General features: G+C 36.3%; 4 protein-coding genes across 7 annotated transcripts in view; 3 read left to right on the forward strand and 1 right to left on the reverse strand.

Moving 5' to 3' along the window:
* The window catches only part of CACNB2 (calcium voltage-gated channel auxiliary subunit beta 2), a 247,000-nt gene extending 202,090 nt beyond the window's left edge, over positions 1 to 44,910 (forward strand). The window contains exons 5-14 of one of the 2 annotated variants that reach the window (XM_041408467.1): positions 2,433 to 2,569; positions 4,386 to 4,462; positions 8,289 to 8,422; positions 11,873 to 11,953; positions 12,236 to 12,294; positions 15,301 to 15,410; positions 30,124 to 30,275; positions 31,132 to 31,227; positions 32,507 to 32,692; positions 37,241 to 44,910. In XM_041408467.1, coding sequence (XP_041264401.1) covers positions 2,433 to 2,569; positions 4,386 to 4,462; positions 8,289 to 8,422; positions 11,873 to 11,953; positions 12,236 to 12,294; positions 15,301 to 15,410; positions 30,124 to 30,275; positions 31,132 to 31,227; positions 32,507 to 32,692; positions 37,241 to 37,732 — 1,524 coding nt within the window. In that variant the 3' untranslated portion in view covers positions 37,733 to 44,910. The remainder of the gene's footprint in view (positions 1 to 2,432; positions 2,570 to 4,385; positions 4,463 to 8,288; positions 8,423 to 11,872; positions 11,954 to 12,235; positions 12,295 to 15,300; positions 15,411 to 30,123; positions 30,276 to 31,131; positions 31,228 to 32,506; positions 32,693 to 37,240) is intronic. The other variant, XM_041408468.1, reaches the window with a different exon arrangement.
* A 139-nt stretch (positions 44,911 to 45,049) lies between these two features.
* Positions 45,050 to 65,736, reverse strand: NSUN6 (NOP2/Sun RNA methyltransferase 6). 3 transcript variants are annotated; one of them, XM_041408470.1, is made up of 13 exons: positions 65,717 to 65,726; positions 64,431 to 64,499; positions 63,598 to 63,705; positions 62,724 to 62,879; positions 60,988 to 61,067; positions 60,151 to 60,260; positions 57,343 to 57,496; positions 55,775 to 55,856; positions 54,669 to 54,788; positions 51,512 to 51,656; positions 49,673 to 49,821; positions 48,748 to 48,873; positions 45,050 to 45,602 (listed from the first exon to the last, which is right to left on the reverse strand). In XM_041408470.1, exons 3-13 carry the CDS (start codon positions 63,670 to 63,672, stop codon positions 45,390 to 45,392), a joined length of 1,410 nt encoding a protein of 469 aa, XP_041264404.1. In that variant the 5' UTR covers positions 63,673 to 63,705; positions 64,431 to 64,499; positions 65,717 to 65,726; the 3' UTR covers positions 45,050 to 45,389. The 3 variants fall into 3 exon arrangements, with proteins under 3 accessions (XP_041264404.1, XP_041264406.1, XP_041264403.1); XM_041408472.1 differs by lacking the exon at positions 64,431 to 64,499 and having other exon boundaries at positions 65,717 to 65,736; XM_041408469.1 differs by lacking the exon at positions 65,717 to 65,726 and having other exon boundaries at positions 64,431 to 64,606.
* Positions 65,737 to 66,504: 768 nt separating this feature from the next.
* ARL5B (ADP ribosylation factor like GTPase 5B) lies at positions 66,505 to 83,777 on the forward strand. The gene is made up of 7 exons (XM_041408869.1): positions 66,505 to 66,592; positions 74,007 to 74,067; positions 75,206 to 75,353; positions 77,017 to 77,100; positions 78,787 to 78,938; positions 80,832 to 80,871; positions 83,639 to 83,777. Exons 1-7 carry the CDS (start codon positions 66,547 to 66,549, stop codon positions 83,711 to 83,713), a joined length of 606 nt encoding a protein of 201 aa, XP_041264803.1. The 5' UTR covers positions 66,505 to 66,546; the 3' UTR covers positions 83,714 to 83,777.
* An 84,604-nt stretch (positions 83,778 to 168,381) lies between these two features.
* Positions 168,382 to 404,577, forward strand: MALRD1 (MAM and LDL receptor class A domain containing 1). Its single transcript, XM_041408374.1, has 40 exons — positions 168,382 to 168,541; positions 172,991 to 173,131; positions 177,060 to 177,154; positions 177,235 to 177,396; positions 181,335 to 181,428; positions 185,079 to 185,222; positions 188,734 to 188,891; positions 195,512 to 195,604; positions 197,818 to 198,025; positions 205,553 to 205,699; positions 208,980 to 209,089; positions 212,733 to 212,900; positions 214,931 to 215,051; positions 226,724 to 226,876; positions 227,026 to 227,131; positions 228,403 to 228,770; positions 230,207 to 230,619; positions 244,412 to 244,499; positions 247,192 to 247,368; positions 250,094 to 250,271; positions 260,642 to 260,798; positions 264,157 to 264,267; positions 265,140 to 265,353; positions 268,916 to 269,163; positions 271,649 to 271,946; positions 287,414 to 287,659; positions 289,288 to 289,445; positions 310,941 to 311,121; positions 325,822 to 325,950; positions 330,150 to 330,311; positions 332,684 to 332,841; positions 339,666 to 339,867; positions 354,397 to 354,672; positions 357,918 to 358,043; positions 360,097 to 360,163; positions 393,235 to 393,317; positions 393,410 to 393,500; positions 401,968 to 402,043; positions 403,694 to 403,750; positions 404,476 to 404,577. The coding sequence occupies exons 1-40, from the start codon at positions 168,382 to 168,384 to the stop codon at positions 404,575 to 404,577; spliced, it is 6,426 nt and encodes a 2,141-aa protein (XP_041264308.1).
* Positions 404,578 to 434,101: the final 29,524 nt, after the last annotated feature.

Consider the following 434,101-nt stretch of genomic DNA (forward strand, 5'->3'; position numbering starts at 1 on the left):
CCTTCAGAGCGTGCTCCGGGCCCAGCCCTTCCCTGCACAGCATGTCCTCCCCCTCCATCTTCTGTGCCAGGCCCTGCCCATCCTCCAGGGCTCTGTATCCCACCAGGCATTGCTCCTTCAGTACGTTTGGTGTTCCCTACAGTTAATGCTGGGGGAACTGAATTGTCCAAACTTTAATTATTTATGCACATTAAAGAAAGAAACATATCAGACTATAAAATGCAGTGTTGCTTACAGATTTTATACCTAACCTATTGCTAGAAATAAAGAGAGCTGAGTTAATCTCCAGTAGCTTCTGCCTGCATGAGGATGCCACTCTGGACCAGTGCTGTCCTCTTTTTGTCTGAAGGGGCTGTTCACCAATTTGTGCAGCTGAGAGGGCTCAAACAAGAAAAACCTCAGTTCAAAATGTACATGGACAGTGATGGAAAGCACTGCAGTGATTGAGTGTGAGGGAAATTTATCTTCATTATTAGGTTACATTCATTAAAACCCAGTACACATAAGGATGATGGATTCCTTCCTGCATGAAGAAACTGCTGCATCATAGTACCTTATGAATCTTTTGAGGCTTTAAATCATGGTCATCATTTTGCTCTGTGTTTAATTAATTTTTGCATTTCCTTTGGCACTCCAAACATAGGTGAAATACAGAGAATCACTCACCTGAGCCAGCAACTTGAGAGCTTGACACCTCTCTACCAAAATTTTAAAACAAAATTTAAAATTAGAAGGTATTATTTGTGTTATTATAAACTTTAAAAAGTATCTTATACTGTTCGTATACTGACACAGCATTTATCTTTGAGACCTTGCAGAAGTATGCTTTTATTTCTACAGAAGAAATTCTTATGGATTTAGGATTTCTGTTGCTTCTAATAAAATTAATATTGTTGCATGGTAATCTGTTGTACTGTGGGACAAAAATAGTGACTGTTCAAATTTTAATTCAATGGTGTTTTTAAATTATCTATCTCTTCCTTTTACCAAGTTAATGATTTAGTTAGCCTTTTGTAATGATAGGGTATAATTTTAATAATACATTTCAGTCTAATACAGCTTTGAGAAAATGCTATTCCAGAGTAGCTTCCTGTGAAATGCTGGTATTCTTACTCATAGAGGTATCCCATTGGATGAATATTATAGATATCCTTATGTTTTATAAGCTTAAAAGTGCTTTTGTTTTAATATACATTATTTGTTAGCTGGAATATCTTACAGCTGGTCTCAAGCACCACAAGATTTCTATAGCTGCCAAAGTGAAAGATAATACTGCAATGTAGGTTGTGTATCAGTGATCCACCAATGATGGTAAAATTAATTTCTTTTTAGGGGAGCCCACACATTTTACATGTTTTATTCCTAACTGTACACTTGTTAAAGTTACTTGTTATATAATTAAATATGCACTATAATATCTACATTAATAGCTTCAGATTCAAGAGAGCTACTTTCTTCACATTCAGGTGTTCTCTTACAGTTTCATAAATATTCCAAATTACCCAAAATTCCTTCTTGATGATAGTTATTCCCATGGAACACCAGAAGTATTGTGTGTGGGGCCCCTACATGAATGATCTATTTTCCTTCAAAAATGGTGAATAAATAAGAATGGAAAAAGCAAATAGTTCTGCTGCATAGACCTCTGCAAATCAACCAACCTCTCCCACACATGGTGGGTGGGGGGGTGGTGTATGAATAAAGGTGTTGAGTTAAAGTAGTCAGTATCTCATATTTAACAGAGCTGAAATTCGGTTAACTGGGCTATCTGGTGGACTTGTAATTGTTAGGGTTTTTTAGTTATCCAGAGATATCCATTCCTTGAGGATGTGTCATGGTAAGTTTAAGATGCAGATCACATGAGCTATCTGAAGCAGGGTATATATAAGCAGCCAAATTCAGTCATATTTCAGAAGATTTTAGTGAGAAGTGGGGGGATTTGTTAAGCAGTATTTTTTAATTTAAATAGAGAACAGAATAAAATGGAATAAGTAAAATAGATTATTACAGAGCTCTAGAAATTCTTAGCAGTAGGTGAGAGAGGATACTAAGTTTCTGGTGTCCACCAAGGAGAACCGTGAAGGGAGAGCAAAAGCTGCTCTCATATATGAGAGGAGACTGTGAAGCAAGAAAAAATAAAGATGGTGAAATGGGTGGAAATAAAAACCAGGGAGAAACATGAAGTTTTTGCAGGAAGGTTTCCACTTAAGAACTGTGGATTTTAATGATTTGAAAGGAATAATTATTTTAATGTATTTCTGAATATTACCACAATTCTTCATTGCCATAATAACATAGCACAGTGATTAAATACAGGGAAAAATTACAAAAAAAAAGAGGCATAGCTGCAAATTAAAACTAATAACAAAGTTATCCCAGAGACAATAATTTCTTAGTATGCTACTTTTTTTCTTTTTTTTTTTAATCTGTAGAAATTTAATAATGACTGGTGGATAGGACGATTGGTAAAAGAAGGCTGTGAAATCGGATTCATACCAAGCCCAGTCAAACTAGAAAACATGAGGCTGCAGCATGAACAAAAGGCAAAACAAGGAAAATTCTACTCCAGGTAATAACAAGAGATCATTAATAATAGCAACATTGTCTGTGACACAACTTGGAATTTGATGCTGTGTGTCAGTCATATATATGCTTAATTATTGTTAGTGGCAGCTACAAACATTTTTGATCAATGAAGAAATTAATCTATAATGACTTATATTATTTATTATATAATATATAACATTTTAAATATATTGCTAATTAATAAGCTTATTTGTATCATTGCTATTTGGGAGAAAAGTAGATATTTAGATTGGCAATCTGTGGTGGTCTACCACTGAAATGGTTTCCTTCCTTTTTTTGTAAAATAATTGCTAACATACATTATAGTAAGTACATTTACTATGCGCTAGTAAATTTTTTTACTTAAAATTGACTTATCTAAATTCTGTGACATTTTTTAATTGTTTTGATGGTCTTCCTATTTCTAAACACATCTAAAGCTCATTTTAGAAATTACAGAATGTTAAGATGAGTTTACTTGTAAGCCAAAGCCAGTGCCTGTTAGTTAGCTCATAGGGAAAAAATAGTCGTGTCAAATTCATTGCCTACAATCACAGCTTTTAAGAGCACTGCATTTTATGATGGAAGTTTCATGTCAAGTCATTTGTTATCTCTGACTGCAGACATCATTGCATAAGAAAAAGGACTGTTTCTAGATATTCTGAACAATACTCAAGATAGAATAATGTCACCTTTACTCTCAAATTCTTAATAAAGTCGTTTTCTAGTAACACCTGTGGAAGCAAATGCCACTTGTTTCCCTTTAAGTACAAAGGAAACAAATATTCCCAGTGTATTTGAGTGGGACAGACCTGTAATTGAGCTAGGAACCATTCAGGAAGACAGAAATACTTTGCTATCTCCATAGGAAGGGCAGCAGTGTTTGTAGAGCACGTCTAGAGTAGGACACCATGACTGGGCGGTGCTCAGCTGCATGCACCAGCTGTGAAATGCCTTTCCCATGATCATGCTGTCCTCAGCAGAAGGATGCTGGATTCCTTATTTCCTCTAGTGACACTTCTGGCACAGCCAGATGTGTCCCACTGATTCACAGAGAGTCACAGAGGCTTCCATTCTCCAGAAATTTTCACTGAAGTTAACCTTGTCCTACACCACAAATGCATTAACTTAGTGCTTGTTAATATTTCAATATAGAGAAAGTGGAAACTAGTACTATTACATGAATTATTTGAAGAGTGAAATAACCTTTCTTACATTTTTTTCAGAGCTTTTCTCATTATGGTAACTGAAATAAAAAAACTAGAACTGTTGTTTCATTTTCACAACTTGGCTAGGTTTTTACTAAGCAGAACTCGACAAAAACCTCAGACTGCTTTGTTTGAGAGACTTTTTTTCTTAAGTGCTATATTGTATTGAGAAAGCAAAATAATTTGTATGTTAATTAAATTAAAAAGATGATAGACACAGTCTCATCTTCATTAGCAATTCGTCAATAATTCCTCAACTAAAGGAAACAGATATGCTCACTGGCTTAAGAATTACTCTTATTAATGAGTAGTAATATTAATCAATATGTACCAGTAGTATATCAGTACTATTTACTGAATTGTATTAAGATCCTGAGGAAGTCAGAGCAGCAGAATGAATTGCACAGCAGCACAGGAAATATGATTGATGATTGCAGTTCCTCAGATCTCAAAATGTACACACATTTGGTGTGAGATGTATATTTTATACCGCTGCCAGAAGTAATGTTTGTCTCACAGCTAGCAGCTCATTTAGAAGGCAGATAATAAATAAACTAGATTAAATATTGAGAAAGCTACAGAACTTCAAACTAATGTATTACTTTACTCCAGTAAATCAGGAGGAAACTCTTCATCCAGTTTGGGTGACATCGTTCCTAGTTCCAGAAAATCGACGCCTCCATCATCTGGTGAGTAGGTTGTGAACCCTTTGTAAAGAGACTCATGAACCTCATCTGTTAAAATCCATGTACCTCTTCTTCTTATTCCCCATTCTTCTTAGGTAAAACCCAAGTGATGTGTTACCAGATAAGGCTGGTTTGGGGTGGTTTGAAGTAATGGAGTCAATGCCAGCAAGTCCAGACAATTATAGAGCTGTTAATGCACAAAATTCCCGCTTTGCTTTTACCACAGAGTTTTGTAGCAAAGATATAATAGATCTGTGAGACTACATTACAGTAGGATAGTGGAAGGTTTGGTCTGGTCTGAGCACTCCTACTGAACAATAAATACTTCCTAGTACAGGAGAAAAATCAGCAATAAAAATAGAATTTCCTGAGAGGTTTCTACAGTAGCATCAATAAAGACATTATTTTAAAACATCAGGAACATTTAGTTTCACAATTCTGATCATGAGGATGTGCTTCACATAATTCTAGGATGCTGGATATTTTTTGCCTTTGACAAATTTTTCAAAAATACTGTTTTGTACTTAGAACATCAACATACAGATTTAACTGTTGTTAGGTTGGATTCAAGTTATATGAAGCAAATACATGGCAAGTTTGGGGAGGATGCTGGCATTAGCTCCATTAAGAAAGCACAGCAGAAGGTAACAAAAACAATTTCTATTGAATTCAGCTGCTGTGTTGCTGGATGTTTTATTTTCTCATATGCATTGTAAATACTGAAAACAGAAAATATTAATGAGTGTTGCTAGTGCCTTTTTACTAGGGCGAAGACATGGATCTTCGAATCATATTCATTTATATGGAGTCTGGTCTACAGACCAAAATGCGCCTGAATATTTTAAAGTATTTACTTGGTCATTTAAAAGGGAGACAGAGAAATTAAATCCTGTTTTGGTAGTGTCTTCATTTGGTTCAATCAATTTAAAAACGTATCTGTCTTGTGAAACCATGGATTTGTTAGTAACAACCAACTTTATTGCAATTGCAGTTTGTTTATAAAAATTCCACCTCAGTTTAACTTCTCTTTTATTTTGAAAATATTGTGTTAGTTTACTAATGTGCGTCCATAGCAAGTGTGTAGAACACACCTTAATCTCTTATTTTCGGATGGCTTTAAACTGATGTGTTTACTGTTAAGGCCAACTTTTTCAACAACTGCATTTTTGTAGTAAAATTGTCCATCAACTCGACCTATGTTGTAATTTTATAGTTAAAGCACCTGAAATGCTGTGATATTATTTGCTATCAAAAAAACACTTGAAGATCAGTACATGTATTTCCAGAATGTTGCCCAGAATTTAGAGTTAGGAGCACAGATATCACCTGGATTACCAGCTGACTGATGCTACCCATCCTCTAATTTTCATTGCACTGAGTCATTTCTTCAGATGCTGTCTTTCAAGAAACATGTTTTTTCTAGAGAAAGAAAGAAATCTGTTAAAAGTTTATTCAGTTACAGTAAAGATTTGGAAAATATGTATGGATAGTGTACATTAACTTATTCTGTGATAGCAAGATTTTGAATTGACAATAACCTTTGCTAATGATGTGTTAAGAAAGGTGAAAGAGGCATAGTTTGTGTCTAAAACAAGAACTCAAGTGACTTTGAAATACAATTAAATTATTATTCCCACACTTCCTCTCTTTGAAAGTATAATCAATTACAAATACATCAATTATTTAATAAGTTGAAGAATACTAACTGAATAAGTTAATTTCATTTTTTACTTTGAGTCGGAGATGGGTTTTTTCAATATAAAATAGTGCCACCAAAAAACAAAACCAAAACAAACTCACAAACAAGATGAAGAACCAGTGAAAAACAAATGAAAGAGAGGCTAATATGCATTTAAATAATCAATATTGATATAGTAAACAATCCATACAGTCCTGTTAGGCCACCAAACTGGGTAAGAAAAATGCTGAAAATTACTGAAAATATCCCCATGAACTAAAGATATTTAACAGTAAAAGAACTGTCACAGGAGATGTGCCATAGTGTGAAGACTGAGAATGAAAAAAGGAGATACTGGTAACTAGCTGATCAAATTCTGCATTTCTTTCCTTCGGGAAAACTTAAGGTAACTAATTTTCTTTGCTGACAATTTTGGTTGAACATAGTAACAAAGAGTTTTAATATGCCTTATTGTGAGTGATTTACAGCATCTGTGCTGGCCTGTATTCAAGAAAAGATAATGTGCTCTTTTTATACTTATGAAGAGGATGAAGGAACAGTGTTGCTAGAAGAAAATGTTACATGATTTCTGTGGCTGTTTTTAGGAGTAGATTGTAGAAACAGGATGCAGATCTACTCACTGGGTTTTTCCTGGGAAGGACAGACTCAAAGGCACAGTAACTCAGGGAATGTCAGGCATCAAGCATTAGATCTGTGGCTAATTCAAATGGGAAAATGTACTTTATGCAAACAAAAGAGATCGCTGCCCCAAGTATCTGTTCCTTCAGTAGCTACACACAGGCTTGACAGAAATATTTATTTGTTACATAATTTAGTAGCACATGCCACTGTATTAGTTGATGTCCCACTCATGAATCAGATGAAATCAGGTCACTAAGATGGTTTCATAATAGTTTGCAATGATTAATTAAGGGTTTGGATAAAGTCAATACAAACGATTCTGCTTACACGTCTATTTAGGGTTAGGCTCAGTTCGACATCATGGCATGGCAAGATAAGTGTGTGTTACCAGAGGGAGTGGAGAGGTGGGTAACACCTTCACACATGAGGGTGGTGATGTATGACTGATTATGGTTCACTTTTGTGCATCTACTTGCTTTCTGAAGACAAGTTTAAACCACTACTTAAGATCAGGATTGATTGCTGTAAATGAGAAAGGTTTTGTTTGGTTTTGTTTCATTTTACCTCTGTTTGGCATGTATCTGCTCTACTCAGCATTCAGGATAATACAGCTTTGTGTTTTGAAAGTGTATTTATTACTGAGTCTGTGAGGATTCCTTTTGAAACTGTTATTACTTACTTGCTAAAAACCACATAATTTGTGGTTATGGTATAAGCATTTTTTGTTACATATTCTTTTGGGGTAGAGATTGAACAGCAACGGTTTATTGTATTCACTTCCATTTTACCCTGCCTACGTCCTGACTCTTTACATAGGATCCACGTCTCTGAGCTAAGTTGGGATAAATTTCCTTTCTTCTGCTATCCATTCTTTCCAGTTTTCACTATTAGTAGATCTATGTTTACTTATTCATAATAAATGTACCTTATGAGTACAATGCATTTTTATTTAAAAGATTAAAAATGCCAATTGTAGTCCATCCTGAGATAAATGTAGATAACATTGTACCAATGTCTGGCTGATTTTGTCATCAAAAGTGATTTTTCTTCTAATTCTTAATTTCCCATAGACACAGTAGTGACATTTCAAATTTCAATTGATAATACCCATTTTCAGTTAGTGTTCATTGCTATAAAATAATCCAAATGTTGTTGACCAAGTTATGTTGTTACATTGGTGGAAGTCTTATCTATTCAAGTGAATATCTTGGATTTACACTGGTGTAACAAGAACAAACTTAGCCATTGGTCTATTTTGTAAATGTTACAGTAGCTGTTACAGATCGCCTTCTGTCTTCCAATCCTAAAGTACTGCACCTTTAAATTTCCCCATTGGTTTTATTGTGTTTTTTTTTCTCATGGTCAACATTTATTTATTTATTTATTTGTTTCTTTATTTATTTATTATTTCTCTAGACAGTTTTATTTCTCTTTACCTGTTATTTCCTTTTTAACCTATCTTTACTTTCCCTGTCATCTGATAATTCTGAATTGTTTGTCTGTATATAGCTGTAGACATAGATGCCACTGGCTTAGATGCAGAAGAAAATGATATTCCAGCAAACCATCGCTCCCCCAAACCCAGTGCAAACAGTGTAACATCACCCCACTCCAAAGAGAAAAGAATGCCCTTCTTTAAGAAGGTAACACCAACTTCCAAGCTCCCATCTGTCCACCTGCTCACCTGCACTGCGTCGCATTTCTAGTCCTGTTAACTGTCTGCGTCCTTTGACAAGCCAATAACATGCATGCTTTGTTGTTCTTTGTTTCTCTTCCATGCTGCTGTAGCTAAGCAGAAGCAGAAATCGGTAAGTTTATATCGACATCGCCTGTGTTTATCCTGCCACTGGCATCATTAGCATTATAACTCCAGATTAACAATGCAGCTATTCTAGAGTTAAGGATGAAGAGATGTGTTGAGCTGATAGTGGATTCATTACAGGAAAACAGGCAAAAGTTCTGTGTGTCTGTGAAACTCTGCTACATACTTATCCTTTTTGATGGAATAAAAGGACACACTTAGCAGGCCTTCTAAAGTCTTTGAGAAAATTGTTTCTAGTATTGTAACGCACCTCTCTAGTGCATGTTTATTCTTTCTATATCTTACTAAATTTTTTTTCTTTATTATTCAGTCTGTTGAAGTCATTATTGGAATCTGTCAGATACTCGGTTTGGACTTTGGAAACAAATTGTTCTATTTTTAATTTAGTCTATACTTAAGCTTCTAATTCACTAGGTGCAAAGTCTGCAAGTGCACAAGACCAATGGAAAACCTCAGACTTGTTTTGACAGTTTACTTCAGGTTGTTCCTATTGTCATGTATAAATTATCAGCCAAATGTTCTTGCCATCCATCAGCGAGACTTTTTTAGTATCTCAGCTATTGGAAGTGGTACTGGTGGTTCCCAGGAGAGCTAATGTCTCTCCACAGATAACCTAGATAACTACAGAATTATGCAATTGGCATCCTGTTGCAAAAAGCTGCAGTAGGTTTCTAGGGCCTTTGCTGGAAGAAGTTAGCAAGACATTAGGTAGCAGCTAAACTATGAAGTGAAATACCACATTTTGACTTTTTTGTTTTAAAATCTGTAGTCTTCATAGCTCTCATTCATTTGGTTTTAACTACTCACTTAAATCTACAGGTAATAACCGACTGTTATAGTGCTTAAGCAGTGCCAAGTGACATTGTTGTCCCTGCTGTGGGTGCTCTTGTGTTTAATAAGTAGATCTTTGCTTCTGTCTCTCTTTTCTTGAACTCTTTTACATAGTATTGAATCCTTCTCATTTCCAAAGTCACTGCTATTGGCTTCAGTTTGGTCTGTTAAGCCTGGTGTAGAAATCAAGAGCGGGTTCTTACTTCTGAGTAATTTCTTACTTAATCATATTTTTAATTGGATAACACATGCTGACATGTATTGGATGCTGTCTGCATAAGCATCTTTCAAAGCTGCAGCTTCCAGATGAACCACCTTAGATCTGAATGAGGGTTAGTCCCACATCTTTCTTTGACTCTGTGGTGCTTCTTCCATATCAGAGTCATTACTAGTTTTAGTGGGGTTTGTAATACTAACATTTACATTATGTACTGGATGGCCATCCCAAAGTAATCTACATAATAAAATCACTGAGTAAAAGCCCTATGTTCAAACCTGCCAGTTTTTATTCTGAGTTCATATTTGAACTTGAATCTGCAGTGAAAGCTGTATAGTTCAGTGCCAGTCTCTTAGAATATATTAGATTCTATACTGCTGAATTAATGAACTTTAATGCTTCCATTAGATAACTTCTACTCAATTTCCTGCTGACAGCTTCATTATTTAAATCTGTAAAAATTAGAGGAAAAAAAATGCCCATTGCAACAGAACAGAATTTAAAAATACCCCATATTCCATCAAATAAGGTAATTTCTATGCTTGCCCTGATTGTCAAATAGCTAGTTAACTTCTAGCATGAATGCCTTTGGTTAAGTCAGCCACATTAAGACAAAGATCTGTTGCATCAGGGCACTCATGCTAAAAGCACTTGCACAACTGTAATGAATTTTTCTTCGAATCTGTCTCAAATACGCTTATCAGATTATTAAAAATGTTAGCAAGAACAGTGGAGGACTGCTTTTGGATACAGGCCCAGCCTAGTTGCAGGGGTTTGCTTTGAAACATGTTGAGTCAGATTCTGTACTGTGAAAAATAAATTAATTTCACATGCTTTTGATGCCTTGGGCACTGGTCTTCATTCTCATGTTATTAATTACCTTGTGAAACTACAGGATGATGCGGGCACTGGTCTTCATTCTCATGTTATTAATTACCTTGTGAAACTACAGGTAACAAAAAATAAATTACATTGAGGGACATTCACAAAAATATTTTCTGTGTTTTAGACTGCTTTAGACTGCTGCTTGTGTAGCATTGTGTGCTGTCACTGTATAAATGTCTGTCTTTGTGGGTTTGTGTTTTGGAATGTATATACTTATTTTAATGTTATTGCGAAACACCTTGGGATACATTGAGTTCTGGAACAATGAACAATGTCTGTATTCTGTGATCTTGACTGATGTATTTGTACTATGTAAGCATTTGAAAAATAGATCTGGCATTTCTTTTTCTGTAACACCCACACATTTCTGGGTTTGGATTTCAATCTTCTATTCCCAAGACAATGATAAAGCAAAACTTCCCTTATGAACAAGAAGCTCTTTCTGATTAGACCTCATTCATATAGGTGATATATATTGAACAGCCACTTACTGAAAAAGAAAAAATACCAAACTTAACATTTTGTTTCTTTTTATATTGTGTTATGATAACAATATAAAATTTTTGCAACCCTTAAAAGGAGGCAATCTATTTTATCTCTGTATGCTAGAATACTTTTTTAGAAATTTTGCATGATACATCAGTTAATATTTTGGTAAATATGGCGCTACCAGAATCCATTCTTGGGTGGTGACAAGAACTTCCCAAAGTGGAAGAAATGCTATCCCAAGCTCTGCTTATGATAATTTTCTATAAATACTAACTTGATCAGTCATTATTTTTATTTAATTTGTAATTGAATTGTGGGTGCAAATGTGGATGTCAGACTGAGTGGTGCCATCGGAATTTGCAGTGATGTCACAGTGTTTTTTCAAGCAGTGGGCAGATCTGAACATTTAAAAAAAAGATGCATTATGCTTTTCTAATTCCCTTTTGTTTTATTTTTCTCTTTTATAATTTCCTATATAAAATTCCTGTTGAAAACAGATGTCACAGCTGTAGAATTAACGATTTCAATTCATTCCAGTTGTTGGAAATAACCTTTTCAATTTAGCAGTTAGGAACTATGCGCTGGGAAATGTGCATGACCCAGAATAAGAGTTTTTAACTATCCAAAGTATATATAAAAACAGTAGGAAACCTTAAAGTCAAAGAAAAGTTTTTTCAAAAGAAATCCCTGGACCTCTTATGTCCTTATCTTGTGCTACCATTTCCTGGGAAAAGTTAATGAATTTGAGATTCCTGTGACATTACTGGAAATTCAGAGTTCCTAATGCTTAAAGAGTGTATAACACTTTCTCTAGGTGTTGTGATGCTGAAAACTTTTTCTGTTTTGCAGACAGAGCACATCCCTCCCTATGATGTAGTGCCTTCTATGCGACCAGTAGTTTTAGTGGGGCCTTCTCTGAAGGGATATGAGGTAAATGATTGTTGTAAATAGTTTCATTTTTTACAAAATACTGTGCTTCATTTGTGTTTGATAATTTATAACATAGGCAAACATCAGACAGTTTTTACTCCTACTGAATAGCTGCTTATTTTTATTTTACTTCATCTCAGAATTGAGATTAAGAACAAATTGCATTCCAGCCCCATTGTTTGGATACAAGATTTATTGTCAGCTTTTTTTCTATAATATTCTTAGCATTCAGAATTATGAATTTTCTATGCAATTATTAATTTGTTGGTTTTTTCCTTCTAGGTAACAGATATGATGCAAAAAGCATTATTTGATTTTTTAAAACATAGATTCGAAGGGCGGTAAGTACTTTGCAATGCAAATATACTTCAGGTTCCATGTGTGTATTACCAGGTTTTTCAGAAATAATAACATTGGACAAAATTAGGAATCACAGTTAATTCCTTGGTCAGTGGATTGGAAGTTTCCTTGACCAAGCATGCAGAGGCTGTGTTGCAGTGGGAAGTATTCTGGGGCATATATTTACTGAGAGTGGAAAAAAAGATCTTCTTCTTGAGGACTGTGACATTCACACTCCAAATTGCTAGATATTTATCTACAGATTAAAAAGTGATTTTAAATATTTTTCAAGTGATATCTCATCAATGCTTCTGAGGTTTTGAGCAAACGGAAAGAGCCACGGTTCCTCCTCAGCTCTACTTCCTCACTTGGCATCCAACTCAGAAAGAGTGATATGGGATTCAAACTATCTGGTGTATGGGATTGTCAAACTGTTGATCACTCAAGATAGGAGCTTGGTTTGACCGTAATTCTGGGCTCTGTAGTGGGAAGGTTCAAAAAGAGTGGGATGAGGGGGTGGGGCAGTGCCCTATCTTGCTGAAATACAGTCACTCTTGGCAGCACTCGGGCTGCACTTGCTGGGTTCTGACCCGAGTGGTTGCAGCACACTCGGCTGTAACACATGGGATTTGTATTTGAGCCTTCAGGCATTACTGAGGCACAGATGTCAAATGATAGTCTGACTCTAAAAGCAGTGCCCTGGTCTATAACTCCAACATCACAGACCCATGGAGCAGAGACATGAGATGCATTCTCCAGACATGATTATATTGGTATTGGATCAAGCTCCAGATTAATATGTTCTAATGGGTTGACATTGGGAGGAAAAATTGTGAAAACAGGAAGATCTCATAATAAAATCTGTAACTTTAAGGAATGTTCTATTTAGCTTGGAAGTAGTCAGATCTGTAACACTATTCTGTGTGTTCTGCTGCTGTCAAAACTTTGAAGAGGGAGCATGAGGTTTCTTGTCAATAGCTTCAATTCTTTAAAATACCACGCATAGTGGTTTAAGCTGGTGGATTTTCTCAGTCAGAATAATGATGTCAATACCTAACCACTTTAGTAATCCCTCTTTATATTAGTCAGGATTGTCAAGCCCTAGATAACACACCTTCAGAATTGGAAGTTAACAAAACATCTGTAGCAAACAGAAGAAAATTATTGCATCTTTATGTCTTTAAAAATTTTAGAGCATGTCAGATTTTCAGTTGTAGATCCAACTGTGGCAGGGTGAATCCACAAATACTCCAAAAAAAATCTGTGTCTATAGTAGCAGATTTGAAGCATCCCAAACTTCAGTAGCTATTGGAATCATTACTTAAGGCCCTGAACAAATTTGCACCAGAGATTCTCAGGTTCGTGCTACTGCTTTGAGCTGCCACACTGTTGTCTACTCTCGTTGCAATTATTTTGCAATATGAACATACACACCCTTTGTTTTGATACCAGACTTGGCCTTCCTGATGTGACATTTCTCAAAGACATGAAAATGTCCTCAGAAAGATAGTAAAAAGTCTTGAAATTAAGAATAGTATTTTTCATAGACAAACAAACTGATAAATCTGGTGTTGCTCAGGATACCATAATTTGATTTGAAATGGCAAAAATTTACTATTGCCTGTAGGAAAAAAGATCAGCAGAAAAGAATCCAAATCAACTCAAAAAACCAAAAAGTTGTAAAAGTTTGTACTGTCCTTCCATTAGCAAATAAAGAAAACTATTAAGTATCCCAATATACATGTTTGATTTAACTTTAAGAAAAATGGCATTATCTGTGAGGAGCTGTGCCACAAATCACAACCTTTGGTTATGCTTTTAGCTGAAGTTCAATCACCCCTATATTTCCAAAATTATAATACTAATCAGTATTGCACACATAATTCTGTTTTTCATATTAACTTCTGGTGCTGTGACATTTTTTAGATAAGTGCATACACATTGAGTTCATTGGGAAATGGCCTATTGGATTACTTTTCAGATGAACAAACAGCATCTGACTGTGCTTGCTAGAGAGGAGCCCTCCCACTTCTCAGCAAATCCATTTCCTCTTTTAAATTGCAAGTAAAATCATACAAGGAAGAAGAAGGGAATATCTTCAGTCAGATTTAACTCTTAGCACTGAAAAACATGACCTCTAAACCTCATTAGACCAGAGAGTTTGAAAAGGATCTTAAGGGTGCATTTTGACCCTGTAAAACAAAATAAACCGAGGTAACTGTTTTCCTAGGAAGAAGAATATGCAGAAAGTTATGTAGCAGGTCAGTGCAAACAACTGAAAGTAACCACTTCTTTCTTGGCTCTTCTTTTCGCATAAACACAAAACTGAGCCTGCCAGATAGTCAACCTAGGCTTTTCAAGTATGTGCTTCTCCAAGTTACAGTTCCTATTTTTAGGTCCTAGCATTTCACTGCTAGCTTGAATCTTTCTGGAAAATTATAGGTAGCTCTTGCACTCTGTTAGAAAAACACATGCTAGTAAGCTGAACAATAAAAAAGCCAAAAAACCCCAAACCAAAACAAACAAAAAAACCCTCAGTTATATTGCTGGACTCATTTCCCTAATAAGCCTTACCTTTACCATTTAATTCTGCATGTCCCTACGTGTCTTACACCCATGGCTAAAGTAAGCCAGGTAGTTGCTCAGTACCGTTCAAGAAGTCAGGGAAAGGAGAAACCAGCCTGTTCATACTGGGGATACTGGTGAAATGTCAGACCCTCACCAGACCTGGAGTCCCCAGGGAAGTCCCATCTTCTGCAGCAATCCCTGACAACCTCCTGCTTCCCTTCTCCCCAGGCACATGTAGGAGGATGACTTATCAGTAGTTATTGTAGCCGTATTAATTTAGATAAAGTTTTTTCTCTGTTCACATTGGGTGAAGCATACTGTGCTGCTGAAAACTTATTTTCCTATAGTCTCAGCCATCTTCTAGTGTTAAACGAGACTTCTTCCCACATCCCTGAAAGATAAATAACGTTCAGTGCTATTTTGCTGTATTTATTTTGCAGTATATCAATTACACGAGTCACAGCAGACATCTCGCTTGCCAAACGCTCAGTGTTAAACAATCCCAGTAAGCACGCGATCATAGAACGGTCTAACACGAGGTCAAGCCTAGGTGAGTACCTGTAATGATGCTATTTACAAATTGCCTGTGAAGTATGCTACTCTCATTTCATATGTATAAGCTCAAAATAGCCTTCTCTCTGCTGTGGGAAAATCACAGTTAACATAATTTAGAAATCATTTTAAAAATCACTCTCAGGTAAACTTCCTATAGTACTGATTTTGGTTGATTCTGCTTGTGCTCTGTTTTTATGTTTTGCTGTTGGCCTCAGTGGGGAGAGGCAGCCATCCATATAAAATCTGAAAATATGTTATTCTGGTTAAATATTTGGAATTATATGAATATTATTGATATTATGCATTATTTTTAAAAAGATTACTAGTAGTGATAGCTACTGACATAGAGCCTGAGAAAAATTATTGAAGTACACGTTATGAAATTTGTATCAGTTTTAAGTAATCGTAAGGTTGGTACAAACAAAGGAAGGATGCAAAAAGGGAAATGTTTTTTAAAAACTGTATAGCTACCTTCATAGCCTAAATATCTCTCATCTTACATGAGTCTTTTTATATGGAAGCTTGTCCAGTTGTATCAATAACTAAACATTTATTACTCAGAAAAAAAAATAAGCTTAGCTTAGTTTAATTACAACATCTTAGAAGTTGTAATTAAATATAACCATTTACAGTACAGGTGGCTGCACTGGAGCTTCCCATTGCAAGGTGGCCTTAGAGTTAGGAGGAAAAGGTGATTATTTTGGAGTCTTAATTCCTGACTTCCTTTGCCTTTCCTCTAGAGTGAGATGTATCCAGGACTCTGCTGCTGTCACTGGTGCATTCCCTGTGTAGAGACACCTGGAAATAGCCAAGAGGTCTAGGGGAAAGTTCCCTGTCCATGGCAGGGGGCTGGAGCTAGATGACCTTTAAAGTCCCTTCCAATACAAGCCATTCTATGATTCTAAGATGAATCCTGCCAGGAGTCTATATCTACATACTTGTGTAAGGCTTGACTGAGATACGGGACAAAATCCCATAAATCCTGCACAAGTCCCCAATCAAGTACCAAAAAAAGGGGAACTTGCTACATCCCAGGTGAATACTCAGTCATGTTTCTGCCTTATACAGAGCTCCAGGTCCCTCTTTGTAGCCTTTGACAGAGATTGGTTTCCCCTGAGCAGCATTACATCTTGAAAAACTGTAAATTTTATGAAACAAGAAAGTAGTTTCATTTATCCTATTAAATAAGTTCTTATCAGTTATACACCAAAATTTTTCCAACAACACCTGAACTGTGATTGAATATTTAACATTTGCCTAATATAGCAGTACTTTTTAGAATAAGCTTCTCCACCTTAAAAATGTTTACTTCCCTTTCTTGAAAAATTGTTTCCTAAAACCTTTGCTTCCAGCTATATGGAGACTGTGAATTTTTGCTTGAAAGTGGTCTGTAGCTTCCAAATATGTCTTATTTTAGGTGTTTTCAAATATCAAAATGCAGTGTACTGTAACAACATAATTAATATCTTTATACACAGAATATTCTTCTGCGTGAATTTCAGTCTTGTCACCAAAGACTGTTTAATAATCTAACGAAAAGATAAAGTATCACTTATTTTGACCAGGAATGAAAACTGGTAATAAGTATGAAGGTCAACTAGTCATGGAACAGAATCATGATGATTAAGTTTCCAACCTCAGCAAAGTGTGTGCAATTTTGCAATACTGTACAAATATATGCAGCAAACATATGCAGCAGTGAAAGCATATCATTAGTTTCTCATATATGTGAAACACCTATCACAAAATTCTATACAGGAAAAAAAAAATCAATAAAAATTAAATGCTGCTCAATCTTGTACACATTTACCATCTTTACAGTAGAACTGTACTCTTGAGAGCATCAGCATTTTTTCTTTGTATCAAGGTACTTTTTTAGATGGAGGTATTTAAAATGGGAGTTCTGACAGAACCTCAGTTTGGGACACCCAAAAGATGACAGTGTTTATATATATATGCAAATATGTGGATAGATAGGTAGATGTGTCTCTCTAGTTTTTGTAACAGGCCTGTTATTAACTAAGATTTCCTGCTACATATCAGATTTGCAGTTGAGTATAATTGGTCTGAAAATTACCTGATTTATAAAATAACTTTGAAGACCTTTGACCAGAGCAACTGGGTCATTCTAGCATAAATTTAGGGAAAAAATTAATTTTACATATGCTAAAATATTCTCAAACCTTTTTCTTTCAGAAGCTGTAATACTTCCATTGATCTAGTAATCTAGCATGGTTTTGAAATTTGGTAGGGAACTGAACAAAATTTCAGTTACATTTTTCTGGGAAATTTTATGAAACTTATGAGAAAACTTGATCAAATTATTAGAAGCTGCTATTAACACATAGCAAGTTTTGCATCTGAATTGCTTGAAGACTCAGCTTTCCTTGGCAAGATCCAGCAATGATGCTGAGCAGAACTTGCTCCCAGCAGACTGAGTCAGGGCAGCCAAGCAGCACTGAGGTGAAAAGATGCTCATCTTTCAATTTACAGTCCCTCCTTTGCTATGCAGCATGGAGAATGGAATAAAAAGTCATTTGCCTAAAAGATGTTCACCTGGAGGAATAGATGGCTGGCCAGGCTAAGGCAGGAAGGCAGGTAGTGAGAATCCATTATGGGAAAGGTTGGGCTTATGGAGTAGGAGATGGGATAGTCAAACCCACTGATAAAGCACCTCCAGGCCAGTGCTCTAGGCATGGGATAAACCATGGGAGGACAGAAATCAGGCAGAATTCAGGGAGGGAAGTGATGTGGCAGCAGTGTTGGGAGGAAAACTAAAATAAAATAAACTGGAGTCAGAAAAGGTAACTGCTTTTGTAATACAGTGGAAAACCCTTGCAGAAGGCAAAAGAATTAAGTACAAGTCATGTTACAGCCTGTTCCCTTGCCTATCTGCAATGTACCTCAAGGCAGAAATAAGAGTCAGAATCAGAAAACATCATTGTAGTCTTCTGGTAGGTGACAACACACCAGTGCTGTGAGTATTTAGTTGGCTGAAGTAGAATAAGTGAGTGGTAATATCACACTATATAGTGGATTTTTTTTTTCAGTTTGTGTGATGAATTTTCCATAAGTCAAAAAAATATCCTATTAAAAGAAGATTTTTAGTTTTACAAATTCAAGCAGTGCAAAATAAAGGTTAGGAAGTGATAATAAGAAGGTGAACTGTGCAGCATTTTAGTATTTTTAGGTTATGTATGCTGTGATCCAGCCTTTGATCAAATATTTACAGACTACTTTTCCACTAGTCCTCTGCCTCAATATTCTTGAAAAATGTATAAAACAGTGTGGGGAATTGGAAGCAATGCAATTTCCCCAATGCAATAGTGGCTTTTGCTGCTTCTGATACAGAACTGCTGCATAATACTGGATTAGTTTTTCTCAGACTTTATGAAGATGTCTATGTTTTCACAGTGTTCTTTGTATCCTTTAAGCATCTTCTGTAGAAAGACTGAGTGTTGCAGCTGAAACAGAAGTTCAAGCTTTGGACCTGTCAAATAATAGTATATACCATCAAAATCAGCATGTTGCATGGCAATGCACTGACATGGAGAAGGGGGATGGAAAGCAGGCAGTCCTTTACGTAGTACTGGAGCTCCTGTTGGGAGCTTGTAAAATATCAGCCTTGTGGATCCTCATTCCCCAGAAGTTCTTATTTTAGGCTCTACTCTTTGCAGACATTTAACTGGGGAGGTATTCTTTTTATTCCCAGCCTAACGCAAAGAATTTTATCCTTCTCTCAGATTAGTACTGGTACTCTGTACTGACAGTACAGAGCAGCATCAGGAATGTCCTGAGTTTTAGTACTGACTTCTAAAAGAAGCTTCAAGGTTATGTTCCATTTTGGAAGAAAGAATCCCCAGGAATCAGGATTTCCTGCATTTCTATTCTGAATATAATTTTTACTGGTAATTACTCTGAAGAATCAGACACTACATTTCTGAATATTAATCCCCCTGAATTATTCATAACTTGTGATTATTCTTTCTAATTCAATTTTCTCTTTGGAGTATACATTCGTATATTCCAGTTTCTCACCTAACTGGGATGTTTCAAAGGGAAAAATCATTTTTTTGCATACACTACCAAAGTAAGCTCCACAAAATAGCCATAAATATTTTATGCATTCTGTTTTCAGAGAAAGATTACAGCCATGTGTTCTAAATGAGATGTGAAACACGTATTTGACAATGAAGAGAAAGTAAATTATTCAATGGCTTCTTATCAGTTGACAGTGTATAGAGCTGCATACTGAATGAGACAGCAGCCCTAAAGGAACAGCTATATTGTATGTTCCTGAATGTGCTCTCTTGAAATACAGATCACAAAAGATTTGATTAAGGAGAGCTATTTTGGCATTTCATATTTTATCAGCATTAGCTTTGCAGCCAATAGTATTCTGTACTACTGCAAGTCTTATAGATACATCATTAAATCAGGACTCACATCACATTAGTTCTTTTCTAGTATCTGCTGCAGGTCTGCTTATAGTCCTGGAAAATAATTTATTTTTCTACCTACATTTTCCCTTCTATAAGATGAAAATAATAGGGTCTTTTCCCCAAATCACTGATGGGGGGAGGAAAAAAATCATAGAATTTCAGCAAATACTAAATTCTAAATTTGTGCTGGGTGGGTTTTTTTCTGTTTTTGTTTGGTTTTTTTGTTTGTTTTTGTCCAGACTATCTACAATGACTTACTTCTGGCCTAGGTATTTAAAACTGCTATTTATCACAAAAAAATTTTGTTCTTGGTAAGGAAAAACAGTATTTGTTTTGGTTTGTTTTGGTTTCCTCTGAAAGGGCTTCCAGGCTGCACAACTATGAGATGTGGGGAGATGAGTTGCTCTCTTTTCTCTCCTCCTTGAACAGTCATTGGCACGTAGACAGAGATCTGTGTGGTTTATTCCCACACCTGGTACAACTTAAAAATGCCTTTATGCAAATATATATATACACATATTTGCTGTATATATATAATATGTATATATATAGCAAATACAGCTCCCCAGAACTGCTTTTTGTTAATGCAAATCCTGCCTTCCTTCCAGATTCAATGGAAAGCTATTTTTTTACTCAACAAGCTTTTTGTAGTGGTACCTCATACAGCCAGGCCACTGATTTACCCCTCACTTATGATCACATTTGTGAGCAGCAGTTGTAACTGCAGCAGAGAAGGCTATTTCTTAGACTTCTGAAAATATTTTGTTGGTTTTTCATTATTTTAATAAGTGTTCCATCAATTACTTAAGGTAGTAAAAAGGTTCTCTGCTTGATATATTAATATCAAATACTTTTCTCTGGGAAATAAATGTACCTTATTTTGAGAACTCTTCCTTATCACCCAATACAGGTCTGCAATGTTGTACATAGCACAGAAAACAGTGAAGTGGACACCATTCTTTGGAATGATTTAATAGACAAACCAGAATTAATTTCAAAGAGACATATACCAACAATGTGATAATCAGAAATAGGAATAGCCACAAAGAACTGGATTTACAGGATTATGAGGGAGTCTCAGTCAGCTTATAATGCTACACACACCTATCGACTGACAGTTTGCTTTTGTAATGGAATCAGTTAAAAATAGGCTTGGGATTTGACTTATTGGAAACCAATGCTGCCACTGAATATTTAGTATAAAAATTAATGTTCTCAAGAACTTTTTAAAAATAGTGTCTGGCTCATAAAGATTTAGATGGATAGTGTGGTCTTATTCCTCTCTGTCCCAGTTTGAAACTGGACACTCTCTAATTAAGCCTGTTTTGATGTAAAGGGAAATGTTTGCTTGTCAATATTGTTACATGTTTTAACATGTGAGATGTTAGAACTAAATTGAAGGAAAGGGCAAATTTCTTTAAAAGCCTAGAAGAAATCTGTCATTTTGAACAGATTTTTTCTCCAAGAATGTACAGTACGTGGTTAATTCTTATTCATCTGAAAATCATCCCTAATTGGTTTAGTTAATTCTTTATATGGACACATGCCATTTGCAGAAACTGAACCAGCTTTGTGCTTCTGCTGCATTTCTTTGTCAAAAGAACCCAAACCTTTTTCTGTGTATGTTACACTTGTTATAACCTTACCTCATGCTGTATGCTTTGTACAAAACCTGATTGTGTTGGCTTTTTCCATTCTTTGCTTCATTAATGCTCTCCCTTTCCAGATGTTTTAGGTATGTATACAAGCTTGCAAATTACTTTTCCTGCTGTTTTGTGTTCAGTGCTTTATTGTACCTGACAGAACCACCGTGTGTTTCTCGCATCTGGCTCACTGACAGACAAAAGCCGATCCTGTGCTGTGTTGCTAAGTCTTTCCTTTAGAAAATCTTGCTGGTTTTCCTTATTTAATTTCAAGTAATTCTAAAAATAAAGTTGCCATTGATAAGTAAACACTACAGATTAGGTATCCCATTGTGTATTTCTGAGATGTGTGCACCTAATCTGCGTGTTCTAACACAGACGTGTGACTGGATGTAAAATGTGTCATTGTCCTTATGGTAAATTGATTGCCATCACGTGCCTGGGAGTGTTTATTTGCTTTCCATGTGCATATGCCTGTCAGGCATTACATGCACCCAATTTGCATGTGCAATTGAGCACCTACCTTTGGAAGGCTGTCTCTAAAAAGTGTATAGAGCTTCCATTCACATCATTAGGTTGATACCGTAAAGTTTTGTCTTCTGAAAATGAAATATAAATGCTCAAAGAGATAGTTGTGGATTAGCTGTGTGAATTTCAGCCTTGTCGGTTTTTTTCCTTGATATTTGTGTGAGAAGGCAATTAAATGCTTGAAACTATGGTAGCAATTTATTTGTAAATTATATACATATGTATGTATATACATACATACTGTATATTTTATACATATATGATATTACTATGTAATTTTCGTGTCTGGTAATTTAATGACAGTTGTGCTATAGGATAAGTTTCAAGTAAAGGCCTCCTCAACTATAAAGAGTTGTTTAAGTTGTTTAAGAGAGTGCTAGCAAGGCCTCATAAAAAACCTTCATTACTTACAGAGGCCAAGGAAAAGGAATGCAAAATTTGGACTGAACCAAGAGTGCATTTCCTTCCCAAAGTCTCAAAAATCTAATATAGCTCAAAGAAAATAAAGGAGATGTTCAATCTGTTGTGGAAAATCCTGATTGTCCCTTTATAATTTTATGTTCAAGATAGTTGTGACAAATGTCCATAACTCTCACTCTCAAGTGTTAAATATGTTAACCTGGTAAACCTGAACCTTCCTTGAACCAGAATGCAGTAAAATAACAGCTAAGAGCTTTTGAGTTTTCATGAGGATGTAGCTATACTTCTTTTTGCGCACAAATGGAGAAAAAGTAGCATGAATTTAGTGAACCCATTGTAATTTATGAGTCTCATATGTCCCAAAATACTGTTTTATCCTGCTAGAACAGCCTTGTTTTCCTCAACATCAGTGTTCCACCAAACGTCAGAGTTTCCCTAATGAATTCTCTAGGTAGTTCTGTATTAGAAGTTTGTTACTAACTTTCCAATATTCCAGCTTTCAAATAAGGTTTTCATACAGTATAGGCAAAGGATTTGAATGAAATTTCCTGAGTGTTTTCAAAGGGTATATCGGGGGAAAAAAATTCTTCATTTCTGTAAATTAGAAATAACTCTTAGCGACCACTTCCTATATTTTCTTATGATACTATGCAGAAATATGTGTGATTGATAATTACGTTGAAGTAAAACATGTGCTCGAAGAAAAGTAGTGTAGCAATGTGTTAGAATAATTTCTAAGGTTATGGATATCTTTGTAATAGACAGGATACTTGGATAGGTGAATAAAATATTTTTAGCTAGTTAGCTGTTTGTTCAAGAGTACAGTTTGCTTCCCTTAAAGCTATTCACACTGTAGGTTGAATTGATCAAGGTTTTTTCTTTGTCCTGGGCTGGTGAAACTGATTAAAGTTCAGCAGTCTGTGTCCCCATTTTATTCAATACTAAAAGTATGCATTGTTCAACCAGAGTGCAAAGAAGTCTGAGTTCAGTTCTGTTCTCTGCTAAGAGAGGCATGGACTCATCATTCCCATCACCATGATAGGGCTATGATCACCTTTAGGGTGGCTGTTGGTTGGTCCTGCTGAGTCTTACGCACTTTGCATAGTAATTAAACTAAACTTTCCCTGGAGAAGGAACTGGAATCCATGTGTTTTGCCTCCCACTCTGAGCATCAGGCTGCAGAGTCAGAATCTCTCCCACTCAGTGAATACGCAAATGTTTTGTGAGTGGCACACCATCAGCAGGAGGGGTTGAATAGCCAGGGATGGAGTAGTTCCATGTCCTGTCTGTGAGAAAGGCTGAACATTTTTATTTATGTTTGTTCTGAAAAAACAACAAACCATGAAAACGCTTACTTGGTGCCTACGAATGGACTAGATCTGTAAAAGCCTATAGCACTGCTCGGGGTAGTGAGGCATGGTGCACAAATACCCAAGTTATTGCCAGCCTGACATGATGATATCCATTCTGAACAATGCAGAGACACTTGCTTTATCCCCTGGATAAAATAAATGTTAGACTGCTTCTTTGCTCAGTTTTCTTATTACAATTACTCCTTAACAGAGTGTAAGGGAGCCTGATGATAGGAGCAGTGCTGTGCTGCTGCATGGCACCTTCTGAAGCTCCTGTAGTTCTTCCTGGCACAGTCATTTCAGTGCACCCTTGTACAGTGCTCAGCCACTTGTGTTACTGCTGCAGTCTGCTGCTTTCAATCTTTTCCATTCATAGGCCATTAAAATTTACTTCCAGTTTAAACTTGGCAGAGGAAGCATCATTCCATGAATGCTATTGTTTTGCTAGCCCAGAGAAATGAGGCAGGAAGCAGACATTTTTATGTGCCATTTAGTATTTTTAAATGACACTATCTGTTTTATATTTTCACATAATTACAGTGCTACATTTCAGGAGATGTTAGTCCACTATAAATAGATCTTGGTTTTGTTCAGGTTTCCAAACATGACATCGTTTCTGTCAATACCATTTGGACGTGTGTGTACATTAAAAGCCATCTGAATTCTGCCTAAACTGAGCCTCAGCAGGCAGGAGGAGGAAAACCCTGTGTTCCTGCAGCACCTCACCCCACAGCTCCCGTTCAGCAGAGCCCAGACAGGAGCTCCAGGCAGAGCAGCAGACTTGCTTCTCTCCTTTCTGCCTTATCCCTTGCAGGAGCCCCATCTGTTAGGCATGAGTAACACATGCAGCCACTTTTCCTGGAAAATATTGTCATCCTCCCACTCCCACCCTCCTCTTTTTACGTAACAAGCTAGTGGCTAAGGTATTTGGTGGAGACCAGGGAAATCTATGTATATTCACGAAATTACATTTAGGTTAGACATTTTGATTAAAACACCTGTAATCCAGTCATCTTTTGACCAGTTGCCTGAGGACTACGCTAAAGCATTTCTTCCCTCTTGCTTATGTTTTTCAAGATCTTTTCCTTCTTAGCTGGATATGCAGGAGCAGAGGCACACAGCATTCTGCCCCCCAGCGCTGGGACACCCCATGGTGTGGGGCGGATCATGCAATCCTGCCTGGAGACTGTGAACTGAGGCTCCCTGCCTGGGAAGAATGGAGACTGCCCAGCCCAAGCCCCCATTCACTCCCTGCCTGCCCAGAGCAGCATTGCTGCTTTGGGGTGGAAAAGGAAGATGAAAAGAAAGAGAGCAAACACTTAAACACTTGTGGGGTTTCTTCTTAGCTGGCTCTGCTGTGCTCAAACCCCTTGTAGCTTATGGGGTCACCCTGGTAGTGTCTCGGCCTCGTTGCATTGTTTGCAGTGTGCAGCCAGGGCAGCCTGCTCTGGCCTGCATTCTGCTTACAGCAGAACCCCATGGAGACACTGCTGATTTTTCACTCAATGTGAAGCATGTGTGTACACACACATGCTCACAAATTGAAATTTAAAATTTTAATTCTGTCAGTCAAGCTCATGATTTTGTTTTCCTTAGAGACTTGTGCGAGCACAGCTCAATAATTATCACTTCCTATTTTTTTTTATTTTCTTGGATTTCAGATATTACCTTTAGCATGTTGTTTTTTTTTTTTTTTTGTTTTTTTTTTGTGCAAGCCCTTCTAGGTGGTTTTAAGGCACTGGGATAAAAACTACATTTTTTTCTTTCACCTTTGTTATGGGAATCCTGAGGCCTACCTTAAACTTCTCATTACTTTAGTTATAGTCATGGAGTTTGGTGGTTAATTGTTTTTAAGTAACTTGTAAGTTATTTATTTTTAAATAAAAGTATTAGCATAAAAAATCATGGCTACTGATAGCTATTCTCCTTAATTTATAAAATTATTTCAAAGCCAGTTGTGTAAGGTGTTGCTAATCATTTTGTATTGCATACATTGACAGAGTTGTGTTCTTTTCATTCCATATGTCTGTAATATCAGCAGCCCTGTTTAAAAAAACTAGAATGCTTTGTCTCTGTGCCTGTTGCAGTTGAAATCATAATTTACCTATCAGTTTCAATGAACAAAACAGAGCCACCGATACCACAGACAGGAGATAAGGTGAAATTTAATTGGCTATAAAAGTCGTACTGTGCTCAGCTGAGAGTATGTGAATTTCACTGCTCCTTGTGAATATCAAAATTTCTTTGCTGCCTCTAAGCAGTATTTTGTGCTTTGTTGATGATTCCTCTCCGTGTGTGGAGACACGAAGCTTGACTCTATTTCAGAAGGTTGATTTATTATGTTAGATATTATATTAAAATGAGACATTAAGACTATACTAAAAGAACAGAGAAATCAGAAGGCTACAACAAGAACAGAACAAAACAGAATAACAAAAATCCTGTGACTGCTCACAGCTTTGGCACAGGTGGCTGTGATTGGTCATCAATGGAAAAAATCCACATGGACCAATCACAGATGCACCTGTTGCATTCCACAACAGTAGATAGTAATTGTTTACATTTCTCTCCTGAGGCTCCTCAGCTTCTCAGGAGAGGAAAAATCCCAGCAAAGGATTTTCCATAATATCATGGTTACAGTGCTTCACTTGGGCCTTTGCAGGCCAAATGTGTGTCCATTTTGCATCGTGTCCCTCTCATGGAACTGCTATTTCATCATGGTCTTGATGACACAAATTGCTGGCAAAGGCACTGCTCTGTCACGCTGGGTCCCAGTGACTCGTGGCTGCTGTGGATGAGCCCAGGTTTGCAGGAGGGTTGTGCTTCTCCACCTGTGTACCATAGAGAAGCTTCCTGTCCCATGGCATTACATAAGTGACCCTAAGCTCCACCACAGTTCATCATGTTTAGTAGTGAATTGACAGAGATAAAGTGTTGTTGTGTCGTTGCCTGTATTTTAGGGGAGGTTATTGTAGTGAACTGGGAAAGATTTTTTTCTTGGAATTCACTTGTGAGGTCCAACAGGTATAAAGAATATTTCTCTGTGCCCATAATGGCATAAGTGATTTACTTGTCCTTTCATTGCACTGAATTTCTGTTCAAGGTGCAGTAGTGATATTGGTAATTTATATTTGGAAGTAAGTTTAAATGTGCTGTATTTAAAGTTCTCTGGGAGATGTGTACTTATTGTTTCTTAGAGCTGACTTGTTATCGTACGGAATAAATAGTTGAATGCTCCTGTCATTTGAAATATGTTCACTTTCTGGTTACCAAGGAGACCATATGAAATAGATTGTAAGGGTCACTTTAGAATTTGGTAGCTGATTTCTGGGTTTGAGTGTTGTAGCTGGGGTGTCAGCATTTCATGATGATTGTCACAGTAATTCTAATTATTTTTATGCCTTTCATTACGATTGGCAAATACAATTTATTGGAGTTTAGTGTTATAACTTCACTCTTATGCCTTTCCAGTACATAAGAAGGGACATTATTATAAATAGATTGTATTCATGGAGGTGGAAAAATTGCAAAGCTATTACTGTGCTGCTTTGAAGATACCCTACTGTCACTGTTCTCAGCTCCCTATTTTAACTACCAGCGACATTTATGTTACTATCCCCACATGACTTTTTGAGTTATTTGCTTACTTTGGGCAAAAGTCTGAGATAATTCATGTTGAATGTCTTGTTGAGAAGAAGTTTTTACAGGTAGAGAATTTGGTTTGTGAGATTATTGCTAAAAAAGAATGAAAACCAAAGCAGTAGCAGTGGTTAAAGCCTTTGTCATCTAAAAGGAGGAGCTACTATTATGTAAGTAATTGCAACAATCTTGTAAAGTTGGAATTCAAAGAAGATTTCAAGCAAAGTGAAAGTTTTTCCAGGAGCTAAAGAAGTACTCTAAGGAACAGGAGATCAGGACCTCTTCAGCTATCCCTGTGGCATTTTTCCCATCCATTCCTGACTGGAGAGGCAGAGGCACATGTATTAGTTCACCAGTCATGCAGTGGAGTTCCTTGAACTTTTGTCCTCTACTCAATTTAAGAAAACTAGGTACTGAAATACATTTTAATTGGCAAAAAAAGATCTCTCTCCATCTGCAGACTTAAGTGGAAACAATTGGTTCACAGGACCATAGTTACCTGCAGCTATTGCCCTGGGTGTGTTTCACAATAGAACATACCCTGAGGTAAACTCTGCCCTGGCAGAGGGTGTTTCAAAAAGTATAGCAGAAAATCTAGTCCACAGAGATGTGTTCTGTACTGGCAGAAAAGTGCTGCGAGCAATGTAGAAAATACTGCTTCCCCAGACAAAATTATGATACAATGGCATAGAGACAGATTTTGCTGGTTATAAATTGTCTTGAACAAGAGTTTTTTAGCAGTCTGGAGTGGTCTTGAAATGATACATTAACTAATATTGTTACACTGACCGAAGCGTTTAGCCTGGTTTGAAATTGCAGGAAAGCAAACCAAACTCACCATCAGAACAGCGTGACAAATTATCTCTGATATGTTTATTCTAGTTGTCATTTGTACTTAAATTAGGGATAGATTATTGACTGTCTTCTACTAAAACTCTGAGACAGTGTTATTCAGTGATTTCAGCAGTATTTCTGTGCAACAAAGTTGTAGAAAATGCAATTGTGAATGTGGCAAGAGCCATCAGAAGTTCTGTCTTAAAAAATGTGGTCCTAATTCAGGACTGCAGTGGGACCACAGTGCTTTTATTGACCAGCAGCAAAGCATGCATCGATGTTTTCCATGCCACACCGTGCACATCTCACAATGTTCGCTGCTGTAAAAGACTGATTGTATGTGCTCACCCAAATCTGCAGATAATCACAAACAGCTGGAAGTGATCTCTAATTAATCCAAACCAATGTCTACCTCATCCAATAAAGGATATCATATATAGATTTTCTGATGACCATTTAGATGTTACTTTGTTTATAAAATGACCACAGCAATCACCTATTGATTTGGAACCAAAATACTAGCTGGGATGCCTTGATCTCTCTTGGAAATTTTACAACCTTTTTATAGTACCTGATTTATGCTGTTGCTATTCTAAGATAGAAAAAATCAATCTCATCATGTCTCTTGAAAGAGACCTGTGATGTAGAAAACTCCCTCTCTAGCCAGATCAGGTAGGTTGTGTTTTCAAGCAAAAGTTAAGCTTTTGCCAGCATAATAGCTAAAAGACTGATAATGTAATTTCGAGAAACTCTCTGTTAAATTTTTGGTACCTCTTCTTTGACCTTTAAGTCTCTGTTTGTTATCTTCTAATATTTTCTTTGAATGGGCTGGATATCTAATCTGGTTTTGGTTCATGAAGCATGCACAACCTTTAAAGGGAAACCTATATGAATGAAGCTTCTCTGGCCCAATGACTTTCTTTATAGACTTGCATAAATCACCCAACTTCTCTAATTCCTCTGTGAAATCAGCCAATAGCAAGATCTGAGCAGGAAAATGTGATTTCATTTTAAAGATTATTTTGGTATTATAAGATGTAGTTTTGTTTCACTGGGGAATGAAGACAGTTTCTACACCACTTGTGAAAGCGGATGCAGCCCATCTGTCTTGGAGAGGTTTGCCCTGGAAAGTACTGCCAGTCAGACAGGGTGCTGAGGAGCTGGGAGCATGACTACCAGATGAAAAGATTATTTTCCTGTGGGAAAATCAGGTTTCCACAGCTCCTGAGATTGTCAGGAGGATATGATAGCATTATTTGGATTATTCAGTTATTTTTTCTTATAAAAGTGTTTTACACATGATAGCCAAATTTTTAACATGGTACCATACTGAGGCCAGTAGAACAAAACCTGTTTTCCTGAGCTTTGATAAGTTGAAGTAAATAGGAAAACAGTAGTTCCTATAGTGTAACAACCAGTACTTCCTAAAGCCTATCTCAGGCACTCCAGCTTGAGCAAACTGGTTACTGGGTAAGAATGAAGTCTGAGCTGCCATTATTTACATGTAGCAGATTTGTGCCATATTGAGGTTGCCGTTTGATGAAGCAAGAATTTGTACCCCTTTTTCTTATATACATGGTCTGGGGTCAGAAGGTGTTATCAGTATCTGCAGCCTGGAATAGCAGGAATTGGTGAGGCAGGGAGGCAGGCAATGCCTCAAGGGCAGCAAAGCGGGGGTGAAACGCCCTCATTAACGCTGTATTCATTACCCTGCTGCGCCTGGGATGTGCAGGGTAACAGCAATTTCTGCAACCAGAGAAGGAGCAACACACCACTCTGCTATACTGCCACATTTGTTAAAGCTAATCACCTCTTAGTATTTTCTCTAACTCTAATTTTCTACTTTGCAGCTGAAGTTCAAAGTGAAATTGAACGGATTTTTGAATTGGCCAGGACACTGCAGTTGGTAGTGCTTGATGCTGATACCATTAATCACCCAGCTCAACTGAGCAAAACCTCTCTGGCTCCCATTATAGTATACGTAAAGATTTCTTCTCCTAAGGTAAATATTTTAGATACCTTCATGTTCTTTCTGTTTTTTTGGGTTAGTTATTTTTTTGGGGGTTTTTTTTGATTTTTTTTTTTTTTTTGTGGTGTTTTTTGGGTTAGTTATTTTTGTTGGGGGTTTTTTTGATTTTTTTTTTTTTGTTTTGTTTTGTTTTTTTTTTTTTGGGGGGGGGGGGGGGGGCCCTAAAAGCAGACCATCACATGCCCTCATTTAGGTTTAGAGCTATATATTGTTACTGCTTCCCTTTGGATAGTGAACCATTAATGATCAAAAAAGTATCTGAGCTCTAGTGTTAACCAAAACCTGTTTTGGAAAAGATTATGTGCGTCCAATGAGTTTTTAAATTGGAATTGCATTTTCAGTATCAATTACATAAGCAGTGCTCATGGTTTGTTAAATCAAAATAATATGGAAATGAAAGAATGATTTTCACTGAATGAGTATCAGACTGATTGCTAAACTTTAACATCTGATAATATACACTTTCACTGTGTGTAAAAAAATGCACAGACCTTGTGAAGAGGCATTTGAAAGAGAAAAATGAATTTATGGGAAGAGCACTCAGGAAATCAACTTTAAAAATTCAACTTAGAAAAAAACAAAACCAGAAGCAACAGAAAAAAGGCAGGAGTGCAACTTTTTAGTGCTTGTAAAAAGGAAAGGAGATATTTGGGTGTAAATGAAAATTAGTACATCCTGGAAGAGGGAACACAGGAAATGTTCTTGAAGCCAGCAAATTAAGAATTTGCTCTGCTCATGTGAGCTGTTTCAAATGAAAACATTTTAAGTGGTTATATATGTATATTAAGTCTGAGTCTGCTCACTTTTTTTAATGTCTTATTTTTCACAGGTTTTACAGAGGTTGATAAAATCTCGAGGGAAATCTCAGGCCAAACACCTTAATGTTCAGATGGTAGCAGCTGATAAACTGGCACAGTGTCCTCCTGTGAGTTACTGTTAATTTATGTCTTCTCTCAGAAAGGTGCCTTTCTTTCAAGCACGATGTTAATTACATAATTTTCGGGAATGTTTGCCCTCTTCTGGCCATATTTAACTATGGCTTTTTGCAGAACACCTCCTGAGGTCCCAGGGCTCCGCTTTAGGGTGCAGGGGAGAAAGAATCCTAGTCAGAATCAGTTATTAGGATGTGTGCTGGTACAGTCAGTGCTTCAGTAAACTGAACATTTGCTTTGCTTGCTAAGTTTTAGGGAGTTACTGATTGATAAATGAACCCTCTCAGTGACTGTCCTTTATCTCTGGTAGTTTAGAGCTCCTCTGGGGCATCTGTCAGCATGGCCCACCACTGCTAATCTTCTTGGTCAGGGTTTTGCCAAAGAGCTGAATGGTACTGCATAGCTGACAGCTCTGCAGCTCTTCTTCAGATGTGCACTGAAGCAATTCTCTCAATTTCCACCTATAAAGTGGAGGTGATGACACCCCAAGTGTGTTTTAAACCTGGCATGCATTGCTGCCTGCATACTCAGCTGCCAAGAGTATGGGTAAGGAACCAGAAGATGGGAGTACAGTTCGGTTGCAAATATAATTTGCCATAGTTACAGAGCTGAGTGAAGGGAATGTCTTCATCTTTTAAGTTCAAGCATCTCAGTTAAGCAATGCTTAGGTCTCCAGGAAGTCAGTGAAGAATGCTGGAGTCCTGCATAGGCCCTCAAAGCTGCCTTCTGCTCCCTGACCAGGGTGGAAATAGATAAAAATCACCTCCTCACTTTAGGAGACTAAAATTAGACTGTGTGACTAATCTCTTACCTAATATTTGTATGACACTTGGAAACTGAATGATCTGTATTCTTATCGTTGTTAGTTATTGGTCTTAGTTTACCTTAGTTTCCTCTTAGTTATTCTACAAGGGGACCGAATCCCTTTCTTGCCATCCCATTTTTTCCATAGTTAATTGTTCAATATTTATCCCTTCTTTCTGTGTATTTAAGATTTGTTCAAGCTGCTTCTTCCTGTCTTCTTTGACTGTTTGTGCATTACTATGTGGAAGTCTCAAGGCCTTGCTTTAGCAAATGTAATATTAGTGCTAGTTATGATTACCATCTTTTGTATCAACTGCATTCAGAAAAAACAAACAAACAAACAAACCCTAAAATATCTTAAGTACTAAAAATGTAGTTAATTTTTGATTCATGGAAAGCATGATCAATGTCTCTAGCTGATCTCCCTTTACCTGGTGATTATTGTCACTAAAACCTTTTCTTTATCAGGAAATGTTTGATGTAATTCTTGATGAGAACCAGCTTGAAGATGCTTGTGAGCACCTTGCTGACTATCTGGAAGCCTACTGGAAGGCCACACATCCACCTAGCAGCAATCCTCCTAACCAGCTTCTCACTCGCACACTTGCAACAGCCACTCTTCCTATTAGCCCGGGTCCAAATATTAATTTACAGGTACAGTTTTTATGCCATCTCTTCTTTTTCTTCTGTCAACTTCTTCTCCTTCCAAAGCACAGAGTTAGGATGATACTAGAATATGCTGAATATGTTTTCCTGTTTTTTATAGATTGAAAGCTTTTTCAGCAGACATTCACCTATTTTCAGTATAAAATGCAAGCCTGTTACTTTTATTGCTGTTGTATTCATAATAGCATGTGTTTGTGTATTGGCTAGGGGGCTGGTTTTGATTCCAAGGACTGAGCTGGCCTGACTGAAAACATATGATGTGGAATGGAATACTTCAGGTTTTATTGTGCCCAGGACACCGCTGTGCCAGTAATATCTGTACCAGCCACAAGCATTTTTATAGCTGGCCATGTGTAATCCAATCAGAGAAATAAAGCTGGACTAAGACTGGGCACATTCCAGCCTCTGGTAACTCCCTGACTGATGGGCACACTATGGCTAACAGGCAAATCCCGGCCCCAGAGGCCCTGCATGACAAACTGGGTTATGTACAGGGCAGATCCACAAATGTTTGAGGGAAATCTGTTCCAGTCTTCCCACAGCCTGTAGAGTTGTAGAGGTTGAGGATGACTGACTGTATTAGTAAAGACTCAAGGTCAAAGTGGCCCTTCCAGTGTTTCCTTTGTTCTTTTATTTATTGGCCATTGCTGTGAAAAGTACAGACTTCCTTGAAGCCAAACTCTTATGTCAAATCCAAGTCCCACTGCACCACACATTGTGCAGAAAGACCTTGAGAGCGGCTCTATGTTCTGAACGGCAAGGACACTCTCCAGTGAGTTGGCAAAAGGAGGCTTTATTCCTCCCTCTGCATTGATGTGCCTGTTGATATGGGCATATTATGTCCCCTCTCTTCTCCTTTGACTTTTGGTTTGTGTCATTTTATTGAGGTGTTCAGCATAAGGAGATGGTTTCCTGTGGATATGTGTTGCATGATAGGAAATGAAGTGTTTGAACTGCTTCACTACTTTATTATAAGTAGTGAGTGACTCCTTGAGGCTGAGAAGTACACAGAAGGGGATAAAATAGATCTGTCCCAGATCAAATAAAGGCTACATCTAAATTTCTACCTCAGTTCAATATGTGCCCATAAATTACATACATATGCAATTACAATTCATAACTTTGGCTAAGAAAAACACTTCCTTTTAGAAAATCAAAGGAAAAAAAATGTATCTTCACCCAAGTTAAAATGCAAATAGTTGTGCTCTTTTTTCATGGTTTTGCAAAACAAGATTTTGTGTCTAATAATTTATTTCTCATTAGAAAACCACAGACTTGACAGGTTTGTTCTTTAACAAGAAACATTTCTTTAGCCATTTTGAAGGGTATCTCCTTCTCTTGCTTTCAGATACGGTTGCAGGAAAAGAGACTGTAAGCTATAGCTCATTTCTGCCTTTTTTTCTGTCCTCAGAGCTGAAACACCTTGAAAAAATTGTGAGCTGGAAGAATTTCTGAGTATGAAATTCAGTATTGTTGTGTGCAGCCTTGCTAGATAAACTTTCTTTGCTTTGTAAACTTCTAAATCATTTTGCTCAAGTTTTTTTTATGCTTTTTGAGTGTGGATTTATAGCTCACATACTCATTGTATTAACCACATTCTCTGGAGGAACTATGCAGAGTTTTAATAACACTTTTCTGAATGCTGTGCTGTCTCCTTACAAACTAACAGATTTTTATTTTAAGGACTAAAAATGATGGTGTATTTCCAGTTTCAAAGTTTGTTTGTAGGTCTACTAATACAGAAGTGTGAGTCAACAGGGGTCCCTTATGGAACATAAAACCTATCTATCTTCCTTTGGTTTCATTTTCCTATGATACATCTTCAGCTGACATCTCAAACCTGAGCTTGTCATTGCCTCGGCACAGAATGGGTCTGTTTTTTAATGATGGTGGCTGAACCCATTCTTTCAATAGTGTTAAGACCCTCTATTTAGAGAATTTAAAGTCTATGCCTGTGCTGTATTTCTGGACTGCTCTATAGGGAAAAGCCACCAGTTGTTTGGTCTGGGGGAGCCACGTCTGCACTGTAGAGCATTGGAGTCATCCTCCCCTGGGGCCAATGCAGTGCTCCCTTGCCATGAAACATATTTTGGGTTTGTGGTTTTTAAGTCCCCAGTGTACATTGTAAGGAGGGATTTGTGTTGCCAGCTGCCCAAGTGGCATTTTTACAGCATGAAGCTGCCTGTGTGCATTGCATGAGGTGCTTGAAGGCGTGAGGCGTCCTGGGACAGTTTGAGATTAATTAGGCAAAGACCTACGCAAAGACATTTGTGTCTGTTTTGAGGGAGAGCTTCGGAACAAACTTGTATGGAAATTGTTGGCTAACTCCAAAAGGACTGGAGCAACCTCACACACATATGGTGCAGGTGATCAGGGACCACTGGAAATAAGGAGCGAGGCAAATTCACTCAGTGGACAAAGGCTTCTCTGTCCTCTTTCAACACTGTATAAACTTCTTTCCAAGAACCCCTACTTCTCTGAAAGTACAAACTGAGTACTGAAAAAGGATTATCTCAAGCTTTTTCTATTGTAGACAAAAAAAACTTAAGAAATTGGGTTATAAAATTCCTGCACTGAAGAATCTATTCCAAATCAGAGCCAGAATTTGGTTATGAACCAAAAAGCCGAACTCTAATCCAGAACCAGATATTACCTGTTCAGTGTCGCTGTAATATTTAATAAAACTTGCTGTCAATGAATTTGCCCATAAATCCCAACAGCCCTAACACTATTCTGAAATTGCAAGTATTGGTTCTAAATTTATTCATTGTTTCTTCACATGTGCTCATCACAGCACAGAAGATGCATCTGAGCTTGTAAAAGCAGCAGTGTTTCCAATGCAGGTTCAAATTTTACATTTGTTCTCAAACCACAGCAGTGACAGATTTTATTTGTTGTGATTATATACAGGTACTTGCATTTCACCACATGAGAACTGTAGGGTTTCACATATATACTATGTTTATGTGCCTTAAAACCAGTCATGGTGGTGAGCTAATGAAAATTATGTTTCCACATGCAAAGCAGGCATGTTTCTGCTTTGGACTCTTTTGCTTTTCTCTTCATTTCATTTACAATTCCCCTCTGTTGAGTCACTTCATTTCACCTTGAACAGATCTATTCATGTTTACAATTATTATATTCCTTTGTGGCAAATCGGAATCATCTTGAGAATCACAAAAGCAAGAACAAATAAGAAATTCGACTGCTATCCTGTTACTTTGTTCTCATCTATACCGTTTGTTTCAAATTAGAAACACAGCTCATCTCTCAGATGTTTACATAATAAAATGTAGTCTTAGAAAATTAAGATTTGTCAAATTTACCAAATTGCTGATTTGAAATATGCTGCTTTTTATAAGTTTCTGATTAAATACAGATTATTTTCCTTTCCAGTTTCCTGTAATTTTACTTTTTGGGTTGCTAGGAAACCCACCTGCCAGGATCTGTGGCTGAAGGACAACATTTCCTCCTTCCCCTAGCTGTTTTCCACAAAACAGAAATCAGAAAGAAGATATGTCCATGAACTGCCCTGGGGGCAATCCGTATTTTTATACAACTCTGAACATAGAAGGGCAAACTTAAGACTAACTTTGGTATTCAGAACAGTCTCACAAACAAATGCCTGTATAACTCTGGTTAAATGTACATTAATTTTGTGGCAGCAGAGCAATAAAAGCAGGTTAATGTAATGAAACCCCCAAATGAGGTAAATAATGCCACTTGTTCATTTTGCAGTGATTTCAAAGCATTTATGCGGGTGAAGAGTAGGTTTATTGCCTGGTAATTTTTATTTCGGTCTTTTAATAGCAGTGGTGTGTTAGGAAATTTTGTATGTGATAATATCACTCTCCTCCTGCTTTTCTTGGCAATGGGCTGTATTCTTGAGCTCTTAAAATTATGAGGTCAATGTTTAATTTTTTATTAAGAAATTAAATGATTGCTGAGAAAACAGAATGTCAGTGATACTATTAGTATCATAATACAAACTTTATTCATACCAGATTCAATTGCATTTTTTTTCCTTAAAAAAAAAGTTCCTCTGTAAGAGCCAAGGTTTTGTACTTTGGTTCTTTGCTGGAATCCACCTCCTCAGCCCTCTAAAATCACTTTCCCATAGCAGCTGTTGCCAGACACGCATCTGTAAACTCTCAGCTGATATATGCCCTCTCCTGGCTGGTATCTCCTCGCAGTTTTTCTGCAGTTTGTCCTGTTTCTGCATGCTCTCTTTTTCTTTGGAGGGTGGTGAAAATTATTGCTAACTGGAGTAGTCAGAAACATCACAAGAAATGAGAAAGTGCCACAGAATAACCCAAGTGCCACCTTAAATTCTGATGAGAGTAAAAAGAATTGTTTGTATTATAATACTGAATTTTCAGAAAAAATGGAATACTAATGGTTTCTTTCCTAGTTTAGATTCAAAGTGGATTGTTTTGTACTTGAAATTTTATTGGTTTCATAGTACTTTCTAGTTGAATTTGATATTGGGGGAAGTTTTCAATGTGTACCTCATGACCTTACTGCTGGTTCTGGTAGCAGGGATCTCAAGGAGACCAGAGGAATGACCATTCGGTCCCTGAGCGCAGCGGTTCCCACACTGAAGAGGAAGCAAGGGTCGAACCCACCAAGAAATCCCAGCACCGCTCTTCCTCCAGCCAGCACCACAACCATCGCAGTGGTGGCAGAGGCCTTCACAGGCAAGAAACTTTTGACTCAGAAACACAAGACAGCAGAGATTCAGCTTACGTAGAGCCAAAGGAGGACTACTCACATGAGCATGGTGACCACTATGATTCTCACAGGGATCATAATCACAGAGACGAGTCCCATGGGATCAGTGAACACAGACACAGAGAGTCCCGGCATCGCTCAAAGGAGAGGGACCGCGAGCAGGACCACAATGAATGCAACAAGCAGCGCAGTCGTCATAAATCAAGGGACCAATATTGTGACAAGGATGGGGAAGTGATATCCAAAAAACGTAACGATGCAGGAGAGTGGAACAGGGATGTTTACATCCGTCAGTAACTTTTGCCTCTGGCAGTCTTGTGTTTCTTTGAAGTCTTGTAACAATGCCCCTTGAAAATATCTTGGGTTCTTCTTTGCAGAACATATGGTATCCTTCTGTATGCTGATTTGTATTGCTGTTGCTTGCATAGCAATAGCATGAAATAGAATATTCATATACTTATTTTTTTTTTGGTTAGTGCTATATGAATTAGTGTAGTACAACTGAAGAGTTCCTGATGTTGTACTATGACATTTTTCAAGCTGTTTTTGGTAGCTGCCACTTGAACAATATCTGTTGCCATCAAGGTGTTGTTAGTGTTTTTTTAAAAAAAAGGTACATTTGATGTTTAATAACTTCCCATGTATTCAGCAAGCCAGGATCAGCACATAAAAAAATCTAAAACTTTTTGTCTGCTCTGATTTTTAATTTGTATGCACTTGATTTGCGTATTGATTTAAGCACCACTCTGTTGCTTGTACCTCTGGTGGTCTCCGTATGAAGACAGAATTCAGTCTTGCCTTACACACAGGGGATCATGGAGTCAAAATCTATTTTCTATGTACTGGTACTGTGTACTGTATATACAGTTTATAAATGTTATTTCTGCAGACACCTTCTTACTATATAAGTTTGATCACACTGTTTTAGAGTCCTAATGCCAAGTCAGCAGATTTGCTTTTGAATTACTGGCAACTGGAACTAGCCTCACTTAGGAAATCTGTAACAGTGTTCAATCTAAATACTTTTTCTTCTGTAGCAGAAAGCTTATACTTATTGTAAATATGGATGAGTGCTTGAGATAAAGGGTGTAACTCTTATAACTTACGCTGTCCTTGCAAACCAAATTTTACATTTTAAAGTTACGGTAAAGATAATGAACTTACCATGATAAATTATTTTTCTCTGTTCAGGTCACAATATTGCAATGGGCACAGCTTAATTTTTGTTCTACTGTCAGTAAACAGAGCACACATGTTGGAGGTGTGTATGTGAGTGGGTGGGTGGTGGATTGATGTTCGTGTGCGTGTGCACGTTAGGCAGCAAACTGTGAGAATCTACTGAAGAAAACAAAGGTTACTCAAAAGCCCAAAAAGTCTATTTCTACATTCTGTCTCTTAATTTAAAAATCCAAATTGCATTCAGGGAATATGAGGGAATTTACTGACCCAGGTAATTGGGAAAGCATAAATCTGCTGGCTCTTTGTTGAGACTTCAGGAGAGTAAAAACAGGCAAATATTACTGTGAGTTTCACTGGAAATGTAAAATCTTTGTGTTTTAGAGTATTTGTTTTAGTAAGAAAAGTTTACACAGCTTGTGGAGAGTTATTTTGTTGGAAAATAAATTTTTGTAGCTTCTCCACTTTTTCTACACTTGCCAATTCTCTGCATTCCCACTCTGAAGCCAGCTCATTGCTTTTCCTTCACCAAAGCTGTTGTGCTGCTGATGAGAGCATAGAAAAATTACTGTGACTCTGTTAGGAGCTTTCTAGAGAAAATGCATTGAAATCGAAGGGAGTGAACACAGTTTGTTTTGCACTGAACACCTGTTGCACTGGTAAGTGGGGGGAAATTCTCTATTATTTTTGACTCCAGGTTCCATACCCTTGCCTAGTGTAAAAGCTGTTCTGCATCACATGTAGTCTTTGTAGTACTTATATTAATGAAATACTTTTTGTATTTCGCTGTAAATAGCACATTATATAAAGACTGTAGTGTGATAATAATTAGTTTAGCTGGAAGTTCTTTTTATTTATTACTTCAATTCTGGGAATATCAGCATTGCCTGATTTTGAATATCATTTTAGTGAAATGGATAAGATATATGGCAGGTGCATGCTTTCTCCAGTCTCCTAGCCCAGCATCCAAGAAGTTTGCTTAAACATTCTCTACCCTTCCTCTCCTACCCCTCGCCCTGATGCTTTATAAGCATTTTTACAACAAACTAAGAGTGGGAAATTCTGCTGTCAGTTATCTGGCCATTCCTCCCAGTGCTGCTGACTGTGGTGGTAATTCAAGGGTAGGTTTTGGCTCAAAGCATGAACTGTGGGGAACACAAGAAAAAAGGTTATTTTTCTAGAAATTAAATTCTCATCATTTTCTAAACATCACTAAATGGCTTTGTAGAGAAAGGAAGAATTGGTAAGTAGATCTGTTGTATTGCTAAATGGATATAGAAGAGTACATAAACTGGTTTTTGATACAAGAGAATTTTCAGGGTATCTGTAAAAAATGGCATTAAAAGACTGTTGTTTGAATCATATCAGATCACATGTAAGTGAGAAGAAAATTATTGTCTTGCTCTGTATAGCCTGGCTTTAGCTAATTTACCAGCTGCATTAAATGGTGTTGCTCCCTGCAACTCATGACAACTATGTCATCTAAGAAGTGATTTCACTTCAATACCTTGAATATTTTGTTCTTTTTTTGGGGGGGGTTTATGGTTGGGTGTGCGGTTTTTTGCTTTGTTTGTTTTTTTACTTTTGCTCCAGAGAGTGTTTATTTTTCAGCTTTCTTAAAGTATTTTTTAAGGAATGTTTGGCAGAATTTCAAAGCACTGAGTAGTAGTATATGAAAACTATGGCATAGGCAGTTGTGTATAGACAAATAAATGAGAAAATAAAGAGCATAGTCCAAGCCCTAGTATTTAAGTATTGATTAATGGAGTATAAACATAAAAAAAAAAAAAAAAAACAAATCCAAATCCAACTGGTCATAGAATTGTGTTTTATATAGTGCTGCTATTTATGTATATACAACATACTAACAAACACGTATATTTCTTAGGCAGACTCACTGAATAGGTTTTATTAGCTGAGATACTTTTTTTCAGTTTCTGTTTTAAGAGTGACAAATCATTTGTAATGTGAGCTTGTACTACATATGTTGCACAATACCACCTGCCTGCTGAGCACTACTTTGAAAAGCACTTTAACAGAGTTATGTCATAAGAAGCTTTAAAAATACACCAAATGGAGGACATATCAAAGATTATTGTGATGAAATGTCTTTGCAAAGTTTTGCCATTAGAAGGTTTAATACTGGTTGCATGAGGATACTAATGAGTTCATACTTCTCTATCTGGTTTCAGGGGTTTTGAATCTGAGAAATAGTAGGGGTCCCAGTGAGCTCCAGAGTCTTATGGATTTGTGGTAAAAAACAACCTGTAAAATTTTCATTCAAATGAACTAAAAAGATCATAAAACCAGTGAAACAGAAGGAAAGGGAGGAAGATAAAATAGTTAAGTGACATGTAATCTGGGCAGCTCAACTCTGTATTTTTCTAAAGAATTTCAGTATATGGAAGGAATGGGATGCATTTCAAAATCTGCATGTATATGTTAGATGTTAACCTTATTTTTATGTGTTTTTTCAAATGACTATACATCAGTGCTGAGTAGCCTTAGTCTATTCTTTACCAGTTGTCTAGTGTCACACAGATGTCATGGAAGAAAGAATTCTCTTCCAGAGGGACTGGAAGGAGGTGACAGTAAAAGTCGCCAGACCTGCTAAGGGACAGGACAGTGGGGAGGAATAAGCAAACAGGTTTGTGCACAAAGGCAGCATCAGTACCAGTTATATGCTGAAAATACTGGTTTTTGCTAAACTGATCTATAAATTACTGCCTAGAATTTAAAGAATTATTCTAGAATGGTCATGAATTCATATTCTGTGTCTGGCATCAAGAGGTCAGGATTTTAAGAGTTCCATAGTTTTTGCTTCTCAAGGAATTCTCATAAGGCTCTGGACTTATTTAATGAAGATCAGTTCTAAAGCCACAAAGAGTTTCAGTGAGTACCTCTTTTCACAGAAATCTGTATACTCTTAGCCTATAGCCCTTATTATGAATGGAGGATAAGGAAATGAAATTCCACTCACTGAACCCTGAATAAAGGGAAAAGCCCATTTTTACTTCTCCCTGCATAGCTGGTTACTCGCAGTTCCTGCCCAGATCTAATACACTGCCCCTTAATACTTTGTCTTTTATGAATCTGTTAGCAATTACCATTTTTAATCTCTGTTGGTTTGTAAAGTCATTCTCATGTTCTGGGACACCTGCAAAGGTTTTAATGGGGTCCATTATCATTCCCTCAGCTGGAATGAAGTGAGTGCTCCGACTGCTTTTAATCAATGGATGTTCAAAGGAAAAGAGCTGGTGTAAACCACCCCCTGTGTTTGTTAGTTACTAAAGCCTCTTCAAAAGATATTTTGATTTGTGGTTACATTTGACCTCTGATTGCTTTAAAACATCAGGCTGAAAGATGTTTTCCAAATGTTTTTGACTTTAATGCTATTCCATCCATAAAAATTGAGCACATTGCAAAAAACTTTATTAAAAAGTCTAAAGAGAGAAATTATTTTTCAGAGTGTAATATAACATTTCTAGTGTACATTTACTTATATTTATTATTTTATTGCAGATCTTTCACCAAAATCTTCATTCTTCTATCATCTGTAAAGAATGTGGATGCCATTTTTACTGTGAATGTTTTTAATCAAATGTTATTCAGTCAATTTCATTGCTTGGCAATTTGTCTGTAATTTATTTCCCCACTTTTATATAACAAACTATTACATATGAGCTTACAGTAGTTTTATAGACAGTTTCTTTTTATAACTTGCCACCCTAGAAATGTATTCCTACGCAGCCCCAGAAAAGGTTTATATCAGATATAATAGAGATTAAGCAGGTTCTTTTAACTCATCCATATTCTCATTTCTTCCTTTATTCTTGCTACTTTTATCTATCATGCATACCTACTCTGCAATGAATTCTAGCAGTAGAAAATTGGATTTTCTCATAAACTTTTTATTCATGAACAATCAAACATAAAACTAGGGTTCTTAATATTTTAAACTACCCACTCTAAAGTAATTTCTTGATTGATCACCTTCACCAGCCCATTCCTTAAGAAGCATATGAAATGCTGTGATCCAAAAAATTGGTGCATTCCATGACACTGAAACAAGAAAAAGCTGTATTATAATTTCATAATATATGAGGCTGCCTATTTTAGTATCTTTCTACTGACCAAGACAGATATTTAGATTTGGCACTATTACTTACCATTATTTCTGCAAATAGAGAAGACTACTTTTCAGACTTTCTTAACTACAGGATCTGATTGCATGCCTAATCTATCTATTTTGTAGGTTTAATCTTTCATTATAATGACAATAACTTTTTAAATTTAATATATAATATCTCATATATATATATAAATGCATAAATATATTCCATTGTGCTTCAGCATCAACTGGTGAAGCACAATGATTCAGTGTGTAAAGATTATCAGGAAAGTAATCATATGTTTAAAACATATATACACTATTCATCAGAACTGTGTCAATGAGAAAGTATTCCTGCCACTTCTAAAGTCACAGTAAGATTGGAAAAGAAAAAGGGCATCCATCCAACTTTAGTCATCTAACTTAGCCACACCTGTAGTAAGAAAAAGGATGCTGGCTCCTTCAAGGGCTGCAGCATCTTAACGGAGTTTCTGTTCTGACCTGCCTGATGAAGTCACTCCCCCTTCCCAGCAGAGACAGGGCCCTCGGGAAACAGCTGAGGCCAATCCCTTCCGTACGCTGAGTGCTCTTCCAAGGCTAGCAGTTGACTTTTGCAGAAACAACCCTAATAGCTAAAGTTCATATATCAGTAGTTTTTTCAGGTGAAGTCTGCTCTGCAATTACACTGGAATTACCTAAAAGTTAGTTACATTTTCTTCTCCCCCCCAAGAAACTTCTCCTGTAATATCAAATGAGGTCACCTCCTTAAAATGCCTGTCATCCAAAACTAAAGGAAATGGGAGATGTCTCGACAAATATTCCACTAAAATTCAGCAATCTTAATTCCTTCAAATTCAGCATTGCACAAATCCTGCTACTGAAACTGGAGGTAAAGTTCCTTACTTTATATGAATACACAGACTTCAGTATATAGTTTATGTGTGCTGATTAATGTTTACAAAATTTCTATAATCTACAAGAAAGAAAATGCTTTTTTACTAGCACTGAGTTAAAGATTTCAACACGTTCCTACAATAAAAGATTCATCCCTTTTGTTCCCAGGTAATTATTTTCACCATATTTAGACTAGAAAGATTATAGTATGAACTTACAAGACTCTAAACAGGATATCTCACCTACTACTGATGAAAGAAAATTACTTTAAAATTTCTTTAGACATGGTGTGTTTAATGGCAAGGAATGACCAACAGAAGTAGAGAAGTAGTAGACAAGAATTCCATTTTCCTATCCTGCTAGGATAGGCCTTACAGAGGATGTATTTGTCAACCTTGGCAGGACAGAAAAAACATTTTGTTTTTATTCAAGAGCAGGAGGAAACATAAAGTATCAAAAAATTATGGAAAACATAAGTAAACAACCAAACTACCAAAAAAGAGAATTGTATAGATTGTTTTGATTGCAAGGAAATACAAAATGCACTACTTATAGTAGAAAGACAAATGATAAAAGAACTATTGCTCTTTTTAATCCAGCCAAATAGTTATGTGTGAAAAGACAGACTTTTTCAGATAATGCTTTTTAAAACTGGAAATTGATGAGTGAGAGGAAAACACCAAACACAGATGTCAGTTTCTGTTTTTCCTTGTCCTTAGCTTTCCTTCTTTAGTGCTATTGTCAGTTCCAGCAGGACTGAGAATACTGTTCAAACTGGAACTGAAGCAGAATTTTCAAATACATCTAACATCTTTTAAGAAATTTAGATTATTTACTTTGAGCAATGTACTAAGGCAGTTTTCATTAGCATGCTTCCCCAGTTTCAATTTTCATGATTTTAGCTGGTGATGCTTTCTAACCAATAAAGAGTTAATGTCCTTAGTTGTTTGAAAGGTGATTTGCAACATTTCAGATGGTATTATGCATTGTTTTCTGTCTTTTGATATTAATCATAATTGTAGCCCCTTCTGTTACAAATGTTTGACTTTAAAACTGTCACTTGTCAGCCAGTCCAATAGGCTATTTCAGAACCAATACAGTTTATGCATGGGAAGTTTGATGTTGAAACAATATTTATTTACATTCCCAGAGTGAGATGGTTTAATATATTCATGCTGCTATAAAAGACATGCTACAAAGCCTAATCGTATTTTGTGTATATACTATGTGTACAGAGAATCTTGCTTGTATTAAAATAAAAGAGAAATGAGGTTCTAAGTATCAATTTATAAAACAGTTTTTTGTAAAATGTTGCAGTGTTTTGAGAAGCACTATTTAAGGAAACTAACTATTGGTAAACCTCCATAGAAACCACCCTTTCCAAAATTCATTGTAATAGCTCCCATCTATTTTTTTATGTTTGCATTTTGTAAAGTAGCTTACATCCCCTTCCTACGCTTGCCGCACCAGTTAAGGGGAAACCAGAGCAGACAGCAGTCTGAGTGAACGCAGTTGTCATTCAGGCACTGACCTGCTGTAAATACAAAAGCAGAGGGAGACTTACAAATGATACTACCCTTCCCCCAGCCATGACTTTTCTGCTGCAACCTGTGGCTCTTTCCCATCAGAACAGCTGGCAGATTTTAGTGCTGCCATAGCAACCCTGCCGTCAGCCCGTTGGCTTGGTAACATTGCAGCAGGAAGAAAGGCACTTCACGTCTGAGCTGTTCTTAGACTCACTGAGGTATTTTTTCAGGTTGCATTCCCAAATCCTTATTTACTGTTCGATTTAATAAATTTAGCAATGAAAAATCCTATACAGTCTTTATTTGCCAAAGAAATCAGGTCATCTTCTGTGAAATCTTGCAAAGAATTAATATCCATTCCTTGCAATGTCACAGCAGATGGATCAAATCTCTGCAGCAGCTTCAACTGATCAAGTGATAGTCCAGCTCCCTTCATGCCTTCTCCTCCAATGTGGGGTTCCTGTTCAAGTAACAAAGAAAAGCAAATTATTGCATCTTTAAAATTCTTAAATGCCCTAAATGTATTCTGCTGAGGATATGCAGAGATACCGAAGAATTCACATGGACAAGCTATGCTTGTATCATTCACACCAGAAGATCCAGAAGTAATGTGGTTCTTCTTGCCTTCATCTGGACAATATTATTCAAACATATATAGAAGATTTAGACAAGATATATACAAGTATTTTGAGGAGGTGATGATGCCCCTCATCCACTTTATCTCTGTAGTTTAGAGTACTTTTTAAGGATAGGTGCACAACTATCCTAAAACAACTCAGCACTCCAAGGGCTGAAACATCCGAAGAAAGCTGTTACCAGCAGACAGCCAGTCTAAAGGGCTGCCACTTCTAAATGATTCAGCACTTCTGTGTACTGACTTAACAGCTATGAGTTAAGTCAAAAATAGGGAGTCCTTAGCCCATTACCAGTATCATCAGTAACAGCAGTAGAATTCCAGAGACAGCTAGGTTGGAAAAGACCTCGGAAATCATCAAGTTCAACCTATGACCTAATACCACCTTGTCAACTGTACCATGGCACCAACTGCAGTCAAATCTTCCCTTAAATACCCACAGGGACTGTGACTCTACCACCTCCCTGGGCAGCCCATTCCAACACTCAGTCACCCTTCCTGTAAAGAACTTCTTCCTGATGTCCAACCTAAAATACTGGGATTCTTCACAGTAAAAGAAGAGACTTAAAGCCCGAGTCCAGAACATTTTACTGCCTGAAGAGGCATAATTCTGGCAGATGATGCAGCAGAAAAACATAACCTTTGAGTTTTCTAGTAATTTAATAAGACTAAAAGGTAAATAGGGCTACTGTTACATGTGCCTGTCTATGATGCAGACAAGAAGAGGAAGAATCAATTTCAAGAGATGACATCAGGCTTCAAAATCCTGGAGAGGAGAACTTAAAATCCCAGCCCTCTTCTCAATATTTCTTGTGAATAGCCTTGACCGCTTCTTATTTAATACCCTAATTCCTGGAAAAAAAAATAATTCTTAGCTGGATTGTTCTTTCAATGCATTCAGTAAGGAGATGGAACAAAGTGTGCAAAAGCTGGCACTGCAATATCAAAAATAGATCTCCTTTGTCAATCTAGTCTAATGTAGTCCATAATGCAGCCTACAGCAGAGTGTTTTTTCAGCCATCACACTTTGCTAACACATGAGCTCACGCAGTCAGCACATGATGCGAGTTAGCTGCTTAACCACGTACTGCATGCTGGAGAGCTGGGCAGCCAAGGGGCTGCAGACTGATTCTTCCTTTCCCTCAGCAGGATTTCAATGCTTTCCAGGTAAAAGACAAACACAGGTGTCTATTGTAAATTGAGAGAAAAGTAACATACAAAGGGAGACAAGGGGAGCAACTTGATGTAATAGAAAGAAGGTAAAAGTCTAGGGAAAACAGTATTCCACAGGTTCAAGTAACTTGCTTCAAGGCAGACCAGTGTCCTCCTCTACCTTTTCATTTTTCCTTCCAGTTAAGTTACTGCATTTAAGCTAATCTACAGTGTCTCCTTTGTAAACTCCTAAGAGGAAGTCTGCACAAAGGAGCAGCTGCCATGTGGTAACCTCCACCTACAAGAGCAATGCTTATGGCTCCATCTCCTGTTTTTTCCTTGCCCACATTACCCAATATATGTGCTTCCAAGATCTGTTGCCAAACTGAGGAAGTGAGAAACAGTGGACTGGATAAAAAAGGAGGCGTCCACTGAGACTAAAGAATATGGGAAATAAATACATAAAAGAACATGAGGTAAGTAGACTGTAGACTCCTGTTTCATGTTCATTAAAAAATATCACCTTACTTTACACTGGTAGGGACCTGGTAATAAGGTATTATAAATTATATGTGGATAAACAATTCAATGTCATCTCATTTAAAATATACTATACGTAAAAGATTAATTTTTACAGATATGGCATGTGTGTGTGAAAAACAGTGCTTTATTCAAGACTGATATTATTGGTGAGAGAAAGTTTATATAGCAAGAATTAATCTTGCATTTGACTTAATAAGGCTTATATTTCACTCTGTCATTCTATTCAGGAGGATTTTTTTGTGCTGTTATGCTGAATGTATAATCTCAGTTGAAATGTCTGGAACTGAAAAATTCTTGGTGAATAGATGGTGAGAATACAGACATAAGAACACACCATAAAAAGCTTTGATGAAGAGCTTCAGTTCTGTTAAATCTTTATCAGCTATCATATTAATTTCTCATTGTACAGCTATTGTATATTTTTTTTTTAATTTCAGTTGAAGATTCATCTAAGCTTCTTAAGACAGGTACAAGTAATCACAGAATGTGTAAGCCAAACAGGTATCAGAGTTAGACTTTTCCTCAAAGCCATGATGATAAACAACTACCACACCCAACTCCTCATCAAAGAGGGAGTGGGACACACGTGGTCTGATGATAAACCCCCTTGAAGTACTATAAAAGTAACAGATATTTCTGAATTGTATGAACTGTAGCCAGTATAGATATATTACCTCCTCCCAGACATCTTAATGGCAGACGCTGACTCTAAAAAAGACAAGGTACCTTCTTGGGACATTGAACCTGAAAAAATTTCTTTCCCTCATTCCTTTTAAATAAATGAAAAATAGGTCCCATATATATAACATCCTCCTTCTTTGAAACAAAAATTTATTTTCATTTATGTCCCATACTTTATATGCAAGTCTTCATGACTTCAGTGGCATTAACAAAAAAACCCCAAAATTTCACCTCTCCTTTGAATGTGCAAAAGAAGAGAATAAAATATATGTGCTTTAAAGAACTTGCAAGAGAAATTTTAACCTGTACAACCTATCTTTTGTCCCTGTTGTGTTTTAAAAGACTGTTGTACAAATCAAAAAAACCTCACAATATAGAGTGGGAAAATACGTAATGATGCCTCAATAAAGCTCAATTAAGGCACAAAAACCTACTTTAAAAAAAAGCCTCAGAAATCCTTCTGTTATTTCTATCCACAGCAGTTAAAATTTTCCATGGTGATAAAAAGATTTACTGATAGTAAATATAGCATGTAACTTTATACTTCCAAAATAAGACCACTAGATTGTGTGAAGTGCCCTGAAAATAGCATTACCTGTGGATGAAGCTGGAGGCATGGGAAAGTTTTCAGGGCCCAAGCAACTTGCTCCTCATTTTCAGAAAGTGTAATTGTACATGTACTATATACTAAAACACCTCCTGGCTTCAGCAACTTCACTGCCTGCAGGGAGAAATAAACAATATTTCAGCTTATTTTTAAATTTCAAACTTTCATATTAAGCAACATTAACTAATAACCCATGTACCTAGAATATTAAAACTGAACACTTAATTAAACTCAAACTGTTAAGATACAAATTCCTCTCAGGGTATACAGCAAAGGATAACATGGATTATAAAGATTCTTCTTTCAAAAGAGGCATTGTAGCTCATGCAGTTTATTAATGTCATTGAGATGACTCACCTTGTAAGATTTGTTATTTGTACAGCTCTGCATACCCCAGACAGATTAGATCTGTTTTCACCACCTGCTGCCAACCATGGATACACAATACTTATATCAGTTATATTAGGTGTCAAGTGTTTCCATGTATTTGGCATGGAAGCTATATATATGCTGCTTTTCAAGCTGTCATTAACTTTGACTATGTATCATTCAGATTTTGACAAGTTTCACCTTATCCTTCAGCATCAGCCCAAGCACACTCCTTAGCATGTTCCTAAGTCACCTGCTCCGTGACTTAGACCTTTGTAATTATTATCATGTAAAATAGTGATGAAACTGAGGGAATTAAAAAAACACAAAGCTTTTTATTTATTATGGATTACACAGACCTCTACCATGCTCCAATGAATTGGCTTCACCTGGCAAAAGATCTGGTGGAGCTGAGAGGTTAACAAGACCCTAATACTTCCTGGGTGCAAAGTTGGGAAAATGAGGCACCATTTTTTGGGTACATTTTATGCTGCAAAAGCATTTGTGTTCAACTTAGCTTATCTGCTCAGTGTTTAACACATACCACAGTGAAAAGCTTGCGCTGTAGTGGCTGATATGAGGTCACTTCCTTTAAAGTTGAGGAATAAGCCATGTTTGGTCTCTGTCCCATTCCACTACATGGAGCATCGAGAAGAATTCGATCAAATGACTCTGGTAAGAATGGAGGTCCTTCTGTAAAAAGGAGTCAGTAATGTAAAATGTGGCTGCTTCCTTCCTTGAGATTTCACTGTAGGTAAGGAGAAGCTGTTACTGCTTCCTTGACATAAAACATTTATGTGCTATAGACAGTGTCTGCAAAAGTAGTTTTAGCTAGAGGCAAGCCTCAGCACTGCTGGTGGTAGTTTTCATCTCCCAGAAAACTGAACAGTTTAAGTTCTATGAGCTCAAAAACTATTCCACTAGGCAATTTGCTTAAACTTAATTTAGTAACTTTAAAGTAAAATGTAAAAGTAATCAAACTAGTTGAAATATGATTGGTCAGAGGTGCTGGGTACAGAGTTGCACATATAGGCTGTAAAGAACCACAGTCAGCTCAAAAGTGTGCAAACCTTCACTGAGACAAACCCGTAGTTAATCACTGAGAGTGCCTTATAACAATTGGACTGTCTATATTAATGTCTATAATAACTATTTCTTGTGATGTATGCATAGCAATATAAAATAAAGCACCTCATAATCACATGAACTACTGCAACTTCTCACGGACAAACAATTCATTACAAAAAGGATTTTGAAGAGAACAATTTCTGACTGTTACCTAGATGACAATATATATCTTCCATATGCAGAGCCTATCCTTTAATCTGTACCCCAATGGCTCAACAGCCCAGAAGTTTCTATCTCCTCAGTGCTAGAGAGAATGGCTCAGCATCACTGCTGCCAAACTTGTATTATCACACTACTGCTATCTAGCTTTTTCCTGACTACAAAATGAGTCTATCTGGTTTATCTACCTCTGATCCATTACCAAAATGTTCAAAATATGTAATGTGTTACTTTCAGGAATGTACAGAAAAGCCTTCATTATCTCTCAGTATTACAGCTTGCTCTTGCTAATCTCTGTAATTGCTACTTGCCACCTACAATATTTGATGTTCATAAAAAGACTCCTAAGAAAGTACCTTTGTTCCTCCAAAGCAGGAATAACTGCAATGCATAGGGACAAAGAAGGTGAATTATGTAATCTGATTCCTACTTAGCCTAACCAGTGACTTGAGATAAAATAGACTGAGAAAGAACAGCATACTTTGCACAACAAACTAAAAATAATCAAGGCAGCAGATACCATTTAAATCATTCCATCATGGGAACAGAACCAATATTGTAACTGCATCGCTTCAAAAAGCAAATGAAATTACTTAAAATAATACACTGTGCTTGTATATAACTTTCCCTTGAACAGCTGAACAAACATCGATGAAACAAACCTTGCAGCACTCCTGGGAGTTAGGTATTAATAACCCCATTTTACTGATGAGGATTATGAGGCAGAAAAGTGAAGCAAGTCTGCAAAAATAATTTTTTTCTCAGACTAGCCCATAAACTTCCCAGTATGGGGTTAAATGTGATCATGAAAGAAACTTTAAGGCTTCTTCAGTCTTCAATATTATCTGGGAAAGGAATGCATTTTCTTTGAGAATATTACGTTGTGACAAGGACAGGTAATTTGACTTTCTATTTGCTTCATACAGAAGCTCATAATCACAAAAGAGTAGAAAATAGAAGTGCATTCACAGTGCTGAAGCAACTTAGGTATCTGCCAAGATTTCAAGAACTTGTAAACCTGTGACAGGTTTAATACTGTTTTTGCAAAACATTACTATTTTCTTCTAAAAGCTACTACCCAAATTGTTTATTTTACCTTGTTTATCCTCTCTCTTCTCTACTGAAAGGGCCTTTGTTCCATCATAGCAAAAGGCCTTAATGCAATTCAACTGTAGCAATTCAGCATTCTGCTTGATTTTCTTGACCTTGTTAGCTATCTTGTCCATGGCTATAACTTCACCCTGAAAAAAATCCCAAAGTTTTCATCAAAAGCATAGGGATTAAATGGATGTTTCCGATTTCCTTTCCTCAACCCCGGCAGTGTAATAGATAAAGCACACTCTTCCCTACAGAACTATTTTATTCTTAAATCCACACTCCTGCACTCCTTGTTCCCACGTTTTACACAATAGCCACATTAGTCTGAAGCTGTGCACATTCTGACTGCTTGGCACTGGCACTCTAAGGGATGCTGTAATATCTGACTTCTGGCAAGTGGTTTTGTTGTTTGTTTCTTTTTGTTTGCTTTGAACTGCAGAACTGGGCACTAAAATAAAAATTTAATCATTTGAATGAGGGTAGAAGCCTCAAATACATAGTAAAATAGGTCAACAGGTTTTAAATTTGTATGGAGAGGGTAGGAAATATGATCACACTACAGCTCAGTGCTGAGGAAATGAGGCCCACAGCAACGTCTCAGACTTGCTCAGACTCATAACATATTGGAATATTTGCAGTAATTGTCACTCAAGTAACTTCAGGAAATAGTGCAAATACTAGAATAAGTTTAGAGGTGAGGGGAGGGAAATCACAATTACACAATTCCTGTTATGTAAAAATAAGATTTTTTTTTCCTCCCCCAAAATAAATCAAAAAAGACACACACCACTACCTGCTACATGAAATCTGTGAACACAAAGGAAAGGAAAAAGTAGCATAAGTAAAATCCAGAACAGAACTTGCAGTAGACTTGATACAGCAAACACAGTATGCTGAGAAAACAACAACTTTTTCTATTTGGTGATGGCTCCCCTAAAGGCTTCTAGAACAACCCGACCAAAAACTTGTAGTAGACTTGATACAGCAAACACAGTATGCTGAGAAAACAACAACTTTTTCTATTTGGTGATGGCTCTCCTAAAGGCTTCTAGAATGGTAAAATGACTAAGATAGTTTAAAAAGTAAAAAAAAATCAGTAAAGATAAGCTGCTATCTGTATGTCATGTTAGGCAATATGCAGATCAAAGACTGAGAGGTAAGAATGGATTTAGGTTGTGTCTGGTGTCCAGTCTTCAGCTGCCGTGAGCCAAATCACCTCCTGCTTGTCCCCAAGCACCATTCAACCTATTGCACATGCTCTAGGACCTGACTGGCCTTCAAAGGTTTGTCTGTTGCAATAACAGTGGATTTGCTGGACATCTCTGCATACTGTAGAGACAAAGAGATGATAGAATCATAGAATGGTTTGGGTTGGAAGGGATCTTCAAGATTATCTAGTTCAACCAACCTGCCATGAGCAGGGACACCTTCTGCTAGAGCAGGTTGCTCAGAGCCCCATCCAAGCTGGCCTTGAACCCTTTGAGGGATGGACTATTCACAGCTTCTCTGTTCTTTTCTCCAGAGAAAAGAACAAGCTGCAAGACAACTCTTCTCCATTTGGCCCATGCCAGCCACTGCCAGAACAACTACTTAGGAGTCATCTGGAATAAACAGTGGTCTAAACTGGGATGCAGTTAGTAATAAATTCTCAAGCTTTAAGTATTCCCTAATCTTATTTTAGAGTTCTTAACATTACAGAGTAATCTTACATCTTGGTTATATAATTTAAAAACAATATAGAAATGTTTACAATTATATCACAAAAAAGTAAGAGTGATTTAAATCTTCTGAAATGTTAATGGTTTAATATGCTGTGAAGCATCAGTATGGAAAATCTGTGAATGGAATTTAAAATCCACATTCTTAAAAAATAAGTGGTTTTTTTCCATACCTTTATCCTCCATATCTTAAATTAAATTATATACTCAGAAAATGAAAATCAAGTGAGATAAATATTTACCATCTGTATTCTTAATCTTTACCACATTAGCTGCAGGCAAGCACAATCAAAATATGTGAAGTGAATAAGGAAAAAGCAGTTTTGCAATATACAAAGTGTAGATACACAGATGGAAAAAAATACAGATGTAAATGAAACCATGACATAAATATATGATTTGCAGACTTCCTTTATTTATCACACTGAAATTCTTTACTGGAAGCTTTATATATGTATAATGTCTAATGACTGTCTAATGCATTTTTAATGCCTTCCCATTGTTCCACACTGATGGAAAAAAACCACTTCTACAGACAAACCATCACAGAACTGAATACATGCCTTTTCTCAATACATTCATACCATTACATGCTGTGCCTTCACATTTATGCACAGGCACCTGTCAAAGTACTGCATAATCTAACTGCAAGACTTCTAAACAATCTGATATATTCTAATAACCCTATTTCAATAAAAATAATAAAGCCTTACAAAAATTTAGAGGAAATATTACATGCTTTTCTCCTCTGCTAGAGAAGAGTAACCTGCATTTCTGTATTTCACTGTGCACATAACACTTCAACATACGCAAAGCTGTAATCCTATATTTACACTCTTATTACATTCTCCTTTCCTTTGTCTTTCTCTACATACTTTTCGTTTCTTCTAATTTTTATTGCTTTCTCATTAGATAGTTTTGGATTTTGTGACATTCTATCACAGAATGACAGAAATTCAGCCTACTCTCAGCAGAATTGATAATTCTCACTGAGAACAATCCTAATTGGATTAGAAATATTTTAGTAAGTTTTTGTAGAGAGTTGTGTTTCTCTGGCACACAGTAGTAACCCCTGATTTTTATGCATCTCAGTTTCATGAATCCAGCATATTCTTGCATAACTATCCCTTGCATGTAAAAAATTATATTATTCAAAATAATTCAATAACATTTTAAAAAGTGAAATTAGATAAATTTCAACTATCAATCTGTAGCAAATAAGATTTGATAGCTGATGGTGAATACTTAATAAAGATTGTCTGTTTCCCATTTCAGTAACTGATGTGTAGCAAAATACATTGGTAAGTAAAATGTCAAAATATTAATTTTTTGCTGCTGTAAATTATCTGTGCATTCTAATAGTTAAGTGAAGAGAGCTATACAAATGAACAGCGATCAGACTTTCTTCCTTAGAAAATGCCAAATTACTTCTCCTACCTGATCATGCATCAGTGTTGCAAGATGGGTTGTTTTTCCTCCAGGTGCAGCACACATATCCAAAATTTTCTCTCCTGGTTGAGGGTTTAAAATATGACTCACAACCACAGAAGGTAAATTCTGTAATAAAAACAAATATGGGAGAATTCAAACTTTAAACTCTGCACCAACTCCTTTATTAAGGAATGGCAAACACATTTAAAAATACAATTCATCCAGCAGGGAAGACACCTATGATAATGCTCTCAGTTCTTTGACAGAAAATGAACTATTTGTATTATATATAACGGACAGTGTACGTAAGTAGTCTCCAGTGGTTCATTTTTTATTTAAAGCTATGTCTGAGTATTTATGACTGAAGTTTAAGAGCTTATGACTGAGGAGACTACAGTGCTAAAAGTCCAACTAAAATAAGCTGATACTGGCACAGAGCACAGCAGCTCTGTTTATTAAAAACACTTTATATTAACTTGTTTATTGGAATATTTACTGTATTAACATATTGGTGCAGATCAAACTGCAGAAGTCTAAGCCTGCTGAATTAAAGTAGCAAGAAGCTGAATTGTGCTATTAATTGTATAAACAGAACGGCTGCACTGAAGAGAAATCATGTGCAATAATTGTGCATAGTACTGCACTTCAGACAATATGGAAATACTTTCTTCTCAGGTTCAACACAAAGGCATAAAAACCTTTTAAAGTTGTCTTTAATACTTAAATAACAGCTTCAAATCAACCTAATATTTTGAGATTTTCCTGAGTATCTACAGAATTATGTACCTTGAAAGGGGCTCATATTGCAGGGTTCATAGGCAAATTCCAAAAACTAATAGTTCTATGCAGAGTATCTGTGCAAAAGGAATTTCTACATTTTTAAGTGATTATCTCTTATGTTGCTTTGAAATCCCTTATCAACTCTCAGACACAGTATGATTAAACCACCTACATGTAGATACTGACTTAATTTTAAATTCTTTGTGTTCCTCACATCCAAAGACTGAATTAGGTGCTACAAAGCACAAGAAATGTAGAAACTATGAATATGTGCTAGAGAATATTCATTATTCTGTAAATAGTACAGACTTTTGGTGTTGGAACAAACATACCTGTAAAAACAAATGACTAGGGAGCACATTGTCAAATGAAGGACTAAGGTAGACTGGCTCTATCATTCTTATGCCCAGCCCCCTGAAAAACATGAAAAAAAAACATTCTATTACTCAGTTTTATGCATCTTAACAGTAGTCAATTATAATCATCATGCTTACAAATAGCAACCTGAGACAACAATCTTACAAGAATGAAAGAACAACCAAGAAAAATACTTCTATTATTTTGTAATATGATATTCTCTAAAATGACATCATTAAGTTGAGTAAATCATGGCAAAAAATAATTACACAATAAATTGGAACTATCTGTAAAATTACATAAAGCAAATTTCTGGTTCTGTACACAGGATAAACCAAGATGTAATTCAAGCCTTGATACTGTAAAGAAATGCATAAAACCAGACCTAAATATCTTAACTTCAATCCATAACTGCTTTTGGTGAGCCATGTGTATGCACTAGAGCACTGGCATGTGATTTCCTACTTAGATTTTACTCCATTTCCTAAATTCCTGAGATTTCAGTCAAATTACTACAGAAATCCTATATGAAAAGCCTTGCAAGAACATTGATTTGCCTGCAAAGCTATGGTTTGAAATTAGAAGTCACCTAAAAGTTTTAAATATGGATGAAATTGTGACGCAGATATAATTGTTAAACCAATGTACTAGGAAATGGATAACAATAAAGAGAAAACTATGCAAAAGCAACTCTGAGTCTACAAACAAAGATTACTAAAGAGAAAGAGTATTATTTTGCCTCTGTACTGGACAGTCCAATGGGAAGAAAGGATATGAGAAAGCAAACTTGCAGACACCAGATTTAGTGTTACATACTGCTGTTCCATGTCAGCAACTCAACAGCTACATCCTACCACTACTCCTACTATATTTAAGCTCTCATAAATCAGAAATTCTCTGGAAATGTACTTTTTTTTCAAAAGAACTTTTGTAGCTTGTTCTCAGGAAGTAAAGTCTTGGTCATTAATTTGACATCCACAGTCTTTTACATTACTTTTTCTATGTGTTTTAGGTGACACAAGAGGAAAAACCATATGCTTCACCAACAAAATAGAAAAGCAAGTAATCTTGAAATAGGTAACTACTTTGGCAAATGTTAGTAATTTTTTTATGATACCCGACCTTATGTTCTGTCCTTTGTCGCGCCAAAAAAAAAAAAAAAAGAACCTCTACAGATATTTTTAAAAGATGGAGAAATTGACAAGGCTGCACTTCTGTTCCATCCAAAGAGGGAAGTAGTACAATACAATTCACCAAAATGCAATTTTGCCAGAGTGAGAACATTTGTCAGTTCTGTTTGATATTATTGAACTGAATAAACATAAATTATTAAAAGACTCCCACTTATTTCCTCCCACCTCTCAAGTAAATTGGTATCTGAATCCCACTATGAAACTAACAGCTTACCAAAACATATTGGAAATCCCAATGTGTAATGCCATCTTCTGACTTCACATAGGCTACAAAATAATTCAAAGTGTTTTCCCCTTCTTCCTTCCCTTTGCAAATTTTTACACGTAGATTGCAATTACAATGGACTTACTTCAATGGGCCACTTGAACTGAAGATTTCACTGCGGCTGAGTTCTGAAATCCCATTTCCAAGGAAAACTTTGACTCCATCGAATTCTTTGGCTCCTCTTTTGCATTTCCCTTCAATATCTGAGTACACTGAAACCAGATCTCCAGCTTTCACAACTGCACAAAGGAAAATGGAAAGCTCGAAATCATTAAGACATTTAACAAAACAGTAGTGACCAAGTAACTTAGGGTTTTCAGTAGACTACTTATTTCAACTCTTCTATCATACCAAACTTCACACTTTCTAAATGTAATCAAAGAAGATCAACTGATATAAAGCTTTAAAGTTTTACACAGTGAATGACAGCTAACAAACCACTGGAGGTACTGAGAGACACCAAGGTGCAAGTCAGGCACTGTGTCTTGTTTTCCAAGAGGCTACACAAACCTGCATTTTATTTTATCAAGTCAAGGTCACCCAAAAGTTTTAGGCACACCTTTCAGGATCCAGTCCCCCACATGTGCTCCAAGCACACAAGTACGTGAAATCACACTCCTCACCCTTACTGAAGAAAGGCAGGAATACTAAATTTATCTAATGACCTCTCAAATAGCCACCTAGAACATGGCTATAGCTGCTTTTTCTCTAACTACTTATTGCTTTGACACAAGTGATTATATATTCTTGTTCTGGTGTGGCTCTCTTCCCTTTAAGAGAATTGCTGTTCTCAATAATCTTAGAGTGTTTTATATCTCCAATTAAAATCCACCAGATCAGTAAAATATGTAAATATACACCAAACTCTAAGTGTATTCCTACAGACTTAACAAACTTTCTGAGTTCGGAAAAAAAATACAAAAGGGATGGTTTAGGTGATTTTACATAACAGTGAACAAGTGCTATGTGTTGACTGGCTGAAAAATATGCTTAAAAATAAAGGCCTCTTCTGACAGCAATAAAAAAAAATTCCAAAATTGCACTTCTGAGGTGCTGACAGGCTAGAGGAACAAGAAGATATAACAAGATAATGGCAGTTCAGCTTCCCAAGAGTTCTCGGAACTGCACCAGAGAATACTTTTCCCCATTTTCAGGTGACCTTCTGATTATGCCCAAATGTCCTGAAATTCTTAAATTGTAGTGTTTGTTGGGTAGCCATTGAAAATATATTTTTTACACTATTTATTTTTACACAATGCGACACAAACCATTATGTGATTGCTCAGTATTAATGTCTGCTTAAACTTCACTGAACAAAAACCTGCAGCAATTTAACTCTTCCATATCTGTCAAAGTTTTTTGCAGTATTCAAACATAAATTATTTTATTTCACTCTCTGCTGACAATCATCCTTTCAAAATGCACTAGTCCTGCATAGGATTTTTAAGTTTTCTGTAGATTATAGCAGCATTCCACAAACATAAAGGTTAGAGTTTGATTAGTTAAATTAAGCTCAAAGCCCCCTGATCATTAGTTTACACTCATTTGGATTGCAAGTTCAGTGATTAAATATGTGTTCTTGATGGACTATTTTTTTTCCTAGTTAGACCATCTGTGCTTAATACAGCTTTATTATATTTGGCATCAAGTGGGTAGTGTGCCCTTTTATTTTATTTTCTTATCTGCAATTCCCCTGAAGTGTTCCATAAGTTTTATAGTATCTTTATTTTCTTTGAATTGATATTACATGCATAATTACATGTGGCAATTATGATAAATCACTAGCTGACTCAAAGAAGAATTTGAATATTTATGGGGTTCTCTAAATAAGCAGTTCTAACAACTGCTATGCCAATGTACTTATTTCATTATCAAGCCCTAGATTGAAAAACATTCCTGTTCAGTGAATTGGACTTAAGCACATGCTTAAAACTTCTTGAAGGTTTTTTCCTGAAAGGAAATGAAGTGACTTGACAAATGCTTTTCTGACTCATTTTGTTTAATAATAAGAATCAAGATGATCACTAGATCTCATCACAATAGACTAATAAGGTGAATCATCCAAAATTATACTGGTTTTACATAAAGTTAATTTGACATTTAAAGAACAAAAATAGGTTGCTGAACAAAAAGCATGCATATGTAGATTTTTTTAATCTTGTCTCACAGGCATTGATGCATAATTTCCATTTCTTAAGAATTTGACATGAAAACTGGCATAAATTTCTTCTCATCAATGAAAAAAATATTTTTACTACATCTCTCTTAGATAAACAAATGATTCCCCAATGGATTAGAAAAAAAAATCTGTGGTTTTTTTGATTTGTAACTTAAATCAGGGTAAGTGGCTCTAGGACTGAGTGAAGAAATAAAAAATCTGTATCTATTAAATAATCAAGACACACCTAGTCACCATGCAGATGTGGTATCCCTTTTTTTTTTAAGCAACCAATTTTGTAACTTTATTCAACTTAATATCCTTATTAAAAGTTACAGTATTTAGTAGTAAAAAACACTCATTAAAAAACACTCATTAAAACTGGTTTTATTTTGAAAATTCTCTTTAAAAATATTTTGAAATGAAATTGAAATTCTTGAGAACTAATACTTCAGCCACGAATTGTATGGAAAAAGGAACTTAAAACAGGCCAGGCCAGTGAGAAATAATTACATATAACTTACTATAAGTAAATTGAAAAATAGTGAAAATATAAAAGAAAAAAAAGCCAGAAAAACTTTTAAAAGTCTCATCGCCATAAACCACAACTGTAAAATTAACTTCAGCTGAGAATAGAAAACAATTTTGTGTCACTATTCATTTATCTATTATTCAAGGGTGCCACTTTTTCTGCCATCTTTACAACATAATTGGGTGTATTTAGAGAACTCTTACATCTTGAGGTAGATACAATTCCAGGGACATAAACGTGTGCTCCTCGAAGTACTGCATATCCACACTGGGCTCCAACTATGACTTCAGATGCATGTTTTTTTAAATCTCGCCTAGAAATACAAAATGCAGTTGAGTAAAAAAGAAAAGTATACTGAAAAAAAAAAAGCCAAACACTCCCCAAGTAAACTCTAGTTCACAAATATGGTTTTTATCAGATATAATAGAGAAAAGGTAGTTAACTATCATGTATTGCATTTAAAATATTTATTTTAGTTCTAGAGAAATCACAGGAAAGAGTCAAGAAGAAAACCAATCTCAAAATAATGCAGATTCTGGCACATTCTGCCACTACTATGAACCTGATACAGGAATACAAATAAATTATACTGGGATGGAGAAATAGTCCTCTATCCCTTCCTATGCCAGATGATTGTGAAGTGACTTTGTGTTTAACAGCTGCTGAGGAACTCTTGATTTCACTTGATTTCTTCCAGTGGAAGAAAACGCTGCCTGTACTTATACATAGTTTTTGTATTCCACCACAGAAGTTTGGCTCTTCTATCTGACACCTACCTGGCTTTCCAGGGAGGATGCATACATGTCACTTTTCCCCCCTAAAATATTAGTCTTATAAATAAGGAGAGAACTCTATGTTTTCTTTCATGTTTTAGGACTAAAACTCTGACCTGGTTAGTGTATGGACTGTCCACCAGGTCATAATAAAAATGAAGTTGTGCCTCAGTTATAGAGAGTTAGTTATTATAACTGTTTAACAAGAAATATGTAAGAAAACTGTGTTACACAACATTTTAAGGCTAAAAACTGAAAATTTCAAACCTGGGTCCAATGACAGGAATTAGTAAAATGTCTTGAAGTTTTGGGTGCTCGAGAACTGGAACACATAGTCCTTTAAATTGCTGTTTCATTAAAAAAATATAATTAGTAAGCACTAGTAATAAACTTAATATTTACACACTTAATGAAATTGAAACCCATTTTTCCATTCATAATTTCTAGGTGTAGAGCACAAACCACAAAAGTAGTGACAACAGTTAAAAGCAGCTGGGAAATAGTGTGCAAGGGGGCATTATATATTAAAAGTTCTGGTGCAAAAGACTAAACATTCAACAAATTCAGAAATAACAAGACCACTAAGAGATTGACTGAGAAATCACTTCAGGGAGTGGGAGAGTGTTGACACTCATAACCTAATCACTGGTTTTTGCTTCCTTCTGGAAGAAGATCGAGTTGTTGTCAGAACACACAGTGACACCACCTTAGAAGCTTGGGTGTATTCTGTGTTAACTCTCAAACGTTATTAGTACAAGCCACTGTTTAACTCCACTCATTAATTGTTTGTCTTACATAATAGGCCATGCTGGCAATACTTTTCATTTTTCTTGTCAGGCCAAGTTTGGGCACCGTTAGGTGAGTTAAGTATTTAGCTGAATAAAAAATTGCCGTTTTATAAAGATTCCAGGATTTAAACAAAATTATGTCTTCTCATCTGAGCCTTCTAAAATACAACCTTAAAGTATGTAAAACCATAAATCAGCTTGCATCAAATAAATATTTTCTCTTAGCAAAGGAAACAATCTATGATGATACTTCTGTTCAAAAACGTTATGTGATTTCCTTTTCTATCATGTAATCACATTTAAAAATACAATAAGTTATTGAAAAGCTGGTCTGAAGTCAGTTTTCAGCAAAGCCTTTTCCCTTGAAAGAAAATATAACCCTGCAATATCCATTTCCAGACTTCTACAATCAAAATAAAATTAGCAGAACACATTACCATCCCAGCCAGCAGAACACTGTCAACTCCCTCTGCATCACAGAAATGTCTTGGCTCCTGTCATGCAAAAGCTCCCTGTACACCCACTAGCATTAATGATTTACTTAAAGAACCAGATCTTTTTTAGACAGAGTGAAGATCTAGAACACAATTTCAAAATAATACATTTCTTAAACATAATTGTTTACGTATTACCAGATAAATAAATGTTTAATTAAGATAAGTGAAAATCCAGAAAATTATATAAGGATTAAAAACAGGTTTAAATAAAGAAAATACAGTGGCTCCAAAGCATCACCATGGCTCCAATTTCCAAAACATACCAATTTTCCCACTTTCCTGAACAGTTTCTCCAATGATATCTAGATATACAGGCATTCTCCTTCAGTCTTAAACAAAACTTCTACGCATGCTGAAGACAGCACACTGAGGTACACTTTTTATCTGTCATCTTCTCTTACCATTATTTATTTATTATCATTTACATTATTTACCACAGCAAATCCTATCAATCCTATCAAGGGTTTAGATCTGCCATACAAAAAGAGTTGGATGCCTTTTCCCTCTGTTGTTGCCTTTCTTGGAGGGATGACATGCGGGATACTGGTACACAATAAATTTTCATTTAATGCTTAATGCTGGCAGGAAATCAGTGTGATTGAATGATGTTAATACCACTGGATGCATTGAGGTAAGGTACAGTTTTCAGTAATGAAAAGGTCTCATGTTAAGATGAAATACCCTGCTGGTTTTGCTGTAACAAAGAAATTGCACAAACCTTCTGGATCTCTTCAAACAGCAATTTTTTCACATGTTTCACTGAGGCCAAGTGGGTATTTACTCTTACAGTTGTAAAAGCTGGTGGATGAGATAGATGACTTAACAGAGACTGGTATTTTTTCTCTGCCTCCTGTGCACCTAAAGCAGTGATAAGCTGAAAGTTAAAGAAGAGATTTTATATCAGGAGATTCACTCAGAAGCCTCTTGCTCAATGCAAAAGAACCCCACTGAATAAACATTCCATAGCAATTGAGGGATATGGCCATGTGGTGTGAAATAATGACAAATGTCTATGTCTGGAAGCCTAATTCCACTGGAAGCCTCATACATTTCCTGAAAAAATACTTATTGGAAAAACAGCTGTATCAGCAAAATCACTGCAAACAGTTTGCAGCAAGTACCAAAGCAACTGCTAGAGAGCTCTCTGCTATTGTGCATAGACCAGCCCTAAGGAAATGGAAAACTAAATTCCAATCTATGAATCAGTAACTTTCATACTGATAAACCTGTACATTAAAAAGCCATTTTTTTCTCCTTGGCATTAGGAATTAATGAGATTGTCTGTAGTATTCTACACTGGGTAAGGGAGTATTTCTTGTCAATATTATGTGGTGTATATGTGCTTAATTATCTATGATCCAATCCTCAGTGGGATCCAAAACTGACTTCTCTGATTTATAATCAATTTAATTTAAATATTTGTATGCTACTTTGAGTCAACGGGCATAAATAATAATTTTGTATTTTAAATATAGAAATATTTTATATTAAAAAGTCTGTGTTTAATGTCAAGATAATATTTTATTGTAAGGTATTAAAGTTACACAAAAATTTATTATTTTGTGATGGTTAGGGGTAACTATGTAACATACCTCATTATTTCTGAACACTTTGGCGAGATACTCTTGAACTTCATACTGGAAAACGATTTTAGGGAAAAAGGACATCTTCTTTTAGTTTTTAAATCTGCTGGCAAGGAACTGAAACAAGCAAAGTATTTTCTTTGTGATTATCATATTATCTAAGTTTATAAATTTAACACAAGATGTACCCACAAACTAAGCTGTTGGTTCTGATTCTTCCTATTTTAATACTGCAATTTTATTGCACTCAAATTTCCAAATATTGGTCAGGATAAGACTCTTAACATCTCAATTACAAAAATTCTACTGATCCTTAAAATAAATCTTCAAGCTATCTCGTGAAAAAAATACATGGATAAAAGGTACAGGAAATTTCAAGATGTAGCTTTAATTCCTCATGAAAAGCCCAGATATAAAGTCTATTGTAGCTCAGTCCTGACAGAGATTTCACACTTCACCATTTTTCTCTGTAGGTAATAAAATACAGTTATCTTCCCAAATGGTATCTGCCCACCCATCAAAAATTTTGACAAATTATATACATTTCAGTCTGAAATGAGAGTACCTGAAAATTTAAATTTGCTTACAACAACTTAAATGGAAGAGAGAACAACACTCTAGGTTTATTCCATTCATAATAAGGAATTTTGACTACTGAAATATATTTTCATTGCACTAAATATACTAAGAGAGATCAGAATGTTTGGTATTCATTTTATTTGAATAAGTGATTATTAGTCACTTCTATCATACAAAACCCCTCAAGAATATTTTTTTATTTTTAATATTTCCAATTCAATTCAAATCTTAAGTCTAAAAAATGTCACCTTATGTAGACCTACTTTTGAGACTAGACAAAGGTCAAGTTTCATGAGTAGGAATTTCAAAGCCTTATTCGGCAACATTAGCAGCTATTGAAAGAAAGAAACTGTAATTGAATTAACTTCTTTTTACAGGCTAACAAAATGCCAAGAATTTCCCCTGCTATTGCCAGGAAAACTAATAGTAGCACAATAGTACTACAATCTAACAGCAGATACAACTGAAATCACCAAAGCTCAGATTTAACATTTCAGAAAATGTGACATACCATGTGCCTGTTGTCCTAGAATGCCTACATTACAAAAACAAACAAACTCACAAAAAGACCCCCATATGGCCCCATTTCAAAAGGCTTTTCTTCAGAGGCATAATAAAGTAGCCCTTAAAAAAATCCCACCCATTCTAAATTTTTTAAAAGAATTGGAATCCTGAAAATAAGCAGACATTTGAAAACTCGTAGAAATGTGGTGTTTATAAGCCCTGTGAGTGACTTCAATATTTACATTATGAAGGCAATGTTGAGGCTCTGGAACATAGCTGAGAAGGGACAGGACAGCTGCTTTTAAGTTCAGAGAGAGCAGGAAGCCCGGCTGATGAGGGACACTGCCTAGTGCCCCTACTGCCAAGTACAAGAATCAGACTTCAAAGGCTCAGCAGGAGGCAGGCTCCCAGTACCTGAGTATTCTTTGGGGTTTTTTTTTTCTCCAGACCTGCTGTGCCGTACACCTTGCCCCAGAAAAGTTATGACGGATTTTAGAAGAAAAGATTTTTTTTTTCACTGATTTTCATGTGCCTCTGTGGGGAACTGCAGCGGGGAACGCGATCGAAGCCCTGCCGGACCAGGGCTTCGATCCAGCTACGCACATGAACGCTACCAGCAGTCACACGCAGCCAGCATCAGAGATATCGAGCTAGATTTTCAAACCTCCCTGCCCAACCTTTGCCACACGAGGAAAACCACAGTGCGGTCACTGTCGCAGGGAGCGGAATACGGGGCTCCCTCCTTTATTCCCTCGCCCGCCCGTTATTTAAAAATCAGGGAGCGGGGAGGAAGGGGAAGCGCAGCTCTTCCCAGTCCCCCGAGACCCTGCGCCTCAGCCCAGAGGTACCCGGGAGGCGGCCGCACCCCAGCGGGACGCGCCACCGCCACCGCCGCCTCATCCTCGACGGTGGCCTCATCCGGACACACGGGCGCGGGTCCGGCCCGGGCCTCCACGAGAAGGGCGGAACACGCAGGGACCGGACCGGAGGGCGCTCAGCCCGCCCGCAGCGGCGCGCAGACCCGGACCCACCGCCCGACACACACCTACCGCCAGGGCCCGCCGGGCCCGCCTCCTCCGGGCGGCAGCAGGAAGTGCCGCCCGCCGGTGTCGCCATGGAGCCGGGCACGCCGCGGCGCAGCCCCCGTGCTCCCACCGCAGCAGAGCCCGCGGGGCTCCCGAGCTTATCGGACATAGACGTTGCTGACATCCCTTAATTTTTTAATTATTATCCTTTGTTTTTGTTTTTGTTTTTTGTTTTCTGAAATTCTGCCGAGTGGATTAAAGTAACAGGTTTTGTACTTCCACCGCTTCTGCACCTCAGTGCTTGCGGGCTCGCTCGCTGGGGCGGAGCGGGTTCGTGCTCACTGACCCTCCCCAAGGTGCTGCTTGGGAGGAAGCCCGGGTGGGCACACCCGCAAGAGCTCAGTACAGGAACCTGCAGCACAGCCCTGAGCGCGAATCCGCTGCTTTCGAAAGTTTTACTGTACACGGGAGCACTGCTTGCCCTAAAACCCTCCACCCTTCCCAACGGCACGGGCCTTGGACCGGCCACAGCACCGCAAGGCTGGAGGACACGGGGCTGGCCAAAGCGCGCTGCCACAGCCTCCCACTCCGGCACCGACCACCGCGGCGGGGGCCTAGCGCTCCTCGCAGCATTCGTCCCTTGCGGGGCGGCTCCGTCCTCCCGAGCGTGCCGACCGCAGACCCTTCCAGCCCCGGTGGAAAGCTCGCAACTATCCCCTCAGACACCCTGCCGCCGCCATGACGCCGCAGTGACGCGCGCGGGCCGCGCCGGCGGGGGCGGGGCCGTGCGGCCGTTGGCGGGGCGGGGCTCGGGGTACCCCGGGCGCTCGGCGAAAAGCCGAGGCCAGGCATGGGCCTAATCTTCGCCAAGCTGTGGAGTCTCTTCGGTAGCCAAGGTGGGCGCGCGGGCCCGAACCGGCGGGGCGGGCGGCGAGCGGAGCCCGCGGGGCTGCGGGGGCCGCGGGCAGCCGTGGGGGCTCGGGGCCGGCTCCGCTCGCCGGGCTTCCCCTGAAGGCCCGCCCAGCCAAAAGTTGGGCTTTGCTTTGTGCAGCGCCGCGAGCGCAGGTCCCGCGGCGCCTCATGCTCGGGGTCGCTTTGTTTGAGTTGCCGAGGTGGTCCCTCCTCTCCCCCTCCTCCCTGGCCGCGTTGAGCGCGGCGTCTGCCCCAGGAGCCTTCGGGCGGTGCGCGCCCGGCATCCGCGGCGGCCGGGACCGCTGAGGCTGCGGCGGACGATGACGGTCCCTCTTGGCTTCGCCGATCCTTCTTTTTAAGTCGGAATCTGTTATTAAAATCGTGTCGTTTTAGTCTTTAATTAAAAGGAAAGGAAGGACGCCAAACATATAAGGGCCTTCGAGGTAAAGATCTGTTTGTGTTTTGGCAAAGATGTTAGTTAAATACAGTTAGTGACCCAAGAAAATCAGTTCTCCAGCCAAAAATAAAAAGGTCGTAAGGGGATAGTATCGATTTCCATGCTCCTGCCCAGTTCATCCAGCCCTGCAATCATAGCTCATGTTATAATCCAGAGTTCAGAATTTGGATCTGCCACCACCTTTACCTCAGATGGTTATCATAAAAGTAGAAAGTTATGGTTTTTCTGTTAATTTATTTGTTTGAATGATTTTGGTTTACTTAGCCAGCTTTGATTAGAAATTTAAATAGTTAACAGTAACATCATTTTACCTGCTCCAAGCTCAGGGCCTCAAGGAAAAACAATATAAACAATAAATTCATTAATTGTTCTCTCATCAGGTTTCCAAATGTGTACCTCATTTCCACTTTAAAGTTATTGAAAATGCAGATAAGCCTTTTTTGTGCAATGCTGTGTTGCAGGTTTTTGGAGGCAGATACACCTGGTACGTTTTCTACCTGTGATTGCACATAACTCAGTCTAATTCTGTACATACCAAAGCCTCAGTTGTGTGCACATTGACATCTGTGTATCAAACTGTCTTTCATGGGATGGGATCGGGATCCAGTCCCAGATCATTTATTTTTCTCATGCATACACCATCCTACCACATCATTCCTGAAGTCTAAGAGTCTTCTGAATTTGTTGCTAATTTCTTGTTCTTTCCCGTATCCTTCAGAAAAATAATAAGTACCTTTTTTTTTGTTTTCATCAAGTATCAATCTGCAACTCCTTTTCTTCCATGAAGTATTCCAAAGACTCCAAAGAGATCTATAAGCAGGGAACTGATCAGCAGATAAGTGGTGGTATTTAGTATTTGCCTCTATGGTAGATTATTATGTCAGTATTTATCTTCAGGAAAACACATTGTCCTGGTTATTGTATATTATTTCCTGGAAGAAAAGTTATTCTTCATTGTGAGTGACCCTGGCTGGATGCCAGATGCCCACCAAAGCAGCTCTGTGACTCCCCTCCTCAGCTGGACATGGGGAGAGAAAACACAGCAAAAAGGCTTCTGGTCTGAGATAGGAGAGATCACCCACCAGTTCCCATCATGGGCAAAACAGACCCAGTTTGTGAAATTAATATAATTCATTACCAATCAAACCAGAGCAGGTTAATGAAAAATAAAACCAGATCTTCTGAACATCTGCTCCCTACTCCTCCCTCTTTTTTTTCCCAGGATTAGCTTTATTTTTTGGTTCTCTGCCACCTCCCTGCAGGGGGGAATAGGGAATGGGGGCTATGGTCAGTTCATCACATATTGTTTCTGTCAGTTTCTTCCTTATGGAGGAGACTGCATCCCCTGTTCCAGTGTGGGATCTCTCCCATGGGAGAGAGTCCTCCATGGGCTTCTCCAATGTGTGTTCTTCCCAAGGTCTGCAATTCTTCACTCATGTTCCAACACAAATCCATTTCATGAGGCGCAGTCCTCAGGGACGGGCCATTCCAGCGTGGATCCCCCACAAGGTCACAAACCTGTTGGCAAACCTGGTTCAGAGTGAACTTCTCTTCACAGGTTGTTGCCAGGAGCCTGCTCCAACATGAATGTCCAGTGGGGTCAGAGCTCCCTTTGGGATCTACCTGCTCTAGCATGGGGTCCTGCGTGGGCTGCAGGGGGATCTCTGCTCCCCCATGGACCCCTGGCTGCCGGGCACAGCTGCCTCACCGTGGGCTGCGGGTGCATCCCAGACGCCTGCAGCACCTCCTCCGCCTCCTTCTGCACCGACCTTGCTGTCAGCAGAGTTGTTTCTCTCACATATTCTCACTACTCTTTTCTCTGTCCGTAATTTCACCTGTGCAATAACTTTTTCTCATCTTAAATATGTTATCCCAGAGTACACCTCTTACTGATGGCCTTGGCTGGCATTGGCTGCGTACACATAGGAGAAGTTTCTAGGAGTTTCTCAGAAAACACTGTGTAGCCCTCTCCACTATCAAAAAAAATCTCACATTGCAAACCTAATGCATTCATGTATTTAAATGGTTAATGAAATATTAGTCTCACAGTTAAATAGATGAGGTAATACCATGAAATATTTACTCTTTGGCATTTATCCCAATAAGAGACTTAGGGTGTGTCCTGATCCTGGTTTAGTGCTGGATGTGTCTTTTGTTTCGTTTTTGCTTTGTTTTGGGTTTTTTTTTTTTTTTTTTTTTTTTTTTTACCTCCTTTTCTTGTGTAACCACAGAAGCGAAAGTGAGTTTCTTTTCATGGCCAAAACTGAAATTTCATTCTAGAAAATTTGCTTCAAACATAAATTTTTGATCTAATGGGAAATTATACACAACTGTTCTCTTAAATAGTATCATTATTAATAATAAAGCATAGTAATTTCTGAGCTCATTTTGGTTGCTCTTCTGGTTTCATCAAATCTTGATAGTTCCTTGGAGAATTCACGGGCTGTCCTGTGGAGTTGCTTTGTTGAGCAGACTAGCACAGTAACTTACACACTAATTTTGGCTGTATAGAGGGAATATTCCAAAGATGCAAAGAGGGTCTGCTGTGTGAGGATCATGGTGTCAGTTCTCATGGCTGGTGCGAGTCGTGTGATAACCTGCAGCACTTGGCAAAAGGAAAGGTGAAACTAAGCAAAGACCACCTGTGTTCTGTCAAGTAGAGCATGGGGAATGAGGTGTGTCTTTCAGCTCTCAATGTATATTGTCTCATAATCAAGTAGTAATTGAATGATGTGAACTGAAATGGAGATACTTTTACTCATAAAAGAAACAGTTGGCTTTAAAATAGACTTTTGTCTTTTCTCTAGGTGACTTTTTGATTGCTTCATGATAATTTTTCCTTTGAAATTGACAAACATTACTCAAGTATTGTTTTATTTAAAATATTCTCTGCAGCCATTTAAAGTCTAGTTGCTAAATTACATAAGTTCAGTTGAATTTACTTTTATTAGTAACTTGCTTCAGAAGTTTTAAAAAATCAGACTCCAGAAATGACCTGCTGAAGCTATGATTCAGTAGTCAAGTGGCACGTTCTTCTAAGCAACATGTAGTAGTGTGGATAGATGGTGGAGCCATGAAATTAGTGCCTGTGTTAATGCATGTCTGGGTAAAACTTGCTTGACTTATCATTCCATCAATATTACCAAGATAGATCTTAATTAAACTGTGGGTTAAAAATAGAAGTGAATGTCAGCAACTCTGATAAAGATAAATGACTGTTATCAATACCTTATTTTTTTTAATTTATTTATACACCTTATTTTTGTGGTGTATAGAGTTCTTTGAGAAGCTCACAAATCTGGGGTTTACTTATTTTTTGAATGGTAATTATTCAGCGTCTTACAGGTTGCTCTGAATAATTGCTACAGTTATTAAAAAGTTGCTTTAAGAAAAGTAATTGTAAACTCTAATTCAAGATGATTGAACTTCTGTAACTCCACAGTTTATTTCACTTGGCCTTACTGGCAGTTCCCAGTCAGGTTAGGGCAGACCATTATCTAAAAAACCAAATTGTTTTTAGCTCCTCTGACTGCTAACAGTTATTGACAGCTTCTCTACTTCCTTGTAATCAAATCTGGGGATACAAAATGTATTTTAGCAGTTCTTTTGTGCTTAAGAGAAGATTCTAAGTTAGCTGTTAGTGTGCAGAATGAGTCTTTGTATGGAGACCTCTTTGACCTCCAGAATTATGCTTTTCCTCCTGCCTTCTTTCTAGCAAACTGCATTCTGTCTTCAACTCTGAGGCCTCCATGGTTGTTGCTCTTTGGAACCAGATGAGCATTTTGTTTCACAGCTTGAAGGCTGTCAGTACTCATTCAGATATGTTAGAAGTCTCGTCATTGAAGTATTTAGAATTTTTTTTATTTTTATCTTTTGCAAAGTAGAGAAAAAGCCTTGTTGGGAGAATTGAATCTTCAGTTTTGGGCCCTTTTATCATGGAGAAATATAGATGAGTAAGGAAGAAAAGAGTGTATTATGTCTTTCTTCTAACATCTGGCAGAAGATAATCTTCACTGTCCTGTGGTTTTGTAGTACTAAACTGCCACAGATTTTTTTGTTAACAGTATTATAAATCAATTTTTTTAAACAGTATGCTAGAAAGGGTTGATGAAACCAAGAAGTCCTTGTATTCTTTAAGGAGTAGTCTAATCCTGTCTTTTCTTTTTTTCCCCTGCATATGCCTACTTCTTCTACTTTCCCCATCTTCCCTCCCTCTTCCTACATGATTTATAAAGACTCTTCTGCTCTCTCAACTTTGTTATGGATTTTCTTCTTCTTTTGCCAAGAACATGGTGGACTGGGAAGATACTAATGAATACAACCTAAACTGAGTTTGAATACCAGCCAGTGAAAGGGAAAAACTTGGTTTAGTCTGTAAGTACAGAACACAAATCACTACCTATGATTTACCCAGTAACTGTCCTTCCTCCTAAATGTGGCACCTGTCTTCTCCTAGTTACTCTTGTAAACAAGTAGCTGTCATGCTAAAATTCTGTTCTGTCTTAGTTTGGTAGTTTTTAACCTCACATGTTTTTCCTTTAATGCACATCTATGTGTGAATTTTTTGTTTTCATCGAACTAGACAGAAATTCAACTTTTGAATGTGTTTGTAAGTGAAGGGTTTCCATTACTATAGTTCTGGAATCTGCTACTTGTATGAAATACCCATGATTTCACCTTACTATTTTCATGCCAAGATCACTATTAATTAACACTTGGGTGACTGTTTATTGTTTGTGCTTATTCAGTCACTGTATGAAACACCATTTGACTATGAAGCAACACAGATAAGCTGTGCCTTTTTTTCCCAGTTAGTGTTGGACCATTCACACTTCAGTGGCTTTCAAAAGCAGCCATCTCAGTGGAGGTTTTTTCTTCATCACTTGGTGTGATGTTGCATCATCCAACACTCCAACCATTCATGCCTAAGATGATGTGTTCTGATAAGAATATGAGAGAGCAGTGTAATGCCTGACAGGAATTTCTTTTCTTTCTTGAAAATAACTTAAACAGAATGCTGCAAAAGTAGAATCATCTTCCTGGCAATAGTTGACAACATGTTTGGTTTGAAAGAAGTGGGAGGGTATTTCTGTGTTTGGACCTTTGAAAGCTCTTTAAATTTAACTATATTTGAAGAAGAGATGGACAGTCAAGCTACTAGGCATGATAGAGAGGATTTCATACTATTTATGTATTGGGAAAGGTTATTAATTACTGATGCTGCTGTTAGTGTGACTAAAAGTACTGCATTTACAGTCATGAAATGTTCTTTTCTTAGGATGTGTTGACAGGATGCAGTGGTAGGGGAACTGGCAGAGGGAAATACATTTTATCATCTGTTATGACCCTATTGCATAGCAAAACTTAAAAGTTCCAAACAAGAAAATATTTTATTACAGTAATAGTCAATATAAAAATATCTAGGTTACTATATATAAATAGATTTTTAACCAAAATGCTTCAATTTTTTCCTTAAACCACCCACTTTTGGGGTAAAAAACATCAATTTGATATTTGTGATAGATCTTCTGATCTAGTAACTTGTTTGATCCTGTAGATCAAGTGTGGTATTTTGTAGGAAAACTTTAAACTCTGAGCCATGTTTTGCTTTGAAATAAGTGCCCTAGAATAGTAAATATTATCTCTTTAAAAGTGAGCTTGTTCACAGAGTTTTTATATATCCATTTGCAAATTTTTCACTCTCAAGTGGTTTGCTTATTTTTGTCAGTAATTGGATCAGTGTGCTGTAGCTGCACACATGTAGCAAAAGAGCCACCATTCTAAGTGGTTGTGATACTGGATTTGAAATTCTGAGGGATTATTTACAGAGAAACATATAAATTCTGGAGGACTTTTTTACTGATTTTGTTTGTTTGGTTGATTTCTGTTTTGTCTCCCCTGTGCCTGGATACAGACGGTATTGCAGCATTGTTAGATCACTATTTTGTATGCTGGACTTTACAGCAGGTTGGGGCAGCAGGTTCTTTCCTTTCTGCTCAGCACTGATGAGGCTCACCTGGAGTACCATGTCCAGTTCTGGGCTCCTCAGTGCAAGAGTCATGGACATACTGGGGAGAGACCAGTGATGGGCTGCAAGGGTGATGAGGGACTGGGGCATCTCACAAGGAGGTGCAAAGAGGGAGAGCCAGACTTGTCTTAGTGGTGCCCAGTGGCAAGACTGGGCAGCGGGCACAAACTTAAACACAGAAGTTCCCTCTGAACATCAGGAAACACTTCTTCACTGTGAGGGTGACTGAGCAATGACCCAGGCTGTCCAAGGAAGCTGTGGAGTTTCCATCTTGGATATATTAAAAACCCATCTGGACATGGTCCTAGGCCACTGGCTCCGTGGGCCTGGTTCAGCAAAGAAGTTCAACCAGTTGACCTCCAGAGGTGTCTTCCAGCCTTGACCATTCTGTCATTCTTTTCAGTTCAGAAGCTGCAAAATCAGAATCTGTGGCCTATTCAAAATACAGTTTCCTCTTAGATTCTACTGTGTGAATAATGGTTGTACCTTAACAAATGGTTGTTATTGATCCTTGAATGTTAGGGTAATATCTTTTGCAGTCTTTGGATATTTTTAGTGTTCTTAGCATGATACACTGCTATGGATTATATTTTTTCATTGTACTTTTCTTTCTAAATCTAGACGTTGTAGATGAAGTAATCATTAGTACCATACCTTTATTAGGTTTCCAATGCTGACTTTTCCTGAGACTGGAGTCTCAAGAGAAGATGAGGCTTTGTTTGGATTTTTTTCTGTCCCGAAATCACCACTAATCTGTATAAGGTATTGATATAAAAGAAACAAGTGGTTGCTTTCTTCAGTAAGGGAGAGTGATTAACCAGAATTATAATTATTGCTGTTTCCATGAATTTATTTTTGTTTTCTTTTTTTTTTTTCTTTTCTTTTTTTTTTTTTTTTTTTTTTGTATTTGCAGAGCACAAAGTAATCATAGTGGGACTTGATAATGCTGGAAAGACTACTATTCTTTACCAGTTGTAAGTATATTAACTAATTGTTTTTCTGTTTGCATTTTATTATTTGTCACTGTTTAATTTTTGAAAATTCAGCTTTGTAACCTGGTGTAATCTCTAGGGTTACGCAACAGTTCTAGACCACACTTTGTACATTAATGATATTAGTTGTTTTAAACAGAATAAATGTGTAAAGGATAAGTGAAGGAACTGCTGTGCTTTAAAACTGAACTGTAAATTGAATAACAAATTTGTACATCCAAGCACAAAGTGAACTGCAATTTTTTTTCCCGTGAAAGCCTGTCTGAATTTGTATGCATAGAAATAATCCTGTTTCCAGTAAGTGCAGAAAAGAACATGATTTTTAAATTAATGGAAATTCTAGCCACCCTACAAAAGTCTAAAAATGTTTCCAAATGTTTCTCAATTCCAGTGTCTAACATTTGTGGTAGAGAATTCCTAAAAATATTTCAGCTTTCCCAGGTCCTACCTTACTCATTTTCAATAGCATCATTGCACCCAAATCTTGGCAGCATTACAAGAATATCCATAATAAATTCAAGAGTGTTGTCAGGACCATAATTACTATTGTAATTGTGGAAAAGGAAGAGAGTATAGATAAATTAATATCCTTATATTTGGATATCAAAGCAGCATAGTATGCTTTCCAAAAAGACTTTCTATTCCTGAACATTTTGAGTAAGCTTAAAGGTGGAACTGGGAAATTTTCAGCTGTGTAACCAAACAGTCCTTTAGGATTTAATATCTCGTTACTAAGTAGAGTGCTTAGGTAAAGTTATATTATGATTTATATTTTGCACAGTTTAGTGGTTTTTGTATTTGGGATCTTTAGAATGGCAGCTTCTAGTTTAAAACAAGTGCCTGTTAATGTCCTTTAGAAAGACAGTCCTCTTATAACACTTAACCATTTGTTATGCCTTTTATGTGCTTTTTTATCTTGCTGATTTCTTTAAGCATGAATACAGTCACTGCTTTCTAAAGTTCAAATGTATAGCTTTCTTAAAATATGCCTGATTTTTTAAAACATTTTTTGTCAGTTACGCATGTTTATTTTTCTACAAAAAAATTGTTATAACTGAACTCTAACAAGCCTTGTGGATTTTGCTGACTGGTCTTTTTGGTGTGATATTGTTTCCTTTAGCTTAATGAATGAAGTGGTTCATACTTCTCCAACCATAGGAAGCAATGTAGAAGAAATAGTGGTGAAGAACACTCATTTCTTAATGTGGGATATTGGAGGACAAGAATCATTACGGTCATCGTGGAATACCTATTATTCAAACACAGAGGTATGAGAAGATGCTTTGAAATCTGCAAATTAAATAAGCTGGTTTGAAATTATATTTATTTATTAGGAATTTTTGTAGAGATTGTAGCTGTATTGTTTTTACATTCTAATGAGGGAGAATAAATTCAAAAAGTGTGAGGTATCTCTGGTATGCAGCTGTTTTTCTGGTAATATTTGAAGCATTTTTTCTGTATACTTTAGTGTTATTTGATCTGTGCTATAAACTGTGAAGTTAGACTTTTCCTAGGCAATCAAATGATAATGAAATGCATTTTATTTCGGATTTTTTGCTTGGTTTTTTTAAGCAGATTTAAAAGAAAATTTTGAAATGTAACTTGCAAATTTTGTGATGATTTGCAGTGGTCAACTGGACTTCTGTACATGCAGTCTGAAATGGTTTTGAAATAATGATAATTAGGGGGAAATGAGGAATGAAGGAATAAAGGAATGAAACTTTCTCTAAGCCTAGGCAGCAGTATTTAAACAGCTCATCAGCTCATAGCTTTTATCCAGAGGAGGAAGGAAAGTCTTGCTGTGCACTACTCGTGAGGTACTGGCAGAGCTGCTGTTGCTGGAAAGGTTGGAGAAGAATTCAGCAACAGCTGACTTGTGGGGTTTGGTTTTTATGACATTCTTTTTGAGGCAAAGAGGTTATCAATACAAAATGCACATATAATCACTGAGTGCTCTTTTTGAGACATCTCCACTGATATAAAATATTCTAGACTCCATTTCTTACCATTTCTACTAAAAGAAGAGACCTCTTGTAGATATTACTCCTTATGTAAAGTATTCCATCCTCTTGTAAAATTAGGTTTTTTATCTCTTCCTCTTTCTGTATCTTTTCCTATGCTGTTGAAGAGAGGTGAGATCAGTGATCTGCCCTAGATCTACTGTAAGCCTGATAATGACATCTCAACCTTCATCTCTAGTATTTTAGACTAATTTTTTATTTTATCTGGAAAGGTGCAGCTACATCTAAGAAACACAGGTAGAAGATACCTTGCTCTATACCAGATAACACTGGTAGAAGTTAAAGAAACTTCTACCAGTGTTATCTGGTATAGAGCAAGAAGTTCTTGGCATTTATCCCTTGAGTATCTTTGATTTTGGAATTTGGAGAGATGCATATATTATTTTTCTGATACTTTTGGGATGTTCTTTGTATTCTGTCTAGCAAGTGCTTGAAATCCAGTGCCTTGTAGTACTTGGAAAGAAGAACTTTCCCTTTACTTAGAAGCTTTGTCTGCTGGGAGCAGTTGAGGAAGAAAAGAGATCTCTTTACTATGCTAATCCTAGCCTCCCTCATATGAATAATTCTATTACTGTTCCACCTCATCTGCTAGGCATCTCAAAGTCACAGCAGCATTAAATTGACTCAGGTTCTCATACTTTGTGGTCATTTTCAATGGCTTAATGAATGCCTTTAATTTTATAAGGCCAAGTGATTTGGAGAATATGTTGGAGAATTACAACAGTAATTACAACAGATTCTCCTCTTTTGCTACTCTCTTTTCTCTCTTTTGTCACTTTCTCTTTTCTAGTGTTCTCTAAAAGCGTCTGTCTCTTCTGTAGATAGACTTGTGGTAGTGGTCTCTTGAAATTTTGCTTTCTGTAATTTGTAGGTTTTGTTTACATATTACACTATTGGTGTTTTTCCCTAGTTCATCATTCTGGTTGTTGACAGCATTGACAGAGAGCGACTTTCTATTACAAAAGAAGAACTTTATAGAATGCTGGCTCATGAGGTATGGTGGGGAGTTGGGATAATAGTTTTGTTAAGAACAGTTAAATAACATTTCATGTTTCCTATGTTAACAAAAATAATACAATCAGGAAAAAAATTTGAGAATACGTGTGCATTCATGTTGATCACATTTTAAAACCATGTAAGTTATAAATAAGGAGAAAAATTATTATGAAGCACCCTTCAAATAGGACTTGCTTGATGGTAATCAAATCAGTCTTTACTTTGCAAATGTTGGACTCGTAAAATATGTTATGCTTCATATTAATGTAACTGTGTATTGTTGTCCTTTACCACTGACTAGTTAAATGTTAATGGCTAAAATTTCAAGAAACATTTTTTTTTCAGGTTTAATTTTAGAGAAATGGAATTGCCTACTTTTTTGGTTTGTTCTAATCCTGTTCCCTAAAATTAAGGAGTATATATTATACTATGGGAAAGTCAATTTCAGTTCATTTTCCTTCAGAATTATTTGTTTGTATTTTTATTATATGTTGTCCTGGGGACTGTTCAGCATTAGGTCAACTCACTCAAGCATCCTAAATTAACTTGTATATTTGCTTAGGTAAAATATGCTAAAACCTTTTGTGATCACTCTGAAGCTGAATTGAGGTTGTTTGAAATCTAAATATTCTCCTTCATTTTTGAAAGAAAAGGATTTAGTGCAGTAAAAGTAATCCTGTTGGGTTAATTTCGCTGACAGATTTGTTGTCACATAAGGTTTTGATTTGCATTTTAATATTAGTTGTAGTTTGGGTCTAACATTAAGGAGTAAATTCACTACCAAAAAAGGTGGGAAGAATTACTTCTTGTGCTGAAGTTTTCCCATGTAGTTTTTTGGTTTCCAGTCTCAAACTCTTAAGAAATTGTGATCTACTGTATCTTGAAATCAGTTGGTAGGCCTAGACTAGGCTACTTGTAGGCTTGAATTTTCAGCTGTAGATCATAAAGCTTTGTTGTTTTCAGGTTTTTTTTTCTCTTGGTGGAAAAATACTCTCAAAATTAAACATGCATTGGAATGCATTGAACACTTTTAGTTGCAACTGTCAGCTTCCTAAGTATTAGATTATTTACCCTTCTGCTCTTTTAAAGCCATACATTCTTGTCTGTTTGGAATGCTAAATTCCACACTGAAACAAAACTATTTTACTTAGTTATTAAAGTTGATGCAGCAGTAAAACTCCCTTTTTTGAGCACTAGGGTTAAACTTCTAGTAATTCAGAAAGCTTTCTTAAATTATTACTGCTTTAATCAATACAGAACTTCTTTACTAAAGTTGAAGGAATTTCAAGGGACTGATATCTAGCAGGCTTTTCCATTTGAATAATATTTATTTGTAGCACTAGCAATGTTTAACAAGACATAATTCTGCTGGCTGGGTGGTTTGGAGCATTATAAAGTGTATTTTGACACGGCTTTCATTAGTTATGTATGAACATGTGGTCAACACCAAGAGGATCCTCATGTAATACTTTACAATTTGATTCTCTGTGATGGTGAGCACTTCTGAATAAATTATTTTTTCAGTCTTACTGTAACAAATACTTAGTGTAGTAAGACGGTTAAAACTCCATGCTCCAGTATAATTGTTGATTAGCTTGGATACAGTTCTTTTAACAAATGAAGTTACCACAGTGGGCTTTTAGTTGTGTATAATAACTGCAGGAGTACTCTGAATTGTTTCTAGGATTTACGCAAGGCTGCGGTTCTGATCTTTGCGAACAAACAGGACATGAAAGGCTGCATGACAGCTGCTGAGATATCTGCCTACCTCACCCTCAGCTCCATAAAGGATCACCCGTGGCACATTCAGTCCTGCTGTGCTTTGACAGGAGAGGGGTAAGTGTTTACTGCTTACTGTGGCAATTCCTGGTAAATGAGAATACTGATTTAGAAGCCTGCTGACACCAAAGTGGATTTTCTGAAAGTTCATATTTTCTGAACTTTGCTGCCAAAGAGACATTTTGAATTTTTCTTCTTTGTGATTGAACCTTGTGTGTTTTTTCATAAGCTCAAACTCCAGATTCATATGAAAGTCTTCCACTTGTTGAAAACCTCAAACCAAAACCAAACACCACCCCTCCACCTAAGTATGTTGCTGTTGACATAGCTGTCTACTCTCTGCTACTTTCTTGCTCTGGTGTGTCTTTCTATATTTAAAGAAATAAGCTACTTATTTTCTGTTCTAAACCTACAGGAAGCTTCTGTGCTGGGAGAGTGAGGTGTTTCGGGTTTTTTTGGTTGGTTGGCTTTTTTGATTAGCATTGAAACCTAGTTTTTGATGAAAAGTTACATAGATCTGTCATAAAACAAATTTCTTACTAATATTAAACTTTGTTTATATCTGACTAATGTAGCTAATTTCGAAATTTGCATACCTTAAGCTAACAATTACTAAAATAGAATGCTGGGCTAGCCTTAGATCCTTAGTCTGTAAATATAAAAAAAAATTGGATACCTTTTAACAAGATGGGTAATGTCTTGCTTGTATGGTGTGAAGTGTACTGATTTTTCATCTTGATTTTTAAAGCAGTCTTGTAATGTGTGATATTGAGGGGTTTTTTTAACAGTGTTGTACAACCTTTACAATGCTGTGGTCTTGTGACAGCAAAAATAGTGAATCCAGCTGAATATTTGGGAAGGGAGAGCATCTACCTCACTTTCTAGCATGAAGTATTGTCTAATGTCATGGAGTTGTCTGTAGAGTGAATGGTGGCATTAACTTAGGGTGGAATGTGTTAGTGAGAACAAAGTGGGGGGTTTTTTATGGGGTGGATGTATTATTTCGTTCTAAGAGTTAACTCTACTTTCCTTCTACCAGTTTTGCTAAAGTCACTTTTGAGTACTCAAAAGTGACTTAGGAACTAAGATCTTTAACCAAGTTGACATTTGAAGGAAAATAATAATTAATAAATATGAGGTTTACTTTAGAAACATTGGTCATCCTAGACTGCTTCTTTCGTATTGTAAAACAAAAAGCGATGAATATTTAGAATATTTTAAACTATGACAGCAGTGAGATGAACTTAGAAAAAACATTCCCAGAGTTAGCTGAGCTGAGTCTTCTTTGGGAAGATCTGACAAGAATCTTGGGGGATCAACCTGATGTGAGTGAAGCTGGAATTCTTGGATAGCTAAACACTGATTTACTGTAAAAAGGAAAAGCTCAAAGGGGTATAAATTAGGTAACTAGGTCCCTAGAAAATCAAAGGAAAGTCTATCTTCTGAAATTGAAGACTTTTAAATGGAGATGCAAACTAAGTTAGGAAGCAGATTAGATCCCATGCAGTCTTCGTATTGAGTATAAACACACTTTTAATTTTGTGATGTAATTTTGATATACTGTCTTTTCATGAAACAATTCAGTTTGAATAATCTGCCCTTTATCTTTTAATATTAGTATGTAAAGGTCTAGCTTTCTGTAGCGCAAGAAAAAACTTTTTTCTTTGCATGTACTTGTGAGTAAGCATTTAAGGATAGGATCTTTTAGGTTTACAAGGAAAAAAAAATTAAGTACTGCCAAGATTCAGTAAAATAGAATGCTTGACCATTTTCATGAGGCTAAAGTCTAAGTAGACTTAATACACTGGTTAGTCTCTTCGGCTTTCCATCCCATTTCCAGTTGATTTAATTTATTTTAAGTAGCTGTTTTTACACATAAAACCAAGTAGAAAATACCTTTAAGATTCTGGAATAGAACTCATGCCAAGTATAACATCTCTTATCTTTCAGATTATGCCAAGGCTTGGAGTGGATGACCTCTCGTATTGGAGTGAGATAGCTTTTTTTTTTTTGCCTTTTTTTTTCTTTTTTTTTTTTTTGTTATTCCTCCAAAAGAAGAGACTTCTATTTATCCTGTGAACATGTACATTTTTCTGTACTTTTGGCTGCTGAGGCAGTGATCAGTGTTTAATTTATATCAGCCAACCTCCAAGCTGTGCTTGAATCAAGCGCAGTTGAACTGAAACACAAAAGTATTTTCTTAACTTTTTTTAATACACTAATCTTCAACTGGATGAACATATGTGAATCTGTTTTTAAACATTGAAATTCCTCTGAATATGAATTCTAACTTTTCCAATGATAGCTTTTTAAAATCTGTTTTGTCATTGTCAATATTTCATATTTCCTCTTTCTAAATAGTTGTATAACTTACTAACATAAATGAGCACATTTTATTTAATAATTAAAAGTAGCATTTAGGTTAACTTTACTCTGCCATAGCTTTAACCTCAAAGGATAACCATATCTCCAGCTGGACTTCCTGGAATATTAGTAGAGTTCTAGTCAGCACGAGAATGAATAGTTATGAATGCAAATTTTTAAGTGCTTAATGAACTAGTTATAGTTAATATTGTGGTGGCTTTTAATCTCATATACAATGGAACTTCTGCCTTAAAAGAAATCTGTTTCAGTCTCAGTTTCTCTGGTATGTAGTTCTAGGACATTGTTCTATTCTTCTACTTGAAGGTACATCTCTGTACAGTGCATAAAAATATTATTACTAAGTGCTGGTGTAGTCATTTAGAACTTGAATACCTTTTCAAAGATAAATGGGTAATTAAATCTGGAATCACAGCAGCCAGTGTTATGTTTAGACTTGGTGTATTTTGTTAAAATTTTAAATTCTGTATAGATGAGCCTTTCTCACCTTTTAGTGAGAGTGCTGTTTTCTAAATGAATACAAAATCAAAAGGGAAGCCAGATCTATAAACAAAACAAAACCATGGTGCTGTATCTGTAGACTTCAGAGTGAAGCTAATCTTGACATTTATTTATCTACTATCATATATGTTTTCAGATCTGTTACAGAGAAATTATTTTGCCTTCATTTTTGGTTTTGGTCTTATTTGCACAAGCAGAGAACTTTTGACAGTGTTTGAGTTAGGTTCCTTCACCTGAAATTTGAAAAACAGATGGTGAAAGAGTGGACCCAGTAACTGTTAATTCAACTGGAATGGAATTAAGTTAAATCTAAAGATAATCTAAAGATACGGAGTTAGTTGAGGACATTAAGCATCAAATAAACCTAACCACCACCCCAAAAAGCCCCACATGAGGATTGAAAAAAACCAACAAATGAAAATTGATAGTGGATGCCCAATTCCTAGCAAAGTGCCAGCAGCAGTCAGGTACCCAGCCTATCTAAACGCTTGGCAGGTTTTTCAGAAGCACTGTTCTGCACTTCTGCATGCCTAAAAGCCACACGGAGTTTGGTTACCTGAACTGTTTTGCAAACTGACTGTAGGCCTTTGATGACAAAATGTTTTTGTTTAATCTTGTTTTGAAAATTTAAGCACACTGAGTTTTCTTTAATAAAATTTTAAGCTTTGTAAATTTCAATTTGCTTCCATTTTATTTAAATAAAATTTAATGGAATTTTAAAAGCAAACATGTGGTTGTAAGTGTTGGAAAGACTTTGAATACATGTGGAAACAGTGATTAGTTGTGAATGAAGTTGTCTATTGCCAGTTAGAAAAAGTCACATTTAGGACTACATTGAGTGTCAAGTCAAAATGTTCAGAAAATAATTAAAGTCAGCAAAAAATAGTGTATAGAGAAAAAAGATGAATGCAAGGTAAAGTTAAAATCTGATATTAAAGCTGCTTGCTGTGATGTTCAGCTGTTTTAATGTGTGAAAATAAGATTTGTTTTGCTCTTAGGGAAGCAAATTATGAAGGAGAAAAATAAAATGACAATATGAATGATGTTTCTTGTTTGATGACTTAAAAATAAACCTAAAAATAAATCTAAATTGCAAACTGAAATTATATCATTCAGAAGGTAGTCCTGAATACTTACAAAGAGCACTAGCTGGATGTATTGCCCTTTGGTTGGTTGTTTTTTTTAAAGATGTGATTTTGTATTTAATGCTTTCTAGCTAAAACCATTTGTAAATCTATAGTTTGATTTCAAAATCCAGTCTTATCTGAGGTAATACATAAAGCTATGATTAGGAGGAAATGGTCTGGTTGTAGACAATAGAAAGCAGAATAATGGATATTTTCTTTTAATTTCTTAACACTCAAGACGTTTGAGTATCTTTACAGAATAAAGCATTCCTAACAAATGCTATGATTTTTATCACCTAACAGCTTTATTTTCTGCAACAGTTTTCCATTGATAATACTGGTTTGTTCACAGCACTATTGCTGTGATTGTTTTTTACTATTATTATTTTTTGGGGGAAAATGCCTTGGTATGGAATTTTGGTGGGCCTATTTTTAATAACTTTGGAGCCTGTTAAACTAAAAGTGATTTGATCATAATATTTTTAAGTGTTACCTTAGAATAAATACTCTGTGTGTCTTTGCATTGCCAAATACTGCATTATGTTTGCTAATTTGAATGTAGTAAATATCTTGCAGTACTTTTGCACTTTAAAAGTATTCTGTGTTTAATATGCTGTTCACAAAGAACAATGCTAATCACCTTAAGTTCAAGAAATTATGGAGTCCTATGCACATTTATGTTCTACTGCTCTAAATTGGTTGGCACATGGCTTTTTATTTGTTTATGTTGTTTTACTTTTTGTCTAGGTGGCAAAGAGATTCAGTATACCCAAAGCAGGGATTCTTTCCAGCTCTTTAAAGATACTGCAGTCAGTAAGGTGAAGAGGACTTGGGCACAGCTGCTCAAAATATTTGTCATCAAAATAAAATTGAGTTGTTCTGTGAAGTTGGATGGGGTTTTTGTTTGTGAGTACTCTGTGGTGAAGAGGTATTGCAGCAGTGTAGCCTTGTCACCTTCATTTCATCTCCAGTCTGTTCACTGGGGCACAATGGGTGCCTACATCATGTGCAGCTGTAGCCAGTTCACAGAACATCTTGGCTGGACACCTGCTTCCTTTCATCTCAGACAAGCTCCAGCTTTGATCCTAAAGATCACATCATTTCAGCCATGGGAAGTGTGGGTCTTTGTTTGTTTTATTGAAGGGTGTTTGTTTTAGTGGACTGTTCCCTTTCTCAGCAAGAACAAAACAAATCCAAACAAAAGACTGGGAAAAAAACTTGTATGGATCTTTTTGTGTGCATTTGACTATGCTTAGTATTTAGCTGAGTTTGCTCTTTCCTTTGGTAGTGTCTGCCTTGTGAAAGGGCCTAGAAGGCAACAGTGAGGAGAGCAGGATGAGAAAAACCTGGCCACAATACCAGTGCTAGCAGTAGAAATTGGCATCGTGGAACAACCTTCAGCTTCTAAAATGACCTTGATGATCTTTCAACATTGAGTGATTCTGTATTTTGCTTCCTAGGGAATAGTGCTCTAGAAAAGCTGCATGCTGTCCACACTGTGTGTGCCTGCCCTGCAGGCAGGAGAGGCAGCTTTACGCTAGGTTTGTTTCTTGCTAGGTGTGCTACTCTTCAGTTCAGTAGATTTCTCTTTTGCTGGGTAGAGATATGCATTTCATACAGAAAGTTTTCCTGGATGTAACTGAAGACATTGTTCCAGTTGCACACCAGTTTGTGTCCCCTAGATGGCAGGAAAGGATCAGTTTAACAGTTTAACCTGCTTTAGCTGGTGTCCTTCGGCATCTATCTGAAAGACTTCTAAAATGCCTCAGTAAATGAAGAGGCTGTGTAGCACTGCCTGAACCGTGGGGAACACACCTAGATGAAATGGAGACAGCATAAGGGAGAGGAAGCTTGAATCACATCTTTGGTGGAAAAAAAGCTTACAGTGAGGTTTTAAAAAATTTGAAGCTGTTCTATAGCTTGAAGGCATTTTGTCTTAATTCTTTATGGTTAGAATTACATTCCAAACCTTCTATTGTTGCTGCAACTGAGAATGTAGACAACAAAAAGAATTAATACAATTCCTGGCATATTTAATTGTAATAATAAGTTCTGTCTGTTGCCCGTGACATACTTGATTTTTTTTGAATTTTGGTGACAGTTGCTCCTGTAATGCTCTGTTGCACTGCTGCTCCTCAGAAATTGCAAGGATCTGGAACATTTGAACTGTCACCTTACAGTGTGTTTAGCTATGATGATGATTTGTAGTCTTTACTATATTCTACTGCATATGAAGGCTAAATTCAAATAAAATAGTAGTTCTGTTGATAGATTCAGCTTATTTTTAGTGTAAGTAGTGCTCAAAATAGCAACCGTTGCCGTGGGCAGTACCACCAGCAGGCTTTCATTGCCCATGTTGTTTCTTGTGCAGTGATAAAATGTATCACATTTCTCATATCTGTGTATTTCTCTTTATGCAGGGTTTTAAAAAGTTATTATAACTACAACTATTCACAAGAGTAGTGAATAATAGTTAGCACTTCATTTTTATTGTCCACATTGAAAGTTACTGCTGGCCAATCTTCATTACAGGTGGAAATTACTTGTTTGGTCTCAAAGGGGTCATTCTCCATACTGAACAAGAAAAGAAGTGGTGAAAAGTGTTGGGATGTCTCAGGAGGGACTGAAGTATATAAGACCATAATTTCATGCATATTCTGTATTGAAGCGATGAACAAGAGCTTCTTGAAACTCACTATCTGTTTTGGCAGCTCAACTTTTACAACTAGAAGCAAAAGTTAACCTGTATGTACAAGTTGTACCTGAGTTTAGTTGAAAAACCTTTGGACATCTGGTGGGCCAGGTGAGAGCAGTCATGACCTAGCTTAGCTGTGCTCCGAGTCTGTAGGCTGAGATCCCATTCTGCCTCCAAAGCCACTCTGATAGATGTATTGGCACAGCATTCAGGATTTCAGCATGTTTTCCAAGAAAGCTGACCTGGAGATGCCCACACCCTGAGTGTGTGGGTACACCTTGTGTGTGGTTGTTCAGCGCACAGATGCCATCTCCAAAGCCAAAGCCCTACGCAGAGGCTTCTGCACTCTGCAGTGCGTACGGTGCATTTGCTGCGTCCACAAAGAATAAAGTGGATCTGCCTCTTCAAGAGATAAATTTAATCTCACTGCACTCCTCTCCTGAAGTGACCATGAAGTCACTAGAAGCTGAAGTGTAGTGTACCAAGATAAACTCAGTGAAAGTATTAATTGAAATTTTCAGATGTAAATTTCAGATTCACTGACATTTTAGAATTAGGTTTATTAAAAAGTACTGTTGGTTGGGAAAATACCTACTGAGTTCTTTTAAAACATTTCAGAAAACCTTGTTTCAAAAATAGGGCTGCTAAGACTGATAGTGACTTAAAACTTTGGTAACTGGCTAAAACTGGTCATAATTTTTTACAGTTTTAAGAAAAATATAACTCTCTTATCAACAAAACTGGGGTTTGGCCCCTCATTTTTCAAGACTCCACTTCCAAAGCAGTCTTTTCACTGAATCATTTGAGTGCTTTGCATTTTTCCATCAGCTTCTCCCATATTCCTGTGAAGGTTTTATTCCATTCTGTAGACTAGTTCACCAGTTTAGGCTTGGATCTTTGAAATTCTAATCTCATGTTGAAAAAAGGACTTTTTGGTCAGCCTTGAAAGTTTGACAAGACATCTTCAACCACCACCAATACTCCACTGTCAGGAAAAACTTTAAATGCATTTTTTAAAAATAGTGTTGCTAGATGTTGCTTGGTGTTGATTTCAGTTGAGTACACTACTTAGAATCTGAAAAAGCCAATTGAAACATGAATGTTCAAACCTGTGGGAAAATATGAATGACTTGATTTGTTTTGAAAGATACAAATATATATATATGTATATATAAATTTCTCATATATAATGGAAATAGATGCACATACATACTGTTTGTCCAGTGAGTCTTGAACAAGATCCCCATTGATCCTAAAAATGCCTAAGCTCTCAGTTCTTAGCCTTTCCCATCCAACAGTTGCTTTGGATTCAGCGCCTTTCAAAGATAAATACAACCTCTTAAAATATTTTTCATTCACTTTTTTATCAGTAAGTTGCAAGGTAGCAGCTACTTGATAGATTCCATTTTCAATTTAGTAGGAAATGTAATGTACTTCTGTTCTGGAGGAAAATTGGTAAGTAATTACTGTAGAATTAAATCCTATTGCTTCTGTGAAAATAAACAATACAGGAGGTGTCTAGGGACCTGCAGTAGGATGCATAATCCAACAGTACTCATTCTTCTTTATAGAACTATCTAATTAGGAGTTAATGAAAAAATATTGGACTGCTTGCAATTCCGTACACTGATTCTCTGCAAGTGTAGAAAGTTTCTTTTGCTTCTTTTGAATCTCTATACTTTGGCTTCTGTTTTTTAGCTGCAGTGAAAATGGGATCTTGCATTGACACAAATTGTTTATATCTTGGTAATAAGCAATTAAGTTCAGTACCTTTGTAATTCAGTTGCTGGTTTGATTGTGTCTTCTGTGCAGTCAAGACTTTCTTCCAGACTAAGTATGGATTTACAATTTTTTGCCAAATTAAAAAAGGGAAAAAGAAAATGAAAAAAAATGTTAAGGAAAGAGAAAGTAAAGCAGGTTAACTACATATGAGTTGAAATAAAGATGGCAAAAAAGTAATTTTTTCTGAAGTCAAACCATGTGAATCTGTTTGCCTTCTTCTGTTTCTTTTGTAGAAAAAAGAGTTTTGAGGTTTTTAATTGTGCCAAACAAGTACTAAACAGAGGCACCATGTGTGAGCCATGGGCTTTATATTCCAAATATTCTCTTCTAGTTCTATTGATGAAGTGTCATCTGGGACTTCTGTGCACTGAATGCAAACTTTCTGAGATTCCTGGGCAGGGACCATATTGGTGACAGTGTTATAAACCACAGCACATTTCTGTGCCCTGTTTTTACTCTGCCAGGAATTCAGATTTAAACCAAAGACTCTCCCCACCAATTATGAGGTATAAAGACAATGTCCAATACTCTTACGGCGTAGGAAGTGAAAATTAGTTATTGGTGTTATAATATACATAGCAATGCATTCAGGGTTATGGACAAAAATAGTTTCAAGATTAATAAATATTTGATTGCTCTGAAACACAGGTGTCAGTGGCTTTGTTTTCAAAGCCTAGTACTAGAGTTGTATAGAATTTTAATATTGCTGAAATTATGCTAAATGCTTTTGGAACTTCAGGCAAAATAGATCTAACTCGGGTAGTAAATCTGATTCATTTCAAAGGGACAGAGCAATAAAACCCCTGAAGCTGGCATTACCTGAAGGTAATTGACTGCATCTATGAGTTAAATGTTCCAAGGAAGACTGCTTTTAGCTGACAAGGTCAATTATCCCCTCACTGTGTCCTCTTTTGGTGGTACTGGCATTCCAAACACATCCAAAATTTTTAAATAAAAATTTTGAGAGCAAAATAAGGTGTCTTCAAATAAAAATCTTACTAACTATTTTTAAAAACTTACATATTAAAGGAATCAATGCACTGAAATAGTACTTACCCCGTGGATATATGTACTTTCAAGTGTTAGTTATTTATCCATTGTCACTTCTGGTTGGGTGAAATCTGATAATGGAATTTTTGTGGTTTGTTTAAAAAACATAGACTGTAAAATGGCGTTGTATGATAAACGGAGTAGGTAAAATCTTGTACCATCTTTGTATTTGAGCATCCCTGCAAGCCCTGTTTTATGGTGGATGGAATCCTGATGAAGTAGAGGCAAGTTGTGTGGCCCAAAACAGGCAGAGCTGAACCACATCGGGAGTTGGTAAAAGGTCAATGCAGTGGTTCAGATGCCAGTAGCAATAGTTCTTCCTTGGCTTTGTTTCAGATGTCCCAAGTTCAGCTGGCACATCCCACACAATAAAACCTCACCTGCTCTCTGTGCCTGAGGAACATGAAGTAGATGCTCTCTTGGCATGTTCCCTGAGGAACAACCTCAAACTCTTCACATAGCTGTTTTGGGCTCCCCGGTGAAGAAACACAGATCATGACAAACCTTTTACTCTGTATGAGATATTTGTCCTCCCCTTTGGTAACTCTGTATATAAATTGTATCTTTTCCTTTGTTTTAGTTTCCTACTCATTTATTTCATTTTGTTTCCAGCCAACGTTCTTGCTATAATAAAGCATATGAATTTCATCTGTTTTCCTGCAGTTTTTCTTCAAAAGTAACGATTACCGTGTCCTGGTAACACCAGATTATTCATCTGTGTCCAATTTGAAGTTAACGTTCTGCCTTCTTTAAAATTGATAGCCCATTCACTTTGTGGTGCTGTTTTGTTCATTCTTTCCAGTATGGTAATAATGCTGTTTCCAGTCCTGTTCATGCTCTTTATATTCTGCTAATGTTTGCATTTGCTTGGGAAATCGCATAGCCTCTTTATTATTTTATCTTTTAGTTATGTGCTTATTCATTTTGTGAATCTGCCATGTAATTTAATGTTCTGTGCAGCTTTTTGTCTTGTTTTAATTCCAGTGCTAACCTCTGCAAGTCCTGCTTCTCTTTCTTGCTCTGGAATTTTGTCATGTTTGCCATAGTATAGGTTGCTCTATATGTTATAAACTTCATCTCTAGTGATACTTGAGTGGGAAATGTATTATTTCCATAAAGATTAATTTTTTCCCATATACCTTTTTTTTTTCTATCAGATTCCTTTTAGATTAAGTTTAAACCCTGTGTTTATCTTTTCAGTCTTTAGTTGGAGGTTCCTTCTACCTTCACTTACTCTTCCTAGTGTCTATTTAAAAGTGTGCTAAAGCTGTTTCAGAAGTAGTTGATTGCAGCAGCAATGTCCTGTGCCTGTCTTCCTTCCTCTCTTGAACCTACTTCTAGTGGCCAGAAATGGAAGTGATGCTTTAAATCTTCTTTATTGTCTTTCACATTTTTGGAACATTTCAGCTGTTAACAGATACTCAGAGTAGTTTTTTAGCTTCATGTGCCCTGATACTTTATCCAGAGATTGTTCAAAAGGAGATGCTGGCTGTCTTACAGTGTGCCTGAGTAGGAAGGTAGAACAATGCTCCATGTGTGGTGAAATGAGTAAAGGAAAAACGATAAATGAGGGCTGAAAGGAGAAGGGAAAAGGCATCAGAGGTGGAAATGCCTTGATTCTGCCCAGGAGAGCAAACATCAAAGTCTGCATGAGTCAGAGCACACTGCCCTGTGGCAACTGGGAGCTGGAAGATGTATTTGGAGCTCACTAACGTCACTGCTTGACTGGAAGCAGGGTCAACTTCAAATTTAGGCTTTGAGCCTTTTCCCATTGTCTTGGCCTGCACTTACTGGGACACTGAGCTTTCTCACGTTGTCCTCTTCAGCTGCAATCCCATCTCTGTGCCCAGGGCATTGGTTTGAGCATTCATGAGACCACACTGAGCGTCAGGAACTTTATTTGACTAAGAATCAACCACTGAGTGGCTTCACAAGAAAATAACGTTGGTGTTAGCAGCATCCTCTCCTGGCTTTTCCTGAAGGAAGCAAGGCAATGAGATGTAGGAAAGAAGCAACCCCTTTGCAAACCAAAAATTGTCCCTTCTTCCTTCCCCCCACAATACACACACGTGGGAAACCTCTTGCACAAGTGAGAAGCTTCATCAATGTAAATTGTGCTTTGGATGAATGGGCAACATAATCACAAGCTACTGAATACTTTTTACTTCCCAAAACAACCCCCAAAATAAGATTCAAAAATGCTTAAGTACCTTTCTTGACAATGTCTTAAATTTAGGCTTCAACCAAAAATGTGATAGGAAAACAAGTATCTGCTGTAATTTCTGAAAGCTCACTGAAAGCTACAGTTCAATTCAAATTCTGGATTTAAAGTGAAAAATATAAGTAAAATATAAACCTTGGTGTTTAGTAACAAACAAAAGCCTCACAAAACCTTTATGTCAGAGATCTTGCTCGCTTTTCCATAGCCTAATATTAAGCTCAGTGACAGCTAAAGTATTTTCTGAGGTTTATTCTTTGGTATAGAAAACCTTTAATTTACCCTCTGGGATATCTGAACTTGCGATGGAGAGCTGTCACATTCACTCTGAATCTGTGTGTCAATCTGCTAACTCTCGTGCTGTTCAGTGCTTTATACTGGGTATAAATAAAGTGATTTCTGCTGCTCTGCATCAGGGTTCTGAAGCACATGCCATGATAATGGACAATCAAATGTCATTGGGATGAAATTTTACCTATACTACTTTGACTACAACAACCAGTTGACAGATCCTATGTTTCTGTTATTTAAATCCTTGGGTCTTTTATCTCAACAAGAACACTGTAATCAAATGAAATCAGGGTGGGATTGGAGCTGGGCAAGTGTGTGGCGAAAGGGGAAGGTTCAAGTGCAGTCTAGCTGTACAAGATGGTGTTTTATAGATAATATGCAGAAATAGAACTGTTCACAGCTCTAATTTTTGTTCTGTTCTTTGCTGCTCTGAATATTAGGCTTTTTTTTCCTGTGGTTTCTTTGTTTCTTTCCTTCCCTTCCCAAGCTTCTAAGTGAAGCTTCAGTTAGGAAGACTTTTAGTTTCTTTTTCAAGATTTACATATTTCAGTGGTGCAACAGATAAGCTTAATAAATTGGGCTATCTCAATAGCATCAAATGTTATAGCTATAAATGGCATTATGAAGTAACAAGTATTGTCTTTGTATTCCATGCATTTTTCATGTGAATAGTTTCCTCAATATAAAATAGTGTTTAGTATCTTGACATCTGTGCAAATACAGAAAATATGTCTTAAAGTCTTCCCACCTGCACCAGTCCTAACTTCTGTTCTTCCCCCACCATATACTGGATGAAGCCTAAAGGAGATGGACTTGTGATGAAAAATGTATTTTTCTGAAGATTTAAACTGATTTTTTCTCTAGTATTATTAATAATTTTATTTGATTTTGGCTTTTTCCTCTAGAGAGTTCATTTTTAGCAATTTATTTTATCCAGTATTCCATACTATGTAATGACACCCAGCTTCATTGGGGTTTTAAAATTTAAAGTGTTAAAGGTGTTTGGTAAATTTAACTATATTTTAGTTCAGTTTAGCTTATTTTTTCAACTCAACTTTCCTATCAAAACTATCAAAATATAGTGTCAACATCAATTATAAACTGCTTCCCTGAAAGAGGCCTCTGTACTGTCATATAACAATTGGCCTCTTAGGTTGATTCGTTCAAACCACATTCTGCACGTAAATGTCTGGTATCAAATTACTGCAGTACATAGATATTTTCATTTCTGATTTGTGAACTGTTATATTGATGCAAATAATAATATGATAAAAAAACCCTCAAGTTTCTATTCTCATTCATTGCTTCAAGATAAAAAAATATCAATGCCTTTGAAGATAACATTAGTTGCATGTACCTATGACAGCAAACTGTGCTCTAAAATCAAGACACAACTTCGGTTTTATGAAAATGTTAAAGAAAGACACTTCTAATGGAGAGAGAGATGTAGATGCAATATGTGACTTCAGCTGCAAATTGGAAGCTTGCAGAGTTTGGGATTGTGTATCTTGGAAGCAGTAAAAGTTAAAAGCTAGAAGGATAACAACATATTAACTGCTACAAACCACAAGAATTACAGGTGTCGAGCATAACAAGTGTGAAACACTTCTGAAACATTCACACCATTGTAGAGCAAGGATTGCAGGAGAGGTTGGCATGCTGAGTCAGGTGCTCCTTCAGTTGTGAATAAATTCATCATTCAGCAGATACCCTGACAGATCTGCACTCGTGTAATGAGATTTCTGACAGAGTTTGCAGTTTATTCTGTGTGCATGTAATGTTTCAAATTGTAATGTAATATTCTTCAGTTCTGACAACCCTTCCACTGAAGTTGTGGATTCTTACCTGTCTTACTGATCAGTGATCTTCCATGATAATTCGTGAATTACTTTGGCAGCTGATAATTTTCTGTACTCTATACTGGATTATTCAAACTGCAGAAGTCTCAATATAAGATGATCTGCTTATCACCATCAATTTAAAGCAATGAGAATGAACAGGAAACAATAAAATGCAATCAAATTCATTAAGGAAATGCAGTGTAGTTTTCTATGACTTGTTGAAAAACTTAGATAATGGTGGTGATATAAATAGCTTGTGAGAATTTAATTGCAGCTTGTGCTGCAATACTTCCAGTATTTTAAGTATTCTTTGCTGTGCTAGAGATTAAGTTTATCAGCAGCTATCCACCCTATTAAAGCTCTCGAGGTTCTGCTAAACACAAACAATTGCTAAACAACATTTCTTCTGTTTTGATATTGAGAGTCACCAAAAAGTACTGCATGTGACTTAGTGCATGGAGGCTGAGTGCCATTTAAACTGTCCAAACATGAAGCATGCATTTTTAAACACTAAGTAGATGTTAAATAATAAAACCTGTTTTATTTTCCTTGTATACACCACCTAATGTATAATGAATACTTTGAAGGGCTGTTCTCCAGTGAGTTTGCTTAATGAGGCTGCATTCTGTATAGAGAGCTTCATCTGAAATGTGTGCTGGCTTGAGCTATGTGCAGCTGTGCTGAGCTTCTTGGGATTGCAGTATTTCCTATCTGTAGGGAAAATATCTTCTTAAAAATATATAATGCATGCTATTTAAATTGTGTTTAAATATGAACAAAATTATGAACAGACTCATCTATGTTTGAATATGCATTCTTTGTCACTATCTCACCCTGTAGGTTTATGTCTGTCTTGACTCCCATAAGAAAAGAGGAGTAGGATACATTTGCAAAGATATAATTTTGGTTGCTTATTTAAAACACATTAGCAGTTCTGCTGTTTTCTGTGAGCAAATTAAGACTTTCTGTCTTTGTCAAACCCCAGTGAAAAAACTTGTGACCTAGCCCAAAAAATTTAAAATAAGCAAAAGGAAGCTACTAAGTCTAATGATGATGAAAGTATTGCACTGAAATGTGCTGCTTGGATAGTTCCTATATGTTTACATTGGAGCCAGCATATGAGGACAGTTATTTCTAATTATACTTTGAGTCTGCACAGGGATGTTTGAGGTGTATTTCATTAAGACATTAACAGATAATCGCTACTCCAAGGAGAGAACCACCTTAATGTCATGATACCTGCCAAGTTACAGCTAACACAGGAGTAGTAGACTAGGCTAGTAATATTGTAATTCTCCCTAAGTTATGTGTGACTTGATGGCTCCATTCATTTTTCATTTCCCCCTTTGGCTGCTTACTCTCCCACTCATTTCACAGTGAAATGTTTATTCAATCATTTCCTTATACTGGGGAATCTTACATGAAAGGATGTGAAGAAAATGTCATGTGAAAGGTCTGGAGATATCTTATGCAGCAGAAAGCTTTAGAGCAGTTAGGAGTTATTGCAGGCACAGCTGAGGCTTAAAAGATGAGACCTCACTGATATGGCTGAAATTATCTGCTCTGAGGAGAGTGGGGCAGAATCGCACATGAGGAGCTCTACCAGCTCAACTCAGGTACCGGCTTGAATTCAAATCTGGTGTGGGTCACAAGTTAAAATGAGTTTGCACACTTGTCCCCAGGGGACATTTATCTATACACTGATGCCATCATGCAGTTTGGCACATTAGTGCTGTTAAAAAGCTTTCTTAGGGACTGCCTGCCCTGTGTGTCCTCCTCCTGTTATGGAATCAGTACTGAGTAAATCAGTCTCATTCAGCAGGATGAAAAATTATAAACAAACAAAAAACCCAGCTAAAATCAAGCAGCCAAACAAAGAAAACTAACAAACAAAGAAGGAAATAAATAAAAGATAAGTGTTGCTAAACAAGAACTGTAGTTTTTTTTGTACACAGTGATTCAGTGATTTCAATACATAACTAATGTTATTTGTTTCTTCTTGTCTTTATTAAGCACGTCAGTCAAGAAGGAACATTTAAATAAGAATTTTTTATCTATTCATTGTATCTTATTTTTGTACTTTAAATCTCCCTTAAAATGTCCTGCAAGCTTGGGAAGTAACAATCAAATTCCTCCCAAGAGTAGACTTTTATTTCAGATATAATCCAAAGACAACTGGTTCATAGATTTCTTTCCATACCTACTACAGGTATAATTTAAAATGTCCCTTTAACTATCTATACAGTTTGTAGATTCTTCAAATATGATTTAGATTGTTATCTTTGCCAAATAGATGATTTCAGGAGCAAAATAACATGACAGAAAATAGCAGCAGCTGGTGCTGTATTACATAGAAGGTGCTGCTGTGGCTGGGTGTGTCCCATGTCCAATGCTCAGGTGAGGGACAGATCCTTACGTTTCCTCGGAGTGAAGTACCTGCATCCTGTCACAATGCAGTTCTTCCCTTCACTGAACCAAGTGGGGTTAGAGATCAGGGATATCTATCCCTGAGAGATTCAGGCGTGCTGGCATGTCCGCAACACGCTCATAAAAACTGCATAATTCAGCACCTCACTCCCAGTCTTTCGTCATCACTCTGCTACTGGCTCCAGACTCCCTCTCCAAGGTGCCTGGGTCTCCCTTGCTCATGGAGCAGCCACCACTTCTCTGCTTAGGAGGGCCAGAAAGCAGCAAATGCAGCCAGGAGTGAAGTTGGGGTGCCAAGGTCATCACCTGAGCATTGGTCAGCCAGGGGAGAGATGAGGCAATTCCAAGTGCACTTGAGCAGAACACTTGTAGTGAAGTTTCAGCAAAACAAATTTTGATTATCCTCAGTCCTCCCACAGCTGAAACATGCACATTTGTCTCCTAGACTGCAAGTGTAGCAGACTTTTTTCCCAGATTATCCAGTTTTTCTTGATTCACTACAACTTCAAACTGTTTTTCTTCAGTGTTCCCACTCTGTCTCATTCCAAAAATTGTAACAACACCTAGCCCAGAGTCCAGCTGTTTCAGTGTTAACGAGAGTTGTGTGATTTGGGGATGTATATAAGTTTTTTTTAAAAAAAATTAAATAGAAGAATGGAGGCCAGGGATGTGGGACATGCCAAACTCCAAAAGATGGATTTCACCAAGACTTTTTAATTTGCCTTTATTACTACTCCAGATTCTTTGCCTGAGAACATTTTCTTACTCTGCTTTACTTTCTTTCCTAAATGTTACTTGCTATACAGCTAATCTTTATGTGTCAGAGGATATCCCGCTATTTTTTTAACTATTACTTGGCTTAGGGTACAGAGTTGCCACAAAAAAAAAATGTATGTAACTAAGAGCTGACTAAGTTACTTCTCACAAGCAGGTGACTGAAGTTTCTGAAAATAAGGCATTGAGATTGGTAAAAGGAAATATAACTATATGGAGAACTGAGAGTGGAAAAAAAATTTAATTATTTAAGTCTTTTTAAAAGGAAAAGAAGCAGCAAAGTACAATAGTTCAAAGGGAAAAAAGACCAGATAATTGGATTTGACAAAATTTAAAATGGAATCATTTAATGATATGGCCTTGCTGATACTTATGTTTCCCTGAAACATTGTGATGAAAATATTTTGGAAAAAAAAAAGAAATACTGCATTCATAGATCCTGTCTTTCCCAAGCTATAATTTCTTGTCTTCTCAGAATCAATTGCTGAAACCCCTATACCACTGCTGTTAACACAATTAGTCATCATTTAAGTGGGCAGTGAAGAGGCTTTTGATTTCCATTCTGTTCATTTATAGATAAATAAATTCTCAGTTCTGCTCTTTGCAGTTAAAGATGCAATACTGGCCAAATCTCAAATAGTTTACATATGTACTTGCCTCCGCAGAGGAGTTCCCCAAAGTTTAGTGTGGGAGCTTCAACAGTCTTAAGGGAAAGTTTGTCCCAAGGCTTCCCTGGACATTGCAGAGGAGAAAGGAAAAATCCTTGGAAGCACTTTATTTCTTTCCCCATCTGCCTTGATATGAAGAGTACAGGTTTGTTTTGTTGCAGAGTGAGCCTCTTGATCAGAAATAAAATTATGAACCCCATTCTCTGCCCTCCCTCTCATGCCAGCTGTCATGCCAGCTTAGCCCTCCACCTTCCTACTTGAACCTGCCTGGGAAGCAGTGAGAGTCTGACCTGCTCCCTTCAGCATCCAAATCCTGCCCATGGTTAGGCAGCAGCAACCCAAAAGAGCCAGACAAAAGCACTGAGTGTGCATCCTTCTCCCCGCAGAGCCAGAAGTGACACAACAGGAACATCCTACATCTTTGCAGGTCAGATGCTATCGTGGTCCTCGGGTGTTCAGAGCAAAGAGGAAGATAATTCAGTAGCACAACATTTCTCTCTCTTCAATCTTCAGATCATGACACAAAGTCAATGTGTGGATTGATCACAAGGCAGCTGCTGTTAAAAGTTCCTTTTGTTTATTTATTTTCCTCATGCAGAGAGGTGCCCGTGGGTGTTCTTACTGGCTCAATCAACTGCAGAAAAGTTTAAAGCATCATGGCATGAAAACTACTTTTTCTTTGCTGTAGGAATTAAGAATTCTTAATACCATGCCTTGTTATAATTGCTTGTATCTTGAGCTTACACTGTCTGGACTTTTTCAAAAATAGTATCAGCCATGTAGGAGTACAAGAGAAACCCAAGGTGTCTTAAAGAAACAATTTTCCTGTATTTATCAAGTTTCAGCTTTCTTGTCTATTTTTAATAATCACTATTGCATGAGATTAGTCACAGGTATCACAGGAAGGCATGAAGAACTGTAACATTTCACCATCTAAGGAAGATGTTTGTAGTAGCTGAACTTTCATGTATTGATATTAGATTATGATACAGGTTTTATACCCCCTTTTCTGTAACAAGCAAATAGAAAGATCAAAGTTTTATACCCTTCTGAAAACAGAGGAGAAAGAAAGAGGTAAAGGCTATTTTTTGAATATATTAACAGCACATATTTATGTATGTTGTCTAAATGACAAGAAATGTCAACAAAAATTAATTAGAGTGGATATTTCCTTCCATTATATGAATCCAATTGAATTGATATTTTTGTTTCTTCAGTTAGTAAAACAGTTACTGTGAACAAAACAATAATATTACTCAGGAAATGCAGGTCAGCCACTGCTCTTTGACTAAGATCTATTGTGTTGTTTCTTAAAGTAATAAATTGCAGAAAAAGAAATATGTGCTTCATATGTTACAGACTGACTCACCTTTCCTATTTGAATCAAAATGTCTCATTCAGAAACAATGAAATTGGAACATGCACTATGTAAAGAAATACAATTTTATGTATTTCTCCTGAGGTCTGTTTCGATCATACGTGCCTTTAGCTTGAGAGATTTAGCCTTACCTATTTGTATCACACAGTAGGGAGTGTCAGGCAATTTTTTTATGCTGTGAGAACCAATGTGTAGATCTTATCTTGATGAACCTTAATCTATCAGAGCCTTCTGAAAAGTTATTTTTTACCTGTTCAAATATAAAGTATTTTAACTTAGAATGAACACATTTCTTCTGCATGTGACTGCACTTGCCTCAATGGGCTGGAGCAATCCTTTGAGTGGGTGCAGCTCTGTTTGGAGGAGGATGTTGGAGTGGGTTTAGAGGGGTTCAATCTCCTTTCTGAGTAAACAACTTTAGTTTTAGTAGTCATGAACTGCATTTATAAATTTAAACTTTTTTTTTTTTTCTCAGAGAACTACCCCAATCCACTTCCACAGTGCCAGTAGTGGCAGCACTGTCTGCAGCACGCTGCTGAGCAACCACTGGAAGATTGGTGCTCACACAATGTCTGGGTGTTAGTTGTCCATGAGAGTGTTTAAAAACTGAAAACCCACACAATTAAATTTGTTACTTCGCCCAGAAGCTTGAAAAATGAGAAAGAATAGAATACAGTGTTTTGCAGAAGTTTTTGCTATTGCTTGTTTCAGCCTGGTTTTAGTAGGTTTAGGAAGATGGTTAAGACAACTGTTTCATCAGACTAACAATTACCTCACTCATCATTACTGAAAATTTGACAGCTAAAAAAACAATTGAGCAATTTCAGCTGATACAACTTTGTCCCTTCTAGTAACTGATTTTTTTCCTCAGTATTTTTCCCATTTGAAGGTTTTCCTTATTTGGTAATGGTAATATAAACTGAAGTTTCATTGGAAGCAATTAAACTGATCTCATAGAAAGGACTATTACTTATGGAAATACCTAAGATTATTTTTGTTGTTTTATGGTTTTGTTCACTGGTGTTTAATAGATATAACTTGAAGCAAATCCCAGTTTTAAAAATATCTCCAGGGTGCCATGATTCAAAAAATAGTTTAAACATATATTTCAGCAAAACACAGAGTTCTTGCTGCAGGTAATACTTATGTGCTCTCTGAAATCCAGAGAGCAATATCTCTGTAGTTTTATCTGTCTTTCAGCCCACATTTTTAACTTACAGACCTAGGCATGAAGGGGTAGCAAACTTCCACAGAAATGGGAACTGTCAAGAACTGATGATTTATGGCCAGCACAAGGTTTAGAACAACTGGAATTTTTACATTCATGCCATCAGTCTTACAGCCATACTCTTTGGGCATTAGCAACTCTGCAACAAAAAGTGATAAAATTAATCCAAACAAACATAAAATTACCCGGTAGACACTGTGGATGAGAGACATCAATCCTTAAATTTAGACACTTAAATGTTTTTGTTGTAAATGGTTAAGATATTTACACTGTGCTCCTTCTGCACTGAAAGCACGTGGTTCCCTTGTTCTGTGTTAGATGTCAGCATCAGGATGACACAACTCTTGCCCTGCCATCCTCTGACTACATCCATGAGCTTTCGCTTGAAGGCAATTGTGTGTGATTAGCTCAAGTGTAGATTTGATAATAAATCAGATTAATCCCATACTATGCCATCATTTTCTTTAAAAATCAATAGCCCATTGAAAGGAGTGCATTTTTCATTCTGTTGTTTTAGTTTATCAGTAAGTATGCTTAAAAAACACTGAGCATTTGTGTACAATTCGTAAGTATTTGGAAAATAAAAAAAAAAAGAAGGCTAAAATAATGGGGTTTTTTGTATGGAATAATACTTCCTTAAAGTAGGTGAGGGTTTCTTGGGTATTTTGAAGTGCTTGTACCACACTAATATGTGCTACAGAATATTGGAGAAAGTAAACAGTTATACTAAAAGTTCAAGTAAACAATTATACTAAAAGTTCATTATTTGAAATGGAAAGCATACAGTCTGATGGCTTGCTTGAATATTACACCAAAAGGATTGTAAATCCAGTCTAGAAAATCTTCAATGAAAAGTATAAAAAGAGAAGAGTAAAAGGTTTGAACCTGGGGTGGTGTAAATCATCAGTATGGTGTAAGTATCATGCTGCTTGATGCACTGTGCCAACTTTGTCTTCAGTGTGTGAATGGGAATGAAGTTATAAACATTTATGGATGCCTGTCTAAAGCTGAATTAAGCCCTTGATATTGCCTCCACCTACCAGGTGTGGCTCACTAGCTATCTCAAAAACCACAGTGCTGTGGAAATCTGTTGGTGCAGAGTGTCAGTGCAGAAGGGACTGTGCCTTTTATCCTCTGAGAACTGATGTGATGCTCTGAAGAGAGACAACTTGCTGCTCTCTACATCATCCAACATAAAGGCAAATGAAAGGCCCATGCAGACACTACAATAAAATAATACCTGTTGCAGCTTCTGATAAGATGATCAGCAGTAAATGACCAACTCCTGAAAATAATATCCAAAAAATTAGTATCTGGTATATTTTTGGCTAAAAGACTCTTCCCCAAGTTCTAGATTGTTAATTGGAAATTATGAGGTTTGTATTTGCCTGGTATAATTATCTTTTAGTTTTGTCATTTTCTTCTGCAGCAATTTGTAGCTGGCTATTCTTTTTCACTCTTACTTTCACGCTTTCTTACTTATAAGTAATTTCTCTTCATTTTGCTATAGATGAGAAAAGTTAGTAGTTTTTATCTTACATTAAGTAATAGCATAATATCTCTGATTCTTTTTACTCATGGAGGCTTCTTTTGCAGAAAATTTTAATAATCCTTTTGAAGCCTCTGAACTTCCATGTTTTATAAAGTCTAGTCAATTTTTTATTTCACACCATCATGCTTAATCTTTTTACTGCTAAAAATTGTTCCACTTTGGTAATGGGCATGTCAGTCTTCATCACACCAATACATATTAGCTCTTCATCTCACCAATACATATTAGCTCATGATTGACCTATCGTAGTTCCTTCTTTTTATCTTATAAGCAGTCTGCCTTTTCCACTTTTTATTATATCTAAAGCCATTTGGCTGCTTTTATGTTGAAGTACATCAGTGGATAGGAAAGTTGGCAGATAATGATAGCTCAGTTTTTAATTTGATAATGTTGCATTTTAGAGCACAGAAGAATGAAAAACAATGTTTGCTGTCCTCCATAGAAATGCACCCATCCAAAAAAGAGCAAGTGAGCTGAAATCTAGATACAGAAGCATTTGGTACCTAGAAATACATCCAGAAATGTAAAATGATTCTGTAATAAGATAAATTATAGATTGTCCTGTTATTTTTCCAATATCACCCCAAAAATTTAAAAAAATTAAAATTTGATGGACCATAGAAGAAAAAAGCCACCATTTTCAATACCTAAAGTATTGAAAATTCCCATTTGGCTTCGAGCTGCAACTGCAGCAGGCAATAGTCCAGTAGGTTCTGGGTCATGTTTGGGTCACCTGGTGTGGGTATTGTGGGTGCTCAAGGGGTAACTATGGCACCCAGTGTTCAAGCAGGTGAATCCCCTACCTTTTCTTGTGTCATTCTTGCCTGACAACTTCAGAGTCTATTTTTTCTCCCCACAATTTGGCAGAGTGATGAAAGTCCAACGGGTACCATCTTTTGTACAACTTCAGTGAAAATTGTCGTCCCCATAGAGGAGAGACCCCTTGGCAAAGGAAAAGCAAACCTTGAGGGGCATCCTTGGTCAGCAGGGAGGCAAGGCATGGCCTGACAGCACCCAGGTGCTCATTGGCTCGAGTCCATGGATGTGGGGACATGGGCAGGACTGGAGGGCACTTGCAAGGTTTCACATCAAATCCTTCTGCTGAAGTCAGTGTGAGATCAGCACAGCTCAGGAAATCCTGCTGAATTCAAGGACTTTGTCTGAAGATTAATAAGGTTGCTCTTAAAGAACGCTTCCCTGAGCTACATGGTTAGAATTGGTTTACCACATTTAAATTTCTTTCTTTCACTTCAAAAATTGTATGAAAGGGTAACTGCAGCAGACAAAACATGTCCAGCTATCAACTTAAATTGCAGTCTGATCACAACATGTGCATCCACGTTTTGGTTTTCATCAATTTTCTTTGTAGATATGTACTTCTTCGCTTTTATTGGAATTTCTTTTAATGATTTTTCTCTAGTACATTTTCTCTAGTATGAGCTTCAGCTTTCTATTTCTCTTTCTAAATGGAATGCCTAAATCTGCTTGCTGTAATTTACACAATACTCCAAGGCACCAATGCATTATTTGGTCAACTTTGCTTTGTGTTTTTCCTGCACTCTCTTCTGGGACTGGTATCAGTTGCTATTAACAGTCTCATTGTGAAATACTCTACCACCTAGGGCTCCTAAGTTTCAGGTAGCACACAAGAATACTTTTTTCCCCCTTGTTGACAGTTTCAGTGTTTTCAGACTTACACTTAATGTCATACTGATGATATGGAAAACTTGCTATTACTCTCTATATGACAAATATTTCTTGTGCGACCATCTGTGACCATTTCTGGTTATTGTGCCTTTATTATGTATTCCACAGCTTGAGGTTTTGAAGGATTTTAACATTTATTCTGAAAAAAAAATTCAACAGATAAATTTGCATCATTGATGCCATTGGTCAATATGCTGTAAATATTTATCTGAACAGCTTGTTTTTTTATAGAACACTGGAAAATTAAACAGTGAGACTACCTGTTTTGTCTTCCACTTCAACTTGTCCATGTATTGTGTTTCACTGGCTGCTAACAAACCAGAAGCTTGGTTTTGGCATTTGGAAGATTTCATAGATTAAAAATTTAGGAATATAGGCTTTTTAAATTCTGTAACAGAATCTAGAAATATTTTAATTGAATTTAAAGGTAATTGGGCAATATTTCAATTGCACCCATTTAGTAATGTCTTAAGTAGTTTCACTCTAACAATAAATATACATTATGTCTAAGAAAATATGGGAATTAATGCACAAACAAAACACCTTTCTGTGTGATAATTTTTCTACTGATACTGAAAATGTACAAGGGCAATATAGAGGGACGAGTCTGATCAACCAGCTAAGATTTCTTACATTCTTTCCTAGAAAGCAAAGTGTTATGGGACAATGACTGGGTGGATTGATTTGGCCTGCGCTTCTTGGATTATTTGTAAATTTACTGCAGACTTTTGTCCTTTACAAAAAATGAAGTACTGGTAGATATTTGGGTTATAAGAAAAATTCTTATACAGAAGGATGCAGCAAAAAGACTCACAGATTTATATTTTTACCTTTCAGCAGTTTTTTATGTTTCAGTTCTGAAGTTATTGGATGGAAAGCTTTTCCCTAACTAGATAATGAGGTAATAAATTATTTGTTTGTCCTTTTTTTTGGAGAATAATGTTAGCATTCTGCCACTAATCCTGTTTGCATATTGCTCTGTCTGTCTGCATTTGGAGCAAGGTCTTTGCACAGTCTCAGGATACTGTCTTCAGCAGAAGAGAGAAAGTTCAAAGGGGCCTAAAGGTTTTTTATGGGTTTGTATGCCACAGTTTATACTTTGCAAGAAAAACAGGGTTTTGTTATAATAAAAATCCTTGTTTTCTTGCTAAAACAATTTTTTTTTTTTGCTTAAAAGAAAGTTTATCATACAGAGAAAATTAATAAATGTCTGTTGTCTGGCAGCTGGCTTGTAGCCAGTGAGGCCTTAGGGAAATATTTGGGTGCAGAATGACAATTAGGTGGCTTTATTCCTGTAATTAAAAAAAATTTACAAAAATAAAATATTTCCTACCAGTTTTTATGCCTCTATTATCTTCATTTATTGTGATCTGGACTATCACAGTACTCCAGGGTTTTGCCTGTAACTGCTTACGCAAATCTTTGCACAGCCCTCACATATGCTTTGTCTCTGTATTTGGTGCCAAAAATACACCTTGCTTTTAAAGAAAGAAAAGGAGAGTAACCTGCAAGTGCTTTAGCTAAAGAAGATGTTTCTTTTGCTGTGCAGCTGTATCTCCTGATGTGCTGGATGGAGTTTCTGATAATAATTTATACCGATGCTTTTGATTTAAAACATCCTATCCATATGAAAAGCAGGTTGGAATGCAGTGTCTGACTTTGAAGCCACTTATTGCAGCAAGGTCTGAATTCAGTGTTGACACTGCTCAGAAGAGTAGGCTGCATTAGATGAGAAGCCTATTGTCTCACCCTGTAAGAGGATCTACTGCTCATTTATGCTCTCCTTTTCCTCAGATTTTGGTATTGATGGGGTAATTTTCTTGTATGAAGCTGTCAGCCCTGCTATCTTCACTTAGCATTTTATAAGTCAATTTTAGCATATTATTTCTTTGTCTTCATTCAATGTACTTTAATAGAAACATTTTTTTTTCACCTTCTATTATTATAGGAGAGCTTTCTTGCTTTAGAAATGAAGAGGTAGAGTGAGGACTTTCCTTCTAGCACTGATGTACTGAAGTAGGCATGATGTGCCTACTTTGCAAATCGTTAAATTCCTCCCATGGGCTTTACATCAAATTAGTGAGAACATTTTTTGGTACATCCTTGCTAGAATACTGTCGGTCATAGCATTGTCCACCTACTAATTAAAAGGGTGTGTGATAATGACAAGACAAATCTCAAAAGTAATTCTTAATCTAGGATAGGTCAAGACTCCAAAATGTGTTCTTTTTAATTAAAGCCAAAATCTTTATGAATATTTAATAAGATGTTTCATGGAGACCTTGTTGGGACTCTATCTTTTCTTAAAGGGAGGAGAGGAGCAGTCTGCCTCGAAAGACTAGAATAGAGGCTGCTCTTGAAGTTTCTCGAATTCTTCTAGGACATTTTAAAAATACTATCTACAACACAGAAGTGGTAAAGGTCAGTAAAGTGAAAAATGAAGGTGGAAATGGAACAAACACATCCTGGCCTTGTGATCAACAATTTAGTTTAAGTTCATTAGTGCAAGCATTCAAAGAGTCCTTTTTTTAAAATATATTTTTCCCAAAAAAAAAATTTGGGAAATGGTATGGATTTTATTTTCCTCACTCTTGCTTAGTGTGTATTCCATTTATGCCTTTAACCTATGCCCTGATTTTTAAATTGTATTGCCAACCTGAGCATGAGCACCTACAAATCAGCATGAGGGGCTTGAGGTTTAAAAGAAAAAGATGCACTTAATAAAGGGATATAATTATGTTTACCAACAAAATTTTGGATCCTTTTCAACTGATTCAATTTTGTCACCTTTAATATAGGAACAAAAGTTTATTTTTTTAAAATTAAATTCAGTGTAATTCATGCTTGATTCCCTAACTCTTTAAGTGTTGCCTGAGTTATGACAAAATTTGGAAGTTGATGGTGTAAAAATTTTTTTGTCTGTTTTTTATTTTGTTTGGATTTTTTGTTTGTTTGTTTGCTTTTCATTCCAAGAAGCCATAAGGCAAAAAAATCTTTAAAGAGTCAGTTCCTGGGCCATTGATATCCTCTTAAGTTTGACAAGGCTATGGGATAATTGTTTCTGAAACCACTGTGCTTTTGAAAATAGGTTTTAGAAAATAAATTATGAAAACCTCTTTAAGGACAGAACTCTTTCTATAAGAAGGTATAAGCTTGTGGTTTTTTTCATTGCATATATGCAAAATTATCTTTATGAAATAGCATTATAGCATCAAATTAATTCTAAAAGTTGAGTCAGGAAGTGTCTTGAGAAAGAAGAATTTTGTATAGTATTGAGCACAGCACCAGCTAGGATGTTACTTCTGAGAACCAGCTTTTCTACTATGGCTTTTACATATTCCACTCATTGAAGTATGAAGTTTGGGAGTGCATAAAGTCATGCTTTTCTAATTGGGAGTGGATGAGGAACTGATTAGAAGCAACTAGTTTTTTCTCCTTGCTATAGCTCCTTTGCCTCATGACAAACAGCGCTGCTGATTCTCAACTGTGTGCTGTCATTTTGCATGGACTTGTCTTGATCATTAATGAGAACCAAACAGGGAAAAGAATGAATCCAGCAGAAAGAAAATATGGCAAATCAGTGGAGTGCAGGCACTGAACCTCTGTTTCCTTTCTTTCCAAGTGAAAATAATGGACGTGGCAGAGTGCAGGCCCGGCACGGCTGCTGTAGCTTGGCCTACATCGGTTCCATCTGAAGATGGCAATAGCTGCTTCACTCCTGCTATTCAGGGCTGCACAGTTCTCTGAAGTGAGTGCTCATGAAAGCATTCAGAAATCAAAAAGCAAAGAGATTATCTGGTATGGGACTCATTTAGCATCAAGGATGCAAGAGAAAAAATAGCCAAAGAAACTGATAAGAAACACATCAGTCAGGCTGTTGCAGAAGTATCTGTGCATTTCATTTTAATCTCTCTCCCTTTCTTTATTTTGTATTTTCCTTGGTCCTACCTAAATTTGGCTGAATGGAATTTGACCAGAAATTGCTTCCAAACATCCTCTTTATCATTAAGAAATGTAGCAGATACCAGGCAAGGAGACAGAGACCCGAACAAATGTTAAGTGGCTTTTCCTTCCTATGCTCCTCCAGTTTCCACAACCTTCAGGTTCTATAAAGTTATCCTGCTTTCCAGTGTTTCCACCAAGTTTATTAAAGTGTCCATGAAACAACATATGAAAAGCAGATGATGACCAGCAGTGTTTGACTCTCTGGATTTCACTCTTAAGACTCTTGATGACAGTGCCTACTCCCCTCCTTTTCTACAGCCCTGAGTGTCTTCGATGCTCCTCAGTTACAGCTCTCCCCAGCAGCAGAATAGGAATTTGACTAGCACAGAGAGTTTTCTGTCAAATATCACATTAGATAGCTTAGTCTTGATTTTAAACTTCTTTAAAGCACATTAAACTGACTTTTTAGAAAGCTCTCAATCTAAAATTGTTTTCTCAAATATAGACTCGTTTTCTGATTGTTCTCTCATTTGTCAAACTCTGTGTTAAATCATTAGCAGAAACAGATGGAATCACCAGGGAAAATTCATTAATGCTTCAGATAATAAGCTAAACTTCCTCCTCCTTCTCTTGTTTCAATAATAAATACTCTATAAAATCAGAAATTCAATATTTTTAATTGAAATGGTTTGTACAACTAGACGGCAAAATATATGTAATGAATTAGTATACTAGAATTAATTTTTTGGGTAATGGACTGCTGTCAGTGAAGCAGTACCTTGGAACCCCTTTTCCTTCTGGATTTCTGAGAAATCCCCGAATATTTTAAAGAGGAATATCCAGTAGAAATGTAGCTTATATTGCCTCTACAAAGGTGATGCAACACTTATGTGGTCAGATTAGCATTTTTCATTAATACATCCACCAGCCAGCTCTCCTGAGCACCACATTTTCATATCTGGAGTAGCTGATCCTTCAAATGGAAGGATGAAGAAAACAATTTGGTTTTTTTATTTCCTTTTAGAAGTTACTTTATTTCACGTTGTAAAAGAAAATTAGTTCCCTCTGACTCCTCTTGTATTCCTATTTCGTGCTATTTTTCATTGTTCTCTGCTGTATGAATGGTTACATGTATTGTCTCCAGTGGGAAGTCTCCAGATAACGCCGCAGAGGGTGATGTGTCTGGTCACACTTTGAGCAGAGGGATATCTTTGGGCTGTGTGTGTTGGTGGGGAGCTTTCAGCATACGTAGAGAAGAACTTTGTGAAGTCCAGAGACACTAACTTATCCAAATTAAAAATATACAGAGTAATTTGATGTCTATGCCACCTTTTTCACCCTGATGACATTGCAGATTATGAATAGAGAATAAATTACTGCACCTACACTGACACATGATGTGCTTCAGGGCTGTAAACATCAGCTGTTGAGTAAGGGAGCATGAAGTGAATAACACCATATCTAATTAACACAGGAAGGGGCATTCAGTTAGTCAGAATGCAATTTGAAGCTGTTTTAATTTTGTTTCAGTTAAGTTAAAAAATGTGCTGTCTGTAGAAGCAAGATCATAGCAGATAAAATAGTGATGATGGATTGCTTACATTACTGAAAATATTTCCATGGTTATCTTTAAACAGATTTTATCAGAAAGAGTCATATTTAATTTTCTGTTTAATAATATTTTCCTGTATGGTCTGATCCTGATGATTTTAAAACCTAATAAGGTAAACATTCTTCCTTGAGGTCTAGAAATGTTCTTTTTTTTCTAACTACAAATTAGTTTCTCCCACCCTACTCCATCTCAGGAATCTTTTACATAAGCAGAACCCTGATTTTCTTGGAGACCACTGATTTTAAGGCTCTTTCAGTTACTTGTCTTGGTTTTTGTTTTCTTCATAGGCTTTTGTAGGTCTGTCAGCTGAGGCTAAGGCATTTACTAATGGCTTTGAGATAAATGATTGGTTATTAACCATTTGATTCTTTTTTTTTTACTCATCTCCTAGAATAGCATTAAATGGCAAAAATATATTTTTTATTAAAATTCACTAATATTGCTTACCACAAGGGCAATAATGTGTTAAGCTGATCATACTGGCTGCAATGTCTTGACTAAATAGTGATTTGTATGTTACTTTATAGTTTTATCCAAGTATTTGATGACTGAGAGGCTTTAATCACAAACAGGTCATACAGCATTCTCTTTGTCTCTGTTATAAACGTCTTTGTCAAACTTTTCATAAGAGTTTCCTGGCATAAATATAATGTTAAAAATAAAATTGGCTCTTGGTGGGCATTCTAACAATTTTTAATCAATGTTTCAGTGCCCATTCTGGCGACCAAGCAAGTTCTAATACCACAGAAGGCTGTGCATATCAGAAAACAGCTCTTGAATCTCACTGTTTTTCTGAGACTCAGAGTACACAGAGTGGTGCAAATCTGGAGTATTCATGGTGACCTCTGACACTTAGTAAACACCTACAGCATTTAGGACTGGCTGCTATTTTTGGACTTTCTTAGCTATAATGATTGCAGCTGAAGAACATGAGTGTCTGAAAGAAAACTCTATGTCCTTAAAAAAACCAGCTTTCTACCCAGAGGCAGATGACCATAGCTGTAGTGGGAATGCAAGGCAGTAAGGACTTACAAGGAGTCCTAAATTTGAAGTTGCCCCTTGAGTGATATTGGAGAAAAAAAAAAGAAAAACCACCAAGTTTTTCTTTCTACCTGTTGGTTTTGATCCTTCTTCTGCTATCAAAGGTTAAGCAGCAATACTTGGGGTGGGGATGGTCTGGGATATGCTGTCCCTCAAATTTAGAGCAGCAAGAGGTTTGGATGACTTCCATGTGTGTTTCTGTTGACTTAGTACTTTCCTTAAGGAAGATCTTGAAAATGAAAGTCGAAATAGTGAAGCTTTTGAAATGAAAATTGCACTTTTCATTTGCAGTTTGAAATGCAAACTGCATTTCAGTTTGCAATGATTATTCACCAATTCTTTTTACCTCTAAAACATTTAACCAATTGTCTGCTACAAGCAGTAGTGGTGAATTCTGGCTGTGTGTCCCACCACGGATAAGGGAGAAGTGATGTGTGAGTGCAGTCCCTGTGCCTCTCATGTGATCTGAGTCTGACAGCATTGTTCAGGAAATTGGGTGTCCAGATAATGTAGCAGACTTTCCAAAAATTCCTCAGCTAGGTATTATTCTGAAAATAAATCTATGTTGTGAGAAGTCAGCTAGTGGCATCAACAGTGTGATGGCTTCTTTAGCATTGTTTGCCAGTGCATGGGTATTTAATAATAGATTTCTCCCTTTGAAACATGGATGTTTTCTCTGATAAAGCTCCTAGCAGTGCTCAGGAGCAGAGGCAGAAGGCTTGCAAGCATTCAGGCTGCCTATAAGCTCACTTTTTCCACTTTGCTCAAGACTGAGCAGGGATGTTGGACCAGATAACCCACTGTGGTCCCTTCCAACCTGATCAATTCTGTGATTCCATCTAATCTGCAAAATTATAGTTCCATTCCATCGAAAGAGGTATTTGGAGGAGGGGCCAGTGTTTGCTAATTTTACCCTGATATGGAGTCAGTATGTGACTGGAGCACTCTGCAGAGAACATAAAATATGCTCCAGTCTGATGAAGGAGAGGAGGCTCCAGTAACATAGAAGTGTTCTAATGTGTTCCCACAATGAATATTGTGGACATAAGATAAATTATTTTTTGTTGTTTACTACCTGTGATATCTCCTAAAGCTCTTTGTGGAGATGCAGCAAAAGTTTTTGAAGGAAATTTATGATTTCTTAGAGAACTAAGAGATTATAGAAACCTGGACTTACAAAGAACATTATCTTTTTGAGCCTTTAAGAGCATAACCTCCATATATGAAATAGTTTCAGGATAGTATTTTTCTATTGCTGATTTTTTCCAGGATTTTTCAGAACTGTCACTTTCTGCTCACAAGATTGTCAGGAAAAAAATAATCTGGTGCCATGTTTCCAATATTCAACTAAACTGCTGTTAGGGTTTTTGGGTTTTTTGACTTTCTGTTTATTTGAGTTGATTCAGTATCATAATTTGATATTGATATGATCCAATTAATTTCAAGGGCTTCTAGCTGCTTGCCAGTGCTGTTTTTGCAAATGAACCAGAGAATGGTTTGGTGATTGATTTTATTTATGTGTGGATCAGAGGTTAGATAAATAAGTGCATCTCTGGAGAACTAAGGTAGCAGCACATGTTCTTTTCTTGGAACATAGATTTTATTTTGGAAGGCTACAATATTTTGTGTATGTATTAGAATATTCAATCAATGCTTACAGATCCATAACAAACAAGAATTCAGATTAATTCATCCTGTTATTCTATTTTGCTGTATTTTCTATGCAATCTGTGAAGAATATATATCAGAACACAATGTGCTGAGTTTTTATATTCCATGAATTTTATTTTATTGTTAATTTTATTATTATGGTTTTTGTTTGTTATGTGATTTGGGGTTTTTTTATTCTTATTTTTTGATGGTGGTTGTGGTTTGGGGATTGGGTTTTTTCAGTAGGGAGAAGTTTTACCGCAAATTGGAGGTTTCAAACTGAAATTGCTTTCTACCACCACACATATATGTGCAGATATTTCTACTCTAATTCTGGGGGAAAGTGTCTATTTTTATAATTTTAATCTTAACAAAATTATACAACAGTCTTAATGAAATGATACAGTCATGATTTTCTGTATATTTTCGTCTGCAGGGAACACAATGATCTGCCACAAGATGGAGTATTAACTCTGGCTTTTTCATATTCTTATATAGCCTTCAGCAACTGGAGACACAGCTCATGTATCTGAAATGTGAAAGTGACAAGGCACAATCTAAACTATTTACTTCTATGCTTAACTAGTTAGTGCTTAACTAGTGCTTAACTAGTTAGGCAACATGGGAGACTAGGGAGTGAAGTTAACCAGAGGTGATATTGTTTTATATGGGAATCATTTATTTATTTATTCTATTCATTTTATGGTTAGTTTTAAGCAAAAATGGGTAGCTGAAAATGTCTTTATTCATTCCTTATGGACTCCAATGCAGAGCAGAACACTTAGGAACAACAATTACAGAGCTGAGGCTCTAGCATGGTTCGTGTTTTCAGCTGTGTTGACTTCACAAGCTCCATAGGAGTCAGCAGGAAGGGTGGCTTCTCAAACTGCTTGTTCTTAGCAAAAGCCTGCTGAACTCCTCAGTCTCCTAGATCTGCATGTTGTACCATTGCTGCAGAGGATTCCATGGCTTTTGGTCTGCTTCTCCTCTGCAAAGTGAATGTGTTGGCTTTGCAAAGCATCTTCTTAGAGTCTGACACCTCCCGGCTCCCTCACTGGGGCTCACACTGAGCTGCATTCCAGTGCTGCTCTGGCTGCCCACCTCTGCCAGCAGCAAAGAAGAACTGTAATGTCCAGGGTGCACTAAGGCAGGCTTCAGCTGTCACAAGATCTGTTTCAACTAGGAATGGAAACAGATGTGGAGAAGCGACCATGGGAACATACAGAGCTCTCTGGGGCTCCGCATGCAGCAGCTGAAGCTCCCTACATCTGTAGATCTTTGGCTCTTTGAAGCTTTCTCTTTGCTGCTCCCAGCCTCTGATGTTGAAAGAGTAGATCAGAAGCCACACAAGAGAAACTAACACAAATTTACAATTTTCTCTTCTGATGGAAGAGAAAGAAAGAAGAAAGGGCACAGGCCACAAACTGTGCATGGTGTGATTGACATTCAATGACTAACCTAGTCTTTATAAATGGACTGTAAGGTCTATAATGCCAAATATTCATCACTTCCCTTTCTCACCATCTCACCAGCAGTGATGTGCTAGAGTTTTGAGAGCAATGGTTGCTTTTTACTCTGCATTGGCCTTGAAAAGGGCTCTTACACAGACCTGCTGCTTGTCCCCATGGCCCTTCACCACCACTGACTGAGTGCTAGGAGTCACTGATGTTCACAAGGCTTCTTCTGCCAAAAATAGTAGTAACTCCTCCTGGGTGAAGTCCAGCCCTGTAGGAGGGATCTGGTGAGATTTGTATAATCCTTTTCTAAGGGCAAATGCTTAAGCTACATTTTAAAAGTCTAATTTTCTAAGTGTTATTGACTGAAGTGGAGATAAAGGGAATAACAGAGAAAAAAAATCCCTAGTATGGTCTTCTAGTAGCCCCATTTGATCAGCTTCAGTATGCAAATAGAGTTTTCATTCACTCTGTTATTTTATATCAACTTAACACTTTTTTTCCGTAACATGTACAGGGGTTTTTCTGCTTGGTTTTTTTAGTGCATGTTTACCTTGCTGCCACTGTTTTTCTATCTTGCTAGCAAACAACTGTATTCAAGACTGCAGTAGTTTGGTCTCTTTGATGATTAATATATTACAGATTCTTTTATGACTTTTGATATGGAAAACATAGAAATTCCTTACATTTTTCATCCAGCTTTGTTTGAGGTGTTAACCTTAGTAGATCATCAACAAACCTGAGATGTCTCACAGGTATGTGAGGTATACCTGCCATTTCATAAAACTCAGGTGATTTCTATGTAGCTCATCCATTAAACATAAACAGTTCAACATTATAATGTAAAGATGGAAGCAGCTGATGTTTATTTTGTTTTCTTGTTTAGTCTAGTAGCACAGATGCAAATCTTGTAAAGTGTCAGAAGAGTTGTTAGATGAACACTATATTACTCAGAGCTTTCCACTCCATGTAATTTCAATTTTAAAAGTGCTGAGTGAGATGTAGTACAATAATTAAAAACACATAATTTGTAATTATGGAGAAGCTGATAAATCTAGCACAATAGCATTAGCATCATAAAACTTGTCTGTTCTTGTCATACTTTTCTTCCTGTGACATCATGTCTTCATGTTTTCCGAGTTCCAGCGTTTTCTGGAATCTAAAAAGGAACAAATCAGATAATTTCACCTCTGAAGCATAGGCATAATTGTTTTTTCCAATTTGGATAAAAGCTTGTTGCAGAAGTTAGAAGTTTCCTTTGGCTGGGGTTGTGCTCCACATAATATTTATGTCTATTTTTCATCTCAGAAGTCACAGCTTGTGACCTGAGTCTCTTTTTTAACTATTGTATGGAAAAAAAATCATGGAAGATGATAGAAAATGGTTTCAACTTTGTGCTACAGTATAAAGTGGTCTTAGGATTTGATGCCTTAAATTACACAACTTTTCCAAGGAACAGAACAAAATTTGGATGGCTTTCAAAGATTTAGAGCACCCCGGATGCACATTAGTTTCAGTTAAAACTCTAGGTACTCATCACTTTGTTTGATGATTGTGCTTTTCAAAGCTGTATTCAGGCTTTCATAAATCTCACACTCTAGTTTTGACTTCTTTTGTTGTCTGAGGGGAAAGGTTTCCTACAAATGGCCTGTGGAACTTACAATGCAGGAGGGAGCAAAGTTCCACTTCTGTTTTCTTGTTTTTTTTTTTTTTTCCTTTTTTTCTTTTTTTCCTGCAAATTGCTAATTTAATTTGAGGTATAGCACCAGTAGGAAAAATGAAAATACAATAGAACAATCCACTGGTGCAAAAGAACATCTGCATCTTTTAGTTCCATAAGTGGCATACATGATTTCTTTCTGCTGTGCATGTGATTGGTTCTGATACCATGATGAATAATAGCATTGACAAAAAATACATAAGAGCATTTATTTTTATTTTTTTGTTTATAATATATAAGCTGTTTATATAGAATAGTCCCAAACTATAAATGAGACACTGTATTATTATGCTTTGTGATTAGACTGAGATAAGTGAGGAATGTATTCTCTTCCTTCATAAAACTTGCGTGTCAGCTAGTAGGACTTAAAGGTCTAGTTTTAGGTGAGAGCTGAACGCAGAATTTTTGTTTCCCTCTAAGATACTGAAGGGTACTGTATAAGTCTTGAGAACTGGAAACTCTAATTGCATTCAGTGTATTTTATAAAAACAAAATTAATATCAGTGAATACAGTAATAATGTGTAAAAACTAGAAACTGCCCCCCACTTTGTTTTTAAAGATCCAATATTAAGCCACAATGATAATATGATATTTTAATTAGCATATTATTTTTATTATCTATTTAGTGGGCTTCCTTTAAAGTTGTAAATGAACACTTGCTAATGTGCAGTACAGATTGGTGAACTCCAAAACCTTTAAGCTTTTGATGAAGAGCCACAGAGTTTGATTCTGTTCTGAAGCTTCTGCAGCATCCCTGCCTGTGTCACCTAACAAAAGCAAATTTAATGAAGAGAAGCTTGATGTATGACTTGGAAGAGGAACAAAAGTGTCCCCATCTAGAACTAATTAGAGTTGTGGCTCCTGCAATTCCTGCTCTGCCCACAGTCCTCAGGGGAAAGAAAACACACATATAGAGTGGTAGTGTGCATGTGCACATGATGTGCCAGCAATCTTCTATAGCTTCTGTTGAAAAATCCATATATTATAAAAATCCATATATTAACTGCCAGGCTATAAAACAAAGCAATCAATGATCAAAAGGAGCGTGTTGTAGCAATATGCACAGTTGCTCCTGTCTGTAAATACAGCTCAGAATCAGAAAATTGGGCAAAAGATTCAGCTATAGTAGAGTTGTTTGTTGAAATTTCTGGAACACCATTTAGCAGCAAATATAGTTTGAACCCAACAAATCAAGACACTATCACGATTTCTGCAGTTAAAGGAATTTTCAGCAAAGAATTAGAAACAATGTGCTAAATCAAGTGGAAATTTTGTATTATAACTCTCTCATGCTTCCAAATGCTGCTATCTCCTTATTCAAAGGATTACTATTCCCAAATCTTTTTTGTGTCAGAGTAACAGAGGATTATTTGATTGATTGCTTACAGGCTAATCTTGGGAACTGTAAATAGCAGCTTTTTAAAAACAGAACATATCTATCTTAGAGCTTATGAAAAGCAGTTCATGAAAATGCTCATTCTCATGTCAGTATCTCTTTCAGTTTTATACATTGAATTTTTTTCTTCATTTACATGTCTCCAACAAAGTTTTTGTTTAGATAAGCAATATATACCTGTCCAAAATAGATCAAGAGTATTTTCCTTTTTATCCAGGCTGTTCTTCTATGCATATGGAACAAAAATCTATACTCCACTATCTATGTTGTTCTGCTGAGAAATTTGCTGGAAGTTCAGTAGCTTAGATTGTTTTTCTGCCTGTAGAGCCAATCTCTCTTTCATGCACTCTGTCTCTGACAGTCCTGACAGTTGTTGTAAACTTCAGAATTCTGCAGCTTTGACAGACACGTACCATGCTTTGGTGAAAAACCTTGGTTTCCAGTGTCTGTGTGGGTTTTACTCTGGTATGCTGACGAGTACTTAGTGCTATTTATTATAAACACTTTTAAAACATTGCTGGTAAAAAAAAAAAAAAATCAGTTGCCATACAAAATAAAAATTCAGACAAGAGTTTCTTCAAACAAACATCCTGAAAACAAATTGCTAATTTGTATGCTGTAAAGAAGATGGTTGGTCTGTTCATGGAGCTGGAAGTCCTGCTGGAAGTGATGTTCTGGAGAAACACCAGCCTGAAGGTAAACAGACTTCCATGCCCATTTAACTTAGTGTGGCTGCATGCTGTGAGAAGTGGAAGTGTCATCATTCTCCTAAAACTGCTTTACTTTAATTTTTTGTTCACTTTTCATGCAAAGAGAAAGCTGTTCATAGAAGTGCTGCTGTGAGTAAAGGTGAGCAGATGTAGTGTGCAGCCTTTACTAGTGGGGCTGATGAGGAGAAACCAGCACAGAATATTTAAATTTCTGGAAAAAATCCTCAAACACAAAAGACTGAGCAAATAAGTAAATTAGTGAAAGGAGAATGAATAGGTTAAATTTGTCTGAATTCTGCCTTCCTGTCTCCTCTTTCCCTCCCCGCTCCTTTTATTAGCCAGATACAAAGTGCACCAATGGTTTTTACATGGCAATTTTAAATGACACAGCTTATTTTGCTATGTCGGAGAGACCCACACTAAGGAAGTTTTGTAGTAGAAGTGCACTCAGTTTGAACATTTTAGCTTTCAAAAGACATTTGATGATCCTTTTATTCTAGTATCAGCATAAGTGAGCTTGGACTTCTATTACTCCAAGAGAAATTAATTAAAAATTTCAGACTTTTTCTGCTTCTTGGTATGAAGACATAAACCACTGAAGGTTTGCTCTAAGATAAGCTCAGCATAATTTACTGGGAATTAATTAAGTTATATCTGCAAGAAATATCCACCTGACAGCTTCAGAGTAGAAAATCAGTACACTATCTACAAAGAGCTATTAAGATTTTTCTAAAACTGGATATTCAGGTCATTGTTGCCAAATGAATGTTGCATTGAATAATAAGATAATTTGACAAAGGACATCAAACTTGTCTAGGTGTGCAGCTTGATTTGATAGAAGGATAATTGGACTCACCGGTACTTGAATAAAGAAATTAATAAATCTAATTCAGGAAGATCTTAATTAATACTATAGAAATCTCAGTGTATTCATTAGTTGTTATGATAGACTGATCAAAGTACAGGCACTTACTGCTGAAATCACCTCCATGAACCTCATAGAACTGGAAAACTTTCAAAGAATAAATGTAGAAAGATTTCACGCAATTTTAACCTCTTATGACAATTATGCACAGAGCAAAACCACTCCTGTCTGAGCTCTTTCTGTGGAAGAAACCTTAATTTGTGTTTTCTGCAGTATTAACATAAGATGTTCTGAGACCTTCACCACAAACTATGTAGAGAAGGTGTCAAAGGTAATCTGAGCAGCTTCTTTGAATTTTCCTTGTTTTGTTCTCAGTCTGTTTGGCTTTCAGTTTGAGAAATTTTGGCTGCCATACTCCTGAAGAAAATGGGAATTAATGCCCTAATTATTTCTGCCAAATGCTTTTGGGGAAAATCATACCCTTAGCAATATGACACTTCAAAAATCTGCTATGTGACCTAATATTCCAACCTTCCCTGACCCTTCATCAGCCATTTTTTGCCTTGTTCTGCTTTTCTATCTTTCATGGACTCTCCTAGATTCACTGACTTTTTGCTTATATGGCTCCAGACTCACAGCTGAGGTTGAGTTTTGTCATCTATCTGAAACTATCAATTCAAAATGCTCCATCCTTCAACCGAGGACAATAATTCTCATCATTAATTGTGTGGTTCAATCAATTATGTTTAAAAGATGTGCAGATTTCTCTTCTAGACTCTTAAGTCATATTACTGAGCTTGTAGTTTCAATTTTGCTGTATAATTTTGTTCAGCATTTCTTGTTTATTCTCCCACTTTTAGCAGATAGTTTCCTGTGTTCAAAATTGAACACTTTTTTTTGATGTGGAAAGTGGAATCATTAAAGTGCAGGTATCTGCATTCAGTGGCTCTTTGGCAGCTCTGTTCCTTGTCATGTGTATAAGATTAGTGCTAATGAAGAAAAAAATCCCAAAAACCTTCCTGATGCACCTGCTGCCTCTAAAATAGGATTTGGTCTCAGCTAACTTCTATGTTAGCATTGTTAGATGTCATCCAAAGAAAGAAATCCACTGGGACTGCAAAAATTACTATTGAGATGAGTCCAAGAACTGAAAGCAAACTAGGAAACTGTAAGGTTCATTTTGTACAGGTTGCTAGAGATCACACAGATCATATAGCCCTACACTGAAGGAGGATGAAAGAATGCTGAGTGATTACATTTTACAAGGAAAAATAATCTGGTATTTCTCATTAACAAGACACTCCTTAAAACTGCATCATAAAGTCTGACTGCACTTGTTAGCATTCCTGTGTGTGCAATTGTGTGTATGCAAATAAAATCAGTGTGAATGTACATTTTATGTCTCTGAGGTTCTAAATCAATTTGCATGAGATTCTACTATTTTAGTCACATCCTCATGGATGAGTGACCTCACTAAAAGCAGGTGACTCAATTTCTGACTTGTTTGGCATATCCTTTCTGATCAGCTTTCCCATCTGTACAAAAAGCATTATTTCCATGGTTAAAAAACAGAGTAGAGTACTACAGTAACATGTAGTACTCTGTAAATATAATTCTGCATTTGCCAGTAGCCTTTCTTATATGGTTTTTTGTTGTTTTGTTTTGTTTGTTTGTTTTTGTGGTTTTTTGTTTTGTTTTTTTGTTTTTTTGTTTTTTTGTTTGTTTTTTTGGTTTTTTTTTTTAGCATATTGTAACTGATTGTAACATACACTCTATTACACAGCCCTGGCCTTTTTCCCATTCAAGTCATGTTTTCCTTAACTGCATTTTCTCTCATTAATAGTCCAGACTTTTAAGACCTGTAGCAGCAGGAATAAGTCACTCCACTAATTCCAGTATGTCAGAATTTATAAGAGCTTTGCTCAAACTATTCATAAATTACATAAAGCCTCCTTGAATGTAGAAGTGCTTAGATGTAGCTAATGTCTTTTCTGAAACCCCCCATTCGCTTGTGAAACCTCCTTTGCAATCATATTTAATCTTTTGTTAAACAAAGAAGCATATGATGTCCTCACCATCCCAATTCCCTCAAAAAAGCCAAAGTCACATTGGCACACATGCATGAAACACCAGATTACCTGAAACTCATTAAAGTCAACAGCTCAAACTCAATGTGAACCTCCCACCACCCACTTGTTCCACCAGCTGGCACTTTTAGTAAATGTACTTTAAAGTTTTCAGTTTCCTTTTATTTTCTTTCCTTTTAATCAATGTATAAATTTCATTGGATAAAAATACACATACACATGCAGATAAGCTACTTCCATTACTTACCCAATGACATAGACCAAAAATGAGGTTTTACTATATCAGAATCTTTCTAACCTAATCAAGGGGAATCCATTCAAATGTGTCTTTGATGCTAATTTAGCAACAGAAATCTTTGTTAATAGTTTGGCAATTTTATGTGTTCCAGTATAATTTATTAATCTCTAATAATCATTATAATTTAGATACAAATATTTAACCCCAAAGCTCCCCTACTTATGTTATAAAACCACATATAGGAAAGGGCTCTTTCATGCATGCATTGGAAGAGCAGTGAAATCACCTTATGAATATGATTGATCTGAAGATGTATTTTGGTTCAGTCATTCTTTCAAGTTACTAAGAAGCCCTGACTCCTTCAGAAACAGGCCTGAAGGCTGCTACAAACTGCTGACCTGGAGACAAGTCACTTGGCACAGGATGTTCTGGCTTTCATAGTTTCTGATGTTATAATTTCACAACAGTGGCTTGAAGTCTTTCTAATAACCCCACTGCATATATAATTTTTAATGGGCTGCAGTGGTACAAACTACTTTGCTTCCTGGATTACCATAGAAACTCTAGACTTGTTTAAGACAGAATTTGAGAATAGCTGCTGAGATGCTAAGAAAATTGTTTGTGAGAAATCAAGTTAATGCAATTAAAGATCTTAATTCACTTAGAATTTTTTTTTTTTTTTGCTTTTTTAAAGATTTACATGGGTCTTCACTGGTATATTGACTTCTTTGTGTGTGTGTGTAGGACTGGTTCCATTTTCAGTGTTACCCTGTTTGTTATTAATTACATGTTTCACATGTAATTAAAATCTTTTATCTCTGGAAGGAATTATTTTTTCAATTAGAAAAATAATTATTTCTGAGAACTAGGAAGAAAAAAGGAAATTGGCTGATAGGAAGTGGCAAGAATCTAAAAATCTCTATAAAAGTGATAAAATTTCTTAGCTCTTTATCAGTCGTAAGTAGTACTTTTCTCAAAGTCCACAGTGCCATGCCAAATATGCAACCACAAATTCACCAGATCTGAAGGCCAAAATTAAATAGCTATTTAATGAAAACATAAATTATTTGGTAGCATCTTGTTCCAAAGACAGATTTTATTGCTGAATGAAGAGCAGCTTGTTTATTTGAAACCGTTACATTGCAAAGAAAAGCAATATTTTTCTCTGTGTAATATCCACACTCTCTTATCTTAATTCAACATTTTTTCCCTCCCTGATAAAACACCAGTTAGCACATTGCTATGGAAACACAAAGGATGTAATTTTTTAAACAGAGTAATTTCAAAATCAATTTAATTAAAGCAATCCAAAAAGATGATTGTGTATTAATTTGAGGAATAGGCATACAAGTTAGCCCAACATGCATCTATTCGACCATGATAATTACTCATTCATGCAGTCTACAGACATGACAAGTCACAAGTTAAGTCTGCTTAAGTCTCAGCTAATCAGAATTAAGGAGAGTGGCATTGCTTCATTTTGCTACAGGTTTGGGTGCACAGTCTGCCACATCCTAGTTTTCAATTAAAGACATCTTAAACAATGTCAGTTTGACCAGGTGTCTGAGTCATATTTTAAAACTAAACTTAAATGCCCTTTGTATACACTTGTAGCTAAAATAGATTCCTTAATGGTATTTGTACTGCTTTAAGCTAATGGGGGCTTAACCAAATTAAAATGAAAGCTTTATAAGAAGACCCAGATAAGCCATGTAGAACAAGGGTAAGCTCAGTCCTCTGGAGTGTGCAATGTTTCCAGTTCTAGTGATGCACAGTTTCAAGGGGAAACACTGCACTTCAGGTTTCAGAAGAGTGGAGTAGACCTCCATGAACTTAATGGAGCCTAAAATTGACTTAGTGAGACAGTTCTTTAACTTGAGACTTGATGGCTCCGTTGAAGAACACAATTTGGTTATAAAAGCAGGATTTACAGACACCAGGTCTTACAGTAACAATTATTTTATTTATTAACATGCAAATGTATTCCAAGTGTTTGAGTGTCCCTGCAATGACATTTCTTTAATATATATTTTTAATACCTTTTTGTATAGTTATATATTAGGAAAAAATACTTGTATCTTTTACTTTTTTAGCAGCTACATATTAGTGTTGTAGGAAATAAGCATCCTGATTCTATGAAATGAAGAGGAAGTTTTCTTTCAAAAGACCCAGAGTGATAAATACTTTTTGCTAATTAACATCAAACTTTGAGTTATGAAATTGGGGAAGTTAACTAAATATAATAATAACTAAAATTAGAAGTTAACCATCATCAATTTAATCAGAGGCAGGCATTTAATGAATGAGCAGCCAACACTGATCATAGCTTGAAATTTTTGCTCTGGGTTTATGTGGCAAGATTTTGGTATCAGCAGGGCTGCAGAGGCAGCTTCTGTGACAAGACACCAGGAGCTTCCCCCGTGTCAGACAGAGCCAATGCCAGCTGTCTGCAAGAGGGATCTAGAGCTGGCCAAAGCAGAGCCCACTGGTGTGACAGCAGAGCACACTTTGGTGTGACTGCATCTTTAAGGAGGGGTTTAGAAGAGCTGCACAAGAGCACTTGAGGAAGAGGAGTGAAAAATGAGAACAAGAACTGTGCAGACACCAAGCTCAGTGATGTAGGAGGGGCTGGAGGTGCTCCAGGTGTCAGAGCAGAGATTCCCCTGCAATCTGTGGCTAAGACATGGTAAGAGAGGCTGTTCCCCTGCAGTCCATGGAAGGCCATTTTGGAGCAGAGATCCAACTGCAGCCCATGGAGGATCCCACACTGGATAAGCTGGATGCCTGAAGGGGGCTGTTCCTCCATGGAGAGCTCATGCCAGGGCAGGCTCCTGGCAGGACCTGTGCCCTTGTGGAGAGAGGAGTCCATTCTGGAGAAGGTTTTCTGGTAGGACTTGTGACCCTGAGGGCAATTCATGGTGGAGCAGCCTGGTTCTAAGGGACTGGACCTTGTGAAGGGGCCCCCACTGGATCAGTTTGTGAAGAACTGCAGCCTGTGGGAATGACCCATGTTGGGGAAGTTCATGAAGCACCGTATTCAATGGGAGGGACCCCATTCTGGAGGAGGATGAAGTGCAGAGACCACAGTATACCCAACCATGAGACTTTTGTCATATTTTCCTCCTCCTGGCCTGCTGAGAAGCAGGAGTGATCAAGCAGATTGGTGTGCACCTGGCACCCAGGCAACATCAACCCATTACAAAAGTAATTGTCAATTTGCTATCCACAAAGGACTTAGAATATAATTGTAATAGGATAAGTGTTCACACCAACCTTTATTAAAAAGGGTCTCCAATAGTCTTTAAGTAGTTAAAGAGAATTTGTTGTGCAGGCTCAGAATTTACTAAGGTCAATTAATTCTCAGTTGCAAAGACTAACTAGAAAGTGTTTGCAGAGGCAGTAAGAGAGGTATTCAGAAGGGCCATGCCCAGGGGTGATGGGTCAGATGTGCCTTTTTGCCTCACTGAACACTCTAAAGACAGAGACATGCTTAAGAAGATTTGTCTGAAACTAGTTAATTTACCTAATTCTCATTTTCTCATTGACCAAGTCCATTTTTCATTATGTTTAATCAAATCAACAAGAACCTGGTAATTTATTTCTTAATTAATATAACCTTATTTTTAATATTGATGAACATTCTATTTAGGAAATTCAATCATTGATGCCTAAAAGAATCCTGCAATGCCTGCAGAAAATAACATTTTTTTCCCCACCCAGAAAATGTAATGTTTATAACTTCTGTTATGCAATATTTTATACTAAATAATCCTCACTTTGTACATAAAACCTATGGAATAATAAATATTCTTGTCTGAACCTGGCAAATAAACTTTTAATATAACCTCATACATTCTTTTCAGCAATCTTAACAGTATTTTTATCTTTTAAAATATGTTCTTGTGTGTGTCATCCAACTATTGCTTTGTGCACAGTCACTACAATCTTTATTTATGTTCCTGCACACCTGTAGGGGGGGTTGTGTGTGTGTTTATTGGTTAGAAAGGTAATATATTAAAAAAATGAGAAGTGGAAAAGGAAATACCTGAACACAAAGAAAACTCCCTTGTGAACCAAAACCAGCAGCCGAGCAGAGGGCTGGGTTGAATGGGCTCCTTGTAAATGGCTCCAGGTGCCATTTCACAGTCCCTCTGCTCCACGTCCCTCTTCCACTCCTCAGAGGTTTTCTCTAAGCAGTAAACTCTGAGTCCTGGCCTCAAGCATTGGTGGACTTTCAGCATCCAGCTCCAGTCACATGGAAACAGGGAAATGTCTGTGCTTGGCCCTGCAGCTCCAGACTTGGCAATATCACTTAAATTTCAGGGGGTAGTATCTTGGAGAAAAGCAAGAAAATTTACTTCCAACAGGTTTAGAAATGTACCAGCAATATTACTGTAGTTTAATAGATATTAATAATGAGTCATTTCCAGATTTTTCTTCAAAAAGAGAAATTTACATTTGCAGTGATTCATTCTGAATTCACCCTTGTGCTTACAGTTGAAAACAATAACATCCTCCCTTTCCTGTGCTGTGTTCCTCCTGCTGTCATCTCCAGCTTTTGAATGAAACTGATGTCCCTACATGGTTGTGCAAACTAGTGTAAGAAATTCCTTAAGCTAAAACTTTCTTGTGGATGTGGCTGCATTTTCACTGCCTGGGGTCCCCAGACATGAAGATCGGTATCAGCTACTGCCTCCAGGGCAACCACTGCCTCATGCATCTCCTTTTCTTTTCCATGGCATTATAACAGCCATTAATAATTTATCACAAAGGAAATACCTCAGAAAAGTACTTCCCGGTGGTAAGAGACAAATCCCTCAACTACTAATTCAGTGCTGTATTTATTATTCCGTACTCAAAATTTCTGAGTATATAACAGCTTGGTGTATTACCATCATGACAGAGGATGGAGGAGCTCCCATTCTGACTTAGCCTGCAGGTCTCTAACAGGTCTCATTTGCGCCTTTAGCAACTTCAAACCTCCAGTTTCTTCCAGTCACAGCTCATTATTGTCCACTGTGCTGATGCAGTTACTGAGTACCAACTATATTTAGTTTTCTAACCTTCAAACAAAATGGGGCAGAAACATTAATCAAAGCTCCAGAGTAATCAGCAGGTAAGTTTCCAGCCAAAGAAAAAAAATCTATCCTTTTACATCATTGTAAGTGGCTCATAATTTATGTCAAGGGAGAAGTAATAGGAGCACCAGGCAGCAATTTCCTTCTAGTGGCCCATGCAAAGGGAAGACACATTATTTGTTTAGTGGTCTAGTGACAGGTGCTGGTGCCTCACTTCCCATCCCTACAAAAAGCAACAAACCAAAAAGGGATTGTGGAGAGCTAAAAAACATAAAACAGTGCTTTTAGGTCTTCAGTATTATTTTATGCTTTGTAATTTCTGGAATCAACTCTATTAGATTATTAATTTATATTCTGGTTTACTATGCAAAGAAAACATTTTCAATCCTTTTTTTTGTTTTGTTTTCTTTTTCCTTCACTTTTTAGCTTTACTGCTGAAGCAGTCTGCCAAGACAACTTTTAACATTTTTTAATTTACCTCTAGAGGCCAGGTTTGCAAGCACAAAGGTAGAATATTTTTTCCACATCAGCTCTCCTCTGCATCATTCATACAGATGCATGTATTGTTTTAGACTGTTCTTTCAAATGAGATTCTCTAGACATTTAAATTTAATTCTATAGATCTACAACTTGTTGGTAATTTTCAGTAGTACTATTTTCTTTTCAGCATCACTGTTACTTAAAGAAGGAATCCAGGAGGGGCTTTACAAACTATTGCTTTCTTGTAAGCTCTTGGTTGTCAAAGAAATGGAACTAAAGAAACAAAATGCATGTTTAAATGGATGGAGATCTGTGTTAGTTAAACAAAGCAGGTTATTTTAAAACAGCATTAATTTTGCTTCCAGCATCCAGAACTGACTTGTTAAAATATTTGTGGAAGTTAAAAATTTGCATTTTTCTGAAGCAAATCAGTTCCCCAGGTATTTTGAGTATTGAATCTGAACAAGTCCTTTCTCCTCTTGAAAAAAAAAAAAAATAGCATCTTTAAATGCCTGCTCAGACAGACAGTGATGTGAAGGAATACATGTTTTTTTCCTTGCTCATTGTGATCAGACATTTCTTCCTATTGACTGAAGTGCCATTTCCAGTGAAAAGTTGGGTCCCTGACCAATCAAATTTTTACAAAGGAAAGATGTTCTCATAGTAAACTGTTCCTAAGTCATTATTCTTGCTTGTCATGTGGATTGAGGGACAGATTCTCTGCTGTTTTCTACTTTCAGCCTTGGTGACAGGAAGACAATAGTCTTCAGCTGTAATACACTTGCTTGTACGACCTCTGAGCAGCAGAATTTCTGTGACAACTGCACTTAGCCTTGGTGAAAGACGTAAGCCTGGAGAAGTGACACATCTAGCAGGAGGCAGACCTCAGTCCTCTCACATGTGTACCTGCTCCAGTGAATGCACAATTAGAGAGGTAATTTTCCTGACTTCTTCCCCGGTTCCTTCTTTGTTCTTCTTCATGCCAGAGTTGTGCTGAAATAGGAACTTTAGCCCTTGGGGTGTAATAGCATTGATTTATCTTTTTGAACTTGAGAGAGAGGGTCACTTCACTACCTCATGCACAGCAAAATTTTCTGAAGGAGATGTCTGTCCCTGTTTGTTTTAGCATGGTATCAGCAATGCTGGAATGACGGTGTTGGAGCTCTGCATTACTTTTGCATTCTGTAGCCTTTGTCAATAGATCAGCATTTCATAGCCTGACCTTTTTGTTTGTCTCTTGTTTAGCCTCATTAACCTTTGAGGAATGAAGTGCATTGGACAGTAGGCAATCAAAACACAGAACACCTGAGAAGGTCAGTGTGATATGGAGTGCAGCAGGACTTCACACAACAAAAAAGGTACATATTTCCTTTTCCTGCTGTCGCACTGGAATATTTCTTAAGGGAAGTATCACAACACATGAGTTAAGTCTGTGCTGGTCCCCCAGAAGCACTGCTCGTCTCCTGAGTACGTGGAGGTCTTCCCTGTGATATTTATCACACCATGTCTGCTTCTCTAGAATGATTTTTAAATTGTAGCATTTGTGAAAAACATCAGTTTTGTACTAAGAAAAGGAGCTTCTCCAAAGCAAGGCTGTACCACTTTAAATAAGTTAAACTGGAGCATTCAGTTCTGTCTCATGGGAACTTGGTTTTAAAAGCAAAAAACCCCCATGTTGACAGAAATTTATGTGCCAATTTAACTGTTTTATTATAAGATCCTTAAATATATTGGCACAAGTTTCTTACTAGGGTAGGGAGAGAATGTTGCAATCATCTTTGCTGGTAGAAGACAGGTACCCTCTATAATGTAGACGTTTGTAACTTCTTGGACTAATGGATAGTCTACAAGTGATCACGTTTAATTGGCAGTATTGAACCATCTAACATTGTCCCTTTCAACTTATTCCTGGGCATGACTTGTGAGTATCTACACAATATCTGATTTTAATGATATGTAGGGCAGATGTAGTTCAGTGTTATTTAAGAAGTCTAGAAGCTAATTCATCATACTCTAAAGACAAGGAGCTACTAGAATCAACCAAAGGTCTCCAAAATGATGAAGGGACTGGAGTATCTCTCTTATGATGGAAAGCTGAGGAACCTGGGCCTGTTTAGCCCAGAAAAAAAAGACTGAGAGAGAACCTTATCAATGCATACAAATATCTGAAGGTCAGGTGTCAAGGGGATGGGAACAGGCTCTTCTCAGTGGGGCCCAGCAGTGGGATAATAAGGGTCAATGGGCACGGAATGACACACACAGAGTTCTGCTGAATTTGTAGAAAAACTTCTTCACTTTGAGGATATTGGAACAGACTGCCCAGAGATGTTTGGGGATCTCTTTCTCTGGAGCTATTCAAAACCTTCCTGGATGTAAACCCGTGAAAACTTCTCTAGGTGATCCTGTTTTAGCAAGGTGGCTGGATTAGATGATCTCCAGAGGTTCCCTCCAACCCCAGCCATTCTGGGACTCTGTAACAATGTGAGTAATGAAGTAGAAAGTGATTAGGACTGCATTTTGCAGAACTGCTTTACTAACAAAAGGCAGGAAAATTCTACTTCATTACTGATAAATGCTTTTTTTTTTTTTTTTTTTTTTCAGAAATAAAAAGGAAAAAAAGAAGTTGTGCTAATTTTAAAATAGACATCTAGAAATAGTAAGGTCTTTTTATTGATGTTTGTGTCCATACCTCTGACAGAGTAGTCACAATCTTGGGTGAGAGGAGCATCTTTCTGGAAAAGATAAAGGAAGCATGCAGGGAATAATGATTTTTTAGATGCCTTTTTATTTTTTTTATAATGAAGATCAAAAAAGTCTCAGCAAAAACAAGGGTTGATTTTTCATTGTGATGTCTATATCATGTAAAGAGGAAACAGATTGATATTAATGGTACACTTACACAGTGTTTGTATATAGCTTGCAGTTTTAAAAACATAACTGTGTGGATGCATAAAGCTGTACTATTTATACAGCAAATGTGTATATGGCAGTTTGGAAAGATAATCTATGATAGGGCTGCTCAGCTCTCTCAGTTGAACATTTTCACTGACATTGGTGACATTGCTTCCAAGCACAGCATTAGCAGGACTTGGTTCTCTGAAGCTGTGCTCTGACTATTATACTGTAGATTGCAACACCTGATGTTTGCTGCTGTATGAAGTGTATAGCAGGGTAAAATGTACTATGGTGATGTCAGTCAGAGCCTGACAACTAACGGGCATTACCCCTGTGCTTTGAGTTAAGCAAATGCTTTATGAGATCCCGAGTGGAAATTGTGAGTCTCAGGGTGAGACAAAATCATTCTAACTGAAAGTCCTCTGTTCTTTCTTTCTTAAAAAAAAAATCAAACCAAACCAAAAAAACTCTCTACACCTTTAATCAAGAAATGAAAAAAAAACCCAAAAAAAAACCCCTGAGAAACACCAAGAGCAAAGCCAAGCATGGCTGAGCTTTATAGACCCAGAATTTGTATTTTTATGAAGTATGTGATTTAGTATCACTGAGACTGAAACAGGCAAAAGATGAAGCAAGCATGAGCTTCTGAGTCCTGTTCCTGCAGCAGCTCAGTCATAACTGATGGCAGCATCTGTTCTGTCAGTACTAAAATAAGTATGTAAATAGGAAGTGATATAACTTTCTGGTAACAGAGCAAAGATATTGCTTCATTTTCTAGTTTCCTTTTTTTAAAAAATATATATAGAGAGAGCATGTCTAAGAGAGCTCCAAACCCTAGGGAGGATCGAGACAGGTACCTCCAAACTAGGAAGGACAAGAAGTGAGAGAGGAACCAGAAAAGACTGCTCTAAGACTTTAATGAATGGATAAGATTAGAGTAGCAAAGAGAGGACTTTTATCTCACTTTACAGTTCCTCTCTTCCAACTGTAGTTTTCATCCAGTGATGGTATCCTGTGACTTCATTTGAAAGACAGTTTTGCTCCCTGTGTGACCATCCTGGAGTTGAATAATTTGCCAGTTTGAATGTCTCACAATCTAAATCATGTCTGATCATGAGCTGCTGTGCCTGTGGCAGCCCCCCCAGAAGTGGCAGGACGGTGACCATGTCTGTGACTGGCCCATGCTGCTCAGAAGATGGGGTCCAGTCCCCTTTGCTCTCCTAGTAAGGTTGTGCCTTATGAACATTGAATGACGCTCTGGTTTTCACACTTGCACAGAGACCACTCTATCCTGAAATATCAGCATTCCTGCAAGCATTACAGTGATGGCACTTGAAGAGTTGAAAGCTAACACTGGGGGAAGGAGATAGTCAGTGGCCAGCTCTTTCAGCCTCAGACAGGAAGACAAATTCTTAGTTTTCTCAGTAAAAAAGGCAGCAGTAATAAAATCATCCTATTGAGCAGCTGATTTCCTTTCTAGCAGCTCAGAGCAAGATGGAAATTCAACCAGCTGAACCGATACCTTTCATTGCAAAGGTCTGTTCATTTCATCTGGCTTGAGGCTTCTAATTAAAGAAGGAAAATTTTCTTCGACTCCTAAAAATCACTGGGTATAATACAAGGGGGTAGAAAGCTCCCTTGGAAGGAGTGTATCTCTACTGTAACTCCCTGTTAGGTAAAGGGAATGTCCCTGATGTGGATTAAATCAGATTTGGTGTAAATAAGGTAGTAACCGATGCAAAATGACATGACACCAGGATGCTGTATTGTGAATATGGAGGTATTTAAAGTTACAAAATATCGTGTATTTTTCTAGGCTAGTCTAAAGAAAAAAAAAATATTGCAACTGGCTTATTTTGTCCTATTTTCTACAAAATATAAACTCTTTACCTTAAAAATTTACAGAAATGTTTTTCAGATCTACTGATAGTCTATGACTCAGTGAGGAACATTATTCAAATGCATGGAGCATTTATGTACTGTTCTCTGCTTCCTGAGGGCACTATAACTTCAGAGCAATGGCTGATTACAGTGCTTCCCGAACAGACAGGGCAAACAGCATTTTGTACAGCTTTCTGAAAGTTTAGGATATGGGGGAGGAGGGCGGGGGGGGCGAGGAAAGTCGGTCTAAAAATTCTTTTTGTTTTCATCTTTAGATATTGTTAATGCATATTTAATTCCCTTTAACTACCAGGTCAAATGAATTTGAGATTTTCTTTCATTTATAACCACAATTTCCCATTCCATGCTTTTCAGGTGTGATCTCTTTCAACACAGGAAGTTTTTAACTGAAGCCCAATGGCTTGTAGCACACTGCAAAGAGGAAATATAAGAACAAGCTTAGGAGCAAGGCAAGGTTGAGGAAGTAGCTCCCAAATGTAATGTCCCAGCTTCCAGCAACCTACAGCTCAGAGATTAATTTTGATCTCATTACTTTGTGTTTAGTAGTCCTTGATGTACTTCAGCTCAATTAAGGTGTCTGGTTACTTCTGAAACCAAGTAAACTTTCAGCATTCTCAGCATCTTGGGACAACGAATTGCACAGTTTTCCTCTAATTTCTGTGGAAAAAGCATTCAATTTTTTTTAATTTGCCACTTGCATTTGATAACTTTTGATTTTTGTATCATAGGAAATTATTAATTGCTGTTCCTTATTTCCCTTTACTTGTGCTCTTGCAAAGTTTTATTATATGTCCTTGCAGGCAATTATTTTCCAGGCTTCAGGGTCTAAATCTATTGAGTTACATTTTCACTGTGCACTATTTTATACTTGTCTTTCTTTGCAGCTATTCCAGTTCTACTTAGGTGTTTTACTGACAGAAGTGGAACACCCATTTAAAATGTCTTGTGGATTTATTCCATAGTATAGGGATAATCTTTTGCTGTAGTCAATGTTCCTTTCCTAAAAAATATTAATATCATAGTTGATTTTCTGAAATTATCTTATTTAACATATTATAAGGAATATTAGCTAGCTAAGAATGCACCAGTGGGTATACATCTAGTCAGTGTTAGTTTCCCTAGGTGCATTACATTATCAGTAATTTACTTCCCAGTGCATTGTTCAATGACTTACCTCCAGCACATCCTTAGCCATTTTCTTCAGGCTGTTGTACTTACTAGCCTAAATTTATAATCATGATAAGATATTGCTATCTTCCTTTTTTTTACCTTCTCCAAATTTGTGTACACTTGCCATGGCTAACCATTTATACATATTTTGAAAAGTACCAGATTTAACTATGCTTTCTCTGGCATGCAAATGAGTATCACCTTTTGAGCTTATTCTGCCTCCTATTTTGCAGCTAAGAATCCACAAGACAACTTTCTTTCTTATCTTATGACACCAATATTCTATACTCTTTTATTGACAGGGATTTATTTCATTTAAAAACAACAACAGCAACAAAAACAACGAAGAAAACCAGAAAAACCCACAGAAACCCACAAGTAAATGTTGTATTAACTGAATAACTCTGGTCTATAAACTTATTTCAGTTAATTCAGAGAGCTCTACTGATATGCGGTCATGACCCCCATCTACAGAACTACGTTGATTGCTCCTCAAAATTCCCATTTTCTTAAGGTACCTGCTGATCCATTTTCTTCTTTGGTCACAATCATCAGGCAGACCAATATAGGATACTGTGGTGGACATCAGGCACACTGCCTGAGCAAAAAGAAGAAAGATGTGGCCTTTCCAGAGAGCCAAAGATACCTTGTATTTGCAGCATTTGATCCTCATGAGAGGCTTTAAAATCTGCCTTTTAGGATCACTACAGATGTGAAGGTCAGGGACAGCTTTGGCTGTAGTGTTGGTGGAGTTCAGGGTCCTGAGAGCAGAGTACAAGGGAAAAAGTAGGATCACCTTAACCTCTGGAGAGCTGCGTTTTGCCTGTGCAGGGATTTTCTTGGAAGTATGCTTAGGATATGGCCCTGGAGAGAAGTGCAGGGGAGCTGCCTGATTTTCCAGAATCACCTCTTCCAGGCTGAATACTGACCCATAGCAATGTGCAGGAAGCCAGAGAAAGGCAGCAGAATGTCTATAAGGATGAACAAAGACCTAAATTCTGCCTAAAATTAGAGGGGAGAAGGAAGCATACAAGACATAGAAGCAGGCACAGGTGTGCTGGGAAGAGTATAGAGATGCAGTCTGAGCAGGCAGGAATCCGGTTGGGGAGGGTATGAAGGACAACAGGAAAAGCTTCTGCAGCTATTTTATCTGCAAGAGGAAGACCAGGGAAAATGTTGGCTTGCTGTTGTATGGTTCAGGGGATCTGATGACAAAGGACACAAAGAAGGCTCACCTCCTTCACCTCTGTCTTTAATAATAAGGCTTTCAGGCATTCCAGGCCCCTGCAATTATTGTGAAAGTTCAGAGAAAGAAAGTTTTATCCTTGCTAGACTATGATCAGGTTAGAAACTTTTTCAACCAACTGGACTTGCTACAGCCCATGGGAACCTGTTAGGATGCACCACCAGGTTCTGAGGGAGTTGGTTGATGGCATTTTGAAGCTACAAACTGAAAATTTTGAAAGGTCAGAGTGACGGGGGAAGTTTTCTGAGAACTGGAATAAAGCACTCTCAGAAAGTTTGTTGATGACTGAAAATTGGAAGGGGTGGTTGATACACCAGAATGTTGCAGCACTATTTAAAGGGACCTTTAGAGGGTGGAGAAACAGGAAAAACAAACAGGAAAAAAGAAACTTGTGAAGCTCATCAAATGGAAATGCCTCTTCCTTGCACCTGGAGAGGAATAACCCCATGTATGAGTACAGGCCGGGGCCAACCATTTGGAAAACAACTCTGCAGGGAAGTCTCTAGGAATGCTAGGGTGGACAAGGAGTAAAGCATGAGTCAACAAGGAGCCCTTACGGCAAAGAAGGCCCCCAGTTTACTGGGCTGTGCTAGGCTGTGTTGTAGCATTGCTAATAGCTCAAAGGAGGTGATCCTTCTCCTCTCCTCAGCCCTGGTGTCACGTCTGGAGTGCTCTGTCCACTGCTGGGCTCTCCAAGGCAAGCAAGACTTGGGACACATTGGAATTCACATATAAAATGTAAAACTGTTTTACTGTGAGGGTGTTTGAACAAGAACAGGTTGCCCAGAGGGGTGGGGATCTCATCCTTGGAGACATTCAAAGTTTGGCTGGGTATGTCTGTAAGCAGCTGACTTCTCTTTTCTAGCTTTGAGCAGGGGTTCGATTACCTCAGACAATCTCCAGAGATTCTCCCCTACCTCACTGCATTGCCATGTTTTTGTGATTGTTACAGCTTCTACCAGTTTTCCCAGTGCAGATGTCAGAAACAGTTGTCAATATTTTACATTCAGAGCTTTCAAAGATTTTTTGTGCTAGGTTCTATTCCCCAGGTATTAGTAAAACTTTAAGAAATTTAGTTTAGCAGCACAGTTTATAATCCTGAGATTTTATTTTCCTTTTCTTCCAGAATTTTTCTGATATTAACATCTATCATTTCATTTTATATATTTTCCTAAAGCCTCTTCTTCTAGCACTTTTATCAGAGTCAGATTCTTCAGTCTATTTCAAGTAAAGAAATTTCAGTCATCACAACTTTTCTAATATCTCTACAGTGATTACAGCTATAAAGGATTTGGAAACTTCTCTTCTTTAAGAACTTTTTTTACACTTTCATTTTATGGCCCCACAATCTATTCATCTCTGACCCTGGTATGCTTACTAAACAGTTTCTATTATCCCTTACATCATCAGGTGTTAAGTGTTCAGTTAAGAACTACATTGCATGGACTCCCTGGTGTTTCAAAGGATACACCAGCTGAACATCATATTTATTGGTACCTGGGACAAAATACTCTTTATCCAAAACTGTGGTTTAGATATATCAAAAAAGTTGTACTATTTTTTTCCTTCCCTCTGGTGTTCAGAATTTACAGATAATGACTTTGACCCCATCAGGACTTTTTCAGGTAATAGATAACCAGAAGGATGTGTATGACTGGAGATGACTGTGTAGGGTCAAGAAGTTCAATTTCCAAAAGATCTTTAGGGGATAAAGCTAAAGATTTTAAAGGACGTTGCTAGACATGAGTGCAGTGATATTGAATTTGAATGAATACAGCTGCAGCTGTAGTATAGTCCCTGTCCTAGCTTATAGCTATGAATTATGGTCTAAATAATATTTGCTTTGTCTTCTTTAGATCATTACAACTTCTTTGTGCAAATTATTATTTTTTGTAGCTGCTTAATGTCACGTTTTCAGATTCTCATTCTCTAAAAAATACTCTTTCATTTTATATTCATATGTATGTGTTTCTGGATATATTTGTTTGCATTGTTGGATGCATTTATATTTCTATATTAATAGACATTATTTATTATAACCATTATGATATGCATACATCAAAATTGAGAACCCTTATTCAATATTTCATCAAATATGAAATTATTTTTAATTGAATATTGAGATTTTAAGAAATGCATTTTCCTTCCAATATAGTGACCAATAAAGGAATAGAAAAACATGAGGTACTAAAAAAAGAGTGCATTTTTAGTCAGTGTTGAATCAAATTATAAAAGCAACTGTGTCTAAAATGTCCTGAAACATTTTTAGCATTTGACATCAATTTCTGTGAGACCAAAATGAAGAAACATTCCATTAAGGTCTATAAGAAGCATAGTTGCAGATGACACATACTAACAACATCAGTATTTCTTTGGATACAGTTTGCCAGAAATTCACCTGTTCATTAAGACTGGTGTATGTTTTTGCCATAATTTCAAAGATGGGGTGTTTATTTCAGTTAGATATTATCTGATTTAAATGACCACACTTTAACTTGCCTAGTTTTGTGTGGAACATAGATAATGCACTATGTGCATTCAGACTGATTGCTTGTATTAATGTCCATAAGATAAATCTGCCACGGTGGAAGTGTTTTTTATCTCCAAGACACAGAAAATTTTTTCTCCACACTGCTGCCAGTTTTGCCACAGAAGAGTTTATGGATCAATACCCAGTTGTAGCTCCACCTTTTCATCAGACAGCACAAAATTTGTAGTTGGGTAAAGCAGTGTATTTTCTGAGGGAAATAGGCCAATTTCACATTATGATACATTGCTGATAGGGCATTTTGACCAAAATAATGTTTTATGTTAAAATCTCAAATCCCAATATTTTATTCCCAGGAAAGAATATGAGCCTTTAAATAAGAAACTGTTCAGAGGATGGCTAATTTTACCCCCAACTTTAATATATGGGAAAGTGCTTCCATGAAACATGGCTCTTAAATGGACAGATCTTTACAGGCTACAATCACTACACTGAACCCTAAAGGAAAGAGACCAGAAGTAACTGCAGTGGTGAAGAACAACTGAAATATATTCACAGCAATGTGTCACACTGTGAAGTGTGTATTATCAAGGTTTTCTTTCTCATTACTTTGGGACTATGGACCCCTGCATAAAACAGGCTCGAGATCACCACTACTCTCACTCACACACTGCAACTCAAATCTGGGTTAATTTGTATAGGTATATGGACAGCAGTCTTGTCTATAAACCAGTAAAAGGAGTTAAATAATCCAATAGAAAGAGAAGTGCTCCAACTGAGCAGAAGTGAAAAAGGATATCCAAGTTTTCTGATATACCTGAAATTCTGGGATTATAGAAAACAGAACAAAAAAAAAAAATAGCAGAGATAATTTGTCACTTTACCTTTGACTGGAAATGACTGATAGTTGCATATTTTTTGAGGATGCAGAGAGTGTATTTTCTGCTTGTCAAGCAGGCTGTTCTCAGAACAGAATTTAATCTGTTATAAACCAGCTTTTTATTTCCCCCACTTCAATCAAATTGGTGTTTGTCTTTACACAGAAACTGCTGTTTAAATTAATTATGAATGCTTTTAAAAATCCAGACTGAATTTCACCAATGCTTAGTTAGTTCTTTGTATAAAAAATTAGCCTTTTTAATGAGGTCAGCTTTGGTCACAATGATTTCTTAGAAGAAACAGACCATATTCCAGTTTGTCAAAACTTCATTACATTCCAGTTCCTAAAAGTGCCAAGAAAAAATAATATTGTAATCTAAGATGTCAAGGAAATAATGTATCCAAACAGTTTATGTGCTTAAAGCCTCAGCGAGGTGGTGTTGTGCTGTGCTGTGTCTTCTTTTTTATTACATCTGGCAATACATTAGATCAAAGTTCTGCAGCAGGAATAATCCACAGGTAGGAACAGTCATATTAGCTTTATCAGAGGTACTGAAAGTTGTAATTGAGACCTTCTGTAGGTTCTTGGGGCTGTATGGCATCTGCCTCCTTCGTGGCAGATGCTGAGGAAGGATGAAGAGGCCTTGGCAAGAGTTTGCAGTGTCACCTGTGCGAGGTCTGTCCTGTACAAGAGGACGATGTGCACAGCACAGCCCCTGCCCCTGAGTGTGCTCAGCGCCCTGCAGGGTTTTGGCTCTCTGCTGAGATCAGCCATGAGGATTTCGGTCTTGCAGTCTCTGCTTTGTTTCATGTCTAAACTCTGCTTGTGCTCCCTTGGCACGTCAGTGCTCTTTTAGGTCTGCTGCTCAGGTATTGTAAGGATGATCACTGGGAAAGTGGAAGTGCCTCCAAAGGGTCACGCTGGGTTTCCATGTGCAAACCAGGAGAGGCAGGAGAATTGAAATCTCTCTGTGCCCTATGCCCTGAATTCTTTGAGTTCATTATTACACCCGAGTCCTGCTTTTCTACTTCAAAGGAGGCTCTAAAGTGATCATTAATGTTCCCTTGGTATAACCTTATCATTCTGATGAAATTCCATCTCAGATAATTCCGTTCTGCCTCCCCAAATTCCCTGTGCCATTTCAGCTGGATATGAGATTCTTTTCTCACTATCTGCTCCTAGCTGTTGTGAGCAATTGCTGTCTAGAGGCAATGCTGCAGTGGGTGAGCATTCTGCTTACATTGTCTCTCCTTTATTTATTTCCTGAGGGAATGCTGATTCTTAATTTAATATTTTTAAAATACTTCAGGAAAAATTGAAGTAAGTATTGGCAAAACACTGCTTTCTTTGCTGTTCTAATGGGTCTGATACTTTGATAAAAGGTGTATAAAATAGCATAACATTTTAAATAATATGTCTACTATGTATGGTAATTTTATGAGGCTTGTAACTCAGATGTAAATCAGTCCTATTTCTTCTGTTTCCTGGTGGTAGAAGACTTGCCATGCTCCATGAGGCAGAAACAGGGGATGATGAAGTGAATGTACATGATAGCAGGAAGGAAGAGGGAAATGAGGGTTGTACATAAAGCAAGAAAATGAAACTAAATACTGTGTCCTTTCCCTTTCTGAGATGTGCTGTGAAACATATAGCTACAAGACAGAATGACAACTTTGCTGCTATTATGCCCTCATGACTGTATTGATTAACTTGTTCAATCAAAATAAAGATGTTTTCTTTGGATTCAATACAGAATTTGCTTTAGTGGAATGCTAATCAAATAGAACATCAAGGGACAATTTATTTCTGGCTGAGTTATGAACTACCCTGGGGTTTGACAAAGGACAGTAAAAAATCTTTGGACATGTCCCTCATAATAGCATAACTTCTTTATTGAGAGCAACTTCATTGACAATATCATTAAATATAAGAAGGGGAATTTGGCTCTGTGTGTTGAACTAGTATACATAATTCTGTGCTACAGTTCTGTGGAGAATGACCTTTGCTATAATTATCCTCACTGAGGGTAAAGGGAGAAATCTGTTGAATTCAAATCTTAACATATAATGCTGTCTATTAATAGTGCTTGTTTCTGCAGCTATTGAAATAACCTTGGCAGTTACAGGGCAATGGGAAGCTTAATTAATGCCCTGTGTATGTCACCTACAACTGGGAAGCACTGTCAGTGGCAGGAAGGGCAACCCCTGTCACACCCCCTGAAAATTTATGCCTAAAATGGATTACTAGACCATAGTGGACCATCCAGTCAGACCTCCTGTATATTACATATGGTATTGCATTTTATTCAGAAATGACATCAGAAGGAATCAAAAACTGACCTACAGTCTGTTACTGTCTTGGAGAAATCCCATCCAGTGGTTAATCAGCCTAAATATTAAATAAAATCCTTATTCTTTGTTTTGCTTGTTTTAGCTGCAGTTGTCAGCTTCTTTCTGCAATCTAAGTGGCCCCTTAATATATTCCTTTCGACTTAGGTGCTATGCACTTGAATAATTTCATAGAGCTTTATTTGTATTATTTGAAAAATTTTGTATTTAAAAAGAATTATTCTAAACACCAGATATGGTTGAAACTTTTTAATGGGAAAGTATTATTTTTTTGTAAAACTAAAACTTTCTAAAAAAACCATTCCTGAATCTAATATACTAAATCTTACAAAAAATCAATATGATAGCTGATAGACTTCTGACTTGAGCTTCAGATACTGTCTGTTGTGTGCATACCAGCTGAGAAGTTGTTTTGCCATGGTTTTATTTTGTTTTCTCTTTTTGTGATATTTGTGCTGAAATGTCTTTTATGAAGTTGTTTGCCATTTTTTATTTTCATCTAATTCAGTTTTTAAAATACTGATATTTTAGCTGAGAATGATTTTTTTTCTGCTCGGATAGGTTATTTTCAGAATATTCCAGTCTTGATCTTATTAAACAGAAGTAAAATCATCTTAGTTCCCTTTTTCCTAGCCTCTGTTTTTGCAACAATTGTATTAATGTGTTATTTTTGCCTCATGGTGGCTCCCTGGGACCTGACTGTTTATAGCTCCCACAAATTTTCTGTAGGTGTTTTTCCCAAGTAAGGCTTGCATCCCTTGTTTCTTCCTGTAAATGTTTACATTGAGCTGTATTGAATCAAGATTTTGAAAACTAATCTTTAACGAAGAAATCTATTTTATTTTGTATGTCATTTTATGAGCAAGACCTTTGTATTCTGATCTGAGCACTGAACATTGAATACTATTAAATCTAGATGCTTTTAGAAAAAATTATGAGTCTCAAAGACATTTCTTTCAAGCTTGATAATAAGCCAAATTGCAATCTTCTCATTATGCGCTAGAAGAGCTAATTCAAATGCCTTTATTAGTCCTTTAGTCTTATACTTCTACAGTAAGAACACTGAAATAAATTTACCATTTCATCCAATGATTAAGTCACTTTTGCTTGACAAGATCAATTTCCTGTAAGACAATTACAAATTAAATTGTTTGATTCCTATAACAGGTTTTCCAAGAGTTTTTCTTCCTTGATATAAATGGTTATAATTCCTGTCATCCTTTTTGCCTTTCTGACTTTGGCAGAACACTCTAGCAATATTTTAGCATTTCTTTGGAGTTCCAGATTTATTTGAAGGAATATGGAAACTACAGAGACTGTCCACTAGTTTTAAAATTTGACCATCACTACTAAGCGATGATTAATAGCTAATTTAGCTATTATTGTGAAGTATTCCATATTTGTCAACTTGTGCATTATCCTGCATCTTCTCAAAATTAAAATAGACATATTTTTTGAACACTTCACTTTGCCTGTTACTTTTGCTGTTATTATTATCATTAGCATTTCCATCTGATAGTAATAACAGATTAATGTTTTCAACGTGCTTAAAACACTTGGGGTTTTGTTATTTTCTGTGAACAACTGTTTTTCCTAATTGTACTTATTATCCTTTCCCACTTCTTTATACCTCATAACTTCTAATTTACTTTGATTTCCATTATCTCTTTTCCTCACTATTTTATTATTGACATGTCATGTTACCTGAAGAAGACATCTAGGATAAATTTCAGAGACTTTCACTATTTCCTGAAGAAATGGCAACAGAAATGGCTGTAAAGAGTTACAGGGAAGCATTTGGGAAGCATTGCTATTAGCACTTTATTTTATTGCAAAAATTATGGACACATTTCTGTCTTGATCTCAGTTTATGAAGATTTTTTCAAATTTGTCCTGTGATGGAAGTGTTTCATTTCTGCACAGAGCTGGGAGAGAGACAGTCAGATTCATCTCATGCCAGACTCCCAGGGGAGTGGTCTGTAATCCCTGTCTTTCCTTCATCAAAAAATAGTCTGTGCCCTTGAAAGGAAGGAGGAAGAACTGGTGAAAATGGCCAGCACAGCTGACAGTTTCTGTAGCCAGTGATGCAAAATGCCTCATGTGATTAATTTTGTTTCAGCCACCTTTACCTGCTCAGGTCCTCTATTTGCAGTGAGATACAGATAAAGTTTAATTCCTAAAGCTGTAGTGAAGTGCTTTTTCATCACTGTGTCCTGCCTGATAAAGAAGACAGCATGTGAATATGCAAGGGAATGACTTTAAAGTTGATTTCCATAATAAGGTATTTAAATAAAATTTTGCTTGGAGAATATCTGCACCAATCTAATCAAAACTGTTGAAAGGAGTTTATTCTCTAATGTGACTGCTGTGATTATTATTTTCCCTAACCTACCAGTTTCAATTAGTTAGTTTGTTCCATTTGGTGTAAGACAAATAACAGAAGCAAGTTATTCCTATGTAATACTTATGTTCCACAGATTAAAACAATTAAATTTAGTAATGTTGCTGCCATCTACATTACTGAGCTAGTTCCCACCAGACCTGTTCAAACCCTGCTGAGCATTTGAAGCTCACAGCAGTGGGAGGCAGAAATGCCTATCATTCCATTGCTTGGGCATCCTCCCTCAGTGAACCATCACTACTAAAGTTACACCTCTGTCTCCAGCATGGGACAACAGCCAAACTTCATACAGACATAAAGACAGAAGACTTTTCCTTCACTGGTATTTTTTTTTCTATGGTTTGAATAAGAATGTGTTTTTCGCCAGAAATATGATGCATTTTAACAAGTTGCAAACACTTTTTGGTTTAGTCTATAGACTTTGATAAAGACTTCCATAACCTCTTTTGATATTACTTTTTAAAAGCTAAACCACCCAAGCATTTGTTAAATATTTTACATCAAATCCTGCCAGTGTAATATATAGCTCAGGATTTTTTTTTTTTCTATTCTTTGCATCTGCAATGTTTTGTAACATCTTGGATTGATTTCTGGTTCCAGAGTGCAGCATATTTCAAATAAGACCTTTCCTGAATTGTTTTGAAAAATATTATTTGCTAATCACGATAACATAAATAATGCCACCTAATAGTGCACTTCAGTACTAAAAACTGAAGACAAGAAATGTCAGTTCAAAGGGCATGTGTATTATTTCTCTCATGTCATGTAATTTGATCTGCTGAAAACAATGATATGCTGCTCTAAAGTGGAATCCAGAATGGTGCGATTCAGTCAGGCAACTCTCTCCTCAGGCTGATTCCATCCATAATATCTTACCACTTATTAAAAAAAAAATCTTTCCAAAGTGGTACTAATTGCTGTGCACTTTGAGCTCTTTTGGAAGCTATATAAGAGAGTGTCAGGCTAAAATTACTTAGTCTTCATTTGTCATGAAAATTAAGTCATAGAACATTACTTTAAATTTGCCTCATCTTAGGTGCACATTGCATAATGATAATACATCCTTATAGCATTATTCTTCATGCAATCAAGTTGCTATTTCAATGATTATTTGATTGAAAAATATGAAGATATATCTTCATAATGATATTATGGGATGAAATCTAATGGCTTTAGTTTTAGGTGAAGCAGGTGAAGGAATGAAAATCAAGTAGTAATTTGTTTTTGTAAAAACAAACTGAATGGGTTTAGTTCATGAGAAATATTTTACAGAAAATGTCTGTGTCTTGATGAACATGGGCTTGCAAGTGATCTGAGGATATTTAAGTTTTAGAATTATTCCATGTGATGAAAATAAATATGCACCTTTGCATGAGTATTTCATTGTGGGTAGTGAGGGTAAAAATATTTTGATTCAACGCTGCAAATAATTGTGGAAGAAACTCTTGCTGGGAAAAAATTTATTATTCTTAGTCTACTATTTTTACAGAGACAAGTCTTTTTACTGTTGTCTCATCATCACTTATGTTAACTAGTATTTGGATTTGTTTTAATGTTGTCTAAAACTTGAATTTTTCATAGAAACCACGTCAATGAATTCATTAACAAGCTTTTAAAAAAACTCCAAACCCCTCTACCTTCTACCTACTCAAATGCACCTGTGTCTTATGCCAGGAAACTCTCTGATGTTAGTATTTTTCTGATTTACATGGACTAAGAAAGTGAAAGAAAACAAAAAGAGGTATGGATCTCAGCTTCTTTATTTCCCAGTCATCATACCGTTTTATTTTTAATATCTAAAAATTTCAAAGTTGAGGTTATGACTGGACAGTCATTTTTTGCATGTTCCTGCATGTGCTGGTTACATGTACTGCATACAAAGCATGCAAAGATATGATTATATTCTCAGTAGTCACCAAGAATAGAACAGATGCAGGTGCATATGTGGGAAAAGCCAAGTGCAGACACATACACAAATACATAAATATGTACATAGGCACAGACACTCATGCCTTTGCTTTGTAGGTCATGACTGATCACTTTGACTTTCGTTAGGAGGTCAGGCAAACATCTTGGCATTTCACAATGTAGGACACAACAAGTGCTAGCAAATGAAAACCAGGCAATTCAAAACCAATTCATGCTTTAACCCCACATTCAATTATGCTATTTCATTCAATCTGCTCTAGTGAAGCTATCATCCCTATAAAAATATGTCTTTATACCATGGAATATGTTAGGATACTATGTATAAGGACATGTACTGTCCTGAATAGTACCAAGATGATACCACCACCAGCCTAAAGGAAGCAATTATTTCTGAATAAAAAGCTGTTCTGTCATTCCTTGGCTGGCCATACACAATTTGAAACACATGTTGGAAAGAATATATTGCTGGAGGGAAGGAGAACCATTAAATAATTAAAATATGTATTAGCAAAGCATCTCTGTGTTTTATGTTCATATTAAGTGCCAGGGTCAGACTGAAGAGTGTTTAGATTTTGAAAATGTGACAGCACTGCTGACACTTGGACACTCCTGGTTTTTCACTTATACTGTAATAAATCACCTTCCCCATTAAAAAGACATCTTTAGAACTGCCACACCTGTAAATTCACTGTAGGCAGTAAAATCTAATAATTTATCTTCCCACATAGATAAAAAAATCCAATTAGGACCAATCAGACTGTGTGCCACATTAAAAATGCTGCAATTTTACCCTGGATCATCACAAATGTGTATATATTTAAGATGCCAGGAAGCAACAGGGGGATATTAAATGACAACCATTGGAAGGAAGTACACCACCTACTGAAATTACAAAGTATATTTTGACTTTATGTTTATTTCATCTTCTCATTAACACTGTGCTTTGCCCATATTTAATATGATTTTTTTCCTGTTTCTCTTTTCTTGGGAGGATAAATAAGTCTATTATAAGGCATGCACAGAGGATTCTAAAGGTGGTCTGTGCTTGTCCTCTGAGGTACCATTTGTCTTCCACCTAGGAAAGAAATATCTCTGAAAGAATTATGAAATGGCTTTTATCTAGCTCTTTTGCCTTTTCCACATACATAACTGGATTAATTTCCGACCTCAGATCTTTGAAAATTAACCATAAAATACACAATTTTTTTTAAACTAGAAATACGTTATGAAATAAAAGCATGAAAGTATCAATAGTGGAAAATCATTATCTAGTTACCAGTTTTCATATATTTATAGACTTTAGGAAAGTTAGACTGATTTTTTGGACTGATTTTTTTTTCTGTATACTCATTATTTGGATAGGTACTACATATGTAAGCATAGCAATACGCAATATTGTATTTTTCACTTTTATCTTTCACTAATGTGATTTTTAACCAAGTAGCTTTCCCTTACCATGCGCCTAAAAATCTTGGAAATTCTTCATTTCAGTTTCAAATTCTCCACTTGAACCCTGGAAATGGAGTGAAAAGTGACCCTTTGGCCTGCTGACATCCAGTCCCCTGTGATTTCAGACAAGCATGCACCACAGCACCTTTCTTTTAAAAGTGGACTAAAAGTGAAATTTTGGCCCCAGTTTGTTTTCCAAAACTACACTCTTCTGTAGGTTGGAGACTTAGGTTAGGCATGGGTACTTTCTGTCTAATTATTTTTCTCCTAACACCATTTTATTTCAAGTGAGTCCTTTTGATGTGTTTACCCTCCTGTCTGCTTGCCTTGGTTTGCTTCTTAAGATTATTTTACCCTCTTTTTGTATGGTGATCTCTTAAGAGTCTTCTCTGAGTCTAGGAAGCTTATATTTATTGCTGTAATTAAACTTTTCTTGTAAATGAAGGACTAATGCTCTCAGAATATTTGTTGTGCATTGTCACTACAGCTTTGGATAATGGGGTTACTGTTCCTTTGCTCTGTTCATTACATAGCTTCTTGTGTGGCTACATGACACTGGCAGCTCTAATCTGATGAGACTATCTCCTCTCCTGTCAGCTCCACTAAACTTGGATTTTAGACATCAGTGAGACTCCTATGACCCTGTGCTTTGCACAGTCATTTTGCCATATCCTAATACACCTTTTTCAGGGTCTCTTTTGCTTGTTATTTTCTGGAATGAGAAGTTAAAAATGCATTTTGCTAGGACATTAGCCGAGGTGTTAACACAGGTCAGTCCTTCTGGCAGAGTGTTTATTTATTTTCGCTGTATCTTCCACTGTCCTTTTGAAGCATGTGGTATCTGTTGCTAAATTCTGCAGAGAGCCATATGAGACAACATTCCCATTGCATTTCCAGTAGATAAGATGTGTCAGAGACCCTGACTGGGGTTATGGACTATAATCAACTAATCAGATTGTTTCACACTGCCAGCTCTAGAGTACTTCTGAGGGAGTACTGTATCTTTGGAACAGGAAACATTAATATTGGTGAATAAAGCACACAGTGCTTTCAGGGGTCTCCAGAAACAGGCAGTGAATGACCTCTGTCTAAAGGGTTTCAGATTTTGAACTATGTGCCTCTATTCTGCTCAATTTTCACTGTAGATATTTTGATATAGTCTGTTTTGGATTTCTGCCTTACAATTCTGTGTCTCAGTTCTTGATTCTTAAGAGACTTAAAACAGTTCTGTACATAAAAAAGTGGTTGTGGAGATAAATTCATTCCTGGCTATGCAATACTTAAAAATTTTAACTTATGTAGAAGCCCCTTCATAGCCAAAAGAAAAGAGGAAGCATTTAATTGTTCTTCTCCCTGTTGTTTCTGAACTTTAAGTCTGTCAGGCATTTTCCCGGCAGTGTGTTTGGATCTCCATTTCCCATCTACTTCAGGCAAAGTCAGGATAATTCTGATTTATGTTTAATGGCACATTGGTTAGTAATCTAAATTCTTATCTGACATTTTATTTTTTATGATAACTTGACACAGCTACAAAGAAGTTAGGGAAGAGAAAAGAGTCTATTCGGGCCCCACTCCTAGTACAAGTAGGAGGTAAATGCCTCACATGCTTTTCATTATGCCTGAAAACACACCACAAGGTTTATTCTCAACAACTGGTGAGATTCTTTTCTCATGACAAGTTAAGAAATTGCCTTGTAACGCAGTAAGAATATTGCTTCTTGGTACTCAATCTGAAATATCAGCACAGACCCCTCTTCAATGAAAATTATGTAAGCATGAAATAAAGTCAGCATTTTAATGCTGTGCTGATACACAGCATGCCACAGATTCTGCACCATACTGAGACCTGTTGCTATATGTAGTGCTTTACAAACTTCAAATTCAAGCCAGTCACAGCCATGTTAGTGTTGTTTAGTAAATCTCTAAGCATATAATTTAGCTACCATTTAGCATGTGATATTAATATTATTAAATATGCAGGTATATTAATATTTCACTGCATCATTTAGTTGGATATTTAAAAAAAGATTTTATGAATCTATTATTTAAATGAGATAAAGGATTATGTGGTTCTTTATGCAGAAAATATATCTCATCTCTCTTACTTTATTATCTCATTTGGTTTTAGATGAAGGATGTCAGATTGCATAATGCGGGAATGAGATCTCATTTTCACCAAGGCTGCTCAAACTTAATGCAAGAGTTTCAAGCTCCACTGTTCTTCTAAGTAATAAGACTCTCTATATGTCATACTTTTTTGCTTGTGAAATGTGGACTAGCACATTGTAAAGCTTCTATTTCCAAGGTGCTCAACTGTCTGTGACATTATTAATTGAAAAGACTACAGTAAATAATGGCTTCCTGGGTTATAGTTTCTTCTTCTTTTTAATATGTATGGGATTGTTTCTTCAGGGCTTTTGGAAGAGAGAAAACTGTGGTCCAATATCTAGCAATGGTGCATCAGTGGTATTGTCCTACACACAAGGTGTACTATTCTATTGTTTTCTAAAAACCTAACTTCAAATTAGGATGGATTCCAGAGGTAAAACAGAGTCCAAACAATTTTTTAACATATTATTTGATTTAAATCTTCTGCATACCACCTGTCTCTGGCGATCATCTTCCATTAGAATTGTCATCCTTGGGTTTTTCGGGAATTTTCTTGGATTTTTTTTTCAGGATTTTCCTATTTTTGTTGGCAAGCATGCGCGGCTTGCTTTGAAATGACTGTGTCTGATGATTCATAAACTAATGGTGGCTGGGTTCATTTGAGTGTCTAAGTCTAATGAAATTATATGAAATTATTTAAGCCTAATGAAGCATAAACCATCAGCTCAAATCTGGAATAGTGCCAAGACAGAGGTTCTGATTTTCTTGCTTTACTTGCTGGGTTAGGGCTGACAAGGTCAAACCTCACATGCACAGCTAAGTGAAAATTAAAATAGTGCTGTTTACAATAATTTCTGGTGACATTTTTGAAAATTTTAAATTGCCCTAGGAACATGAAGCCAGATATTTAAAGACTATTCAGCCACAATTCATGCTCATGGAATTTTAATTGGTATAATAGTGGGTCATAGACATAGAAAAATAATTTCTGAAATGTAAGATCAGTTGAACAGCACATATTTAATACTTGTAAGAAAGTCAGTCTTTCATATTTAATCCTCCCCCCAACCTGAAGGTGAAGAAAAGCCAGTTAGGGTTTCCACAGGCATTACGGAATATTTGGGACCCTCAGGAAGCAGATAATATGCAGAACTCTGGTGCTATTCAGGACTAATGTGAGAGCAGAAATGCTGGGAGGTTGAACTCACAGGATAAACAGAGATATATCGAGAAATTATAATTTGTTGCTTAACAGAGAAATTGGCTGTGTTTGGTACAAGAAATCAGCAGAAATTATGGTTTGATTTTTCACTGTGAGGTAAAGTGTACTGAATATTCAGGTGACTGACCATTCACAATAAAGCATGAAATTTCTGAGTTAATTTATTTTGCTGATTGCAGAGAACACTTCATTTCTTATCTTTTAGAAGGTTTGAGAGTTCTTCACACTTATTCTCTCAATTTATCATTTTGACTATTGCACTGCCATTTTTACATGTTTTAATGTGAAGATACCAAGAAACAACAACTTGTCCTGACTAGGGCACTGTTGACTTTGTAAACAAACTTGAGTCACTGACCTCCTATTCAGGAAAGTGAGTTCAGGATCTAGAGTCAGATCTCCTGCAAAAATTGTAATAAAATAAAATTATATGTAAAAATTAGTAGTAGACTTTAAATCTGAATTTTCTAAAATTAGGAAAGAAATTATTAGTTCTGATGGCAATCAAACAGAAGAGATAAATAATCTAAAGGCATATCACCATTGCACATGACATTTATTGGACTATTCTGCCTACAGAACCTCCAGATGGTTCCCATACTTATATTTAAGAGCTAACTTAAATGTCTGATAGAAACTTCAAAATAACCTGGTGAAATCACTCAAGGCAAAATCTGGCTAGTTGATGCATACAATATTTGTCATTCCAATATGGACCTTTATTGCTACTGATCTAGTACTTTCAAATATTGGATTTTTAATGGCATGTAAAAAAAAAAAACTTCAGTAAACATTACTCAATGATTATAGACTAATTATTTTATGAGTTGTTTCTGTGAAGGGGGGATTATTTTCTTAGTGAGTCTGGGACTGAAATATGAGTGATTTTACTCTCATGAAAGTAATGTGATGCATATTCCAGAATTATTTGATCCAAGCTTTCTGCAGGTGTCTGTTCAATGCCTTTGTGCACATTCCTGAGATAGAACAAAACTAAGTCTGAAGATATTAGCTCAACATTTTGGTATACATACATAAATAAAACGATCCTTGTGAAACAGAAATAACAAAATGAATAACTGGAGAATAGGATTTTGATTTACTACTCATAGTTTTATTGTCATTAATGCTGCTAATGAAATTCCAGAATTTCTTATTGAATCTTTAACTAAGAGCTATATCTTTGAAGCCACAGATCTGTAAAGTTCCATATGGTCTATTATTTCATTAGCAAAGGATGACTCTGGGTACCCTTTGTGTTCCTGGCCACAAGGAACAGCTCATGGACAGCTTATTTTCTACCAGAATCCCCAAGTCCTTCTCCTCAGGGCTGTTTTTCAGCAGGTCAGCCCCCAGCCTGTGCTGGTGCCTGGGGTTATTCTGCCTTTGCTGGATTTCAGACAGTTCCTCTCTGCCCACCCCTCCAGGGACTCAAGGTCCCTCTGAAGGGCTGCACAGCACTCCAGGGCGTGGGCCACCCTCCCAGCTTTGCTTACTCGGGGAGCTTGCTGAGGAGGCATCTGCCCCTTCATCCAAGCAACTGATGAACAAATCAAACAATACTGAGCCCACTGTGGGGCCTTGGGGGCACCTCCAGCGAGAGGCCTCCAACTGTGTCTTCACATAAAAGACCCTGAGGCCGATTTTTTATTATTCTTAATTTTAGACTCTGGTTATCTCTATAAAAATCATATAAACAGGATTCATACAGAGGGTTGAGTTAAAACTTGATTAGTATAAGGTGAATGTTTTATTTCTGCTGTTGATCTAAACAAGTCTACTCTTTATGTAAGCAGCATATGCACAAGACAAGATTCCAACAGTGTTTAGATTTCCAGGATGAAAAACTATGCACCTGCAGCAAGATAACATCCAGAATTTTCTCCTTAAGCTTGCATAAAATATACTTGTGCATTCACTGAAAGAGGACATAGGGGATACAAGGCAGCTGTGAACATGACTGAACTGAACTGGCTTTGACCATTACCAAAATCTAAGAAAATAAAAAGCTGGAATAGAACACATGCAGTGTAGACAATCATAAGTCTGTAGTAAGTGTCTACTGAAGTAATATGGTGCAAGAATCTTTTTAAGACCCTCTTCATTCCCTTACAACTGTCTGTTTATATTTAATTTTCTTAATTCTTTTTCCAATTGGTCACCATTCCAAGCATTATCAACAGTGCTCAGAATTTCACGCCATTTACTTAAGTAGGAATTTGACATCTATTTTCATAGGCTAAAGGTAGGCATTCAAATGTCTTTTAAAATTCAAGTTGGTCAGCTGGGCTGGATAAAATTAAATCCAGATAGGTTTGGATTTCCTGCTGTCATTTCTAGAGAAGATTTGACCAGAACACATGAAAACATCTGTCACAGAAGAGAATAAAACCATCTTTTGAGTGCTTAGATATAAGCTTTGTGTTCAAATTTCAGCCATAAAGCAAAACTATATTTTGTATAAATAGTATTATTTCTTCTTTGTTTCAAGCTTTTATGTCTACATAATTTTAAAATTTTCTCTATGAACTTCCAACTTTTCCATCATCAAATTGACCAGGCTGTTTCTCTATCTACTAAACCCCTCATCAAATAGAAAAGTTCTTTCAACAAATTTAAGGAAATTTACTTTCTCCAACTCTCTCTCTTTCTTGCTCTGTCTTTTCTACCTTTCTTTAGTAAATGAATAATGTAATACCACCATATCAGTATTCATGCACATCCTCATCATTTAGTGATGACAGTAAATGAAAAGTGAAAACACATCTGTTTACAGAGAAATTTCCATATTTCATATACTGTATGCAAATTCTATGCAACTTTTGTTATTTCCTTGAAGGCAAAATGTTCATTCTTCTGACACAGCTAATTACTTCTGTGTCCAAGTTTGACTTGCTGATGAGATATATTTATGGTTTTCAATACTGCATTTGGAGCCTTCTCCAAACCATGCAGTTCATGAACTTAACATACTGAATTCAAGCTACTGTTGATGACCTTATCTTTAAGGACCCCAGCACTTTAAGTGTAGAAAGTTAACAGAAAAGAAAACGAGCACTACTGTACACAGAATGACAATAGTAAAAAGTTAAACAAAAATATTCACCTATATCTCATTGTAACTTAGTTAAATTATTTCAAGTGCTTTGGTTTGTGCTTTTAAATTAATTATTTTTGCATGCATGCAAGAAGAAAATGTTCTTTCATCACACATTTAAATGCAAACCTACTTTCTAGGGTTGAACAATAAAATGTAATGCCAGTAGTATTTTCTTTGCTAATTAAAGGAATTTTCATTTCTTCACAGTTTAATTGAATAGACTTCCACTGAATTAAAAAAAAAATTGTATATATGTAACATGTGATGACTATTTGAAATTTGCTCTGTGCCTTATAGCTTATGTAGCTTTGAAGACTGTCTGCTTACACCAACCTACAACCTAAGAAACACGCTGTTTTATCTGGGCATTTCTGTGGTAAGAAGTTTTCTCTTTCACAGATTTTACTGACATTCTGATATCACATAAAGAAATCAAAATTGAGAACCCAGCAAAGATACATTGACTAAAAGATATGCATTTCCAACAACATTGGCTATCTACCGAAGTACAGCAATAAAAGCAGCAATAAGCTCCCCAGAAGAACTTTAATGGTTTTAATGTCATATAATATTTGCATGCTGTGGACTATTGGGAAATGTTTCCATAATTGACTGGTTTAGAGACCAAGGCAGCAAACACAGGTTTAATTAGAAAAGTGCGTCAGTTCAAAAAAGAGTTCCAACAAACCTCCTAATAATTTCTGGCTGCTTCTTGAGTTGAACAATGCTATCGAGGCCATCTGCAGTGTTGCTCTGATGATTATAATAATGTTAATAGTTTAGCGAGTGCATGACTTGACATTAGTGGCTCCTTCCTTCGGAGCTGCAAACTCTGCAGATCTATTTACTTAGTGGGGTGGAAGTAGAACAGAATTTTTGCTCCCTAGAAAGAAGCAGAAAAATGCATTCTTCTCCACTATATTTCCTAAATAAAGATCCACGTTTTTTTTTTTTAAGGTCAGTGCCAAGTTTGTCACATTGTGTAACAAATCAGTAAATCTAATTTACTAATTAATGAATTTTCAAGAAAGCGATGAGCAGCAGAAGAATGATTGCCATTCCTTCAAAATTGTGATGGCATCAGATTTGTCTTGCTATGCTGTCTGCCTTTCTTTAGCTTCACTGTAAATCAGGCTATTTGATCTCCTCCCTTTTAAACATATTGGAATTCCTGGAGGAAAATTCATAGCTGGAGTATGTACATCTATTAGAGAAGCTTCTCTTTAGAAGCTGATGTTTTTGAGGACATGGTATTGTTTTGACTGTAGGTTTAATGCTTATTCTTTAACATTTATGGTCTAATGTTTATGATTATGGAAGGTCTAAATTATGATTTGTCAGCATAATTATATATCCATCCTTTAAAAGAATTACCTCATTCAATTGCCATTTTTCTTTTTTTAAACCAGCTTCCTTGCCCATAATTTTCTCATTGCTCTTATGAAGCATAAGGCTGCAACCGTACGTCAGAGGAAAATTCCCTTTGGGCACATGCGCTCCTGCACGTCTGACAATGAAGGCATCAAGTGAATGTGAGCAGACTTGATATACCCTTGATAGCAGTAAAATCACTAACAAAAAGTATCAACATTTTGAATTGCTAGGTGAATTATTCCTCTTCGTGTCTTTCAGAAAATTTAAGCATTTTCAGAAACAAAATCCAGATCCATTCCTGTATCTTGGCTTTCCTCAGTAATCTTCTTGCATGGGACAAAGTCATTCATTGAAACAAAGTACCAAGAAGGTAACAGCCACTGTTTTTGCTGTGTTCATCCTAAATAAAGAATGTGTTGATTCTTGGTGAAAAAATAATTTGCCAATGCTATAAAAATATCCATACAACTGGCAGTCTGTCTCATCTCATATCCCCGTCCCACAACTGTCTCCATCATTGTTATGGTTCATTAAAGAAAACAATATATGAAGTAAAAAGCCCTTGAAAAAATTAAGAAAATAATATCATACATACAAAATATTTGACAAAAGGAAATTATAAAAATTAAGATATAATAAAGGATTTTTTTTTTGACAGAAGCAGATATCTAGGGAAAATGTCAGTTTGAAGAACTAAAAGAGACAATAATTTCTGCAATTCAAAGTATAGCACTATGTTAGTAAAAGTTTAAGGAGATGAATTAAGTCTTCATTGTATTTTAAAAACAATTATATATGTGCCAAAATCAGAATAATAGTACGTGTATTCAGGAAACCCTTAAAAATCCAAAATCACCTGCATTATATCTACAATCACCTAGTTATGTATATCATGCCTGAAATGGAGACAATTACATAAGCCATACTTTAGGCAATTAAGCTCTATCACCACCACTGCTAGTCAAAGCAGGTGGGCAGAGCCATTTGAAGCCAGTTGGCCCTTCTACTTGGGTGAATATTATGAGTTTTAAGTGTTGAGTTAAAACTTGTTCACACTGTGAATGAAACAGCTCTTCATTACAGTAAATTAAACATTAGTTATTTCATGTTACCAGCTAAATCAAAAAACATCATCTGAAGTGCTGGTACTTGGCAATCACTACCCAAAGTTCAGACAAAATAAATTACACATACGCCAACAAGGCAGCTGGCTGGCCCTTGATGGATGACTCCATTTGGAGGACTGCATCCTGGGGTCCCCAGGACAGGAAGGGGGTGGATATGTTACAGGGGCTCCAGAGGAGCAGCACAGAGATAACCAGATGTGGAACACCTCTCCTGTGGAGTGAGGCTGGGAGAGCTCGGGTTCAGCTGGAGGGGAGACCCTAGAGCAGGCTTACTGTGCCTAAAGGGCACCTGGAAAAAAGCTGGAGAGGGGGTTTATATGAAAGCCTGTAGTGATAGGACAAAAGGGAATATCTTAATGGAAGAAAGCAGGTTTAGATTAGGTATTATGAAGAAATATTCGGTGTCAGGGGTGTCCCATTTCTCCAAGAGCAGGATGAGCTTTGAGCAATCTCGTCCAATGGAATGTTTCCCTCCCCAAGGAAGGGAGATTGGAATTCCACGATCTTTAAGGCCCTTTCCAAACCAAACCATTCTATAATTCTATGAATGTTTTTATGTCAGAGTGAAGAACTGGAGATATGACAGCAAAAATCAAAACCACAGGAACAAATACATTGGCAATAAACTGGAATATAGACCTGAGAGAAACTGGTAGAAAGGTTTTAAATGATATCCTGGATGAAGAAGTATTACATGGGGTGATAACAAACCTTTCTTGCTGTATGTGACTTGTGGTGTACCCAGAGAATAAAGGTTTTTTGGTTTTTTTAGAAATATTAAGGAATGGATCAAAAATTATTGTTATCAATACAATCTTAGTGGCATTATTTGGGCCCCATAAAGCAACTCACCAGACTTTATTCTTTATTTGACTTACTGTATAAATTTTATTTGAAACGTCTTGTATTATGAAGCAAAACCAAGATAAATTAAAAAATAAAAAAAACCAAAACCCCAAAACAAACAAGCCCCCCAAACAAACAAACAAAAAACCCCAAAAACCCCAAAACAGTCCCAAAAACCCCTAGATGCATGAAGTTGGGCTACCCAATCCATAATGATTTCATAATATTTCAGAAAACACAGTTTTCTGACATAATTTTTTTTTTTGCCTTTGAATCCATATCTGTGTTCTAGGTACCTCTGATATTTTCTTGAGTAGAAAATCTGAGGATGGTGGTAATGGAATAATAATTATTAGTATGATAAAAGCGAGTTTTGCACAAACTTAAGGACTTTTAACTATCATCACTGATCTAATACAAATCTCATGTATCTTAAGCACATCAATCTGAAAACATTATCTGTTGTTGTAGCAAAAATTTGTGTAGACTGGTGGGAGAAATTTCAGACTCATGTTCCTGCCATAGTTACACATTTATATTTACATATAAGAAGAAAACAATTGTGAAAGGTACTCAAAGAAAAATGAATGGTTTAATTTATATAAACTTAGATTAAAATATTGGCATTGCATGCCTGAAAGAAAAAGATGAACAAAGGTAGAAAAATTGGAAAAATAAAATGTTTGTTATCCCAGTTAAATCTTGTACTAAGGAAGTATGGGCTGATGCTCCCTATGGCAAAAGCAGGTTTCAGCTTTGCAACTAGGGGCAGAATTATACTCTAACTTAATAAGACAGTCAAGCATTGGAATACACTGTAATATTATACTTGTGAATAGTCCTGGTGGCTTCTGAAGGTCTCAATTCAAAGTTTTTTGAACTAGTTGATAAAATTTCCTTTGGCTCCATGGGTTTTAAATCTTAAGTATTGACTGAGGAGATAGAGGATGCTACCTGCATTCTGCCACGAGTATTTACTCTGCTGCCTTTACTGTTCCTCTTAAAAAAACATTAAATTTTATAGAAAGATAATATTGAATATGTTCTTATTGTCAGATAAACCAGGGTTTAATTTCTTTTTTCTTGTTTATACTTTCACTTCATTTCTGAGTAAAATACAGCAAGTTATTTGATACTTAAATCTTCTGTATCTGGAGATTAATGATCCTGGGAGAAATTGTTATTATAATTTTGGATAGATGATTTTGACAATTAAATATGTAATTTTTTAGCACTTCTGGCAAGGAAATGGATTTCATATTTTTAAGTGCTTAGAAAGTTTAAGAAATTAAATGTGAATTTGTTTCTCTATGAAGCCAGTACATTTCCATCTAAACTGAAGTAAAAAAATCCCAGTATAGTGGGGTCTCTTCAGATTCCCACAAGACAACATATGAAAAACAGCATTCCCAGCACATTTGTTCTTTCTTTTCCAGCTCATTTACTTTTCATCTATAAGCCTATTTGGAGCTTCTATTACACAGTGAATGATTTTCCAATTTATGCTACATTCGCTCATATTATATTTACTGTCAGTAATTAAAAGAACACTTCTTTTGTCTTTAAAGTTAATTTTTATTGTCATAATTAATGTTATGTCTTAATCCTGCTTAATTTTATAGGAATTTTAGTTCTGTGAATCGGATAGGAGTTCATCCTTCTTGGCGTTACACTGGGACAGAAATGGAAGACCTTCATTTATTAAAAGATTGATAGAAAGATTCTTTAACTGTGTGCACACCATCCACATATTCTGTTTTGGTCTGAAAGCCTGTCCATATGGTAGAACTCGTTCCACTAACTGCCTTAACTTTGAATAAAATTTGCATTCAGGAGCAAATCTGGGAATCCAAGAGATGCCAGTGTTACTCTGTGTGAGTGTGCATGGACACAATTGCTGGTAAGCACCTGCTCCATCCTCCATGAGCCTCATGTTGGCCAAATCTTGTATCTTGAGCATAACTTTTATGTACTTACATATATATGGTATTCCTGTTGATAGTCCTGTTTGTATTTAAAGTAGCATAAGAGCTGTTGCTATGGTGTTATGTAGTTCTTTTTTAGTGTTTTCCATTACATGCTCTGTCTTTTTGGTGTTCTGGTATCAGACCTGGACAAAAAATGAAGTATAGGCTTTAAGGTGGATGCTTGCCTGTGTGAAACTGAAAATCCTGGAGGTTCCCTTCATTTCCAATGTAGTAAAAAGGAATATTGCACATCCCCTGTGACTGTTTTTCATACAAATTTAAGGAAACAACAATAAAGGATTAGTTGTTTTCTACAAGAGGCAGCTGTGCCGCACTCCACTGGCCCTGTTTTTCTACCTCTCATCCCCAGTGGGATTTAAGTTTAGAATAGTCCAGCTCAAGAAAAATCCCGATTATAAAAGTGAGCTAAATCAAAGATCAACTGGTGTTGTGATGCTAGCAAACTCTTTGGATAAAGGTCAATTTCATTTTGGAGATGTGTATACTTTTGTGGGGGTGACAGATTTGTTTTCATTTAGTTGCACAGTGCTTTATTTTGAAAACAATTTTAGCTGTGAGTGACTGTGGGTGGCATGTAACAGTAGTATTTAAAATTTCAGAAAGCAATTCTGCTAACAAATTAAATTAACTGCAAATTGTTGAACAGAGAATTCTGACATTGTGCCCTTTAGTGGTGGAACTGCTAGCAGGGATGTGCTGCCTAAGTAACCAGTTTTAATTTTCTTGTTTGGACACTTGTATGGAACTTAGATGTAGAAGTCCTGACACAATTCATCTCAATTCATCTTGTACATTCTGGCACATTTCTGATCTGGTTTTTGTTGGGTTTTTTTTGTGTTTTTTTTTTTTGTTTGTTTGTTTTGTTTTTGTTTTGTTTTTGTTTTTTTTGTTTGTTTTGTTTTTGTTTTTGTTTTTGTTTTTGTTTTTGTTTTGTTTAATGAGATCTTTTTGTTCTAAGGCTGACGTTCCAGTCTTAGCATTATTTTTCTGTGACTTTTCAGTTTCAGCTTTATTTTCTGTTGCACTTTGATTTTTAAAATTCCTTCTCCCTTTATTTTTTTAAGTCTTGTCTACTCTTTTATCATTGAGTCTCCTCCAGAAATATGGCTACTTGTCATGAGAAATACACTGTCATTTGTTCTTAATTAAATAAAAAAGTCATTACTCAAATGGGCATTAATAATGTCTTTCTTTAAAATGCATCTAAACTTTAATAAATCTCATCTTCATGATAGCATTAGGAGGACAGAGTTTAAGAGAAAAGCAAATTGTTCTGGTCATCTCGTCTGACTGTCCACAACAATTTAAACTGGCAGTTGTCCATCCTTTTGCATATAGGAGTATTAAAGTTTGCAGTTTCTTAAAAGTCACAAGTTAGAAAGTTTCCCGACTCCTTATCCTACCCAACAGAGTGTATTTGCTCTCAAAAATCTCTGTGTCTATTAAACCCTAGGAAACCAGTTCAATCAAACAAAACTAAATAAAAAATTGAACTCTAAACCGAGGCCTGGTTGATGTTACCAGCAGGTTTTGACATTGTTTTATTCTCAAGAATTCCAGAGAAAATTTATTTCTGCTGCTGTTGATTACACTGTCAGAAGGTAATTTATTACCAGTAAGAAAGAGGAAAATTTTCGCTTAAATTCCCATTATCAAAATCTCCTAAGAGTTCATGTGTTGGAATGGAAGATATAATACTGCATTTTATGCAAACCACCACAGATTTTACTTTCCTTCAAGATGAATAGTTTTTTTGCTAATTGTTTTCTATTGTGCTAGAAGTTATAATTTCAAAATAAAGTTTGAGCTGTTAACTGAACACCTAATGTCTTTCTCACCTAGGCTTTTGCTCCATGCTCCTGTCACTTCATGAGCATACACCAACCATTATCATGATGTCTCTGAGCTTTTTTTAGAAAAAACTTTGCAACCATAATGTCATGGGCAAAAAGACAATGAGAAAAAAAAAATTACTGTTTGTCATAACTTCTCTTTTCCAGTCCAATGATGTTTAGAGCACACATTTCTCACACTATGTTGGATGGAAGGAGATGTCAGAGCACAGGACCTGTGAATACCGTGTTGTAGGCAGAAGGTGGCTTCTTTGTCTGCCTCCAAACTATCTTTCTTGGCTTTGGTAGGTATTATTCCCACTGCATGGCCTGGTTTTCCTCTGGGGGAGGGCAGTGTAGTTGCCTTGTCAGTAATCCATTTGCTAGAAGGTTTGAGTGCAAGGCAACAAATCTCTGTCAATATTTCCTGCACCTGCATCCAGCCAGCTGCAGGACCTGCCTGTAGTCAGACTTCATTCTCTTTTCCTGCTCATCATTCTGCATTAGGTTTTGAGTTGACCTCTGATTTGGAGCTATTTATTCAAAATTTTTTGGTGTTTCAATTAGAAAGAAAGTAGCTAATTTTTCATAAGTAGTTGGTTGATATAATTGCATATTTTCTATCCAGACATGCTGCAGGTATGCACTGGTAGATTTGTACCACAAGCTTGTATTCTTCCTGCTCTCTTGGTACACATCTTCAGCCATTGCTGTGAACACTTCTTTTGTGCCACCAGGGCTGAAATTCATTGGTTTTTGTCAGGTGCTGTTTGCTTGTCTGCCATGGAAAGAGTCAGCTCTGTGAAAGCTGTCCATGGTTTATGTCACAGAAATTACTATAGTGAGGACTGGCACCTTGCTGGCAGCAGCCTCAGCAAAAGAACAAAGGGGCAGGGCAGAGATAGTCTGAAGTGCATTGACAAAAATCTAAAGGAGCTCTGACACATTAAATCTCTTGAGAATCTGTTTCAGGGACATTGCTAACTTCTGGTTCACAGGTGTAAAATGGCAATAGGTAAGGTGAACGCTCATCATCATACTTGGTATATTCCATTTAATTGGACAGGTGATGATACTTTTTCTAACTTTGTTAGCAGAAAACTTCCACTATTACAACTTAATTTTAAGGTAAGCTTTTCTAGGTACATATGTACAGAGCAATCTGAATTTTTTAGTAATTTCATCTTAAATTTTGGGTTTCTCTTTCTATGATCTAGTCAGAATATTTTTTTAAAATTAATTGCCATCAATAATTGTTTCTCCTCATATTACTAGAAAATTGAAGATGGACTCTGGTGTATGGTCTATATTTACCAGATATCCAAAAAATAATTAACTGCTTCTTATAAAGTAATTTCTATCTGCTGGTGAAACATTACACTGGCCTTCTACCTCTTCCACAACTGTAAATTTACCTGATATTAAGTTACACAATTATTCTTTGAAAAGTTACTTCATTTCTACATAATGCATGCTAAAAATGTAATTTTATTGCAGTGATGGATGTCCAGCCATTTTTTGTTGTCTTGAGAATTTTCTTTCCAAAATAGAACAGTAATAGGCAGTAAATCAATTAATAGTCATTTACCAGTCTTTGAAGATTAACTGTTTGGGGTAGAGCTCTGGATACCTGTGATTACTATTAGATTTCTAGGGTTTTTTTCCTATGAAGGTTATGCTCAAATTGCTTCAATATGATCTGAAATCTTCAGATATCCTTGGCTGCAGTCAGTGAGGTTTTTTACCTTATAAAGACAAGCAGAAGGATCATTAATCAGTAGGTCTTTATTGGGAATAGGAACCTGCTGAGTCTCAGTGAAAGGTACTGCACCTTGAAGGTTTTGGAACTGCAGATTTGAAATTATGCGCCACTGGTGGAAAGCACTACCCACTTTTTACTGAAAAAAGAGCTTAGATGACATATATGGAAGTGGTCAAGGTAAAAAAGTAAAAATATTAAATTGTTTTCCATCCTTTTTCATATCCCACTATATAAGATATTTGATATATAGTAACAGACTGTAGGCTTCATGTGAGTTTGAAAGCTTACATCTCAGGGCTATCAGGGCTTGTCTTGCCCTGTTTGTTAAACAATTTTATACTGGCCAATTCATTGTAGCTCCATTCAGCATAAGTAGTGTGATAATTGCTCTGCAGCAAATGTCTGAAAAATGTATGCATTCCCTGAACAAACAACAGCCATTTATTTCAACTGAGGATGAAGGAGGCATTGGATAACTCTCACACTTCACTTGGGAACCAAGGACAAGGAAGAAAGTGCTAAATTGGACCCAAATGAATCCTAAACCAAAGATGAAGACTTTCTGAATTATGCCCCTAAAAGAGCATATTTGCCCTTCTGGTGAAGACTTCAGGTTGTTGATGCCTTGATTCAATAATCCCCCATTCTTCTTCAGGGAGATTGAAATTGCTGATGTTAGACCCAGAGGACCATTGTAGAGATGAAGACAGCGGGAAGAAAAGAGTTAGACACCTGGAATGTCATGTTCATCAACTGGATTAACAAGGATTTTCTTAGATAATTTGGACTATTAAAAGAGAAATTATGCTATTTAAAATTCCTAGGTCTATATTTATATGTTACCCTATTATTCATAGAAAATTTTGAGTGTACGAGTTTTATATATTTCAGATTTAACTTATACTGGAGTTGTATGGCCACTGGATATGGTGAAGTATGGCCACTGGAGCTGGTGAAACAATTCTGCTGCTTTTTAGTGGGGTGAACATCTAAGCATTTGTCCTTTGAGGCAATCTTTTGGCCTAACTTAGAAATTCTCAAGACTCAAATTCTTCTTGAATGTTTTGATAACTTTTAGTTAAAATCTTCATTAGAAATGTTTATTTGAACTGCTGCTTATATATTTGAAAAAAATGCAGATAGTAATTTGTTCACTCAGATGAGTTGTCTTTTTGATGTGGTAAATACCTAACTTACAGCAGCTGTCTAGAATTTTAAATTGGTAAGGAAAAGCAATAAAAGTTTATTGCCATACTTGAAATAACCTGTCATTATCTATAAAAACCACATTCATTTTAGACTTTGTAATTCAACAAAAACATTCAATAAGTCTGATAAGGACTGAAAACTATTGCTGCTGATGTTAAGTGATACCTAGCTGCGAAAAAAAGCAACCATGTAAACTTTGAAAATAAACACTGGGTATTTGAAAATAAACACTGGAGATTTTGAAAAGAAAATCTCAATAACAACTTTGCCAGCTAAAAATGTGTGGTGCATCTCATTGAGCAGGGGATGAGATGAGAAAATATGTCTCTTTATCTCAAACTTTAATACACTCTACTTCATTCAAAGCAACTCTGGAAGCAGTTTTGCCTGCTGCAGGACATGCCCTGGGGTGGTAGACCCATGGCATGGCAGCTTCTCTGGCATTGGTACTCCAAGACTACAAACATTTTCAAGAAAAAAATCTATAAAGTTTCTAGGAAATTTATAGATAAAACCATACTGGTTTTTTTTTGTTGTTTTTTTTTTTTTTTTTTTTTTTTTCCCCAAGAGAGCAGCTGAAAGCTTGTCACTTTACTGCAGGTGTAGAGGATCATTACCTGATGAATCATGTAGGGATAAGCAGCAGTCTAGGTGGAACTGTAGAGAAAGAATAGGAAACTGGGAAGATTTAGAGTCTGCATGGTAGACTAAGGTATTTAGGAGTTTGGGGCTGTGAAACCTGTTTTATTTGTTTCTTGATTTGTTTTTTTGGTTTTTTTTTTCCTGTGACTGGGGAGAATAATGTGTTTACTGCAATCATCTGGGACTTGGCTAGCCTGCCAGCTACAACTCCTTTCCCAGATGAGTCTGGGAGGTCTAGGGTTATTTTGTGTGATTGGGAGGTGGAAACAATGGTATGGGGTGTTTCTGACTCACTTCCTATCTGTGGTGGTTCTAGAAATATCACTTGGAGCAGCTTCAGTGTCCCTCTGAGCTATATTTACAGGTGCTGCTTTATGAGAGTTTTTACAGTACTGAAAAATGTCCATGTCTTAGAGGCAGCCAGTTTAGGAAGGTCATAAGAATGTTTGTTTGTATGTTCTATTTGTTTATTTCTTTGCTTATCCCATTGATCTCTCACTGTAAACAAAGTCACTCAAAGTACAAAGGGACATTAACAAGTTGTTAGAAGTTGCAAGGAAAGTTCTAACATTCTGGAGATCTATGAGAATGTACTACATTTCACATTAACATGACAATGCATGTAGACTGAGTTTCATATTCATTTATCTTAGATGCAATGATTAAATTAATCTCTAGATCTAAACAATTTTTTGGTAATGATAGAATGAAAAATAGTCAAGAAATTAATAAGTGATAGAATATTTCCTACAGTTCCTTGAACTGTGAAACTGTTCTAAGTAACATATAGCTCCAGTTGAAAAGTAATTACTCTAACTAAAATTTTTGAATGTCTGAGTTAATTTAAGAAGTATTACTAGGCATTTTAAACTTAGGATAGAGCTGTTTTATTGAGGCACCACACAGTTATCCTGTGTTTTTTTTTTTTTTCCAAGCAAAGCATGTACTCTGAAGTTTTACACAATTTCATTATAAGTGCTAAGCTTCTACCATTAAGCTCCTGAGTGCTGTAGTTCTAAGGACTTTTCCCAAATCTGGTGCCTTCATTGCATAAAGTTTAATTGCGTAATAATTGCACATAAAGTATGTTTCAAAGGAGCTATTCTCTGTGCAGAACATCATCCTTTCACCTAAAATCTCTGAAAATCAGAGCTGCAAAGTATCCCTCTCTAATCTTAGTGGAATATTCTTTCTTTGTATATCAAGATATTGCCCTTATAGTGAAGGCTGACTTAAAATTGGTGGAGAAAGGTTACTCAGCATTATTAGTTCCTACTTAGTCTTATGGTCTAGGGGTATCAGGGGGTATCAGAGAAAGTCAGAAATTTTCAGACCACTTATTTGTTTTTGGATGAGGAAATTAAGATAAAGGGGAGTTTTGACCAAGAAAGATTTTCAATACATACCTCCTGTCTCTTTTTCAAGCATAATTTCTAAAAAATGTTGAGTGAGCATGACTGCTTGCAAATCCTGAGGAGCAGTATTATTGCAGAGATGTCCTAAGGATAAAATCAATAATATGGGAAAACTCGATGGATAAGTTTTTTTTATTTTTAGCCTGGTTACTAAGGTATATATTTTGTTGAGACTCCCTCTAGATCTTAGCAGCCTAATTTTCAGCTCTTGGGCATGCGGACGTGCTTCAGGACTAAAGATTAATATTGCTGGAGACACAAACCTGGGCTGTGCTGATTTAGCTGCAGCTGTGGGACTGGAGCCCAGGGATATTGCTTTCTTCCAGATTTGTCCCTTATCTTGCTGGTTTTTTCTAGCTAATGTTATGTATGACAGAAGCAGACAGACCATTGGAAGGATTTATTTGCCCTCATGTGCATACTTAGAAGCTATACCAAAGGGTATCACTTGTTTTTATGTTAAAAAACACCTCTAAAGGACTTGTTTCACTCAGAGATAGACCTCTTTGAGACGTTTGCCCTGAGAGGGTGTTTGTCTGCCTCTGCTACCTGTAATGCCTTTGGTTGTCCAGTCTATGGCAACTGAGGTTAGGCTAGATGAGTTGAGATGGATAGAAGAAACGTTTCCTTTGGTTCAGGTTTAATTTTTATAATACACTTTTTTTTTTTTTTTTTCTCTCCAAACTTTGAATGAAAGCTAGAGCTATTTATATAGTAGTCCTCCCTGGCCACAGAGAGCGATAGGTACAACTTTCCCAGGCACCGTCCTGGGGAAAGGCTGTTAGAAAATCAGAGAAAAGAATGATAAACAATTTTATCTTCACTTACTGTACTTGATGTTGTGAAGATGTAGAATGTGTTATAGAGATTTGTTTACTAAAGGGTGATTTCTTAATGAATGGTGATAGTGTTTTAATTAATTGAATAATCTGGTCTGACTATATCAGACTGTCTGTAAGGGTGATGAGTTTCTTAATAAGTGTAGTTTAATGAAGTGATTGGTCAGCCTTCTAGAATCATAGAGCCAATGCTAATTATTACCTGGTGGGGATGCATGCTACAACATATTTATGTTGTTCCTTGAGGATGAAGGGAAGGCCAGCTCTTGTTCCAACAGTTGCTAAGCACACTTACCGTGTTTACATTTTGATTCCAATGAGGACTGCATTATTGAAAGAAATGTTCCAGCAACCCCTGCACACTGTGTGAGCTGAAGCAGGGCAGCCACACAGAGTGTGCAGTGGGTACCCCTGCAGAGGAGGAGCTCTGGGAGAACAGAGTTACCTAACACTCCTTGGCCACTGATGGCTGTTTCTTCCATGGGACCAGTCTGGAGCTAGTTTGAGTTACACACAAAACAGATTGAGCCTTGTGATGTAATAGTTCATACCAATAACACATCAGGTCCTCTGCCTCGTGGGTTTCACTCTCCTGTGAGACACTTGCTCTAGGTCCCTTACAGGGACCAGGGAGCTGCTTATAGGAGAGAACAGAACCAAAATGCTTGGTAGAGTGATTTGATAGAAGAAAGAGAGCAGTATGTGCTGAAACCTATTGGAAGTCTTTGGTCTGCAAAGCAAAGGCTGAGAAAATCTTTATTCCATTCTTATTTCTCTGAAGAAGTGGCATAGCACGCAGGAGGTAGAAATGGTTCCACTTGATCAGAGCTTGTGCCAATTAATAGTTTTGCTTTCTTATAGGATATTGCTGTTAAGAGCCACTTTTGGATTTTTTCCCCACTTTCTTACATTGCAGTATAGAGAAAGAAGGACAGGTCTTGACAGGTCTTGACATTTCAGAATTTCAGGTTTGGGTTTTTTTTCCCAAACTCTAGGTTCAGAGACAATTTGCAGTACGTCTTACGCAGAGGGATTTTTTAGTCTTCCACTGAATATTTTCCCTACTTTCTCTTTATCACCACCTGTGATTTCCTCTTGAATTTTATCTATTAAAAAGATGGAAAAGATGATCCCAAATTGTTTCCCAAAATGTAATATTTTTTCAGTCTCTAATGATCTAGGATTTCAACCTGATTATATCTAGTTCATCACACCCTCTCCTAATACTAAGGACTTTTTTACTTTTTTAGTTGTGACTATGGTGCTCATAATGTACACTGAATGTAACTATGATATTTTATTAAAAATCTTTTCCTAGGATTTTTTCCCGCCTGAGGAGCTGAGGGCCTCAGGAAAGAAATGTAAACAATAACTATCTGCTGCTGTGGAATGCAACAGGTGCATCTTCCATTGGTCCATGTGGATTGTTTTCCATTGATGACCAATCACAGCCACCTGTGCCAAGGCTGTGAGCAGTCACAAGATTTTTGTTATGCATTCTATTCTATTCCTGTTCTTTGTAGCCTTCTGATCATCTTTTCTCTCTGTTCTTTTAGTATAGTTTTTATGTAGTATTTTAGTATAATATATAACATAATAAATCAGCCTTCTGAGAAAATGGAGTCAAGACTTGTGTCTCCACACGTGGGGTGTTCGCCTCGACAACTGATCAATGCAGTAAGTTTGATTTCAACCTCTCAATTGATTTCACAGATTTTTTTTGGCAAATGGAGATGAATGGTAAGAACACTTGCCCAGAATCCTATTATTTAAATATATTAATATCTTAGTCCCCAATAGTTATTCAGATAACTATTGAATTAGTGCCACTTAACTGAAAACACATGCTGTGCACTTACTGCCTTTCACATCAAAGTAATGAATTCTGTCAATTCTTGTTAAAAATTGATCAGTTTGGGGTAATGGTGACTGCTTGACTTTCTACTAGTGTATAGAAATCTTTCAGTTACAATTTAACAATTAAAAATGCTCATATCATAATATGAATAGTGGAAGAGGCTCTCAAAATGAAGTCTTCCCAATATCTTTTGGGAAGAGGCTCTCAAAATGAAGTCTTGTTTGAATTTTTGGGAATTATTTAAAAAATACAGCTTTGGTGGTTTTATTAAAAGTCAGCTAAAATTGTTCTTGAATAAAAGATTTTGAGGATTTAGTTAAAATTAACAGTGTTTGCTAAAACCATGTATTAGAAGAAAAGGAGAGATATGCTAAAGATTCATACACTGGTACAGTACTGCTCCCCAGTCTGATCCCATTAACGAAAAAAAAAGCAGCAGATTATAAGTTTGCTATTTTTGAGTTATATTAAACCTAATGACATTTGGATTACTCTGAAAAGGTGACTTTATTCTATTCTGTCTTCTTTATTCTATTCAAGACTTTTCCCTGAAAGAATGTTAGTATTTGCAGCAAACTTTGAACATGTTTTCAGATGGTGAAGCTCATTTCCCTGTTTTTCAGTTCTTTCCTCTGTTTCATTACTGACAGTAACTGGCTCTACAGAAACCTGAAGGAGAATTGCCAACTGCAATCCATTTTATGCTTAAGCAAATAACTTTCTGGTCACATGAAAAATGGTCTCAAAAATGCAAAATCTTTCTGGCCCTGTTTCAGAGCTTTTCGAAAACTTACCTTTTCAAACTCCTAGATTAAATATCTGAAAATTTTTCAACAGGTTTACTTAAGTTGAAGGCTGAGTGGGCAATCTTTTTTATTTAAGTGAAATGTGTTTTGTTTTGCCTTAAATTAAATTAATTAGGGTAAGCCAGAAAAATCCAGATTTCATGTAATTTCAAGCAGTTTTCTATTTTAACTTTGTTTTCCTTTTAAAAAGCTGTTTCTTTGCTGAAATAATTTTGAAATTAGACATAGTGTCTAGCTTTGCTTGCTTTCCTTTCACTCTTCATTTTCTCTGCAATATTTCTCTAGTGCTTTAAAAATACCCTTTGATTAGTGCCCATCTTCTGCTTTTCTTGATATCCTGGACATTTTGCCAGTTTATACTTTTCATTTTCCCTCTTTGCCTCCTTTATATTTTTCAGTTCAGTACTTAAAGTATTTGTCCTTTTGACATTCCCTGAAAGTTCTTTGCTTCTGAGTCATCTTCCTGTTCCTTTCTATATGATTCTCAGAAATATAAAAACCTTTGTTGTTCTTGTTCTTAGTTGACAAGAGGGCTGAATTGTTGCACTTATCAAGAAACTCTCCCTACATGTACATAGCCAAACACTCCCCCCCAAAAAAAATGAGACACCTCTTCTTTGGTTTTGTACTTTCTGTTACACCTTCACTGAAACACTTTCACCCTTATTCACTAAAGATCCACTGATTACATCCTAAATATATCTGAATATTTGATACATTTTTTACTTATATCCCCTCAGATTATATTGTGATTTTGTCTTCTTTGGGCTATATAAACTTGCTTGTTATGAATGTTTTAGAGCAGATTAAGCTGGAAGTGGAAACCAGTTCCTGTAAAAATTAGCTTTGACTCACAATACTTGTATACAGATTTTACTACAGGCACAGAAGTACAACAGCTGGGAAAAATGCAGTGAAAATGAAAGAAAGCTGAAAGACAGGGAAATCCTGGTATTCTGATGCTTATCAGTGTGAGGGGAGTTTAAGAAGATATAAAGGAAAAAAGAAATAAGATAAAATATTGTATGTTGGAGAAAATTAATTGAAAGCAGCTGAATAGCAGAAACATTTAAGCTTTTACAAATGTAGTAATGCAAAAATATATGGCATAGGGTGTTCTGTTTTTTGTTGTTTGTTTTTTTTTTTAATATAAGCTTCTAGTCTAATCTGTACTTACAGACGGAAGATAACAATTCAATGATATGCATTCTTGAGGGATATATACATATATATATATATATATATCAATGAACTCTTAATTAATTTAGTCGTAACTCTGCTTTTTATCAGGAAGTTTTCAAAACAGTCTATGGCCTGAGGACAAAGCATTAAAATAAAACAGCTAAAACAATATCCACAGAAATAATGATGAAAAGGGTGGAGTTGAACCAAATGAGCTGGAAAATGCTTTCTAGGCAGAACAGGAACCTTTGTCACAATAAATATGCGCCTGCCTCTGGTGTTGGAGATAATAGGAAGTTGCATCAGACCTTGCACTTCTTGCCTTCAGGTGATGTTGCAGTAGTAGTCTCTGTTCCCTGACAAGAGATTTCTTACATGAGGAAAATACATATCTGCAGAACACAGATGATTTATTCCGCTACAGGCAGAGTTTGCATGTTTCTCTTTACAGACACTATGGCACTTGTGCATTCCAATCAGCATACTTTAGTTACAGAGATATATCTTTTCTTATTTCTGCTCACCAGGGCTAACAGGTAAATCAGAGTTATGCATGGTGGGATGTGCATTCCCTTGAGTGGGTTTTGTGAATTTGTAGGTGATGAAATCTCCAGAGCTGTGGGCATCAGTTACCTACCACTTGGGAATGGTTTTTTCATCCCACTACTCCTACTAAAGGGGTGCCATACCTACCTGAGTGCCAGATTTACTTTGTCTACTTCTCACCATTATTTGCCTTGCAAATTTTGCAATTAACGTCTCTTTTTCCTATTAGCACTCCACCCCTGGGTTTGGGGCATCTAAAGTTTTTAAGCTACTTCATTAAAATAATCTCCCTGATTTTATGTGATGCTAGGCTGAATGAAAAAAATTTGATTCAATATTCTCTCATAAGGTTGGCTTTTTTGATTGTTTGGATCTCCAAGTCCCCCTCCTCCATTTGAAGGTCCTTGAGGCACTGGTCTAAAGGTGTGGCCAGAACCACTGTGGTTTGGTGAAACACTGAAATACCTTGAAAGGCATTACTGAAATATTCTTATTCAAAGGACGGTGACATGAGAGACACAGAAGTCAGTGCGCCGATTTGCAATCTCTTTGATGCAAAATCAATTGAAATTTGAATTTCTCTACTTTTTTTGCATTCAATGTACAAACTTTTCATTGATTTTGTAAACATTTGTCAAATCCTTCTGAGTAAATAGAGGTCTTTTTGGATGTTAGTCATTTAGTAATTCTACCCTGTTTTCCTGTTGTTTTCTTATCTAATATATTTTCAAACCACTGAGCAATAAATCCAATTGGTAAGTTAATGATACACAGTTGACTTTCATAGCAAGTGCCAATATTTTTTAGTCATAAAACGTTATATTCAGTTAAATATTATCCTAAGACACACCAGGTTGAAAGTCACTGCTTTGCAGAAGCCATACTTCCTGTAAACTGCAGATTAAGAAACTGAGGCTCTAAAAACCTCTCCCAGAGAGATGTGTGTAAACACAGCTTGGTCAAAGGCACTTCATGAGCAGTACTAGGCAGTTTCAGTAATTATTTTCCAAGTGAAGGCTCGGATAGTAACACAGCCCATGAGCAGGCTCCTATACGTCTGTGTGCTGTATTGCCTCGCTCTGGTGGACGCTCAGTCACCCACAAGTGGATGCCAGCGTGGGGATGGCTCTTCTGCTGCACCTGGAGAAGTGTGCATCTCCACCAGCTGCTGTGGAGACAGCAGCGATGAGAAACAAGGTGAGTCTGGTGGCCTTAGCAGAAGTGTGAAACAGTTCAGTAATCAAATGTGACAAGAGAGGGAACTACGGGGCATGTTTTTGTGCTAAAAAATGTTTGGAAATTCTATTTTATGGTTTTTTACCCTCTTAATTTTTAAAGAAAACCTGATTCCAGCTTCAGTTTGATTTTTCATGCTTTTATTCTATTTCATCATTTGTGAAGTGCAAGACTCTCATGAATCTTCATATGGATATTACATCACAAAACAAGTGTTTTCTCATGCAAATTCAATGAAGATTCAGCTAGCAATACTTTTTTCCTTAATTTGTGAGAAACCTGTTTGATAGAATTCAGATTTAATACAAAATACCTAGACCAAGGTATAGGCTAATTTTTTTTTTTTTTTTTTTTGTCTAGACAAGGATGGAACTTTCCTTGAATTCATGAACTGATTAGCAACTGATTATCCTAGCTTAATCTTTGTCACCTGCATTGGTTCCAAATACAATTGGTGCTATTTCCTGTAAGGAATTGATCTAAGTGGAGAGAGTGAATTTCAACTGCTATTCTAAAAGTAAAATTGCGTCAGAATGCTAGTATTTCTAGAATACTGTACTACAAAATGCTGCTGCAAATAATTTCATGTCATGTTTTTAAGCCCAGCTGGAGATGAAGCACCACACAGTTGATTGCTTGTGGTTGAATGGGGAGGAGAAGTGTAGTAAAAGTTGTGTGTTGAGATAAGAAGAGTTGATTAATTGAAAACAAAGTAAAATAAAACAATGGTAAGAGTATTGATGGTAAATAATAATGATAACAAAAAGGAAAAAATGCAATTAATGTACAGTACAATTGCTGGCCACTCTCTGCGTGGTGCCAAACCTCCCCAGGTCATCTGTGCTTCCAGCTAAGTGCCCCCAGTTTACATAGCAGGCATGACCCTTCCCAGATACGCTCCCCCTTTTCCCAGTTTTGGTGGTTTTCTGTTATTTTTTTTCAGGATTGCAGGATATTCTGAGTTGGAAGGGACCCACAAGGATCACCGAGTCCAACCCTGAAGTGCATGGCCCATATACAGACCATACCTAGAGCCTTGCTGTTATCAGCACCAGGCTCCCATCAGCTGGGCCAGCCCTGCAAATTCCTCACTGGCACAGCATGAGGCAAAGGGGAAAAATAAGTCCTTGCCATAGGATATCTATGACTTAGCAAGAAACTGAAACATCAGCCTGTTATCAAAGCCACTGTCCTGAATCCAAAACAGCACTGTAACAGCCACTGAGAAGAAATTAACTCTTCCCTAGCTGAAACCAGGACAGATGCATAAGGCAGTTCTTCTCCTTGAGGATTTTTGTTCTGAGTTCAAAGAAGAGCTTGGATTTATCAAAAAATTTTAATTCTAACTACAAAACTTATCTAAGTTCTCCTAGTCAATATGCAACAAAGAAAGCTACCATCTTTGCTGGAATTTTCAAATTTCACTTTAAATATAAAACAGATGGTCTTTAGATGTCCCTGTATCTATCTGTCCACACTGAAACCTGCTAATTAGAGCATGTTAGCAATCACTGAATTAATCTGAAATCTGCGAGAAAGAGCAGTAATTTAAATCCAGGTTCTTCAAGTTACAATTTTGTGTCCAACCACACAAAGATTTTCTTCCTCTGCTAGGACTCCCTGTTATATCTGAATAGGTTGCAGAGGTCTGTCTGGAGCAGGAGTCTAGAATCAGCTTTAGGATACCTGGTTTTTATTTCCCTGCAAATAAGACAATTATTAGGACTGTATTGGATATCAGTACGTTTTTGTAAGTTTCCTGTGCTGTACAAAAATGTATTAAATGGCAAGTGCTGAAATGCCTGTTGAATTCCCTGACATGTCTAACACATCTCAGGTTAGGATATATGTTTGTCACTGGCACAAGAGGTGGGTATGCTGAGTTCCACTGCATAGCCTTGAAATCCTCATTGTGCTTGGTCTTGGTTTCCCTGGGAAGGGCATTTACTCCAGGCAGCATTTTGTATTGTTCCTGCAGAATGTGGAACAAGAGGTGCATTCTTCCATTATCTTTTATGGAGGCTTTTTACACTTCTCTGTTGAGGGAATGCAACTACAGACAAATGCTTGTATGAAAGTAGAGAATTAAAGGTTTCTCCTAAGACTAATATAAAAAATTGAGCCTATGGTCTCTGTAAAAGCCCTAAATATGAAATTATTTTGTATTTCAATTGAATGAGCCAGAGGGCTAGAACCAGGCTTTGAGGGACAGGCTGCATGCTGGGACTGCCTGGATAATGCTCTGGGTTACTTCAGGAGGTAAATCAGCTGTCAGACATGAAGATACAGATCAGGGTGTCAAATTGAAGATTTGTCCTGCTGTCATTCTCTCCTGGGACTTGGGATTATTGCAAAATTATTTTTCTGCTTAGGTTTCAGCTCCCGGTCTCATGTTGGTGATGGGTTTCTGCTCTTTTCCCTGGGCTTTGCTCAGATTTAAGGAAGCTTCTGCAGTAAAAATATATAAAAATTGGAATTCCAGTTTTTATTGTTCATTTGGTCTTCATACTGCAAAATATTTGCCAGGAAATGAATGATAACTAAATACTCTTATATATATTTTTTTGTCCCAGAATATCCCAAACAGACTTTATACACATGCCCACTTGAAATAGAAGTTTTAAGTGTACTCTCTTCCTGTGAGACTTGGAATTTTTTTCTTAGGAGTTATTTAGATTTTTTTTTTTATCTAAAAAATCCCACACATTTCTTCCTTCTATGCAGTGACTTTACCTTTGTAAATCTATCTTCCAGCAAATTTACATTGGTTTGCTTTGAAGTTATATTTTCTGTGAAAATGAATATTGCCTTGGAAAATAATGATGAATTCTTATATTTTTAATTTAAAGTGGTACAATTCTTGTTATTTCATGGATATTAATTTGCAATTGTGTTTTCAGGTATGGGAAAATTGTTGAAGAAATATTGAGTATGTTTTGGTGCATCTCATGTCATGTCACAATTCAGTAGTGTTAGTGCTTTTGATGAACCTCTGACATGCCTTTTAGCCACTTAAAGATCTAAGGAATAAAAGCAGTAATAAAAAATGGATTGATGACTCAGTAAATCTGCACATTAACTTGAGTCTGGAATGCTTGTGTGAATTATTTCTGTTTTCCCCTCACCTTGTAATTAATTGTTGAAGTAAACTGATATGAATATGAAAGTAATGTAATTGAACATCGTAGTGTTCTGCAATGCTGCAGTTGCAACTTTATTTAAAATGACCAGTGAATTATGACAATACAGACTAGACTAAAAGCACTAGCAGGGGCCTGGAGCAGGCACTAATTGGAGAGGGAATGTGAAGGCATTGTAGCTCCTGTGTCTAACCAGAATCCCAATCAGAAGGCAGGGTCTTAGCCACCTTCCCCTGCTGTGTAAGACAAAGGGCAGGGGAACTGAAAGCTAACACACAGGACACAAAATCTGGAAGCAGTGCTACTTACTGGCTGCTCTGCTTGGGCTGGGGTTACAATAAGTTTGTTCTTTACATCTGCATCTACTTAGAATTCTTTTCAATGAAACCCTTCCACCACTACAAGAAGTGCTTCAAGGAATGGGGCTGTCCAGCCTGTCAAGCACATCCGAGCACTTTCATTCAGCTTGGATGTGATACATAAAGGGCTGTTGGACACCCGTGAAAAACCAACATCTGTCCCTCCAGCCCAGCACGCAGTTATTGGTCTGGTCCCATACCTACCTCAAACTGCCTGAATGAACTCATACACCAAACTGGGTTTGGTGCCAGAAAGGTGTTCTTGCCTCCCTTTTCCAACCTCCTCTGCTCTACAGGGGAACCTGGAAGGGGGAAAATGCTCCTTGCTCATCACATTTTAAGATGTACTGGAAGAAATAAGAAAGAGGAAAGGCAAGTGGGAACACTATGCCACTCTGAGGATTCTCTTGTTTGAATGATGTGGAATAAAAATAAAACCAAGAAAATTTTCTTTCTGATTATATCCTGTTAATTTTTTGTTTTTCTATGCAAGAACTTGACAAATTCTTCACCTTAGAGCTGCAGTATATTTTAAGAACAGTCTTTGCATATAAACTATACTAGCTTGGAGATTTTCCTACAGAAAGGTAACTATACACATAGTTGTGATGAAAAGAGCATATATCATAGTAATTAAATATAAATGGGCTGCATCTACTTAGAATTGATGAAGGAAGGACTTGGTTGATTGTTTGGGTTTTTTTCCCAATGTTCATTCTCAGTTGTCTCTTCCACTGCACTGCTTCTCTTTGTTCATGATTTAAACATTCTGGTGTTTCTCACTTTCTTTTCCAGAAACACTATTCAGAGTGTTTCTGTATGTCAACTAAACAGCAAGACATGGTGAAAAAAAATATCCTTTTGCTGCTGTTTTTAAGATTTCAATATTTTGTTTGTTTGCTTCAATCCAGGTTCCTCCTGGAACAACTGTGATTTTGAAACCAATCTATGCAAAGTTCTTCCTGAATTCAATTTACAGCCTGGCTGGATAAGAAGAAATGGTCAATCTGGGATGGGACCACCATACTCTGACCACAATGGGAATGAGAGTGGTAAGACTCCTCACGTGCTTTGGGGAAACCCCTACAAATTATGTAGTTTTCTATTTAATTTACAAAATCTTGGTAATTTCTTGATTTTTCAATTATATTCTGCCACATGTTTCCTGAGCACTTGTGTCTTTGTTTTAAGGTGATTCTAATTATAATAGCCCAGAATTCCAGGGGGGGAAGGGGAGGAGAAAGATAGTATTCCAGTAAACAATTCTTGTTATCATAGAGGAGAAAGTAATCAGTTTCAAAAGATGTGTTTACCTACCAGAGTGATCTTTACTTATTTTGGAGATATTAGGTGATAAATTCAGTCTTGATGATTGCAAAGTTTAGAAAATTTGAGAAATGTTTAATGCTTTCTTGGACTGGTAAATGCCTGGAATGTGTGTATCTGTCATCTGTGGCTAATATTACTACTCCAAATATTTTGAGAGAAGAGGATACTGTATTTGGAGACAGGATAAGCATTGATAGTACGTTTTTGAGCCAGCTTCTTTCTAAATCTTCTCACAATTCTACTTTACCTTGAAGAGTGTCTCTCAACTAAATAATTCCTTTTCTCTGAGGAGTGATTCCTCAGACAAAATATACCCTTTATACTTGTCCTATGGCCAAATTAACCTTGCTTTTCTTTCTGTGATACATCCTGTAACACAAAAGCTGCTTAGTTATTTTCTCCATATTTTCTGTTATTCTCTTTCCCTTCACCTCCACCCACACCCTCTCATCCCTCCTGGCCGCAAGCAGTGCTTTGGAAGCCCTCATGGTGAGCACGGCAGGCATGCAATGCTGGAGCAGGTACAAGAAGAGAATCCTATTTGAGATGCAAGTTTTGTGATTAGCCCAGGTGCTTTACACCCCATTCCCAAACTGTGATGATCTGGGAGTGTGGAAATCTGCTCTGTTCTAAAGTAGCATCTCCTACACATTGCATAAGCCACCAAACAGGTAGAAGTTCCCAACAACAATGAGTATAAATTGGTGGTTACGAGGTGAATGTATGGAAAACTTGCTTAGAAATCAGCACATTAAAATGAAAACCAAATTTAAATTATTTTATTGAAAAAAACAGCAACCAAAACCCCCATTCTAGGTTTTCCTGCAAGTTCCTCTTTCACAGTGGACAATTCTTATGATATTCCGCAATTAGGAAATTTTATATATCTGATGTGCTTTTACAAACTTCAGTTTTTGCTTGTGTGTATCTCAGAAGCACATCAGCTGCTGTGTGTATTATTCTTCCAAAAATAAGGTTGCTCTTAATCAAGTATTGATTTAAAGCAATGTTGGCACAAAAAACGTGAGCAGCTACCAAATCTTTTTCATAAACGCAAGCTTTATTTCAAGTATGCAAGTTGTGAAATGGTTTAAAATAATAAAGGTTTCTCATTAAAAGCCACGTTAAGAAAAGTAAAAGAGTAAGAATTTGCTATATTTTAATTTTGTGGTACCCCAAATGTACCATGAAATTCAAATATAGCAAACTCCTGGCTAGAATCAAGATAGGTTAGCCAAGCAGCAGTCTTGTTGTAGTTGAAGTTTCTAGAATTTGTGCATGATTGGTAGTACGCACCACATCAGGATGCTGCAAATGTCAGAAAGATGCACTAATGATCATTAAAAACTGGTGGTGAAGGAAAAATGTAGAGACAGCCAAAGCCAGCAACAGATTGAGAATCATCAACTGAAGTGTTTCTTGCAGATGAAGCAAACTGTTCAGTCACCTGTATTTTTCACATTTACTTGTTTTGGCCCTTCACTGTTGTATCTTCCAGGTCTGAATTGTGCAGTGGTCGTGTTAATCTAAGTTATTTTGTTCAGGTAGCAGGAAGCTCAAGTACTTGTAGCTATTCAGCTTTCTGAGAGACTGCGTACTCAGATCAGTGAACTGAATAGCTAAGGAGATTTACATGCATTGTATTAATTTGCTTCTATTTTTCTACCTGGAGAATGTCTAAACTGCACTTTCATTTTCTAAATGCTGATTCTAATTGCCTAGGAGATATCTATCTTCTTATGGCAGTGAGTAGAGTTTTCCCACTGCTGGTGACTCAACAGACTATGTAATCAGTTTCAGGTTGGTTTTTGCTTAAAAGCCAGAAATGATTCTCTATTGTGACAACTGAGCAGAGTATGCTCTATGGTAGAGTGTTAAAAGGAAGACCTCCTGCCATCAGGATAAAAAACACACATTAGCAGAAAAGCAAAGATCCCTTGGTAAATTTAACTCCTTTGAAGAGTTATGTAATCATTTACCAGAACCCAAAATATTTATTAGGTCTGTCTCTCATGGATTTTTTTTTCCCACTGAAAAAGTAATTGAACAAAACAGTGACAACCAATTCAAAAGAACCCCCCAAAAAAATCCATAACCTGATTTTTCTAGATTAAGCTATTCTCTATGCAGAGGTGTAATGTGAAATGACTGTTCAAAGAAATTCTTAAAATTAGCATTTCTTCCCTATCTGCGTAAAACTTAAAATTCCTGTGGCAGGTGAAAAATGAATTTTTTACTCTTACACGCATTCATCTTTAGAGAACCAAAAGAAAAAAATTTCAAAATTTCATGGAAGCTAACATCCAATGGAACAGATTGGAGTCAGGGGCAGGGCTCTGCAGAGACATCAAGCCATCTGCTGTGGGTAGGAGCAATACCCTTGCAGCTGGCAGGCTTTGAAAGTGCTGCCTCAGCAGTCAGGAAAGGTCTAAAACCTGGGGGCAGCATGGCCATTGCCCTGGTAGCAGGCTGCAAAATGCTCCTCTGTGGGGGATTGCTCAGCTGGCTCCAGCCCTGAGCTGGGCTGGTGGTGCCTCATCAGGGGCGTTCCAGCTCCACACAGGGATGAGAGGTCAAGATGGGTAGTTTAATAAATAAGTAGTTAGATGTTTTGGTCTATCGTCTGATATTTGGTGAATGTATTAATACTTATTTTTAGGACTTTTTTTCCTTTAGTCCTGCTTGGCCTTTTTTCTCCTTCATCTTCCTCCTTTCATTAGCATGCTAATGTCAGAGGACAAGTTACTTGGCACTGTTTGGAGTTTGGGAAAGGAAAGAGAAGAGAAAGGAAGAAAGAGAATTAAAAATGGATCGATTCTTTTTCTATTTTTTATTTTTCATCTTGCATTCTTAGCATCTAACATCTCTGAAATCTTTGTGTTCAGGAAGAGCCAAATTTTTGACTTGCAGTATTTCAGATATCCTGAAATGGGGTGGCTGCCTTCCATCTGTCATAAGATCAGAAACAATATTGCCAGGAAGAGACACGATTGGTCAAAGGGCATGGCAACAGCCGTAGTTCACTGACTCCTCTTGAGCTGTTACACTTTCAAGTGAAATAAGGACTTGTTTTGTAAATGAAAAATACTGGTATCTTTAATGGGAGCTTTTTAAGACAACTTTTTATATTGGGAATATACAGGGGGCAGCACATCTTTCTCTCAAGGCAGTTTTCCTAGCAGCCAGTACCCAGACACCACCAGTTTTCAACCTCTAAAAACACCACAGTCTTCTCTCCCATGTTCCACCACCTCCTCAAAGACCTGAACTGTCATGACAAATGTGTATTGTTGTTTACAGCAGTTGAAAGTTTGGGCATGGAATGTGATATGTACTCCATCATTGGAGCTTAAAGTCTTTGAATCAGCATTAGTTTCACTTTGTCACAAAATGCTGAGTATTCAAGACATCACCACATGAAATGTTTTGGAATCCTACTTAAAATTTTAGCTGGAACATGGAACAATACCATGACATATTGAACAAAAAAGCTTGGATCACAATGGCTACAAGTGCTATTAATCTTTTCTGGGGAAACAATTCCAGTTGCCTTTTTAGTTATTAATTTATACCTGTGCATATTGCTCTCCTTATATTACTGTTGGTTTTTTTCCAGGCTTCTAAGTTTTCTATTTTTATTCCTTGTAATAGCTTATTTCATCTCATTGCCTTCTGAAATGCAACCCTCTTCTGCGGCTTTAAGGACAAGTGTTTTCCTTCCAACTGATGAAGAACACCCTTGCCAGGTATTTTGATGCACATTCTTTGTATTACACTCTTTGCCATAGTATTTCCCTGGAATAATCAGACCTTCTTTTTTTCCTAGATTAGATTCCATTATTGGATCAGTCAAATGAGCAGAACATTAATGGTGGGGCTTCAAAAGCTCTCTGAAGATACTGTTACAAATATTTGGCAAGTTTCAGGAGAACTACGAAATCAGTGGAACGTAAATACCATTACAATCAACAGCACTGAAAAGTTTGAGGTTAGTAAATTGAGGTTACTGTAAAGGACACTTCTTAAATGGTTTGTAAATGGTGGGTCTTTTTAATAGGTCAGCATTAAATATTTTGTAATTGAAAATAAGGCACTATCATGAGGTAAACGAGAAAAAAGCCATTTTGATGATCACAGTTTGCATTAACAAATACAGCTTGTTCTTAACTCTTAATGGTGTTAAAACTGACACTCAACTTTGCGTAAACTGTGTGTATGTCTTAAATAAAACAGTCCCATTAAGCCATAAATTATCTACCAGCGCATAGATGTGAGGTACTTAGGATCTTAACTTTCAATACAGTATTCTCTTAGCCTCGGTCCAGCTGGACTGATAAACTCAAGGATTCATTTATATAGGAAACTGCATTTTATACTATGAGATACTGTTTTATAGGGGTACTGCAGGTGACAAACACTGAACTATTAATTGCAGCTTTGAGCCTTTGTCACAAAACACATGCAAACCGTTTAATTTTGCTCAAAGCTACTGAAAAGCAATGCAAATGTCATAGGCTATTTAAATGTTTTTGCATGTGCATTTACAAAAAACATTAGCACAGTAAATGTAAGTTAGGGCTATAATATTGTGGGTGGTGTACATTCACTGCTGTACATAACACTGGAGAGAAAGAGGGGAGCAGAGAAGAAAATGAGAGGCCTCTCCTGCTACAGCAGCTACTGTGAAGTTGCTCAGCATGCAAACCTGAAGGCATGGCAGCACAACCTCCTTTCCACAAACCAAATGAGTAACATAATTACTTGGCTTCCATATTGTGCTAAAGCATCCAACAGGATCTTGATTTTTGAAGTAATACTGGTCTGCTCAACTCTTCTGAGAATGTATTTTGCAAAATACCTGTACCCAACTCAACACAGGTATCAACACTTATTGATCAGTAACTTACCTCTACTTGATAAGACTGTATGTATAGCAATCTGAGGTTGTATTAGAAGGGCTCCTTCTAGATTTTTATTTTTCATGATTTGTATTACTTGGAAAACTGACTGAGTCTGAGAATGGTTAATATAATATGGCATCTACTTCCTCTGAATTGCTAGGTCCAATCCTAATTAGATTATTGCTTGCAAACCTGGTTATCCTTTGGCCTCTATCAAGTGAACTGACAGGCAGAGTCCAGCTTTAAAGAGGCTGGTGTCAAACTGGCTGCAGTAATCATTACAATTGACTTAAGAAACACAGCTCAGAACCTCACAAAACCTAGAGTCTGAAGCTGAGCAAATTTTCTTCTATTTGTATGTTTTGCTCCAGTGACAACTTGCAAGATATCACTGTCATACAAGTGAATGCAATTCACTTGCCCTTTTGCACTTGTTGTTTTATATGACAAGCCTACAGGGATACATGTGGCGTTTTTCAAGATAAAGTTTTGATTATTAATGTTTCTATGAGAAAAAGAATGATGGGAGAAAAATAATTTTTATTTGGATGTACAAATCACTTTGAAATAGGGTGCTTTAGTACTTCTTTCAATTTTAAAAACACATTTGAAGTGAGATTTTAGTTAAAACCTACTCTGAATCTCCACTGACTGTTTTCTTTGCTCATTTTGATGTTAACTGTTTAACACATATGTCTCTTCCTACTAAGACTCTGGATTATATTTATAGAACACAGAATTAATTTGACATTTAAAAATCTCCATTTTATGGAGTTCTGAAATGCAGAGACTGACAGTGGTTTAACTTCTGAACGAGCAGAAAGTTCAGTATATCTGTTTTGGCTGAGTTTTGGAGAACTGTATCATAGTATTTTCTCCAAGCTACTTTTCCTCTGATTAACTGAGAACAAATATCTGTCTCACAGCCTTCATTAAGGAAAAGGGTTCTAGTTTTGGGGTTCATTTGTGTCTTTATTCCTGATTCCTGTTTTACCTTGCGCTTTGCTGCTGTGCTGCAATCTGCTCCTGTGGCTGCATTGTGGAGTCAGCCCAGCTTGTGTTTGACCCCACCTGAGGTACCACTGCGCCTTCCATGCCACCAATGGAGCTGCAATGTTCACTTGATCTGGTGCCCACAGATATTGTATAGATAAATGTCATTGCACTTATGAGCAAATTGTGCCACAAAGACGTTTTCTTGTTACTGGCTTGTGAGCTTGAAGTGCTCTAGACTTTGTGAGAGAAGGAAAACAGAATGGTTCCTGTCTGGAGTGAACTCGGGTGTGAGTCACTTTGGTTATTATTGCACTGAACTTAGGGAAGGTCATCTGGGTATCTGCACCAGATAAAGCCTGGGTAATCTTTTATAGACACAAGAGCAGCTGGAAGCATCTAGTAATATCATCTTCTGGAAGTGGGGAAGGTGAGAGACTGTTCATGAGTTTTGAGGAAACACAGGTTCACACAGAGTTTGTGTGCTCTGGTCAAATATGAACTTGAAGCAGCCTCTGACTTTGCTCCAGCAAAGTGAGCTAGTCCCTCTTTAGCATTTTCTAAATCACTTTTTCTCACTATATAATAAAATCTGACTATGAAACCCCAGCTGTATGGTATAAGTAGATATATATTTAAAATGAAGTTATTAATAACTAAATTTTGAGTTCAAAATGAAACATCACTGTGCAAAAGTAAAATATTTGTCAAATTCTTGATATTAAATAATATTCTGGCGTTTCTATATTGTTTTAGGAACTTATTTCTCCTTCTTGTGGTGATGTCATGAAAGTATGCATTACCTGCACATATAATTGCAGCAGAATTCAAGAATTCAAAATACTGTTTTCTGAAACAAATCTAACGAGCAAATTTCCAAGATGCTGTATTTCATTCACATAAACATATTTTTTAATGTGGGATGGCTGCCATTCCTGTACAAGCCAACTGCAGGTTCATAAAACAAACAAAAGACAAAAGATTACACCCCTCAAAAAATTCCAATTTATAACATAATGGTCATATAATTGGATAAGTTGTGCCATCTTGTACAGCAAAAAAAATTCAGTTCTTGTTAATTTATGGGTTTTCTGCATCAGTCTGTTAAACTATGCACAATATTGTTGCTGAACTCTCAAGGTAATGCTTGAAAATTATTGCTAACTAACAATTAACACTGTGAATTCCTTAATAACAGCTAGAATGTACCTCTAGGCAGATTGTGCCTCCAAGACCCTGGAAAATCCTGGAACTGTTTCATCCCAAGATGTGGCTAGGGAATATTTTAAGGAACTTTATTCATAAGATTGATTTGTTGGGTTGTTTTGATTGGTATGTTTTTGTTGTGTTTTACCCAAGGACTGCAATTGATCAGTCAGTTCCCTTGTACACCACTGCAGAAAATGTGTAATAGTCTGTGCATTTACAAATGTGGATTGAAATCTGCCCTTAAGATGGAAAGTAAAATATTTGTAACTTCCTGTGAGTAGAAGACTTTGGTGGGGAAAAAAAAAAAAACCATTGTCACAACACTAGAGCAGAATAATTGTCAATCAAGTACTCCTCAAGGTTTGTTTTGCCTAAAAATGTGATGAAAGGCTCCTGAATAATGGGGTTTTTTTGCTCTGACTTTTCCCCAGGTTTTTGAGAAATTCTGAAATCAACCAGAAAATGTTCATATTTCTAGTCTCTGGTGGAATAATGGCTTGATAAAACACAAAATCCTTTGTGTTCTATTCTTAACTGTCATGATCCTTGCTTAGATTTTAAGACATTTTATTGTGATTTTCAGATCCCTCATGTTAAATTGTACTTTAATCTTGGACTACCTATCTGTGCTCAGGTGAAAAAGACACAGGTGTGTCAAAAAAACAGGATGATAATCCTCCACAAGTGTTAAATGTGTGATTAGAGTTCTCATATTTCCAATAGATACTCCATGGACTTGACTGGCATATATGGTGTGGTTTTTTGGTTTGTCTGTGACACTGATAAACTCTGTTTCTTGTTGCTTTGCTGTTAATCTCTTTAGGTTATCTTTTTGGGGATGGTGGAGACCCAGAGACAAGGTGAAAGTGTTGCCATTGATGATATTTCCTTTAGTGAAGGATGTTCTGTAGCACATGGTAAGAATACCTGTTTTTCAGGAGCCAGGTCATTTTACATTGTCTTTTCCTTGGATTAGAAGAGAAATGACAATGGAATTGTTTTGTTATTCAAAGGCTTTTTAAACTCTGTAAATGTTTTCATTTGGCTAATTTTCATTTCCCTAAACAATCATCTGTCTTTTCACATCTAAACACAATTACAAAGAACGACAATACTTTAGGAAATCTGATACATTGTAAATGTAGGGCTCAATGGGTAAAAAAGACCTGCTTTTGGCCGAAGAATTGATGTGTTCAGCCAGCTCAGGCAAAGCTTTGGAGCTGACTAAGAAGATTCCCAAGGCACTCGTGTATTTCTAAATGCAAGAAGGTCCTGATCCTCAGCTGTGCAGTGGGGTTATGCTGTTCTGCTCTGCTACATCCAAGAGCTCCAATGTCAGGCTGGTCATCTCTGCAGTCAGACCATCCCTGCGTGTCAGGATTCTCCGGCAAAACATTTCCTATTTCCCTTTTCAACCCAATGTATTTTCATGGAAAAGGAGTGCTACCCATCCTAGCATAAATTAAGTTGCTTGCTGCTCTGTATTACACAAGAGTATTGCCCTCTGGCACCTCTGTCACATCCTCAGGTGAGTGCAGTTCTGATTCAAAGCACCTCCTTTGTTTTTCTTTCTTTTATTCTTGGCATGGGCACAGAGGGTTTAGACTTAAAACTTAACTTGAGATATTAAAAGCAGTGTTTGACACAAACCAAACTAGGTTACATGGTTGGTTTTGTGTGTGCCATTCTCCTAAATAATGCTCTCTAGATTTCCCTGTAGGAAAAAGCTATTGAAAAGAGAGGCACATGGGTATCAATCTGTTAGAGTGCTAAGCAATTTCAAGCAGATACACCAAAAGCAAGATACAAACCCTAATTTAATGATGCCAGGAGGCATACGTATTTTGATTTCTATAATTCTAGAAATCTATGTACTTGTTTAACCAGCTGCTGTGGGAGATCTGTTTGTAAAAATACATTGAGTTTTTCAACAAAGTTCTTCTAAAGAAAAAAAAAAACAACAAAAACAAAAAACTAAACCAAAAACCAAAAAACTCAGCTATGAGACAAAACACTGTCTCAAAGAGATGGAAGAGAAAAAAAAAAAGGAAACTGATGTATGTTTTCACCATATCTTATAAATCCAGGTGTTAAAATTACCTTACATGGCAGCTGTTGAACTCCATGCTGTGGCTTACAGATTGAGCTGCTGCACTGTTAAGTGCCTCAGGTATATTCTAATAAGAGCCAGTTCTTATCCTGTGTTTCCTCATTATGAGAAGTCAACTTCATTAGGTAACATCTAAATGGCTCACAGCAGCCAAAAAACAGGGTCAAAAAAGCTTAATTTTCTCCCAGAAAGAGAAATGTTACTACTGAACTTTTTCCAGTAATTAAAACAAAAGGTCAGACTAATGGTTGGTTGAATTTGAAATAATTTTTTCTCTAGTCCTTTTGGAATGTCTGGAAAAGTACACTTTTAATGAAAACCACTTTAATTTCATGAAATCCCTAGTTAAAACTTGCATTTTTAATGTACTCCTCATGATTTTTAATCCCAGTACAAATGCACAGAAGAGATGACCTGGGCATTTGTATTCATTAGCATGGCTATGATTTTAGGGTTGTGAGTAAAATATCTTAAATTTTTGTGCTTTCGGGAGTTTCTTGATGCAAACTCTGATGTTTAAATATAAAAGTAATTTCGTTATGCTTTAGATTCTTTCTTCCCTTCTGTCCCTTCCCTGTCTCCCAAACGGCTCCAATTCAGTCTGTTGTCCAGTTCTGCTAAAGACTAAACTTAATGCATTGAAAAAAATGCAACTAAAACCCTATCTTCAGTATAGCAATTTAAGATACTTTACAGTTTGTAGTTTCCCCAACAGCTGCCAAATAGTTTGTTATCACTCAAAACCCCCACAGCTCTTTATCATACATTTGAGTATGGGCTGCAGAGAAAATACTTTGGCTGTAAAATAGAAAATATGAAGTTATTTTCTGAAACACACATAATGCAAAATCGCCTTTAATTATGCCTTTAGTATACCTTCTGTTCAAAGGCTTCATATTCTTATCCAAGTGGCTGCTCTGCAGAATTCCCTCTCTAACTCCCAAACAATTATATATGTGAAGAACCCCACTAAGACTGTCCTTCTGATTGGTATACAGAGATGAAAGAAAAGAGCTCCAAGGCATGAAAGTGGAATGCTATGAGGGAGAATGAGGCTGCTGTTCTCCTTAAGTCACTTGCAATGCAGAAGTGACAAAGCCTCACTGCAAATATATGGTTTTCTTCAGGAAAACTGAAGTAATTATTTATGTATTACTATAATGTATAAATTTTGACAAAAATCCAATATGAATAGTTCAACTGACAAAATCTTAAACTTAATTCCTTAGCTAATTCTAATCCTGTAAAGACATAGCCTTTAATATTACAGAAGCAGGTATTTGAGATGAACTGCTACAGGGATCGGAGTCAGAAAATCCAAAATACTAATCTTACTGTTGTCTGACAGTTGTCTTAACGCTGTGGCATTAAGAGCTAGAAAATGGGTATTTTCACAAAAAAAAAAAGTTAAAGGAAAAAACCCATAGAATTGCTCAAAATGTTTTATAACAGTACCTCAAAAGTGTTAGAAGAAAATCTTGATTCTTTTTGAAAGAATTTGCAAATTTTTGCATGTTGAAATTTGACAAAATCCATCCTTTTCCAGACCCTTGTGGAATTTCACATTTTCTGTAGGAAACAAGTTTTTGACAAGCTCTTCCTCACACAATACCCATGGTTTGAAAACAGCGCACATTTATTCAGCACTAGTGGAAGGAAGAAATGAAAGGTTTGCAGCGCTGTCTAGACAGCCCATTTCACTGGGGTGTCAGTAATGTGAATAATACAATATCTCTCAGATGAAGGAGACAGTAACATCTATGTAAACTAACCTGAAACTCTTTTCTCCATACAGTTAGAAGTCTCTGTGTTTTCCCTAAGATATCCTGACTACTATTTAATAATGTGTCTTTACCAGGAGATTACCTTTCCCCAGCAATAAGATTAAGAAGTGGAACTTCATTGTCACAGTGCAATCCTGCTTAAAATCCTGACCATTGCTGAAGGCAGCTGGATTAGTCCGGCATGCTGTGCCCTGAAAAAGCTCTTGAAAATATGTGGTGATGCATTCAGAACATTTCTGTCTCTAGAAAGAAGTATTCTGTTACAAGCATTGTGGAGATGCTGCTGTATTTAACCTCAGTTAAAAGTGATTTTTTCTGTAGCTATTCCCTAGGAAAGTAAATAGGAATTTCTTATTATTACATGTCAGTTTTTATGTTACCTGGCAACTCTCTCGGTGGAATTGAATTCATGAAGGTTGTGATGACTGGCTAACATAAATAGCATTCCATTGTTTTGAAAGAATAATCTGTCTTGAGGGAATGATTTCTCAGAATATGTAAAGATGGCAGGCTGAAGTATAGCGCGGCAATCAGGGATACACAGGCCTTTTGAAGCAACCTTTTGAAGAAGCAGAAATGTTGCCAAGGAATTTGACAAGCATAGTTTTCTAATGGGGAATAGTCTTATAGAGAATGACTTCTTAAGAAGTGATTTTTTTTCTTTGTCTTTTAGCACCACAGATTTCCATTTTTGAGCTTGGCATGTGTGAGTGGCACTCAGACCAGCCAGCTGAGCCTGCTCAGGGGGCACGGCTGCAAGCCGGGCACAAGATTGCCTCCTGTTCCTTCCTGAAGGATTCCAGCAACAACACTGAAGGTGGGGGTTTAATTTAACTCAAAATTACTAGCTGTCATGAAGAATATAGTGGTTTTCCTGGCAATATGGTGCCTCAATGTCAAAACAGAACAAAACTACAAAAAATACTTGTGTGTATTTTGTACTTAGGTTTTGTTTTGGCTCTTTAATAAGAACACCGTGAGCACTCCTTCTGGTAAGACATAAAATATTTTATTGTAAGAATTAATTACTTTTTTCAGGTATTCATGAAATATTTTAACATAAGAATTCCAGTATAAAGAAATAGCTGATTTATTCTCCAGTTTATGCTTTGTATGAGATCTGTGCATGAATTTGGTGAAATTAAATTAAATAAAATCAAATTCATCTATGCCCCCAGCCCTTGTGTGTTTTTCTGTTTTGTTTTGATTCTGATACTTGGGAGTTTGACTTGTGTAGTACTACTCTGCTTGAGCATATAGTCTGGAACCTGATTTTAAACCTCGTATTAGGGCAAATGTAAATAAATAATTATTCTAGAAAATAGTGTGCTACCTTTAAAATCAATAAAGTTAGTCCACATGCAATTTTAAGAAGCAAAGATCATCAATTGTTTTTGAAGTCACCGTGTAGTATGTCTCTATGGGTTTACGGGAAAGGTTTTTGAGGGTTTAATGATGTAAATCTCTCAGTGTTCTGTTGAGAGATGGAATTGTTTTGCCTGCTAAGTGTTTGCCTTGTGTACTGAGACTGCCTTCAGAGGGGTCAAGTACTGCTAGTTGCAATAGTACAGTTTGTGATGCAGCTTTGAAGAGCTAATATTGTGGAGATTACTGCTTGAACTTTGAACCCACAGAAATGAGGCAAATCTCATTGATAGAAGCTGAATGAATGTTAGATATTGTTTTTATTTTAAAAAATATTTTAAAAATAAATTTTAGCATGCATTTCAGTACATTCTAACCATAAGTCAAATTATCATTGAATAGCAAGGAAAAGTGCCTGAGTGTATACACTATGTTGAAAGTAATTTTTGCAGGTATGTATAATGAAGAGCATAGAGCAAAGAAGATTATTTTCCCCTTAAACGTGAAGAGAAGAGTCATATCGTCTTACAATTTCCTCTGGGGTATCTAATAAAAAATAGAGTTTTAATTTGATTTTATTTGAAAAACTTCCCTTAAAGTCATTGTATCTGTGCCACACCTTAACATGACATCTTAAGGGCTAGTAATGGGTGTGGATTTCCCTTTCAAGGCAATATTGAGAACACAAAAGATACTGAAATTCTGTAAGGGCTTTTACAGGAATGTATTACAAGCACTGTCTATGGAAAAAGAATATATTTGGAAATATTTTCTGCGGAGGTGCTTTGGCATTATTGTATGGATATGCACAGGCAGCTGAGTAGGTTGAATTTCCCCAGCTGCTTAGGGAAATTCTCTGTGCTTCTAAGTCATAAAGAAAAATGAAAATGTGTGAAGAAACAAGCATCAAAACAACAACAGAATTTAATTAATCATTAACATTGAAAAGTATTGAGAAATCTGAACTGTGATTGCTGATCTCTCAATAGATTGAGTATTTCTATTCAGGCAGATGTGTTGAGACATAAATGAATAGGTTCAATATAAAAAAGAGTTCTATAAACTAAAGACATGGTATGCAAACTGTAAAAATGCCATGCTTGAGGGCTCAAACTTGCAATGTAAATAGAGCTTGACTAAGCTTTATATTCTGATTTTGATCAATGCTTTTACTTCTATAAATAGAAGAGAGGTAAGAAATAAAATTGTAAAGAAGAGGTCTAAACAATTATATTTATAAAGAAAAGATTTCTTACAGCCTTTGAATAATCCTCCCTTGCTGGAGGATTCCATTCTAAATTTAATAAAATACCTTCTGTCCTTGGAAGACCTTTTCTCTTTGTTCCTTTATTGCTTTGCTTCTCTAGTTTTGTATTGTAGACAATTTATCTATAATTTTTCCTCTTAAGTTCTCTGGTGCTTAAAGTTCTTACAGAGGTTTTATATTCCCCTGTAATACTGTTTAGAAAGTACTTTTTTTGTTGTTTTTCTTTTTTCATATATGTTTCATATATGCCATTGTAGTTTCCATAGTTTATGTTTCTTGCATCGGATTAAGCAGAAGCAATCACAATGCTTGCACAAAATGCCTTCCCTAAAGTAGAGTAAGCATGCTTTTTGGGATAAAGGATCATTCTGGATGCTCCATAGGACTTAGGTTTATCTGGAGTACAGCACTTGCTTTCTTGTCAAAAAATCAAGTCAACTCCTCTTTGCCCTGCTTTTAAAGATTCAAATACTTGAAAGGGCAGAGGGAAAAGGATGTTAATTATCACTGGGCTCGGAAAGTAAAATTGGTTGGTTTCATAATGGCATCAGAACTCAGAAGTTAGATAAAAAACTGGTAGCCTATCTTCTAGTGTTGCATATCTCTCATGCACAAGATTGTACTCATAGAGGTGTAGATGCTTTGTTCATGTCTATGACATAGAAATCTGGGTTAAATCTACAATATTTTCTTATATAAAGGTTAGTTGCTGTGACATGAAATTACAAGCTTAACTGCAAGGAAATTTCAGGAATATATTATAGTGTAAATCATTGCATAACACAGAGTAAACAGGCAATAAAAGGAAAAGAACATGCTCCTTTATGAAAATGAGTATTTTTCTTGTGAAATGACACTTTCTTCCTTCACCTTGAGATTGTGTAACATTTGTATTTGAGATAAGCTTTATTTAGAGAAATAAACACAGAATCTGCAGACTTAAGACCTTTAATCAGTCTTTGTTTAAACTATTATTTTAATAGTTGCTGCAGAAGGCAGCAAAATATTCAGTGACTCAGGAGGCAGGGGAAAGAGCTGATGTATTTAGTAAAAAATATTTAGCCTTTTTATTTCTGAAAACTAATAGGCACTGTTGAGGTGATGGAGAACTTAGATCTCTGTAGGAATGCTTTTATAAGGGCCAATAGGTCAAGAAGAGCATAAATTGCTTTTCTGCTTCCCATAGAAAGACAATATGCTTCCAACATTTTGTTGCAGAAGTTCTGTCTGAGGAGTAACAACCTTGATTACATGGTGGAGATGTGACTGCTTCTTGTACCAGTAGTGCAGATGACCTTTATTTCTTTTGTTGTTTTTTAAGCATTGCTGTAAAAAGCATATTTCCTGAAAACCACAGTGGCAAGAAAGCTCAGTTTCCACATATATTTCTCATTAGATATTGAATGTTTGTAAATGTAAGGAGGCTGAGCTGGGACTTCTTGCAGGTTTAAGCATGCAAATTAAAACTTTGAGATACTATCAACTGATGTAATTCGTGGTTGCTGGGGTTATCTGTGAGTAAAATGAAAATATATATATATTTATCTATTTAATAGGAAACAGATGATCAGACCTCATTCTTGCTGGAATGGGTCTTTGGTGTAATTACATGAGAGCAGTCATTATGTTTAACAACTGAGGAAAATAAAAAGGTTTGTGAAAAAGTGACCTTTATGTCCTTTCCTTTTTTTTTCAGGCCATTTTGAGTGGTTAGAAGCTCATGACAAGGCATTATATGAAAGGGCCCATCTGAACAGCTCCATGTGTCATTGTTCCAGCAAGAATTGCCATTTTCAGTTTCACTACTCCATGGCAGAGAGCAGTGTTCTCAAGGCAGTACTGCTTATGAACCAGGTAAGTAGAAAAGTGTTCATTTCCAAAAGGTAAAGCTATGGCAGCCCAAGTGTTACCAGACAAAATGCAAGATACACCTGCTGCTGCATGCCTGTCCCCTGAGTCAGCTTGTGCAAAAACTAACTTGGTCACTGGTTTTCCAGTAATTCCACTGGTCTGTGCAATTGCAAAACCTGAGTGTTTGCCATTTCAGCTATGAATTGATTTGATGGGTAAATGTTCTGCAATAAGGCTGCAAGGACCCAGCTAATACAGAATTAAATCAATTGCAGATTTCAGGGGGGAAATCTATAATAACAGCTTTTCTAGCCTTCTTTCCATTATGGAAATAAGAAAATAGGTGCTTTTGTCGATGGAGACATATTTTAAAAAAGTTGTTGATTCAGGATAACTGGAAAGTTCTTGATTAAACACCTGCTTTGTTTTGCCCAAGTGTTAAAGCAGTAATTTTTCTATTCTTCTACCTATTAGTAGATAAAAGCAACCTGCCAGAATGAAACACAAATGTCAGTTGAGCATTGATAACTATTTCCATGTTTCTTATCTCTCCTACCTTATGAGACTTTCTGCTGTTAGGATGTTCTCTTTTGGAAATCTGGTTTTGATAGGTTAGTGTTGATGCTTTGCACTGCTAGTTAATGAAAGCAAGATCAGCAGAGCTGCTCTCATTGAGTTAATGGCTCTCATATCTTGATGCTGGAGGTGGGTTCTTATCACCCAACCGTATGCATATTTAAATATTAGATCCACTTTATTCACAAAGATTAGAAGCTAAAAACCCCAAAGTATAGCACAACCAAAAGGTCTTAAAATTAGGAAAGGTAATGGAAATAATTTATTTCTTTCTGATTGTGTCTTTGACTATTCATGAAAACAACACCAGGCTTTTGCTCATGTTTCATTTATAAAAGCCAATAGTTCTATTTTTCTATGACTATGTCAGGGAATTGTAACAAAATCAGTGTTCTGGTCAGAATGCATGGATTTTTTTGCCATAGTACTTGCCAATAAATCCCTAGATATGACACTTGCAGCAACATTGAGACAGAATAGGAATATTGATTTTAGCAGTTCACCTGAGTAGCATCAATGGACCCAATTCAAGAGTTGTTTTTCCTGGAAAACAGAGCAAATGATGTAAGTGAAAACCATAGGAAAACTGACATATGAGTTCCCATAGAACTGGGAGCCTAGATTGAATTAATTTATAAAGTGGTCCTTACATGCTCATTAGAAGAACATTTTCTGGCATTTATTACATCAGTCCACTCTGTTTTCACAGATTCGCTTAGCCCTTGTGTTTTAGTAAATTGAATTTTTCAGAAAGTGTATTTACTGCATATAGACATTTAAAGATGAGTTACTCATACTGCAAAATTTGTCAGAAAAATCTTCAGAAACACAACCTTTTGCTGGTAGTTTCAGGAAAAATTAAACAACATACAGACTCATGTTTGACTTCTTAAACTGAAATAAAGGGAGAGTAGGCTTTTTCACATTTTGCTACTGAATCATTAGATTGTTTATGAAAGACAAAGAAATATTTGAAACTAGCCAATAGTAAGAACCAGAAGTGAGGGTTGAGTGCTTATTCTGACCCTGGAAGAAAACAGAGCTGCTGTCCTGGAAGCTGTCATTCAAAACAATCTCTCAATTGTGCGTACCTTGCAGTTTCCTGCACATCCAATCCGTATATTTATTGATCAAAACCTCTTGTCTTTGAATAACTCCTGCTAAATCCCAGAACTGACAGGCCCACAACCCGTGGAGTTTGGATTATACTCAATGTGCAGTTTCAGTACTGTTCTTAGAGGCAAGTAACACAGATGTTGCAAATTTTTCTCTGGCCTTTCTCACTCTTTCAATAGAGCAAAGATGAGTGAACATATTTTTTAATACAGACATTGTGGTATCAATCAGAAGACGGGGAATTTAAATTGCTCTTGGGTATGAAGAAGGATAAGGAAAATGGACTTAATATTTACTTAAATGTAAGTAAACAACAGTGACCTGTTGGTTACTTACATTTACTTTGCAGTCCATGATAATCTGCAGCTTTTCCTCTTTTCGTGCTGGCTTGCCAAACTGCTCTTCATTAAACACTACCGCATTTGACTATTTGATTTTTCTTTCTTAATTGTGACTCATACGTCTTTGAACTTTGCCTTATTGGTTTGGAAACTGGTTTCTGGATACTGAGATGATTTTAAATGCAAATGTTGTTCTTCACAGTACTTTTAATTCCTCCCAATATAGTATTTTCTATATTGTTTTAAAATTTATTTTTCATCTGACTCTCCACACTCTCCAGACAGTCAGCACTATAAATATATCAGGTTCTGGAACAGACCTATGCAGAATTTTATTGTAATTTTCTGTTAGTTTAATAGAAAACTATCGACATCTCCTCTTCGAAATAAGCTCACATTTCTATTTGCACACACATTTTACAGTATTTTCATTACACCAAATCACCACAACTTTTTAAAGCATGTGTTATATGAGATTGCTTAAAAACCTTAATAAAGTGAAGTAACTAATTTTTCAAGTCTGTTTATGATTATAAAAAAAGAGACTACACTGCTAAACACAACTTTCTCCTCATCAGAAGGAGCTAATATAAGTTTCTCAGTTTCTATTTCTCTAGCTGCTTACAAGGTTGTTAGCAATTTCTTATAGCAACTTTTGCTAGCAAAGTGTCTTAAGAGTTGTTCAGCATCTTGGCTACAATTGCATATTCTGTATTTATCCCTTAGCTGCCATATGTGTACTTTGTTCTCCCAATTGTCTAATTTCCTACACATTCTCCTCAGGTTCTCAGAGCTTGTTGTTGATAGAAAAGTATTCTTTATAGCATGCAACCTTTACTTAAAAGTGTGATTCCATTCCAGTTTTAGTACTGCTGGCTTATATGTGTTTTTAACAGTATTTGTCTATTCTGGTCCATATTTGAATTTCCATTTAGCAATATTAACTGTTCAACTAACATAAAATAGTCACAGAATCATAGAATGTCCTGAGTTGGAAGGTACACACTAGTATCATTGAAGTCCAACTCCTGACCCTGCACAGGACACCCCAAATGTCACACAATATACCCGAGAGCACTGTCTAAAAGCTTTTTGAGCTCTGTCAGGCTTAGTGCTGTGACCACATCCCTGGGGAGCTGAGCCAGTGCCCAGCCACCCTCTGGGTGAGGAACCTCTGTCTAATACCCAGCCTAAACCTCCCCTGACACAACCTCAGGCCATTCCCTCACGTCCTGTCACTGGTCACCACAGAGAAGAGATCAGTGCCTGACCCTCCTCTTCCCCTCATGAGGAGGTTGTACACTCCAATGATGTTTTCCCTTACTCTTCTCCAAGGGGAACAACCCAAGACACCTCAGCTGCTCCTCATACAGCTTCCCCTCAATCCCCTTCACCATCCTCATGACCCTCCTTTGGGCACTCTAACAGTTTAATGTCTTTTTTATATTGTGGCACCCAGAACTGCCCCCAGCACTCAGGGCGAGGCAGCCCCAGCTCAGAGCAGAGCAGGACAATCCCCTCCCTTGCCCTGCTGGCCATGCTGTGCCTGATGTCCCCCAGGACAGGGTTGGCCGTCCTGGCTGCCAGGGCACTGCTGGCTCAGGTTCAGCTTGCCATGGACCAGGACCCCCAGGTCCCTTTCCATGGCTCTGCTTTCCAGCATCTCATTCCCCAGTTTGTAATTCAATTAGCAAAATTAACTGTCTGTTAACTGACAGGTAAATTTTAACATTTTCAGTAAAAATGGAACCAAATAATATAATGTTGAGCCCATCACTTACTGTTCGTTACTTGTTTGTTACTCCCTTTAATTAATGGGCTTTTCTTCTTTTTATTGTGTTAATCTTTACATCTTGTATGGATTTGAAAAATCTAGAAATTAAGCAATAAAATATAATTTCAACTAATGCTTATACATGCAAGTATATTTGCATCCTAATGCACAAAAATTTTCTATGTGTTCAACAACACTTGCAAAAGTCATGTGAGTACAATCCTCAGCAGAAGGTGAAGTTGATTAATCATAGTGGGGGGAAAAATAAGCCTTGATTGCAAATTACTCTCTGAAAAGAGAAGGAGGGACAAAATAATGGGTGCAGTTGCACAGCGGTGCATGTATCGATATAGAAATGTCCAAAAAAAAGATAAAAATATTTTATAGATGGAGACGTTTATAAAATGTTGTGATTTCTCTTCCATTCTTCAAATCTGAGTGGCATTATATCAGAAAAAAAAAAAAAAACCAAACCAAAAAAAAAAAAAAAAAAACCAAACCAAAAAAAAAAAAAAAAAAACCACCAAACATTGTGGGGAAAAGAAACAATTCTTGCCCATTTTAGCTTTACAAAAGGTTGTTTATCGATAGTAATATATCACAGTAAGGGGAATAGAGTAAAGTTGTCTTGAGCAACTGCTCCCCTGCATCATCAAAATAAATCTTGAAGGAAAGTACTGGAAAAGAAAGACCTTCCATATTTTGGAAGAAGGCTAGTGACACAAGGAATGTGCTAGAGGGGTTAACCCATTTGTAGCAAAGAGGTGGAAGAATAGGACAAGGAGGGTGAATACTACAAGTATTGTGAAGAAGAGAAACTGTGTTGTTGACTTATTAGAGCTGTATAAAATCACAGGGTAAAATCTGCTTTAAATACTCTTTCATCTTAGGTGACTTACACCTTTCAGTGAAAATAAAAGTCCCAGAAGGTCTCGCTACTGTACAGAAAACTCAAGTTTACTGCTGCAATCTATTTGTAGTAAAATTAGTTTGGGAGAAAAATGGTCATGGGGCTGGGTTTCTAAGCTGTTATCTGAATGTGAACAAAATTATAGTATTGGAGTTCATCCAGTCAATACACAGCAAATACAGTGCTCCCCAAAAGATATACAAATGTGTTTGAAGGGTTTGTACATGCAGGTGGGAGCGACGAGCATGTTAAATAAAAGCAGTAATTTAACCACAGGCTATGGTTTTAATCTTCCATGCAGTATGGTTCCAAGTACCTCATCCTTTTCTGTGTCTCATATCTGCCTAAGATATGATTAGGCGGATAGATTTCCTTTAGAAGCTGAATTATTTAGTAAAATGAAGCAAGTTTTACACAGAATTAGGTGTTCTCAATATTGAAAGACTTGCTGCATATGTCATGTGAAGAATTGAACAAAACCATCTATACTAATGTAGAAACTCACAGCTGACTTTTATTTCTGAAATCAAGTATGCCATGTGCTTTATCCAATTTGATCTCTTCTGTCATTGAGTGTTTGAAATTAATGTGTTGCCTTGGCCCTGTCTTGCAGTTATCCAAATTTTCTTTTCTTTTCTTTTTGTGATCTTTGAACACATGTTCAATGGGGATTTAATCTTCCAGCTTTGTTGATATATCAGAATGACCTTGGTAAGAAAAGAGCACTAATTGTCTGCACATCACAAATCATTTCAATGTTCTTCTGCTGGCTCAGAGCCTATCAAACAGTAGACAGCACATTTCTGCTCTCTTTTATATTATAAAACAGGAAAAAAGATAACTGTCCTTGTCTATAGTACTGATAACATTTCACATGCCTATCATGACCCCTTTTATTAATATCCTGTAAGAGAAGTATTTTTTATACTTTCAATTTGTTATCATACAAGAGACTCTCCATTTCTCTTATCCTGCTTTGCATCTTTTTCTGAACTGCCACTAATTCTGTAATATCCTTTTGTGGAAAAGGTATGACCAATACTTGGCAGCTTCCTAAAAGTAGTCTCAATATTGATATTTTTAATGGTAAATCTGATTGTATGTATAGTCTAAACTTTTCTTGCGGGTTTTTTCTCTCTTTTTGGTTTTGCTCTATTTTGCAGCTGCTTCTTGAAAAGATTTTGTGTGGGTGTATAAAGTTCAAATTTCTGCCTTCTTTATGCCTCAGTATGTTCCAAGTGGGATCGTGACCCGAAGCAGAGTGTGTGAGATACTTTTGCCAGATTATTGAATCAAAAGGGCTTGGAGTGCTTGCATAAAGGGAGCCTTACCATATGTAGCACTCTCCCTGTTACCTTTAGGAGGTGGAATTAAAATGGAGGATTAAGGTAACTCAGATCATGAGTAAAAGTTGTTAGGTTGTACTCTGTGTGCTTGCTTTACAAATTAAAAAAAAAAATTTTAGCACAATTGGCTGGGTAATTCTGACAGACTCAAACTTAAGTTCTAAGAGAACTAAATCTAATTAATTACACAACAATAATATAAGCAGTTATTTATGAAAAGGAAGCTTATGTAGAGAACACCATGGAAACATATTGTTAAATTCAGCAATAACATGGCTTAATTTACATATTAATTAACATGAATTCTACCAACTTAGCTCCTGTTAATATATTATTAGTCTGTTTAGTCACAGTAAACATGTGTTGTTTCCCTTCTCTTCAACAGACGGCAGAGCAAAGATTGCAAATGGGTATGAGAAGCTCTACTTTTTCACATAGAGCAACTTTGTATATAGTGGTTGTTTGGCTGGGAGATGAAAAGATTGAGGATGAAAAATGGCCTCAATAACTTCTAGAGGGAGAAAAATTATCTTTATAACATTGTTTTCTACATTTTACAGGAGGAACATGTCTTGTGGGAAACCAACGTCATGACTAAGAAGGAATGGGTCAAAGTGAATATGCAGCTACCAGCAGGGCTAGAAAATATAAAGGTATGAATGCAAAAGACATGTGCTCAGTTACTGAAGATCCTTTACTTCTTTGTTTGTAAATCATCTAGGAAGCTTAAAAATGAGTTAAAATTGTGCGTATATTGAATGTCTTGTTATTTTTTCATTGCTTCAATATGACTAAATCTCTGGCTGTAGCTCAAGAAAACATCTACACAAACATGACATACAGAAGCTTCTGCACTTGAATAATATGCAAGAAAATTCATACAAATCTCATCTGATTCTAATTAGTTATCTGAGTCCAACTCAGGAATTTCCAACTCATTTAAATGTATATATACTGTTAAGTGAGATGATGTAAATGATCTTTGTGGAACTTCAGTGGAATTATGTAAACCAGTAATTGGGAAGATACCTTCTCTTGACATTTCAGACACAGAAATAAATGCTAAATTGCAGCTACTTAATTTTTATATTAATTTGCAAGCTTCCATTTTAAGTAACTTTCCATTTACTTTTTTTTTTCTTTTTTTTTTTTTTTTTTTGTAGTTCTGTAAATAACCATCATATTTTACTGTTTCAGCAATCAGCTGAAAATAGAATGTCTGTGAAAGGACAAAATATAAGCCCACTGCAGGAATTGATGTTTTGACAGATGTTAGAATGAATGCATTTCAGTAAGCTAGTAGGTTCTAAGGGTGTGTTGTTTCCTGTCTCTCCTTTTCCCATGAGGACAATTTTGAATAAACAAGCAGGTGTGTAATTAAGTTATCTCTAGTATCTAAAAATAAATAAACATCTGCTTAGGTTGTATGTTTATAAGTAGGAAGCCAAAACTGTGTATTCTTGTACAAAGACTGCAAGGGTCCCTTGCACTTAGGGAAGGAAACATAGTATCTTTAAATTTGTGCTTATTTCATATTTTCAGCACAGCATTCTGTTTTTTCAACTGGTAGAGAGAGCATGGAAAGTATTAGATGACTTTTGTAATTTTGAAGAAATCTTCTGTAGTGGAAGAAAACGACCTATACAAGTCATGTTTTAGAAAGCAAAATGCCTTGAGTTTTCACTCCAACTTAATCCCCAGGCTTTGGGAAGTGTGCTAGACTCTTCTGCTTATGCCTCAAACCAGATCTGTTCCATCTTCCTTCTGTTTTGTCAGATACTCTTACACAGTGCTTTCTGACGCTTGCACATAACTACTTTCTGAGACTCACACTTTGGTCGTGTCCCAGCCTGTGGAAACCCACAAATCCATTTTTATTTATTCCTCCAACTCCCGCTCTTTTCTTTCTGAGTGCTTTCTTTTATTGCCATCCTAATCTTTTTTGATGAATTCAAGCTTTCTTCTTCCTACTTGCTGCTTTAACTCAGGTAAAATAAACCTTGAGAGCAAAATGGGATAATTTCATTGCTGTGAGAGCCAGCAGAGCTGGGCTGCACTGTGCCCAGGAGCAACAGATGCTCTTCTGGAATTTCATTGCTATAAATCAGCTTGTGCTAAATCTGCTCAGAGCAAGGGAGTTCTGTCAGAGAGAGAAATGCTCCTTGAATCTCTGTGGCCATGTCAATAGCAGTAAAATAAGCAGGGTGAGGGCACAGGCCCAGGATTGGTGTGTGATTGTCCAAATAATTAAAACATCAGCACAGTTCCTAGAAAGGTTTTGACCTAAGCAAATCAGCCACCTCCAATCCAGTGCCCAGAACATTTCCAGGACTGCAATCAGGCAGGGACCAACCCTACAGCAGAGACTGGGTGCATCCATTCTGTTCTATGTGATGAAACAGTTATCAATTATTAAGCTCTGCTATGCCAACTGGTGTCCAAGGACACTCCCCAGCTCAATTTACACACCTGTAAGTGGAAATTTTCTCTTGGGGATCTGCAAAATGAGGCTTTGAAGACACTTCAGAAAGGAAGATGGAGTCTTTAGGATATTAAATTTCAGGACACCTTTCTAAAGCATGGGGCCATTACAAATTTTTAGCTAAAGGTTTATGAGACTAGGATTTTTTTCTTTAAAATAGACTTTTTTTCTTTTTAACTTCACTTTTGGAATTCATCAAACTTCAGCTTAAAATTTCCCATAATTTCAACTTGAGATAGCCATACAAAATTTCAGATTCTGGTTTGAAATTTATCACAACTTTGCAAGGGAAATTATGAATCACTTTTTGCACCTAGACCTGTTTTGTGTGAATAAAAATCAGTTTCACTCCATTGTCTGTTAATGCAAATATTTTATTGACAGCTTGTGTTTAAAGGAACACTCCAGAGCAGGGCAGGTTTCATCTGCCTGAACAGCATCCAGCTCTTGGATGCTGCACCATCAGAGCCAGGAGGTTTGTGCTCCTTGGAAGAACCCCCCTGCAGGGATGGGCAGCCCGTGGCCCCTGGATCAGCCTGTGACTCTCACCCGGACTGCCCTGGTGGCAGCGATGAGGACCCAGCCACCTGCTGTGAGTGAACCCCATTGCTTTAGAGGGACAACCTGCTGAGCAGTGCTGTCAAACCTAACATTTCATTTCAACAAATCACTAGAAAAAATATTTTAAATTTCTATGGCTTCTTTTCCCCAGAATATTTAATGACATTCAGGTGAGAGAAAATGTTCATAGCATTTTCTTCTTTCCATTGTTTTGTGTTTCTCTGTCTGGCCTCATCATCATGTTTTAGATGCAGCTGGTAATTTGTTTAATAATCTGCTGAAATACAACATTTACTGTATTTTTGCTTAAATATATTCCCTACATACCACTTTTATAACTCTGATTTGCTAGAGAATGAAATCTGCCTTGGGATTTGTTCTCTGAACAGTTTTCTAATTTAGACTGTTTGTGAATTACTGTCAGAAAATGCATTAAATGACATGATATTTGCACTATTATACAAATCACCACAAAAATGTAGTTCAGAAACTGCATCTTCATTATATTTGCAGCTGAAGGTGAGTTTGTTTAGAAGCCACGGTTTCTACTGTACAATCAAGAGTAAAAAGAAAAGAATTATAATCACTGAAAAATGTTTGTAATAATTCTGAATAATTTTAGATCTCCGTGTGAAAACATCTTTAGGGACCCTATCACTTCTAAAATTAATATTATAGGGCATGCCATAAGTATGTATGTTTGCCTGTGGTAGTAATACTTAAATATGTGTTTAACAGAAAAAATGTGTGCATATTTAAGATACTGGTGATGATATATATTGCTGCTGGGAGGCGCCAATTAAATTTTTGTGTATTGCTCAAGGTAGCAATAATATTTTATTTTCTAATTCCTTGATGAGACTCCAGGAAATATTTGTGACTGTAAGCCGTTTTTTAAACTCACAGTCAGAATCCTTAATTTTTTTTTCAATTACTTAAATAAACATGTGGGGATTATCTCTGAAACAAGTAATATATGAAAATGATGAAATAACATTTTAAATAGGAAGGTATATACTGTTTTATCTCTGGGTAGAATCTAAGCAAACATTAAAGTCTGTAAGGGCTCCCTCTCTGAGAGCTCTTCTTGATTTTTACAAGACTTGACCCTTGCTATGTCTGTGTCTCTGTGTCTGTCCTACCTTCACTAGTAGGAGTGTGGAGAGTCCTCATAAATTCTTTGGGAGGAATGGAATAAAAGGGAATTGTATTTTCCAAGCTGGACTTTATTTCTCAGCAATTTAGTGGTCCCACTTCATAACAATGAAAAAGAATTGTGGTGAGGAGCAACTAGAAATAAAAGGGAATAATTTTTAGGCTTCAAAATATCATGAAAAATAATTGTTGCAGTTGAAGGGCGCTTCTAATCATAGTACACACGATAAAAATGAAGATAACTCCAAACATTTACGGGCCTGTGCCTCAGACACTGGACATGGATGCTAGGTAACCAAAAGATTACAAATTAGTCAGATCTAGTCAGTCTTTTAACGATCACAATAGAAGTTTTGGGAATATTTCCTCTGTTGATGACTCAGAAAAATGGAGATTTGGCACAAGAAGGAAAAGTCAGAATGATCTGATGGTTTCAACATTGTATTTGTGGAATTTCCAGAGTTATGGTGCTAGGACAAGGAATGATGAGAGCCACAATCAGTGCAAAATGTTCTTCAATAGCTCTGCCTAGTGCTCCATTCTCTGCTGCTGTTACTTGCTGCTGCAATTAACTTTGGTTTTTCTACTGGCACTGATTCTCCACTAACTCTCTTCAAATAAAAGAAAACATGACACTCAGTTGAAACTGAAGAATAAGGATTGTTTGCTTAACTACCTGTTGAGATATGCACATATTTGAAAAGGAATCATTTCATTGGAGCAGTGTAAAATGTATTCATCCCCCAAAAAGAGGGTGGAAAAAGGCTATTTTCTGAAGTATAAGTACCAATAGTAGTTGCTTATTTCTCTTGACTACTGGCTGAGAAGAAAGAGTACACAAAAATATGCCATAATTGAAATAGCAATAACTATTGTTAAAGTTGGCCCATTTTAATGGATAATATTGTCTTGCATGCTTCCCACACTCCTTTTCAGGAAAGATGGCCCTAATGGAATATAGCTACTCAGCAGTTTGGTCAGCTTAGAAGATTCATCTTTCAGACACTTTCTATAGTATTGAGAAAAAAAAGTGTAAAGAATTTTTTTTTTTTAATTTTTGTCCTTTGTTCTTTTATTCCCATTATATCATTTTTCCACAAGATCTTGTCCTCCATGATGTTTAGAGTTCACTCTATTTATTCATATAGATTTTCAGTAAAGTTTCCTATCTGGTACAGTGATGTCTTTATAAGGTCTTTTAGCATCTATCCTTGGACACATTCTCAGTAGTTTCCTTTGCTGAAGTGCTCTCAGGTACTGAAAGAGCTGACAGATCTCCTACTGAACAAAAACAATGGCAGACAGCTGTTACTTAATATGAAGGATTCCCCTCCTTTAAAAATTTCTTTGTTGCATTATGAGGAATTAAAAAATAATGTTTCTCTTTGGTCACGTTGATTTGACAGGAATAGTGTTATAATAACACAATTTATTATGAGAACAAACACATAAATATTTTGCAATGCTTCCTAATCTTTCTGTTTAATCTCTGCTCATTTGAATAAATATATATTTAAGTCTATGAGACTTAAAAGTCTCAAAAATTAGGAAATTGTCTAGGAAAACACTTATGCATATGAGTAACCATCTTTATTTGAGTTGTTAAAATCTATGAATATAATGGAGTGCCAAGTTATGAAAGTATAGGTTTTACTATTAAATTCTACATTTTCATTATGTCTTTTCTAGCACCTTTTATTTGTGATCACTTCTATATTTTTTATTTCAGTGAATTATAACAAATTATGAAAACCTAGTTAATATATTCAAACAGAAAGTGAGATGCAGGGCTTGGATAATTTAAAGGATTATAAAGAACCCTTTCATGCTGATGCCTTTTCTTTATTTCCCACCCAATACAAAGGAAGTTTTGTACTAAATACTGAGTCAAATAACTAATATTTCAAGCACTCTGCTTATTATTCTTTTACATTATTTATGCATAACCTTCACAACACTTATAAACCCATAGATGCAAATGAATCAGTTGCTAGCAGTCCTAGCAGCTTGGAAACAAGTCTAGGAAGCACTTGCTATTTTCAAGTAATATCACATTTTCATGCAGTAGTCTTTCTGGAAATTATCTGCTCATCAGCATCCATGTAAATTCAAAATTATTGTGTGTTGGGGTCATCCTACAGGTATTTCTGAAAGAGGATCACTTCCATTTAGCTTAATTAGAAGCTTTCTTAAAACAGCCATCTTTACTGCTTCTGCTTTTAATTTAACACCTCTAGTATTACCTTAAATATTCTCAGCTTTTTGTAGGATTTGTATAATTTAGGAATATGGAACACATAGAATGAAGGAAACCTGTATAATTTTAAAGCCATGTAGCTTTTACAGCATTTCATTTACAGTATAGCAATTTACAATTGCAAATCCTTGAAGCCTTTCACAGCAGGTGAGCACAGACACAAATATTTTTATTACCATTCAACACTGAAGTGGAAAGAGCACTTTTTAGTCTGAATACTTGTTTTAGTAAACATTTGTGCATTTTCTGTGACACTGAATTTGCCTGAATTTGTCAGTCTTTGTTCAATGATCTTGTATGTGCATGTGGAGAGCAAGAAGTTCCTCCCATGCTATTTTCACAGACTTCACTGCTGACCAGCACTGTGCAGCCCTTTGTGTTTCACCAGAGCAGCTCCAAGCAAATGTTACCTTTGCAGAGCAAGGGGGAACACAAGATTCTCTTAAGCTCTAACCCTGAGCCATGGAACTGAGTCTTTCCAGAAGGATGTGAGGCCACCTCACCTATGAGAGTTATGAGTCATCTGTCTAATGACTTATGACATGAGGAAGCTCAGGCTGGATGATCTGTGGCCATCTGGGATATTTCTGTATGAATCCTTTAACAAATTCTAGGTAAATAAAATTAATCACAAGCCAGTAGGGAAAGTGTACAGACACTCAGAGAGAAGGTGTATGTGTAATCCTTCACTTTCACAAAATGACATAAAATGTTAGCCAGCAATGACAAAATATTAATGGCAAAGAGGTTCTTTGGTTTCTGTCCATAATGATAATTATTACTCCAAATTCCAAAGATACTTAGGTGCTGCCATACTAAATGAGAGGAGCAGCCCTCCTCTTTCTATACTGTTGTTCAGGGAAACACCAACCTGATGGAGAGACCAGCTGAGTGTCCCCATTTGTGTTCATTTGTTTGAGCTCTCAGAGCAGGATTGAAAACCTTTGTGCACCTGCAGGCTGGCAAAGCTGAAGCAATATGACTTGGTTGGTAACCCAGCCTAGTTGACAGAACTGCTTTGTTTTTACCCTGGGAGGATCATGAGGAGATGGGATAGATAGAGTAAGATAGTCAAAGAAAAAAATATTCCCATTTCACCTCCTAGTGCTCTTGAAATATGTGCTTTGTTTCCTGGACTTTTTGGGGGGTTTTCTCATTGTTGGTTTAGTTTGGTTTGGTTTTTGTTATTGGGTTTTTTTTCTCTTTTTAATATGTTGAAAACAGTTTGTATTGATTGAAAATTTTTTTCATTGTATTTAATGGCTTTAGTAACCTACACTTATTCTTGAAACTCAAAAAGTTTTTGGGAACGATTTTTTTTTCTGGGCTGCAACATTGGATTTTTGTAAAAATGGTGTAATAATTACTCCTTCACTAGTTAAGAAATAGTAATATATTCACATGGACTAAAAAAAAAAAATTCAAATTTGACTTTTAAAATGAAAGCAAGCTGTTGTTTCCTTACTATTTAAATTTCTGTTTTGCTGAATTATGAAGGTAACAGTCTAAAATGGAGAACTTATTTTCCATTCAAAATATCAAAAACCTATCTGCAGTTTGAAGCCATTGAAATCTTCCTAGTGAAATATAAAACATAAGCTCTGGTGCTGAGAATTCCAGTAGGAAGGGACATAATGCATCGGAAAAGAGTTTTATGTCAAACTTAACTCTAGCATGACTACTCAAAAACTATAGGCTTTGCAGTCACTTATGTTCCTGCTATGGATAGTGAAAGATTATCTATAATCCCTTGAAGGTTCCGATAAAAATGTTGAATGTTTGATAGGAAAGGCACATTTCTTAGAGCTTATAAATGTTTGAGGAATGGAAAAACACCCTGGAAAACTGTCTTACTTGGATTTGGGTTTTAGCCAAAGCACAGAACTTTTCTTTCAAGCTTGATTAAACATTTACAAGCACCCCTTAAGTTTTTAGAAAAAAGCAGGGATAAAGTATAAGTTTGACTATTAATTTGGACAAGCGCATTTCACTCACAGTTGAAGGCAAGCTGTTCTACAACATATTTAGACTTTTAAATTGAAGTATCACTTCCAGATACTACCTAGGGGGATCACTTGACTTTGGTAATTGACTCTGGTCAGGGTTTCTGCATAACTGGGTGCTTGTTTAGTGCTTTAAATTTCAAGTGAAAGGTGGAATAAAACAACATTTAGCATCTAAAGTGTGGTGAGCATTACCATGTTCTCTTATTCTCTTTTTCTCTATATTCATTTCCTCTCCACCACCCAAAAGAAAAAAACCCGAACCAACCATCATCATCAACAAAACACCAAAACCAAACATGAATCAAAAAACACTCAAACTAACCATCAACCAAAAAACACCCCAAAGTGCACTACCATGAATGTTCTTCATACCTTTATAATTGTATTCAGACTTGAATAAAGTTTGAAAAAATAACTGGACAAAACCAGTTTCATTTGGGATCGTGTTTTGCTGTGCGTGCATGTCTCTCCCCTCCCCCCAACTGCTTATATATTCAGTCTAAAAAGGGATGTCTATACATTTCTTTCTATTTCTATAGGGTTAGAAGGAATTGTACTACAGGCAACCAGTATAAGAAATGTTGATTTCACCACACCTCTCTTCCTGTTGACCATTAAGGGCAGTGATGGACTCTGATCATACAAAAGCTGGTGTTTTTATCAGCATGACAAATGTCCTTGAGGTACCAAATGCCTCCAGTTAAAATAAAACAATAATTTAAAAAAATGTTTCCATGCCAAATATCTTTTAGAGCTGTAAAATAATAGTTATTAGTATTATCTTGATCTTAGTTTCACATTTAAACCATTATTTTAACTTGTTTTCTTTGGTGCCTACAAGGTCATTTATGGATGTCTTTTTGGATGTTCCTGTGCAGGCACTGAAGTCAGCTGTTTTATGCAGAAGACCTTTTGTGGGGTTTAGGAAGGCCAGGAGAAAGAGAGATTTAAGCAAAGAATGTTTGCCTTTTTTTATTACATTGGTTCTCTCAAGACTGCTTAGCTAAGGAAAGCAAAATACCTAGATATAGTATTAATTACCAAAACAACTTAGTCTTGGTTATCAATTTGTATATTCAACCTTAATATACTAGCAATTGAAGTCTAATTAAAAAGATATCTTGTGAAAAGCATGAAAATTTAATCAAATAAGTTAACCAAGTTTCATTTTAAACTAAATATGCTGCACTAAACAGAAAACTATGCACCATCAAATTTTAATGTATATGGTGAAGCCAGATAAGAGACACTGATATTTGTGCTTTATTTTGTATCTTAAGATTTAGCTGCTCAAATAACCTCTATATTCCTGGGAAACTTTCACTATTTAGCTTTGCTACAATGGTGCTTAAAGAAAGATGCATTTCATTTTGGTTTTGTACAATCTGAAAATTGCAGTAATATGTATGATCGTGTCTGAGGCTGATATGATCAGATAAATGTGCTGGAGAGCAGAAACTGACAAATACAGCTCTAAAATAATGGTTGCAATTGCAATAAGTGACCCCAGGAGTTAAATGTAGTGCCTTGAGAAGCTGTTCTGGACCAGGAAAGAAAACTCTGAGTATAAAACTCTCTTATCAAAATAATTACTTGTACTCAATCAATGTAGGAGTGTGTGAAATTTTTATACAATTTAAATTGGTCTAATCAATACCAACTGAAAAAAATGGTCTTTTACTTTGCAATAAAAATTTCCAGGCTATCTGAATAATTGATAAATTTAAATCTCATTTTCAAAAAGAAATTAAATGAAAGCTTACTTCATCTTTGCTTTCCATATATTTTAAGCCCTAAATGCATTTTGTTTTTCTCACACATTCATAACTAAATTACTGGTGCAATTCTTTTTTAAAAACATTTAATATTATTTTTATAATATCTCGGCAACCTATGTACAGGTCTTTACTACATTTATTCTCTTACAGGTAGTTTGTGTCATGGTTCTGAGTTTGATTAAGAAAGGAAGGGCTTGTTACCTGTATTCTAGAACTAATTATCCCTCCGAATAACCCAAAACACATTTTCGCTTCTTCAACACTCTAAGTACATCTAAGTACAAAACAGTCAGAGTTGTGGCATTAAACTGTTGCATCAAGTTCAACTTATTGATCCCTTCTTGTTGTTGTTCTTACCACAGCTAATTACACCTTATGCGATTTTGAGACTGACCTTTGTGGGTGGAAGCCCCTGAGCAAAGGTGATGCTGACTGGAACATAATGAAAGTACAGGCTCCCCATGACAGAGAATTCCCTGGCAGAGGTCATACCAATAATATGGGCCATGGTGAGACTCATTATTTTTCTTCTTCTGTCATGAAAATTCCTACTTGTAAATGGTCACAGACTGATAATAAAAACTGGTTTGAAATGGATGCCACACAGTATGTAAATAACACAGGTAATGTATTACAGTAAGCCAGTCTGTTGGAGATAATATTTTTTAGCTGTCATCTAGTTACTATGTCTTTGTAACCCTTATTTTTGGCTGGCACAATCAGTGAGCTATGAGACTTAATGCAGTTTTTTTTGAGATAATGACCTTTGAACCAACAGCTGACTTTGTTTGTGCATATCACAACCATTGTTTACCCAATATTCACATAGGGGCCACTCTTGGAAGCATTATTTGGACAAATAGCTTTTTGTTAAGTGCAGTTAAATTAATCCATATTGTCTGGAAAAACAGAGTGAGTACAATTGTTGAGGACTCTCCGCGTGTGGAGGGGCGAGGCTTGACTCCATTTCAGAAGGCTGATTTATTATGTTAAATATTATATTAAAATACTACATTAAAACTATACTAAAGAACAGAGAGATCAGAAGGCTACAACAAGAACAAAACAGAATAGAATAACAAAAATCCTGTGACTGCTCACAGCCTTGGCACAGGTGGCTGTGATTGGTCATTAATGGAAAACAACCCACATGCACCAATCACAGATGCACCTGTTGCATTCCACAGCAGCAGATAGTAATTGTTTACATTTCTCTCCTGAGGCTCCTCAGCTTCTCAGGAGGGGAAAAATCCCAGCAAAGGATTTTTCATAATATCATAGCTACATACAATTTCCTTTAAAGAGGTGTCCTTCCTTCAGCCTATATTTGCCATACAATGTATTCAGCTGGAAAACCATTTTATTCCAGAAAAGGGCTGTTAAGAATATTTTTCCAAAATGAAAATGTTATTATAGCACACTCCATAAAAATAAAACCTCCAAGCATGTTTTTAATTGTCAAATAATATTGACAAGTATTCTGTGACTTTAATTTTATTAAAATGCATCTATTGCACTGCTTCTAGTGGAGATAAGATTAAAATCTGTGTTACAGTCCAGAGCCCCTTTAATTTAGAATTAGTGAATTATGTATATTATCTGCAGCCAGACCTCCACACTTCTCTTCCATGTTCATGTTAAAGAAATGTGACATTTAAGTATTTCTCGTCAGGTATAGGAATTTCAGGATGAAAATTCACCTGAGCAAACAGTAGTGGGTGAAGTATGTGTGTGCCTTTAGAATGATTCTAAATGAGCAGTCACATTTTATCCCCTGGTCCTCATGCGATGAAGTGCACAAAAGTTGCTACTGACTTTTCTCAGCAGCTGTTTGACATTTAATTTTATTTTCTCTGTAGAGTGGGACTGGGTCTGCATTTCTGCACTTTATGTAAACACTGCTGTGTCACAGGCTTCCAACTCTCAAAGCTCCAGAAGGGTGCACTGATCTGCCTGTGTCTTTCCCTGCTGTAGGTGCTGATGAGATCTGAGGGGTAACGTGGTCAGAAGGAAGGCTGCTGGCAGCCTTAGTATCACGTTAACATCACCCGTATGGAGCTACGTGAAGCTTAAGTGAGCTTAAACTTCACTTAAGTTGCTTTGGCACCTGAATTTTTACAAACTTGTTTCAGTGTTGCTGCAGGTCGAAACCTCAAGCAGATTTGGAGGTTACTATGCCCCACCTCTCAAGCCCTGTAATGTTGCATTTTCTATGTAAATTAGCTGAAAAGGTGTTTTTGAGGTGATTTCTACCAATCTATCATTGTGCCTGCTACAGCTGCGACTTCAGAATTAGGATTCCAGAATCTGAGCAAGTTTTTGCCAACATTAAATCACCATCCTTCAGGTTGCAACTGCTCCTTTTAGTACTGTGGAGTGGTCATCTCTCTTCTCTCCTGGGGAGGGCAGTAGCAAATTTTGATTAATGAAGATCTTAACAGGGCTACAGTGGAGCCTCAGCTGCAAATTAAAGAGGGTCCTTTGAAGTACCCTTGCATTCCAATGAGGGGAGCTTCCCTCATGCTGCAGAATGCAGCATTCCTGTTCGTACAGGGAGAAGGAATGGTCCCCTCTTTGTGCCAGCCTTGCTAAAGCAATGCCATTATTCACGTGGGGCTGGACCTAACCCTCGGCTTCATTACAGATCCATGGGAAATAAGTGGCTGAGGAGTATGACTGCAGCAGCACAATAGCTGATTTTCCAAGATGTAAGGCAATATGTGTAATATGAATGCTCAAAAAAGACTGAGCCTTTAGTGTTGTTTTGCATAGACTTTCATGAAAAAGTCTCAGTATTCAGCAAAGGCAGCACTGACGGCATTCAAAATATGCTGCTTTAGGGCCCCTTGAAAATGTTTATCCTTCCCTACCTTTGTCTGAAGCACATCTGCTGTAGTTCAAATCCAAATGCAGTGCATTTGCCAGAGTTCAGATTAGATCTTTAATTAAGCTTTCATCCCCACTAGCACAGACAACAATGTCAAGTCTGTGGACCCCATGAGAAAATACAGCTTATTCCATTGGCTCCTGTGGTCTGCAACATTGTTAGCATGCTTAAAAGTGGCTGGGCTGTGCTGAGAGTGAATACTGTACCCTGAAGGAAATAATTTCTGCTTTAAATTCTGTTTGAAACAATATTTAAGCCAATTAAAATGTGTCCTTTAGGGATGTTGGCTGAGGTCTCTGTTGCTTGATCTCCAGCACGCTCTGTTGCAGCTCCTCTGCTCTCCCCAGTCCATGCAGAGAGTGGATGGGCAATGTGTGAAGGTGATGGGTAATACTGGCAGAGTTTTAAGGTTGGAGGTCTTAAAGCGTTTGCTTGAAGAGAGCAGATAAAAAGTACTTCCAGTGGATCTGCATGGTAATGTTCTCAGAGAAGCAATACCTGAACTGCCTGTGAGGGGCTCTCTAGTCACTTCCTTGGGTTTATGCGCTTGCAGGCGCCATTACAGGGTAGTTTTAGCAATGGCTGCCCAAAAAAATCTTATTTCCTTGTCCCTCTCTCCTTGTCTTTGGAATCAGTCATGATGATTTTACAAGAGTGAAGAGCCAGGAGCATTTAGCAATTCTGTTTTGTCTTTACCCTTATAGACATTGCTTGTCACAGCCTGTTACAGCACCCTCCTCATTATCCACAGAAACTGAACTGATGGCAAAGCAGTTTAGATTGTTTTGATCTATGAATAAGCTTTATGTGTCTCATGAAGCATATAGTTACCTCTCTTAGGTAGCCATTTGCCATTAGAGCATGACATATTTCTCATACTTTAAAATAAATTTTGTTTACAGGAGCATTCATTTACTTCAGTGGATCACATCAGAGGAGCACAAAGACAGCCATGTCTCACCTGGGAAGCCCTTTCCTTGTCAAACTTACCCCTGGGCTCTCCTGCTGCCAGGTAACACTTTGATATGAACTGTCCCTGTTTTTGTGACCTATCCCTCTTCATGCTCCAGGTGCTGCTGCTGAGGGCTCTATTTCAATACCAGTGGAAGGAGTTACAGGCTAATGCTTTGGGAGCACAGAGAAGAAGGCAATTTTTACTGTTTTGCTGCCAGATTTTTATATCTGATTATTACTATTCTCAAAGCACCCAGCAGGTGACTCAGATTTTAGGACATGCTCCAGGTTTTTGTGTACTTTGGCAAAGGTATCTGGACAATGATAACAGGGCTCTGTCAAATAGCCACTCTGTTGTCTGCAGGCAGGGAAGTCACATAACCAGGCTTCCATAATAGCACACCTATGGTCTGAAGTCACTATGCGCGTCAGCTGTGTTGGTGTGACCAGACAGAACTAGCTACCCCAGACATGCACTAAATTTTAATTCATGGTTTGAGGAGGATGCTTTTTAAGCTGACTAGTGCAGTACTTGGGAGTTACTTTGAAATGTGGATTTTTGTCAGATCTCTTGTGGCTCTGTAGAGGAATGCAAAAGCAACCAGCCAGGATAGTGGTTGAGCTGAAAAACTAGAAAGATACCAGGAAGAAATGAGTCAGGAGGGACAAAAAAATAGAAAAATATTAGATGAAAAATGAAAATACAGTTTTATAACTAGATGGTTTTAATTTTCAAAAATATTCTGTATTTTAAAAACAAAACTTGAAGAAATATATTAAATATGAACAGCATCTATTCACTACATTCACAGCTGTATTTTTATTTCTCCTTTTGGCCACTGAATAAAATTAATAGACGCTGCTCAGTTTTATAACTTTTATTTCTTTGTCCTTTCTTCTTTCATTAGGCTCTTTAAAATTTTCTATTCTGTAACTTTTCAATGCTTATGCCATACTGGGGAGAAGTTGTGTAGTTATGATGTGGTTTTCTTCTGATACTAATCCCTTCTTATTTAAAAAGTCAGAGAGAAGAAAAGGAAATGGCAGAGAAAGCTTGCTAAAATAATTTTATTTTGTTCTGTGAAAAAAAGAGGTTTTAAAGAAACCAAATGAAATTTAGACTGGTTGCTTAACTTTTCAGACTCAGTGTAGAACAGAAACTGTTAATTCCACTTAAGAAAACTTTTTTTCAAAAAAAGGAGAAAAAAATTCAGAAAAGAAGGAGATGCACTTAGAAGTCCCAACAAGTAGCAGAATTTTATTCCAGCAGGATCTAGGCTTCTTAGGCTTTATCTCATGTAAGGGACCAGAAACAAGTGCTAGCTTAGCTAAATCTGTTTTACTTGAAACTGCAGCTTACTTGACTACACATATCAGTGAATTACCAGATCTCAGCTGAATAGCTGCCACTTGCAGCTGAGGAGCAGAAGCCTCTGAAACAATTCAAGAACAGCTCCTAACAGTCCCTTAAGGCAATCTCACAGTTCTTAATCTTCACGTGACTTCTGAGTGTTTTAAAAGGTCAGAAATAAAATAGATGTAGGGTAAACTCAAGCAGAATGCTGCTGCAGGGAACTCAGAAGTCCTGATCCGTCCCATGGATCCCCTGTGTGCCCTACTCCTGGGACACCCAACAGCCTTTGCACTCACAGCACATTTGTTCAGACAGCTTCATCTCACTTTTGTTGACTTTGATACTGAGAAGATAAGCACCTTTCAGATTCCGATTAATTTATCTTAGAAACCCTTAAGGCAAACTGGGCACCACTGATATGTGAATCAACGAATTATTCTAGTAAGATCTATTGCAGAGTTTGGTCTGCATTCAAAATAAACACAGATGCAGTGGGGATGCACATATTTTTCTCTACTTCAAAGTCAGAAAAGAAACAAGTTTTGTTATAAGCACGCATGTATTGAAGGAATTTAAAATTCTTAAATCCAACAAAAGCTAGAGCATGTTCTTTCCTAATTGTACGTGTACTGTCCTGTCTGTCAGGAGAGTGTTTTTGAGGACTGGAAGTTTGGCTTTCTGCCACATTATCCCTGCAGACTTATTTCTGGGAAAGAGCAACGAGTAGGGGTTGCTCACTAGGATGTGTTATGCTCTCTGCCTATTAATGTGAGATGATGCCCTCTGTTGGGTGTCCCACTGAGAGGATAAAAGGATCTACACAAAGAGATCTATGTTTATTACTAGCTTTACAAGTTCTTTAGCTCTGGTTGATTAAAGAAAAAAAATTTGAGTTGAAGGGGAACAGATTTATATTGTCCCTTTCTGGTTAATTGAAGCTTAGAAGCAACTTTTTTCTGCAGCTTCTTGTAGCTGGGTCTTTTTGTAAATGTAAGCTAAGAAACATCTTCATTTAGCTCAAGGTTTTGCACTTGTAGAAGCAAATTTCTAGTCCCAGCTCTGTGCTTATGGCTCTTTAATGGACACAATAGTCATTGTATAGTAGGACATGAAGACATAAAGAAGGAAGGTAACATTATTTCTTACTTAATGAAAATATAAAGTTGTTTGAAAAGCTGTTTGAAAGACAAAAGCCATCTAAATTGTTGAGTGTAATTCTTCAAACACCTCACTAGTGTTTGTATACCTGCTGCTTTCTATTTCTTAAGCTTTTTGCTGGGGGAATAAGTTTCATGAAAGTTTTTCAATTTATTGATAAGGATCAACATTATTTTATATAAGATATGATTTTCATGAGTGGTGGTAAAATTAAATATAGAGAGACTGAGTCTGCTAGACCTGAATCTGGATGATATTAAAAAGTAGCAGTGCGTTTTAACAGGAATATTTCTGCATGACTGATCCAGCTCTTGTTTTACTTTCATGAGGAGACAAGTATTATCAATATCAAGGCTTTTGCAGGGAAGTAAAGATACTGCAGTTGAAGAAATTTTAATCTTTGTCTATGCAGACAAGCAGGAAGGACTCAGGGGGAAAGAAAAAAATTAGTCTTTGAAAATCTTATTTCTTCCCCTCAGTTCTCAGCTAAATTTTTGCCTGGGTATTATTAAAAAAAAAATGAATGTATCTGTACAAAAATAAATTAAATTTATTAAATTTATCTGTATTGCAGGCGAGTGAACTGTGATTCTCACTGTTTTCTTATCATTTCTGCCTCACAAGCAGCCTCACCCACATAAAGTCTGTATTTTCCTCCCATATATTGGTCAATCTTGTTTCAGCAGATAAATAGATTATTTTTAAAATCTGTGTTCAGATTGTATTAATTTATGTTGATTTTGGAAACAAAAGATCATAAGGTTTCCTTCATACAAGAATCTCAGTGATTGCTCTTCTGAGATTAACATGCCAATGAAACTGTCATATATTCAGCATTTGTAAAGAAAAATAATTTTTCAGAAGTCTCTAAGTGTCTACTACAATATAAAAGTTAAGGGAAGTCATATCATTCAGTTTGCATCAGTTGGTAGATACAAGTTTAAAGTAAATTGTAAAAACAATTGTAAATTGTAAAAGCTTTACTTTTAAATATAGTTTTGTCTTTAGACATGATACTGCTCCTCAACATGCTGTAATTTCAAACATCCCCATCTTTCGTGCCAAGTTTGTGCTTAGACCTGTCATGTCTTTCTTTGTTTTAATGTACATATATTACTTGGTACTGAATTTATTGCAGATTGATTGTGTAATTTTTTAAAGCTTTTCACTAAAATAAATCTTTCAACAGGTAAGATTTTGGTGCCGGTTATCTCAGGATTCCCAGCTTTCTGTCTTTAAGAGGACTGCATTCAATGGAAGTTTGGAAAAATTACATGACATTTCAGGATTGCCTGAGATGAACTGGAAAAAAGTGAATGTACCTATAGAAAGTGTGGCTGAGGAATTGCCTTTTCAGGTAATTATATATCACATTTACATTACTTTCAAAAAGATATTTTACTTTGGCCTTTATAATTAATTTACTTTTCATGATGAAATATAGAAAGAAAATTTCCATTCTTTAATGCTCATATGAAAAAGCATTTAATTCAGCTTTTTTTACAGGTCCATCTATTAAAGAGCATAGCCATTGTTTCAGTATTCTAAGCATTAGAATAACTTTTAGTAACGAATATCAAGGGACCCCAAGGATTATTTACTTCCAACCCCTGTTGGCAAGGACATCTTTCATGTGACCTTGGTTGGTCAGAGCTCCATCCAGCCTGGCCTCGAACACCTCAAGGGATGGGGCATCGACAAATTTCCTGGGTAATGTTCCAGTGCCTCACCACCCTAAAAGTAAAGGATTTCTTCCCAATATCTAATCTTAACCCATTCTTTTTAAGTTTGAATCCATTGTCCTGTTGCTACATGACCTTATAAATAGTCCTTCTCCATCTTCCTTGTAGGCTCCCTTCGGGTACTGAAGGCTGAAATTGGGTCATTCTAGAGCTTTCTCATATTCAGGCTGAATAAATCCAACTCTCTCAGCCTTTCCTCATAGGAGAGGTGCTGCATCCCTCTGATCATTTTGGTGACCACTTCTACACTCACTCCAATAGGTGCTGGGGACCCCAGAGCCTGAGACAATACTCTGGGGTCTCACAAGGGCAGATTAGAGGGGGAGAATCCCCTCCCTGCCCTGCTGGCCATGCTGTTTTTCGTGCAGCCACGTTTGGCTCTCTGGGCTGTGAGTGCACACGGCTGGGTCATGTCCAGCCTCTCATCCACCAGCACCCCCAGGTCCTTCTGGGCAGGGCTGCTCTCAATCCCTTCATCCCCAGCCTGTGCTGACACTAGGGGTGACCCCAGCCCAGGTGCAGCACCTTGCACTTGATCTTGTTGAACCTCATGAGATTCCCATGGACCATTTCTCGAGCTTGTCCAGGTCCCTCTGGATGGCATCCTGTCCTTCAGGTGTGTCAGCTCCATCACTCAGCTTGGTGTGCCACTGCAAACTTGTTGAGGGTGCACTTGATCACACTGTGTCATTAATGAAGATATTAAATTATGCTGGTACAAATACAGACCCCTGAGGGGCACCACTTGTCACTGGCGTTCATCACAACTCTGAGTTGTTGACCACCACCCTCTGGATGTGACCATGCAACCAATTCTTCATCCACCTAACAATCCATCCATTAAATCCACCTCTCTCCAGTTTGAAGAGCAGGATGTTGTGGGGGCCATGTTAAAGGCTTTACAGAAGTCCAAATATGGGACCCATAACCCTTTTACTGATGCAGTCACTTCATCCTAGAGGGCCACTGAGTTGGTCAGGCAGGACTTGCCCTTAGTGAAGCCATGCTGGCTGTCTCAAGTCACTTCCCTGTCCTCCATGTGCCTTAGCATAACTTGTAGGAGGATCTGTTCCATGATCTGCCCAGACACAGAGGGGTGGCAGTGACACCCCTCTGTGTCTGGGCAGATCATGAACTGACAGTCCATGTACTGACAGGGCAGGTACTTCAATCTACCCCTGCATTTATCCCTACATTATCCCTACAATCTATCTCCACACTGCTAACTTCTTCAGGCACAGTATAGATGAACACAATTAGAAGTTGTTGTGAATCATCATATTTGGTAACCATGAATAGCTAATTTAAGAAGATATATAATTTTGTGTGTTCAAGCAGGAAGACCATTCATTTAATAGTGATGACTTTTTACCAGTTTTGATTGAAGCAAGATAATCTGGGTTGCATAACTTTCCCTAGGTAAAAATAGGCACAGCTTTGACAGTTGAGGAGCAAATTTCTGACCTGACCAAATCTCAGTTGTAGTTTTTCCTGGCTGATGTTCAGAGTTGGTTGTAGGAACTATTTAGTTCAAGTGCAGATGTCATAAATTATAAAGTAATATATAAATAAATGTGTGTGTGTGTGTGTTTGTGTCTTTTTATCATGCCACCTTTAATGAATTAACTTTTTGCTATCTTTACAGATTATCTTGCGAGGTACTACTCTAACAACAAACGCTACTGTTGCTATTGATGATATCACTATAACAGGGGAATGTGTAGTTGTGAATGGATCACTTCCAGAAGTCAGCCAGGAAAGTGAAGGCAAGTTTCATGGTTTTCAATGCCTTTTCCCCAATGTCTGCTATATATAACTGTGATTTGATTGACAACTTGAAGTTACTTTTAATAAAGTAGAGGATAATCTGAGAAAAAAAATTACACCATTGATTATGCTGTAATCAGTCATCTCCCTGAAGTGTTCCAGGCTGTGTTGGATGGGTCTTTGCCTCTACCCATGGCAGACTAGATGATCTTTAAGGTCCTTCCCAATCCAAACCATTCTATTACTCTATAGTAAAGGCTTTCATCCTTGTGTTACACATTAGCTGCTATAAGAATTTTACACTAATTCTGCAAAGTGAGATCTGGTGGGAATTTCCTGGTACCACTGACTATGTAGTACCTGCTCACATTCATGTTTGGATGCAGAGGCAGAATATATTTTCCATTAAAGAGCAAATTCTGCTGCTTTACCTTTAGAGAAAAAGGCTTCTCCCATCGTTGCTGCTAAATATCTGATGTATAATAAATGCCCACCAAACTCATCTTCATACTCACACTCTGTAGTCTGGAAGAGCCAACGGATGGAAATATAAAACAACGTAACCTGTCAGACTGCTGCTCGTGGTCCTCTTGATGCTAGCAGCTGCTTTTCAAAAATGGCATGGGCACATGTGCAGTCAGGGCTGATGTTGATGAGTTATAAACATCAGGTATCTGAATTTAATAACCAAAAATTTAAAGGCATAATACAGAACTTCAGTGGTTTTTTAAAGGCTTCTCTGATCCCTATATACATTGGGGTTGAGGTATTTAGAGAAACATTTATTTGCTTTAATTATTTTCCCTGCAACTCCCTCATTTACCCATTAATCACAAAGATTTTATTTTTAGAAGGGAGGTTGTTGTTTGACTTTTTTTTTTGTTTTTTTTTTTTTTTCTAAATCCCTGTCTCGATAGAAATATGAGCATTTTAAAAAGTTAAGTTAAACAATGAATATGAAAAGTTGCTCATCATTCCTCTCACTTCCTCACTTTACAGAAATCTACTGAAGAAAAATCAGCAGACCCTGGCTTTTTGCTTCCCCATTCATTGAAATTTGGGTTGTTTTCTAGTGTGTAAGTTGAGGTACAGGCTAGTAATGGTGCAGCACCCAACTTTCTTTGGCTTCTTGCAGCTTTCATTGTGACCAGAGCACAGCTACAGCAGAAGGGTTTGGTGGAAAACCTGCCCCTGGCTCCCAGGGAAAGAGCAGGGAGCTGTACCAGCCTCCGGCCTTTGGAGCAGGAGCCTGGCTCTGTAACACCAAGGTGTATTTGATAACTTTTCACAGGAAAATTTGAATATTGTGGAGAGTAAGATTTAGTTTAAGGTCATCAGACATTGAGATCAGCTGTGTTTTTTATCAGCTGTGATATAATCTAGTATACAGCATAGGCGCTGATCTGATCCTGGTGCTGAGCACGTTGCTGTATTAAATGAAGATAAAAAGCACTTATAATTTTATATACTTGTGGGTTTACTTACATGTCTTTTTCTGATTTTTAAGGGGAAAGAGAATCTGCAGATGCTAATGCTCCATCTTTTTACTGTCCAGTGGGATATTTTTCATGTGGGAATGGGCAATGTATTTCGCCTGATAAATTTTATGATTTTAAGCCTGACTGCCCAAATAACCATGATGAAACCACATGCCGTAAGTGAAAACTTTGAAATCTATGCTGTTAAGCTCCTGTGACTATGTTCCTTTGTCCTATTTGCAATGCTTTCATGACCTCATAAATCTTGAAATTTAATTAAAAGTAAAAGCTCTTGAGAAATAGTTACTTCACTTTGATTCTGTTCTGTGATTTTTCCCCTTTTAGTTTCTGTAGCAACTACTTCTCCCTTAGTATTGAAACCAGAAGAAAATGTTTTGATTAATTATTTAGTAGAAGATGCTCCTTAAAAAACAGTGTTTTATTTTATAATTCTAATGCACTGGTCACAGAATTGCATTCAAATTGTATGTTTTGTATACTTACTTTTGATGTGAAGATGCCACAGCAGTACCACAAGCCTGGTCACAGATACAATTTAAGCTGAGCCAGCATCTTCTTTTTGGATGAGCTGTGGTCAGGGCCACATGCCTGGGCTTTCTCTGCATGGAAACAAACACATGGGAAAGTAGAGGGAGGTGATGCATCTCAGAATCCCTGCCCACTGTACAGTCAGCAGGGGGCTTGGAACTGTTTCAGGGTCTCTACTATGCAGCTTCAAAAGTCTTTTTAATTAATTCAGTTTCCTGCTTTGCGTAGGAAATCAGAGTTATACTTTACACTTTTGAAAATGAGTCTCTTGCTTTGAACCATCAGCTTTGCTGTAGAACTTGAGATGCATTTTCAAAAGAATTGCCATGAGATTTATTTAATGCAAGTTTTCTTTTTAAAAACAGAGCATGATACTTTCTAGCACATTCAACACAAATGAGAGAAATATTGTAGACAAGATCCTCAAATTATTTTCTGTACCCTGTTATGCATCTAAAAACTTCTTTAGAGGTGCTAATATAATCCAATTTCACTGTTCATATTTTATGGTTTTTATCTGGAGATCTGAGACTTGTTGCTTTATTTGACTATTTGCAGGTAAATAAAATAATTACAGCTTCTATGCAATTTCTCTTCAATTTTAGCATTGCATCTTCTTCAGCTAAAGTACAGGTATTGAGGGTTTTAATTGTTTAGAAAGACTGCTATCCAAAATATACAGAATTTTGATGTATAAAACTGCATTTTGTTTCACTAGCTAACAGTTAGTTTTGCCTAGCTAAAATCAGAAATTTCTATTGAATGTTCACTAAGCAGATTATCTTTCCTCTTGTGGGCCAGAGTAAAGAAAATTCTGATGTTACTGTAGCACAGCTGAGGTCGGAAGTCATATTTGAAGATTACTTAAACACCACCCTGCTTGAAGCAGGGACACCAGAGTCAAATGCCCTGAGCTTGACACGGTTGGGTTCTGAATACCTGTGAGGATGGAGATACCCAGCCAGCCAGGACACCCCGTTCCAGTGTTTGATCACCCTTGCAGTAAAACAAGTGTCTGTTGCTTCTTCTCGTTTCACTGGGCACAACTGAGAAGAGTTTTTACTTCTTTACTGCTTCCCTGTCCATGTTATTCATATTAAAATACTCAATTTTTAATTTACTTGATGTTTTTTCTACTTTAGTTATGATTACATACCTTTTACAGCATTGGGTTATGACAGTCTGGATTTTTCTCACATTACCCTTTTCAAATTCAGGTAAAGCGTGTTTGTTCTCTGACAAAATAATAACACTTCCAAATCAATAGTTTAATTAAAAAAATGTTCTAAATAGATTTAGCTGCATGAAACTTTCACTGCACTGGGATAGCAGTGAAGTGGTAGCTTTTAATCAAGAAAATTAAGATCTGTTTTTTTGTGGCCATTTATATTTCCTTTTAACTATTCAGCCTTTGTTTCCATTTCACCATTGTACCTTTGGCTGAAAACAAATGTCCAGCTAGGTGTTCAAGCAGTCCTAGACCAGCCTTAATTACAAGTAGCTTTTATGGCAACCGATTTTTTTTCTTTTTCCTCTAATTATATGACTGAAGACTCTTTTATTATACCCATGTCTCATTTGTCAAGACAATACATTAACAATGCAATGCTAAAGGTTAAACTTTGGAACCATTCTATTTATGGTGATCTTTGCTCTAAGAATATTGCTGACTTATAAATCACTGTTACTGCTGAGCTGGCTCAGTGTGTGCTGGCACTACAGCTTGTAATGTGGGAAGCAGAATGTAGGTACACAAAGGACACTGCAAGCATTTTGGCAAGTTAACTGTTTCCAAGCAATAAACTTGCCTTTCAGCACATTAATCTGGAAGTCTGCAGCACTAGAATAGTTCTTATAATTCTTTTCAAATAGTATTTCGTCATCTTCATGCTAATGTAGTGCATCATTACTTTCTATATTTTCTTTGCATGTTCCTGATCTTGGATGCAAGCATTTCATATTTCTCAATTTTCCTTATTTCTGAACTTGGCTAAGCACAGACTTTTGCTCACCTCTTCCAACTACATAGTTGCTTTCATCAATATTAAGATTTTTTTCCCATGGTGTTCCATCTAATAACGATTGCATGCACCTTGACCTTGTTAATGTTTTTCTCTTTGTATGCAAACCAGGCAAGGATACTACATGGGCTTAAAATGTATTTCCAAATATGCTTACTTTAAATCTTATAATCTTAAATTCCAGCAAGATGATTTAGTTAGATACTCAGGTCCACTACATCCACTAAATAAGCCAGGTATCCATACAATTTTTTTAACTCTCAATGTCAATCCTTGAGACATCTCTTGATTTTCACTTCCATTCAAATGAGTACCTTTTTCCTGTCAGGCCTGAAAGAACTCAGTTGAAGATAACCACTTCTGGGACTGACCAAATATTTTCTCTCTTGAGTGCTGCTGCCCCTCATTATTAGATCACAGCTTTTCTTCTACAGATGAAGAATTTACTATGGCCATAAAGCTTTTATACTTTTTATACTCGACTTCCATGCATTAAAGCAGAGGGGAAATGTGACAGCCTTTTTCAAGCTACAGATTTACAGCAGTGACCTAACACACCTATCACATTGTGTGTTGTGCCCTGGAAGATGAATGTGCAGCATGACTTATATGGTCTACATCCTATGCATTTGGTGTAGTCTAAATGCTCACTTTTGCGCCCTAAGAATTATGTTGATGGAATAGGAATAAGATCAGGTTGAAAAGCAATCTGGTACATAAATGTATTATTGATATTCTGTCTGACCTTTGCTAATTTCTCCCTTAATGCTCTGTCTTTTGTGTCTGTTCTTTTTTTTTTTTCTCTGTCTACTTATGGTGTGGATTATCAGGAATAAATACATGGGTTTCTATGTAAAATAAATAAGAAATAATTTACATTTATATTAAACATAACATATTTTTACAAGTTTTTCCATGGTCACATGCTTTGAGGTTCTGACCTCGTGCACAGTCGCTGATGTATCAAGGCATACCTGTTGCAGCACTGACTCACCCACAGACATAGATCCTTTGAGGTGTACTTTCTCCAGCATGGACTTACCCTTCAGAGTGACACCTGCTGCCACACAGGCATAACCATGGCCACAGGTGCTTCAAGATGTGCCTGCTCTGGCATGGGCTTATTGTCAGCCACAGACACCCCAGGGAGTCCCAGTCTTGTGTGGCCTCATCCACAGGTCACAGTCCCTTTGACTCGAGTCCACACTGGACTTCCAGCAGCAGCAGTGACCTGGCCGCCTGCCAGCAGGCACATCACCTGTGTTGCTATCAAAATGCTCCAGGCACAGCAGAGTCAGGAGATAAGCACTGCAGCAAGCAGTGAAAGCAAGAAGCAGCCAATAAGGAGCTCCGGGCTCTAATGGACAGTCAGGAAAGCAGGCCCCATGGCAGGCACAGGACTGTGCCAATTAATGTCTAAAAGTCAATACAAGCTATAAATTTGATCCAGCACATTCCAATCACACTTGTCATTATCTCAAACCCTTCAAGTCACGTGTGCCAAAAAGACTGTCATGGTTGAACCCGCAGCTCAGCCCCACATAGCTGCTGACTCACTCCCCTGGTGAGATGGGAGAGAGAATCCAATGAGTAAAGGTGGGAAAACTCATGGGTTGAGATAAGGACAGTTTGATAGGGAAAGCAAAATACATGCACACAAGCAAAGCAGAACAAGGATTTCATTCACCCTATGGGCTGGCAGGTGTTCAGTCATCCCCAGGGAAGCAGGGCCCCATTACACATTACAGTGACTTGGGAAGATGAACACCACCACTTGGAACAACTCCCCTGGTCTGCTGCTGAGCGTGAACCCACAGGATGTAGGCTATCCCTTTGTCAGTTGGGGCTGGCCTTCCTGGATGTGCCTCTTCACAGCTTTTTGTGCATTCCCAGCCTCCTTGCTGGTGGGCCAGTGTGAGGAGCAGAAAAGGCCTTGGCTCTATATAAACATTGCTCAGCAATAATCAAAATATCCCTGAATAATCAACACTGTTTCCAGCACAAATCCAAAATGCAGTCCTTTATCAGCCGTTAAGAAAATTAACTACACGGCAGCCCAAACCAGCACACATAAACACATGGTATTGTTTTGTGCTTATGTCTAAATGAAAGATGCATTTAAGAGTTATTATTTCTATGGTGTGCAGTTTAGAGCAGCACAAGCATGTTAAGGCTAGCCTTAAATGAAGTAATTCATAAACTGGACATAATCTATATGTTTGTACACAGTTTTATGTACCTTAATTTGAGTTAGAAGGCAAGTAAAGAGAAGGATGCACATACTGGTTGTTAAAACCTACTTTAGTGGCATAATTGTTTAAAGATAAATATTATTTGGTTTCTAATGGTTACCTTCATATAAGTAATAAAAATCTCCTCAGTATTATAAGAAAAATTCCCCATATTTCCTATTAATAATCTTGGCAAAGCATAACACTTCTGCTCTAATTATACAGTAGCTCTTCCTAAATCTCATTTTTAGAGTCAAATCTTGCCTACCAAAATGTCTGTCTCCTATGCTTGCTACTCTGTTTCAGGCAAATCAGCAATTCTTAAAGGTGAGACCAGAAACAGCAGCCAGATCAGAGAGACTAGCTTAAGTTTAAGGAGTGAAAAGATTGCCAGGTTGTAAATTGGAGAAGGTACCTAATACTGCAAGTGCCTAGATAACTGCATAAGAGTCAGCTCATGAAAGTTAAATGGGGAAGGGATGGGACTGAAATCCCATCTACAGAGAAGGGAAAACACCTTTGACAGTGAGCAAGAAATGGCTGCAACGGCTGCATTGCCTGAGCTGTCTGGTGTAGGAGAGAAGGTACCATGGGGCTGGAAGAAGGCAGGGCAGGAGAGACCTTGGCTGCTCTGGGGGGAGAACTGGGACCAGCTGATCAAAGTGTCAGGAGAGAGAAAAATAATGGAAGAATAAATGTCTGATAAGAGAGAATAAAACAAGGAGAGAATGGGAATGAAGAATACAGATACGGAGAAGTGATATTTTGGGAGGGATCAGTATAAAATGTGGCTGTTAAGTGACAGAGAGCTGAGACTACATGAGAGGACCTGGAGCAGGGAGCTGCTTGGGAAAATGAGGTAAGAGAGTAAGGATTTCCAGTTTTTCAGTGATGCTAGAACTGAGATAAAGGGTCACAGAAGAGCAGTTGTGTAATAGGAAAACAGGAAATAAGCTGTGGAAAAGAACAGCATTGAGGAAAGAGCAAAGGCATTTTTCTGACAGAGACCACACACACTTTCAGAATTTCTATAGAACCCAGAAGTCATGAGTCTAACTTGTCTACTTCTTTCAGCAAATACCTACATAATATCTTTTGGGCCAAATCTATGTGTCCTTGCATAGTTACTCATTTGGTTTCCAGCAAATTATGCACTTTGATAAAAAATATTGAATGGGCTTTGGTGGCAGAGAAAACAGGGTGAATAACAAGACCTGAATAGTGACTACTGGACCTTATTTTTATATAGTTCTGTAAAAAGAGGAACTTTCCCTTCAGTTTTGTAGAATTCATTTTAGAATTTTACTTTCCCTCTGTAAAAATCTCAATCTTTGTAAGTCCTACAGCTAAGTTAGGAGACATTTAGTGCAGTTAGTTGTTGAAAATGTAGGTGCACAGTGACATCATAAGATTTATTTATAACAAAATCTTTTTAATCTGCATGTTTTCCCTTCCTTAAAGGCTAAGCTATTTCTCATTTCACAAGTGATATACACCTCTGTGTTATGTACAAATCATGTCTGTCTAGTACTAAAAAGCCCACGTGACTGAAATCAAAAAGAAGTCTGTTGCAATTTCATGACTATTGAAATGGATTTTCCAACAGAATTTAGCAAAAGAAAATGTTCTGGAATACCTTGTTCCTGTAGCCATCTGTAGAGAAAACTACCACACCTATTTATTTTAAACCTTTATGTTTAAGTGTGGATTTTTTTGTTTTTGTGGTTTTTTTGTGGTTTTTTAATGAGTGCTTTATTGTTTGGGGTTTTTTTTCTAGTTTGGTTTTTTTGGGGGGAGGTTGGTGGTTATTTAATTTCAGAATTGTAACAATTAATATTTGGAAATGAAAACTGAGGAAAGAGGGATCTCTGCCTTGGATTTTGTAAAGATCAGACTTGTTTGATCTTCAAGTAGTGACTTGCTTTTTGTCTTTTGTTTGTTTCATTTTTTGTTTGTTCCAGTTAACATTGCTTCTTGCTGATGAACTTTTGTGGCTATTTTTTTAACTGTTCTCTATTCAGTTTGTCACTGTGGAAGTTAGGCCACTGCACCAGCAAATTATGGTGTTATTTGATAGAGTGTATATGATGGAATTAGTAAATAGTAGCTGGGATAAGAAACATAAAAGTGGGAAGCAGGTGTGTATTTCAGTGTGTTTATATTATAAAGAGAGGTAAAATAGTTTAAGATGACTATGTCCAGAGTTAAACTGGCTCCTAGAACTGATGATAATTTTATTTTTGCCATTTATTGCAAATTTTGCCAATTTGCAATAAATTCCTTAATTTATCTTAAAATTACTAATTGAAAAATAGTTTAAAATTTACTGGCATATTAGAAGGTTTAGAAACATATTTTAAATAAAGGAAAATATTATAAGCCAATAGTGATGATGTTATCTCTTCACCTGGGTTTTTTATTTACGATGTATTCTGTATAAACTTACAGGGGCTGAAAGACAAGGAGAGAGTTTGGGCGTTGTAGAGATTTATGAACTTCCATTCTTGAAGAAATGCTAATATCTTAAACATTTGGTTTTAAAATACTGTTCTGAGCAAGACTGTTTATTAATTCATGTTAGGCATCACTCTGCTAACAAAGAAACTTCACATGTGATTTGTGGAGGCCTTAGAATAAGACTGCTCAAAATAAAAAGGGAAAAATTACTTTGCATAAGAGCCCAAAATCAGAAAAAAATCTAGGGTTTTGTGGTAACAAGTCAACTCAGAGAAAACTGAATCTGTTGAAGGAGTAAAGGCAGCTTTCTCAAAGCATCAACAAAGCCAACCACTCTGAAATTCGATGCTCACAGGATCACTGATTCCTTCTTGACTAGGGAGGGAGCTTGTTAGAAATGATGCTAAAAGGAGCAGCAAAGAAAAATGTATTCATACAGGTGACATGGATACCACTAGGATTTAAACAGCATCAAACAAATGGTTGAAGTATTTTCTAAATCAAAAATATAGAAAAGCTAACATCTTTTGGTAGGTTAAATGTACAAACATAATGAGGATGACAAAATGAGTTTAAGAAACACTAGCAGTAAATTCATCAGCACATGACAATCAGACAGCCTGGCAGAGTGCATAGGCTCACGTGAGATTAGGGTATATACACAGCATGTGAGAACAAAATAAAGGAATAGGAGAAAAGCAAAAGCAAAAGTCTTAGGAGAGAAGGCAGATTAGATTGTTGAGTTCACTGTGAGAGAAAGAACAAAAGTACCCAATCAAGAGACTTTTTTTTCTGAATAAACTGTCTGAAATGGAACTGCCAGTCAAAAAAGTTATGGGACAAGAGAATTAGATAATTGAAGTGTTATCAAGCATCAAGATCCAAGTGCATTTCACCCAGGCTCTACCAGCTTTCTGTATTCTTGTATTTTCCCTAGGTGTTAAATAGCTGGTTTGAGATTTAGTTGAAGGTTTCAGGGTTATTTTATCTCACTGGACTCATCCATGCTTAAGCTAAATGGTCTAGTGAATCCTTTCTTCTCTGTTTTGTCTGTGTTACAAGTTACAGATGCAAGAAGTCTGGGCTCAGACTTAACAGTTTTATCTTGTTTATTTGCCTCATTTGGTGTAACCATCTGTGTCCAAGGTCTGTCATATACTTTGTGGCTGTTTTCCTGGGAATATGTGATGGTTTCTTCAATTGACTAAAAAGCAAATCAAAAATAGCTGTCCATATTCCTTTTTCATGATATTCTCTCTAGGGATTTTCAGTAATTTCTCTCATGCTTAAGTCCTTGAATATTTGCAGATATATTTTGTCTTCATTTTATTCTATAAAAACTTTCTGTCAAAAAATTCCTTCCTTCTGTTTTTTAGTCACATTTGATTGGCATCATTTTATCGTAGCCATTTCTGACCCACATACACCATATGTAGAGAAAACCTATATTTTATTGGATCTCTTAAACATTATTTGTTCTTCTGTATTTGTCGAATTTTTTTTTAAAGCTAACTGTGGACTTTTAACTATTAATAATTTACAAAGCCTTCTCTTTTTGGAAGCTATAGCTATCAATATTACTAACATGCCTCATTAGTAATTTTTCATTCTTTCTAAATATTATGTATAACTTAGTGTAACATAATTTCTAAAGAGGAAAACAAACAAAATCAAACACAACAAATAGAAAAAACCTCCCATGTTTTTCATAAAGGAACACTGATGTAATCTTATTCTTCAGGGGACTTCATATGACTCTGATATGTGCATATTCTACATACCATGCTATGAGCATAGCATAATATGACCACTGAAAGCTGTGATGAGTTATAAAATAATGACAGAATTCTGACAATCATACCTGAATATTTGTTTTATTTACTCTATGTATATAACTAATAAATTATTTCTTAAAGTATTTTGAGAAATAATTCTCTTAATGTTTTCAATTTAAAGCCTGTTATAGTTGCAGAAATTAAAAAACATAATTTTGTAATTTAATGAAGATTTTTTATAAAATACTGGAGATAAAAACCTGATGAAAAGAAATTCTTTACTGTGGGAATGGTGAGTCACTGGAACAGGTTGCCCAGGACAGCTGTGAACAGCCCATCCCTGGAAGTGCTCCAGGCCAGGCTGGATGGGGCTCTGAGCAGCCTGGTCTAGGGAGAGGTGTCCCTGCCTATGGCAAAGGGGCTGGAACTAAAAGATCTTTAAGGCCCCTTCCAACCCAGACCATTCCATGATTCTATGTTAATTTTCATTCATTCATAAATTACACCCTTCCACCTTTTTTTTTCTCCTTTATTTGTAATATGTACATTTTCTAAAATATCACTGCTCTTTTAAATGAAGAATTGAAGAATGCAGTTGAATATGCTTTTCAGATCTTTTTCACTTCAGTAGTTTGTGTTGCAGGGATTACCAATATCATAGTTTCTCACTAATGCCTGATATTTAACTTCATTCCAATTATGAACAGAGGAAGGATTTTGTTATCATTAATATACTTGCTGGCATTTAAGAAAAAATGGATTTTACTTCTGGCTCCCACAACAAAACAGATCTTGCAGAAGGTTTGTGGCTGCTTTGTGTGTCCAGTGTTCTTGCTCTGTACCAGGAGGACTGTGAGGTTTGTTTTCAGCACCTCCTCACCTGCTCTGAGTGCTGTGGCTGAAGTACCCCAAGAGAGGAGGATCTGTTTCACTGAGAGCAGGCACATAGCAGTGGCTTGCCTGGCCCTCTGTGGCTGCTCAGTTACTAAGCAAATACCTCATGTCTGGTAAAAGCCACTCTGCATCTCCACGCCCCTTTCCTAGACTTACTTCTAGAATATTGATAACATATTAGGAACATTTTATTTATTTTTCATACTGCAAAGCTTTTTAAAGTTAATGTCGTGTATAGAAATGAAATCTCTCTTTACTTATTTCAGCTGCTGTTTGTGACTTTGAAAGAGAGAGCTGTGGCTGGTTTGAAGCTGTAAATGCAGATGAATTTGACTGGGTAAGAAGCTCCAGCAATGCTCTTCCACCTGCATTGAAGAAGCAAGCTCCTCCACGGGATCATACCTATAACAAAACTGAAGGTAAGACAAGCCAGGCCTAGAAACAGAAGTGGAATAGATAAACCTGCTTCTTAACCAGATTTTAAGCAGACGCCATGAATACTGTAAAAACCTTTATACACCCATTATTTCTTTAGCCTGAAAAGTTGTTTTTTGATTTATTTTAACAGGTCACTTTATGTTCATTCTGAAGAGCAGCAACAGCATTTCACAAATAGCTCGGCTACGAAGCCCAAAGTTCAGGCAAACAGGATCAAATTGCACACTGTCCTTTTGGTATGAAATACTTTACACTTAAAAATCCTGAATTACCTCACATTGCTTCTCTTGGACTGAAATTGAGGTTATAGTCTGAAATAGATACATCTTTCTCTGAAGTATTTATTTCATTTTATTCTGTCAGCATGTAGTTTTTATTGTGAAAAATACAGACGTAAGATGAAACACTTGCAGAAAAGAAGTAAAACATGACATGATGTAGTTGTCAGGCTCTGAGCAAAATGATAGTAAAGGATTGTGCCTGTATATACATGGGCAAATACCACAGTCCTTTTGCTAACAATTCTTTGGTTAAGTAAATTTGAAAATGTGAATTCTTTTTCAAGAAAAGGAAAGCATTGAAAAATGTAATAGGTCCTTGAGTCATCTTGAATATCCAAAATTAGATGTCATTATTATTAAGTAGAAGTTCCAGTGTGAGAATTGGTTCTTTGCTTCCACTTATTTTTTCATATACACAGACAAAAACCAAACCAAAGTAAACCAACAAAACCCCAGTACTAAAATCAAAAATCAAACCCAAACAAACATTTTCAGTAACTGTCTTGTCTCAGTCTTTGTGCAAACTTGTCAAAGATAGTCAGAAAAAATATAGCTTTGATAATTTGTTTACTAAGGCCAAACTGGTGTTACTGTTTAAATAAAGGTTTGGCCTGACCTCAATGTTATTAAGTGCAGTTTGTCTCAGAGATGTCAAATACATCTGCCAAAGGAAGTGGAAGTGTCTTTTTATCCAAGATTCATGACTTGAAGTTGGATATTACAAGTTGTTGGTTGTATATGTCCTTCTACTCCCAGTTTGATTGTACAATTGCCAATCTAAGTATTTGTCAGTTTTAAATGCTGAAAGCTTAGAAGGAAACATGTTAACAAAAACTAACGTAGATAGAAAGCATACTTATGCATTCAGAAGGTGTTCTGTTTTGCCTTCTTGAAACTTTACAATCATGTACTGAATTAAATGTATAAAGAGAAGTTATGCATCTGAGTGAGCAATGTTGCTGAGTATAAAAGCAAATGTGTCTCTTCAGATCTGGTTTTCAATTTAATGAAGTATGCTTCTTCTCTCAAAATCTTCAGTTCTTGGGATGAGGCCTAGACTGATATAGCAGCCTATCCTACCATCATTCAGAAAATGGATTAACTTACAGGCCCTATGGATTTCCTATGCATCACTGAGATATAACAGAAAAGATAGGGTTCATTGTAACTGATGTGGTCCATTTTCATCATTTGCCCACTTAACATTCTTATTTTTATCATTTTAGGTATTACAATTATGGAGAGTCAGTTGGGGCAGCCGAGCTGCAGTTGCTTGTGAATGGGCTGAAACAGCCTACTGTCCTTTGGAGGACCTACTACAACGAGGGGGATCAGTGGCTGAGGGCAGTCATTCAGCTTGGACGCCTTGCACATCCTTTCCAATTCTCACTTGATAAAATCAGTCTGGGTGTTTACGAGGGAGTCTCAGCAATTGATGATATCAGATTTGAAAACTGTGCTCTCCCACCTCCGGCATTAAGTTGTGAAGGTCCAAATCGCTTCTGGTGCAGAGACACGAAAGCTTGTATTGACCATTTATTGGTCTGTGATCTTGTGGATGACTGTGGGGATGGATCAGATGAAGACGGCTGTGGTGAGTACTCTCCACTATTGCTCACTAACACCACACAAACATTGACCTGCCAATTCAACCCTGAACTGAAAGAGCACAGAGTTGTTACAGCCAGTAATGATTCCACTCAGTATAGTTAGAGTTAGTACAGAACGATAATTTTAAACTTAAATGCATATGATGAGTTAAACTGAGGGTAAATGGAATTCTATCTCCTTTAGCCAAAGCAACTCCATTTCTTTGTCTTGTGTAAAACACGGACATTTGCCACAAGTTTATTTTAAAAGGGAGGATGTAAAGTCAAGGTGCTATCTTTGGTTTTACTGGCAGAAGCACAGACGTTCTGATGGACTGAGAGGAGTGTATGTCCTACCTCTTCTTAGGACCTATACTCTTCCTATCAAAAAAAGTTAAGATATCTATACTAAAGATAGGAGTCATTTCGAACATATTTGTCCCCTTCAAAGCAAGCACCTGAAAGTACTGAGGAAAGCTATGAGTCGTTCCCATTTTTGACAATCACCTTGAGTGCTGAAGGGTGCTGTTGATGGTTTTTCCCCTGAAGCATGCATTCATCAATTTTAAGAACTCAAGAACATTAATATAAAATAAAATTAACTAGCATTTGCTTTATCACTTCCTGAGGTAACTGAATTATGCAAATGACAATCAGTTTGAGAATGGGGGGCACCTTACATGCTCGAGGTATCAGTCTGCAGCAATAATTGCTGAATATCAACTTAAAACTGCTGTAAATTTAAAAGAAAGTGAAGGCTTTCCAGCTTATCTTAGTTTTTCTACTTGTAGAATGCCTAGCTTGTTTATAACCCATTTTGAGGTCTACGATAAGGTTTGAGTTGCAGTTTTAAACACCGTTAAATGCAACAGCTTAATTTAAAAAAATGCTATAATGTCAGTTACTGATTATTAAAAGCAGATACAAAGTTGGGATGCAAATTCAACATATTATATTGTTTTATATTAGAGGTAATTAATACATTTCGCTTTGGTGTCACATAAAAAAATGCGGTCATGTTATAAGCACTTTGATTTAGCCTTGATAAAATTATCATGTTAATATTATTGAGGATAGTAAAGATCTAAACCCGAATGTGTTTTTAGGACTACATCTGCCAAGAAAAATACATTACATTATTTATCACACATACGTACAAGACAGTATGGTGTGGTTTATTTCATTCAATTAACCTCAATTTTAACTCCTTTGATCTGTTCACTTTCAGTTAAAGAACTTTACAGTCTTTAATTTTAATAATACATAAAATTAATAACATGGATAATTTTACTCACAGTTCTGTTTATTCAATAAATTAAATACAACTTGACAGATATATATTGGAAAGAAATATTTGCAAGGATAAAAAAATATATTGAAGCACCATCCCCTTTTGATACTGCTTTTTTATTTTTGACAGTCTGTTCTCTTTACATTTCAGACCCTGACTTACAGTGTAACTTTGAAAATGGGCTGTGCAATTGGGAGCAGGATGTACAGGATGACTTTGACTGGATCAGAGTACAGGGTCCAACCCCCACAGTTAATACAGGCCCATTAAAGGATCACACGACAGGCACAGCCAGAGGACACTACCTTTACCTGGAATCCTCTGAGCCACACCAATTCCGAGATAAAGCAGTTTTGCTGAGTCCTCTCTTCAACCCTTCTGGCTATGGAACCTGTGTTTTCCGCTTCCACTATCACATGTTTGGAAAAGAAGTTTATAAGCTGTCAGTCTTCCAAAGAACTGTGAGTAATGGTAAGGGATGGCTGTTGTGGTACAAGTTTGGAAATCAAGAAAACAGATGGATCAGACAGACCCTCTTCATCAGGAGTTCTAAGCCATTTCAGGTATGATCCTTCTAAATTTTGAAGTGTTTATTTGCCGCATCATAAAACATTGAGAGTATGTAAATAACTGCACAATCTCAAAGCTAGTTGTAACTGTCTGATCAATTTTGCTTCAAAATATGTTTGTAGGGTTTTTTGAGGAAATACGTTAAATATTTTGTTCTTGTGCTTACATTAAGTTTTCCCCCTAAACCACTTAATTTTAATATTTTGAATATGTGTTATTTAAAATGAATACTGTTGGGGTTTTTTTTCCAAGAAATTGGTGAAAAAATCCAAATCTACTACAAAATAGTTTGATTCATTAATTCTGTTCAAAAGATTATCCTCTGTTTTGCCTCACTTTTAAAGAGTTACAAATTAATTTTATTTATATAATACCAGAAAATATATCAATACAAAATATTTGGCTGCCAGGTTAGATGAAGGGTCAAAAATTTCTTGGAGAAATATACGATTAAAATAAGTTACAGCTATAAATCTTGACTTATATTTTTCTCTTTTAAATATTGTATATATTATGTGTCTTTGATTACATGTGGTCTTTTTATTGCAGTTGGAATATTCTGCAGGGTTATTAGAGGAGACATTGGTTCACTCAATTGTCAACTGGTCCTAAAATTACCATTCTCCTCTCCCCCATACCATATTAGAAAGCGAAACATCTTCCACCTTCCCTTTAAATCCGACATAGTGCATTTTTTTCTTTAGATTGTTCATTTTTATTTCCCAAAACACTACTTTTAAGTAAAGAGAAATTCTATCCCCTTTGGAAGAAAAGGCATTAATCACACTGTGGATGCAAAGAGGCACATGGAAGGAGAGCATTCATTTTCTGTCAAGACCTTTTGTAAAAATATAAAGGCATATAAACATAATGCTATCAAAGCCTCTTCCCCTTCCTCTTCCCTTTCCCCTTCCCTTTCCCCCTCCCCTTCCCCTTCCATGTTCAGTGGTTTATCTGAAGAGTTATAAACTTCTGTGTCCTGTGTTTGACCTCCTGAGAGTTAAGAAGGTCTATTCAGTAAGTGAAATGCTTTCCACATGCTAGCGTTGTAGGGTTTTTTGTTGTACTTTCACAGTTCTTTGCAGGAAATTTCAAAGACCTTATATAATTTTGATCTGTTTTTGTTTTTCTCATAGTCATTTTTGAGGGCCATGAGGTGTAAGTTTGATTATTCTGAAGAAAGAGATCAAGATCTGATGCTCATTATTGTGTATTTTGTAACTTATAATGGAGTTTGCTGTGTCACAACCTACAACACTTCAAAACTCAGAAGTTTTGGAGAGAGCAAGTTGTGTCCTGTTTCTACTAACTTGCCAAGTGCTGATTGCTTTCCAATCTTTCTTTCTCTTTCCAAACTTTCTTTTAAGTGTATAGTGTTTAAATATACTATATTTGAAGTATTTCTACTGAGATTTGTACTCAGTCTCTACCGAGGCTGTGGAACAGCCTCTCAGTTGGTTTTAGGCTGTCTCCAGGCTGTGTAACTGTATTAAAGCTGTACCTTCTGTATTTACTACACTGTGTTCCCAACACCCCATAAACTTAGGGTTTCACTGCTTTCACACCACATGCTTAAAGTCTTTCAGATCACCACAATTCTTCAAATGAAGTGTTTAGATTCACTTGAGAATGGATTTTTTTTTCATGAAAGTCTAAAAACAAACTAGTCTAAATAAAGATAGGATTTTTAAATCATTTTCTGGTCAAAATACAAGTCTTGGCTTCATATCTTTCTGTCTCTAACCAAAGCATCTTGTCAGCTCTTACAGGATTTTCAGAGATTCCTAGTGAATAGAAAATGTTAGACTTTAGGAGCAAGGATATTCCAAGTCTTTGTCAGTCAGACCTTCATTTTGCTTTTTCTCTTCTAAATGTGTGAGATAATCATACGTCTGAGATGTGTCCTCTTCCTCTTTCCTCTCTATGTAAGTAGGTCATTTGTTGACCCCAGTCAGAGAAATAATCACTATAAATAATAAATCCCTCCCATTCGCATTTTCAGTTTATTTGCTGAGCACGAGAAGCCAGCTTTGGGAGTATATAAACAATTGTGCCTATACACAAATTCCTAGGAAAAGGAGGAATTGTCGGCCAAAAATTCAAAGCAGCAGAGAAAGGCATTTAGAACCTCTTGAAAGTCAGATTCTCTTTTGAAAGTTTTGAACTCTATAGGTATGAAACTCTAGGCCCTTTAATTGAATGCTCTGGCAGAAACTAAAAAACAACAGCAGACTCCCTTGGCTCACACCCACTCCCAATAAGCCTCAGAATCTTAATTTTGTTGAGAAAGCTTTGTTCTGGCTGCCATTAAACCATGGTGACATTTGTTGCTGTTCTATCGGATGTTTTCCACCTGAGTGTTACATGTGACATCATTGAGAACAATGGGAGTAGCTGGAAGTGGAAAAGGTAAATCCAGAGCTAAACTATTTAAACAAAAGGAATGCAGTTTTCTGAGACAAAATTAAGCACCTTTGTCAAATACTACTACTGTCAAGTATTAAAAATAGTCCCAAATACACATGCATATAAAAATTTTGCAGCTTTATTGATCTAGAGTTTCTCTTCCTCTGTAAAGGATATTATCTGCAAGACATTATACAATTTTTTTTTTTTAAATTGGAAAAATTCAAGTTGAAAATAAATTTCTTATAAATGATTCCTTTTAATTCTATGGGATACTTGTTTCAACGTGAAAAAACCCACTGTCGAGTGTCCTTGTCTCCTTACTTGTTCTGCATTTATTTTCATCCTGAGAAGTTTGCTTACATGTCTTTTCTTTAGATAAATGCTTGAAAAGATAGCAAAAAGATTCTGTCCATGGTAACCTACTCATATTGATGATGAATAGTGTTTCCTTTATCTTCTGTGGAATAATCATATCTGTAATAATTTCTGCTCAGAAGAAGGTGCAAAGGTTCTATTTTGACATTTAAAAAAATTTACTCTCTTAGCTTGCTCTATTGATTCATATTTCTGATGATACAGAAAAAGAATGATGATATGTGAAAAATGGCAAAATGCCGTATCTCAATCCTTTTGGCAATGTAGTCTCCTTTTTGTCATGATAGAAATCACACACCTATCATGTGTATCTTAAGAGACCTAGGGCAATTTTACAATGTTGCAAAACATATTATTAAAAAAAGAATCATTATCTTTACCCCAATACAGTTATTCCCTTTTTGCTCATGCGGATTATACATTTTTCTCTGTAAACAAAGATGGCTATAGATCTTTGATACTGCAAAGTGTAAGTAGTACATTAGGGAGTCTATCATAATTTTGTGCTGATTTTATAAAGGTCAGTTTTGCATTTTCTTCATTGGCTCTTATGAAATTTAAAAATGCAAGTATGATGTTTAAGTCCATGGTTAGCTATTACTGCTATATTTGGTTTCATTACTAAAAATTTTACTATTCTGAGTATCATATATAAAACCTTACTTGTCCTTTCAAATATAAAAATTTCTCCATTTAAGCGTGAAAAATAAAGACCAAAATCAGAAGAAAATAAATAATACAAAATAACATTGCAATTAAGTAGATATAAAGTGCATTTGGCAATTTCCTATTTTACAAGTGGTTAAGAAAAGTAAACAAAAAAATCCACTATAATATTTTTAATTTTTTATCAATTAAGTATTAACTTGGAAAGTAATGGAATATTGATTGAAAATTAGAATGATACATTTGCTATGAATATAGAATAGCACTATGTTCTGTGAACACAAATATAAAACAATATTCATTTTCCAACTATTATTTTTATCTGTTGTGCTTTTTTTTTAATATACAGGTACTTCTATTATGGTTTTTCTTATGACTTTGACATATCAGTTTCATATCAAATACATATGTAGTGAGCATACATCTTTTACATCCAAGCTCTTGTCATTCATCTTGTCAGGAGAGATAGGAAGTGCTAAAAGTCATACCTAAGGTACTGAGCTGGTTGGGTTACAGTCACATGTTTTGTTTTTTCTTCTCTACTCTTCTCTCCTCCGTGAGATGAGATAGCAGCTCTTCTTTGGGGGTTTGATGATCTCCTCTGCAGTAAGTGAAATGGCACCACAAAAATCACTCTTCAGTTATTTTTGCAATTCTTGCTGTTTCTTGCAATTACTTTTCTGAGGAAAGAGAGGATTGATCAACACCCTCACCCCGCCAGCCATTTCTCTAATGAAAGACTATGAATTCTAGTGGTAAATGGAAATATTGGTGCAATTGTATTTTTAAAACTATTTTTATATGGTTTGGGGATCTGCTTCAAACAAGAATCCACTGTGGCAATTTATGAGGGTTCAGAATGTAATGTTTTTCTTTCATTAATTTCTAGTGGTGATAATTGCATTTCATACATGAATAGTGCAGGGAGACTTACAGAAAACTAAATACCCTTTTTACCAATTTAAGACAAGATAATGACTCACTACTCTTCTTTGTTAGCTAAAATATCCCTTAAGTAAGAATGATTCCATTTCCTGCATAACAAGCATCAGAAGTATGGAAATTACAAATTTTAGATCTTGTATCACATTTCACAGCCTCTCAGAGAGAATATTTCAATAGGGATTGTAACAGCGATAGTTTTGTAGATTTACTTGTATGAATTTTTCAGTCTTCTGTAGTCATTAATTGATAAGCATCAGGTTGAAATTCTGGACTCATACTGGTGTATTCCAGAATATGTAGCTGATCAAACTTAACCAAACTTCTTTGCCTGCGACTTCTCTGGAAGAGTGTGCATTACTCTTTATTGTCCCAAGGAGAACTGTTATTTCCTAGTGTGAAAAGCACAGGAAGAAAGAAAACAAATCAAAGTAATTGTGTATTTACCCTTATTTTTGGAACATTAAACTGGGGGAAAAAAAAATTGGAAATGTTTGACCCTTCCTAGAGCACTTGGGTAAATAGTGTTCCTTTCAGAAAGAAGGTTGCTTGAGAACCAGAAGGAAGCAGAGAAACATCTAATCAGGTGTTACAGAGAAGCTTCATAGAGAAAGATCATTAATGATTTTTCTGAATAGAGACAAGGGAGGTATTCTATGAAATCATCATATAACACAATCCAAGCAGAAGGAAATAATATTTTAGGATGGTCTGCTGTACAACTCATTTCAGGTGGATGTTTTGTATACAAGAAACTACGAACAAAGCCAGTAAGTAACACAGAAAATTATCAGAAGCAAAGTCTGTTAAGGGCTAGAAGCAAAATAACGAGGCTATGATCTCCCACCTGCCATACACTGCAAAGAGTCTGGGTGGAACCACCCTGTGCCAGGATGTGGCATCGCCGTGGGTGATGCCATTCATGGAGACACGCACTGAGCTGTGACAGCCTTGCCACTGCACACTCTGCTGCACAGGGCTTTTGGTGCATTGGGAGGTTCACTCTCTTTGGTATTCCAGCTGTGATTTCAGATTTTCTGCAGCCACTTTTGCCCTTATTGAACCAGGTTTATTATTGTCAAGTGTTGTTAGCCTTCTGCCTTGATTTGATTGTCTACCTGCTTACTTCTTCAGGGCCTCATTTCAGCGTGTTTTGACATACCAGTAGGAGTTTGTTAATGTTTAGTTGGTCAGATACATATTTTTCATTAAAATCTGGTGTTGAAGCAGCTCTGAACTTATCAAGGACTTCTCTAAGACATTTATTACGTGTCTAATACCTACTTGTGATCATTTTTATGTTATTGCTTTTGATCCATTCCCTGCTAGTAATTTCCACACAAAGATTTAGAGAGCATGGACTTCCACTCAAAAAACAGCTTCAGTTTCAATTTTCAATTTATCAGTCCTCATCTTCCTTCTCCTACTCTTCTCCTTTGTACTTCCCCTAATAATCTGCTGAGATTAGTATTCAGGAATTCTCTTTTTTTCTTATTTTTTCCCCTGTCCTTTAAATGTTACCATTTGCTTTTGTTCCACCTTACTCCTCCAGTAGTACTTCAAATAAATGGATATCTAGACATATTTGCTGCATCTCAGTAGGTCTTTTTCTGACTATTCTTCTTTGTTTCTGATCTGTATGTTGGCTTCTTTCATTCCTGATACCTCTTTGCATATTGCACAATACTCTGTGGTTTTTACATTTACATTGTGCTGTTGGTTTCTGGTCTGTTTACAGTAATCATTCTCATTTTGTTTTCAGTGTGGCATTGTACAGCCTATAGTTTCAGGCAGACCTGTTTTGTATATAGCTATGTATATATATATATATTTTTTTTTTTTTAATTTTTTTTTTTAATATAGCTGGGTCTGGAGCAAGTTTTTCTTAATTGGCTAATATGGACCTTTAAATATCCAAATGCACTGGAATGGGAAGAGACATCTTGCACTAGATAAAAGTTTGCTTTAATTCTCATCCAACCTGACCCGCACACTTCTCACCATCATTGTAAAAAAACTTCTTTCTTCAAATCTAATCTAAATCTCTTCTCTTTCAATTTAAAATCATTGCATCTTGTCCTGTCAGTATGTCTGGGAAAAAAGTCTCTCTCCATCTTTCTCATGAGCCAGCTTTAAGTATCAAAATGCTGCCATAAGGTCTCCACATATCCTTCCTTTCTCTAAATTCAAGTCTTCCATACTATATTCATAGGCGAGGTGTTCCAGTGCTCTGACCAGTTTTTGTGGCCCTACCCTAGACCTACTCTTACAGGTCCATGTGGTTCTTATGCTGAGGAATCCAGAGCTGGGTGCAGTACTCAGGGTGTGGGCTCACCGTGGTGGGCAGTGGCAGAATCACCTCCCTTAACTGGCTGGCCACACTTTTTGTATTAAGCACAGGGCAAAGCCTGCACAATCCTGCAAGTTATTTAAACAAAAAAAGGAAAAAAGACCAACCAACCAATCAACCAAGCAAAAACAATAACCAAATACCCAAACCCAAAAAAATTGTTGTCCTACATGTATTTAACACTCATGCCTTTTTAAAATGTGTCCTGGCAGGTGGGATGTGCAGAGACAGTTTCAGGATGTCTGAACTGTGCCAGAGGTTGCTCTGTCAGGCCAAATTGTGTGGCTTAGTCCGAGTCTCTCCTGTTGAAGTGCCAGTGTCTTTTGGTATGGCAGCTCTAATTCTTGCACTTGTAGGTCCTAAGCTCTCCACCATGTCCCATCCTCACCACCAGCCTCAAGGGGCTGTAGAGGGCCAGGAACAAAAGATGGCATATCTCATGTCCATCTCATGTTCATACTTCATGCAGAGCTTGTACAGGCTCTAGTTTGGGCAATTCATGCTCGGGTTTCCTAACTAGTCCACAATCTAGGTCAGAAACAACATACATGTAAAGTGGACAATGTGGGAACTAAGGCACTTGTGGGAAGGGGTGAAAAATAACCTTAAGACTTTGTGGTTAGTGGTGAACTTTGTGTTGATAGTGAAGACTATTCAATACCTACATTATGAAGTGAAATACAGAGAATTTTCATGCTGAAAGTGTGTGTGGTACAATGCTGTATATTTGAAAAATAAGTAGTGTGAGTTATTAAAAAAGTCATTCCTAAACAATGGTTTTGCCATTTTTGATAAATGGATTTCAGAACACAGAAAGCTGTGGAAACAAGGAAATTACATGAGAAATCAGGAAAATACATTGTATAAACCTTCAGAGAACATTTTTTTGGCTTAGTTCAGGCGTTTTGGAAAGATAGAGGCCTTTTGTTCAGTGCTATCAGAATACTAAAGAGGTAATCCCCTCTAACAATAGAAATAATTGATTCTTTGTGCTATTGTTTCATTGATATGCTGTGGAAAACTTGTCATGATATCATCAAGTCACAACATGTGCACATAGGGGACAAGGAATAAGAATTTCTAATCTACCTTTAATAATACCTTTTCCAGTGAAAATTATATTCTTAATTTCATGTCTGTCATTTCCTTGCAATTTGTTTTTTATTGAGAGGGGAGAGAACAAGGGGGCCAGGGTGAATTCTTTTTACCTTTTTTGTCCCCATTTACATGCAGGCTGCTCAAAGGAAATCACATAAATTAAAAATAGCCTTTTTATTCTCTACTGTATTGTCAAGTTCTGCTCATGTTTTAAATACAGAATACCTGAAGTAATGAAAAGTTTTCACCATCTTTCAGAACGCACAGCCCACTGAAAAACTGTGTTGGGCCATTTCAAGGGACATCATGTAAGACAGGAGTTTTGTTTCCCTGAAAATTAAGAGTGCTATTTCACATTTCCTATTGATATTACTATATTACTTATCAGCAACTGCTGAACAGGAAAATAAGACTTGGATACCTTTTCAAGGAGAAGGAAAATGTTAGTGACTTTTGTCTCATGGCTTAACTGGATCTAGAAGCCATCTTTGAAAATATAACAGGAAGATCACAGGAAAGCTGTGCTTTGTTGAAGATTTAATTAAATTTCCTTCCTTAGGGCTATGCTTTGTATCAAGCAGAGAGTTTAAAAAATAATTTTTACAATCTTTCTGTTTTTTGAGTATGCTTATAGCAGTATTAAGAAACAATGTAGAAATCTACTCCCACTGAAGTATGTGTCAAAACTCTCATTAACTGTAATGAACACAGGATTTCATGTCAACCCACATGCTCTGGCGATATCTCTATGTTATTGTTTCCTTACTTTGGGAGGTTAAGGCCATGTGCATGGATGTAGGAGCAGCAATTCTATATAACTAAGTCAGGAAAAATCTTTTGGGTCAGGAAAGGTCCAGATCTTTAGGCAGAAGATCTAATAGCAATCCCTCTGCTCACTAGCATTTGCTGCTGAACAGATAATTGACTGTTTATTACCACAAGTGTACTCACAAGCATTGAGAAGAAAGCAGTCAGTGCCTCCTCTTAGGATGCTCCTTATCTCAGCATGGAAGAATTGCCATTGCAGTAGGCACTGCAGAGATCAGGTAAAAGTCTATCCATTCAGCCCAGTGCAGACTTGCCTAGACAGAGATGTGAAGATGTCATTCTGCAGCCCCTTATATCTTGGTATGCTCTACTGTACAAAAGGGAGGGACAGAAATACTCAGGTCATAACAAGTCATCCTGGCCAATGTGGGACACTTTCAGGACCATAAGTTCCAGGTATTTGATACAGTAACTCAGCCAGAATCCTGGGGTTTTTTTGTTTGTTTGTTTGTTTGACTTATTTCCACATAAAATCTGAGGAAAGCTGTGTTTAGGAGAAAAGAAAGCAGACTTTGTATATCCTTGTAGATTAAGTCAAAACTAACCATGAACTTAAGGTGGTTTGAATATAGTTTCATAATTATAATTGCTATATAGATGTTTCTCAAATGGACAGGCTAAACATGTTGTTTTATAAACCTAGAAATCTCAGAAAATTTTTGGCACTGACAATATAGTACTTCTGCAATAATTCTTCCAGTGCTAATATCACAGAAAGACAGCAGGATCTTTTCTCTTGAATGCAGTTTTGTGATCTTAATACAGGAATGTAAAGACTCTGAGAACATGTAGTTATTAATCCCACCAATATCACTGAATAGTCTAAAACAGGATAGAAATGTGATTCATCCCTGCACTTTAGAGAAATGCTGTGAAAAACATCATAAATCAGCATGAGGGTTCACAAGCTTATAGGGAAATGTGATAAAGTGCTTTACTGAACTAGAACTAGTGTTTTCCAGTATCTTGTAAAACCAAGCACTGTAAAACATCAAATATTTGACACGAGATTTTTCATATTTGATGTGTGTAACCTTAAGAATGCTGGTAACAACTCATTTGGACACCTGTGTGAAAGGACTTTATTTCAACTTTTGGAGTCTTGAGGCATTAATTTCTAAAGCATTTTCAATGGTCATAAAGAAAGGAGCTGATGAGTTTGGAGAAGGGCAGTGTGATCTTGAGCTTTTCAGTGGGTATGATTTAAACAATGTGGTGACCCACTGTTGATAATCTTTCCAGAAGTTGATGGCAGGTCTCCACTTGTGATTGCTTTTGGCGTTAGAAGGGTTCCATGCAGCACATAACGGCTCTGTTTGCCTAAGTCATTCCCCCCAGGTGAGAGAAAGCTGGAACAGACTGTGACAACTCATGCATCCATTTTTTTTCCTAAGAAAAAATATTTTGCAGAAGGTACAGAGGAATATTTCAGTGCCACATAAACAGAATGCAGCTAGTGGACACCTAAATGAGAGATTGGGGGAATGATCTCGAGTCCACAGTGCCTACTCCTTTGATGGCAGCTGAGGAAACAGAGAAACAAAGCCAAGGAGGAATAAATCACCTTGTTTGGACTCATCAAAGCAGTTCAATATCTTATTTGACGTGAATTAATAACTACTCAAAAAATCAAAATCAAATCTAAATTTTTCTTTTCTTTTTTTAATAAAACTTTTTCAGAAAGAATTGTGCTTTCTTGGCAAGTTTCCCTTTTAATGTGTATATCTTGAGAAATTATTATATATTATTTTGTTCATGCATTCTTGAAAAAATCAATTTACAGTGAAGACTTATGATCATTGGATGAAAATATTTTAACGAAAAGGAAGTTTTGAAGTTTTGTTCTGTGGCTTGTGCTTTGTCTGTAATTACAAAAGTTCCTTCGCCTCATAAGAAATTTATTGTTTTTTTGAAGAAATGTTATTATACATTATTATACAATTTTCTTTATTCATCCCTAGCATTAAAACATAGGGGTAGTTTGCTGCAGAGATATGCAGATATGACTTTGCTTTCAATAAGTAACAAAAAAATTGTTTACAGAAAAGTGTTTTGTCAGTTATTTGTGTTGTTCTTTCCTGTTCAAACCAAATCACACGATTTCTCATGAGAAATCATGGTAGAAACCTAATCTAAAATACAATGCTCTAACTGGAAATAAAAATCGCTAAATAACCCTGTTGACACCTCCTGTGACAAACTTGAGTTACTGTTTGTCTAAGTTACAAGTTGAATACATTAGAACAAATATCACTATTTCCTACACATTTGGAAACCCTCAGAATTTTTAATATTCCACAGTTTTTGAAATTAATTCCATTCTATCTTAAACTATGCTTGTATAGAAATTAAGATTTTACTTTCGTTACCTTCAGTGGGAATTGACTAGTGACAGAAATTATCATCGCTGTAAAAATTGAGCATTTGTACAGAACAATATTATCCATTGTAATTCCTCTATTAAGATTTGTCATAATGTCGCTCTGCTCTTCAAAATCTTATTGTTCAAAATCTTAAGGGAACATTCTTTCTATGTATACACAATATCATTCTAATGCAGTTTGCTTTCATGGAACTGGGTTTTTTCCCCTCTTTTCTTTATGTCAAATACCTTTTGATACCTTTATAGATTTCATTAAGTCTCGATCTAGACTTCTGAAAACATGAAATTGGGAACTGTTTATTCTTATTCAAATAATAAATGTGATGTGAAATGAATTTCACAGCAGATGAATTTCCCAGAGGTTGCTTTATAGTATCTTATGAAATTTGCAGAATTATGTCTGGCAAATTAATACAAGTGGTCAAAGTTTAACCACAGCTGCAGAGACCATGCCCTGTACTGAAGCTAAACTCTTATTTTCAGTTTTAAGTGTATGCCTATGCCACTATTACATTTTCTGTGTTGCTAATGAGTTCGTGCTGTATTTCAAAGTATCACCCTCCCAGGTGCATAGATAAATGTAAAAAAAATAATGTGGGTGGAGAGATTTTAAATAACACAACCGCAATGATAATCAATATAAGGGTGTTCTGAATTCAGTTCCTCTTAGAGAACTGTGTCCTGTCACTTCTAACTTTGGATATATTTAATTTTTTAAAAAACATATTCCTGCTTAAGGTGTAAGAGAGCATCTTTCTTGGAGGAAACTTTGGTGGAAGATGCTATATAAGGATACCCTCAGCCCCTGTGTCTGTCAGGACTGGGGACATGGGCGCAGGTGGATTTGGAGACTGAAGCTCCTTGCACATTCAGCAGCAACATCCACAAGTGCACAAACCAATCCCATACAAAATTAGTGTAGTTGTGAGGGTATTTGTGTTTATCTTAGAAATAGCTGTGTAATTAAATAAACTTGCTGCTTCTTTTTCTAAATTTGAGAAAATTAGTAAGTAATTAATTGCAGGTAGATAGTCATTCACTTTGAAAACAAATTGAAAATTATATTTAAATTGCTGTGTGTTTGCCAGCCAAAATTACAGTGGATGGAAATTTGTAATTTTGGAATAGTAAGTTTTCTTGCATGGCTTTTCAAATAGTAGATGTTTTGGTTTGTCCTGTTTCCAATTTCTAACCATTTTATTGCTATTGGTACCACTACTGTAGCATTCTCCCCATTTTAGTCTAAAATACACAAAAGCTTGGGGTAGTATTGTAAAGAATATTTGTAGGTATCCTGAGGGAAAAATAAGAATCCCATACTGCTGTGAGAGCAAGAAAAAGCAATGCTGTCATTTATTATTGTCGTTCACATGAAATGTATTTTGTGCTAAAATGGCCCATCTGGAGCATATCCATAGTAGGGGACATTTACCTGTCTTCTTTTAGCATACTCATTTATTTTGTTTAATGGACATAATATATAAATGAAGTGTAATCATTTTTATTTACTCTGGTGATGTCAGCATCAGTAATAAATCTACAATTCACATGCAACTTCAAAATAGCAGAAACAAATTTGTCAGTGTTAGCATATTTAGACTGATATTATTATTTTACTTTTACAGGGTTAAGGCCATTCCTTGCATCATTTACGTATTTTTCCCTCCTGGCACAGCATAATAAATTTCAAGTGTAATGTTTAAAAGGTCTCCATACATATCATATGAAAAATGGTTCTTGTTCAATATAACCTTTCTTTATAAATAAATTGCAACAAAAATAGTAGAACAAACAGTACTCTGAAGCAGAACCATTATATTTTTACCACTATTTATCCTTCATTAATGTGTAGGAATTTTTTACTTAAGTGAGGAAAAAACTGAAAAAAAATACATTAGAAATTTTATACAGCATTTCTGAAAGTGAATGTGTGTGTAGCATGTAAAATAAGGATTTAAAACAATGGCAAAGAAATAACAGTTTTTGAACTCTGTTGGATCAGCAAAAACATATTTTTTTCAAAGTGTGTGGCTTGAGAAGGCTTTGTTATTTTTATAAATAGGGGTTTATTATTTAGTTAAACTAAGAATACTCTTATCAAATCTTTCATTAATCACCTGCTAGATATTTATCACTCAGCAACAGACAGAGGAGAGGAGTTTTATTCAGTCTTCCAGAGAGTATTTCACAAACACCAACTTCTATTCCCTGGCAGTAGAATATAATGAAGCAAATACAGCATTGACAAGTCTGATGAAACAGTAGAATTTTTTTCTTTAAAAGGTTCCTTAGCTCATTTCTTACCTGCCTAATTGCCTTCATCACACCTTAATTTGTGTGAGTCTATAATTTTTTTCCATGAATGGTATTATATTTAAGCATGATTAATGTTATTCCAATACGTACCAAAGGAGGTAATCATAATATGCCACTCATGATAATGTCTTGCCATCATTTTATATCACAGTGATGTTTCAGTGAATTTACACCATTGTGAATCCAATCATTCTGTTATGGTTCACTATGATTAATGTGACCACCAGTGAAACCTGATAATAATTAGTTGCTCTCATAAATTGTTATTAAATAGACTGTATCCCCCAGAATAAATTTAATCTCATTTTAAGTGAGAAACATGCCAAATGATTCCTCTATCAATTACTAAGAAATATTTAATAAGAAGTGGAATTCTATAATACACTGAAAAATGCTTTTGTAATTCTTGTTTTCCTAGATTTTGGTGAAAGGTATCGTAGGAGATGGTTTCACCGGGGACATTGGACTCGATGATGTGTCTTTTCTGGGCTGCACTCTTTACCATGGTAAGAGTTGGAATGCACATCTCTAAGCTGTGAGCTGATTCGTTGCTGTCATTTGTAAACATTGCTACTAGAAAAGTAAAAACCAGGTTAAATTGTGAGTCAGGAAATCCAGATTTGTTCCTCTGCTCCTCAGACTCTCATATCCAGGCATCAAGACAAAATAGGTTCTGCTGTGCATGTAATGTCCAAAAGAGATCCTTAGTGAGAAGGGTGCAGATTCCATACTCTTTTAGGTCTTGACTCCTAGAAGGTAAAAGAAACTTAGCTGTGTGTAAAGGAACTGAACTTTCATTCCGCCAATTCAGTTTGATACAGCTTTCCACCTCCTCCTAATAATTCTTAATGTATTTACTGTGCCAAATGCTCTCACGTGACAGCACACAAATAGTTCAGGTGATAGAGCAACCTGTTGTCAAAAGTCATTGTTACCAAGGGCAGAACAATCTCTACAGAATTGTAAAATATTACATCCCAAAATACATGTACTTCAAGACACCAGACTCAGGGTGTGAAGCTCACCACAGAATAGATTTAAGGGAGCTGCTGACAGCTGCAGCAGGCATTGCAAGGTTATATATGGTGTGACAGTTGCTCTAAAGTCATGACAGGGCTGTAGAGCAGCAAACAATTTAAAACAGTGTCTGAATATTAGTATCCTAGCACTTACTCTAAAACACCCTAGTGTAGATGCATTTTGTTCTGCTACTCCAAAAATTTCTTATAGTCATAATTAGTTCTACAAGGAATATCAAATGTGTATAGTATTTATTTTGCAGATAATTATCTAGGGTTTTACCATATTTATACGGGGTTATTATAACATTTTGAATATGAAGGCTTTTTGTAAATACTCAGTTAATGGATTGAGCCTTATGCTCAGGGAATAAAATCTTAAAATAACAAATCAGAAAATCCATACATAATTTCAAATTAGTTATGAAGACAATTTTAAAACTAAACAAGAAATTGGAAAACATAGAAGGTCAGAGTTTCAAAGACCATAACTAAGAAAAACCCCTTATTGCATGTGGAAAGATAAATTGAAAATACTCAAGTATAATGGTGGACAGGAATGAATTTCTGTATATTTTTAAAATTGAGAGTAATTTTTGAGACAGTCTAGGGTCCTGTCTTAATTTTATTTCCTCCATGCCATACAATTATTAAAAAAAAAAAAAAAAAAAAGTCAGAGACTGTGGGATTAGCCTGCAAAATAGACAACAGCTATGGCATGCTCCACCATATTTAACACCCGTTGGATCAGGTTGAAGAAGCAGGGTTCCCCTGTCCCTGCACACTAGAATCAAGCACTGCCCAGTTGCCTGAGCTCCACTTTAAGTGACCAAATACTGACAGGGAGAGATGGGCTTGATAGTAAAGTCTCTCCTAAGTAACATAAAAGATGTTGAATCTTTTGAATCTTGAGTGTATTGCTCGAACACATCATTCGAATGCCCTGAACAAAGGCTATTCAGTGATGCTTGCTCTGGACAAAATGGTACTCAATAAAGTATAGAAAATAAATTGTTTCAAAACAGAGGAAGTATCAGATCCTCCTTTCTTTTCAGGTGTTGTGAAGGCTATGATTATTCAAAATTTCTTCTATTTCAGTGTAGCAGGAGCAAAGTCTTAAATGTGGCATTTGTATTAAAAAATTCTGACTTATAAGGTCCTTGATGTTATTCTGAGTTGTAGATAAATGTATCAATTAATACAATTCTTACTTCAAAATATTCCTTCCCCTAAGTCTTTTGTTTGAGTTTGAGGACATTTTGAGAATATCATTAATATCACTGGAAAATAAATTATTTAATTTCATATGTTTGCTTTCTACCCTACAAAATAGAAATGAGTAATTTATTATCAGTATTAGTGCTCCAGCCGTCAGGGATTTAAAAAAAATCCTTGCTATCCCAGACAAATTTAATATGAAAAGTCTTCACATGTAGTTTTTAATTAACTCAGGGTATTGCTCAGGTGCATTGTGCACTACAGCTAATAATTTTATAAATTATGAAATTTTGAAAAGGAGTTTTATAATGGAAATTCCCTTTATGGACAAGAATAGCAAAGGTTTTCAAGAAAAGAGAGTAAGCTTGAAGAAAGGTGCTTAATAAAGAATAGGAGGACAAAAAAAGACAATTGATTTGAAAGAAGTGGTAATGAGTTTGAATGAAATATAAAGGAGGTGGTGGAACAAGGTTGTGACCTCAGAATAATTTCTCTAATGAGAAAATAATTTTTTACAGCGAGAAATTTACAAGGTAAAAAGGTTACACAGTAATTTCCACAGTCGCTTGTAGTAATCAACATGTTGAAAACCCCCATTATCATCTGAATAATCTGTTAGCCTTGGTGCACAGGGAAAATCAGTTTCTGTGATTGCTGTGTGAGTGTCAGCATGAGTTTTTTGAAATTATTCACCGGTTTGATCCAAATTTGAAAGACTGGCAAGAGGTGTAAATCTTGCAAGTGTCAAAGATTGTATGGATGGTGTGACAAAACCAGTGCTTTCCACTGGGGAAAGCTCCAATTCAGCTCCTGCTGAACATTTCAGTCACTCAGCTGTCCAGGCATGATTCCAGTAAAGCCATACCCTGGAAAAGGGGGGCAGTGGCAAAGGGAGAAATCATCATGGAGCTGAAATCCCTTAGTCCAGGTGCTCAACATCCTCTTGGTTCCTTTTTCAAAGGATACTTGCCCACTATTTCTACAACGACTTCAGGAACTTCAGTTCCTGCCACACTCCCCATGAACAACTGCACAGAGAAGGAGTTTGTCTGTCAAGCCTCTGGCCACTGCATCCAGATGATCCAGAAGTGTGATTTCAGACCTGACTGCTCTGATAAGTCTGATGAATCAGCTTGTGGTGAGTGGATCAAATCATGTTCTTTGCACCTTACTAGTTTGTGGGTCTTAAACACATTGCTTTGGCAGCTCTATCTTATCTACACAGTTTGGTATTAGCACCTAGATGCTATTTTAATGTGATTTTCCCCAGGAACATAGTAATGTTTTACTCTTAATATGTGTGATGTAATGCACGTTCTGCCTTCTGATTCAGACTCAACATTTCAATTCAAGTTACTACTGAAATATGGTAAGGGAAGGAATCCTCACTTCCCTAATGGCTGGTAACCATACATGCCAATTTTAAATGAATATATTTTTTTAAAATGTTCACTAGTCCAGACTGGAAGAGAAAAACTTGAGTACATCTTTGGGGTGGACATCTGGGAGAACAGTAACCACTTCTTAACTACTTAAATGAGTATGGGTTGTATTTGGTTGGTTGGTTGTTGGGGTTGTTGGGGTTTGCTGAAACAAAATTGTTTCAGCATCAGCAATAATTGTGAAATTCAGCGTACACCACACAGAAGTGAGTTCCAGCCTGTAAAGCTCTGATAATCTATGGGACACTGTAATGGACAAGGTCCGCACATGATGCCCATAAAGATCTAAGACAATTGTTCGTTGCTTCTGAGTCACAGCAGCTCACACTGTAGCATTTTAGAAGCTGTTAATGACTTCCCTTTGCCTCAAAGAACAAAGTACTTGAAAGTACCAAAGCCAGTTAATGAGGGGGACAGACATCTAGAGACAGTGACCTCTTCAGCCTTTGCAAGCAAAACTATTGTCATTGAAAATGAAAACTCTGAATTCATTACACACTGTGAAGGGAATTCAGTCACCGCTCTCAGGGCTGAGGGCTCAGTGAGAATAAGTATCATTCTCTCCCTATGTCTATTTCCTATGTGGGAATAACTGGAAGAAATTAATCTGATGTTTAAGTGCCACAGTAGTTTCCTATAGTGTTGTATTCCATTTTATTTAAATGGTATGCTCTGTCTCACCCCTCCAAAATGTATGGTACATTCTAAGCCTGTGGTCCTGCCCTGAACCCTCCTGTATCTGCAATCCCATTGGCCCAAGTCTGATTCCGCGCCCACTTCAATTCCCCTCTTAAGCTGTGCTAGGGGATCAGTCTGGGTCTTAGCCCTTCCTCGCTCTCAGCCTCTTCCCCCCTCTTGCCCCTTCCCTCCCCGAGGCTCCCCCTTCCCCCCTTTTCCCTCAGTAACCATGCTGTACCCGGGTTTGGGACCCCAAATAAACCTTCATCTGCTCAGCACCCTCAGAAGCCGTGTGGAGTCTCCTTGCCTGCCTGATGCTGCCAGCCAACTCACAGCCTAGGGGGCCCTCCGGGAACATCCCCGGGGTGCCCCCACCTCAAAACGCACCGCAACACTATAGTGTGAAAAAACACCAGCCACTGAAATCTTGCCCTGAAACATAAATACAGAGCCCTCTGAATATTTCTCCCCTCAAAACATTATCTTACAAAACATCTTTTTCTTCTAAGTGAGATAAATACTGCAGAGAATACACCTTTACATATTTGCTCTCTCTGAGGTCTCCCATCACTAAGATGGGCATTTATCACTTAAATGACAATGCTGGACTAGGACTTAAAAATGTCCAAACTGAAACAGAAATATGATCATAGGAAGGTGTTATCTTTCTCAGAGGAACTTTAAATATAATATTTACAAAGCATGTAGGAAAGGGGAATAAGCATTTAATGCCACTCATCATTCTCAGGAAGCATCACAAATCTTCATATGGGCAACCCATGAGATCATACTGGCTGCAGTTTTCTTCCTTAGTGAGGATATACAACCTATAAACCAAAATTCACTCTCTCCTTAGTCTACCATTTTTAGCCTTCAAGGAAGGAAGCATCAGGCACATTCTACCAACAAACCATGATTTCTTGATGCAGCATTTTTTATGGGTTTATGGGTTAAAATAAATTCTTGTTTTCCTTGCACAAGTCTCACTGCAGTCACTTAAACTTAAGTGTAGTAATATGTTCCAAAGTTCTGGAGAGTGACAACTCAGCTTGGACCATGTGTTGGAGAATAAATATTCACAGCAGAAATGGAAAATAAAATTGGTTTCTTTACCCTAAGTAGGGTCAGTAATGAGCTCACTTTGATGCTCAGGAGACAAAAACTCTTTGGGAGGCAGCTGCATTTTTTATTTTTTAGTAAGACAACAGAACAATATTTGATGCCAATACCAAATAGATGCATTTTTATGTAACTTTCAAGTTTTGTAAGAACGGCTTGAAATCTGGTTTAGAGTTTGTTTTTTTTTTTTTTAGAGTTATGGTCATGGACTTTGTAGAAAATGTACAATGATTTGCTAATGTCATCAGACTATGGGACTGGAGACAGACCCATACAGCAGCCCACAGATTCTCAGCTGATGAATTTTACAGTAATTTCTGTGTATATTACATGACAGATTATTAGAAATACCTGAAAGGTGGTCAGAACTCACACAAAGGTAGATACTGAGGTGCAAAGGAATTGGTATATTTCCAAAATTAGAATCAGTCTAAGAGAGGAGAAAATATAAAATTCATGTTTTATTTGTGAGGAAAAAACTTTGCATATTAGTAATATGTCAGTATTCATGGATACTATAAATTGAATTAGTTTTATTTCCATGTTGCTTTTTTTGGGTTGTAGCATGAATTAATGATTTTCAATTTTTATATAAACATGAGTAATAACTGTTAATCTCTAAAGTTATGGAAGTCTGTGACTTTGAAGATAAAGACCTGTGTGGATGGCATCAACCAGCCTTGGAACAGATGTCAGGAAATTATTCCATACTTACCACAAAGACATTCAAGTGGCAACTTGGAAGAGGAGCAAATCTCTACCCTGAGGAAGAACAACACTGCCCATTGACCGATCATACTATGTGAGTACAGTTTTTCAGGTGCATGAGTCTCTTCTAGAATGTGTGATTTTAACCACATGTAGATTGTCAAGGGGAAAACTGCTGCATTTCCAATATTGAAGCAGCTTACTGATTTATTAATGACATGTAATTAACTGACAATAGGTGAGGTAGTTATGCGGGATCAATACTACAGATTAATCAAAAATTAAAAATCATTATTTGTTGAGATCGGCGGGAGAAATGCGGCACGCAATATGAGTGATCAGCAAGTCTCAAAAGTTTATTGAATAGGCGCACATATTTATAATAGTGTTAATAAGGCTAATGCATATTGCAAAAAGCGAGCTCATTATTGGTTAGTTATTTATCAGCTAACTACGCCTACATTTACATTCTTGTGGCTACTTTGTTGTGGCTTTTCTTATCTTTTCTTCATTCTTCCTAGCTAACGCACCTCTCCCATAACCTCATGTTGCGGCAAGGGCACAGTGACCTTGCCGCATTTGGACACTGACTGCTGACTCCTATCCTCATCTCCTTCTTGCTTAACTAACGGTATTATTCCAGCATGACCTTTGTCAGCTAGCTAACTGTCCACAAAATCCTCTACAATTATTAAGCAGGTAAAAATTTCTAAACGTCTTTCTATAAGTAACTCCCAAAAGTTTCAGTACCTCCCCATCTAGAGGAACACGCACGAGGGTATATGGAGTACAAGCATGTTGCCCCTTATGGGAAAGCAAGTTTGGAAGAGGTGGCTGCTCCAGCATTACCCTCCTTCCAGCAGCCCCCACTGCCAGACCCAGGGGGACTGCTGCTCTCTCTGCTCTCTGCAGTGCTTGTGGCACCAGCGAGACGACCTCTGGCATGTCAAAACCAGATGTTGACCGCATTATCAATTCCTGCTATTACAAATTTTCAACCTACTTTTACACTTCTTTTCAAGCTGGCTTCTCTTTTGGAAGCTGGCTTTGTAATTAATTTGGCGCTGTTTAATTTAGTTGTGGTCGTCTTCTTGATCAGTTTGAGGTGAATACCTTCTCAGTCTTTATTCACACAGAAAATTTATGGTCACTTTTCTACCTTACTAGCTATTGTTAGTTGTTAGCTGTTGCTTCCAATTTTGTTAATGCTATTTTTAGCTGTTGGTCTTACGTCAGCAGTTTTGCCCAAGGGTGGGCTGTACAAGTTAACACAAAATGCCCTGTGAATTCTGCACTCATTTAGTATTTAACTAATGAAGTTCAAAACTACTGTAGTTAGAGCAAACCTCAGTTATCTGGTATTTTTTTTACCAGTTCTTTTTATTTTACCATTTTTCTGATTAATCATATAAGTTCATGTTTAAAACAGTTCTATTCTCTCAGTGAAAATTTGTAAATTAATATTGCATTCTCGTTAGGTTGCTTAAGATAGTTACTAGCTCCTTAGAAGATACTCCTTTGATTTATCTCAAGGAGCAAAAATAAGCTTTTCTGCATGAATATTTGGTTTTAAATAGTTGAGGTTTTTTGGTGGGTTTTTTTTTTTTGTTTGTTTGTTTTTTTTGTTTTTTTTTAATCTAGTGAGAAGTGTGTTTTAGAAAAATGCATTAATTCAATGTATTCCATTTAAAAGTAGCTGTAAGAGTTATTGAAAAAAAGAATCCCTACAGGTAACTAGAAAAGGTATTGAGTACAATCCATTTTAAATGTTATGCAACTTCATTAATAAGAAAATTTCTCTACAGTGTAATTACTCTGAACAGAAAAATACTTACCTTGTTCTAGTGACATGTTTAGTTTCTGTGATGATGGCCCATAGAGTGCAAAGATGGTCTTTAAATTAAGACCTCTTCAACAAAGTCTTTGCTATACTGCTATTAGTTTAAAATGACATTATTTTGCATTTACTCAACCTGAATTTCTATCGCTATTAAAGAGTGGACTCAATATGTTCGTTTCACTGTGTACTTCATTAAAATTACTGTATTTTTGCAAAGATCCCAAAACAGCAGTACCAAACTCAAAAAAATCATTCAACAATAGCAAAGAATTACAAGGCTGTCAAGCTGCTTCTAGGTCTCTACATTATATATGAAAAGGAAGTGTATCCCATAACAAAAAAAGAGCAACTGTTTACAATAAATTAGCTGTCAAATCCTTAATTGACTGCTCTTTAATTGTTGTATATTAGCCAATACCAGCCCTGTATGAGTACTTAGTAAATCCCCCACAACCTTTCCAGTGTAGCTTTACCTTGGCACAGTGATACCTGCAATTGTATTACTGCTTTTCAACATATTTTCAAGGTTTAATGCAACTAACAGTACATTGAAAAGGACTGATGAAAAGAGAAAGTAAATGATCCATAGAGATTGCAGTTTGCAGGCAGCTCTGTAATGTATTGCTCTTGTGATATTTCACATGAGATGCAGTTTGGTTCTGTGGTTTCCCCCTTCCCTTTGTTTATTGGCCTATAGAGAAGTACAGAAGATAGATGCTGCCAAATTACCACAGGAGATGCAGAGCAGCAGTTTTATTGAATTAAAACCCTGCAACATTTTGTTTTATTTTCTCATCCATTTTCCCCAAATTTCCACTAGTTAGATGAGGCAAGCTGTGTTGCTGTAATCCTGTATGTTTGCAAATTAAAATAAAATATGCAGGACTATGTATAGAAATGTTTGGATTCATTCTGATGCAAGAGTAGTTGGCAGTGCAGCTTACAATGTGTTCTTTCAGCAGAAATACCTGTGAATACTTGTAGTCAAACCATCTGCCTCCTCAGAATAAGTACTTGTGCTAGCCACATGCAGGCTGGTGAATTGTGAGGTGAAGGTGTGAGTCTTTGAAGCTGTAATTACATTAATTAAGTGAAAGTAATTACTTTGGAAATAGAGGGAACAGCTTGTATGTGTGTATAGAAACCAAAGGCTGGAGGAATGGAAGCTGTTATGGGAGTCTGCCATTGGAAGCTGGCTTGAGCTAGAAAAAATCTGCCATGTGTTGTGCAAAGGGCTGGGTGACATTGGCACTGTGCACTGCAAAGAACACCATTCATATTCGAATGTAGAGCTCCTGTGATGTGTTTCCCTACTTAGCAAATGGAATTCTCTATTGCAGTTGCATTTCTAAAAGCTGCAACAATAAAAGTATCCATTTGTGTAGGCTTAAACAAGTGTATTAAATTGACACCAGCAAATGGATGTCTATTAATTTATTTCCTTTTTAAACAATCTGGTTTGTGATGTAGCAAATTCTGTGACATTATTAATGATATTTGGTTACCACTGTTAATTGAAAACTTTGTAGTTAATTGATATGATAATTCATGCATCAAATCTAATAAATCAAAACAAAAATGGATGCAGAGATAAAACAAAGCTGACATGATAATAATTGCTGTGTAAATAGTTCCCCTGATAAATATATTTTTAATACATCTGTCTTTTGTGTCACCTTTTCAGACAATCTTTATCAGAATTCAGGAGTATTAGGAAAATTAAAGTTTTAAGTAATATGCTTTAGCCCAGCAGTTTTTTCAGCAGTCAAGAAATGTTTAAAATTTGAGAATCCAAAAACTTCAAAAGAGGAGAAAAAATTGTTAAGTATTGTGGGTGTGGTTTTTCTTTTTTCCTTGGGTTTTTTTTTGTTTGTTTGTTGGTTGTTGGGTTGTTTTTCCTTGTGCGTCCAACATGAATACCAACTACTTTTAAGAATAAGCTAATGGTGAGAAATTGTTTGCAGGATAATGTCAAATTATTTCATTGCAAGCAATCATCAGACTTAATTTTGTACAAAGAAAGAGAATATACCCGAAGTATTTTTTACCTCTTGTGTTAGGATGTCAGAGCATGGGATTAATCTAGTAATGAAAATAAATTAAACTGTGAATAATTTAATCATTTTGTGTAGGTAAAACTTTGCTTACATTTGCCTCATTTTCTTCTTGGAATTTGTATTTGTTACGTAAAACAAAGCATCAAAGTTTCCTGTGATATACTCGAAGCATGGTCACAGATATTTTCTTTTGAAATTTTAAATTTTAGGATCCTGTAATAAATATACTACAGTTTTATTTAGTACAAGAATTCCTTCTCACATTCCTGATGGTTTTCTTTTGAGCAATTTTGTGATGTCAGTGTCCAATTACAGGTCTCAGTATGACTTGTGTTTTGGTGTGTTAAGAAGCTTTGAAATAACCATTTAACCTCAATCATGTGATAAAGTTTAGATGGTCAATATAGTTTTTTTTTTTTTCCTCTAGCACTGTGCAAAGAACTTTGATCAGTTGGCATCCAGCATTTTACAGGCAGCTGTGAACAGAAGTAAAAGTTGTCTTCTGCAATAGGAAATAAATCTATTATATGTTTTCAGAAAGCTGCCTTCCAAAAAATTTATATCTGCTTTATTATGGCATGAGAATCGTATTACATTTTTTGGTTTCTGAATTTATTAAACCTTAATATTAAGTGTTCATGGATGCGGAAAATTACTAGGAAAATAAAAGTTTCAAATAGTAATAAGAGAATTTACTTTTTTTTTGGAATAACCAGTTTGAAATTAATATGACACATATGGCTGTAAGTGAAAACCTAAAGTGCATTCCTAATGACTGTTTGCTCTCAATTCTCTTTTAATTTTTTTTTATCCTATGCAGAAATGTTGAAATTTAATTCAAACAAAGCCTTCTTTTCTTTTTTCTTCTAGTTGTTAGATGCAGATTTCAGTTACTGGCTATTTAGGACCTATTAGAATTTAAGTGGTTGGAAGCATTCTGCAGAGAAAATCTTTCTCTGATACACAGAATTAATTAAATTATTTGAGTTTTTATCTTCCTTTAGGAATATTGGAAATTACACATTTTATAACATTTTAATTTTGAATATAGATTATTTTTCTGAAACAATATCCTCACAGATGCAATAATCTTTATTCAGGGAAGAAATTTTTTGAAGCCAATGAATATATTATATGTAAAACTGCAAGAGATCTGTAAAGGTTTTGCTCACATGTTACAACCTATAATAGCCCATCCTGTATTATCTATAGAAGGATAAGTAGTCAAAGAATTTCTGGTGCAGACATTGAATATCTAACAAGAACAGGGACAAAAGAAACAAGGTGGTTTTTCTTCATTCTCCTTCTCTCTCATCTTAAGTCTTCTCAAGCTTCATAAAGATGTGCCTCACCACATTTCTTTCACATTGACAATCACTATACACTTTAACTAAAACCTTGACCCTGCCCATCATCAGTCCCTCTCCTTCCTACACCTGTGGCCTTCTGGCTGAACTGACCAGCACAATGGGCACTGCATTGAGATGCTGTTACCCAGCCCAAAAAGGAGGTGATCAATTTCTTCTTGAATGAGTGCTTGATATTAAGTTGTCTTTCACTTCTGCATTCTTGTAGCATTTTTTGTGATTTCTCCAGGCAGAGACAATGTTGAGGGAAATGTTAGGATTTGATTTTTTTTTTTTTTTAGAAGGCTTGTTCTTTGTATATATATTTCTGTAACACTTTCTGTAATATTTTGTAATATTTCTACCCACCTTTCAGCAGTTTCCCGTCTTACAGGCAAATTTCAAGTAAAAGGTACAATATGTACGTAACTTCCCCATTTTACACATAATATTAAGGATACATTGGGCATTATATCAATGCATAAAGATTAACCTGTCCTCGTGTCTTTGCCTGTTTCCTTTGGAATATTGTAATAATGAATTTTGTATGCTATATCTTTGTATTGCAACTTTTGTTGCTGGAAAATATAACATGTTTTCTATATATACCTTATTACATTTTACCAGAACTGTCATATTATCTGGTTTTGACACTAAGAAACAAGAATTAATAGGAATCAACAGAAAATGAAGTTAGCATGATGCAAAGGTTGAAGTATCAGTTTGCCATCACCTTGTGTCAAGTATATAAGGCATTAAAATATCAATACTATATTCTGATGACAGTACAAGAAAAAAATGACAAAACCATTAATATTTTCTCATAAATATGTTTTTTTAGAAATTAAAAGGTAAAATTTAACATCTTATTAACTTTTTTGTTTTTCTCATAAATCTTCTGATGAAAGGTTTTTACCTAGGAAATGGTAGCTAATTTAAACCAAAAATACCTGCAAATGCATTAATTTTAGCAAAACTTCTGCCTGCTGGTTACTTATGCTTTGGGGGAAAGAAGCTAGATAAGGGAATGATGTCTCACAGCCCCAGTACCCTGACAGAGGATGTGGAGGACGTGGAAAATCTATACTGGAGCCACTATCATGACTGATTGAAACCATCAGCTTGAGATTTGGTGGCCCACAATTTCCTGATGTGTCCTATATTCCACAATCCTTTCCCTTTGGTCAAGAGAGTGCTTCTTTTGAAGGCCATCTAGTGCCCTACTGGTTTCCTTGACCACTATTTTGTTTTTTTCTCTATACAGAAACCCATCTGTTCTAATAGCAGGTCACTCACCTGGGCAGATCCCAGACAGATGGTGTTGGAAAACTGAAGAATAATACTTTCACTGCATAACAGGTGCAATAGGTGGGGGCTCTGATTTGCTACATAGATAGTGTAGAGTGTTTATGGACGTATATAGTCACGAAAAATGGAAATGCATGTGGAGGCTGCTGCTTTCTGAATTTTGAAATTTAGTATGGTGTGCTGATCATTGGGATACTTATAACTCTAAGGAAACTAAAATATCTCTCTCCAGTTTATGTTTTCTCTTCATTTTTTTTTCATGTTATTGCTGCAATTTGGAAGGAAATCAGAACTTTTTAGTGAAAGGGAGTTATTTGTTTTCTAATCAGGTTTAGTTTTCAGTCCTAAAGAAAAATATTGAGTAAGAGGTATTTTTAAAAGTTCGTTTAAGTGTTTAGTCAGGGATTCTCAAACAGTTAGTAGAAGATACACAGATGAATTAACACTTTAAAAACTGAGAGATGTCCAAAAATTCATTAAATAAGAGCTTGAACTTGGTGTACAAGAAGTTACATCTGAACAAGTTTTGATCCCCTTTCAGACATTGTAACAATAGACAACTAGAACTGTGAAATGTGTAATTCACAGCATGAGACATGACTTGAGAACACTGCCAGATTTAAGATGGGCCTATCTTTTGATAGGTCTTCAACTTTTCTTAACCCACCTAATCTTTCCCTAACTATTATATTCAGTTCACTATGTACTTTGGAATGCCTTGAAGGAGAAAATGGCATGAGGATTCTTCTGTAAATGTCCATTCTTTGCCAACTACAATTCAAAAGATATTTGAAATATTAAGCAATTAACTAAGACAAGTATGCAAATATAGGTCAGTTGCTTGTGTTGAAGATTTTATATCCATTAAAATGGTGTGAATTTCCCTCTGAAATTAATTAGGTTTTTTGGACTGGCACAGGAATGTCTTTGGATAGGGAATGCTTGTAGTACAGAGGTAAAATAAATTATTTTCAAAAGGTAAATATCAAGATTTTAATGACACTTACTGTAGCTGCCAACTAAGAAGTTTTCCATGGGTTAGTTTTCTAAATTGGTGTGAGCTCTTGCAGCTACTGGCAGGGGAACCTGCCTGTATTCTGCTGAATTTCAGCACTTACATAAGATATATGCTGAAAGCTAGAGTTATTCACTATTATATATGTTGAAAAATACCATGTTTTACACTTGCTACCATCAACTTCTTGAGGTCTCACTTAAAAAACCCCAAAAAACAACTCAAGGGAGTCTTTTTATAGAATAGGAAAGAAATTAATTTAAGGATGGGTCTGATTAACTCTCAGAATGAAAAAAGTTATCTTCTCTGAAGATCACTTAAAAACAAGGGTTGGAGGTGAAGACAAGAACATCATCTGGCAGAGTAAGAGAAGCTGTTAATTTACATTTATGGATGGCTTGTAATACCTTGTCACTGTGTATTTATTACTAGGTTAAAATACAAGTGGGCCAGCTAAGAAATCCTTTCTTTTCAAAGTCAGAGCTTGACACACTGAAGGGATGATTGCCTGTATGTTAATTGGCTCTGCTAAAAAATTTGCATCCACAGAAGGTATGGACCCTCTAGCTAATTTGAACTCTCTGCAAACAGAATGATTACTTAATACTTCTTTCAAACTCTTCCCCCTGCAGATCATGCACTTCCCTGGAAACTCCATGCAGGCTTCTATAACAGGCAGCTTAAAAATTCAAGACAGAGAAATTACTTTGAGCAAACATGATGCTGGTTGATTTTCGCTAGAAAAACGTTTCCTTTTAAACATGGATAGGTCACAAGTACATTATTCTTCTAGTCCTAAGTGTAAAAATGTCCATGATAGGAGTGAAAATCAACAAGGATGCTCTACACATACTCACCCATCCCCTTCTGATCCCTCCATTTCCCATTACTTGCCCACATAACCTTAATCTTCTTATAATCACATACCACCACCGTGTTTAAGTTAAGTGTTTCATACATGGGACCTTCATCTGGTGTACTAGTTTTAAATGTGATATTATAGCAAACACTGAAACAAGGTCAAAGAAGGTTGCAAGGACACTTGTCTCAGGCTGCGCTATGGGGCAGTAGTATCTGGCATAGATGTGATCTTTGGCCTGCCTGTGTCTGACAGAACATACCAACAAGAAATGGAGGACTGAATTTCATCGTAGAACTGACTGTACCCTGCCTCTGTTTCAAACTAATCTCACTGAGAGGCATGGATGTAATACTGAATACTCAGAAGTATGAGATCTGTAAGTGCTGTTGCGCTTCAGAGCTTTTTATCATTCTTCTTACAAGTCCTTTTGAATGCTGTTGTAAATACAGTGCCAACACCCTTGGGTCATTGAAGTAATGAATTCCCAGAAGCAGAGTAAATTCTGAATTTTTCGATATTTTTGCAAACCTTAAGAGAACTCAACCCTCTTTTACCTCCAAGCAAGACTCCAGCAGAATACTCAGCACCAAGGCAAAAAAGAAACCTAAAATTGCTACCTTGAAATAACAGCTTTCTTCAGCAGAAAGGAGGGGAGTGAATGAGTTGTCCAAATGCAGATTTCTTGAAAGATCTCTAATCATGAATTTTCAAAGTTTTCAGCTATTAGTTATAGTAGAGTCAGTTTATTTGGAGAATGTTTTAATACTTGGGCTAAAGGATTAGCCCAAGTAAATGCATGCAGTAATTATAAAGATGTCTGAGTTGCCAGGATTCAGTGATAAAAGAAAAGGATCAGCAGCAATTCTCTTATCTGCTTTTTCACAAAAAGGAAAATAAGATTGTGGAGAAGATCCTGATTTCCACAGATCCTAAGTCTGCCTTCCCCCTAGGATTTTGCCCAGATGAAGTTTGGTCCCTGCTATGTTTATGAGCAGTTTTCAGTGATCTCACATGTAGCATATCTGAACTATGCAAAATGAAGATCTGTCCCATTAAAATGATGCCTTTTTGATTAGTTGGTTGGTTGGTTTTTGTTGTTTGTTTGTTTGTTTTTGTGGTGTGACACATGGGGAGGTAGAAGCAGTAGTCTAGCTGAAAAAAGTCTCTGATTTGTGAGGATTTTGGAAGATCTGTTTCTGACGCTGTACCAGCCAATTCTTTACTCTTCTCATTAGGCAGGATTTTCAGTCTGTGAAGAGCCTGATGTCATGACATCTTTGAGCACCTTGTGTTTCTCTTGGCAGTGCTTGCTGGCCAGGGTCATTTTCCTCTCACATCTGTAGTGATGCAACTTTACAGAGTGGTTGCTCAGAACATGGCCAATCAGGAAAACCAAAAGGAAAGGAAAACCAAATACCAGTACCTATCTAAAAATGTAGGTTCCCTTGTCAGGTTTGTAAGCACTTGTTGGGAAAGATTCTTTTGAGAAGTACAGAGCGTGAAGCACTTCTGCTGGAGAGAAGAGAAATTTATCTTTGGTCAACAGCTGCATTTTATTTTGGAAAATAAGGTTTTTAGGGGCTAAATCTTAAATACCCAAAACACTAGAACTGCACTTCTGGTATCTCGGTACACTCAGAATCTGATGCTTACTTCAAAGAGACTTCATCTTTCCCAATAGCAAAGGAGACAAAATTTCATCCAATATCTTGGGTTTTCTTGACATTAAGCTAGGATCAAACCCTCTAAATTCCCCTGGAAAGAGGGTAGCTGGGAAAGCCAGAGTCCTTCTAGCCCACATCTACATGATCCTGTGGGCTTATTTCAGTTTTTTGGTTTTTTTTTTTTTTTTTTTACGAGCTCTGATATAAAAACGCTAGCTGCATTTGCAAGGGGTTTTTTTGGATTCTGGCTACATACTAAGATGCATCCAGATACCCAGACAGCAAATGCTATCTAAAGAAATATTGAACTATTAAATTAACTATGATGAAACATTTAGTTTTAATAAGCTACAACCCTTTTTCTCTGAGCAGGTGCACTGAAGAAGGCTGGTATCTCTTTGCAGACAGCTCAAATGGAGAATTTGGTGATACAGCTGACATTGCTACACCAGTCATCTCCCTTACAGGGCCCAGATGCAAAATCATATTCTGGAACCACATGAATGGTTCAACAATAGGTTCTCTGGAGGTATGGAGATGCTCTTTATTTTGTTTTGTTTTGTTTTTCTGCATGAAATTACTGTGAGGAAATTTATGCCTTCTCTTTCAGTTTCACTGAAGCCCAGGCTGCTACTGCTCTCAACATGTTGTAAGGGAAGAATTAGTTCAAATACTGGAGAAAATAGAAATTGGAAATCTCTACAGCAAGCAAAAATTGTGACTGTTGTAGACATGCCATGGTTGGAATTTCAATACAAGAAAAAGTTTTGTATCACACAGTACCATTTGACACATTTGAAAAGCAGCAAATAGATATTTGGACATCAAGGCCTTTGGCTAATATGGGAGCATGAGGAAAAATAAGTAATTGTGTTAAAATTTGGCATCAAATCTTGTAAAAATAGAGTTTTTTTCCTTGAAAACCTGAACATACCGCTTTCAGAGATTATTTATATTCATGTAATGAATATATGCTTATATTTCTGTGGCATGTAAGCAACAAATTTGCTTTCCCATATCCTTTTCCTCATTCTGGTCTAAATAAAAGCACTTCCATAAAGGAAATTTAACTCATTAGCAGCTTGTAGATCAAATAAGTCACTGCAGACAGAAATAAATACAACAATAACACTATTCTAAACAATTATTTTTACCACACGGCTGTGTGCTTATAATGGGATTTCCCAGGAATGTTATAGAATACCTACAGCATCAGGAATGGATTGAAAAAAATGCTCATATAAGGTACCCAGTCACCTGTGCACTCAGTATCTTATTGGATGTGGGCAGTGCATGAGGATTTAAATATACAAATTATAAGAAAAGGTTACAGAATTCAGCTGTTTTGAAATCAAAATTAATATTTGTGTTGACATTAGAAATGTGATGTGGGATGTGGTGAACTACACACCATGCATGTGACTGGCTAGATATTTAGTGGACACACGGTCCAAATTTTCCTGGATTTTTTTACTAAACAATTTTTAAAAATATTTTTAAATGTCTCCCAACTAGGTAAAGATCTTGCTAAGCTGCTTGGCAGGTGGTCAAATACTAATTAATCAGAATCAGTGGGAAACCAGAGGATAAAGATGGTTCATCCTCAGTTTTAAGACTTGGGATGAATAAATGTGCTTTGGGACTTCTTTGCATACTTCAGGGTCCAGGCTCCTTTACAGTGTAAGAACCCATGTTGGAATCACATTCAAAGAATGTTTTGTAGAAATCAACAGCAATTCTATGGAGCCATGCCCAGTATTACCAGCCCAAAAGGCAAATCTGTATAGTAGAGATTTTTTTTTCCCAGTTTCAATGCTGATTACAATTTCCCTCTATTCTTTAACTGATCCTCCTTCACTTCCAACTTATTTCATTTTAAAATGTACCAAAGGAAAATAATGAAACCTTTGCACACTGTTAATAATTACTTGGTTTCAATTGCTTGATTAATCATTTAATAATGGGTGTTAGAATAACTCAGAACATAAAATTATTTAAATGATTTCTCATTATTAAGAAGGCTCTAAGTATTTATTAAGTAGGAATGGGAATATTTTCTGTGCTTAAAAGACCTTTTATCCATATCTTCTCCCAAGACTACCACTTTTTTTTTTTGACTTTTGCTTGTAAATCTGCATCCATGCCATCAAATATCATGTGAGATTTGCATTGCTGAAGATCTTCCTGCCATTTGCATGAATTGTTACCTTCTTGTGTTTCTATTGCTTTCTTAAATATTGATTTGCTCTAAGTTTCCTGAGCAACCTGAATTTGATTATTTGTTGGAACCTTTTTTGTTTAGTTTCTGTACTTTGACTTGGTATGGGGAATTCTACCAAAGTATTAGATGTGCGTTTTTGCAATGTAATTGAAATGCACAGAGATTCAAAGTGCATTAAGGTACAGAGAAGCATTGGGTTTTAGTAGCACACAAATTAATGGCCATGTTTTACACTAAAGTTTTAACTTTTTTTCATGATATGATAGAAAATATGATTTTATGATGCAGAAATTTGATATATAATAGAGTAGATAATTTACAGTCTGTAAAAACATGTACATGTGTGTCTACAGTCTACCTTCATATAACTATATTATTTGCATTTGAGATTTTAAAAAATACTTTCTTATTCACCACTCTTTATTCTTTCAAATAATGTCTGTAATCCCTGTCTCACTAATTTATTTATTTTCATTTTAAATTAATGTCTTCTATGTCAGATCTTCCTGTCTATAAAGTCAGAACTCACTTGTTTTTCTATCCAATTTAATATATTATCTATTCCTTTTTTCCCCCTAAAATGAAAACTCTTTAGTGTGAGGATTTGCTGTTTGCTTGGCAGAACTTACCTGTTATGCAATATCATATACACTCGTGGGACTGCATAAATTTAAAACAAAAAAGGTTTTTTTCATTATGGTGAAAAATGCCTAGGCTGCCCTAAGAAGATTACACAGCATAGCAGTAAATCCTTGAAAGCAGAAGTAGTTCAGGCAACTGGTGAATGGATGTTTAGCTCTGCTAGTACTGGCTGGAGACCCAGCTTGACACACTTCATCAAACACCCATCTTGTTATTGTCAGCTCAGTTGAATTTGGATGCCCAAGAGATTGGACCAAAGAATATTTAGGATTCTCTGCTCATGTTGAAGTGTGTCATCATTCCCCACTTGCTGTTTACAAGGGTATGGGCTTTTAAAAGTCTTTCATTGCTCAGAAAGATGAAATTTTGTCTCTATGAAAAAAAGTAAAAAATTATTTGTAGAAGAAACAAAATGTTTCGTAAGAATCAGGACAAGAAAATCCATTCTGAAAGAGCAGTTAATTGTATGCATAAAAAAATATATTTTTTAGCAAGTCTTGTTAACCCTGTTTCCATGTTGTACAACTGAATCACAATCCACCAATGAACAATTTTTATTCACTGCTAGCCACTCTGGATAAATTAATGAGATCTGTTAGTCCAGGTAAGTCTGTGGGCTGGGTATGTTTATGAGGAGGTCAGAAAATCTTAAAGCATTATTTTCCCAGTATAGTCATTGATACTGACATATCCATGTGCGTCAGATTGGACATTAGGAAAAGGTTCTTCAGCCAGAGGGCAGCTGGGCAGCAGGATCCCCAGGGCAGCACCAAGCCTGGCAGAGTGCAAGGAATACCTCAGCAGTCCCAGGTGTATGATTCAGCTTTGGGTAGTCCTGCAAGGAGTAGGGACTTGGATTTGATGGGCCCTTCCAATTCCAATTCTATGTTTCTGTGATTTTTAATGGTGGATTAGAGATTAGATGAACAGTATAATATTGTACTCTTGTATACAATTATAGGACTCTTAAGTGAGTTGGTAATGGAAACATTCTTTTGTGACCTGAAGTTATTTTCTTTTTCAGGTACTGTATAAAGACAGTAACAAGACTTCTAAACTGTGGACTCAAAGTGGCAGCCAAGGTCCCCAGTGGAACAGAGCAGAAGTCTTCTTAGGAATTCATTCAAATTTTCAGGTGTGTCTTCCAACGTGATGTGCTTCCTAGAGAGCTGGCTATTGGTACTTCTATATTAAGTATTCACCTTCTCATTTCCCTTTTCACACCATGCATGTACCTCTCCTCCCATAGAAGAAATAATCTTTTTAGCTGTCTGATTAATTATCTGAGCTGGACTCATGTTTTTGGAAATTTCTCACTCCTCTTTTATCTCAGACTGATATCCATTACTAAGACTGAAAATCCCATCTATCCTTGAATCCAACTCTGCTTAAAATATTCTACTGCTTTCTCCTTAGTGCACAGTAAGTAAAACTATCTGGATTTTGAAAGAAGAATCTTGAGTGTGATGTTTGCTTTGAAATTAGATCAGTTTCCCAAACCTCTTAGAGATACTTGCTTAGTTGTAGACTTATTAAAAAAACGAAAAATCCCCAAGGATAGTCAGTAACACATTTTTAAAAGAGTTACATTTCCTGATACGTCTGTCTTGGAATTTTAATGAAATTTTAAAATTATTTTTACATTCATGGGAATTAAATGGTGAATGGCAGACCAGTCTTTTTCAAACTTTGTTTGCAGAAGTTGGTAGAACCTTTTCTATTAGTTCAGGATGAGTGAGGACTAGTATCTCTTCGAGTGGCATGATTAATTTCCTTTTTTTGGTGTGCTTGGTTATATTAGAAGATGGTCCTTCAATAACTACAGAGACAGATCTGTACCAACTCTAGTACAAGATTTCGTAGAATTATGCTTTGACAGTAAGAACTGACCACTTCATATTAAAAGATTTGCGAGGACCATCAGTCTCTGTTCTTTTCATGTTGTGTGTATAAGCTTTTCTTTGTCTTATCAGTGGCTTACTGTAATAGCTCTGTAATTTTTATTAGGTTATTTTCAGGGCAAAACTTGGTGTCAGTTACATGGGAGATGTGGCAGTGGATGATATTACCTTTGAAGATTGTTCCCCTCTGCTAATCTCAGACAAACCTTGCACATCAGAGGAATTCATGTGTGCCAACAAGTACTGCATCCCAAAGAATAATCTGTGTGATTTTGTAAATGACTGTGAAGATAACTCAGATGAAAGCCCCAGTATTTGCAGTAAGTAAGGTAGTTTTTTAATATAATTATCATAAATAACTGTGCCTGCTGTGAATTTTTAATACTCAAATACTTTTGACAACTCATCAGCTAAGAAAGCTAACAAGAAGGTAATAATTTAATTCTATTCCTTGGTTTTAAGGATTTTTAATTATTATTATTTAATTTAAAATCCACGATACAAAATACAAAGAGCTCCTAATGGATGTCTTAAAATAACTCAGAAAGCAGCTGTCTTTAAAAGCAGAATAAAATTATCCTGCTTTCCATATGAAAAGACTGTATTAAGCCAAAAAAAATTGAAGCATAATACCTTTGGGAGACGAGGAGCCTACCTCCTTAGATATTTCAAGGGTTGTCAGGTCTCAGCAAATTATTTTAATCTGAATATTGTACAGTTTTGGTTTTACAAGACATATCAAGAAGCAGCATACGTAATATCTGATTCAAAGAATGATGTTTCATATCAAATGGCTCCTTCTGAATCACAATATATGGTATTAACACTTCTTTTACTACTACAAATGTGGGAAATGCTCACACAATCACGTCTCCGTTGATTGGTAACATATTAACAGTTGCCTCATTTTTACTGAGAATATTATTTCAGTTTATCAAATTCTCAGTGAATACAATTCTTTGAAGCAAAGATATGCTGATATCCTACTAAAGTTTAGGTGCATGACAAAGGAACCATGTTTTGAAAATTATTTTCATACTGTTCAAGTACTCAATGATTTCCAATCCAGGAATAGTACATAACTAACCTATACAGGCAGCAGCTCAGATCTTCTGCAACTAAAAATGAAGAGTATTTCAAGTTGCAATTACTCTGTTAAAAAATATTCTCAAACTTTGACTTTTGTTTTCTGATTTTTAAAAAAAATATTAATGGGGTGGTTTTTTTGGGTTTGTTTGTTTAGGTTTTTTTTGTTTGTTTTTGGGGGGAGTTTTCTGCATAATTTGTGTTTCCCATGAAATATCATCAGAAAAATATAAATTGAATCATTAAGGGCAAAAGGGTTCAAATAAACTAATGGGATTTCATTTTGCAACCACTATAATAAGGATTTTATTCCAATTCCCCATTGGAAGAGATGAATTGAAACAGTCCCATACAGTGAATGCTTTCCTCTAACATGTTTTTTATTATTACTTTTAAGTGAGGAAAAAAATTGCAAAATAATTTAAAAAATATTTCCTGACTGCATTTTGATTGTAAGCTTTACAGTGAAGCATTATGATGCATTAAAAGCACAGGAGTCATTTAATGTGCAAGTGCACAGTCATCTGCAGTAACTTCAGCTTCTAAGCAGGCTGCCTAAATTCTCTTTTTCATCAGTGGAGTAAATTGTTTTCAGGCTGAAGTTCATGCAACTTAAAATCAGTTGTGTGAGTTAGATTAAAGAAGTTGTCCTGTAGATATGAATATTTCTCTTTGTTGACAATAGAGATCCTACAAGGACATCTAAACTTAGATTAGACAATACCCAATATGTACAGCATTAGCAGGGATATCAGTGCTCATGCCTTAAGGTCTTGATTCTTGAAAACATGTCTTTAAAATGAAAAGTTCTGTTGTAAGCATGAATTTTATTGACTCAAGATGGTATTTGTAAATAACGGAAGGAATTTCTTTAAGAATGATCCTGAAATATGAAGTAACTAAATCAGTTGGAAAATATGATTAGGACAAATTTTATGGGCTATGGCATTCAGTTGAGTTAATTTACAATCTGTGATTTTCATAAAAGATAATAATATACTTTCACATACCAGGTCTGGGTTGGTTTTAATTGTTACTTCAGATGGCACTATATTTGCTGACCGAGGTAAAAGGGGAGCTAGTTTTGCTTAGCAGTTCATACTTTTAAGAAAAATTTTCTAACTTTTTTACTTTATGACATTCACAGATTAAAATTCAAAGAAAAAAATTTTTATCTGATTTCAGCCTGAAATTTTTGAGGTAGCTGTCTTTCCTGTTTTGGTCCATGTGTTGATTCCATGGATTCTAGATCCTTAGCCTGATTACTGGTTCTTCTGAGTACCTTTCAGTTAAATAAAACTACTTTCAAGTGACTGAAATTTATCAGACCTCAGAAAAGTCTCTGATTTTGATTACATTTTGGAAGAGACATTTTGTAATTTCTGATATTGTCCTACAAAATAATACATATTGTTTCTAAATTTATCTTCAAGGCACTTTCCTTTTCAGCAATAATAGTAAGAACATTCAGGGCACAATCAAAAACTTCTTGAAGTCTCTGCTGAAATTCCAGCTTATTTCAGCAATTTTACTCTTCCTTGGTAATCATTATAATGAACTCAAAGATGTATATAGAGAAAAAATATACAGAAATTAAATTTCTGGAATGATGTAATTGACTTAATTTATGTGGACACTTTACTCACCATCCTGACTGTTTTGACATTCAAGATTCAAAAATTTGTAAAGAATGTGCAAGTTGATTCATATAAAAATCAACCAAAATTATGACAGCTTTCTTCTTTTCTAGGCCTTAAGTGCAACTTAATGAGATATGTAGACAATCATGGAATCATTTATGTTGGAAAAGACCTTTAGGATCATTAAATCCCACTATTAGCATTACCAATTTCACCACCAAACCATGTCCCTGAGCGCCACATTTATGTGGCTTCTAAAGACCTCCAGGGATGGTGACTCAACCACTTCCCTTGGAAACCTGTTCTAATGCTTAACAATCCTTTCCATGAAAAATTTTTCCTAGTCTTCTGCTGGTGCAACCTGAGGTCCTTTCTTCTTCTCCTATCACTCATTGCTGGAGAGAAGACACTGAGCCCACCTCGCCACAACGTCCCTTCCAGTAGTTGTTGGGAGCAATACGGCCACCCTGACTGTCCTTTTCTCCAAACACCCCCATCCCCCTCAGCTGCTCCTCTTCAGACCCAGGCCCCAGGCCTTACCCTTCTTTGGACACAATCCAGCACCAACACAATTTATCTATGTTTCTATACTGGCTAAGGAAATACAAGTGAATCGAGGACTTGTGCAAAAGTAAACTAACTTTGGATATAATTCAGCTCAAGATTATCACACCCACATTTATATTTTGTCTGTGTCTGTTTATATAGAAGCTGTGTTTTTATGGTGCTCAGTACTTTCCTTTGGATGTGTCTGTTCCCTAGATAGAGGCATTTCTTCCTGTTCTCACCCAGTCTTAACATGTTCCTTCAAAAAGAGGCTGGTTTTCCGTGCATGTCTTTGATGCTCTATGGGGGGCGGGGGGGGCAGTTAAGACCCTAAGGAGCTAAAATAGTTAACTAAATTTGGTTGCATTTATACCAAGGATCCTGTTGACTGTAATAAAAAAAGCTCTGGACTCACATATATGCAAGTAGCTTTATCCTAATATTATAGTCCAGGATATTCAAAATGCTCTTTTGAATGAGATACATGGCTATTATTTTTTATAGTGAAGCTTTTTTTCCCCTCATAGATTGGAGTACTAGGTTGCACTATATGTACTTAATTAACTACTTGAAAATAAATCTCTTTTCATGTGTGGCAAATATATTTCAGGTTCATCTGTTGGGCATTGCAATTTTGAGTTCGACCTTTGTGGATGGAAGCAAGATGAAAATGATGATTTCGACTGGCATCTCAGAACTAGCAGTACTGCAAAACTGGGCACAGGACCAGCTACTGATCATACACTGCAAGAACCATCTGGTCATTATATTTTTATAAAGAGTTCATTTTTTCAGCTACCAGGACAGAAAGCTAGGATTTTTAGTCCTGTCTTAAGCAGAAAGAATAAAAACTGCAAGGTATGTGAGGGTGTGGTAATAGCAGGAATGAAGAATTTGATTTCTAGATCGCACCAAGAATGTATTCCTAAAATGATTAAAGATGATTACTGAAATAATTCTTGAGAAAAAAAACCTCCATTCTTATGTAGAGAAGTCAGGATCAGATCTTATTTCATTTTAGCCATAAGAAAAAAATGCATCTTGCTGCAGGAGAAGAGTTATTCTGCAAGTAAATAAGTACTCCATGAGATTCAGATGAAGCTGCCAGTAAATGCAGTGTCTGATTTACAACATCTTATGCAACTCACCCAAAGTAACAAACAACTATTTAATGGTTTCTGATTTTATGGAGAAAGCGTGTGTAAGTGCAGCAACAATTGGTTTTCAAAGAACATAACTACAAAAGGAAGGATGTGTAACAGAAGGCTTTGTTACCAGCTCTTCTCTAGAAAATGGAGAAGTGTAAGCCTTGATCTTCCAAAATATCACAGCAGATTGCAGTGACTTCAGCTTGAAAATGTCTTTGCAAACCTGGAATAAAAAATGTCCTCGTTTTCATACAGCTTTTATAGTCTTTGCTAAAAATATAATATCCGAGAAACTTTAGGTATGCCTTATTTTGAAACTGTGAGTTTACCTTTACACATCTAATAAGTAGGCCTCTCAAGAGGATAATTTTGTTTTTGTGATCACAGAATTATGCTCATCAAATTAAGGTGGTCTTAGACTGAAATAGTCCTAAACAGTTCATTGGCTATGCAGGTGACATCTCTGTGCAAAACGTCCAATCATGAGCCTCTAGTTTAATTTATCTCATACTATTCCTGAGTAATATTCCTGAGTAGATTATCTGTAACTTGGAAAGAGTTCTGCTTATGTTTGACATTTCTAACCAGTTCATTTTACTGAAATACTTCTCTCTGAAAAGTCTACAAACTCTTTATAGATAAGAAAGTCAGGAAGTATTAAACATAAAGAGTTTGATTTATGATTCAAAAGAAAACTTGAATAATTATGATATTCAGTAGCAAAATTTAATCTAGCCATTATAAAATTATCTTCAAAATTGGAACCATGTTAATTTTTGTATTGCTTAAAATACATATACAAAAAATACTCTGCTTACAGAAACATGGAGATCTTGACCTTCTGCTTCTAGCATCATATTTATGAGTATCTCTTCCTCTGAATTACCTGGTTTCATGCTCTAAAAATACTTCCACTTTTTGACTTCTATGAAGCAAAAAATGTATGTAAAGAAATGCAGAATAACTGAGAATGATATGTTAACATCTGTGCTTTTATGTATCACATATTAAATCCAATTAAGTGCTTGAAATGTAACTATGGGAAAATGTTTATTTTATCACATAGAAAATTATTTACAAAAGCCTGCAGGTATGTGCACCTTGTGCAGACCCAACTCTTGACATCCATTATGTGGCCTGAAGCAGTCAGTCATATTTATGATGTATTACTTTTTGCAGATTTTGAGCAGTACTGAAACTTTCACATAGACAAATGTCCAAAGGAAGAGCAATTATTCGTATAGGAAATTGTATGAATGGAAAAAAAATATGTCAAGATCTGAAACCTCATCTTATAAGATCAAAGAGTCCCCTGAACTATTTTACTCCTTCCTAGGGGTTATTTGAAAAGAAAATGCTTCATCATATTGCAACAGATTTAGTATGGGATCTTGAACCATTTCAAATAACTGGAAAATGAATATTTACATCAATTGGATGAGTTTTATATATAGAAAACAAATATAGAGCAGTAACTACAAAAAGACAAATGAATAAAAATATCTTGTCTATATACAAGATTTTCAGAAACAAAGATGCGCCTTCAAAAGGTGAATAGAAATACAAGATAGGAAAGAACTGAGAGTGCAGTTAAATATGAAGAATTTTCACAGTGATATTTGTATGTATGTGTTTGGTCTTTTGTATTTAAAAATTTCCTCATTTTTACTAAAAATAAATAAATCACTTTTTCTTAATCCAAGTACCTCTTATATATTTTAGGTGTCTTTGGGATTATTTTTGCATATGTCCATGTAAAAGTTTAGTTCCCATTATAGATTGGATTATTTTCTAATTGCACATTCTATAGTCTACCTAAACACATTTTTAACCAGAAGTTGTTCAGTAAATGGAAGTTGCTTCCTATATTGCAAATGGCACTACTCCATTCCTCTGTTTCTTTAAGAAACATTTTAGTTCTTTCACATTTAAATGCAAGAGTCCTTCAAAGGGATGCAAGATCTGCTGCTGAATATTTTAATGCTGGTTTTGAAGTTTGGCTTATGGAATTGTTAAAGAATTGCAAGCAGTAAGTTGTTCTGTTGCGTTTTGATTAAATTATTTTTCAATGAGTAAAATTAATGACTACTCTGGATGCTATTAGTAATGCTCAGTTTAAGAATTAGATAAATACAATAGCAGAATTTGACTGAAGTCACCTATTGCATACTTTATGCTCTTGTTCTTGCTTACAGATAATTTTCTATTATCATATGTATGGAGCTCACATTGGATCATTGATTATCTACCAGAGAACTACATTGAAACATGAAAAAATTCTCCTTAATCTTACTGGAAACCAGGGAAATTTCTGGCAGCACAAGGCACTGACCCTGTCTGGAGATGGAGATGAAGATTTTCAAGTTGTCTTTGAAGGGATAGCTGGAGAAGGTCCCAAAGATGGCATAGCACTTGATGACCTCACATTTTCCAGGGACTGCTTGCCATCCCAGGAGTTTCTACAAGCAGAACCCACGAAGCTGCCTCCAACAGGTATGTTCCAGCTATGGACAGTCTTTGATAGTCTGGAAAGAAGGAATAGCAGCATTATTTTGCTTTCTTTGTCTCTCCTTCAAAAGAGAAGTAGTATACATATCTTGCAAAAGACATTCAGAAATTTCAACACTTTTAGGCGGCCCATGAAATTCTAATAAAATCATTTTATGAAATAGTTGTTTAGGAATTGAGTGAACTGTTGTGAATCTGCAAAGCTTCTTGTCCAGCCATGTACACTTAGCCAATATCCTGCTTAATTCAGTAGGATTTATTTACCAAAAGTTGTAAAGTAGAGTCGTAGAATAAAGAACTTAGTGGGACAGAGCTAATATGGACAGTTTGCAATAAGGCCAGTAGGCTTAAATGGTTTTTGGCTGGTAGGAATTGCTACTAATACTGGTTAGGCACCATATCCATCTTCTACCTGTGTGGTATGGTGCCAGCATCAGTGCAAGTATTTGCACCACCCTCACCTACTGCACTAGGGAAATAAAACTCAAAAAACATTTACCAGAAATTGTACAGTTTGGATGGGAATGGATCCCAACAACCCCAAGGTAAGAGCTAGTCATGAAAGCACTGCTGCTGTAGGTTAGCAGTATTTGCTTGGACACAAATGATGAAGGAGAGACTCTTTTTGACAGAACAGGACAAATCTTTTTCCTCCTTCCACATTTATCACAGAGCTACTGGAATGTAACCCCCTGAAGTGAAATTTAGGAGATGCATTTTGTTCCTGGGTCTACTACAAATTTCCTGCATGGCTGCAGAAAGTCATTTTATCTCACATCTCTGTCTTGCTGATCAATAAAACAAAGTTAATATTTCCCAGTGTCAAGGACTACAACGAGAATGGATCATTAATTTATGTGAGCAACTTTGCTTTGTTACTGCTGCTAATGAATAGCCTTCCCCTTTAGGATGTCATTAAGCACTGGTCAGGCATTGGGAAATAACACTGATGAGATTACATCAAACCCAAGAAATTGCACTGAACTTTGAGCACAAGATAAGCAGGAAAGATATGGGCAAAAATTTCCAGACACCTCTCTGATAAGAAGCCAGTTCTAGTACTATTGGCTTCTCACTTTTGCCAAGCCAGTCATGGAAATTTATTGCAAATGAGATTTGTATTTTGAAGTTCAGCTTTATATGAACATTACCCCAGGAGGAACGCTAGCCAAGCATTCTGATTCTTTATTTTTGTTGTATTCACACTCTATCCTCTTAATGGGAAATGCAAGTCCCTGTGGCAATGTTAGAAGCTTTAAAAGCTTTGGTTTTGATGGTAAAGGATGTTCCAAAACACTTTTATGTTTTATAATAAAAAAGATACTAAAATCTCAGGAAAGAGCCTCCAGAGACTGATTTCTTCGTGTTGCTCATATAAGATGTACTATGTGAACTTCAGAGGTTCACAACACTTTAAGGCAACGGTTCAAATTCATCCTTAAAACAAACCATTTTTTTTATATTGACAAATTTTACTTGTCCAGGATAAGAGTTTACATGACCCACTGAGGGGTTCAAATAACATCTGCTACTTAGCAGTGGTATCTGTTTCCATCACTGCCTGTAAGTGGGTCTGCTTCTGCCCATAGAAATGCTCTGAACTGTGGCAAAATGTGTGGGGATGTTGTGAAAAGTGCTCTATAATGCAACTTTTTAAAATAGAACCAGCTAAAATGGCCATGATGATCAGCTGCAAAAATCTGCAGCCCTAGACTTATCTGCCTATTTGTAGAAACAAAGGAAAATTTAACCAAAAGTAAAACACATATACCCATTGATCAATTTTTTAAAAGTTTCTGAGAATGAAGAAGATCATGCAGCAAAATTTTCTTCTTGTTTTCAGCTTGGGAATATATTTGCTAAGAAAGTAAAAATATTTCTTCTTTAAGAGATAAATTCGTCATTTATGAGATCTACTGTAATACAATTCCTTTTAAATTTTTTATTTCTCTAAGATAATATTTGTAATGCACATATCAGAGGAGATTCTTCTGAGCCTTATTGAGCCATATCACTGTGTGAGACAAGTATGCTAAGGAGTCTTTGCTTGTTATTTCTGTGCATAGAGTCATATGGCAGTGAATGCAGTGTAAAGATGAAATCGAACAGAATCATTGAATGTTCCCATCTGTGACACCAATTCACCACTCAGAATAATTTTTCCCTGATTCTATATATACACCTTGAAATTCAGCACATTAACAAAAATATATTCTAAGGTGGCTGTTTCTTTCAGCCAAACATGCAGTAATGTTCAAAGGCGGGAAGTGAACACTGGACAGCTGGAAAAAATAATTTTGAAAGCTTGCATTGTAATTTCCTGTAAGCTACAGGATACTGTAGATTGTTCTCAATATGCTGCTTAGCAACAACAATGCTGAACTGCAAAGCCACTGAGAGACTCTTAAATTGCTGAGTCTGAGAAACAGTAAACATCATTTTAGGCTGGCCCTTATCAAATTTTCATTGTATGAACATTAGTTTTTGCTCCTGTGTCACAATGGTACTGTGTGGAGAAAAATGCAGAGACAATTTTGTTTTAACAACGTTATTTGTGCCTGTTGCTGTGTCTGTGCAGTGTGGTAAGATTTTTGCCTCGTGTAAAAGGCTTCCTGTATCAACATCAGCCCAGGAAGAGACCCTGGCCACACTGAACCTTGTGAAAGTTGCAGTTGTTTCTGTATTTGGTTTGTCTGGCAAGGTTTTGGTGGCAGGGAGCTACAGGGGAGACTTCTGTGAGAAGGTGCCAGAAGTTTCCCACATGTCCAGCAGAACCAATTCCAGCTGGCTCCAGGACAAGCCCAGCAAGCCAGGGCTGAGCCCACCAGTGGTGGTGGCAGCATCCCCATGATAACAGATTTAAGAAAGGGAAAAGTTGTTGCCCAAAAGCAATTGCAGCCAGAGAGAGGAGTGAGAATATGCAAGAGAAGGAGCTTTGCTGACACCAAGGTAAGGGAAGAAGGAGCAGGAGATTCCCCTGCAGCCTGTGGTAAACACCATGGTGAGTTAGGCTGCCTCATTGCAGCCATGGAGGTTAATGGTGGAATAGCTATCCATGAGTAACATTTTATACTTACAGTTGTTTACAAAAGAGACATCATGGATTTGACAATAATTTCCATGTTCTCTAAACTTGGTTTTCCTGTCTTCTTTCTATCCCTTCCCTCCTGCAGTGCTGTTACTGACTATAAAATTGCAGATCCCTCCATCAGAGTTTCTGCTCATGTCTCCTTCCATTCACCTGGGAATACAACAGCTGCCAAGGGCTGCCTGATCAGATTAGCAGGCTACAATACAGAAAAGTTATTCCAGAGACTAGGGAACTGGTATCTGATGACTGCAGTTTTGTAGAAAAGACAGTTATTTTCAGCAAATTAAAAGCAATTCACAGAAGTGTGGAACACGTCTTTGAGAACATTGAGAACATAGGACTATTAACAGAGAATCACATCAAGGTCCATTTCACTTGATATCCTCTCTACTGCTGTCAGTGAGATGCTGAATATATATGATACTTCTTCTTAATGTTGCTAATATTTCCTTTTTAGGTGACCTTACAAACCAAATGTGGTTTTGGACATGTAGCAAACCTTAATGTATTTGCCTTCTGTATAGAGCCTAGTTTCCCTAGAAGCACATTCAGAAGTATAACCCCCTTCTCATTTTTTGGAGCATGTTGTACTGTTCTGCCACTTGCAGAGAAAGCGACTCTGTTTTTACCCTCTTTTTACCGAAAATGGTGAACAGCCAAACACACCTACTCCATATTGTTCTCTATGCAATCATCCTTAAGCAACATTATACACTGAAGGAGTTTCAACTTATTTCTTACATGGAAACTATTCCTTATGGTTTTTCTTTTTCTGACTTAAAAAAAAAAATCCACTATACTCTTTTGGGATGGTAAAATCACGTCTATGTGGAGCATTTAGCCAATGCATGTCCAGTGGAATTATACTGTAATGTACTTTTTCTCTTTTCTCTCTTTCCTGATAAATCCTAAAACCTTGATTGTTTTGTCCATTTTGAACATTGGGCTTTTGTGTTTCTGGAACTGTTTCTGTACTGTGCTGTGTCACTCTTTAGGAGTGGTAGTGATAGGCTTCCAGAACCTGTGAAAGATGGACTGTGTTATTCTGTGTAAGTCAATAACATCACATTTCATTGGCAGTCACTCAAGGTACAATTAATTTGCTAAATTGTGACTGTTTATCTCCATTGTAGTTGTATAAATAACTGATGCACCTGTGGGGGCTGGATGTTACAGGGATTGTAAGAAAGTTAATGTCTTGCTACGGCAGCTGATGTCAGAAAGGTTTTGTAGCTCATAGCTAGCACTGGGGACAGTCCCAATACATGGGGACAGTCCCATTAGGTCCCATTGTGTTCACTTTCACAAAAAACTTGTACTACTATTCATAGTTATTTCTAGCTTATATCACCCTGAATACCTTCATATCACTGGAACATTTTCTTAACTCATAACTCACACACTTCCCTTGTCTTTTAAAAGTAAACAATAAAGAATATAGTCTTGATGTTTCTCTGTTCTTTCTTTGGGATTTTTTTTTTCAGTTGGCAGGGGTTTTTTTTGTTCCATACTGTTTTTTAAATCTTTTAGTACAAGTTTTTCCTTCACAAAAAAAAATTAAAATTTATAGAATTTGGTCAGCAACATAATTAAAATAAATATATGCAAAGTAATAGAATAACCAGGAAATCAGATTTGTCGAAAATATTTTCATTTGAAATGTAGTTGAAAACTCTAGAGTATACTCTAAAGGCCTAAAGATATTGCTTATATCACTCTTTTGCAGTTATAATTAGATCTATAAAAGTTTACAGACACATAAATAGAAATAACTTTGGCACTTTTTGTAACTTATATATAATTACAAGAATAATAAAATTTTATGCTTCAGTGCATAATGTGATCTACTGAAAAGAGGAAAAAAAATCTCTCTATACAGAACTAATCAAATAACAAAGCATTTATAGCTTCATTTAAAACAGCCAGCATTGACAATTGACTGAAAAAAAGGATGTGAAATGAATAAAGTAGTATTTCTAAAGCATTTTAAAACCAGTTCTGGGAAGAGAAAGAAATAAAAACAGACCTGAAACCAAACAAAAATAAACAATTAGCCCTGAAGCAGCAACAAAATCTTAACAAAAATCAATCAACCAATTAAACAAGGACCCCAAACAAAAAACCTCAAACAAAAACAAGCATATAAAGAGGACTCAACATTTCTTTTGGAAGATTGAATCTGTCTATTTAGTTGCCTTAATTACATAAAGCAGATTGTGAACTTTTTTTATTCATTGGTACCTGAACTTATTCTCAGATATATCAAGAATGAAGTCCCATGCAAGAGGCAGCTTTCAATTTCATTATACAATAATACAAAAGGTTTATCATTACGGTATTTTAAAACCAAGAAATCTACATGTTTAATTTTTTCTCTCTCCTCTCTGGTACATTATACAATTCCATCCATATTTTTCAGAAAAATGATGGAAATACTGTAGAATATGTAGATTTGCTTAGGAACTTGTTATAAAGCTACTACATTTGAATATGAAGTAGTCATGACTACAGGTAACTTGAATGTAATTTCTACATATATTGTTCGCCTGTTATTACAAAAATTATCCTTTTTATTGATTGTGAAGGAGAAAAATATATAGCCCAGATTTTGGTGGTGTATTTTCTAATTCTATTGAGCTTTCTCCAATTAAATTCCAAATCTGTGCAACTTTACACAGATTGTACTTTATCGTTGTACTTTATCAATTTAACTGGAAATACCTTGCACCACTTTTTTAAATTCCACTTTAAAAAGTGGAATTAAAATTTTTAATTTTTTAATCAGTTTCTTCTGATTCTTTTTGCTTGTTTGTACCTTGGACTCTAATCTATCTCCTTTTATTTCGAGCTCTAAACTTATTAGATTGTATAATGGTTTGAAAGCAATGTGCCCATTTGCTAAACTAAAAAAAAATTACATCTATTTTTACTGGTGTAATTTGGAAAATAATGACAAAAATTTAGAATGGGTTTAATTTTAAGAGAGTTAAAAATATTTTTTCCACAGTTCTGTGGGGATTTAGGATATGTTTCAGTCCCTAACCAACTACAGCTTTTGAACATACAGTAAAGTACAGATAATTTGAAGGTGTTTCCCATACTTTATTATAATTTTATGTCAAAGAAACAAAATTTTTCCCCTAGTTATTCTCAGACATAGTAGTGAAATTAAAGCCCACAGATTCTTTGGATCAGTAGCCAGATGTGAAGAGAGCCTGAATTGGGCCCATTACTGATTACAGCTCTAGAAACTGGCAGACAGAATGTGATTAATGTCATCTCAGAACATGATTAATGTCATCTAAGGTCCTTGGAGGTAGGGCATTGTCAGCCTTTGTTTTTCTGTTTTACAAAACTGTTTAACATCTTCAAAACTTCCTTTAGCTCTTGGGTCTCCACAGACTTGTTTCTGAAAAAGATGTCCCAGAGCAGGCATCCAAATAAGTGTAAGGTCAGGAAAAAAGAATTTCAGTGATGGCAGTTTGATGAGAGTCTCTGAGCAGCAGGTGAGGGCAGGTGTTTATATCTACATTCATAATATGAGCTTGTAATTCCTTTAGGCAATGAGTAGCGGGGTTTGGGAATAGCTCTTATAACCAAATTGCTCCAAAAATTGTTAGAGGAATTTCTGGTACTATATTTGTAAAGGAGAACCCTCTTAAAGAGCCTTGCTCTTTCATTTCTCTCTGCTGGGAGAACTACGTGAAATCTGAGCTTTCTCAGGACCACCAGTGCTACTGTCATTATTAGTTCTCATTATTAAACATTTCTCTATGTGTTACATATTCCAGATTCAGAGTTGGCCTTTCCTTGGGTGAACTGAGAACATGAAAGCTGTAACTGTGCTCTGCATTCCAAGAACTAGCTAAAAAGTTGCTCTTACTTGTCTGTGATGACTTTTCTTTTTCTCACATGTCTAAAAGCAGAGAAATTATGTCACAATACAAAGGAGTCTTAGAAATATAGGATGTTTCTACTATTATATCTTGCAGCAGCAAAAACAATCTGAAAAAAAAGTTATATCTCACAGAATCTAGTCCTATTTTATCTTCAGTGCAATACACCTTTGCTGGGCATTTGAATTTTCTAGATGTCCAGGAACAAAATTTCTATATGTGGATAAGACTGAAGACAAGTGTGGTTCTTTATTCTCCTTCTCTGACTGTAGGAAACCAGATCTAACTCAAATGCTTTTTAAGTACATGCTTATCAATAGTCACTGGAGTGCATTTTACATTACTAGTTAGGAATTTACATTTTCAACATGAGGTACCGTAGACAAAGGAAAACATTATTTTGAACAAGATGCTTGTAACCTTTATTTGAAAGTTTAGTTTATATTTTGTGGTTCACATGATGAAAGATTTCAGGCAACTCACTGCACAGCTTCATTTTCATTCTCTGATTTTTTTTTGTTCTCAAATTTTTCAACAGAATATGACTTCCAATTAAAATGTTATTTTAATTTCACAAGGTACCTAACTATCCCAAGACGTGCCTGGATGCTGTTTAACGTTAGGATTAGCAAAGTTAAAACACAAATATGAGGTATAAAGACTGTTAACTGCCATAATTTATTAAGCATTCTTGCCTGTGGAAGGACCACAACTGTTTTTTGCTCTAAGTCAGATCAGCCCCTTGGTCCATCATCCATGTTGAAGACAAGAGATAATGAATGTGTTAAACTCCTCTGCCTTGTCTCTGTCCCTGTTTGTGAGGAGACCATCCTCATCCTGTAGTGGGTCAATTGCCATTAATATATTAGAAAAAAACTCTTTTTATTGTCCCCCCACAGCTCTGCTCAGCTGAGCTTTTGCCACACAGTTTTTTTTCCCTACAGTATAAAGCAACATATTTGTGTTTTCCCCCTATCACCTGCCCTTGCTGCTGCTGGCCATATACCTTCTTTTGCCCTTTTTCCTAGGGAAGATTCCTGTTCCAACAAGATGGCTTTCTGCCTCACTTGCTTGAGTTCTAGCATTTGAGAATTGCCTGCTTCTGTGCCTTTATTAGGAGATGATGTTTAAAAAGTGACCAGCACTGATGGACCCCAGCATTTGTAAAAACATTTTCCCAGGCAACATTAATAACTAATTCCATGAGCAGTCTGAGATCTGCTCTCCTCAGGTCCAGAGCTGAGGCTTTGGCAGTTCTCCTGTCAACAATATCCACTTTGCTCATGAGATCCACTCTGATGACAAGCAGTAGTTTGAAGGAAATTGTCAAAGCTTCAAAAGAAGATTGTGTAAGAAATTACTCAGCTGCTATTGGACTTAGAGATGAAGGTTTGGGCTAGGTAAATATGAGGGGTTTAGGTAGTGTTGTTCTCTGGGTTTCAGGACTGTTGGTACTTTTCTCTGTATTTCCCTTAGCTTCCTTTCCAAGCAGAGGAAAGCTGAATGGCAGAGCTTACATGGTAAGCTCTGTGGAAATCCTGTGAAGTGGCATCAAGCAATTTCATCAGGGTTGTTTTTCTAACCATGAACTGTTCTGCTCTTTCCATGTTCAGTCACTTGCTGTAGCAGATGTGCTACTACTTGCTCACCTCAAAGTGTGCTGGTAAACATGAACACGTGCTGAATGATGGCGCAGTTAATAAAGGTATTCATGCTTTCAGGAATAAATGACTGGACTGGACTGGATTAAGTGAGAATAATAAAAAAAAAAAAAAATTGTCTTAATTGTTTATCCTGGCTGGAAAAAAGATAAGGAACAGAATTCCTTAATAGCACTAGGAGACATAACAGTGCCAAGACTAATCCTTGTTGCTTTCAGAACCTCACCTCCAAGCACTTTTGCTGACTTTATGGATAAAATTTTAGTCTTTTTCTTTCATGTGTCTGAGAACAAACATGTAACTCAGAGGAAGGGAAAAGCTGAACATATTTGAAGCTACATTTCTACCATATACTGTGTGATTAAGGAGTTTGTTGATATCTTTCTCCTCCATCAAGAATAAGGCATTTTTCATTTTCCTGTTAACCTCTTCAGTGGAGGCTTAAATGTGTGCAGAAGGCTGCTCAAGACATCAATGAAATCTTTTAATCATCATGTACTCTTCAGATGAAGGTGGTAAATGCAGTAATCCTGAAATTTATTCCTGTGTAATGACAGATGAGGATTCATAGGGGTCATGACAATCAATTTAATCAGTTTTGGGCAGTTTTCATTTCTCCTACACCTGACCCTTACTCACATATGTCTGAAAATTTTTCATATAACTGTGTTTGTGTTGCAATTTACCATATAAATTCTGAGCAAATTATGTTTCTTGCAATTCTTTCTCGCTTTAATCCCATCTGTACACTAGTGGGAATTCTCCAGAACAATTTCCTTTGTAGTTTACATTTGTATTGTTGAATATTACTACTGATTTAAGGGAAGAGGTTGACGTTCATAAATCGTAGAAATCCCCAGCTGATAATAGATGTATTTTTTGTTATCTTCCCCTTTGAATATTGAAGAGTTATATGTCAAATTAAGGACATGACTGGACCACCTCATAGTGTCTAACATGTTGAAGAAAATGCAATTTTCTGGGAAACATCTGAAGTCTTGTGGGCATATAATAGAAAGACTTTTTACTGCTTATTCTATGTGTTTTTACATGACTTTATTTGCCAGAGAAAGGTTTCTCAATATACTTTTCTTCATACTTTAAGTCCTGGAACCAATGTTTCCCAGGTTCTGAGACTCCGTGGACACTGTCCTCTCTCGCCAAGGTTAAATCTGGCCAGGACAATGTCCTCTGGTCTCAGAGTCAGGGCTGTGACTCTAAATTAGAACTGGTTGCTTAGGCTTTGAGTAGGATTTGAGGGAAGTGCTTTCCACCTGTCACATTTACTGAGCAGCTCCGGCAAGTTGTACAAAGGTGATTTATCACTGCACTGCAGCTTCACCTCCCACGATAAGCTTTGGGCAACAGCTTGGGGTATGGTGGAGAATATGAAACAGTCACATATTCCATGCCGCCAGTGAAGATCTCCCCCACTTCAGATTCAGTTATAACATCATAAAATGCTTTTAGTTCACTGTTTAACCAACTTTTCATTGATCTCCTTGTAGAAATTCCCTTCTGACATACCTCAGCTATCCAGAGTTTCTGCAACCCATTTCTCATGTTCAAACTGTTCTGATTTAGCCGTACTTTAGATTCAATCTCCAGACTTTTCTCCCATCAGAAATGCCGCCAGTGAAACCACTGACCAGAGCCTTTTCTTGGCACCAGGAAACGCAGATGCCATGCCTTTTCCACCCTCCAAACAATCTGATAGCAGTTGGACCATTAAACCAGAGGTCACAGCTAAACCATTTTGGGCTCTAAGGTAGAGATGTTACCAGTTATGCACCACACCAGGTTCTCATAAAAGCACTTTTACATTGATCTGCGTCAGGCAAGATGCCAGCCTATAGTTGTATTGCATTTCACATGAGCTTCAAGTTGTACTTCTAGAGGACATGGAGCAAATTTTTGACAAATTTTCAGGATTTTGGATCTGATACCTAAGGAATATTTTTCTGTGTCTTTACTAAGGAATTCAGGCACTAAATAGATTTAGATTTCATTTATTTGAGCCAGAACATGGCAACCCAAAATTTTGTACAATATAATTTTATTTTGGATTTTTGCTAAGAGTAAACTCAGGAGTGTGAGTTAAGCTTTTCACTTTGGTTAGTATTTAGTCTTTCTCACAATAGTAGAAGCATATTATGAATATTATTGTTTCTGGAAAAGCTTTGCTTAAAAATTAGAGATAAATTCCTTTTCTCTTAGTATTTCTAAGTCCACCCTCAAGAAGATAGGTTATAAATTTCAACATGGCTTTGGAAAGGGAAGACTTATAAAAGAACTGATGTACCACTGTGCACACTGTTAAGTGTGTGTCCTGTTACAATAGTTTTCCTTGCTTGTCCTTTTCTTCATGCTGGAGACATAGACCACCTGATTAGCACTGGAATAACAATATTAACATGGACTATGCATCTTATTTTAGTTTTCTGGCAAGGAGCACACCAGTCAATGCTATTGTAATGTATCTTTCAATGAATCCAGCCCCAGGTCTCTTCTTATTCAGCATGGAGATTTAACACCTAACTAAAAATTTCTTTTCAAGTCTCCCTACTAGTATGCATTATAGAATAAATAGGTGTAGAATTACTCAAACAACATGGAAAGTATGCACTATTTATATTACTGAAGATATTAGTATGCCAGCACTGTAAGAGTGGGGGAGTTGAAAATACTTTGTTCTTTTCATTTCTTGTGAATACACATTCGCATGCATCTAAGCAATTGAAACTGAATCTTTTGATCTTTATAATATCATTTTTAGTATTGCCCTGCTTATAGTATATGCAGTAAACTCAGTGTGAAGAGGGACTGAGTAGCCCCTCTTGCCTTCAGGTCAGAATTTCTGGTAACCTTAAATAAAGCAAAGCACCAGGTTATGACCCATTGAATGTGTCCCAGATTGGGTATGTCTTAAAGAGTATTGAGTGACTGATAAAAATCAATACTTTTCTAATAACGAAATACCAACAAACAAAAAAAAGATTCTTCAGTGCTCTGTCATGGACAGAGACAATAATATTGAACAGCAACAGTTCTAAAAGTCCCTCTTGCAAATGAACTCAAGCTGTTGTTTTTCTAACTTTCAGTTGTTCAGAATGCAAATCAATATGTCAAAGTACTTGCAAGGCTTGCAAAACCAAATGTTTGCACTCCATTCGAGAAAATAAAGCCTTTTTCCTTAAAAAAAAAGCTGATACACTATAATGCATTTTAAATCATTCTTTTTCCTAACACCCCAACAATTGAAAGTCTTTAAAAATTCTTTTAATTTGTAAAGCTTTGCTTTTGAAATGAGATGCATTTTTCACATTCCTGCATTGACAATTCAGTATTACCAAGCATCATCATCAAGTGATGAAAGCATTTTCTCTGTGTCCTTGGGTTATAGTAGTGAGTTACTAGAGGAAAGATGTTCTTGTTGACAAATTATTTTTTTAAGGACACATAGATTTCAGTCATACAGTAATGTCAACTCAGAGCAAGAAGGATAATGGAGTAATTTTTACAGGGAAAAACTCAGAGATCTAAATTATCCAGAGAGCCCCTATCCCTGGGTTGTCACACTTAGTCTGCTGATTAATTACTCTGGCCTCTGTACCAGACTATGGTTCTACAGGAGCTTTGATTTAGAAGAAGGTATGCTTCTAGCCCTCTGAATGTAAATAAAATCTGAAAATATTTTGAAGCAGCTCTAGATTGTCACACCTATTGATGGGTTATTCCAGTAATTGTAAACTATCTCATTTGATTTGGTTTTGGTTTGGAAAACATCCATGCTTATGTTATTAAATATAATAAGTTTAAGATGGTTAACATCTTATTAAACTTTAAAATAATCCCAATTAGAACATAATCTAGACACTTCTGGAAAGGATAATAAAAATATTTTTATAAATACATTAATAGCAAAATGAGTGGCAAGAAAAACCTCCATTCCTTATTGAATGCAGAGGGGAATATGAGGAAAGGATGAGGAAAAGGCTGAGTACTTGAGACCTTCTTTGCCTCAGTTTTCAACAATAAGATAGGCTGTCCTCAAGAAAAAATTATTTTCTCTCTTGATGTTTGCAGGTAAATTTCTTTTTTTTCAAAATACATTTAAGAAAAACACCCTTATAAAATATGGAAATTAATCCTTCTTCTAAAACCTGTTTAAAAATATAAATGTTTTACCTGTTGATTTTGGTCAGGGTATATGAGCAAGGGGATTACTAACTGATGCAGCTGTTTTCCTCTGTTGTATAAATCCTCCTCAATTCAAAGATTATTTGTCTGAAGGATATATATAATGATAAGATAAAATATATTTATCTGAAAGGGGCTCTAACAGCCCCTAAGGCTCTACTGCAGCCTAGTGTATATATGCAGGACAAAAAGTCTACCCACAAATAATCTTCAAGAAACACTGATTGGAGAAAAGGTTTACTGAACCTTGTTAAGGAGAAGCTCCTCTCAATTAAATACCTCTCTCATACCCACAGGAATCTATGTAACAGAGTGTTTGAACAAATAAGATTAAGAGAAAGTAGGGAAGAAAAAAAGCTCTAAAAATTCCTTTTCATGTAGATTTGGGGTTGTTTTCTAGGGGAAGGGAAGGTTGTTTGTTTGTTTGGTTGGTGAATTTTTTTTTTCCCCCTACAGTTTTAAAGCCTTAGAAATGTCATTTAAAGAGAAGCAATACTATGGAAGTACATCCAGAAGCAAGTCACGTTACAGACTCAGGCAGTGTAATATCATTCATTACACATGCTTGGAAAGATTCATTCATGCCAGGATTCAAGACGGATTTTTTTGTTTTTCCTCAGGAAACAAAGACTTCCACTTTTCAACTCTGCTTTTTTTTTTTTTTTTTTTTTTTTTAAACCTGAAATTGGAAACAATGCTACAAAGGGACATCAAAATTCAATAGTTATTGAAACTATCGATCATTGAACCTCAAAGTAAAATATTTCAAGGCATGAACTGCATCCTTAAAATTAAGTTCCTAGTTTGCTGACAAAATAAATGTTTTGATAAATTCTTACTGCAATCACTTAAAAGAAGAGTAGGATTATAATAACCAGCTCCTAAAAATATATGTCACTTAAATTAGGCAGAAATTTTATAATAAATCTCTGTCAGCCTTTGGGATACAAGAGAGATGACTGAAATTCTGAAGATTGATAGAAGTTTCTGATGGACACTGCTTGATTCATCAATACTATTGCACCATTCTTTTGACCAGGACTGTTTTCAGAGATGGTGTACTAATAAAATTCTCACTGATTTTTTAAACTTCTAGATTTGAACTTCAAACAAGTCTTTTTCTTCTGGTCAGAGATCACCCATTTTTCTTGTCTCCATATTTGGAGATCTTTGCCTGATGCTCTTGACTTTCAAAGTCAGTATCAGACTTTTATTTTTACTTGCTTCCTTTTGATCAGGAATTTTTCCTCCTTTCTCTGAGTAATTGTTAAAAGCCAAATAATATACAGTCTTTTGGAGCAAACCTGATGCATATTTTTATGTTCCTAAGAAATCAGGAATTAAAAATTAATATTTTCACTGGAAATCTTGCTATATATTTCTATCATATTCCAATATGTATTTGTACTTTAAATTTATTTTATTAAGAATTGCATTAGGAGGATTTTAACTTGAAGAGGAGATGTTAACACTTGTTTTCTTTAGCTGATATTGAGAAATAAAGTGACTTGTTTTCACTTTAACCAAAACCTACAGCAAAGGGTTCTTATAATTTTATTTTTCCCTTTGGAGTATGTGTAATTTAGAGTGTCTGTCTGAAAAAAATTGGGATGGAGTTTGCCAACATGACAGCTGAATAGCCCATCTCTTATCCTCTTTTTACTAATAAATCTGGGTTTTGGACCACTTAATAAAATCCAGCCTTATGTGAATGTCATTTAGCTCCTTTGAATTAATACAATGGTAATGGAAACAAGTTTTTAGCGCCATGTGATTTTCAGCATCAATTAACTCAGATTCTCTCTATACTTGTGCAACTTTTAGACATGTACATATTCTAATTTTGTCTGTTGAGCTCATATAGTCATACTCCTATTTTCAAGTAAAATTATTCTTGTTCTTTTATTTCTGGCACGGCAGAATGTACAAGGAAAGTGGGAAGGGGTCAGTTTCAGAATGTTGTCTTTCCCCTCTTGATTACAGAATGTGCTGAAGTTGCTACATTTTATTCAGAGTCCTGCAGAAACTGATCTGAAACGAAAACATGGAACTTGGAAATAGATCCTGTGTCTGAGTCCTACAATCTTTAGGCTGTACAATAGTAGAATTATTCCTCAGTAATGGCAGGAAGACTGCACAAAAAGGACACCATCAACCTACTGAACTCATAAAAAAAATCCATTAAAAGGCAAACTTCTGTAGTTAAAACAGAAAAGTTTTTTCTTCCAAATTAGGGCTCCTAAAGTAGGCTCAACTTTGCAGCTAAGATAAAATGATTCAATCCAACACCACATGAAAGGAGAATGCCAGCAATTAAGTCAGACTAGAAAGCTTTGTTAATGATGGAATGCCTGGCTGGAGCTTGCCCTCTGAGGCTGTACAAGGGAAACAGTCATTTATTTAGGCAATCACTTGACCAAATACAAAAGAAATAAACTGATAATGGATTGGTACTTCAGGGGAACCAAAGGCTTTTAATAAAACTACTCTGGACCACCCTCCTTCTCCTAAATATTAAGCTCTCTGTAATGTAACCTTCCAGTAACCTTGCTGGGATGCACGGCACTGTGATTCACCAGGACACCCTCATTCTTCTCTTTTCAGGCTCCTGCTCACATGGCCATAGGCAGTGCCAGAATGGCAAGTGTTACAGACCAGAACAAAGCTGTGATTTTGAAGACAACTGTGGGGATAATACAGACGAGAGTGAATGCGGAACTTCCTGTACCTTTGAGAATGGCAGATGTGGCTGGCAGAATTCCCTGGCTGACAATTTTCACTGGGTGCTGGGGGTCAGCTCGCCTCAAAGTCTTAGACCTCCCGGGGACCACACGCTTGGAAATAGAACTGGTATGTTGTTAGTTCACTAGTAAGGGATCATTGTCTTCACGAAATGTCTCATATAGCCACAGGCAGCAGGGGAGTTCTAAAATCTCTAATCAGGGTGTCATTTCTAATGAATTAGATGTGTTACAATATAAAGTTATTAACTGCCATTGTACAATAATTTTAATTTAGGAAAATTGAATCTTAGTTGTTTCTTATATGAGTCCGGCAAGATAATTTGATATTTGTCTGCAGAGAGGCGTTTGGTCTGGTTGCAATTTGCAAAGGTGAGTTAGCTCAGCTCTGCGATCTACTGGGTCCCACTCCTCTGGAGCTTGAGGTCATTTTCAGGAAGCTTACACTTCAGTTCCCCATAGTGACTATTCATATTTTAATTTTAGATAATGTTAAATAAGTGAATTTAAAGAAACAAATCTCCTTTGTTAGTGCATGTCCTGGTTTGTTTTGGCCAAAGCACTCAGTTATCTGCTCTTGTTCTTGCCACAAGCTCTGTGCCTTCACACTTTGCTTTTGAAGGTCCTGTAGCTCAAAGATGTTACCAAAGCTGAGCTCAGAACTGACCTTAAACTGATATATTCACAGCAGAGTTGTACAAAGGCATGATAGTAGTCACTGAATGTTTACACAAACTGCTGAAGGACAAAACCCAATAAACTTCAAAATATGTAGAAAAAAAATTCATTTGCATTGTCAGTAATACATATTTTTAAAATATTATCACAAATACACCACTACATTTGTTAAATATATGTTTGACTTCACAGAAAAAGCAGATTTCTGATCCCATAACACCATCGCAAACATCTATGGTCATATCTGAGCTAGGGAAATGTCAAAGTTAGAGTGAACCCACTTGCTTCTGCGTTATCTAGTGAAGTAATTTTTTTTTTGCCTAATTCATATACAAACATTAGTAGATATGCAATTACAATTTCTGTGCTACATTTATGTTTATGTCAAATACACATTTCTTGTTTGTACAAAGGAAAAAAAAAAGAATTTGAAAACGGGAGAATTTTTTATGCTCTGATTAAAAAATAAAGATGGGAGGCTCAAGGACCATATCAGTGTTGAAAAATACTAACTCTAGGCATCTAATTTTGTAATTTCCTCTGACTAAATAATTTATATGTTCATTAATATTCAAACAGAGTAAAAATGACCAAAGATAATATGAACCATTAGGGATACCTAGTGATTTATACATGCATAATTTTTTTTTTCCTGTTTCATAGGTTTTTATATAGCGTGGCTTGCTATTTTGAAGATTACCTTTCAGGAGACTTTATCTTGAAATTTATCATGATGCAGCTATTGTGTGATGTATTGTCAGAATTGCAACTACTGCAGTTCAGCAGGGACTGTAATCAAAGTAGCCAGAAAACATGGAAGAGTTCCCAGTCTTCTACACAAGTCCACCTAAATCTTAAGGTGCTACCACCAGTTTTTTCCTGATATAAGAAGAGCATAAGGAATGGGAACTGGTCATTTTTTCTCCTGAGCTGAGGTTGACTAGTATGAGACTTATGAGGGAAGTGTTTTTCATATGTTTCTGCATTTACTTTACTGAGTTTTGAAATCTAATTTGAAAATGTAAAACATTTTTTCAGTAATATATAATTCAATTTCAGGACATTTCCTATATCTTGAGGCCACTGCAATAAGCCTAATAAATGAAAAAGCCCATGTGAAGAGTTCCATATGGAAAGAATCAAGTGGAACTTGTGTGATGAGCTTCTGGTACTTCAAGTCATCAAAAGCCATGGGACATACTCAGGTTCTGATTAAGGTAACAAAAAACCCCTTCTCTTTTGAGTGTATTATACCTGTAAGGCTGTTCATGCTCTGCAGAGTGTCTCAGCACTGTGACATTCTGTTGTTTAGCTGACAGAACTGGGAGAGCTCCCACACACATCCTGCTTCTGTGCTCCAGTATCTTAAAAGTGCTTTTAGCATTTTTTTTCCAAGAAAAGCCATCTGAAAAGCCAAAGAAAATCTTTTCAAATCCTCTTTTTATCTTCCCCTCTTCACACATAGTACCTTTCTCTTATTTTTTCCATGTGAGGCTATTTTCATATTTTGCTGACATCCTTATTGGTGTTTATCCATATGCAGCCCTATTGTTCTGATGAGAAGACATAAAAAAAATTGCCAACACATACAAACTGAGAATAAAATGCATAAATATGACTGCATTAAATATTTTTATATAAATGGGTACAGATTACAATCAATTTTATGTCAAAATATTTTTTCCTTCACTAAATGTGAGATGACCAAAACATATTTTAAAAATACTGTCTAGTTATTAATATGCAAGTGAAAACTGAGACATTTGTAAAAAATTGGCTGTTCCTTTGCTGTTCATTAAAAAGGATTACCTGCTTGTAAAAACCTTTTTTAAATCATAATATGGTTCAGACTAGAAATTAATACTTATGTAGAAATTAATAACCAATGTTCTTCAGACACAGTGACCAAATATGTGTTTGTGTTTACTTGTATCTGTGCATCTCTTCTGGTTATTCAAGTACAAATCATGGTGCAATTTATTTGCCATGTGTCATTTAACTTCCCTTCCTACAATATCTCTAATAATGTCTTGGTGACCTGCATTAAAGTTTTTGTTCTATTTCCAATGCATATGTTGGCTGACTTAACTTTAACTGATAAATTAGATTTTTTCCTTGAAAACAAATTACTAAAAATTATTTGTCTAGATTATTCTGGATAAAATATAAAAATAATTTAAAATAAAAATATAAAAATGATTTAAAAGCCTGAAAGATAAAAGGCTTCAATATATTTTAGTACCTAGAGATACAACCTAAAATATGTCTGCCTGAAATATAAAAAAACAATGAACCCTTTGACAGGCATCAGGAGATTTTTTTCATTAATTAGTCCAAGCGCCTACAAATAACAACAGACCAGTCATCAAGTAACTGTATATTTATTGAGATGTTTTCATACAGCTCTTTTCCCCAGAAAGGCTCAAATTTGTAAAGGAGGCAAAATTATTCCATTGTTGTACCTGAGATTTTTTGCAGATCAACTTAACTTCACTTGTTATGCTGTTAAAAGGACCCATAAGTCCATATTTTAATTGGAGTTTCTATTTAGCATTTTCTGCAGGAATATAATCTAATTAAACAACACATAGTCATGGGAAGTCATACTGAAGCTTCTCCTGCTGGTTCAAACTGGAATATCTCAATATTTCCATCCAGATTGAGTATCCCTTGATTTAAAGTTAATTTCAATGAAGACAGATCTCCAGGTGGTGATTAGCTGAAAATAAAAGATGATGAGGTGATCTGGGAAGGTAATCACCATCTCAAGTTTCAAAACTTAGCAAACTGTGTCTGGCTGAAGTCATTCCATCCATTCAAAGTTTAACTGAGGATCAAGACTGTATATACAGTGGAACAGTGATGAAAAATAAGATGAGGAAATATTTTTAGAAGCAGAATGAGGAAAAAAATTCTCTTCTGCTAGAATTATCACAATGGAACAAAAACGGTAAGAAAAGGTAAAAAACCATTTTTAGAAAAATCATACTTCATGCTGTGCATCAATATATTTTCTTAATATAAGCACTTCTTGCCCACTTTCAAGAAGTCTAAGATTATATATCACACTAAAAGTGTTATCTCAGATTATGAGATAAACAGCAACCAAAAATAAAACTAAAAGATCCTAAAAGGGTAATATAGCCAAGCATGAACCTCTTTTGTTAAAGTTTGCAGCTGGAGAAAATCAATACATTTTCCTAATGGAATTTCTCTGAAGTTACTGTTGTTTTGATTTTATTTTCTCTTGAAATTGTACTACATATTCTTTGAAGAAAATCATCTGTATATGGAATAATAATAATCCAGTCCAAGTGATAGGCTGTGAATTAGCTGCAAATGTATAGTATTTTTCAAATTGACCCCTTGAACATTTGTGTAAACAAAAGATATTGACAGTGCAGCTACTTATGAAGATTGAAATATGCAAATCACCATACATCTGAATTCAAATTACAAAGATTTGGTAGCAGTGCAAAAGCAAACAGAATATTCCCCAAAGAGATCTGGAATCAAGATCAAATCAAAGACCTAATCAAAATCAAGATATAATTAAAACTTTTTCCAGTGAGATTTTGAGACATTGTAGTCTTGACTGTGGCAGTTGTAAGAGAACACCATCCATTGTAGGAGATATTTCAAAGTTCAGGTGCAGCATGTTCACTGGGCCTGTTTAGTGTTGGTGGTTGGGCACCTCATCACATGTTGGGCACAGCATTCAGTTTATTTTATGAATCAGAAGAAACTGTGTATTTTTAAACATGCTTATAGAGAGGCAAGCAAGAATTATTAGCTGAAAGTGATAATACATTTCATTATTCTGTTGATCTAAAATAAGCTTTCTACAACTGCTTAGGTTGTCCCTGCAATTAAAAAAAAAAGAAGCAGAAGGAAATCAGCAACAAATGATAAAACCACTTGTTGAAAATAGTTTTTATTCTATCAGTGTCAATTATTTTTGCATAGACATTTTAATTTAAAAAAGATAATTTAGGTTCCAGTACAATTAGGGGAAGATTCTTTCAAAGACTTGAAACAAGCCTCCAAAAATATGCAGCTGAATGAGACAGGTGAAACCTGTCATTAGCAACTCCCTCTGCTGACAATAACAAGGCCAATACACACAGGATCTCATTAGCAAGTTCCAGTGGACCTTACCCAGGCATTTAATTAATTCCATCCAGTTAAAAATGAGCAAAGACATAAGGACAGTCAGGAAAACAAGAAGTCCTGACCAGTGCATGGCGAGTGAAGCCCAGCCCCGTTTATTCTGTGGCAGCAGCAGCCTAACGTGGCCGGGGCAGCAGGCAGCTGGAGCCAGCATCCAGCATCCAGCCTCCTCAGCTGCTCAGGGCTGCTGCAGCACAGACCCTGTCACCCGGCTGCTGCTTCTCAGCCAGAGCTGGGAGCCCCCACAGTTGTTCCCCTGGCATTGTCATTGCTTTTCACCAGCCCAGCCCAGTGTCGGTCGTGCAGCAATGTACGGCTTAGCCGGTGCCGCGGCTCCGGTGGAGATGAGTCACAGTGGATTTTCTAATTCCATGGTTAGAATTCCATTTTTATGGAGTTAAATTTACTATCCCAGGCTGTGGACATGAAAATCTGCAGCAGAGGTTCTGCAGATGCCAGCTGGTATATTCTGGACATTTGTATTTGTAGGATCAAGTAGCTTAAAATCACATTTTCACAAATCAATATAATTGACCCCACTTCTATGGGAAGTCACTCAAGAATAAGGCTTAAGGAAACTGCTTATTCTACCTCACAGCATAAAATAGAGTGTGTATTTCTACATTGATTCTTCTCACTGACTGCATGAAAAACAATCAATCCCTCACATTAATGCAGAAGTCAGAAACTGCATTGGATTCAGGTAGCCTCAAAGCAGATTACTTGACCTCCATGAAACTAGAGGAAAAAATTAAGTTTTCAAAGATTTGCTTGAATGCTTTACTTAAGAGTTTGCTGAAATCATGCTCCAAAAAATGTAGGTTATCTGTAGATTTCGTAAACAGACACATAAGGTTTATTTTGTAGACAAAATTAAGGTATTAGCAAAATTCTTTAAAACTAATAGCAAAGAGTAATTTTCCCTAGTATTTAGTTCCACACAGCTGCATAGTGGTAATGGCTTTTATTTAATGAGTATCTACAACTCTGAAAAGGACGCAGTTTTAAGCTATTTACTCCCATTACTGACCTGTGAACTGTTATTAAAACTTGTAGTTGAGTCAATGAAATGTCATCTGACTAATGAGAGAAAATTACAGAATATTAGTCCCAAGAGTTCTGAAGGGAATCAGTGGAGATACTGTGAAATAGAGTATTACTTGTCAAGAGTAACTTTTATGGCCTCTTTATTTCCCAGGGCAAGAAAATGTTTTATTCATATTTCCTGAATCTCAAACAGCACTTTTCATCTTTTTAGGCATTGTTTCAAACAGTGTTGTTTTAGGCCTGGTTTTGACACAATGACATAAGCATATATCCAAGCAAATTGAGAATGAGAGACTGATTAAATAGAAATAAATCAGTTTTCATGGAAAGCATAATTTTCAAAAAGAGCTAACATAGAAGGTACAAACAATTATGCACAACTGTAGGTAAATGCAGATACCATTAAGTGTGTGTTATTTTCCCAGATGAGTACATTAGGAAGTTATTTCAATCTTATTGTCAGTTACTGGAAGAACATAATTCATTGTATTCCTATACTGTAACCAGATGTTAGCAGTCATTCCAAAGAGTTGATGACAGAGAATAATATGTTTGAACATCCTTTGAAGGAAGAAAGTATTTTTAAAAAGAGTTAAAGAATCACCATTGTATTTTGGCATCCTTCTTGTGAAGACAAGAGCTGTATCAGAGAATTTGTAACCTACAGTCATTATTTTTCTAGAAACACATGTAAGTGAAATTGTTCATATGTGAATTTTAAGGATTTTTTAAAAAAATTTTTGAGAACTTGGCTTTTTCCTCACTGAGGGGGTGAGGGCAATGAAGTATATAGGGTTGGTGTGACTAGGGCATGTCTCTGTCGTGCAGGGCGGTGCCTGGTTATAAAACAGAGGCATGCACACAGAGTCATTGAAGTAACTCAGAACAGCCTGCAACATTCCACCTGGAGTCACAAGCCGTGTGTCCCAGAGCTAGTACCACCCTCCTAATTTCTACCCCAGCCTGGCACCAAATAGCATCATGTGGCATAGACAACAAATGCACCTTCAATCTCCTCCAGACTGCACAGCTCCCAAGTGTTGTTTCACTGAACCCATTCCTCAAGTCAGAGACCTCTGTGAGTGATTTACTTTATTGATTTGTCGCCCCATAATCTCATGGACTGCTGTCACATTGCTGCTTTTTACCATGTGAGACTTTGAAGTGACTCTGGGATCTTTGGTGGTCCGACATATTTTGCTCTTTTCTAGCACTTTTCAGGGCATGCATTCAGCAGTGAAAGTTGTGATTTAAATGGGTCTCAGGGCAGAGATCCTTGAAGGATCACAGAGCTGCTGTTTAATGATTTTTACTGCAGCAACAGACATCAAAATCAGATATTTTTGTAATAACTGTGAAACAGGCATAGGACTTTGTCTGAACAATAGCCTCTGAGGTATAGCCTTGGGCTTTGAGCATTTTCCACACCTCTTCTTCTGAAGAACTCAGAAATTTAATTAACCTTTTTTTTGAGATAATAAATAATGCAAGGTGTAACCTTGTGCCTGCTGATACCTTTTACAAAGCATAAAATATTGATCAATCTAAAATCCCAAGACAGTATCTTATTTTCCTGATCAACAACCTGACTTGGAAAAAACTCTCCAAATTTCTTAGAAATGTTCTAAGAAAAAACCTGAACATTTCTAAGAGTTCCATTTGACCTCAGCAAAGGTGGAAGATCTTGGGGTTTTTTTTTTCTTTTTTTTTTTCCTCATCTCTTTTAACATCCCAAAGCCCCTTCGGTCTTCCACTGAGAAAAGCATCTTTCTTTTTTTCAAACTGAGCAAATGTTATACTGTGAAACTTCATCAAAATCAGAGGTAGCACTAGCACTCATTGTGCAGAATATTAATTTGTTACAGGTTTTGTGTTCCTTTAATGCAACTTTTATTTTTAATTCACAGATCAGTTTTAGTGTCATGAAGATGAAGATAGTCCTTGATCTTTGGCAGGCTTGCAGTACCAAGTTGTAGTGTGCTTAAAATTACTTTGATTAATCAATAAGGGTCCTTAACACAAGAGTCCAATTTTTATCCTTGCAGATTTTTTTCTTTTTCTGACCTTCAGCTTTGAATTCTCGTTAGCTTCAGGAAGAAAAAACAAACCAAACCAACAACAATAAAAAAACCCCACAACAACAACAACAACAAAACAAACAAACAAACAAAAAACCCGAAAAAACTCCCAAAACAAAAATCCAAATCCAAATCCAAACCAAAAACAAATCAAAACCAAAATAAAAAACAAAAACAAAACAAAAACAAACAAGCAACAAAAAAACCCCAAAAAAACAAAACAACCAACCAAACAAACAAAAAACCTCAAAACCACCCTAAACAGCTGTTTTTCTGTATTTGCCATAATTTATTTCACAGTTGTGTGAGGATCCGATTCTGGTAATTTCCTGTGAAAGTCAGACTTGGAATTTTTAAGTACACATATTTATGACTGCAATAATCTCTAAGTGTATTTGTTTGTAGGTTGACCCCATAGCATTAGGTAGAATTGTCTTATCATTGCATGCACTAGCATGGAAGAGCATTGTAGAGAGCAGGTATTGTTTGCAGCAGAGAATAATAGTGTCAGTGCAGGGGGAGCTTGAGAGGCACCAGTTTCCTCCCACCATCTTGCTGTGCAAACAAAACCTTCCACTACTCAGTAACTTCACAGTGCTTGCTGGTGAAAGGGTCATTGCAGCTCAGAGATTAATTTCCTGCCCACTTGTGGAAATCCCTTAGTCCTTTCAGAGCAGTTTCTCCTCTTTGTAGACTCAAATTCTTCCAAAAGGTCTTTCTCCTCAGTCATACTCCTCAGGTTTCCAGCTTCCCTCAGCACTTCCCCATGTCCCCATTCTTTTGTAACTTGCTTCTGCAAGGTTTACCAGGCCATATCTGTGATTAAAAAATATCAGCGAGGTCAAATAATGAATTTTAAACTGATTTTAAAACTGAAGAAACCATGTTAATATGATTTTCTGTTTAAGTTAATGCAGTCGTGAGAGATGACACAATAATACTACTAAAATCAGGAGTTACAGACTATTTGCATTAAGTCTGGGATGTGTGGGTGTAACTGTGTGGTCTGCAGGGTATATTTGATTTTGCCTTCAGCAGAAGCACTACAAATAGAAGGTGAACACTAAAAATTGCATTTCTTAGCTCCCATATACCAGATTTGTAGAGGGCCTTAACCCTCTGTGATCCTAGTTTTTCTTAGGCTCCTGTTGTTTAGATGATATGGAAAGTTGTTGGGTTTTTGTGTTTGTTTTTTTTTTTTTTTAATAAATAAATCTTTATTAAAAGTATGGATCTTATAGAATTAAAAAATGTGGAGAATTGTTTAACGTTTAGCTGCAATGCTGGGCTGTAATGTGAACTAGGTGTGGTAACTGGGTGTGATCAAAATATGAGCATTTTCTTAGCAGAATTGGGGGCTTGTTTTCTAAAGAGGGTGAGCATACCACAAAAACCCACAACCAACCAACCAAACAAAAAACACTAAGCCTTTGAGACTGTATCTATCAAAATATGTTGTGGATGCTTTTCAGATTTTTGTACTAAATCAAAATTATGAGCCAAACTTTTTGCTTAATTTTCAAATTCAAGAGAGAAAAAAAATTCTTATAATGGAAAGCATTCTTGTTTGTTGGATAAGAGTCATTTAATATAAATACAATGACATATTTTCAACTTCTTTTAATTCTAACACTTAGATTAAGAAAACAATTGAAGAGTGGTGAATAAAAAAGTGCAAGTGACCTTATTTTTCTTTAATTTCAAAATCATCTCTTTTCTCTAAACCATTATATGTCACCACACCTTTCTTATTATACTAACATGAGGTTCTATACCATGGGTGCTGTTTTATTATTAATAATTTAAATTATTATTTGGCGTCCAATTTTATGAATGTCAGTTTCTTTTTCACTGAAATGTGAGAAGAGACAGAGGTTGTGGAAAGGTCATATGAAACCACAGTGGAAAATTAGGCTAATGCAATTGTATGACTTTATTTTATGTCCTTAACTTCTCCATTTATTGGAAACCGTGTTTTGTTTGAAATTACAGTGGACCAGGCACTCAATCTATATTTGGCTGAATCAATAAATCAAGGCACAAATGTGAACCATCTTTCAGGTTTTAAACAGTTTGCTTAGACTTGTTTTCTGTACATTTATACCATCTCATTTGGGCATCTGAATAAAGTGCTTCTTCTTTTAAGTGACAGGATGATAAAGCTATTCTACCATTCATGCCTTTAAAATCTTCAGCCTATATTTAGATGTTATTTGGTCTTCCCCTCAGAACCTCACTGTTGCCTTTCACGCTTTCCTCTGAATAGCACAGCTCTAGTATATTACTGTTTTCCAGTTTAATTTAGTTTGATCTGCATGGAAGAAAAACTTCTTTAAATCAGAATTTCCAATGTGATCCAGAAGAGGTACTATTTAAATTTTGATACATGAGGCATCTAATTCATTTCAATGATCAGTGAACACTAGAAGACTCTGGTTATTTATGACATAGAAATATCATTAGCTAAGAAGGATTCTGCAGTGCACAACATTATTCTGAGCATTTTGACAGTGTGATTCAGTTCAGAATTGTGTTCAATGGGAGTTCAGAAGGAGTATGTTCTCGAAAAGTTTATTAGCAGCCAAAAAATATTTAAGTTCATCTCTTTAACCCTTTATACACCAGCTCTATTCTTCAAGAGTTACTAAAAGAGTGAGAGTTCTGCTTTTTTGCTTTTCCCAGTCTAGCTGTTTTAGGAGTATGTGGGCTATGGAAAGGAATAAGAACTAATGGAAATCTTCCCCTGACTCACTAGGTGCACATTAATTAATCTTAGACTTTTCCTTAGTTAGAAGTGTAGTCTGTTAAAGTCAGTTTCTCTGGAATTTAATCTCTATAAAAATTGCAGTCCTCTCCTTCCAAGTTGTACCAAGATTTGTTGCGCAGAGAAATGAGGTGTTTATTCAGGTTAGATCTGAGATTTTTTGGACAAAAATGGTGCAGTAAAATCCTTTTAAAGAGACCACATGTCTAGAAAAGAGCAATGTTAAAGAGTTTAACAAGAGAATTTTCACTGTATATAGTTGAAAACCTGAATGGTTTTATAAATAATATCCATGAAAGATATGGTCATATGAGAAAGAAAGGTACAGATTACCATGTGTCAGGACCAAAGTAGGAACATCATGGTTATAATAAAATATCCTAAAGCGACCATTTATTTTTTTGGATATGTCAATCTAACTGCTACAGATTTTATGCAGAGGATGCCATTGCTATAGAAACTTCTTAAACATCATCTTGAAATATCCCTTTCCAAGCTGATGTGATGAGATTGAATTTTTACTGTAGAAGTGGTAGGGAAGGTACATTCTTCCACAAATCCCTTGGAGTTTTCTTTTTCTTTTGTCACTTAGTGGCTATATTTTTCTTGATTTCTCTTTTTAAATGTTGCAATATTTCCTCAGTTCACAGTAAAAGGTTTATACTCTTCTGATAATTAGCTCTGTGCTTATTTGCTTCAGGGAATAAATCCATTTAGAAAACACAGACAAAACTTCTGCACTGTCTGCAAGATCTAAGGAAAAAGTGAAGTGGAACCAGAGAATTGAGGTTATCACAGCTACTGAAACTATAAACCAAAAGTGTGTAATGTACTAGTTGCTGCACTGGGAAAAAAAAAAAAAAAAAAAATTGGAAGGACCTCTGAGGGATTTTGACTGAAAAAAAAAAAAAAAAAAGTAAGAGAAAGAAGTGCCACAGATTTTCCTGTTCTATCTTAGTTTTATTTGTATTTGTTTTGAAAGATATTACAAATTCTCTTATATATATTAGAGTGTGGCTGACATGTGTTCCCATGGGGTTTTTTTTAGATCAGTCATTTTGCCTTTTCCTGGAAAATTATGTCTGTTACCACAGGAAAGACATCATAGAAAGAGATCTCTGTACTTTCTACAGCAGGGAGATTTTTTTTTTTTTTCCTAAGAAACATGTTAAGGTCGCAGGACTTGATTTTAAAATGCAATTTGTCCAGTCTGGGTGGGACGAATTCTTATTGCTTAAAGTCATAGATGCCCCCAGAGCAGCCACTGCTGCAGCCACTTTAATCTGTCTTTGTTTTATTCCCCATGTCAAAGGGAATTTTAAGTATGATTTGTCTCATTGTAGAGCAAACATCTCTAAGAGGAAAGGTGGCTGTTACTTTCCCTATTGCTTCCTGTAGACTTGTAAGTGTAATACCTTTCAGTAAGAAGTACTGGGTACTGTCAGGAATGTTGGACAAATATTTGAATTTGTAATATATCAGTAAATGTTGCCATATGCTTACTTAAATTTTTAGTATCTCTGCTGGCAATGCAAATACCAAGATCTCGTGAATCTCTCTGCAAATTTTGTCTTGTACATCCCTACAATGCTATGTATATTTACATATTTATAACTTCATTTTTCCTTCGACATACTTGGTGGTGGCCATTGAATAGAGAAGTGTTTTATTACAGGACTATCTGTCAGTTATAAGAGCCCTCAATTTTTAAGGAATATATTTCATAACTGCAGATTAAAAAATTAAATCAAATATCTGGTTCCTTGGCATTCTCTAAGGGATAAATAGTTGTATTCATTAGATGTTATAGAGACAGGACTTAAACATTTCTCTTAAAGATGTCTCATTTATCCAGGGTCAATACAGTGAAGCTTAAAATACTTAATTGAGTTTTGACTATATAAAGAACTTACTATTTTTTTTCAGCCTCGATGTTTTGGGTCCCCTGAGGCTGTCCAGTTCATCTAATATCCCAGAGGATCTGTTCTATATTTCTACAAGCCCAAAAGCTATGATTGAATTGAAAAGAATATTCCAACAGAATACAAATAGGCTGTATAGTAGATATCACAAAGAGAGAAATACAGTTATATCCCAGAGAACATCCCACTGCATCGAAGTAGGAATGACACCCGACTGACATTAATCACTCTCTCATACATCTGAAAAAGCATATGATATATTTTGATGATTATTAGGGAATATTCATGTCAATCCTTGTCTTGCAGATTTGCCACTTTGAAGCCGTGACAGATTAAATATTTATTAAAACCTTATATGTTTCAATGACAGTGTACAAGAACTAAAAATTACTATTGTCAGCCTTAAAATTATTGCTAATCTTTTAATTATATTGTCCTGTATGAAAGAACCTTACTTTTCCTAAATACATTTTATTTACATCAGAGATATATACTTATTTTTCCTTTATTTTATCAAATTTTATTTTCTTTTTCTCTCACCAGAATTTCTGTAAAGATATGTTTTCCTACTTCTTCCACACAGTATTACACAGAGAATCAAAATGTTATTACAGGTGAATTGCCAAATTGAAATATTGACTAAAACAAACAAAATCTCTGGAAGATTCCAAATGCTTTATTCAGATGAATTGGGTTTGCCTTGGGGCTGTTGATTTTACAAGACAGCTGTAGTGATAATTCTTTAATTCTTCATGCACAAATCTTCAGATTTTGAAGAGCTGAGAGGACTTTCATGCAGGCTGATTCCATAATTCCCACTTTGTGGAACTGATCTTGTAAACACAGTGACACTGTGAATAGAATGCCTCTGACCTTAGCAAGTATCTGTCAAAGTGTCAGAGGAGAGAAGTTGTCCTGCCAGCACAGCTTGTGTCCTGCCTGCCCACTGTGTCACTCAACAGTACTTTGATCCATGACATGTGAAAGGAAAGGTCCTCCACCACCCTTTTTCTCCCAAAGACATGCTGGACAAGCACTCCCTGGCAGTGTCTGCTCTGCTCTGCAGAGCTGAGGTGTGAGTTTTACCCAAGTCCCAGTTGTGGCTGGCTGTGCACACAGCCTTTCCCAGGCACTCAGGGGGCTGTGCCTCACCATCCTCCTTCCTCTTGGGTGCTCTGAGGTCAAGATGCAGCATGGATGCCACCACTGGTTCTGGAGTTATTAGAGATATGCACCTCCTACTCAGACACTTGGGTTCCTTCTCGCAGTCCATATCCAAACTGATAAAGAAAAAAATAATGGGGGGAAAAAAAATTAATAAGTGACTTTTGCCTCCCATCTTTCAGTATGGTATTCGAAGTATTCCCTACAGGAGAAAAAACATGACAGATTTGAATTTTCCTCATGTCTGCAAAACATGGTTATTATGATCTTGATTCATAAACTGTTCTGTTACATCTGTTACTCTGTATGATCTGCATTTGTGTACGTAGTGCATAGAAGTAAGGAGGTTACTTTTTTTAATCCATAAAAACTATAATTGCACAGCATTTTGCACACTGGCCTTGTTTGGCACTATGGAGGGCAGTAACAGTTGTTCAGAATCTTAGAATTTTGGTAACTCATTATTTCTCAAACTTGAAAGCTTTGCTTTTCCACAAATTTGCAGTTACCTCAACTCTGAGAGGGGAACATTCCAAAGAGACCTGTAAAATATGATTAAAACAAAGGTGTAACAAGGTTTGAGACAAAACAGAACTAAGTTGCTCGAAATGCTAATGGTCTTATAAAGTGGCTTTGATGCTTACTGTTACTTAGCCTTAGCAACAGAAAGAAAAAAAAATGTAATCCAAGCAATCAAAATTGTATCCCTTAAGCTACCTAAACCCCAAAATCAAACAAAGGTGGATTATGACAGGAAATTAAGAAGAAATATATGCATTTGAGGAGAAGAAAGGGCTGGGGGGATGGTGAGGAAATGAGGAGAGGATGAAGTAGTACAAAGTACCTAATGAATCCTCTTTTACAGTGAGTTGCTTTATTTCTCTCTTCTAATTGGTAAGGATAACATATGAAATGAAGATATATTTTTTAAGAGCCTAAGCACATAGAAATATATTTGATGGAAATACTACCATGGGAATGTAAAGGGACACAAATGTCAGAAAGTTTGCTTGATTATAAATGAAAGCTGGGTATAATGATATCTATTAGATTTAATAGTTGTGACAGGGTAAATCTAAGTTATAAGAAAGTGAACTACACAGACTAATTTAAGGAAAAACAACAAATTATTCTTGCCTTCCCATTATAGATTTCCAAAATAAGTGGGTTTAAAGTGTAACTTTATCTTTTTTTTAACAAGCCATTTATTTGTCATTCCTTGCAATGTGTACCTGCTTGAAACAAACTGCTGTCTCCAGGTGAATTACCAATCACTTTTTATCGAAGCATCTTTTAAGTTGTCTTTTCTCAACTCAACAATTACTCAACTTTGGGCAATTAAAAAAAAAAGAGTCTTACTATTTCAGAATTTTACTTCTAGAAATATTGCAAGTGCTGGCACCCATGGTAGGGTGAGGTGCTGATGCCTTTTGATGCTCTGGAGGAATTCACTGAGATTCCAGAATTCCAAATAAAACAGGTGCATTAAAAAAAAAAAAAAAAAAAAAAAAGAATTTTATCTGCAGTACACTTATTTATCTAGCTTTTTTCATTAGAATGCATGGGGTTTTCTTTGTTGAAATATGTAGTCTTTTATTATAGTGATGTTAATTTAGGAAATTAAAATTGGGGAAAAGATATTTCAGAGAATGAAAATCATCTTAAAACATTACACAAAGGAGGAAATTAAAGGGTTGGCTGGATGGGTTTTGTCATTAACTCTTATTATGAAAATCTACTGAGACTAATACACACAGACTCTAATACAAGGCTTGAAAGCTGAAATATCATTGTTTCATCTTGCTGTTTTCCTTCTGTCTATAATGCATTGTGAAAAATCAATTTTTTGTGTTATTTTTGTAAGTTGTCCTTAAAAGTGGAGCCAAATTTTCATGCATGCTGATGTACATAGGTAGTGTGTGTATATGTTGCCTGGATAAAATAATTTCTCCAACATGTCATTTGATCAGCTTCATGCTTCCTTTTTAGAATGCTTTTTATTGAAGATAGAGACATACTAAATAGCTTGCCTGGTTCCTACCATAATATAACACTGAAAATTTTTGGATTTTTAATGCATTCTTCTCATTGCTGAGCATCATGAATTCTCATTTAAGTCACTGGAGCTTGAGTAAGCTCATCAGTATCCTATTCCTAAAGTAAAAATCACCCTATTGCATACTTGTCCCTAATCTGTCCCTGCCTTTTGGAAATACTACTTTGTAGATTCTTGCAGTTTTCTTGCCTACTTTTTTGATTTTATTTCTTCATTTCTGCTATCTCTATTTGCTGAAAAATTCAGAATCCCATAGTGAGCATTGTGCAGTATCCTTCAGCTTAGTAATGGAAGATAAATTTTAAGTTTAAAATCTCTTCCTACATTGAAATAGTTTCTATTTCTCTCAAAGCTGTTCTAGGAAGACTCAATAATTTTGGAATTACGTGTTTAATGCAGAGCTTCAACGTTCAGATAATTAGCAGCAATTTTCTAAATGTAGAAGTAATACTAACCACAAGAATTATTTAATAGGAGCGACAAATTTTCAAAACATTAGCTAAGAGCAGGGTAATAAATAACTACTACTGTGCCCAGATTTTCCTACATTATTAAAAACAACATGTAGGAATGTTTTGTTTGGTTTGTTAGCATGCACTTATCAACCTTGCCCATAAAATGCCAAGTATGTGCCTTTCTGTAAAACAAGGTAGAGGGGTTATTTTACCTAGTGCTGTTTAACTGAGCTGTTTGTATGGAATTGTTGTCAGACTGGTGATTGACAGCTGTGCCAGAGGACACACGTGCTCGCTCATAGCTCACGTCTTCATGGCCTTGTTGGCTGCTCCCATTTTCCTTTGTGTCACTGTGAAGGAAAGATAGAAGCGCGAAAAGAAGAAACAAGACAAAAAAAATAGGGAAGACGACCAAAAGGAAAATGTTAGGTTGAATTTGAAGTCTTGGGTGAACAAACATCGGTTTCAGTGCATTTTTTGACTCATTTAAACAAGTTTGATCATTTCATAGTCCTGACCATTTAGCTCATGTGGAGCTTTGTCTGCTTGAATGAAATATAAGATCAAACTCTGTATGGTTAATTTACTGTTTTCAAGTAGAACAGTGTTTTAGAGAAAATCAGTGAGAAATGAAAAAAAATGGAACCTCTCATACTGTGAATATAACACCAGATGAAGGAGACAAAATATTTTTGGTTTTTTAAGAGATTTTGCTATTCAGCATCAGTTTTCAGTTTTATTGTATTTTAATGCATTTTTGTTTCCAGCTACTTATGAGAGACTAAAGTTTAGGAAGTGAGATCTTTAAATTAAGCACGTATTCTGTGTGCAGAGGTAGCAAATCTATAAGGAAGATGCTCAGAGCCTTCTTCAAATAGGACTCACTCTCAAGCAATGAAACCCAAATAAGTAGATAGATGATTTTAGAAGTGTCAGCAAAGATATTAATTGTTCTGTGACTTGGGGAAATGCAAATTCATGGACAAGGTCTTTAAATTATGGACAAATAAGGAAAAGCTGTGACTTTTCTTCTTACTGCCTCCTGTTCCTGTGATGTGCATGCAGCACTTAGGACTGCACTCCACTCCTTGCTGAGAAAAGGAAGAAGCAGGGAAGGAATACAGCTCATCATGGAATATTTCATTTTTAAACTACTTGGTCAGCCATGAAAAGACTTTAATAATGTTACTATACCAAGGAAAAGTAAAACTTCATTAAAACCAGGTTTATTAATTAACTTTATTTGCACACCATGGAAATACATTTCATCCTAAACCAAGAATAAATGCCTGAAAAGTAAATTGCCCTCCTGAAATACTCTTGTAAAACAGAGGGATTACAATGGATCCAAAACTGGAGAAAAGAATAACGACAGTTAAAGTCACATTATGCTCATTCTATATTATTTTTCTGTGCTTTGCATAACCTATATAATATTTAAAAGAATCTGGATCATCGAAGATTGTCAGGAAGATACTGTTTTCAGAGCAAACTGAAAGCAGAGATGTTTTTCCTAATTTTTTATAAAAGTATGTAAAAAGAGCTTTACTTCTCTAAAAAGTCTGAAAGGTGATTTAGAAAGGGGAGTCTTTTGATACAGTTAATCTGGAAACTATTTTTAAGGTATTAAAAATGAACATTTAATATTTTTTTTGGGTTTTTATGAATCATTTGAAAATATTCTGTCTCTGATTAAAAAGCCCTCAAGTATATTTGGGTTGAAGAGTCCAGGAATATTTAAGAAATGTTTTCATTGCCTCCATCCATTTGGTAAGCTCTGCTTCATTTCCTGTTGCTCTGCTGAAATAAATATCTGATGGGAATGAACCAGGAAAATGTTTTGAACCCAGCTTGGAATATGAATAGAAGGAAAGGTATACAGATCAAGAACAAAATCTGTGTTTCATTGCTGTTTCATTGCAGATGCAACTAGAAAGATTTCTTCATAGAAAAATCTTTATAATTGCATCTGGAATACCTACTGTATCACTCAGAAAGCAAGTGTATTCACAGGAAGTTCTTTGCAGTATCTTGTAATGGAAAATCACATACTGCTTGTGAATGCTTTGGAGTCAGTTCCTAATATTGTTCTGACTCTGTTAGAAATGTAGCCTTGAGAATAATGGTGGTCTCTGATGGATAGAAAAAATATTAAACTCAGCCACAAAATAAAAGGAATTCTAAGACAAAAATAAATCCTTCCTCTCCTTTATTCTTACTATCCTCAGGTGGATTAATGAGGATATTGAGCCAAGTTAGTTGCACCTTTCCCCTTGAAGCACTCAAAAGAGAGGCTATAAACACTTTAGATTGTCCTTCAGATGAAGACAAGCATGAGGAAGATTCTGAATTGCAAAGGAATGAAATCATTAAAAAAGAATTCCCCTCAGACCATCAGAAATCAGATAAAAATTCTCTGAATATGAATATGAATTTTCCAGTGGGGCTGGGCATACAGACCTACAGATCTAAACAGGTTGTGGCCTTTTTAGAAGTAATTCTGCCATTTTCTGAGAGTGTTTATTACTCAGCATAATGTGCCAGTGGAAGTCTAGGACCCACAGCTGCAAATCAATATAAAAATATGCCCTTTACTGTCAAATTTTCTTTCATGATATCTCCTCACCTCAGCCTGACCTTTCACTATGTTCAACCCACAGAGGGCAGTGATGTGCAATTAATAATAACTTTCCAAAGCCTTAAATGAAAACACCATCTGTTTTTAGCAGTCTTACTGTGTATTTTTGGGAAGTGACAATTTTTTTACTTGATCTGGAAATAACATTGAACTCTTGGAATTTCCCAGGTTGAGTTTAGGGAATTAAAAAGTGAAGAATTACAAAAGAGGTTGTAAAAATTATGTTCTGGGGAAATTTCTGGAGCTTTTTTTTTTTTTTTTTTTTTTTTTTTTTTTTTGGTAGTATTGCGTGGTAATATTCTGCATTGATAAATAGCAAGCCATATACCGGGAAATATATATATATATATATATATATGCTTATATATATATATATAAAAAAGAGTACATGTATACACACACAAACACACACACACACATATATATGTATATATATACATATAAAGTAGAAATACTCATGCAAATCTAGGATGTTCTATTGCATCCTCTGGTCCAGTCATGCTGTAAAACTTAAAGTATGACCAACAATCTCTTTAACAATTTCTGTCTGCATAAAGCCTACATGCACCTAAAGTCTTGAGGAGTAGCAGGAAAATGAGATTCCTGCCCTGACCAACAGCCTGCAGTCAACCCAGGCTGAATAGAAATCTACACTCAACATGAGCAGGTCTCAGCAAAAGAATTGCCTCTTAAAAGCAGAAAACAGGTGACATTGTGACCTCCAGCCTCCTCTACGCTGAGACTATTTCTGCTTGTCATATATCTCTTTTACACATCTCCCCTTTACGTTAATATATGCAAACAAGAGTGGAAGCGATAGAAAGATTTCTGGATGCAATGGGCAGGTGAAAGCACAGAAAAAATTTTTTATCCACCTCAGGCCATATTTGTGTTTGTTTTAGAAGCAAACACATTCCAAAGATATGAAAGAAATGCCAAAGCACAAGACAGATTAAAAAGTTGGAGAATGCAGAAAACAAAACAATAATTCATGAAACGGAATCTGCAAAGCTGCGAAGAGATGATCCTCTCATGCCAAACATGCATCCAGAAGTGTACATCTCGCAGCCCTGAGCCAAGCCAGCCTCACTCCCTGGGTTGGGGAGGGGAGGAAAGCCAAGTTTACTGCTTGTCTCTGCCTTTCCCACCTCCACTCGGATGTTTGATGCAGACAATGTGCAGGGCCAATGCCTTTGAAGGGACTTTGCACTCTGCATTGGAACAACCTTCATACAGCTATGCAGGGGGTGAGGATGCTTTCCATTTTGGTGTGTAGAGCTGTAGCTGAGCAAGTGAAAAATCAGCCTGTCATGCTTTATGAAGTTCTACTGTGGTGTGGGAACTCCTTTTGTCTGTGGAACCCAGACAAGAAGGGAGATGTCTCTTCTGCATTTTATTTGTGTACTCATATTCAGTAACTTGTGAAGTGCAAGGAGACTGCCATAAAGTTTCCATCTGGAAAAATTCTTCTATCAAAAAAAAAAGTCAGTGTCTTACTGTATAAAAAATTCCCCTGTGCCTATAATTGCATAAAGATTAGATATGTTATGGCTATGATACCATATAGAAATTGATTGCTACAATATTTTCATGTGGCTATTTCTAAAGAAATATATGATCCCCATCACTTGTTACTTGTAGCATCTTTTACTCAAAAATCAATGTGATAAACACAGCGTTAGTCTGAACAGAATGTCATGCAATTAAATGTAATGTGAAATCAATCAAATTCTAGCTAGCAGCAGACATGAGGCTCATATTCTGGATAAATGTGTAACATCTAACACCTCCAGATTTTATATAAATTCTTATCTCTGTGTATTTTAAAAAGATCCAGCTATCTCCATACATTCAATCTTAAATACATCTAATTTTGTGATAGATTTGGGGCTTAATGTTCAGATAGAAAAAGTTTTTCAATTTTTCTATCATGCTCAAATGCATGAATAATTGGCAAGTCCCTTATCATTCAGCATTATTTTAATCTACTTCATTTTAAGTTTCCTAAATTCACCACTAATACACAGCACTGAGCTACTTTTGTAAAATTAATCAGTGATTTATTATGAAAATATTAATAAAAATTTTTTGTTTTCCAAACAGTTGTCAAGTGCAGAGAGAAGAGGGTCCATATACAACAAATGGATAAAATGTTCAAAAGTGCATATTTTCTAAAGCTGGAAAATACAACAGGCCAAATGTAACTCATCATAATGATCCTTTTTATTCACGTCAAGAATAGGTGAAAGGTGTTTGCAGACTAAAGATACTAACCCAATAATAAAAAATACTCTCCTGGAGGCTGCTCAAAAATATCTGAATCAATGGAATAGATGTAGCTGAGCTATTGAAATAAGTTAAGTTATTGATGAACAAGAACAATAGGTGTAAGTTTAAAATAGATTTGCCACTCTGTTTTACCACTTTTGAAATCAGCTTCAATTCCTGTATCTACCCTTTTTGAGCTCAGTGTTAATACAGAGCCCTCTAAGCTGTGTTTCTATACTGAAATGTACATAAAAGTTTTACAAAAGGTCTTACTCTCATGCTGATTCCAGTACCCCTTAGTTACACTGATTATAGGCCCAAAAGGGGCTTCTTCACTGGGAGGGTGGTCGGTTCCTGGAACAGGCTCCACAGGGAGATGATGACAGCAAGAAGCATGTCTGAGTTCTAGGAGCATCTGGATGACAATCTTGGTCATGGTTTAGTTTTAAAAAGTTTGAAAGAAGTAAGGAGTTGAACTTGAAAATCATGATGGGTCCCCTTCAACTTGAGATGATCTATGGTGCTATGACCCTGTTAGAAGAATGGACTGCTGATGTGATGGCACATAGAGTTAGGAGTCTCACTGGGAGAAATTCATTAAGAGCATCATTAGCTATTGTCATCAACTCTGGAATTAGTGGTGCAACGCACTACTAAGGTCCTGTTATATTGTTTTCACTTTAATGGACTGTGTCATTGGCTTTAAACAAATGAGACATCACTGATGAAGCAATGCCTAAACTTGCATCTGTAGGTGCTTGTGTGCTCAGACATCATGACTCAGAAAGGGCTGCTATCACCCCTGGTTGAACAGCATTAGTTATGTGCAGAAATTGATTTATTCTGCTGGATATCTACGACTTTACACAAAGTTATGGAAAGTCACCCCTGTCCTTTTCTTTCCTGTTTAGCATTTTAAAGTAAAGTTGCCATTGTTTTCAAAAGTTCCGCTACTGTTCATTATGATTTTCAAGAATACCCTTGCCAAGCAACACTTCAAGTGTCTCTATGCTGTGTTAGGTCTAGGGACCTCCTTCTAAAAGATATCAACAATTCTGTGAGTTCCCTGATTCACAAACTAATGTAATATTTGTGTGCATGCTTGTCTGCACTCTCTTATTCAGAATACAATAGCTTAAGCACCAAGATTCATTTTCTCATCATAAATATGCATAAGACATTAACATAAATCTGATCTAACAGGTTCACCATGGATAAAGAAATGTAATTAATTTTCTTCCCTGTCTATTTTACTGCTGTCTCTATCTTCCTTAGATTTTGCTTGTTCATGTACTACAGTCTTAGAACCTTTGTTATGCATTATATTTAGCTGCTTGATGCATCTCACAGTGTTTTTCTTAACCACAGCTGGAGTACTAATGGCTTTTGCTAAGAAAATAGTAGGAAAAAAAATTCTCATTTACAGTTTAGATGGTTAGTCAGACAGTCACAAAGAAAAATAGATTCAGACATATACAAAACTTATGCAAATATTTCCTTTTGATGTCATCGTATATATGCATCATCCCTTCACAGCAAGGAAAATTGGTGCATCTGCATTCTAACACTACTATTATAAAATGAAGCATGTTTGCTTCTGACTTGCCAGATAGGTAGCATGATAAGAGGTCTAAAGAAAAGGTTTGAAATATATTACTGTACTTGTGAGTCAGAGTATTCTTATTTACCTTCAAATAAGCTATAATAAATCTATGATTATCGCATATTTGTTAGTTTTCCCTCCCCTTTAGTACCACTGTCACAACTTTTTGAAGATAGATGGATACAATTTAAAATGGTAGAGTAGCCTTGCATCCAGTAATACATTCTAAAAACAAAGAACAGTTTTGTATAAAGTTAAATACAACTCTAAATAAATGGATGCTTTTGCAGTTCAATCGCACACAAAGTAATTCCTCTACTGAGATTTTGCCTGCTACTGATGGTTGTTATTTGCCCAGTACTCATCTAATTTCACTAACTTTTCTATTATTCTAGGAAAGAATCTCTTTGCCAATTCTTGACACAACTGCATGGGCAACTTCTAGTCTTCTTTCGGTTTTGTTTGTTTTGGGTTTTTTCCCCAAAATTTGTATTTGATAATGTATACATACATGCATTTTACTATATAAAATTTATTCACATTTCAGACTGATGATGGAATTGTGAAAATATGGAGTGAATCAGGAACTCATGGTGGCATGTGGAACAAAGTCAAGTTACACTTGGGGAAGCTAAGGAATTTTGAAATTATCTTTGAAGGCATTCGTACCGGAGACCTGGGAGGAGGAGCAGCAATAGATGACATAGAGTTCCACAACTGCACCACAAGTAAGTTCATGAAGAAAATTTCTAGAGGGATGCTACATGAGATGTAGGAACTTCTTGTTCATTTTTAAATACATCATAATTTTACTGTTATCATCATAATTTCACTGCTCATAAATATGTTATGAATAAATTGTTTCTGCTCGTGTAACTTTAACACTCTCTTCTACACATACATTCGTGCAGTGTTCTCACACTAAATTATGGCAGATAAATCCAAGAAATTACTAAGGTTTTGTTTCCTTTATTTATTGTGTTTTGAGTAAGTTTTGACTTTCCTTCTTTAATCTGTTGGTAAGTTATTGAGTCTGTGATGTTGTATATAACAATTTCATAAATTGTGTCAGATTATATTACAGGAAACCTGTGGCCTCTGTGTTTTATTATAAAGTGTCTTGCCATAAAAATAAGTGAAGACTACAAATGAACCTTTATCAATATTGTTTTTCCCAGTTCAGCTGAAGTGTTAAGGTCAGCAAAATAAAAGTTTTGATTCCTTCACAGAGCACTCTTTTTAATTCATATCTCTGTGGACATAGGCTAAAATAAGAACAGTTTGCCCTTATTAAAAATAACAAAAGCAACAGCAACAGCTACAACAACAAAACAACCAAAAAAACCCCAAAAAATGCACCCACCAAAAAATCCCCAACAAACCACCCAACAAACAGTAAAAAAGAAACCGCTAAAACCAAGATAAATACTGAGTAGGTAGACCATGACTTCTCTCAGGAAAGTATGTGGTCTTTATATCTCATTGGAAACAGTGTGACACAACATAAGTGATTTTGTTAAGTGAGATGCTGATGCCATATATCAACACTGTATGAGTTTTGTGGTACTTGTTTGAGCAAGCTTTAATCTCCTGCCATAGGCTGAATGCCCATCATCAATGGAAGTATGAAAAATGAACTTCTGAAGAACACCTCTTGATCTAGTTTCATCTAAAAAAGAAGGGTTTGCATTTAGAAATTGCTGTATAATTCAAAGAATGGAAATGTGATACAATCTGGAACCTTCTTCAGAATTGCACTGTAATAAAACTCCAAAGAAGATGTACTCTTAAAAGCTCTAAAAACACATGAGCATTACTGAGCCCCTTGTCTTCTTTTAAGTGTTTCATTGTCCTCATTGCTATGCATGTGATTGTTCTCCAAAAAATAAAGGTAAATAGGTAAGGATGCCCTGGTAGGAGATGGTAAGTCAATATTTATCATACTGAATAACAAAGTAGATGATTGACTTTTGCAATTTGTTGCCAGTTGTGTTCACATGTATTAATTCATACCAGTGGGGTCTAGTTAAACCACACTTCTGGGATTCTGTTCAGTTTTGGAGCTACAACAAATTAGACACTTAATTTCACAATCAGATTAATGAAGATATTTAGCAAATTAAAATAGATTTTATTTTCTTAAGGAAGAAGTAATAACTCTTTTAAGTTCATAAAGATATGTATCAACATGTCTTAATATAGTGTAAAAATATTTCTTCTTATCCTTAAGTCCACATGTTATATAACAACGTGAAAAATGACATCATATAAGCATAACTGGAAATATTCCAGAGTTGTCATTGCAAGGATGGAAGTTGTTTCAATAAGGATTTGGAAAGCTGTCAGATGAAGGATCCTCAATCTCTTAAATGTTAAGGTTGCTGAAATTTACATTGGCTTTAGTCTATGACCCTACAAATCTGAATGTTAACAGTGTTTTATAACAAGTCTTGCATTAAAATACCTTTGCAGTGAAACAGATCAGGAAGTAACTTGGTTTATTACTTTATAGCAGCTATTTGTTTTACAGCATTGCTTCAGGAAGAAGCTCTATTGGGAAAGCAGTTGCACCAAGTGCTCCAACTGCTTTCCCATACAGCTTCAGCATAGTCATATTCCTGGGTATTTTGCAGAAAATTATGGTTTATGAAGACAGATGATTCAGAGGAGGCTTTTCTCTCAGAAGTTTGATATGTACAATTGAAGCTTAATTTGCAATACAATTTTTTTTAAGATTGATTTAAGAAAGCTGGAGACCCAAGATGCTGATCCTTTATAGAGTTGTAACTTGCGCGGTCCTTGCTTTTGCATTCTATTAGGGTACAGTCTTTATACACTCAGGAATCATTTCCTTACAGCATCTCTGGTAGTGTATGCTAGGTACAGCAGGGTTATCATTAAAGTTTAGGAGTATGTATCCTGTGGGAATGTGTTTATGCTTATGCCTTTGCTTCCCAGCAGAATCAGAGGCCAATCGTTTGTTCTCTTTTCAGCGGTATCTGTGTTCATCTGTGAACATGCATGCCTGTAAAATAAGCAAAACAAACAAAACCTAAAAAAACAACCCACACCTCACCACATCTCACCCCACCTCTACCCCCGATTTATCTGTACAAGGATGCTTAGCCTCAAACCAAAGCTAAAAGGGAATAATTTAGTGCCTTTCACATCAGCTCTGCACTCTGCATATTGTTTGCCTTCTACTCCACAAGCTGATACCTGCTTGCTTAATTTTCTCAAGCCTTTTGGTATGCTGACCTTCCTGTTGGCATGATGACATGAAGGAGCCTGGTCTGACCTTTCTCATTTTTGTTGTTATTGATTCTTTACCTGTGTAGAACAAACAAGCAAAATACATTTTGCCAGTTTCTCAGAATTAACATTTCCCACCTGACCCAAGCCTGGGGCATTCAGGATAGAGAAAGCATGTCATGTACAGATTGTGCTTTTTGCAGCACAGAGTTCACAGTTTTATTGTGTCTGTCATAACAAAGCCAAAAGTCAGCAAACACAATCTTACTGTGGCCAAACTCAAAAAGAAGAGCAGCATACAAAGCAGATGGGGAACAGGGGTTTATGACCAACAAAATTACTTGATTTACAGCACTTACCCATGTTCTGTGTTTGTAGCTATAGAATTGCTGGGCTAGACATATGACAAGGGTCCTCTAGGGCAACTGAAGCTGCATTTGTATATTCTACTTGGTCTTATTTTGTTAAACTAAAATCTTACATATTATGGGTATTCTGGATGTGTTAATTACATAAACAGTGAAATATGCACAGAAAAAACTAGGAGATTGAAAATAATTAAATCTTGAAAACAGGTTTAAAATAAACAGAATGGAGTTCAAATGAGAATGCCTTAAATTGCATGGGGGGAAAATTCATATATTTAGCTGCTTCTCAGCAGACAGCATTTAGTGGTGAAAACTAAAGTAAAAGCAATTCTGGAGCTTTCAAATATTTTGGGATAGCCTCCTCCTCACAGACTGTCCTTTTGGAAGCTGCTGAATGGTATTCCTAGAACATGGTGTACAGTCAGCACAATAAAATTTCCTCTTTGCCAAAATTATGTACTCAAATTGAGACAGTGAAAAGGGAAGAGATAGGCAGCCCATGCGATATTTTACATGTGAATATTAGATCTGTTTTCTGCAGTATGGTAATATTCAATGGTTATATAATTGTTTAATATATCTAAATACTTATTTTATTTTACATGTCTTTTCCTTCAGCTTGCTTCCATGCAGTATCTTATAATCTGTATACATCATAAGAGTATCTGCACTGAGGTGGATTCTTTGCTCTTCACTTACATAGCTGTGATTTACATAGCTCATTCTATATGAGGATTTTCAACTGATTACAGAGAAGCTTTTCACTATTTCCTTTTTAAAATTAATTTGTCAACAGCTTCTTTATCAGTAGAATACTACAAATTACTCTATTATGATCTGAGCTTCTGAGACCCTTTCCTTCAAGGCTCATTTTCATCAGGTCTTACTAATTTCTATGGAAGTGAAGGACAGGAAGAAACTGTGGGTTTGTTGGAAATTTGAGCTCTAGGATATATTGTCAAAGATAGGAAAAAAACCTATATAAATAAATCTATAGATATAGAATAAAAGGGATAAAAGAGTTGGTTTTGAGAGGGTAAGCAACGTTAACAAAAATAGGTTAAATTCCAAATCTAATACATTTTATTTTACAGGTCAAATTAAAAAATATGAAAAACAGTGAAATTACATCACAGCTAGAAAAACATTGTCCTTAAATTAGCTGATATATTGATATTTTTTTCACCTTCTTATTCAATAATTATTTCTACAACTTTATTGAGACTATGTGACCTGAATAGAGTTTGCTGTCATCACTTCTTGTGCTCTTTAATAATTTACTTTGACCATGCATAGGGTTATTTGCAGGCTGGAAACGAAACGTCTCAATTTTTGCCTTAATAAAAAGGTATAAAGGTATTAAAAAAATAAAAAGGTATAAAAAAAAAGTAAAAGGACCCTCAATATCTGTGAGGGCCATGCAGAATAATCCCTAATGACAAATTTATTTTTTACACTTATGACATTTAACTTCATGATAATGTGGTCTGCTATCATTAAGGAGCACTTCAAGCATTATTGATCTGCTTTCCCAGCTGATGGTTCACTGTCACATAATAGTGAATCAAGAGCACAATTTCTCAGGCATGCTGTTACCAGAAGTCTGATTTTTGTGCATCTGTAGTTTAAAGAAAAGGAGTTTTATAATCTCAGATACACAACAGCAAGTATAAGCACAGACGTGCACATGGCTCAGCCACATCATACATACTGATTTTGGCATACCAGGGCACCACCTGAAAAACTAACAAGGGAAGATAAATGAAAATATGAGAATCATAAATCCGAATTAAAATTTAACAGAAATTTCTAGAACATTTTGCTATTTATTTTTTTTATACAATTTTTCATAGTCTGGGAATCCGGTGCCATGGAAATCCAGGAATAAGACAGAATCATTACAGGTCCAGTGGTCTTTGTCAGCCGACTGCTTGGAATAAGACTCCACAACCTTTTCTTCTAATGTTACAATTATATTTAGTTTTTAAAACAAAGAAAAGTAAAAATCCACAATTATTAATAGGAAATTGCTTCACCAAATTGAGCTGTACAGAAACTCTCCTTAAAATATAATAAAGCTTGTATTCCTGGCGGTAAAATTTTTCTTTCCCTTTCTCCTCATATCTTTGTATTCCTCTGCAAATATTTGTATTCCTTCTCACCTACTGTTGATGGCAAAGACCATGTGTGAAGGTACTGAAATCCTTTGAACAACTTTACCTCCATGCTCTCATAAACAAGAAGCTTTGAAAGCCTCAGTAGAAAAATAGTTTCTTATTAGAATTCTGTCCTAGCTTTGCAGATCAGAGAGACAATAACTGAAACATCCTAGTGTTTGTGAATGTAGGCCAGCTTTTTTTGTTTTTAAAACAAGCCAGTGTTTCCTTTGAATCCTCAGCTCTGTATCATGCAAAGCTTTATGTTTAGTGGAGAATTTAGTTTCTTCTTCTTAAATACTTGAGAGAAGTTCAAATCCTGATAATAGAAGTATTCAGTACAAATCTGGCCCTGAAGTGAGAGGGAAGGGAATTCAGACAGAGAAAGCTGCCAGACCTAAATTAGTCACTAAGGATATTCACTGACGTTCAGACAGAATGTATGCCCAGGTTTTTTTAATTTTCTTTTTTTTTTTTCTCTTTTCAAATATTTTAATGATTCATTATGTCTTTCTCTTGTTTTTATAAATAGGTCAATGTCGGGGTATTCTGACATGGGGCACTGGAATGGCACAACCTGGCTAAAACTTCTCAGTAAATGTGGTGAAATCAATGATAAATTTTTTGTTAGATTAATATTTGGATTTTTCCTTTACAAGGAAATTATTCTCTGATTTCGTTGTGAGTTATCAATTTAAAATTTTCTGCTATATATTGAATCTCCTTCATTACAGAGAAAGAAAGCTCATTTTGAGAAGTCTAGAAATTTTGGCATCTTTCACTTAATTTGGCATAGTGTAACATACATTAACATGAACGTATTTTATCACTTGAGGGAAAATTTTACTGAACCCAGATCTCATTACACTCAGCAGAGGGTACAGATATGCACAATTTGGTTCTAGACAAGAAAAAAAATCTCCCTTTTGACAATGTGAAGATCAGCCACAGATGCCTTTCAGAGGAAATCTTTTCTGCATGCCCCTGTAGGAAGGACTCAGTGAGGAAGGCAACACTAAGGACAGATTGGAGGAAATACCCTCAACCCAGCTTGCAAGGGCTGCCAGTTACACTGGGGGGAAGACAAGAATTCCTCCACAAGTCCTGTTATGCAGAAATGCTTAAACTGCATTGAATATTGAGACTTTCTAGAAATATTTGGAAAATAGAAATTAATTTTTACAAAATTAATTTTTACAGTCTGGGTTTGGGGAAAGATTTGCATTTGACAACCTTCTTTTAAAAAAAAAAAAAAAAAAAAGGAATAAAGGGAAATATGGGACCAGCTTGAAAACCACAGAATTGTCTTGGTTATACTGCATTGTTCAGAAGCCATTGACATACCTGTAAACTAGGATTTCTGTTTACACTTATGTAAAAAATGCATGAGCTTAACAAAAAGTTTGTTCACCAACTTTTTGCAGCTCTCAGAGATGTATTAGGAATGCCACAGATTAAACAAGAAATAACTTTTATCTCATTTTTCATGGAGACCTCAGTGGCATTTTAGATTTCTGTTTATCTCATGGGAAACTTTTGAAGAGTTGCTGACTCCAGAGATAATTTGGTTTGCTAGCACATGGCTGTAAACTAGGATTTTCAGCATAAAATTAAAATCTCATCACTTGGACATTTACTTCAGATATTGCTTACTCTTCATATCCAGTGGTAGATTTTTTGACTCCACCTATTTCAAATGGGCTAAAATAGAAGGATTTTTTGGCTACTAAAATATATAGGGTTGAGGTGAATGGGCTTTCTGTCTTTTTTTTTTTTTTTTTTTTTTTAACATACAATCTTTCTCTGTAAAGGTGGTACTAGAAGAATGACCCCTGACGTGTCACCTTGTTGCAGATAATTGCAGCTTGCACTATGTGCTCTACTCCATTGGTCTGTCACAACAGCCCCTGTGGACCACATGAGGACAAGTCCATGTTACAAAAATAAAATATTAATGTCAAATGCTTCTAAGATATCTGTGATAACTGGAGAGTGCTGTGATTGAGTCGTTTTGATCAATCGCTTCTGTATCCCAGTGGAAGCCATAGTTTGACAGTCACTTTCAGTGCAGATATGATTGAAAAGCTCTAAAAATAATCTATTCATCTGAACTTTCTGAGGTGCAATGTAACTCTACATTGGAATTAGGACAGAGGACAGAGAGGGTGGGGGAAAAGGACGAAGAAGTAGAGATCTCATGTCAAATTGGTTCAGGAGATACTTTTATCTAGTTGAACCTGTTCATAATTACTGGGAAATAGAATTTTCTGCAAAAGCATCTCAGGATTTTTGCCTTATTTCCACTTCTCCCTTTCTTTTTTACCACTTGAAGATTCTAAAGAGATAAAGCCTAGAACAACCAGACCCTCATTGTTCAGTCCTCAGTGCTGTTCCCTCGTGTGTCCTTTGGTATTAAGCAAAGTATGGCAGATCCCTATATAAGAGCACCAGGAGTATGAGATCCTTATCCTGCTGATACACTGTATGCCAAAGCTGGTCTATATCAAATATAAAAGCTTCTGTCCTTGTCTCCTGTGGATTTATATACTCCATGATATCAGCACTAGAAGTTAAAGAGAATTTTCTTATCTTTTGTATTGCTTGAGCCAGAGGCAGTTCTGCATTCCCAGAACTGTGAATAAATTTTTCATTCTTCCAGGTTATTGGGGGCCTTAGGCACAGAAATGCTTGCTTCGAACAGCTTTGGGAAGTCCTTTGTCCGAATTTTGTGTCTACAGGTCAGAATATCTCCTAAGAGTCGATATAATTTGTTAGATCTACTGTTTATGTTGGAGTCAAAACATATCTTTGCATTAAATCTGACCTTTTGAGTGATCTATTCCATGAGGAGACTTCTCTATGGTTTTAAAATTATAAAAGAACCTTACTTGAAATTACACGTCGCTTGCTTGAGCAGAAACTTTTAATCTAGCTTTCCTTGCAATAGATTCACAAGGTCATCCATGGAGAGAAGCATTATTGATAAGTTTGCTAATACAGTTCCAATATTCCATAATAAGTCATGCATAAAGAGAACTGAGCAATTGAGGTAAGCAAATGAAAAAACTTGATGAAAATTGAGTTTCATAATTTCTGAATCTCAGAATTGAGTAATGAAACCTTCTGAGACTGTGTATTTCATAAAATACACTTTAAACAAAGGGTGGAACTTGCAAATTAAATTTCCTTTAATTGAATAATATTTTCAACAAGATGCTTGATTATGCCTATATCTCAAGTGTTGTGAAAGAGAGGAGAGAAGTGCTTGAAGTGCTCCCACTAAACAATACAATTTGAACAACAAAAATAGAAAGAGGTGAATTTTCAACTTAAATTTGAGAACATTTCTACTCAGGAAGGACCATAACTTCTAAAAAGACAAATAGTGGGTATCTATCCCAGTTCCAGCCGGGCTGTGCCCGGTGGACTGCCGTGGCCAGGATAGTCTCAGTGGAGGCTAAGACTTGGTCCAATCTCCCAAGCCATTCCCAGCTGCGGGCAGCCAAGCAAGCTCTTTAGTGATTTTCAGCTCTTTAGTGATTATCAGCTCTGTGTGATTATCAGCTCTTTTTGCTTGCTTGTGGCCGTGGCAGCAGACGCAGGGAGAGAGAGAAGCGCTGTGTAAGGTTCCGCAGGAACCTTCTTTATTAGGGTGTCCCACGAAGGTTCTCAGTGACAGCTTCTTCTGCCGAACCAGGCAGAATTAGGGGTTTTTATACCCTACAGGGGTTTTGGAAACTGTCCAATAGTAAGGGTCAGGGGAAAGTGACCTATAGGCTTACAGGGAGATAAGCAGGGTCCGAAAGGCAGAAGAGAGGGGCTTCTAAGGCCCAGTCATCATGACTTGGCATTTCCTAGCTCAGGCTTCTGACCGCCAAGGAGGCCTTGCAGGCCCTGAGCCTGCTACAAGTGGGAGAAAGGGCTAATTTCAATTAAATCTCCATTGTATGTTTTGTTTCATTTCATACTGCTGACATGGTGCTGTTGTACTGTTGAGTGAGCATGTGTTTCTCTTGGAGAGCAGAAATGAGTCTCTTGCTAAACAGCAGCTCAGTGCACTTGAGCTTGAGGTACACCCTGCTTTCCAAAAAGCTCAAGGTCTTATCCACTGCTGCCTTTAGGAACCATAATAATTCACCCTATGCCCTTCAAAAGCACAAAGCATTGGCCAAACACAATCTCCTACAACCTATGTCTTTAGTGTTGTAATATTAGAGCATCTCTTCCTGTGTGATCAATCATTTCTTTCATGTTAAGTCTTTTAAACTCTGCGTCACCAAATCTATTCTATTTAGTGCTATCTATTACACTTAAATATTTTTGGCCTTATCCATTTTGTTTCAAACAATAAAGATCTACAGCCTATAGGACTGATATTCCATCTGTCTGGTTCTTTCTGTGATTTTAGATGTAATGGATATCACATGAATATTTACAGAGAAATAGTCACTGACCTGTTGCTGTCCGCTAGTTGCAAACTGAAAAGAAAGAATGGTTTTGTGAGTTCTTTCTGAGTCAGGCCTTCCCAGGTAATTGGGAAAAAAAAAATCTCAGTTAATAATGCTTTATTTATCAGCTACCTCCAAATTAATTTTGTCACGTCTATAAATTCTGTGTCCATTATATGGCTTAGTCTTCCATATATAACATATACTGGAAATGGGTATAAAATAAAGATAGCTGTCAGCTTGTGCTGTATCCACAACAGAGTCACAATTTATTTGTGGTATGCATGATGTGCCCTTGTGTGCTTTCTACGTGTATGCAAATATACACAGGTATCCTTACTAGGGAATGGTATTGGTATATGTATATATATACATATACATATAACGCTTATTTTGTAGGGTTACTGATCCAGAAGCCAAGCTAGCTCTATTGGCCTCTTAAAAACTACTTAGAAGATTATGTGGCTCTTTGCTGCATCAATACAAAATTGTACTTAACTGAAAAGTGGTATCCTGTATATGCTTTTTCGTTTTCAAGTACTGCCATTTCATTTGGTGAGGGGATTTGCATAACATGCAGTCATTAGCTACATCTAAAATATGTCTTGTGTTAGTTTCTTGTGGTGTCCTGGCTTTTTGGAAAGGTTGCAATTCTGAGGGGAAAGCCAAATAAATGTGCACAATAAAACATTATAATTTTTCCATACCATAACAATAGATTGGTTTTGTTGTTGTTTGGTTTTTTGTTTTTGTTTTTTTTTTTTTTAATTAATAAAAATCTATTCACCAAGCATTTAATATAAGTGAAAAAAGTGATTTATAAGGGTATATGTGCTGCTCCCAGATAACTTTGACCTATGAGAAAATAACTGGTTTAATTACGCCATTGATTCTTGTTCATCTAGTTATTTCTATGCTGCTGTAAATGTTGGTTGTTACCACAAGCTATTCAATTCTTATCTGTGCTTGTGTTTTATGTTCTATATTATTTTATTTTGGGGTGATTTTTTTGCTGCCTATAATGTGGTTTTGGTTTGTTTTTTTTTTTTTTCCGAGAAGGGAATGGATTGTGGCCTTTTGACCTGCAACATATCTTATATAGTATTCAGATCCCACAGATTTTTGGACTGAGTAACTGCAGGAGAAGAAAGATCAAAACATAATGCAAAACAAAAGTAACTAGTCCAAGAAATGTCCAAGACTGCTGAAAATTAGTAAATTTAGTTGGAGCTTCTGTTCTCATTAAAAAACCAAAACCAAATGGTTCCCACAGTCTACCACCTGTTTTTGTAGCTCTGATCCATTCCTCTGTCACTCATGCTATGCCTGCAGACCAACACTCCATACCTGTAAGGACATTTTTCATTATGTAAAATTATGTCTAGAGCTGAAGGACTTTTAATTGTTCAGTATAGGGGTTAAACCAAATATTTGGAAGAAGGTCAAGTCAAAAAACAACACTTACAGCTTTTTCATTAAGTCCAGGATACTCTCTGGTCAACAGTTTTCTTAAATTACAATGAAATGTTTTTATTTTGGACATTGTAGCTCTCTGCAGATTTTTCATAGCATATTCAGAAATGAGGTTGGTACGTATCAAAAACATCTCAACTCCCTGTAATTCCACTCATTCCCATTCTGTGAAAAATCCACATTTGTGGATATTTTACTCTTTTACACCTCTGACATTTCCATACACAGCATCAGCTCATTCTTTTGCTTGCTGTAGTTCACTCATCCTTTTTAATGTTGTAGTTGTTCAAAGATAATTTCAGAGTAACAGTGCAAGCAAAGTACAACCCATAACGTTTTTTTCATAATCTTTCTCTTAATTTCTTTTGCATGTATTCATAATTAGATGGGTTTTTTTCCCATACAGGTTTCTTGAGAAAGTGGCAAGAAACAGAATTTGCCATATTTTTTCCTGGTTTTTTCTGCTTAGAAATAGTTTTTCTGTATGTTTGGATTTTCATGGAATGTTGTGAACTAGATTATTAGGAAAAATATAATATTACATGCTATATATAATCAACCATCATCCAACATATGTTATCATTCTACTTACTGGTCATCAAAATACAGATGAAAATATGATCAGATAAAAGCTATCTATTTTTAAATGCAGTCCCAACACAACCAGCATGCACAAAGAAATAAGACAATGAAAATGTCTCATTTTATCTGAACTATCAGCTGAAAAATAAAGCTGTTCATTAGGAGACATTGTTTTGCTTTATACTAAATCTCTCTGGAGTGATGTTAGATTATTGTTCTCCAAATTCAGTACTGATAGACACAAACTCAGATTTTGGCAACCTTGTAATTTTGAGGGCAAAAATTAAAAATGGGCAAGATAATATTTTAAATGTCCTCTCTTTTTTTTGTTTAAAGCAGTTTGTAACATATTTTCCCATATGTTCTTCAGTGTATTTTTTTCTGATAAAATTGGTGTTTTAAAATTATATTTGAAGAATATATTGTAAAAATGAAATTTCTAAGCTACAGCTTCTGTGTGAACTTGTGTTTGGCTTTGGCTTTGCTGACACTGAAGTTGCATTTTATGTCAAGTTGCACCATATTTCTTGTTTTGATTTAATTCTTAGCTGGTGTAGGAGTTTTGGCCAGAATGAGTGTACTATGGAAAGTTGATTTTTTATGCCATACTTCCAAATACAGTTTAGAATATTTGGTTACACTATTCAATGCTCATGCCAGTATCTTGATTTAAAGAGGAATTTTATTTCTCTCTACCAATGACTGTAGCAGAAAAAACATAATTATCATAAATGTAACCTGATACCCCTAAAAATTACATATAAAAAAGGTCTTACTCCAAAAGGATAAAATGAATAGATATGTAAATGTGTGTTTATGACATTCACACTTGTTGAGATAAAAAATTTCATTATGTCTCTGTTGGCATCACATGTTTTATTTTAGGATAACATTTTAAAATGCTGATTTATGGTACGTTTGAAGTACTATAAAGTTGCTTGTGTTTTAAAAAAGAACTACTGTAATTAAGTGCTAAATATAAATGATAGAGTAACATAACATAACAACATAACATAACATAATATAATATAACATAATGTAACATAACATAACAGTGCTCTGTCTAGGTAATGTTGTGGAATATGGTCAGTCACAAAGCCATGGATTTTCAAAAGTCACCCCCTGTATGGCGATAATGTAGCCCTTTCATATGCAGTGAAAATCACTGTATGCTAATGGATCTGCAATTACCTAATTTCTGTCATTATTTAAGCCATTGAATTACTTAAGGAAGTAGCTTAATTTTCCAGTGCATCATTTCCAGTGCAGAGGAGGGAGTGGAGATAAGGGTTTTAGACTCTTCTCAAAAGTGTCTATTGACAGAAGGCAATGGGCAAAAATTCAAAAATTCAGGAAATTTCATGTGACCACAAGAAACCACTTTACTGTGAGGATAACCCAACACAAGTGGTTGTCCAAAGAGGCTGTTGAGTCTCCATCTATTGGTATTATCCAAAACCCAACTGCACATGGTCCCTCACAACCTGCTGTACTAGAGGTGGCTGAAGCAGTGGGTTGGACTAGAGAAGTCTTCAGTGGTCTCTGTCAACCTCAACTATTGTGTGTCTTTCCAGAATTTAGGATGAGCCATACTAATGAATTCTTGGTGGTACCTTCAATCAGGTTTTAGCACATCATTTTGGAGAGGTATGAAAACTGCCTAACCATCACAAATTCCTCAGTCAATTTTTTTCTCAGGAGCCTGCTCCTCTGCTAATGGCTCTCTGCCATATGGATTGTCTGTAAAAAGCAGTAATAGATTTTCGTGTATTTAAGGCATTCATGACAATTTGTTTGTGGTGACTAATCAGATCAAACTGACAGTGAAAAATTAAAAGACAACATAACTAGACAGATATCAATTTGGAAAGTTTTTTTTGGTGTGTCAATGCACATGGTCTTCTGCATTTCAAAGCTGAAAATTTAAGTATTGAGGTTCTGCAAGTAACCAACATTAGAAGTGATCTTTTCTTCTTTTTGTACCATCCATTTAAAATGCACGGATTACATTTTATTGATGTATTGTTACTCTGTTTGATATTAATTTGAGTATATGTTGAAACTAAACCAAAAGTTTAGTTCTCTTTTCCTATTCTACTTCAATGAGAATGCAGTTCCTCAGTGTGTAAAATTCAGTAAGTGCCACTATTTGAGGAGATTAATACCCTGACAACAATAACAAGTCCTCTGGAAATATGGGCCTGCACAAAGGCAAACATCACGGTATTCTGATCAGACTGTGTTTAACAATATGTCACATTTTAGTCACGTTTGAAGGAAAAAATGAAACACATTACAATGAATACAGTCAAAATAAATTCTCCTAAATGTCTTGTTGCAGAACTTGAAGCTACAGACTGAAAGGCAATCTAAGGTTATCAGAGTGTTTTTGAAGTGTTGCATTTAGGGTTATCAGAACTGTTTCAATTACTGTTGGCTGAAATTATGCATACAGTGCACTGAACTAAAAAATAACTTTGGTAAGTTGCTTTTTAGTCTTACAGTCCAGGGATGGCTGAATCTCAGTACTCTGGATTTGAACCTAATGTTTTATGTGCAAGTTACTAAGTTACTCTCATTTTATGAGATGATTTTCACTCACCTTCAGAGATGAACATAAATTGTTGTAAAACAGATTTGCATATTAAATACCCTAAGAGAAATTCCTCAGCAGTTCATACAATCAGAGCAGCAGTTTGTTTAAACTCTACAAAAAAAAAGTAAATGTATTTTAAAAGCTGTAAAAGTTTATTTATTATGCAAATGTGTATAACAGTGATGTTTCTCAGTTTAAAATGTTATTTTCAAAAAATATAATTATGAGCAGAATAATGCCTTCTGCCTGTCTACTTTTCAACAGCTCACAGAACCCTTTTTTTATAGAATGTACACAATAAATATACCAGGAAAACAGTTATGTTGATGCTGAATTGAATTTTCTTCCAGCCAAAACATCCTGCTTTTGAAGCTTTGGGCAAGGCAAATACAGTAGTCTAGAAATACATAATGCAACATTAAAAGAGTGAGACCAAATAGCATCTGTTGGAAGCAGTAAAACCCTAAAGCCATGATGTATAATAGTTAATAAATTAAAAAGAACATCCTTTGATCTAATTGCAATATTGATTTAAATGTCCTGTTGGTTTCAGTTGGAGAGAATCCCAGGGAATGCCCTGCTCTCACTGATTTTGTGTGTGGGAATAAGAATTGCATAGAGTCTCATTTCATCTGCGACTATAAACCAGACTGTGAAGATCTATCAGATGAAGCTGACTGCAGTAAGTATCTCTGTGTTTTAATCTAATCTACAGTTAAAATTATAGCTTTAAATTCTGTAGCATAGTTAAGGTGAGTTCATAAAGATGATTCACTCAGATGATCACAAGCGCGTTGCCTTCCCCACAGGTCAAAATGTCTGAGGATGTTTTCACATCCTCAGAGATATTTGCTGAAAATGTATTCAAGTGTGGTTTAGTTGCAAAAATGTAACTAAAACCAAAGGTTAAATAGTCCAAAAAGAAAACAAAAAAAAAAAAAAAAAAAAAAAACAAAACCCTGACACCAAGGCCAAAACCATCTTAGGGATTGAAAACATACTTGAGGAATTAAATCAATGAGTTACAATAAAAATTAACTCTGAGAAAAAAAGTAAGCTTGCTTATTAATGTAAAAAGGTGTTGAAAGGAAATATCAATGTTGAATGGAAAAGTTAAGCAAGCAAAACTTATGTACAATAACATTTAGGCATGATTCTGCCATAAAAAGTTGAATACTTAAAAATGAGCTTGTCTTTCCTTTCAAATGAATTTTGCCTTTGTGATCTGAGCAGTGTGAGTACAGTTTCATTGTTTGATCTTGCTTCTACCTCAGAGCTATGAAAATATTTTACTGTCATTTCTCTATTACAGAACAGTTGGAAAGAATTGAGTCTGTTTATCTTTGCCTAAGTCCTAATGAATACTGAGACACAATTTGTCTGAAGGCATTCTTTGCTGAGGCTGATTGAGATGGAAGCACACATTTGAAAATCTGGATCAAGTTAATGGGCTTTCCAATTCAGGGCTGAAACTCAGAAGCAGTAAAACATTGTGCTTTTGTTCTGCTCTATATCTTTGTTTATTTACAATTACAGTCTGGACTGGATATTTGGAGTAGGAAGATTAAGTAGTCCATATATGCAGCTCAGTAATCAGTCTAATTGTTAATCTTTGAGCTGGAGGGTCAATTCTGCCATAGTGTAGGTGTGCTCAAAAGTAAACTTGATAGATAAATTAATCCACACATCACTTCAATGTTCATCCTTTGTGGAAGTAAAAGTACTTTACTGAAATAAGCCAATATTTTGTGATCCTTTGAAAATCAAGGGCCTTTTTTCTTGCATGGGGTCGCTACATGCTCGACTGAACAGGACTACCAAAGTAATGACCCCTTATTGGATGATGCACATTATATTTTTTTTTACCAGGCTACAGACTTACATACTTACTAAAAAAGATGCTAAGATGTCACAATAGGAGATTTAACTTGGAGTTTCTCCCTTTCATAAAAGTAAATAGCAGTTCTGAAGTATAAAAGCTGAAGATAACTTTGTGTTGCAGTGAACTTTGTGAATCATATTCATGGAAATGAATTTACATTGAATAATAACTTAAAAATACTGGGTTTTTAAAAGTAGACTCCAAAATAGATCTTAAACAGCTAATCTGCATTTCTTGTATAAAGTTTTAGTACTTTTTCAGGAGTTTGGCAACGTAAGTGCAGAAAAATACACTGTAATCTCACCCTTGTGACATTTTCCATACCTAACAGATAGACACTAAATTTGAATTACTGTCCAAAGTGAAGTGTTAAGATATTCAGAAAACTATGGAGACGATTTATTATCTAAATATTATTAAAGAATATAATATCTTCCTTGAGGGAGGGTGTTGTTCTGTGTTTTCTGGAAGAACTCTTAATCAGATAATACATTGGAACATTTCAGGCCATAAATTATCTTGAATCACAGTAAAGCAATTCAGTCTTTGCTATACTGAAGAAAAGCTTTTCCGGGGGGGGGGAAGCTGATATTCACTTTAAAAAAATTGACTGAAATATCTTTTTATTGTTGATGGAAAGGCTGTACATACATCAAAATATTTTCATCAGTCTTTAGTCTTACTGTCTCTACCAAAGTGTAATGCAGAGATACAGTAATCTCGCATTCAGAATGCTCAGATAAGCCTCAGGTATAATATTTCCCTGTCTGCTCTATTTTAGTCCCAACAAATGATTCCTTATATTTAGATAAACACACTTTTCCCCTGAGCATATATCTTATAGATGGGAATAAACAAAATTAAAGGACACATAATGTCTTCCATATATGGAAACCTGATTTTTAAATGAAAAGACAACAGGAGCTGCTTAATCAGAAAAGGAACACAGAAATCTGTTCATAGCCTAACTTGTCCCATCGCAAGTGGTTATGGCCACATTTGTCTGCAGTTTTCTCCTTTGTGCTGAGCTCAAGGTCTGAGCTTATTTCACATTCTACTATAGTTTTATACAAGTGTAATTCCAAAGAAGTAAATGGACCATAATCTACTCAGCAGCAATTCCTGTATGCAGGATTTACAACAGAACCTGTATGAAATGACCTGCATCCACATAGGCTGGTGGACTTTTTTTTTTAATAAACTCATGGTAATTATTTACTTTATGTTTCATTCAGTCCAGTCAGGCAATCTTGCAAAATTTTGATTCTCTTTCAGTATGCTGCTGGAAGTACCGAGGTGAAAAAAACACACATGAAAGCAGTTTCAATTTTCATGAATTGCAGCCAACTATACAGACAGATCTGATTAATAGCAAACCTCAATGTTGATGAACCAACTAGAGGAGTGCTTGAATTATTGAAATAAAAGTAATTTTTTCCAATAAATGGAGCAATTTTCTTCTACTGGCTTCTAAATAGGGTATGCTTACCCATAAAAAAAAAAAAACAACCAGCAGGTGCAGATGGGTTGCCTGACTTTGTCAACCCAGTAAGTACTGTTCATAAATATTTATTAATAATTGCCTCCTGAATGCACTAATATATTAGGGTAGAAAACCTGGAGTCAGGTATTCTACTATGACTAGTGTAAATCCTAAATGGATTTGGACTTTGATCTTGTTAGAGATGCACAAGAAAATGTACTTTCTTTTTTTTAAATAATGGGTTCCCTTATTCTTCCTATGTGTGAGGTTATTGTTGGAGTTAGACCTCTATTAGGTTTACATGATGTTTGTAATACACTGCCAGTGCAGATCTGTGCTTAGGAGAGACCCTTCAGTCCTTGACGTACAGTAACTACATTACAGGACAGTGCAAATTCTCCCCCTTACATACAGGATTTTGATCCAGTGAATAACCTATATTGAATCAAAACTATGCATCTTTTAAAATATTTGTCTTATGCATTTAACTAAGGAGACACTTTTTTTTTTTTTTTTGCAGAGAACAAACTCCCACAGGGTTACAGGGTTACAGGATGTGTGCAGACCTTGGTCATAAGCAGTTTTATGATAATGATATTTTTATAAAGAATGGCCTCACTATTTCTTTTAGCATCAAAGTAGAAAACAGGAAAAAAACCAAAACAGATTAATAAGAGGTAATTAAATCTATCACTTTCATCTATATCTTTATAAACAGACAATGATACATAAATAGTTGTATTTTAATGCAGAATATTTCTAGATAAATGAACATAGTCTAAATCCTCAAACCCATTCTGAACAATCACAGTCAGACCTGTATCTAAAATGCGTGGCTGATTGTGATGCTTAATACTTTGTAACATTTTTCTGAGGTCTCCTCACAGGTGTTGTTCACAGTCACACTCAACAGTTGTGTAGCTGCCTCTGCTTTATAACTAAGAAAAAGATGTTATGGAGCCAACAGAAGAGATGGTGGTGCTATTTGATTCATCTGCCCCACACCATTTATATAATTTTGTTGATTAATTACTTTTCCAAAGTAACCTGAAGCAGCAGATTTAGAAGTGAGCAGTTTAACTCAGACCTCTTGAATTTAGTCAATGAGTGTCCTAATCACTAGAACATATCTCTCGTCATAAAGCTGCCATCAGACATAATGTTCACAAGGCCAACACATGCTTATGAAAAATGCCACTGTGGAAGGGCAGTCCAGTTTTGCTAGCTAATTGTCTGGAAATCATTCTTTCCATTTACCTTGGATAAGAACTATATTTGGTGGTCATTGGTTTGTCATGGGCATTCATCTGTAATAAAGTTTATACCTGCTCTTAAAATGAAGAATGAGTTTTTCCTTTCCTCACTAGTTACCATATATTATTTATGTCCACGCATGGAATTCAGGGAATCACAGTGTTAGCCATACAGAGTCCTTTTCATTTCCATTTTTAGTGTGCACATTATAGCACCTTTATGTAGAGCTGGGATGATAACTGACTTTTTGCTGTATTTTCAGGTTACTACACAAGTATTCCTGGAAGCTGTAACTTTGAAACACAAGATCAAGAATGGACAACTGTATGTGGTTTAACACAAGACACTACTGATGATTTTGACTGGAATATTAGCAACAGTGCTGTCACAGGGCAAACACATCCTCATACTGACCACACACCAGGTATTGCCATGTGTACTACATCACTTCTGGGAAAATAAAATATTAATTGAATTTTAAAAACCTACAAAAAATGTAGATCAGTGCCAAGATAACAGCACATCTCAGTGTGATCAGCTGATACATGGGAATGTATCAAATGTTCAAAGCTGTGCCAGGAGAGGTTCAGACTGCACCTAAGGAAGCATTTCTTTACCACTGGGGAGGGCAAACACTGGAACAGGCTTCCTAGAGGTGTTCAGCGCCCCCAGCCTTTCAGTGTTTAGGAGGCTTTTGGGCAATGCCCTTAACAACATGCTTTATATTGGGCAGCCCTGGACTAGATAATCATTTTAGGTCTCATCCGACTGAAATAATACTATTCCTTTGTATTCAACTCTAATAACAAATTTCAGCTACACAGTGTCAGCTTCTGACATTAAAAGATGCATTCTCTGATGAAATCGTAACTGGTTATAGTAGTACTCTTCTCCCTGTCAATATTTTAAATAATCTACTTTTCCTGAATTGTGCCCCCATCCTAATGAATTTTATAAAAACATGTAACTGTATGCAGGATGAGGAGCAAAGTGTAGGGCTGTGTGTGAAATCCCTGAGGCACATACCTTGATTTGACTTACCTCCCTGACACTGGCTTGCCAGAAATGTTATTATAGAAGTTCTTCCCAAGATATTTCTGACAAACTGCTACCACAATGCCTGTTGATTTTCAGGAGAATGAAATATATTGATAGGCAATTACAGTAATCTGTATTATGTAGCAAGCATAATTATATATTGTATTACACAAATATTAAATAATATATTCTTTATATTATACAATATATATGAGTGGGGTATTAATTTCCATTGCAAATGTACCAATCTCTATTTGAGAAGTAGTTAACTTTCTTTCCAGAAGCCTTAATGGTTAGAATCTCTATCTTAATTTCCATCTAATCAGCAAAATATAGTTAATATTCAACTTAGAATTATCAAAATTTATGCTGTTTTTCTCTTGGGTTTGTGAGCCGCATCATCTCCAGGCTTTGACTCTTTCTCTTGCATTTTATGTTTTCAAAATCAATAGAGACACCTTATCATGGGTGGCTGTAGCCACTTCTGTCCAGCTCAATTATCCTCCCTCTTCCTTTATTCTGCACCTGCTGCAGGAACTGCTCACCTGATTGTGAGGGAACTCCTTATCTACCACAAATCACAGTTTTTGCAGACAATCCTACTACTTTATGTTGCAGGCTGTAAATCTGGAAGTGCATTCCTCTTGGAAAGGGACAGAACAGACAAGGTAGAGGTAGAAACTACTGCAGCTGTTCCAGGCAAGCTGTTTCTTGCAAATAAGTAGTTTGACTTGCTTCCTTGCTGTTACTTTGATGCAATGAGATAACAAAACAACCACTAGCCCCTGGCTTTTTAAGGAGATATTGTGTGTTTTTCTATTTCAGTTTCTCTCATTTAATTAGTTCTTGTTTCTGTGAAATTACCCAGCAATTGTAAGAAAAACAAAGTTAATAAAAAGTGAAGCAAAAGGAAAACAAAATTAGAGCAAAGTGTTTACAAAATTGTCCAGATTTGTAATTTACTTTTAAGTTACCCAGGCAAGATATGCACATTAGCTACAGAGGAACTGCTTGTCAGAATTGCCAGCAGCCTGTAATACTTAGAAATATCTATTGGTCCACCAGGTTTAGGCTGGATATTAGGAAAAGGTTCTTCACCCAGAGTGTGGTTGTGCACTGGAACATCTTCCCAGAGAAGTGTCACACAGTGTGATACTTGGGGTGTCCTCTGCAGGGCCAAGAGTTGGACTTTGGTGATCCTTGTGCACCTCTTCCAAGTCAGGTTATTCTATGATTCTGTTTAGCACAAGGGACATCTAGGACAAGTAACATCTTCTTATACTGAAAGAGGAGAGACTTAGATTAGAAATTAGGAAATTAGAAAGAAATTCTTTACTGAGAAGGCAGTGAGACACTGGAAAAATTTGTGCAGAAGCTGTGGATGCCCCATCCTTGGAAGTGTTCAAGGCCAGCCTGGGTGTGTTCTGAGAAGCCTGAGGCAGTGACTGGCATCCCTGCCCATGGCATGGGGTTGGAACTAGATTACTTTTAAGGGCCCTTCCAACCCAAGCTATTCTGAAATTCTGTGAAATACACAAAGCATTAGCAAGGAAGATCTCCATACAAGTATGGTATATATTATATACTACATGGTATATGGTATATGATATATATTATACTACATGTATGTAGTAAAAAGACAAAGGAATACTAGTATCTGTGTATATAAAAATGCTTAGAAACTAAAGCAAAGCATAAAATAGTACTGAAAAACTCTAAATATTTTTTTCTTTTTTTTTTTCTTTTTTTTTTTTTAAGGTAAAGGACAGAGATTTTTGTATGTCAACTCATCTGCCCAGAAGGAAGGAAACAGAGCAAGGATAATTACCACCAAATTCTTCCCAGCTAGTCTTGGGATCTGTAGAGTTCGCTTCTGGTTCTGGATGTTTCCTTCTAGGCAAACAGGAGTCTTAAAGGTAAAAGTCTTTCTACTACATTATGGCATAACAATACTTGATTTAGTACTATTTGCATTTTTGTGTCTAGGATTAGCAAAATCTCAGGAATTTATATTAACAAAACTTCATCACAACTTACTGCCGCTACACAAATCTTCTCCTGACAAGATCAAGTGACAGTTCTGCTTCAGTTTTAGCTCCACTTGAAGTCCTTTCACTACATGTGTAAGAATTAACACTGCAATTTGACTAGTATACTAAAACCTACCCAGTACCAGCACAGTTCTCTGCAGAATTCACTCTAACATGAAACAGAAACAATTCTAATGTTTAGTGGTTTAAATTATATGTTTTAAAAACATTAGTGCAACTGTGTGTGAAAGGTCTTTTATTAAAACAATTGGAAATAAGGTATTTAACTGTATTAGCAATATAGCCCAAGTTTCCATGAAACTGTCATCTTGCTGTTCCCCAAGCATCCTTAACAAGTACATTTTTGGTTGTTAAGTAATCCAGTAACAGTCCAAGCAGGGATGTGACCCCTGGCAGACAGTTCACTTCATGTGACTCACTGTATAAATATGCTGCAAAGTTCCTTTTAAGTGACCTGAGAAAGACTCCTATCTGTGGGGTTTGTTAAATTTTGAAAATATAGCTAATGTTAATTTTTTAGTCAGTACAGAATATAAGTTAGGCTATGTTACAATATTTTTGTAGTCTTGGACATTGAATTAAGTCAGAAAGTTCTTTGCCACTGTTTTCTCCACTGGAAAAGATAACCACAGCACTGTTCCATGGGATTATTGTGCAATTAGGCTGGAAGGGCCTCAGGTGGTCTCTCATCCAAACCCTTGCTCCAAGCAGAGTCAGCTGCAAGATGATGCTGGCTGGCTCAGGAATTTACCCAGTCTTGAAAATGTCCATAATTGGAGACTACTCAGCCTCTAGGGGCAACTTGTGCCACTGGTAAACTTTCCACTATCTTCTCCTTGCATACAGTCCAAGGATAGTGTTATCCTTCATTCCACCATTTCTTTTTCTTTCATTTTTTTTCAGTAATTTTTTTCAGGATGGGATTTGCATATCAATTTTATCTCTAGCACCTAGTTTATTACTTTGAGTATTACTGTAAATTTACTTATTGATAAAAAAAACCCTGCATTTCATGAAGTTCATATAAGCAGCAGTAAAAAGCAAACACAAATTCCCTTTTTTGACCTGTTGATAGCTGAAATACTGTGAGATTATCTATGATTAACTATCTGTTTAAATTCAAGTATCCTGGACCTTACAGCATGCAAGATTGACGATGAGATCCTGTGAAGGAGCTTTTGAATGTTTCCAAGCATCACAGAACACTTAGCAATTGTGAATAAGTAGATGTGTGTGGCCTGTGTGAGTTAGCAGGCAGACAGCCAGAGCCTGCTTTTTAATTGGACTTTTTAAGAAGAGTAGTTTAATTTCCTCTAATTGCCTCAATTTTGTAAAGAATTGTCTTACTCCCACATACAAATAATGTTCCCTGTTTATGGCTTTTCTACATGTACTCTTTACACAGAAACCTATTCACAACAGATTGAGGCACTCAGCAATGAATATCACCTCATCACAGAATCAATTTACCTCTGTGGACATTTTTCTTTTTTCTATCAAACTAATAAGCTATTCAGAATCAACTGTTGCTGTTATTAAATCAAGAAATTACCTCTACCCATTCAAGTGAAAAAGGAAAAAGCCTAAAAAAAAAAAAAAAAAAAGTAATAAAATCAACAGCCCAAAACTTCTGAAACAACAGCTCTGTGAAGATTTCTTTTTTTTTTTTTTTTTTCAGTTTGCACTGGAGGTGAAAGAAGTCAAATTGTAATAGGAAGTTTGAATAATGTGCCAGAATATAATAACATCAGTACAAAAGCTGATATAGTTCTTATCTGAAAGACAGCTATCTGGTCGAGTCTGAATTTTAAAAAATAAAAGGACTGCAGATATGGGATATACTGAGATGTGTGATTAAAATAACATACAAGGAATCAGTAAAAGAAAGATTAAAATGAACATTGTAATGGTATAGGAAATAGACATGGTAGAACTACACAAAATAGTGGAAAGTTACAGGAACAATCCCATTCTTACTCAGAAAAGGAACTAGTGACTGAGGAAAGGGGAAAAGGAACTTGAAATGCTTCTATTCTGTATTCACAATGCACATTTCAATTGCACAATTCCATTGTCACAAACTGTAATTTGTTCATAGGGAAATCAAAAGTCTGGGCTATTATTATTATTTTTAGAAAGAACACAAAGTTTACAGCAACTCTTGCATTAACATAGAATGCTATTTAAAAGACATCTGAATACTCCTGCTTCAGGACTTCAATCAATCATTAATCAAGAGGCAAAAAAAATTGCTTTGTAATGACTAAGAACCAACCCACTAGCTTTCCTTAGAAGTATTTGGTAAGAGTCTTTGAAAGAGGAGTTATCCAGCACTAAACACAAGTCTGGTCTAATATATCAATCAATATGTTCTGGACAAAAATACCTCTTAATACAAACAAATGTTGCTGCATTAAGCTGCAAATGTAAATTTAAAAAAACTCACATTTCTCTTTGCATTCTTATGACTACTTTGTTGAATTTAATGGTGTAGGAGAGCAGTTTCAGCAAAAAATGAATGTGATTTTCACATCTGTTTCTTCCCAATGGAAATTCTATTGATCATCTGTCAGTTAGACTGAAAACACTCAGTGTTTATTATTCTTCTCTGCCCAGGACTCTGCCGTACTCATACAATGGAGAATTAAAATTGAAATTAATACCTGATGTGATAGTGTAGCTAATATAACAGTTTTCTGCCTTCATATTTGTTGATACTAAAATAACTGATTTATAATAAATTTTGGTATAAAACAGGTCACTTTTACTCAAAAAACCTAAATATTTTATTACTTCAAACTAATGTTTAGGAAAAATTTTATTACAGAGGTTTAGAGGAATAAAGAGAAAAGAGGTAAGTAATTGTTTAATTGTTTAGAATTGTGCTTCTCTATTGGGACAATGAATCATGATACAATTTTGTAATCTGATTTCTGGACTTAGAAACAATTTCAGAGTGTCTCTGGTGGGACTTCCCTCCAAGGAAGTCATATGATGATGACTGCTGAGGAACACCAAGAGTTCAAAGGCATGATCTTAAAGATGTAAAGCAGAAAGCCTAGCATCGTTATTCACTGGTGTCAATGGAAATTTTCCTCAGCTGACACAAGTCTCTGGTGCCTAATGAAGTGAAAATACAGGTTCTCTTTCTCAAGATTTTCCTGTTTCCTCGGCTGGCAATTAAAGACTTAAGCTGTCAGTGGTGGAAGGATACATCTCTTATTATGCACCCTTCAGACCTGCATTGCTTTCTTATTTATTAGGCAATTCATGTGGAATGTTGTACCTTCCAGCATTCCAGCTGCTAGATTCAGGCAAGATAATATATCATATTGAAAAGTCAGGATGAGGGTACAGGATAGCCAGGAGTTGTAAGTGCTGACTAACAAATAGAAAATAGTTTATATTTTTAAGACTTTAAAAAGTACTTTCCATAGCCTCACAATTAAATAGAAGCTGACAAGTAATTCAGAAGTTTCTAACACACCGGATATTCTGTGGAGAATTAGAACTGAGTCATGACTTTAAGGCGGTAAATAGGATTTTCTAAAGAATGTTGTTCTCTATGGATCAGCTAGATCAGTGTTAGGCTGCAGAACAATCTTATCAGACTCATAAATACAGAGCTGTTCAATGGGATTTTGCTACAACTTGTTGTCTGGTTGCTTTGAGGGTTTTGTGGTTTTGGGGGGGTTTTTTTGCTTTGCTGATTTTTGTTTGGTGGTTGCTTTTCTTCCATTACATACCACATAGTGGGATTCGTCTTGCCAGCTTTTTTCTCCAGCACATCTTAAGTTGTTTTCACTACCAGTGAAATCAACTAAAGACTAGCCTGAACACTTTAGATAGGATGCTGTGCAGGAAGGTGGTGCTGGAGGTATTAGCACCACTGAGTTGTACCTTTCCAGGGCTCTAGGGAAATCTTAACCATAAAAATTTGCTCGACCTTTCATGTGCTGTCTGTGTTTACACAGACCAGCAAAAGTCTTGTATACACTTGATATTATTCCTGACTCAGAAGATGCTCAAACACTGAGTGACATGGGTAGCCCCAGGAGAGAAGATATTTTTTTGTTTCTTCTCTTTCACTAGGCACAACATCAGAAGAAATAAGACCTGTATCCCCTGGTAAAGGAACATAGTCCTTGGGTTTCCCATTTTTCTGAGCTCTCCTTTAATCTCATTTGACTTAGCATGCATTTTCAGTTATGTGTTATTCTTTTAGAAATTTCATCTAACATTTTTTAGAAGACATATAAGAACACAGACCCTTTCCTGGCATAGTTGTGGATATAAAAAGGTTTGGAGAACTCAGGTATTCAGGAGTACTTTTGCAAGTAGTGGGATTGAAGCATTACCACAGGAAGGCACATGACAAATGAAACAGAAATATTCTCAGTTCATCTGAGATTTCCAATGTACCAGTTTAGAGATTTACACTAAATATCAGTTTCCTCAATTAACTATGTGATTGTTATACACCAGGTTTAAATTTAGTTTAACTGAGGACAGAGTCACATAAATTATCATAACATGTTAATTAATCCATTAGTAATTACATATCTGCATACCCTTACCCTATGGTAAATGTATGTTAAATCTCAAAGGAAAGGAAGGCATGTAAGATGACTTTGCATCTATGTGAACAGGAGCTGTTGTCATCAAAATGTCACACTTAAGCCCCAGTTTGACTTGCTGCCATTCCAGACGCGCTGGCCAGTGAACACACAGCAGGATTCCTGACTGCTTTATTGCTGGTACTGAGCTTGAGCTGCAGGGTTGATCTGAATGTGCACAGAATGGGTCCTTGCTGCACCTGAGACCAGACTTTGTATGGACACAATGAAATTTCTCTCTACATAGTCCTGTACAAACAATTATTGTGCCTTGAAACTTTAAGTACGACAAAATTCTCCTACTAACCTGACCAAAAGAATTGGAAAAAAAAATCTGGCTTTAAACAATGGGACAATCTTTAAATATCCCATAAGATGCTAGTATTGTCTTCAAAAGTTTTGGACTTTTCCCACTTCCCCAATAGCTATTTGTGCAGCTGTGAGACTCAACAGTGAGATATACTGAAAGGGATGTTACCTCAATATTTACCTTCCAAAAGTAAATATCACTGCTTATAGCTAAAGCCATGCTAACATTGTTATATGCTATAATATTCCAGATCATCAAGATGGTCATATTTCATGTTGATGAAATAGTGAATGGTTCCAGAGACATATAGAGGTGTTTAACATTGTCCTAACCTCACATGAAGGGTTTCTCTAATCAAGGGTTTTAACATATTAAGACCACAGAGCCTGGTAATGTGAAAAACTGTTACACAGTTTTAAATTTTATTTCATGGGTTGAACCACCTATTTCTTCTCAACACCTGTCCTTTTAGCCCTGCAAGAGGCGTGCTTTTAGGAAGACAGTGACAATATATTGCTGTTACACAGTCCTATAACCAAAGATCAGGCTTGAAAAAGTTTGGTCCTGATTTAAGTTACTCTATGTCAGTATTCTTTCTTGCTCCCTTGCTCTAAAAATAAAATAAAAAAAAAATTGCAAGAATCTTCAGGCATCGTAGATATTTTAATCAGTACACCAAACTCTACAAAGTATGTGGGATTTAAGGTGCCATTTGGGTTTTTAGCTTATTTGTCCCACCAGTTGGACTGGGAGAATCAAAGTTATACAGATCATTATACAGAATTATACAGATCATTAGCAAGGGTTGAAGTTCATAACTTTCTTGGGCCTCAGGGTTTCTGTTACATTATTAAACTGGGGCATTCAGTTGGCATCACGAACCTACAGGTCACTGGAAAATTAGTTTAAGAGAATTATGTTCCTGAAAGTGATGAGAAGAGGATATTGACTATAATACTCAGTCCCTTAAAGAAATAGTTACCACCTGGAATTGTTATAATTCTTTTCTCCAATTCTTCTTTTTTTTTTCTTTTTTCTAAAACCTGGTCAGATTGTATAAGGATTTTATAACACCTGAGTGGGAAAAGCAACTATCTCTATATTTTCCAGTTTCATGTTGGCATAAATTCACTAGTTGTTGGTTAATTGGGACTTCATTCATTGCTATACTTATTTCTTCAAGTATTTAAATATTTTATGTCTTTTTATTCATACCTTTGCTAAATATGTTTGCAATAACTTTTTATGACTGTCTCAAACTCTGTATAAATTGCTAGTACCAGATGACAGACTTAAATCCCTAGTTGCTAAGTCTTTTATTTATACCTCTAAAATCTTCACTCAGTCTAACTATAAGGAGGTCACCATTTCAAGATGAAAGGATAGCTCAAGATGCTTCTCAGTCTTTCAGTATTTCTTCAATTTTTAAATTAATTTGGGGTTAAGTCTTTGCTCATTATCTTCGCTATGTCAGGCTGAGACTGTAGATTTTGCAATTAGTGGTTGGGTTAGCAGCTGGGGTTTTTTTGTTTGGGTTTGTTTTTTTTTTTTCCTTTTCACAGTAGCATTATATTTGAAGCTGAACTAGCATTAGCAAAAGTATTCATTAACATTTGGTCATCACCAATATGAAGTGGGTCTGAACCATATCTAGCAGGGTCATTACTGCCCAAGCAGGGAGGTACATTGCTGCACTTGGGCTGTGTTACTCTCCCAAGCTGCACTCCTCTTGCTTAATGCTGACTTATTTCTGTCATCAACAGGTCTACACAGTCGAAGAACATGGAATGGATATCCTTATGTGGTCTTCTAGTAGAAATGAAGAAAACAAATGGATGTATGGAAGTGTGGTTCTCTCCAGTAACAGCCTTTTCAGAGTTGCCTTTGAGGCTGAAGTGGGGTGGAGCCAACCCACAGAATTTGCTCTTGATGATATTTCTTTCACCCCAGAATGCATTGATGGAGGTATGCTATTACACAACTATATATTATACATTTTGCTTTTCAGAGGGCGAGGAATATTGTGGCATTTTGTATTTCAATGTATATCACTGTCACAAAATCTGACATATTTTTCTCAAGATTTCTAGACAACAGTTTTGGCTAGAACTTGAACATACGAATAATTATAGCAACTTAGACTATTACTGGCATTGAGGAGCTGAACCACAGTTGAGAGGAATCTAATGCCATTCCACTGTATTTTTTCTCCTGTATGAAAAAAGTCAGAGAAGATATTAGTTTAGGATCAAAGAGTTTTATGAGTATCAAGGCAGTTCACAATTATTTTCAAAAAAAATTGTTAGTTTTTTTATCTTGGCTCTTTTCATAAAATACAAATGTGTATCACATTTGCCTCGCTAACATTTTCTTTGAGTATTTACAATCTCACTTCTGCTATACCAGTATTTGGTCTATGTAGAAAAATAATTCTAATGTCTTAAAAGGCCCTTGTTTTTTTCTGTGAGAAAAACAGTGGTTTACTCTGAAAACAAAATGTAGCATATGATACCATATCAGAAGAAAAAGAACAGTATACATGCAAATACATATTCTGGTAGAAATATCTGCAGAACTCAATGACTAAGGGACAACTAGGAATTATTATTGTTAAATAAATGCCAATATGAAGGTTATAAAAATCTTCTTTGATAACCTTTGTTTTTATTAATACAACTCTTGTTGTTTAGGTAGGACAGCCTGTGTGTGACCTAGTTGTTGTGCTGCTCAAGAAACTATTTTTATTATTATTGCCATTGTGATAAGCACCTTCTGGAGGAATTAAACACATGCTGATTAAAGCTTCAAGTGAAATAATATGTTCACACGGGTGACATTTGTTCAGTCTCAAGCTCAATGAGAGTTTTGTTTATTTTCTCTAAATAGGCTCAGGCAAATAATATTTTGGAATGTAATTTAATGAGCTGCAGACTATGTGCATAAACAGGCATTTGTTCTGCCCGTATTACATTAATCACCTTTTTTAGCCATATCTTAAGGATTACATAGGCAGTTTAATGCATAGTATAACATAATAAGGAAATTTTCAAATTATATATTTGAAGTACCTGTAATTCTGAAATAATCATAACTATAGAAATAAATTAATTTTAATGGAACAACATTTTCTAATGACATTATTTTTCTCCAGAGATTTTCCAGTTGTAGAATACTTTAAAGTATCTAACTTGTATCACAATCTGTTCCTCTTACAAATGTGATATATCATAAATTCAGCCTGAAGAATATTTGTTGGCCTTATACTGGTTAGTTACAGTTTGTTGAATAAGTCAAAAACTCATGCCTTATCTACATGCATCAATTGCAACTTGATAGATAATCTTCTCTGCAGACAAAAAACTATATCAAGATGCTGTTACTTAAGATTGGCTTCATACTGTCCTTGGAAGAGTCCTATCTTAATGATTCTTGCTTGCCTGGTAGAGCTTGTGAAGAGGCAAGAGAATTACATAAAATCCATGCAATACAATAAAACCACAGCAATTTAGGAAAAAAAGAACCTACCGGTGAATTTTTAATACTGTTCCTGACAAAGAGCTTCTTAGGAGGAGGTGCTGTTTTTTAATAAATCTTGTGGCTGGAGAGATACTTAAATATTCAGATGGTAAAATTTGAAGATATTACCTTCTAATAGTATAAAAGCACTGTCCTGTAGATATTTGAGCAAGAACAATTTCTGTAACAGGATCAGTGGGAAAGTTTACCTAATCCACTGTAAGTCCTGCTTTGATTGTTGCTCATTATGTTTATTCAAAGACCTAGTTCAAAGAAAAGTGTATTACCTGCAGTGCAGGTTTTGTGTAGTGGTCTTCCTTTCAGAAGATAGCTACACTACTGCAGATCTTTTTTCCTCTCTCTGTATTATTATATTTCAGCTTGCCTTTAATTACTTTGAGTTTCCAGAAGCAACATGTTCTAAATGGAAGCAATCACAATTTAGCAGGTTGGGAGCTCTAAGTAATAAAGCATTGCCAGTAGCTCTAATTCATTTGTGGTTTTTTATGTTTTTAAGTAGTCAGTCCATATTAGCCATGACAGTTTCTAGATATCCGAGAATACTTCTGAACATTTAAGCAAGGTGTTGTTGAGGTAGTGCTAGATCAAGCTAGGACTACTGCAGAAGTAGCTTGCAGCTGATGCTAATGCAGAGGGAGCTGGCAGTGGCACTGGATCTAGTTCAGAAATAGCTGCTAAATGAGATACATTCATACCACTTTTCAAGGTTCATAATTTTCTGCTGATGAAGTTGTGTGAAGATCTTATTTTACATCCTAGGGACCAAAGAATTTAATTGTTAATTAGTTGCAAATATCTTCTTCACATTTGTAAATACCAGCTTGATTTAAAAAAACCACAAAACTTTATCTCTATTATGTCTTAATTTTTTTCAAAATATAAGTTACAAAACATTTCTACTTCTAGTTTCAGATAGAACAAAAATTCCAAAGTATTGAATCAGATTTTATGTTCATTAATGTCTTTCTCATAGTATTTTCTAGTTGAGCTGAAATAGGAGGCATTACAAAATAGAAATTCTAAAAATTATTGCTACACGTAATTTAAATCCTAGCATTAACTCAAAGATGCCTAATAACCAAACTTTATTCTGCTTATAAAAATCAGAATACTATATTTTGCCACTCATTAGTTACTACAGAAATAAGCCAGAGGGACAAATTTGGTGTAATTTAGTTAAATAGCACTACAAATTGGAGCACGATTCTCAAGAAATGAATAATAGCAAATATATTTTGTTATGTCTTCCAGAGATCACCCAAGTGAAATATTTGTGCTTGTGGAGATCTGGTGGAAGAAGGTAAATCTCAGTACAAAGTCAGCACAGAATAATGCTCCAGCTCTTTTATGCAGTCAAGTTACCTGCAAGGCCCTATTTAGCTGCAACTCTTTGGGAATTTATACCTCTAAATTGTACTGCTTTGACTAATTGCTGAAGTAATTTTGGTTTATTCCAAAAGAATAATGTTGACATTTTTAAATGAGTATTTGGGATGAATTTTGGGTATAAGGACGAGTGCAAATATATCATGTGCCACCTGAGGCTCCAGAGTGTTTGAGAAAACAGTATTTGCTTTTTCACCATCAGTCATGCTTATCACCAGTTCAGTATTAATATTGCTTACTGAAATAATTAATTTGAATGCAATTAATCTGGATGTGCTTCTGTGTCTATTCTTCTACTTCTCCTTTCCTTATAATTCTCTCTTTTTTTAATTACTGGTTTTAGTCTATGTTTGCTGCACAGTTTATTTCTCATAGCTGGTCACACTATATGAAGTATTTTCTTTCTTTTCTTCTGTTTTGTGAACTACTTTTTATCAACTTCAATCATTTTATTTTAAAATCTTTTTTACTTCTGAGCTTCCTTTTTCATATATTCCCTTCTTTATAAAATATTTTTCAAAAAATGTCTCTTTAGCCTATAAACTTAGCACATGAGAAAGGACTGTCATTGTTACAAATTTCCCACCACATCCCCCTGCAACTTTCCTTTCACCTGAAAGATTTGTCTCCAGTAGAATATATTATTATGTAAGAATATATTATTATGCATCTCTAACACTGTGTCATCTGACAGTAGTAGAATTGTGAATATAGAAAGTACAATTTCCCAGATGTAATGGGTCAGGGCTTTTTTCTGTTATTGCCATAGTTCTTGATTTTACCACACAGGTTACCAAAAAAAAGGGTCAGATTTGCCTCTTAGGACCTGGAGTACAGTAAAATTTTCAGTGATTGCTGGCAGCTTTCACTTAGGTGAAACATTTGCTTTGAAATGTCATAATTCTTCCAAATCTCCCCACTGCTGTGTAGCAAAGTACAAACTAAACCTTCTGTAAAAGTTGTGTATAATCCTTACACTGAGCAAGCTTTCACTTGCTGTGAAAAAAACAAATAGAAGAAACAAATCAGAATCTGTGAATTATAAGACAGGTTTTAGCTTTACATTCAAGCCCAAGGGTATTTTTAAAAATGTGTACAAAGGCATCCCATTGCAAAAGGCAAAAAAAAAGGAAATAACCACTAGATAGAAAATTGCTAACTCTAAAACCTCGAAGAATTAGATTTTCAATTTATTTGAACCATCATAAGACAATCATGAGATATAGCAACATCCATCCCATTAGATCATCTTTCCTTAGTTTTCTAGAAGAAATAATATTCCAAAAACTGTGACAAAGGAAATTATATTCAATCAAACTTAAGACAGATATACTCAGAACTTCTGGTGAGCCACAGTAAATAAGAAAAAAGTTAATCTAGAAATATAACCTGTCTCTAACAGTTCTAGATGTCAGGGAAAGAGTACAAGAAAAGGGGAACTATACATACTGTTTTACCCCAATACATTTCCAGTTGGCAGCCATTTGTAATTCAGTCTTCCTGAGCCATATGTAGTCTCAGAATAATGATCCTCAAGTTTTTTCTTTCCTTTTGAACTTATCTGTTCTCCTTTTAACATCAGGCAAATTTTTAATATTCAGAAATTAAATTATATGCTGCTGCTGCTTATATGAATCTAGGCTTATATTCATGAGTAGAAAAGCTTTAGTGCTTTCTCATTTAGGCCTTGAAATGTATGAAATCTTTATTTCAACCTTGGTGATTCACTCTTTTGTGTGGTGGGTAGGATTTTCTTAAGACATCTCCATAAAGAAGTTTCAAATCTCACAATAGATACATGCTATAGACGCAGTCCTGAAGTTCCTTCAGAGTGAAATAATTTTCATTGACTTCCAAACAACAGCAGAATATATGCAATGTCATACCAAAAACTGGTGCAGGTTCAAGCATCAAGATGAGAAGGAAAGTGTTCCAAAGGGCGAGAGCTATAGGCCATTCTCTTTGCTCAGGGTAGAAGGAAATGAATGTTATAACTACCTTCTAATTTAAACTCTGTTTATGACTGTTTATAATTTGAACATAGCAGAATGAAGGTAGAATCTAATACTTTTTCATTGAATGACTTAGTAAAAGAATATTAACTCTGAAAACGATTTCTGTATAGCCAGACAGTGGAAAGAAAGAAAGTGGTAAAATAAAAATCTATGTAGATAATCATATATAACCTTGGCTGATAATGAGCCAAGGTTTTTAAAGTCAGTATTATTCTAAAATACTATAATTTTAGATTATATGTGGTATCTTGAAGGTATCTAATTTTCAGAAAAAAAATGGGAGCAGCATTTCTTTAGAAGTGAATTCCCTTGTGATTTTAGATAACAAACCACAGAGCAAAGATATTGGAAATATTAATGTCATAACATCTTGCTTAGTTATAATTTGTTTCTCACAACATATATTCATAGAATGACAGACTATCCTGAGATATTCTCATCATACAGAGATGAGATATAATTGAATATTTTTGTTTCTCTGTGTACATTTTTCAGATATATCTTTAACTGCAGAATTTCTTATCTTGATGAAGAGTTTTTCTAAACAACATATAGCTCTGGTGTCCAAATATTTAAAAAGCATTTGATAACTACCTTCATAACTACTTCTTATTGCATAATGTTATCTACCTGACAAGTAAAAAGAAGATGGGATAAAAAAAAGGCTTCTGTAATTTTGAGTAGTAGTCTGGAAATGTCCAAGCCATTATTGTTTTCAGACTCTTTTTAAAAGTAAAAATTTCTGAATTGACAAAAAAAGCAAAATATGAATCGTCCAAAATGCTTCGCCTGTGCAGATCCTAAAATGACAGACTAACAACAAGTTGTTTTGAATTAGGACAACTAAAGAGGAGACTTTGAAATTAGTTATATCCCCTTAGTCTTAACCAATCCCTTCCACCAATGAGCAATGAACACTAGTAGATATAAGTGAAAAAATACCATTTACCTATAAGTGGAACAGTAAAAGGCAAAAAAAAAGGAAATAACCACTAGATAGAAAATTGCTAAATCACAGGAATCCCACAGGAGCAAAGAGAGACCCAAAATGCCAGAAATACACTTCCCAAGATGGTTCCCATGCACCTTGAAAGACAGAAAGAGAATGGTGCCTGCTCTCTTGCCAGGATGGTGCTCCCCAGGTGGCCCATGGATTGGGAGGCAAAGGGAGAAAGGGTGGTGCCCAAAAGGAACCCTCCCAGGAAGGCGGCAGCTTACGGAGCTGCCCTAGTGGCAAATGAAGACTCGCCAGCATGTGTGGGGACAGCTCTGCTGCCCACTGCTCCTTCCTGCCACCCACTGCACTCTGCCGGTGCTGGTGCTGATGTCCTGACCCACTGCTGTGCTGCGGGGAAATCCACTCTGTCGGAGCTGATATGGGGGGAGCCAGCCTCATGGGACCAGCTCAAGCTTCACTGCCTATGGAATTCGCAAGATTCACTCTAAAGTCGGTTTCTAGTTGCAAAATGCAGCTCTTCCAAGTTGCTACAGTGGCAAGCCCAGATACCAACCCAAAGAAACCCTTTCAAAAGGACAGCATCCACCTTCAGCAAACTCCACCAGGCAAAGAAGGGAGTCAGCTTGGGTGGCCTGACCATGGCATGTCCCAGCTGCCCCACAATTCTGGTTCTGGATGTGCTGGGGCTTAAAGGGACAATAAGAGATCGATATGAAATACAATGACATTCTGGGTTACCCGTGACAGAAACATAACAGACAAACTAGTCAAATCAAACACCTCAGAAGCCAGCCATTTGCAGATAATTTTATATGCTCTTCAGCATTTCTAGTAGATCCCATTTTGCAACTAGAAAAGCATAAATGACATTTTTATCTAATTAAGAGACAGCAAGCCAAAAAGCAGTGTGGGTGTTTGCTTGAGCTTTGTGCAAAAAAATAGCTGCATAGTGCAGAGAGAATCTTGTTGAGGGGTGAGCATGCATATGTGTCCATGTGTCCATGTGTGAGAATCTGTGTCTCTGTGTGTGTGCGAGCATATCCACATGTGTCCATGCATGGAGCAACACAGAAAATTCTGCAGCAAGACAGGACTCATCTGACAAAACCTTAGACAGTCTATGATCCTTCTCTGAAACTCCCAGAGCCCAAGTGCTGGAAGTACTGGAAGGGTTAACTGCCTGAACTGCTAATACTAACTGCAGTGTTAGCTCATGGGAAAAAAACACTGTAGAGGAGACTTAACTTCTGATTTCTTTAAGTTGCAGAACCAGGGGAATCACTGTTAGCTTGTCTGCTGATGCTTGCAGTGAAGCAGAAATCTCTCTCACATGGAGTTTCTTTCTCAGGGAGAGAGAAAGAAGAAATTCATGGAGTTTCTTTCCTCAAGGGCAGGAGATGAATCATGAGAGAAGTTGTAGGGGGAGGCTGCTCACAGAAACAAAGGAGAGGAAGAGGAAAGCAGAATGAGTAGCAATAGAGGACGCGCGATATCAGGGATATTTGCGAATAGGTTCTTCAGTCAATTAGCACTTCTCTGAAACCAATCACTATATGCTTTAGATCCATGTTGCTTGGCAAAGATAGGGCATTTAAGCATTTTTAAAGGCTAAAACTTGTGATCCAAGGCATAGTACCTTAGAGAGCTTCTTCAGCCTGTTCTTGTACCTTCCAGTGCACAGACCTAGCCAGTGCCAAAAGCCAAAATTTTTTGTGGATTTCACAGAAAAGTAACTGGGAATAATTTTAGGATAAGATAACTGCACTGTATAAACTAGGATAATTATTGGCAATTCCTAAATGCAATTATGTTGTGTATGCTTAAATTAATAATTGTACTTTCTTTGTCCAAAACCTTTGGTTACTCTCTGCCTTCATATAACTTGTCCAGAATACTGAAATCTTCTGAAGCAAGCTTATTCCTTTTGGGAAATTAAAATTCTTCAGATTTATTAATAGTGTATTAAAATAGTTTCCTTAATATTGAACCTCCAAACCTCATCTGTTTGCAGCAGAAAACCTTCAAATCACACAGATGATATTTTTCCTTGCTAACTTCATTCATAAAAATCAACATATTTCCTTGGAGGGTTGGAGAGAAATAATATTTGGAACGAAATGGTTACATGACACTACCTTAAAGTGCAGAAAATTCTTAGACTCTTCCTTATGTAAAACCTACTCATCTCCTCAATAAAAGTAAGTCTTCAGATTTATCTCAGAAATTATATCCACTTCATTTTGTCAAAGTTAAAGTTTCACAGCTTCTCTAGTTTGTCATTGCTCCTGATAAATAAACAAACCAACAAACCCATGACATTAGCAGGCACAGCTAGCAATTCCCAGAGTATTCTTAGGAGAAATATTGCAAATATTGCCATATTCCTGTCACAGGTAGTGTGTTCCAGCCAGAAGCAGTAGTTCTCTGAGTGAAGACTAAATCATAGCTTGACTTTACTGGCAGTAAACCTGTCTGTTTTCCATTATGTTTGTATGTTAGCAAACTGTGATCATTTAAAATAAATTCTGAGCAGACATATAGAAATCTGAAGTTATTGGGCCACGTTCTGCTTTTTTTAATTCTGGCTTTGTCAGGGGGTCTCTGGGATCCATTCCAGCACCCTGCTCCATACCTCTCTTCTCATGAAGGGAAGAGACTTGAAGATTCAATTGGCCAGACTCATTTCCACCCCCCCCCCCCCTGTTTGTTTTTTGTCTTTTTACAAGCTTGGAAATAAACAGCAGGAACTTTATTGTAACAGATAAAAACTCATGGAAACATTGTTAAAGTATTTGTGTAGTTTTAGTCCAATTGTTTTTTGTAAGTAGTTTGTTTCCTTGCAGCCACCTTGAATGGGTTGATTTCATGCCCTGATCCAATGTTTACTGAACTGAAATTGAGGACTGACATCTATTTCGAATTAATTAATGCACTGGATTGGACCCATAATTAATTTATATTCTTGTCTAATGAAATCTATTGGAGGGAGTTATTTTTGACCTCTTTTAGCTGTAGTTAATAGGTCCACCATTTTTATTACATGTACTAGTCAAATTACTTATGCAAATATATCAGACAGGTTGTTGGTTTTCAAGGGTCTGATGCAAGGCCCATTAAAATCAATATGAGTTATCCAGTTCACTTAAATGGACTTCAGAGCAGGCTCTGATACACCTGAGGTGGTGCTGCCTAACAGCATATGGGGTAACTATTTCATGGTCCCTGGTGTTGATTCTAATGGCAATGTCCACTAGGCTTAATTAAAATTCACAGTTGCAGTTGATATATAAATATAAATGGGGACCTACTCTGCACCAGAGACCTTTGTATTTGAAGAGGAAAGGCAGAAAAAGTAGGATAGCCTGGAGGTGTTGCTTCATTCAAATTAAGCATGTTTGTGTGCTGCTTGCTGTGGTAATGACTGTGTAATACAAACATTTAGTTTATATTAGCATTTGGGTAATAGCAGTTCTATGGTTTTCTGTGTCTGAATCCCTGTGATTCATGAGCAAACTATTTGCAGTTCCAACCTGTGAAGCTTGCTTTACAGTCAGGAAACAGGATCATATGCTCCATGGATGACAAAGACAATAATACAGCAAAACATAAGTGTACAGAAAATGTTCATCAAATAACAGTAAGCCTTTAGCAAATCCCTATCCCACAAATATATAATTGTGTCCTTGACAATGAGCACTTATTGACTCAACACTTTAAGTATTGTAAAGGGTCTTTTCTCCAAAATCATCAGTTCATGAGCTCTATTTACTGTAAACATGGTTTGATGGTTAGCACATTGCAATAAAAATTTATTTAAAAGCATCTGTTTGATCTGATAACAATAAAATACAGATATATCCAGCTGTAGTTATTGTAGTTCATGGAACAGTACATAACAAATTTCATTTGCTTTAAAGACTGGTCTGATTTTTATGGGTTTTTTGGGTTTGTTGTTGTTGGGGGTTTTTTTTTTTGTGGTTTTTTTTTTTGTTTTTTTTTTTTTTTTGCTTTTTTGGTTTTTGTTCTGGTTTGTTTTTTTTTTTTTTTAATCTACGTCTGATACTTAACTTCTCATAAAAGTGTGAAGGTGCATGTGAGGTAGCACTTCTGGTCTGTAGACTATAACTCACCAGCACAGCTGTGTGAGTAATTTTCAAAAGACATAGGACAAAATTAAAATGTCAGGTTTTAGGACCTAATTAAAATGTCTTTTTATGACATACAAGTAGATGTTATATGCACATTTTTAAACCCTTTCTTTAATTTTGGTTATTTGCCATATGCAAGGTAAAAATAAGTGCAAAATAAAACACTGAGTGCAAAGTAAAGCAAATAAGGACATGTACTCAGCTTTCTACTTGAAAAGTTTTGATTTCTTTGGCTATAATGGAACATCAACAATTTACTGCTGTTTTTCATGCGAATCTAAATTCAGACTCAGTCCTTTGCAGTGCAGAGGTTATTTTTGCTGAAATTGTTTTTGTTTAGTTTGCTTTTCATCATGTGCAAATACTGAATTCTTGAGGATTTTTAGTCGTGCTTTTCAGTGAGCATGCAACCTGGATACAAAAAGCTGAAGCTTTTGCACTGTCTTCCTTAGAACTCATCATTTTCAATATATTTATCTCCAAATCATTAAACTGTTTCAAACAGATAATGTTTTTGAAAAAAGTAACCTGTACAATGTCTCCTGCACTCCTGAATGTGGTCTGAAAATGAGAGTCACATGGCACTCAGGAGATGAGTGCTGCCTTGGGAACATCTTTTCTGCATTTGGGAAAAGGTGAGGGAAACATTTTCTTGGCATGCCAGTGTTAGGCAATTGTTGAATCAAATGATATTAAGTGACAGAAAGGATGTGTGGGCCACAAATGGTCCAATTTTCATTGAAAAGGCTTCACTTCAGATTCTGCTGTTTACATGACTTTCATATAAACATACAAGAGGAAAATATTATGTTCACAGTTATGCATACATTTAAAGTTGATTTTAATGCTAAATTGTGTGAGTGTACTACTGTGTGAGTCAGCACATGGAGGGTGTTTCTGACAAGTCTCTCATTAGTGCCAGCTCGTTTTTCACTGCAAACCACATTGTAGTACTAACACCTCCGTTTAATTCTTCACAGTGGCAAGAAAACAGGATGAATATTCTCATTTTTTAGAAGGAAATGTGTCAGTAGCAGATACTGCAATGATGAGCTAAAAATAATTATATAGACAGTAGCTTTGAATACAAATAATTAGTTTTTCATAAATGTTGCTGGAGATTTCAGTTGGAATTAGTTAGTGATTTTCTACATTTGCATATTCTTAATTAGCTTTTTTTATTGTTAGCTTTGTACAAATTAATGTTTTTATAAGTTTTCAAAATTTTGACCAGGAACATTGAATTTATAATTAGGAAAAACATTTATAAATTACATTATGTAAAGAAAATAGATTGAACGTTGGGGTAGAATTTTGGCAGACTTCTTATAGAATGCCAACCAGAGCACAATTTTTCTGTTGCATCTGAAACCAAACACATGTGAACTAATTAACATATCACATGAGTTAATAAGCAAGGGATACTTCTATGAGCTTTGAAGTACATTCTCATCTCATGCACTGTTCTGATCTAAAATGATTTTACTTATTTCAGGGTATGACTTTGGATTTTTTTAAATGTAGTGCAAATATAAAACAGACCTCAATAAGACCCCTGGTTAACCTTACACCTAACTCAACGTGGACACATCTTCTCTGCCCTTGGTGAATATTGCACACTCTAATACAATTGCTATGCAAGTTAGGAAGAACTTTATCCTAAAAATTATTTTCTAACAACCAGAGGGAATAATGATAGAAAATAGTAAGAGAAAATAATAATAGAAAATAATGTTATTAAAAATAATAATAGAAAAATAATCATCCCCGTTCAAAAAGAGCATTCAAGCATTTCTCTAAAATACTGAATTTGGCACAGGATTATTTACATGCATAAGCTCATTATGTGATTGGGCTGCTAAGGCTAAACTGATCAGGGTTACAAAAGTCTGAAAATAATTTTAAACTCAAGGCCAGATTCATAACAAGCAACACATTCAAGAAATATTGAGTTTAAGAGGGGATTTCAATTTACAGAACATATTTGGGTAGAAGCATGTGAATAAACATATCAGGAACAGGAAATTAAACTGGGTCAGAAATGCTCACAAATGTATTATAAATGTAATCTTTCCTGGAACATAAACAGGCAACTACAGCAAAGTCACATATATTGTATCTGTGTGGGGTTAATTTCCATAGTATCAGAACAGATACAGAACAGCTAACACAGGACTATGCAAGGACAAAAGAATGTGCATAAGCAGAACTGACTGCAGCTTAAGTCGTTTTCACTGCCTAAATGCCCCCTAGGCACTGTGAGAAAAGGGTCAGAAATAACAGAAAGGAAAAAAGTACTTTCAAATATAATCATACTTTTTTATTTTTTCCCAGAGCAAGTGCAAACTAAAAAGAAAAGTTTTTTTTTTTTTACTCCACTGTGCAAGATTTGACAGCACTAGTTCTGTATCAATGGAGAGAGAAATATATTCTCCCAATGGCATTTCATCAGTATCTTGGCAGGGTCATGGCCTTATATGTAGTTTCTATGTGACAAAACAAATTCAGCATTTTCATGGGCTACTATTATTATCTGGTAAAGTATAGGACCAAAGTAGAAAAAAATGCAAAATCTAGAATACTTTTAATCTACAAAATCAATCCACTATGTGGTCTGAATGCCTATTATCAACTACCTAAAACCAACTTCCATAAGGCTTTTAAAGTAGCATAAGTAGATTTTTTTTTTTTAGACTAACACATTTATAAAAGACATGTGAAACCACAATCTTTTCAATCCCACACAGAAGTTCACATCTTGGAGGTATGCATGGCGTAATTCTGAATACAAACAGGACAAAATATCACTAGGTTATTATTTTCACTGAGTCAATATCCATTTTTGTTATTTTATGTTTACATTATATCCAGTGAATCAAATACATTTTTCTAGTAGAAAGATTTAATTTAATTAGGGGCATTAAATATTATTAGGAATGTTCTACTGTATGAAGCTTTTCAATTATGATTTTCTGATATAAAGTCAACTTGAAAATCAAAAATTTCTAGTGTATAGAGTGTCTGTAGTAAACAGAACTTTGAGCTCTTTCTCCTTATAGATGCTTCACAAGCAACTGGATGGTAAAATAATGCTGGTATTCTGTTCACCTGGATGCATTAACAGTTCATTTATTTGTACAAAAAGCTATTGTTATTTATGACGGTGGTATCCTGGAAACTGAGCATGTTTTAACAAAGTCCTCACACTGTAAAACCCCAGCCTGGTATTGCAGAATACATGAACAAACAGATATGACCAGTGGATTAAAAGTCATAAAATCATGCCAAAATCCACGTACTCCCTTACAGAGTGTCATGCCTTAATGCAGCAGTAACATTGGACATCTGAGGCCAGAGAACAATGCTTGCACCTTTTCAAAAGCCAAGATAAAACCTACCCATGACTTTTGTGCTTGTCTCCTTTGCCTCAGCCCAAGTCAACAGCAAAATTGCTCCCCCCTGTCTTTTACAGAGGGGGTGACATTAATTTGTCTTACCTTGTCTCTAATGATCATATTATATTTTTTACTCAGCTACTGCAAATTGACCTGGAAAGATTAAAGGTATGGAGCTAAATTCTGGAGATTTTTCTCTTTTTCTTGCACATGAAAACTACAGGAACCCATCACATCACTTCCATGGGAGATCCTGATGCACAACGTTAGGACAGCCAGCTCCTTAGAAATTAGTTTCCACAAACACATCTTATGTTTCTGCTGATAAAATTCAGTTGCAATGGTTTTCATAGGAAAGAAGAAAGACTTAGGTATCTGGGACAACTTGTTTATATACATGACCACAAAAAGCTTTCCCCAGTATTTTCTTCCAGCAATGGATGTAAGCATGGAATATTTTATTTATTTAGTTAGTTATCTATTTATTTTGTTTATTTATTTATTGTCAGCTGTCTGAATTAGTTAAAGCTTGAAATTCTAAAGCCACATTTTTCTTTACTTGTATCCTGGAAACCTATCTATGAATTCAATTCTCTATCATATCAAGCTAAGCTGAAGAGTCAGAGTGATAAAAAAACTAGACCAATAAAAATTTTTATTGTTACTTTATAAAACCATTTTTCTTAATTTAGCTTAAAATTATAACTTGAGGGCTATTTTAAGGCTTTCCAGATCCTAGGTGAAAGACAAGATTTATTAATATTTTGGTATTAACCCTTCTATGTGCACCTGGCAAAAGAAGTAATAGGATCAAAATAAATGCTGAACTTGAGATTTAGAAGCAAAATTCTGCAACAACAACAATGGAGTTAATATGAGACAAAACATTTTTAATGCTGCATTTTGCACTTAGATGTGTTTTTATAAAAGTTGGGTTCCTTCTTTTTAAAAAGTTAGTAACCAAAATCAGGTGCAGAAGTTCCTGTCTATCTCAAAGGCAGTATGAATAACTACTGAAAGAACAGAATCCCTAAACGTTCCTTTTCCTCTTGTAGGACCAGCTGATCCACGCCCTCCAACTTGCAGCGGTGACAGGTTCCCATGTGCGTACGTGCAGCAGTGTTTGCCCCTCGCCGCGCGCTGCAACGGGGTGGAAGATTGCTTGGATGGAAGTGATGAGATGAGCTGCCCCATGGAGATGCCCACCACTACGTCCCCGGGCTCCTGCAAGGAAGCAGAGTTCCTGTGTCCTTCCCAAGGCTGCGTCCCATCCCTCCTGCTGTGCGATGGGGTGCCCGACTGCCGCCTCAGCGAAGATGAAGCTGGTTGCCGTAAGTGACGTCCATGGCGGTGGTTATGGCAATGTTGACTTACCTGCCCAATCCAGTGATGTTTTAGGAAAAGAAAAGAGCAACACAGTGAAGTTTAGTGCAAAATTCATCATTCCCTTGTCAAATAAACCCCTATTTGTGTCACATATAGTGTATTATTTGCTGAGATGCTTTAGATTTCTAAATAATTTTGCTTATGCATTTTAATTTCCTTGCTATAATTTGGTAAATGTTTCAAAAAATTGCAATTGTGTTTCTGTTAATATTTACAAGCATTTCCACATTTTTTCCCTAAATCAGTCAGCTGCATTTGCATTGCCTCTGTAACCTCTGATCATGATATGACAGAAAATAGGCTTCTGCAGTTCTGTTATTCAGTAACATTTAAGGCAGTCCTGACCTTTCAAGGATTTTGAAATCAAGCCTGTTCATGAAATAGCAGCAATCTCCGCCCCAAGCAAGGAAAAGGGCTCACAAACAAAACACAAGGTCAATAGGCTTTGAAATGTAACTGCAATGAGATGCCATGGAGAAGCATCTGAAACAAATGGACACAAAAGTGAGTGTCTGCCATTCAAAAATATTTCATTATTAGCAGGTGAACTGAGGCCAAATGTCTCATTCCAGGAACTTCAAAATAATTAGCTAGACAGCATAAAAAAGAAAAATAGGCTTTTTACATATAAACACTTTTCTTCCTAAACCTGTCATGCTCTAAAACTTTTTTTATATTTTTCTTATCCTTATCAGAATGAAAAAAAATTGGTAAAAAATATCAGTTTCCAGTGGATTAGAAATTCATGTTCTTTAAGGTTTTCTATCAAATCTACTAAATATAAATGTAGGCTACTGCACATGCCATTTAATTTAGCAAAGTAGTCTACCAAACTGGTATGGACTTGGCAGACTATGTGTAAATCTTTTGTTTTGAAGTGAACTCTGTGGTTTTGTTGGCAGAAGACATGATTTTGGAGATAACTTTGATGTTGAATTCTACATACCCCGAAGACATGTAGAAATTTTGCATGTTCCTTTCTTCAAATAAACCTCTCATGGTTAATCATTTGACCTTGTTTCCTCCTCAATCTCTCCTCTGATACAGGCGTCTATGCTGTGTTCTATTACATGCACATCCCAACTCCACACCACAGAACCTCAGAATCTGAAAGCCAAAAGATTTCCATGATTTTGTGTATTACCCAAACAACTGAGATATTGCTTTGTTATGTTTATTTGACTGCTTTGACTTCAAAACAAAACCCAGGGATTAAGAAGAAATTAAATCCTGGTCTATTCAAAGAACAAATATTCTCCATAGCTATTTCACAACTTTGGGGTTCTCAGTCTGAAGGAGACTTAGTCAAGTCTGTACTTCATTGTTACTCCAAAATTTGGTTATATTAAATAAATATGTAAGCCTTGATAGTACAAGATAGAAATACAGAAGCAGGAATTCTTGTTTCTTCACTGAAGAAGATAATTCAGAGAAGCAAAGCAAAGCAGAGAAGAGGGCAAAGCAAAAAGAAAATTATTTGTGCTAGTTTGGAATTAAATCCGTGGAAAGTTGATTAGTGTCACAGCTGGTGCTGAGATCCAACTGCGTATGCCAAGAGACCAGTGTTTCATCTTTAGCTTCCTACTCTTAACAGGTGAAAACCCATAGAAGTTTGTCAACTGGGGAAGGTCAGAGAAAAAAATTAACTATCTCCAAAATTTCATTCTTTTATTGGGATTTATGCATGATCTATAAAATTGATTGTTGTGCTAGTAACTCCAACCTATCTGTACTCTAATAATAGTACAGATTGAAAGTAGGGATTTATTTTTTATATTTTTTTCCTTGGTGCAGATCAAATCTACCTGCTCATTTTACAAAACTTCAGTTTAGGAATTACTGACACTTTGCATTTTGTGTCGCATAGCAATTATATTCATTTAAGTACAAAACAAAACACTTAACATGATTTAAGTGTAGAAGAAAAATGTTCTGGGTTCTGAATTCAGGAATTCATCAGGGAAATTTTCTTTTTTGATAGACTGGTTGTCAAAATGCACATTGCAGAGATTAAGAATAAAGCCCTAAAGGAGACCAGGACAAAAAAACCCCAACCAAACAAAAAAACATTGGTTATGTCCTTTCCAAAACCACAGCTTCTGCCACAGAAATGCTTTTCTTCACAACTTAGGGATTTATGCTGACAGAATTTCCTGTAGAGTTCACATAGCAGTTAAGATGTACAACATTATGCTAATACTGTTTTATACCTACTCATGAAGTGGATTTTGTTACTTGTTGCATTTAACAAAAAAAAAATCCTGGAACTGTTTTCCAATTAAAGATGTTCTACTTGGCTGTCTCTCTTCTTGCTGGAAATTTTAGGGAAGGGTATATTACCTCACCTATTTAGTCTTTTCTTTGATTGATTAATATACTAAGGGTGTAAAACAAACATATTAACATCAGTGGGATGTATACATTAGTTTTCCACAGACCAACATTCTTTTCCGCCTGCATCATCTGACTGAAGTTCAAATAGCAATGAATAAAAAGTCATTTCTCAATTTTCTGTAGTGCAACAAAATGTATCTCTTGTAGTTTTGGTAAGTGTTAAATACCTATGAAATATTAAAAATTTTATGCTTTCAAAGTGGCTGTGATATCATTATCTCTTCTACTGGTTTAATTTGCACCTGGAAAATTAAATATAGATGAAAACTGGATATTTTTATTTTCATATCTTTACTGCTTTCAGTACCTACATGTGGTCTTTATATTCTTTACCTCAGCACCAGTAACTTGGTGCCATTGTCCTTAACTGCAAAATTTTTAGCTCTTAGGTCCATTGCTATGACTGTTCCCTTAGAAATGTGTTAAAATAATGTGTAAGAAAATTGATTCATTTTGAAACTAGTTTCTGAATGAGAGTTAATAATGTTTGCTGATATCTTTTTTATGGGTTTTGTTTGGGATTTTGCAGTATACACTCTCAACATTGTGAGTCAATATGCACTCCTTCACAAATATTACATGGGAAAATTTGGTTTCTGTACCATCTGTGGTCTGTATTTGTTTACTTATTTAGCATCTCAGTAGTAAAGTTGTATGTCTTTGAAGATGAAAGCTTGGAGAGGTCACACAGTTGTAAGTTTATATCCTACAGTATGAATCAAGCTTTCTGCTAGTTTTTGAACAGTGAGGAAAAAAATACAGCTGATGATAACAACCATCTTATTTTTCATTTCAGCCATTAAAGATTGTTCCAATGGTTCTTTGCTATGTGCTTCAACTAATCAATGTATACCACTCTCCCAGCGTTGTGACGGAATTGCAGACTGCATTGATTCCAGCCTTGATGAGTCTGGCTGTTCAGGTACTTAGTTTTGCATTAAAAAATCATTTGAAACAAGGAAAGTGTAGTTATTTCTTACTGAATGTTTTGGCAGTCCTCAAACTTGACTGAGGTTCCTCTGCTAAAACTTTGTCAAATTATATTAGGCATGAATTTTCCTGATGAAAGTATGACACAGGTGAAAGTGAGAAAAAGATGAAGAATAATATACTTAAAATCTTTACATCTTCTTAGGGGATGTTTGTTGCCGTATAAACACTTTGCTCAAAAAAACCCAACCTTTTGTAGTATACTTTTAGGATTTCCCTTGATTTCAGGCACATGAGTTAACTCATATTGTTGAGTAAAATGCTTGTTTATTTGTGGCTTTCTTGTTTTTGGTTTTTTTTTTTTCCAAGCGTATTACAAATTCAGGTTGTAAAATAAACTAAATAGCATTTGTTTTAACGCAGTGCATTTGACAAAATATTCAGGTTTGATTTGTAGTAGTTAAATGGTGGAGAAATATAAGTAGAGAACAATAATGCACATTCAATGTGAATTAGATTTTTATTAACAAAATCTAACAAATACATAGATGATGGTGATATAAATAATTAAATCTAAATTCAAAATGTCCCTTTCAGTTACAGAAAGATACTGCATCTCTTCCCCAAGACAGATACAAACTCTTGACCAGTTCTGTGCTGACAGTACTCTGCCAGTTTTGCTCAAGTTGCATTAGCTGAGAATTTAACTCTCTTTTTATAATTTTTATGAGTTATGTGATAAAATTCACAACACGTTTGCATTGCAATTATATAATTCATTATAATATATTAAATGTCTATTCACAAACTAAAAGTTTTACAAACACTTATTGGTAGGAGGCATCCACAAGTTTCTTTGGGAGTGAAATTTGACCACAGGTATAGTGTTCACTATCTCCCATAGCATCATGAAATGGTTTGGGTTGGAAGGGACCTTAAAGGGACCTTAAAGGTCACAAATTTCCAATGCCCCTGACTTAGGCAGGGACACCCTCACAAGCCCAGATTGCTCGTGTGAGAGAAGGAATCATACTTCAACATTAAAAAATACCACTTTTACAATGATTAAAGAATTCATACTTCAGAAATTTGATTTCTAAAAGTTATTTTAAATTAAAAGGAATTTATCCAATATAAAAGAATATAGAACGTAAACTAGTAAACATGCATAACAGTAATTTTAAAATCTTCCATTATTTTTTCAGAAAGCAGACCTTTTAAGTAAGTAATGCACTTTTCAAAATTTAATCTTGAAACTGGAGGTGTCTGCACTAAATAGTGTTGTTATATGCTGCAATAAACAGTTTCATTTTGCATATATCCAAAACTCTTTAGGTCTAATTAGTATATTACCAGTTATTTTCATACTGAAGAAGACTGAGGGGATTTTTTTTTTTTTTTTAATTTTGAGTTTTTTCTTGCTAAAGCAATGTAAAACCACACTTCAGTAAAACTAAATGCGGTGATGTGGAAATCTAAGGGACATCAAGAGGTTTTAAAGAATATCACTAAGTACTTAAACACCTTTTGTCTTTTAAAGGTGATTTCCCTTGTTCTTATGAGAATGTGATTCTAAGTGTTAAAATTCTGAATATCTTTAACAGAAGGGTTGGTCACAAAGGAGTGTCTGTTCACCAGCCCTATATAAACCTGTTACTAATAATGTAGATAATGCAGACTTAGGTACTAATTAAATACTATTTCAATTCTTTTGGGTCTTATTTTATATATTCCCGTTATTTGAAAATCAACTAAGTGGCAAAAATTCAATTTCTGGAGTCAGATGAAAATCTTATTTGAGAAAACTTCGAAGCCTGTTCAAGTGAAGCATCAGGATTTCAATATGCTCAAGAGCACTCCATTGCTTGTAATATTCTTAAGGCTTCACACTTGTATCACCAAGTCCAGATCTAAAAGAAAAAAGTGTTGGAAGTGCTAAGCATTCAAAAGGACAGGTGTGAATATTTTGCCATTTTGAAAGTCAGATAATAACAAATGTAGTGAAAAAGAGGGGGAAATCAGAACTTTTACCTTTATGTTTGCAGCATGCCCTGAAGAATACTGCAAAAATGGAGGAAAATGCATCATCAAAGATGACATTCCATTGTGCCAGTAAGTTTCATTGGCAATTGACTTGTGTTGACATTGGAGAAAGCTGCTGTTGAAAGAGATGGTTAGCTCCCCAGAGATTGAAATTATATTTGGTAGAAGTGTATTTTAAAAAGTCTCTGTATGTCTATTTTTATTTACACTTAGTGAGTTAAACCACATTTTGAGAAGAATGTTAGTTATCAGATAGAATTTTCTATAACATTTATATTTCATTTCATGAGAAAATCTGTTGGCCTGACACCCTAAGTTTTCTGTCTCATGTTTCTCATCAACATTTAAAAACACATATTTCTGTGCCTTATTTGCAGCAGGGTGTTGTATACCTCAGATTTTACAGCAGGCCACATACTCATCTTTATCTTCCTGTTAGGCATTTGGAAAAAATAAAGAGTTTTTTTCCACTTATCTCCCTGCAAAAAGGGGTTTAAAAATATGCTTGCCGTTTTTTTTTCTGGAAATACTCTCTGATAAAAAAATAACATATGCAATTCTGGTGTAGAATGTACAAGTCATTAGAAAGAGTCTCAGGATATCTGAAGCAACTCATTTACACAAGATATCGCTGTTTCCCTTTGGGAAATTAGAGGAGACTTTCTAAGTGCAAAGACAGTGATGGCATGTGTTATCATGCTTTTGTCCTTCACATGCTTCAGTGGAGCTTGCTAGAGTTTGCCAAATTACTAAAGAAGTAACTGTTTTATCACAGCAGCTATCTTAGTCAAGATTAGATGCTAAGGTTTGTCTCCTAGTTGCCAGGAGATGCGCATTAATAAACCTACTTTGTCTTTCAGGACAGGTTTATCCTTGATCGGATGAAGAAATGTAATATATAACATAGAAAATATAGGGACATTCATATAGGGTGTTTCAATTTGGGTCCCAGAAAAGACTGTTAATAACCTGCAGATTTCCCCAAAAATGTCCACTATAATAGAACAGAGAATGGTCTCTTGACAGAGAATGGCAAGAATCTTGGAATTTCATCAAGGTGGCTGCTTCAAAATTTTTTGAACCCATAAAGAGAGAAAGGGCACAAAAACCATAGGGAAAGATTGCAGAATGAAAAGTCAGCAGAAAATAAAGGGATTTGCAATAGGAGCTTTGTAATTTGTAGATTAAACCATTGATCAAAAATAAAATTGCTTGTAGAGACAAAGCTCTGGGAGAGTAATTGAGATTTTAAGTGCACAAGGGAATTATGAGAATTGAGCTTCTGTTGAGACTTGTAAGAGAAAGTAACCCAAACTAGCAAATCTTTTTTATCCACAGAAATACAAGACAGTTAGAATAAAAACAATAAATTAAACTAATAAATAGTGTAGTTTACCTCAGCATTCAGTAAGAAACATATTTAATTCTGATGTAATGCACAGACAATCTGAAAAAAAGGCACAGGAAAAAAAAAATTCCTTAACTGGGAGGTTAACATAACTTCAAAAGCTTTACTTGCTTGTGTTCAAGAAATTGGTCATCTCTACGCAAGAATGCAATAGTGCATGTTAAAATAGGATTTCTGAAAACTGCATGTAGGGGAAGTGGCTGGAGAACAATAAATGAAGAAGAAAAGGGGTGGCCAGATCAACAGTCTGATATCAATACCATTCAAGGCTTTGCAATGTTTTTAAGGAATTACTTATATATATAATAACAGGACAGTTACCCACTACTAAGATAACCTTTTGCATGACTTTTTGAAATTGCACGTCAAGACCATAAAAAGACAAAAAAACACCCCAAAAATATACCTAAACCAATTTAAAATGTAGAAGTATATCAGTTTCTGATACCCAGGGGAAAACAACAAAACCCCCAAAAACCTCAAAACAACTGAACAAAAATAGAAATTATCATGAAAAATATTCTATTTTTTTACCTTTTAGTTCTCAGTTCTTTCTCTAAGTTTCCTGAAAAATAAATTATAAATTTAGCAAGAAATATCCTCCTCCCTTGAGAACAACTGTTCTTCTAGACTGCAGGATAGGTCAGGAGAAAAAGCAGAGTATGTAAGAGTGCAGGAAGCCTATTCCACAGCAAGAAGACTTGAAAAGAACAGAGTCTAGGTACTGCCCTGCCACAGAAGTGACAGAGTCTTCCTAGACACCCAGAGGTAATTGTGTCAGGATCAAAGTGCTCTTAAAAGTCCCTGGGTTTGACTAATACTATCCAGTGACACAGCAGAAAAGGAGAAAATTTCTTAACATATTATTTTCTTACTATTTTATCTGGCAAAACGGATTTTGATCTTCCCCCAAGTGAGATGATTTTGCTGAAGTTTCTATAAAACAAAACCTGAGTCTGGAGTTTAAAAGTCATTCTCAGGTCTCCCTGAGAATGTTGGCTTAACAAAAAATTAGTGTGGACTCAAAGCTTCATTTGTTCCATCATGTTCCTATAAGAACTGAAATTGCTGCACATTTCAGGTTAGTTTGAGGTACACTGATAGAAAAGAAGAGAGTTTCTGGAAAACATTTTCGCTGGTGATAACAGCTGAGTTTTTCTGTAGGTTTAATGCAGTGGGGCTGAAGTAGTTGACTGTATATGCTTCTTCCAGTAGTTTAACCTGCAAGCATGGGAACAGTGAATTTGCATTAGCTGCTGAGGTAAAAGAAAGCCCTAAAATTTGAACTATTTGAAGAGACTGAAAGCAGATAGTAGATTTTATACATTTAGTGCTTCTCAAGTTCCTTTGATGCTGTATGTTTTTACATGTGTGAACTAGTGCAGCTTAGATGTATATATAAAGTTAATACTTGGGGCACCACCCTGTCCTTCAAGGGAATGTAACTAAGAGGGATCAGTAGGAGTGGCAGGTGGGCTCTGACATCCCTCTGTGAAGAGATGTCTGTAGACCTGGTGGAAACAAAAGCAGTGGATACAAGTCTAGATAAAATTTCAGTATATATTGGAGTGGGTAAGAAAGCTGATGTATCAGATTGCTGTAATTTTTGTTCTTGCTGCTGAAAACAGCTTCTCTAGGCTGGTGCATAATGACTGCAATAAGATCAGTGAGATGCCCAGTGTTTGAGAATGTGACTGCTTAGCTCTGCTGGATGTTCTCAGTGAGGGTATGTGAGTAAAGGCAGGGCAGTGGTGCTTGGGTGATGGTTATCTTCCTACTTGAACAAAACACAGCTTGATGGCTGTCCTGCTCCTGCTTGGTAAGTGAATTTTTGAGTTAGCTTTGAAAGTCACTTACACTTGTTTCTGCTATTTGGTCAGGAGAGTAATTGGGGTGCATATCAAACACATTTGTCTTGTACTTTCTGTTTCATGGGTATTTTCTTTGTCTGCCAAAGTAGATGGAGCTTTAATCTGAAATTCTATGGCCACTCTCATTTGGCAAAATGTGACTCCTATTTGTCCTGACTGAGGTCTCTTCTGTAGTCAATGAGCAGCCAAGTGGCTGGTGCTGGCAATCAGCTACTGTGATTGCACCAGCAAATCATGATATTCTGAGCAATAATAACTAGAATTTTTGCAAGTTCAATCCTTCAATTTCAAAATAATTTCTTTGATTATATGTGTGCTTTCCCCAACTCCTTGTCCAACTTGTTTCTTTATGTTTGTTTTATTTTTGCTTAAAAGTGAGACCACAGATTCCTGGAAACATAGGAGAGGAATATAGAGGAGAACAAGCAAGCTAGGAAAAGTGTGTTTCTAACACACTAAAGTGGAAGGATGAGGCTTCAATGACTGTACTAGCATTGAAAGGAAAAAAAAAAGAACAAACCACTGAGAACAGAAAAAAAAAAAAAAAAACAAACCAAAACAAAACACCAAACCAGATTCTTCATACATGCTTTTCATTCTCATGCAACTGGACAAGAGTAATATTAAACATGCACATTCAAAATGTACTAAACTTCACATATAATAAATATTAAATCATCATTGAATCACCAAATGGTTTGGGTTGAAATGAACCTGTAAAGTTCACCTGATCCAAGCCCCCCTGCACTGAATAGTTTCATCTTCAATTAGATCAGGTTGCTCAGAACACCATCCAACACAACTGTGACTCTACCACATCTCTGGGCAATATATTTCAGCATATCACAAAGTTGGTTATAAAAATTTCTTTCTTCTATCTAGTCTGAATCTCCCCTTCTTCACTTTAAAACCAGTATTCCTGGGCCTGTTTCTGCAGACCCTACTAAAAATAGAATTGTTTAGGTTGGAAAGTACATAATACAATGCTTGACTTTCCCTTCATTTTACACAAATATTTTCAACATATTATACCAAATTTCACAGTAGTTACACTAACTAGTACTAAAGACCATATGAGAGCACTTTTATTATTGTCTGAACTGTAAGAAGTTTCTATCCTTTAGCAAAAAGAAAAAGTAATTGCACTCACCTAATTAAACAATCCTATTACAGATTAGAAATAAATCTTCATTAAACAGTTTTTAAATTCACTGGTTATGTAACATCTATCTAACTGATCTCTGGAGATTGAAATTGCAAGGAGTCATTATAAATAGATAATTAAATATTAGTCTTTGTAGTTGCATATCTAAATGCTGATTTGGCCCAAAACAAAAAAAACCCCAGAATTATTTTGTTTGTTTCTTTTATATGATAAAAGTAAAGAAGATTACTTTCTCTTTTGTTTCTTTTAGAAAAAGAATTGGTTTTACAGGGTAACCATTCATTCAGATAAGTGGGATTCTTGCCTATTCTTTTTAGAAAAGCTAAAGGTTAATTTGTCTTCTATTTTTTACTTCTTTCCTTCTCATTTTTGCAATGAGCTTATTACTTTAACACAAATGATCTCTTTTACACTGCAAACAAAGTACTTTATCATGAGTAGTACAGTGGCAAACAGTATTTCACAAAATTTAGAGAAAAAAAGGGAGTGTTTTTGGTAGTTGAGACATTTTTTCAGAATCTGGTTTTCTTTTCAAAATACTAGCTTCTAGTAAGTGTGATAAATTTTTGAGAAGCCCTGCAAGTGGCATGCAGCATTACATAATGTCTTGGTAGACTGTTTGATACCTTTTCCAGTTAAGTATCATCTATGGCAAAGGAGGTAACTCTTACATCCTCACTGGACAATATCTTCCAGTGAGGAACAGATTCTTCTTAGTTTTTTTCCTAAATGTGTTTGACTTTGGATCTACTCTTACTTGCTCTGTGTTACTGGATTTTTGAGGACTGATGGTGATAGTTATTTTTAAAAACTAAAAGTGGGAGGAGTGTTTTTATATCACACAGGATGGCAGGAAAATGGAGTGATAATAGTATTCCAGCCTAGGAAAATAAAATGTTTGGAAGCATCTGGAAGGTGATTCGATGGAAATATGAAGTTTAATACTGGTGATATAGAAACACCAATTCATGAGTAAAGAGAGTTTATAAAAAGAGAAGAAAGCAGTTTCCATTTCAGTTACATTCTCTCCTGCTCCTCTCAGAAATTCCCACCTCAGAGGGAGGATTTCTGGCATAGCAGCTGCTGATTCACTGCAGATTATTAATGGTTCAAACAAAGCAAATTGGTACTGATTTCACTTCTTCCCTAAGAATTTTTTTTAAGGTTTACTGAACAAGTGGGACGGGGTAAATTGATAATACTATAGTGAGCATATACACCTACTCAGGAAAGTTTGAGTCAAGAAAATAAATTGTACATGGAGGAGCAATGAAATAAGGATGTAGCCATGAATGAAAACAAAAGCAATGATGAATAATCAAAAAGATAAAGCACTGGAAACCAATGTCATGTTAAGGTTTGGATTTTGGGAAGCAAAGATTTATCTACAGGACATATCTACATAGCTGGTAAAGAGGTTTTTTTTTCATATCTTTCCCAAGTCTCATTTGAAAAGTGATGCTGGTGCAAATTACATAATAAATTCAGGCTACCTGAGTTGGGTAAAATTAAGAATAGGAAGACAAGTTAATACATCTATTCTCCAGAACAAATTAGACACAATTTGTCATGAAAGAAAATATACAATATATTGATGGAAATGCATTTTAAATGTTTGCTTACAGAAAACTGTTTCCTAAAGTTTTTGTTCAGTCTTGATCCTTTCTTATTTGGAAACTTTTCATGAAAGCAAGATGCTTGATACAACAATACTCTTGCCTTTTAGTTTTGCACGTTTCTAACTTCATAGCCTTTTCCAAAGGAAAACCCCAGGGGGATTATGGTGCAGTGCGACAAAAACTTAGCTGCAAAAATCTTAGCATTTGGTCTGTTTTGCAATAGTTGGGATGAACCAGCTCTTGCTTCCCATTCACAGGATGTTCTGTGAAAATTCCACAACAACAACAACAACCACAACAACAACAACAACAAAAAAAAAAAAAAAAAAAGGAAAATCTTTTGAATCCTTCATATATCAGAATTTACAAAATAGTGTTCCTTCATTTAGGAAAATATATGTCAAATTTGTTTAATGAGTTGGGTTTTTTTTCATTTAGTTGTATCAAGTGACTTGAAAGTAAGTACATTTGGCCAAAACATGTTTTTCTAGTGAGAAACTTAACACTGAGCAATTATCAATGGCATACACTGGCTATCTTTTGTATTTAGAAGGAGTTTACTTCAAGTGTTGCTCTTCTTCCTCTGCAGATAATAAAATGATCCTGAGGTGAGCTCTTTATCACATTGAAGCCAGCTGCTTCATACATTTGCAACTTCTAGAAATGAGGAAAAAAACCCTCTGATATTTATCTTAGTCAAACCTAACTGAATACACAGGGCAGTTTGCCACCTTGTGCAGTGAGGCAGGGACATGCTATGAAGTTCTTTTATGAGAGGCCTGAGTCAGTTGGTCACTTGATCCAATGATTTCAGAAGGAATCTGTCTTTTTCCGGTTTTCTTATTATAGAACCAAAACAAGGTTGTCCCTATGTAAATGCTAAAGTTTGACTGCACGTAATTTAAAGCCAGATGTTAGAGTCAATTAAATAAATACAACTGAACAGACACAAAGGATGGTCTCACAACACATTTCTGATCATGTTTTTTAGAATCTCTAACATTTGATTCAAATGTAAATCAGACTTCCTCATTTAACTCTCTACTTTTTGGCTTTTTTTTACAGAAAAACATATTTCAAGATATCTTTAAAACTGACAACAAAATAAGTAGCTTATAGTCTTTCTCTGTTTTCCTGAGGTGAAATATTACTGTGACAAATGTAAAAAGTTTTGCTTGAATGATCCATTGATAGAATCAGAAGGGCACTCACAGTGGAAGTGCTTATTTTAAATAAGGCCCATTGGTCATTTTGGAAAAAAAACTATGAACTACATATTTTGAAATTGCCTCTTCATTATGTTTGCTGAGTGAGGAGATTTTTACAAAGAAAAAGAAAAATCAGCAAGGAATTTCTGGGACAATTTTAAGTTAAAAAAACTTGATGAACTCTTTGTACAAGCTTTTCCTGCAAAATTTTGGAGTTGAAAGGTGCTAACACAGCTTTGGGAATAAAAGTGACTGCATGTTTTGTTATAAAAGGTGATTTTCCTACATTATCAATGTCATTGCAACTCTCAAGATCAGAGAGAGAATTATATTTAGTAGCTGAACAAAATAATTGATGTTTTAATTTGAAGACACTATAATCTTATTGAGAAGGGTATAATTTAGTAGCTACAGTGAACATTACTTGGACATATAATAATGATTAAGCAAAAAAATTTCTCCTCAGAAATCAGCCATGGCTGGGTCAGTAATGCTAAATTTTCTGAAAGGATTCAACCTCTCTGATAAATATCCTACATTTCTCATTTGATTTTCAATTCGTTCTTTTAAGAGATTCAAAGCAAAATGAGGAAACTGCAAGGAGTAGGAAACCACAGCTGGATTTTTATTATTACTGAGTGCAATGAACCTTTACCTCAGAACTACTTGTACACAAAACTCTAGACTTTATTACATTTAAAATTCAGGAGATAGGTTTGTCTTCAGTAGGGAAAAGCTTAGGATGTGGGAAGTGTATGTGTAGGAGAGGATGTATTTTGAGTAATGAGAGATTTTTGTATGGGAGAATGTTAATTAATGCTGGATATTGGATGTTTGCCAAAGTCCCCTGAAGGGTTACTCCTACTAATACCAGATGCTCAAGAGTAGAAAATACGGATAGAAAGTTTTAAATCAAAACATTTTTGTTCTATTTTGTTCAAAACAGGAAAGAATAGCAATAGAATAGTAAATAGTTTTCAAAAGAGAGTAAAAAGGCAACAATTGGGGAAGTATAAAAAAGGATTGCAAAGATTCTTGTTCTCCAGCCACTCCTCCTTCACATTCATGTGGCTGTCTTTTGTTGACAGAAATTTAAAAACATCTATTCATAGGCACAAAAATTGCTCTAAATTTTTGGATTATATTAAGTCAAACAATAATTTAGAAGTCTGGGTTCAGATAGTCTTACTTAGACTGAGTTATGATCTTTTTTCAAATTCAGTCTTCCTGGATTTAAGTGAAAGTAAGAAGCAGTACTTGGAATGAAAACCAGTATTTTCACTCTCTAGGATTACACCTGCCTGTCTGCGTATCAGACTTTGTTGTCCAGAATGACAATCAGCTCAGTGTTAGAGTCCTCTCTGTAGGAGGCACCTGGAGGCTGCCAGTTGGATACACCTAATCCAATACAGAATCTGTCACACAAGCTGTAAGGGATATTTCTGGAAAACATGTACATCAGGAAGCATGTTGACAAGAATTTTGAAGTGTGACTAAAATGAGTACTCTGATACAGACAGGTCTGGGCTGAGGATGCCAGGAAAGATGGGAGTGGTGGCAGTCTGTTTTTGAGGATCTGTGCTATTGTGTAAATCACGTAGAAAAGGCATACATCTTGTATTCTGTACCAGCCACATCCTGACATTTGGCCTACTCAGTCTGACCCACTGGACACACTGGTGTCACAATGTCATCAAGCTATCTAGCAGGTTTGCAATCTTCCCTCTTGTTCAGTCAGAGAGAATTGAAGTCTCCAACAATTATACCTTTTGTGCGGTTGCTAGGTGGCTAAGGGATTTCCTAAAAGCAGCAAATTCTACTAAATTAAGAACTTTTGAACTTTTCTTGCCAGCTTTTGCAGTGTTGACTGATCTGGAAAGCTCCATGCACTTTAATTTTAAACACGTACAAACAGTGAGGATTTTTCTCAATGCTTGCAAGGAGTTTTCATGTCTGCTATTGCTCTAATCAGCTACTAGGCTACATCTCTAAGTGGGCAGTAGTAACTATGTGCTGTTCCCACACAGAAACTTGAATGTCCTTTGGGGGAAAAGTACACACACCTTTAAGCTAAAATAATTTTGTCGGCATCTGGTGCAAAAGTCAGATTTTCAATGTAGAGAAATATTTTTCATTGAAAATATATATTGGATTGCAAGACATAAATGAATTTTGAAATGTCCTCTGGAGTATATCAAGGTGATGTGGCTCATGCAAGAATTACACTGTGGCTCTCAACATCAGAGTTACTGCAGGATGCCCACCAAAGCCATTCAGCTGGACAGGGGTGAAAAAATAGAATGAGAAGTTTTGCATTGAGATAAGGACCGGGAGAGGTCACTGAGCAATTACCATCACAGGCAAACCAGACTTGACTTCAGGAAATTATTTTAATTTATTACCAATCAAATCTGAGTAGGGCAATGAGAAATAAAAACTAGATTTTAAAATGCCTACCCCCCACCCCTCCGCTATTCCCAGACTCAACTTGACTCCATGGTTAACTCTGCAATAAGACAAGAGAACAGTCTTATGCTGTTCAAGAGGAGCTTTAGGCTGGACATTAGGAAGAAATTCTTCACAAAAGGGCTGATTTGATATTGGCTGCCCAGGGAGGTGGTGGAGTCAGTGTCCCTCTAAATGTTTAAGGAAAGACTGGATTTGGCACTTAGTGCCATGGTCTAGTTGAAATAGTGGTGTTGGGTTATAGATCAAACTTGATGATCTCAGGAGTCTTTTCCAACCTAAGTGATTTTGTGATTCCTTATTTTCTCTTTCTCCTCCCCTCTGGCAGAGCAGGGGGATGAGGAATGAGGGTTGCAGTAGGTTCATCAGAGGGGCAGCCACCATCGCTTATGTGCTCACCTTGACCAGTGCCAGGTCCATCCTGCAGCCAGCTGGCATTGGCTCTGTTGAATATGGGGGAAGCTTCTGACAGCTTTTCACAGAAGCTTCCCCTGTAGCCCCATTCAGCAGATACCAAAACCTTGCCATGCAAACCCACTAAAATGTCAATCATCAAGCTAGGCTTCAGAATTCTGTAAACTGCAGGAGGCTGAGCTTTGTAGATTTTAAATTATGGAGGTTGGAAAGGTTTGGATTTAAATGAAGTTTGTGCAATGAGATTTTGGTAGCTGGGAGGGGTGCTACAGATGAGGCTTCAGTGAAAAGCTGCTGGAAGATTCCCCCACATCTGACAGAGCCAATGCCAGCCAGCTCCAAGACAAATCCATCACTGGCCAAGGTTGAGCCAACTGGAGAAAATGGTAACACCTCTGTGATAACACTTCTAAGAGGAATTAAGAAGGTTTTACACAGATGTAATTGCATGAAGAGAAGAGTGGAGTGAGAATATGTGAGAGCAACAATTCTACAGACACCCAGGTCAGTGGAGAAGGAAGGGCAGGAGGTACTCCAGACCAGAGCTGAGATTGCCCTGCAGCCCATGGTGAAGACCATAGTGAGGCAGCTGTGCCCCTGCAGCCCAGGGAGATCCATGGGGATGCAGACATTGACCTGCAGCCCATGGAGGAAACCCACACCAGAGCAGGTGAAAGCCTGAAAGAAAATTGTGACCCCATGGGAAGTCCACACTAAAACAGGCTCCTGGCAGGGACCATGCAGATCCATGGAAAGAGGAGCTCTTTTTTGTCAGGACTTGTGATCCCATCGGGGACCCACTCTGGAGCAGTCTGTTCTTGAATGACTGCACCCCATAGAAAGGGACCCATGTTGGAGCAGTTCCTGGAGAGCTGCAGCCCATGGAAACCCAGGCTGGAGAAGGTCATGGAGAATTGTCTCCAATTGGAGGGACCCCTCAGTGGAGCAGAAGAAGGGCTTCTCTCCCTGAGCAATGTCAGAAACAACCTGTGATGAGGTGATAATATGGTCATTCCCCATCTCCCTGAACCACTATAAGGGGAGGAGAAAGTGCCCAGCAAGGAGAGTGGAGTTTGGGAAAGGTATTTTCAAGATTTCTTTTATGTCCCATTGTCCTGCACTAATTTTGATTGGTAATAAATTCAATTAATTTCCCCAAGACAAGTCTGTTTTGCCCTTGATGGTAACTGGTAAGTGATCTCTCCCTGCCCTTATCTCAGCTTGTGAACCATTTTTGTTACATTTTTCTCTTCCCTGTCCAGTTGTGGAGGGGAGTGATAGAGTGGCTTTGGTGTTCACCTGTAATGCAGCCAGAGTCAACCCACCACAAATTGTTTCCCTGGGGATGAGAAAACTAACTCATCAGGATGCTTGATATTTTATTTGCAGTATGCATATTTTTGTATTAGCAGACCTAGATAACAAATTATCCTATGCCTTCACAATTACGCTGAACTAAACTGCCTTTTCTCACCCTCTGGGCAGCCACAGGGAAGAAAAAACCATGATCATTCTCTCTGTGGTCAGAGAGAGACTTGTCATCAAGCCCAAGGTGTCTTCTCCATTTTTAACTCTAGTTCTGTACATAGGGTACCTTGGCAGCTGTATAAATTCCTTGGATAGAGGAATATATCAGTAGTGTATAAACACATGCATTGCACCCAGGCTAACCTCAACAAGTGCCTTTGTTGGAAAAGAAAACTGTACTGGAGCCAACAATATGTGACAATGGCTTCTTTAATGTAAGTGCTAGGTGAGATTTTACAGCAAGGATTGTCTAAATTCTAAGATTAAGTGTGTTTGAGCTCTGGGTCATTAACTTACTATATTAGAAAATTATTTTTATTGCTTCATGAGTTTCTTGCTTCCACTTAGAACTTTCCAATTTCTTACCTTAATCTTTTTGCCATTCATCCTTATTAACTATTGCATTTTCCACTGATGAAATGTCTGCTCAACTGAGTTTGGTGGCAAAAGTTGTGCAAATTAAAGAAAATTCCTTAGGGCTGTAAAATGGAGCTAACAAGCTGACTACCTAGAAAGTGGAGCTTGTGTTATACAGTGCTTGCATGCTTGAGTTTCCTATGCAAGCAGCTGATAGTGTAGCTTTGTATGACTCGGAGCTGAACAAAACATTTTTCTAAGCAGTGCTATATAGAGGCCAATATCCCAATGCTTACTTTTCACAGAGCAGAATTCCAGTCAAAAAATAGTTATTTCTTCTCTGGTTGCTTTATTTTCAGATTTTAAGTATTCTTTTGCAATCAACTGATTTTTACTGATTTTCAAGTAAATTAAATTGCATAGTTTGATTTATATTGTAGTCTATCAAAAAATTTTAAAAATTTAGAAGTCAGGAGTTATTAAGAGACTTCAACAGATGAGGAAAAAAAGCTTTTATTTGTCTTGCTTTTCTTTATACTTTATTCTTCATCTTTTGCAAATCAATATTTTGTTAATGTGAATTTTTTTAGGAACTTAGTAAAATGGAAGAAAGGTCTCCTAAAACTCATTAATATTTTAGTGTGTGGAAAAGAGAACATGTTTACATAGCCATAAAAATTCACAAATATTTTCTTCCTGCCTCTCTGGCTTTTAGAGTTTAAGGTGAGATGATTTGGCAGAATGCATTTTAAGAGGCTACACAGCAGCTACTCATTGTTATAGTTCTAGTGTTTTAATAGGTGTCATCAAAATATTCTTCATTTATAAACTTCCCTTATGATATCAGTAAAGCCACTTTCTTTCTTGCTAATGAAATCAGCACAAAACCCTACATACTGAGAGTGTTGTACTTTATAGAAGTAGCTGGATACTTTTTTTGTCTGACAGATCATAGGACAGTAGAGGAAAGCTAAAAATGAACATATACCTGTGAAGCCATTACCACAAACTAGATTATACCAGTATACCCAGTATAGCAAGTATTCTTCATTTAGCTTTTAAATATATACACATACACATATATATAATGCTTCTACAGCTATCTTTCTGAAACTTACTGCCCTTAAAATTCTTTTCAGTATGCTGATACTACAGACAGCAAGATACAGGTTTCTGTAAACGCAGGAGTTGGTGATATACCTATTGCTTTGTTCTGATCTTCAAAACTCATACTGCCACAGAACTATGAACACCTCATTTCAAGATGGGACCATACAACACAATTGTGCATTTAAATATAATCTAGAAGTTGGTATATTATCAAATTACTCTGTCTTAACTTTTAAAAATTGTATATTTATTTGTATTTTCATTGAAACTTATCAGAGAATAAGGCCAAAGATTTTAATATGTATGAGAATGGGACCAAAACAATGGAGCTTACCATATTTTACTGCTGTCTGTTCAGCATTTTATATGGCAGAACCATTGTGTATTTGAAAAGGATGGTGAAACACTATCAGCTTTCTCTGTGCGGTCTCACACCTACTAGTAGGTCAATGTCACTTGAATTTTAGTCTTGTAAAAAAGACTTCCAGAAACCTTTTTCTTTAATCATTCAGAACTCTCTGCGATTCTACACTCTGCACTTCTAATGGTACAAGCTGCATTTGTACCTTGCACATTCTTTCCAGTTTTTTCACTTTAAGATGCATTCTTAACCGACATATCTCACTAAACTTTTTTCCCGAATTGTCACCATCATGCATCTCAGTTAATGCAGCTTGCTTGCATTAACTTCTTGCTTGGATGATTACAAAGTTTTTAGGCCAATGGTCTTCAAAAGCAGCTTCAGAGACAATCCTGGTTTTTTGTCTCTGCTCCCTTTTCCTTACTGCATCAAATGTTAAATATTGACCCTGCTTTCCTAGCCTCCATAATTTATTCCAGCTCCATCTGTAATTTCTTATTTAGCAAGTACAATTGGAATATGTTTTCAATACTGCTTACTCAAACAGAGAGTATAACCTGTCCCCTACCCAGTGCAGAACAATAGCAATAGATTTTTTTTTAACAGGTCTGCACTCTTGAAAAAATGTAGAGTACAATGAAACAAAACTGTTTGTACTAATTGAACAGAAGGTAGGTTTCTCTTTCAAAATAACTTCATTCTGAATGTTCACGAAACAAGGACTGAGCTCAGGAAGGAATCAGGCATATGCTTTCCTCATAAATCCAGAGAATCAAAGCATAGGACAAAAATCCTGCCTTTGACATTTGAGCTTCTTTTACAATATTTTTTTCTTCTGTCTCTACCCTTGTTTTTAATTACTTACTTTCCTCCAGTAGTATGAAGTCCTCACAGCTGATATTGGCATGCAAAAGATGGAACAAATTATTTGGTAAATGTTCAAGATTATCTTTATTTGAACATATCTTCTTACATCTTTGAAGAACTATGTGACAAGTAGTCACAAAAAATGCACAGCAGTGAACTGCACAATTCACTTATTAAGGCAGGCTAGACTTCAAGATTCAAACTTATGTTGTTATTTCAGAAGTACACGTGCTGCAATATTAATCAAAACTGAGCTTTCCACTTTTTAGCAGGCTCAAGAAAGTACTTTATAGTTCACAAAGTCGTTGGGAAAAAAGAAAACAAACAAAACTGCAAACAAACAAACAAACAACCCCCCCACCCCAACCAAAACCTTAGTTAATACCATGGGATGATCTCAGTCATTTATAGCTTCTTCTGTTTCCTTGGAACTGGGAGAAGAACAATTTGCATTCAATTTAAATTATATTGACTATATTTATTAAAAAGAAAGGCAGATTTTGCCCTATTACTGTAAATTCTGATTTGTTTAGACTTTGCTAAATGTTACATGATGGAATTAAAGTTTAGTTAGAAGGTTGATCGCTTTTTGTCCTTTTATCTTTTCCTCTCAAGGACATATTAATGAAAATGAGAGTAGAATCACATAATCAAAGAAATGTTAAGACTAGAAAAGACCTCGGAGACCATTGAGTTCAACCATTAAACCAGTGCCGCCATGTTTCTGCACAACCATATCCCTAAATGCCCCATTTTTTGAACATTTTTTGAACATTTCTAGAAATAGTGACTTCACCACTTTCCTGAGCAACCTGTTCCAATGTCTGACCACTCTTTCAAAATGTTTTCCTAATATGCAATTTAAGCTTCCCCTGGTGCAACTTGAAGCCATTCCTCATTTTCCTCTATCACTTATTAGTTGGGGGAAGAGCCCGACCCTCAGCTGGCTACAATCTCCCTTCAGGCAGCTGTAGAGAGTGATAAGGTCTCCCCTGAACCTCCTTTTCTCCAGGCTGAACAGCCCAGCTCCCTCCAATACTCTCCTCACGAGACCTGTGCTTTCTCAACAGCTTCATTGCCCTTCTCTGGACATGCTCCAGTACTCTACTGTCTTTATTAGTGTCACTATGGTATTATTCTTGCTCATAATGCTATTCTTGCTTAAATTGTCAAGGTAAACAATAATTTTTAAACTAGAATAAAAGCATTTTAAAGCTTTCTGGTGAATAGCAGAAATTTTATAAAATACTCCAAAAAATGCTATCTAGTCATAAAAGTGTCTACATAGTTATTTTTGACAGAAAATATCCCATCTGACCAAGCCAAAACCTCTGGAATATTTAGAAAAAGAAGAATATTTGTCTTGGTTCTTTGACTCCTTCTTTCCATGCAAGCCTGGGCTGTCACTGTACAGACACATCAGGGACATGTATACATTACATGATGGAGGGGAGAGGTTCGAGGAGATGAATTCATTTTTTTAAAATATGAGTAAACAACTTTTCTTGTGAATGTAGTATGTCCTCAATACAAAGTATTTCCACACAATATCCCATAACAGTATCGTCTCTGATGTTACCAAAATACAAAAGGTGCCAGAAGACTCCTCTCTGTGGCTCATATCACGGTGCAGTGTGGTGAGCTGAGCCTGGCTGGATGCCAGATACCCATCAAAGACACTCTATCACTTTCCTTCTCGGCTGGATAGGGGAGAGAGAATGAAAGGGTCATGGGTTGAGCTGAGGACAGGGAGACATCACTCACCAGCTACCATCACGGGCAAAACAGACCTTGACTTTGGGAAAATCACTGATGGGCTCAGCTTTGTCAGCAGGAGGTCCATCTTGGAGCCAGCTGGCATTTTCTGTCAGACACAGGGGAAGCTTCTGGCAGCTTCTCACAGTAGCCACCCCTGTAGCCCCCCCACACTCCCAAAACATTGCTGCACAAAACCAAAACATGCAGCATTAGTGAAACAGGAAGCACAGAGAAACTAAACCACTTTTTGAGTTTAAAAAATTATTGTAGCTAAGTATTCAAAGCAGTGCCAAGTGTATGCATTCCTTATGACCAATTTCACTCTTCTGCAACAAAAAACCCACATGGAAATATTTTTCTGCTGTTGTTATTTTTAGGACAGTTCAAGCAGCAATTTCAGACACAGATTTATGAAGCCTGGCAGTTCTGAAAATAATTGTGCAAGTCTGGAATTGAGGATTTCTGAGCTTAGGATGTGCAGCTTCCCTAACATAAAGTCTTCCAAAGCATGCAAGCAATTTTGAAACCCATATCCCACCTATTTCAAGAGGCTTTTTGATGAAATATCATTTAAATATTAATAAAGATCACCCTTTTCATCTATGACTTCATCAGCAACAAGCTTATAATAGTGCTATCTCTCCTCCAGAACTGTTAGTGCTTGTTTCAAGCTCTTCAGAAGAGGGACTCTGGATTTTTGTTTGTCTTGATGAAATCCAGCCCAGATATAATAACAAACATAGGAACTGCAGTAGTAAATTTTAAGTACTTAAATGGATGTTAAGTTTCTATATACTTAGAGATTTCTGATTCTCATACAGTTTTTGGAAAAAAACCCTTTTGTATAACTGTGAAAGTATAATATGTTCTTTGCAGAACACTTGGATATTCTTGTGTACTTAGATTAAAAAATTGAAAACAAAATTAATTATCAGTACACATTTTTGCTATCTATTTTTTAATGTTACTGAAGTTCCTGGAAGTCTAGTGTCAGAATAAGGCAGTGATAAATGTACATAATAGTTTGATTAATAGATTCTGCAGGACTTTATTTGTGAAGTACTGTAGTCTGTGAGTACACTCTAGTTAAGAATATTCAGTCAATATTATTTTCAGTCACGTACCAAAGCAAAACTGGAATGATTTATTCTGCCAGGAATCAGTGCTCAACTTTCAATGAGGCTTTTACTTTTTTGCTCATACTGTCTCATATTATATGCAGGAATAAATCAGATATCCTAAACAGCAATCAATATCTTTCTGTCTTTAATTTCTACTCACTTTTATGTAAATGCTGGTTTATGTGTTCATTTCTGCTTCCTTATAGATAACTGTGAACTAAATTCCTTGTAGGAAAATATCAATGATATTAATAGAAATGCCACATCTTGATCTAAGATAGACTTTACATATCTGTTATCAATGAATATATCAAAAATCATCGGTATTTTCCAAAGAAAGCTAATAAGTTAGGAATTGATGCAGATAGATTAGCTCTCTAAACTCCAGTCTTTCCAAATAATTCCTCTGAGCTTTCAGCCAGTTCAGGCAAACCACAATTATATGCAGATTTTAAGGAATGGAAGGATTATTTGCCTTTCCATCCACATTCACTTTGAAAACCTATGTTTATAAAATGTCATGAGAAAAACACTACATTTACTGACCTTCCTTATGATTAGCTAAGCTGGAGTTTAGGGGCCAGAGAACGACTTTCTTCCACTGCATGGTTACCACAAAATAAGTACATCTGCTGTAACTTTAAAAGTGTGGATCCAGTAATGCGTTCCTAACCACCACAGATATGGCACACAGGACATTTCTCCAATTCTTGGCTCTGGATTCCCAGTGAAGTCACCACCCACAAAGTATTGTCTGTGCAAGTCAGACTTTGGCAACAGGCTCAAGAGCAAAGGCTCAGACCCAAACCATAAGAGATATGTCAGCGAACAGTTTAACTTCCTTTTTGCTGTGTGGGTGACCAGAGCAACAGGAAGGCTGCTTTTATTGAATCCTCATGGAAAGTAAGTTCTCAAAGTCTCTTTCTTGCGGAAGAAATAAAAGAAGAGTTGGAACGGAACTGCTTAGGGACAAGCTCAGGAAAAAATAATTAACCTCAAAAATAAATAAAATCACATAAAGGTTTATTCACAAGACTGCCAAGTGCATGAACACCAAGTGTGGATCGCAAGTTAACCCTTAAACCTTCAAGAAAAGACTAATAGTCTGAGGTACTAGCAAAATGCCAGTGGTGAAATAAAAAGAAACAATATTCCATTCTCAGTTTACAAAACTGAGAGGATCCTTCAGTTTGCACTGATGTTCATACAATTTCTACAATATGTATATTCCTGCAACACATCCTGTTTCCACTCTTGCCAATACGTTGGCCCCACAAGATTTTTATTTTTCCATTCATTCTTAAACACTAAAAGAAGTTTGTAGTATTAAGTAACATGATGACAATAAAAGAAGCAGTTCTTCAGCTGATGTAAATATTCTTCTCTCCATCTGTAAGTGTAAAGTGAAAAAGCCAGTCAGCCTTACACCAATGTTTACTTCATAAATTAGGCAGCTTTTTGCTCATGTCTTACCAAAAGGAAATTGAAATAGAAATTTTTTTCAGTTGGCTAGTGTTATGCTTGAAGAGTTTTTAATAGTGCCCTGAATCTAATTTTTCCTTTTACTTTTGAATTTGTTTCTAAACAGTCCTTCACAGAGTTGGACATTTATTGACCTGTATAAACTACAACACTTGACCTTGACTTTTTTTGAGCTCTGTTTGAAATTTGTGACAACCTCCAGTCCTTCAAGAACACATTCTGTGTTTGACTGGCAGTTTCCAGTTTTGAATGTTCAAAGAATCATTTATAGAATCTTTATTAAAAGATTTCAAATATTTAAAATTCTTGGACTTTTCTTGTGACCCTTAACATAGCTGATTCAGTTTTACTCTTTGTTACAATCTTGTTTTGCTGTAGATTTAATGCTCTGATATTTGATATTGGTTATGTGAAACCAGTGATATGGGTGTTCTTTTTCATGTATATTCAAAACAACTCATTATTTTGGCTTTTGGCCGGTAAGTTGGCCTTTCTTAGTCACTTTTTTTTAATAACATCTTCTCTGGAAATATCCTACAAAGTAGTCATGTGGTATTTACTTCTATCCTAAATATGAAACATTAAGGAAAATACTTTTTTGTTGGAATTCCAGTTTAAATCAAGTGAAGAAGCTCAGAAAATACTATAATCAGTAAACTCTTATGGATGAACAGCTCTTTTAGTCTCTCATCTTCAGAAATCCTAACTGCTCCAATGTTTGGGATTGAATTCCTTATAATGGAAGTCTGCCATAACTAACTGCTTAAAGCAGAAAATCTATATATGCATAAAATGGTAAAAATATATATATATGCATATATATATAAAAATGTATATATCATGTATATATATATGTAAATAAAACTTTGAGAATTGCTGAACAGCATCCCAAAAGCTACTTTAAGTACTGCCACTTAAAAACCTTACTTACTTTAAGCAGCTGAAAACCAAATAATTATATTTTATTTATTTAATTATTTGTTTGTTTATTTTAATGCATTGAAGATTAGAGTTCAGTTTTTGGCTTTCTATTCTGCCAAAGCATTTCAGAGTTTATTAAAAAGCCAGGGGAGATGAGTGGTAGGGGCATGTGTATGCTTGAGACCTGAGCCAACATTTGTTCTCTGAACCATTTCAAATAGCTTTTACTCTCAAATGGAAATTATTCACTGTCCTTCAAGTCAATTAATTTAACTTTTCATGAGGTCAGCCTGAGCAAAGAGCTGAGTTTACTGTATTCATTTGGCTTAGTTAAGCTCGGGAGAAGGACATGCAAGGATCAGGCAGTGTAGCAGAGAAATCTCTCTGTGCAGATCACGTATGTAGATGTGTTACTAAACTGGTGGAACTCTGAGTGATTTTAAAACTTTTCTAAGACCTTGTGCCACAGTAATAGAGAAAAGACTCTCAATCAGGCACAAGAAGTATGATCCTGACTATGTGAATGATTTTGATTACATTTATTGCTAATACAGTCTCTAAATGCTGCCAATGCAGTATGTAACACAAGCAAGTCTAGAGGGTTATAGTGTGAGCAGGTTCATGTAGAAACAGACAGGTTTGTCTCTGGCTCTGAAGGAAGCACAGGTAAAAGGCAGCAAAGCACCCAGGCAGTTTATTTAGAATTTTATCTCTGTATTTGACTGGATCTTAGTGTTTTTACTCACCTGTTCAAAAGTGAGTCCCTGACACCACGGGGATCCACCTGGAGGATGCCTACAACCTCCTGAGCCCAGCTGGCCCAGTCTCCAGCAGCATTTTACACACTTGCATGCTGATGTGCACCAAAATCAGCCACAGTCATCACAGCCTTCCCACGCTGGAATCATTCATTGTGCAAGCATCAGACAGTTCCTCCTGTAATGAGTTCCTCCTGTAACGAGTTCCTCCTGCAGTACCCACCCGGTGTTCTTATCTTAGGGCAAATCTCATGGTCCGTCAGAGATGTGAGGGGGGAAGGGGGAAAAGACCTGACTGCAGACCTGACTATCTCTCATGGCCTCCACAGACCTTTGAAATAACCAAGGGATGTGTTTAGTTAATAATGGAAAGAAAGCAATAGTATGAATGGGTGGGAGCACATTAAAAACTTGGCATTATTAAATCCAGTGTTGGCAAAATATAGTTTTATTACATTTGCTAAGAGTAAATGTAAAATTTAATGCAATAAAATGTAAAATTTAAATCTAATATTTAAAGATATGAAATTCTTAAATAGAGATATAATTTAGAAAATAATGAAAATGCAGGTTTTTAACTCTTATGCTGTGTATTAAAAACAAATATTTAAAAAAGTCAGTCCCAAACATTGGATCACAAACAAAGTCCATCATGCAGGATGTTTTCCTCTGCTTTCCACCTTTTTAGACAAGCAGAGGCAGACTCAACTCCTGCTGCTTCATAGCAGCTGCATGTCTTCTCTTGTACTTGTGCATGGGAAAACACCTGCAGACACAGCTGCTACCATAGCCAATCGTTTTTAGTGGATGTTTTACCTGTGAAAAAATCCTTCTGGTAAAAAAATAAACTGTAGCAAAAGAATTTACAAAGTACAGTGTCTAATCTCACTCAAAAGATAGTAAACTATCATATGCAAATAACTTCAGTCTCCTTTTACACATTAGAAGTTGATTACCTCAGGTCATATTTGAGAACATACATGTAACAATATATTATTAATGTATTTACTCCAAAAGAAAAAAAGGAACTGCTGTGCATCATAGTTTTCAGCTATTTGATGTTGAAGAATAAAGGTAGGGCATTGTACCAGCTTTGTAACAGACTATTTCAAGAGCAGTAAAAAAATAACAACTGCTAGAAACTCTGCAGAAAAAAATATACACTTTTCATTCCAAATAGATGAAAAATTGCAATGTCCTTAGATGATGAGAAGTGGGTTAATGAAATCACTTTTTCAGCTATATAAAAGCTGACTTCAGCTTATATAAATACCTCAGTCCTGTGGCTTTACAAAATGTAAATCTGCCCCTTATTGACACAGAATGTTTGTTATGGCTCCCTGCCACCTTGTCCCAACTGCTAACATAAAATCATCAGTAGAAAAACAGAACATAGCAAGGATTCTTTGATCTCACAGGTTTTTGGATACTGCTGCTGTCTGTTAGGGCTGTTGACCAGCAATGCAGGCTAACTAGGCTTTTGTTCTGCCTGGCAGTACATGCTAAAGGAGCATAAAGGCTGAGCTGAATTGTTTTATGTACAGTGATTCGTTGCACAGTAGTGCTAACATCAGGGGAATAGTTCCCATTTCTTCATCTGTTCTACATAGTCCATGGCTGTAACCAAGAAGAGACTTTATTGAATGGATGCTGGAATGCTGTTAGAAATTTTTCTGTCATTGGCTATAGCTCACCATATGTTATTACAAATATGTGACATGTGAATCACAGGAAAGATTTTGCTTTATCAAAGTTCCAGGTTGAAAATAACAATTAACAGTTGAAATTAACTTTTCTATTAAATTAATTCAAATAAGCCACATTTAGACCTATCTATTCTCCTCAATAATTGTTTCAAGAATGCACTTGGAGTTCAAATTTCTCTTCATAGCAGCAAATAGACTTGTATAAAGTGCTGAAGTTTGAAGGTTTAAATACTAAGAACAGAAGTGATGATTTAGCTATTGGTAATAACAATTGGGGTTGTTTTTTTTTTTTCTGTTGGCCTTTTGCTTCTTTTTTTTATTAGTTATTTTGAATTAGCTCTGCAGTATTCCATGATTATAATAATATTGCAATGCTAAATACTGAATACCAGAATTAAAGCTTTAAATCTGGGAGGGAGGTGCATGGCAAGTTTGTGATCTACCAATTAAATATGTGCTTGCACAGGCATACCTGAGGGTTTGAATTGCAATTGCATGGGAATCCTCAGTTCCAGCTTCTCCTAAATTCTCAAGTCCTGATTCTGTAACCATAACAACGCTAAGAGAACATGGAGCTGGAAGGAAGGTTGTGATGAAATTATTTTTATTGCATCTAAAGTGTCTTAGGTTCTCATAAACTGTTTAAAGGTCATTCCTCTGAAGATTTCATAAATTTAACTTGATAACAAGAAACTAGAGAGAGAATTCCCCAAGCATCTGTGAAATTCATCTCTAATACCTGCAAGTTATGCAGAGACAACTTTCCTGCATTAATTTCTGTGAGCCACACTGGCATGTGTAGAACTCATTGCAGAAGTTAAATCTTTTCTGAGTTGTGTGCAATTCAGAGAGTAAACCACTGTCTCTCTGGTACATGGATGATAAGCAAAAAGGATGTTTTTTGTCTGTTTTGTTTGGTTGGTGTTTTGTTGGTTTTTTTTTTGTTGTTGTTTTTTGTTTTTTTTTATATAAGCATACATTTAAAATAGAAGGAAAACATTTTAAAGAATGTATTCTTGTTAATGTAATCCTAGCCTGTACTTGTGCACCTCCCTTTTACAACAGTGAGAAGCAGAATTAGATGTTATTGTACAGTGTTGTCTCCTGTGCAAGAAGATACATTTATGATTGTCTCAAAATGACAAAATGATTTATAATCTCCAATATATACAACAATCCACCTGCCAGGAGCAATGCCTGGTGTTGGCAGGCTCTGGTTACAGCCAACCATTTCAGCTGATAAAATGACTGAACCAATGCTGAAAAGGGGCAGCAGAAAAAGAAAGAAAATCATTTTTAAACTTTTTTTATATTATTTGTGCCAAGTGTGTAGTTCAATATTGTCAAAACACTTCCATGGCACAAGCTTTTAAAATAACTATTTAATTTCACCTGGACATTGAAGATTCATTCAGATGAAAATCATTCAGAGTGTAAACTGCAGTGAAAAGCAGATACATGAGCTGACTGAAATAAATATATATTATTTATTACTTAGCAATGTGCAGATAATAATGTATTGAGTAAGTAGTACTGCTAGTTAGTATTATTGATTAAAAGCAATAAGACCAAACATTAGAAAACAAAACCAGCAGAAAAAACAAACACCCCCAAAAAACCCCAAAAGAAACAAACAAAAAATTAACAACCAAAACCAATAATAATAACAACATAACAAACAAAACAAACAAGCAAACAAACAGAAAGTTTAAAAAAACCAAAACACCCCAAAAATCCCAACCCGTAATCTAGCAAAAACAGAGCAATAAAAGGATGGTCTCTGTGATAAACTACAGCCACTGTAGATATATTCAGATTTTGTATCAGGTTTTCTACTTATAGAGAACCCTATCTGTTCTATCACAGCATTGTAATTTAAGCAAAAACCTTCTTTTGAAGGTCTCTTCTATAATTTATTGCATTATTTCCTAATCTTGCCTAAATGTGAAATCAGTGATGTTTTTGAAAGAAAAATAATTTTGCTACCAGCTGTCAATACAGCTGTGCAGCCAGACTTTCTGTCAGGTCATTCCTTAATCTCTATTCAGCCCTCTAAAAGTTGCAGCTAAGGTCTGTATTTGAGACACAGACATGTAAAACGTGTTTCCTAGAGGTTTTTGTTTCTCTACCTCTTTCTCTTCTTGCCCTCTTTCTCTCTATATTTTTCCCTTACTTGGAGTGTTTTTCAAGAGCAAATCAAAGATCAGCTCCAAATGCACATTCCACAAAGGGCAAAAGGGAAGGAGGGAAAGAAGAGAAGAGAAACATGAGAGGGTCAAATAAAGAAAGGCATGTAAGATTGGAGAAAAAGAAAAAAAGGCGGAAGAAAGAGCTGGAAACAAGATGGATAAGCAGGCTGGCATGAAGGACTGCTTCTTTTCTGTCAGCTGATTTAAGCTAAGGTGCATCTCTTGCATGAACATTTTCACTTTTTAGGTGCTGCTGTAATGATACAGAAGTCTTGGGTAGCCTCTCTTCATATGGCAAATGAAAATGTGCAAAGCTTCAATCTCCAAGGTTCCTTAGAACAAGAGAAGGTGCAGATTAGTCACTTTTCTCACTAAGTGAAGTGCTTTACATGCTCAGCACATAGCTTGCAGTACTTGCACCAAGCTTCCCTCAGTGGACGAGGTGCCAGCCCGCTGCTCACAGTGTGCCATATTTTGATTCTATTTTACAAAATTACTAAGCCTGGTTTATCCTATTTTATGGACGAAGTCATGTATTCTGAGGGTCACTTTTTGCAAAGCACAGCTCTAGAAGCAGGGGGCTGAAACTCAGGACTCAGCTGTAGTTTAGACTCTTACCTGCAGACATCAGTGATCAGTGTCCATACTGCATTTCAAGTTGTTTCTTTCTCTGTTGTGTGGATGTCTCATGTCAGTATCAGTTAGAATTAAACAACATGCTTGCTGGTGGTTTGACCTTTAAGTAAGTAGGTTGAAAGAGTGGTTTTGTCCAGAGAAAATTTAATTTAAAAAAGCTTTTTTTTTTCTTCTTTAAGAAATCTTAAGAGTTTTAATTTGATTATTATCCAGCTAAGTGAACAGTAATTTACCTGTTGAATTTAGCACCAAATTATTTCTTCAGTGCCAGAAGTAGCTATACAATTTGTCCCATGGGAGCTTTCACCTCAGTGATATAGTAATGAAAAATTTGTTATCAGAAAACTGTTATTTAAGAAGGTGAGAAAAGCTAGCATAAAAAGGAGTGTAATTGTTTAAACGATGGATTTCAGGTCTGGCCATCTTCTGTGAACATGTACTTCTGTTCCTTTGCAGTAGTTGAACAAACCTGTGCCGTAAAACACAGTGCATGTCACACACCAACCTTCAATGAATTCTGCTGGGACCTATTTCATCAAACACTAAAGGCACAAAAGCAAATGACACAGCAAATAATTTCCATATAAGTCTGCATTTCTTTATGGTAGGATTAAACACCCTGAAAAAAACTCTGTCATGCAAGATTATCAGGTACTGGTCTGAAACAGAAAGAATTTATGGAAATAATAAAGTAATTTGTTTTTCAGATCAGTGTAATTCTCATCAGAATAACTTCAACATTTTACTTTGTTCTGAAGTGCTTAGGTTAGGATCCCGAAAGAAATCAGGCACATCTGGCAAGTTTCAGGTACTGACAGAATTTGTTTAAAATTTAAATTCAAATTCTCCATTAAATATAAGCCTTTTCATGTATCAACTAATTTCAGTGAAGAAATATTTGCTCTGAAATTTTCCTACCTCTCTGTTCAAAATGACAGGCATTAGAGGAGGAATTTATCCTTCCCTACATAATAAAGGGTTCGCCTGCACCTAACAAGAAGTCACCAACAACCTGTCCAGGATAAAATCTCACCTTCATGCTCTTGTTCTAAAACCAGAAGTTGCTTATTTTCTGTTTCAACATTTCTCAGCAAACATTAAGGTTTTGTTCCTCTTGCCTAGCTGAGAAAAAGCTAAACGTTATCTATTTAGTCAGAATTAGTCATTGTGACACTGTTACAGACAATGGTAAAGCACCCAGTGAGGACGGGTCTCTTTATTTCACCTAGTCTAAGTTTGTCCAAAATGTCTCTAGGTGCCTCCCTTTTCAGGTGCTTAATGCTAGAAGAATTAAGTCCCCCTCTAAACCTTTAAACTGGTTACCATAGTTTCGTTGTGTATCTCTTTGAAAAGCAATTAGATACACTGACCTCGCCTTTCCTTATAGCAGTTCTGCTATTCAACCCAGGCTGTAATTAGAACCTCTCGTTGTGGTTATAAGAGCAATGAGTAATCAGTGTGTCATGCTAGGAACCTGGGAGCAGCTCTCAGCACACACTGGAGAAAAGATACATATAAAAGATAATGATGCCAATATATGAATTTTCTTCCAAATTGCCATCAGTTATCACATTGGGCTCTGCAATCTCTAAAGAGTTTCATTCTCTGATTAAAGGAGCGCTCTCTACTACATATCATTAAGTTCTTGGCTTTTAAGACTTCCTGTGGGGCAAGGACTCCCTCAGGTCAGCTAACAACTGTGTGACAAATAGGTCTCTTATTATTAGTTTAAGATGTATTTCCTTTCAGTTTGATTTAATGTTCTAGAAGATAGACAGCAACACATGATTTTTCTTCCATTTAGCATATATCATTTTGTTTACCTTCAGCATATCTGCTCCCACTCATCTTCTGTGTAAATTAAATCTGATCTTTTCCGACTCTGCCATATGAATCTAATCACTGTAATCTCAAAAGTCTTCTGTCTTACTCATTATGCATACTGCAGGTTTTATGATACAAAGTGAGCCATTACTTTCCTTGAATAATATATGAGGATGCATAGATCTTTTCATAGAGTACTTATAGAATCTGTTTATACCTTGTATTGCTCTCCTTCATGTTGATTCATTTGTATTTGCCACTTATGAATTTTAACAGTTTTCAGAATTGAAGCCATATCTACATCCTCAAATTCCAGGCCTTTGTTACCATACAGAGTCACACCATATTATTCTATTCAGAAGTTTAATCAGCTTTCTTTCATGACTGTTTATGTGGAGCTCTTGTTCCTCTCTTGTTCCTTGCTGTGCCAGTGGGAGTTTACAGCATTCGAGGATCTTTGGGGTGTGTGTGCAAAAGAATAGCTACTTTGTTGAAGTAGAGTTTGCTTCTTCCTTCATAATGGAATGAAGAATTGCTGTTTCCATCAAGAGTCTAGTGAAGCTTTGTTTGCACAATATTGGTCACAAAGACTAGTGAGCAGAGAAACTTCTACACTGATATAGCAAAGAGATGTAAATTCAGTTTGCCACAAGAAGCCAGCTGCGGTTTGGGTGGGGTTTTTCCCCTGTATCATCCAACACCACTCCTGGAGCAGCCTGCACTGCTATGCAGCAGCTGTCCAGCATGTAGGCTTACACGGCACAGCTCCCAGACAACGTCAGCACTCACGTGTAATGTTCCCCATGTAACGTATTATAAACAGCAAATGCATCAGAAATATGGCAATGGCAAATCTGAGCTCACACAGAAGTTATTGTCTCACTGCATTGGAGCAGATTCATAAGAACATTCTCTAAAGGATATTGCAAATTGTACAGTCATGTTCAGAGGAATATACAGGTACAATCATCCACACGTTACTGCCTTAATCTACATACTATTAATACCATGTACACTGAATAGTTGGCTGAATAACTTTTGGTCATTCTGAACATGCACAAGGCATAACAGATTAGATTTTCTGTATAACAATTTTTTCAGACAAAAATAGGAAAAGGAGGTGTGCTTTGGTATTCTGAAATGAAGCAGTGTATTAGCCAGACATGTTCTTGTAAATTAAAAATGCCTCGACTGAACATGAAAAGCAACAGACACCTTGTCTGGTTCTTATTTTTCATTCTGAGTGAGATGAGCCACAGCTGCAGGCACAAGATGCAGAAAGACAGGCAATGCTAAGTTCTTTCCTCTGCATTACCAATATGTATATGGGGATTAATGAGTTGGAAATCCTGGAAGCAAATCTGAAGGGTTAACATTCTGCCTTCCAGGGTGACTCTTCTATAAGAACTTGCTAATAGCAGAAGACATTTTGTCAGGCAGGATGTGCACTGGGATGGAAGTATTCAAGTGCTATTTCATCTGTCTTTCTCCATTGCTCCTCCTATTTCAACTAGGAGGAGTTTCCTGTCTAAAAGGATTGCAATGGCTATATCTGTATTAAAGATAAGCTTAAGACTTCTACAAAATGTGGTGCTGCTAATTAGTCAAGATGTCATTAGTCCAAGGAAATTAATTGTACATAAATAATGTGGAATTTCATCTTCATGGCTCAAGAGATAAATTCAGTCTTTTCAGAATTGTCTGTCTTAAAAATAAAATAGCAGAAGAGGATTATTAAGGAAGCTCTTCAAAATCCCCATTACCCTGCTAATGAAGATTTAACACATAGCCCAGAAGACATGGTTGATCTGTAATCCTTAAGGTCCTTACACCACAACAGTATTGGCGTATCCCTGGCTGCTCTCATCAGAGAGAAAAGTAATTGTGACTGTGAAGAAACAACTTATCAGCCTCCCAGAAGTACAGTCCATGCTCAGCAGTGGATGGGTAGTTAAGAGTGTTCTGCTTCATTATCTGGACTTCAAGGGAGTCATCTCTTGGGTGCATGCAAAGGCTGCTCCAACCTGGTGCTGTTAATCAAAGTTCTCTTCAGGATTGATTGTCTCAGGGATTGCACTGTACTAAGGTGAAGTTTGACTTGATTTCCTGTAAAGATGCCTGGTATTATTACTGTTATTCACTGATACAATTTTGCACTAACAGTCAAATGAAGAAGTCTGGGGGTTGAGACCATTTTTTTGAGATTGCAAAAGTATAGGATTGTGTATTCTGTGCCTTCAGTACAAACACCTAGGGAAACCTCATCCATCTCAAAATCACAGTAAATATCATGATTGTTCTTGACATCCTTTCCCCCCAATACTGTTATCTTATTCCTCAATGAAAAGAGAGACTCTTCCAGTGTTTTATCAGCTGTCTAGTATTTCATGCATTGGAACGAGTGTGAAGCCTACAGGAAATGTCACTAGATGAGAAGAACACAAAACACAGCTGCAAAGCACTGCACAGGCAGAAAGCCATGGAGAGTCCGACTCAGAGAAAGGGGTACATGTATCTCATTTCTTAAGGCTGATAGGTTCTGTGTTTTGTCATGTAAGTTTTGCATAGCTTCTAACCAACTAGTTTGATTGGTTGGTTATTGCCTGCAATAGTTTCTGGATTTTGTTAAATATAAAATTATATATAGTGGTATAGCATTTTCAAACCTGTAAAAGATTTTCATTCTGCATTTCTTAGCAAAACCTCCAAATATCCTATAGAAGATCATGCCTAAAATATTTGTTTGTTTTGAAAGTACCCCTCAGCTTTCTAGTACAGTGAAATAACTAGAATAGTTTGATAAAAGCTATTTATATTTTAGTTACATTCATGGTCTAGAACTGTTATCTTCTTCTCTAATCTAAGTTATTGGCAGATATTGGTGCCAGAAATCTCATTCTATCCTTTTGTCTCAAGTTACAGAGTGATTTCTCCACCACAGTTATCACTGTAGTCAGCTAGAAGTTCTAGAGAGGATAGATATAAAAGGAACAAATCTTGCAAGACATCTATGAAGAAAGATTGTTTTGAATATTTAAGATAAGTTTCCCTCTATTCCGGGAACAGAAAAGCTTGGCTTCATTAAAATGAGAGAGAGACAATGTTTGTATCAGCTGAGAGCCATTAATGAGCAATTTTCCCAAGTTTTTCTTGGAGCCTCACTGAAAGCTGCAGGCTTCTAAACTAGCTGTAACCCTTACTTTTGCTTTTTTTTTTTTTTTACTTGAGAAGATGGAATTTTTTTAGTAATGAAAAAACAAATCTGATAAAGGGTTGAATGAATCTCCAAATTACAACTGAGATTTTTCTGAGAGTCTTATATTTTACCTCAGTGACAGAGATGATCACTAAGATTCCCTATCACAGTTAAAAAATAACAAATAAGTTAATGTGTGAAGATACATGTGGGAGCACTTAACCAACTTATATATTCACTCTTCAATTTATTTGTTGTTCAGCACTCCTTTTCCATCCTGGTCTTTAAGGATTAGCTGTGTTGTTTTTACTATTTTCATCTTTTTTGCCTTCACTCTTCCCTCTCCCTATAAAATAGTCCTCATGCTTCATGCTTTACAACATTTTCCCCATCAATTTGTTCTTTTAAACTGGTCCTTATAAATTACCAAGTTCCAGAGATATTATCTTTGCTATACCTTTATCCATTGTTACTCTTTTCTTTTTTCCCCAGCCAATTTCAGTGATACTTACAATAACAACCTAGATGGACACAGTGGAAAATCATTTCACTGGCTAAAATTACACCTTGATAGTCTGACATCAGATTCCTAAGTGGCATGTGTCATGTAGCATTCAGGGATTTGAAGAGGAATGAATGGCCAAGCCAAGGGAGATAGTAGTTAATCACAAAATCTGGGTGTATAGGAAGAACAACTAAAAGATGCTTAACTTTTTTACCCACAATCCAACCATAGCATGAATATGTGGAAATGCTCCATCAATAAATGGAAACACAGCATATGAAGATATACTTAGATATTTCTGTGTAGTAGAACTTTCCTACAGTCCTACCTACCAGTACAAACATCTGCTTTACGAGAACTACCTCTTTGCAGCTCTGAGGTGAGTTATGTCCTGGTGCCTCCAAACCAGCAAATGGTACCTCTGCTCACCACTCGGAGTAGTGCTTGTGCACAGCTGCAAATCTGTTTTCTTACTCTTTCTTTCACAGCCAAGTCCTGCAGTGACAAGAAAGAGGCCAATTTTGGTTAAAAGCTTATCTAGTTCAACAGAATATCTGGCAAACAGGGAGAAGGGAAATTGTACAATTGAGAGCAATCAGAAAATTCTTTTGATGGGTGATTACCAGCAGATTGCAATGTTTCTACATGGATCCACAGAGCTTGGTGTCAGCCCAGCTGCAATTTGACATTTTTATAAGATCATCAGTCTGCATAAAAGAGCAGTTTATGAATAACATGATTTTTTGTAGTATGCTGAAGAAGAAGGAGGATTGAAGAGACCAGGTATTTTCAGTCACTGAACACAATGGGTCTCCAGCTCAGCCAGAGCTGTCAGCTGAAATTATACCATTTTATTCTTTAGAGTTAGCATGTCAGAATAAGCCACTGGCTCTAGTTTCTGAAGCGAGGATTCATTAGTATATCAATTAGTAACCTTGAATAAGGTAATCTTTTAACCAGAGAAAACCCATCTGTGGTGTAAATGAGTTAAATAAAATCTGCCTCTGTCCACTGTATTCAAGTTGGGCTGGTACTTCCTTTCTGATATAGTCTCTGCCCAAAATTTTTTAACCATACACTGAATTGCAGTAAATTGTGCATCAGTCTCTTTCGGTCATTGGTGAAGTCACCTTCCTGTCATGTCTGGGAAACTGGGATATCGATCTGGTTTTTGACATGCCCTGATCCTTTAAGGATTCTAATTATCATTGCAGCTACACATTCTTGCTGCTCCTGTCACCCCACCCTTCCTCTTCCTACATCCAGCACTCTTAAGTCATTTTCTGGGAAAATGAAGTACTCCTGTCCCTCTGAAATGTCTAGTTATCTCAGTGTGCAGCTGCTAGGGGAAGGAATGTGGGCAATACCTTGTGCCAAACTATGGGAAATAGTATGAAGTCCTCTCTCACATGTTCAAATTAAAGAACCTTAATATAAAGATTTAATTGTGTATATGTAAGGTTTCATACTATACATTTAAGGAGAAGAAACCACAATTTCAAAATTACATCATAAAAAGTGGTGACTATGGAAAAAAATCATGGTGTTAGAGTTAGCAAGGATCTCAATACACATTCCAGGCAACATTAATAGTTTATGAAACTGTAAAGAAAGAAATCATAGGTGAAAGGAATTTTCCATGCATTTGACACTAGTAGGACTGAAACTGGACAACTACCATCACTTCTTTCTGATACACCCTTCTAAAAAAAGTTTACAATTTATGAAGCTCATAAATCACCAGCCATGCATATAATTGGAAAGCTGGTAGAAGTCATTCCATCAATACAATCAGGATGGGATTCAAACACCATCTGGGGTGCCTGAAATTATGATGTCAGTATGTGGCTATCCCCCTGACAACCCTTTATGTTGCAGCCATTTTGACATTCCCCATGTGTCTCACCTGCATGTCCAGGGTCCCTTCATTCTCATGGAGACAGAAGGCCACAATAAAAGCAAGTAGACAAAAGCTTAATTGATGCAACTTAAAGTGACAAGTGATACAGACCTTTTTGTTGATTAACAAAATCAACAAGTGTAAATTAAGAAACAAGTTTAAATTAAAGCAAAGCTTGTGTCAGATATTTTATATTTTGGTCACTTCAAATCAAGACCAAATTTTACCAAACAGAAACTGTGGAATAATTTTACATGGCTGCATTCAAATATAGCTTTGGTTTTGACAAGGAATTTGTTGGAGAGGTACCATCTTTGCAAAAAAAAAAAAAAAAAAAAAAAAAAAAAAAAAAAAAAAAAAAAGACAAATTAGGTGATGGGGGAAAAAGGTCTTTCTCGTATTCTAATTGTATGTCTTTTTCTATATTAGTGTCCCAGTCCCTCAGCTCAGAAATATATTTAACCCTCACATGGGGGATACATGAAAATTAGTCAAATTTCTTTTGCTGTGAGAGAATAATATGACGGCATTATGGAAAGAGAAGCAAATTCTAATCTTTGAACTTAGTTTTATTTTTTTCTGTCTTCTTAGTTTGCTTTGTGTATTTGTGACTTAGATTCTATTATATTAACTTTGATGCTGCTCTTTGTGATTCCTGGAAAAGCTTCAGTCACTGGCAAAAGTGCTCAAAACTTTGGCATTTCTTCTGTGCTCATCACTGTTTATGAACCTTTCTCCTCCCTTCTTCAAAAATTCTTGTTTTATTCACAGATGTGGAACAGGATGGAAAGGAAACCGTTGCCACGTAAGTGCTAAGCCTCTTCAGCCTCCACCTTCAAGTCTCCTACAAAATGGTAGGTCTGTAAAAAGAAAGCAATGTCTTTCAATTCATTTTTTGAGTCTTTCATTTTACTTATTTCTGTCTTTGATTGCTCTGATTTTGCAGATATTTGGATTGGATTGGGTATCGGTTTCTTACTGATTAAAATTACAGCTGCTGCCTTGTATTTTCTTTCAAAGAAGAAAGTGCCAGAAACGTAAGTAAAACTTTTATTTTGCATATAGCAGACACAAATGTGGCACAAAACGATGGCCAACTGTCCAGGCTTGTTAGTTTCAGCTTTTGAATCTACCCACAGTCTCTCTTCATATCAAACACTAAAAACGTAAACTTTGAAAAAAAGTAGAAAAGCAGAAAACGTAACTTTGCAACAAAAACTTTACAACCTTAGCGGGCCCCAGTCTGGAAACAATGAGCAATGGCTTGATTGCTTAGAATGTTTTGATTGTGGCATTGTATGAGTATTCTTAAATTATAAATTTTTGAGGTTTTTAGGACGTGCCTTCAAATGACAATTCAGCATTTCACAGATATTTACAAGCCCTTCCTATCATCCCTCTGATAATCTCTGCTTTTTCTCTCCTTCGATAATCTCTGCTTTTTCTCTCCTCCCTAATTTTATTTTACTCTAATCTCTGTATTGCTTCTCTGCCCCTCCCTCAACTTATTGTGCTAGATCCTTCTCTGCCAGAAAGTACCTAGCACTGTCCCTTCCTTACTTTCAGCAATTCCTCTTGCACATTTCCTTGTCCATTTTTGTGCTCTTAGATTTTCCTCACCCTTCATTTTCTTCTCCAGAATTCATCTTCAAAGCTGTCTCTTTTCCTTTAAACTTGTTCTCTGCTATAGACTTTCCTCTCTTTGGGGATGTTGTTATCTCCCAAAGTATCTACTAAACTGTGCAGACTCCTGTCCTGACATTATTGCTGCTGACATGTCTCCTATCTCTGCATGCTCCCCTGACAGGTAGAGCTGTCTGTGGACACAGAAGAAAATGTTGAAGCAGAAACCTTTATTGGTTGTGCTTCTGTTAATTGAGTGCATTGCTTCACCTGCTTTCCTTACATCTCCTTCCTCTTCTTTAAAGCAGGAATAACATTTCCTTATCTGATTTCATGGGGCTTTAAGATTTAATTCATTCACATTAATGCAACCTGCCGAGGCACATGTTATGGAAAAGCAATACAGAAGTGCAAGATTACTTGTATTGTAAGAGCTGCTGCATTTTTCTTTTTGTGATTTCAACAGTTATCTTTGAAAAAAAGAGTTTAATTTCTCAAAACATGTTTGATAGTGTTTTAATTTTAAAAATATTATTGTTTCTTACACTACTTCTTCTGTGCTCTTACTCAACACTCCCTTTATATTTTTCTTTCATAAATGTCTACTCAAAGGTTACTGCACTGCCATTCACATCTCTTTCAGCCATAAATCTATATTTAAGGAATATTTTTTTTCTTTTCTTATAATTACTTATGCTAGCAAAAAAAAGGTAGTCTTTTTGGTACCCTGTTGCAATATGATGCTAATCAATATGGTACTATTAAGTATAAAAAGGGATGAATGAGGATCTTCTTAGTATGTCTCTAAGAATATACCACAGCCCTGATATGCAGAGAACCAGAGCTGTGAAAGAGAGGATCAGACAAGCTTACAAAACAAAGCTTATTCTGGTCTTGACTGTTTTCATTAAATCTTCCAGAAAGGTAAGTTATTATAGTGATGGAAATTTTTGTGACTACAAATTTTGTCTATTAGAAACTGAGAGTGTCAAATTATTTTGCCCACACTACAAGTAAAAGTTTTTATTTTCCTTGTTTTCAGTCACAGTCAACTTAACACATAAATCAAAATGCTTTCATAGGCATCTGGCTAAAAAATAATCTAGCTAATAAATGGCAGTTTGTTTGAAATTGTGAAAACAATGGAACCTGAAATTTTGAATTTGAGAAGATAAGTTCCTCCAGGCTCTTCCTCTTCAACTACCTAGTGCCTACCATGATTTGGTATACAAAAATCACAGCTGGAAATATAGTAGTAAATTATGGCAAGTTATTCCTGGGCTGCTTAATCAGTAATCAGAAGAGACTAGTCAAAATGCAGCCAATGTTAACGTAGTGAAGTTTGGATCTTTAGGACAACACTTTATAATAAGAAGTGACTTGTGTTTGCATAAGTCTGTAAAATGTACAATGTGACAGCACCACACAGAGGCATGAGATTTTACTCCTGATTTTTTTTAAGGGATTTGATGAATGAGAGGATTTTATTGGCACATAAATGATCATTTCCTACAGTTAATTTCCACTTGTGTCTGCTTTTAGCCCTCCTGAGCCATGTTGTTTTCTTAAAGCCATTAGGTACTAGAGTCACTCTAGGGAAGCTTTCACATACTTGAGGCCACATTTACTACCTTTTGATAAATTCTTTTGCTAGCTATTTTTAGGTAATTTCTGTTAGCGTCCCCTTGCTTTACTGTATAGACCCACCTATGCAGGCACTGGCAGATGGTTCTCCAGAGGCACATTAGGAGTTGTAGGTGTTATCTCCCATGACATCTTAAAATGTTGTGTAGGTCCATCTAAGTCTCAGGGCAAAAAGTACGGGAATGTGCACAAGAGCTGGAGGAGCTTAAGAGTCCAATAGAACTCATTTTTTTTCATCAGAAAACCAGGTAGGAGGAAGTAAGGGTAGGCTGAGTACCCCTCAGGTGATTTCCAGCTAGAAATTTGTCACTAACCACAGCGAGAACCTAATTCACATTTGTCCCTCTTCTTCTTCTCTGAAAATAATAACAATGTCTTAATCTGCCCTTCAACCTAGAATGGATGCCCTGCTTCCCCTTTTCTTTCTCCTTCTCCTTCTCCTTTGCAGAATTTAATTTCTGATCTGCAGGCTTTAAACACTCCCGTTACTGAGTGGGAGTTACTGGAAGTCATCATGTAAGTTTACTTCCTAATGGACAAAAGCAGCTTTACATGGCTTGGCAGCAGCATACTTCATTACCATGACAGCATTCAGATATGTCAGATACTTCCCAGTCCCCAGCTGGGGATATGTGAAACTTTTGTATAGAAACTCCAAATCAGAGAAGCTTGTGAGTTTCTCTCATTCCTGTTACACTATAGAGATGATGTTCCCTAATCCAGAAGGGAAGGTTGCCAGTTGCTCCACTCTATCAGTGACATTTGTCCTTGTTGACCAAATAGAAGCAAAACTTCATTTTAGTTTCCATTTTTTTGCAGCTGCCTTCTAATGCTTCATTGTAATTTGAAATGTGAGAGTATGAAAAGTAAGTGACCTTCTGTCCAGCCAAGCTATGCCTTTTTATTATTTCCCCCAGATCAGTCAAACTCCCTGGATCATTTCAGTTTGCTTCTTTCCTGTTCCTGAATTGTGCCATCCACTGCAAGGCCAATGTACAACAGCTGTTATCAGTTCTGTCTATCTTAATGAACACAGAACATTAAATTTTCCAAAGCATATAACAATGTATCTTGCCACACAAGCAAAAGAGCGAAAAACTGAGGCGTTATGAGAAACCATTTTTAAATGATAGAAAATCATGGAAAGAAAGGGCCCACAGAGGCCATTTTTCATCCTGCCACATCACAGACTCAATTGTATCACTCCTGAGTTCACATTTAAAAACCTCTAGCAACATGAATTTGATGGCATCCTCAGGCTATATTGGTACCTTGGGTAGAAAGAAGTTTGCTTATTTTCCAACTGCTGATATGTCTGTTTATCATTTAAGTTCATTTCTATTCACCATGGACAATAACAGATCATTCCCTTCCTCCTTGCAGAAAGCTTTTTCTGTTCTTGAAGGCAGTTGTCATGCCTCCTTACAGGCTGCTTTCTTCAGGGTAAACAAGCTCAGTGCTTTTTTTCTTTCTCCATAGTTAAGGTTTGCCTACAATTATGATGATTTCCATTTTCTGTTGCCAGACTTTCTGCAATTAGACCATACCCTTCTGGAGGTCTGGTGTGTAGGAATGGGTGGTGTATTCCGAGGGAAGCTCTCCAAACAGATCTGAGGGGCTGCCAGAGGTCATTGCTGGCTGTGCCTCTGTTCCTATATCCCAAAGAGATAAACAGAATGACAGCACAATGACATTTAGTGAATCGTTTTCAGCTTGTGAACTGGAACAGAGACAGATACAGTTCATGTATAATGGGAGAAAAATGTGCAGTTTTATGGGAAAAAGTAAACCAAAATTTGGAAGCATTAGCCATAAATGTTGTTTGGGAATTGTTGTATAGTCTAATGCTGCTATCCAAATCCATTCATTTTTCTGTGGAGTACTGCTGTTCTGAAGGATGAGTGCTATAGTCAGAAGTTTTCAGTTTTTCTGAAATGTTACAGCTGATGATCACCACACATAGGATCAACTGCACAGAAACACGAGGAAACACACTGAGGCACAGCCAGTCTCTGTAGTCTGTAGCCTTCAAAATCATGAAGATGAACTTTGCAAAGGAGTGATTTCATTAAAAAAAAAAATTACTTCCCCAAAGTGACTCAAAAGTTACAAAATACAGACTTAGGAAACCCATACAGCATATTAACAGTTGAATCAAACATCGAAGTGACCTATACATTGTTTTAGATGCAGCTTTTGGAAAGTCTTCTCTCCTTGCATCATGCCTCCTATTTCTTTTATGGGATGTGCAAAATATAGCTTACTTCAGCAAACCTAAATTTAGTTGAAAAGATTTTAAACAAGCTTTGGAAGTTAAGATCTTGAGTTTTAGATTCTATTAAGAACTGCAGCTTTAGCACACCTACAAAGATTCAAGGGATTATTTTAATTAGTAGCTTAATTGTAATTAAATGTTTGGTCGACTAGACTTCGTCATTGTTGTTATGGATCAGATGATAAGCATTCCTCAAGTATGTGTTTCCTAGGAATCTGTGTTCTGTATAAAAGATTTGTTTTTTCTTTTAAAGGTATATTGAAAAGTACAAAATTATGAACTCTCACATCCAAAAAAAAGGAAATCTAGATTAATTTTCCATTAACAAGAATGATGTTACTCAGCAGTCTATTTACACACTGGTCGGTATTTTGTGGAGCATAAAACTTCTTCTTGTCTTTGTGAAATTGTAGTGGAGAAACCTTTGACAAGACAGTAGTTTTTGCTACTAAGGAATGCAGATGAGCTTAGCAAAGCTATGCCTAATATTACCTCAACCTAAGATGATTAATTCTCTCCATTCCTGTTGTGGTATTTCTGGTTATGTTAGAAAACCCAGTTCTCTATAAATGCCTTACACACATATTTCAGGGTTTGGTTTTTTTTGTTGTTTTTTTTTTTGTTTTTTGTTTTTTTTTTTTTTTTTGGGGTTTTTTTTTTTTTTTTTTTTTGTTGGGGTTTTTTTTTCACTTTTTTAAACATTTTTTGTACTTTTTTTTGCTGCAGTTACTACCTCATCCAAACGATAGATTCCAGCGCTTGTGTAAACATGTGATTAAATTTTCTCTTACAAATGCTTTTAAGTAATTTGAAAATATTTTAGAAATTTTAAGACTATCTATTGATATCCCTTAGAAAGAATTGCTTGCTGCATACACAAAGAGGGGTAACCATATATAAGTTTGTATAAACATATTCATATGTATGCATCTATATGTTTATATATGGTGTATGTATGTGTAGCATAAGTTACGTAAGGTAGTATATTCAAGGTGACTTTTGAATAGTGACAAAAATGTTAGTAAGAACAGGACAGAAATTGAGAAAGTTAATTTTCCACTAAGTTTCTGGTGCATAAATTCAAGTAGTGCCCATATTTTGGGCCATAAAATTCCCATTATCCCTAAGGTCCAGTGACCAACACATATGCTTTTCAAGATTCAGATCTAGAGTCATCTAGGGATGACACCTGAAATCTGGTGGACTCAATTTTATTGCTTGAGACAGACAGGACTGATTTCAGCACTAAGAACACTAACCAAAAACATGTTGTTGAAGAACTTGGGCAGCACTCTGTTAGGTGCTCACAGTTTGGCACAGTATCCTCCTGATTAGTTCTCCTTCTTTCAGAGGAAGCTGGAGATCTGTGTTCAGCATCCTCCTGCCCTCAGGAGAGACCACGTACTCAGCATGTTCTTGCCCAAATAAGCTGTGTATGTGTCTTGCACAAACTGCTCGAGTTTAACGGAGTGATGAAAGAGAGCCAGACCAATCCCTGTCCTTACCATTTGCTACTGGCACAGTAAGGGTGGCTCACACTGACAATTGTGTGACCTGTGTTGCCCTTTGGAAGTGTCTCAACTGACTCTAAGGAGAACTGATTTGCTTAATTCCATATCATGCTTTTAGGCCTTACAGTTGGTTTGTGATGTCTAAATGAGGCACCAAAATTAAGGCATGCAAGTCTGGCCCTTTGGGCACTAGTTTGAAGCAGAGCCAAATTCCTTAAAAACTTATCTGAGTTTGCTTCTGGCCTTAGATTTTGTGAGCCATGCTTTCATATTACAGTAAAAAATAAATTTTGTACACATTTTCTGGACTTCATTCAGGAGGACTGTGATGCAAATATACACTCAGTAAGCATATAAATAATCTTTCATTGCTTCACTAAGCAAACTAAATGAATCAGAATATAACGATTTATCACAGTAAAGATTACATCAAATGAAAAAATTAACAGGTTCAAATAGTCTGCTTTCCCCATTGTTGTGTCACGTAATCAAAATAAATTATGAGAATGGCATTAGAAGCAATTACTTTCTGACAGTCTTGTTGTGAAAAATTTTAGGGAGACATGTCTGGTTTAGTCTTAAATCCAAATATAGTTTCTTGCACTGATTTAATTCATAAGGTAGACTATTTCTGTGTCTTACTTGTGTCTTCCTCCCAAGCAGCCATTCTGGTTTTAGCTATTTGCAACAGAAATCATTCTGTGTGTCTCCTCTGTGGCTCCCACTGAGGAACAGCTCCCCTTCCCAACATTCCTATGGGCTCTGCTCCCATGACTGCTCTTGTTCCCTCAGTCCTGCCTACCCCAGTAACACAGAGCCTGTCTAGCAGATTCTAGGGAGACATGGCTTCAACCACCTGCAGGAGCAGCTTTGGAACAGAAACACTTTTTATTTCTCCATCATCAAGACTGTGGGAAGCTTTAGGGAAATTTTTTGTCTTAGAATACTGTACACAAGGCATAAAAACTGTGGATAAAACCCAAAAATCTAAATGCATCACTTCAGAAGCAAAGACTAGCTTCTGCTTCATTCTTCAGTAATTTTAGCTAATACATCTGTTGCTTTTTATGTAGTATTGGAACAGCTATGGTGATTCTGGGCCTCTCATGATAACAAAGATATTGAGGTGCTGGAGGGAGTCCAGAGCAACAAAGCTGATAAAGGGTTTAGAAATTAAGTCCTAGGAGGAGCAACTGAGGGAGCAGGAAGTGTTTTGCCTGAAAAGAGAAAAGAAGGGGCAGGGGAGACCTTACTGCTCTCTATAACTACCTGAGGTAGGAGATTGTGGCCAGGTGGGGGTGAGTCCCTTCTCTGAGGAACAAGTGACCGGACAAGAGGACGTGGCCTCAAACTGTGCTAGGGGTCTTCAGGCTGGACATCAGGAAGAATTTCTTCACCAAAAGGGTCGTTAAGCATTGGAACAGACTGCCAGTGGAGGTGGAGTCACCAAACCTGGAGGTGGAAGGCGCTGGACATGGCACTTAGTCCAGCTGACAAGGTGGTCAGTCAAACGCTGGAGTCAGTGATCTTAGAGTTCTCTTCCAACATAAATGAGTCCATGATTTCAAGCAATGTGGAATATTAACAACTATTCATCTATAAGGGAAAAAAAATATTTAGATCTAGGCAGCATGTTCCATGCCCATTCTGCTTTTGAAGAAAAATTTGGTTAACAGCACAGGTCATAAGTGCTTCCAGAAAGAAATGGGACATGGGAAGACCTCTATCAAGAAAGCATATCTTTAAACCTCCAGATGAGGTAATAAACGTGAGATCCATAAATAGTAAAATTTGTCCTAATAATCTATTATAATTTGTTTAAGGCATTGTGTTAATTAATGAAAAATTTGCATTTCAATACCTCAAGTGATTATCTATTCCTGCCTTTGTAGCAAAAGATAAGGGTAGAAAAAGCTTGTATAGCTTTAAAACTGATGCTGATGATTTGACCCAAATGCAAGTTCTTCCACAATGAATTGGAAAAGTGGAGTACTTATAACAATTAAACAACTAAGGTACTCTTGAACTTGGAGCCTATGACCATGTTAGTCACTGAATTGTCAGTGTGATAGCAAAACACAGGAAGAACATGATCTCATCCCATGCAAAGAAATTATAGGAATTCAACTTTTAAGGTGATCTCAAGTTTTATTTAATATATATCACTATATCTGCATTTTATAAATAACTAAATAGTTCTATGCACATCTAGAAGCATACATATTTTTTGAAGCAAGAGATGAAAATTTGTTATTTTAACCCAGATATTATTTGTCCAGAATATTGGTTTAATTTCATGAATTTCAGTAGAGCTCAGTTGTAAATATATTTAACCACCTATTTTTTTTGACTCAAGTCTTTTGAACTTTAATCTGCTTGGTTCTTTGATGACCTGTGTCAAATGGTGGTTTTTGTTACATTGTTTTGTTTTCTTTTGTTTGACTTCCCAAGGAAAGTGCAGGAAACTGCTATTTCTTCATTTGCCAATCCATTGTACAAAGACCTTCACTCATCTGGGAAAGTAAAGGTAAGCTGTCTCTATATGTTCAGAAAAATGTGAGGTAGTCCTCAAATAGTTTTCCATTAAAAGAATGTAACCCCTGAGAGAATGCTATTTAATAAAATAAGTGATAATTAAAAATTTCCTCAATACTCAGATCAGTTCCAATGCATTTTCAAAACATAGTAATAGTTGAAATCAGCTCAGTTTTGACAACATCTCAGTGTTTATAATTATCATGACTATGGCCTGATGATTTGGATGAAAAAAAAGTGGTTTGGATTAAATATTTACCCACACATAAATAAGAATAAACTCAATGGGACTCATCACCTTTTGTATCTGGAAAATAAAAAACAAACAAACAAAAAACCAAGACAAACCATCCAACAAAGCAAACACACAACAAAAGAAACACATCAACAACAATAAACACACAAAATGCATGATTTGGCAACCAAGTTGCCTTTGCACACTCACTTAACTTTAATAAAAGAGTTTTTAGTCCTCCCCAATACCTTAAACATACATCACAATTCCCATCACTGTAAAATTCACCTTGACACTAAACAAGCAACTGGTCACACATTTCCCTAGTACCCTTTGCTGATCAGAATTAAGAAACTGATAGAGCAAAAAGAAACTTTTGAAAAAAATATGTATTTAAAAGTGAACATATTGCAGCAAAAGAATTAAAGGCAAGATTTAATTATCAAATTAGAATGATAACTAAAAATTATGTCTTAAATTTAATAAGAAATAAATTATTGAATTAAAATGAAGGTATCTCTGATATTTTGTTTATATAAAAAAAATACAAAGAACCTTGGGAAAAAAAGCAAAAAAATATTTTAAATATCCTTCCTGCCCTCATTTTGATACTACCCTTATTAGCATTGAAAGAGCTAGGCTTGATTTGAAATAAAAAATAAAGCTTGTCCTTTGCACAGTCAATAATATAAGATTCCACTGCAGCTTTGAATAGGATTAACTCTGACATGCCATTTACTTTCTGTAAAAAGGTCCTTACACCTGATTTTAGAGACATTAGATCAAATGAATTCACTTATAGGTTGGAGTTTGTGAGAGCTCCAAGTTGGAAATATTCCCATCACAATCATGTCCAATTCATCAAGACATTTTTATTTTAGTTAAAATAGATTCCTGACAGGCTTCATTTAATAGCAAGTTGAAAAACAGAAGCAGAGAGTCAGGAGAGACATTTTCATGGAAGACAGCCCCAGGCATTGTGATTGAAGTCCAGCCATGTATCAGAACTTCCTCTATTTTCTCCAAGACTGGGAAAATACATGTTTACACTAATTATTCTTTTTAAAAGAAAACAGACGGTATGAGTTTTCTCCAAGTCTGATGAGACTTAAATCTGAATATTGTCTCATCAATCAAAAGAGATGACAAAATGTGAACAAAAGCTCTTGTCTCAAGCTGCATACTCACAAGTAATGCCCTGGTGGGAGTCTCTGAGCTTCATAAAGAACAGTTCTCCTGAACCTTCCTGAACACTAAAATCATGTGGGCTTAGCATAGCTCTGCTCTTGTTCATAATACTGCCTTGTAATTTTGGATCCATAGAGTGTGCTACCCAGGCGCCACATGGCAGAATATATTCTTTTCAGCTCACTAAAAATATTCTGAAGCAGTTTTTTCTTTTTATAGTCTCCTAGGTATGCCAACTCATCTACTGTTCAAATCAGTGTTTCTCCATGGCATGAGGTATGTAATAATATATTTCTAGGATATGCGTTGGACTAGCAAAAGAAATTCATTTGCAGAGGAAAAGGAAAAATGTCACTTAAAGTCAATGGTGTACTGCTAGTTATACTGTTAGCACCTCTGGAAATCTGAGAAAGATGGTTGGGGCTGAATCGGTTAGCAAGGACCTCATAATAACAATTCTAGTAGTGTTGCTCTTCATAGCTACTTGGTACACCATACACTAAATCAGTAAGTTTCAGTCTGGGCAGATGCTCAAGAAAATGTTTAGAATTACTGAAATCCTTACCTGAAGGGTTCATATTATCTATTTTCTCATACATTTTTCAATCAAGGATATTATAACCATTTCCTTGAATAAAAGGAAATTACAATGCCCTGCACCAAAATTAGTGACCCACTGCAATTACACTATTGTACACAGGTCGCCTAAAATAGTACTAAATGTATATTGGACCAAGGGCTCTGGAGACAAGGAAAAAAAACAATAGAAACAGATGCAGAAGTAGGTTTAATGACTTGATCAGGGGCATGTGGGAGATAATTGTTTTGGTGGATCTATGCTAACTTTATTCAGCTGAGTCGGGTCTAAAAATGTTTTGAGATTTTATAGTTTTCTTTAACATGTTACTTCTATAATGAATCTATAGACATTTGTATGTGCATTTAAAAAAAATAATTGAATCACTTGGATTTTAAATTTCATTCTATCTTTTTTCTTTTAGTATCCATTTAATGAAAATGTGAATGCTACTTCTTTTCCAAATCCTCTCTATGGTGTAGCAGCAGAAGACATGGAGAAATTATGCAGCTCCTTGAAAACTTAAACACAACTCAGGATCAATAGTGATTGTAACTCTCTGCCTAAAGATTTGTTATAAAATCTGAAAGTGTGTAATGATACTGTAGTATTTGCAAAATGAATTAATAACTCATCACAGGATAACTCTTATTAAAATAATTATATTCAAAAAGTAAAATTATATTGAAACTGGAATCCATACATAAGTAAACCATAATTATATATAGTCTTCTGTCATTTGTGTTGGTGCAGAAAAAGATTGATAATTACAACTATGAATTCATTTTACATTCATACACTTCAAATTCCAGTATGTTAAGAAAATGTTTAATCCAATTCAGATTCTTTATGTTTGGGAATCATTATTTTTTGTCCATTATTTGAGAAATGATGACTTAAATATTTCTGTAATTTTGCATTAGAAAGGGATTTTAACTGACTCTTTTAGTGTTCCAAGATGCAGAAGCAAAAGAAAAGTCTTCATAAAATTGGAAAGATATCAAACTAAATCAAGAATCATGAATCATTGATATTGGCTCAGCATGTGATTTATCTATGTGACACACCAGTATGTACACTTATTTCTAAAAAATATTTTTATTATTAGTCTTGATAGTTATATCTGACCAAATTTCCCTCCCGTCAGCTCTACAGTTCTGCAGTTCTGACCACAGTGCTCCTGATAAATTTAGCTTAGTGGCTGACAGAGGGTGGAAACTGGCATGTCCAGGAAACCATATTTCTGCTGAATAGGTTGGCCTCCCACACAGCTGAAACGTTTGTCAGCCCATGCCTCCATGAGAAAGATATCAGGGAAGAATTCTGGAGTGCCTTGTGATTTCGATTGTCATCCTCTCTGGTACCAGGCATAGCTTGTAACAGTATTTACACTTTAAATAACCTGACAAAATGTCATCTTCCATAATACCCACTTGCATTACATGATCATCATTTTTAGCTTGAAGGCTTAAGTGTTCCTGCTGTGCTTGTGTTTTCTCCCTTACTGTATTTCTACAGCCTGCTTAATTTTAAACCCATTGGCAAGTCTGAAAGTTACTAAACTCCTACAAATTGCATAAAAACAGACATCCACACTGTAGATAGTATCTCTGTTATACCTTTATTCAGGGAAAGCAGAATTGCTTGACATTTATCAGACTTTTGAGACTCCAGACAGAAAAGCATAATGATACCTGCCTTCATTCCATGACACATAGGCTTCTTGGTTTGGGTTTGGTATTTTGTTTTTCTTTCACTTTTTCTTCACAACCTATATCTTTCTATATATCTATGTGTCTTTCTACCTGGAGCTGCAGAACAATTTTTTGACTTAGATGATTTTTTTTGTCTGACTGGCATGTTGTTTCATGGGTAGTAGGAATAGCAAGATGTGATGTTTGCCCATCATTGTCCCCACACCTTTCCAGCAATATGCTCATAAGTGCCTCTCTGGTGCATTCATACACTTCCCTTAATGCCATCTAGTTGAAAGTTACGAAATGTTATTCATTAAGGATTTAAATAAGAAAATGTGATCACACTTGCTGTTTTATTTCTGAAACAAGTCTAGTGTGACTGAAACATAGAATTTTTTTATTAAACTTGTCCCTGTTAGGCTGAGACACAGAGAACACATTTGATCCTGGAAAGTGCCAAGTGTCTCCAGCTCCTGAACTCTGATATTTTGATAAATCTGTGTGAGATGATTGATCTCCATGTTATAAACAGGCATTGAACATCCTTATATGATCAAGCACATGTACTCAAATTCTCTATTTATTCTGCAATAGACTAGCACTACTTGCAGAATTTCATTAAACACCAAAATGCTGGTTATGCTATAGTTCTTAAATCTCCATTCATTGTGTCATGCTATGTGTATCTGTAAAAAATTACAGTAATGAAAAGGATAAAATTTACAATGGAAGAATTTTATCACATTCTCCTTTATGAAAAGAAAACCATTTATTTTACTGTTTCTGGTATTCATATTTCGATGTCCCAAATAAAAGTAGATGATTATAAAGAATTATTGTAGAAGAACTCAGGGAACATCATACTGCTCATCAGTAATTATATTCTGAGAGAACTCTTCCAGATAGTCTCTGAAACAAGGTAAGCCTTTTATCAAAATAATTTTCAATTTTTATTAATGACAGAATGCTTACATAGAAAGTGCTGAAATTCAGACTTTTAGTCTTCCTGAACTTCAATAATTTTTTCTCTTCTTATTTAATGAAAAATAAGATATTTAATTGTATTCAGTATATGGTTATTTTTTCAGCTAACAGTCTCAGAGTAAAATGTTTAACCCAAAAAATTACTTTCTATTTAATTTTCTGAAATTTTTCAATACTGTAAACCAAATTCATAGAATTCATATTCTCAGTCATCCTTTCCACAGTTTCAATTTCAAAATCTAAAGAACAAATCTACAGGATATAAATACACAGGATAAGATGTTGTTAAAATTTTTTTACACAGACTTCTTCTTCCAATTTATGATATCCCCTGACTAAATACCCTCTGTAAGCTTGTGCTGATATTGTCATAAACTTTATGTAATAAAACTTCTTTGTTTGCTAGTGGCCTGTTTTCTGGGAATAAATTAAAAGATGGATACTCTATAGAGACAATGAATACTATACTTAGTCTAATTTAAACATGTTTATACATCAATGATCCAAGGTGACAGCAGAAATAAATTGCAAGGCAAACTTTTAACAAAACCCAATACCACTTTCAGCTTGCTCTATATGGTCTTCTCACAGCTGTTTTTCTTCTGAGGTCTCACAATCATAAAGAATACAAGCATCCATGTCTCTTAGATTTGGCTAATCTTCATTTCAAAGCAAGATTTATTTATGGTATGTATCAACAATCATGTTTCATACACAGATGGCCAGGTCTTGTCTCAGAAAGGATCACTGTATTTGCAGCTTGTTCAATACTTGCCTCGACATCTGCCACTGGCTGCTGCTTTGTAGTTTTGGAAGAGGTGTTGAAGAGGAGCAGGATCTTATCTTCTGTTTGCAAAACCTGAAGTACAACATGTGGCTGTGAATCTTTCTCCTTGCCAATACTGAGGAGCTCAAGCCCTGTTCAGAGCTCCCCTTTGGGTTCAGTGGCTGCACAGGTGCAGCTGTACCTGTGTTTTGCACGGTTGCCCCATGCCTCCGTGTTTTCCTGCATGTGCTGGTCATTACAGTGGCTATGCCCATGGATGTAGTCCAGGTGTTTGCTGATGATGACTTTCTCTCATCCTTTCCCTGTCTCACCTGCAGCAGCGTGATGACTCTGCAATGATAAAACTGATCTAATTTTGAAGGTATTACAGTTTTTATCTAGAGGATGGGTTAGGTGGCATCCAGAAGTCCTTTTTGACCTAAATCTTCCTGTAGTCCTACTTTTCCATGGTGTTGGTGGCACCCAGCTCCTCTTGACATCATTACCCTCATTAAGTTGTCTCCAGCCTGTGCCATGCATGCGTCTGCCTGAGATCATTCTGAACCCAAAGTTGTCCTCAGCTCTCCCTTATGGTTCATTATTTGCTCAGCTGTGGCTGAGGCCTCAGATGCAGCTTTTGACTTTTCTTTACCTGTTTCTGTATCTCACACATCTGGAGACAGGCTCTTGGATTACTTAGAGCTTTGATCTGATCCACTGCATCTTGATGAGACATGCTGCCATATATAAACACTGAAGCTACAAAAAACGCACACTTTTAATAGCCATCAAGTTGGCAGGGGTTAAATTAATCTTGTTCTCAGGTAAATGTGTACCCTAGAATGCAATACATTGAATTCTAGCAGCTCCTAATTCTTTCTGTTGCCTGCAAAGACTGTCTAGACATTATGCCTGCAATGGAAATGTCCAGATTTAATAATATGAATCCCACTGTTTTAATTAACACAAAATTTCATTAATGTATGTATGTAATAGGAAGATTTTCACTGGATAATCTTCCTTACAAGTGTGCCCAGAAAAGCTATCTAATACACAATCATTTTCCAGACATCTCTGTTTGTATAAATTAGACAGAAAGAGCTTAATAAATACATATAACTTTCAGTAAAGCATCTGTCAAAACCCAACATCTTCTGTTTTTCATTTTCAGTTTGTGTGTGGGAAGAGAGGGAGAAGGGGTGGGAAGAATTCATATGACAACAAAAATGGAAATTCCTAGGTATCTAAGCAGAAAAATCTACTGTGGGCTGTATTGCATCACGTAGACTACAGCATGTGAGAGCTCTGGCACCTGACATGGAACAGTATTCCTTCTCTGCTGGGAAGTTAAAGACAGTAATTTATTCTCCGAGGTACCAGTCAGTCACTAAGACTGGTGAACAGGAAATTGCTCTCCACTTGTGTGAGGATGAAGTACAAAGCACAGTAAAGGAAGGAAAAACAATACTAAGAGCATAGTAACATCATTCTAAACTGTTCCTAGAGTGCTACCACTTCATCAGCTGTAGATCCCTTATTGTAGCCCCTTTTTATTTGAAAGGAGGGATGCAGCTGACCAGAAGGGTGGCCATAATGTGCTTGCTCCTGCAGCAACCATCCACAGACCTTCACAAATGTCAGGCAAGTTAATACTCATATCTGGATTTTAATTTACCATCTGCTATAATCATTCTTAGGGATATAGTTCATGTTCAAAAAAAGGCTTAAAAAGGAGAGGTGCACTTTTCTACAGGATAGTTGTATGTGACTACTAAGATGTGATAAACTGTAGAGCATTAGTCTTGGTGGGCTTACATTTTATTTTTATTACAATACACAAGGTGCATCTCAAAGGGGGACAGGGAAATAGATCAGAACATAACCTTAAACACACAAGGAATTTACAGTGTATTTACTGTTTTATTATAAAACCACTTTTTTTTGCCCTCATCTTACTACAGCCAAAAAGCAATATAGTGTTCAGCCTAGATACAGGAACGTAAAACTTGACTTAGTGTTCAGGTGGTGAAAATTGGAGGTAGGAGGTAAACTAGAGTAACTTGTGGTGGGACAATGAATTTCTTTCAGTCCTCTGGACCTCCATGGACCACAAGCTAAAATACACCTCCCAGCATTGATTCCAATTACTAGAAGAAATTTTCCATTCTGATAACTCAATGAATTTTTAAAGATTTACCTTTTCTTTCACCATGTCATCATAAAAGGAGTTAATTTTTACTTTTATATTTTATTTATGAACAATGCCAAATTGTTCATGGAAATGTTTAGGCAACAAGATAAGCTAGAAAAAGTTATCAGCTGCAGGAGAGGGTGAATATTTTACTTTTCTAATGAAAATGTGAGTCTCTGAAGCAAGTCAGCAAGGCATGCTCAACTGGGTTAAATGGGTTTAACAGGGAGAAATGAGCACAAATTATTCATGGGAATTCTTTAATCTTCTGTGTAATTATGTGATCATTCTCAGAACAAAGACTTTGGTTGCTCATAGCAGGAGGAAAAAGTCAGTTCACACTCAGCCCAATGATTAGCATAGAGCTGTGGAGAACAAAAAACCCCTGATAATCTAGTGCTTTAATTTTTTCTGCATATTTTGAAAGTTTGGGATGTTAAGCCTAAATAATTTAGAGGTAATAATAAGTAACTTTTTTTTTCCTAAAATAAAGCTGTTTTCATTTTGTTCTTTATCTTAGTCTTTAATTTTGAGTCCTACTTCTTCAGGTGACTATTTTTTCTTTTTCTTAACCACCTTACTCAGGTTACGAAACAGTATCACTCTGTGACAAGTATTTTACAATACATATGTTATGTGAATTTTTAAAGCTTTAGTTGATTTTATTATGGTTTTGATATCCAAGGCTTAGAATACAATTGAGCACCAACATACACCTATGTCAGAAACATGCTGTGTCTAGAGCTTCAGCATTAGTAATCTATCTGGAATTCACTTGGACATGTTGGCCAGAAGTGGACATTAGTAAGAACTATATTACAATTGGTCTCCAATGCAACTGTGTATTACAGATATTTTAGTAGTTAAAGTATTCAATGTGATTCAAAGTATTCAATGTAATTCATTTGAAGTGTTGTCTTGGAATTAATAATGATTTACATATTTTTGTAAAAAGGGTCTGTATTCATTGTAACAATGTGATTATTCAAGTAACAAATTGAAGAGGTAAGTAGGACTCTCAGGGTTATGCGCTGCCTTGAGCTTATATGCAAAATTCCTACTGACACAAGCCAAACAAAAGGATAAAAGAATATACTCCAAGGAGCATACTCCTAGATATATACTCTTATAGCAATTTAGAACATCCAGAAGATAAGGACTAAATTATTTTGCAGTTCCTGTTTATCTGTCTTAGCTTGCAGGAGATTTTTCCAGACATCCTTGAGAAAATGCAGTAGCCAAATGATGGATGCTCAGGATGAAATTTCTGGTAACACATGTAACTTCCTTTGCATATGGTAACCAATCAAGGCAATCCTAAGTGTTGTTTCTGCAGTTTAGCAACCCATTAAATGCTACTTTAAATTACTCCAAAATCTGCCTAATTTACTAGCTGTGTGGACTTCCTCTTGAAGATCAGTTTCTCATAGTCAAAAGATTTGAAAGGAACCATTGAAAGGAACATTTGGATTCAGTCTTGGTTTATTTTCCTGTTTGTATGACTATGTTTAACTTTTCTACTAAGAAGTAGACACAACACAATCCTATCCAGTTCAACTTCAACAATACTGTCTTCAGTTATGTAGGGGTTAGAATGATGAGAAGCAAGGGAGTGAATTAACATCACTAAATAATCAACATATTAGGTATCCAGGAATATAAATATTTTCATATTTCTATTCTATTAATGACCCATTTCCTACTTACAAGTACAAATCAAAGAGTAAGCTAACATACTCCTCTAAATTCACTTCAAATAATCCTAAAATTCTTCAGGCATTTACCTAAAAAAAAAATATTGCCCAAAACTTTTGTTTTGCAATACCAGTGGGAATTCTAGAAAAAAATATCACCAAGAGGAAGTAATTTCACAAAATATTTCCTATAAGTAGACATGACACATGGACTCACTCCTTATATTTAGCTTGTCATCATCCTATAGACTGCAATTAAACTCACTACCTCATACACTCCTGAAAAGCTCTCTGGAAATTAAAGTAGAATGTAAGTGCATACCCAGTGCATACCATACACAGATTTCAGGTTGTTGTATAGTTTTTTATCTCAAATGAAAAGAGATAAAATCATTAAATCACAGAATGGTTTGGTTTGATAGGGACCTTTAAAGATCATCTACTCCAACCCCACTGTAAGGAACAGGGACAACTAAATCACATTGCTCAGAGCTCTGTCCAACCTGGCCTTCAATGTTTCCAGGGTTGGGGTATTGCCAATCCCCCTGGACAACCAAAAAATATTTCTTCTTTTCTTCCTTTCCAACAAAAAAAAAATTTCATCCTTATGTCCAAGTAACTCTATCCTCTTTTCATTTAAACCATTATCCCTTGTCCTATTGCTGCAGGGATCACTAAAAGGTTTGTCCCCATCTTTCTTATGAGCCCCTTCACATACTGAACAGCTCAAAAGGTCTCCACAGAGCCTGCTGTTCTCTAGGATGAACAACCTCAACTCTTTCAGCTTTTCTCATAGGAGAGGTATAACATCACTTTGATCATTTTTATGGCACTCCTCTGGACTGTCTCCAGCAAGTCCACATCTTTCCTGTGCTGAGCACTCCACCAATATGGTTATTTAGATTCTTTCAAGAGAAAATATAAAATCTTTCACTGAAGAGGTTGCATGGATAGCTTTGATTTCTTTTAGCATGGAACTGATTCATCAAGTTGCACATATTTGTTATTTAAAACTAAGTTGAGCTTGCATTATATACTTTAACCTGACACAAATTAATCATACACTCCTATACAAACACACACAGCAGCTGCCAAGAGGAAAGGTAGAGCAAAATAGGTATATCTCTGAACCTCTGCATCTTCAGAGAATGATCTTTGCTTTAGGCTGAAGTTTTCTATTCTTGTGCCAATAGGCTCTTTATTTCAGCTTTCAATCTTGCCATCTTTTTCGGTTTTTCAATCTTTATATATGCTTTTTAATCATCTGTTTTATATTCGCTCACTGGTGATTCAACCCTTCACTTATTCTCTTTTCTACAGGAAAGGGAAATGCAGTTTTGATCAAATAGGAAACTTTTTTCAATCATGCTGGTTAAATTACACTTACCTTCTATGCTGTCATTATCTTATATATTGCATTACAAATTCCTCAAGGCTTCCTTGGTCCTCAGGTACTACTACATTGATTATCATGAATAATGTCACCAGATTTTCAAGAGTTTCAATTGCCTATAAATCTTATTGAGTAAATGGCAACTGCAGTCCTGGGATCTCAAGAAATTCCAGGCACACTCAGAAACTCTTATTTAATAGCCAAAATATAGATTGAAAATCTTAACTTTGGGGATATTAATTTCAATGTTTTAAGTAATTAGTTTTATCTTTGTTTCATTATCATTTCTCATGGAACAAACTTGCATCATTAGATCAAATAATTTTCAGGTAGTTCCAAACTGTGGTGAAATAGCTGTACCTAAATCAAACTGTCACAGACATTTGAAGCATTGCTGTTTTCCTCCATGACCCTACGCTATCTGCTGTGGTAAGTGCTGTGCCCTGCCTGTTGTTTGAGTAAATACTGCTCCAGGAAGGAACACAAGCTACATGGTGGAGAGGGATAGTTCATTGCAGAAAATTAATATTCCTCCATTTGATATGCAACAAAGCAACCATATAACAATAAGATTGACAAGTTTGGTGTTGAATTTTTGCTGTTTCAGTATGAATTTGTAACAGCAGCTATATACTTACTTTTCTGTTTTAAATGGCATGGTTCTGGAGCCCATCTATCACTTTGATTGTCAACTGGTTACCCTAGAATTTTACACCAGCACAGAGACTGCCCCAGTTGCCAGTAATACAGCCATGCTCAGATAACAGGATTAGACATAACTTTTAATTCTTCTAGTCAGAGAAAATCTTAGGCTTCAAAGCCACTGTTGTGGTTTGATACTGGCCAAACGCCAGGCACCCATGAAAGCCACTCGCTCACCCTCCCCTGCCACATCTGGGCAGAGGCGAGAGAAAAATTTAATGAAGATTTCATGAGTGGAGATAAGAACAGGGAGAAAACACTGCAAGAGTAAAACAGGCTCATCTTAAAGGTACAAAGTGAATTTATTACTAACAGAATCAGAGGAAGATAATGAGAAGTAAAATAAGCCCTTAAAACACCTTTTCTTCCCCCAACCCCTCCCTCCTTCCCACCAACAGTGTGGGGAGACAGGGAATGGGGGGTTTGGTCAGTTCATCACCCAGGGTTTTCCTCTGCTACCCAGGGAGAAGAATCCTTCCCCTGTAAGGCCGTGGGCTCCCTCCCATGGGAGACAGTTCTCTGTGAACTTCTCCAGTGTGGTTCCAATCTCACAAGCAGCAGTGCTCCCAAAACTGCTGCAGTGTGAGCCCCTCCCATGGGCACACAGTCCTCCCAAAACTGCTGTGGCATGGGTCACTCTTTTTACAGGGTGCAGTATTCCAAGGACAGGGTGCTCCAGCCTGGAAGCCAGGGCACCTCTCTCCATTGGATCTCCCACTGGATCACAGCCTCCTCCAGGCATCTACCTGCTCCGGCATGGGCATCTCCCCCATGGGCTGTGGGTGGATCTCTGCATTCTCCGTGGATCCCCATGGGTGCAGGGGCACAGCTGCTTCACCATGGTCCTCACCACAGCCTGCAGAGGAATCTCAGCTCTGGCACCTGGAGCACCTCCTCCCCCTCCTCTCCACTGACCTTGGTGTCTCCCTGTGGTTTCCCTCACATGTTCTCACCTCCTCCTCTTCTCTGGCTAGGAAAAAATCTGTGCCTCCTTTGTTTTGATTTTCTTCTTAAATATGTCATCACAGAGGCATTATCAACATTTCTAATTGGCCCAGCTTTGGCCAGCAGCATGTCCACCTTCAGAGCCATCAGGGATTGGCTCTGCTGGGCATGGTGGAAGCTTCCAGCAACTTCTCACAGAAGCCACCCCTGTGGCCCCCTGCTACCAAAAACCAGGCCAAGTAAAACCAGCACAGTCACCTCAATGTAGTTTGAAGACTTTGAGTGCCATTGAAAGACCCTTGGTAGCACCAGCAGTGTGGGCTGTTCACTTAGAAGTTGACTCAAGGAACCTTGTGGGTCCCTTTCAAACTCCAAATATCCTCTGTGGTCTCTGAATCTGTGTGGGAATCTCGGGAATGGAGGAAAAAAAAACAGTTTTGGAAGCTGGATTCATACTTGGTGCACAGGTACCAGAATTATTGACTACAGAACTTCTATTTCTCCAATGGCAAGAACCTAACAGAATGAAATATTTACAATTCTGAATAATTTTCACAGACATGTTAATAGTGTATCAATATGGCTTATGAAAGTGGTATCTTCTTCAGAAATAAAAAATATGTGGAGTTTTGTTTGTCTATTTGTTTGGCTTTGTTTTTTTTTTTGGTTTTTTTTTTTGGTTTTTTTTTTAACTGGGTATGCATCATTCCCCTGTAAGTTTTAATATAGAAAGAAAAGTTATACCCTGTCTGAAATGGTATTCTTGTTAGCAGATTCTTCTTTCCTGAATAAAAAGGCCATAGTTCACATGAAGGAAAATTACTTGTATCTCTGTATGTTTTGGTTCACTCATCAGAAATGCCCCAATTTACTCTTTTTTGGGTGTACACCTCAAATGGGGTTGCCATTAAAAAGGCCCAGGTGACTTGGTGGACAAATGCAGACAGTAAAATAAAAGATTGATTACTTACTTTTGGGAGAAACATGGTTTGCAGACACAGGAATGGGGACAGATGGTTCTGGTTTTGGCTTCAATCTATTAAAATGGCCCAATCTGTTTGAAACTATGCCCAAAGGACCAACAGTGTTCCAGAGACTGACAGTACCATACAATGTAAAAATTTACTTAATGAGTGCCTTAAGTAGTGAATTAAAATTCCTCAAGAAACATTTCAGGAAAGAAAAGGAATAGCCCACTAAGGAGAAATTCTTTTCAATTTAACCATTTTTCTTTACATAGCTTCAAGTTTCATGACACATCCTGCTCTTAATAATATGTGAATTGTGAGTACATATTGCTGTGACTTCTTTATTTTAGGAAATTATTAACTACAGATTTAAAGTGAACTGCAAAAGTACTTCATGCCACATTTCCATTTATACTATGCTAAAAAAGTAAATATGTTAAGGAGGACCCAAGAACAGACTTACAGGAGGAGCCTGCAAAACAGAAGCTATATTGTACTTCTCTGACACCCACATGACACATTTAATACACTGCCAGCAATATAAATCACACAGACAGCCTTTTCAAGATAACAGAGAAGTATTACTATTCTCTTAAAGCTGTACTTTTTTGGGTGATAGCACTTGCTACTTTATGCAGCAGTCAACAGAACCCTGGATCAAAATAGATTATTGTGTAAGCAGAAAGCAAACATGCAAGTTTTCAATTGCAAAATTGCTTCAGCTGCAGTACAGATACAACAATACTTGCTTTCAATAGCTAAGGGGGAAAAAAAAAATTAAAAGACATACCAGTCAAACTGCTGTAACTTCCAATCCAATAGAACAATGGCAAAGTGCCCAAAGGAAATACCCAAAATATTTTGATCTGAGTCATGTTGAAGGACAGTGTGTTGCACATTGGGAACTCTTGAACTTAACCATCATGAATAAGTTTAAAAAGAATCAGAAAGCCATCACTACTGCTAAAGATATATTATCTAGAAGAAAAATTTAGGCACTGGGGTTTTTTTAGGATATATTTTATCTTTATATATTTACCAACTCCCGGTGAAATTAATTGCCTTAACAATATCCTCACAATTTAAATTGTAAATAAATTTTAATTTTTATACTTGCATAATATATTACTATCTTCTATTCTTGTCTATATCTTTTATGCATTACATATAAATGTAATATAAAATAATATATTGTTATATAATATTTATATTGTATTCTGGAGTGTGTGTTAAATTGAATTCTAAGAGTAGTCTAATTTAAAAAAATCAGTTTGACTAGTAGTTCTTTAAAGTAATTAATCTTTAAATAAAATTAATCTTCTTCTATTACATAAATTTTTTACATTATTTTTCAATGGAAAGTAAAATTGTGTATCGTAAACATTAATAGCAATCCTTTAAAAACAGTAAAAATAGACCTTGAAGTTATGTGAGACATGTAAATACACATTCAGAAGCCCAGTTTCTAATGTACTTTTGTACAACATGATTGTGATTGATCAAAAAAAAGCAGGTATACTGGTTCTAAAGCTAACATAAGGATGCCAGTGAAATGCCTTAGCAGGCCTTCCTCTGATCACATTGCAGCAAAATGCATAACTTTTGCTTCATTTCAGTCATGTCTGTCATTCCAGAGCAGTACCATCAAGATCAAGATTATACAAACCATGTAAGAGAAGTCATGGCCACAGTTGTTTGGTTATTTTTTGTGCAATTAGTGACACCATAAATTATCAGAAAAATGCATCATGTACTAATTGGTGATTAAAGAATGTGAATGATCATAGATACTCTTAGGTGGGATTAATTTTGCATCAAAAGATGTTATATAATAAGACTACTAAAATACTAATATGCATTCTCAGAAACACAAAATTCCATTCTTATATGGAACTAGTTGTTCCTAAGCAGTAATAGATATTAACTGGTCTTACTAAATCCCCTAAAAGCTGGAGTGCCTATCAGCTTCTCTTTAATTGCCATGAAATGGTGAGAAGCACAAGTTAAGTTTTACCTATGAAGCTAGAAATGGAACTACAGTAAATGACACATTTCAGACTAGTTCTATTCAAGGGGAAAATTCAGTGATGTTTTTAAGCACACATATAACTTTTAAGCATCTGCTGAAGGTATTTGAGCTTTACCGGAATACATCCTTAAATTTCATTGCTGTGATTTACTTCTTAACCGCCTTAAGCACTAAAGGTCTGAGTGGGTAAAGCAGCTGTTTTTAACTGTTTAATGACTGAATAGTTTTTTTCCTTTGTCACAACAGTTACCCTCACCTGCATCCAGCTCACACCCCTAAACCTCTTCATTTTAACCACCAGCCCCCATCACTTGGTGTGCACCTTGTGTGCACCTTGCACGTGAGCGTCAGAATGGACTACCTGAGTTGTCGTGTCCTTGCATGCCTTGTGGAACCTAACAACACAAATGTGTCTCTCCAGCTTCTCTAAAGGACTCCTCTTGCCCAGACACTGATCTCAAAAACCCCCTTCCTTCCTTTCCCTCTTTTCCTTCCCCATAACCACCTCTAGCCCCTGTGCACACAGATCTCTCCCCTTAACATCACCCAGAGCTGCACCCTGCAAACCCCTGAGTCTCTGCTCCCACCAGAGTAAGAAGCAAAAGTGCTTACATGGGCTACTGCTCACAGCAAGACCAGAATAGAGAGGGAACAGAGCAAGGGAAATGAGAGCAGCTACGATCCCAGCATGATCCATGATTTTCTCCTTTTACCCTCACTAAAAGAAAATGTGATACTATTCAACTAGCAAAAAAGAGAAATGCCCAGCTACAAAAGAAGCTAAATCTTCTTCAGGTTTGAAAACAATACTACATTTGTGCTAAGCCTTTTTTTTTTTGTTTTGTTTTATAGGTGGAAATAAGAATTAATAATTCCTGGAACTGACAGATATCCATACAGATATTCTCCCTGGGTAACATACTGTGATCCCTGCACTCTGTCAGGGAGTTTGGTGAAAAAAATTATATATTCTACCTTAATTTTTAAATTTGTCATAACAATTTAAAGAACTTATATGCCCCTAACATTAGGATATCCTTATTAGATGGTTGATCCATAATGAAACTATTGGGTGGGCAGTCAGTAGCTGAGGTTCGTTTTAAATGTGAGAACTGAGGCAGAGTACAAGTCTAGATCTCCCTCCCTTCTCCAGCTGCAAGGATTTAGTTTTATGCAATGCAACATAATAATTCAGACCACTTTATTCAAGCATGTAAAGCCAAATATCCTGCCTAAGACTTGTGAAAACTTCAGTCTCTCTGCACCCATCTGGTGACCAGCTCACACTTAACTTCCCCTTATAGAAGGATGAAACATTGACAACATGTGTGTTCACAAATATGGGCAGGAAAATTACCTGCTAGTTCATACATTTGTCTCAGAATGGTGAGATGTGGATTCCTAGACTGCATTACTCTTCTGGTGAGAAGTGAGATGCAAAACAGAACAGCTGTTAATCCCATATCTACACATTTTCCAGAAAAGTACATAGGCAAGGGCAAGCTATATACAGTCTCCACAAATTCTCTTGAAAACACATATTTTTAAAGTAAATATGAGGTTCCCTGCCACACAATTAGAGGCAAGAGGTTTCTGCATAGGAATGTCAATTTCTGGGTCTTATCCCTCATGTAAATTTCATGACTAAGCCTTGAAAGAAAATGCCTTCTTCATCGCCTCGAGAAATGTCTTTCAGACGCAAGGATCAGACACCAAGACCCAGTCCCCATCAGAGATTTGAAGGAAGTTATTTTTTTATGCAAAATCAGCTCTAGGAAGGGACTTCTATGCTATGAACTCAAATTGAACAATTTAGCTAGTGCTAGAAGGCTCTGGGAAGGCAGATGGTCCTTTCCCCTCAGGACTTCTCACCACAAGGCTTGCTTGCTTCTCCTGAGTGTGCTGCCTGGTGGAAAGCATCTTCTTGTGGAACTGGCTTACTTTGTTCACTTTACAGGGAGACTTGGTTGTTGACTTCCCTCACAACTCTGCAGAGCAGTGCCTCACTCATTGCATATCCTGCTCCACTGGGACACTGCCTGTGAGTCCAAAGGGATTTGTCCAGCCCACTGCTTCCAGGTCTGCGATTGACAGGCTTTGCCTCCAGTGTTTTCAAGTGGTTGCTCTGATGGAGCTGACCATGTGCTGGGGAGCAAACAGGCCACAGGGTGAATGATGAACACAGTTTGCTTTGGCTCCTTTTAGTCCAGTGCCTGCTGAAGACCACAAACCAGTAAGACACCACTTCCCCTGGGTTCTCATGGTTAATCAAACTGATGTCCTCAGTTAACATCATCATCAGTAGGTACAGCTGAATAAAGATTTAGCTTAGTAGCAATAAATCACAAAGAATTTACTTTTCCTCCCAAAGATTTTAGACTTAAAGATGCAAGTGTGGCTTGAATAAATAACAAGTAGCCTGTGAAAGCATGCTGCCATCTGGAAATAAGAACCCAGACAACATAATGTATACTTGTCTGTGCCCTTCCCATTATCAGAGACTGGATATGCAGAGTGCCCCACAATGGAGGATTAATTGAATCTATTGTAGAAAATCCACCAAATTCAGGAGTGTTTATTTGTGTCTGCAGAGATTCAAGATCTGTCTATCCTCACAGCAGACAAAACTTGGCATCTAGATATATATTATTAAAAATTAAGATACTTTTTCAGCAGTATTTCTAATAAATTATTTTATTACAGTATCTAAAAGTTTACTTTATTTACCTTCAGTCTGAGTATTCAGACCTTTTTTTTCTTCTATTCTTCTGCTGCACATTATTTAATAAAGGGAAAGGAGGGAATTGGAATATAGTTACGTTATTACATGAGGAACAAGTCTCAGCACCGGTTTTCTACTGCATAGGTCCCCTCAAATTGTATATTTTGGGTCCTACATGTACCCAGAATAAAGACAGTTTGCTAATTGAAATGTATTTTCTTCTTGTTCTATTTCTAAACTTGGAATACAGACACATAAGAACCAATGCAGATAATCACAAATTTGCACATGCTTTATACATCTTAAAATGCAATTACTTCCCTGACAGTTTTTTAATACATGATCAATGAACAGCCAAGATCTGAGGAAATTGTTTGGTTTTTCATAACCACAGCAATCAATCAAAAACTAGAATGAGATCTCTTAGCACTGATATTTCTGAGCAATGGTAAAAAAAAATTAAAAGATACTTCAGGTTTTCTCAACAGATATCATTACCACACCATTCTCTCCAAATCTCAAACACACTTCTTTGTGAGCTGCAAATGCAGGAAGATTTGATTTCAAGAAATGACTGCTGATACCAGTACCAATGCAGGTGAACCACATCATGCCACTTTAAACTCTCTGTTCCTGCTAACTTATCAATTTTGAGCACAGACTGATCTTTATGCAGAATATAAAGGAGCTGATAAAACTTTTCAGACAGCTTTTATCTGACCATTAGCGACTTCTTTCCCCAGTCACACCAGCTGGAACTACCAAAGACTGTGATGAAGCATGTACACTTCACAGTGCAGCAGTGAAAATGTTAATAACACCCTGTCCACTCCTCCTGCTTTTTCCTCTGCCGAGCAACTAATGAGGGGCAGATGCTATAAAAGACCAAAAATCAGCTTATGCAAATGATGTTGATATCTCAGCTGCTTCTAGAGCTGCTGAAGCAGCTAGGTGTGGAGACTGCCCAGGGCAAGAAGCATTGGCAGGCTAACACAGCTTACAGCCTGCAAGAGAGGCTGAACTGGTGTCTGGCTTTCCCTGAAAAAGGAGAAATAGTGGCTCTGACATGAAGGGATTGAAAAAGCAGGACTAATCTATGCCTCATTTCAAGTTACTTAGAGGTGGGTGATATATGATGTGTGCAGGAGAAGTGAAAACTTTTGTGCAGACACTATGGGACATGCCTTAGGCACAGATGGCTTTTGCTACTCTGTCCTGAGATTTTAAGAACATGTGTGATTAGATGGAAATGGTGCTTTAAATATTATTAATTTTAATAAAAAATTGTTCAATTAATTTCTTCTTCTATTTCATCTCAGAACTCTTTCCTCAACTCCTCATTTTCCAACAGAAAGCTTGCTCTGTAGTGTCACACTGCACTGGTCCCCAGAGCTAGGCCAAATCCTGCCATCAGTGGTAGCAATAAAGCAATCAGGGAATCACAGCCCTAGGGAGGAATCGTCTGAAATAAGAAGAGACTCTTGCCTTCTGTTTCTGTGGAGATGTTTGGTTTTACTTGACTAGCTTTTATGGCAGGGTTTACTTTTTTTTTTTTTTTTTTTTTTTTTTTTTTTTTTTTTTTTTTTTGGCTGGTGTATAATAAAACACTTTTACTGTGGTTGGTTTAATTTTCAAAGCTTTAAAAAAAATCAATTTGCTCCTTTGCACTCAGTATATTGGAGCTGATAACCATAATGTGCTATTACTTTGGGGTCACTGCTTAACTTCTGTTGACCTTCTAGCCCATGAATATTTCCTGGAGTTTATTGCTACAATCTATTTCTTGGACTATTTATGCATAAACTTACTTTTCTTGTTCTTTTCTTCCAGGTCTTTAAGAACAATGATTAACTTTAGGGCAAAAGCAATTTGCTAAATGCAGAAACACAACATCCATGAAAAAACTGTTATGAATATCTGAGTTCTTCACTTTGTACTAAAGAGATATTGAGAGGGTTATGACTGATGTGGATGTTTTAGACTCCACAATGTTCAACAGGGAAAGAAAGAAACACAGTGCATAGAGCTAATAGGACATATTGACTAATGTTATTCTGTCCTTTGGGCCAATTGAGTTAAACACCTCCTATTGTATTTCAGTTTCTTTAACTGGGAGAAGGAAGACAAAGATGATACCAAAATCCTTTTTAAGCTTTTGGCAAAGTCTTTGAAAAATTACTAGATTGATTTTTCGTTTGATTGTTTGTTTGTTTGTTTATTTTAATGGGGAGGTTTTTACGAGCTACTTAAAGTACTGTGAGTCCATTTGTGTTGTAACTGTCCAGGAAATTGTTGACCAGTGGAGTTACACCTTTACAGCCAGGCATCAACAGAGCTGGTCAGCACATTATCCTGAATATCTCTGTTGTTAAATGCTGGTATCTACATTCTTTGACAGAGGCACATATTATTATAATGTCTGCAAGACAACCAAGCAATAAGGTTTCTGTTTGAGTATGTCTATATTAATCAAATTAATCTCTTATGTCGTGCTAAAAACATCTAACTCTTCAAGGACAAGAAGCTGCTTTGTATAAAGACTTCTAATACCCCACTCCAGACAGAAAAATCAATTTTTTGTATCAATGCAATATATGTAATGGATAAGATGCCAGTGTTTCCTTCACTGTTGTTAACCACTTTGGATGCTCTGTATTTCTTATGATCCTGGTATCTCTGTGTTTTACAGGTTATAGCAACATAATGGTGCAACATTAGTCACACCAACAACTCTCACTCTACTTATCAAAGCAGCCTTTAGATAACTTCAGATGAGACACCACAGTGGGTAATCCATTATCCTCTTTGCTGGTTCTTTTGTCTTCTGAACAAAGGATTTGATACAAATAGTTAAGCTGATTCTGACACGTAGCAGTTAGGACTAGCATTTTGAAAATGTATTTTCTGTACTTGAATGGAATGAATGAGCTTCTACTTGCTTTAGGGAGAGGGCAATGTGTGGAAATGGATGAATAATGACCTGATTTAGTAGAGGAAAACTGCTGTAGGGAGAGATAATAGTAGGTAACAAATAAAAACCCCAAAGCAAGGAAGCTGAATACTACTAGAGGAAAGTGAGGGGAAATGTTTTAATAATCTTGTTTTTTGTGAGAAAATGATAGAAGAAAAAAAAATTAAAGACTTTCTCAGCACATGACTTGCAGATGAAAGACCACAGGACACCCTGATTCTGAAGTGTGGGAATAGCACCATCTATTGCAGGGTTGTCCTTACCTTGTAGCAGACCTCACAGTTGCCACTGCCTGGTACTCATAACAGCTTGGTAAGGTACAGACAGGATAATTTCTTGAATTAGGAGGGAGCAATCTGCTTTCCTAGTGACTTGGGAAAAACCAATGATAAGGCAGGAACTGAGCCCAGTTCTTCTGAATGACAAGCTCATGTTATACCTTCTGGTTCTGTTCCCTCTCCTACTATGAAGTCTCAGCTGCTTTAGATCCTTGATAAATCAGGCCAATGAGACCACCTATAACTATATATTTTTCTTTTAATCCTAGGCAATGTATTTACCCTTGCCTTTCCATTTTTGAGCTATGCTCTCTTTCAACTACAATTTCAACAATCACATTTTGCAGGCATTAGAAAAACTGTGAATGTTTGTAGCAGGAAAACATGTTTTCTAGAGTTGCATGTGGAAAGTAAGACAAAGGAAATTTATATGGAGTAGTGGAAAGTAAGGGAAGATATATAGACTAAAATTTATTCAAATCCAACTGTAAAGCTGGAAAAATAGCTGCCATTCTAGAAAGGAATATAAAATTTCAACCTTTTTTTTTTTTTATATTGCCATAATATGATAAATTCAAGCACTTTTCGTGTCTTGCAAATGTAGTGCAGCAGTTGAGCAAAGCAGGGAAAGGTAGCATGTTAGAACATCTCCCTCTTTGAAAATCAGTACCTGCCCACACCACAACTGTCAAAAAGTAGGAAAGGGACTTAGAAACATCACATCCATGCATCCATGTGTCATTTATATGGACTTCTTTTAATTTTCTTGCCTTTTCTTACGTGACTGCCAAAATAAAAGTGGGATTTAAATGGGTGTGTCCAGATAGACAGTATACACAACCCAAGAGGATTCTAACTAAAACTTGGATCAAGTTCAAACGAGAAAAACTTAGTTCACAACTCTCTTGCTACCAGAGAAGCCTGGTCTCACATTTTCCAGCAGGCAGAGGTGTATGTATATGACACACACACACACACACACACACACACCTTGTAAGCCCCTGCCCTCCCTTTTCCCTCACAAATCAGTTTTGTAAAATCCCCCAAGTAATGCCAGCTGATATAATTATTTTTCATTTGATTGTTTTCAACAAAAGGTAGTGTAACATGTTAGACTTTGCTTATTTTCATGAAAATATGAATGACAGGTTTTAAAAAGTTGGATATTATTAAGAAAACAGCTATTATCTAATTGTTCCCTGCATAACCATTCAGCTGCTGAAAGACTCCAGGCAAGTCTGTAACCCTCAGAGGGGTGTTCTGGATAAGGGCTTGAAATCCAGCCCTGTGTTGCCACTATATTCCAGCTCCTCAAATGTTTTGAACAGACATAACTCTCCTGGACATCCCAGTACTTCAATTCTAAAGACTGTGCTCAGATATCTACACTAGATAAAACTGCTTTGCCTGGTATCAGGGTGGACCTCTAAAATTGATTTCCAGGAGGAACTTTTTCTTCAACCATACAAGTGAAAATATTCTACAATTATTGTAGTATAGACAATTAAAAAATCAGGAGGCCCAAGTCAGTTGCATATGTCTGGGGCTTTTTTTGTCCCTAGACTGCAGCTTGCTCTTATTTTATAGACCCTGGCTTAGTTTTCTAATTCTGTGGCAAAATCACTTAGCAGTGTTGAACCCAGAGTGTGATGTGACTGACTAGTCAAGGACTTTTCCCTATGGTCCTGCATATTTAACTCCCATTCAGACCAATTTAACTGAACTTACAAGGAATGCAGATAAAAGGGGAAGGTAAGACTTGCTATTGGTGTTTCAATGACTGAAAGAAACAGTATTAAGCTACATACATTGGAATGGGTCACAGTTAGTGTGGGACAAAATTCTGAATTTAGAAAAATATGCTGTTCTGTGGTTATCTTTTCAAAGAAAAAAAAAACAAACAAAAAAATGCAGATGTATCAAAAATCTCATAATTAAAAAAAAAGAAAATGGAGATAATTTTCATTTTATCCTGGTTTTGGATGGGACAGAGTTAATTTTCTTCTTAGTAGCTGGTACAAGGCAGTGCTTTTTTGAATTTTGTAAGAGAATAATGCAGATAACACACTAATGTTTTAGCTGTTGTTAAGTAGTGCTTACCCCAAATCAAGGACTTTTCAGTGTCTCATGTATGCTAGTTGGGAGGGGCACAAAAAGCTGTGAGGGAGCACAGCCATGACAGCTGCCCTGGACTCACCAAGGGATGTTCCACACCATAAATATCATGCCCAGAATATAAACTGCGGGAGTTGTCTGGGAGGATCTGGTCACTGTTCAGGGATGAGCTGGGTACAGGTGAGCAATTGTATTGTGCTTCACTTGTTTCTCCTGGATTCTATTATTCTATTATTCTCCCTTCCTCTCCTTATCATTACTATTATTATTGTTGTTGTTGTTGTGGTTACTATTGCCACTGTTGTTATTATTATCATTATTATCTTCATCATTATCATTATTGTTTTGATTATTAAAGTGTACTTATATCAGCCTACGAGGATTACCTTTTCTTTCTGATTCTTCTCCCCTTCAGGAATGTGTTAGGGGCAGTCAATAAGCGCCTGTGTGGTACTTAATTGCCAGCTGGGATTAAAACATAACACCTTGACAAATATTTGAACAAAATAACTACTGTCAAAACTAAAAAAAAAAATTCATTTGAATGATAAAGAGAGTGTAAATTTCTGAGGTATATTTGACATAAACTTATTTACACAGCCTACAGTTTATAACTTTCTTGCTTCAAAGCATCAAAGCACCATTCTTCATGAGCACAAAAAAAAAAGAAACAAGGGAAATGCAAAAAAAAAAAAAAACCCCAAAAATGCAGAAATAAATGGATGATGGATTATAAAAAAAAAAAAGTTTATTTTTCAGAACATATTTTGACTTGTGACACTGATTGACCTGCATCTTTTAGATTCATTCCACTACATGTGGCAATTTATAGCTGCAAAAATACCTAGTAAGATTACGATAAAATCCTGAGACTGTGTGCAAAGCTATTAGCTTTATAGACTTCTTATTTTATTACTGAAAGGTACATAAGGGAATTGTTCCTTTTGCATCATTTGCCCATTTGATATTGCTAAAGAGCTACTTGTTGCCAGCACAGCAGCATGGTTTGAGGAGAAACTGAGTTATGACTTCATGAGTTAAACAGATTTCAGTTAACATTATCATGCGTCATCTGTCCTTAAAAGTTCACTAAGTGCTTCCGAATTTACAATTTATCCTCTTTGTTTCCTTTCTTTTCCCTAGGATTCAAACATTGCCAGCTTTAGATGCTCTTTTGATTTTAAAAAAACTTTTGTTTACAGTCTTCATATACACAGTATGACTTCTGTATGTAGGATTCATTTTGCACTAGAAATAAAATGAAATATATTATTGGTGTTAGCAGAGCAACTTTAACAGCTGCAGTTGGGAATCTCGGATCAGACTACATGGTGAAGCACAAAAATGAAATCTCAGAAAAATCTTATATTTACTGAGTAGATAAATAGATCTAACTTGTATGGTTTTACTGCCTACTTATTTTTGAAATCCAGTCTGAACTGGTGACATGACCATAATGGAAATATCTTTGCAGACTTATTTCTTCATTATTATGTAAATGAAATAGATGCAACAAACTGAAATTGTAACCAAGCCTTAAAATACATCCAGAAAATCACCCTCAAAAATAAGTACTCCTGTTGATTTGATGACATTTCACTTAGTGGCATCTTAGAAACACTACTGGGAAACTGATTTTTCAGATCACATGAAATGAGACTGTTCAAAATGAATATTAGAAGACAGAAAATTTGACAAAGCAGTCCACAAAACTTTCCTGAATCAAGCTTAAGATCACAGTTTAACAATAATAACCTCAGCTTTCCACACCAGAAGGTATTCTGGCCTGGACAATTGACTACAACAATAAAGAAGAGCATCTTGGTATGGGTTTTTCTGAAGATATCAATAGCTTGCCATTGACAAAGGTTTAATATATTTAAAGTTTATATTTACTTTGAACTTTGTTAAAAATTCTGTATTTAACTAGATAAATTTTCTGAGATTCATAAACTTTTTTGAGTTCTCTAGCATCCAGAGTTCGTTCTGTGATTCTGTGTTAGCAATAGCATCTTGTTAGGCTTCCTAGAGGGAAAAGTACTTCTGATTTATCAGAAGCACCTGAGATAATTTTAAACTCCACAACAGAATGACAAGAAAATCAGAAGTTTTACTCATACAAAAGGAAAAGTTTTAGGTTCTTAATTACAAACTGGAAAGCACCCAATACAGTCCTGAATCACATTACCAGAAATTTTTTCCATACCTGCTTCAGTGACGTGGTTGATGAGAGGCAGTCTTGGCGCATTAACATCTCTAGTTTCCATGGCTGGCTTTGCTTGGAGAAACTGCTGAATTGGTATATATTTTGAGGATGCTGACTAAGGTGAAATCTCCTTCCCTTCTCTTTTCAGATCTCTTCTGCTAAGTCTATTGTCTTGCAAGACTAAGATAGCACTTCATCCATTATGACTATGATAACTCAGTTTTCTCATCCTCTGTTCACTATATGGCATAAAGTAAAATCAGCAATGTTGGACAATCCCCAGCCTTGTCTCTGGGATTTACTGTGCTCTTCAATGAGCATTAATTAAATAGGCTTTCTCTAAGTGTTAACATTTTCAAGACTCTTAAATGATAAGTATTAGCTGCAAATGCATGTTATCAAACTCCTTAATCTCTAGGTGAATGCTGAAGTCTGTGTAAGGACCATGTGACCTAGTACAACTATCAGATTTATTACTGTTAAGGAAAGCAGGTTTTTATCCTGACCACCTTATCATTCTGCATCTTTCAATAGTATCAGATATTTGCAGTGTCTTGAAACAAAGCAGTGTAAATAGGTTCATCCTGAAGTAAACATGGTAAGCATGCTGAATTGTTGCAGTTGAGTTTGAAAGAGGATATAATCATCTCTTTCCACTGTCTAGACATTTGAAAGGGTTGTCAGGACTACAGCTACAGCTTACCAAGCATCTGCTTTTGCTCTGCAGGGACAGCTAAATCTTTGAGATCAAAGTCTCACAATAAACACTTATCTGGGGTGGATTTCTGACATGAAAAATCATCAAATAAGTGCTACCCTTCACTGGACAGTTGCTTACCATTTCTCATTAGGCACACACAGCCAAGTTCCATGGTGCATACGGAACCCAGAAAAAATCATATCAATGTTTATATAATGGTTAAGGTGTTCAAGGGTAGTTTGGAGCAACATACAGGGAAGTCTTACTGGAGAGAGGGGTGGCAGCTCTCAGAGAGCAGAACTTACTGTCTGGGGGAAGCCTGTTGCCTGGCAGATGGGTATGCCTATCTTTGACTAAATAATTCTTGTGTTTCTTGGAGACAGGAATCACTACAGAAACCTTTTCAACCTGTGATAACCAGGGACAGACCACTTCAAAACAAGATAAAAGGAGACATTCATCTGCTTTAGTATCAACTGCTCCTGGAGAGTTCTTCCCTTCTTAAAGATTTCCCTGGCAAAGGAAGTATTGTCACAGTGGCTGAATTGAAGTAAACTTGCTAGGTTATACTTTTCTTTGAAGATATATCCCTTCCTTAAGCCTGCTATCAGCACAAAGTAGCAGTGGCATTTTGCACATCAGTTGTGCACTCTCTCACACTGAATGTTGAGAGTGCATTTTAAGATCCATCACAACACAGAGGAAATACGCTAAGGTGAAACTAAGACAACACAGCTTCTAAGTAATTGTATTTCTTATTTCTTCATAGCCAGATCAGATCTGTACTGAATGTGATTCAGCTCAGTTCAATGGAACTACTGTTAAAAGGAATGTTTCTGGCACACTCCATTCCCTGCCTGCATAGGCTGTGGCCTCTGTGGTCAATTTAACTGGCCAGTTCCCTGCTAACCCACCTCAGCGTAGTCCTGGAATCTCTGTACTGGGGATGCTGGCACACTTCTGAAGCAGGTTTCAGGGTTTATGGCTCATCAGATACAACAGCTGTGCCTAGAGACATCAGCCCATAGAGCAGGGAGGAAGACAATGTTCTGTGCTCCTTAGTCCTCACATTTAAGGGAGCCAGTGGTTCAATAAGTATTATTTCTTTCAAGCACTGAATTGAAGAAAAAGCATCATATCTGAGCTGCATTTTAGACATATTGCACAGTCTTGATGCCCATAATGGACCAAGCTGGGGCAATCCTAGCAACAGAGGTCTTCCTGAGCACAAACTGCTAGAGCAATCTGTGGTATGGTTTCATGTGCAATCAAGTCTGGAAAGACAAACAGGCAACAAGCTGCTGGATGTGCAGCAGATTGTTATGCTGCTGGGGGCACTGCACAAAAATGTGGTAGATGTTTTCAATACTTAACTCCCAAACTTCGGCTACTTGTTGCAGCTGTCCCTTTCCCCCACCCCCACAACCGTCATTAACACCAGGCACTGACCCTCTACAGGTCAGTGTCACAGCCACTCCTGGGTCAGTCGTCTCAGCTAAGCACTTGTTAAGATCATTCTAGCTTTAAAGTTTGCCTAGGCTTCCTGACCTAAAACCTAATCCCAAGCCAATTACTTTTTCTAACACCAGTCCTAAACCCAGTCTGCCTTCCCCTGCTGTGCTCAGCAGCAGATTTCTTTCTTTGGTCTCAAATGATTAAAAACGTTAACTCCACTCACAGCTGTATGGGCCATAGTAATTGCTCAGGCCCTCCTACCAGCTCCAGATCGTCAGTAAGAAAGGGCTTAGTGAAGAATAACTTGGCATGCTTCTGCAGATTCTAGTAAAGATTGCTTTCTTGGAAAATGTGGCCACTGAAAAGCTATGTTTGAGGTAGATTTGGTTTTAATTGTAGCTGAAAATTTTTGTTCTTAGTTTTTTGACTACTTCAGTGACTGCTAGAACAAGCATGCCCACCAAGAAATGTGTCCATTCTGAATATTATCCTGTGCTGAGCCCCACTACCTTGGCTAAATGAGAACTAATGACTTGCTCTTCCACCAGTCCCACTTTCCCTGTAGCCATCCATGAAAAAAGGCTTGGGTCCTGTGCATGTAAGTTTCATCACACAAAAGTCTGCATCCATATATAAATAAGGTTTTCATCACAGCAATAGAGAAATGTCACTGACAAAATTGGTTTTTTCTTCTCTCACTTTCGTTTCCATGCTTGCTTTCCCTTCTGTGTCACCCTTTAGCCTCTTTCAGCTCTCCTGTGGGTTTACTGTAGCCTGCTGACCAGTGCTATACTGAGAAATTAACTTCTCTGTTAAACTTGGCCTGCCAGAAGCATTCAGGAAACCTTCTAGGCCCTCCCGTCCTGGGTCCATAGCTTGGAACTGGAACTGTATCACACATAAGTCAAAGGTCACAACCACAGCCTTTTCCAGAGTTGCAGGGATCAGGTGTATGACTTGGAGCTCCTGAGCCCTGTTTTAGGGCTTGCTGCCTTGTGGCTTTCAAAGTTGAGTAACATCCTCATAGCTCCCGATCACAAGCAGGCAAAGGCATTGCTTGGTGCAGCATTTGCCTGTGTCATTGTTGCAAATGCAGATTCATTGAAAGAATAAGTTTGAAGCATCTGGAGTTCAAATAATTGATCTTTAGCTGGAACTTTTTGGTTTCTCATTCTGGAAGTATATTCCATTTCAAAACTGATTCAATTCTTTTAAAATCATTTCAGAGTTCAAATAAATATCAAAACTGTTTGGATTTTATTTAACCTCAAACTTTTTGTTTAACCTCAAACTCTATTATTTTTTTCATGCTGCCTTGCTTGCTGAAACGTTCCTCTTTAATATTTCCCCTCTTCAAATTTCCAGTGAACCACCTTATCAGAGTGTGAGATAATGAGACTGAGTTCTACTTTCCATATCACAAAGTGTCTACCACTCCATGAATCTGAACTCTCTTTACCCCAAAAGAAACTCTTCCTAACCATGCATCGTGGCACAGGCGAAAGGCAGTGCATGTGGGAGGTTTGCAGTCCTGCTGTCCTAGAGATAAGCAGAAAGCTCTGCTGAACAAAGCTGGACAGGCATTAACCACACAGCTCTTAGGGCCACACTACGGACAGATTCTAATTAGGCACAATTATGCAAACTCATGTATTTGCATATAGCACCTCGCAGAGTGTTACAGGGAATCTAGCAGAAGCCTACTGGATGTGACTTAACCAGAAAGGGAACTTCAGGGCTTTTCCCAGAAAATAAAGCTGAGTGGTGAGACTTAAGGCTCTTCCAGCCAGAGGAAAAGGGAAAGAAGCAAAGGCTTGTTTAAAAGTGCAGCTTCTCTGGAAAGTTGCTGTGTTTCCCTATTTAACAAGAAAGCTGCCTCTCTGCCTCATGCTTAACATCTGAGTTTTGCAGTGCCCTTTAGTGATTCAACTAAAATGCTGTGCTCCTCCTTTGAACTGGCAAAATCAAAGGCGGCTGCCAGCTGGGCAGCACTCGAAGTTCACAGCTCTAACACCTCCTTTTGACAATACTAAGCCTAATGCCTCAGCCAAATTCCCAATAGCTACACAAATCACTTTCCTGAGCCCTAACCAGCAGAGAGCTCCAAAGGGAGGGAGGTGAATCTCAGTGGCAAACTCACCCCAGAGATTAAAGGCCATGTGCAGCTTCAATGTGTGATACTCATAACATCAAGCTGTGGGCTACCTGCTCCAGAAGGGTCCCATAATCCATTTTGTCCCTGTGGGGACTACTCCTGGCAGATCAAGTATTATTCATGGCTCTAAAATTAATTACATAGATCTTTTTTCTCTCTCCAGTTGGGAAATAGGTTATTTGATAGACACCACTGTTACAGCAGAAAATACTGATAGTTGTAGTCTGTCTATTAATATGCAGATACAATCCTTTGCAGAATAACAGCACGTGCAAGTTCACCAAGCAGGAAAACTCTGTTTTTTCTTCTTGGAAGAGAATACAGATATATTCTCCTCTCTCTCAGGAATGCTGCAACTATTTCTACCAGTTTCTTTTTCCCAACTTAAGCAGAGATATCCTCCCCTGACTCCTCAAATGCAAAAGCAGTTATTGATCCAGGCTGGCACTGGAGTGTAGTTGAGAAGTGCCTCTCTTATATCTATCAAAGCAGAATAGCTAGGAACATGTTAATAGACAAAGAAATGTTAAAAACTCTGTTTTTCAGAATCAGTAATGCAATAAGGCCAGAAATAGTATAGGTAGAAAAGACTATGTTGATACCCCCCCCAAAAAAAAAAAAAAAAAAAAAAAGCAAATTCTTTGTTGAACATATAAATGAGAAGTGAGAGCAGGCACTTGCAAGCAGTATGACAGTAGAACACAATGAACAGAGAGAAGGCTCCCATCCCTTTTTTCTGTGTGATTGATGCTATAAACAGGGATGGGTTACATGGGAAGAGAAATTATAATGCCATAATGCCATATTCTTGACTGGTGAAAGTGGAAATGTTCTCATTGATTTCTACGGAACCACTGCTGTTTATGCCACTGTAAGATATATACCTAAGAGAGGTGAGATAATGTGCAACCATGGTGATGGTAATAGCACATAAGAATAATGAAAACTTATCACAGGCACTGTATTTCAAGAAAAAACAGCTCATCACTTCAGATAGTCTTCAAGAGGTTGTTCTTTCAGTTTTACGTATGCTTGGTAAGTAACAACAAATGCATAAACTTTTGTGTTATGAATGCCTTTCTAGCAATGACATGTTATCATTAATCACCATAAGACTGATTATTAACTTTCATCTCAGGCTTTTTCTCAGTGCAATAAAAAGTCTTGCCTGTACTTTTACACAAAATTATAGCAAGATAAGCTATGTTCTAATTCTGTTTTGTAGCACAAGAAGCACAATGGATACAGCCTTCTCTGGAGGATGCAGTTTGTTTTTTTCTGTGGAGAAAAAGACGTATTGAATGCTGTGACTCAGTGCTAACCTTGCAGCAGGCACACTGTAAAACTGTCCCACAACTTCACAGAACCCAGAAAGTTAGGACTGTGGGACCTAGTATGTTGCTGACGCTTCTATTTGCAACTGCACACTTCAGCTGTCTCTTGCTAATCATTCCCTTTCTTCAGCATGCAGTTTTTGTAGTATATCTATGAAGAATTGAAATCTGAAACTACAGGACTGAAATGGAAAGAACAAATGAAAAAAAAATTGTTCTCATTTAGGCTTCTCTATACCATATACTATACATATACATAGCTTGACAAATTATTACTTATTTAGGAACATGTAAACTTTTTTCTCAAATAATTCCAATCTTTTATATTTTAAGATTTACTATAATTTTACAATAATCTCATCTTTATTATTATTTTTTAAAAAGGATAAAAGAAGATAAGAACAGATTGTGAAGGTTTTACAGACCTTATTGTTCTTATTCTCAGCTAACAGTTTTGCTGAAAAACAGCAGAAAGAGTGGTCAGCTCTTCTTTAAGACTATCTCCCTACCCCTTCCAGTAAAGGCCCAAAGTTCAACAATCCTCTCAGCAACTTCAGCAATACTTTGGATAAACTGAGCAACCTGAATCACTGTCATGGAAAAAATGTATTCCAAAGCATGAAGGAGCATCATACATTTTATTTAAAAAGCAGCAATAGCTTTAATATTAACTTCCACTGTCATGGAAAAAAATGTATTCCAATAGCATGAAGGAGCGTCATACATTTTATTTAAAAAGCAGCAA

This window comes from Onychostruthus taczanowskii, unplaced genomic scaffold (assembly GCF_017590055.1).
Source record: "Onychostruthus taczanowskii isolate IOZ18803 unplaced genomic scaffold, ASM1759005v1 scaffold3, whole genome shotgun sequence".
Taxonomy (NCBI): Eukaryota; Metazoa; Chordata; class Aves; order Passeriformes; family Passeridae; genus Onychostruthus; species Onychostruthus taczanowskii.

What these genes read in the sequence shown, in the direction of transcription:
- NSUN6 (XM_041408472.1), bottom strand. Translation starts at nt 63,672, where the DNA reads ATGTCCTTTTTCCCTAAAATCGTTTTCCAGTATGAAGTTCAAGAGTAT. An exon ending in AAGTGTTCAGAAATAATGAG is followed by an intron (nt 62,880 to 63,597) that starts GTATGTTACATA and finishes TTTAACTTTCAG; the next exon opens with CTTATCACTGCTTTAGGTGC. An exon ending in AGTTCAAGTGGCCCATTGAA is followed by an intron (nt 55,857 to 57,342) that starts GTAAGTCCATTG and finishes CATGTTTTTCAG; the next exon opens with GGGGCTGGGCATAAGAATGA.
- ARL5B (XM_041408869.1), top strand. Translation starts at nt 66,547, where the DNA reads ATGGGCCTAATCTTCGCCAAGCTGTGGAGTCTCTTCGGTAGCCAAG. An exon ending in GAGTCTCTTCGGTAGCCAAG is followed by an intron (nt 66,593 to 74,006) that starts GTGGGCGCGCGG and finishes TTGTATTTGCAG; the next exon opens with AGCACAAAGTAATCATAGTG. An exon ending in ATAGAATGCTGGCTCATGAG is followed by an intron (nt 77,101 to 78,786) that starts GTATGGTGGGGA and finishes AATTGTTTCTAG; the next exon opens with GATTTACGCAAGGCTGCGGT.
- MALRD1 (XM_041408374.1), top strand. Translation starts at nt 168,382, where the DNA reads ATGAGCAGGCTCCTATACGTCTGTGTGCTGTATTGCCTCGCTCTGGTG. An exon ending in CTGAGGAATTGCCTTTTCAG is followed by an intron (nt 212,901 to 214,930) that starts GTAATTATATAT and finishes CTATCTTTACAG; the next exon opens with ATTATCTTGCGAGGTACTAC. An exon ending in TGAAAGCCCCAGTATTTGCA is followed by an intron (nt 265,354 to 268,915) that starts GTAAGTAAGGTA and finishes AATATATTTCAG; the next exon opens with GTTCATCTGTTGGGCATTGC.